The sequence below is a fragment of the Balaenoptera ricei genome, chromosome 2 (assembly GCF_028023285.1).
Source record: "Balaenoptera ricei isolate mBalRic1 chromosome 2, mBalRic1.hap2, whole genome shotgun sequence".
NCBI lineage: Eukaryota > Metazoa > Chordata > Mammalia > Artiodactyla > Balaenopteridae > Balaenoptera > Balaenoptera ricei.
Window position 1 is genome coordinate 172,767,994 of NC_082640.1, and position 576,716 is coordinate 173,344,709.

At 38.7% G+C, this 576,716-nt stretch overlaps 5 protein-coding genes and 1 pseudogene across 24 annotated transcripts; 4 read left to right on the top strand and 2 right to left on the bottom strand.

Annotated features, from left to right (window-relative positions):
• The first annotated feature begins 38,216 nt into the window (after nt 1–38,216).
• Nucleotides 38,217–38,577, top strand: LOC132360188 (cytochrome c oxidase assembly protein COX20, mitochondrial-like; annotated as a pseudogene).
• A 3,597-nt stretch (nt 38,578–42,174) lies between these two features.
• On the top strand, nt 42,175–76,468 carry SPATA7 (spermatogenesis associated 7). 3 transcript variants are annotated; one of them, XM_059915812.1, is made up of 12 exons: nt 42,175–42,351; nt 46,887–46,961; nt 48,881–48,976; nt 52,456–52,503; nt 59,221–59,354; nt 67,370–67,845; nt 68,985–69,051; nt 70,730–70,845; nt 72,392–72,445; nt 73,811–73,888; nt 75,535–75,592; nt 75,855–76,468. In XM_059915812.1, exons 1-12 carry the CDS (start codon nt 42,333–42,335, stop codon nt 76,419–76,421), a joined length of 1,788 nt encoding a protein of 595 aa, XP_059771795.1. In that variant the 5' UTR covers nt 42,175–42,332; the 3' UTR covers nt 76,422–76,468. The 3 variants fall into 3 exon arrangements, with proteins under 3 accessions (XP_059771795.1, XP_059771796.1, XP_059771797.1); XM_059915813.1 differs by lacking the exon at nt 72,392–72,445; XM_059915814.1 differs by lacking the exon at nt 48,881–48,976.
• A 17,524-nt stretch (nt 76,469–93,992) lies between these two features.
• On the bottom strand, nt 93,993–158,116 carry PTPN21 (protein tyrosine phosphatase non-receptor type 21). Its single transcript, XM_059914779.1, has 19 exons — nt 157,774–158,116; nt 153,427–153,808; nt 131,327–131,496; nt 127,892–127,989; nt 126,253–126,320; nt 125,368–125,438; nt 123,259–123,346; nt 122,783–122,871; nt 120,947–121,034; nt 119,765–119,844; nt 113,576–113,636; nt 112,800–112,884; nt 107,244–108,688; nt 101,636–101,773; nt 100,538–100,759; nt 97,696–97,824; nt 97,277–97,511; nt 96,674–96,834; nt 93,993–96,447 (listed from the first exon to the last, which is right to left on the bottom strand). The coding sequence occupies exons 2-19, from the start codon at nt 153,604–153,606 to the stop codon at nt 96,319–96,321; spliced, it is 3,537 nt and encodes a 1,178-aa protein (XP_059770762.1). The 5' UTR covers nt 153,607–153,808; nt 157,774–158,116; the 3' UTR covers nt 93,993–96,318.
• Nucleotides 158,117–163,363: 5,247 nt separating this feature from the next.
• ZC3H14 (zinc finger CCCH-type containing 14) lies at nt 163,364–201,893 on the top strand. 9 transcript variants are annotated; one of them, XM_059914780.1, is made up of 17 exons: nt 163,364–163,550; nt 164,033–164,075; nt 169,096–169,210; nt 171,456–171,496; nt 171,972–172,167; nt 172,517–172,946; nt 173,489–173,649; nt 174,032–174,132; nt 175,373–175,528; nt 189,294–189,368; nt 194,051–194,210; nt 194,985–195,217; nt 198,738–198,858; nt 199,810–199,946; nt 200,251–200,342; nt 201,166–201,272; nt 201,759–201,893. In XM_059914780.1, exons 1-17 carry the CDS (start codon nt 163,515–163,517, stop codon nt 201,763–201,765), a joined length of 2,211 nt encoding a protein of 736 aa, XP_059770763.1. In that variant the 5' UTR covers nt 163,364–163,514; the 3' UTR covers nt 201,766–201,893. The 9 variants fall into 9 exon arrangements, with proteins under 9 accessions (XP_059770763.1, XP_059770764.1, XP_059770765.1 ...); XM_059914781.1 differs by having other exon boundaries at nt 200,254–200,342; XM_059914782.1 differs by lacking the exon at nt 189,294–189,368.
• An 834-nt stretch (nt 201,894–202,727) lies between these two features.
• EML5 (EMAP like 5) lies at nt 202,728–371,041 on the bottom strand. Of its 7 annotated transcripts, none has more exons than XM_059914792.1 (42): nt 370,845–371,041; nt 339,073–339,232; nt 330,774–330,872; nt 328,884–328,952; nt 327,243–327,428; nt 325,244–325,379; nt 323,695–323,896; nt 305,351–305,488; nt 296,534–296,790; nt 295,202–295,414; nt 288,667–288,834; nt 287,890–287,996; nt 287,255–287,373; nt 285,665–285,855; nt 282,311–282,412; nt 280,819–280,912; nt 279,726–279,826; nt 274,949–275,151; nt 273,834–273,945; nt 272,611–272,738; nt 268,128–268,269; nt 257,268–257,420; nt 256,412–256,543; nt 255,268–255,356; nt 254,294–254,470; nt 252,108–252,309; nt 251,272–251,398; nt 244,497–244,575; nt 243,275–243,404; nt 240,579–240,677; nt 227,508–227,528; nt 218,851–219,024; nt 217,828–218,031; nt 214,031–214,169; nt 212,504–212,618; nt 210,207–210,395; nt 209,862–210,034; nt 208,033–208,195; nt 207,620–207,723; nt 206,715–206,868; nt 206,155–206,255; nt 202,728–205,866 (listed from the first exon to the last, which is right to left on the bottom strand). In XM_059914792.1, exons 1-42 carry the CDS (start codon nt 371,039–371,041, stop codon nt 205,830–205,832), a joined length of 5,886 nt encoding a protein of 1,961 aa, XP_059770775.1. In that variant the 3' UTR covers nt 202,728–205,829. The 7 variants fall into 7 exon arrangements, 6 of the variants coding, with proteins under 6 accessions (XP_059770775.1, XP_059770774.1, XP_059770773.1 ...); XM_059914791.1 differs by having other exon boundaries at nt 209,862–210,031; nt 214,031–214,188; nt 217,823–218,031; XM_059914790.1 differs by having other exon boundaries at nt 214,031–214,188; nt 217,823–218,031.
• A 39,210-nt stretch (nt 371,042–410,251) lies between these two features.
• On the top strand, nt 410,252–458,278 carry TTC8 (tetratricopeptide repeat domain 8). Of its 4 annotated transcripts, XM_059914800.1 has the most exons (17): nt 410,252–410,435; nt 423,459–423,579; nt 424,689–424,752; nt 424,867–425,026; nt 425,242–425,331; nt 427,406–427,454; nt 429,598–429,677; nt 429,809–429,818; nt 430,536–430,543; nt 432,156–432,241; nt 440,054–440,141; nt 442,479–442,589; nt 450,715–450,854; nt 452,204–452,378; nt 452,692–452,814; nt 455,601–455,684; nt 457,650–458,278. In XM_059914800.1, exons 1-17 carry the CDS (start codon nt 410,322–410,324, stop codon nt 457,764–457,766), a joined length of 1,620 nt encoding a protein of 539 aa, XP_059770783.1. In that variant the 5' UTR covers nt 410,252–410,321; the 3' UTR covers nt 457,767–458,278. The 4 variants fall into 4 exon arrangements, with proteins under 4 accessions (XP_059770783.1, XP_059770779.1, XP_059770782.1 ...); XM_059914796.1 differs by lacking the exons at nt 429,598–429,677; nt 429,809–429,818; nt 430,536–430,543 and having other exon boundaries at nt 427,406–427,450; XM_059914798.1 differs by lacking the exons at nt 410,252–410,435; nt 429,598–429,677; nt 429,809–429,818; nt 430,536–430,543 and adding an exon at nt 410,488–410,769 and having other exon boundaries at nt 427,406–427,450.
• The last annotated feature ends 118,438 nt before the right edge of the window (nt 458,279–576,716 follow it).

Sequence of the window (576,716 nt, forward strand, 5' to 3'; positions counted from 1 at the left end):
CCGCGGTGGGGCGGGGAGCCGGCGGCCAGCGCGCCGCTACTTACTGGCTAGACCCGCCGGCGGGCGGGCGGGCTTGGAGGCGGCCGCGGCGCGCTCCGTGGAGTTGCAGCCGGAGACACGCTTGGCTGCTTGGAAGGCGCTGCAGGAGGCGGAGGAAGGGCCGCGGCGGTCCCTCCGCAGACCTCTGCCTCGAGGGAGACCTCCTGTCACCGCTTCCACCCTGCGCGCACCCCCATCTGCTTTTCTCACTTCATGTTTTCACTCCAGTCCCCTCCCGCGCCTGGCCCTCCCGCCAGCACCCGAACCCACGTCCCCAGCGCGCTCCGAGGAGGCCGGTGCCAGCCATGAGCCTTTTGTTCTGGGACCGCTCCGCGTCGGCCGCGCTCTCCCCGCCCCGGGAAGCTCGCTCCCCAGGCGCAGCCCGGTCCCTTCCCCAACCACCTGCAGCCCGGCTGGGGCCTCTGCTCGGAGGCCGGGGAGGGGGGCTGGAGAGAGGCGCCGCCACCCCTGAGGACAGCGGAGTTGCCAAGACTTGGCGGCCCCGGGAGCCCGAGGGCCCGGCAGGGGCAGGTGCAAAGGAACCCCAGACATGTTCCCGGAAAGAAGCTAAACCTGGCGCATTCCCCCTTCCCCGACTCACACTGCCCGCTCCTGAAGCCGCACAGGGGCTTGCGGTGGGACCTCAGTGTCCAGAAGAACCTGGTGGTGGTGAGATGCTCTTGAATGGGCTACTCGAAGTACCAATAAAAATAATGTTTACAACTTACTTCGGATACCTAACGACAGAGACTTGCACAGAGTAGATGCTCAACAAATGCCTGCTAAATGAACGCATGAACTGCATGAAGCAGTGTTGGACCGGAAGTAGTTTAAGTCACCGTCCAGTCACTGCCCATTTTACATGTATCTTGAACCCCTTCTATGTGCCATCACTGCGCTAGGTGCTGGCGATATGGCAGAGCAAGACTGACATGGGCCTTGCCTTCATAGGGCTTACTGTCTAGTGCCAGGAGGTCGGGTTACATCATCGTTGCCTTTACTTAAGAAAGGGAAAGTGACTGTTCAGCCTATTCCCAAGCCTGCCTTCTATGGCCCTAACTGCCTACACGAGCATTTTCTCTCAGAATGCATGCCACTCTAGGGCACCTTGAGGCTTCGGGGGAGCCCTGTGTCAGCAGCATCTTTCTCATCATCCATCTCCCACTGTCACATCCAGGCTTCAGAGTTACACGGCAAGATCCACTGAGGTCCACTGTCATCTGTGAGAAGGGTTGGTAAGTGCTTTGTAACTGACCCTACAGGCTGCTGGGGAGTTCTCTGCAAATCCCGTCAGGCAAAACTGGTACTAATCTGATGGCACTATTCTGACTCAAACCTTTAGGCAGGTGCAGGTTTCCTAGGTGCTTCAGAGCTACCTTCTCTGGAACTCTGTTTCCACACTTTGCTTCTCTCTACTAGAAGGCTGAGAGGATGGATGAGACTTGGAAATAAAACAAAGAATGACCGCTTCTCCAGCCATGCCCCCAGAGACACCAGTATATATGTAAATTCTACTCCAAAACCCAAAGGAAGCTGCTTCCAAGCTCCTACGGAAGCCTTCAGGGCTTCACTCCTCCTCCACTGCTCACAGGCAGAAAGGTGCCAGCCCAGTCACTGCAATGCAATGTTATTACCTGCATCAGAGTCAGAGAGAGGTCTCCACAGAGAAGGATACCCTCTCTCCTGAATCCTCTGAGGATGGGGAGGCAAGACTGACATCTATCAACTGCCCTTTCACCTTCTCATGCTTCTCTCCATTCATCTTCCTTATATGGCAGAGAGGAAGCTCCAACTGGCCTCATTTTGCAGATGAGAAGAGCAAGGCTCACAGAGGTAAAGGAACACGCCCAAGGTCACAGCACAGAGATTCAAACCCAGGTGAGCTCATCTGGTCCCTGGACCCATGAATCTGACCTTGAAGCTGTCACATGGGTACTTTTGGGTAATGAAGATCTGAGTACAATATATTCTAATACTCCAGATCCGCCTCCTTTGCAAAATGAATTGGACTAACTTAGTGCCCTGGGGTCTACATCAGGGAATTAGTTCACTGTCCAAGGCAAATTCCCATGGCACGAAATGCAACTTAGGGTACATCATTCAGCCAATCAAGAAACATTTATTGAGCATCCCTTGTGTGCAAGACAGTTTGCAGGTTTTTGTCAGAAGTTATTTGGCCCCTGGAGAACCTTGCCCAGAAAAGCATCAGCAAGATGATTACTTGGGGGGGCAGGCGATTTGGAGCAGAATCAGGGGTCTGGAGTTCCTGATGACTTGCACTAGTCATCGGCTCTTAGGATCATCTCTCTGCTAAATCACTCCCCCCTTTCCCGTCCCCAACCTCTGGGGCTTCCCTCACCTCCAGTTTTTCTCCCTTCTCAGAATGTGGACAAAAACGAGTTTGTGGGGGGAAAAAAATCTACCAAAATTAATTAATTAGCTAATCCCAGCACTCCCTCCCCTAACGTGCCTGAAATCAAGCCCAACTCCTAAATTACGTATTTGGAATGGACGTGGGGCGGAGGATGGGGGAAAGGGAGGGTGACTCGGGGGAGGAGGTTCGGAAAGGGAGGGGGCAGGGAGGGGAGCCCCCTCCCAAGAAAAACATCTTAGCACATTAACCGTTTGTGCTCCGCAATTCCCTTCCATCGCCTTCAGTTCTACCTCTTGGTTATTACAGACTTGATTACACTTACCCCAAGAACGAGGAAAAAAGTGGTCTGTGTAGAGAAAAAACATCCAAAACAGATGCCGCGCGGAGCGGTTCCCTCTCCTTCTGTGCCTCCGCAACTTTCATGGCTGTTGCTGCGGGAGGGTTAAGTCTGGTGGAAAGAGACCGCCTCGGGCTCCTGCGGTAGGAAAACAAAGCATCCTGGCGCTAAGTCTCCCCGCACCCGCCGAGCCCCGCCAGCAGCCCCGGGCTGGCGGCCACCGCGTCCTGGGCTCATTCGGTGGTAAAGGGCGCCGTTCCTTGCCGGGGACGAGCTTCTGCAGGCCGCCCGGGTCTCTGCAGCTCAGAACCTGCAATAGTTGTGGCACCACTTTATTGAGTGCCGTGGGGCCCGGCGTGGAAGGGCTGAGGAAGCCGGGAAACCCCAGTCATTTCCCGCGAGAGAAAGTTTCCCGCGAGTTGGTGGCTCCTTTACCCCCTCCCCACGCCGCAGCCCGGGATGGGTGTGAGGGCGGACAGAGGCTGTCTGGCACGTGGGGAGTCAGCCTCTCCGAATGACTGGCAAAGAACAGCTCTGCCAGAGGCGAGGTGAACGCGGGACCGGGGTGAGGCCGGAGCGAGTCCGGGACAGCGAATCGCAGGGAGCGATGGAGCAGCTTGGGAAATCCTGCTTAGTGTTGGTTCGGCAAACAGAAGGGGGAGGAGGACAGATCTGATTAGAATCTACTTCGAATTCGTTCATCTGCCTTGGATTGTTTCCCTTTGGTTTCACCATTCCGCCTTGAGGTCCAGATGAAAACCCAATCTTGCATGATCTTTCTCATTCCCAAGACACCTGCAAGTCAGTCCTCTTCTCAAAAGAACTGCAGAGAAATGTCCAGGTCATTTTCGTGAAGATATTCCCGCACACACACACCCTGTGTAGACCCACTCGTTGGTAAAACTGACAGGATTATGCATTAAAGTTAAACTTCTCCTACCAGAAATGTTTTCTTTCCTCAGCGAAGTTTCCACTTTGTTCTCAGCATTTAATCATTCCTACATTTGTCTTCATGTCCCAACCAGCATCTGCAAAAACACACCCTTAAGTATATGTTGCTCTAATCTTAGGCTCTGCTTTTGCCTTGGAAAAGCTGGAGACACATCAGCAACTAAAGGGCAAGGGGGTGTCATGTATCATACTGCTCAATAATAAACTCTGTATGGGTAAATCCTGCAGATTTATTTATGTGACTCAAACCTCCGACTGGGGATTAATGAAGACAACATACTATGAACGCCAAAGAAGTTGTAATTAAAGCACCAGGCTGATGAACACATTTCATAACCAGGAACTACCTCTGCTTCCCTTGTAAGTTTCTCTACTTTGAAATTTTTTTATTGAGATATAATTGATATATAACATTATATTAGTCAGGTGTACAACATAATGATTCTATATTGATTGGTATGTATTGTGAAAAGATTACCACAAGAAGTCTAGTTAACATGCATCACCACACATAGTTACAAAATTTTTTTCTTGTGATGAGAATTTTTAAGATCATCTCTCTTAGCAACTTTTAAATATACAATACAGTATTATTAACTCTAGTCACCATGCTGTATATTACATACCCAGGACTATTTTAAATTTTAAGAAAATATTATTTAAGTTCCCATAAGGCATTGTGCCAAACATTTTACTAAAAATGCGCAGAGCTAGAATCCTGCTTATTGTGAAACAAGTTTTAAGGTGATTCCCTCTCTCTGAATTAACACCAAAGCATAATCCCAGGTAATTTCTTTAAAGAGATGAAGCTGGATTTTTTTTTGGTTTTCCCCTCAAATTTTTATTTTGAAAATCTTCAAACATGCATAAAAGTTATAGTTGTCTGATAAAAACCATAGTCTTGGGGTCCAATGGGAATCCAATCAAAGATTTCATTTGGATGTTATTTCTACTTAGTGCATTTTATTCTAGAAAACTCCATCCATTTTTTTTTATGACATTGATTTTTTTTTTTTTAAGAGTCCAAATTCATTTGCTTTCTGGTAATGTTTAATGTCATGATGTAGTTAAAGATAACTTGAGTCAAAGGGAAAAGCAAACAATTTCCTGACCACAGCAGGTCGCTAAAATAACTCAACACCTTCTAGTTGAATTCAGTGTCTCTGCCAATATCCATGGAATAGAAGGCAGCTATATCCCCGCTCACTCAAGTTTCCCCCCTAGACTCAGCCCTAGCCTTAGTCAAAGAAGTTATATTTGTTTCTCATCCCCCAGTAGTCCATGTTTCAGGGATGAATGAGTGTTTTCACACATCCACACAAAGTTGACAGGCACATATGGTGTTTTACTGAATTCAAAAACAAGAACTCAGCAAGGTTACACACCATAATGAATAATTTTCATGTCATTCTAGGAAGGTTTTAATGTGAATCAAAATTCAAGGCATGTGGAAGGCATGCATGCTTTCAAATAACCTGTTTATTTATGGACGAGTCTTATTCCCAGAACCTTTAAGCTTGGCAAAGAGTTGAAAATCCTTTAGAAGGATCTACTGTCTCCAAATATTGACAGACACTTCTCCCAACCAGCCAATGAAAGGCTTGGGATAGTCTGACTCACGGGAAAAGTTTTGCTCAGTAGAGAATGGGACATAGTCTCAGGGTCCAGTGGGAATGTTTGAAATATATTCATTTCATTTTTTCTGCTTTTGAAGCAAGTATTTGTTTGGTTGAAAATGATTGGAACAAATGTAGTGTTAGAACTTTCCTCTCCTACCACTAAGTCATCTGAATGTTTGCTGAATCATAGAACCAGATTTGGAAGAGGTCATTTCAAGATACTTCCTAGTTCACCTTTCCGCCTCTGAATAGGATTCCAATTTATATGACCATCCAAGATTTCTACATACAGTTAGTGAAAGAGATTCCAAATTCTGTATTGATAGGTTTCCCCCAAATTTAAGAAACTTTGGTGAGGTCAAATCTTTTCTTACTTCCAATCTAAATCTCTTCCTTCCTTAAGTTTTTCAATACTTAAGTGAGGATGAAGAGCAGCAAGACCCTTGTAATAACTTTTAACCATTAGAGATTAAATTGTGCAACAGCCTCTTCTTCATGTCAAGTAATTTTTTTCACCCCTTTACCAAGACATTCAAGCCTTTGGCCAACTCGTACTTTTCTTAAAAGCATCTTTTTCACTACAAGTGTCAGAAAAGAAAATCAAAATCTCTCTTAGCCTTCCTGAGTTTCTCCAGCTATAAAATAGGCATAAGTAATGAGTACAAAGTATTTGGCCAACTGACACCAATCCTCTTCAGTAGGAAGTACAACTAAGCAAGTGAATTGTGCCAAGTTTCATTCAGTTTCTTCATCTATAAAATGGGACACTAAGTATCTGGCTAGTTCCACCTACAAGGTCACTTAAGGGGATAATAAATGTGAAAGTGCTTTGTAAAATGTGCAGGGATTCACAGATATAAGGGATCATTTTTATGATTACTGGCTCCATAAGGTTCTTCTTACTCTATGCCAGGCCCATAGCAAGCACTTTTTAAGATCACCCCATTTATTTCCCATAACAATCCTAGAAGATGGGTACTCTTATCATCATGATTTCATTTAAAACAATGCCTGACATGTATTAGGTACTTAAATATTTGTTGAGGAGGAAATTGGAACTTGGAGGGGCTAGTGGCTTATCCAAGTAAACATGGCTAGTTAAAGATGGAAATAGAAATCAATGCAGGCCCCCACCCATCTCTAAGTCAAAGTACCATTCCTTATGCAGAGCTAGTTACATAAAGTGATTTTGATCTCTGGAGTAGAGTCAGTTCCACTTGAAATTGCAGCTGAAACTGTCTCTACCTTTTCCCTGTCTCCTTGGCATCTCCCCGCCTTCTGGGTCCCTTACATTCTTCACCCTATCAAAGTGTGCCCTCTTTGCTCTCTGAAAGAGTTAATGAATGTTCTTCCCATCCCAGAACTATTTGCATTTTAACAGCAAGTGAACCTTTAAGCCAAAGTAGTGAATATGAATCTTAGATCATTAGCATCATCAAACAAATAAATGAAGTGTTGGAGAAGAGGTGAGCAGGGAGGGAGGTGGGAAAGCCTTTGTTATGTCCCTGAAGTCACACCAAGTGCATGGCCATCTTAAAGTATTTAGTCGGATAAGCAGTCTTGTTGGTATTACTTGGACTTCGCTAGGTCTTACCCAGTTCTCCACAACCACACAATGTTGGCTGGGCTACTCTACTCTTTCAGTGGTCGATTAATAATGCTGATTATAGAAAAGAGGATCTCTGTCCAGTTAATGCAGTACTACTATATTTAGATTCTGATGTCATTTAAAATAGCTCTCTAATGCTACTGACACACACTGAAATATTGACCCACTTGGACCTGTGAAATAATTAATGATATGCACCACTCTTTTCGTCAGGAATCAAAGTTAAGCTGACAACTAATTTCTAGGAGTCTTATTGTATCACTTATGGAAGATCATTCTGTTTCGTTTATTTGCAAAAATGGGGCATTATTTTTCAAGAAGAGGTTCCAAAGAGCTGTATCATCAGGTTCCAAAAAGTTGTAAGTGACCATAACCTTTAGTTCGAAAGAATGCAACATTTTTAGAAAACCACCATCAATTATTACCCCACTATCCATCACACCACTGTAAAATCTTGGCTCATCTGAACTTACTAAGTTAAATCTGCCCCCAGCAGCATCCTGGAAGAGTCAAATATTACATTTGCTGGTATATAAACAAGGTCGCTTCAAGTCTAGATGGACACGGCTATCCTACCTGGTAATTAGCCTATATAAACAAGGTCCCTACTAGCTTATATGGCAGCTAGAGAAAGGTACTCGCTCCAGTGGAAAAAGCACCATGGCATTGGCTTGATTTTCAGACAGTACCTTTGTTCAAACTAGAAGACACTCCTTGGGAGTACAGGATGGGGGTTGGGGAAGGCATACTGAAACCAGGAAGCCCAGTAGTGTATCCAGAACTTGGAATGGATTTCAGCCCCCACTCACCCATCAGCCTCGTGCCCATATGCAGTGCACAAACCACACACAACTGTATGCTCTTGCCCTCTATATAAAATACATAGATGGATACAATGAACAGGAGTATATGATGGGTTCCAATTACTCAAGATCAATTTTTGGGAAAAAAAATTAAGTACTTTGTCACACATGAATTAAAATTAATTTTAGATTAGTTTGGTAGGAGAAAAATGTATTATTATGTTTGTCATTAGACATTTTCAGCTTCTCTTGTTTGCCTTATTTGTCTCAGTTTGTAGAAGACCAAAATATCATAGCTCTGCAACATCGTAACCATGTTCTTTCTTGAAATAGATAAAATTAAGTTTGAACTTAATATTATAGTGATGCCTCCGTTGCTTTTGAGCCATGAATGATGGAAATAATAGATTTAATTCTAAAACATCAGGGAGGAAGATCCACACTCTACCTCTGACCAGCTGGGCAACTTGTTATTTTATTGGGAAAGCTACTGAGATGATGCGAAGTTCTTACACTTACAGTGATGTTTCGCTTTTCTCTACTCTCTCCCTAGAAGATAGCATCATCTATTGCTTTCTTCTTTGGTGCCAAGACTTTTATTTGTAATACAGACACATTGGTTATAGAGATTTTTTTCTGGCAAATAGAAGTTTAGAAGCTGACATCAGAGAGCTCATCTATTATTTTTTTTTTTTTTTTTTTGGCTGTGTTCGGTCTTTGTTGCTGCACAGGCTTTCTCTAGTTGGGGCAAGTGGGGGCTACTCTTCCTTCTCATTGCGGTGGCTTCTCTTGTTGTGGAGCTCGGACTGTAGGTGCACGGGCTTCAGTAGTTGTGGCACGGGGGCTCAGTAGTTGTGGCTCATGGGCTCTAGAGCACAGGCTCAGTAGTTGCAGTGCATGGGCTTAGTTGCTCCGCGGCATGTGGGATCTTCCTGGACCAGGGCTTGAACCCGTGTCCCCTGCATTGGCAGGCAGATTCTTAATCACTGCGCCACCAGGGAAGTCCCTCATCTATTAAATTTTATATTCAAAAGAGGGTAACCCGGAGTTAGTGCATTTATCCGTTCTTCTGCGCTTTCCCCATGGAAAGCTACAGGTCCTTATAATGTATCTGATATTCTCAGTGATTCCAGTCCATCAAACAGAGATGCAGTTGCTTTAGAAAGTTTGAGCTTATTCCGGTGAGAAAGCTGAATCATAGAATGTAATCAATACTCCAAAGAAGACATACAGATTGCCAACAAACACATGAAAGGAAGCTCAGCATCACTAATCATCAGAGAAATGCAAATCAAAACTGCATTGAGGTATCACCTCACACCAGTCAGAATGGCCATCATCAAAAAATCTACAAACAATAAATGCTGGAGAGGGTGTGGAGAATAGGGAACCCTCTTGCACTGTGGGTGGGAATGTAAATTGATACAGCCACTGTGGAGAACAGTATGGAGGTTCCTTAAAAAACTAAAAATAGAACTACCATACGACCCAGCAATCCCACTACTGGGCATATACCCTGAGAAAACCATAATTCAAAAAGAGTCGTGTACCACGATGTTCATTGCAGCTCTATTTACAATAGCCAGAACATGGAAGCAGCCAAAGTGTCCATCGACAGATGAATGGATAAAGAAGATGTGGCACATATATACAATGGAATATTACTCAGCCATAAAAAGAAACGAAATTGAGTTATTTGTAGTGAGGTGGATGGACCTAGAGACTGTCATACAGAGTGAAGTAAGTCAGAAAGAGAAAAACAAATACCGTATGCTAACACATATATATGGAATCTAAAAAAAAAAAAAAAGGTTCTGAAGAACCTAGGGGCAGGACAGGAATAAAGACGCAGACATAGAGAATGGACTTGAGGACACAGGGAGGGGGAAGGGTAAGCTGGGACGAAGTGAGAGAGTGGCATGGACTTATATATACTACCAAATGTAAAATAGATTGCTAGTGGGAAGCAGCTGCATAGCACAGGGAGATCAGCTCCATGCTTTGTGTCCACCTAGAGGGGTGGGATGGGGAGGGTGGGAGGGAGATGCAAGAGGGAGGAGATGTGGGGATATATGTATATGTATAGCTGATTCACTTCGTTATAAAACAGAAACTAACACACCATTGTAAAGCAATTATACTCCAATAAAGATGTTAAAAAATAATAATAATAGAAGGGATTTTAGAGGTCATGTGGTGAGAGCTTTCCAACTCGCCAGGTGACATGAAGCAGATTCCATGGTCCAACTGCTGCTTCTTGAGATCCTGTTTCAGTGGGTCTAAGGACTGGGGATTTATTTCTTTAATAAGAGCCCCTGGTGACTCTTTCATGCAAAATCTGGGAGTCTTTGACATCCTGGAACCCTTTGTGTTACAGGTATGGTGATGAGGTCCTGAGAGGTAAGGTGACTTTCCGAGGCCAAACAGCTAGTCCATGATAGAGTCAGGACAGGAACAGAAATCTCCTGAGTGGCCTCAGGTGGCCTCATAAAATGGACTAATGTATTTGACTTAACACTTCAACTATGGAGGGAGTTGGGGATTGTGAAAAAAAAAAAGTTACATATCTGAAATTTCAGTTATCCAAAACTCCTCATTTCAGAAGCATTCTGGTTAATCAAGCACATATGACACCTTTGTCCTTTACTTGGTGAACACATTTCTCCAACCTTTTCTTTGACTGGTCCCATATGCTTGCATATGGTTTACGGGGCTCCCTTCATATAGGTAACTTTGGACCTATCAACACCTCTGTCTTCTTCTTGCCTCTTGGTCAGTAGTCTTCTTCTCCTTAAAACTTTTATCAAACCAGGCGTGTGTCCCTTGACTCACAGTTCCTCCCCATACCATTCACTTTATCATCCTTTCATTTTTACTGCCCAATTTCTCTAGTTTTCTGTGTCTAACTCTAGTGCGTGCTTGTTTATATAAGTACTAAGTTTCATATATGAGACAACTGTCATAGAGTGGAAAGTCCACCGTGATGGAGAGCAGAGCCACTCATTTCTAGCCCCCTCTGTCACTAGTAAGCTGTATGACCTTGAGCAATTCACTTAGCCTTTCTGAGCCTCTGTTGTTCAATGAAAGGGTTAAACTCTGAGCTTCTGAGTCCTTTCTTTCTATATGTCTGCTCCATCTCTTTAAGAAAGGAAGGAATCATCTTTTCTCAATTTATTTTTCTCTCCTCACTGAGCCTATTTCATAAGACTACCTAAAGTGCTCAGTCACTCAATAAATACTGACACTTCCTCCCTTGGTCCGGTTTGACTTTTCTTCTCCTGTCACAGAGTGGTGCATGAGCCACATATCTGACCACAGCTGACCTTTGTTTTTGTCAAAGACTAGATTTTTTTTTGTAAATAGTACAAACTGTGTGTCTTTCCATTGTCACCCTTCCTTCCCGTGAAATGGCACATCCTGTTCCTTGGCCCTCCATGTTTGCCATTAAAACAAAACATTATTTCCACATGTCCCTTGTATCTTACAGATTTTTTAGATGTTATGTTTAGCACTTCTGATTTTTTAAATGTATTTTGCCATACTATTTATTCATATTCCTGATGGTCTGATCTGATCACCTCTTTCTTTAGGATTTCCATTTGCAGTTAGGTCTCAACTCTACCCGTGGTTTGGGTCATACTGGTTTATATTTTTGGCTTTGTTTAGAAGTTACTGGGTCTCACAATCACAACCATAAGCACATTTGTTTGATTTGATGCTTTATTTATTTATTTTTAGAAGAGTAGCTCTTAAAACATATGGCACTCTATCACATACAAAATTGCTCTATTCAGTCTATTGATCCACATTCAAAAGTAATAACTTTAAACATACATGAAAGAGGACATAAGTATGGAATGATGGACAGTCACTTGGAGTTCAAAATAATACACAGGATTGTAGGATAAAAATGTGTGATTTCAGGACCTTGGACAGTTAAAAGTACTCTCACTGTAATGCTTGATATCATCACATAAGCAAGCTTGTGGTACGTTTGAAAATTTACAAGGTCATATCAGACATGGTACCGTGAAATTTTTGCTCGTATTTTTTTCAGAGATGCAACATAAAAGAGCCTGTCCAAAAGAAATGTAGAGAATGGGTGCCAATGTCAGGTACTGTTTCCCTATGCTTTCCTCTGACCTTCTCTTTAAAATTAATATAACAGGGGGACTTCCCTGGTGACACAGTGGATAAGACTCTGAGCTCCCAATGCAGGGGGCCTGGGTTCAGTCCCTGGTCGGGGAACTAGATCCCACATGCATGCCACAACTAAGGAGCCCACCTGCCACAACTAAGACCCGGTACAACCAAATAAATAAATATTAAAATTAAATTAATATAACAGGAAAAATGATTACTGAATATTCTGATGCATAAAGTTATTTGAACTCCAAGCTGAAACCTAAAGATGATCAAAACCTAGACAGTGACAAGTCCAAATTGTTGGGCCACATTCTGAAACTTAGATGCTAAATCTATAATTTCCTCTTTATTTCCCCATATGTATTTTGAGAAAATACAAGGAACAGGCTTTTAAAACTGATCATGGGTGATTTTCTATGTCTCACGTCTTACAAGAAGAAAACAAAGACTTCCCTGATGAGTGCTATAAAGCCCAGGCTCTATCCTCAGGTACATGAGAGTGAACAGCTTCAAGGCATTGATAGAACTGTACACCAGGGCATGGTGGTAGAGTCACTGCAATGCAGTGCTGAGTGGCTTACACAACTCTTCCTTAGATAATTTGCCATTTCTTTTTAAAATGTAAGCAAACACTTTCAATTACACAATTATGAAGAACTACAGGTAAGCAGTATCAGAAGCAAAAACGTTCAACTTCACTACCATCCAAGAAATGCAAATTGAAACAACAATGGGATGCTGTTTTTCATCCCTCAGGTTGGCATAGATTAAAAAGATTTCCAGGGATGTGGGGAAAATGAGCACATTCATGCACTGCCGGTGGGAATGCAAATTGGTACAAGTCTTTGGTAGGGTGATTTGAAAATACGGATGAAAAGCCTAAAAAATAATGATGAAGCTATATAGTTAATAACATGAAAACAGATTCTCAATTCATTGTTAATTAGGAAAAGCAGGTTACCAAGGTATATAAGCACATATTTATGGTATTTAAACATGCATTCTAAAAGGACGCAAACCAACATGTCATTATCCTATAGGATAGGATAGTTGGGAAGGTAGGGAGAGAATATTTACATTTTGTTTCCATGTTTTCCAATGTATCTGTATTCAAAATAAATTACTGAATCTGTTTTTAAAATAACAATGTATTCAATTTTCCATAGAATTCTAGTGGTAAAGACTGCCTAGTTTCTCCTTCTTAGGGATCTACATTTGGTGTAATTGGCTGTGGCATGTTTAAGATACTAAAGGGAGGCCAGTGGGGCTGGACAGTTGTGGTCAAGAAAGTGAATGGCCCCAGAGAAGTGTAGACAAAGAGTTAGGGTCTGAATTACTCCCAGCTTTGAAACCTTGGTAAAGACTTTGGATTTTACTCTGGAAGCAAGGGACCACCATTTCAGAGACAGAGCAAAGAAGGGGCAATGATTAGATTTGTGAAGTTTTTGTTTTCTTTTGCTTTTAGTTACTCTGGCTTCTCTGTAGAGAATGAAATGAAGTGAGGCAAGATTAGAAGCCAGGAAGATCAGAAAGGAGACCGTTGTAGAATATGATAGATGAGATTAAGGCATTAAGAGTGTAGGATGGAAAGAAATAGAAAGATTTGATTTAAATTTTGGAAGTAGAAATGACAAGACTTACCTATGTGGTAAGGTAAAAAGGAAGAAGTCAAGGGTGTCTCACACATTTGAAATTAGGGATGACTCTGACAGTGATTCCTTAATATCAAATTTAGAAAGACTAAATCTCTCTTCTTGGCTATTAGTTTTCAAGTCTTTTTATTGAAGTATGTCATTATAGTGGGTTGCATGGTGACTCCTAAAAAGATAAGATATATCCACATCCCAATCCTAGGAATTTGTGAATGTTACCTTATTTGGAAAAAGGGTATTTGCAGGTGTAATTAAATTAAGGATCTTGAGATGCGATCATCCAAGGTTATCTGAGTCGGCCCTAAATCCAATGACAAATGTCCTTATAAGGATGAAGCAGAGGGAGATTACAGACAGAAGAGAAGACAGTATGACCGTGGAGGCAGAGACCAGAGTGATGCAGCTACAAGTTAAGCAATGCTAGCAGCCACCGAAAGCTGGACGAGGCAAAGGATGGATTCTTCACTAGAAGCCCTGGAGGGAGCACAGCCCTGCTGGATTTCAGACTTCTAGACTCCAGAACTGTGAGAGAATACATTTCTGTTGCTGCAACCCAGTTTGTGGTAATTTGTTAGGACAACAACAAGAAACTAATAAAAACACAGATATAAACCATAAGCATACAATTTAATGAATTAACACAAAGTGTTCATTACTCTTTCCCATTTAGAAAAATGTTTAACTATGGAAACTTTCAAACATACCCCAAAACAGAGAGAGTTATAAAATGCACCTTCATGTTCCCCAAACCCAGTTTCAATAATCATCAACACGCAGCCAATCCAGTTTCATCTGCACTTCCACACATCACTCTGCAGCTGTATTGTTTTGAAGCAAATCCTAGTCATCGTATTATTCCATCTAAAAATACTTCCTAATATATCTCTAAAAGATAATAACGCCTTTTCATCATAAGCAAAATGCCATATATCACCTAAAACTTAACAAAATATTCCTAATAATATCAGATATCTAGTCAGTATTCAAATTTGCCCCCACTGTCTCATATATGGTTTCTTTTTTCAGTTGGCTTGTTTGAAATAGGATCCAAGCAAGATCTGCATTCTGTAGGTGGTTCATATATCTCTTGTCTCTTAATCTATGAGTTCTCTTTCCTCCTTTTCTTTTTCTTTCTAATTTATTTGTTGAAGAAACCAGGTCAGGTCATTTGTACAGTAGAATTCCTTGGATTTTAATCCATTCCTGAGTGTCTTCAGTAGTTTCCTATCTCCCATGTTTCCTAAAAACTAGAAATTAGATCTTGAGCAGAGTCAGCTTCAATAATTTTGGCAAGAATACTTCATAAGTGAGGTTTTGGATTTGCACTGCATCACGTTAATGCCCCCGTGTCTTTTTGTGTGACGCTGAAATTGATCAATGGTTTCAGGTGTCGTCAACCTGATCTAACCATTATGAAGTTTCCCAATAGTTTTTCCCCAAATTGTTTTACATTCATTCGTGATCATTGCCTAGAATCATCATTTGGGGTTGCAAAATTATGATATTCTAATTCAATTTGCTCTTTTTGCATTTATTAGCTGGAACTACTGTATAAAGAAGAACTTATCCTCATAAACTATTTGATTACCTTGAGGTGTTGTATAAAGAAGAACTTTTCCTCATAAACTATTTGATTACCTTGAGGTATAGTCCATACAAGAAAGACCCAAAAGATGCTCAGTTCTTTCTCTTTATGTACCAGTTTTCAGAATAAGGAATTGGCTCCTTAACATCCTCCAAAGGATGGGGAACCCAATGGGGTTTGTTCGTTTTGTTTTGTCTTGTGTTGTTAAAAGTCATGAATTTTGTTCTAGTTATTAGTTTATTTCTTTGGGGGGATGGGGTTCTAGCCAGAAGACATAAGTGTACTATTTCCTTGTCTGTGTCTCCTGGGAGCCAGTGTCTATAAGTGAATCCTAGACCCATTCACTCTTATATCTATAGATGCATCACTGGTTTCAGCCCCCTTTATAATAGAGGAGGAAACAGAGGGCCAGAGTGGCCTGACATTTACCAAAGTAATTCACTTGGTTAGTAGCAGGGTCCAGGTGAGATTCCAAGTCCATGCTGTTTTCCACTGTAACTTAACTAAGACAGTTAAGCTGTTGAGATTGCTAAATATTGTGCTGCCGGATGCAGAGTAACCACAATAGTAAATACATTCATCTGGTAGATGAGGAAGTAAAATTTATGTATCTTGTGGTTATATGTAAGACTTCTTATTGTGGTTTGGTCAAGAAAGTCAGTAAATGTCAATTTGTGCACCAAAAAAGAGATTCGAGCCAATTGTTAAATTGAAGGACTTGAGTTTGGTTAGGAGAAAAATACTTTTCTATTTTGACACTGACAATAATCTGTTTTGCTTACATTTTAAAGCAGAACACAAAGTAGCATAACTAGAAAGACAGCTCCCACAGTTTGTTCAATCCAGCTTTATTTTAATTTTATCTTAATTTTTAAAAATAATTCTGCAATATTAAATACAGTATAATATGCAAATCTGAAGTCCCAAATTCGCAGCTCATTATTACATGGATTCAGATAGAATGTAGTTCAAATTATGTTTCCTTCATTAAAGTATAACTAAAATATAAATATAACTGATGACAGTCAATTGTAATGTAATACTCCTGGGGTTGTAAGAGATGGGTTAGCTCTTCTTCCTAGTGCCAGACTTACAAACTAAGTGATTTCAGTAATCATTAATTGGGCATTTGTTCTATCATATAAGAATTGAGCCTGGAGTCTTTTCACATACAAAACTGCATTTGAAATCAACACGTGTCCTTGAATTAACCCTTTATATTTTAGTATATATGGTGGATATGATAATAGAGTTGAAGGATTTAGAAAATTTTAACCTGGAGAAGACTAATAATCGCTGTTTTTAATCTATTGTATCAACTTCTAAATAGAAAATGGAGTTGATGCCTTCTTTGTGGCTCCATACAAAGATCAATGTATGTGGAACACATTGACATACTTTGACTCAACAATGTCACAGGGAAGAGAGCTGGAACCACCTTCTCTTCATTCTCTCCCTCGTAATTGAAGCATCCAGGGAGGGAAAAGGAATACACATGCACCTTCACATTCCCAAATCAATTTCTTTTTATTTCTAGAAAACTCCGATTCTTTAAAAATAATATTAATATAAAGTTTCTCTTCTCTCCCATGACTCTGCCCCAGCGATCTTCAATCTTTTAGCAATTATGTTTCTCTAACAGCTGGTCTGCATCTCTCTGTCCTTTCTCTAAGTTTTCTCTTCCACTTAGTTTCTTCCCTTGCTGCTTCAGAATTCCTGGAAGAATACACACAGGAGGCATCAGTGCCCCAGGATTTGCAGGGAAGTACTGTAATAAAGCAATGGTTCCCCAGTCTTGGAGTTTGTTTAAAAATACAGATTTTTAGGCACCATCCCATATTTAGGACCCGGATCTCCAGGGGTGGAGTCCCAAAATGTGTGTTTGTAACAAACTCCCCAAAGAATTCTGATAGACCAGGTCTAAGGACAGTTGTCTGGGAAGCACTCTCATGAAGCACAGTGATTCTTCATGACCATAGACAGGGGCACACATTTCTCTTTTCCCATCTCCCCCCACCAAATAAATCCTAACCAAATATTATCACTATAATAAACTTTTAACTCCATGCACAAGCTCTATAAGAAATTTTAAATCCTGGTACCTAAATTTTAAAATGATTATTTAAAACAGTACTTGCAGAGAGAAGGCTTTGCTTAAAACCATATTATTACCTTACTTTTTATATCACATGTAATGTTGAAAATCCCAACAGGGCCACGTATTCACACCAGCTAGGGCTCTTTAGGTCTCAAGTGTCAGAAAAACAATCCAACCCATCTTAAGCAGACAGGGGATTTACTGGCTCACACTACTGAAAAGTCCAGATGTTATTGGCTTGATATAATGGGCTCCCATGTCATTCCAATTCCATTTCTCTGTATCTCTCAGCTTCACTTTTTCTGGGCTGGCTCTGTTTTCATCAGGATCTCCTTTCAAGGTTGCAAGGTGGTCACGGAGGTTCTACTTCACATCCTCATAAAGTCACTTCCAGCGTGGAAGAGGATTCCCTTCCCTCTGCAGTCCCAGCACCAGTCTCGTTACATGTCATTGGTTCTGTTGGGTCACATGGTTGTCCTTGAACCAATGACTGCCCTGAGAAATGTGGTGCTTATTTGGCCAAGACTGAGACAGTGGCATCTGCTCTCTGCTGGAGCTGATGGTAAAGTCAACACATTTGGACCTACTGTGATCAGAGTGGCTCTGCAAAAAATACTGGGTGCTGTTACCAAAAGGAGGGTACTGGATGGCCAAAACTGGCAAATGTCCTCCCCAATATTTAATGATCTCAAAACTATTTTGACTAATGAAACAAACACTAGTAAGTTGCAAGACTGAAACCCAAATCAGGATTTTTTAATCTTTTTCTGAACTTCACCATAGATGTTTCCCAAAATGAGACCTCATGGTCTATTTTAATAAGTTCAAAGCAAGATTATTATCGCCTCATGTTTTGGGTGTTTTTTGGTCCTTCTTATCTTCATATTCAATTTTAAGCAATGATTCAAACGATATGAAAAACTAAAAATAATATAGATCGTGAATGTAAAATGTCATTAAATAATGATGATGCATTTTTGGATAGCTGATTGCATATAGAACTTTCAGTTCTGGAATAAGGTTACTTTTTCTACCTGAGTGTCATTAGAGACTTTCCAGACCTGAATATGCAGTGATCTAAGATTCACAGTAAACAGAATACCTGAAAACATTTTTTAAAATCCTAGCACAAATATGAACACTAAAATTCACATTGTACCTAAGAAAATCAAGAAATTATCCAGTACCCATAAAGAACTCCTACAAACCAATAAGAAAAAGATAGACAACCAACTGAAAACTGGGCAAAAACCCTGAACAGACATTTCACAAAAGAAGCTATCCAAATGACCAATACATGTGTGAAAGGGTGCTCAGCTTTTTAGTTATCAAGAAAATGCAAATTAAAAGCATAATATGATACGACTACCCACCTGCCAGAAAATAACAAATGTTGGCAAGTATATACAGCAACCAGGATTCTCATCAACTGCTGTTGAGAGTGTAAATTGGTACAACCGTTTGGAAAGCTAGTTAGCAGTACCTATTATGTGCTTGTCCTATGACATAGCAATTTCACTCCTACACATGTACTCAAAAGACATGATCAAGAATGTTCATTAGAAGCACAATTTGTAGTAGTCAAAACCCAAAAACTACCAAAACGCCCACCACCACCAACAGTGGAATGGATCAGTAAATTGTATAGCTGCGCAATTTAATACTCTGCAGCATGATGAATAAATAACATGGATGAGTCCCACAAACATAAAGTTAAACGAAAAAATAAAAAATTTTTTAAATTTAAAAAATAAAAAATAATAAAAAAAATTACATGAAAGAAACCAGCCACAAAAGAGTACATATTGTACCATTTCATTTACAGACAAGTTAAGACCACACTAAACTAACCTATGCAATTCGAAGACAAGATCCCAGTGACTGGAAAGAGGACAGTGAATGGAAGACTTGGGGGTTTTGGGTAATATTCTGCTTCTTTATGAGCACTAGTTACACAAGTGTGTTACAGTTGTGAGAATTCAGCTAGCTGACATTTATGTGCATTTCTCTGAATACATATGATACTTTAAAGGTTAAAATAAAAAAGGGAAAAGTCAATTGTCTCCAGCCTGTCATTTCCAGCCTATCATTTCCTTCCATTACCAATCCCCTTGATGTTTGATAAGTTGACTTTCAGTCAACCTGAAAATACTTGGTCTGTTTTAACAAGTGGTGGTTGGCTGATGTGCTTTCTCTATAAATAGTTGGTAGAGCGGTTTTGGAAGGTACAGTATAAATGTTAGTTTTAAGCATTTGGGGGTGTGCACAATACTTTTTCCTCATAGAGATGACATTATTAAATCACTTTTACTCAGCTTTATTTTATCTGTGTAGCACAGCACCTGGAAGCACCCATGATTGCCAGCTGCAGGTTATACCACAATTGATTCCTATGCAGATCTCAGCTACTAGAGACATTAAGGCAAGAATCAGATAAAGTCTTCATTGCTGATCCTGAAATCCTGTTTGAAATAATGAAGAAATTCTGAGAAGATGTGCTGTCTTTTTTCATACTATTTCCCAGTAGTGGTTTACATCTAGTAGATAAAGAATAACCAATGGTCAGGTTTTAATAAAAATCATTTTGGAGCCCAAACTCCAGCTTCCTCCACAGGAACCCACAAGTCTTTGATCCAACCAGAGCTCTTCTCAGTGTTGCTACTTCCTCTGTAAGTAAAAGCAAAAGAGTTCTGCATAAATACAGAGAGAGGCTGGATTAACATTGAGAATAAAAAAGTTATCCCTATAAGCGGCATTCTATTGTTCAGAATAATGGAGTTCGTGGGCTATGCGAAGCCATAAAAAATCCAAAAGAATATAAAAACTTTTAAATTATGAAATGATGAGTTAATGGGTAGATATTTACCCAGCAAAATAAACAGACAAAGCAGCAAAGGGAACGCATCAAGCAGTTAATCGTTTTATTGTAAGTTATAACAAAATAAACACTGGGGAGAGGACTCACATCAGTGTCCCTGAAGGTCAAATATCAGGAGAATCAAGGCAACAGGGCTTCTAACCCATAATGTTAAAAATAATAATTCCTGTCTTTTGGAAGTTGCTATGCTTTGTTTTTATTGGTGAAATATGGAGAGTCCAAACTTCTAAAAATTTATGACATTATTTTTTGAGAGTTCTCAGAACCCTAGACTTTTAAAATTGAATAAGATATTAAAATTTATCGTTTATATATCTTTGTTATGAGGACCAGTTGTCCTCAAATGGTGCTCTAAGGAGCCCTAGGGGCTCCTACTTAATATGTCAATGGTGGCCAGGGATTAGTTGGAGAAGAACCAAAAGAGAAACACTCAGGACACTCCCAACCTTTGGCCAACATTAACAAGTGCAACTCCACTTTTCTGGTTTTCACAATGGGCTTCCACCCAGGTTTTATTTAAAGAAAGCATTCAACGATTTTAAAATAAGAAATAATAAAAAAATTTTAAGTAGACAACTCATCTGGTCCAAGTATTCTCAAAGTTGATGAGTTTACAGTTAAGGAAACTGGGGCTCAAGCAGATTAAGTGATTTGTCCCAAATCTCAGAGCCAACCAGGGGCAGGACTGTAGCTGGAACTTTTGCTTTCTGATTCTGATTTGGATGGACTTTCCAAACTACCAGAGGCCCATAAAGAGCCTCTGCAGTTTCCAAAAAGAGGGGTTGGAAATCTTGACTTGAAATTAGTTCATGCTTATTTTTCCAGCCTTTATGGATTCCTTTAATGTCAGTGTTAAAGCCCTTGATACAGAGACCATCTGCATTTTTTAAAATTATGCGTAGCATGCTACATGAAATAATGTGGATAACAGAACCAAGGGTAAACTATTAAGAGTCCATTGCCTGCTTGCTCCAAAGTGCTATTTGCAAACAGAAAAAGAAATCAGCTGCTAAAAATGTTTAATTGGTTACAATCTAGAATCCTTCAAGAGTACAACTGCCATGGGAACTGACTAGCTAATTTTTAAGCTTAAAACAGACTTTTAAAGTATATATATATATATTTCAGGGTTTGGTTTTTTTTTTAGAAAGTCACGTTCTTTTATTTTATTTATTTATTTATTTATTTATTTATTTATTTATTTATTTATTTATTTATTTATTTATGACTGTGTTGGGTCTTCGTTTCTGTGCGAGGGCTTTCTCTAGTTGTGGCAAGTGGGGACCACTCTTCATCGCGGCGCGCGGGCCTCTCACCATCGCGGCCTCTCTTGTTGCGGAGCACAGGCTCCAGACGCGCAGGCTCAGTAATTGTGGCTCACGGGCTTAGTTGCTCTGTGGCATGTGGGATCTTCCCAGACCAGGGCTCGAACCCGTGTCCCCTGCATTGGCAGGCAGATTCTCAACCACTGCACCACCAGGGAAGCCCTATTTCAGGGTTTTTTAATATCAGGGTTTTTGTTCAAAAATGCTACATAATTAGACACCAGCTTTCTCTCTGTAACGCCAGCTTTATTTTCTAAAGAGAATCTACTCAATTCATTTCTTTTTTCCAGTTTGTAGCCAAAGGGTTAATTAAAAATAGGGACCTCTTTTTTGAGCTGTTACTATAGTCAGCTCCCATTCAATCTAAATATACCCATACCCTTGCACCATTTTTAACCCTACAAAGCTGAGACTCATGTCTATCCAAATTAAGGGTAAGCTTAAATATCCTGTCCTCAGTTGAAACTATGGCGACCAATACACAGTACACATCCTGCATTTTGCCCGGTAGTCCTTAAAATTCTTTTATCACAAGACAGGAAATCTGTTTTGTTTGGTTGTCATTTAAGGACAGATTTACACTATAGGATAGTCAACCATCTGCTTTTATTTAGGAAAAAAAGGATTTATGATAGGATAAGCTTTAAAATTACAGAGAGACAGAGTCATTTTATTTATTTATTTATTTATTTATTCGCTGCCTTATTTCAAATAAAGATCTATGGTAAGTCCCAGAACTTCCAAAATGGGAGATGGAGAAAATGAGAAGAATGATTGGAGTGTGGGCTTTCTACAGTATGACCATGTAAACAACTGGTTTGTCAGTCAGCTAAATAATAAAAATAAAATTGGATTCTGCACAGTGACACTGTCAAGTAGCACAATTAAATTGTGAAATATGAACGAATATTTACTTTTCTGACTTGTTTCAAATTGAAAATGACTTTATGATTTTTTTCTGATTGTAAAGTCAGTACATGCTTAAGTAGACAATCCATTCATTTTAGAAAGGTATAAGGAAGGAAGTAAAAATCAGCCCAAATCATCTGGAGGTAACTGTTTAAAATTGTGGTGACCCTCCTCCAACATCTCTCTGTGCATAGACACATGCATGCCTTAATAAATCTATATAAATAAAGTGGTATTCTGCATGATGTTTTGTGACCTGCTTTCCCACTCAATTCATTGCAAAGATCTTTCCATACCTGTTAATATAGATTTGTTATATATTCTACCACATAGATGTACCAAAATTAATTTAACTAATATCCTTGTTAGGAATATTAAGAGTGTGTCCAGCATTTTTGTATTATGAACAACACTACAATGAAGATTTTTTACATACATCTTTGTGCAATTGATCAATTATCTCCACAGGATAAATTTCTAGATGTGAGATTGCTAAGTCAAAGGGTATATATATATTTAAATGTTTGGTCCATATCATCAGGACTGCACCCTGGAAAAGTTGAGCCATTGTATACATAAACAAGGCATGAGTGTAAAGTTTCTCTACACCCACACCAATATTGGATATCTCTTCTTTATCTTTTCCTATCTAATAGGCAAGAGGTCATTATATTTTGATGGTAGCAGCTCTTCTCCCTTCAATTCATAAATCTAAGAAAAGGAGAAATATAATTCAATTCAATGAGATAATTTAACTATAATAGATGATTTTGAAAGGGTCTTCCAAATTTAACACTGTATAATTCTACAAAATATCCTCAGTTCGTTTCTCTATCAAGCATCCACTATAAGCAAGATCCCTGGGTAAGAGAAGCTAACCTCGAGCATCTAATGTGTATGAAAACAACCCTTTGGGATCATTGTTTTAATGCTCATTTTATAGAGCAAAAATATGGGAGTTCAGAATGGGTTAAATAAAAGTAGAATCAGAGCAAGTTATCTGACAAGAAAGCTGAGGGTGTTTTCCCATTTCATGCTGTATCTCTCACTGGGGTTCCTGTCCTTCAGGAATATATAGTCTACTCTGAGGCAGGGGTGGGAATTGTAGGAGAGATCAGACTCATATAAAAATAATTTTAAGTCACATCTTCTGATAACTAAGGTCAAGCCCTTGTCTTCCTCCACCCACCCCTATCACCAGGTTGTGTCATTCCCTTAGCATTCAAAGCGGTGTCTTACGTATCATAGATGCTCAATAAATATTGCCCATGCTCCTCCCCCTCTGTCTGACTAGGCCAGGAGGGTTAAAATTTTCTCATTGTGGACAGGTATGGTAGGGTGGTCCTACCATATGATAGTTGACTGACAGCTAGAAAGCTCTTAGTCTCAGATTGGTTGTAACACTTAACTGGTAACCCCCTTCCCCTACCCAGCCTGACCAGGCTTGGAACTATGAGCCCATAGAGACAGAGTGAGATCCAGCAATAGAACACGTAGCTCCAGGGCACAAGGGAGGCACATTGTACTCAAAGTTCTGCCTTTACCTTTCTATATAATCTGATTAAAATATTATTATGCCTTACACTTTTGACATTTCCTCCCTGGCCCTTTGACATTTTTAGAGTGTCTTTAGACTTTATCAAGATTATTATCATAATTATCATTATTGCTATCAATCACTAACCATGGGTAACTCACATTTTCTATGGTTCGGTGTTGGTTTAAAATGGCACATCTCAATTACCACTATTCTAACTTAGTTACTAGTTCTGAGAGCTAACATACAGTATGAGAGACAGGTCAGAACCAAAATATTACTGAATTCTTATTGGTTACATTCACTTGGGGTCAACGGGTCCAAAAGTCAGGGGCTGATGTGCATTCACAATGGTCTAGGATCTAGACTCTTCATAACCATTCTTGCAAAGAAATCATATAATGCATGTTTCATATTTCACATAGTACAAAATAGCTTTTTAATTTGTTTTGTGTAAATATATGACAAGCTGCAATTCAATGGTTTCTGCAGATTAAATATCCTCAAAAAACAGCTGGAAAGACATACACATTTCCATTGTAAAGATCACATAAACCTCACTTAGTGTATAAAGCTGGGCCATATTTCCAAACAATGACTTAAGTGTTCCATGTGTCTTGGTTAAGCTGAGGAAATGTTGATTTTGATCAGTGCCTATGGTTTTTGCAGGCTCTTCAATATGACAAGCCTTCGATGGTGGTCTACCCCCACTGTAAGATTAACCTCTGTATAAGAGAGCACCATGGGTAAGGACACAGGCTGCAGTGACAGCCCATTCCCAGGGATAAAAGTGTGCCTATTATATTTGCTACAATAGACTCATGCTCTCCTTTCCAATTTGCCATCTTTTTTCCCCAAACAAACGTGTTATTATTCAACAACAAAGGGTCTGACAAAATGCCGCAGAGCTCATACTACAGAGCTACATAAAAGCAGGAGATGATAAATGTTAAGTGCATTCTGGCTTGATTTGTTTTAAAGAGATCACTTCTAAGAAACACCTGGGATCAGTACTTGCGGTATTAGAGATGTGTCCTGACAGCTGGAGTTTGTTGGAACATGGGTGGCTTTGTTCTCTTTTATGTCTGTTTATGCCCATGCATTTGTTGTCAGTCACTGCTCATGGAGAGGGCAAAGCAGAAGATGACACAACAGAGCAACAGCTAAGAGGTGAGAGATTTTCTCTGACTAATGCCGAGAAGGGGGGTTGGCTGCCACTAGTTCTATTTTTAGTAGTTGCTGCTGTGATAACTTCTGGAATTCCAACCTGTCCCTACAAATGACTTCCTGTTTGGGCATCAATATACAAGTGTACAACCAAACCCATAACCTCTTCTTCCTGTGCACATAGCTAGACTCTGCTTCCCAGCCTCCCTTGAGAACAGAGCTAATGGAATGTGAACAGAAGTAATGAGGGCCACTTCCGGGCCGGGCCCATAAAAATTTCTGTGGGTAATCCTCCTCTCTCTTCTCTCAGCTGCCAGCTGGAGCTCCATGCCCAAGTAACCATGAAGTCATCTTGGAAGAATGGTGAAGCCTCCAGAAGCCAGATCCTTGAATGATTGTTTGAAGATCAGCTGGCTAACATCAATACCCCTGTCAACTGGAATTTACAAAAAGAAAATCTAAATGTCTATAATATCAGGCCCCTGAAATGTGGGTGGGAAGGTGAGGGAGGTTTTTTACAGTAGTTGTCTTACTCTAACTAATGCAGCATGCAAGAGCCCAGGGAAAGTAAATGATGCTCAGTCTGAATGTGCCTGTTCTGACCTCCTTTCTGGTCACCTTTTCTTTGACCTCCCCTTCTGCTTGCTCTCTAATAACTGACCCTGAGCTAGAGAATGATGGGAAGAAACATGTTGGGTTGTTCCATACTAGCATGTTAATCTGACTTTGGAAAAGACACTATGAAGATAAGAGAAGAACACGTATTCTTGAGGAGAGTAATGCTATCCTAACCAACAAATGTGTGTTGGACACATTCTCTAAAGGATTCATTCTGCTAGGTGCTAGGAATATAAAGGCATCAAACCTCATCTCCACCTTGGAATTAAAACAAAAACAAAAGATACAGTCATATCTTTCTACAAGCTTACAAATTTGGGGGGAAAATATGACTTCAAAGATAGCTGGCTAATGAAAGAAGACATGCTTTAGAGTTGAACAGAACTGATTTGATATACCAGATATGCCACTTATTTGGTTTATGGAAAATGAATCAATCTGTGCCTCAGTATCCTCATCTTTAAACTAGGATGATACCTGATAAACATGGTTAAGTTTTTATTTCAAAGTAATTTTGAACTTACAGAAGAGTTGCAAAAGAGTTCCCACCTACCCTTCACCCAGCTTCCCCTAATGTCAACAATTTACATAGCCATCACATAATTATCAAAACTAGGAAATTAACATTGGTACAGTACAAATAACTAAACAACACACCTTATTGGGATTTCTCCAGTTTTTCTGGAGAAACGTTCTTTTTCTGTTCCAGTGTCCAATCCCCAGACACCACCTTCCATCTGGTCATCCTGTCCCTCAGTCTCCTTTACTCTATGACAGTTTTTTTGTTTTCCTTGTATCTTGTGACCTCACCACTTTCGAAGAGTACCAGTCATGTATTTTGTAGAACGTCTCTCAATTTTAGTGTTTTCTCCTGATTAGATTAAGTTTATAGATTTGGGGAAAGAATACCATAGAGGTAAACTGTCTTTCACATCACATCATGTGAGGAGGTACATAACATCAACAAGACTTGTTACTGGTGATGTTAACTTTGATCATTTGGTTAAGGTGGTGTCTGCAATGTTTCCCCACAGTAAAGTTACTGTTTTTCCCATTCAATAGAAGTGAGTCATCCTTATATATTCTTTGGTAAGGTGTATATTCAGATCTTTTGCCCATTTTTAATTACTACTTAGTTTTAAGAGTTTTTTATATATTCTATATATAAGACCTGCATCATACATGTGATCTGAAATATGTTTCCAAGTCTGTGGCTTATCTTTTCATTCCCTTAAGAATGTCTTTTGCAGACCAAATGTTTTTAATTTTGATAAATTCCAATTTATCAATTATTTTTTCTTTCATTGGCTATGGTTTGGTGTCATGCTCTGTCAAACCAAAAATGAGGCAAATTTTCTCCTATGTTTTCTTCTAGAGGTTTTATAATTTCAGGTTTTACATTTAGGTTCATAATTCATTTTTGAATTAATTTTTGTATAAGGTATGAGATATGTGTCTAGGTTAATTTTTTGAATATGGACACCCAATTATTCCAGCACCATTTGCTGAAAAGACAATCCATTCTACACTGAATTGCTTTGCAATTTTATCAAAAATGCATTGATTGTATTTGTATGAGTCTATTTCTAGACTCTATTCTGTTGCATTGATCTGTGTTCTATCCTTTCACCAATACCATCCTGTCTTGATTACTGTAGCTTTATAGTAAGTGGTCAAATTAGGTAATATGTGTTTTCCAACATTGCTTTTATGTGACAGAATTATTTTGGCTATTTCAACTCCTTTACTTTTCCATATACGTTTCAGAATCAGCTTGTTGAGAGCAGCAAAGAAGAATAAGCTGGGTCTTATTTTTTATCTAATCTGACAATCTCTGTCCTTTAATTAATGTTTAGACCATTCGCATGAAAAATACATTAAAATTTACCTTCTTACTAGCTGTTTTCTATTTGTCCATGATTTCTTAGGTTTTTTTCCCTTTTTTTTTCTGCCCACTCTCAGGTTCATTGAGTATTTTTTAGGATTCCATTTGTTCACCTCTATAGACATTATTTATAACCGGTTCCTAAATGTACAAAAAAGTTCATAGAAAAAGAGATCAGATTTGTGGTTACCAGAAGCAGAGGGTGGGGAGGAGATAAAATTGGGTGAAGGTACAAACTTCCAGTAATAATATAAATAAGTACTAGGGATGTGATGTACAACATGATTAATATAATTAACACTGCTGTATGTTGCATACGAAAGTTGTTAAACAAGTAAATCCTGAGTTCTCATTACAAGAAAAGTATTTTTTCTCTATTTCTTAAATTTTATGTCTATATGAGATGATAGATATTCACTAAACTTATGGTGATAATTATTTCATGATGTAAGTCAAATCATTATGCTGTACACAAACTTATACAGCGCTGTATGTCAATTATACCTCAATAAAACTGGCAGGGAAAAAAGCCATATGCAGCCCCCCAAAAATGTTTAGTGGTTACCCTAGGTTTACAGTATGCATCTTTAGTTAATGAGAGTCTCCCTGCAAATGTATTATACCACTTTATTTGTATTTATTTGTAGTGTAAGCAACTTATAGCGGTATATCCCCAGTGCTTTTCAAACCTAAGCACATGAGTATCGGCAGAGGAGATGCCATATATATATATATATATATATATATATATATATATCAGTGTCCAAGCCCAACCCAAATTGAATTAAATCAGAATTGCTATGGGGGAGGCCCAGGCATTAGTATTTTTCAAAAGCTCTCCAGGAGATTGTTAATAAGCAGCCAGGTTTGGCCACCAAAGCCTGAAGATCATGGGTTACCAGTTGGTGCTTATGTGTGATGTGCAGCCAGCGGATGTGTTTGATTATGTCTGTTGTTGAAAATGCAAAGTACCCAGGCAGTGGTTACACCTGGCAGCAGTACCAGTGTCCAAGCACCTATTTTCCTCACACGTTTATGTCAACTGCCCACTCACTGCAGGCTTTGTGATTTCTGATTTAGACTGTAACCACTAGAGGACACTGAACTATGGTATAAGGAATATGTAAAAACATATCTAACAAAAGAGGGTAAAAGAAATCAGTTTCTTATAGGTTTAACATAAGATGCCTCACTCCAATCAGTCAAGAAGATACCCAGCAGAATAACTTCCTCACTCTGAAACTCTTCCATTTTTATAAAATGGTAGTGTCAACAATCTGGATGTTTAAACATGATTTAAGACCATGAATAATTTTCTAAGAACAAAATATCAGTGAAATCACTAACAATAAATCTCCCATCTTCCATAAGCAGCTTGATAGCATGGGTCCTAAAATAACTCCACAGTTTTAGAGATTTGGTCTTTGTCAGAACACTAGGAAAATGATACTCTTAAAAAATACCCGTTTTTTTCATGGAATAAGGACTGGAAGCAAAACTTATTGTATTTTAACTCTTTTATTTTAAAGGTCAGGAAACTGAGGCTCAGAGAGGTGTCTTGTTCAAGTTTACACGACTAGTTAATACCATGTAACTCAAGGATTCCCATCTCATGTCTTCATTCTATAATGTTTCCATGCTATCATAAGCCAAATCTTTAGAGATGTTAAAACAATTATTCTGGATGACACCAAGAACAGAGAATACAGTGTGGAAAAGGCAACCTTTATATAAAATTTGAATGTGGGTTTTGTTTATTTCAAGTCAGTTCTCAAATTGCTCATATTAGAAATAATGAAAATACCCATATATATAACAGTAAAAATACTGTTATAATTTCAGTCTAATCCAGGTAGACATTTCGAATTGATTGACTATTCCAAGGGGTCAAAAAAGTTACTTTCTAGGAGAATCCATTTCCATAGTGTAGTTTGAAGTCTACAAAAATTCTAATTATGTTTGGCTAGGATTACATATAACAGTGGGTAAGAGAAAACGCCAAAGTTTAGTTTTTTCTGTTATGAAAGTCTGACTCCAGGATTGGTATGAAACGCCACTGTGTCAGGGACTCATGCTCCTTCTAGCTTGTTTCTATGCTGAGCATTGCCTTCATTCCCAGGGCCACTTCATGGTCTGAGATGGCTGCTCCAGGTCCTGCCATTACATCCACATTCCAGCCACTGGAAAGGAGCAAAGGGAAAAAGAAAGGCACATTCTCTGCTTTAAGGACACAGCCCTAGTGTTGCATGCATCTCTTCTACTTTACACACTAACCAAATTTTTGTCATCCTCCTACTTACAAAGGAGGATGAGAATTGTAGTTCGATTCCACGTGGCCCAGCTAAAACTTGGGAGTCCTATTATTATATAAGGGAAAATCGACTATTTGGGATCAAATCGTTGTTTCTGTTATAATTTGTGAGAGAATCTTCTGTTTGTCATATATAAATGAAAACCAACATTCTCAATCGCCTGGAAAAGCAAAAAAAAAAAAATTTAAATGACCATGCTGGGAGTTAATGGTGATGTTCTTTTTTGGAACAGGGTGGTGTTAAGTGCTTAGTGGAATTTCTTTCCTGGGCTCCCTATACCCAGAACAAAAGACCCAAAATCAGAACAAAAAGTTACAGGTCCCCACATTGTTATTTCTGAGAAATGCCTGTCTTGATGACAGTCAGTGAGAGGCATCATTTCAGCAAAGAGTGTCCTATCCCACTATATTAATTTCCTAGGGCTGCTATAACAAATTTCCACAGTCTGGGTAGTTTAAAACAACAAAAGTTTATTCTCTCACAGCTCTGGAGGCTAGAAGTCTGAAATCAGTATTACTGGGCCGAAAGCAGAGTCTCACTACCTCTGGAGGTTCTAGGGGAGAATCCATTCCTTGCCTCTCTGGCCTCTGGTGGCTGCTGGCATTCCTTGGCTTGTGACTGCATCCCTCCAATCTCTGCTTCTATCTTTACATCATCTTCTCTTTTACTGTCTGAGTGATCTCCCTCTGCCTTCCTCCTATAAGGATACTTGTGATTGTATTTAGGGACCACCTGGATCAGCGATCCCCAATGTTTTTGGCACCAGGGACCGGTTTTGTGGAAGACAATTTTTCCACGAATGGGGTGCGGGGGGGTGGGCGATGGTTTAGGCCGTAATGTGAGCGATGGGGGGCGGCAGGTGAAGCTTAGCTCACTTGCCCCCTGCTCACCTCCTGCCGTGCGGCCCGTTAACATTAACTGTCCGAGGCCCAGGGATTGGGGACCCCTGACCCAGATAATCCAAGTGAATCTCCTCATCTCATTTCTGCAAAGACGCTGTTTCCTTATAAAATAACATTTATAGGATCCAGGGATTAGGACCTGATATCTTTGAGTGGTCATCATTCAGCACACTACATCCACCAACAAGAAAATGTGAGACTGATTGGAGAAAAAAGAAGTCACCTTTTGGTGGAGGGCATTTCTTATAAGGAGAAGCCATTCCCTGTCTCTCTTCTTTGTCGTCAGGAAAGGAAAAGCTGCTCCCCCACCCCCACCCCCCGCTCCCACTCCTGGAAACCAAGGGAGGCAGATCCCAAGAGAATCATTCATTGGTGAATTCATAGGTGCCTACAAAAAGGGTATTCTGTAAAGATGCAGACGTACAGAATGGACTTGAGGACACGGGGAGGGGGAAGGGTGAGCTGGGACGAAGTGAGAGTGGCATGGACATATATACACTACCAAATGTAAAAATAGATAGCTCGTGGGAAGCAGCCTCATAGCACAGGGAGATCAGCTCGGTGCTTTGTGACCACCTAGAGGGGTGGGATAGGGAGGGTGGGAGGGAGATGCAAGAGGGAGGAGATACGGGGATATATGTATATGTATAACTGATTCACTTTGTTATAAAGCAGAAACTAACACACCATTGTAAAGCAATTATACTCCAATAAAGATGTTTAACAAAAAAGAAAAGAAAAGAAAGGGGTATTCTGATTCCACTCTCTGGTTAAATGTCTGTTAGCCAGCGAATCTGCTCACCTGTCCCTGTGATCCAGGCAGAAGGGAATGAATTAAGGAGACAAGGCAGGATGGAGGGTAGTCAGACAGACAGGGGCATGCACTTCTCCCATAGTTCTAGTTCCCCCCAAATACAGAAAAGGATCCCACACGCACCTGCAAGTCCATGCAACCGGAGTCTGTAGTCTGGCTGGGGATTGCTACAGCAGGGGCCAAACAGGCAGGTGCAGTGAATCAGTGGGGAAGGACGCAGCCAGATGGGATTCATTTGGAGTCAAGTATTGCAGCATATTACCAGCATCTGAGGAAGTTGCTTGGGACTAAAATGCCGTCAGAAGGGCATATTGGAGGTAATTCCCTGGAGGTCCAGTGGTTAGGACGTGTACTTTTACTACCGAGGGCCCGGGTCCAGTCCCTGGTTGGGGAACTAAAATCCCATAAGCCGCACAGTGTGGCCAAAAAAATTAAAAGGCATGTTGGAGCCACTACTCCTTCACATTGAGCTCTTAGACGAAGAGCTAGAAGAACAGAGACAGCCATGCAAGAAGAGAGAAATAAAGACATTCCTTCTGCCTCTCCACCTCAGTATCAAAGGAACCAGGACAAGGAGGTAGGGAGAAGGGGTGTATAAAAGCTGATAGCATTTTGAGCACAAAATGCTACAAATACGTATTAGATACTCTGTTAGGACTCACTCATTGCAAGTGCACCTCCAGTACCAGCCCCTGGAGCCCCCAGTCTAGCCAGTTCTGGGAAAGGGGAAGAGAAGAGCCTTAGATCTGATGAAAGGTTACAATTTGTTTAAAAAGCAGAACTGAGTCTTAAAAACTGAACGTGCTTTTAATTACCAAAAATGACAAAAAGCTAAAGAACCAGGCCAAAGTGTCTTTAAGAGCCCCTGTGACCCAGTGGGGAAGGGACTTCATTAGAGCACAGGTGAAAACAGTGACTGGAAAAAATAAAGTTCTTCTATGTTTTTACCCCCAAATGAGTTGAAACTCCCCAATAAGCCAATTGTTTCCTTTAACCAAAATCACATCAGAGAATTAGCCTATGGAAATCTGAATGGATCCTTGTCTATCTAGCCTTTCTCTTTTCCCTGTGGAAGCAGGGATACATTATAATAAGCCAATGCTTCCCTCAAATTCCCAAACTTCAGTCTTTTAAATGCCACCCACGACTTTTGCCATATTGTTACACCATCAGACTATTATTTACTTTATAGTTTTCCTTGGAATTTACTCACTTTTTAAGTTAAACATTTTTAAAGAAAACTAATACCTCAATTATAATTGGAAGGATGGTAGTAATTGCCGTAAATAAGCACAACAAAGGCAAAAAAAACGATTCCCTCAAATGCTATGGCCTGAGCTAGAGCTTCAGTACTTGTTAGAGATATTAGCAAAGGTGAGAGGAGCTAAAACCACACTAGTCTCAAACTGAGACTTTCTTCTTGATGTGCTCAGGAGTGAAATAACTTTCTCCTGGGGCAATTCAAAGTTGGTTAATGGGGCTTCCCTGGTGGCGCAGTGGTTAAGAATCTGCCTGCCAATGCAAGGGACACAGGTTCGAGCCCTGGCCCGGGAAGATCCCACATGCCACGGAGCAACTAAGCCCCTGTGCCACTACTACTGGGCCTGTGCTCTAGAGCCCACAAGCCACAACTACTGAGCCCACGTGCTACAACTACTGAAGCCTGCACGCCTAGAGCCTGTGCTCTGCAACAAGAGAAGCCACGACAATGAGAAGCCTGCGCACGCAACGAAGCCTGAAGCATGCAACGAAGAGTAGCCCCCGCTCACAGCAACTAGAGAAAGCCCACGCGCAGTAAAGAAGAACCAACACAGCCAAAAATAAAAAAATAATAATAAATAAATAAATTTATTTTTTTTAAAGTTAGTTAATGATGTGACTGAGACATGAAATGCTAAAACCTCAAATGAGGGGAAGAATTTTCTGGAATATAAAGATACTGTCAGTACACACCTGTCTCCAACATCTTGCTAAGCAGCTTTCACAATTACTTGGGAATTTACACTTAACGTGACGTATTAAAAGATAAGTCTTAGCATTTTAGAGCACGAAATGCTACAAATACGTATTAAATGCTCTGTTAGGACTCACTCATTGCAAGTGACGGCAAAGAATTTATTGGCTCATATAACTTGAAGGCCAGTTCAAATATTCAATACTTCAACCAGAGCTGTATTTGGGGGCTCAAATGATGTCTTCAAAGTCTCTCTCTCTCTCCCCCCCATACCACCCTTCTCTATCTCTTTATCTGTTACACATATGCTTTCCAAATGAAGCAAAATAGCTGTCAGCAGCCCAGAACTCTATCCAGCTGAGCAGACCCAGCAGAAAGAATCAGTACCAACAGCTCTAGCAGCTAAGTCCTAGCGAGGACACTGATCAGACGGGATGCTGACGAGGGTTCCACACCCACCTTTGAACCAATCCCTGAAGCTAGCTGGCTGGATATATTCCAGCCAGGCCAGGGTCACGTTCCCCCTTCCTGTGATAACAGAGGGGCAGGAGAAGAGAGGGGCCTGGAAAGGAGAGAAGATCAAGACAGTATCACCCAAAGGACAAGGGATGCATTTCCCATCGGAAGAAAAGAGAAAGGATGCTGGGCAGACACAAATAACAGGTGTTCATAACAAGTGCCTTCTTTGTGCCGTGCATATTCAATTTGAAAAGAATGTAATAAGTCACTTAATAATAAGAACATTTAAACACAAAAAGAGTAAATGTGTGTTGAATGGCTACTGTCAGTCCTCAGCTCTTGCCACTTCCTTGCACACCAATCCCAACTTCAACAGTCAGCACCTGCCCCTTATAATAGCCCAGAGCTTTCTCTGAATACTGAAACCCACCTTACCCGCCCATGGGGAATTAACCACCCACCCCCAGTAGCCCTTAGACAAAGACTGACAGTAGGTGATGGATAAATACCCCAGCTCCCCGACCTTCGGGGAGAATAACCCCGAGGTGTTCTGTACTGTTTCACAGAGTTCCTCGTCCACTTGCTTGATAGCATCTCTTTATGGCTTCCTTCCCTTCTCTGTGTCGCTTATGTACCCCCCTACTGGTGTTTACTGGATGACCTCCTAAATAAACTACCTGTACTTGAATACATGCCTCAGGGTCTGCTTCTGGGGGAACCTAAATTATGGCACCCAGGCACTGTGGAAGGCTATTATATTATCTTGTGTCATTCTCACAACAATCACATGAAGTAGACACTATTATTGTTATTTTGCAGATGAAGGCATGCAGCCCTTGGTCAAGGTTGCAGAGCCAAGAAACAGCAGACCCAGGACTCAAAAGTAAGTAGATTCCAACACACATTTAATAGCTATTCTATGTTACCTGACACTTTATAATAGTCCTGTAGATGTCCAGCTTTCAGTGATTCTGTTCAAAGCAGGTAAAACCCAGAGGATCACTGAAGGGGTTGCAAATGACCTGGAGAAGGTAGGGTTGTGTCCTGTAGGTTCTAAGGGGGGAAATGTGAGCTGAAGAGCACGGGCCTTGCACATAGTAGGTGCTCATTAATATTAGTTGAAATAATGTATGGCAGTTTTTAGTTTATAGGGAGAGTCATGAATGTTAGTCTTTTCCGCCATCCTTGCAAAAGGAAAGTTACCCTTTCTGAGGGGTTAATTCTCCAATGAAAAATGATCCTAAACTCCATGTGAATGACAGATTATCTCCGGATTATGGTAAAGTAAACTTCTCCAGGGTAGGAGAAAACTGGGCTCAACTGGGCTCACTTTCATTTTGGAAGAATCATATATGCTGGTATTTTAGAAAAATGTATGACTTTATAATATACATATTTGCATTTCTCTCAGACAGCTTAAGTACAGGTTTGCCTAAGACAAAGGACTTAAGCAAATTCTCATTTACCTTTTCCATTTATGTGTTCATGATTGCACAATAAAAGAAATTTTCTATTGTTTTAGGTAGTACATGCATAAAAGAGCAAACATACATAATGAAATGTCACTGAGATAATTGTCTGGTTATCTGCCTGTTTCTTGATTTAGTGGAATGAGCACTAAATCTGGAGTCAGAAAGCTGAGTTGCATGGGCTAATTACGTGCTCTGGGCTCTAGCAGTCTTTTCTGCAAGATGAAGCTTTTGGCTTGGTGATTACTGGCATCCTTCCAGCCCCCCCATTCTCTGACATACAAGGAAAAATATTTGTCTACTGCCAGCCTTGTTTAGAAAGTAAATAAGACTCAGTGCATCACTTATTCTACCTTATATGTCCAGTTATCTTACGTAAGGATCCACTCTGCATGTTGTAAAGGAAATCTTTACAACAGAGGAAATCTTTCTGTGCCCAGCCCATGACCAAAGTTTCTAGACTGTGGCTTCACTGTGGGAAAGGTCTCCTATATTCATTTCTTGACTCATAATGTTTTTCTTTAAAGTTGCCTATGGGTATAAACTTCAGTGGACACAATGTTACATAACAAGAAGCTGTTTTCATTACATATTTTCATAATGTTGGAGAATTTCGATTTTTGTTTTAAAACACGAAACACAATGAACACTGAACAGTTGTTTGCAGAGCAGGAAATGGAAGGACTCAAAGAACGTAAGAGAAACCTTACATTTCAGCCAATCAAGTCAGAGATTGAGCGTGTCTGACGGGGTCAGTAACCCATCCCCATCTCCATTGTCTAAGCTTATTTGCTCAAAATTATAAAGAAATAATTAATGCAATCTAAATTTAAATATTCCCGAATGTCCTTCATTTCTGTCCTTCATTTTGTCTGGAGTGGAGATTGAATCCCTTAGGAAAACTAGGTAGGGCATTAAAAAAGGATGCTTTTCATTGGTGGCTTACAAACTCAGTTTTTTTTTTAACTGATTTTATGTGGCTATTTGTGATTCATAGATGCACCTATAGGAGCTTTATTGCAACTTCCCAGAAATCCACTAATCGTTAGAACTCCAAACTCTATTTTTTTAACTGAAAGAAATAATATCAGGATAAACTAACAGCTCGGTTATGTTTTTTGCTTTGCTTTCTTTTTAATGGTGAAGCCACTTGTAATCAGAGAATGCATTAGGTGGAGATGATCAAAACTTCAGTCTGAGCCTCCACCCACATATATTGTGTGCAACTGATTGGCAGTGGAAAAATAGATACAATGTTCTTCTTAAGCTATAGGGACAGGTTACTTAGTAACCATAGAATGTTTAAGTTCTGTTCACAGAGACTTCTTCTCTTAATTGGACAAAAAGATTTAAGGAACACAGCTGGGGAGAAATTGGAGCTCTGGAGGACTATTACAGTTACTAGCTGGCTTAATATCTGCAATTCTGGCAGCCTTTCCAAAGGGTCACGATATGAGTGATTCTTTTCTTAGTAACAAGAAGCCAGCTAAGCTACCTCCAGAGTCATAATTTTGTGCTCTTTTAAAATATAGGAAAAATGAAAATAAAGTGTGGAATGGAGTGTAAAAAGTGCAGTGAACTCTGTGGTGTTACAGCTCTGATAAATTTCTATGGACAAGATGATATTTGTGTACAGATATCAGAGTTCTTTTTCTTATGAGAACTCAAAATGGTCATTTGGGATCAGTTTATCCTATTATCACTCTTTTTTTGTCTATCTGTCCTTTTTTTCTATCTGTTAAGCACATGTTGCTTTATAGAGAATTATGGTCATTACTGTTCTCTCCAGCTTTAACAATAAAATTAAGAAAAATCAAGTTATAGGTTGACAATGATGAAGATTTTTTATTCATGAAGGGCCTTCAGATAATACAGTAATTTCCTGTGCTCAAGAAAGAACTCGGTATATGTGTCACTATTTTTGGAGAAGCTCTACCTTGAAGTCACGTTTCAAAATGCTTTTCACTCCTTACACTCCTTGAGTAAGATTTGTAAGTTAATATTGCCTCCTATGGCTTGATTGTCTTCCTCATAGAGATGCAGCTTAAAACTTTCCTAAAGCCCCCTCTAGTGACAAACAGCAAATTAATCCATTACTTCATAACATGCTAATACCGCCAAGCTCTGAAGTTCCATTTTCTCATTTACTTATTAGATGAATGAATAGCTACAGTATTTTGATTGGAGAATGACTGAGAAATAGTCAATAGCTCAAAGTTCCAAGGTTTCCACCAAAACCTAAGGGATTTTGTTTTGAGACTGTGGCCAACATATAGGGCACATTCATCATTTAATTTCATTTCTTTTCTCTGCCCTGATAGGTATGCCTTAAAAAAAATTCCCTAAAAAAAGTCCTTCATTTTTGTCCTTCAGGGACTTTAAAGATGAAAATATGTTCATAATTAGCCATTGAATGAGAAAAGATTATCTTGGCCTTTACCTCTTGGTGCTTTCACTGCATTTACTGGATAATTTTTATTGATGATACTGAGCATGGTCAAGCAGACAAATATAAATTCCAGGAATCCTCTGAATTATACAAGTAATGGTAATCTATAAAGATATAGATTAAATGTAAATGTAATAATACAATATGTTTTAAAATAATATATAATAAAATAGAATAAACAAACTATATAGTATATGTATTAGGCTATATTTTATGGTATGTAATAATACATAGTTTATTTTATTTATATCCCCATTTCCAAAGGGCTTCAAACTCATCTAATTAAAAATAGGCTTGATTAGGGGCAAAGGCGCCGACCGTCCCCATGGCGGCTGTGCTGGAGCCCGGGGAGCCCGGGAAGGGGAAGCCGTTTAAGCTCCTAGGAATTTCAGATGTTGAAAACATTCCCTATGCACGGGATTCGATATTATACGGTTCATTAGGATCCGTTGAGGCTGGCTTTGGACATTTTTTGTTAACCAGTAGAATTAGAAGATCATGTTGGAGTAGGAGGATTTATCTTGGTGACTTTAGGATGCTGGTTCCATTGTAGGTATAATTATGCAAAGCTAAGAATCCAGGAAAGACTTGCCAGAGAAGGAATTAAAAACAAGATTTTATATGAAAGTATCCACCTTGATCCTGAAAGAAAACAAACCAACGGTGGCGGCGGCAGCAGCAATTGAGCAGTCTTGAGCTTAGAAAACCTGGATACAACTCACTTCAGTGTGAACAAAGCTGAGATCAACTACAGAAAGCATTTTATGTACCATAAGAAGTCTTTCAATCAAGTAAAGAAAGTATGTGTAAGTTGCAGTCTTTTTTACATGTGTATGAATATTTACAAACTTATTCTGGCCCTGTATCTGCTGTCAGTATAACACACAGTGGACTCGTACTTAAAATAAACCTCATGTTTAACATGCTTAAAAAAATAGGCTTGATTAAACCATTAAATAAGAGTAGAAGAATAAAAGCCACCTGCCTAATAAAGGGAATTAAAGAGATAAATAGAAAAATAGGCTATGAATATTTATTGCAACTGAACACAAGTCTTAGTTTTGAGCTGACAAGCTAAGACAAAAAGAAGAAACTCAATAATAAAAGTAAACATAGCAATGCATTAAGGGAGAAAATTGTTTTCCTTCTAAAATACAGATATACAAGCCTCCAGATATCAATAACAAAAATGTACCATTGGAATAATTTCTTAACAATGAGAACTTCATGTTTCAATACTCAACAAAAGGTCTTCAGGAATGTCTATTCTCCAAGACTATTGCAGCTGGTGGTGATTCCCCAGTGGAAGCGTGTTCCTGGACGCTAAATCTACAATAAGTCCATATTAGCTGCATGCATCTGCCTATGATCATGGGTTATCTCCTGGGAACAGCAACCAGAAAGGATCTTCCCTCTCTTCTTTATACACATAGAGTGAAGGCCAAGGACAAATTAAATTGCACTTATGATAATATGTTCTCTGCTAAAATTGGAGAGAAAAAGACCCTATTGTCCACTTCTTGAAAGAATTGGAATAAAATACTTAAAAGAAAAATAATGAAATGAGGATGGCTTCAGCTGAAGTTGGATAGCAAGCAACATAGTCTTCAGAACCCTCTCCCACTTTGCTGTCCTCGCTTAATCGTGGAGCCCCTTTCCTATCTGAAACTAAAATTTACTTTTGATACCCAAAATCTACTTTCACAAGAGAAGCTGGCATCACCTCTGTGTGAGTCAAGTCACTGTGTTGCTTCTCCCAGGGGCGTTTGCCCTTTATGTTTTGGTTCTAATTCAATTTAACAAATGCTTACTGGAGGCCTATTTTTTTTTTTAATTAATTAATTATTTTTTTTTAATTTATGGCTGTGTTGTGTCTTCGTTTCTGTGCGAGGGCTTTCTCTAGTTGTGGCAAGGGGGGGCCACTCTTCATCGCGGTGCATGGGCCTCTCACTATTGTGGCCTCTCTTGCGGAGCACAGGCTCCAGACGCGCAGGCTCAGTAATTGTGGCTCACGGGCCCAGTTGCTCCGCGGCATGTGGGATCTTCCCAGACCAGGGCTCGAACCTGTGTCCCCTGCATCGGCAGGCAGATTCTTAACCACTGCGCCACCAGGGAAGCCCTGGAGGCCTATTATATGCAAGATATTTTCCAGATGCTAGTAGTGGAATGAAAGGCTTCATGTTTTTAGACAGGGATTTCAAGCATTAATGAGTAGGTAGGCAAAAGTGTTTTTGTTCTCTGGGTAACACCTGACTCTCTACCCCTGCACCCTTCTAAATGACTTCTGCTGTTGGGGGCCACAGAACCATCACACACATTTCCACATTTCTCAGATTTTGAATCTCATTTTCTCCTTTCCCTAGAGTCTTGGAGAATCAGGAGTTCAGATGAATTTCTGGCTTATTCCCCTTTCCCTTTCATAGTGTTCCTGACTTACTCCCTTATGCCTGAATTTCCTGATACTCAAGTTCTTCCGAGACAAAAGTCTTAGAAGAGAGAAAACTTTTATTTTCTGAACATCTCATTTTGCCAGGCACTGTATGTGTTAATCCTTACAACTACAAAGTTAGTAGCATCTCTTACATCTTAGAAAAGAGGGGCTTGAGGCTTGGAGAGGTTTGGAAACTAATTAAAGAAATTTAGGAACTGTCTATCTCTTGTAAAACTAAAAAAAAAGAAAGTCTGAAGAGACATACTAGACAAATGCAAAATATGGGCCTTGTTTGGGTCCTGATTCAAACAAACCAACTATACAAAACCTTTTATGAGATGACTGAGGAAATCTGAACAGTATCTGGATACTTGATGATGTTAAGGAATTGCTGTTTATTTTTTAAATGAAAAATATTGTTTTTTTAAAAATGTGGGGACTTCCCTGGTGGCGCAGTGGTTGGGAATCCGCCTGCCAATGCAGGGGACACAGGTTCGTGCCCTGGTCCGGGAAAATCCCACGTGCCATGAAGCAACTAAGCCCATTCACCATAACTACTGAGTTTGCGCTCTAGAGCCTGTGAGCCACAACTACTGAGCCTGCGTGCTGCAACTGCTGAGGCCCGCCTGCTGCAACTACTGAAGCCAGTGCGCCTAGAGCTCGTGCTCCGCAACAAGACATGCCACCGCAATGAGAAGTCCATGCACCGCAACAAAGAGTAGCCTCCACTCGCTGCAACTGGAGAAAGCCCACACACAGCAACGAAGATCCAGCGCAGCCAAAAATAAATAAATAAATAAATAAATTTAAAAAAAAAAGAAATTTAGGAACTAAATGTGGCAAAAAACTCACAATTAAGTTCCACATATCTAACTCCAAAGCCAGTACTTTTTCCATTACAGCAGAGGTCGGGGGCAGCTGTGTATGGGTGTGTGTGTGTGTGTGTGCGCGCGCGGGCGATTTTGCCTCTCAGGGGAACTTTGGCAACAGCTGGAGACATTTTTTGTCACAACCAGGGGTGGAGTGGGTGGGTTGCTACTGGCATGCAGTGCATAGAGGCCAGGGAGGCTGCTAAACATCCTACAGCGCACAGGACAGCCCCCCCCCCCCCGACAGAGAATTATGAATCCAGCCCAAAATGTCAATAGAGCTGCTGCTGAGAAGCGACACATTACCATGCTCCCCGCCCCATTCTGTTCTTCTTTCCAAGGATTCAAAAGTAACTGCTTCAAAATTAAACAAATTCTTCAAAGTGACGGATAAATCAACGCCTTGTTCATGTTGCAACTCTCTTCCATCATAAAGGAAAACACATTGGTGCCTTAAGATAAAAAAGAGGCGGAGGGGGGTGGTGGAAGAGGAGGGAGGAACCTCAGTAAGCAGAAAGGAAATGCGAACTGATTATTGGGGTTAAGAATTAAGATATAAATACGTAGATGTTTTTCATCCCCAGGATTTTCACTAATCCAAATGTTCACGTACTGCTTGGAAATTTAATTATTTGGAACTGGTTAAATGTTACCCTGACCTCAACCAACAATTGAGTTTGACTTCCTTCCGGGACCCAATGGACATGGATGCCAGATGAGACTACCATCTCTTCCTGCTCTTCCTGCAGGGATGAGGCCTGCCAGGTGCTGGTGGCTCGACTGCTGACAGGCGGCCGCTCTGTGGACTACTGGCAGAGATCCAGAGCAACAGACTGGCGCTTGGGGCTCTTTCCCCGCCCAGTCCGTCCTCCCTCGCATCCTCTGCGGCGCGCCCGCCCTCTCCGGGTACCCCCGGGGGCGGGGTTGCGGGGCCGGGGGAGCGCACGTCCCTGCGCCGTGACGTCACAATCCCGGCGCCTTGGAACCCGCACTTAGCAGCCCGCTTTGCGTCAGTCTCCAGCCCCTGCCGCTGCCCTCGGGCACTTTCTCGCCAAACGTCTGCTGCGGGGGCTGGCCCGGCCCCGGGAAGGACCAAAGGGGACGCAGCGTGTCCCCACGGCGGCTGCAAGAGGATCTAAGCATGGATGGCAGCCGGAGAGGTAAAGGGCAGCTGTCGCGGGCGACCGCCATCTCGCGTCGGCCCGCTCTCCGACCCTCGGGTCTGGGGTCCGGGTAAGGGGCCGCGCGGGTCGAGGCCGCGCGCTGGGCGCTCCCCGACCCCTGCTTAGTCGCCGGTGTTGCCCCGAGTGTTGCCCCGAGCTGCCCAGGCCTCTCGCCCGGGATGAAGCCCTGCTTGCGGGGTTCACAGGTCCACTTCTTGCTCAGAATTTGTTGCCCTGACTCCAGGAGGCCCTGTCCCCTGAATTCGGGGTCGGAGGCAGAGGAACCAAATGTGGTCTTTGGAGTCAGACCTCCCTGGGCCCAAAATTAAGCCCCGCTGCACTCCCGAGGGGTGAGCCTCAGTTTCCTCATCTCGAACCATGGGTGGTGGTAAAAACACCAATGGATTTTTTTTTTTACATTAAATGGGTAAAAACACCCATTTAATCTTGAGGATTAAATGCAGATAATACATACAAAGCTCCGGGCACATTGTAAGTACTCAGTAAATACAAACTCCTTCATACGGTAACCCCGTCCCCGCCCCCCCGCAAAAAAAAAACACCATTGAGTAACCCAGGGATTCTCTAACTTTTGTGCGAATAGGAATCACCTAGGAATCTTGTTAAAATGCTGGTTATGATTCAGTAAGTCTGATGGGGGGGGGGGGCTGAGATTTTGCATTTCTTATAAGCTTCCAAATGATGCAGGGTTGCTGGCTACAGTTTTAGGAGCAAAGGACTAATCCATAGTCACTATATATACCTGCCCTTGACTGAATACTCTGGGTTAAAATGGACATCACTGTGGAACAATTGGAGCCATATAACTTTAAATCTCTAGGAGTCAGCCCAGTCTAAATAATCTGCATCTTCACACTTTCTGAGCGAAGCAGATAAGGCAGTCTTCAGACCTCTTCTCCCAATTCAGTGTTCTTATCTATTTTAAACTGTACCTTTAAACCAAGCTGCTAGATGGTTCATTGCAACAAGTCTTGCTTTGAATACAAGTGCGCCTCTATTATGTAATCATTGATCAAAATAAGTGCTGTTCTAAATGTAGGAGATAACTATTCATTGATCACCAAACTGTATACTCTGACACCTTGCCACCTAAGTTCCAGAAAAAGCAAACGAAAGTGCTGTTAATGGTTTTCAGAAGTTTTACCACATAGGCTAACATTATTCATGCTGTGTACCAGAAACTATTCCAAAGTTAACGTTTTTTAATCCACAGAACATCTTGTACATAGGTATTCTCATTTCACAGTGAAGAAACTAAAAGATCATAAGTAACTTGCCAAGGTCACAGTAAGTGGCACAACAGGCTTTGAATCCAGGTGTGTTGAATGTGAAACCCTAGAGCCATTGTTTTACTTAACTATCCCATGGTAGAAGTGGGAGCATGGGAAAGGATATATGTAAAATTTAGAATATAATAGACTTAGTAAGACTTAGTGTCAGTATTTATTAATTAAATTATTTTTAAATGTCAAAATGTAAAAAGGTTTCTATTTTTATAACTTACCCAATTAGCTTCATTTTTAGGACATTATGTAATATATAGTATCAAACATTGTTTTTTATTTTGAGTTTTTAAGCAAAATGTAATATTCAACAGAGATCTAGGGTAGTCAGTTCTCCTATACCATAATTATTAATAGGAAACCATAAGTAATTTTAGCCAGAGCTAAAATACTTAATATTAACTGAAAGTATTGCACTTTCTAAATTTCTTTGATTTATTAAGAGGTTACCTTTGATGCTTTCAAGAGCACAAAATATTAAGACATGTAACGTTATAATTTATTTATCTTTTGTCATTTATTCTCTCTGACATTGTGCTCTCTAACTTCTCTAGGTATACCTGCTTTTTCTTTTCCTCTGAACTGAAGGGAAACACACATACATTAGAAAGGAATTTGGAGGGAATAAACTGCATACAGGGAATAAACTACATACTTCTTAGCCTGTTTCATATGATATAGTAGCTTGGAGCATGGTTTGAGTCCTAAGCAATTTATATTTATCAAGATAGTGTAATGGTTGACTCAGAAGCCAGACTGCCTAGGTTCAGACCCGAAATCTGTCACATAGTAGTTGTGTAATCTTGGGGAAATTACATGCTTTACCTCTTTGTGCTTCATCTATAAAGTGGGGATAATGATAGTACCTCTCATAGGATTGTTGTAAGGATTAAGTGAATTTGTTTCTACAAAGTGCTTAGAACAGTGCCAGGCACAGTTAGCAGTATTCAGTAAGTTAACATTTGACTACAAGTGAAGAAGCCCAACTCAAGCTGGCTTAAGCTAAAATAGGATTTTTTGAGTTCATGTACAGAATAGGCTAGGGAGGGTAGAGCTTCAAACATGGTTAGATCCCGATACTCAGACGATGTTACCAGGGATCTCATTTGGTCTTGGTTACACTTTCCTCTGTGTAGGCTTCGTTCGCAGACAGGTTCCCATTGTGTTGTGCAAGATGGCCACCAGTAGTGCCAGGCTTATGTATGTTCTAGGAATTTCCTAATAGTTCCAGTAAAAGTCCCACGATTATGTCTCATTGGCTGGACTTGGGTCACATAGTCATTCCTGATTCAGTCGACATTGCTGGCCAGTTTGGGGTGATATGCCCACCTCTGAGCAGTGGGATCCACTTGAACCAGCTGGGCTAAGAGAGGGGGGGAGTGGTTCCCCAAGCAGGTTGAGGTCCTATTTCCAGGTAAAGGGGCATTGGATTCTGGGCAGGCAAAAAGTCAACACTTTTTTCCCTCTGGAGAAATAAGGTTTGCTTGAGAGTTTGTTGGTTAGTTTGCTCTTTTTATGTTTAGTCTCTCTCTCCGGGCAAAATCTATGCTAATTTCATGACTGTCTTCATTACCTGCTCAAGTGGTATCACCTTGACTTCTCTTGTCCTAAATAAGTTAATTTTTTTCCTTCTTGCTCTCTGGCCTATGATGTAGAAGGAGCTTCTTGTGTATTCTGATATCAGATTGTTGTTTGTTTTAGTCTGTTCTGGCAGGCTTTGTTCTCTGATCCTGGATTTTAGTTCTACTATCTCGATACCTCTTTTTCTATTTTCAAACATCATATTTCTTCCAGACTTTGTGTCTTCCCCATACCTTTATAGCTTACAAAAGCCCACCTGATAGCAGACTGGCCATTTTACCCACTTAAAACATGTCTTGGGGAGGGAGATGGAAGAGGGAAGAGATATGGGAACATATGTATATGTATAACTGATTCACTTTGTTATAAAGCAGAAACTAACACACCATTGTAAAGCAATTATACTCCAATAAAGCTGTTAAAAAAAAAAAAAACATGTCTTGGGATACACTATATTTTGCATGTTAAATTCCATTAAACTCTGTAACTCAGCCTTCCTATCTTGGAGGTTACCCCTCAAAACACAATCACTTTTTCAGGAGAGAAGTTATTTTGTGATAAAGTATATATCTAGTTTTCTGACAGCCTATCTGGTCTGAAACATGAGACACTGACTTTAGGGGACATAGTGAGTTTTCCATCACTAGAGGTGCTTTTAAATATAAGATGTTTAGGGACTTCCCTGGTGGCTCAGTGGTTAAGAATCCACCTGCCAATGCAGGGGACACGGGTTCAAGCCCTGGTTGGGGAAGATCCCACATGTTGCGGAGCAGCTAACCCTGTGGGCTACAACTACTGAGCCTGTGCTCTAGAGCCCACGAGCCACAACTGCTGAGCCCACGTGCCACAACTACTGAAGCCCGGGTGCCTAGAGTCCGTGCTCCGCAACAAGAGAAGCCACCGCAGTGAGAAGCCCACGCACCACAACAAAGAGTAGCCCCTGCTCGCCGCAACTAGAGAAAGCCCATGGGCAGCAACGAAGACTCAACACAGCCATGAATAAATGAATGAATGAATGAATGAATGAATAAATGAATAAATAAATAAATTTATGAATATAAGATGTTTAGATAGAATCCAAGCAAGAGGGTAAGTGGGTTGGACTAGATGAACCTTAAAACATCTTTAATCATTAAGTTCTGATTCTGACATTTTTATATACTTATATATAATAATATTACACTGTATAATTTATAATTTACCAAATTACTTTGTGAGAGGATTACTTAAAATTATTTTTAAGGACAGATCAGCCTATGATTAACTGAAATAGTTAATCATATGTATCAACTGAAAATCTAGTTGTGTTCTATCTCAAAATCATTTAAAAACCAGTAGGTCAGTGATTTACTGAATAAAGTCAGTATATATCAAATAACATAATTAATGTGTTTATCATTTTATCCAGTGAAACTTAAGCCTCAAGCCACAACTGTTTTGAAAATTACTTATTTTCTTAAAAGAGAAAGCCTTTTATCTATTGGCTGCCGAATTTTTGTGTGATATATCATTGCTGGTTAGTAATATGATTGAATAAAATTTTAAACAATTTTGGTAAAGATAAATTTATTATTTTTTTATGTGTTCAGTAGTGTCTTTGTGAAAGTTGTGTTTCATTTATCCTAATTCATGTTTTTTTGTTAAAAGTCAGAGCAACCTCTGTCCTTCCCAGATATGGTCCACCCTGCCTATTTAAAGGACACTTGAGCACCAAAAGTAATGGTAAGTGAGGTACTTAAAATGGTAAAAGATTGTTGAAAGGTTGACCAAGTGTGTTTCCTTTATTTGTAAATTATATAACATGATGAAAAAATACTTCATTTAATCAATATTTGAACTTCATATTATCAACTGCAATTACATATTATAGGAATTCTTGAGATTAGAGAATTTAGGAGCCCATCCTGCCCTGGATGTGGACCTCACTACCTTGTGCTCTCTGCTGCAGGTCCAGCCCAGCTCTTCTCTTTGCTGGCCGACCATCCTGGCTGAAGGCATGCCTTCCTTGTTAAAATGGTGATTAGCAGATCGTTAAAGACACAGCACTGAAAAGGAAAAGCTGTGCAGAGGAAAAGAGCCCTTGAAAAATGCATTTTGTATCAGGAGCAAACACTTACCCAACTGGGCCTCTTTATCCAATTGGCCTTCTAGATCCTATGAAAGCAGAATCTGTATTCTGTAGATGTTTTCACGTTTTAAAGCCTTTAAAGTAAATGTTAATATACATTTAAAGTATTTTTATAATTATAGCTTAAAATGTTTAAGCCTGGGTTTTTAGGCAAAATACTAACTGAAAGTCTTTCTTTCCTTATTTACATGAAAAATCCTTTATGCTGATCCTCCAAATGTGAAAGAAGAATTATTTTCCGTTACCTCATTTCTTTCTTTGTAATAAAGCATATATACACGTAGAGCCAGAATCATAAACTTTGAAAATCCATTTTTAAATAAAAATTTTGAACTAGTTTTAAAAGATACATGCAGGATGAAGAACAATATGTCATATACTAACCTTTTTTTAAAGAATATATGTGCAGAGCTGGTGTAGGAATAGTGATTGTAAGTATGAGGTTGCCTTGGTTCACATCTAAACTGCATCCTTTATCAGCTGTGTGACCTTGGAGACCTTACTCACATCTCTCTGCCGCAGTTTCCACGTCTATTAAATGGTGATAATAATGACTAAATGAGTTTTTACAGGTAAAGAGCTTAGAGCAATATATGCATGGTACCTATTCAATAAATGTTTTTAGTAGTAGTTGTAGTATTAGTGTCAAGATTATCATTATTGTATATACTTTTATTATGCATAGAATTTCCTTGGAAGGATACATTGGAAAAGTAGCAGAGTATACTTCTGGGAGAGGAGACTAGGAGTCAGGGCAGGAAATTCACTTATTTTTCAATGTCTCCATGCCATTTTAGCTATAATTTTTAACCACATGCATGTATTACTTCTCAAAAACTTGTTAATATTTTTAAAAGTTATGCCTACATTTACATTTTATACATTTATACTCATATATACATGCTTAATTATAAGATTTAACAGTTTAGATGAGGTCAAGAAGTTTAATATCATCCAATTTCTTTGTAATTATACTTGTCTTAAGATAGTCCTAATACTTCAAAAAGAATGCAGTAAACCGATTTGTAGGTCTTGTTTTCAGATATAAAATTAGAAGTTTGCATCTCAGAATAGAATCTTTGCCTAGAGTTTCAGAGTTTGGGATTTGTTTGATTTCCCAGACTCCATGTATTCAAGTGTTAACAATGGTAACATTATTTTATCATCAGGCAAGCAGCTAAACATTTTCAGTTAGGAGATTGAGAGCTGTCGATAAGAAATAGTTTTGTAGATGTAATGGTAGATTATATTTCTCAATCTCTTCCCAAAACTCTCAGGCTTGTAAAACTTATTCCTAGAGAGGTTTGAACCCAAAGTAGTGAATAGCTCATCAGTTATCAGTGCAAGGTGACAGCTAGGACATATTCAGCATCACAGATATAATGTCAGTATCTCCATGGTTAAACTTCAGAACATTTTATAAAAAGGAGCTTAATAATCAGTAACTTGTTTATCTCATGATAACTTTTATATTAATTTTAAATATAATGATTAAATATGTTTTAATTTTTAGCTTTTTGCACTGACTCCTCCTCTCTCAGACTAAGTACCCTCCAACTGGTCAAGAATCACATGGCTGTTCACTATAATAAAATCCTTTCAGCCAAAGGTAAAAACGTGCAAATGTTAACTTTCTGTACCCAATTTAAACCCTTCTCAGCTTCACTTCTAATTAGTGTAAATCTGTAGCAAAAATGAATACATTATATACCCATGGGTTTGTGTTTGGTGTAGTAAGATACCAACCACAGACTCTATATACCTAGCAAATTCGGAATGCCATTTTTATTAACTGTATTTGAATGTGATATCTGTGTTGTTTCATTTTACCTGTTATTCCTAATATATTTTTGCAATTAGATGCTGATTTTAATATAACAAAAGTTTATGATCTTCTCTTTTGTTTTCAAATTTGTTTGAAAGAAGCTACACAGAGAAGATGGTAACTACAGTTTTTTCCTTTTTGTCAGCTTTATTGAGGTGTAACTTAAATATAATAAAATGCACTAATTTTAAGTGTACAGTTGAAATTTTTGAAAAATATATACATTTTTATGATCACCACTACAGTCATGCTATAAAAGAAGGATGGGCTAACTACAGCTTGCAGGCCAAGTCATCCTGCCACCTGTTTTTGTACAGCTCCTGAACTAAGAGTGCTATTTATATTTTTAAATGGTTGAAAAAAATCAAAAGAATAATATTTTGTAACATGTGAACGTTACATAAAATTGAAATTCCGTCGTCCATAAATAAACACAGTCACATTCATTCTTTTACACATTGTCTATGGTGGCTTTTACACTAAAAGGCAGAGTTGACTAGTTGTGACAGAGGCTGTATCACCCTGCAAAGCCTGTAGAATTAGCTCTCTGTTCCTTTACAGAGAATGTTCACTGACTCCTGGTATAGAACATTTTCATCGTCCCAAAAGGTTCTCCCTAGTCCTTTGCAATCACTCTCTTCCCTCCAGTTCCTGGCAACCACTGATCTCCTTTCTCTCACTATAGTTTTGCCTCTTCTAGAATTTCATGTAAATGGAATTATACAATATGTATCATTTTGGGTCTGGCTTATTTCAATTAGTTAACACTTTTGAAACTAATCCATGTTCAGTATTTCTTCCTTGTTATTGCTAAGTAGTATTCCATTTAATGAATATACCACAATTCGTTTATCACTTCACCAGTTGGTGGACATCTGGATTGTATTGACTCACTTTTGGCAATTAGGAATAAAGCTGCTGTAAACAGTCGCATAGAATCTTTGAATGTATGTTTCCATTTCACTTGGATAAATTTATTTACTAGGAGTGGAATGGTGGTGTAATATGGGAAGTGTATGTTTAACTTTATAAGAAACTGCCAGACTGTTTTCCAGAGTGACATTTTTCATTTCCGTCACTTCCACATCCTCACCAACACTTCCTATTGGCAGTCCTAGTGGATATGTAATGGTATCTCATAGGGTTTTAGTTTCTATTTCCCTAATGTCTAATGATGTTGAGCAACATTTTTTTTCCTTTTTTTTTAAATTGAAATATAGTTCACATACAATATTATGTTTCAGGTGTACTACATAGTGATTTGACATTTGCATACATTATGAAATGATCACCAAGTCTACTAACCACCTGTCCCCATAAAAAGTTAATTGCAATATTATTGGCCCTATTCCTTATGCTATGTAGTACTTATCCGTGGCTTATTTATTTTATAAAGGGAGGCTTGTACCTCTTAATCCCCTTCACCTATTTTGCCCCGCATTCCCAGCTCCCTCCTTTCTGGCAACCACTCATTTACTCTTTGTATCTGAGTCTTTTCATTTTGTTTGTTCATTTTGTTTTTCGGATTCCACATATAAGTGAGATCATACAGTATTTGTCTTTTTTGTCTGACTTATTTCACTTCTCATAATACCCTCTAGATCCATTCATGTTATAGCAAAAGACAAGATTTCATTTTTTATGGCTGAGTAATATTCCATCGTATATGTACACCACATCTTCTTTATTCATTCATCTATCAATAGACACTTAGCTTGCTCCCATATCTTGGCTATTGTAAATAATGCTGCGGTGAACATTGGAGTGCATATAGCTTTTTAATTACTGTTTTTATTTCCTTCAGGTAAATTCCCAGAAGTGGAATCACTGAATCATATAGTAGTTCTATTTTTAATTTTTTGAGGAACCTTCATACTGTTTTCCATAGTGATTGTACCAATTTACAATCCCACCAACAGTGCACAGGGGTTCCCTTTTCATTGAGCAACTCTTCGTGTGCTTATTTGCCATTGGTGTATCTTCTTTGGTGAAATATCTATTTAAATCTTTTGCCCATTTTTTAAAAATGGATTGTTTGTCTTCTTAGTATTAAGTTTTGAGAGTTCTCTTTATATGAATATGGGTCCTATGTCAGATACATATTTTGCAAATATTTTCTCCCAGTCTGTGACTTGTCTTTTCATTTTCTTAAGTTTTTATTATGAAATAACTTTAGGCTTATAGAAAACTTGCAAAAATAGTACAGAATGTCACAGAAACCCTTCACCCAGCTTTCCCTGATGTCAAAATCTTACAAAGCTATAATACAATTATTAAAACCAGGAAATTAATATTGACACAATACTATTAAATACAGACCTTATTTGAATTCAGCCAGTTTTTCACCAGTGTCTTTTAAGTTTTTTTTTAATTTTATCATTAGAAGAACTAAAGTTTTTAAATTTTGGTTCATGTTTTTTGAAGTTTATATTTTAAATGATTAAAAAATCTAAAGAAAAATATTTTGTTATATGTGAAATCAAGTCCAGCTTTTCAAATTTTTAATAGTTTATGCTTTTCATATCCTGTTTAGGAAATCTTTGCCTAAGCTTAGGTCATTAAGATTTTCTTGTGTGTTTTCTTCTAGAAGTATAAGTTTTAGCTCCTACATTTAAATTTATAATCCATTTTGGGTTAGTTTTTTTATATGGTATGATATAAGGATCACTTTTTTGCCTATGGATATCTAAATATTGAAGTACTATCTGTTGAAGAGATTGTCCTTTCCTTATGGAACTGCCTTGGCACTTTTTAAAAGACAATTGACCATATGCAAGGGTCTGTTTCTCGACTTACTCTTCAGTTCTGTTGATCTGTTTGTCTATTAGAATACCACACTGCCGTCATCACTATAGCATTACAGTAAGTCTTGAAATCAGATAATGTAGGTGCTCCAAGTTTGCTCTTTTATTTTCTCAAGCTTGTTTTGGGACTCCAGTTACAAGTATGTTAAGTGAGTGATACAGGTAGGTTAAGTCAGTGATGCTCTGCACATTTGTTTTCCAGTCTTTACTCTGTTTCATTTTGAATATTTATATTTCTGTGTTTTCAAGTTCACTAATATTTCCTTCTGCAGTATCTAATGAGCCGTTAATCCCAACCAGTATATTTTTTATCAAGGATATTTTTCATCTCTAGAGGTAGCATAAATATCAAAACAAGGAAGTGCAAGTTCTGGAACTTTTTGTGATTTTCGCATTTGATATTTATTGTCATTTATAAAAATTAAGAATATTATTAAACAACTGATTTTTCTCTTTCAGCTGCAGTAGACTGCTCAGTTCCACTAAGCATGAGTGCCAGCATCAAATGTAAGTAATTTTTAACATATTGCCTTTCTTTAAAAAAATTATGGTAAACTACACATAACCTAAAATTTACCATCTTAACCATTTTTTTAACTTTTTTTTAAAAATAAATTTATTTATTTATTTATTCATTTTTGGCTGCGTTGGGTCTTTGTTGCTGTGCATGGGCTTTCTTTTTAGTTGCAGCGAGCAGGGGCTACTCTTCGTTGCAGTGTGCAGGCCTCTCATTAAGGTGGCTTCTCTTGTTGTGGAGCATGGGCTCTAGGTGCGCAGGCTTCAGTAGTTGTGGCACATGGGCTCAGTAGTTGTGGCTCACAGGCTCTAGAGTGCAGGCTCAGTAGTTGGGGCGCACGGGCTTAGTAGCTCCACGGCATGTGGGATCTTGCCAGACCAGGGCTCGAACCCGTGTCCCCTGCATTGACAGGCTGATTCTCAACCACTGTGCCACCAGGGAAGACCCCATCTTAAGCATTTTTAAGTCTACAATTCAGTGTCATTAAGTACATTCATATTGTGATACAACTATAACCACTATCCATTTCCAGAATTCTTTTCATCTTGCAAAACTGAAACTTCACACCCATTAAACAGTAACTCCCCATTCACCCTGCAACCATTGTTCTATATTCTGTCTCAATGTATTTGACTTCCCTAGGTAACTCATTTAAGTGGAATTATCCAGTGTTTTTCTTTTTGTGATCGACTTATTTGACTTGCACAGTGTCCTTAAGGCTCATCCGTGTTGTTATGTGTCAGAAATCTTATTGCTTTTTAAGGCTAATATTCCATTGTATGTACTACCATATTTTGTTTATATGTTCATAAGTCAATGAACAGTTGGGTTGTTTCCACCTTTTGGCAATTGTGAATAATCCTTCCATAGACATCGATGTACGAATATTCGTTTGAGACCCTGCTTTCAGTTTTTCTGTGTATATACCCAGAAATGGAATTTCTGGACCATATGGTAATTCTGCTTTTAATCTTATATTCCCAATGTCCAATTTGAGGGTTCCAATTTCTCCACGTCCTCCCCAACACTTGTTCTCTATTTTTTTGATAGTAACCCTCCTAATGGGTATTGACATGCTGCGTTTTGAGGAAGCATTTTCTAACTTTTAAAAATCATCCATAAAAGAAGCTTGTATTGTATTTCTCAGTATACGAACTTACAGTTGAGCCCAGGCTCTGCCAGTAAATCACTTTGTAACTTTGGATAAGTTATTTAACTACTCTCGGTTTCATTTTTCCTGTATATAAAAATTTGGATAGTACTGAAAAGCTTGCCAAGGTTTAAGTTCTAGAATTCTGTGATTCTCACTGCCCTCAGCTTGTTAAGATTACTGAGTTAGGGACTTCCCTGGTGGCGCAGCGGTTAAGAATCCGCCTGCCAATGCAGGGGACACAGGTTCGATCCCTGGTCCGGGAAGATCCCACATACCACTGAGCAACTAAGCCCATGCGCCACAGCTACTGAGCCTGCGCTCTAGAGCCCACAAGCCACAACTACTGAAGCCCGCGCGCCTAGAGCCCGTGCTCCGCAACAAGAGAAGCCACCGCAATGAGAAACCTGCACACCGCCATGAAGAGTAGACCCCGCTCGCCGCAACTAGAGAAAGCCTACACGCAGCAACGAAGATCCAATGCAGCCAAAAATAAATAAATAAATAAAATAAATTTTTTTAAAAATTACTGAATTATTCATTGAAAATACCATAACTGGCACTTTTCTTCAGATAAATATCTACTATTTGTATCCTAATAGCTAACTGATAAACATGGTAGTTATTTGTATCTGAAAAGCTATTGACATATATTATTATAGAATCATGATATATCTCCCCTTTGTATGTACATACATATGGTATGGACATAGAAAAATATTTCTATTTTTAGAAATCTTTACTAAGGAAATAATCCACAAAATTTGAAATTCCTATTTTAAAACGTTCTGAAAGATACCATTTAAGACCTTTTGAGGCCTTTGAGTCCAATCAAGAAATGCATACTTTAAAATAGCCAAAGAGCATGGATATCACAGCCTGTGTTTGTCTTACTGTAATTATATAAATATCAAATATTATAAACTAAGTTTAGTATTTTCTTAAGCTGCTGTTTGAACTTAATTGTTATTTATAGTTTGAGAGAGAATTTCTGCATTAAAAAAGAAATAACAGCTTCAAGTAGTGCATGCTAAGTGATAAATGAATGAGAGCATAGATGGGAAAATGCCCCTTATGTGCAATCTGGGAAAGATCACAGGCAACGGTTGTACCTATCTCTGCTTGTACATTTTCTTAGTGGAACAGGTAGGAACGGATGGGACTTAAGCTGTGCCAGTTGCCACCAATGAGCACAGTGTCTTTATCAGGCCCTGTGCTTGGCGCTTCGTATTCTCCCTCTTCTGTGACCTTTATGTTTGCAACAAGCCTTCGTGTAGGTTCTCATATCTTTTTTTTTTAATTTTTATTTATTTATTTATTTATTTATGGCTGTGTTGGGGTCTTTGTTTCTGTGCGAGGGCTTTCTCCAGTTGCGGCAAGTGTGGGCCACTCTTCATCGCGGTGCGCGGGCCTCTCACCGTCGCGGCCTCTCCTGTTGCGGAGCACAGGCTCCAGACGCGCAGGCTCAGCAGTTGTGGCTCACGGGCCCAGTTGCTCCGCGGCATGTGGGATCCTCCCAGACCAGGGCTCGAACCCGTGTCCCCTGCATTGGCAGGCAGACTCTCAACCACTGCGCCACCAGGGAAGCCCCAGGTTCTCATATCTTTGAATGAGTCTTAGGGTTCGAATAATTTTATAGGAAGGGTAAAGGCATTTTAGGCAAGAGTACAGTGTTGAGTATATATTTTTAAAGACCAATTTCACCATAGCACACAAGCTATATGGGCTAGTCATTTTATGTCTTTCCCTCCTCTTTTGTAAAATGAAAGATAGATAATCTCTAAGGATCCTTCCAGTTTTTTAATTTCTATGCTTTATATTTCTTTTTCTGTATCATATTAGTAACTTTTTATAGCACAGAAAACTGGTTCAATATTTATAGGCTTTCAAAATCTGAATCATTTGAATTAAGGTGGTTTTACCCAGTTGACGTTTGATCAAATAATCCTCTTTAACTAGGCTCTAAATGGGAAAGTTTTGCTAAATTTTCATACTGAACAAGTTCCTGAACAGTAGATGTATAAAATAAGATTATCTCTTTTTTTATTCAGGTTGTGTAATTTAAAAGCCTGCATATATATATTAATCCTCTTACTGAACCAAATTCACCAGTTTAAAATCCAAATTCACCAATTTAAAATAATCAAGCATTTTGCATATTTTGTTTAGTACACTAGAGTTTATTCAGTGATTAATTCAGCAAATATTTATTGGGCACCTACTGTTTGCCTTTATAGAGCTTACATTCCAGTTGAAGGAGACAAACAATAAGCAAATGCAAAGAAATAAGTAAATATAGACTATATCAGATGGTGATAAGTGCAATGAAAAAGAATGAAGCAGGATAAGGGAGATTGGGACTTTGGAGAAGAAGGCCTCACTGATAGGGTGAGCAGAGACCTGAAAGAAGTAAGGGAGAAGCAAGTGGGTAAAGGAGGGAAGAGCAATCAAGATGGAGAAAACAGCACGTTCAAAAGCCTTGACATGGCATTGTGATCAGTGTATCCAGGGGAACAGCAAGAAGAGCTGCATAGCTGGTGTGAAATAAGCCAGCTGAAGAGTGACAAGCGATGAGGTCATTGAGATGGGACAAAGAGATGCAGACCACATAGGGCTATGACTATTTGCAAGCACTTTAGCTTTCACTCTAAATGAAATTGGAAGCCATTGGAGGGTCTTGAGTAGAGGAGAAGGAACAGAGCCAGTTTAACTTTAAAAGCATCTTTCTGGCTGGTGAGTTAAGAATAGTCTATAAGGGGCAGTGGTAGAAGCAGAATGACTAGTTAGGAGACAGTAATTCAGATGAGAAATAATGGTGACTTGGACCAAAGTGCCTGTAAGTAGAGGGAATGTGAAATGGCTGGATTCTGGAAATATTTCAGATGTGTGTCAACAGTATTTACTGATGGACTGGATGTAGATAGAATATGAGAGAAAAAGAAGAGTGAGTCAAAGATGACTCCCAAAACTTAGAGTCCGTCAACTAAAATGACAGTTATAATTTACTGAAATGAGGAATATGATAGGAAGATATTTAGGGGAGGAAGTGAATCAAGAGTTAAGTCTTGGTCATTGTAAGTTCAAAATAAATACCTATTAGAAATCCAAGTGGAGATGCTGAGGAGGCAGCTGGAATACAAAGTCTGGAGTTCAGGAGAGAGTTCCAGGATGGAGATAAAAATTCAGAAATTGACGGCATATAAGTAGTATTTAAAGAATTACTCCTATTTTTTGTATTTAGAATTTAGACTTAGCTAGTGCTTATTTATCCCATGATATTTTCTGCTTTCAGTCAGTTGAGACCGGAGTTTTTCTTTTTGGCCATGTAAATGAAGAATATTGTGATGGCTAGAAGAATTGCAAAGATTGTAATCACCGAACCAAAGTGTAATTAATAATCATTACTTTGTGTGTTACAAAGCTGATGCTCATTATAATCAGTATGAACTAACTTAGAAACAGGCTTTAAAGACATATTTTAAAAAAGAAATAAATCTGTGGTTTTGAGTCATCTCTGTTTTTACAAGATATACTCTTCTGTCATAGCAGACAACTGACTTGATAATTTGTCTTTATCAAAACTAGAATATCTCTATATACTTTGTTGAGTTGTCTAAATAATGCCATATTCTAAGGCATTAGAAAGGCTTTATTTTTTATAGCAGTTTTATTGACAAATAACTTTCATACCATAAAGTTCATGGATTTTTACTAAGCTTACAGAATTGTGCAATCATCACTACAAACCAGTTTCAGAATATTTTCCTCACCTTAAGAAGATCCCCAAAATGATAGCTTTGCAGCTGCTTCCTCATCCCACTCCTAGCCTTGGAAGCCACTAATCTGCTTTCTTTCTCTATACATTTGCCTTTTCTGGACATTTTATATAAATGGAGTCATATATGTGTTTTTTTGCATTAGACTTTTACTTAGAATAATGTTTTTGAGATTAACCTATGTGGTAACCTAAATTAGTACTTTGTTCCTTTTTAATTGTTAAATAGTATTCTGTTGTATGGATAATGCCACATTTTGTCTATTTATCAATTGACTGACACTTGCACTGTTTCTGTTTTTGACGATTATGAATAGTGCACTATGAACATTCATGTACAAGTCTTTCGTGTGAATATGAATTTTCATTTCTCTTGGGTATATACCTGAGAATGGAATTGCTAGGTCATATGGTAAAATTGTATTTAACTTTTTAAGAAACTGCCAAACTGTTTTCTAAAGTGGCCATACCATTTTATATTCTCGCCTCCAACATAATTAGGATTTCAGTTACTCCATATCCTTGGTAACATGTTATTGACTCCTTTTTTGATTATAGCCATTCTAGTGGGTGTGAAGTGGTGTCTCATTATGATTTTAATTTACATTTTCCTCATGATTAAGTATGTAAAGCATTTTTTCATAAGCTTATTGGCCATTTATATATCTTTAGTAAGTGTCTTTTCAAACCTTTTGCCCCTTTTTTTCCCCCCTAAATCAGGGTGATTTGAAACTTGAAATTATCTTGTCCATTAAGTTGATATAGATTCCAATTAAAAAGTATATGTTAAATTTTAAATTTTACATGAAAATACAAGTCATTTTACTTATGGTTAGCCTTCTTTTTAACTCTGAAACTTGACTAGCTTTCATTTTGCCATTTTCAGTCTTTGATAATGACTCAATACTGACTTAACGCACACTAAAATGTGAAACCCCCTTTTTCGTTTGTATTTTCAAATGACTAGCAGTTAAGAAAAATGGAAATCACTTATCCTAATTAAAAATAATGTTTTAAAATTTAGTGTCATTTTTTTGACTCATATAAAGCTTAAATTTTTATAGCATATGATGGTATTGACAATAATATTTCATTTGCGGGGGAGTATATGGATTAATTCAAACTCTGCATTTGGTGATTACAGTTGCAGACAACACAGTCAAGCATTTCTAACCTTTATATGTCTATATCTGCTAGGAATTGCTCCCTTGAGCCCTTAGGCTTAATCAATTTGTCATATCTTGTTTGTGCTCTTTAAATAGTCAATCCATTTGAAGTTTCTATAAATTAAATATTTGTTATCTTTATACAGAAAAGTATATGGATTTTTATTTACATATCAGTAGTATAAACATTTTTAGCAAGAAAAAAGTGCCCTTGGGGCTTCCCTGGTGGCGCAGTGGTTGAGAATCTGCCTGCTAATGCAGGGGACATGGGTTCAAGCCCTGGTCTGGGAAGATCCCACATGCCGCGGAGCAACTAGGCCCGTGAGCCACAACTACTGAGCCTGCGCGTCTGGAGCCTGTGCTCCGCAACAAGAGAGGCCGCGACAGTGAGAGGCCCACACACCGCGATGAAGAGAGGCCCCCACTTGCCACAACTAGAGAAAGCCCTCGCACAGAAAGGAAGACCCAACACAGCCATAAATATATAAATAAATAATTTTTAAAAAAGACTTTCTCTCTCTTTCAAAAGAAAAAAGTGCCCTTTACTAGTCGTCTAACACCAAAAAATTAATTTTTCTATTTTATTCTGTATTTCAAAAGATTTTTTTCCCCTCAGATGCAGACCAACAACGAAGAGAGAAACTCAAAAAGGAATTAGCACGATGTGAAAGGGAATTGAAATTAACCAAAACTGCAATGCAGTCCAATTCTAAAAGTAATTCCAAGTCATTACTTAACACTCTACAAAAGGTAAGATAGTATTTTTACCTTTTAAAAGTAAATGTTTCTAAGATACTTCATTGGTGGTGCAACCTGACTTTTTGATAATGTTTACTATAGGTCAGAATTGGTAAACTTTCCTGTAAATAGCCAAATAGTAAATATTTTAGGCTTTCCAGGCCACACAGTCTCTGTCACAACTATTGTGCCATTGGAAAGCAGCCATAGACAGTACATAAATGAATGGATGTAGCTTTGTTCCAGTAAAGCTTTATTAACAAATAAGGTGGTGGGCAAGATTTGACCTGTAGGCTATAGTTTGCTCACCCCTGCTTTAGGTTTTTTGTGATACCCTTTATCATCTGATAAAGGGAATTCTTTTCGATTCCTAGTTTGCTAAGAGGATTTTTTTCCTTTCTCATGAATGTGTGTTAATTTTATCAAATTCTTTTTCTGCATTTTTTGAAATGATGGTACAATTTTTCTTTCTAATCTATTCAAATGTAGTGAATTATAATCGAGTTTCTAATGTTAAATCAACTTTGCATCCCTAGTATAAACACAGGTTTGTCATGATGTAATTCCTTTTTTAATACATTACCAGATACAGTTGCTAATATTTTGTTTAGGGTTTTAGCATCTATGTCCATTGTTGATATTGACCTGTCATTTTCCCTTTTTTCTGCTATGTCAGGTTTTGCTAGCCTCATAAAATAAACTGGGTGCTCTTTCCTCTTTTTCCATGCTCCTAGAGTAGTTTATATAAGTTTGGAATTATTTGTTCCTTGAAGCTGATGGAACTCAGCATTAAAATTATTTGGGCCTAGAGTTTTATTTGTGAGAAGATTTTTGACTGCAATTTTTGAAATCATTATAGAACTATTTTCATAAGTTGTACATATGCAGAAAGTTGTCCACTTCATCTAAATTTTCAAATTCTTGGCATAGACTTGTTCATAATATCTCTTAAATCATTTCATAATCTCTCTTGAATATGTATTAGTTCCTCTTTTTATCCTAATGTTGTTTATTTGTGCCTTCATTCTTCTTTATTATTCTCACCAGAGATTTGTCAGTTTTATTAATCTTTTTAAGGGCACATCTTTTACTCCATTGATCCTCTCTGTTGTACTTTGTTTTCTAGTTGGGTAATGTTCATGCTTTATTTTCCTCTTTTGGCTTTCTTTGAGTTTATGTTACAGTACTTTCTTCTACTTTTGTTTAGTTTATTTTCAGCCTCACTTCTTTCATAGTATGAGCATTTTTAAGGCTATATATTTTCCTTCAAGTGCTGCTTTAGCTGCATTCCACAAGTTTTGATAACGTGGTATTTTTATTATGGTTCAGTTCAAAGTATTTTACAGTTTCCATTACAATTTATTCTTTAACTCAAGCGTCTTTTAGAAGTGTTTCTTAATCTCTCTGTTTTTCCCTGGTTTTCTCTTTGTTACAGATTTCTAGCCTAATTGTATTTTGATCAGGGAACATCTGTATGATACCCATTTCTTGAAATTTGTTGAGATTTGTTTTATGACCCAGTAGGTGGACAGTTTTTTTTCTTTTGTTTGGACAATTTTTTTTAATGCACTATGTCATATGTGTTTGAAAAGGAAATATATTCTATAGCTGTATGCAGTATTTAATATATAGTGTATGCACTAGATTAAGTTTTATATCTTTTAGATGTTCAAATCTTATTGATCTTTTTGTCTAATTAGTCTATCTTTTATTAAGAGAAGTCTTTCACATGATTATGTATTTAGCTATTTCTCCAAGAATTAGTACTAGCAATTTTTGTTCTATATGTTTTGAGTCTATATTATTATATACATACAGACTTAGAGATGATATATTTTCTTGGTGAATCTAACCTATTGTCACTGTGGTTTGAACTTCTTTGCCTTGATGCTTTTTATATTAAAGTGTTTTCTGATAGTGATATAGTTAAACCAGCTTTCATTTCATTAGTATTCCTTTGGTATATCTTTTTCCATTTTTTAATCCTAATATTTTAGATGGGTTTTAGGTGGGTCAGATTATTCACTCTGATAATCTTTGCCTTTTAAAGTGGAGCATTTAGTATGTTTTTATTTCTTCTTTCTTCTTGTGTACTTTCTATTTGACCCACAGTAGTAGGCAGGATTCTAAGCCCCACAGTGATCCCCACCCTTAAACAATCCCCTCGTCTTGAGTGTAGGCAGTACCTGTAACTTGCTTCTAACCCATGGGATGTGGCAAAGGTGATGGAATATCACTTCTGTAATTGTTATGTGGCAAAGTGAAGGGAATTTCCCCCTGTAGATTGAGAGAAAGGAAAAGTTGGTCTGGGAGTAATTTCTGCAGTGGGTGCTGTTCCCCTCCCCTAGCCATGCCAAAGAAACAAGGGAAGGGGGAAATTTTCTCAGGATTCTTCCTGCTCTTCCCTGAGAGCTTTTGGTGGAAAAGCTCTTTCCTAGAGGAAAAGCCTGCAAGAGGGTACAAGCTCCCCAAGTCTCAGAGGCTTCACACTCTTACACTAGTCCACACTCAGTCCTTAGCAATTAGCTAAAAACTTCTAGCGTAATCTTCTTACCAGTTTATATGTCATTCAGCAGCATCTGTCCCAAATAAGCAAATGCTTAGGTCCTGTTTCTCCCTGCAGGTACCTATATCACTGTGGATTTTAGGTTAGTTGTGACCTTAGTTCTCTCAATAGTTCAAGAAAAATCATTAATTTGCCGTTTGTCCGGCTTTTTTCTTACTATCATGGTGAGAGCTACGCTCTTTCCATTTCTCTCCATCCGTCAGCTGAAACTGGAAGTCTTTTTGTGTGTGTGATGGTCTCTTTTTAAACTTTTTAATTTTGAAAATTTTAGCATCTATAAAAATAGAGTGGTATAATGAACCCACGTGTTCTTGTCCCCCACGTGCAACGATGATCAGTTCAGGGCCAGACTTATTTCATGTATATCCTCACTCACTACCCCCATCCCAGATTATTTTGATGCAAATACCAGATATATAATTTTATCTATAAATATTTCTGTATATATCTAAAAGATAGACCACCATACCATTATTATGCCTTAAAAATTAATAATTCCTTAATATCAAATATCCGCTGTTCACATTTCCCCATTATCTCTCTCTTTTTTTTTTTTAAGTTTGTTAGAATTGGAATCTAAATAATTTCAACTAATTGATACATTTCTTTTAATCTATAATTTCTCTTTCCCCCACCTTTTTATCCCCCTACAATTTATGTGTTGGAAAAAACTTGAGTCATTTGTCTTGGCTTAAGGTTTTTGTGGACCATCTGGGTAATGCAAATTTAGGCTGCAAGCTTGTGTGGAAGCAGCATATGATTTCGCATTCTCAAAGGCCACTGTTCTCTCAGTGCCAGTGTTCAAGATGGGCAAGTTTCTTTGTAAGTCATCTAATTGGAGGATAGCCGTTGAGAGGATCCCAGATTCATGAGCATGGTCTCCTAGACTGTCTAGATAAGGCCCTGAGCTTTGTTTTCTGTCCCCTAGCAACTGTGATATGGAAAAACTATTGCCTGTTGGTAAAAGCCGTTTCATTTTTGACTCCAGCTCTTTCCATTGTACATGAAGATGTGGCATATCAGTAGGCAGGGGTAAAGACTAAGGGCATTTGTGAATTAAGAGTGAACCTGGGTCCTTTTTCTCTGAGAAGTGTGGCGGAGCCATAGACCAGTTTTTAGTTGGGAAGTTATGTCATCATATTGACACTTTACAAAGACTACACTGGCAGCAGGGAAGGACAGACTAATTGTGTGACAGTTGCAGTATGGGGAAGAAATGATTAAGATATGATCTATAAGACAGCAGAAGGAGCACAAGGAATATAGGAGACATTTAAAAAGTAGAATCCCCAGGACTTGGTGACTGATCAGATGATATGAAGGGCAAGAGGCAGGAATTAAAGAGGTTTCCAGGTTTCTGGTTTGGGCAACTGGGAGAATGGTGATCATTCACTGAAGTAATGACAGCAGGACGAAGTGCAGTGTTTTCTTCGGGAGGGAGATAACGTAAAGTATGAGTTTACTTGTTCGGACCTGCTTAATTTGAGATGCCTTTGGAACATCTAATATATTCAGTAGAGAGCTGGATGTAAGTATCTGTGTCAGGAGAGAGGTCTGAGCTGAAAATAGATTTGGGAGTCATCAGGAAAGCTGTAAATATGTTTAAGAGTCCCCAAGGCTGTTATATAGATAAAAGGACTAGGAATAGAGCTGCTTCCTTTAGAATAAACCTGCTCTACACTGTACCATCTGGGAATCTGTTCATCAGTATTTGACTCATGTATGTATTTTCATTTTTAGTGACAGTACTTTTTAAACATATTTTTTAAAATATGTTTCTATTATCTAGCATTTTGAATATAAATTAATAATTCTGTTTTGAGGTAAGGATGGGATTTGTTGAAAATAAAATATATAATTAAGTCTGTAAATGGATGATGTTTTCCATTCATTTTTCCTTTAGTCACTGTAACCCTGTAACTTTTTGCCTCTAAAAATATAGTTCATTTATGCTTTTATATAAGTATATTTTTTACTCCATTTAGACTTAATAGTAATTTGCAATTTGCTTACATTTTTTATAATACTTGATGATAAATATTTAGATATATTCAAATTAAAATTATTATTTGGGGCATAATATTTTGATAATTGGGTGGGTTTTATGGTTAACATACACCTGTAGTTATAATCTGCATTTACTGAAAAGTTTGCTACAATTCAAAAGAAAGTGGTAACTTTAGCCTCTGGACATATTAGCTGTTTATATACATGAGATCGTGTAATCAAAGACTTTTTCTTTAATTGCCCACACTGTAATATGGGCTACTTATTTTCTCTTACATTTTGACTTATGTGCTACCACCTCAGACACTTTTAAGTCTGCACCTTGTACCCCACACACAGTTATTCACCACTCACTCACATCACTGGTGCAGCGCATACCATGTGATATTAAGATTAATTGGATATATGAATGTGATTCGTGTTCTTAAATAAATCTATTTTAAAAGCACTATAAAACAATGAAAATCAGACGCTATCAGTTTCTTTTGTAAAATACAATTTGAAGCTTTTTGCAAAACAAGTGTTAATCAAATTTTTAAATAAATTGTATCCATCCTGTTCTGCACTTGAATTGATTCCTCAACTGTTTTAAAACCTGACAATTGGAAAGTCTTTGTATACCATTTCTTCTGACATTATCCCTGAAAAAGATTGATTTAATACTCAGTTGTTCTGTGATTGTAAAATTGGATAGGTATTCTTGACAAAAAAAAAATGTATGTGTAAACTGTCAATGATTGTCACTTTACATAAATTCTTAAATCACAGAAACAGTTTACAACAAATTGGATTAAACTGAAAGTGAAAGTGGTCAGATTACCACCAGAATTTTTGTTCCATTGACAATAATTGATGAACACTTTTCTGATTTTAGAACTTTACAGTGATCTGCTATTTTAATTTTGGTGAATTTACCAGTGTGTTACACATTTTCTGTGAAAATCATATCCAAGCTTTCTGATATTCATAGTTAAAAATTACATAATCTCAAAAAAGCAGATAGGTACAGTTGGTTTTGTACTGTGTTCTACTGGTTTCCAAGGAAAGAAGAAGTAGGATACAGGGTAGGGATTATAAGATATAAAGATACAGAAAAGTTTCATGCCTTCAATTGATTCAAGAGCAATTTTCCCAGCGCATTTCAGACAGATGAGAATATATTCCTGCCTTTAAAGACTTTCTTTGGTGTTTCATTTTGTTTATTAAATAACCATTACTGGTAAGAATTTTCTCACAGGCAATCTAATGCCTTAAGCATTTCTGCCTGCTATGATCCCAGTTTGTTCTGTTCCCCAAGTGTACGTAATCCCTGTGACTCTTGTCTAATTGCCCTAAAAGAGGTTTCAGGTCCTACCTAGAAACTGCTCTCCGGGGAGCCACACTCCTCTGGTACATAAGCTGCAGTGTGAACCCAGTTTGGGAACACTTTTTACAACTAACGTGTTAAAGTCGTTAACTAATCACCACCCTCGTGACTCACAGTTTAATGCCAAAATACTTAGTTGCTTTGAGTAATTCTGCCTTATATTTGGGATAAAGTTAGAAAGCACTTGGAAAGGAAATAGGTGACTTGACCTATTTTAGGCTGTAGTCACAATATCTAGTTATCTACAATTTCCTTGCTGAGGTAAATCAATATGTAAGTTAGCTGACTTGTTCATTACCATGAAAGGAGTTAAAATCAGCTTAAGATTCCTGGTGGTGTAAAAAAAATCTAAAAATGTATAATTTTCAGATGAGTCTGTAAAATAGATAGTATGACATAATGGGAAGAGCATAGGTTCACCTGGGTTCAAATCTATGAGACCCCGCCCCTCAGATCCTTCATCTGCATAGTAGAGGTAATAATTGTACCACCACCCAGAAGTTGATGTGATGATTAAATGAGTCGTACATGTAAATTAATTAGAACAGTACCTTGCACATAGTATGCACTCCATATGTAATAGTAGCAGTGATAATAGTAACAGTTCTTACTATTCCTCTTTTATTTCTACTCAAAGGCAGTAACAGTACCTTGTGCACAGAAAGCACTCAGCTCATTTCTTATTCAGCTTGTTTATCTTCCTCTTGTTTTCCTCCCTGTGAGCTTGTAGGACAGATATAACTGGCTAAATCCCAGCCTTTTTCACCCCAGATTAACTTCCATGTAACTTCTTCTCTACCATTTAATAAAGTGCCTCAGAGTTCTGTAAAGGGTACACACAGGTGTCCATAAAGTCTGGAATCATGGACAAGGCATCTAGTCTATGGGCATCTAGTCTGTAAAAGAGTAAAATATTACCTATACTCTTAAACCTTATGAATACCCTGTAGAAATAGTTCTTCCAAAGTTAAACCAAACATATATACAATGGAATACCACTCAGCCATAAAAAAGAATGAAATAAAGCCATTTGCAGCAACAGGGATGCAACAAGAGATTATCATACTAAGTGAAGTAAGTCAGAAAGAGAAAGGCAAATACCATATGATATCACTTATATGTGGAATCTAAAATATGTCACAAATGAACCTATCTACGAAACAGAAACAGACTCATAGACATAGAGAACAGATTTGTGGTTACCAAGGAGGAGGGCGGGTGGGGGAGGGATGGATTGGGAGTTTGGGGTTAGTAGGTGCAAACTATTACATATAGAATGGATAAACAAAAAGGTCCTACTGTATAGCACAGGGAACTATATTCAATATCCTGGGATAAACCATAATGGAAAAGAATATTAAAAAGAATGTATATATGTGTATAACTGAGTCACTTTGCTGTACAACAGAAATTAACACAACATTGTAAATCAACTATACTTCAATTAAAAAAATTTTTTTTTTAATGGTTAAACCAAAAAGAAATAGAGCAGGCCAAAATGCCTTCCTTTCAAAGCTTTCCCCACTCATGAGAAGTTGCAAAAGAAACATATATGAACTTCCCTATGGCATAAATCTTTCTTAATTATGTTTAAAATATCAGTTACTTAAATCAGGGCTCCATACATCCATACATTGTGAAGAGAAGTTCCTTTTCATTCCTTCAAAGCCTTTAAGTCACAGAGGAACTGCTGGCACTGAAGATGGTCATGACAAGGCAGGAAGGGGTGGATTCTGCCACCAGCAGTGGTTGAGAAGGGGATTAGTACTCACGATTGGTTTGGAAACTCAAATAAAACTGAGATCTACCTCAGTACACAGGTTCAAGACCACAAATATGGATATATGTTATTAATCGTTTTTTTAGTTTCAGAAAGAAAAATGATTGCTATTGCTTATATTTAGAATTATATTTTTATATATTAATAACTCAAAAACTTGAATATAACTTCATATACAAATTTTCAGGAACATACACATTATATTTGTAGAGCCCTGAGGCTCTACATTTTTTAATGTGTAATCTGGAGGTCCCCAATTATCTGAATTTGTAAATGTAACTGATCACTGTTAAACCAAATGTTCTTAGCCTCCAGGAGAACCACAAGATGAAGATGCTGTGTTAATCGAAGAAGTGAATGGATTTCCATCCTTTAAAAGGTCACCAGTAACTTCTTCAGAGCGACTACACTTAAGTCCACCTAAATCCGGTAAAGTCCTCACAAATGGTACTGAGAAGAACTCCAGTTCCTTCCCATCCAGCATGGATTACGGTGCCTCTGGGCCCAGGAAATCATCCTCTGGAACCTCCTACTGCAGAAGGCCCCGGGGCACATCCCTAAATTCCCAGCGGTTTCAGTTAGTTATTTCGAAAGCACCCAGTGGGGACCTTTTGGATAAACATTCTGAACTCTTTTCCAACAGACATTTGCCATTCACCCCACGCACTTTAAAAACAGAAGCAAAATCTTTCCTGTCACAGTATCGATATTATACACCTGCCAAAAGAAAAAAGGATTTTACAGATCAGCAGATAGAAGCTGAAACGCAGACTGAATTAAGCAGGTATGACACAGCAGCCAATAGTAGATCCTTCAAGATGTGGTAGAAATTAAATAATATTTCTTACTTTATATCATGTACCTTATGTGCCGCACTTAAGGTCTGGTAAGTGCCCTTTTGATTAGAATGAGATTAATGTGACTTTTCCTTCTGCATGAATCACTAGAACTATCAGAGTAATTGTTGAAAAAGTAAATAGCTATTAAACTTGTCAAGCTCCTTATAAACATGAATGTTACATATTTTAATTTATTGTTTCAAACACGGTACTAGAACTTTTGTACGTTTTTAAATATTATACTTTCAGAGAATCCATAAAATATGTCATCAGACAGCATTTGTGTAAATATGTTTATTGATTTATGTTAGAAATGGCAAAACAATGGGCTATATTGGGGGAGAAGAAGCAACTGTTTGTCTAACTACCCCTATGCTTCCCTCCCTGCCAATACTCAGCAACAACTCCTCAGGTATAATGTAGACAATTGGGATAATTTCTGGAAATTAAGTATAATTTGCCTCAATAATATTTTCATATACAGTAGTGCCTGGCACATAATGAATATTCATTAAAGGTTGCCAGATGATTGAAGAAAGAAACAAATCTTGTAAAGTATTGAGTGTTAGCGGATTTGTGATTGTTTTTCCTAGTGTTATATAAATGAGTACTTATCTAGTGCTAGGTTTTAATTATTTTTAAAAGTAAAAAACTATTTATGACTAGTATTCTTTTCTCTGGGTAAAGATAAGAGGTATAGTAAGATCAGTCTGTATACATTTAAAGAATTAAGGAATTAAATCTAATGGTAGAATTTTTAAGTGAAGAAGAAATGAGGGAAGCAAATACAACGAATACTTTTCTGATTATATTTTTGACAGCTTTTGAAGATAATGGTTTCTATTTCCCTAGTCCCATTCTGTCCAACTGAAATCTAGCTGCTATTCAAAAAAAGGAAAAAGAGGCATATGTAATACAAACCATATCTATTTCCCGATTATATAATTAGAAATTACACATTCTACAAGAATAGATGCATTTTATCGCTCATGTTTGAAGTTTATTTTTTTCTAGCCAGTAAAGCTTATTATCACAGTGTTTATATTTTGAAGATTTAACAATAATTTCTTTTAAAATATTACAGCTTTCAATCTGATTTTGAGACAGTTGAGATTAAGAACTCCACAGATTCAGAAATGAACATAAAGCAGGTAATAAAAATGAGATTTCTTTGTGTCCCACATTAGAATTATAGCTGCTTTAACAGAACATGTGTAGCTATTTGGACTGTGAAGAATAATCTCTTGGTGACACTTCCTGCATGTGATACAACCAGTATACAGAAGTATTGCTTGTTTACAGATGGTTATAGCTCTCTGTGAGTGGCCAGGTGGATCCTGCCCAATCCGGGAAGTCATTTTTTGTTGGCATCTTTTCTAGGTGGTTGGTTGGCTGGCTGGATAGAGGGGTGGATGAGTAAAATACCTTATATGTTCTTTTCAAAGATGCAGACTTGGATCGCTAAAGGAGCCAGAAAAGTTGTGCAGAAGTTATTTTAGTTTCTATGCCTGTATTTTTTTTTAAAGAATTGCCACTGATTATATTATTGGAAATTATACATTTTATAAAAACAGATGGATATCATTCTCCTGTGCTTGCCTTTACTTTTTTCTAGACTGTAAAGATCTTTTTTAGTGTTTGTATTTTGAATGTTTAGCAATCACTTATTTTAAAATATTACAGCTTTAAGTCTGACTTTAAGATATAAACTGATTATTTTTATTTTAGGGGTATTAATCATACACTAATTTAAATTTATCTAAATTTATTGTTTGAGAAAAAGGTTCGTCTGTTAAAATGTCAAACAGATTCAGGGATAATGTAAGCATACTCAGCTTCCCTCTTCCCTTCTGAAAATGGGTAGAGGATCGTAGTTTTCCATCCCAGCCATTAATAGCTGTTTGACATAGGGTTCTGCCATTTAAGGCCCAAGGACAAATCAGTTCCTCTGACAGCTGAGTGTCCACCTCTAGAAAAACTGTACTTAATGTGCAGGATCATTGGAAGGATTAAATGTTATAGGTAAAGTACCTAGTCTGACCCGGGCTCAGTAAATGATGGCTATGACTAGCTTGAGATTTAGGAATAGGGTTTTTAGCTCCACAGATAATAAATAAACTAAAGCAGAAGTCCATTTTTATGACATGGTGCTCCAAATGTTTATCTATAACCCTGTAAGAAAACGGCGTGTCCACTTACTCCATAATCTACTTGAGGAAGCTAGTAAGAGTACTAGCTACAGTAGATAGACCATCCTAACAGCACTTTTAAAACTGTAAAGCACTACACATAAATTAGCATTCTAAAGATTAACTTTGATAATGCAAGTAAATGCTTGACACAGTATCTGGCACCTCGTAAGCGTTCTATAAAAGTAGGCTGCCATTATTTTTGTTTTTTTCTTTATATTGTTGTTCATACTGCCGGAGCTACCACTGCTTCTACAATACATATTTGATAGGTTGGCATTTGAAACAGATGGGCTATTTGAGTTTCTGAATAATAGGCTATTTTCTCTCAAGTTTACTTATTTGCTTCGTTTCTCTTTATATGTTTATTTGTGGTATTCTTTAATGTCATTTAAGATATTCGTCATTAAAATATAAGAAATTGTTTTACCTTTAAATAAATTTAAGAAAAAGGTCTTGATTGTATGAAAAGTGAATTCTGAAACATCCTTTGTCCTAATATATCAGTCGCTTTTATCTACTGGGTATCTCTACGCTCTTTCATCAACTATTTTGGAAATTTGCTGTTTTGCTTTAGTTCTGCTTTCATAATGTATTTTTGAAGCAAAATAAAGATATATTCTTCTCATTGCATCCCCAGGCATCTAGCTGTATGTCGTATGGTACCAAAGGAAAAATAACCCCTTTACCTTTACAAGGGCATGAATTACCATGGGATGAGGTTAAAGACGGTGCTCTTCAGTGTTCCTCATCAAGGTATCTCACCTGTTTATATCTAACTGCTTTCCTGTGTAACAGACGTACAGACTTTGCAACATGAGGGGACTTCCCTGGCGGTCCAGTGGTTAAGACTCCGTGCTTCCACTCCAGGGGGAGAAGGTTTGACCCTGGTCAGGGGAACTAAGATCCCACGTGCCGCACGTGCTGTAGGGGGGCGGTGGCGGGGGACGGACAGTTCAGACTTGGAAACATGAGTACTGTTTTAACTGAATGCTCTCCCATCTGTTTTGGTATTACACAATTCAGTGGCCCTGTTAGTTTTACTAAGGAAGTATTACAAAGTAGGTAGTCACTAAAAGTGTAAATGAATTCATTTTGCTAATTCATTAATAAAGGGAAAAGGGACACAGGCTTGTATTATTTACTATCCCTCTTCATATGAGAAAGGATTTTCCCCAAGACAGATCCTCTGGCAGTGACGCTAACCAGTTTACATGGCACAGATAGCACTGAAGAACCCTACCATTTGAGGATTCAGCATTTGTGGTTTTGAATATTCCTCATGTGCTAATGCTTTATCTGTCCGTGCTTTGTAGAGGAGGCACTATTTTTTAAAACGACTCCTCATGTTTAGGAATTATGGAACACTGTGCCTAAATAAAAATGATAGGTTAGCAGGTAGTATAGAACCTAAAAATTGCCTTTGATAGCTTCAGCTGTCAAATGTGTTTCCAGTGTCAGAGTTTGGATATGAGATGAAGGAGGTGGAAGGAAAAAAAGACTAAAGAGCAAGAATGAGACATCCTGTAGCAGACTGGAAGCAAGCACACACAGTGCTTCAGGGCCCAGGTCTTCCCTCAGGCCTTTCTTTAGGGAGATCTCACCTGGCAAGGCTTTGTGGGGGGAGGGAGTGGTAAGGGGGGGGTTATTGCTAACTTCTCTGTCGGGAAATTCATGATGCTTTAGTATTCATAACTTAAGATACTCTCTTGAGCCAGTTGAGCCAGTCTGCAGTGAATATAAAGAATGACCTAAAGAAAGGGATAGTTATCTTTCCTAGTAGCTTCTATCTAAAAGAAGTAAAGTAAAATATTATAATTGAATATACCTGAATAGGAAGCTTGGAATTAACTAATGATGACATAACTGAATAATGACAAAATTTATCATAGTTAACAGCTTAAAATTTTTTTCTATAGGGAGATATGTTTCCAAATATGTTTCCAACATCATTTATGTTTTAATCTTAGTCAAACTGATAATTGTTTATACAAGGTAAGTTTCATAGTACAATTTTTAAAAGGATCACGAATTTGTAATTACAAGACTAGTTTAAAAATCTATCTTTGCTACTTACTAACATATGACCTTGGCAAGTTACTTAGCCTTTCTGCCCCTTGGTGAATTGTTCAATAAGTGGAAAAAATAACACCTACCCAATATACCTGACAGGGTTTTTCTGAAGATTAGATTAGATAATGAATGTGGAAAGTGCTTTAAAATTCTGAAACATATTATTACTAACATATTACTGTATGCCAAATCATTGTTTTGTTCAAATACTCTAATTTTCTCTTTCTAGGGCAGTATGTCAATGTTCCCTGCAGCCTCCTTCAGGGAGAAAAATCTATTCTGAGTAAGATATTTTTGACTTCTTCATTTTGCTTAGTGGAAATGAAGAATTAAGACTCACACAAATTATTATTAAATTAGTCAGGATTGAACACTAATCTTTCTTTACAACCAGCTTTGGGGTTCAGTCATATAATGCACACCAAATCTGAGAGAATAACCAGAATTTTCTGAAATAATTATTAATCACTTCATCTTTATGTCCAGTAGAAATTTGTCCCTAAGTTAATAATGCTTGCTATTTTTTTATAATTAGTACCCATAATTTTTATTTTTATAAATAAAAATAATAAAGAATAATAAAGATGAGTTTTAGAGAAATGCAGGCTTGGTAGCTCAGGATACCATTCTTGGAGGTTTCTAACCTCACCAGTTTTTTGCAGATAAAAAACCCACTTCTGGGTTTGAATGTTGTTTTAGTTAAGCTGCATTTTTTCAGGGAAAACAATCTACTTTTATAGAGTTTCATTTATTCTCAAACTTGCTGCCTGTGAATTGGTTTGAAAGCATAATTTTTATGCAGTATTTTAATCTTCTATTTGATTTGCTAATTAACTCTTTCCCTTGTATTTACTTATTCAGTAATTGAGTAGTTACTTGCTATTTATATTTTCTATCATCACTGATTTTTAGCTAATTAAAATCAAACTTATAATAGTACCCTAATTTTCTTGTAATAACTAGTAAAATATAGTTAACTCAGAAGATAATATAACAGAGAAATGTGTCCAAGTAATTAAAAATTATCACTGTATTTATATACACAGATTTTTCTTTTAGAATATTTTTCCTCATCTCCAAACCTTTTGAGGAAAAAAAATAATTTTTTCTGCTCAATAAATTTCTCAACCTTAAAACAATATGCTCTCCTAGGAGCAGGAGAGGATTTCATCGTTGAAGTTCCTGCTTCTCTGGATGACTTTCTTCCTTCCCTTCTGCCATGCAGAGGGACTCACACGTCTGCTGCTGGACCTGGTCAGGAGCCAGAGGAAATTTAAAATGCTTGTCAAGAACACGTGCCCCCAGTGGGTCACACCTAGTTGCCCTTTGGCGCTGCCCCTGGTTGCTTTCTGTTCTGTTTTGTTTTGTTTAATCCTTGCTTATTTTTTACTTCCTGATGAATGTTTCAGACATCTATGAAATTTTACTCTATTAGGGAATATTGTCTCATCTTTAATATCAATAAATATCCTTGCATAATTTGAGAAGGTAGATGTAACGTTTGTTTTATAATATTCCTCTTAATAATGTGAGATGGAAGTACATTTGTAATAGTACAGATATTTCTAATTAGGTACTCATGTTTCCTATCATTTTCAGAGTAAGTAAGCAGTGATTTTTTATGCTGTATATCACTTTGCCTTCACAGTGAAGAAGAACTCTTGTATCTGAGTTTCATTGAAGATGTAACAGATGAAATTTTGAAACTTGGTTTATTTTCAAACAGGTTAGATTTTTTTAATTATGTTATGGTGGTTGAATGATACATTAAATACTCTTCATTTGGTGTTAATTTTTTAAAGTTATTTCCACATATTAGGAAATGAAAATTATATTGCTTTCTTAGGGGATCATGTTCTTATAATTGATGTAATTGTTCTTATAATTGATAGTAAATTATAAATGATGTTTAATTCATAGTCTAAGGCGAGTTCACAGTTTGGGGAGTTAGAGAAAAGAATAGAGAGTTTATTCATTAAATACTGTTATATCCCTTAAATACAGAGAACAAATTGCCAGAGGTGGGGCAGGAGGGGCAAAATGGTTGTGAAGGGAGTCCAAAGGTACAAACTTCCATTTATAAAATAAACAAGTCATGGGGATATAAACAAAAACAAAAAAGGTTGGCATGAAAAATGTGTATTTATGCTTAAAAACCTCACATTTTTCTTTTAGATTATAAGGCTGTTTATTATGGCAATTTTTATAGTAGCACCGACAAATGGAATCAGACTACATGTTGAATAGTAAAGGTTCAGCTGAATAAATTGTAGAATATAATAGTAAGTTCTTTTCAGAGATTTTAAATGATGTTGTAGAAGTGAATTTATTGATGCATAAAGATGTTCAAAATATATAGTTGATTAGAAAAGACAATATAGGTATCAAAACAGTATGTATTGTTTAATCCCAATTTTGGTAAAGAAATATATATGCATAGAACAGTGCCCAGAAGTGAATGGTCCAAACATTAATGATGGTTGTAAAACACAGAATACAGATTTCTTGGACTTTTTAAACATTTCAAATAATTCAGAAAAACTAAATCTAAGATTGGCTCATAACCTAACTGAGAGTAACAAATGGTAAAATGAAACCGGTTGATAATCACACTCCTGTGATAGCTAGACAAGCATGGTGTAGTTGAAAGAATGTGTCTGGAGCCAGACATATCTGGGTTTAATTCTCTTAATTGCTTGTGACCTTAGGGGAGAGGAAACCATCATCTTAGAGATGTCGTTTTCTCATCTTTTAAAATGGGTTTTATAATACCTTTGTCTCCCAGTATTGGTCATGATTAGAGAGGTATAATGATTATTATGTGTCCAGCACAAATGTCTAACACTTAGTGGTGCTTAATAAGTGATAACTTTAGGTTTTTATGTGAATTTACTATGAGTGGAATTTTTTTCAAGTACAATTTGGAAGCATTGTAAGGTAACTCTTTGTAAGAGAATTTTCTTTAGGGGTTTGCTTTTGGTGGGGGTGTGTACGTGAAAGAGAGAAAGAGGGGGGAAGGCTTTTGATGTTTGTGTATGTGTGTGAGAGAAAAAAGATAAAGAGCTTTTAGTGTGTGTGGGGGGGGGGGAACCTCACTGAAGATATTTTATTAACAGAAATGTAAGTAGCATGCAGTCTTTATAGAAGAAACATTGGCATCTGTTACATAACTAAAACATAGTGGAAGCCATACTAGCTTCCAAATTGGAGAACTTGACAGAACAGGGAAGGATTAGTGTTTATCTTTGGAAAGAAAGAGGGTAATCTAAAACATATTTTCCAACCTTTAGTAGTTTATTTATTGCATGGCTATTTTATATTTAGTTGATTTTCTGATTTTGAGACATTAACATTTTTATTTATCATTTGTAGGTTTCTAGAACGACTGTTTGAGAGACATATAAAACAAAATAAACATCATTTGGAGGAGGTTTGTTGTCTTTAGAACTTCATTAGAAAATTTCTAATATAGAAAGAATTTTAAAGTTTTACCATACTCTCAAACAATGCATTAAAAGCAAGCACTTTTTTTCCCTTGTGCTTTTTTGTGTACTCTGGGGGGTGAGGGGTGCGGGCAGAATGTGGAAGAAGAAATATGAATCCTGCTGAGGTTAGCAGCACTGCAGACAAAAGTAATTCAATTTGACTAGCTTAATTAATATTATTATTCTTGTTTTTTTTTTTAATTCCAGGAAAAAATGCGCCACCTGCTACATATCTTAAAGGTGGACTTAGGCTGCATGTCCAAGGAAAACTCAGTAATGCTAGATGATGTTGGTATGTTGCATTTACTTGATTTTGAAAAGGCTGAGAATTCAGAACAAAATGAATATAAAAATGAACAAGATTTAGCCATTCAACAGGAACATCAAGAATACCAAAAAGCTTTGACTATGTTATTGTCTGTTCCAAAGGATGAGAACAAGATAGTCTCTTCACCAAATGACTTTTTCCTGCCTGTCTATAAATCAAAGTATTCAGAAGGGGTTATAATTCAACAGGTAAATGATGAAACAAATCTTGGAACTTCAGTTAGGGATGAAAAAAATGTAAGTATGTCAGACAGTTTACTAGACCAAGAAACTTCTGTGAATGTCATTGAAGGAGACAGTGACAATGAAAAAGTTGAGACTTCAAATGAATTGTGTTGTTTTAGCACAGCACTCTCCCCATCTGTTCAGTTATGCAGTGTCAAAGATGGTAATCAGGACATGGAAAGACCAACTCTTAAAATCATGGAAATGAGCATTGAGGACTGATCTTTGGATGCTTGATCTTCATTAATAAATATCCCAAATGGCCAATACTTCAATATTCCTTTCACTTTTTTTTTACTTTTTTATATTAAGATTTCTGTATTTGTTTTCTATGTTGTATAATAAATTACTGTAAATTTAGCAGCTTGAAACAACACACATGTATTATTTATCCCACAGTTTCTGTGGATCGAGAGTCTGAGTACAGCGTAGATGGGTCCTCTGCCCTTGGTCTCACAAATCTATAATCCAGATGTTGGCTGGGGCTGTGGTCTCATCTGGAGGCTGGACTGGGGGTAGATTCTGCTTCCAGACTCTTTTCAGGTTGTTGGCATAATTTCTTTCCTTGTAGCTTTAGGTTTGAAGGCTTTAGATTCTTGCTGGCTATGGCCATTGGCTGCCCTCAGTGACTAGAGGCTGCCCGCCATTTCCTGTTACTTGGCCCTCTCCATAGACAGCTCACAGCCTGGCTGCTTGCTTCTCTAAGGCTAACAGGAGAAAGAGGAGAGACTCTGCTAGCAAGATGGAGTCTCGTAAAACATAATCATAACATGATCACAGGAATGACTTCTATCACCTTTGCCATATTCTTTTGGTTAAAAGCAAGTCACAGGTCCTACCCACACGTAAGAGGTAGGATATAAGGGTGTGAATGCCAGAAAGTGAGAATCACTGGGGTCTCCTTAGGATCTGTTGGCCACAATTTCTAAAGTTCCTTTATATAGGGGAACATATTTTGCTCAGACATAAGTGATTTTGTAGGCAGTGGGAAAGGGCCTATGATCTGGAGTGACTCTTGAAACATTAAGCCTTGTCTACAGTATCTTTAATGTTCTTTCTTCTCACTCTCCTGCATTATCTAAAGCGTCAAGGCCTTTCTAGTTATCAGTGAGCTAGGATGGCCTATCAGCTATCTGAAAAATCATCCCTTCTTGTGAGGGGAAACATTCTACCAGACCTAGTCTGATACCCTCCCGTTGCCCTTGTAGTTCATGAATGGGATCCTAACTATTCCAATGTGCCTCAGAAGACTCATCTCTACTTATGTCTTTTCAACCGCTCACAATATTGTAACTAAATATTTGAGTGCCTGTTATATACAAAGTTTCATGCCTAGGCACCATGGAGGGTAAAAAGATGAAACAGAATAATGACGATAACCCAAGTGTTCTTCTAGAAACTTGGCAATTTCCTCCAAGTATCGCGTTCCTCAGGCTTTTATCATGCTTTGCCCACACAAGTGTTTCCCAGAAGATGGTGCCTACCACTGGAGATTTAGAGCTGATTTCTGGTGGTAGATGGGTGACAGGTTTGTCTCATGTGTGGGAAGCTGTGGTCAGGATCCAGGCTCAGGGACTACCCGCGAAATATAATATGCAAGTACATGTCAAGTACTGCAAACTTTTTCCATCGATTTTCTCTCAAACACTGAAAATCATGATGCTCTGTTCCGTGAACAGCCAAAGCTAATATAATATGGTGGGGCTGGGTGCCCAACCCAATTCTGCCCCAATATCTTGTGCCCCAAGTCAGGCTGCTGCAGTCTTTCCTCGGCTCCACCTACCCTCTGCTCTCACCTCTGGAATTTTTACCTTACCCCCAAACAGCCCTGCCTTTCCCCACCCTGCAGTCCTCTTTCACCAGCTAAAATATCCCAACACTGTTCTTGGCTCCCAGCCTGGGTCTCCCCATCAGTCATACTTCACCCCTCTGCTTGCTTCTTGGACTCCTCCTTCTTTCAGGCCCCAGGGCTCCTTTCTTTAGTCTCAGCCTCACTCTGCCACAAACCACTCATGCCGCTATCCATGTAAGTACCTCAGACTGCCCTGGTTCAGATTTTCCGCCCTTTGCTGAAGCTGCCGTCTTGTTTAAGGCCTTCGCAGTAACTGCCTTCTTGGTGCTTGTCCACCCTTTGGGCCCTGCTTTGACATGTCCCGTCTTCTCTACCATCCAACTCTGGGTACAGCTTTTTGTTTCTGGGGCCATGAACCATCCTAACTTTTATACCTGTTGGGGTATTCTGTTGTTATCGTCAGGTTTCCCTGTAAAATTTAAAGAGATGAGTTGGTTTAAAAAAACATTAAAAGTGGTTCTCAGATGGCAAAAGTTGTGTAAAGGTAGGAAGTGAATGGTAAGTTTGGGAAACACTGGCTTAGACTCGAAGCAGCATGTTAATTTTTATCTTTCCCTCTACTTCTCCCACAGCCCATTCTCTGCTCTGACTAGTAGAGTCATGATCAGTGAGCCTTTTGAGCCAAATTGCTCAGGTTTGATCCTTATGAGCTGCGACTTTAAGCTGGTTACTGAGCTTCCTTGTGCTTTTCATTTGTTGGATGGGAGTACGTAATTATAGAGCATCGCAGGGCTGTAAGGAGTTAAATAGGTTGTATAAGAATTAAAGACTCACAGGCTGTTATTATTTTAAAACAGACCATGTCACTCCCTTCTTTAAAAAACAAATCTTTGAGAGTTTCCTCTTGCTAACAAGAAAAGTACAGGCCCCTTTGAATTTTTCATAAAGTCATGATTTCCTCCCAATTCATCTCTTGCCATGTTCTCCCAAGCATCGTGTCTGTCACATCTAATTATTTGTTCCATAAACATACAGAGGTTTGTCCTCTCTCTCTATGCCTTTGCACTTGCTACCTGCTCCCAATATCATCTCCCCTCTGCTGCCCTTGGAACCTTTGACAGCCCAGATTGAATGTAACACTGAAACCTTTAGTGATTGTTCCAACAAATGTCCCCCCTGCTCTGGGTGAGATCTTTCGTACCTATCATACGAACTATAATATTGTTTACGAACGCAACTGGTCTCCTGTCCAGACTATGGGCTTCTCAAAAGAAAGGACCTGTTTCTCTTTGGATCCCCAAAGCATGAATGCATTTGTTCATGGAGGGAGATAGTTTGACCTTGAGGGGATGTTTAGCTCCAGACAAGGTTATAGGGAAAACAGGACAGAGATTTTCTCCTCTCTTTACACTCAGAGTGCCAATTTCCCGTAAAGAAGGGGCAATGTAGCAAATTGCTAAAATACATGAAAATTTCCTCATTTACTCACTTTTCAAATGGTTTAAAATATAAATTAGCCTCTTCCTGAGAAGCCTTAAAAAGTTACATTTTTCCCCGGTGAAGCCAATTAGAAAAGATCAGAATAGATTTTATGGGGCAAGATGACAATTTGCCAAGTGGATTAATTAGCTGTGTGGTTGCCAGTGAATTACTTTATCCTGGGCCTTTGTTTAAAAAAGTTTGGATTAGATGATCCAAAGATTTCTCTTAGTTTTAATATACCAAAGTTAGTCTTAGCTTAATTCTTAGGGTCTTTAGAAATTATAAGTGAAATAAATTACACCTAGAAGTGGAAATTCCTCTTCACCCTTCATGTGCTAGTATAGTTCTGGAAAGCAGTCTGCTAACTTGATTCACATTTTGGTGATAGAATATGCCACCTAGCATGATACTTTTCCCAGAACTTTTAAAAGCAGCAGATGCAGCCAGTAATGGCATAGCCCCCAAAATCAAATCTGTATGTTTAATTCCAAGGCCAGGAAGAAGATGCTTCTGAATTGGGATTTGCCTTGAGAATTGTCCTGTACCAACATTCAAGTTTTGAGGCAAAAATGCCTAGCAGTGCTGGATGCGAGTGTTCCATACCTTCCAAGATTTTAAAACCGGTGGGTTGAGATGGGCCAAGATGGCAGAGTAGAAAGATCCTGAGCTCACCTTCTGTCATGGGCACACCAAAATTACAGCTATTTACAGAACAACCATGAAAAATACCAGAACCTACAAGGAAAGATCCACTACAACTAAAGAACAGAAAGAATCACGAGATGGGTAGGAGGGGTGGAGTTGCAATATAGTCAAGTCCCATATCCCCAGGTGGGCAACCCACAAATGGGAGAATAATTATAATTGCAGAGGTTCTCCCCAAGGAGCAAGGGGTCTGGACCCCACATCGGGCTCCCCAGCCCAGGGGTCCTGCACCAGGAAGATGAACCCCCAGAACGTTTGGCTTTGAAGGCCAGCAGGGCTTACTTTCAGGAGTCCTAAAGTCTCTAATTTAGTCCTAGAGTCCTAAATAGAGACACACACAAAATCTCACATGCTCCAGGACCCAGGGAAGAAGCAGTCATTTGAACGGACTCTGGGTCAGACACACCTGCTGCTCGGGAGAGTCTCTTGAGGACTCAGACACTGAAAGCAGCCATTGTGGGGAGCTTGTTCTACCACGTGGACACTGGTGCCAGCCAGCACCATTTTGCCATCCTCCCTCTAGCTTATTAGCCTCAGGACCCAAACCTGCCCCTGCCCACCAGCCTGTAGGCACTTCAGGCCAAACAACTAGCTGGGCAGGGACACAGCCCCACCTACCAGCAGATAGGCCGCCTTAAGATCCCCTGAGCCCATGGCTGCCCCTGGACCCGGTCCTGCCCACCAGTGGGCCCAGGACCTGGCCACACACACCAGTGTAAAGGCAGTAGACCTGGAACCCCCAGGGACCCACAGCTAGCGACCACAGGACCAAGCCCCATCCACCAGTGGGCAGGAAACAGCACCAGAATCCCTGACCCCACCCACCAGTGAGCCTGCTGTAGCCTCAGGACCAGCCTCACCCACCAGAGGGCAAACACCAGTCACAGGACAGTTATAGCCCCACAGCCTCTGGACCCAGCCCACCTACCAGCAGGCCAGCACCTGCCCTGGGGCCAGCTGAGACGTGGCCCTGCCCACTAGTAGCCCAAAACAAGCTTTGGGACACTCGAGACACCGTAGCCGGCTGTGTCAAGAAACGGCCCCACCCACCAGTGGTCAGCCGCCAGCCCTGGGACCCCTGGGCCTGCAGCCAAACCTCAGAACATGACCCTGCTTGCCAGTAGACTGGTACCAGCCCCAGGACCAGGCTCCACCTACCAGTGGGTGGGCAACTGCCCTGGAGTTTCCTGGACCCCTCTTCTGCCCACCAGTGAGCCAACAACACTAGCCCTGGGGTCCCCTGAGTTTCTGCAGCCAGCCACCTCGTGACTCAGCCTGCCAACCAGTAGCTGGAAGCCTCTACTCAGAGCAGGGCCTGGCAACCAACCAGACAAGGGTCCAACAAAGCCTATCAGACTGCCCACAGTAGTCAGTCTGCCACAACAGAATGACCCACATGGGGGCACCTGTAGAGCATATAGATCTGGTGATGAGAGGGGAGTGCACTACTAGGAGGCATAGGACATCTCCAACAAAAGGCCACTTCTCCAAAGTCGGGAAACGTAACCAACCTACCAGATACACAAATATAAAAAGAGCAAGTTAGGCAAAATGACACAACAGAGGAACAGGTAACAAATGAAGAAAAAGATAAAACCCCAGAAGAATTAAGTGAAGTAGAGATAGGCAATCTACCTGAGAAAGAATTCAGGGTAATGATCATAAAGATGATCAAAGAACTTGGAAGAAGAATGGATGCACAGAGAAGTTAGAAGTTTTTTAAAAAGAATTAGAAAATACAAAGAACAACCAAACATAAATGAAAAATACACTTGAAGGAATCAACAGGAGACCAAATATGGTATGGAGGACTGGATCAGTGAATTGGAAGACAGAGTAGTGGAAATAACTGATGCTGACAGAAGAAAGAATGAGATGAAATGAGAACAGTTTAAGAGACCTCTGGGACAACATCAGATGCACTAAAATTCTCATTATAGAGGTCCCAGAAGGAGAAGAGAGAGAGAAAGGGGCATAGAACATATTTGAAGACATAATAGCTGAAAACTTCCCTAACCTGGGAAAGGAAACATACATTCAACTCCAGGAACCACAGAGTCCCAAACAGTATTAACCAAAAAGGAACACACCAAGGCAAATTGTAATTACAATAGCAAAAATTAAAGGTAAAGAGAATATTAAAAGCATCAAGGGAAAAGCAGCAGGTTATTCAGTACATACAAGGGAACTCCCATAAGGTTATCAGTTGACTTTTCAGCAGAAACTCTGCAGGCCAGAAGGGAGTGGCAGTGTATATTTAAAGTGATGAAAGGGGAAAACTTACAACCAAGAATATTCTACCTGGCAAGGCTCTTGTTCAGATTTGATGGAGAGATCAAAAGTTTTACAGACAAGCAAAAGCTAAATGAAATCAGCATGATCAAACCAGCTTTACAAGAGATATTAAAGGGATTTCTCTAAGCAAAAACGAAAAGGCCACAACAAGAAACATGAAAATTATGGAACCAAAAAACTCATTGGTAAAGGCAAACATACAGTAAAGGTAGTAAATCATCTACACACAAAGCTAGTAGGAAGGTTAAACAACAAAAGTAGTAAAATCTTCTATAGTCACAATAAGCCATTGGGGATACACAAAACAATTAAATGTAAAATATGATATCAAAAACGGTAATCATGTGGGAACGAGCATACAAATGCAGTGTTGTTAAAATGCATTTGAAATTGAGCACAGGGAGGGGGAAGGGTAAGCTGGGACAAAGTGAGAGAGTGGCATGTACATATATACACTACCAAATGTAAAACCAATAGCTAGTTGGAAGCAGCCGCATAGCACAGGGAGATCAGCTCGGTGCTTTGTGACCACCTAGAGGGGTGGGATAGGGAGGGTGGGAGGGAGGGAGACGCAAGAGGGAAGAGATATGCGGATATATGTATATGTATAGCTGATTCACTTTGTTATAAAGCAGAAACTAACACACCATTGTAAAGCAATTATACTCCAATAAAGATGTTAAAAAAAAAAAAAGAAATTGAGATCAGCAACTTAAAACAATCATATGTATACATAGATTGATATATATAAACCTTATGGTAACCACAAACCAAAAATTTATAATAGATATACACCCAAAAAAGAGAAAAGAATTCAAACACAACACTAGAAATATTCAAATCACAAGAGAAGAGAACAAAAGAAGAAAGGAACAAAAAACAAACACAAAAACAACCCCAAAACAATTAACAAGATGGCAATAAAAACATATGTATCAATAATTCCTTTAAATGTCAATGGACTAAATGCTCCAATCAAAAGACATAGAGTGCCTGGATGGATACAAAAACAAGACCCATACATATGCTGCCTACAGAGACTTACTTCAAATCTAAAGACACACACAGACTGAAAGTAAGAGGATGGAAAAAGGTATTCCATGCAAATGGAAATCAAAATAAAACCAGGGTAGCAATACTTATATCAGACAAAATAGACTTTAAAACAAAGACTGTTAGAAGAGACAAAAACATTACATAACAATCAAAGGATCAATACAAGAAGAAGATATAACAATTGTAAATATATATGCACCCAACATAGGAGCACCTACATACATAAAGCAAGTATTAACAAACATAAAGGAAGAAATGGACAGTAACACAATACTAGTAGGGAACTTTAACAATCCACTTACATCAATTTTCACTTACATTGAAAATCAATAGGAAAACACTGGCCTTAACACAATAAACCAGACAGACATAATATATATATAGAACATCCCATCCAAAAGCAGCAGAATACAGGGGACTTCCCTGGTTGTCCAATGGTTAAGAATCCACCTTCCAATGCAAGGGACATAAGTTCGATCCCTGGTTGAGGAACTAAGATCCCACATGCCGCAGGACAACTAAGCCCACGCGCCACAGCTACTGAGCCCACGCACTCTAGAGCCGGCACACCAAAACTAGAGAGAAGCCCGCACACTGCAATGAAGAGACCATGCGCCACAATGAAAGGTCCCATGTGCCGCAACTAAGACCCAACACAGCCTAAATAAATAAATAAATAAATAAATAAATAAATTTTTTTAAAAAAAGCAGAATACACATTCTTTTCAAATGCACATGAAACATTCTCCAGGCTAGATCATATGCTAGGCCACAAAGCAAGCCTCAGTAAATTTAAGAAAATAGAAATCATATCAAGCATCTTTTCCAACCACAATGCTATGAGACAGGAAATCAACTACAAGAAAAAAACTGCAAAAATACAAACACATGGTGGCTAAACAATATGCTACTAAACAACCAATAGATCACTGAGGAAATCAAAAAATACCTGAAGACAAATGAAAACGAAAACACTATGATCCAAAATCTATGTGACACAGCAAAAGCAGTTCGAAGAAGAAAGTTTATAGCAACCCAAACTTACTTCAGGAAACAAAAATATCAAATAAACAACCTAACCTTACACTGAAGGAGTAAGTCCTTCAGTGTAAAAGAAAAAGAAAAGCAAACAAAATCCAAAGTTAGTAGAAGGAAAGAAATCATAAAGATCAGAGCAGAAATAAATGAAAGAGAGACTAAAAAAAATGGAGAACATCAATGAAATGAAGAGCTGGTTCTTTGAAAAGAAAAACAAAATTGATAAACCTTTAACAAAGCTCAAGAAAAAAAAAGGGAGCCCAATCAATAAAATTAGAAATGAAAAAGAAGTTAAAACTGACACCAGAGAAATACAAAGATCATAAGAGGTTACTACAAATAACTATATGCCAATAAAATGGACAAACTAGAAGAAATGAACAAATTCCTAGAAATATACAATCTCCCAAGACTGAACCAGGAACAAATAGAAAATTTGAACAGACCAATTACCAGTAATGAAATTGAATCAGTAATGAAAATAACTCTCAACAAACAGAAGTCCAGGACCAGATGGCTTCACAAGTGAATTCTACCAAACACTTAGAGAAAAGGTAACAACTATCTTTCTCAAACTATTCCCAAAAAATTGCAGAAGAAGGAATGCTTCTGAATTCATTCTATGAGGCTAGCATTACCCTGATACCAAAAAGGACAAAGATATCAGACACACACACAAAAATTACAGGCCAATATCACTGATGAACATAGATGCAAAAATCCTCAACAAAATACTGGCAAACCAAACCCAACATCACGTTAAAATGATAATACACCATGATCAAGTGAGATTTATCTCAGGGATGTATGCTGGTTCAATATCCACAAATCTATCAATGTGATACACCACATTAACATACTGAAGAATAAAAATCATATGATCATCGGGCTTCCCTGGTGGCGTAGTGGTTAAGAATCCACCTGCCAATGCAGGAGACACGGGTTCAAGCCCTGGTCTGGGAAGATCCCACATGCCACAGAGCAACTAAGCCTGGGCACCACAACTATTGAACCTGCACTCTAGAGCCCGCGAGCCCCAACTACGGAGATTGCGTGCCACAACTACTGAAGCCCGTGCACCTAGAGCCCGTGCTCTGCAACAAGCACCACAATGAGAAGCCCGCTCACCACAACTAGAGAAAACCTGCACGCAGCAACGAAGACCCAAAGCAGCCAAAAATAAATAAATAAATAAATTTATTTTTAAAAAATTATATGATCATCTTGATAGATGCAGAAAAAGCTTTTGTCAAATTCAACATCTATTTATGATTAAAAAAAAAAAACTGAACAGAGTATAAAGGGAACAACATACCTCAACCTAACAAAGACCATATATGACAAGGCCACAGCTAACATCATACCCAACAGGTATAGAAGGAACATACTGCAACATAATAAAGGCCATATAAGATAAGCACACATCTAGCATCATGCTGAATGGTGAAAAGCTGAAAGCATTTCCTCTAAGACCAAGAACAAGACAAGGATGCCCACTTTGGCCACTTTTATTCAACATAGTATTGGAAGTTCTAGCTACAGCAAACAGATTAAAAAAAAAAAAGAAAGGAATCCAAATTGGAAAGGAAGAAGTAAAATTGTCACTGTTTGCAAAGGACATGATACTACGCATAGAAAACCCTAAAGACACAACCAAAAACCTACTAGAGCTCATCAATGAACCCACTAAAGTTGTAGGATACAAAACTAATATACAGAAATCTGCTGAATTTCTATACACTAACAATGAACTATTAGAGAAATTATGGAAACAATCACAATTACAACCACATCAAAAAGAATAAAATGCCTAGCTAGGAATAAACCTACATAAAGAAGCAAAAGACCCATACTCCAAAAACTATAAGACACTGATGAAAGAAATTGAAGACAACACAAACAGATGGAAAGATATACCGTGTTCATGGATTGGAAGAATTAATATTGTTAAAACGACCATGCTACCCAAGGCAATCTACAGATTCAATGCAATCCCTATCAAAATACCAATGGTATTTTCCACAGAACTAGAACAAATAATTTTAAAATCTGTATGGAAACACAAAAGACCATAAACAGCCCCAAAAAATCCTTAGAAAGAAGAACAGAGCTGGAGGAATCATGCTCCCTGACTTCAGACTACACTACAAAGCTAAAGTAATCAAAACAGTATGGTACTTAGGTATAAAACAAGCTACAAGGATATATTGTACAACACAGGAAATACAGCCAATATGTTATAATAAGTATAAACAGAGCATAACCTTTAAAAATTGTGAATCACTATATAGTACAACCGTAACTCATGTAATATTGTAGAGCAACTATACTTCAGAAAAAATTTTTTAACATAAACTGTATGGTACTGGCACAAAACAGATACATAGATCAATGGAACAGAATGGAGCACCCAGAAATAAACCCACACACTTATAGTCAATTAATCTACGACAAAGATGGCAACAATATATATTGGAAAAAAGACAGTCTCTTCAATAAATGGTGCTGGAAAAACTGGACAGCTACATGTGAAAGAATGAAGTTAGAACATTTTCTAATACCATATACAAAAATGAACTCAAAATGGATTAAAGACATAAATTTAAGACCCTGAACGATAAAACCCCTAGAAGAGAACATAGGCACAATATTCTTTGGCATAAATTGTAGCAATATTTTTTTGGATCAATCTCCTAAGGCAAAGGAAACAAAAGCAAAAATAAACAAATGGCACCTAATTAAACTTAAAAGCTTTTGCACAGCAAAGGAAACCACCAAGAAAACAAAAAGGCAACCTACTGAATAGGAGAAAATATTTGCCAATGACATGACTGATAAGGGGTTAATATCCAAAATATATAAATAGCTCATATAACTCAACATCAAAAAACCAAACAACTTGACTAAAAAATGGGCAGAAGACCTGAATAGACATTTCTCCAAAGAAGACATTCAGATGGCCAACAGGCACATGAAAAGATGCTCAACATCGTTTATCATCTGAGATATGCAAATCAAAACCACAATGAGATACCACTTCACATCTGTCAGAATGGCTATCATCAAAAAGACCACAAATAAGAAATGCTGGTGAGAATGTGGAGAAAAGGGAACCCTCCTACACTGTTGGTGGGAATGTAAATTGGTGCAGCCACTGTGGAAAACAGTATGGAGGGTCCTCAAAAATTAAAAACAGAACTACCATATGACCCAGCAATTCCAATGCTGGCTATGTGCTGGAAGAAAATGAAACACTAATTTGCAAAGATACAGGCACTCCAATGTTCATAGCAGCATTACTTACAATAGCCAAGTTATGGAAGAAACCTAAGTGTCCATCGACAGAAGAATGGATAAAGAAGATGTGGTATATACACACAACGGAATACTACTCAGCCGTAAAAAAGAATGAAAATTTCCCATCTGCAACAACATGGATGGATTTGGAGGGTTTTAGGTGCTTAGTGAAATAAATCAGAGAAAGACCAATACTGTATAATATCACTTATATGTGGAATCAAAAAATACAACAAACTAGTAAATATAACAAAAAAGAAACAGAAACAGACATAGAGAACAAACAAGTGGTTACCAGTGGGGAGAGGGAAAGGGGAGGGGCAAAAGAGGTACAGGGGATTAAGAGGTACAAACTACTAGGTATAAAATAGATAAGCAGGGACTTCCCTGGTGGTGCAGTGGTTAAGAATCTGCCTGCCAATGCAGGGGACATGGGTTCGAGCCCTGGTCCAGGAAGATCCCACATGTCATGGAGCAACTAAGCTTGTGCGCCACAACTACTGAGCCTTCGCTCTAGAGCCCGCGAGCCACAACTACTGAAGCCTGCGCACCTAGAGCCCATGCTCCACAACAAGAGAAGCCACCACAGTGAGAAGCCCACGCACCACAATGAAGAATAGCTCCTGCTCGCCACAACTAGAGAAAGCCCACGTGCAGCAACGAAGACCCAACGCAGCCAAATAAATAAATAATTTTAAAAATAAGTAAAAAAATTAAATAGATAAGCAATAAGGATATATTGTACAGCACAGAGAATATAGCCAGTATTTTCTAATAACTACAAATGGGGTATAACCTTTAAAAACTGTGAATCACTGTTGTACACCTGAAACATACGATATTGTAAGTCAAGTTTACCTCAATTTAAAAAATAAAAATTAAAAAAATATTTTAAAAAGGTGAGTTGACCTTCATTTTTCCTGCAAGGAAGTTTATACTCTTTTATTAGTTTTCTATTGCTGCTCTAACAAGTTTCACAAACTTAGTGGCTTGAAATAAAAACCCCGTATTTACCAACTTACAGTTCTGGAAGCCAGAAGTCATAAAATCAAGATGTTGCCAGGGCTGCATTCTTCTTGGAGGCTCTAGGGGAGAATGTTTCTTACCTTTTCCAGTTTTTAGAGGCTGCCTGCATTTCTTCACTTGTGGCCCCTTCCTCCATCATCAAGCCCAGCCGTTTGGCATCCTTAAATCTCTCTCACCTCTGCTTCTGTCATCACATCGCTGCTCAATGTGACCCTCCTGCCTCCCTTGTAGAAAGACCCTGTGGTTACTCTGGGCCCACATGGATAATCCAGGACAATCTCATCTCAAGAACCTTGATTTAACCACATCTGCAGAGTCCCTTTTGCCATGTAAGATAACATTCACAACTTCATGGGAATAGAACATGGACACCTTCGGGGGCCCATCAGTCTACCACAATTGTAAATATCATTAACGTAATAAAAATTGCCTAAATAAAACTTAGTGCCTATTAATTGTAGCCTGGCTATGTAATGAATCCCAAGTTGTGGTCTATATTGAACATCTACGGCTTTTTAATAACTAAAGCAGTAGTTTTCCCACTTTAATGTACATCAGAAACATCTGGAGACCTTGTTAAGGCAGATCTGGGTCCCATGCCCATAGCTTCTGATTCAGAATTTTCAGACCTGGGATGTACTTCAAGAATCTGCATTTTAACAAGTTTCCAATGCTGCTGGTCCAGAAACAACCCCACTAATAAATGAAGTGGACATTCAACTAATAACAGTAATTTCCACTACAGGGATGATGGTGTGAGGAGCTCTGTCAACCTGCTGGGAAGTACATAAATATTTATTCTTCAAATATATTAATTGTTCCACAAATGTCCTGATTAATGAAGTTGGCTGTTTTGATAAGATGCATTCTAACTCATAAGTGATTGATGATGGTGGAGATGTGTGATGACAGACTGACAACTACTAAAAGAAACATCTATTGTCTGGAACATAATTTAAAATAACCCACAGGGGAAATGGGACTAATTATATGCCTCTTTGTGATCAGATCTAAAATTATAAAACAAAACAAACAAACAAACAAAAAAAGCTTTAAGTGAACTATTCACACACAAATCATATCTTGCTTCAATATTTATTTTTATGGCAAAAATAGACTATAATATATTCATTTCACATATATTACATTCATTCAAACTTTTTTGCCCATTAAATGTACACACTTTTACAAACCAATGACAGTTTAGAAGATTTAAGCTCTTCTGATTATACATTTTTACATTATTGATCAGTAGCACATAAAATTGCTTTTTAAACTAGAAAATACTAGACAACTATGTATACAACCTGATTTCAAAAAGGTAGAATTCCCAGTGCATTGTTTGAATTATAGGGCAACTTTCTGAGGAAATGTATTTCATAAAAATTTTCTCCAAATTTTTAAGTTTCTTAGGACTACTAAGTCACATTAACTACTGTTGGAATTTTTATTTAAATAGACTTGTTATCTAGATATTCATTTTTAAACTATGCTTTGCTAGATTTACTATGGGTAGGGCTTGGATTGCTTCAGTTTTTAACAAAGAAATATACAACAAATTTATGTTCTGTTGCAGTGTAATTCTTCATCTGAACTAAATAGCATCATTAGAATTCAAAATATCTCCCTCTTTTAAGCACAATAGAGTGAAACATTAAAGTGTTTTTATAGGAAAATATTTCACAGTTGCATGATAAAGACTAACTGTTTTATATTTTAATGTAGAAAATTACTCGAGAATACAGTAAAAACCAAAAATATATTCTAATGGCCCAACGCCAATCTTTTGAGTAAGCTTTACTGTGCAACCAAGTTTTTTTAAGGCTTAATATTTCTAAAAATGTTTTTATTTTTCTCCGTATTTTCAATGTGTTGTTTAGAAATTGAATACACTGATAACTGTGTAATAGCTCAATTCTACAACAAGAAATTAAGCTGCTTACTTTTAATATAGAAATGAAAAAGAATCTAATATGGAGAGTCTAAACTGATACTAACAGAAAATCTTCAAAAACATTAAAAATCATCCCTGTACAATAACTACTTCAACTCCTCTATTGGGTCACAAAACCAAACTATGCAAATAAAACCTGCTAGAGCACTACCAATCTAAAAGTTGTCACAAATTATAGCATTTTTTTCCTTCTGTTTTTTTATTTCACCTTTTTGTTTTGTGGGCTTAAGATTTTGTATTACTTTTAATTTTGTTTTTATTAAATCTGTCTGGAAATAAGTTTGTCACCTCTGGAGAATTATTTACTTTTTATCAGGTTATTTGTTAGACTGAACCAGTGTGGTATTATTCCAGTAAAACTACAAAACCATTAGATCCTTTTAGGACACTTAACTCTAAGATTAAATTGCATTTCAATAAACATTACTATAAAGTAAGTAACAAAAGATTTGTCTCTTTCAATGGTCCATTCATTTCATGTGATTTCTAATAAATTTCTGGAAAAAAATGTTTGGACAGTCTCAGCATTTATGATAGCAGTCTGACCTGCGATACTTGCACTCTTATGAAAAATGAGTAACTGAACTTATATTTCCCATTTACTTGTTCAGTTTCCCTCAGCTGATAAATGAGCAGGTGGAAGTGCAAAGCCAGTTACCATTAAATCTGTACTAGTCTCATCAACCTACCCCCAAAAATGAGGATCGACAGATTCATGTTCCGGCTAACCCAGATAATCCAACCTTCTGAATTTCTTTGGTAGCACAGACCTCCTCCTAAGAGTGAATACTGTACATCTTTTCTTCACCAAGCTTTTAGAGCGTGAATTTAAACTACACAGGCGCACTTAAAATGTCAGTAGTGACAACCAAAATAAAGTACTGGTCTTTATGCACAGTTTAAAAACCCCCTACCAGTTCAGTTTAAAACTGCAGATTTATTACACTGGAATCATGTACTGCTATAGGCAGTATGGGTACCCTACATTATAGATTCAAAGCCAAAGCATCTTCAAGATTTTAAATGGTCCTTTTATATGACACACCACAGTCATATTTAATGGAAGGAATAATGATCAAAATATCTACCTAATAAGTAATTTTCAAAAATTTGGAACAGTATGTTAGCCAAACTGTTAGTTCTACAGGTAGTTCAAACAATTACTCCTTTCTTATCACTCATTTATACTTATTTATAATATTAAAGGATAATTTAAAATAAGTATATGGTTACTACCTCTTTCTTAACCCAGCAACATATTAGACAAAGTTCAGGTTTACTCTAGTTTTGTTAAAACTAAGTATTTTAATTTAAACATTTTGGAAATATGATGTGCAGCCAGGCCCTAATCATATACATGTGACCTAGAGACACTCTTTACATGGGAATATTTGCCTTGGAACTGCTGCTTCCTCAGCTGGGTGCTGCAGACCTTATACTTCCTTCTTGATCCAGGCCCATCTTCTACTTCCCATTTCAGGCCAGTGACAATCCAAAGGTAGATACGTAAGCGGAAACAGGAAAGGTACGGGGAGGTATTGCCAACTCATCCTCCTTCACCCCGCCCCGCCTCACAGGCGGGCTCAGAGGCAGCAGCTCTGCTCATCTTCATCATGTATCCCATGCTGTTCCTTACTCTTCCTGTGCCACTCAGGTTTCTGGGGCAAATGATGGGACATGAACGTTATGTGGAATTCTTTCATGGAACACTGATCAATCTGACTCCAGTTGCTTGCTGAGGCCCTGTCCCCACTGCTCGGCAGACCCAGAGAGAATGCTTTGTGCTCTCACCAGCAGGGTGCGGCAGGGAGGAAAGCTGCTGTGTATTTTTCTTAGAGTACGGATGACGGGGAGGTGGCCACCACTGTCTACCTTTCAGAGCCCCTGTGGGTGAAATAAGCTTTGGGGGGGCAAACCAAGAAAGTTGATACCCACTTATAGCAATATTTCCCCTTGTAAACAATACTCTCAATAATTTAACATATATCTGACCTTTTAGAGCATTAATTCTTATTTGGGAACTACCTGAACTATATAGAAAACTATGCCACTTTAACAACCCAAGGACCCCTTCAAATGTGTTCTGAAATCCTCTATGCACCCACCCCTAACACATGCAAACCTTAAACAACCAGACTTTCTGATTTTTCCTCATTTTTTATAAGTAATTATAGCTACTTAGGGTAAATGGAGCCCTTATCTCAGGAATTTGAAAAACTCATGTTCTTTTGAGAATTGTTTTCCCAGGCAAATTCCTAAAGTATCTAGTCCTCTATTTTTGAAATGTCTATCCCTCAGTTCAAAAATAGAGCCCCCTCCAATTTAGATTATTTTAACAAACTTTAAACTGGAAAGAGATGGTTTAGCTTATTCCACATGAAATCCTGATGGAAAGCAAATTCCCTAAATTTACATCTAAAAGAATTCCTTTAAAATATCTGATTTTTTAAATGATTTATAATAAACAGTAATTCTTTATATTTTAATACATGTAAAGTTTCATATTATGTATAATATGGACATTTATATTTTCTTAATATTGTGAACATTAACTTATCAACCCATTTGAAATGATGTCTCTTCTCATGATGAAAGCTTCACAAAAAAGTTGGCCATGTCATGCTGTCATCACTCCGTCCTACACTCCTCCTCTGGGTTTCTGCCTAGACCTTGGTCTTTCTGGGCATTTCTAAGGAAGCACAGCTTCTGTTTTAATCCTGCCAAAATGTTTTTTAAAGGCTAAATTCTAGGGTTTTCTGAATGTTTCACAGTAGATGTTCCAGAAGCATATATGTAATAATGATGGCAATTAACATTTCAAATGATACTGTAAAATGAATACTTCCTGTGTTCAAAATTACCAACTAGAGTATTTTATCAAAAGAGTCCACTAATCAGGAAAACTGATGCCAGAGGTGCCAACAATGATCAGTGGAAAACACTGGTTTATAACCTACTTTTTGTGAAAATGTATATTTTGGTAATTTTGATATGAAATTAAGAATATCAACGAACTAAAAGACACTAAAATACGGAAGCACTGTGTAAATTTGGCAGACAGAATATCCTCAGCTCAGACGTGGTGAGCCTACGGAAACCTCAGTGTTCTACAGTTTGCTCTTGAACATCACATTACTTCAAAGTCTAGTAATGTAGATTTATTTTTATTCAGAAATACTTTCATATTCACTGACTGTTAATTAAAAGTTTAAAAATTCAAAAGGGACACAAAAAATTACATGGGTCTTAGAAGCTACGTCAAACATGCGAGTTTTAAGAGTGACGTTTATACAGCGTAATCTAGCCCTCATAAGTAATTTTCTTATAATCAAATTATTACAACAGGAACACAAACATACCATATATTACTCTTTAGATTTTGTTTTACAGTATGTTCTTGTCAATGGGACACTTCAAAATGTTTAAACCTGACAGAAAAGCATTTTTTAAAAAACGTACCATGGAAGAAAAAAAGCATCAGAAACACTCCTGTCCTCTACATGGTGTGGAGATGGGAAATATTACAATAAAAAACTTATTCCATTCTCCTGGGGAGCTCTTCCTGAATATTTGCACTTGGGTCTATTGTTCTTTAAACAAAATTTTAGATTTAAAATCAGTTCTTTGTTCCCAAGTGAGAAACATGCCCACTTTCAATATTCATTTTCATTAATATCGTCTGAATTTTCCTCTCAAGTGGTTGGTTTCTGGGTCAGAGTTCGGCAGATATACACACTGTATAAAGGAAATCCTGCCTTACAGCTAACGACACACACTTAGCGGTGACAATAATGAGTTAAACTGCTTTAGGAGTTAACACGGGAATCAGAACTATCCCTAGGATATTGTAATTTGGGGAAATAATCCTGGATTTGACATTTCAGAAGCTCTATGTTTTGGAGACGCATCCTCAAGAAGGAAGAAAGAGACGGCTCCTCAGCTAAACGGACCAGTTCGTCCTTCCTTACCTCCTCAGCTCCCACTGCGACCAGGCCCCTGGGATGGGCCTAAATGGGATTGGGGGGAGCGGAGCTAAAGTTGACCTCAGGTGTGAAGTGAGAGGATTAAGGAGCCAAAGTTCCGGTACATCTTGAACACCACAGTCATCTCTGGGGGCCCCGCAAGTCCGGGCTGCGGTTTTGGGAGATGAGGTAAGACTATTACTAACACTTCCCTTCTTTCAACCAAAAGAAAATAAAGCTTCTTCAAGGCTTCTTTTAATCATAATATAAACCTGATTTGTTAAAAAAAGAAGAGAGGTACAGGTGGAAGAACAGAGCGAGTCACTGCCAGTGATGGGCCCTGAACTTCCTGGGGACACCTTCCTCGGGGGGTCAGCCCCCAGACTCTTCCCAAGCCCCCCACTCTCCATCCCAGCATCTCAGTCTGAGTATAGATAACACTGCATTTTTTGTAAAGACAAAGGCAGCTTGAATTTACCATCTTGCATTTACACTGCAATTACTCTTGTCCTAGTCATCCTACAAACTCTTATTCCTGATCTCTTCCAAAACACTTTCAATATGTCCGTTGTTACTGCTTCACCTATAAAGCAACACATATATTAAAAACTCAGATTTATTGTTTTCAACAAAAAAAAGTGCTTAAAACCATCTTATGCAACTGTTTTTCACTTCATTTTCAACCAATAAAATCAAACTCATTTGGGTTTGTGAATAATACTGAAAAAAAAAATAGTGAATCTGATTATTTTCATACGTTTTAAATAATGTGCCTTCATTCCCAACTTTAACTTACATTAACTGACTCATCTCAGTACCTTAATGAGCTGAACTCTTGTTTGGAAAATACAGAAGGTACAAATATATAGAATTTTTAGGATAAAAAACTTTCTGAATATTAAAATGTTTTCTGTGTTTCAAAATAACACTTTTAGATTCTTCTTGTAGTTTGGGGTTTGGTAACTACATTGTTAAGTACCCAAGATTTTTTAAAAATAACAAAAGATAATAACGTAGTTTTAAATACAAAGTTATATAGGAACTACTCACATCTGTGGATCATCCCCATGGAAAGTTCAGTTTCTTAATAAGAAAACCCCAAATATTTTAGTCATAACAGAAAATTCCATTATCAAAAACTAGTTTAAGATAGAAACCTATACGCCTTAGTGATTGCCAGAATTGCCCAGCGTAGCTTCAGCGAAATAGAGAATTATCTAGAAAATACAATCTCCAAATGTGTGCAAGTACTGCAAATCGGACAGATCGGAGCAGGGCAACGCCCTCAGAACCAAGTCCTTCCTCTTCGGCATCTTTCCCAGGTTAAACCCCCTCTTCAGCCTTGTGCTCTGCATACTTCCTTCCATGTGCCATCATTCAGCCCGTCACTTACGTCCTGATGTAGCGCTCCGCGTGCATCGAGTGGAGTAGAGAGCATGAGTTCCGCAAGCACTATTTTTTTCCGCTGTAAACGCTTCACATGATCGGGTCCCCGTAGGAAGTTGTGGGAGCTTATATGAGCCTTGAGCTTTTCAGGAACTGAATGAGAACTCGGTATACGAACGTGTACTGGCAGAGCGTCTGCACCATCATCATTCTCTGTTGCCTCAGCATGTCCAGCACCCGTGGGATGTCCAGCACCTAGATTGAGAGAAGCAGTGATGAAGTAACGCACACCCTGGGCGGGGAGCGAGCGTCCTGGCAGAAATCTGGCTTCAAGCAGACAGGCTCTTTTCTACCTTAGCATCTTCAATAGGGAATCCCCGAGGACATTTGTTCAGAAAGAGCTGTCAGGTCACTAGGTCCCTCTCTTCCCTGGCCTTGTGCCCAGCCCACCTCTTCCCTCATCAGCAGAGGAAATAAGCACCTCGTTGTGTTCCAGACAGGCAATCATGATCTCTGACAAAATAACGACGCCAGTCCGTCCCACGCCGGCACTGCAGTGGACCAGTAACGGAGGGTTGGGGCTTTTTGGTTCACTTGCACTATTTGTATGGCGTCGGACAGACTGGATCTCTTCAAGGTATGCTGTGAAATATCAATGAAACAGAAAAATACAAAGGGATTAAGGCCTATCAAATTGACAATTTTCAGATCATCTCCACTGATTGAGAAAACTCCAGATACAGAGCACCAGGTGCCAATTAACCAACCCCAACTATTAACTGACAGTGTGATCTTGGGCAAGTCCCCTGACTCCTCCTGGGCTTCCGTTTTCTCATCTACAAAATGAAAAGGAGAAACTCTCTAGGAGTCAGTAATGGCATTCTACTCATTACCAAATTATGCTTTAAAACCTCTTCTGTTAAGCCTCCCCTAAACACTTGAAATTTTCATTTTAAAACGAGCCCACAGCTTACATGGGACAACATAAAGGAAATAAAGGAAATGTTTCAGGAACTTAAGTCTTCCTCTCTGTGGTGGATTTAACAGCTCTGGCAAAGGCCGTGTTGGGAATGAAGATACTTACATAAAAACCCCTTGAGGTCCTCTGGACAGCCATGCTCAGGCCAGTCTGTGTACTGGAGATGCCACACCGTCCTCTCCTGTCCCGTGAGAAGGTGCTTCATCTTCAAGCCCGTGGTGGCGTAGCAGCCAGAGTCTGTGCGGAACCGGGTGGTGACCTTAAACCTTCCATAGGTGACAGTGTTGTGCCTGGAACCAAGGCGTGGCCAATACCTAAAGCTCTTCTCCCTTCCACCCTCCTGTTAGAGACAAGTGCAGTTAAAACACAAGAGCCAGCAAAGGATGCCCCTCACAGACAGTATGTCTGAAACTCAGAACTGCAACCTTACCCTGCCCTTTTCTCTAAAAGTCAAGATTACACATGATCAACATTAACTGTTTTTCTGAGGCTGAGAAAATCAATTAAGGGAAATGAGTACTTACCTCTTCTGCTGTCACCATTGCTATAATTGCAATTCCCTGTTCCCACACCATCTGCCAAAAGTCCTGACAGGTATTTTGTAATGGTCCCTGAGTGGCAATATAATCCCATTCAATTCCACTGACAGAGACCTGAAATTAGAAAAGGTTTTAAAAAAAATTAATATGTATGTGTATAATACATGTGTATACATTTGTTCATGGTAATATGAAAAAAGCAAACTGAAATATTCAGCAGAATAATGAAAGACTTGTATCTTATTCTTTTTCCTTATTAGTGCCATTTCCATTACTGATATCTTTATAAACATATGTGCTCTGAATTCACATAATACCTATGTGACCTAGGGCAATTTCCTTAAGCTCTCCAAATCTCAATTTTCATCTATACAATAAAAATATTCCCTACCCTCATGTTGTCAGGATTAAGCAAGCCAATATGTATGGTGCCCTGCACATGATAGGTTCTTAATAAATGACTGTTATTGCTGCTGTTAGGTTCTTCTCATAAAAATAATATCAACGTCATCATATCCCAAATTTCAAACACAATTTTCCCTCGTGAAGTACTACACACACTGGATCAAGTACTAGCAATTAAGTCAAAACCTAAGTTAAACATCAAATTTCTAGGGGAAAAAAGTCTTCCTACATAAGGAGTTCACCTCTGAACTTCTGAGTCAGGATTACCCTCTATACTAAATTTCCACTTAGGATTTAACCTCTTTGAAAACAGTCTAATATAATAATTACAGGATTTGTAGTCAGGAAATCTGGGTTAAATCTCGGCTCCCCCACTGCTGAGTGACAGCCATAACCGCTTTCTGAGTGCCCCGAGTGTAAACCCTGGGCCACGCACCCTTCCACTCATGCCCCCATTTAAGGCTGCAGCCTGAGTCACACCCCCATCCTCCCACTGGGCCTGTGGTGGGGGGCACCGGGCACCACAGCGAACAAGAACCAGGGAGGAAGGATCTGATGGGGAGCATAATGGGGAGAGGTCAGCACTTCCTTATTCAGAGATAAGTACAACGAGGTCCCACACTGCTAAGTGGTCGATCCATGAATTCTGAAGTCAGACTCTTTCCACTGTTCTTCGGGCTGTCTCTGAAGATTCTGAAATACCACCACAGAACCACAATGTTATTCAACCCTCATCCACCCAGTCACGGGAGACTGGCTAAGCTATTCCAAAGAGATGCTCAGTTTTTAAATAACTTATGTCCATGTTTAAAAAGCTTGTGCACAAATTCCCAAAGACCATCAAGGGTACTGGCTTTCACAGGCAGACTGCTGGGCCTCTAGAAAGTCTTAAGTATGAAACGGCTCTCATCAAACATCACTTGCAAACTAAATAAAATGTGGGAAAGAAGGAAAATAACACCTGCCCATAGACACTTACTCATTCACTCACTATAAGGAAATTTCTTCTTCCCAAAACAACGAACTGACTCTCCAGCCAGCATGGAGAAGACAGAGCATCTGGCTTTTTTCACCTTCCTGTTGTGAATCATCACTTTTTCCATTTTAATGGGTGTAACGTTACCCCAGTTAAATGGCATTATACTGTTTCCAGGGAAAAAGCAGCACTGCTTAAGAACAAAATGATGTTTAAAAATGATTAAAAGGGGGACCTCCCTGGTGGTGCAGTGGTTAAGAATCTGCCTGCCAATGCAGGGGACATGGGTTTGATCCCTGGTCCAGGAAGATCCCATATGCTGCGGAGCAACTAAGCCCATGCGCCACAACTACTGAGCCTGTGCTCTAGAGCCCACGTGCCACAACTACTGTAGCCCGCACGCCTAGAGCCTTTGCTCCGCAACAAGAGAAGCCACCGCAGTGAGAAGCCCGCGCACCGCAACGAAGAGTAGCCCCTGCTCGCCGCAACTAGAGAAAAGCCTGCGTGCAGCAACGAGGACCCAACACAGCCAAAAATAAATTAATTAATTAAAAAAAATTGTTCTTATAAAATATTTAATGGCTACAAAAGAAAATAAATGATTAAGAGGGACTTCCCTGGTTGTCCAGTGGTAAAGAATCCGCCTTCCAATGCAGGGGACGCGGGCTTGATCCCTGGTCGGGGAACTAAGATCCCACATGCTGCAGGGCAACTAAGCCCACGCGCCACAACTACAGAGCCCACACGCCCTGGAGCTTGCGCGCCACAACTAGAGAAGAGAAAACCCGCACGCCACAACTAGAGAGAAGCCCACGCGCCGCAATGAAGAGCCGGTGCACCACAACAAAAGATCCCACATGCCTCAGTGAAGATCCCTCGTGCCGCAACTAAGACCCGACGTGGCCTAAAAAATAAAAATAAATAAATTAATAAATTTAAAACTGGGAGAATGTTAGAAAGGCTGGAGGCACGGAAGTACTTAAACTTGTAACAATCTTAAAAAAAAAAAAAATGACTAAGAGGGTATGCAAAGAGTACAGATGGCACCACCATAAGGAAAGCTTTGGTAAACACCAGACACTTCTTTTACATAAAAATGCATGTAGGTATGTGATTAGGAAAAACTAGCAATTCAGCTGCTCTTGAGAGAATTTATGAGCTATAAAGAGGTCTTCAGATTTAGAAGCACAAAGTTCTCAAGTCAGACAAATGAGTGGTCCCGGGGTCCTGGTAACAATGCTGGGCGCAGAGGGATTCAACACATGGAGGGAGCAAACACTGTGTGTCCAGCCTTGGTGTATGGATTTCCCAACTTATAGTACAGTTTGTCCCAACGGTTCAAAACTAGGATGTTTTTAGAAAATAGACATGAATACAATTCTTACCATTCTCGTAATTTAACTGGAAACTTCACATCCTGTATATCACTCTAAACATTCCCCTCACCTTGATATGTGACGCGTTGATGTAACCGGTATTGTTTTCTTTGGTTGGGACCAGTTCCACTCTGGCATCGTCATAGGGAAGAACATCTTGGAACCGATTTCTTTCTGCATTTTCAGGGAGTCGTGCTGTTGAGCACTCCCCATCAACTAGCCGTTTTTTAAGAATTCTTTCATATTCTGTGAATACCATTCCTTGTTCTAACCGCTGTTCCAGAATTTTACACTGAAAAATAGAAAGTGAGGAATAATATGAATACAGTCCCATGCCACAGCTGCATTTTGACCGTACACTTGAAATCTTGTTTTCTGCTTCAAGTCCAGTGTTATCTAATATTGAAAATTCTAGATGAAACCAAAGTTAAATTTAACAAGTCAAAACAACAAAAGAACAAATGAAATAATCTTATTGGTGAGAAACATGATGCAAAGTTCTGTGTAAACTTGGCCTAAAGCAATTCATTGAATTCATCTTCTCTAAATCTATAGTCAATTATGTGACCCCCCCTAAGAATGGAAAATTCTCCTGGAGAACAGTAAATCCTAAAGTAGGATAATCAATTCCAACCTCTATGAACAAATGCTTCAATTTTATAATATATATAAAAAACGGAAAACATTATTGGAAACTATCTCCAGGATCCAGTTGTAAGCAAATTAATTTTTGCTTAGCATAATTCATGCCTGTCTAATTTTGATATAATAGAACCTCATAGCAAATGCATCTCAGTCACAAAGTTTTGAAAAATTCAGTAACCGTTCACTGTTAAGTTTTCGATGTAATGAAAGCAGTCGGTACCTTTTTTCCTTCCTATGTGTACTCATATGCATTTGCACATTTCCTCTAACTTCATGGCCAGGAGAAGGTAAAGAACAGTATTCAGAAACCAACAGACAAAAATCAACATTTAGGCTGAAATTACCTATTAAGACATTAGCTATAAATTTGCCCCAGTTTTGAAGGCCAGATGACAAAATTCCTAACACTCATTTATAATTATCAAATGTGTTAGAAAATTCAGTAAAATCTCCAGAAGGCAGTTCTGCAGCACTGTATCCGCTGTTCCAGGGCAGGCGTGCAGACCTGTGGCCTGGTACGTACCCTCTCATCATTCGTGGCTCTGGCAGGCACCTCCCTTCCTTCATCAGGCAGAGGCAGTCGAGACAGGGAGAGTCCATTTAGGGCAGCCAGTTTGAGAGGACCAATTTTTTTTGCATCTACTCGGCTCTTTTTCATTCCCTACAAAAATATTTATATGTATATATCAAATATACACAAATACAATCCCTTTGAAAAGAGATTTCAATGGACTGAAGACAGTTAACAGAGGGAGGGTTCTCCTAAACCAACAACCACAGGAGAGCTTACACTCCACACACACAAACACACACACACACACACACACGTTTGTTTCACAAAGATTAGGAGGAAGACATTCCTTTTAAGGCCAAAGCCCTGACAAGTCTTCCAGATATAAGGTTTTGAAATGCAACTGGTTTCAGGGTTCTGTTGTAATGAAAGGTGAGGCTCCAAGCAGACAGCATTCCTTCACAGGACTCCTGAATATCAAACCGTGACACACACAAAAATCAGCTGCAATCCACAAAGAGGGTTTTAAATGTAGTCACCTCATTGCAATAAGCTTTTATACATTTAAAAAAAATACAGGGCTTCCCTGGTGGCGCAGTGGTTAAGAATCTGCCTGCCAATGCAGGAAACACGGGTTCGAGCCCTGGTCTGGGAAGATCCCACATGCCGCGGAGCAACTGGGCCCGTGAGCCACAACTACTGAGCCTGCGCGTCTGGAGCCTGTGCTCCGCAAAGAGAGAGGCCGTGACTGTGAGAGGCCCGCGCACCGCGATGAAGAGTGGCCCCCGCTTGCCACAACTAGAGAAAGCCCTCGCACAGAAACGAAGACCCAACACAGCCAAAAATAAATATAAATAAATAAATAAATTAAAAAAAAAAAAAAAAAATACAAATTCATTCTTTTTCAGTGGCTTCTCTGGTGGCTCTATTGTATTCTACATTCTGTTGCAGACTTGTGTGACCTGGGTTAGCTCACCACACCTCTGGTAAATGCAGTTAGAACCACCACATTTTTAAATGAGGAGAACATCAGGGCTGAAATCTCCATCATTATACCAAGAGAGGGCATAGACTGAATTCTGTCTCCTGAAAACTGGTGTTTCCTAAAGTTATTATTAAAGCCAATGATTTTGCTCTCTGAGGCAAACGAGCCCAAGAATGCCAAGTCTTCTTCAATAGTCTACACCTCCTTGGAAGCCACAGTAATTATCACGACTGTAGCCCTAATTTGACAGAAATGGTTTTCTCAGTTCTCTCATAAATGAAATCAACAGCTCTCTTCTGTCTCATAAATGAAATCAACTTTACTGCAGCTCTGTCAGCCTTGGACAGAGAGAGAGGGAGGCTACACAGACTAAAAAGTTCCTGCTTAGGCTAAAATGTCATGATTCTCATGCGTGCAGAAAACAGTGGTGTGCAGAAAGCAGGTAAATGTTTAACAATGGACTTTGTGGCGGGGGAGTGGGAACAGTTCGGATGTGCGAAGCTTGCCAGGTTCCACGGTACAAATACTTGCATCACAGCTAACTTTAATCTGCCAGTGTAACATCAACGGCCTCACAAGAGCCTGAAAACTTAACACTCGGCTCCCACCAGCCAGCAGAGGTGGCTCCAGCACTGCTTGGCCTGAAAATGACTCAAAAGGCCCCAGCACACATGTGCTGGATGATGGGTAAGGTCAGTTCTAAAGCCAGGATTTTAAAATTTTTTTAAAATTAATTTTATTTTATTTATTTTTGGCTGTGCTGGGTCTTCGTTGCTGCGCGCGGGCTTTCTCTAGTTGCAGCACGCCGGCTTCTCATTGCGGTGGCTTCTCTTGTTGCGGAGCACGGGCTCTAGGTGCGCAGGCTCAGTAGCTGTGGCGCACGGGCTTAGTTGCTCCACAGCATGTGGGATCTTCCCGGACCAGGGCTTGAACCCGTGTCCCCTGCATTGGCAGGCGGATTCCTAACCACCGCACCTCCAGGGAAGCCCTAAAGCCAGCATTTGAAGAAAGGGGCTTATAGTCAAAACTCACTTCAAATACCCCTTACTTAGGCCTCAGAGTACAAGAGCATGGTTTTAAATGTACAACCCGTACAGTGATTTCTCATGTCAGAACCACCACATAAGACTAAGGGTGAAACAAAAACTCTTTATGTAGATGCACAAGCACTCAAACCAGTCTACCTTTTCCAGATAGCAATCAAGTCGCCATAGGTAGAGATGGGTGGAGAATTCTAAAATGTTCCTGCTTATCTGCAATTTATTTCACTGTTTTTAATACTAAACCTCTAGAATCATAATTCACACTAGTATATTCGCTTGTTGTAACAATTAAAATAATGGCCACCCTGAGTTACTATGAAGGGGGTCAGAGGATTAGCAGGGGGTTGGACTCTTCAGCTCTTGGGAAGCCAGTAAGTTAAATGTATGATGCCACCTCAGAGTAATAAGTTAAACTTGACTGAGCATTTTCCCCCAACAACTCTCTGGGGTCATCTCAGTTACAAATGAGAAAATGGGAGTCAGAGAGATTAAGTTGTTTGCCCAATGTCACACAGCTGCCTCTTTATACATGGCAAATAGGGTCAACACAGTAAAAACCGTGCATTAAAATCAGTTATGCTGAATCATAGAATTTAGAAAGCACTTTTCATGCCTAACCCTATGTGGGACCTAACACAACGCCACAGCAGACAGAGGAGGGGTGACCGTCCTGTGTTACGGATGGAGAAGCTGAGGCTCTGGTGTGTGAAGGGCCCGGCCCACTGGGCAGAGAACTAATGAATGGCAGGATCTAGACTCAGACCCAAGTTTTCCACTCTTAGGTCCTGTACCTTTTCCCGGGCCACAGCTGCCATTCACATTCCTTAAGTAAGGAGATCCCTTATGCGAAAAGAAAGGGTGAAAAAGGATAATCCAATCACATAACCTCACTAATACTATAGGTCTAAAAGTCAATGAGGGGGAAATTATGTATTTTTAGAGAACCAAACCGATAAAAGTCCTCAGATTTAGCAGAATTTGCTGGGCCATTCAAAACTACAGGGACAATAGGCTTGAATACTGGACTCTACTCAAAACAAGTATCATTTGGGGAAAGACTCAGGTCACACATAAAAACTATGTTCGTGATGTAATCAGTGAAGAGTGTCAACTATGAGAGGGCCCCGTCCAGCTGGCTCAGGACTCAGGCAGAGTTACTTCGGGAGACACGTCCACACTCTGTCCTGCCCTGAATCACTGATTGTGAGCCCATGCCCTCTGCTTCAGCCGACCTGAGACATTGGCCTTTACTGTCAGACAGATGAGTAAGAATGTACTCCCAAGAAAAATTAAAAATAAACTTACAATTCAAACCCATTAAAAGAAAACACGTTTAAATTCACGGCACTACTGTAAGTAGTTTGAGTCTATGTATACTGATCTATTTCATAACCACTATAATATTGTGTGAACTTTCCTCCTGCTTATGAAGATGTCTGTAGCATCTTAGAAGATCTAATAATACACTAGGGCAGAACCACATTTGTGACGCGCCTCAGGTCTGAATATGCCCACCAGCAAAAACGGGGGGAGGAGTCCCTAGCTGCCAGGACACTGGGAGCAACTGGGAGACAGAATGCATAGGCTAATTAAGCACTTTCACTTGGCAGGAGCGCAGGGCACAGGGAATGGAGGCCTGGGCAAGGACGCCAGATGACTCAGAGTGGACCCGCTGACATGACAACGCCACAGATGCCTGGGCAAAGCTGAGGAACTCAGACTTAAAAGGTTTCAGTGGAAAGACAGAGAACAGCAAAGCTTAGACAAGCAATTATTACTTAATAAAATATACAATATACTTCGATGCAGAACAACGTAGAAGATAGGAGAATCGGTTGCAGAGATAAATAAGGGTTTAAAATTTCAGTTTGGTCACTCACTAGCTGTGTGACCTTGGGAAAGTTACTTAATATCTCAGAGTCTATTTTCTCATCTGTAGAAACAATAGGCCTGTTGTGAACTGGACATGGTAAAGCAGATGGCCTGCTCAGCACACGGTAAATGCTCTGGGAATGGCAGCTAGGGATGATGTTATGCTCTTTTATATTTTGCCTCAAGTGGATAAAAAGTACTTAAACCAAGGTTATTTATCATGCTGAATACTAAGGAGCTGCATTTTCTACAAGGGACCTTCCTTGGGTTCTCAGTTCACTCAATCTCTCTTTTAAAGAGACCTGGAGGTGGGAATGTAAATTGGTGCAGCCACTATGGAGAACAGTATGGAGGGTCCTTAAAAAACTAAAAATAGAACTACCATATGACCCAGCAATCCCACTACTGGGCATATACCCTGAGAAAACCATAATTCAAAGAGTCATGTACCACAATGTTCACTGGAGCACTATTTACAACTGCCAGGACATGGAAGCGACCTAAATGTCCATCGACAGATGAACGGATAAAGAAGATGTGGCACATATATACAATGGAATATTACTCAGCCATAAAAAGGAACAAAATTGAATTATTTGTAATGAGATGGATGGACCTAGAGTCTGTCATACAGAGTGAAGTAAGTCAGAAAGAGAAAAACAAATGCCGTATGCTAACGCACATATATGGAAACTAAAAAAATGGTACTGATGAACTTAGTGGCAGGGCAGGAATAAAGAACGAGACGTAGAGAACAGACTTGAGGACATGGGGCGGGGGGGGTGGGAAGGGGGAGCTGGGACGAAGTGAGAGAGTAGCACTGACATATATACACTACCAAATGTCACATGGATGGCTAGTGGGAAGCTGCTGCACAGCACAGGGAGATCAGCTCGGTGCTGTGTGACCACCTAGAGGGGTGGGATAGGGAGGGTGGGAGGGAGGTTCAAGAGGGAGGAGATATGGGGAATATGTATACTTACAGCTGATTCACTTTGTTGTACAACAGAAACTAGCACAACATTGTTAAGCAATTATACTCCAATAAAAATATGAAGAATAAATAAAGAGACCTGGAGCTCTTGGGTTTTTTGTCTTGACAAAGTGCCACCTTCCCAGCTCCAGAATCACCCTCCAGCCCTCAGAGATCACAGCCCAGCAGTTCAAGCTGTACCCACACGGACCGCGACATAAGGAATACATTAGGGACACTTCGGGGGACGCTTCCCTCAGACCCCAAACAAGCAAACTGAACAAGAGCAGCCCTGGACCCTGCATCACAGCGGGGTATTTTTACGGGTAGCTAACAAAGCAATCTTGGCTAAAGTCATGAAACCTTTACTTCCTTTTCCGTCACACTGCATTACTAAAACTTCCCATTCATTCTTTCTCTTCCATTCCACAGAGTCTCCTACATTTACCTTTCCCTCCACCTATTACCTCCAGCAAAACCACGAAAATTCCAATCCCTCCCCATTATTTCCATAGATAATCAAACTCAAAGTATTACAAAATAAGACAAAAACTGGGTAAAATATGTGTTGGCTGGGGGGGGTGGGGTGGTTTGAAACAACTTAAAAGGAAAAAAGCTGAAAAACATCAGAAGTAATGAGTGAAAGGAAAGATGGATAGAGGGCAGGTGTTGAGAAAAGTCAGGTGTACAGGGCACCGTGCTGGGTTGGGTGAGGCCCCCCCACCCCGTGCACACTGAATGGCTCACCCCTAACGGCGGAAGCCCTTCCACGACGTTCTTCTTTCCGGAGAGGAGATCTGACACTGGCCTCTTCTTCAGAGAGTCCCTCCTGGCGCGGTACCTCCCCGACGTGGTGAGGTCGGACTCGGACATGGAGGGCGTCAGCAGCCCGTCCCTCCTGGGCCGCGGGCCTTCCCCGGGCGTGGGCACGGGGCTGCCGTCCCTCCCCTTCCTCTCGGCCTCAGTGACGTGGACCTTGGGCTCAAGGATGTGCAAGGGGCCGGCGGCCGGGGGGCCGGGCGTGTGGGGGCCGCTCAGCGGGGCTTCCTGGGAGTAGCTGCCCCGGGGCTCCCGCGCCCGGGGAGAGGGCTGCGCCCGCGCCCCGCGCTCCTCCTCCAAGTCCTCCTCCTCCTCCTCGCTGCTGTGTATCAGCATGGTGGCGTCTGAAAGAGACTTTTTGTGACCGTATCTCAGGCTCTCCTGCTCGTCCTCCTCTTCTCGCTTTGTCCTTTCCGTGACGACGTTTGGCTGGGAGCCCGCGGAGACAGCCCGCGGAGCCACGTCCGCCGCCGACGCCGACATGGTCCTCTCCTTGAGCCGCAGGCCCTCAAAGCCGTGGGTCAGCCCGGCGATCTCAATGCTGTTCCTCTTCTGGAGCTGGGCGTGCCGGGCCGAGGTCAGGGGCTCGCTGACCTCCTGCAGGGAATGCGCCACCGGCAAGCTGTCCTCCTGGAACGTCTGGACCGAGTGATGGACCCGCCGGGTGATGAGATCGGGGTTGCTGCTGCTGATGTAGAGGTGGCGGGACAGGTCAGGGGTGCTGTTGGCGGGCCTGGGGTACGGGTAGGGGGGCGGCGGGCGGTACACCTGCGTCCTCATGATGTTGGGGGCGGGGTAGTCCCGGGCCTGGAGCTGCACGTTGGTCAGCTCGGGCACGCTGACGGCACCCACCACCGGCCGCCTCTCTGCGGGGTACGGGTAAGGGGCCTGGCTGTGGAAGCTGTAATTCAGGTTGAACGGGTAGTGGGCCGATGGGGGGGAGCTGAAGTGCGCGTGCTCCCGGATCTCGGGCTGGCTGTAGACCAGCGCATCGGGCCTGCTGTACGCGTACGAGCTGCCGATGTTGAGGTTTCTCAGCGAGCGGCTCTGCCTCTCGGCGGGCGCCAGGCCTCTGTGGAGCTGCTTCATCACCGTCTCATAGTCGGGGGTCGGGCGGTAGGACGGGGGGATCAGGGCGCTGTGCCGGTGCGACGGGACGTAGTCAGGCCTCATGATGTCACTCCCAGTGATGCTCGGGTTCGAGGACATGGGTGAGGGCTGCAAGTAGGGCTGGGGGTTATTTAAGGAGCTGGTGCTGTGTGCACTGTAGACACTGCCGTTGCGGAGGCGACCATTCAGGTCAATCTGGGCTCGATCCAAACTTGTCTGAGAGTGACAGTAGTATCCATTCTGGTTGGTCACAAACAGGTTATCTGGGGGGAAAAACAAAACATTTAAAATGTGTATTTTAAAATGAGATTTTCTAAATGTACAAAAGTAGATCAACGACTCTAGACAAATACTGAGACAGGCCCCAAACGCTGAGGACATTCTCAGTGTACCTTATGAAACTCCACCCTGAAGTGACCTGGCTCTGGCCACAAGTCTGAGTGGCCCTGGACAGGGGGTTTCTGGGAGCCTCGCCTCCTCACCTAGAGAATGGGGATGGCCCTGCCTACTCTGAGGGTGGTACTCAGGATTTGACACCCAATAAGGAGCAGCCAAATCCAAGTCCAATATTAAGAGTACAGCTGTGCCACAAAACATTGTCTTTCTCTGAAAGTCAAAAACGTGTTTTACTAGAGACACAAAGCAGACTTTCTGGAACTCTGGGGAACTGCAGGCAGAGATACTGTTCAAGGCTTTGGGTCTCTGACTCTGCTTTCTCCCCTCACTGGAGATGTGGCGTTGATGATGCTGAGCTAGTTCAAGCACCAGCTGTCTGTAAACAGTTCCTTAAATGAAACTCTAGGTGGGCCGTATAGATTCTTCCACAGTGAAGACAAAAGGGCAATAGTTCAGCAGGATCTGAGCCTCTGCAGGTCCAACAGTGTCACCAGTAGCTGTATACCTCACTAGGGGCCAGAAGCCAAGAAGACCCTTGCTAAGACAGCCACACCTGCCCCCTGCTCCAGCCCCCATGCTTCAGTACGACTGGGGTCCAAGCTAGCAGAATCGGGAGCCTCATCTAATCCACAGAGGCTGTGTGTGCACCTGTTCGGGGCTGGTAGGAGGCATGTTTCTTCAGTCCAATCTGTAGTTCACCTGGAAAACTAATGAGGGTGATTTCTAACACTTCAACAGAAAGACCATCAGAGAACAGCTGCCATCGAAAAGCATTCTTTTTTCGATTCAAAAGCCTCTTGGCGGTTTAAGTGCCAAATGATTATCAAAGTGAACATGTCACTGTCTCGTGTGTGGCACATACAGCCACAAAGGAATGGGCCTCAAACGCACCTGTTTCTTCCTGTGGACACACAATGCTTCCTTGTTCCTGTCCATTTCCCGTATCTGGAACACTCTGCGATCTGCGTCTACGGAGTCCCCTCTACTCACTGCTGTCGCAGCTCAGCCTCATTCAAGCCCGTCTAGACTAGCACAATACCCGCCGACCCGGCCTCCCCATCTCCAGGCTCCTCTGGGTACCCCACGAACCCATTTTTGCGTCTGTATGTGTAAAAGACTATGCTAGGAACTAACAGGGGGAAAATGACTGGAATCCAGATAAACATAAAGGGAAAGGTGTGTACAAAAATCACCAGAATCCAAGGAAGAAGCGTGACAATTAAAGGAGACAAGCGTTATAGGAGTCCGGAGGAGGGAAGGATCGCTTCCAGCTTGGGCCAGGCTGATGGGACAGGGAGGAGAAGACCAAGAACAACCTCCCAGGTGATACAGCCCTCAAGGGGCCTTGGGGTATGGGGGTGGGGTTTCATCAGTAGCCGGGCTCTCTACCTCTGAGTGCACACGTATCGCTCGGATCCCTCCTCCTCACCTCTGGAGGGCAGGCACAGCCACGTGACGAGTGACAGTCAAGGGAAAGTGAGCAGAGGCTACAGAAGCAATCTCCACGCTCCCCTCTCCTTGCCACCGTGCCCAACATTCCAGATGGAAAGGGACCCCGGCCCGAGTCCCTGGGGCAGGCTGACGTGGAGCAGAGCCCGCCTGCCAGGGCACGATGGACGGGTCACCTGAGAAAGAAGTAAGCTTTCCCGTGTAAGCCACTAAGAGCTTAGAATTTGTTCCCACGCCGCAGCCTAGCCCGTCCTGACTGGGCGGAGGCACGTGGGCAGGAGGGTGCGTGGGATAAGGACCCTTGCGGGTGACAGAGCGGTGAGGGCAAAGCCGGGAGACGAGGCATGGAGGGCGTGCTCGGGCTGGCTGGAGTACCAGGTAGCCGGAGAGGGTACAGAACAGTGGGGAATAAGACTGGAAGAGCAGCATGAAGAAACATCACAGAGAACGCTGAACACTAGACAAAGGAACGATCGTCAGGGAGATGGGATAAGATGAGCCTGGCTGCTGAGTGTCAGATGAACCAGGGAGGGTGGGGATTGAAGACTGAAGATATCAGCTCCTATGATGCAATAACTAATGAGATGTTTAAAAAAAAGAACTGGATTGGCAGGAGCAGAGGGACAGGGCGAAGGGGGCGAAGGGGATACGGAAGAGATGTTACGTGAAGTTAATCAGAGGCAACAGGATCTGCAACTGTCTGGGTACTGAAGGCAAAAAGAGAAAAGAAAAATTACATGCAGTTTGGAATCCAAGTAACCAGGAGGGTGACTTCGTCGTAAAGAAGTAAGGAACTTGGGCAAAGGGACTTGTGGAGTAGAGTGATGGGCTCAAATGCAGGATGTCAGTCTTCAGCAAGCTGTAATGGTGGATAATATTCACCGAGTGCTTCCCACTCAGCCAGGTAGCCCGCTGAGGGCTCACATGCAGTAGCTCCCTTCACTGCCCCAACAGCTGTCAGACAGATGAAATGCGGGGCTGGAGCATAGCAGTGATGACGGGGTGGGAAACACAGACAGTCATCCTCGCCGAAACCCGAACCACGGATGAAACGAGGCCGCTGCGGAAGCCTGCGGAGGGAGAGGAGGCCCTGGGCAGACTTTTGGAGCAGTGAACGCCGATGGTACAGGAGGAGGGAGAACCCAGCGCAGGGAAGAGAGGTTTGTCAAGAGGCTAGACTGCTGGAATCGGATGGGAAGGAGAATGTGCGGGGCTCTGGGGACCTGTGAGAGGGCAGCTTGAACAGAGTAGCAAAGGTAGGAGGAGTAAAGGGGTGACCAGTAGGCAGAAGGAGCACACAGGTGTTACTCTCAGAAGTGGGGTGAAAAATGAGAGAAAAAAATAATTCAAACTGCAGTTTGGAGAGAGAAGAGAGGAAAAATAGTAGGATGCTTGCAGATGGAGGAAAAGGGATGAACAGCAAGGAAACACTAACAGTGCAGAGAGAAGAGCCTTCTCCCGGAAGTGGGTGGGAGCTGGGGTCACAAAACCAAAGGAGGGCAGCGTGCAAGGAGGAGAAGACTGTGAAGAAGGTGAAAACATCCTGAGGGGGACACTCTGGGAACCCAGAGCCCAATCCATCCCCTGCCACCCACCCGTCGCACTGCACAGAAAGTCTCATCTTACACACAAGGCCTGGCACCAACAATGCGTCACCACCCACCTTCTGGTCCCTTCACACACCATGTTCTACCAGTTCCCTGTGGGACTGAGTCCAGACACCCTCTTCCTTGTTTGTGCCAATGCATTCACTATCCACCACCCCCTCCTCACAAAACCAGGAGCAGCAATCCCAACCAGGAACCCGCCTCTCTCTACATGTGGAAATCTACCCATCTTTCGAGGTCCAAAGAGCCTTTCTCAGTCTCTCCAACATGATGAGCAATTGCTCGCTCTCTCTCATCACAACAATCATGTTCTCTTTGTATTTAAGTTATTTGTGTACTTGTCTTATCCTCCACTATTAGATTCCAAGCTTCTTAAGATATGGAATTACCTCTCTGCATAAATCTCCTCGGCCTTTGTAGTAGAGCCCTGTAGACAGAGTCTGTAAAATGAATGCTGGAGATTTAGCTTCGGAGGCGCTGTTTAAATACAGCTCCCTATACTCATCATGTGAAAGATAAACATAAACAGATAAAAATAAAATGTTTAATACTTTACAATGGGAAGGTCTCAGGCAGGAAAAAACAAAATGAGCTTGGGACATCCTAGGCTGGAAAGCAAGGAAGCACTCAAAGGCTACTGGGGGGTGTGTTAACAGGACATGGGAGCCACCTCGAAGGAGTGCCTGTGGGCCAAATTTGGGACCAAAATTGAGCATCAAAATTTGATCCTGAATATTTTCCACCCATTTCCAAAAAACTGACTATAATGGCAGCTTCTTCTTTGAATCCAGGTTGGCTATAATCATGACAACAATTTTGGGTGTAACTTCAGCCAAAAACTATCCTGGCTTCAAGATCTCCAAGTTCTCATTAATTTATTCATAATAATTTTGTAAGGCATTTCAGAAATAGTGTACTTTACCTTGGGAAGAAGTGTATGGTTCTGTATAATGTCCATTATAGTGCAGCTGGGGTGGGGGAGGCATCACATAGGGCTGGGGTTTAGGCTAAGAAATGGAAAATTGGAAACAGCATTAAAACACATTGCCTACGTAATACGTGTAAAGTAATTTTCTGCTGGCTTCTTTCTCTCCATTAAAAACTTCTAAAGCAGCCAAACATATTATATATGAAAAATAAATATGAAGATACTATAGCTCTTACCATATCTATCATTTTCAGTGTTTCATTTCAGTGTTTCATTTTCAGTGTATCATTTCAGTGTTTCATTTTCAGTGCCAGAATGGCAATGCTAAATAAGCCCTATGTGCTGATATCAGACATCAGACAGCACAAGAAAACAAGCTGTATCCAAAAAGTTAAGAGCAAGAAGGAATAGACAAAAATTTCCTGAATTCTTATATAAACAATTGAACATAAGAAGCTTATATGTAGTATATTTAATTTTATTAGGCAAAATCATCTAGTACTTTAAATATCTACTGATTACTCTTGGCTAATAGTCAAAATTTTTAATATGAGGTTGGACCTAATATTTAAATATGTATAATATAATAAATATTATATATATTATATAAATATTAGGCTTATGCTATGGAAAATCACCATTTCTTTGGTCAAATATCAGCACACTTTCGTGGTTCAAACTAAAAATTAACACTGCTAAAAGCATACTTTATTAAGGAAGATGACATCACTAAAAGAAAAAGAGCAATTGTATTTTTCCTTCTTTCTTACCAGAGACATCCTCGAAGAAGACCTCCTCCTAATTGGGTTCACTATGACGGTCTGAGTTTGCCTGTAAAATAAGACATGTCTTTGAGAAGAGCATATATATATATATATATATATATACTCATATACACATAACCTTCCTAATTCTACCAAAATAAGTTAATAAAAAGGTAAAACGATAAATCTTCTAAAGCAAAAGACAAACTAATCCAATCATAAACTAGAGAAAAGAAAGGAGATTTTCTGTCCTTACCTGGGGCCTTGGCCCACTCCTGATGCCCAGATCCCTCTGACCACACTCCAGGGTTTGAGCCTTATGGGGCGTCAGTCACCTGGACTACCAGAGGGATGGACAGGAATAACTTTCCCTGGTCCATTTGGGTGGAACCTCTGGAGTGATCAGAAGCAGAGGGGAAAACAGGCCACGCCAGAGGGCCGCAAACTAATCCCAAGGGAAGCAAGATTCAGTGCCAATGCATCTCTCCTGTAGGCCTGGCTCAGCACTGACCACCTCCATGAAGAGATAAGGTTATAACTTTGGAAACTTAAGAATCTATATTTCCTCTAAGGAACTAAGGTAGGGAAAGCAAAACAGTAGGAAAATTGGTTTGGTGGGCCTGTGATAAATCCATTCACCTTTCTTAGCAAGAAACTTCTATCCGGTTTTAAGTGTACTTTTTAAAAAGGAATGAGAGGGCTTCCCTGGTGGCGCAGTGGTTGAGAATCTGCCTGCTAATGCAGAGGACACGGGTTCGAGCCCTGGTCTGGGAAGATCCCACATGCCACGGAGCAGCTGGGCCCGTGAGCCACAACTGAGCCTGCGCATCTGGAGCCTGTGCCCCGCAACGGGAGGGGCCGCGATAGTGAAAGGCCCGCGCACCGCGATGAAGAGTGGCCCCCGCTTGCCGCAACTAGAGAAAGCCCTCGCACGAACTGAAGACCCAACACAGCCAAAAATAAATAAATAAATAAAGTAGCTATAAAATTAAAAAAAAAAAAAAAAAAAAAAAAAAAAGGAATGAGAATATTCAGGAGTGCCGACTAATATTTATCAGATAATCTGAGATTTTAAGATATTCACAGCAAGCTCCATCTTTGAATAAACGTAGCTCACAAACAAGAGACAGAAAAGTCCTTTGGTAATTCAATCTTTTTAAAACAGAGGTAGACATTTTTTTGTTTTGTTCTTATGTGTGGTCAGTTATATTGCAAATAAGATCTAGGAACCTAAACACATAGGATTCTTGGCTTTGTTGATGATGTAATTTTGTCAAAGCACTTTTTGAAAAACCTTTGACCATTTGTTCCTAGCTCATGAGCTTACGTGACACATAATTACTGATTACAGAAATATTTTGTGGGGCTTCCCTGGTGGCGCAGTGGTTGAGAATCTGCCTGCCAATGCAGGGCACAAGGGTTCGAGCCCTGGTCTGGGAAGATCCCACATGCCGCGGAGCAACTGGGCCCGTGAGCCACAATTACTGAACCTGCGCGTCTGGAGCCTGTGCCCCGCAACAAGAGAGGCCGCGACAGTGAAAGGCCTGCGCACCGCGATGAAGAGTGGCCCCCGCTTGCTGCAGCTAGAGAAAGCCCTCGCACAGAAACGAAGACCCAACACAGCCAAAAATAAATAAATAAATAAATAAATAATAAAAAATAAATAAATAAAATTAAATTACCTGTCAGTTTAAAAATTGAAAATATAACAGATTTTAAAAAAAAATATTTTGTGACCCTTGGTTATAGTGTTCTAAGGACTAATTACTAGAAAATCCACAAAGTAAACACTAGCTCCATTTAATCAGTAAATTTACCATAATATCAAGCCTCATGTCTCATAAATTAACATTATTCTTAGCACTCTAACAACTAATTTCCTATATTCAAACCCTAAATATTAGCTAACTTTTATAAGATTTTTGAGATTTAAAAAAAGTTACTGATTATTAGGAGCTTATCAAGTAGCTACAGTTGCTTTTAAGAGTTGACTTTTTTTGATTAAATGCTTTCTTTAATAATATCCTTCTATTATCGCTGGAAAGTATTAAGATTGTTGATGAAGAATAGATGTCTCAGGAAAAAAAAAAAAAGAATAGATGTCTCTTTCCCAAAGGATGTTGCCCATTCTGCCAGTAATTATTGCATAACAATAATAAACTGGATGTTAATTCCATTAGACTGCAAAAATACCTGCATCAATTGGTAAAGCATTATATATTAGTAGAAGAGGAGGCCTCATTAGTGGAACAAGTCAGGAGGGTGTGTCTGGGCCTTTTTTTTTTTTTTTTTTAAGCACTCCTTAACTGCACATTAATATATTCTTAAAATTCGTGTCCAGAATTTGAAGACACTGCATTTTGTAGCCTTGAAATTTTCTTTCCCTTTATTCTGCATTGTTAGGACTAGGTTTAGTCCAACTGGGTCCTTTGAAGTTTATATTTAGTCCAGAGACTCAGTAAACTGACCAAACTTTTAAAGTACTATAAATTCAAAATTCAGAGATGGGGAGAAAGGTTGCTGATAGAAACCTCCAACGCCATGTCCAGGATTGCCCAGCGGGAACAAGAATAAACTTAAGCGTGTTAAACCCAAAATCCAAGGGTGCAGAGCTTAGCAGCACAGGCGGCAACTCCCACACTCGGGATCTATTTGGGCACCTTGCTGGCGGCACCCGGGATGGAGGCGACACTGCCCCCTGGAGAGGCCACTTCTGCTGAACACAAACTAGTACGTGTTCCATCTGCAAAACTGTTTGACGCAGGCAGCCGCGCCATCAGGTCTAATATTCTAACCTCCTCTTTCTTCCTGCCAATATTCTTATAAAGGCAGTTTGCTCTGAGATCAGCTATCCTAAACTTAGTACACAAGAGAAAATGGTGTAACTGTTGGTTGTGTTTTGGGGCAGTTACTATGCTGATGGGTGCTGCTAAAGATGAGGCAGCTGAAGAACTTAGAAAAAAAAAAACCCACTGGAATGCGTGTACTGGAGATGACAAAATAAGAAAAGGCTGCTAGCCCAAGTAAAACAAATGATATTACTTACTGAAAACAGTGCTAAAGGCTATATCTGATTACCTCATGGGATACTAACACCAACCCCATAAACGAGGCCAGTTATTATCCTGATTTTACAGATGCGGAAACTGATCCTGAGATTAAGTAAATTGCTCCTGGCCTTGTGGCAAATAAGCAGAACTGGCACTTGAACCAGGCAGGTCTGCAGACTCCTGAGCACATGCCCCTAACAGCTGACTATCTGTCTCACCCGCTCCCAACCTCAACAGATTCGTAGGCTCCTTGGAGGCAAACGACACACCATGGTACCACTGGTGCCTGGCACACAAGGAAGGTGCCAAATGTTTGTTGAATAAATGAATGAAATAGTGAGTGAGGACTGAAGTTGATGTTCATGGCTAAGCATTTACAGTTGAGCTGTAAAAGCTGTGAATTGCTAAGAGTCGTCCGACTTTCGCTTTGTGAGCTTCCTTTCTTATACATTTCTAGCTAGTGCTAGAGGAGTGAGCTTTGGAAGAACAAAAAATATGTTGGATGGTGGAAATACCTAGAAAATGTTGATCTCAATGACTCTCCTTTAATGGGATAGGGGTTACTCTCTTCTGCCAAGCCTCTCGCAGTCTCTTCAAACCCTGCAGTAGGCCTCGAAGAAGTGGGGCAACCCCATCCCCTTCCAGTCAATCTCCGGATCACAAAAGTCTCCAGGACAGAGACCAGCTGCTGTATTCACTCATGTTTAGTTTACACCTAAACTGCAGGGAACACAGACCAACCCTCTGACAAGGCTCAGCAAGCAGCCCACTGGTGACAGAAATCCAACTCCCCCGTCTAGAGAAAGTCTGTGGAAACTTCTACCACTTGGCTTTGCAGGTTGCGGGATACCAACCTCCCCTTCCCCCGTTCCCCCCAGAGAGGAGAGAGAAAAAAGCCTCCCATACTAAGACCCCTCTCAAGAGTCCTTTTCCCTTCCAGGCTCTTCTCATATAAATTCAGGAGGTCCAGTTCTGGGGCTTGGGGTGGGGAAGAGGGGGAGAGAAGTCATTTCACCTAAGAGATTGACATTACCTAATTTAATTCCTATTCCAACCCTAAAGAAATGTTAAGTAAAAGCCCCATTTTCCCCATTTTATAAATTAAAAAGCAAAGAGATTGTTGTTATCTAGCATTTTTAAGGCTTGGGTGACATAAAAAAGGTGATTCTGTTACCTAAAGTACTTTGAAAGTGGAGAGAGCAAGACTGAAGATGGATCACGCCATTCTATAAATTCTAAAATAGAGTCACCTAGGTCAAGGTTAGAGGACTCACATTAAGGCCATCCCAAGCACCATTAGACAATGTATCAGGACTGAGGAGCGGGGAAGGGGACACTCAGGAGCAAAGTCCTCCTTTCTACGCAAGCAGAGTCCATCTCCTGAGCCACTGGTCACTCCAGCCTGAACCTGATGTCCAGAATTCAATGCCCAGTTCCAGGCCTGCTGCGGTTTCATTAAATGCCCATCTGGACCATGAGAACGAGTCTATCAATACTTCAGAATCATTATCACTTTAAATGTGACTAAGCACAGTCTGGATTCAGAGCCTTAAAAGAAATGACCATAAAATTTAAAGTTATTGGACTTCCCTGGTAGTGCAGTGGTTAAGAATCCACCTGCCAATGCAGGGGACATGGGTTCAAGCCCTGGTCCGGGAAGATCCCACATGCCACGGAGCAACTAAGCTCGTGTGCCACAACTACTGAGCCCGCATGCCATAACTACTGAAGCCCGCGTGCCTAGAGCCCGTGCTCTGCAACAAGAGAAGCCACCACAATAAAAAGCCACGCACCGCAACAAAGAGTAGCCCCTGCTCTCCGCAATTAGAGAAAGTCCGTGCGCAGCAACGAAGACCCAAAGCAGCCAAAAAAAAGAAAAAAAAAAAAGGCGGCTTCAGCAGTATTCCAGATGAAAACTATGGCAGCCAGCACTAAGTCATCAGCTGAAAGACTTGTATAAATGGTCAGATTTAGATATGTTTTGAAGGCAGAATTTGCAGAGCGTACTGACAAATTGGATGTGGGATGAAAGAGAAACAGGAATTAAGTAGGACTTCTAGGTTTGGGGCCTGAGTGACTATGGTGTGCCGCCACCTGTCGAAATGGGGGACAGTAGGAAGAAGCAGACTCTGGGGCAGGAAGAGGAGCAAATCGAGCGTTTGGTTTTAGGCGTATCAAATTTGAGAAGCCTGTTAGGCACCCAAGGAGAGATGTCAGTAGGGTGTGCAAGTCAAGTGCTCAGGGGGAAGACAGGACTAGAAATGAAGTCAGGTGCACTTTAGTATATAGATGGTGCTTTGAAGCCTGGGGTCAAGCCAAATCCCCTAGAGAATGAGTGTAGATGAGAAGAGGTCCGAGGATTATATCAGCAAAGCCGACTGAGAAGAAATAGGCTTAGAAAGAGAAGAAGCAGGAGAGGGTGGGGTCCTGGCAGCCAAGGAAGAGCAGGGTGCAGGGGCGAAGGGATGAGCAGAGGTGCGGTGCTGCCCGGGAGTCAAGTGCAAGAACTCCTGAAATGACCACTGGGTGAAGGTCACTGTCACTCTGACAAGCAGCATCAGTGGCGTGGCAGCTTAGGGGAAACCGGGTGGAAGGAAGGCGAGAGAGCAAGATTATACAACTCTTTTGAAGAAATCAGCTGTAAAAGAGAAGAGAGATACGGCACCGTGGCTAGAGGGCATGTGGAACGAAGGAAAAGTTTTAAGAGGTAAAATATTACAGCATGTTTGTAACCTGATGGGAATGATCCAGCAGAAAGGGGGAAACCCATGTAGGCTGAGGAAAACGTACATTTAGGAAGAAGGGGCATAAATTCTTCAAAAGGCTTGAAAAGCTGAATAACCTTTTTTTACTCAAAATGTTGATTAAAAAAAAAAAATTCCATTTTAGCTTTCGTGAATTAGAATAATTCTAGTTACTAGCTGAAAGAAATCTTAGAGGCATATCTGTAGTTATTAGAGGTTGGTCCAAAGCTAAAACTGAGAAATAAAATTTTGACATCCAAAAGTAGAGATTATTATAAAAATGTTATTAAAATGTTATCTTTTTTTAAAAAATTTGCCTTTCTAGATGATATACTATAGTTCGAGATGAAAACTTCTAAGCTCATCACCTCCCACAGTTTCTGTGAGCAGGGTATACTTACAGGCTGCACTGATTCAGTCTGTAAAACTTGTGTCGCGCAACACAGAGTCTCCACACGTATTTTGCTGTTTCCATGTCTTCCTAGCAAACAAAATATGCACAAAGTAAACAAAAGCACATCTACAACTTGATACAGAGCTTACCTGAGAACAAGACAGAATTGCATGACATATTATTTCAAAGTCACTTTCCACACATTGGGATTCTCTCATTTTCTAAAATTGCACCCCTCCTATGAATGTTGTAATTAGGACTCAGATTATGAAGACAAACAAAAAGCTGCTACACAGTGTCATTCTTATATTAAACAGTTTCAAAATGACTTAGAAATTCTAAAATTATGAAAATGTCCACTTTTACTACTGACAGCTAGATACTCAGACATTTTTAAATAAAACGTTTTTATTACTGACGACTAGATACTTAAAGACATTTTTAAACAAAATGACTCAGTGACTCATTGCTTTTGTCAAGAGAGTAAAAGTAACTGTGAAATGGCACTTCTAAAGAGCTGTTCACTTATCAGCGGAAGTTAAGATACCAGTTTTTACCCTCTCCCATACTTAATAGTCCCTTAAATTTAATTTAGAGGGACTTCCCCGGTGGCGCAGTAGTTAGGAGTCCGCCTGCCAATGCAGGGGACACGGGTTCGAGCCCTGGTCCGGGAGGATCCCACATGCCGCGGAGCAGCTGGGCTCGTGTGCCACAACTACTGAGCCTGCGCTCTAGAGCCTGCAAGCCACAACCACTGAGCCCGCGCACCTAGAGCCTGTGCTCCCCAACAAGAGAAGCCACCGCAATGAGAAGCCAGCGCACCGCAACAAAGAGTAGCCCCCGCTCACTGCAACTAGAGAAAGCCCGCGCACAGTAACGAAGACCCAATGCAGCCAAAAAATAAAATAAATAAATAAATTTATATAAAAAAAAAAAAATTTAATTTAGAGATCATAATCAGATAGTATTTATCCAAAGACTCATTCATTCATTCAACAGTATTTACTGAGCAACTAATTTTTGCTAAGTACTACTATACAAAACGTTATGAAGTATTATAAAATTTTATGTTTTATAAAACTATGAAATACTATAATTTTAATGCTACCCCCCTCCCCAAACACACATACACACGGAAGTGTTAATTTTCAGGAAAAACATTACATACAGATTCCTAATGTTTACTCACAGTCTGAAACTGGATGGTCTCCTCTTTATTTGACAGCTCTAATGCAAAAAAGGACTTATTGTGGGACATGTTAGCAATATCATGCCACCTAAAGAACAACAAACAGCAAACGGCAATGTGAGTGCTCAGGTTTTTTACTAAGAGATAGAATATATGAGTTTTTCCTTTTTGAGCTTAATATATAAGCTACTATTTGTTTATCATTTTAGAAAGAAAACAGTGGTTTGAATCAGCTCGCGTGCATTTTCTAATTGAAGTGACAACAGCTAGTGGCAAGAAGTAAAAGCATGTATACTAAAATGAAGGCAGAGTATTTAAAAATGTAAAATCTATCCCTCATTTGCTGCACTAGTTTGATCAAATATCCCACTCTCAGCTGGTTGTCAATGCCTCCTTCATTCATTCAACAAACATTTTAAAGGATACCCACTATGATAATACCAGAAATTGTGTTAGGTCCTAGGATACTAAGATCAGTAAAGGACAGTGCTTCCCTCAAAGGGGCACAGATGGAGGGTGGGGCTGATAGAGAACACAGAAGCAGACAAATACTGTTAAGTTCTGCATGTATACAGGGCAAAATAAGGCACAAAACTAGAGGAGAGCTGCTCTGAAAAGCTGGTGGAGCAGGGTGAAGATAAAGTTCCAATCCAAAGAGTGAACTATTCTGGGTGTGTTCACCAGGATTCAAACTCCGATTTGGAACTTTCTAACTCTATTTTACCACGTTCAGATTTTATATATTAATATTTTATTTTATTACGTAACTGTATAATTTTATAAAAGGGAAAAATAGGTCTGGAAAAACAAAATCTATCCCTCTTTATCCTTCTCCATTATATTAGATTTATTTAAATTTATTTAATTAAATAAAATTCATTTGTAGTAATTAGGTGCTTAATTGTTAAACCTAAAGATTATTAGCATCATATTAAAGAAGGCAATTTTAGACTCTCCTATCCAGTGAGATAAAGGAAGCCGGTGGGATGTCTCCCAATGTCAGGGTCCTGCCGTTCCGGTGCAGGCCAGATCCATTTCCACCCCCTACCCCGCAGCTCAGCATGTCCGGAGGACAATGAGCAGCCTGGGGACATGAGAGCAATTGCCAAATGGGAGCCACCTGACCCAGTGCAGTACAGCCTAGGAGTGGGGATCTACTCCCCAAGCCGGGTACACGCTCTGTGGTCCTAATCACCATGGAGAATTCAGGGCCCAAAAGATAGTAAAGCAAAGGAAATGAAGGGACAAAGAATACTGAAAAGGAAATTTAAATCACCTGAAATCTCATTGTTCAGAGCCAGCCACTGTTAGCACATTGCTATATATCCTTTCTGTCCTTCTTACTAGATACATTCCAAGATTTCCACAAATGGATAGTATCACTTTTTTATAATCAAGAAAAGAAAAATCAACATTATAAGAAGTAATTGAAATTTTTTTAGATGTTGGTATTTTAGGAATTTTGGTACAAACTAGAATCAGAGAAAGGCCTAGAGTTTCCACAAGAAATAGCCCTGGAAACCAGAGCTCAAATGAAAAATTCACACCAAGACAAAGAATGACCTTCATATGGTAAGAAAAGGGTCACACATTTTTAAGCATTTCATAAGCAGGCCATCGTTACAAGCACTATTTTCTACAATTTGGTTTGAAGAAAGTATCTTATAAAAAGAACCATTGCAGTCAGGTGGTATTTTATTCTAGGAAGGGCATATTGCCATTTTCTAGTGAGGCCTTGGGAGAGATTTACTTGTGAGCGATATAACTAGCACAGGTACTAAAAAATATCGCCAACAGGAGCCACAGAAAGTGCACAGAAAGATGTAAGAAAAATACCTAAATATCACAGGAGGCCTTCCATTCTTATGTTTCACAAAGATACCTTCGAGACACGCTCCGATGGATATGTCGCTGCCTTGGCTATCCTAAGAGGAGAAAGCGAAAAAGGAAACACTCGGGCAGCAGATGCATAAGAACCACAATGACCACACCTACTTCCCTACTCTTGTGTCCCAGATAGGAAATGTTCAGAAGACCTATGCTGAAGGCAAAAAGTCTGCAAGATATAAATGTATCATCTTATAAATACATATGAAAACAGAGTTGGGCTCCTTAAGGAACTCTATTTCAAGAGCACTTCCAAGAACAAAGCACAAAACAGGAATGTGTTTTACTACAAAATTTTGGTCACAAGGACCTCAGCTTTTACGTTTCTTTGGCCTTTGCACAGCAGGGCATCCCTGGGCTTCCCCGCTCTCCTGGCAGAATTACTAAGATGCCTTTGGCGAGCCCAGTCTTCGTGCCACGCTTACCTTGGCAGGGTAGCTCTCTTCTCCATAGCCGTCCATTCTCTCTATCTCCTGCATGTACAGCATTTCAGCATCAGGAGCTGTCAGCCCTCTGCAACCCAAAAGAAGTTAGATTGTTCACAAAACTAAAAAAATTTTTTATGAAAAGCTTTTCTAAAAAAACTACATATCAATTTGTCAAAAAACATTAGAAACATTTCAAGTTTCTAACCATCTGTGATTAGTTATATCAATGCATCAGTATTTACTGAAAACCAACTGCATGCAAAAGCACTGTGCTGAACGCTGAGGGTTAGTTATGTAAGATTTTACCCCTTGTACTTTAGGCAGGTAAGGGGAAAGGCAGGAAATAAAACCACCCCCTAAAAAAACTTCAGTGAAAGCTAGAATTCTTTCTAAACCACCAAAGTATCAGGCAATACTAAGCACTGTGTGCTAAACTGCAAACGGTAAGTGCTGCAGGTAAGGGTTAGAAGATGGAAATCCTTTTTAGCTCAGGTGACAGAATTACAAGAATGGGTGTGCAGGTAGGAAGGCACTCAACTGCACGGACACGTGCCTCTCCAGCCTCATCTTCTGCTGCTCTCCCACACCCACAAGGCACCCCACACTGCGACCATCCCAAACGCAGCATTTCTTTGAATATACCGCATTCCCTCGTGCCTCCGGGCCTTTGTACATGCTAATCCCGCTTCCTGGTATACCTATCACCCACTTGCGTACCTGGTCAATCCCTAATACCCTTCAAGACTCAGCCTACATGTCACTCCTTCTTTGTCACCTTCTGTGACTGCCCTGAGTCTAAGTCAGATGCCCTTGCTCTGTGTAGAACCACCACATTCTGTGCACACCTCTCCCCCGTACCCATTATCAGTATTACTATTACTATTACAATGGGCTGTCCTGCCTATCCCTTAAGATGCCAAAGCAGGGAGTACATCCTTTGATGGCAGATCATTGTTCTATTTATCTTTGTGCCACAGCATTGAGCACTCTGCCTCATACAGAATAACAGCACTAAACTCTCTTTTAAGGAGGTGCACAAATGAATGAGTGAAAATAACAAAAGATAGAGTGATGTGTGCCTGAGGGATTAATTATGCTGAAAAAAAAAAAAGGTTCATTTGGACAGCAGAAGGTAAAGCTGGAATGGCAGGATTTAACCAACTTGTGGGAAGCCTTTAATCCCAGGGGTAATGAACTTAGGCTGGTGGAAAGCAAGAAGAGATTCATGAACATTTGAGGAGAAGAGGGGAGACAAGTCAAAAGTGATATTTTAGGAAGACTAATCTTTTGTGAGTGACTGTATGGATTTGAGTGGGGACAGATTAAAGGCAAAAGGTTATTTTTAATGGGAGGGGGTGAATAATAGGTTATAATTAGACAGACCTGGGTTCAAATCCCACCTCTACCACATGTAACTTTGGGCAAGTTATTTTGTCTTTGTGAGGTTGATTTTCCCAATCTGTAAGGAGATAGTAACATTTACCTTAAAGAATGGTTGTAAGAATTTAATGATATATAAAGTACTTGGAACTGTGTGGTATTTGGTTTAGAATAAAAGCTAGCATTCTCTAGGACAGGGTTTTTGGACAACACATACAGATTCACTCTCAAAGAAAGTCACTCTCTGCCCAGAAGCAGGGGTCAGGGCAATAAGCACCACAGCTCTCAGCACAGCTCCCCCAGAGGACAGAGACACAGCTTCCAAAGGTGTAAGGGGGGGGACTAGGGGGGCGGACACAAAAGAAAACATCACATCTGCCACATCACAAAAGAAAACATGTCTCCCTAATCTTGCATTAACCTACACAGGACCGAGTCACCACCAAAACCTTTAAGACATGGGATGAAGAACTGTCATCCTTCAGTGACAGCAGCTTTCAACTTTCTCAGTTTCATCAACGATAAAAAATGAATAATACATGAGTTAATACGGGTAAGTGCTCATAAGAGCACTTGGTACGCGGTGAGAGCTCTGCAGAGGTTGGCTCCTGGTAACTAGCAGTAGTAGCAGCCAGCAGTAGTAAAGTTCCACATTTAATGGTGTCAATGCATGGTTCAAATTCAAACAGGTATTAGTTCTGAACTATTTCCACTTCTCAGCGTTACCTGTATTTCTGATGCAGTAAGGCCACTTTTTGGGTTGCTTCCTCCAATACTTTTTCATCTTGTAACCACTCCTGGAAAAAACATACTGCAGTTAAGTATGTAAACAAATCACCCAAATTTCTTAGAAGGAATCCGTGCTACTGACTGTTACTGACTCTTGCCACCAGCAGGCAAAACTAGGGCTAGTGTTAATGTGTGCGAGCTTTGCTTAAGGACATAATCATGATCTTTCTAAGGAATTACGTGGCTTCTGCTCAGGAGCCAAAACACTTGCCCTGCCTTCTCAATTCATCCCAGAGAAAGTTTCAGATGAGTTATTTCAGTTTGGTAACATCATCAGCCAGTTCCAAGCCCAGCACGTAACACCTTGTGCATTCCCTGGCTGGTTGTGTAGACACTCGGAAGAGCGTACCACCTCCCGTAGCTGTTCCAACACACAGTTTCCCTGTCAATTCCATCAGTGGTGACTTTAAAATGTAGAAGGCAGTGTCTTTTTGTCATCTACTCCTTAATTTGCGGATGAGAAACCAAATCCATTTCAACATAACTCTGTCAGGTTTTGAGCCTTCAGTTAAAAGCAAAACCTCTATGTGGTTCCTCAGAAGCTGGAAATCTGTCCCTCTCTTTAGACTCACATCCAAACACAAAATGAATTTCTCTGGCTGCAGTCCAATGACCACAGACCCTTCTGTTTCTGTGGGTTTACAAGGACCAGAAGACTATAACAGGGAAAGCATTTACACTTGAGCTGTTTATAAGAGGAAATTGATTTTTTAAACTCTATTCCTGCCTAGTAAGTCTACTATATGGACTTCATTTCAGGGAATATTAAGGGTATGGAAATAAATTGTTTTTAAAAAGGCCCAATGTCAAAAGCATTCTTACCACAGGAAGCAAGGCAAATTTCTGAAGAAAGTCCTGGGATTCATACTGATCAAAGTCACCAAAATCAGCTATATAAAATGACAAATATTCACATGTCAATTATGCTTAACTGGAAGCAAAACATGCAGAACTAAATTCAATATGCAGTATACAGATGGTGTGCTTATGATTTAGATGTCAAATTTGCCTTATAGCTTATAAAGTGTATACTTTTAAAATACCCTTTTAAAAATATTAATTAGGTAGATTCATGTGTCTTGACTTGGAAAAAATGCCTTTTAATAAACTGAAAAAAACCAAGTTACAAACTATATATAAACCATCTCTTTTTTTGTCATTGAAAAACAAACAAAACCTACTTTGTAATCAAGTATGCTTACTTATGCACAGAAAAATGTCAGGAAGAAACCAAACCATTCATGGTAGTGATTATCTCTAGGAAGAGGAATTAGATCATCTGAATACATTACAGCAAGATGTATCTGTTTAGAAATTTTTAATTGTTCAAAAAATTGATAGTTCAGCAAAAAGTTTAGGAAAAACTAACTCTTAAAGCCAAAGATGACACTTAGGAAGCTTCAAAGTACCTTGAAAAGGAATGTGGCTCCATGTGTATCAGGCATTTATTTGTCTAGAAATGATATATGTCTCCATGCCTGCTAATATCTGATGGAACTTTATTTATGATTCTTCTGATTAAATTTCAATTCCCAAGATTAAATGCCAGTTATCATTTGAAATAATGCCCCATCAGAAGTCTTTCCAAAGTACATTACATACATGTAAATACATATAGATTAGACATGTGAAAAATGACAGTTAATTCAAAAATACTTGTGAAATGCAAAACTATCTATTATGATTGACGATGTCCTATAACCTAGGACAACTGAGAAACCAAACAAATGACGTACGCTTAAAGTACAAGCAAATGTAACCTCATCAACCACATTGTTTGGCTGATCTTTCTTCTGAAAATACTAGCTAGCAGCAGATCAAGTCCCTGAACTAGAGGAATACAGAGCATATTAAATGCTATACATGTGTGTGCATATGTGTGTATTTCCTCTCTATTTTTGGTCTGTGTGCTCTGTTGACATAACATGCTTAACCTTCCAGAAGTCTCGTATTTCACTGAAGTAATCCAAACTCATTTTTTTTTTTTTTTAATAAATTTATTTATTTATTTATTTATTTTTGGTTGTGTTGGGTCTTCGTTTCTGTGCGAGGGCTTTCTCTAGTTGTGGTGAGCGGGGGCCACTCTTCATCGCGGTGCGCGGGCCTCTCACCATCGCGGCCTCTCCTGTTGCGGAGCACAGGCTCCAGACACGCAGGCTCAGTAGTTGTGGCTCACGGGCCCAGTTGCTCCGCGGCATGTGGGATCTTCCCAGACCAGGGCTTGAACCCATGTCCCCTGCATTGGCAGGCGGATTCTCAACCACTGCACCACCAGGGAAGCCCCCAAACTCATTTTTTTCCCCACAAGGAAGCCCCTTAGATAACAGAATATTTCACTAATATAAAAAACTACTTTATAGTAGTTATTTTCTATAAAGTCAGTTACTTTAAGAATCCCTTGCTGTTTCTGTTTAACATACATTTTAATCTGATAGATCTATTATCAATTGCCATTATTTACCTTGAACAGCTAAGCCTGCTAGCTGAATTGCTTGTTCTAATGTACAAGGAATGTTTCCTTCCAAGATATCTTTCTTCAGCTGCAGATAATACTGATACCTATAAAAAAAGGTCAATTTTTAAAAGTCAATATCAGTATTACCTCTACTTGAGACACAATGCATTTTATCATAATTTGGTAGAGGAGCATAAACTAGCCAAAACCTTAAGCTCAGACGATTTTGAAGAACGACAGGAATATCCTTGACCATATCTATACCGACAAACAAACAAACACACACACACACACAATATAATCAATTTATTGAGTCACTTATCCTTAACTGTAGTTATGTGAAAGCTACAAGCTACAACCATCTAGAAGACAGCTGGTCATCTGTCTTATACCCTGTAAAAGTCTCTAAGTTTTGTCCTTTTTCGTCGGAGACACAGAGAATCAATGGCCAATCTTTACTTTAGAAACTCTGACTAGTAACTTGGTGATGTAAGACTTTCCTAGCCCTGGACAGTAAAGCCAGAAGAAAATGGTTCCTGACATTTCAGACCAGCCTTATATTAAAATATTCTTTGATGAAATACCAAAAAGAATAGGTGCTAAATTCTTTCTTAATATTCTTGTGATGTGGGTTTACTTCTGTTTATGCTTTCAATATATAAGGTATTAGTTACCAGCACAAGCTTTAGTCAAGCAGACCTAGGTTAAATTCCAGATCTCTGATTTAGCATTTTGCATGAACTTGGGCAAGTCATAATCTGTGGGTTTAAGTTATCTCTAGTAAAATGAGGGCACTATCACCCCTTCACAAGGCTGAACATATCAAGGAATATATATAAAGCTCTTAGCATAATACTAGAACATAGTTGGTACTTAATAAACAACTGTTATTATTATCAGCAATCATCTACTTTCAGCCAGTCAGCAGTATTTCATCTGTATCACTTCTCCATTTTGATAAGCTCTATAGTGAAGATTTATTCTGCCTTCCTCTTATTTTTTCACTTAGGTAATTACTAGGGCCTACTATGCATCAAGCATTGTTCTAGATGCTGGGGATACGGTGTTGAACGAAGATCCAGCAACTCTCTGCCAATACGGTCTATAGAACCATCTTGAATCCAGAATCTCTTCCAGGTTTGACGTCTGTGAAGTTCAACCCACTTACAGTTCACATTTGAATTCCCCTGAGAGCCCACCCTTTTAATCATTTCATATGTCCTTACATCATCCTATTTTAGCTACCTTTGAGGTTTCCATTCTTTGTTACCAAAAAACTTGACCAGAACACCATCCTTTTGAACAAGGATTTAGATCCCACTTATCCCCTTCCACCTGCTAGTAGAACCCACAGACTTCCCTCAATCAGCAAATAGAATGCTGGTAGCTCTGAGATCTTGTCAAAGAAGAAACCTTGAAACATTCTCCCAGGCAGCTCCTTTCAAAGACCTAAAGAAGTCTATCTATTGAATATGCTGTCCACATATTCCACTCTAAATACTCTTGGTTCTTTCCTTAAATCAAATCACTGGAAAGCAGGTCCACAGTCTAGACTAATGCCTAGATTATGGCATATACATTCCTAACTGGTCTCCTGCCTATAGTCTTGCCACCTATAATCTACCTTCCATGATGGGTGGTCTTCGTAAAATGCACATTTCATTGTTCCCATCCATTAAAATTCAAAAATGTCTGCCCCTATTGATCTATGACTTTACGACTAGGACATTCCTTTTCTCAAGTCTCTGTTCTCCCCTCGAAGTAATGTCTGAAATTCCCTGAAAACATCAGTTGCTTTTACTATCCCCCTACTTTGCACAAGCTACTCCCTCTAACTAGAAAATTCCTTGTAAAGTCAAGTGAAAAGTCAACTTCTTTACACCCTGTTCATGTTCCCCACATCCCACCCCTAGGAATCCAGTGCTTTAATTAAAGCATGTATTATCATAATATACTGTAATTGTTCATTTACATAGACTGTCAGTTCTACCAGATTGTGAGCAACTCCTCCAGAGTAAGAGTGAAGCATATCCATTTGTATATTCATCTCCCACAGTAACCAATATAATTCTCACATACCATATTATATCTTCAATAAATGTTTAAATAAATGAGTCAAAGTGGTCAGTCGCTGTTTATTCCTCCTGGCTTCTACTTCTCTCTTCAATATTTATGTCTCAGATCTGTTTTATAGCCAGTTCATGCTTATCCCTACAACCTGATTCTAGCTTCTTTGGTTATTCATCTTCTTCCAAAAATTAACTCTGAACTCAGTACTTAAAAAGAATATTCCACAAACACAGGGCAGTACCAGGTTCTTACTATCTGCAAGGCATTGTGTTAGATATTATGCGAAAGGCAAAATTAAAGAAAACATGGGTTTAAAATCTAAGGAAAAGATACGTACACCAATAACTGTAGTGAAAGGTTGTGACAACTGCCATCGTAAGTACAAGCAAATTCTAGAATAGTCTGGAGAAGGCAAAACTCATTCCAGCCTGAGGGACCACAGAAGCTTTATGGAGGAGGTGCCTTTTGAACTAAAATCAGATGAACAGGATTCCAGTACATATTTATGAAAGAAAGGTCTAGGACACAAAGGTGAAAAGGCATGCAGCATGTTCAGCACACTAGAAGTAGTCCAGCTTGGCTCGAAAGTAATGTTAAACAGGGTTAAAAAGATAAGGTAGTGGTGGATTTTGAAGAATGTGAAAGGCAGGCTCAAGAATCCAAATTCGGTATAAACAAAAAGGTCCTACTGTATAGCACAGAAAACTATATTCAATATCCTATGATAAACCATAATGGAAAAGAATATTTTAAAAAAAATGTATATATATATGTATAACTGAATCACTTTGCTGTACAGCAGTAATTAACACAACACTGTAAATCAACTATACTTCAATTAAAAAAAAAAGAATCCAAATTTGATCCCTTGTTTTTTTCTTTTGTTATTGTCAAGAAAAAAAAGAACATTTAGTTCCTCTATCCCACTCCTTAATACACTCTACCCTTGCTGCCTTTTTTTTTTTTTTTTTTTTTTTTTTTTTAATAAATTTATTTATTAATTGAGTGATTTTTGGGTGTGTTGGGTTGTGACAATTTTTTAAAATCTCCTCTCTCATTTCATTGTTACAAAGGTCAGAAACAACTCAACAAAAACATTAAAGGTGACATCACTACAAGAAGAGTTCACAGCCAGGGTAAAAACATCATTTTTCCTTTTAATCATTCCTTCGTGCCCAGTGAACCCATAACTCATGCAACATGCAGTAAAGCACTGTGACACACCACATACCAGCACCTCCACGTAATACTGAGGCTAAAAATGCAGGGGCAAGAGGGCAAAGTTTAGCCTTATCTCCTGACTCCAACCTTAATTTCACCTTTTTAATTTCACTGGATTTCCTAGAAACAAAACAGCACATTATTTCTTACCTGGTAATCTCCTGCTGCAGCTGTGAAACTGAAGGCACATAAAACACCACTCCAAAATAGACGGTAGGTTCCAATGCATATTTATCCAGCTGCTTCTTTAGAGGTTTTTCCAAATCTACCCACCGGCGCTGGTTTTGCTTGTTGTAGTACCAGAGGCTGAAGTAAGTGATCTGGAAAGAGGGAGAATCACTGAAGGAAGCAGAAATGTACAAAAGGATTTAATTGCTCTAATCCATGACCTGGGACCAAGTGACAGTCTCCTATTGCTTCTCTTCTCAGAAAGGGACCACAGCAAAACCTGAAGGGGAAAAAAAAAAAAGGAGGCAAGACCTATCTCTATCTAGATACTCATTCAGGAAATAGAGGCGAAAAGTCAGTTATGCTTGCAGACTATTTCTTGAACACTGCATAGAAAAATGTCTAGACATCAGAATGCAGCAGGTGCTAGAGGATTTTACATAAGTTCAACAAAAAAACGTAAAATGTTTAGTTTTTAAATTATCAAAATACTACATTACCGTAATTAATATTTTATAATAAGCATAACTGGGGTTTGACCTAGTTGAATTCGGACTAGCGTTAATCCAACTTGTCACTACGTTCAAATTTGGCATCTATGAATAAATTATTTCATGTAAATACCAAAAATTCTAGTAATAAAGATGTAATTGCAACTTTTCTTTGCCCCCTGCAAAGTTCACTAGATACAAATTTAAGCAACTGTAATGCCAAGGAGGTAAATACACACATACACACACACACACACACACACACACACATACACATACACCACGAGAAAAGCTATATACCTAAAGCAGTAAAATAACTTAAGTGTCTTACTCGGAGGTTTAAGAAAAATGCCCAGATATGAGCATTCAAATCTTAGTTGCTGTGTAATAAACTGTTCTGGTAAATCAATCCTAACCCTGGGCCTCGTCAACCTGAAAAAGTGCTAATGCACTTAAGGGCTGAAATGACAGCCTCAGGCCACTGCTAATATTTACCTCAAAAATCCATTTACAGATCAAGGCAATGGAAAAATCACTGCTTTGTTCTAGATTCTTAGAGTAACACTGTCAAATAGAACTTCCTACGATGATGGGACTCCTCTGTATCTGCACTCTCCAGTGTAACACACATGTGGCTACTGGGGACTTGAAATGTGGCTAGTGCAGCTGAGGCACCAAATTCCCAATGTTACTTAATTTTAACTGACTTAAATAACCGCAAACATCTAGTGGCCATTATACTGGATAATATAGCTTTAGAGCAACAATAAAACAAGAACTAACACTCAGGCCATTTCTTTAACCTGTAATCCTCAAAAAATGAGTTTTTAATTTACAGAGAAAAAGTGACCTCAATATTAAAACATGTCCTCAATATCAATAATTTTATCTTACAATTTTTTACAAAGGAAGAACCATACCTTTAAAATGAGTCTATTAATCAAAGAAACTCAACAAGAGTGAGAAATGTATCCATTTTCCCTTTATACCCAAACGGCTAGAATAGTGCAGGAATTCAGTAAATTTTGAATGAAAGAATGAATATTCTCCTGCTTCTCAGTTGCCACCCAAGTCATCACATACGAATGGAATATTTTGAACATCTACTATGTTGGACCAGGTTCTGTTCCAAGAACTAGAACAATGTCATAGATTAAATCACCCCCGTTACCTTATCAAATAGATACTTGTTGTGTGTGTTAAACTCTAAAACCAGTGTTTCTCCAAGTGCTGTCCTTGGACCACCTCTACCAGAATTACCTGGAGAGCAGTGAGCCCTACAGAGCTATTAAACTCTCAAGTAATTCTCGTACCCATTAAAGTTTGAAAATCATTGCACTACAGCACACCACCCCCCTCCAATGTTATGTAGGAGATAGTCATATGAACAACCTATCCTCGAAAAGCTGCGTGGAAATCATTATTTTCGAAGATCCAAACACACTTTAATACAGCACAAAGTCTGAGTCCTACTGTTGTTATTTTCTGAAGTTATGATTATGTTTATAAAATAAATTATATGTTAGCTGTAGGAAAAGAACAGTATCACATTTTTGGAAAACAGGTACTATTTCTATTCCTTCTTTCTTCAGAACTGCAACTTACAAAAAATAAAAATCTGGTAACAGAAAGATGTTGCTAAAAGTCCAAAGTCCTGGGTTTAATTTCCAATACTTGCTCACTGTGAAGTGGAAAAGTCAATCAGTACAATTCGGTTTTCTCAAGTGTAAAATAAGGTATACCTCCCTCATAACTCCATCATGAGACCTAAATGTGAAACACATATGAATGCATTTTGCCACTAGAAAACCACTATATTTATAAAAGATTATTTAGTTTCACCCACTCTGCTAAACACCAACAAAATCGATTAAAGACCCTGCCAAAAAAAGCTTTCTAATTACATTTATTTGGATTGATTACAACACAATACATTTCTGTTCATTGTATTTATGGTTTGTGTTCTATTTTAGAACTAGACTGCATGTACCATGATTGGTCTATAAAACATACCACTGCTATGCACTTAATTCTATAAATATTTATTTTTTGCCATAAACACAGAAGACTGGGCATTCTTTAGAATCTAAAACTTTTGGTCATAACGGCATATCACTTTTAATCAAAATTAAAAGGTCTTAAAAATACTCTTTGTAAACATTACTTTTCCCTTTAAATCTAGCTGGATCTGAATCCTCCAAACACAAAAATTTAAATAGAATTATAAAACTATAGGTTTATTATATAATTTGTGGCTGCACCTTTTGTGAACTGATCATGATATACAAAAATATCTGAATAATCTGCTGGCATTCTAAAAATAAGCACATTCTAGAAGAAATAAACTCTTAAAAATCTGCTAAGTTTATTTATTTTAGCAATGCATTTATTATGCCACATATGCATAGAAAATCAAGAAGTACATTTGTAAAACTGCATTATAATTAGCTTTTTTATTTACAAATTATATACCTTATAAAGGAGTAGCAAGAACTTTGTGCAAACAGCTGAACATAGATTTAGCAAATTATTTATTGATTAGCTATTTTAGTCATAGGAAAGTCTAAGATTTTAGACATTTGAACATTAACCCACTTTATGTTGTAGTAAAGTATTTGCTTTGGTACCTGTCCCTGTGTTCAAGTTCTCTCTTAAGTAGTAGTTCAGGCTAGCCAAAATAAAGTTTATATCTTGTAAATACTTCCAAGGAGGTATCATATTTCTAAAATTGCTCCAAGAAATGTTTATATGCATATGAGTAACTAAAATCTCATAATATTAGAACCCTTGGATTCAATGCTTTCTTAGAATTTCTACACATACATACTGAAATAACAACGTCTGATTCCAGAGATTTTATAATATAATATGGTTTGTTTCTAAGATGAGTACGTAGAGTTTGAGCAATAAAATGTTGTGATTAAATTTCGTCAGGCATAGAATTTTCTGTATAAGTCCACTTTGGGGTATTTGTCTTGGATGACAACCTTGAGAAGCCGGATAATTAATTCCCTCCCCCCGCAAAAAAATTTAAACCTATCCATAAAGAAAACAAAGGGGGAGGGGGAATCAAAGACAAGCAGAGAACATTTCCTTTCTCATTCTATAGGCCAGCATTATCCTGATACCAAAGCCAGACAAAAGACACCACCAGAAAAGAAATCTATAGACCAATATCCCTTATAACTATAGGTGCAAAAATCCTCAACAAAATACTAGCAAACTGAATCCAACAGCATACTGAAAAGATTATACATCATGACCAAGTGGGACTCAACCCAGGAGTGCAACATAAAAAAAACAATCAATGTGACATATTATTGATACGAAGGGAAAAAAAAACCATCTCAATTGACACAGAAAAAGCGTTTGACAAAACCCAACACTCTTTCATGATCAAAATACTCAAACTAGGAATACAAGAGAACTTCTTGAAAGCATTTATGAAAATCCCCAGCTAACATCACACTGAATGGTAAAAGATTGAAAGCTTTTCCCCTAAGATCAGGAACAAGACAAGTATGCCCATGTTCAAGACCACTAGTCAACACTGTACTGGAAATTCTAGCCAAAGCAATTAGGTAAGAAAACGAAATAAAAGCATCCAAACTGGAAAGGAAGAAGTAAAACCATCTCCATGCACAGATGACATGATTCTATATTTTTAAAAATCCCAAAAAAGCCCCTACCAAAAAAACAAACAACAACAACAAAACTACTAGAGCCAATAAACTCAGCAAAGTTGCAAGGTTCAAGATCAACATGCAGAAATCAGTATGGATTCCACATACCAGCAACAGAAAATTCAAAAAGGAAATTAAGAAAACAATTCCATTTATAATAGCATCCAAAAGAATAAAATACCTAGAAATAAATTTAACCAAGGAGGTGAAAAGATGTGTATACTGAACAATACAAAACATTGCTGAAAGAAATTAAATGGAAAGATATTCTGTGTTCACGGATTGGAACACTTAATATTAAGATGGCAACACTACCTAAAGTGACCTACAGGTTCAAATGCAATCCCTATCAAACTTCCAAGAGTCTTTTTCACAGAAATGGAAAAGCCAATCCTCAGATTCATGTGAACTGCAAGGGGACCCAAATAGGCAAAACAATATCAAAAAAGAACAAAGTTGGGACACTCACACTTGCTAATTTTAAAACTTACTACTAAGCTACCATAATCAAAACAGTGAGATACCAGTATAAGGAGAGACGTTTAGATCAGTGATATGGAACTGAGTCCAGAAATAAATCCATGTATCTATGGTCAACTGATTTTCAACAAGAGTACCAAGACTATTCAGTGGAGAAAAAAACAGTCTCTTCAACAAATGGTTCTGGGACAATTAAAGATCTGCAATCAAGAGAATGAAGCTAGACCCTGACCTCACACCATATACAAAAATTAACTCAATCTGGATCAATGACCTAAATGTAAGAACTAAACCATAAAACTCTTGAGAAGAAAACATAGGAGTAAACCTTCATGACCCTGAATTTGGAAATAGATTCTTAGATATGATGCCAAAAGTATGAGCAACAAAGGGAAAAACAGATATATTTGACTTCATCAAAATTTAAAACTGTGTGCATCAAAGAACCAAATCAAGAAAGCAAAAAGACAACCTGCAGAATGGGAGAAAATATTTCCAAATCATATATTTGATAAGGGTCTAGAATCTAGAATATATAAAGAACTCACACAACAACAAAAAGACAAACAACTCATTTTTAAAAACAGGCGAAGGACTTCAATAGATATTTCTCCAAAGAACATATACAAATGGCCAAGAAACACATGAAAAAATGCTCAATCACCATTAGTGAAAACCAACCCAGAACCACAATGAGATACCACTCCACACCCATTAGGATGGCTATAACTTAAAATAGAAAATAAGTCTTGCTGAGGAAGTGGAGAAATTGGAACCCTTGTATATTGCTGGTACGAATGTAAAGTGGTTCACCTGCTATGGAAAACAATTTAGCAGTTCCTCAAAAAATTAAACATATAATTACCATGTGACACAGCAATTCCACTCCTATATATTTTCCTGAAAGAACTAAAAACAGGTACTCAAACAAATACGTGTAAACACATGTTTATAGCAGGACTATTTGCAATAGCCAAAAGGTGGAAACAAGCCAAATGTCCATCAGTAGATGAAAAGATAATTACGGAATATACATACAATGGAACATTATTCAATCATTTTTTTAAAAAGTAGACACATGTTACAACATGGATGGACTTCAGAAACATTATGCTAAGTGAAAGAAGACAGTCACAAAAGGTCACATGTTGTATAACTCCATTTAAAGGAAATGTCCAGAATAGATACATCCACAGAGACAGACAGTAGACTGGTGGTTGTGAGGTGTGGAAGTAGGGAGGAATGGGGAGTAACTGCTTAATAGGTAGAGGATTTCCATTTAGGGTAATAAAACTGTTTTGGAACTAGATAGAGGTAGTATTGTGAATGTACTAAATGCCATTGAATTGTTTACTTTGAAATGGTTAACTTTCTGTTGTGTGAATTTCATCTCAAAAAAGATATTTTTGAAGATCAGAACCACTCAAAATCAAATACAGAATTTTAAAACTTTATTTTTAAATGTTTAAATACATCATATTCAGTGTATTTGAAAAAGTCTAAGGGGAAAAAAATGAACCAGAAATAGATGAACCTAGCTATGGGTTAATTATATTTTCTATTTTCTAATATCTATACTTAGGTCAAGATTTTGTACAGTTTGACAAATACCTGGCAAACTCAACTATCTGAACATAAATGAAAAACACTGAATAAGCAAAAATGTGTTTGAGTAATGAAAAATTTGTCAAAATCAAAGCAATAAAGTATATGCCCTTGACAAAGAAGAACTTTCTCCTTCCTCTTTTACGGAACTTTTTTTTCTTTTTTTTTACACATACTTGTAATGAGTTTAGTAATCTGGTTATCCAATTAAAATCAGATTAAAAGATGACAAATTATGGAAATTCCCTGGCAGTCCAGTGTTTAGGATTCTATGTACTTTCACTGCCCTGGGCCTGGGTTCGATCCCTGGTTGAGGAACTAAGATCCCACAAGCCTGCAGTGCAGCCAAAAAAAAAGACAAAAGGGAAAGACTTGTTAAATAGCATGTTGGCAGCAGCAGGAAGTGATGGGTAACACTGTTTCACCAAGAGAGAACACATACAAACAAAAACCCTTTCAAAGGAAGTTATAAAGAATTACAAAGGCAAAGTAGCCTGGAGTTATTTTTCAAAGGAACAAATAACTCTAAACATTAATTAGTCATGTATTTAATAACAACCATTGTTGCTAAAAATTAGTCAGTGTCCTTTTGTAGACACTGAGGGGTAGAGAAGTTTATAAAGCTTTCTAAAAATTGGCATTAAAAATAGTTTGAAAAATAAAATAAATGTATTAAAAATGGGGGCTTCCCTGTTGGCGCAGTGGTTAAGAATCCACCTGCCAACGCAGGGGACACAGGTTCGAGCCCTGGTCCGGAAGGTTCCCACATGCTGCGGAGCAACTAAGCCCGTGCTCCACAACTACTGAGCCCGCGCTCTAGAACCCACTAGCCACAACTACTGAAGCCTGTGCACCTGGAGCCCGTGCTCCGCAACGAGAAGCCACCGCAATGAGAAGCCCGCGCACCGCAACAAAGAGTAGCCCCTGCGCACCGCAACTGGAGAAAGCCCGCGCACGGCAATGAAGACCCATCCCAGCGAAAAATAAAATAAATAAATTAAGAAAAAAAAAAAAGTCTGGACCAAAGAGTTCTCCTTAGTTATAAGCCAAAGTTAGTTACTTCATTTCCCAAATATAGTTAGAAAAATAACTTATTTTATATACAGCTTAACAGTACTTGAGCCAACTGTGGTTTCATTACTTCACTTGTAAGTTCAACCATATTTTCCAAAGCCATAAAAGATATTTCAATTTTTTGCTGTTTGGGGAACTGCTGTTATTTCTATTGATATTTCCTCCAGGGGACTATTGCAATTCCCATAGCTGCCACTAGCACGGTGTAGTGCCAAGAGCACAGACTGATGGTCCAAAGGCTTGGCTTCTGAATCCTGGCTCCACCATTCACCAGCTCTTGAGCAAGTCACTTCCTCACTGAGTCTCAGCTTATCCATAGGGAAAATAACACGGACCCTGCCTTCCTCAAAAAGTTGTGGTAAAGTACTTTGCAAGTTTTAATTGTGCTGATAAGACTTAAAAGCACTCAGAACATTTGCTATGAGTACATTAAATTTAGCAGATAGGATCTCTTTAGGTGTGTCTGAGAAAGCAGAACAAAACTTGAGTCAATTATGCTTCTTCCATGAAAATAAAAATGTCCAAATAATAGTCAAACTAATGTCTTCCTTTTATTTAAAGTTACCGGGACCTTTTACTTATTTATTTTTTAAATACAAAAACTTTGGTACAGACAGGCTCCCTGTGTGCCTTAAATTTCAACTATTACCAGTCATTACTTGATCTAGATATTTCCTCAGAATCATGTTTTCGCTTCCTTGAGTCCAAATTTTTGGGGTTACGCACATCCTGTATTGTTTATGGGCTTGGTTTAATTGTAATAAAAATTTCCCCATAAACCAGCGTTTAATAATTTGCTTTTGGGGGATTTCCCTGGTGGTCCAGTGGGTAAGACTCTGCGCTCCCAATGCAGGGGGCCCGGGTTTGATCCCTGGTCGGGGAACTAGATCCCACATGCATGCCGCAACTAAGAGTTCACATGCTGCAACGAAGATCCCACGTGCCACAACTAAGACCCAGCAAAAATAAATAAATATTTTTTAAAATTAAGATAAACATCAATACATATTTATATTTAATATAAATATTAAAATAAATATTTAAAATAAATGAATATTTAAATAATTTTTTAAAAATGGTTTTTGGTTCATGCCTACCACCACTCCTAACTACCCAGTACCTTTCCCAATAAGAAACTTTACCTCCATTTGGCTTCTCTTTCTCACAGCTCTCTCTACTCCCACTGTGATCAAAGCAAGCTGACTTGACCTGTGGGAAACTCATTCCAACTGAAGCCTCTAAATATCTGAGTTTTCTAGCATCCTCTAGATCAATCCTCAATTATCACCGAATAATTTTTGTGAAACTTCCTCACTGTCATGTTTATATTCACCCTTTCCTATTTTGTTCTGAACAAACATATCAGGAGTTTTCATAGTTATTCAATGATTTTTCCATAGCTGTTTAAATGTTTCATAGCTACTTCCCTAAAATTGTACAGATAACTGTGCCTGCTATGCAAACTACAATAAAAACAAAAGTTGCACAGCTACAAAACTTGGCTTCTTTCCAGACACAACATAGTTGACTTACTTTAAAAGAACTAACATTTACTCTGAGAACAAGGTGACTTTGATAATTCAGCTTTCTGTTCAGATGAAAAGACAGTTTACAAATCTTAGAGCTTGGATAAAAGGTGCAGTGCCCCAAATCACAGTCATTTAAAGAGACACCAGCTATTATAAGCAGGTCCAAATCCTGTCAGAATGTAAACTCTTTCCAAAAACAAGTCATTTCTTGTCTAATTATTTTAAGAGTCTTTTTAGTTGTACTATTTTTAAAGTACAGGGACATACAAATTAGCCAAAGGGTTTTTTAAGCCACTGATGCATTGAGTTTGATAAAAGTTAATCCCATATAAAATTGCAACTATAATTCTATCCTGATGCTTTTCTTAGACTAGGCAGAAGTCAGAAGACTTTTCATCAGGAGGGAGATGAGAGGAGACAGCACTAGATAAAGTCTATCCCTGGCAGAGATCATCTAACAAGGGCAGTTAACGAGTATTAACCTAATTCAAGTCTAGAGCTTACCTCTACACGGTGTGTGCCATAAATAATGAAGCACTGCACTTCTTCCTTTTGACAGATAGTGTGATGGTCACAATGCCTCAAAGCAGACAGTATTTTTTTTTCTTTTCTGTTTAATTTCAATCCATTTTCTTCTATCATTGGTTAAACAATACATTACCTATTTGACAGTCAAGGTTACAATATACAATATCACTGTACTCTACACATATGAGGATTCAAGAAGATGACAATCAACAGTACATCTTAGTCTTGAAATTATACTGAAACTTATTAAACTGAAGCCCAAGTAACTGAAGTCCTCAAATGACCAGATTTTGTTGTTGTTATTGGAGCATTTAACTTTCAGGAAAAAAGTAAAACGGTAAGCGAATTTCTTGAAAGAAAGTCCAGGACATGAATTGGGATCACTATTTACATAGAGGACTGCTCACAGCTTTTCTGCTTACCATCCTGGACAATAAGATGCTATGAAGAAACAATGATCCTGAAACACAATAAGATCATTCTTCAAAAAATATACTTTCTAAGAAAAATGGACTAAAGTCTTAGAAAGATTCATCTTTTCATTCAATGAATATTGATTGAATGCCTACTGTGAGTCAAACACTCTTCTGGGTGGTAGGGATACAGCACTGAACAAAAGAACACAATTCCTGCTCTCAAGTAACTTACATTCCAGTAGGAGGAGAAAGACAAGCAAAATTATCTGAGAAGTTAGATACTGATAAGTGCTATGAAGAAAGATATTCAATTATAAAATTAAAATGTCAAACACGTTTTTAAAGAGTAAGCTAGAATTAAACAGGAAAATTTAGTACATACAACATTTTACTACACAAAAATGACAGAAATAACAGATGTTACCGCACATACTTTCAACATCAAAGGCTGATGTTCTCTATTTGTACTACCACGTACAAGGTCACTTTGTTTTAGGACCCACGAAACTGAGGGTAAAACAGAGCCTCCCATTCTTCAATCATTTTAGTTAAGTAGTTTGTTATATTGCAGGATCATTTCTTATATGCCATTCCAAGAAATGAATTAGATAGATTTCTTTTTGTTCAAATCTCCTAAATTTGGGCCTTTTGGGGCTTGCTTATTAGCTTAATTCACAAATGCCTGTGTTTTAGGGCAATGAATAAATAGTAGCTGTTCTCTTTTTATTGAGAGGACAGTGAAAAAAACAGATAACCTCAGTCTAATTTGGCCCATATTCCAGTTTTTATATTTCAATTAAGTCACAGGAAAAAAATATTTTTCATGTTTTCTTGAACTCAAGTCTTAGTTATTCCTTCTATCTTGTCTCACCATAGACAGTTAGTAGTGTGAGCAATATTTTTAGAAGTTGTAACCACACAATGTAAAAATGAAAAGAAGGGCTGAAATGGGTATATTTAGGAATAGCTGCTTATTTTTCTGACATTCACTTCTCTCAGGTTAAAATTATAGCTGTTTTATGTTATATAGAAATGGTTATGGGGAATTCCCTGGTGCCTCAGTGGTTAGGACTCTGTACTTCCACTGCAGGGGGCACAGGTTCAATCCCTGGTCAGGGAACTACAATAAGATCCCACATGCCTCGGCGAAAAAAAAAGAAAAAAGAAATGGTTATGATGTTGGGGGAGGAGGGCCACAGAGAGATAAAGGGAATTAGAAAGGATTTTAAAACTTTAAGTGAGGACTTCTCCGGCAGTCCAGTGGTTAAGCCGCACTTCCACTGCAGGGGGCACAGGTTCGATCCCTCGTCGGGGAACTAAGATCCCAGACCGCACATGCTGCACAGTGTGGCCAAAAAAAAAAAAAAAAATTATAACCCCCCCCCCAAAACTATAAATGAATATGGGCCTTATACATTTTAAGAAAGAATCTAGTCACATTTAATATCTATTGTCTTAAAGAATATTACCCAACATATTTTCCATTGCCTTAAAAAAATATATGTATAGCAGCTCCACTGTTCTCAATGGTATTACCATGAAAAAGCTGAGGATGATAAAATCAGGGAAATTACTTTCGTGGTTAAAATCCTACACAGATACACATGAAGAAACTCATAGACTTCTGTTACTAAAAGCTGTATTTGTTTTTTCTTCATTAACCAAAATTTGCAAATCATGGTTTCATCATACAAGAAATAACTTTTTACCCCACATATTTATGAGGTGGTTTTCTACTTATAGCAAATACTTCTTCCATATACACAAATACTCCAAGAAAAGAGTAAAACTGTTTCCCTTTTTAATATAAAAAAGCTACTTCTCTTTTTTGTCAATAATATAAAGTTCCATTTAATAAAGGCCACACTTAAGGCTCTAATGGATTCCCTTTTACATGTTCCTCATTGAGGATCAAGGAATGGGGTGGGGGGTTGGAGGTACATAACTCAAAAACATACACTTGATATTTTTTAATTGTTTAAGTACCATAACACCAGTTATATTTTATTAGAAGTTCTACTTAAAAATACATAAGATATTTTCATTACACTTAAAAGTAGAAGAGGATGAACTACCATTAATATGTATGTGCTATCAAGGGTAATAGAAATTATTCTCTATTATCCTATATCCAATTACCCTATATTCAAGGGATATAATGATAAAAGTCTCAATTAAAAAAAACAGATGCAAAGGTTAAATGATAGAATCATGACTTGCAGAAGAGGAATTAAAAGTGGAATAACAATTTATAGTGGCCCTGTCCCCATGCTCATAATTCACAGATGGTAGAACGGAAACACTTGGGTGGTGTGAACTGCTGTAACAGGTGGAAATAATACCTGTGTGCACAGCAGCTAAATCGCAGTGATCCAGCTCTATCAATAAAGGCAGCAAGCGCTTCAACAGGCTCACTGGTTCTACCACTTTTTCTTGTCTGGATGCAGATTCTGACTCCAGAAGCCCCCAAGTTCATCCAACAGCAGTGCAACCAGATCTTGCTTTGGAAAATCTCTCAGCAGGGAGCTCTCCTGGGGTGTATTTCATCAGACTGCTACTTCCAACTCTGCCAGGGAACAAGCTCGCAAAAGGCTTCCTATCAAACAGCTCTGCCCTCAGCACTTCAGACATTCCCAGCCGTGTCTTGTGGCCTAATCACGATTCATGTTCCTTCTCAGACTTATCTTTCTTTGCCTGATGTGACTTCAAAAACATATTTTAAACAAAATAAATTGTAGTAGTAATTAAAATAAAAGATAACAAATCTCAAGAGTACTTTAAACAATCTCCATCAGATTTGGGAGGCTGCACTGTGCCAGGCTGTCCTTAAGGGCACGCGCTCTGTGGCAGGCCACCTGTCACTGGCCCAAGGTCACATACTGGGAGGAAAGATGCTGATCAAGAAGGCAGAAGAACTAGTCCCGTTGTGGTCTCTGCCACATAACCATGAGCAAGTTACTTAAAAACTCTTTGTCTCTGTTCACCATCTGTAAAATTAAGATGGATACGAGTACCTCACTCATAGGATTGTTGGGGATCAAAATAAGCAAAAACATGAAAAGCGCTTAAAACAATGTTTCATACACAATAAGTGCTCAAGTAATATTAACTCTTATTATCAGAGTTTAAGTCCCCTTAAACAGTATAAAATTTCATATTACATCTTCTGTAGTACAGAAAATTCTACACTTAAATGCTTCCTTCACTAATGGGGCTTTCTCTTTGGCAATTTTTCTTTCTCTTTCTTTCCTTTTAAAATAAATTATTTAAAAAAAATACAACAATTGGATTGCTTTTCTTTAGGAAAATGGCAATGGCTCAAAGGAAAAGTAGAGTGTCGTTGAGGGAAAAGTGTTAAACCTGCAGCTGAAAGACCTGAACTCTAGCTGGGGGCTGTCACTTGCTAGTTGCCCCAGCCAGGCCCAGGGGGTACTGTAATGGACAGTGAAGTCTGCACTCTAGCAATGGGTCACACATATTGTACAAATAATAATATGGAGTTTTAGATATAGTCTTCATTATTAAACATGCTTCATTTTTCTTTCTGTTATCCTACTGCAATATAGAATTTAGAAGTGTTCTTTTCCTTAAGTCACCATTCAAACATAAATCTGACTTCAAAATACGTGCCAGAAATAAAAGTACAAACAAATATGCATTTGCAAAATATGGGTGAGAATTAAGGTTATTTTCTAGATGATTCACTCCAAACTCTGGGAGGAAGAGAAAGGGTATTATAAGGAATATCTTTATTCTCAGTGGTATAGCTGTGAACTTAATTGGCTGACTTAGTAACAACACCTTGAGTCATTTTTCTCCAATCCATCTTTCTCCGTAAATTATTCCAACCAATGAACAAATTTACATGATGAAAAAGAAAACGGAAATGACTAAAGAAAAATAACTCTATACTACAACAAGTGTCCTGCATCAGGACCTCCCCTTGGTCTGGACACTGCCCATCTTTGGTCCACTCCATCTCTGAGCTGGTGGGAGGAGGAAGGAAGTCAATTAACTCAGGATTAAATTAAATATACGTAAAGCATCTACTACAGTGCTAGGCACCTTGTCAGTACCCAACAGAAAGCTATTGTTACTATCCCGTATCATATATGAAAGAATCAAAATCCAGAGAAGTTAAGTTGGTTTCCTTGGGCCGCACAGGTAGTATACAGGGATTTGAACCCATATTCAACTAGCACCAAAACTCCACCTTGTTGCCTACAAAACCCCTTGCTTTGCCAACTGCAGTTGAATTTGATGGTTGGTACAAAGTTCAATCTGCTAAAAATCCACTTGATATCGAAATTAGTTTGTTAAGTCAAAGTCTGAGCCGTCTAAACAATTGTAACATGACTGAGCAGACAAGTTGTTTTTATATTCACAAGGAAATGAGCTGTTTCCACCCAGCATGAAATTACTTGTGTATCTTCTTAGCCTGCTCAGTTAAAGCTTGTTCAAAATAACACAATTACTCTGTCCTATTTATAAATAAAAACTCTGCACACCTGTTAGTGATTTCATTTGGATGATCTATATAAGGTGGCACAGACCCTTGATAGAAGTTATTTCTGTAACATGTTGCTACTTCTCATATAGGATTTGTGACATGCATGTTTTGTCTAGTGAAATTAACATCTTTTCTTTTTCTTTCTTTTTTTTTTTTTTGAAATTAACATCTTAAACTGATTCTTAAGAATTTAAATTGCCTCTGGGTATCCTGTCAGTTCATTAAAAGATAAATCCAAGTGACATTTATTTATGAACAAACTGCTTGGAGAACCAAATAGGAAAATATTTGCTAAACCAACATATTGTTAAGACAGTGATATGAGCAAAGGCTTTGTTAACAGAAAAGAAAATGCCATGTTCAGGTAGGGTGTGTATCTGACAAGACCAATGAAGTACAGCGCTCAACACCTGGCCGGGGGGGATTTGGTTAATGCATGAAGGAAATATGAGTCATCCATTCATTCACTGGAGAACTGTCACATACCTACTGCCTAGGTGGGCACAAAGGTGCTGTTTGGTAGGGAAGACAGACTTGGATCTACCCTCAGAGGTACAATAAAGGAACTACCATTCACAACCTCCTCCCTTTCCTCCTTGAAGGGAGATTTTTTTTCCTTAACATTAATTGTCCAAGTGAGGAAATGAATACCCCATATGGCCTTTCTTGAGATCTAAAGATAAAGGCCATTCAAAACAGGCATTTGCAGGGGAAGTGGGGGAGGAGTGATACTTCAGAGGCAAATTCTTTTCTTAAAAAATATGAAGGTCTTGAATTTTTCACAAATTTTCCATCCTACCACCACCTTCACTCTGGAGAAAAGAAAGATTAGGGAAGAAAGATCCTGTTAAGCCGAGAGAAGGGGTAAGATTGCCTCATGCAAGAGGCTTCTAGGCCCACAGCCTGAGCTCACAGACTGAAAGAGGGGTGTATCCAAGACCCACCGGAGGTTGTATGCAAAATTCTGCATTTTGATCAGAGTCTCAAAGGGGTCCATGTCATTTATAATTTTAAAAGTTAAAGTTCAAGCAGAAGTGTGACAGATAAATACTCAAATTCTGGCTCTTCTGCGTATTAGCTGTATGATTGCCCAGATTTGCACAGCAAATCTCCCAATTTTTCAGAACTTCAGTTTCCTCCTTTTAAAATGGAAAAGATAATGCCCAACTCATTGTGAGGATTAAATGAGATAAGGCACGTCAAGCTTCCAGCATGACAATGTTCATCCACCCACAAGGAGGACAGCAGAAAGCTGTTAGAGCGTCTAGCATTATAAGGAATTAGATCTGAAACCATATACACCAAGAACAATGACAGAACTTAGACAGAGCCCCTAAAACACCATCAGTTCCCCATGTCTGCCATTTTGTAACAACTCACAAACCTCCCCATATGAGCAAATTTCTCTCAATTCCATATGGTCATGAGACCACACTATTATGACAGACCATTGGTGACAGACACTCAAGGACATCTCCAATGTCTCTTAGGTGAAAAATCCAGCACTGGGAGAAAAACATCTCAGACTATTATCCCTTAAATTTATTAGAAATTAAGTGAAGGTTGAATATTCCATTTCTTTAAGTAAACAGGTGTCCAAATTCTGTAATAACTGGTGTGATAATACATTATTCTAAAATGCATAATATCTCCATGTTTATATGTATAACCCCTCTACTTATTTATATGACTAGTTATTAATTATCTAGACCAAGTAAGACAAGTAACAGAAAATCTAAAATCAAGAAAAATTCTTGCTCATTTATAATCAGGTTTGGACTTTGGAAAGCTTTCTTTATCTAGGTAGAGAGGCCAATCTAAGATTTACATTTGCTTCAGATGGTCCAATAGATCTAACCAAACTATTTACTGATCCTTGTCTATACGTCAATCTTACCTGTTTTATAACATACATACCTGAATGAATAACTACTCAGCCCAAAGGTTAAAAAGTTTGCAGGTATTATACTCTTCCCTTACACATATTTCAGCTATTTTTAGAGTCCAAATGAAAACAGCTAGTACAGAAGGAAATGCGCATGAAATTCTTGAGGTCTGCTCAGATAACAGTCAAGATAGGTCAGTGGATATTTGGAATACCTAAGACACTGATTTAAAATAAAACACTCTGAGGGCCAAGAACACTTTCTAAAGTTGTGCTTGAGAGTAATGGTTTGTATTAAGTGCTTGATTCCTCTCTATTCCAACATATCCCTTAGCCAAAAAGTTTCTCCATTCGTCAGAAAACATTATAAGAACCTGTTCAAAGTTCAGCAGAGAAGTTGACACTCCCCTGATAGAGCAATCTTACCTCAGAGAGTCTCTAAAACCCTTTTTCTAAGTATTTCAGAAGAAGGCCCAAAATGAAAAAGAAATAAAATCTAACAAAGAAAGGTTCTTTTCTACCTCTGTTCAAAGTTGGTAAATGTTCAACTCTCTCCAGGAAATAAAATCATACAGCAAATAAAGGCTGACTTAACTGAACTGCAGTCTGTGCTTATCAGTCTAAATTCAAAACAAGAACCTTAATTTGTAAACCAAGTAGGCACTGATTCAGCAACCATGTACTATGAGGTACAAGGCACTATTCCAGACGCTGGTGATACCACAGTCCTGCTCTGATGGAGTTTACATTCCAAAGGATAAAAACTTGACATATGTGTGATGCACTTCAAATACAATTTTAAAAACATTTTCTGAATATCTGTGCTAAACCACAACAGAGTAACCAAATATCAAAGCCTATAATTATAATTTTAAAATGAGAGGCCAAAGTAAGAACTTCTAAGTTTTGTTAGACTTTTCAACTTATTCATCAAAATGCTTTGGAGGTAATCTTAGGGGTGGCTTAGGATCAATCTCAATTTCAAACCTGTTATTTGAAAAAGTTACGTATGTATGCCATACATGCAGACAACAATGAGGACCCTCCTTCCCCTCTACACAAAACACTCAGAAATAGCTGAAAGAAAACTGCCCTCTAAAATTTAAGTTATAAAACTAACACATAATGTGTGTGTTATCATATCATAGCAGAAGCACGAAAAAGTTACCTTCAAAAGGTTTCCAGGATTTTTTTTTTTTTTTTGGCCACGCCATATGGCTTACAGGATCTTAGTTCCCCAACCAGGGGTCGAACCCAGGCCACCGCAGTGAAAGTGCCGAGTCCTAACCACTGGACTGTCAGGGAATTCCCCAAAAGGTTTCCAGGATTTTTAAAACGTCCCTGTTTCCTAACTGGAGGTTTTAAAACTTAAAATAAAAACTCCAACCAAATGTAAATTTAAGCTGAATAAGGACATTAAGATAAAGATTAAGATATATAAGAAATAATATTTTACAATGAATCTAATTAAAACCCATGACAGCATGATTAAAATGTGATTATCAAATGTAATATAAGATTTAAAAAGAATTCTTGAAAAAGACATACCCTAAAGAAAAAATATAAACCTTAATCCAAAATCTCATTAAAAATTTTTTTTTTGTTTAAATCCTAGGGGTTAGGTTGAGGGCAAGAGGGAAGAAACAGAGAAGTAAAACCTATCAGAGAAGTAAAAACCTACTGAAGCTCTATTTGAAGGCAATGAGGCAGTGACATTGTACAAATTAATTTCAGCTGGCATGAAAATAGAGGTTCAAATATGACTGCTAAATTACAATGGTATACTAAAATTTTAAGTTTAGCAATGTAAGAAGTGCAATTACCAGTGGCTGCTATACTTATTTGTACTATAAGAAATAAGTTTTATAAAACAAGCATGTATTCTCTTAGTAAAAGGAAGAAACAAAGATATTTACAAAAGCAAGAAAAGAGTCAATTTGAAGAGGTCAGTCACCACAATGTGGAAATGGGAGTCACAAATAACAATAACAGTGCCGAAGAATAACACTTACTGAGTTTCCTAAATACTAGGTCCTCTCTTAAATGTTTTACATTTAAGATTGTATCCTCACAACCACTGTCAAATAGACATTATTATCATGCCCAATTTACAGATGAAAAACCATTGGACTTGGGGAATTAAGTAAGGTGCGCAACGTCACACAACTGGTAAGCGGCAGCTGGGATCCAAACCCAGGTGTTTCTAATCCAACTGGCAAATGTCTTCACCACTCTATTAAACAGCCTTCTCAAGAGGCCGGTAGAGGCAGTGCCCACCCTAGCACAGCCCAGAAAGGATACACAGAGGAACTTGTCTGGTCCGTGAGGCAGTACTACTCCCCTTATGAAGATATGGAAGGTTTTCTGGGCAATTTCCCTTCTCTGATTCCATGCTCACCAAGCAATTTCTGGTTTGCTCCAGCTCCCACATGGCCTGCCTAAAGGGAGATCATGGCCTGGCCAGAGGGCACACATTCTTGGGGCCCCTGGTAGTTCCAAATCTCATCGTAAATTACTGAACTTGCAACCTGGTTTTACAAATTCCCAATGAGCTGGGGTAACGCAGGTCTTACTCTCTGAAACAGGTTCTTAAGGCTGACCACCTCATTCTAGATTGTGATATTCTTTCAAGGACACACTGCCCCATGGGAGTAGTTGTGCCCCGCTGATACACTCCTCTCTCACCACCTCCATCAAACCTCTCTAACATATACTTTCAAAATTAGAAAGTTTTCTAATTCCCCTTAAATTCTGTAAAGACTCCCATAGCTTCTCTTGAAAAAGTGTTATGAAACTCAATGAATGATATGCAAGGAATTTCAACAGCTCTGAGAGGACGGTGCTGTAATGACCAGCAATATTTCCCTGCAGCAATCATTTTTTTCCCCCCATTTTTAAAAGCCACTTTCCACAGTTCAAATATGGTGGGTTTAGAAAAAAGTTGACAATCTAAGTTAACTATATTGGATACAAATATATTAACCTTTTTGTTTTTAGTTCCTTAATGTATTATCAAATACCTCACACAGTCAAAAAACAATGAAGACTGACAAGCATCATTTAACCACACATTCAGCTTAAGCAATAAAATATTACCCATATAGTTGAAGCTGCCGGGTACAGCATTACAATGGTATTATCGTATAGCCCTTGTAATTGTCATAATAGAAGTGAAATGTTATTCAACGAAGCAAGGAAAGTAAAGATTTTTCCCCCCAGCTTAAATTTGGGCAGTAGCAAAGCTTATCAGCCAAATCTACATGCTATGATAATTCTGAGTTTTCTTGACGGGAGAACATTGCAAGATAACATACCACTCTCTCTTGGTATGAATCTCCTAAGTGATGTATGGACACAAACTAAGAACAGGTGTTGCCCTGACTCAGATGATTTCTAAACAGTCATTGGGCCAGATTAGGCCTGGGCCTAAGCCATCTGTTTACATGCTACAGAGCAGAGCTTCTAACCATGACTGTCCTTAAATGTTGGCAACAGTGGGAAGGCCTGTCCAGGGGCAAGATATTTTCTAGGGACCACACCTGTTCCCATTTAGAGCACTCTTCCCTTCTGTTAAAAATCAGTCTCATTATATACCCATAGCTGTATGAAGTTGCTTGTTCCTGAGTCTGATAACCTCAAACAAGGGATGGCAACTTCTCTGGGCTTCTTGACTAACACAGAAGCAAAGCAATGCCTGTGGGTTCAGTTCAACCTGTATTTATTAAGCCCATTCCACGTCTAGTACTTCGGGTACAAAAATAAATTAACCACAGTTCCTCAAGCAGTTGACTCTAGTGGTTGTAGGCAGACCTGGTGCATGAGGAAGAAATTATAGGAAAAAGAAACCAAAATAGGAAAAAAGGAAAAATGGGTGAAGGAAGCAAAAAAGATGGAATGAATGCAAGTCAGCAGGACCAGTCACTGAGGTCGGCGCTCCTGGTTTATTTTCTCCTTGGGCCTCTCCATTTCAGTTTCCTTCTAAGGTTCTCCCTCTGTTCAACCCCAAGGGGTATGCTACATCTTCTTCTTCTCTCATACCCTCTCCCAGGTTAACTGGCCTAGGCTGAGGATTCCCAAATCTCTTTCCTCCAGCCTGGATCTCTCACCTGCACTCCAGACCTGCACATACTCTGCCTGCTCAATGTCCCCAGGTGGCACCTCAAACTCAGTACGTCTGAAACTGAACTCACCACACACCTCTCCCAGCTCCCCTCAAACCTGCTCTTCCTTTTTGTGTGTCTTCCCTCAGTTATACAGTCCCCACCATTTACTGGAAACCTTAGGATCCACCTGGACCCCGGCTAGTCCCTCCCCATTACCTGATAGGTAGGTCCTGAATATCTCCAGATGCCACTCACTTCTCTCCAGCCCCATCCAAACCCAAGTGACTACCATCTGCACCACAACTCTACTCCTTTCTAGTCATTCTCCAGAGGGTTCACGCTTCATAAAAACAATCACACCACACGCCTATTTAAAAACTCTTCACTAACTTCCCCATTACTTTCAGGACAAGCCCAAACCCTTTAACAAGAACCCCGCATTAGGTGGCCCCTGCTCTACAACCTTTCCTCTGCCTGTGTCTTGGGCCTTGTGCTACTGGCATAGTCTTTTCCAGTCCTTGAGAGGACCACCCTGCCCCATCTTCAGGTCCCAGCTCAGACATCACTCACCCTGGGAAGCCTTCCCTTTGCTGCCTCTCCCTGCTGTCTATAGCACCCTCTACTTCCCCCATCATCGCATGCATCATGCCTGCTTTCTTACTGGTATCAACAGTAGGGTGAGCTCCTAATACATATGAGCTTGGCACTTAATAAGTCTTTAATAAAGACTGATCAAATGATTGGATGTTCACCAGGGGCACAGTTTATCTATTCCTGACTTTTTATGAACTACAACATTAGCAGGATCTCCAGTCAAGACTACAACATAGGCATTTAAGTGAAATAACCCGTTTTTCCATCTTTCTCTTACCCCAGAACCAGGCAGCCAAAGACTGGAAGGGACCTGGGTTTAATTAGAGCCCTTTTCTTCACAGGCCTTACACAGCATTTTAAATTTAAGACACTATATGGACACTTGAGGACTTCACAACTTCCTACAGACTGGATTAGGGGTTTTCCAGGGCAAACTTCCCTATGATTACTGTAACAGACTATAGTTATTAGAGCTATGGCTTTACATGCACATTAAATCACAACCACAGGCACCACTGCTATCCCATGGTTCAGATGAAGGAACCAGAGCTCAGACAGGTCACATAACTCACGTAATGTTAAACAACTAATTGATGAAGAAACCAGAATTCAAACCGAGGCAATACGTCTCTCGAATTTTGGCTTGGCCTGTGCAAAACAATCAATGAATGTTGAATGAATGAATGAAGTCAGTAAACTGTACTAGATCAGGACGACCCACGTGGGATTACACCAGAAGACCAGAACTACTTGGATAATCCAAAATGCATTCCTTTTTTTTTTTTTTTTTTTTAACGTGGCTTAAAACAACCATTTTATTTTGCTCACAATTCTGTGGGTCAGGAATTTGGGAATGACTTGGCTGAGTGTCAGCTGGATGGCTGGGGGCTGAAAGGATCCATTTCCAAGACGGCTTCTTCACTCAGATTCCAAAATGCATTCCTATCTCATTCTGGATAACATTTTGGGGGAACATATAAACATTTTCAAAACTCAGGCATTGGTAATTCTCTTACGGGGCACACCCAAGGAAAGACCTCTTTGCTCTGTATTATTCCTTCCTGGTGGGGAGAAGGGCTTACAGGCTCATACTTTGAGAAGACACAGCCAGCGTGCACGACAGTAGCTGGGAAGTAAGGAACAAAGCCCGCCCAGAGAAGCCTGCAGCCTTTCCTGGGGCTTACCTCCCGCAGCTCCAGTCTCTGGGCCACAGCCTCCAGGCTCTCCTGGCCAGTGCTCTCCACGGACAGCGTGAACTCTACAAACTCATTGTTGAGCAGCTGGATCCGGGCAACCAGGCAGCTCTTGCTGGATACCGTGTAGCGCCGGGTGCGTTTTAGTTTCAATCCAAATGGCAGTGGCATCTTCTTCTCCCTTCAAGAGTTGGAGGGGTGAAAAGGGAAAAGCACCGCCACCAATCCAGTGGTGGCAATGGTGAGAGAAAGCGATCCTGTCCTGAAGGGAGGAGTACTGTACAGTCTCCGGCTGCTCACCCAGCAGCTGCTGCCGCCATTAAAAAGCAACTGAGTCTCCAAAGACCAGGTGATGGGAGCACCCACGCCAGTGCTGGGGAAAGAGGAACACCGGTTACACAGGCAATAGCAACTCTGGGCTTCGTTTTCAAAAATAAAAATCAATAAAGCTGTATCTAAGCTTTCCCTTTCTTCTGGAAAAATAAGGCATTAGCAGGATCTGGGAGGCAGTGGGGAAGTTTATCATCAGAGCTGTGTTACGCCCTGGGTCAGATTCCACCCCTCACTCAATCCCACAGATAGTGGTGACAACGTGTGGCTAACTTCAGGATTAAATGAGATAATGGCTGACACTACTATAACCCCAAATTTAGTAGCTGGCATTAGTGGTCCTCTTTCTATTTTAGATAAAGTTTTGTTTTTTCATAGTTAACTCTTTTTGGCTCCCCGATACTCCAAATGTTAGGGTTCTTTAGTCCTTAAGTGAGATAATTGCAAAAAACCTCCAAAAGAGCTACGTTCAAGTCTCAGTCCCAATTAGGCAAATTAACCCTGAACACGAATGGAATAATCCCCTGTAACACATGGCAGCTGTGAGGTTCAAACGAGGTGAACACTTAACAAGCATTTGTAGAACTCTCTGGTTTATAAATATTTACGTCACCAAATCGATTTATTTATAAACAAATTATAAAAGACCCTACAAATGCTTGTTATCGGATTACCACCGGACGCGTGGAAGTTGTGAAAAGCGTAGCCCTGGCCCCGGCCCCTCTCCGGATGGGGACGCCTAAAGAGGCGGTGAGCCTTCACCTAAGCGGGGCCGCAGCCCAGAAAAGGAGAGGGGCGAGGCCCTTAAACGCCCTCCCGAGTTAATGCGGGGAGGACGCTGCTCAACACGCCCGTGAGGCCAAGAGGACAAAGGATAGCTCCGCCTCCTCCCTCGTCCTCCCCCCACAGAAAAGCAGGCGGCGTTGTCCGAGCAACCCACAGCCTCAGAGGCTCCGGAACCCTCCGCCTGCGGCCGCGTTTCCGGACGGATGCTCTAGGAGAGTACAGGCTCCCGCTGATGCCGGAGGGAACACTTAAAGGACCCGGCTAGAGCCCCAGAGGCGAGGAGGAGGTCTGGGCGGGGTCCATTTGAATGCCGATTTGGAGCTTCAGGACCCCCGCCAAAAACACGCGACTTAAAACTTTTCTAAACAACACCCGTTGGTGGTACTTCCTGGGCGGAAGCAAACTGGCCTTGAGCGGCAGCTTGGAACTTTTACATTGGCTGGATTTTTTTCCCCCTAAACGAGTCGGCAAAATCCCGGATAGTTCCAGAATCCCGGGACGGTTCCCACCCTCCGTTATCTTCTGAACAGAGGCTTCCGCCGAGGATGAATCGTTTGGCAAGGCTCGGCCGCAGCTGGTTACCCTGAACTTGGGACGGGAACCGCGCGGAGGGGCAAGGGCAGCCCCCAACCCTCTCATCTGCCGGACACAGGACCCAGGCCTCGGGAGAAGCGGCTTTCTCAGCCTCACACTAGGACGGGCTGAGTTGGGAACCGATCCCAGATTCCTCATTCCCAGCCCTCTGCTCTTTTCCGCTTTTTCTACTGCGTCTCAGCCCCAGAGGTGATGGGCACTCAGGGCTGGGGGGTGGCAGAGCTAGAGTATATAGTTTAGCTATTACACTAGGCTTTGCCAAACTTAACATTTTATAATTCCATTCCACAAAAGTGTATTGCGTCTCTGAGTACAAGGCAGTGTAGTGGCCCTTTAGAGAAATCTAAGACGAGTCCTAATAAGCCGTCCTTGCTCTTAAGGAGATTACAAGCATGCTATAATTACATACATGGCTGTATCTCTAATAAGGACCCAACCACGATTTTCTGTTTGTTTTTGTTGTTTGGATTTTGTTTTGTATTTGAGCTCTGGTTATCTCCAGATAGTAAGAAAAATAAAAGTTAAAAACGAGGAATAGAGGAAGAAGGCCAGAGGAAAAAAAGAAAACTAGAACTACATAAAGAACTGTGTTAATTAACATTTGTTGTGTACCTTTGGAAGGTAAAAGCACCATACTAAAGGGGGGAATAGAAAATAGATATTACGAAAAGACATGGGCTCCACCTGCAGTTTTCAATGCTCTTTTCTATGTCAGGGTATAAACCAAATAGATAGCTGAGGCAAAATGAAAGAAAAAAAAATCAAGAAACGAGAACTTTAAATAATAAGCTTTCAACTAGAAAATTGCCTGATAAGTTATGAGTGTTTGTATAAATTTTAAAAGATTATATATACATATCATATATACTAAATACCCTTTCAAGTGATGAGATGGTGAATTTAAATTTTACATGGAAATTATGGTAACTGGAAAGAGGACAGATTAAGTCATACAGAGGGAAAGATGAAAATTTGCATTGGGGGGGTGTTCAAATATGGTATTCTCTTCACTATGCCTTGAAGGCAGTAGATACTACACTATATAAAACTATGCCTTGAAGGCAGTAGATTACTACACTATATAACTTAATCATTAACTTAAGCTCTGATGAAGCAAACAGTAAAACTTTCAGTTGTCCCTGAGTTTGAAATGTTTTACTGCATCAGGGATAAAGAAATGCCAATGTTTTCTCTTTTTTATTTTGGTAGATGTTATAAGGTAACTGAAAAAGCTGAGGGGTGTGTGTGTGTATCAGATGCATTTTTTCCCCAAGATCTATCCATAAGAATAGCTTGCTTTTTGTTTATTAAGACGTGTTAAAATAATGTTCTGCTTAATAATTTACAAAATTAACAATTGACACATTTAATTTTCAGTTATGTGCAGTATTTGCTACCAAATGATGTCATAAAGTTAGGAATGTTTGAATAGAGGAGTAGAAATTTAAGATGCTTTGGGGGGATGTCTGTTTCGGGTGTAAAATAATATGAAACAACTTGAAAGGTAGTTGGAGCTGGAATTCTAATTTATCTAACTACTTAAGTAAACAAAATTCATAATTAGCTTTTGAAGGAAAATACTAGGAGATATTTTGTTTCTCTACAAAATCACTTTGTTATGAAATAAAAAACAAGTATATATTAAATTCTGTTCAAGTTTCCAAAAGGCAGTCCGAGATATTTATGAATTCATTTTAATGTTTTTACATCACCTTTCAGAAGTTTCTCAAATACAGTTTAATTCTGAATCCTGTAGTTTCCCGCCTTGTTGCAAAAGTCCTCACTACACGTAATTTTGCTAATGATGCTTTCAAATAAAACAATCACTAAATGAGTATATGACATTTTTAGAATAATATACAGATCTATAGCATTAAATCAAACGCATGTTTCTCCTGAACAAAACATTTATGCGTAGAACTCGAGAATAAAATGTGCTAGGAACAGCAGACAACTACTTTCAGAGTAAAATTTCTATCATATCCCAAACTTTAAAAAAAATCTGTCAGCAACCATTAGGCATACAGCGGTTGTCACCTGGAGCACACGGAGTGTTTTGAACGTGTTTGCGAGCATACGCTATTATTATAAGGCTTTCTCAGCAAAAAAGAAAATTAAGACGGGCATGCCAAGAGCGGCCAATCTAATCAGGATTTGCAGAAATCACAAGTCGGAATTTGCAGACCCAAGAATTCTTTTTTCCAGAGTAAACAATCTTTACTCCAAAACCAAAACAAGTCATCACCACGAAACAGTCCTTCCCTACTCGCCTTCTCGCCAAAGTTACCTAGCAAATCTCGCACTTTATAGTCTGAGAGGCAGAAATATGCCTAAAACGTCTAAAACCCGGATCCAGAATTAAGCCGCTACAATCAGCCGAGGAGTTCAGAATACAAGTTCAAGACCCCTTTGGAAATTACTCAGGTAGATCAGAGAGAACCTGGAAAAGAAAGACTTTTTTCTTTGTTACGCTCCTCCCTTAGGTCTGGGAGCAGGGACCCATCATCCAGGACTCCGGGGCCGGCCGACGCGCTCCGGGGTCCCGGCTCGCGGACACACGCCAGCGCTCGGCCCCACGCCCGCCCGCCCGCCGCCCGCCGCCTGCTGGCCCGGACCCCGCGCCCTCACCTGCTCCCGCTCCCGCATCCTCGGGGCCGCGCGCCCCGTTCAGCGGCCCGCCTCCCGGGGCCCCGCCGCGCGGCCGCCGCAGCCGCGCCTGCACGCCAGCCCGCGCCGCGGCGCGCTCATGGGGCTCGCACGCCTCACTTCCTGTCTCCCCGAACTCGGCCCGCAGAGCATTCCCCCGCGTAGGGTCCCGCGGCGGCCGCGGCGAGGGGAGAGGCCCGGAAGTGGGACAGGCCGGGCGGCAGCGCCGCACAAAGAAACCGGGCGGGGGCCGGGGCAGCAGGAAGGCGGGCGGACGGGCACAAGACGCGCGGCCGGAGCAGCGGCGCGGCCGGGGCCGGGCGTCCCTCCCCCTGGGCCGGGCGGGCGGATCCGGGGAGGCGGTGGCTGCCCGTGACCTCAGAGAGTTGGAATGCGGGCGGGGGAGGCGCGGACAGCTGCGCCCGGCCGCCGGGGAGGGGGCGCGCCGCGGCTTTTTTTAATCCTATGACCACTTATTTTAAGAGTTTCCAAATAAAGCAAGGCTTTTAATAAAAATGAGAGGAGGGGGATATTATTTCGGTACCATGTAAAGGGTTTTATTCCCGTGTTGTTCTTAGGTGTTCTGTAAAATTCTATTATGGCTGGAGTTGTTCGTTTACTCTTACACATTTCTGAAAACAGTTCAAACATTCTATTTCTTCCTCCCATGCTTACGTCTAAGGATATAGCCCATAAAAAAAGGAAAAACACTGATTGGTACAGGGTGGCAAAGTCCCCTTCCCCTGAAAAAGGTTGTTATGCCTCAAATAACCTGTAGGTCTTCAAAAGAGCTGTATGCTTAATGCAGTACAAAGTAGAGCTCTTAAAGATGGGGAACTCCAGGGTCAAATTGTCTGGGTTCAAATCTCAGCGCCAACGCTTGCTTAGCTGGGTCACCTTGTGCGAATTTCTTTACCTTTCTGTGCCTGCTCATCTCCTGTAAAATAATAATAATAATAATAATCATTATCCAGTCACTTGTGTGAAATGTTTCATTCTAAGCCCTATTAGCAATTTTTATTATTACATGGTATTATTACACTGCATTATTATTTTTATTACTGCATGGCAACACTTAAGCCAAGGAATAAAACTGTGTGGCCCTAACACCATCACAATAGGGTGTTTCGCCTTTACTTGGCATATGGTTTGAGTGATTGGAGCAGAGAAATTTTTATTATGTAAATTTTATTTAAATGATTTTTTTTTTAATATGTTTGTTTCTGGAAAGCTTTCTTATGTTACATTTCATTTAGATCTCATTTTCTTCAACAGTTAACAGACACTTATTGAGTACTTACTCATGGTCCCTGCTCACAAAGGACTTCTAGTCTAGTGGGTAATAAACCTACACACCGCACATACACATGACAAACAAGGCCTAAGTGGAAAGCGCCATCCTGGAAGTAGGAGTGCTATGGGAGAACAAACCCCAGGCAGGACTCAGCTTGGGTAATGGAGCTCAAGGCAAATAGGATTACATGTGTTTCTGTACAGAAGAAAATCAATCAATTCTGCTTATAATTGAATTTCAACCGGACACCATGAGGGGGTCAATTCGTGTGCGAAGAAAGAAAAGAGAAAATGAGTGGCTCTCTGGTCTCCCAAAATAGAAAAACTGAAATTATGTGTGAGTCTTCTCCATCTCCAGCCTATCATCAAGACCTGCCACTTCCTCCTTTGAAATGTCTCATGAATGCTTTCTTTCCTCTTTGTTCCTGAATGCCCCCCTCCCCCACCATTCTAATCCAAACCTTCATCCCTCATCATTTTACATCTGGCTTATTGCAACAAGGGCGGTCTCCATGCCTCTGGTTTCTGCTCTCTCTTCTTTCCATGTGAATACCAGGCTTACCTCTCCTTGGGGTTTATCACTCCCAATGGACCCCTAAGGCTAAGCTGTTCTGCCCGACCTTTAGGGCCTTTCTAAATCGGCCTCAGCCTCTTATGACCATCCTTACTCCTCTCTTCTCCCCTACTGCCCCCATCAAACCGTTTCTCCTGGCCCAGAGCACCTCCTGCCCCACTTCCCTTGGTCTAAGCCTTCCGTTGCTTTCCAAGCCTCATTTCAAGGCTCTGCTTCCAAGACAACTTGCTAGCCACCCCATTCCACAGTGATCCCCATACTTGGCAGGAACGTTAAAAACTGTTTCATGTAGGCTTCTTTTATATCTCCTAGAATTCCTAGGACACTACTGGGCAGAGGGTAGGCACTAAATAAAAACTTGTTAATTGAATCGGGAAGAAAATAAAAGAATTTTAAAAATAGAAAATGATTGTAAAACCCAAGCGATGTTATACACTGAGCTGAACTTCCTCCCTCACAGTTCACAAGTGCCACTTGCTGACCAAGTCCTTAAGCTCTATTTTCCTGCAACCATGTTAATTTGACAGTAACAGCCCCATGACAAGCCACTCGAACAAAGCCTTCAAAGTGTTCGGCATGAAATTATTATTGGCTTCTGTTTGTATGGAAGGAAGTGAAATAATTTATATGGTTCAACCCCAAAAGATACAAAACGGTGCAAGTGAAAAGTCTCCTTCTTACCTTGCCTGCTCTCCTCCTGGGGGGTAACTGGTGTTACCATAATCCTATGTACCCGTCTAGAGATAGTCTGTAGATGAATAAGCGATTACATATCTGTATCTTTACCTCCTCTTGCTACCCAGAAGTGATATACATTCTTCTTCCTGTGAAGGTAATTCTTTTTAAAACAAAGTAAAAAATTTAAAATTTCTACAGTAAAAAGATGTTCAATAAAAGGGAAAGAAATTGTGGTTTTGGTGGTACACTGACTGATACTTTCTTAGGGGTTAAGAAATTAATCTGCTTTGATAGCTTGGTGAGTACCCACTATCTCTCACTATATAAACTAACATGATGATGCTGGCAATATATTTGTTCCATGGACAAGAAAACGAAGAAAAGTATGTCAGCTTCAGTAGCAAAAGCAATTGCTGTGACTGGAATTCCCAACACTTAAGGGCTTTTGATCCAAGGGTAGACATGCCATGAGATATTCACTAATGAAAAAACTTGTCTATTCAAACCGCATTTCTTGGAAGCCAAATGCTGAAAAGAGAAAGCTAAATAAGGTGTATGGCCCTGTTCTCAAAGACTCACCATGTGAGGAACAGGTGAATATATAATTCTAGTAGGCAAATATACTTAACGGGTAGATATTCTAAGTGGAGTGGTGATATCCAGTTTATCACTATGATCAGCTTCTGGCTGAGTCTGGAAGGACAAATAAAAAGTTCATTAGGCATTCAAAGAAAAAAAGAGAAAAGCATTCCAGGCTGAAGGACACCCCCAAACACCTCTCTTCTGCCTTCCTCTCCCCCGACACTTGCAAATGATGTGCAGCACCCAGTTGGAAGGCTGCCCTGAGAGGAGGCTGGAGATGCTAGGGGGCCGGTGTTAGAAGACAAGGGACTCCATGCAATTGGGGTTAGTACTCAGACCTCTTTGACTTCAAAACCAATGCTCTTTTTAGTAATCTTCTCTCTTTGAAAAACAGCCCAGAGCCCTCAACTGGGATTCATTGAAATCTAGTCCTCATTCTGTCTGCTAGAGCAAAATATGTCATTCCTCCTGAACTGGAGAGCCCTTCCATGCTGGAAAATAATTCTCGTTGTCCTGCTTAGTCTTTTTCAAGTTGAATACCACTAGTCCCTTTAATGGTTTCTTTCAGGTATCATTATGATTATCTTCCTCTGGATGCAATGTGGTTTATGAAGATGCATCTTACAGGGAAGCACCTGTAACAGTGTCAGACCACTGAACACCATTGGTTTAGTGGGGTTATCCCCTCTGTGATCCAGACGCACTCCTGAGATCTAAATATGCAAGTTCTTAAGCAGCCTGCAAGTCTCCTTCTGCAGTTTTAAATGGATTGTCTTGAAAGTTGACTCTTTCTTGAATACACTTAAAAAAAAAAGTTTTCCCTATTCTGAATACATTTTAATGAAAACAGTCTCTATTTTTCATAAAATGCTCTTTCACTATTATCTAAATATTGACTAAGGATTTTGTATGCAGTAATGGCAAAACACGTGTTTGCATTCTTAGTCCTGAAATGGTGGGTGAAGAGATAGAAATAAGGTGCCTGTCTTTTGGATTGTGAGTGTTGTGAATGCAGGGACTCAGTCTCATCTTTGTGTTCTGGCTCCTAGCACAGCATCTGACTCAGGGTAGGCATTTAATTTTTAATCAACAACCATAGTACTGCAATGAGCCAAGCACAGTTCAAAATACTTCCCAACTATGAACTTACCTCATCCTCATAATAACTCCATGAAAGACAAACTGGTATCATACTTATGTCACAGATGAGGAAACTAAGGCAGAGGGGATAAGCAACTTGCCTAAGGTCTCAGAGGGGGTAGCAGAGCTGGGATTCAAACCCAGACAGTCTGGCTCCAGGGTCCCTGTTCTCAGTCACTCTGCTCTGCTGCCTCTCATCAATGTTGAATGAGTGCATGATCATTGGATTTATCCATGAGGAATGCTTTCGTAATTTAGGTCATTAATTTATTTTATCCTTCAAATATTTAATAAGTGCTTACTATGTGTCTAGCGTCCCGAAAGAAATTCTGGAGAAATACAGACCTACAAGGAGTTCATAATTTTGTTAGAGAGAACAAACGCACACGTGCACACACACATACACGCAAATGAGATGAACATTACAGAAAGGATATTGTGTCATACTAGTAGCTCCCACATAGATGTTACAGTAATTCAGAAGAAAAAAAGGATTCTATGAGATGAAGGACCGTGTGGCCGACAGACCCTAGGTGGCCTCAAGATTTCTGCCGCTGCTGTTTACACCCTTTGTAATCCCCTCCCCTTGAGTGCAGGCAGCACCTGTGACTTGCTTGTAGCTAATGAATATGCACGGATGAAGGATTTTGCAATCTAATTTTGTAATTAAGACCCTAACTCAGTTGATTTGGGGGTCAGGCCCTGGGAGGCCCTGGCTTAATCAAATGAAAGCCTTTAAAAGAAGGCCTGGGCCTTCCGTAAGCTGAGATCCTCTCTTCCCGGGCTTGATTTAGTGAGCAGCCATGTTGGTGGAGCCCGTGGCAAGGAAGTGTGGGCAACATCTGTGACCTGAGGGTGGCCTCCAGACAACAGCCAGGAGAAAGCTGAGGCCCTCACTCATAAAGCTGCACGGAGATGAATTCCGCTTACAACCTAAATGAGCTTCAAGGTGGCTTCTTCCCCAGTGAAGCCTCCAGACGAGAACACAGCCTTCCTGACACCTCAACTGCAGCCTTTTGAGACCCTGAGCGGAGAATCCAGCTAAGTTGTGTTCAGATTCCAGACCCATGGAAACCACAAGATGGTAAATGTGTGCGGTCATTTGTCATGCAGCAATTAATAACTAATGAGACCACTTCAGGAACTAGCAGATATGGGGAGAGAGGAGTCCTCTCTCTACGCTTACTTTGATTCTAAGGTTTTACCGCGGTTCTCCTCGCGGCCACCAGAGGTCGCCAGAGTGCAGGCTCCCCGGGCCCGAGTGCGCGCAGGCGCAGGCGCAGGCTTAGGCGCAGGCGCGCTCGACTTGGCTCGAGCCGGTGGGGGCGGGTCACGCAGAGCGCGCGGCCGGGAGCGGCGGTGGCGGAGGCGGTGAGGCTGCGGGCTGGGAGCTGGACTCCGGCTCCCAGTGAGCGGAACCCCTCGCGGTGCTGAACCCACCGCCGGCCCCGGAGCCATGGAGATCGGCACCGAGATCAGCCGCAAGATCCGGGTGAGGCCCGCGTCGGGCGGGGGCGGGAAGCCGGGCCTCGGCGGGCGGGCGGGCGCGCGGTTGTCAGGAGTAACGGGGGGTGTGGGGCCCTGCCTGGACGCCGCGGCCTGCTCGTCGCCGGCGCTCTTGACTGGCCGCGGGGTCGGCGAGCAGCGCCTTCTCAGCCAGGCCGCCTCGGGCCTGGGCGCAGCCGTGGCCTCCGAGGGCGGGCTCACGGCTGAAGAAGGAACCCCTGGGAATCGGAGGGAGGCGTTGGGGTCCTGGCGAGAGCCGCGCGGGCAGCTGCAGGGGGCGCCGCAGGGGGCGCCGCGGAGGAGGGGTTCCGGGGTGGGGCTGGGGGGCCCGAGGCGTCTCCCCACCCCCACTCTGGCGCCGGGGCGGCAGGAGGTGTGCGCGCTCGCGAAGTTGCCTCTGCGCTGCAGTCGGTCTGTTTTCCCAGGGCCGCCTTTCTCACGCGCACGATGGTCTTTTTCTTCTCTCAGAGTGCCATTAAGGGGAAATTGCAAGAACTAGGAGCTTACGTTGGTAAGTCTTCTGTTGTTAGTCTAATAGACTTTAAGAGTTTGCAGCGAATTTAATTTTAGGAATGCATTTTTTCCTGTGATGCCTTTGACTTTGGAGAGACGTCCTTTTACCTTCAAATCTGATACTCCCTGGTTACTTCTTTTCCGTACTATCTTTCCATTGAAAGCTTTGTATGCAACCTTTGTTATTTTTTCCAAATCCCCTTCTAATAGGGTGTTTTGAAATTGTTTAGCTTCCTCTGTTGAGGCTCTGTCATATTTTCCTTAATATTTGTCTGATTTTTATTGTTTTTCCTATTTTCTCTCCTTTCCTCTTGATCTTCATTTTTCAGAATTATTTTGCATATGAATGATGCTGTCTGGCATTTGCCTCTCTCGTGGTTCAGTGAGTTTTATTTTCAGATCTCTTTATTTTTCCTGCCCCTTTTTTCTTACCTCCCGACGGTAATGTGTCTTTTTTTTTTTTATTCTTTTATAAATTATAATTTGAGTGTTTACTCTGGGCCAGGCACTGTGCTTAATTATTGTCGTATATGCATTAGGTCACGATAATCCCCAGGAGAGCACTGGAAGGTAAGTGGTAATATCCCCAGTTGTACAAGCAGGGAAACAGGCTTTGGGTGCTTGGCTTGAGCAAGGTTTTATGGATTGAGACCTGCGTCTGTTTGGCTCCAAAGCTGGTGCCTCCTATAAAAATAATAGCTACCACTTATGATAGTGGTTCTCCAGGTGTGGGAGACCCCAAGGGTCTCTGAAGTCAAAACTATTTTCATATTAATACGGACAGGGTGTTTGCCATTTTCACCATGCTGACATTGGGACTGTGCAAAAGTGGTGAGTAAAACTGATGGTACCTTAGCCTGAGTCAGTATCTCACACCAAACTTTACAAGAAATTATCGTATTCTTCACCACCCTTCCACTTGCAATTACAAAGAAAAAAAAAAAAAAAAGAGGCCGGTTTCATTTATGAATGTAAGTGATGAAGTAAAATATTTTTTTAAACCCTGGCCCTGACTACATCTTTTTAATATGTGGTGTTAGGAAATAGGAAGTACTCATATAGTACTTCTGCCATACTGAAGCGTGATGGGTTGTCTTAAGGCAAAGAATTTGTGTGATTGAGTTGAGAACTGACCTAGCCATCTTTTTCATGGAATTTTTTTTTTCTTTTGTTTTTTTTTGGAACTATTTTTGAAAGTTTAGTTGATTTACAATATTGTGTTAGTTTTAAGTGTACAGCAAAGTGATTCAGTTTTATATATATATATATATATATATACTTTTTTCAGATTATTTTCCGTTATAAGCTATTACAAAGTATTGAATACAGTTCTTTTTGCTATACAGTAAGTCCTTGTTGCATATCTATTTTATTATGGTAATTTGTATCTGTTAATCACATACTCCTAATTTGTCCATCCCCCTCCCCCCTTTTACCCTTTGGAACATCATTTTTTTTTTTTTTTTTTTTTTTTTGGAACATCATTTTTAACTTCTAAGAAAGACTAATGGGCTAGTTACATAATTTGGGTTTTTGGCAGACATTTTCTTGAAAGTGAGCAAAGGTAAAGAACTGGTAGAGTTCGTTGCCAGTGACAAAGTTGAGCTTTCAAATGAAAATCAGAATTTTGGAAAATTTGTGTCTTCCTCCATAAATTTGACAGCGTGGTGATATTAGCAAATGGTTCTTCTATATTGTATAATGAAATGTATCCGTATGCCAGTGGTTTGTATAGCTCAGTGAACCAGTATTTTTTCAAATGACCAATGCATGAATGTTTTTAAATTGTACAGGGATAAGAAAGATCCATTAAGAGTGCAGGATGGATCAATGGATTTTCATGTAACAGAGTACAAAAAGGTCATTGATACAGTTTTTAGTTTCAGTATTGCTGCTTACCTTCAAGAAACTACCACTCGTTGAGTTTTGGTGTAGTATCACAGAAGAATATCCACATTATCTGAAAAGGATATTAAAATACCCCTTTTCCAGTTGCATACCTGTGTGAGACCAGATTTTCTTCACATTCTTTTTTTAGAACAACATAAAACATGTTTATTGTTTATGGGATAGGTGTATTATTTTAAATGAATTAAGAAATCTAAAAATTCTGAGTTGCAGTTTCTAGTATGGTAAATATCAGTAGATATACGCACATGAATAAAAGCTGTTTGGGATCATCAGTAATTTTCAATAGTGTAAAGGGGGCCTGAGACCAGATGATAGTTTGCCACATACTAATTATTTGTTGTCAGGATTGTTGTAAGACTTTAACAGATAAGAAAATTGAGGCTCACAGGTTAAAGATGAAGCTGAACCAGGATTGTTTATTCTTTTATTCATTCAACATTTAATGGATGCCAGCTTTGTGCCAAGAACTTGTTTTGGGTCAAAAAGAAATCCACAGAGAACCTACAGTGAGAACTTTCTTAATTCTAGCACATGAAAACATAAACACATATTAACTGGGTCTAAATTCAATCTGATGATTCCTATCATTTATCAGAAACCTCAAATGAAGAATTTTGAGCCTATTAATATTAAAAACCTGGTTACAAGCTTGACGTAGTCCAGTGTGAAGTGTAATTGTAGTAAAGATATCATGTATTTTATAGTTTTCAAAATATTTTCATAGAGTTCTATTTGTACCTGAACACAATGCTGGAGTGGGGATGGTAGGTAATTTACTTTTTTACAAATAAAGAAATGGAGTCTTGGGAGGGCTAAATCCAGCTGGTCAGCAGCGGATTTAAGACCCAAGAACTCAGGTCTTCTGGGTCCTTGATGTTTCTATTATGGTTGCTTCATAATAGAAACTTGGTGAGCCAACAGAAGGATAGTCACTCCTGTATGCTCCTCTTGAACTCACCTGTCCCAGCTGTTAACATATTAGCACAGCTTCTCAACTTGTTTGCCTCTGCTTCTTGACTGCAAGTTTCTTGAGGGCAGAGACTTCATATTGGTTGTGTCCCAGTGGCCTAGCAGAGCACCAGATTTTTTCATAAATGTTGATTAAGTGGGTAAACAGGGATCACCATTAGACTATATGAAATATACATTATTTGTTTACAGTTAGCTCCCTAATTATTTGAATGTATATGTATCATGGTCCTTCTGGAAAGGGTGACTTTCTAATCCCTTTCTTTGTGCTGGAGTACTGGAAACCTTTTTATGGAAACAATCCTTTAGTACATATTTGAATATCTATTTTCCAGGCATTGAGTGGGATACAGAGATGAGCAACTGTTTGTTAAGAGTTGATACGGTTTCATTTGTGTGTTTGTTTAAAATGGAGTACTTTAGTGAGATGGCAGTTATAATTCAGAGCAGTCTTAAATTCACATTTTAGGAAGTATGAACTTGCAGGAACCGTCAACATTTTACTGTTTTTCAGTACATAGATTTCAGATGAACTTGAGAATGCTATTAGAATTCTGTAGGAATGTATCATGAACACTTTATTTTATTTATTTTTTGGCCATGCCACAAGGCTTGCGGGATCTTAGTTCCCAACCAGGGATTGAAGCACCGAGTCCTAACCACTGGACTGCCAAGGAAGTCCCAGGAACACGTTAAGTTTTCATTAGATTCTTATTTCTCATTTTGTGTCTACTGAGAGAACGATGTTATGAATTTCTAACAGCCTTGTTGAAATATAATTGTTATACATTAAACTCCACCTGTTTATAGTTCGCTGTGTCTTGATATATCTACACCATAATCAAGCTAATGAACATATCCATCACTTCCAAAAGTGTCCTTTTGGGTTTTCCTGGGGCTCTTTTGTATCCTTCCCTACCGTCTGTCCTTGTCCCCACCCTGTACCAGAGCAACTGCTGATCTCATTTACATAAAGTTTTATAAAATGCAAACTAATATATAGTGTCAGAAAGCACAGCCTATTTGTTTTCATTACTGACATTATGAGGGAGAAAAACTGTCAAGAATGCCAAAGCACCCCAACTTTGTTTTCCTTTTCTGGGTTACCAACGGCAGCCTATGGTAGGGACACTTTGTGTAAATAAGCTATGAGGCTTATTTACTAAAGTTGCCAGAAAGCAGTGGGAGCCTTTTGATACTTTACAAAGAAAATAACAAATGACCAGTTACTTGTTTTATCTCCTCACATTGAATTGCATGCTTCTAGCAAGTATTCTGATTTCTCTGTTTCCATTTGTAGATAGGGCTTTAGTGTATTTGTGCTTTTCTGGAACTGGATTTTTGATATTTCTTCTTGAAACAAATGTCTGATAGTAGTTCTGAAATGAACCTTTCTGCCTACATAGAAATGTTGTGAATATTTAAGGTATTAAAGAATCTAAAGGAATTTTTTTTGGTAGGGATCAAAGTTCCTGATAAATAGCTTTTGCTTTCTTATCTTTTTATTGTGGTGGTTTTGGGGTTTTTTGGTTTGTTTTTGGTCCTAGACCTCACCCTCATAATTCACTGTTAGGAGGGCATAAGAATGAAACAATGAGTTGAGTAGAAATCATTTAACTAATCTTAAGATTAAATTTTTTAAATGATGTATAATTTTGGGGTGGTTTTAGTTTATTTGATGTTGCTGCAAGTTTGTTACCCTAATTAAAATCTGCCTTTACCAAGGATAAAGGTGTTCCTTGAGAAATGAGTGTCATTTTGAAACAAACATGCACAAAACTGAACAAAACTCAGTATTATTCTTGAGAAATGTCCAGTATGCTTTCTGGAAGCTTTTCTGAAGTTAATGAGCATTATTAAAAAAGCTTAAAGGAAATGAATGCACTCTCAAGTTTGATACTGTAATTCAGAATATCTAGTTGTGTAAATATTTATTAGTTATTCCTAGTTCCTGTTCTTCTAGTAATTGAAATACTTATGGAATAAAGAGAAAGAAAGCTATACTTTTTGTCCAGCATAATTCCACTAGAGCTGACATTCTTAGAGCTACATCTATATTTTCAAGCACATCAGCTTCAAGTAGAAGAAACTATTAAGGAAAGCATAAAAAGTTTTTATATACTTTTCCTTTTAAATAGATGAAGAACTTCCTGATTACATTATGGTGATGGTGGCCAACAAGAAAAGTCAGGACCAAATGACAGAGGACCTGTCCCTGTTTCTAGGGAACAACACAATTCGATTCACCGTATGGTATGTTTCTGAATATTTACCCCTCAGACCAAAGTTTGGCTCAAGTCAAGAGTAGGTGTTCTGTCTGAAAAGAGGTTCTTGACAGGGGAGTCAGATTCAGTGTTGTGAGGCAGGTTGTGAGCGTTGAGAGCACAGCCTGTGGAGCCAGACTGCCAAGGTTGAATCCTGGATCTACCTCTTTCCTTGGTTTCTCCATCTGCAAAATGGGTATCGTAAATCACCTTTATAGGGTGGTTGTGAAAGTTAAATAAGCTAATACATGTAATGTGCTCACAGCTGTGCCTGGCCCATAACAAGTCCTTAGTATGTGTTGACTGTAGTTAATACGTTTCTTTTGTAAACTTCAGCATGTTATCATTCCTTTCCCTCCATCAAAACCAGTTATAGATGTTTTTTGGACTGGGTTGACTTCCTGAATTGCTCTCTTCAGTCAGCTAACTTAAGAGGCAAGTTTTTTTGACAAAATTTCAAATCATTTTTTTAGTTCGGAGCTTTTTGAAGTTTGGAATTTTGAAATAGGCAACTTTGTGTTCAAATATAAATCAGTATTTTAATTTTCAGTGTCTTTTTTCAAACCACATATTCCTTTGGTTGAGAATACTGACTAAAAGCATGAGATTTAATTTATGAAGGCAGGCCAGGTTCTGGTACCAGGTTTGAGGTAGAGTGAGAGCTGGGGGAGGGTAATGATGTGGCTGAGAATAGAGCCGGAAGGATCATGTAAAGGTCCTCACTGGGAGCCACCAGTTGCAGCACAAGTTGACAGATGGAGCAAAAGTTACATGAGCAGAGTGGCCTGCTTAATTTGAATGGCGAGAGACTGGGAGACCAGATAGGCAATAAGGAGGGATATGAAACTGGTTAACTTGCCTTTAAACCAAAGTTTGTCTTAAAGGCATTTTGGCCCCAGTGGGCAACTGTATCCTTTATAACTCTGGTGAAGCTTTCTTGAAATTCCACACAGAATTCTCTGGGTTTATATTACACATTTTTGAAGAACATTGAGTGCAGTGGTTGTCCCTTAAATGTTTTGGTACATACACTCCTACAGCAGTGTGGGTGACCTAACCCACTTATTATGGTTTGTGCCCAGAGTTTACCAAAAGAAGAGAGATCATGGTGCTTTTGACTGGGGAAATTACCATTATCAAGAGTACTGCCTTTTTTTTTTTTTTTTTTAATCCTTCAGCAGTCCAGGTACTTGTTTTGTTTCACGTACATTTTTTATGACTAGACTTTTGGTTCAACATTTGGATCACTTTGAGTCCCAGTAACGTAATATGGGACATTGACCTAGTAGATCCTTTCTCAGATAACTTGAGGGAGTGCTTTAGACAAATTTCTTACATAAGCAGACTGCCAACTGAATTTGAATTTAAAATCACATTAATTCAACTCTTTCATCTTGCCATAAATTTAATTCTTTACTGATGAAAGTGATGGTGTCTCTGTTTTGACACTTTGCTTTCTTAAGTGCTCATTTACACCCGCCACAGACAGACTCTTCTGATTCTTTGGAGCCCTGCAATAACTGTGTCCCAGGGGGTAGTGGCATGTGCCTGGGTTCTGGGTGAAACATTATTATAATGAGATATTTCTGGTGTTTTTAGGATGCCTGGCCTCCTGGAAGGATTGTAAGACAATTTTGCCTTGTACATAACTACTAAAATAGGTTATATTATAATTAAGGTTGTGGCTTGTTTACAGCATTAGTTTTGAAAACAGTAGTTATAGTGAAGTGATATAGTATATTTTGAGATTATTTTTAAAGTTTTTTCACCTCTCAGGATTAAGTTCTTCCAGAAACCATCTATGCAGATAAAAAATAAATTTAAACTGTGCTTAAAACAATTTTAATAATGTTACATTACGTTTATGGTATTTTATCTCCTTTTATCTACCTTGAATCTTTAGTTCTTTTGAAACAGAATGATATTCTTTGTGGATCAGCGCTGTGTGGTCAGATGATAATCTTTGCCCTTATTTTTACAGATGCTAGATGTTGAAAATAGTGATGAAAAAATAAGATTTTTGATTATTCTACAATATTCATGTACAGCCTTTTTAAAAAAAATGTAAAACTTAATTTTAATACTATTTATCCATTAAATTCCATTCAGTACCATCTATCAGTGTTTATCTGAAGACTAGATCTAAAATGTCATCAAATTTAGAGTGACAGTTGGAATCCAATGTTTCTTGATTAACAGAAGCTTTAACTTTTTTGGTTTGTTTTTTCTTTTAGGCTTCATGGTGTATTAGATAAACTTCGTTCTGTAACAACTGGTAAGGTTCATAAAGATGATGTCTGGGTTTTTTTGGAATTTGCTATAGCATGTGATCATTTTTCTGAAGTCATTTATACTGCTTTGGGGAAAAAACCCATAAATTTGAAAATGGTAGTTCATTTGAAGTTTTTAAGGACGCCCACATATTTATGAATTTAAAAGCAATAAACTTAATATAATTCGAAGATGATTTGAACAAGGGAAGGGAAAGTATGCAATTTATTCTAAGGAAATAATTGTGGATGTGTGCAATGATTTAGCTTCAAGGATATTTCAGTGTTTTATAATTTAAAATTAAAAGTCCAGTAATAGTAAATTAGGTATATTATTATATCACTATGTATGGAATAATATTCATCCATTAAAAATGTTGTGGGAGAACACGTATTTATTGCTTTAAAATTGGTGGTGAAGAAGGGGAAGGTTCAAAGTAATAAAAATAGCTTCAAGAGACCATGTGTTTTTCTTTCTAGACCCCTCTAGTCTAAAGTCTTCCGATACCAACATCTTTGATAGTAATGTACCTTCAAACAAGAGCAGTTTCAGTCGAGGAGATGAGCGAAGGCATGAAGCTGCAGTGCCACCTCTTGCAGTTTCTAGCACTAGACTTGAAAAAAGAGAATCTAAGGTTTCTACAAGTTCACAGGAGCAGAAAGCCACTAATGTCAGGTAAGAGTCTTGTGTAGACCTGTGGGCAGGTGGGTGTGTGTATTTGACATTTACGTTAGTTAATATGTCTTTAAATTGCTGTTTTCAGAAATTTTTGGAAATGAGGTGGTCATGAGCAGTTTTTTGGAATAAAATAATGAAGGATAAGACCAAAGTATGATTACCTTTTATATAAAATGTAAATCAAAGTTTAAAAAAAATGCAATTTCAAAGTAGTTTTTAATGGACTACACAAAGGGATTATCCATACTTTTTCATTAAGATGTATCTAAATATCCTTTGAAGAGTTGAAGATACTGCTCTAAATTGGTAACACACCCTTTTTGGTTTTGTTTTCATTTTTTAACAGACAGCCTTACGATGATGGAGCTGCAACCCGACTAATGTCAACAGTGAAACCTTTGAGGGAGCCAGCACCCTCTGAAGATGTGATTGATATTAAGCCAGAACCAGATGATCTCATCGATGAAGACCTCAATTTTGTGCAGGAGAATCCCTTATCTCAGAAAAAACCTACAGTGACACTTACGTATGGTTCTTCTCACCCTTCTATTGAAATTTATCGACCACCTGCAAGTCGAAATGCAGACAGTGGTGCTCATTTAAACAGGTTGCAGTTTCAACAGCAGCAAAACAGTATTCATGCTGCCAAGCAACTTGATATTCAGACTAGCCGGATATATGAAACAGGACGTTTGTGTGAACCAGAAGTGCTTAACAGCTTAGAAGAGACTTATAGTCCCTTCTTCAGAAACAGCTCAGAAAAGATGAGCATTGAGGTTTGTATATACTTTTAAATTCTGACTCATGAGGCTGAAAATTGTCAGTTCTTAATACTAAATTGTACATGGAATAACTAAACACATACTGCAAGTTTGTTTTAAACTGATTTCTGTGCTGCTCAACATAATACATCAGTCAGATTTTCCTCTCCACAATATCCTCTACAGATACTTTACATCTTGTTTACTTTCCCGGATGCTAACATTTGAGATAGCTTTAACCTTACCTTATACTTTTGCGAGGATTTTAGGTCAATATTAGATCCTTCACAGCAACTGCTAGTAAACAATTGAGTAACTCCATTTTATTGGTTTCCTCAACAGTGCTACATGCTGCTGTTTATAAATGAATGTAAAGCACTGGTTTTTGTTTTAGCTAAAGGTTGGCTATTGGAGATATTACTTGTATTTTTATAAGAAACCAGGGAAATAGCCCATGAATTCTTAATGTGCTTGGCTTTTTCTTGAAAAGAAGAAAGTATTCTGTAGTAGAATTTTATTTTCTGAGACTAGGTAAGTGGAAATTTATCTGATTGCAGGAAGAAAACTTTCGGAAGAGAAAGTTGCCTGTGGTAAGTTCAGTTGTTAAAGTAAAAAAATTCAGTCATGATGGAGAAGAGGAGGAGGAAGATGATGATTGTGGGTCCCGTACAGGAAGCATCTCCAGCAGTGTGTCAGTGCCAGCGAAACCTGAACGGAGGTACCTGAACATGTCTGTACATTAATCTTTCATCGCCTGGTGTTGTCTTCTGGGTTCCTTGAAGAGGGTATCATGAAAATATAAATTTAATACCATGTAAGACTTTTCCATTGGTTTTTGAGAAACACATTAATGAAAAGTTGCCTAAAATTGGAGAAGATTGCAAAGAATATTAAAAACTGTAATATGGGTGGGAGGAAGGTTGATCCAAATTCATTATTTTAAAAAGTTATAAGGTTCTCACCCAGTTGGCATTTCCTAAAAACTACAGCTAGTCTGTTCCAAACCTAAGAGAAGGCTGTAGTAAAGGTATAATGGATGGCTAGCATGTAAAGAACTCAAATCTAAAATTTAATCAGAATACCTTTCTTAACTTTTTTAGACCTTCACTTCCACCTTCCAAACAAGCTAACAAGAATCTAATTTTGAAGGCTATATCTGAAGCTCAAGAATCCGTAACAAAAACAACTAACTACTCTGCAGGTAATTTAAATGTATTATGTTGACATTAAGTAAGAGATTTCTGTAAGTCTTGAGTAAGCTATAGATGATTGCTCCTCAAGTTGTGATAAAATAAAGATGCCTGCCAGATGTCAGGACCAAGGTGAGGTTCAGAGAATGATTAAAAGGAGATTTGACCAGTTTGAGAAGCTTTCCCGACTGTCAGTGGAACTTAGTTCTTTGAGCAACTGTAATGCCTTTTACTCCCTCTTTCTAATGTATGTGAAATATATAACGGAAATCTTAAAGGGAGTTTTGATAAATGTGAGACTTTCATATTTATAGCATTAGAGTCAACATTAGATATGAATTTATGTTATTTAAAAGGGAGCAAAATTGGAAAATATTAAGAGGCTGAAATTAGAAAAATTTGTCTAGTATATGAAAAGCTTGGTTTCTTTCCTCGGTAGAACCCATTACTCTGTGCCCCACGTGCTATAGCCAATACGTAAAATTTTCTGTTAATAAGCTGTGATGATTACCCACTGTAAATTTTTAAATTTTATTTTTGCTATGGATTTGATGACTGTTCTTTTCACATTGTTCTGCTTTTCTATTCTCCTTTGCATCTCTTTATGTGACCCCTTTCTAAAGTGAAATAAACTGTAAGCTAGCAACTTTGAGCCTGATAGTCATCTGTCCACTTGCTTCTCCTCATCCCTAATTTAACCCTGAACATAAACAGCTTTTGGCTTATAGGGTAAGGATTATCAGGCAAAGGCCAACACTTGACATAACAACTCATCTGTTTACATTCTCTTTTTTGGTCTGTCAGCAATATTGAGTGTTTACAATGATGAGAAATTTAGACTTCTCACTGTGACCTTAATTTCCTGCTTTTGTAATTGGAGAGTTTTCATAATTCCAAGTTTTTTGAGAGAGAGCATTGAAATTCTTTCTTCACCTAGGTTATCTAGATGACAGTTTGAAATTGTTATAGAACCATGAAGCAGAACCCTGACTGCATTTGGTTAAAAATGAATACATGTGTGCTGCAGTGTATTTATGGCATGTAGTTTAAAATGTATAAATGTTGTTTACATAAGTATGGGTAACTAAGTCATAGAATATTATAAGGAAAAATGAGGTGTCTATGAACTGTTTCTAACTCCTCATGTATTCTAAACTCAAGGAGGCATTTATATTTAATATGATATTCACTGTTGAGTTTTGAAATATTACTTCATTTGGATTTCCATCTTTTTTGCTTTTTATATAAAAGTCTCACAGAAACAGACACTTCCAGTTGCCCCCAGAACTCGAACTTCTCAAGAAGAATTGCTAGCAGAAATGGTCCAGGGGCAAAGCAGGGCCCCCAGAATAAGTTCCCCCATTAAAGAAGAGGAAACAAAAGGAGATAATATAGACAAAAGTCAAGGTAATAATTTAAATGATATTTCATTGCCTATTACACCTTTTTCACGAGGCATTAAATATTTTCCAGTGGGTATTTATGAAATGTTGGTTATACTATGAGAAAAGGGTTTAATAGGCCCCCAAATAGAATAAGGGACCATGAGGAAAGTCTATACCTACACTTTTTAGAATTTAAAAAATCTTATCATTAGGGAAATTTTTAGTGTTCTCAGAAGTGGAGAGAATAGTGCAATGAATTCCCATGAACCCAGTCACCTAGCATTAATAATTGTCAGTCTTTAGAAAGCTTCTACTTAAAGATACATAGATACCTACATTCTTCCTTTTCTTCTTTTTGTTAATCCTACCCCTCTTCTGTTGAACTTGAAATATTTAAATCTCCCCTCTCTGAGCATCCTGTCTCTGACCTGCCAGAACTGCCTTATTGTCCCAGTGATACTGCTTTATCCCCTTGTGCCTGACATACTTCCAGCTGATCTTTCTGCTTCCTTTCTCTCAACCTCCCACCCCCAACTCTTGCAGAGACTCTCCTGTCTAAAGTGTGACTCTGATCATGTGACTCCTCTGTGAGAGCATTTATAGCTTCTCTCCCTACTATGCATTATCCAGGGCTGATGTCATCAGCTTGGCCTTTAGGCAGCTTCTGGTCCCTGGGCCTGCCCAGCCCTTCTCTACTGCTCTCCAACCTGTTTCTTCTGTTCCCATCAGGAAAGAGTCTAGTTCTTTTCCTCTTCTACTGAGATCTGATTAAAAAACCCCACCAAAACTATGCTCATCATGACTTAATACTTTTACAATGCTGGAATACATTTTTTCATTCCTCCTCAGCTGTGTCCTTTAAATTGTTCCAGGTTCATCTCAGATTTACTTGTTTTGTGAAGCCTTAACGATTCCATCCTATATTTGTCTCTTCTCTCTTTTTTAAAAGAAGTCTTTGACTATGGTGTGCAATTTGGTCCGTCAGCACTATGTGCAGTTCCAATAAATCATGGACCTGAAAATGGGAAAACCGTTAAAGTAGCCAGTAGGCACTAATTGGGCCAATTTGTGAAGAGTAGTTGGAAACTGGGATTGGAGCTTTAGTAAGGATTTGCAGTGAATTGAAGTCTGTCAGACAGTTTTGAATCTGTGATTTCATGATGGCATTTTTTAGTAAACCCTTAATTGGTCCTTTCGGAGGATAATAGATACTAATTCATTGTCTTGAAGACCAGAGAAATAAAATAATTGAGCATTTATGCTGTCTTTCCTTTAAGGATGGTAACACTGGGTATCAAAGTAGTATAGGAGTTAGTACTTGTTTATTTATTTATTTATTTATTTATATTTATTTTTGGCTGTGTTGGGTCTTCGTTTCTGTGCGAGGGCTTTCTCTAGTCATGGCGAGTGAGACCCACTCTTCATCGCGGTGTGTGGGCCTCTCACTATCGCGGGCTCTCTTGTTGTGGAGCACAAGCTCCAGACGCGCAGGCTCAGTAGTTGTGGCTCACGGGCCCAGTTGCTCCGCGGCATGTGAGATCCTCCCAGACCAGGGCTCGAACCCGTGTCCCCTGCATTGGCAGGCAGATTCTCAACCACTGCGCCACCAGGGAAGCCCAGTACTTGTTTTTGTAAGTGAAGTTTTATTGGAAGCAAACTATGCCCATTTATTTATGTATTGTCTATGGCTGCTTTTATACTACAACCACAGGGTTGAATAGTTGCAACAGACCATAAAGCCCACAGAATTTAAAATAGAAAATGTTTGCTACCCCTTGTGATATAGTAGATGAAGGAAGCATCTTTTAAAATTATTCTGAATTATAATGATAGAATTATAGTGGTTTTTCCCAACTAACAGTGAATTAATGAATCTAGGCACTGATAATTAATGGCTACTAAAATGGTTTTTAAAGTGAAAATCAGCCATTTTGTGCCTTCCAATGAAAGAATAAAACACTCCCTTGGTCTTGCCAGAGGATTTGAACCTGAGGGATCAAGCCTCTGATGCAGCAGTCAGCTTGCAAGAAGTACAGAGGCCAGAGGAATATGTTAATTGCTGCACCATGAGTGTGCAACAGGGAAAGTACCCTCTCTGGGGCACTGTATAGGTCAAACAGCCTGAGAATTCTAGATTAAAAGACTTAAAAGACAAAAGGGGCAAGATTAATCTATAGTGTCTAGGTACGTACACTTGTGTGATAAAACCACAAACTGTAGATGTTACTATAAAAGGCGTATGGTGGTTACTTTTGAATAGGACTGATTATATTGGAGTACATGAAGGGAGGCTTGTGGGGTGGCTTACATAGTCTGTTTTCTTGATCTGAATGGTGGTTATAAGGGTGTTTCGCCTTATAAGAACTCGTTAAACCCTTACTTTTGTGTGGCTTTCTGTATCATCGTTTTGTTTTAAAGTAAAAGGTTAAAAAACTGAAAAGCTATCAAGTATGTCTACTGATGAGGACTGTTAATACTCTTCCTGGTACCATCTGTTTGCAAGCGTGAAGTGACACACTGCGAAGTCATTAATTAGTGTGCTTGCTCGCTGTTTTGTAGCTTTGTCTGTGACAGGTTTTTTTTTTTTTTTTTAATAAATTTATTTATTTATTTATTTATTTATTTATTTATGGCTGCATTGGGTCTTCGTTGCTACGCACGGGCTTTCTCTAGTTGTGGCGAGCGGGGACTACTCTTCGTTGCAGTGCGCCGGCTCATTGTGGTGGCTTCTCCTGGTGCAGAGCACAGGCTCTAGGCGCGCGGGCTTCAGTAGTTGTGGTGCGCGGGCTCAGTAGTTGTGGCTCGTGGGCTCTAGAGCACAGGCTTAGCAGTTATGGCACACGGGCTTAGTTGCTCCGCGGCATGTGGGATCTTCCCTGCCCAGGGCTCGAACCCGTGTCCCCTGCATTGGCAGGCGGATTCTTAACCACTGCGCCACCAGGGAAGCCCTGTGACGGGTTTTTAAAAATCTATGCACATGTGATGGCATGAGTTGTTGATAGTGTTCTCTCATCTTTCTGACCTCTGTATTTTTACTGGGCTAGCCACCTCACAATATTTTGCTTTTTCTCTTTTTGTCTTGGGTTAATCTGTCATTAGAAGTGTGTTTTGTCAGTCTTCTCAAAAGATTTATCATGACAACAATTCTGGCTTTATTGATTCTCTTTTGGTGTGTTTCCTGTTTCATTGATTTGTGCTCTTATTTTTAATATACCCATCTATATTTTTTCTTACTAATTTATCTTAGCCTGTCCTTTTTATTTTGCAAATGTAAGCATTTAAGCTATGAATTTCTCTTGACATGCCATTTTTGCTGCATGTCACAAATTTTGATATGTACATTTTTCATTATCATTCTAATTATCTTTAATTCCCATTATGATCTTCTTCTTTGACCTATAAGTTATTTAAAAGTGTTTTTAATTCATAGTATATGGAAGTTTTGGGTTTTGTCTGTTAATCTTTTTAATTATATACTATGGACTTAGTTGCATTGTGGTCCGATAATGTGATCTGTATAATACATATTCTTATGAGAATAGTTAAGACTTAAGGTAGTCAGTTTTGTACATCTTTCATGTGCATTTTGGAAGAAAGTGGACTCTAATTGTTGAATTGAGAATTTTGCATTTAGTAGACAAAGCTCTACAGTTAATATTGTTTAGATCTTGACCTTGCTGAGTTTTCGGTCTACTTATCAGTGATTGAGAGGGTTTTGAAATTGCCTGTCAGGATGACAAATTTGTCTTAATTTCTCTGTACTTCTGGTAGATTTTGTTTCATTTACTTTGTGGCTATTAAACTAGGTGCATATATACTTAAAATTATCCTGATGAATTGAATCAGGAAGGTACATCTTCCTGATGAATTGAACCTTTTATCTGTATCTATAATCCTTTATGTACTAAATGATGCTTTTATCTTCAACTCAGTTTTGTCTGATATTAATATAGCTATTTAGTTAGTATTTGCCTCATATATCTGTGCTTCATGCATTTTTCAGTCTTCTCTGACCTTGTTAGGCATACATACCTCTTAACTATCATAAAGCTAGATTACTGTTTTAAAATTCAGTCTGAGCTTGCTTTTTATATGAGTTTAAACCATTCACATATATGAGAATTACTGATGGAGTTGGACTAGTTTCTGTCACCTTTTTTGGTTTGTATTTGCCTGCTTTCATTTTTTGACCCTTTTTGTCTTTTTTAAAGATTCATTAATCACTATTGTAATTGTTGTTGATTGCCCAGCTCTCCTTTATTTTGTACTGTTTTAAACTCTATTTCAGTTCTTTTATTGGTTACCACTGAAATTTTACCATACAGATTTAATATTCCAGAAGTTAATATTCTGCCCCCATCCCCAAACAGTAAATGGATTTTAGAATACCTTAGCTCCAGTCTTTACCCCCTCAGACTTTACATTATGTTTCCAGTGTTTTCATTTTGGTCCTTTTTTTAATGGATAGATTGGGCACCATTATTATTTTACCCAGGCAGTGTTTGTTCACATTTACCTACATATTTATTGGTTTTTTTTTTTTCCTCATATCTCTTGAATGTTATTTGGAGATTGTCATTTTCCAATATTTTAAAGTATTTTGAAGTGTATTCTTTGGGAGTTTCTTAAGAACAGGTCTGTTGGTGGTAAATTTCCCCAAGAGTCTGTTCACCTACAAGAGTGTTCATTTCTCCTTGTTCGTGTGCAGTAGCTAGCTTTACTGCATACACAAATCTAGGTTAACAAGAGTTATTTGCTCTCAGCACCTTGTTTATATTATTCCATTGTCTTCTGGCTTCCATGGTTGTTGAGTGGACTTCTGTTATTCTAATTGTCTGTTGTTCCTTTGTAGGTGATCTGTCCTTTTTCTGGCTGCTTTCAGGATCTTCTGTTTTTGATGTTCTGCAGTTTCACTACAATGTGTCTAGGCATGGATTTCCTTTTATTTTTTCTATTTGGTATATGTTGAATAAAATTTTATACTTAAAGTAAAATATGGTACATTATGAAATATATGCTCACCATAGAAAATTTGGAAAAACAAAACAAATCATTGTAATACCTGCTGATAGATTAGAAAATAATCAAGTAGTATAGGACAATTTAAAATAACAAGTAACATTCTTTGCTTCATTATTTTCCACACTGGTTCTCCTGGAGGCCACCACTTTTAAATGCTTCTGTTTATGACTTTCTTTCATTTTCTTCATGTCTGTAATAATATGCTTATACCACTGTTTCTTAATTCACCAACTATAGATGTTATGTTTTGATTTCTTGCTACAGTATGTCAGTATCAAACTCTCACTTTTCCTTGCCTCCAAGCCCATGTAGTAAATTCACTATTTTTAGTTCGTCTACTGATTACTTTTATAATTTTAAGTAATACACCTATTTCTTGTCTGATTAACTGTATCAGTATATTTTGACTCCTGAAAGATAAAGATATTTATGTCCTTTAATTCTTATACATCTTTTCTCATCCCCCCACTTTCTAAATTCTGTCACCCTTACTTTTATATTGCTGAAGATCTAATTTACATTTTGTTCTGTTTTTCTAGTTACAGTTACCATGCTTTGTAGGTTCGCTGTAAAAGTAGAGAACCAGTAAGCAGTGTTTAAATCATTAAGACTCAAAATACTTCTCAGGGCCAAGTTTACATCATCTTCTAGAGTTCTTCATTTAGGGGTTCCCTAGAGTTGTTTACATTTTTCTCCTTACGTACAGTGTTTTGTTTTTCTTTGATTCTTCTTTTTTTTCCCCTTCTTGCATTGCCTACCTGTATTATAGTCTGAAGGTCTATCATTTTATACTATTAAATCTTTGGGTTTCCATTTTTTCTTAGGTACCTTCCTCCTAGAGCCTCTGTCCTCTTCTGCTTCTCCCACTGGTTGCTCTCTAGGTCTGGTTCAAGGCTGTCATCCCAGGATTTACTCCTCCCCCGAGTTTGCTCTGCATTTCCTGGATCTCAGTATAGTCTTTTGTTTTGTCACCACATCATGAAGAAACTTAAGAAAAACTATGGGAGGTAAATTTTTTGAGCCCTTAGAAATTGAAAGTATTTGATTGATACTTCAACTAGGTACAGATTTCTGATCCTCAAAAAACTTTGAACGCGTGACTTCATTATCTTGAGGCTTCTAATGTTTATGCTGAGAAGTTGGTAGCCCGTCTGATTCTTATTCCATTATTAATACTAGGGCTTTTCCTCTGGGGATATTTAGGATTTTCTCTGTGGTGTTTTGTTTTTTTGTCTTTGTTTTTTTTTTAATGGACGTATAGTTGATTTACAGTGTTTCAGGTATACAGCAAAGTGATTGATTTATATACATACACACACACACACACACACACACACACACACACACACACACACACACATTCTTCAGATTCTTTTCCATTATAGGTTATTACTCTTACGTGTTCTTGATGTCTGAAATCTACTGTGATAAGTCTAGGTACTAGTTAGTTACTTATGGGCTGGATACCCTGTGCACCCTTTTAATTTGAAAATCCATGCTTTCAGTCTGGGAAATTCTCTTATATTATTGCTATTAAAAAATCGTTCTTTCTTTTCATTGTTCTCTTCTTCTGGAAATTCTGTTAGTTGGATGATAAATTTCCTGCCTTGATTTTTCTCCCTTTTCTCTCCTCAATTTTAACTTGATCTTGTTCTACTCTGGAATATTTTCTTGACTTTCTCTTCAGTCCCCCTATTTTTTCTTTTTTAAGACAGGCATATTTTTAAATTTCCACAAGCTCTCTCTTGTTCTGTTTTTCATAGTATCTTGTGAATACAGGATCATTTCAAATTTGTCTGAAGAACATAATAAGAGTTTTTTTGGGGTTTTTTTTTTAGAGAATTCTCTTTTGTTCCCTAATGGATAGTTTTCTATCAGTGTTTGTTTGGTGTTTTTGCACTTTCATTTGCAGGCTCTTTTTAAGAAGTCTGGACACGTGGTTACTAGTGTAAGAAAAGGCAGTATGAAGACTTACCTAGTGTTGTGGCATGGGCTGTAAGCTTTACCGTGGGCAGGTTTTGTTTTAAATAAAGCAGATAAGGAGCTGCTTTATTGGTCTTGAAATTGCAGAGGAATTTCCCTGGGGGGCACTTAGACATTCCCACTAGCTGCCTAGATTCTCCCCATATCATTTGCTGAGTTTCTTTAGAAAAGAGTATTTTTTTAAAAATTAAAAAATTTTATCTTTTAAATGTTTGTGCCTATACCATTTGGAAAAGCTTGTTTTCTGTTTCACATCCTTTGAAATCTTTGCTCATTGCTCCAACCTCTCACCATTGGGTGCCCCTTTGTTCATTTCATCTAGATTAAATACCTCTATCTCAGCACTGTCAACTCCCAAATTAGTTATCTCCAGCCTGGACCTTGTACCTGAATTCCTAATTCCTATCCAACTACTTCACATTTCTTCTTGGATGTATAATAAATCCTTTTAAACTTGTCTAAAAGCGAACTGCTAACATCTTCCCTTCCAGTTTGTTTTTCCTGCAGTCCTCCTCATTTTAGTTAATGGCAGCTCAGCCTTTCCACTTGCTCAGGCCAGAAACCTGTGCTATTCTTTCTTTCAAACTTACTGCCATTTTTCTTTTCCTCTCTCTCTCTCTCTCCTTTCCTTCTTCATTCCCTCCTTTTTCCTTCCTCCCCTCTTTTTTCCCCCTTCCCTCCTTCCACCTTTAGCAAATCCTATCATCATCTACCTTCAGAATATATTAAAATTCACTCACCCCTTATACCTCTGCCTCTATTATCCTAGTCTAAGCCATCATCCATGACCTGCCTTGATTATTGCAATAGTGTCTTACTGGTCTTTCAAACTTCCCCTTCTGCTGTCTGTTCCACACAGCAGCAGAGTGATCTTTTCAAGCTGTAAATTAGATCACAGCACTCCCCTGCTCAGAACCCTCTGTTGACCCTCTGTTACACTCCAAGTAAAAAAAGCCCTCCTTGATCTCATTACCTATCCCCTGCTTTGTTCTCCTTGCTCTTCCCCAGACGTACTTGGTGTGTTTCTCTTTCAGAGCATTCAGACAAGAGCATGTGTGAGGCCCTTTTGCCCCCTACTGGGGATGTTTTCTTCCAGATGTCCACATAGCTTGCTCAGCTCTGTGAGGCCTTCCCGAGCCCCACACTCCCTACCACACTTTTCCTTTTTTCTTTTCCTTTTTCTTTTTTTTTGGCCGCGGTATGTGGCATGTGAGATTTTAGTTCCCCGACCAGGGATGGAACCTGTGCCCCCTGCTGTGGAAGCGTGGAGCCCTAACCACTGGAGCGCCAGGGAAGTCCCCCAGCCCCCTTTTCTAAAACTTAATTTTTCTCCATAGCACTTATTGCCATCTAATATATATTTTATATTTTCATAGTTCGGATATTTTTATCCAGACTTGGAGCTTTAAATATCATCAACATAAAATGTATTTTATTTGTTTGTTTTTGAGACTCATCTCCTTCCCCTCACCACCACAATATAAGTTCTTTGACCAGGGTTGTTTGTGTGTGTGTGCGTGTGCATTTGTGTGTGTTGTTCATTGCTGTTATCGAGCACCCAGAACAGTGCCTGGCATGTGGTAGGAGCTTAGTAAATATTTGTTGCCTTAATGAATGTGTCACTCCTGCCTTGCATCTTACTTGTGGTTCTCCCAGCGTCTCGTTTGTGGCTTTTTTGCTTGGTCAGTATTTGTGCATGTATTTTCTATTTTCCAGAGGTGGTTGAAATCTCATCTCCTATGATCCCCTTCCTAACCCCCATTTCTAAATCAGGGATCTCCAGATTTCTGACCATACAGTTTTTTGTATTCTAAAATTATTTTTCATTGTGTACGCTAAATGTATGTATTTAGTTTACATATGCACACTCAAATGCTCTTATTTATATGTAAGAACATGTAAAAAAAGAATTCTAAGGAGTATAGAGATAAAAATATTTCTAATATAGTAGAATTTCTGATATTTCCGTCCTCCACCTCAGTGGAGGAAGTGGATGATCCTCTTAGAGACCCAATTTGGAATCCACTGCTATATGTTGTTAAGGATTTGTGCCATTTTTAAGTTCTTTACTTCCTTTTTACGGACTCTCCAGAAGGAGAGTCTGTAAATGCATATACTTAATATATCATGTTGGACTGGAATCACTGTGAAAGACTCTTAGTAAAGAGGAGTTTTTATATTCAGAGAAAACAAGGAAAATTCCCCCTTCGTTCAGCCCACTGCCTTCCTCAGAGGTGAGCACTGCATTTACAGACCGGTGTACGTCTGTAGTCTTGGCATGTTTTTTATATGTATGTACATGTCCATCCTTTCTGTATAGAGTAGAATTATCTGTATTTTTATATGCATATATGTATGTATATATAAAGGAATCACACCACATGATTTTCTTTGTAACAGGTTTTGTTCCATTTAATGTATCATAGAAGTATAATAATCTAGTGATTATGAATACGGGCTCAGGGAGACAGACCGTTCGCATGTTAAACCCGGCTCGGCCACTCACTAGCTGACTTTCACCTTTCTGTGCTCTGGTTTCGCAAGAATATGTGAACTTCCTCTGTTGATGGATATTGATGTTGGAATCTATGGAAGGATCTTTGCTTATTTTGCATTCTAAAGTTGGGCTGGGCCCAACTTTGAAGGGCCCAGGCTTTGAAGCCTCAAATGGCCTCTTTTTAGGCATTTTGTTTCTTTGTGACCCATCCCCCGTTAGAGCACTTTTCTACTTTGCTCACTGAAGTTGTGTTTGCTGCCCAGCTGATTTGCAGGTGGTGCTTGGCTGGGGAGGTGCCCCTCTTCCTGATGTTGACTATACATGTCCTCTCTTAGCTGGTGCTCTTAAAAAATTCCACGTGACTCTGAAGCCTTGTAAATTTTGAAAATTATTTTCTGTATAAAGATTTTGAAGAGTTAGGTTAATTTACAGATGTAATGGAGAAACGAATAAAGATTCTTGTATAAATTTCAGCACTTTTTCTCTGTTCTGTAACTGTGAATGACATCTATTTAACTGGAAAGTCAAAGGCTACAGTTCTTTATACGAATTCTGTTAAAGAGGCTGTGGGGAGTTGTGTTTACCATCTTGCAGCCTTATATTTTGCACAGCTTATTTGTTGGCTTGGTGAGTAAACTAAAGTAAAAACAACCTTTCTCAAACTAAAGCCATCGAGAGACATCTGTGATCTTGGATTGGAAGACTTTAATATTGTTAAGATGGTGATACTCCCCAAATAGATCTTGAATTCAACTTGATCTTTGTTAAAATCTTTGCTGGCTTTTTTGTAGAAGTTGGCAAGCTGATTCTAAAATTCACATAGAAATGAAAAGGACTTGGAATAGCCATAACTATTGAAAAATAATAAAATTGGCAGACTTACATTTCCCAAGTTCAAAACTTACTACAGATCTACAGTAATCAGGACTGGCACTGGCATAAGGGTATACATATAGACCAATGGAATCAAATTGAGAATCCAGAAATGAACCAGTATACTTATGATCAATTTGAATTTCAGTAAGGATGCAGACAATTCATTGGGGAAAGAGCAGTTTTTTCAAAAAATGTTGCTGGACAACTGGATATCCACCTGCAAAAGAATGAAGTTGGACCCTTACCTTACACCATATATAAAAATTAACTCAAAATGTAAGAACTAAAATTATAAAACTCTTAGGCGAAAAAAATAGGTATAACTCTAAATGAGCTTGGATTAGGCAGTGGTTTCTTATGGCACCAGAATCACAAGAAACCAAAGAAAAAATAGTTAAATTGCACTTCATCAAAGTTAAAAACTTTTGTATTTCAAAAGATACTATCAAGAAAAAGAGAAGACAACCCACAGAATGGGAGAAAATCACATATCTAATAATGATCTAGTATCAAACCAAGGCCAAGTCCTCATTTTCCCTATCTTTAAATTTCCACCATATCTTATATCAGTACAGTTGAATTCCATTATTACCACACATATATATATATACATTTTTTTTAAAAGATTTTTTTGATGTGGACCATTTTTAAAGTCTTTATTGAATTTGTTACAATACTGCGTCTTTTATATTTTGGTTTTTTGGCCACGAGGCATGTGGGATCTTAGCTCCCCGACCAGGGATCGAACCCACACCCCCTGCATTGGAAGGTGAAATCTTAACCACTGGACAACCAGGGAAGTCCCATCACCACATATATTTTTAAAGAGATTTGTCTGTGATCATGGGTCCAATTACCCTCCCTGCCCTCTCCCTAGAAAGGAAGTGTCAAGTACTGTCCTATTACTATTTTCAAGGGGAAATGAAACTCGATACTAGATAAAACAATTTAAAAATAATCTGAAGCTTGAAAATTATGGGTAATTGATGAAGGGGCAAAAGTACATTAAGTTCACATCATATTCAGGTATAAAGTATGTCATACTGTTTTATTGCTTAATTTATGCTTCAGATCTTCAGTGCTCCTTCTCATATGAGGTAAATAATAGAAAATTCTTTGTGTGTCACATGTCTGCTTCCAGCCAATCAGAAGCCAGAATTATTTTGTGTGTAATAATAGGGTTTATTGTTTAGAGAGGAGCTGTAAGTAAGACTTAACAGCATACAGGGGCCTGCATATTAGGGCTTCTTAGTTGTAGCAAAGGGAACATTGGTTTGTTTAGCATTTTCAGATTTACTTTGGAGCTCTGACTCCAGAAATGTACAGTCCTATCTTTTAATTTATAGGTTTTAAAATGTTACTTTTAATACTTCTTAAAGTAACAGCCTTAGTGATTGCTTTCATTTTTGATGAAAGTTTAATGGGCTGTGAAAGAAAAATTACCAAATACTGAGAAGGAAAGAGAATTTTATGAAAATGTCTTCAAGGTTTCCATCACCATCTTTACCGGTTTTCTTTTCACCTGGACCAGTTGACTTAGGTTCTGTAACAAGTTCCTCTTGTTCACTGAGTGAGCTAGACAATATTTCCCAACTTTTAAGGAAAATATCAACTGATATCAGTGAAATTAAAGGGATGAAAGCAGCAATTTTGACAGTGGAAGCAAATCTTTTTGATTTAAATGTTAGAGTGTCACAGAATGAAGCAAAAATTTCATCTTTGGAGGATAAAATGAATGAATATTCAACGTTAACATCTGAATGCAACAGACAGTTTGAAGATCTTCAAGAGGTAGTAGATTTTGAGTCACAGTCAAGAACTACTGATGTAAAAGTAATTGGCTTCCTTAGAAACATTGAGAAAGGTAAATTCCTAGTATGTGATATCATCATGTAGTAGTTTTCATATGGAGGCAGCAAGGCACAGAGAACTTGAATTTTTCATGGACCTTTAATGACAAAATCAGACTCTTCTGCATGATTTAACTTAGAAGCCTAGACTTTAGAATTCCATCCTTTTTAGTGGGTCTCTCTAAAATGATGGTTTGAAAAGGTAGATGAGTATAGAGAGATGAAGCTAAACTTGAAATGTCAGAGAATGGTCCTGTTTCATGTATCTGTCTTATGAAATTACTTGAAAATGTATAATTCTTCCATTGTTCACTGTTTATGTTAAAAAGACCTGTTGTTAGTATTTGAATTCCTGTAACCTAATTACACATCAGTTTCCCAAGCTGTCCTACAGGAATACAATTTGACCAAATAATATCTGTGTTTCAGGTCAGCTCCTCAAGATTTACTGTGTTTTTAACCATGATAATTTTGAAAGGAATTAACTTTTTTTTTTTTTTTGCAACCACTAAAAAGTAATGTAATATAACATGTTTTAAAAGAAAATAGCTGATGAAACTTTGGTAGGTTTTGAAATTTTTACTGAAGTTGAATTTTAATGAAACATGATAGTTGGCAAACAGTTGCCAACTTACATGTTGGCCCTGAGCGAGCAGACTGTCCTTGTGAAACTGACAGTAATAGATTCACTAAGAATTAGCCTACGTGCATCTTACTGAGATTTCAGTATTTGGAACCCTGTCAATTACATTCCCTCGTACACCGTACTGTAACATTTCTGTTTTAAATCAGCAAGTGAGTACCTAGTATCTGCTGAGCACTGGACTGGGGAGGTTTGGAGAAGTATGATATTCTCCCATCACTCAAACTGAAGATAGAAAAATCAATTCTGTGTCTCTGTTTTATTTCATTTTGCAGTGTTAACTATGTTTAAGAAATAATACATACTCTAGCTGAGCATCTTTTCTTACAGGAGATTCAAGTGATTGTTTACATGCTTTGCTGGTGTAGGACCCGGACTGTAGAGCTCTGAGTGTCTACTTACTTGTTCATTATTCTTTTTGTATCCGTCCAGGCCTGTAGTTTGTCCTTTGGGAACTCTGATCAGATAACTCTGGGGTGTTGTTTTGCCCTTCTGTGGGTGGGGGATTGACTTATAATGGTGAGAGCCCAGGTGATGGAGGGAAACACTTCTCATGTTGATCTTGCAGTTGGCTGTTGCCTGTCTCCCAGGGTGCAAGCTGAGGGTCCGTGCACACCTCCCCCTGGCTTTTGCACCCCCTTTATCTTTATCACCAGGCTTTATCTCCAATCCAAGGAAACCAGCTTCCGGACAGGGAGAACCATTGCCATTTTTGACTTAACCTGAGTACAGGTTTTTGTCTTACAGACCTTTGGTCTATAAATATTATTAAATTGTATTGTTGAAGCTTTAAACTATTTTAAAGACTTTCAATTAAGAACCCAGAAAGATTATTTTGGTCTTAATTTCTGGGAAGCACACGTGCTGGTATTGTTTGTTTTTTAAGTTTAGTGAAGTTTTAAAATTTATATTCTAGGAACTCAGCAGAGGCAATTGTTATCCCGACTGCAAATTGACCCAGTAATGGCAGAAACTCTGCAGATCAGTCAAGGTTGGTAATAATCTTAAATTTTCATTGTAATCTAGCATTTTTCAGTTGCTATTTCCATTCCTTACACCTCATTTAATGTATCTTGTATGTCTTAGATCCTGGCCTAAGGTGCTATATTAAGATCTGTGAAAATATTTTAGGGCCAGGAGATAAGATCTGCATTTTCTTCATGCTTTGTGGTGTTTGTATTTTTCACCTCAGGCAGAAACTTTCTTCCTTTGATGCCATTTCACCCAGGTCCCTGGAAACTGTTGGCTGCTCATGCCCCTGCTTTAGGGACCACTTGAGTCCCTCACCCTACTCTCCGTCCAAATTTTGCCATTGCCCTGAGCTGCTTTAGTGCCCTCTGGCATGTTCAACCTTATCTCCTTACTTGTGCTTCACTTTAGAATCTCATGGCCAGGGCTATACCTAGAGCTTATCATTCTTAGAGCCACTGTAACTTGTTTACCTGTCTCCCTGACCCCCAGCACACAGACAGAAATACCATGTGCTACCTCAGGACTGGGGTGAGTGCCTTATTTATCTTTGTGTCCTCAGTGCCTGGCCCCTGCCAGATGTGTGTAAGTGCCTAATAACTGTCTGCTGAATAAATGAAAGGAGCCATTCAATACCTGGAGTCGTTAATTCAGATCCTGTTTTCTCCTGCATCCGTTTCCTCTAAACCTGCCCAGTGTTGGAAGCTGTGGTCCCTTGACCCCTCCCTGTCGGCTTCTAACTTAATTTTCTTCACCTGTGTTCAGGATTCCACAGTCAGCAACTGTATTCCCTGACCCTTCCTGGCCTCTGTCTTAGAAAGGTGTGCTTATTGTCTCTAAGGGTTACCTTTCACCCAGATGCCAGATCCTACTCAGCTGACGAACATTCTGGTGTCGCCACACTTCTGTAGCTTTAGGCTCTACCTCTCTTCTGGCTTCTCCCTTCTGTCTATAAAAGTGTTGAGATATTCTCCATCCTTGATGTTGCCCCCTCATCTCCCCACATTCCATCCTGCTTTCTACATAAGAGTATTTTCAAAATGTTTGGCAGCTAAGGTCTGTGTATGTTGTATTTGCATCATCAGCTCTTAAACATTTTTTTGTTTCCTTTATTTTTATCCATGATGCATATACAGTTTGAAGTATCATGCAGTTCTACAAGGCTTATGAATGAGTATATCCTTTGCTTACCTCCTATCACGTTTTTTATTTCTGAGAGCCCTTTTGTTTCTGCATATTCCTTCAATTTATTTTTTAACATACTGATTTTATTTCATGTATGCAATACTTTCTCTTATTTCTCTGAAGATATTAAAGGCAGTTCTGGACATTTTCCTCCCCTCCCTCCTTGGTCTTGTTTTCTCCAGGTTGTTGGTTTTGATCACTGTCTTTCATGACAGGTTCTCAGATGTCTGAGGATCCTTGGTTGACTTACATTTAAGAGTGGGGCACTTAAAAAGCTGGTTGGTGTTTTGGGTTCATTAATTGGGGGATGAGGTAGGGGGTTTTGACTTGAATGTAGACCCTGCAGTGGAGAGTGATTTGTCTTGCCTGTTTACTTCGGGGGCACTGTGATGTCTGTGTCTTTGGGTCTTTTCTATCAGGTTGGTAAGCTTCTCCAAAGAAAGATCTTTCAAGAAATGGAATGGCTGCCAGGGTTCTGGGAGCTAAGTGGGGACGGGGCTGAGGGACGCACCTCAACATTAACTACTATGTCATGTTTACTTAACACACACGTTTTCAGAATCGTACTTCTTTCAACATGGCTGGCATTCATTGGTCCAGAAACCCTCTCTGTTTTTACCGTTTCAGGAGTCTAAAGCTCCACTTTTCTCCAAGAGAGAAGTGGTCAAAGGTTACCAGGAAATCTAACTGCTTTTTAAAACTAATAGTCTATACGTTTAGTTAATTTTATTGTGGCACCTTTCTGTCAGAGACCATGATGCTTCATCCATAAGCTTATCTAGCAATGATCGATGGGAAAGCACGTCTCCAATTATTCCAAGTATCTTTAATATAAAGGTTAGGGCAATAGGTGTGGTAAGGATCAGAAAAGAAGAAAGCAGATAAATAAAAGAGAAATGGACACTTGAACCCACTTCTGTTGTGCCCTGTTTTCTCCCAACCCTTTCCTAGGGTCCCCTGTGCTGCCACTTTCTTAGCCTTTGAAGAATCTTGGGATCCACATTAGATTGCTTCATTATTGGCTTAAGATTCTGCTTTTCGAGATCTACTAAGTTAGTTTTCTACTTTCAAAATGTGGTTATCTCTTCTTTTACAATTATTTTCTTTGTGAGTTTTTAAAAAAATTAACCCTTTAATTGACATTTTATTAGAGTTTCAGGAGGAAACAATGCGTGGGTTCAGCCTGTGGTCTTTACCCAGAAGATGTCACTAACTCTCCCATCTGTCTGCCCTACTTGACCCAGGCTGCTCTCGTGAGTCTTGCAGAGGTGACCAGTGGCTCGTGTGGAGTGTATAGCTCTCTTTTCTGTGCACAATTCTCTAAACTCTGTGGTGTGTGGCACTTGCGTTCCAATGTTTTCTTCCATCCTTGATCCTTTGGCTTCCAGGACTTCACTCTCTCTCTGTTTTTCTACTAATTCCTTTTCATTCTCCTTCAACTCCCCTTCTCCGCTACTGCCCCTTAAAATGTTAACTTTATCCTTTGTCCTGCCCTCAGCATTATTTTCATCTCTACTGTATTCTCCCAAGATGCAGACGAGTAGAACTGCTGTGCCTCAGAAAGAGCAGGGCGGTGAGAAGGAGCGACAGCCCTGGACTAAACTGCGGGCCCTCCTGTTGCTGTAGCTCTGGGGGCTCAGTGAATCATTTAGGAACTTGAATTGCAAATCGGTCATCTGTAACATGGGAGGAAAATCTGCTTCCTAGGCTCCCTGTGAGGATTCAGTGAGAAGACAGCAGCACTGACTATGTACAATTTATTAAATGTTCTCATTTCACCTTCAGCTTCGACTCTGCTTCTCTTATTTCTCTCCCCCTCCTGATAGTCAAATCTGAATTTTCAACTTCTTTCTAAACACCTGAGTGTCCCAAAAAAACCTCAAACTAAAGAAATCTAAAATTGAAATTTATCTTTGCCCTCTTTTAAATCTGCTCTTTCTCCTGTCCTGACTCAAGGACAAGCCTCTCCTACACTTGCTTTACTGTGTCTACTGCCCTTGCAGGGGAAGGCAGGTGTGCCTCCTTCCTGGGACAGTAGTTGAAAATGCATCTGCTGTGACGTCTAGTGCTGGTTCGAGTGTGGAATGTGTCTCCTCTTTCTCCGACGTGTGTGAGGAGAGGACAAGGGGTGAGAATCTGGCATTTCGGAGTCTCTCCATCTCTCTTGGGAAGCAGCCTCATAGCTGAGATCTGGGACTCCAGTCCATTCCTACCACTGTGTGTTTTTCCAAAAACCAACTTGCTCATGTCACTTCCCTACTTAGAAAACTCTCTGGATTACTTACTTCTTCTGGACCAGAATCCAAACTCATTGGCACATACAAGATCCTTTACGCCTCACCCTTCTTGCCACTTACCTACTCAGCCCTCCACACACCCCTCCAGTCACACCGCGTTTCTCACCGTGTCTTCAGTTCCTTGTGCCCTAGGAGAGCCCCTGCCTTTCTCCAGTGACTCTACCTGAAATGCTCTCTTCTCCAGTTCTCTCTCCCTCTTAGTTTATTCCTGCTCATTCCTTTGATACCTGCTTCAAATGTTCATCCTCTGTAAGCTTTTTTTTTTTTTTCTCTGTAAGCTTTTCCTTGATTTCCCAGCCAGAGTAGGTTACTTTGTATTCTCCCAACACTTTGTTCATACCTCTTTTGGATCACCTTTTGGGGCATGCTGTTCTGAAACTATGTATACATCTATTTTTCTATTTTTTCTTTGTGTACCTAGCACAGTACTCTCACATGTTCAGTTTGTTCAGTGAATGAACATGAATAAATATCCTGTGAATTTTGGTTTCTGTTATTTGCCTGGTAATTTTAAGAGAATTGCGACTTACTAACTTCATTCAGTTGATTGCCTATTGATAGGTGAACCAACTCCATCCTGGGCTCCAGGTCTTGGTATATTTTATAAAGTAGTTTAGCTTAAAAATCATATCGTAGATGATGTGATCTGTGAGTACTTACATTAAAGGTCAGTTTTCCTTGCTCTATTTTTATCAATGTCCGTTTATCTTAGAATTCCCTTTCAAAGTAGTCTATCTACAACCAGGCAGAAATTATGCCAGTTGTATTCTTTTCATCAGGGTATGTTCTGCTTTGTAAGTGTGCAAAATGAACAAAACAGATTTTAGAAAGATTGTTTTTTTAAAACAGCCTTGGTATCATTCTAGGGCGCATTAAGACTCTTTATTCTTTATGTTTTTAGAAAATATTGTTGTACTTAAAGTAAGTTTTATTGTTAATAATATCCCATTAGATGCCTCATGGAAGAACCTTTCTATACTGTAGGCAGGAAGTGTTCATTAGAATGCCTTGGTAATATGCTGTATGAGGAAAGGAAAACTTGACTTCTTTGAAAAGACGTTTGGCATAGAATTGCAGCCTTATTCCTGAGTAGAACCATTGTAATTTTCCTTTGAAAATAATTACAAATATATAAAAGATTGACATTCTTCTCACGTGTGTGATGTTGGGAATGCAAGGTATATTCAGAAGTAAACATTTGTGGCCAATTTTTTTGGCTCAGATTACTATGACATGGAATCCATGGTCCATGCAGACACAAGATCATTTATTCTGAAGAAGCCAAAGCTGTCTGAGGAAATAGTAGTGGCACCAAACCAAGAGTCGGGGATGAAGACTGCAGATACCCTTCGGGTACTTTCAGGACACCTTATGCAGACACGGTAGATGGTTTCTTTTTCTTGTGTAGCTAATTTGTGTTGATTAGAAGTGGAGGTTAACCATTAGTTCCCAGCTTCCCTCCTCCCCATCCTAGCCCCCAGTGTAGAGTGCTTTATTGATTCTCTAGTTAGGCCACGTATCATAAGGCACATCCAGTTTTCAAAAACTCCAGTTCATCTTTCTTATTCAGAAATCCATTATCCTGCAAATAAGTCAGTATATGATTTAGCTCTTAAGAGATTCTTAAGAATCTTAAGAGATTCTTTTCTTTATGCACATCCAGGAAATGAAATTTAAAAAGCCAGGTGATCAAAATCAGGAAGTCTAACCAGAGAGTTAGCAGATTGGGTTGGGTTAATTATTGCCTTAGATAATGGACTGAATGTTCTGTAAAGAAACAAACAGAGAGTTAATAAAATCAGTGTAAATATAGAACTGCTGGCTCTGTGTTCTGAGCATAGATGCTGATTTCTCCGTTTATTTCCATTTGACCCTATGTGGGTCAAATGGATGCCAGGGGTCAGGGTTGAGGGGAGATTGTCCTGAGAGCAGCCTGAAGGGTCGCTGGTGTTGATGCTGCAGTGATTGGCTATAGTCATTGTGTGTTAGCAGGAATCCACTGATGCTGTACCTGTAAGTCCTACCAAGTCTTTTTTGTTAATGAAGAAACCGCAAACCAAGGAAGGGTCTGATAGTTCTGTTGAAGAGCACTTTAGGAGGCTTGGCTTTTTGTGCGTGTTTCCCTAATTCTATGGTATTTTCTATCTGTCTGGCAGAGATCTTGTACAACCAGATAAACCTGCAAGTCCCAAGTTTATAGTGACGCTGGATGGTGTCCCCAGCCCCCCAGGATACATGTCAGATCAAGAGGAGGACATGTGCTTTGAAGGAATGAGACCCGCACACCACACTGCAGCCTCACACGAGGGACTCGCGGGTCTCCTCCACCCACAGCAGTTGCAGTTGCTGAGCAGGCAGCTTGAGGACCCAGATGGTAGCTTTTCAAACGGTGTGTTGGGAGCTCAGACTTTCCCTTCTCAGGGTGCTGTCATTGTGAAGGATGTCTTTGACATGTTTCTCAACCTTGAATGAATATTGGTTGTAGACCTTGCTTTTATTTAGAATTCAGCAGTGGCCTTTTTCCTTCTCTCAGACAAAACGACCAGTTAAATTTGAGACTGTTTGTCCCTTATGTGTTCCATAAGTGGGGTGTTATTCCAGTGCTAAAATGGAGTTCAGCCATGGAAGCCAAAAAATACCTCTTCATTATACTTGTTAAAGGATGAACCATCGTTCTTGGTGCCTTGCTTTACCTTTTTTTTCCCATTTAGAAGCTATACTTGTTACTTTCCACTTGAACCAGCAGTAGTCTCTCTCGTAATTAACTTGACAGAAAAGTCAATTTGGGTTTCGATGCTATTTCTACCTCAGTGAAATTCCTTTGAAAGGAGTTCCTCACCTAATCTGTCAAAATACTTCTTGGAAGTTTAGAAAAGACCTTATGTTTAAATTAATTAATATAGAGGCGTGGTAGTTACTGGAAATCAGGTGAACTCAGTTCAGATAGCAGCATGCTTTTAGGCATTTCTTATCAGTGCTTCTCTCACTGGATACCAGTGGCAGGTGCAGTGCCACTGAGCATTTTCATTCATGTTAGAGAATGATAATCATGCTCCTCATAGCTTGTAAAAATTTTAGGGACACCTTTATTGGCAGGGGAGACAGTTACTGAATCTTAAATATGAAGAGTATCAAAGAAAAAACAATAATGGGTTTTGAAATTTTTCCAAAGTAATCCTCTTCTTGGTAGGATATGAAAATGTACCAAATACCTTTTTCAGTCACTAAAAATAGCCTTTAGGGGGAGATCATGACTGAGCGAAGGAGATAGTGCTGTAATCTTTTTTTTTTTTTTTTTTTTAGTGCTGTAATCTTGAACTGAGGGCTTTTTCTGCTGTGAGTCAGTAATGTAGTGTCATGGTTTTGATTGGTGGAGGGAGTTGAAAAATTTGACCTTTCTTTGAAAGGAAGAAAAATTGTAAATGTTAACAAAGGTGGTAAGAACTACAGTAATCAGGCAGTCCAGATTTCTTGATCTTGTATATTTTTGTCTAAAATAAGAGAAGATTCTGGTGTTTTTAGTACTTTGGTTTTCAGTTTGGTAGTTTAATTTTTGGTGTGTTAGGGTCTAATTTTGTTTAAATGTAGATGTCCATGTTAGGCTTTATTGGTATACGTGTCATAGCAGTGACACTCTAAATAACATGTTAGTAGAAATTCTTGCCTGGGTTACACAAGTGCTGTGGCCATTATGGAGACAACTGTGGTGAGTGGCGAGCCTCCTTTACCATTGCTTTGATCTGGGACTCTCAATTTTTCACGGCTGCTCAAAGACGAAGAAGCTTTGTAATGGTAGTTAGGACATAAGTGAGGCTGGAAAGACTCCACAAAGAGGCTCTGGTCTCTCTTGCTCTCCCCCTCCAAGTAGGGAGTTTGAAACTTGGTAACTGCTTTTGGTGGCTTCCTGTTGAGTGTTTCAAGGATGCCACCAACAGCAGCATATGTTTTAAGCCACTCCCACTGGCCTTGTATGGCAGCACAGATTTTATAGCTTGCAATAAAAAGTGAATTTGCCTCTTAAAACTTAAATAGGAAGAGTTTTAATAGCTTATGAAGTAAATGTTAGGGAAAACCAGCATTGTGGCCTTTGTGTATATATGATGTAATTTTTTCATCAGAATGATAAAGTTTCCTTGTAAAGTGTTTAACTTCTTTAATATTGCTCATGAGATCTAGCTACTTTACTCCATTTTCCAGCCAACCTGCTCTTGGGTATTCTCTTAACTTCTTTCACATGGTCTGCGTTCTCGTGTATATACCTGGGTTTAAAGTATGTTCTTTAGGAGGGGAGGGTAAAACATTTTCTCTGCAGGAGTTACACAGAAAAAAATTTAAAAGTGGAGAAAACTCCTTCTTCCAGACTATCATATTGGATACTTTTATATCCTGGAGCTAAATAATAAATTTTACTCTTTTTAAAGTAGCACGGAAAATGGGTCAGGCACAGTCCTGATAGCGGTCTCATTATGCGCCTCGCTGGGCTTCAGGACTGGATTTGTGTGCCTTGTTCTCCTTCCTGATGACTGAGGTTGGGTCACTAGAACAATAAGTACTCCTGATACTGGCTGTTGCATTGTTTGGTTTTGATTGGTTGCCTGTTTTACACTCTTCTTTCCATTAAATCATGAAACTCTTAAGCAAGACATTATTTTCTCTTGGTATAGATGAGGAAACAGAAGTTCAGAGATGTTGGATAACACATGCCCAAAGTGTCTAGCTCAGCCAGTAAGTGACAGAGCCAGATTGCAACTGCAAGAGGACTAGGTGATGTGGTTGAAGTGCTGTTTGCTCTGATAAACATGAATGTGAACCATAATATGTAACACCCTTGATGCTTTTTTTTTTTTTTGGCTAGGGTGTCTTGGGCCAGAACCTGGCAGCTCATTATGGCCTTCAGGTGTAATTTTATTTGGTTTATTCTGTGTTTTAAGTTTCAATTAGTTGCTAGCATTTAAAATTTAGATCTCATAGGGGAATTTCCTGGCAGTCTGGTGGTTAGGAGTCTGCACTTCCACTGCAGGGGGCATGGGTTCGATCCCTGGTTGGGGAACTAAGATCCTGAATGCCACACAGCACAGCCTGTGTTATAAAATAAAATTTAGATATCATATAAAAAGGTCTTTGGCTTCCTGAATTGGGAAGCAGTCTGGCAACACTAGTTCCATTTCCCACGTCACAGTAGTTGACGTGGTAATTGGGATGTGGCCTCCTGAGTGGAGTGGCAGGGAGCGCCGTGGGTGGCCACACGCTTACTCTTTGGGCTGCTCTTCCGAACCTTTGTTTCCTCCAAGAGGCTTTCTGCCATTTGATCACCTTACACCCAGCCAGCCTCACTCTGTTAGGGGATCTGCCAGGTCCCTGTAGGTTATGACATTTGTGACTCATTTTAAGCACAAATCTTTTCTTCTCTTTGTACATTGATGTGAGGTTATCACCTGGACTTAGAAAACTGCACATACCTCAGCGAGTGGGAATGCTTGGATTGAGACACTCATCATCTTAACCTGAATATGAGAATTAGTTCACATTTTTTATCACCTGGTGTGTTCAGTTCTCATTTCATTTTTTTGGCTCCCTGCTTGACATTCTTTCCTCTGTTTTCTACTTAATTCAGCTGAACTAATTTTGAGAGTTGGAAGTTTTCGGTGAGGACTTGGCTCTGGTTGCAGCGTCACTGTCCGCTTTACTCCCCACAGTGAACGCCGTAGCCTGCTTCCTGGTCATCTCTTACAGGAGTCTAGTGTCCGTCCGTGTTCAGCAGAGTGATCGGACTCATTGATTCTGTGTAACGTATAGACGTAGAAGAACATAGGATTGTAAGACTGGGTTTTGAGGGAAATTTATTAAAGGTGCCATGTCCTGAATTGATCATAATTAATGAGATACTTTTAATTTGTTTCCCTTTGTAGCTGAGATGAGTGAACTGAGTGTGGCACAGAAACCAGAAAAACTTCTGGAGCGCTGCAAGTACTGGCCTGCCTGTAAACATGGGGATGAGTGTGCTTACCATCATCCTGTGTCACCTTGCAGGTGAGTAGCAGCTTCTGATTCTGGTTTTCAGGTCGATTCTAGATGAGTAGCAGCGCTCTGATTCTGGTTTTCAGGTTAATTCTAGATACAGCTTAAGTTTGTTCTTTTCTGTGGACACGTTTCAGTTTTACAACTAAATGCAGCAGTGATACTTAACTCTGGTGCTCCCAGGACAGCATTCACTTGTGTCTGTGTGTGTTTGGGGGCGGGGGGGAGGTAGGAGGAGGCTTCTTTGTGCCTCATGCCTTGAGATACTGAAATTTCTGGGTTTCTTTGAGGATTCTGTACATTTAAGGAGATGGGTATATGGTAACCGCCCCAGTTTGTATGCATTGTGTTCACACACAGACTTTAAGACTTTGGGGAAAAAATTATAGGTAATGAGAAAATATTCTGGACTTCAGTATAATTTTTCCTTGCTAGCTGGCTGGTTCTGTGGAGTGAGCTTTGAGAGACGAATTTTTTTTTTTTTTGGTCCTGTAGGTGGAATCTCTTCATGTTTTAACTTTAAGGAAATTTTGATGTGAGAATTTTATGGATGTGCATGTAGAGGGAGACCATAGGATCAGTCTCATTTTTTTTTTTCCTCATAGTACGGTGCCTCGCATACATGTTGTGCTCACGTAGAGTTTACGCCATACAGTGTTACAGACGTAGACCTTAATTAGGGAGTAAGTGGTGTTTCTTATTATCACAGAAAACCCTTCTACCTTTCATGGTGGCTTGGCTTGAGTTGAAAGTCTGCTCTTACCCCAGGCTTTGGAATAGACAGTTGTGTCCTGTTTTGATATCTGGCATCACTTAGAAATGGAGTTTCCTTTTTTTTCTGTTACTTCTGTGTATCTCAAAACAAGTAGTGATGAAATTAGGAGTATAATGGACCCTCTCTACAAAAAACTAGTAATGCATTGAGGAGACTAAATGTGAGTAATATGTCCTTTTGTCTTATAGAGCCTTCCCCAATTGTAAATTCGCTGAAAAATGTTTGTTTGTTCATCCAAATTGTAAATACGATGCAAAATGTACTAAACCAGAGTGTCCCTTCACTCATATGAGTAGAAGAATTCCAGTACTGCCTCCAAAACCAGGTTGGTGACTTTGTGCCCTACTACATTTGGGTGAAAAATGAAAAAATGACATTCTGTGATTATAAACTGAATTAAAAAGAAAAACAAGGAATAGTTTCAGAAATCATTGTGCCATCATCAGTTATTCTAACTAATCTTTAAAGAACAAGTGTACCCATCCTATAGTATTCTAAAGTATTTTATTTTGACTAATGAATATGTAAATCTCCTTGTGTTTTAAAAGTGGGTCCCATAAAAATATCAGCAGACTGCATTAAAAATTATTTTGCCAAATAAATTTCACCTTTGTCCTTATTTTTGTCAGCAGTTACAACACCAGCACCACCTTCTAGTAGTCAGCTCTGCCGTTACTTCCCTGCTTGTAAGAAAATGGAATGTCCCTTCTATCATCCAAAAGTAAGAACTTTCATTTTCCCAAAAATGAATTTAGTGGTAACTTCTCACTTCTGAGGTTGTAAGGTCACTAGCAAACTATACTGTCTTCCTTCCCCCACCCCCCAAGTTTAACTTTTTTGTTAGAGTTCATGTTATGGTTTTTAAGATCTTTAAGTTATTCCTTAGTTGTCCCTGAGCCCACGTCTGGCCCATTAGGCCAAGCTGTCTGAACTGATTTAATGTCAGTAGCCTAATCGCTTAGGAGAATGAAGCTCACTTTCGCCGGTCACTTTCCATTCTTCTTTGCCCCTGCGTGTGTTCCCCCCCCCCGCAGCCCTCATGCCAGAACTGAGATGATGAAATCCAGTAGTACCTAATGGTACCATCCATACTTGTACCATGGTTTTAATTGTCTCGGTACTAAAGATTGGTTGATGTGTCTCCAGCTGTTTAGTTGCTCAGCATGAATCATCTTCTCTTTGAAATAGCAGCCTGGAAACCATACGAAAGGCCTTTACTTCCCCAACTGCAGTTGGGCATAGATGAGGGTAAAAAATAAGGGATGTTGGGCAGTATGTGCAAGGTGGTTAGTACATTGATTAGAGGCAGTTTGTATTACATACTGAAGTCCCTTTTGAAACTTAACTTGCTGTTATTCTTTCATTAGGATTTTGTGTCTTGGTGGGGGTCCGTTTTTCAGGGCTTCAGTGGTGTATTAAAGCGGAAGTTGCAGATCATCTCTGCTGCCCCATTAACCTCATGGTGGGCTGGTTACTGTCATCTCAGATTGCTGTGGTTTTTTTGTATTAGCTTTGCAGATGTTGAAACTGTTCTCTCTCTTTAGCACTGTAGATTTAACACTCAGTGTACAAGACCTGACTGTACATTTTATCATCCCACCATTACTGTACCACCACGACATGCCTTGAAATGGATTCGACCTCAAACCAGGTAAAGGTTAAAATCAGTTTTTCTAATGTCATTTCAAATGCTTTTCTAGTATCTAGTTTCTTAAATTTATAAGCATACAAATTCGGGGGAAACTTAATCACTTTGGTTTTTCTCTGCTGTTCAATTAAGGGTCCTTTGGAAAAATAATCGACTACATAAACCAAATTTTGTTTCATTCAGCAATTGCTTGTTTACCTAGATCATCTCCACATCAGATTTTTCTTTAACTTCTGAACATACTATGTGAACATAAACTTAAGGCCTTCAAAAGTTATACTGCTTACAAATCTCACATCAGTTTTCTTAGACATTAGTAATTGTAAAACACTGAAAGTAAATTTCAAAATATTTTTACTGTGGCCTGTAAATTTAAATGCATATGTTAGTATTAGAACCAAATATTCATTGTCTGAAAATACTCAACTTCTCTTAACTGATGTTAATTAAAGCAGTTAATTGAAAAAATGTTTGGTTTTGTTTATTCAGTGAATGACACCCAGTGCTACCTGGCAGAAGACTATGAAGTTTGAAAGTTTCCATTACTGATGAAAGAAAGACAGACATTCTACAGAATTTGTCAAATCTTTGAAACTTGGAATATATTGCTTTCATAATAATGAAGTTTATTGCCTATCTGAAGTGTCTAATTTTTCAAGTTTGTACGTTTATTAAGTGATTTTAACATTGGGTGTTTTTTTGTTGTTTTGTTTTGACTATGGAAAGATAGTTTCAGGAGAAGCCGAATTCTATTAAAACATTTGAGGCATGTTTGTGTGTGAAACTGCTGTGTTCAAGTATCAGCATTTACAATGTTGGTGATATCATTGTTAGTACTGATAATCCAGTTTCAGGCTACAGCGTTGCTGTGTGTGTGGAGAGATGATGTATGAGGGGAGTGTCCTCAATCCAAAAGTTGGATTGCTGTTTTCTTCAACTCTGAAAACAGGAGTGGCCCAAAGTGTTGAGGTGGCTTAAAACAGTTATTCAGTCCTACTTTTAAAGTGAAGTTAGTTTCAAAAACATGATAATACAAGCTTCTTGGGTTGAGTGCTGCTTTGGTAAATCGTTCCCAAATCTCAGTCCCTTGCTTTCTAAGAAAGGATGAGTGAGGTGGGGCGTGTAGGGTGAAACAGTTGGAATGGCAAGGGCAAAAAATAGGAACAGTTCCTTAAAATGCCTTCATTTACTGTTAACATATGTTTTTTAAATAAATATTTTGGGATCTACATTATCACAAAATTATACAAAATTTTTTTACAAGTATATACATAAGGTATCAGAACAAACTTTAAACTCACAAGATTATAGCTATACATATATATTTTCACATTCTGAAAAATCATTCTCAGAAGTAACTAACTCCACAGAAAATATAGTTATTATTGAAGATAACTTTTTTAATGTAAAAGAAGTTAGATTTTTTAAAATGACAGACTATAATTACAGAGATCAGATGGGTAAACTGCAAAATAGGACTAAACTTTTGGAATACTGCATGAAAATAGGGTTTTGTGTATGTGGTTTTAAAATTGTTAAGGCAAGAAGTGTCCAATGCTTTAGAATTAAATAACGGATCACTGATTTTAAAGACGATGTAGTTTTTTTAAAAAGTAAAGCTAAAAGTTGGTTAGAAAAGAGTTAATGCAAAAGGGATAGTAAAGACTCAAAATATTCTCAGGACCAAATTAAACTATCAAAAAAAAAGTTCATTGACTTGCTTAGTCATATATATACCCAAGGGATAATAAAACTACGTGTGTAAAAGTCCACGTTTCAGAGCCTAAAACCAGCAGCCTTGTGGCCATCTCTTTTCCATTGAGAGAAGAAAGAATTATCCAGTTATTAAACCATCTTTTAAGTTGCACTTTGCTGTGCTTACAAGACTTGAAACATTAGAAAAAGACAGTGCCACAAGAGCATGCATAAAGCTATCATGTAGTTAGTGAGGCTTGGGTGAAATGAATGACAATTCCACTTCATTCTAAACAGTTTTCTTCATTGAACTGAAGGTATTTTTTCATTCCAGTGTTAACTTACTTGAGATGCTTTACATCTGTGCAGAAGAAATTTGTTTTAAATTGTATTTCCAGAAATTTAAACAGACTTTTTAGTATCATTACTTGTAAGTGGAGTATAGTTGCATTCTCATCATTTCACTGTAAAAACGTAACTGGGAAACAAACAAGAGCTTCAAGTGGTTTCAGTTCAGCCATTTTACAGGGAAATAATAACATGCTGAAATCAGATTGTTTTTTGCTATTTAATAGACACAGCCTGGAGACACATTTAAGAGTTTTTTCCTTGAGTTGCTATGGTTTATGGGCAAGCTAAGGTTGACTCTAAAATATCTGTTGGGTAACTAACTTGGTCCAAAACGAACCATCATCGAAAAAGATCACCAAAAATAAGGGAACAGACGTGGCTAGCATTCCATGATGGAACCAGGGTGCAGAGGGTGCTTTGGCATGCATCTGCCAGAAAGCAGCAGGACGAAAGGTGCTAGGAGAAGGCTCGGGGTACAAATTCGGGCGTTCAGTCAAATACTGCACACAAAAATAATTCTCTGGGTTAAAAAAACATAGGGCATAATCTACATGGCCTGTTGTGGTTATTCACCTTCCCTTAGTTGATGGCTCCTATAAGCAAGGTGGCTGTGGGATGACTACTTAAAATCAATGTGACCTTTAATCGGGAAACTGACAACAGTGATTCAGGCTGGCTTACCAGGTTGGCCACTGGGAAGAACAAAAATGCAGTGGAAGCAATTTTATCCTATATAGTTTATTTGCTTAAGGTTATAGTTAAGAGTTTCTCCCCACACTGTAAAGGAACTGGAATTTCTCTTTAGCCAAAAGCAGGTGAACTTGACTCAGAAGGAAAATTTGAAACTGCAACAGCCTCAAAAGTATGGGGAGAGGAGGAGAGTGTGGTTCATGGGATTTTTTTGCTCTAATTTATTGGCTGCTCCTTTATAATACACATGAATAGAAACTTAATATTAGTGTTTTCTCAAATTGGGCTTAGTTTAGTAGAATCCCTTGATAAGAAAAATGAAAAAATGATCTTAATGTTTCAAGCTTCTTAACAAACACCCCAATCAGTCCTTCAGACACAGCTATTCAGAGCTTTAAAACTGACTGGGTTCAATCAATCACTGCTTAGGCTTTCCATGATAAAACTCAGCCATTTCTGTTTTTAATATTTACAAGGTGTTGCACATAGAAAACATTTCCAGAAACCTGAAGAAGGGGTCTATTATGCTACGAAGATAATTAACACATTAAAGTAAAAATTATAGGACCAAAAGAGCATCTTAAACTTCTTCATACTTAGAAAAATATATTTTTAAATAGCAGTCTGCATAACTTCCAGTCTTCAGGAAACTACAGATAAGCTAAACAGCAAGTTCCTGAATGGCAAGTACTGATCTTTGGCAGCATTTAAAGTGAATAGGAGTAAAGATCTAAGTTCAGCCCCAATCCACCAAAAAGGAATTTTTATAGACAAGTTTACAAGTGGACCTATCTTCATTCCTTTTGGAAGTCAGCCGATGGGGTGACATACATCTAACTAAACAAGTTTTTCCAATAGAAAAAAAAGGCTATAAAAATTTTATTTCAAGAGTTACTAAATTGTATAACTTCGTAAATGTGAACTTAACGCTTTAGTTTACATGTTAAACAATGTTTCTATTAGAGTACATCTTTAAATATTCAGTATTCTCTGCCAGTTAAATACTATTGCTATATAAAACCTTAAACTGTACACCCTTGGAAATGATTGTTCATCATACTACTTTTTCATTAATGAGGCCATGATCATATTTTACTCTTTCAATTATAGAGATGAATTCTGAACATAAGATTGACAGCTCAAAAATGAAAATGTAGCGATCATACACTACTAACTTTGGATTTGTTCCTGAATTTAAAATTTCCAGGAGAAAAATGTCCTTTATAAACAGGACTTTATTAATGCTTAAGAAGCATCATATTCTCCAGTAAAGCCTGTGTGTGTTTTCTTAGGGAAAATAATGTTTGCCTTTTAAAACCTGTGATCCTTTAGGGTGATGGTGTATTTCCTTATGTGAACACAAGGATAAAATATTTTATTAAACAACTGAACCTTGAAAATAAAATATAAATTCTAAGAAGAAAAAGGTTTGCTAAAAAGAGGAAGAAAATTATCCAAGTTGGGTTTTTAAGGTTTTGGTTCGTTTTTTTGAGGAGCACTGTCTCCCAAACCTCCCCAGGAAGTCTGCCAAATCTGCATCCTCCCTAAAATGGGGGGTGGCTTTTACCAGCAAATACTTATTCAGTCCCTCCTTGAAATGTGATTACCTGGCAGTGTATGGATTATGGACAGTTATCTAGTGCATATAACAAATATTTTGAACTTATCAATCTTTCTGCTATTTTGACAAACGTGGATAAATCCCGGTCACAGTCTTAAGTTAGCACCACACGACCACGCAGGGTTCGGTTCTGGCTTCCCTCGTGCGCAGCGCTGGTCTCTCGAGGCTGTTACTTTATGGAGTCGTCTCAGCATCCATGTCTTTCAGTGAGGCACGTGTACACACTTCCAGACAAATAAACTGCAATCAGAGAAAGGACTGCAGTGAGCGCATTATATTTCTAGATTTTCAGAACAGTTTATAATGTTTTTAATTAAGCTTTCAAATCATACATGTGTAAAAACTTTACTCTTGCAACTCCTTTTATTCTGTATTTACACAGTATGCGACTCCAAGGAGCCATCTGGTTATGCTACCTTATGATGATGACTAGCTGAGTCCATAAACTGAACCTGTCGAAGAAATAGTAATAACCTCTCAACTAGTGAAAGATAGTCCTGCTCTTCTTGGGCTGAGAAAGTTACCAACCTGCAGTCATCACCTCCAGCACTAATAACATGTCGATCACCACTGGTAAATCGAATATTTGTCACATGGGGTGAATGACCCAAGAACCTTTTGTGCTTCGCCTAAAAAACAAGAACAGAGCTCAGGGTGTGTGATGAAAACAGAAGTCAAAGGTTCCTAATTGGGAACCATTATCTCCATCACGAGGGCTGTGGAGAGAGAAAGCAGTTTGGAGCACAGCTAATGATGAAATGCTTTTTCAGAATTAGTAATGGATCTTCATTGAAAAGCATTTGAAATTTGGTAACAGATTGATTAAAGGTTTGATAAAAGACTAATCACAGGACAGTCTGCGAAGATGGCGTGGCTTGGGGGCAAGGGGAGACAATTTCTAATAGCTTTTATTTCAGAGTAATGGATTTAGGAAGTTTGGAGAAAATTTTAGAATCACAAATTTAAAAGTATTTTCAAATCATGAGACAATATAACATTTTAGCTATTATGTGGGAAAGAGTACTAATGATCAGAAGTCTAAATCAGGAGTAAAGTTACATAAAATACTAAACCCAATGTCAACTTACAAATTTTTCAGGACACGGGAAGTCAAATAACTTAACCATGCCAAAGTCATCTCCTGTTACAAGGCTGATTCCTGAATGAGAGACGCAGGCACAGGTGACATCGGCTTTCTCAGCATGTCTGGACCAGATTCCCATAACTTCATCTCCTAGAATGCTAGAGAGAAGGAATAAAAAAATCCACCATAGCACAGATAGGTTTACCATACTGAAAAAGTTTCTTGGTGATTAACCTCTGAGTACCTAGTTACGTTATTTAAACACAGGAGTAAGTTATGACAAGGTGTTACCTGGAAGCCTGAGCCTGCCGGGGCGGCACTCCCTCACTCCCAGTACACCTTTTCTCAATGAACTTCTATAATTTTAAGGGTTTATAGATTAATCCTTTAAAAAGTCAGTTAATACTTTATGATAACTGATAGAACTATTTTAAAAGTGTTGATGGCATTTTTCATTTTCATTGATGGTTATGCACGGTTATCTGTTCTACAGCCAGCAAATCTGAACCCATTTTATAAGGTTTCATTTCTAACAGCTGCTATCAATAGAATAGCATTCCTTTAGATAGGGAAATAATACAGTTGCCTAACAGTACCCAATACATGTTTTCATTGTCTGTTATTAAACCTACTTATGTTAAGGAAGTATCAGGGCATTTTTAAAGTCACAACTTTGATTTCCTTTAATTAAAAGAACTGATAAAAGCATAGAAATATATTTGATCAAAAGGGGTCCCAGCATGAGTAAGTATATCATTCTCTTCTTAGGAAGAATTCAAGATGGTAACAAAAACTTAAAACTCAATTACTGCTCCTTAGTGGGAATGGCTCTAACTGTTCAGAAATAGGATTTTCCAGTTCTAGCTGACCTTCAGTCAGCTCTTCCCTTCTGACACATGAAATATTTACCTAGTCCATGTAGCCCAAGTAATTCTGTCAATGGCAGCCTGATCCATGAGATGTTTTCCTGAAGGCACTTCATAGACATGCCGTTTATAGCAACCAGTGGAGACCTTTCATAATATTAAAATGGAACAATTCCATCATGTGAGAGGCAAAATCCAGAAGTAGTTTATAGTAAACTGGCATAGTGTTACTTGATTTACATTTCTAACATTATTAAGACTAAAACATGACCACAAAAATCTGTGAGCAAAAAAAATGAAGAAAAGGACTGGTAAGAATAGTAAAGAATTTATGCAGAAACAGTGAATAGTAGTGAATAAAAGGCAAGAGTTGAGAAGCTCTGGAACGGAGGAGTTTTAAAAGCATTCACTAACAAACAAAATGAAAAAACTATTCGCGTAGTCTTGGTACTGTACCTGGAGATGTCTGCTATCTGCAGAGAAGTCCATTTGAATGACAAAGCTTGGGATGTCTTTGCAGTAGCTGATTCTGTTAAGGGTGGGACCCAATGTTAGGTCATAAAAATCCACTGAATTCTCACTGGAACCCACTGCCAGAAACCGGGAATCTGGACTAAATCTGAACATGTAACAAAAGATTACATGTAAAAGATGCATTAGACCACATGAAATAGTATAAACATTTAAGACCACTGACTTTTCAGCTCTCAAAAATAAGTATTTGAGATAAATAATGTGTGATATGGCCTCAAACAGATTTACCTGATAGGCACAACAGATTGTGTATACTGATATTTGCCTGTGTTACATAAAACAAAAGGTTTATATTTTACTTCAACATTAAGTGGTTCCTGAATTTTCATCTCCTAATTTCTTTAAAAATAGCTCAGTTTTTAAAAAGCCACTATTTACATATATTCCTAAATTACATAATTCAGTACGATAGGAGCCTTTCATCTGGAAAGATCATGTCTTAATAGCAAGGGACACAGACCAGCTTAACGCATGCCACGTTATTAGATGAAGTGATACTACTTGAAGCTTGAAGAAGTTATTTTAAAATAATAAAAGTACTATTTGCCTATCGATGATGCAAAGCAGGATGGGACAGTTCAGTTTTTTGAAAATGCTCCATAAGTCTTGCTGATGTACCTTTGGGAAACTGGAGAGCTGAGGGAAGCCATAATTACTGTTTTATATACTGAAGATCTGAGGAAGGTTTCATTTGTAAAAACGGTTTTACTGGTGAAAACAGTGCAAGCTTTTGACAGACCTGGATTTAATAATCTATCTTGATCACATAGAAGTGCTCAGTAAATGGTAACCACTGTTAATATAAGCTTAAGCACTGAAAAAGGCTCAAGAAAAGTTTTAATTAATTCATAATCTGGGGCATAGATGTTCAATGACTATGGATTAAATGAATGAACTATATATTCAGTGGAGATGAAGAGAAGTAAAAGACGTTTGGGGTTATAAGTTTAATTTTTCAGGCTTTCTAAGAGATGTTTGGGGTTATAACTTTAATTTTCCAGGTTTTTTTTTTTTTTTTGGCTGCGTTGGGTCTTCGTTGCTGCACGCGGGCTTTCTCTAGTTGCGGCGAGCGGGGGCTACTCTTCGTTGTGGTGCGCGGGCTTCTCATTGTGGTGGCTTCTCTTGTTGCGGAGCACACGCTCTAGGCACACGGGCTCGGTAGTTGTGGCTCACGGGCTCTAGAGCGCAGGCTCAGTAGTTGTGGCGCATGGGCTTAGCTGCTCTGCAGCATGTGGGATCTTCCCCGATCAGGGCTCGAACCTGTGTCCCCTGCATTGGCAGGTGGATTCTTAACCACTGCACCACCAGGGAAGCCCTTCCAGGCTTTTTTTTTTTTTTTGCCATGCCGTGCGGCTTGCAGTATCCTAATTCCCTGACCAGAGATTGAACCCGGGCCACAGCAGTGAAAGCGCCAAGTCCTAACCACTGGACTGCCAGGGAACTCCCTAATTTTCCAGACTTTTAAGGGAAGATGGAAGATAATTCTTGGCAGGATGAACTTACTGGACATGTCCAATGTGATACTTATTCATCAAACATTCCCTGAATACTTGCTATTATAAGGCACTGTGGTTGGTGCCCAGTGGACTCATAATTTAGTAAGGAGAAGTAGATAAGTATACAAACAGCCATATTTCAGAATACAATTTATGATGTGTTGAAATGCTACAGGCACTAAGGACCTTTTTTCCAAATGCAAGCTGGGTCATTTAAAGAGTACCCTTGACATACCATTCCATTTGTTGACTAACCTGATATCATGGATTGCACATCGTCTATCTCTCTTCTTTCCCCATATCTTTAGAGAGCTCACAAGTAAAATAATAAATTCTCCATTTTTCATTCCAATAGCCACCATGTCCCCTTCAGGGCTATAACACACAGTACGAGCAGCATGTCCCAAATTCACTTTGTTCAACATCTTCTGCATAAGAACCAAAAGAGTCATAGAGAACTACATTAAGCAGAGTACTTACAAAGTAAACCAGTTTCTCCCCCAAATTCTCAACACAATGCTGAGATAGTTCTTTAAGTGCTAGCAATTTAGGACTTTGCTTTTTAGAAATTGTAACATCTTTTAAAAAAATTATACCTACTTTATCAGCAATGTCCCAGAGTCTCACTGTCCCATCTTCTGCAGCAGAAAGGAAAAAATCCCTGGAAGGATGTGTCGCCAGTCCCCATATAGGTCCATCCACATGACCGTTAACTAAAATATTACATGCTGCATTTTTCTCTCCAACTTCAATTATTTCAGCATTCCTTGTCCCTACTAGTATCTTGCCCTGAAACACAAGTGGGGCCAATATATTTTAATGGGATACCACAGTTGCTCTTCTTAATAATATGAGAACGACCTACTGGCCTATGTGATACTGTGACTTAGAGTAAGAAATATACAGATCTTCCTCAACTTATGATGGGGTTGCATCTGATAAGTCCATCATAAGTTGAAAATGTCATAAGTTAAAAGTGCATTTGACACACCTAACCTATCAAACATGACCGCCTGGCCTACCTTAAACATGCTCAGGACACCTACTTGGGCCTCCAGTTGGGCAAAATCATCTAACACAAAGCCTATTTTATAATAAAGTGTTGGATACCTCATGTCGTTTATTGAATACTATCCTGAAGGTGAAAAACACAGCGGTCGTCTCGGTACAGACAGCATGGCTGTAAGAGAACTGATTGTCGGCCCTTGCGGCTGACCGGGAGCTGTGGCTTGCTGCGCTGCCCAGCATCGCGAGAGAGGATTGTACCGCACATCACTAGCCAGGGCAAGATCAAAATTCAAAATTCGAAATATGGTTTCTACTGAATTTGTATCATTTTTGCACCATCTTAAAATCGAAAAACTTTAACTTGGGGATGGCCTATATATTTGGTCTGTCCCCGCTTACTGGCATGAAGCTCCTAAAACCCTTGGAATTTCCTAAGTGATGAACAAAAGAGGGGTATCTTTTGTTATGGACCTCACCAAAGGACGGGGGCTGGTTGCCAGGAGACCCTACTATGTGATTAGGGGTTAGGGGCTGGCAGTTTCACTCTCTCCTTGCCCCACCTCGGGGATGGGAGAGGGGCTAGAAGTTGAATCAATTACCAATAGTGAAAGATTTAATCAATTATGACTATATAAGAAGCCTCCATAAAAACCCAAAAGGTCAGGGTTTGGAGAGCTTTCAGGTTGGTGCACACGTGGAGATGCAGGCTGAGTGGTCATGGAAGCTCCTCTCCCCTTCCCATATACCTTGCCCTGTGCAGTTCTACATCTGGCAGTTCATGAGTTATATCCTTTTACAATAAACTGGTGATCCAGTAAGTAACGTGTTTCTCTGAGCTCTGTAAGCCACTCTAGCAAAATAACTGAACCTGAGGAGGGGTCTACAACCCTCTCTAACTTATAGGCAGTGGGTCAGAGGACAGGTAACTGACTGGTGTCTGAAGTCCAACGAGGAGTTGCTGGGAACTCCAAATTACAGCTGGTCAGAAGCCTAGGTAAGAACATGGCATCCGACGTGGTGGTGAGGGGAGCAGTCTTGTAGGATTGAACCTTCAACCTGTGGAATCCAATGACTTCTCTGGTAGATACTGTCAGAACTTAGTTGAATTTTTGGACACGCTGCTGGTGTTGGAGAATTGTTTGGTGGTGTGTGGGAAGCACCCTCAAACTCAACATACACACATTGGATTTGGGTCCAAAACCAAAATAACATACTTTCAGAGAATTTTTTGCTTTGACTAATTTAGTAGCAAGCCAGCCATTAGCTCATGCAAAGCTTTCTATCACCAGAGGCGCATCTGCAAGAGCACTGAGCCAGGCTGCATGTGCGAGCCCACGCTAAGGATAATATACCTCGCTTCTCCAGTCATCAAAGTTTTGACTTTGACTATGATATATTAGTCTGAAGATCTCCAAAGAGGTGTAAGTGCATTGGGATACAGGAAGAAAGTATCGGATTTTAGTTAAAAATAACTATAAATAAAAGTAAGCTTAACTAATATTTAATACACAGACAGGATAATACATGTATGTAATTTATAAATACACTTATTGTGAGTGCATGCATGGTCAAATTTTTTAGAGCAATGTGTATTTTTTAAACAAATGGAGACAGCTGCTTTAATCAAAACGAGTCAACTGGCAAATAAATTCAACTGTCTACCAGAGTTGAATTAGCAGATGCAAGAAAATAAGGAGGTTTAGATACAGTGCTTAGGAGAACAGCTTCCTGTCTTTCTGCAAAGAAAGCAGCAGAGAAGAGGCAGAGGAAAACTGGCAAGCAAGTCCATCTTTAAGTTATTATTCATCAAGTTGCGAAAGGTGAGAGAATCACAGGAATAACTGTTTTCTACTGTCTGCTGCACTGTAATGCCTCAAGAAACATCTTACTCTGCCTCTGCACACAGAACGGACACAATCTGTGACTTGTCCTGTCTCAAGCCTGAAGGCGCGGCATCGCCTCAGTTCCTGATCCCACAGTTTGACTGCTCCTCCTTCTTTTGACCTAAGAAAATAACAACCCAAACCAAAAGAAGCATTTATTATTGGCTATTACAAATAATGTTTATTATAAACAAATACTAAATTATAAGCAGAACAGAAAAAGAAGCTCCAATCTTTATATTCTTATAAACTTTCTATGGTAATTTTAAGATACAGTGTCTCAAACATTCAGTTTAAGCAAATTTTATTTTATGAACACTTATTTTTCTGACATTAGCATAAGTTTATTTAGCACCGCCCCCTGCCCATACATCATATATCCTCTCTCATAATACTTCTTGACTGAGGAAACGTGCAAAGTGAATTTTTTTTTTTTTTTTTGGCTGTGCCATGTGGCTTGTGGGATCTTAGTTCTCCGACCAGGGGTTGAACCTGGGCCACAGAAGTGAAAGTGCCAAGTCCTAACCACTGGACTGCCAGGGAAGTCCCCAAAATGATTCTTAATGTTAAGAGGATAATGGAAATGCAAGGCTAGATAATAGGATTACAGATGCTGTGCTACAGAATATATTTTCAGGGCCAAAAGAGCAGCACATTTCTTTCCAACCATTATTATTAAATATGCTACTGAACAGTTTAGTAGGTTACTAGTGAGTAGGAGTGTGCAAGACTAGATGAGGTGTGGAAACACGAGTGTCAGAGTAATATGCAAAAGATAAATATAGCCCATTTATGGTTTTTTCTCTTATACAGTCTTCCTTTATGTGAAAGGCAAAAGCTGCTGCATATTTGTGGGTTCTTTCAATGCTGTATAGGAATGTACTTACTTCCCGGTCACATATACATTCCATTTTAACATGCATATGAATATGTTAGTAGGAAATCAATGATAAGTATCTGGTTTCCACTGGGAGATTTGAAAACCACTCAGAAAAAGGCCTCTCTGCACACATTTTGAGGTCTTAATTTTATCTAACAAGTTTGCCTCAAGCAAAAGCAAACAAGGCAAAGTTTATTTCTAGTATCCTCTCATCCTTTTCTAATGCAGCAGTATGAATTTTATCCCTTAGTATCCAGTTTGAACCAAAAAGAAAGCAGGCAGTCGAGATGCATCCTGAGTCCAATGGCAAAGATTCCCCCATAGATCACCACCTACTACTCAGCCAATATTTATACAGGCAGAGAGACATTAAGAAAATCAATTCCTAACCTGCAGGATAGCTACCTATCCATACCTCAGAAAAATGATCACCCCGTTGGAGTTTAGACTTATCTACAATGTGAAAAACACTGGGAGGGATTTAAGACCAGAAATAAAAATCAACAAGAAGGTGCATAAAAGGCAGTAAAGGAGACGCATATGAGGAGGAAGGTCAGAGGATAATCCATGTGGCCTAGACATAACTAACTGCAAACCAGAGGCATCACAACGCATGAATATTCAGTAAGGCTGTGAAAAGAAAGAGGACTCACGGCCTCTCCTTGCCACCAGTGACAATAAGTCCGTCTCGAAGGGTGGTGTACATGGCAAACACAGGCCCGTTGTGAGCTCTGGCCACGATTCTACACAATATGTGGTCTTTCCACACACAGACATCTCCACTGATGGTACCTGTAAACGTCAAGTTATTCTGAAAAGGAGTGGGGAAGGGGGAGATAAACTCATGAAAAGTTCAAATAGAGTTCAAACAGCAATTCTCTATGTAAGTGTGAGCCTATGTCGCCTTTTTTTTTTTTTTTGGTAGTGAAACAAGTAAAGTGTTTATTAGGAGGAAAAAGGGTACGTGTGGAGAGACACATGGGTGGACTCAGAGAGAGTCGCACTATGTCACCTTTTTGATACAGAGAGCATGGATGGCGGGAAAACAGTAGAGTCAAGAGTCTGAAAACCTGAACTCAAGGCTTAGCTTTGTTAGGGCCGTTTCCTTTTCCAGATCTTTTGCTTATTAGCTGGAATAACTTTGGTCAAGACTTTTAACCTCTATGAGTATCAACTTTTTCAGTGTAAAATGAGGGATTTCTAAGTCCCTAAGGTCTCTAAGGTCCCTTCCAATTCAAAAATGCTGTAATTCTAGTTTATATCATCTCTTTGGATTGCTTCCCTCTAGCTGCCCAAGAAATAACTTAAAGGTCATTAGTAACTGAGATTAAAAATAAGAATAGGAATAGGAAGTGAAAATAACTTTTATTAGGTTTGATAAAGTATTTTGTCATGGAAAGTAAAACTATTATCTGTAGCAAAGTTGTAGTTTTTCAGAAATTGTGTATGAAAATTAATATTTGCCATGATTTCTTAAAATCAAAATAGCAAAAGTTAATGCATTTCTGCAATGAATCCAAAATAAGATAAATCTGTTAAGGTACCAAAAATTTAAGAATGATTTAGGTGACTTTGAGAATTGCAATCCTCATATATAGTTCATTTATGCAAAAACTGGAGAAATCAAATCCTGCATTATGTGCTATTTTTGTCTCATTTTAGCTTCACTTTTAGAGCAACTTGTATAAGATCCTTCACCAAAAACAATATGGAAAGAACCAATAAGAAAATAAGATTTTGGATTGTATCAAAAACAAACAGATTTTCTTGAATCTTTCTGAGAATACTAGTTTGTACGCTTAATTTCCCTACAATTTAATATTACTTCAAATTCCTCAGCATTTATGCTTAATCTCTATATCTCATATTTGGAAAACAGTGATTATATTGGATTGGCCAAAAAGTGCCTTCAGTTTTTAAGTAAAAATAAAAGACACATTTTTCATTTTCACCAAGAACTTTACTGAACAACATATTCACCTTTTTGTTCCACCACCTTCTGCCATTTTTCAGGCAACTTCATAATTCCATCTTCCCAAAACTTTTTATCTTTTTGAGCAAAGAACTGTTCCAGGTGCCTTTTACAGTCTTCCAGGGAATTGAAATTTTTCCATTAAGAGAATTTTGCAAATACCTAAATAAATGGAAATCTGAAGGTGCAATGTCTGGTGAATACGGCAGATGAATCATAACTTCCCAGCCAAGCTGTAACAGTTTTTGCCTCGTCATCAAAGAAACATGCAGTCTTGTGTTATCCTGATGGAAGACTATGTGTTTTCTATTGACTAAGTCTGGATGCATTTCGTTGAGTGCTGCTTTCAGTTGATCTAACTGGGAGCAGTACTTGTTGGAATTAATCGTTTGGTTTTCCTGAAGGAGCTCATAATAGAGGACTCCCTTCCAATCCCACCATATACACAACATTACCTTGCCTTCTTTGGATGAAGACGGGCCTTTGGTGTAGTTGGTGGTGGTTCATTTCGTCTGTCCCACCATCTCTTCCATTCCACATTATTGTACAATATCCACTTTTCATAGCCCATCACAATTTATTTTAAAAAATGGAACATTGTCATTATGTTTAAGTAGAGAATCGCATGCAGAAGTACGGTCAAGGTTTTTTTTTGCTTAACTTATGTGGAACCCAAACATCAAAGCGATTCAAGCTGGTGCAAATGATTTTCAACACTTGATTTGGATATTTTGAGTATGTCGGCTATCTTCCTCGTGGTATAACGTTGATTGTTCTCAATTAATGTCTTGATTTGATCGCTATCAACTTCAACTGGTCTACCCGAACATGGAGCACTGTCCAGTGAGAAATCTCCAGCACAAAACTTCACAAACCACTTTTGACATGTTCAATCAGTCACAGCACCTTCTCCATACACTGCACAAATCTGTTTTTTGCATTTCAGTTGCGTTTTTATCTTTCTTGAAATAATAAAGCATAATAGGCCGAAAATGTTGCTTTTTTTCTTCCATCTTCAATATTAAAATGGCTACACAAAAATTCACCAATTTTGATAAGTCTTTTTTTAAATGCACGCTGATATGACAGCTGTCACATACAATCTAACAAAATTGTTTCTAATGAAGTTAAAGACAGCTAAGTGCTACTAGAGCCATCTTACAGAAAAAACTGAACGAACCTTTTGGCCAACTCAATACTTGTCATATAGGAGCATCTTTAATTCATGCCTTATCTGCGATTGGAATGTAAAAACTAACATTTTACTTCGCCTGCTCCTTTCATAGCCCCTAGCATAGAGGATGCTCAAAAAGGCTTAAACTGAACATCAACCCATTTTGTTATATGACAAAACATTCCCACTGATTGCACTGTTGCTTCAAACATAAGTCAATTATGACTAATATTCTTTTTTTTTAATGAAAATATTGAGAAGGCTTTTATTTAGGCAAAAGAACAGTGAACGTGCAATAGTATCACTCTTTTACTTGTAATTTCTAAAGGCTCCTCACATATGACTAACAGTCTAATCTTCAAGTTTATTTTCTATTGGGAATGGGCAATTGACTAAATAAGGAATTTTATACACAAAGAAAGTTAATGTACATGGGCATATTAAATGTCAAACACTTGAATGCATAAGTTTTTCTTCTGGAAAGGAATTACTGGTCTTGTATTAAGAATCTCCACAATATTTAACTGAAGTTCGACATAGCACAACCAGCACTTTCAATGGTCTCAAAAATATAAGTGTTCTTTAAGAATCTAGAATTATAATTTTCTTCCTTCAAGTATTACATACCCACATAAACACTTTAGTAAGAAAACCGACTTAGTTTTTTGATGCACCAAAGGATTTAAAAAGCCTGGCCAGGGCAAGGTATTAAAGGAAAGAGATGTGTCTTGTAAATCACAAGCCCAGGTGGAATGGGGGAGGGGAGGGGAGGAAATGGCTCTTGAACACTCTTCCTAGTAAACTAGACCAGGAACTGTGCTCGACTTCTTCCCTTTAATGAGAGACACTGGCCAAGAGCACTTCCAACTACATAATAAGCAGTGAGTTAAGATGATAGGAAGCAAAGGAAATCCTAAACCAAGTACCACCTTAAATACTAGAAAAATCACATTTCATGACTTATCTTTCTCCTATTCTGACAAATTATTAGAACCTAGGAGATTTAGGGTGACAGTTATAAAATTAATGAAGGCTTTTGAGAATGGCAGTGGCCCAAGGACTCAGATGTTTTATAATCCTTCTCCCTCGTTAACTTTCTTTCCCAGTCCCTGATTTCTGAAAGTATCAGAATTTGAAAGATGAAATATATGCATGACCAGGACATATGTAAGGATTAGTGGACTAGAGTGCCATATAAACAACATTCATGTGGTTCATCTATCTAAGGCAAGAAAATTCAAACTAGTCCAATTTGGGTAATTCACAGTTATACTACCACACGCATTTTAAGAAACATACTGCACCAAATGCAACAGCAAGCATGGTCTGCATCCGGGCATCTTGCAGTGTGCTCAGTAGCCCTTTTTTGCTAAGAAGAGCTCTTCCTGCCAATGTCCAGAACTTAACATGTTTTACTCCCACAGAGACAAACTGGGAATCTGAATCTGGTCGGAATTCTGCCACAAAAATACGTTGGTTGTGACCAGCTCTGCTGGCAATTTTGGCACCTGATAAAAAAGATACAACAAAATTTTCTAGGTTAGTATAAGAACTAAGCTAATTTTTACAGGATCAAACAGTTATTGAAAATATATAGTTCAAAAAATAAATGCTTATAAAAAGAGAGAGCAGGGAATTCCCTGGCGGTCCAGTGGTTAGACTCAGCGCTTTCACTGCTGAGGGCCCTCTGATCGGGGAACTAAGATTCCACAAGCTGCGCCGGCACGGCCCCCAAAAAAGAGAGAGGGCATGTCCCTTGCACTGCTACCTAGCAATCACATGACATACAATTACTAGTGTAGAGGGTCCTTTTTACATATTTTTGCAAGTGATGTGTGATTTATGGAAAGCTTCATTATAATTTAAGGGGCATTTTAGAAACCATATCTTATTTTTTTCTGTGTAGTTCTATGAATTTCACTTTTTATAATGGCTATGTAACCGAAAAGTTTTGTCCGAAATGTGTTAAAGTAATATTACCCTATTGCTGTTCCATTATCACTTAACAATATAATTCATCGCATTCTTGAGTAAGATCCTCTATAACCAACCAAATAATAATTAGCAAGACACTTACATGCATAGTTTCTTACTGAAAGGAAAGAACAGTGAATCATTTATAATATTAATAACTTTCATTAGTTTATACTTTGTTTACAATTTCACTGGGTTTTGAAAGTGGAACATACCTACAACTGTGTATGGGTATTGAGTAGGGCTCAATAGTGAATAATGGTTTCAATCACCAAGTTAACACAAATATGAAACAGAAAATTCCTATCACCCCATTTTTATTTTTTAAAATTACAAAGAAAAAAAAATCCTACCTTCCTGCCATCTCCAAATGGTAACTGTATGTTCTGGGTCTAGCCCCACAGATAGCAAGAGTTTACCAGTAGCACTGAAACTGACTGAACACACTCCCTTTGAATGGTAGCATCTTAGTATCGATAAAGTCCGCTTGTTCACTGCATCCCAGATGTGGATGGAAGGAGCTGTAGCTAAACAAAGATAAAATCCAAAAGTTGTAACACACCTATTACAAATGTTTCCATTTCTAAGGCTGATGCATACTCATCTCTGAAACACAGGAAAAATATGTACCAAAGAAAGACAGTGTACTTAATAAAAAGTAGCTCAAAACTAAGACTGAATTGAAAAGAAAGAAAGAAAAGGGAAGAGAAAGGAAAGGAAGGGAGAAAAATACAGACTACTTCCTCAGGCTATAGTCCAAATTGCACTTTTGAGAAAATAGCATTTAGACAAGCAAATTAGGCAATCACAACTTTAAAGAACTTTTCAAAAAATAATGCATGTTTTAGATACACGTTAAATCTTTATATAATTATGTGCAGAAATATACAAACATTATACACTTATGAAATACCAGGATATATTTACTACCTATGTTATATGAAGGAGAGATAGAAAGTAAATACAAACTGAGAAAGGCAATAGGTAGGAAACCACCTGAATAGATCACAAAGGAAATCTTTAACTGGATAGGCATATATCTGGTAAAAAACTAATAAGTTCATATCACTTTATAAGACAGTAGTTTTTTTTTTTTTTAAACAGGATTTCATGGAAGAAATTAAACTGCTAATCTTTTAAAAAAATTATATTTGTTGTTTTTTTTCTTTTTTAGATTTTTAAATTTATCTTGTCCAGCCTGTTTCTACTGCTTAAAAAGTTTTCCCAGTTCTCTGTATTTCCTACGTTAAAAAACCATAGCTTTGGACTGTCCTTTTTTCATGAATTGCACCCTATAAAAAGGAATAGGTAAGTCAATTCAGCAGCTAATTCAGTCTCAGAACATAAGTACTTTTAGTAAAATAATCAAAATATGGAAGTGCATTTGCTTCAAATTATAAATCTGGTACAAATATTGCAAAAATAGAGAAATATTACGAAAAGATGAGCCACCCCCCCTTAAAATCATTCGATGCAGAAAGAAATTGTGGTCTCTAAAGAAAATATTCTGATGAATTTAGACTATATTATGTACCATCTACAATTTATAGTATACCATGATAAATTAAATCTGACAGTTCTTCAAACAAAGTTGTTACAATATATTAACTCAGGGAATTAAATTTAAGTATCATTAAGTAAAAATCATTCAAAGATTTATGCAACTGTAAAAAAAATCAAAACTACATGGAAATAGACATAAAAATTTACCATATAATAGAGTATTTATGTGTGAAAAATTGACCACAATAATTAAAGCACTGGACTAAAATTAGAATGTTCCTCATTCAATAAATGTCAAAGGATATGAGGGACGGGTAAACTTAATTCAGTAAGGAACGCCAGATGGTTTAAATGTAAAATATGTATATATATACATATGTGCTGGAGATCATTCCATAACATTTTGTCAGTGCTAAATATTATATAGGTCTTCTGTAATACAGAAACATTTTTATATATTTACAAAAAGAACCTCTGGGCAACCCATATACTATATTTGTCTAAATGTGATGATGTAGATAATGAATTTTCAAGAAATATCACTTATTTAATATTCTCCAAATTTAATATTCCACAAATTACAAAGAATTACATTTATCTAAAATTTAAATAGCAAGTAATTTTAAGTAAACTGAATTAGTGAGCTTTTCAAACTTCTATAAAAAATCAAATGAGATGGTAAGAAGCTTATACCAAGAATTTACATCTTAAAACATATAGGTATGACAATGTTATGGGATTGTTACACATTTAGAGTGTCCAAAACTTACATCAGTAACAATATTTAAGATTTAAATTACTGGACCTTCTCAAGGCCTAACTTACTAAAGAAAGACTGAATTACGCTCATTAAGTATATTTTATTTTCTCCTGTAATTTGAAAGTGGTCATTGCTAGAGTAACACAGATACTACTCTTATTTCTCGCCTTCCTGTAGGCTACCAGACAGGACTGCCCATCATGGGCAAGGCATGTTACCAGGGACATCTCATTCTTTCTGATCCCTGTTTCTAGGCAGTTATGTTTCCCTATGAACTCAGGCTCAGAGAAGTTAAGTTACTTGGCCTAGGTCACACAACTCAGAGCTGGCAGAGCCAGCAGAGGTGTGCTATTGTCAGCACCCAGGTTCTATTCTCACTCTTTCCACACCAACCTGTCTCCAGAAAATCAATCCCACGAACTTTTCATAACCATTCTTGACTCTTAGTCTCCAGTATAGAGATGCCATAAGGGTCCCTTAAAATTACAAATGGATCTCATAATAATCAAAGTTTTAAAGGATATTCTTTTTTCATCCCTTAGTTTGCCTTCGATGCGGCATAGAAAACACTATATTTTAAAAACAAAGTTTTAATATGGACCATTAAGTGTGCCAACTGTATTTTGCCCTTTGGTTCCTATAGTGGACAACTCTTTTCTGTACACCCAGCATCCATTCCTCCTTCCTTCTTAATAAAGCTCCAGTTTTATTCAGGAATCCATGCCTTCCTCATGCAATGCAAGTGATTCAGGGGAAAGACACTGCGTGCTCAGCTAACTGTCTGAGCCCGTTGTGATAACACCCCCTCATACCCCACAACCCTCACCCTCCCATTCCCCCGCCCCTGACATTAGTGATTCAGTTCAGTAATCCAGATTCAAGCCAAGAGCACACAGTATCCCCAGATCAGGGTCTTCTTAGTACAGGGCTTTGCTCACATCTTAAAATGACTCAATCAGGCTAAAAGGAAGCACTCATTTTAGGTCATAGTTTCGAAAGAAGTTTTTATCCTCTTTCCCACTTGATGAAAAAGCAAGGAAGCATGTAACTCCAACTGCTACTGGCAGCCCTTTTATAACACAAATACCACAGCCTTATGGGTGAAGCCAATGCTGAGAGGATGGCAGAGCAGAAGAGATAGGAAGCAGCACACCGTGGAGCTCCTGAATCAGCAAATGCAGGAGACCGCCCTCCCACTCCACTCTTGTGTGATAGTAAATTTCCTTATTTTCTGTCATTAGAGGGCTCATGGAAAATCACTAAAGTCACTTAATGGACAACTGCCTATCAGGACAAATAGTAACCTAGACCAGAGAGAGGTCTCCTTGAGTTGCTTTAAGGATCAAAAATGTCAAATTCTTACCTCCTGACACAGTCTTGAGTGGGCTGAAAAAACTTTGTCAGAGACAAAAGATATTCCCTTAGTGTCTACTCAAAACACATCTACTGTATTCAAATGGTAATTATACCATATCTTTTCTAATATATATATTTTCTCTCCCACATTCCAAAGTGATGATTCCAAAACTCTTCCCCCACCTACTTCACCATCTCCTCACTCTCAGCTGATGAAATAAAAGCCATCAGAGAGGAGGTTCCTTATTTTCCCACCTCCAAATCTACCAGTTTTCTTGCATTTGAACCTACACTCCCTTCATTCCTTATGACTGTAGGCAATTTCTCCCTGCCCATCTATTTCTTCCAAAGTATTCCCCCATCTCATTTAGCCAGCTGCTCAAGCAAAAAATTAATTTAGTCCTGACTCCTTACTTTCTCTCATGCCCCCTCATCCAATTTATCAAAAAAAACCTGGATTTACCTCTAAGATACAGTCCATATTTATCTAGTTCTCTTCATTTTCACTCCTAACACCCTAGTTTAAAATGTCTTTTGCTCGGACTACTATGATAGCCTCCTAGTTTTCTGGAGGCTCTTTCCCCTTTATATTCCTAATAGTGCAGAGAGTGATTTCCTCAAAGGATAAACTAGATCACAGGGCTTCCCTGGTGGCGCAGTGGTTGAGAATCCGCCTGCCAGTGCAGGGTACACGGGTTCCAGCCCTGGTCCCGGAAGATCCCACGTGCCATGGAGCAACTAAGCCCGTGCGCCACAACTACTGAGCCTGCGCTCTAGAGCCCACGAGCCACAACTACTGAGCCCACACACCACAACTACTGAAGCCCGCGTGCCTAGAGCCCATGCTCCGCAATGAGAAGCCACCGCAATGAGAAGCCCGCGTACCGCAACGAAGACTAGCCCCTGCTCGCCACAAGTAGAGAAAAGCCCGCGCGCAGCAATGAAGACCCAACGCAGCCAAAAATAAATAAATAAATAAATAAAATAAATAAAAATTAGATCCCATAACTCCCTTGCTTAAAACTCTCCAATGATGGACTCTGTGCTTAGCACGAATCCAAACTCCTCTCCGTGATTGGCAAAGCCCTACGTGACCGACTCCTGCCCCTCTCTAGGTTCAACTTAGAGGCCTTACTGCAGTCACACGGACCTTCCTGTTTCTCGATTCAGCTTTAGGGCCTCCCCAGGAGGGAGTTAACAGAAGCAGGACTGAGGTGACTATCACTAGAATGGCCTGCTTGCTAGTGTGTAAGAACTTGACTTTTGAAATGTTCCCTATGTTGATAAGGTTATTTTGTCCACGGGGGGCACTGAATACCTGCTTTCTTCTGGGACTATGGTATTTTAGTAGTTGTGGCTTTGTGTCTATGTGACCAGCCCCCAGTAAAAACCTTGGTCTCCGAGTCTTCAGTGGGTTTCCCTGGGCAGAAACACTGCACCTGCATTGATATATCTGGCTGCTGGTAGAAGAAGCAGGTTCTGTGTGACCCCTGGAGGAGTGTTTTGGAAGAGACATAGAAAGCCTGTGCCTCGATCCTCTAGGCTCCACCTGATGTGTCTTTTTCCCTTGCTGATCATTGTAATAAGCTACAGCACCGTAACTATCTCTGGGTCCTGTGATTCCTTCTAGTGAATCACTGAATGTGTGGGTGGTCGTAGGATTCCCAACCAGGCCTCAGCCTAGAGCCCCCAGATCACCCTTCAGGTATCGTTGTTTTGTATCATTCTTGGCCTAGCTAAATGTTACCACCTCTGAAAAAACACTCTGTTTTGTTGCCATCGCCCTATTTGTTGTTTTTATCACATTTATCACCATCTTAGATCATGTTATTTAAAAACAAAGTACTTATTTATTGCCTGTCTCCCTCTAAAGCAGAAGTCAGCAACTTTCACTGTAAAGGGTCAGATAAGAGACAAAATGCAAGGTATTATGCAGGTACTTGTGTAATAAAAGAAAACAAATTTTCACAAAATTTTTATTGATGAAATTCATTGAGTGAAAATTTTTATAATATAGATCTATTAATGAGAATGAAATTTTTTGGGGGGGATAATTCACTTAAGTGGGGTTCAAAATCAGAGTTTGTTTTTTTAAAAAAATTACAAATGTCCATCTGATAATGATCTATAATAATTTTCAACTGTGAAAATGTCTCACACAGATAGGTACTGTCAAATATGAATATCATCCAAAAGCATAGGATTTTAATTGAGCATATTAATCACTTGGAAGGCATTCAGAAAATTCTATTAGAGTCTTATCTTGATATTTGCCTTTTAGCATTTATTACATTGCAGAATAATAACTTTAAATTGAAGGTTAGGTGGAAGTTCCTCAATTGTACAGTTAAACAGATTTTTTAAATATGGAAATTTTCTCTATGCGTGTATCAAGATCTAAAAAATGCTGCTGGAACTGTAACTTGAGCCCAGAAAATACATTTGCTGCAAATTTGTGTGGGAATGGGAATCTCACTTCTTGTCTTCATTTTTGACAGTATGAGAAGTATATAGAGAAGTTTGGCGTTACTTGTGATTCAAAGATTAGTTGTCATCAAATGACTTTCCTGCAGTATAAGTTTCACATATAAGCACTGTAATTGAAATTTCAGGTTGTAATTGTAATTTCCCTGTAATTTCAGGTTGAATCGTTAAGAAACATTATCAAGTATGCAGCAAAAACTAATTTCCAAAGCCACTGAGTTTTCCATAACAGAGACTGAGGGCAGTTCTCACTCAGAAAAATTTCAGTCCTGGCTCTGAGCTACAGAAATTGCCAAAAAAAAAAAAAAAAAAAAATCCAAAATGTTACCACTGCTAAACCACTGAACTGCTGTGGGGATAGGGCAAGTCAGGACTTTCACCTTCTATTTCTAACATAAATTAACGGAACTGATGATGGTTAAGTCTATGAGAGCTAACAAAATTAACTGTTGACTCTCAATAACAAAATATTGAAGTTCAATTACACATGATAGATTGAAATATTTTCCATAAACCACCTGCTGACAAATAATACAATGAATAGCCATAAATGCCTTAAATGATTATAAGCCTTTTAAATTTAATCACCTATCCCCTTTTCTGCTCTAGCTCCACAGATATTTTTACCACCATCAGCTGTAATACATCTTAGCAGATTCCACTTCAGGTTGTACTAAATTCATGTTTTCTTAACTTATTTGAAAATATTATCTTTTGTAGTTGTTCCATGGGCACCATTCATAGAGGCAAACTTCAGTCACTTAAAAGTCTGCACTGATTCCTCAAATAAACAACTGGCAACATTTGTCAACCCATCAAGAGCCAAGGGAAACCATTAAAAATCATCTGCCTTTTTTTGGTCTTGTTTTTAGTGACTACTGATGTTGTTCCCAATGTCCTCAGTTCTTTTAGCAATGGTTTTTTGCCAAAAAGCTAATAGTCTTAAGTTTATTTTCTCTGGACACTTGTTCGTTGCAATCAAACGTGATTTAATTAACTCACAGTAATAAACAGCTTTTCTTGATTAGCTAACAAATGAGTCATTCAGAACCTTACTTAGGATGTAGCCACATTTTATTTTTTTTTTGAAGAAATTCTGTTGTGATGAGATATTGTTTTAAAGTTTCTAATTTTTCTGATTTTTGCTTTCCTGTGAACTGGGAATACTGTGATAAAGTTTAGTGTGAAAATGTTGACATATATTGTATTCTTTCAGCACAGTTATAGTAACATTGCATAATAAACACAATGTTTTACCAACTAATTTCATAACAACATAATCCACACTTCACTGTGCCTTTTGAGTTTGACATTCAAAGTCTATTTTCCTTTCCCCTCCCTTGTTTTGACATGATAGATATACACTGGTTAAAAAACAAAAAAATGGCAGCAATGTGGATAGACCTAGAGAATAGCATATTTAGTGAAGTAAGTCAGATAGAGAAAGACAAATACGGTATGACATGACCTATATGTAGAATCTAAAAAACAATACAAACGAATGTATATGTAAAACAGAAACAGACTCACAGACATAGAAAACAAACCAGTGGTTACCTAAGGAGAGAGGAAAGAGGGGAGGGGCAAATTAGGGGTACGATATTAAGAGATACAAACTGCTTTGTATAAAATAGGTAAGGATATATTGTATAGCACAGGGTAATTATAGCCATTATCTTGTAATAACTTTTAGTGGAGTATAAGCTGTAAAAAAATGAATCACAATGCTGTACACCTGAAACTAATATAATGTTGTACATCAACTATACTTCAACAACAAAAAAATGTTGTGGAATAGCAATACACGCAGCACTCAAAACCTGTCAAGTTTTAAAACAGAATCACTGCAATTTGTAGTGTGCTAAGCAGCAGTGGAAAGCAATGAGAGTGTTATAAACAGTCTCTGTTGCAACTATTCAACTCTGCCATTAAAGCACAAAAGCTGCCATAGACAATATGTAACTGAATGAGCATGGCTGTGTCCAATAAAACTTTATCTATGGATACTGAAATCTGAATTTCATATACTTGATTTCATGTTTTGTGAAATTTTATTCTTCCCGTGTTATTTTCCAACGACTTAAATTAATAAAAACTATACTCAATCATGGGCTGTACAAAAACAGGTGCTGGACTAGATTTGGCCCAAGGGCTGTAGTTTGCTAACCCCTGCTCTTGAGTATAGACCAAGAGAGCAAGGACCTTGCCTGTTGTGTTGAATAAATTTGTAGTTTAATAGTCAAATCACAAAATCATGCTTTACCCTGGAAGAGGGGAGGGAAATGGATACAAATCACATAAATTGGTAGAAATCAAATAAATGTTTTCTTATCAAACTGCTAATTCTTACTATATTAGGTAAACTGAAATACAGTTGAAAAGCCTAGTTATTATAATATCTAAAAACAACAGACATGCATTGCTCATCTAACAGCTTTTTAACTTCACAAAGCCACGGTCAAAATCAATAATAAAAAGTTATTTTCAAATCTTTAAATGCTCTGTTGATCTAGTATGTGCAATAATTAAGATGGTTACATAAAAATAATAAATTTAAAAAAAATTTTATTTCTAGGCAATAAAATTTATTGATTCACATTTAAGATCGAGTTTTAGCCCCACCTTTATTCTTACCAGCTATGTGATATTGGCGAGTTAATATCTACTATGAAGAATTCTTGTGATGACTTACAACAATGTTGGGCACACTAAGAAGGTCAAAATATATTAGCTTTTTTTAAAAAAAACTTATTATTGCAGACAGGGCTCAGCATCATGACATTAAAATGCTGTGTTCTTAATTTTAAAAAAATCCAAAATAGGTTCAAGTATCTTATTACTCTATAAAAATTTGGGCTATCATTACTTAACAATATGACTGAAATAGAAAATGATTAATTTCCTTACCTGACATGTCTGCTGAATCACCTATAATGGAAAAATAGCAGAATAATAATTATCCATAAATACTATAAGCAAAATTTGTAAAAACTCAATTATCATAAAATGATAATTTTAAGTAATTTAAATAATTGTTATATACAAAATTAATTTTATTATGCAAAATTGAGTACACTGTAAGTAAAGCCACTAATTTCAATTATATATGCATATTAACATTCTATGCATATGACCTTTCAATCTTTGGATCAATATTTTCTTTATATATAGTGAGTTACATGAAATTTTAAATATAACAACTTAAAATAATATTGATATGGTTTAAAATTGATCTGACTTTATTTTGGTTTAAAAAATGCCCTGTTAATAGATCCTTTGGGCTTTAATGGATCTCTACATGCAGGGAAGAATTAGATCTAAACCTTCTGAGAGAAATGATGGCAAAAGTTAGCATGTAACTCAAGAAAAAAAAAAAGCTCTTAATTCAGGCCACAAATTAACCCCTTTCTTATTTTTTTTTAATTAAACATTTTCTGTATGAGTAAAAGATTGCCAAAAAAGAAAACACAAAACTCATTATATTTGCAGTGGAAATACTTATTAACCACAATTTTAGAAGCAATAGTCTATTGCAAGAAAGAAAGCAGAAAAATTTAGGAATCTTTTCAAGATAGATGATTGTTCTGTGCTTTGGTAGAGCTTTATATCCCTATGAAATAATTATTTCAATGACATATGTAGACCTATCATATCCTGACCTGGAATACAAGAGAAAAGGTAATGAAGTACTTGACTCTGCTGAACAGACCAGTCAGGATATACCACTTTTAGTTTTGAACATGCTCTGATAACAACCAAATGATGAGAGGACTTGACACTATGTCACATGAAGAATGGTTTAAAGACTGAGGGTGTTTGGTTTTGGCGATCAGGCTTATCCCAGAATATCTGCAGGGCCTGGGACAATTAAGAGTACAGATAAAGACCTAAACATCACAGGTCTAAATATTCTGGGTGCCCCAAAATGAGGACCAGTGAATTGCAATGAAAGAGAAACAAATTTCGGTTCTATATGAAGAAGCACTTTATAACAGAGCTTCCTGGGCTTCCCTCATGGCGCAGTGGTTAAGAATCTGCCTGCCAATGCAGGGGACACGGGTTCGAACCCTGGTCTGGGAATATCTCACATGCCATGGAAAAACTAAGCCCGTGTGCCGCAACTACTGAGCCTGCACTCTAGAGCCCACAAGCCACAACTACTGAGTCCGCATGCCACAACTCCTGAAGTCCGCGTGCTTAGAACCCACGCACCGCAACGAAGAGCAGCCCCTGCTCGCCACTCGAGAAAGCCTGCGCGCAGCAACAAAGACCCAATGCAGCCAAAAATAAATAAGTTTATTAAAAAAAACAAACCAGAGCTTCCTAAGGAGAGGTTAGGTTACTCTGTTAGGCATCAAGTGATAATGGGGTTCAAGCACATGTAGGAGGATCCTTAATCAAATATGTAACAAAGGAAATTCAAACATCTAATGATAGACAGCTAGGGATGGATAAAATGATATATTTGGCTCTGAGATTCCAAGAAAAAAGAAAAGTTTGAATGTAACTGGCTAAAATACCACAAAAGCAAATATTTCAGTACCTCTATGATTTATATGACTTTTTAACAAAGAGAACCATATACATTTTATAAAGTGTTTTCATACTTTGTGGGTTTTAAACAAGCCTGGCAGGCAAAGTAACTACTGATTCAGTTTTCTTTAGGTTCAGAAGAGAAAAAGTCTCTTACTCTTTGATCTTCTCTTGAGTCTTTCTTACACTTAATTAGTCATCAGTAAAGAATTTTATGTCTTGTGGAATGGTACAAGTAGGGCAAGGCACAGAACTACATACATGATCTAAAATCCACCTCTGTACTGCCTGAACTTTGACTTGGAAGGACAGAGAGGGGGAGATAATTAGCCATTCCACATTCTCTATAGTGTTGCCTTTCAACAAAAGGGAAAGAATACAAAAAATATCAAATCATGCATTTGAAACTAACATAATATTTTATGTCAATTATATCTCAATTTTAAAAAAGGAAAGAAGTAGAGAAGGTCAAATTTCATGAAAGATTAATTTGTGACCACAATATTTCTTAATCAAAAGAGAAAACTATAGCCCTAATATGTTAAACAAAGTTGCTTTTTTAAAGGGAGAAAAGGGGAAAGAAAAGGAGAAGGAGCAAAGCTGGGAAATGGAGGAACCATGCCTTCTAGGATTCTATTCATAGAATGTAAATTCCACTAACAGAGATTTTGTCTTTTTTTGTAAGCTGCACCAAGCACCAAGAACAATACCTTGCACGTGGCAGATACTCAGTAAATTTGTTGAATAAATGAACTTAATAAAAATTAACTGATCAATAACTATATGCCAAGAGGCACTAAACATGATGCTTTCATGACCAAAATGGTAACTTGGTCTCTTATTCCTCATGCAAAGTGAAAAGAAGACTTCAATTTCAAAAACTTAGTGTGAAAACGGGCTATATCTACGTATTTATATTCAAAGATTAGAAAGGCTGGATCAAGAGGCAGAATAGAAGGATGTGGAGCTCACCTTCTACAAATACATCAGAACTACATCTACATGTGGAACCCTTCTCACAGAATACCTGCTGAACGCCGGCAGATCTCATAAAACCAAAGTTGCAAGAAAGATCACCACGTAACCAGGTAGGATGAAAGAAAAAAAAAAAAAAAAAAGAAGAATCAGGACGGGACCTGTGCCCCTGGCAGAGAGCTATGAAAGAGGAAAGATTCCCTCACCCTGGGAAGTCTCTTCACTGGTGGTGAGATCAGCTGGGACAGAAAGGGAGCTTCAGAGGCTCAGAGAAGATTACAGCAGCCGGTTTACAGCAGGCGGAACAGATAGAGACCAACACAGAGGGTCCTGGCCACCTCCCTGCCCTCCCCAGCCTGAGATGCGCATTTGCTGGTGTGTGTGGGGGGGCTGGGCGCTGAAACTTGGGTTTCAGAGGACAGATCTGGGGAGAGGACTGGGGTTGGTTGTGTGGAGACAACTTGAAGGGGCTGAAGTGTGGTCCAAGCCACAATCAGGGGTGTGCGCAGGAAGGAGCTTGGGTCTGCCACTGAAGTCCCACTGTTAATGCTTGAAGGGAGGGGCAGGGCCCCTGCCATAGCAGCCTCCTATTCTTGGAGTGCTCATGGCGGGCGCAGCTCTGCCTCTGTGAGCTCTGGGAGAGTGTAAGCACCAGAGGATTGTCCATACTTGGAGGCAGGGCTGAAATCCAAACCGATCCCCAGGGGCCATGTGACTTTGGAAGCAGGGCTGAAATCTGAGTGTCCCAGCGGTTGTGGGATCTGTGAATTTAGGCACTTTGTAAACTCAGTGCCCGTGGGACATCCAAGCAGATTACTGGTGATCTCGTGGATGGGGCGGGTCCAGCGATAGTGGCTGTGGGCTTTGCCACAGTCTGGGCTGACTCAGTAGCTCTACGATGGGTCCAGGTGCAAGACTCTGGCAGTCCCGGTACCTGATCTCAGCAGTTCTGTACCAAGGGATCTGTGCTAGTGGCTTTGTGAGCACAGCACCTGAGGGACACCCGGGACAACTGCCTGAATTCCCATGGTTGAGGTGGGGCCGAGGGCAGTGCCAAAACAGTGTCCTTTGTGAATCCACACAACGGGTGACAGGCAACATCACAGAGCGCCCTTCCTGATGGACAGCTCCTACAAAGGAATACTCAGTGGCTCCTGTCCCTGCTCCAGCCCCACCTACCTCACACTGCAGTTCAGAAACGGATCTGGGGGTGTCTACTCCAACAAGTGGGGAGCAGACCTTGCCCCCAACAGGGCTGTGACAAGCACAGACCAAAGAGGAGGGCCCATTCAACATCCAGTGCAGGCTCTGGTCACCACAACAATAATTACACCCCCTATCAAGGGGATAATGGCCAACACACACTGAGGAAAGATGTGGCAGGTATCCATAGTAAAAACAGCCCTTGCACTAAAAATATTAGACTCATGGAGCATACACAGGGACACTTCCACATAAAAAGCCCTTCAGGACCACAGTAGATAACTGTTTCTCTTAAATTCATAAAGTCAGAGAAATATGAGTAAAATGAAGAAGCAGAGGAACCACTCCCGATTTAAAGATCAAGAGAGTTCCCCTGAAAGAACAAAAATTGAAGCAGACCTCTCCAGTTTACTAGACCCCAAGTTCAAGAAGGAAGTAATGAAAATACTGAAGGAATGAAGAAGAGCTATTGATAGAAATGCAGATTACTATAAAAAGCAATTAGAGGGGCTTCCCTGGTGGCGCAGTGGTTGAGAATCTGCCTGCCAATGCAGGGGACATGGGTTTGAGCCCTGGTCTGGGAAGATCCCACATGCCGCGGAGCAGCTAAGCCCATGAGCCACAACTACTGAGCCTGCGCGTCTGGAGCCTGTGCTCCGCAACGGGAGAGGCCGCAACAGTGAGAGGCCTGCTCACCGCGATGAAGAGTAGCCCCCGCTCGCCGCCAACTGGAGAAAGCCCTCGCACAGAAATGAAGACCCAACACAGCCAAAAAAAAAAAAAAAAAAAAGATGGCTGCTAATACATGGGAAAAATGCTTCCTTATCCCCCCCAAAAAAAAAAAAAGCAATTAGAAACTATAAAGAGGAGCCGATTAAAATTAGAAAACTCATTTGCCAAGACAAAAGCTGAGCTGAAGGCAATAAATAGCAAACTGGATAATGCAGAAGAATGAATAAGTGATCTGGAAGACAAAATAACGGAAATCATCCAATCAGATCAGCAGACAGAAAGACAAATGAAAAAAAAATGAAAGCAATATACAAGACCTATGGGATAATATAAAGCATCCCAATCTATGCATAAGAGGGATCCCAAGAAGAAGAAAAATAAAAGGGGATCGAAAATATATTTGAAGAAATTATGGCTAAAAAATTTCCAAACCTAAAGAAGGAAACAGATATCCAGGTACAGAAAGCACAGAGGGTCCCAAACAAGATGAACCCAAACAGACCTATACCAAGACATATTATGACTAAAATGGCAAAAGTTTAAGACATAGGGAGGATTCTAAAGGCAGCAAGAGAAAATAAAGAGTTAATGACAAGGGGACACCCATAAGGCTCTCAGCTGATTTCTCCACAGAAACATTGCAGGCCAGAAGGGAGTGGCAAGATATATTCAAAGTCCTGAAAGGGAAAAACCTGCAAAACAGGATACTCTACCCAGCAATATTATCACTTAGAATAGAAAGAGAGATAAAGAATTTTTCAGACAAGCAAAAACTAAAAGAATACAGCAATGCTAAACCTATCCTAAAAGAAATATTGAAAGGTCTTCTCTAAATAGAAAAGAAGCAAGAATCTACAGGAAAGAGAAAATCACAATTGGAAAGTAAATCAAATAAGCCAATAGACAGATTTTTTAAAAATCAAAAAAAAATTTGTGAAAGCAATAACTACAATGAACATCAAAAGGATAAACACAAAGATGTAAAAGATGACATCAAAATCATATAATGTGGGGGAGGAGAGTAAGAAATGTAGATTTTTTGTAGATTTTTTGTTTGTTTGTCTCAAAGTCTCTTTATTCCTTTGCTCGTTCTTTATTATGAAATGCTAGAGACATGTCAAGTGGGTTTTTTTTTTTTTTTTGTGGCCACACTGCACAGCTTTCAGGACCTTAGTTCTCTGACCACAGATCGAACCCAGGCCCCTGGCAGTGAAAGCACTGAGTCCTAACCACTGGGCCACAAGGGAACTCCCGATTTTTTTTTTTTTAGAATGTGTTTGAGTCTATAGGACTACCAGTCTAAAGCAAAAAGATATAGTAATGAGTTAACATACTTGAAAAACAGAGTGAAAAACAGAGTAACCACAAATCAAAAACATAAAACAGAGTCACAAAAACCAAAAAGAAGAGAACATAAGCATAATACAAAAGAAAATCATCAAACCACAAAAAGAAAACAAAAAGAAAAAAGAACAAAGAATACAAAAACAACTGCAAAACAAGGTTTAAAATGGTAATAAATACGTATCTATCAATAATTACCTTAAATGTAATGAACTAAATGCTCCAAACAAAAGACACAGTGGGGAGGGGATAAATTAGGAGTTTGGGATTAACATATATACACTACTATATATGAAATAGCCAACAAGGACCTACTGTATAGCACAGGGAACTATACTCAGTATTTTATAATAACCTATATGGGAAAAGAATTTGAAAAAAAATAGATATGTGTGTATGTATAACTGAATCACTCTGCTGTGTACCTGAAACTAACAAAACATTGTAAATCAATTATATCAATAGTTCAATAAAAAAAAGAAAATCATATGTACTCTCAAGTACAGCTGTAAATAGTAATTATGCTCCTAAGCCTGAAAAATCTCACCCAAAGCCTTAAAACAGTGTGAAAAACATAAGAAAAGTCTCCATGATACTAAAAAAAAAAAAAAAAGGACACAGAATGGTAGATTGCATACAAAAAACAAGAGCCTACAGTATGCTGCCTACAAGAGACCCACTTTAGGGTGAAGAATACAGTAAGTCCCCTATATACGAACAAGTTCTGTTCTGAGAGCATGTTCGTAAGTCCAACAAAGTTAGCCTAGGTATCCAACTAACACAACTGGCTATATAGTACTGTACTGTAATAGGTTTATAATACTTTTCACACAAATAATACATAAAAAACAAACAAACACAAAAAATAAAGAAGACATTTTTAATCTTACAGTACAGTACCTTGAAAAGTACAGTAGTACAGTACAACAGCTGGCATACAGGGGCTGGCATCGAGTAAACAGGCAAGAAGAGTTACTGACTGGAGGAGAGAGAGGAGGTGGGAGACAGTAGAGCTGAAGGATCGTCAGCAACAGGAGATGGAGGGCAAGCTGCAATTTCACTCACACCTGATGCTGATGGAATGCATGTTTGCATCTTTGAAAGTTCACAACTTGAAGGTTCGTATGTAGGGGACTTACTGTACACATAGAGTGAAAGTGAGGGGATGGAAAAAGAAACTTCATGCAAACAGAAATGACAAGAAAGCGAGGATAGCAATATTCACGTCAGACAAAATAGACTTTAAAACAAAGGCCATAAAAAAAAGATAAAAAAGGTCACTATATAATGATAAGAAGATCAATACAAGAGGAGGATACTACACTCGTTAACATATATGCACCCAATATAGGAGCACATAAATACGTAAAACAAATACTAACAGACATAAAGGGAGAAATTGACAGGAGTACAATAATAGTAGGAGATCCCACTCACATCAATGGACAGATCTTCCAGACAGAAAATCAATAAGGCAATGGAGATCCTAAATGACACAATAGACCAATTGGATTTAATTGATATTTTTAGGACATTACATCCAAACAAACAGAATACACATTCTTTTCAAGTGCACATGGAACATTCTCTAGGATTGACCACATACTAGGACACAAAACAAGCCTCAACAAATCTAAGAGGATAGAAATTACTTCAACCATCTTTTCTGACCACAACAGCATGAAACTAGAAATCAACCACAGAAAGAGAAACGAGAAAAAATGATTACATGGAGACTAAATAACATGCTACTAAAAAACCAATGGATCGGGGCTTCCCTGGTGGCGCAGTGGTTGAGAATCTGCCTGCCGATGCAGGGGACACGGGTTCGAGCCCTGGTCTGGGAGGATCCCACATGCCGCGGAGCAACTGAGCCCATGAGCCACAACTACTGAGCCTGCGTGTCTGGAGCCTGTGCTCCGCAACAAGAGAGGACACGATAGTGAGAGGCCCGTGCACCACGATGAAGAGTGGCCCCCGCTCGCTGCAACTGGAGAAAGCCCTCGCGCAGAAATGAAGACCCAACACAGCCAAACATAAATAAATTAAAAAAAAAAAAAAAAAAGAATGGATACAGGAGACCTTGTTATTAAAAAAAAAAAAAACAATGGATCAATGATGAAATGAAAGAGGAAATTAAAAAATACCTTGAGACAAATGACAATGAAAACACAATCATACACAATCTATGGGATGCAGCAAAAGCAGTTCTTAGAGGGAAGTTCATAGCGATACAGGCCTTCCTCAAAAAACAAGAAAAAACTCAAATAAACAACCTGACCTACCACCTAAAAGAATTAGAAAAAGAACACACAAAACCTAAAGCCAGCGTAAGGAAGGAAATAATAAAGGTCATGGAGGAAATAAATACAATAGAGATTTTAAAAAACAATTGAAAAAAAATCAATAAAACCAAGAGCTGGTTCTTTGAAAGGGTAAGCAAAATCGACAAGCCTCTGGCCAGGCTCACCAAGAAGAAAAGAGAGAGGACCCAAATAAACAAAATAAGAAATGAAAGAGGAAAAATAACAACCAATACTGCAGAAATACAAAGAACCATAAGAGAATACTATGAACAATTATATGTCAACAAATTGGAAAACCTAGAAGAACAAGTTTCTGCAAACTGAAGTCCAGGACCAGATGCCTTTACTGGGGACTTTTACCAAACATGCAAAGAATTTATACTTATTCTTGTCAATCCCTTCCAAAAGACTGAAGAGGAGAGAACACTCCCAAAGCCATTCTATGAAGCTGTCATTGTCCTAATAACAAAACAAGACAAAGACAATACCAAAGGGACTTCCCTGGTGGCGCAGTGGTTAAGAATCTGCCTGCCAATGCAGGGGACACAGGATCGATCACTGGTCCAGGAAGATCCCACATGCCATGGAGCAACTAAGCCCGTGTGCCACAACTACTGAGCCTGTGCTCTAGAGCCTGCAAGCTGCAACTACTGAAGCCCACATGCCCTAGAACACATGTGACACAACTACTGAGCCCACATGCCACAACTACTGAAGCCAGCGTGTAGGCCCGTGTACTGCAACTACTGAGCCTGCATTTTGCAACTACTGAAGCCTGCATGCCTAGAGCCCGTGCTCTGCAACAAGACAAGCCACTGCAATGAGAAGCCCGCACACTGCAACAAAGAGTAGGCCCCGCTCATTGCAACTATAGAAAGCCCGTGTGCAGCAACCAAGACCCAATGCAGCCAAAAAAAAAAAAGACAATACCAAAAAAAGAAAACGACAGGCCAATATCCTTGATGAATATAGATACAAAAATTCTCAACAAAATATTAGTAAACTGAATCCAACGACACATAAAAAAGATCATAGGCCTTGATCAAGTGGATTCATCCCAGGGTCACAAGGATGGTTCAACATACACAAATCAATCAACATGATACACCATAACAAGAAAAGAAAAGAAAAGAAAAAAGAGAAGGGAAGGGAAGGAAAGGAAAAGAAAAGAAAAGAAAAGAGAAGAAAAGAAAAGAACTACATGATCACCTCAATAGATGCAGAAAAAGCATTTGATAAAATGCTTTTGGATGCTTCAACATCCATTCATGATAAAAACTCTCACCAAAGTGGGTATAGAGGGAACATATCTCAACATAATAAAAGCTATTTATGACAAGCCCACAGCCAACATAATACTCAATGGTGAAAAGCTGAAAGCCTTCCTGCTAAAATCTGGAAGAAGACAAGGATGCCCACTCTCATCACTTCTATTCAACAGAGTATTGGAAGTCCTAGCCACAGCAATCAGACAAGAAAAAGAAATAAAAGGTATCCAAATTGGAAGAGAAGAGGTAAAACTGTCATATGCAGATGACATGATATATATAGAAAACCCTAAAGACTCTAAACAAAACTACTAGAACTGATAAATGAATTCAGCAAGGTAGCAGGATACAAGATTAACATACAGAAATCTGTTGCATTTCTTACATTAACAACGAAATATCAGAAAGGAAAAGTAAAAACACACTTTAAAAAAATTATATATTTATTTATTTATAGCTGCATTGGGTCTTCGTCACTGCACATGGGCTTTCTCTAGTTGCAGCAAGCGGGGGCTACTCTTCGTTGTGGTGCGTGGGCTTCTCACTGTGGTGGCTTCTCTTGTTGTGGAGCATGGGCTCTAGGCGTGCGGGCTCAGTAGTTGTGGCTCGCGGGCTCTAGAGCACAGGCTCAGTAGTTGTACGCATGGGCTTAGTAGCTCTGCGGCATGTGGGGTCTTCCTGGACCAGGGCTTGAACCCATGTCCCCTGCATTGGCAGGTGGATTCTTAACCACTGCGACACCAGGGAAGCCCACACATTCTCTTTTAAAATCGCATCAAAAAAAAATAAAATACTTAGGAATAAACCTGACCAAGGAGGTGAAAGACTTATATGCTGAGAACTATAACACACTGATAAAGGAAATTGAAGATGATTTAAAGAATTGAAAGATATACCATGCCATTGGATTGGAAGAATTAATATCATTAAAATGGCCATACTACCCAAAGCAATCTACAGATTTAACGTGATCGCTATCAAATTACCCATAACATTTTTCACAGAACTAGAACAAATAATCCTAACATTTATGTGTGACCATAAAAGACCCAGAATTGCCAAAGCAATCCTGAGGAAAAAGAACAAAGCAGGAGGCATAACCCTCCCAGACTTCAGACAATGCTACAAAGCTACAGTAATCAAAACAGCATGGTACTGGCACAAAAAAGAGACATATGGATCAATGGAACAGAACAGAGAGTGTAGAAATAAACCCACACACCTACAGTCAATTAATCTTAGAAAAGGAGACAAGAATATACAATGGAGAAAAGACAGTTTCTTCAGCAAGTGGTGTTGGGAAAGCTGGGCAGCTGCATGTAAATCAATGAAGTTAGAGCACATCCTCACACCATACACAAAAATAAACTCAAAATAGCTTGAAAACTTAAATATAAGACATGACACTGTAAAACTCTTAGAAGAGAACACAGGCAAAACATTCTCTGACATAAATTGTACCAATGTTTTCTTAGGTCAGTTTCCCAAGGCAATAGAAATAAAAGCAAAAATAAACAAATGGGACCTATGCAAACTTATAAGCTTTTGCATAGCAAAGGAAACCGTAAATAAAATGAAAAGACAACCTATGGACTGTGAGAAAATATTTGCAAATGATTTGACCAACAGGGCTTAACTTCCAAAATATATAAACAGCTCACATAACTGAATAACAAAAAAATGAACAACCCAATCAAAACTTGGGCAGAAGACCTGAACAGACATTTCTCCAAAGAAGACACACAGATGGCCAACAGGCACATGAAAAGATGCTCAACATCACTAATTATCAGAGAAATGCAAATCAAGACTACAGTGAGGTATCACCTGATTCTGGTCAGAATGGCTATCATCAAAAAGTCTACCAATAATTAATGCTGGAGAGGATGTGGAGAAAAGGGAACCCTTCTACACTACTGGTGGGAATGTAAATTGGTGCAGCCACTATGGAAAACAGTATGGAGGTTCCTCAAGAAACTAAAAATAGAGTTGCCATATGACCCAGCAATCCCACTCCTGGGCATATATCCAGAGAAAACTCTAATTCGGAAAGATACATGCACCCCAATGTTCACAGTAGCACTATTTACAATAGCCAAGACATGGAAGCAACTTAAATGTCCATCAACAGATGAATGAATAAAGAAGATGTCGTATATATACACAATGGAATACTACTCAGCCATAAAAAAGAATGAAATAATGTCATTTGCAGCAATATGGATGGATCTAGAGATTATCACACTAAGTGAAGTAAGTCAGAAAGAGAAAGACAAATACCATATGATATCACATGTGGAATCTAAAATATGACACGAATGAATTTATTTACGAAACAGAAACAGACTCACAGACATAGAGAACAAACTTACGGTTACCAAAGGAGAAAGGGGGTGGGGGAGGGATAAATTAGGAGTTTGGGATTAGCAGATACAAACTACTATATATAAAACAGATAAACAACAAGGTCCTACTGTATACCACAGGGAACTATATTCAATATCCTGTGATAAACCATAATGGAAAAGAATGTGAAAAAGAATACATACATTTATATATAACTGAATCACTTTGCTGTACACCAGAATCTAACACAACATTGTAAATCAACTATATGTTGATAAAAAAAAAAAATATATATATATATATATATTCAAAGATTAGAATATTTTGTATATAACAGGTGAAGTATTGGTCTACTTTCTTTTTAAAAGTAGAAAACTTTACAGAAAGGAAGATTGCAAGGGTCTTTGTGGCATAACTGTAGAACTAATTGATCCAGAGAACAAGTTTCTAACTGATCAGTTTAGTAATTTATGAAAAATGGAGATATTAAAAGCATAAATTATCTTATTCAAGAAGAAAAAGACATCTGGAAAGCTGGCTTAGCAACTGAGGCCCACTGAGATCCAATAAACCCAATGATTTTGATCATTTTTACAAATTATACCAGGGTTGTGAAGATGTGACTGACCGTGTCTATTATGTAGTAGTCATAGTGATCAATGACTGGTAGATATGTCCTAAAGAGACCTACTATCCTCTCAACATTTTGCTTGTGGAGTTACAGCCTTCATTTAAGTTTTCTATAGAGTTGAAAGAAGACAGCAAGATAGGGGATTTCAAAAACAGTTGGCAAATTAGATCACTGCCAAAGAAAAGGGCAGAAGGGCTCTACTAACATGGAACAGACTCGGCTTCTCTCTTCTTTCTAGATTATGCCCTGCTGAGGCAGATGTGCTCTCCCTCTCAGTCTAGATACTTTTCGGCTCCTCTTATTTACCATTCCCTCCTCAAATTCTTCCTTTCTGCTTTAGATGCTATTGAACTAAAACTTTTTGCTCATCAGAAGTTTCTGCTAAAGGACTAAATCCAACTATTTCAACTGCCATAAAATAGCTTATTCTTAATTCTGAACCATCTGAACCAACTCAGATAACCCAAGTGAGAGAAAGGTACCTGGAAGCAAATAGTATGGTAAAACTGAGTATCTGCTCTAGGTATAAATGCATTTTGAACAATACACAAATATATTTTAGTTTTTTTCCTAAGATATTAAATTAATTTGAACAAGACAATTACTTAAAATTGTTTCTTTTTAAAATATAGAAACATACCTACTTGGCCAGTTGCCACTATGTTGATAAATTTGGGGTGCTGATTTACAGTGAGACACAGAATATCATCATTATGTTCCTGATAAAAACTCTGAGTCCCTAGAAAAAAAAGAATTTGAGAATTAAATCTGAAAACTTTAAGGTGAAAGAGTCAAATGCACTTACACAGAGTAATAAACTGCTGTGTTTGACTTACTTGCTTATTTAACACACATACATGTATATATTTTCTGTGGCCGTGCCGTGCGGCTTGCAGGATCTTAGCTCCCCCACCAGGGATTGAACCTGTGCCCCCTGCAGTGGAAGCACCAAGTCTTAACCACTGGACTGCCAGGAAAGTCCCAACACATATTTTTTGAGCACAACATATACACTTCATCCTAAGGATGGAAACATGACCAAGAAATCCTTAAAGTAACAGAACTCTGAAAGGCATAAACCATGTAATACGAGATTGAAGACATCAAGTGCCACAAGAGAGTTAAAGATCAAAATGCTATGGGAATTTGTAGCAGATTCTTCTTACGAGCAGATGGCACTTCTGGACTGACATGACAGATTCTGTAAATGTGAACGTGAATGGGGAAGGGTCTTCCAGGGAGAAGGATACTTGAAGCAAAGGTACAAAGGCAGGAAAGTACTGGGTATGCATACAGATGGCTTATTTGGCTGAAGTGTAGGGTAACAAAAAAGAAAAGTAAGAAACAGGTTGGGCAGGCAAATTGAAACTAGAATTACAGAGGATTTTGAAAACAAGCCTATTATTAAATTTCATATTTATTCTGTAGTCAGTGGGGAGGTACTGAAGAATCCTGATCAAAGAAGTAATGTGATTCCTCTAGCAGTAGTGACAGTGAAGAGACCTTAGCAGACTATGACTGTGCAGGAGGCAGTAAAGGTAGGCTTGTGCAAGTAAAACGGAGAGGTGGGAAGTGAGGTCAGGATGGTAGACTGGGTCCAGATGATAGAGTACCATCAATACTAGGTCCTCCGAAAAGCGAAACAAAACCAAAGAAAACATTTTAGAAATGTCATTTAACATATCTAACATTACTTTAAAACAACTTCTCAGGGCTTCCCTGGTGGCGCAGTGGTTGAGAATCTGCCTGCTAATGCAGGGGACACAGGTTCGAGCCCTGGTCTGGGAAGATCCCACATGCCGTGGAGCAACTAGGCCCGTGAGCCACAACTACTGAGCCTGCGCGTCTGGAGCCCGTGCTCCACAACAAGAGAGGACACGATAGTGAGAGGCCCGCGCACTGTGATAAAGAGTGGTCCCCGCTCGCCGCAACTAGAGAAAGCCCTCGCACAGAAACGAAGACCCAACATAGCCAAAAATTAAAAAAAAAAAAACAACTTTAAAAAAACAACAACAACAAAAAAACACAACTTCTCGAAGTGAAATGGGCTTCATATTTCCCAGGGCTGAGGGTTCAGTTAAAGGAACAAACAAGTAATTATATGTGCTGTTGGCTAAATTAGTAGATCAGCTAATAGGTCAAGACTTCTTAGACTGTAAACATAGCAGTGTATCCCCATAATGGTGAGAGGCCAAATAACCAGAACTGGAGCAGGTGCTTAGTCTTCCCTCTGCCATCTCTCTCTACATCCCATCATTAGAAAGGTGATTAATTAAAAATCAGGAAATTAAAAATAAAGAAAATTACAAGTATAAATATGAAAGTGTATTTATACTTTCATCCCTATGTAATTTGTCTTTTGTTATCTTCTCTATTCTCTTTGAAGGATAAGTGAAGCCTCAAAGAGGATTTTCTTTCTAAGAGGTATTTTTTTTAAATGACCCAAATTATTAAATGGAAAATTGCCATTGATTTGTGTAATACTGATAAATCTTTTTCTTAGGGCAACTAAAACAGAAATATCATATTAATTATTAATACTGACCAGGGGTTGGGGGATTATGACTCACATAACCCACTCTACCTAATTAGAATGAAGCTACCAGAGGAAAAAGCCAGAAATGTTTGGACTAGATAATCTATATCTTTACTTCTGACTTTTAGACTTTCATGAAGTTTACAATTATATGTAATAAAATAGAATTAAAAATTAATCCTGAGTATTACTAGTAGAATTATCACATCATTGGTCATCAAATGATGCTCAGAGAACTTTCTCTGCTTTTCAACAATCCAATCAGTTCAATAGAAATCAGGAAATATTTTCTCATTTTCTTGAATCTAACAAGGTATCATCAGTCAAGGCACAGGCAAGCAGCTTTCTTAGTTAACCTCCTTGGCTTTCCGAGGGCTCAGTATGAACACTGTCGCTCCACCCCACTCCCTAGCAATCACTCATCCAACGTGCTGCTTTCAGTCACTAACCATCAAAGACAACCATCCAAACCATCCACTTTCGCGTTTAGGTTATGGGGAAATAGAATAAAGTTACCAATGGTTTCGCTATAAAACGTGCTTTCAACATACAGTAATCCTTTACTTCTCATCGAGATCTTTGAGCGCTTTGCGTTATGAAATCCTTTTCTGCTGTGCTAAATGTCTTCAAGACTGTAAATTTGTTACTTAAAATATTACTAGAAAGTTCTACAGTATGACATATTTACATTCTAGATTCACATATTTTGGTTATTTATATTTTTAACAAAGAGTTTTAAGATGCTAAATTAAAAATTCTAAATTTTAAAAAGTGGGGAATGGAGAATCAGGGTTTCCTACCTGTAGCAATGTTGTGCAGAATTCCCACGGATGCAGTGTGATAAATTATATCATCACCATCATTTAAATAATGAACATTATTCCTACAGTCTCTGCCTCGATAGCCAAAAACAAGCTCCAACACAAGGTCCTATAACAATGATAAAACCATTATACAATTCCTCACGTCTAAATACTAGTGTCTTCAGTCAAAATGGAGGATGCATTTTTGATGTTTTATAAATTTCAAACACAAAATTAACCTAGATATACCTCTCTATGTAACCCATTTTGGGCAGCTGAAACACACATTCCATACTTTTCTACATGAAGTCATGAAAATGAAAGGAGAACCACAAGGTCATCTGATTCCAAGAATTTTAGTTCTTAAGATTTCATGTGTTAAACATTGAGATATTTCTTGTGTCCAAAAGAAGAATATTTCGATTTGTGTTAAACTGTTAGTCAAAATATTTGATCTGCATACGTAACTCTGGATAACTTATGTCCAAGTGATGTACTTTCAAGGATCCAGACAGTATATCAGCTTTGTGCACTAAGCAGGCCGTCTCTGATAACTCATGCTAAAGTTCTAGCAGATAATTCTGCTACTCAAAGTGTGCATTTTCACTGACCCTGTGAGGCTGAGTGGGGTAGGAAGTACAACAATCACCCTCCCACAGCTTTATGCCTTGTTTTTGGCCTCACTTAGCACAGTTTGCTTGTTGCTGCTGATACTGAGATTATGAAATGCCTTCCTTTTTTGCTCAATTATTGTGCAAAGTTTTCTTTGCTTGGAAGCAGAACCTTCATTAAACCCTACAGTGAATACATCACATGGAGTAAAAGTTCTTGATTTGGTGTAAGTATTAAACTTTTAACTTATAAATTCAAACTGCTAAGTATAAGACAGTGCCAAAGTGCCTATGCTTCCGTAAACCACAGATCATTCCATACATTTACATTTAGGAGTTCTCTGAGATACAGTTCAATTCAGGGTATTATTCATAGAAAACTAAAAGAAAGGTTAATAAAAAAAAGGAACAGAGGATATCAATCCAAGACTCAGATTTGACAGTTAAGCAATCAATTTTTACAACCAAACAAAAAAGAATATTCACCAGTACATTTATTTTCATAAAGAATAATGACAAGATTTAGATGTTTTCCAAAAAGGAAACAAACTAAACCCTGGATACATTTTAAGGTACCAATTAACACCGGGGAGTGGGATTTTCCTCACCTCTATGGGTCTCTTTTTCTTGCCGACATTGTTGGTCTGGAGTTTTGCTGGCTGTGGCGGGGCCCTGCTCACAGGAGGCCTGAAACAGGGAAGTGGGAAAGAGGAAAGGAACCCATCACTGGGTGCCTTCACTGAGCTTCTCTCACCTGCCCTCCAGAGGCAGATGTCTCTGACACACCTTCACAAAAATGAACCCAATCTGTGTTTCTCACTAGACTCCACCCTCTGTATCTTGATATCTTCTAAAGCAGAAAGGTGGAAAGAAAATACTAGAACTTCTATTCATTTTTCTTTTAATTTCTTTGGTGTATGTTTCATAAATGTAACTAATATAATAGCACAAGAACAGATTGATGATAAAAATATACAAATGTTAGTTTTACACACTCAAAAACTTCTACATGGGGTACATTATCAACAAAGCCTAGATTACTGCTCTAAAGTAGCTACCTCAGTATCTTGCACATGGCAGGTACTCAGTATATTCTTCTTGAATTTTGAAAATATTTCTATAAACTTTCCATACTGTTGGCAACGTTAAGTCATGTGTGAGTTCAAACCTGTACTCTTTACCTGCTCCTCTGTGCCCTTTATCTTCTCTTCTTCTTAAGTCCCTAGTATGGTTATGGCATCACCTTCAGTTAGTCAAGCAAGACATCTCACAGTTACAAAGCACTGTAAACCATACAACACTCTGTAAAAGGTTATTACTATTGTCTCCAATTCCTCCTCTTCCATTATTCTCACTATTAACTACATATTTTTCAACTTTACCTACATAGTAGCTCTCAAATCTATCCCTCTCCTTCTCTGTTTCCATCACTAGTTCAGGATCTATTTATAATGAATGTGTCATTAGGTGTATACAGTTCCCATTTTGAATTATTTAAACGTGGAGACTCTTCCCTAAAAAAAACCCCTTTGTTTAATTTTTTAAAAATCCACACATCATTTAGTTTAGTTTTAACTCAGAGAGCCGTTATTCAAATGTTTAGTAACCTAAATCCTGAATCTAAATCAATCATATATCAACTCCCTTTTTCAAATTTTAATATTAATTTTGTAACAACTAAATCAGAAAATGATGTAAATTAACTTTCCAGTGGAAAAAATTCCAACATTTCTGAATAAATCCATAAAATTAAAGGCATTACAATATATTTGCATTTTCAAAATGATTTTCAAGTTATATATCTATAAAAAGTAAATGAAGTGTTATATCTTGAACATGTAATATAAAAGAAATGTGTATTTTCATATATAATGTGAAGCAGTATGTAGAAGTATAGAAGCATGACTGGTGACATAAACATTAAATGCACTTGCAACACTCTATGAAGAACTTCTCAAATCATCACAAAAATTTTTGGTTTCAAACCTTTTTCATATACTTTTTGGAATATCTGTAAGTAATAAATATAACTGACTTTATAATATTTAACATTTAAAAATATTTCTGCTAAAATCATTTTAAAGAATGACAGCAGCTTTGGCTTTTCTTCCAAGTCAGTTTTGTTGAACTTTATTCAATGTTATTGTCTGACAGCTTTAATAAATGTATAATTTTTATCTATAAATCCTGTATAACGGTTAAGCATATTTTAATTTTTGTAAAGATAATTTATGTAAGATATATTATTGCTTGAAATTCTACAACTTGGAAAATTATACAAGTTGAATGAATAAAGTTTTAGTAAAGCAGTTACTTATATAGTATGAATCCAATAATTAAGATGTAGTCATTTCAGGGATACTGATTTTAAAGGAGAAAAACATGGAAAACTGTGAATAGAGGTAAAGAACACCAAGTAACATAGATTATTAATGGTAAATATGAAAGATAACAAAGATACAAAATTGGGCCACATAGAGCATAGCAAAGAGAGAGGATTACCTGGAACCTCTTTCCAGCAGCAGATAAAAAAGGGAAAAGATTACAACACAGATTTGCATTTAAAATAGTAGTACAATATTTCCTGTAATAAAATATTTTTACAAGTTTAATGCAGATAAGCTATACTGTATGTAGTAAAGGGCTATTGTTTTTACTTATTGCTATATATAAGTAAAGGCTTAGGTTTAGGGCTACTCCATTCATGGTAGGGAAATCAGAAGAAAGAAGATGAAAAAGAAAAGAATTCAGCATGTTCTGTGTTGTAAACATTAAAGCTTGCCATTCTTATTTTTCCACAGTGCAATCTGAATTTCAAACAAAATATTTAAGCTTACTTAATGTTTATTAACTTAAACGGCTGGTAGCACTGGCGCTGCTATTAAGGGCTGCCTAAGGAACCTAACTAAGCTCCCCCTCCTCTGACCCAAGAGGGATTCCCAGTCAGCCAGTCTAACCAAGCAGGCAGAGTGAGTCTCGGGACCATGCTGGATTTGGGACTTTCTAGCAAAGGAAGTAACTTAAAAGAAACAAAACTCCCCTTAACAACATAATGACTGAACAGAACTGGAAGGGATCACAGAAGTTAATCTTACCCATCCTCCCAGTGAAACCAGGAATCGTCTTTACATGTCTAGAACATCCCTTCATAGCACTGATGACAAGTGGTCATTTACTAAACTCTGCATGAACACTGCTCGTCACAAGGAGGTCACTCCTACAGAAAAGTCATTCATACCTAAGACAGCAATTATATCTCCACTTTGTTTTCTTTTTTTGAAACTAGTGATTCCCAAAGCAATGAATTATTCTTTGTGTAAAGTGGCCTCCCAACATTCCTTTACCCTCTGCTTCCTTCTAGATCACTGTAAACTGTCAATGTCCCTTTAAAATGCAGAGATCAGTCCTGAATAAGCTACTCCAGATCTGATGTTAGGTCTGAATGTTTTATTTCTTTTAAAATAGTATAAGATTATGAGGGCTTTTTTAGAAGTCACATCACAGTATGGACTCATATCTTTGCACACATCACCTCCTGCTTAAAACAGATAATGAATTCCTGCTATCTGCCAAATTAATTAAGGAGTGCCTAATATTTGATGTTCTGCACAATCTGATCTCAAATCTACTTTTTCATCCTATCTGCCAGCATTTTCCTACTGGTACCTTTTTTACTTCTAAAACAGACTAGGCTTTTTCATACTGTCCTGTTTCAGAAACTGTCTGAAGACATTTTTATCTCACTAAAGGTAGCTACAAAAGCACTCCAAAGAGTCCCTTCTTGCACATATCATTTTATTAAACATACAAATATCATTACTGCCTTATGTGAATGTTTTGAAATTAATGAATACATTAAACAAGCATTAAATGAGGCTAACAGGTTTGTTATCAACTGGAAAAGTTTTCACTGATAAATATGTGTGACTGTTTTTATGAGTCTTTGAAATTTAAGGAAAAACTAAAACTATTAGAGTATAGGAGTTTGTGAAAAGTCATTTGTAAAAACACTGATTATAATGAAGACCCTCATAACAACACCCACATATTGTACCTATAAATGCAACTCTTCTGTAGGATTTGTCCTATTTCACTTTCTGGTTCTTTCTCAACAAATGTAGTTCAATGTTTTATAGGGGGGGGAGGAAACCTTAAAATACCACAAAGACCAAAATAGAAGAATAAATTTTTGAGTAAAGTATTTTCTTTACTAAAATACTTACCTTACTACTCCCTGCCTTCAAAAGGAGCAAGAGGAAAAAAGTAAGGAGATATACATGAAAACTGATGATGAATAAAATGTAGCAGTTTACTAAACAGAATAAAGATAATATATCAACAGAATTCTAATGAAATACAAAAAGGCCTAAATTTTATGTCACATTGTTTTGAATATTTTTATTCAAAAATACTGGAAATTTGATTGACAAGTAACTACTTAAAATACATAAGATTAGTTATAAAAATATTTATAGAAAAAGAAAAACATAAAATTATTAATGTCATTTAGGAAAAAGACTCCACGAAAGTGTCAACTAAATAAAGTTGTCAAATTGTCATCAGAAATATTTTCCTTGGGCTTCCCTGGTGGCGCAGTGGATAAGAATCTGCCTGCCGATGCAGGGGACACAGGTTCGATCCCTGGTCCGGGAAGATCCCACATGCCACGGAGCAACTAAGCCCGTGTGCCACAACTACTGAGCCTGCGCTCTAGAGCTCATGTGCCACAACTACTGAAGCCCTTGCGCCACAACTACTGAAGCCCAAGCGCCTAGAGCCTGTGCTCCACAACAAGAGAAGCCACTGCAATGAGAAGCCCACGCACCGCAACGAAGAGTAGTCCCCGCTCGCTGCAACTAGAGAAAGCCTGCGCGCATCAACGAAGACCCAACACAGCCAAAAATAAATTAAAAAAAAAAAAGAAGAAATATTTTCCTTTTAAGTGGATAAGATATTTGACAAGCACTTGTTTTAAATGTTTAAAAAGTGCTTTGTTTTGTATATGACAATATACTTTATTTAAAACATGAAAACAATTATGTATACAGACCATTTTATCTCCTCACAAAAATTCAAAGCTGATGAAAGAAATATCTCTTCATTTTTATCTCCTTTGATTCCTGCATTTTATGAAAATGAAGGCTCCTAACTATGAATCACAATAATGACTTCTTCTGCATTGGCATTTTCAGAAGAATTTAGTAGAGCTGAATTGTAAAATAATTTGAGAACAAAATGCAAAATAAATAAAAAATAATTTTGAGAACGTTAGCTATAAAAAATGCAAGCTGACAGCAAAGATTACAATTATGACAGTGTCAACCATTCTTTGTGAGCAGTAAAATGTTTCCATCTATCAGAACTCGAGTCTCTTCAGCAATGAAGGAGGAAATTTAAGTGTTTTACCATGAGAGATGGCCTACAGATTAAAATTAGGTCACATTTTCTGACATACCAAATTTATCTGATAAGTGATAATATTTTCTTTAAAAAATCAATATAATAAATGAAAAAGATTAATGGGAATGTCTAGAGTTCCTTCTTCCTTATATTACATTTTTCATTACCTGTGAGGTATAATTTCTTTTAGGTAATATTAAGTACTCTACTGCAAATATTCTAATTATGAACATCTATATTTGCATAATGATATGTACTCTTCTGATTAATAAATATATAGGTAGTGTTCATTACTTTGTGGATATTTAATTTCAGTACCAAAAAGAAAAATTGTTAGAGAGTTCCCTGGTGGTCCAGTGGTTAGGACTTGCCGCTTTCACTGCCGTGGCCCTGGGTTCAATCCCAAGCCATGCGGCGCGGCCTGAAATGAAATGAAATGAAATTCAAAAAAAAGGAAGTGTGTCAGTATTAACCAGGTATCTCCTTAGGTTACCTTGTATTTTATTCCAAGGAAGGGGCGGGTGAAGACTTACTACTTAAATTCTTATATACATTATTTCATTTCATGAAATACTCCATAAATTGGGGATTATAATGCTTATTTTACCTTTGTGGAAACTGAGGCTTAGAGAGAATGGTTTTTCAAGGTCACACAACTGGCAAATGATAAAAATGAATATTTTAACCCATTTATCTGACTCCAAAAACCATGCCAGTTGCACTATATGATGTAGCCTTCTACCAAGTCATTTCAACCTTGCTCAGCTTTTAAAAAACACACCTCTAGTTTAATAACTTGCCTCTTTATAAGTGATGACTAAACGGATAATCACTGTCTACCCTCTTTCTGTAAGGTGACCCACCACTGCTATTATCTGAGGTATACCACCATCAGCAAATGGGGCACCTGGAAGAGGAGCTGTGGAGGCATCATGACCTCAACATTCTACCTAGAATTTCAGTTCAACAGCATCTCCAGTTCTCCCCTTCTCCATCAATAACATGTATCTCACCCTTCCAACTTCATTCTTTTCCCTGAATATTAAATCCATAGGTGCAAACTCAAATTCCTGTGCCAATGTTTTCTTTTAATATCATTTCTATCTAGCTGAGCTCCAATGGTCTTTAGCACTATCCTCACTAACTATACATTCACTTGAATTTTCCACAAATTCTGTTCACTGTGAATGAATTCCCTTTCCTTTTTAGCTTCTCTCTCAAATACTAACTTTTTAAAATAACGTTTTCCTCATCACAGCTTTCTACAGAAGAGGTCACTGCTGTTCCTACCTCCCACTGCTCCTTCGTTCTTCAATGTAGTTTCTGAATAATTTTTCCTTTATCGTTTCTTAAAACCTCTTCATTTCTGAAATCCATGCCATTCACTGATCCATATGCCTCTTTATTGCTTTCTATCTTCTCTAATGATTTCAAAAGCATCAGGCTCACAGTTTCTCTCTTTCCTCATAAAACTGCAGTGCACATAGCCTTATTTTTGATTTGCTGATTCTATACAAAGACCAATAATTCCCATTAGAGACAAGCTATACTTCAACTTGCCTTTTTGGAAAAATTTTAAAATAATGACTTTCTATCCTTGATCAAAGGCACATGGATAAAAAGGCCTTTTAAAAATTTAATCATCTCTCTGCTCATGTGCTTCCTAAAATATAATAGGTATTGGATTCAATTTGTATTACTTCTTGAAACCCTATCACATGTATTTATAAAAGTGAGCAAATAAGATTCCTTTAATCATATAGACTTTATATGTAGCATCATTCCCTAAGCTACTTGCAAAAGACAGTGTCATCACCAAAAAGTATTTAAGGACAAACACGCCTTCTAAGAGGTGCTGGGAACTGTAAAATGCAAGAGTACCACTGTTACTGAGTTTTTGCAAAAATTCATTCAGTTAAACAATCAATTCAAGTTTTAATACCAATATCTTTTTCTTCATCTAGTTTTAAACTTGATTGTTACCTCTCATCAATTGAGGGTTCCTTTTGTTGCAAATGAGGCTTGATTCCAAACACTGGGCGAATATTTGTTGATAAGGCTCTGATGGTGTAACTGATTTCATTCTCCCTTGTGACATCACTGTCATAGCCTAACATCAAAATATAAGAATTATTCTCTATGTTATAACTGAGGACCTCACTTATGATCTTAAAAATTGGATACAAGGATGTTCAACAATATGAAATAAGTTTAATACATTGTGTTATAATCAAATTATGCAATAACACACAGCCAGTATAAATGATGTAGAAGAATATTTAATGATAAAGTTCTCAAAGTATTGCTAAGTGATAATAGCAAGCTACAAAAAATAAACTCAATATGATGTCATTTTTGTTAAAAAAATATAATGTATATAAATACACATACCCCTACGGGTATACCCCAAATGTTAAACAGAGGTTACCTCCAAGTGGTCAAATTATGGATGCTGTGTTTATTTTTTATTGCAAAACATACTTTCTGATTTTTCTGTAATGAGCTGGTATTACTGGTATATTAGGAAAAAAACAAAATTATTTTAAAGTATGAGGCTCAATGCTATAAATTTATTTTAACAGTACTAATTTAAAGTATGATTATCATTCATTGGTAAATGAAGAATATCTAAGTTATTAGTGTATGACAGCCTGTTGTTTTTGATTCACAAAACCAATTCTGTTGTTAAATAGACTGAAAGGACTAAAACCACAATTATTCAAGCATTATTATTACTTATTTAACTTCCACAGTTTAAATCAGTTGTGCTAAATTTTTTCTATGTTTTTGTTAAACTAAAATATTTTAAAACGACATACCCCCATCTTCTTCAGAATCTATATCAGATTCTTCACTATCACAAGGCCTTTTTTCTCGATAGCCCTCCATTTCATTTGTCCAAACCATTAAAGACATATCTGTACCTCCTAAGGTAACCAACATGCTGTCATCAAAAGTCCAGCGCACATTTGTGACATGTGTACTATGGGCCACATATCTCTTAAACTTTCCAAATTTTCCCTAAAGGTAAAAAAAAAATTCAAAAAATCTTTCTGAGAAATTTTATTACTTGAAAACATTGTTATAATTTTGAATTTCTTTCTTAATCTATGATTGGAAATTAATCATTACAAAGGCACCTTGTAAAAAAAAAAAAGAGAAAATACTGAAACTCACTGAAATAAAAAATAACAATTCCCAAACCTGACAAGGACAGGATAAAACTAGTAGTTTTGCACATTGCTAGTACTATGGGCATAACTTTTTTGGAAATCAACTTGGCATTCTACATTGAAAGCATGAAAATGCTGACCTTTGTCTCACCAATCCCACTTTAAGAGATCTACGCTAAGACATTTTCTGTGCAAAAAGTAGTTGCCACAGTATTTACTTATAGCAGTGAAACATTTTAAATACCTTAAATATTCAATAGAGCAACAGTTAATTACGGTGGATATCTTTGGAATAGTACATATCTGTTAAAACAATGGCTATGCAGACATATTGTTGGAAATAGACACAATAACTGGGAAAATCAGGATATAAATGCCTATGTACATACAGCACGGCCATATTAACAAAAAGTAACTAGCAAACATTTCGGTGTATACCCATGTAAATATCTTTCATCGTAGTTCATTAGTGTTTTTGTTTATAAGCAGGTGTTATACATAGGAATGTATTTTTCTTGTAAATATAAAGAAAAATCCAAGTTACAGATACTGGCAACTTTTAAATCTAAACACTAGCATTACCAAATTTCATAAGTAAATTTCAGATCAACATATCATAAGCAGGTTTTAGATGGACATCTTTTCAAGTGTGTTAAAATAAGAAATGTCTTAAATATACAAAACACAGTACTAGCTAAATCAGTGAATTCTTTGGAAATGAAGACTCTTAATAAAAATTAGCTGAAATAGAAGGGGAATCTGTCATCAAAACACTGTAAGAAGGTAGCTTCCCTAAGATTTTGTGGTTCTTGCTACAGTAAGGTGAAGAAGGAATCTGCAGATCAATATCCTAGAACATATTTTTAAGGTTCCTATACCATCTAGAATATTGAGAATGAAGTTTCTGACTAATAAATGTTTTATTGGAACACATTCTTATCAAGAAGGTACTACTACTTAAGTGTATCTAAAACAAGGATTTGTGAAATATTTTCTTAGGTGCCTGAGTTCTCTACGGTGATTTTTAAACTTGTGTTTTCATTTCGATGTTGATCTAAAAATATTCATATGAGCAGTTAATTAAGACCACCATGCACTGAATATCATGATTTCAGTGCCATATTTCAAATTTATATTTATATTCATGTTGATGCTAGATTACAACATATATCTGAATTTGTGACAATTAAGAAATAAATGCATCTATACTTGATATATGAATTTTATTTTTGTGCTAAGTGAAAGCCTAATGTTTCCCAATAGTTTGAATAAAGGAAAGCAATAAAAGAATTTAGTCATCACACAGTGCACAGTAGCATGGGCATGCACATTCCAAAGAATCTCTACAGTTTAGTTTTAGGAAAATAACATCACTCATCACATTAAACCAAAGTTATTTTGATTTTATAGGTAGTGTAATTTATAGTATTTTGTATTTAATTTGTTAGAACATTTTAAATGTTAAAGCTGTAAATATCAAAAGATTATATTTACTGTTAATGGTATATATTTAATCAAAAGAATACTAAAATTATTTAATATTAGGGCTAAAAGAATGTTTCTTCTAAAAGGGCTATGGATACTACTCAATACTGAGAAACTGTACAATATAATATATAACTTAAGGCATAGGATCATAAATTATAATACTACTTCTACATAAAAGCTATAAATATGATGTCAAGAATAGGAAACGTAATTCTGAACCTTTCATACTATATTACGTATTCCATGTGTAATATTCATATTACAAAAAGAAATGCTGTGAAAGGGCATTACCTTAACCATTTTTATAATTATGATCATTAGGAGAATTAAAGAAAAACACATACTTTAGCAGGATATCTAAATAACTTCACAAATCCCAAATCATCCCCAGTAGCTAGGACTGTTTTGTCACTGGTGAGGCAAGAGGCAGTTACATCTGTGACTTCTCCAGTTACTGGCCAAATTCCCTCACAACATAAACCAAGCACACTTGTCCATGATGCCCAACCAATTTTTTCTACCTAAAAAAGAAAAAAAAAATGCTCTAAGGTTATTACATCTAACCCTAAAAAATTAACAACAAAAAATCTGAATATTTTTCTTTGTAATTATATATGTCACAAGTAAAATTAAAATTTTAATAAAAACAGTTAAACAAATTATTAGCTGTCTTGGTTTTGTACCTTCCCAAGTCCACTAGTTCCTACAGAAAAATTTTAACATAACATTATTCAAGATGTATTTATTATATATCCACTGTGTGTTCTAGATGCGGAACGTACAGTGATAATCTATAAGACTTTTTCTGCTTTTAGAATAATCAAGAAATTTATTCCTACACTTCATGTCTAAACTTCTACTAATAGTTTATAAGCATATTTTCCAATAAATCATTACTGGAAATTAAGAATTTTACTTACAGTCCCTCTCCTTATTAAGCTACTTTCATGTTATATTTGTTTAGCTTCTCTTCCTTGACCATGTCAAAAAATTTTGCTAATATTGTCAGCCACAAAACCAAACACATTTTTTTCTTTTTATTTCCCCCCTTAAACAGGAATTTGCCAATAAGCATCTTGGGCACACAGGTTCCAAAAGATTTGACAGACATGCAGTACTCCAATCTTAGATGGCATGTCTTTTACATGCTATTGCATGCTTCTTATCCTTTGAGGAAAGTAATTAGAGAAGAGCTAGACATACAAGCAAGCAATTTATTCCTTTTCTTAATATAGAATCTCTTCCTTTACCCAGATAGGCATCAGCCTTCTAACCACTTTTAGTCATATCAACATTACAAACACTACTATCTTCCTACCTCTCCACTGGGGATGGTTTGTTTTTTCCCTCTGGGAGCTTCAAAGAATAACTGTTCTTTAGCACCAGTGTTGACCTGTAAAAGCTTTCCTTAAAAAAAAATTTTAAAATATACACATATATAAAATATAAATACATATACAGTTAGTATGATGTTTTACTTTCATGGGAAAAATTAAGCTTAAACAGAAAAACCATTTTCCTCTGCAGTCAACCATATATATAATAATGTAATTAAATTCATAAATGGCTTAATTTGTGTATGTGTGTGTATATGTGAACTATTTCTGTTGTTATACATCCCAATCAATATGGGTTATGTAATTGGTAGTGCCTTTGCATATTCCTATTTGTAAAAATCCTAGAAATAAAATTTGAAACCTTTTTTTAAAGAGTATTTTGTTAAACTATTTTTGGAAAAATTGTAATTTACAATACTAGATTTATATAGGTGACTATCTGAAACAAAAATTCCTAAAATGGAGCATTTAAAATATTTAGCATTTATCTAAAGTATTAAACACTGCCATATGCCACGCATTCTGCTAAAAAACAGATACTCATTAAATTCTGTATGTTATACAACTATGACAATTTTAGGGAATGTATTTTATTGAATGCTGGGGAAATTACATTAAAACTGGGAGTTCCCTGGTGGTCTAGTGGTTAGGATTCCAGGCTTTCACTGCTGTGGCCTGGGTTCAATCCCTGGTTGGGGAATTGAGATCCCGCAAGCTGTGGGGCGAGGCCAAAAAAAAAAGCGGGGGCAAATACTATTATTAAAAAAAAATCCTCATTAACATAACTATTTTCCAAAATTTCAGTTACTATTTATATCAAGCTTATCTGACAAAACTAGGACAAATGACTAAAAAGAATTTGTACAATATTTAAACTACTTTACAAATTAAAGAATTTATCACTTACTGTACTATCATTTGAATTACATTAGAAGAAGTATTGAAAAGTCTAAACTCACAGCATTCATCTTTAGGTGTGAAATAAAGCAGTGGAAATCATTTTGAGAATAACGTTTGTTTTTCACAATGCTTTTGAACTCATCTGTTGAATTACTTGTTTCTCTAAAATAGCTATACTAAATCAAATGAAACTTTTATCAAATAGTAAGTTATTTAGAGTCTTACCTCTAACATCCCAATCAATATGGGTTATGTAACTGGTAGCGCCTTTGCATGTTCCTACTCGTTTACTACTCATTACGTTGTATATATCTATAAAGCTATCATGTGATGCTACAGCAAGATATTTCCCAGAACCTGTAATAGAAACATATTTGCTTGAAATTTTCTACCCTTAGAAATATTTTTTACACTCTACAACTAGAGTCAATTTTCTTAATTTTTTTTTTGGAGGAACTCTTAGGTGTTTCCTAAGTTATAACAAGACATATGAGTCAAACGACAAATGGTAACATATTCATGTATATTATAATTAACACAATGAAATAAAATTTTAATGTAGTGAGGTAGTTCAGTGGAAAGAAAATATCAAAAATTATATACAAAGTAATTTTCATATTCTTTGCATTTAACTGAAAAATAAAGAAAATCTCTAAATTTAGAAAAAATATAAGTAAGCCAACATAAGTAAATTTTGCCTTAACAGTAGTAATCCTGTATTATAGGTTTTGTCATTGGTAATGAATATATGGACATTGAAGAAGCAAAATTAATGTAATTTCAAAAGCATTAAGAATATAATGAAAACAGTTATTCAATCCGTCTTATATTACAAATGAGGAAAATGAAGCTCAAAGAAATGCCTTGGTCCAAGTCACACAGAAAATTTAGGGACAGAATTGGCACTAAGCCAGATATTTTGCCACTGATCTAATATAGGGCTTTTACCTCTCACTATACTGCCTCTTCTAGTAAAAAACTAAAATTCTGAGATAAAATAACAGTTAATAAAAATCACACATTGATACATTCATTGCCATACTCAAGTTAATAATCAAATATGATTTCAATGAAATCTTACCTGGTGAAAATCGAATATCTGAAATAATGTCTTTTCTGTGGTGGAAAGATACAAGATCCTCCAGAGTATCTGCATTTGCCATTAAGAAACTTCCATCATTGAGACCTACAGCTAAAGTTTTACCATCAGGAGAAAAACAGCAACATCTCCCACCTAAAAGAGAAAGAGAGCATGTATCAGGTAATTTTCTTTTATTAAAGAAAAAAGTATATGCTTAAGGAAACTTTAATTTCAAAGAGGATTCCTATATTTATTATGGCTTCTAATCAATATTAGAAAGAAAGAAACATGCAGATAATAAAGTTTTCTATTGAGATCAGTGGTATGGCATTCCAAGCATTAGTTAATACAAACCATTTCCTTTTCTGAATGTAACAAAAGTGAGTACTGATATTTACCTTAAAAGGAATTAAGCTGATGAAAAGAATGAGAGATTTTGACTAACATAAAAAGTCAATCATATATGTGGAAATGTTGTTGTTGTTTGGGGAGTTTGCTACCTTAGTAGTTTCTATCCAACAAATCAGAAATTTAAGAAATAAGGCCATCTTTATAAAAACGCTTTCAAATTAAAAAAAAATCTGACAATAGGCAATTATCAATTTAAGCTTGGAAGATCTATACATGTTTCAAAACTATACATGAAGAAACAGTGATGTTAGTATTACTAATTTAAAAAAAATAAGGGTGAACGCTGTATTGGCAAACACAAAAAATGGGCTTAACTTGATGGCAAGGGATGTAGCAGGCATATTCAAAGCCCTAAGGCTTTTGGAGTCTTGCATAAAGTTTGGAGTGGGAGGGATAGGGTACACCTGTTATAGAATGAAAAGTTATAGAATGAATTGAGAATAAGCAGTCATGTAATTATCAAGCATACATTAGAAATCTAGGATGTGATTTCTGATATTTAAGAGTCAAGAGATGATGGTGACCTGAAGCAGGGTAGCAGTAGTGGAGGTAGCGAGAAATGGTAGGATTTGTATATATTTTGAAGAAAGAGATGGCAGGACCTTGACCAACTGGGAGTAAAGTAGGAAAAAAGAGAAAAGTAGAGGCTATTTTTTCGTTTGATTGATGATGTCATTTGCTGAGAAGGGAAAAACTAGGGGAGGTACAAGTGTTTGTACCTGTTATGAACGCCTGTGAGAAATTCAAATGAAGACATCAAAGAGCCAGTTTGATACATTAATACTTCTCTGGAGTTCAAGGGAAAAGATATATACAGGCTAGAGATATACATAAGGGAGGTAGTAGCACACAGATAGTAGTTATAGCCATGAAACTGGAGAAGGCCTGATATTAATTTATTGCCTCTCAGCTCCAAATCCATCCTTCTTTTTCCTGCTATATGATTACTGGAGCAGGACCCTATAGACATTTTTCCATTGCCAGTTGACTTGGTTTTGGCCAGTAGAGGGTGCTGGAGGGTTCCTGCAAGGCCAAAGAAGAAGGAAGGGACTTTCCTTCCTTCTGTTGTGCTGTAACCAGTGGATCAATTAGGGGACAGGAACAGAGGGGTTTCTCTGCCATCACAGCAGATCTCCTAGATCAGCCCTCCGGCAAGTTTCTTTTCCACTGGCAGGTTGTATGTTCCTGAGGCACCTACGCCCCCTCCAAAGAGATATGAATCTCAGCCTGGGGGAAGAGGGGAGGGTCCGCCCTGTAAGTTCATTCCTTCATCTCTGTCCACTAGCCCTATGGGTGGAAGCTGCTTTCTGCATCTGCTACCTCTACACCCCTTAGAATCCTCTTTCACACCTTTTAGTAGTTAAATCACCTTTCATTAGCTAACACTCCATATTAAATTTTCCCTGTTCAAATTACTGGGGTGGTTTCTGTCTCTGATTGATACAGAACTGGTACTGAAGTGGTCACAGGAGACAGACCATTAAAGATGGGATTTGCAGAACTGGTTTAGTCATGCCTTTCTTTGGGCTTGAGCATAGTGCTGAGCCCTTGCCAATGGGAAATGGGATGCTAGCAATCCAAGGTATGCACTGGCATAACAATGAACTAAGCTCTCTCCTGTGGTTGATTGTGAAGTATCCACTGAAGCTGAGTGCCCTGGGAGTCCAAGAGGCTGCTGCCCTTGACCATTACAACAATAATGGTGACCACAAGTTCTGTGTTTGTACAAAAGATTACACTGAATACACAGAGCATTTACAGAAAGAAGTAACAAGCCCAGGTTCTTTAAACTCTCAGCATGAGTCATGGTCTGAGTAGAGAACTTCCATGACAAACCTAAAAGAATTTCTGACAGGGCTGATACTGCTGAAAATTTACAATGTCAAGTGAATTCACAGACTCACCAAGTTTTCTTGTGTGAAAGTTAGGCCGCTGATTGGGAAGAGAACCCTTAACCGTGGAGTGGGAGCATCTGGCTGGACTCAGACAAAACTGAGAATCTTGAACCTCTGAGTTATTTGGAGTTTCACTGGCCAATGCAAATAGCTTCCTCTCCAGTGTCTGAGAAGACTCACCTTCTGAAACAGATGTCTTGCAGAGGATGCTTAACCTTCTGAAGAACCATCACAATCATTCCTTTGCTGTCACTAGACCCCTAACTCGGATCAAGTCTCAGCATGCCCTAAGGCAGAGGTTGGCAAACTTCTTAAAGGACCAGAGGGTAAATATTTTCAGCTTTGCAGACTACTCAACTCTGCTACTGTAGTGCAATAGCAGACCTAGACAACACATGAAAGAATGAGCATGGCTGTGTTCTGATAAAACCTGATTTATAAAATCAGGAGGTGGGCTGGAGTTGATGTATGCGCTGACCTCTGATATACAGGAAGAAATCCAAAACCCTAGGGAGGTAAGAATGTTGGAGTAAATTTTTCACATGCAAACTGCATACCCTCCCATCAATTACATCCCCTGAAAAAGTCTAGAAAATAGTCCCTTCATGAAAGCATTGAGAAATACATTAAATAAGGGCAGCACCTGCATCACTGAAAAGCTCTGTGACTGTCCTCCCATATAGGTCAGGAATGGGAAATGTCACCATTAATATGGGCTCCCTGATTCAAAAGATAATCCTGGAGAAGCAGAGGTCAAGCAGCAGCACTTAACCAACAAAAACAAGGTAGATTCTTTTACCAAAAAGGGCAGCAGGGATGTACTAATAATCAGAATATGTTGGCCTGTGGAGATTTCTGTTAGTGGCTAATTAATCATGGTGTCTCCAGGAACGAAATAAGTAACTTACTAGATTAGTGTTTGATCTATAAGTAGGAAAAACTCCAGACCTGGTGGCTAAAACACCTGACTTAAATCACCACAATGGAGAGTCACAGTTTCTCAACCAGTTTTCAGACCTAAGCCAATTCATATACTCAGAGGCCACTGATTGAAGGCAGACCAAGTTCCAATGAGGAAGAACCCTGTAGCACTGTCACAAGTGCATAACATAAATCTTTCTCCAAGGATCTGTGGCCACTTAGTAGAATTACTGTGAACTGAAGGAAAGGAAAGATCCAAACTTTCAGGAATTACTAGACATGGGCTCTGAACTGACACTAGTTCTTAAGAACACTAAAACCTGCTGTTGTACAAGCAGTAGAAGTGGGGCCTTATGGTGATCATGTGATAGATGGAATCTAAGTCCAATTTTGAATCATAGTGGACCCAGGTGGTCTGTGGACCCCACCCAATTCCTGAATTTGAATAGATATACTTGGCAAGTTGTAGAATGCTCTACGGCTGGCTCTGTGATCCATGGGGTAAGGGTTATTACAACAGGAAGAACTAAGTAAAAAGCCCTGGAAATTCCTCTCTCTACTAAGACAACCAGAAACAAAACCATAAGCCTGAGAATTGCAAAAATCAGTGACATTACCAAGGACGTGAAATATGCAGGGGTAAGAATACCTATCACATCATCTTTGCTTGTTTGGTCTGTGCTGAAATAAGATGGATTTTAGCTAATAACTCTGGATAATAAATTTAATCAGGTTATGATTCCAATTGAAGCTACTCTTCCAGATCTTTACTAGAACAGATTAACACAGTCCCTAGCATTTCGCTGCAGCTATCGCCCTGGTTAATGCTTTTATCTCCATACCAATTTGTAAAGACCACCAGAAGCAGTTTGCTTTTACCTGGCTTGTATCTGTGGACACCTTCAAATCCTTGCCTCAGGGCTATTTCAACTCTCCTGTTCTTTGCCATAATACAGTCCACAGAGATCCTGATCATCTTGACATTCCATAAAACATCTCAATGGTCCACTACATTGATGACATTATGCTGAATGGATCTGGGAAGCAGGAAGCAACAAGCATAATACTTTAGATGCCTTAGTAAGACAGAAGTGAATCAAGACAGTGGCAGATAATTCCCACAAAAATGCAGGAACCCTGCCACCTCAGTGAAATTTCTGGGGATCCAATGATCTGGAATATGCCAAGACATTCCCTCCAACTGAAAGACAAGTTGCTACACCTCCCATCACCTACCACGAACAAAAGGAGCAGAATGCTTGGTAGGCCTTTTGGGAAGCAACACATACCACATTTGAGTGAGCTGCTCTCTCCATCTATCAAGCCACTTATAAACTTTCAGTGGGGACCAGAACAAAAGAAGGCAAGCTGATCTTCCACTTTGGTCTTATGATCAAGCAGATTCAATGACACTCCAAGTGTCTATGGTAAATAGGGATGCTGTATGGAGCCTATGGAAAGCTACCAAAGAAGCATACTTCGGACTGGGAGAAATTCCATGCCCTCCTTTACAGATAACTATTTTCCTTTTGAGAAGTAGTTTCTGGATTGCTACTAGGTCTTATTAGACAGTAAGTAAATGCCTAACTATGGGATATCAGGTGACTGTATGTCCTGAGCTTCCTTTCATGAACTGAAAGTTACATGACCAACCTAGCCACTGACTGGGTGTGCACAACAGCAATCTATCATCAACTGGACACAGAATAGAAAATACCAGGCTTAGAGAGATCTGGAAGTTACAAGTAATTTATATGAACAGGTGGCTCAGAATCCTTCAGCAATAAATCCTATAGTGCAAGGCCTCTTCTCTCTCTCAATCTACACCTATGGCCTCATAGGTGTTCATTATGATCAGCTGACTGAGGAAGAAAAAATTTGAGCCAGACTTACAGATGTTCCTACACAATATGTTGGTACCTGCCTGAAAGCATCATAGCCCCACTCAGGGGTGACCCTGAAGGGCAGCAGTAAAAGTAAAACTTCCCAGTGGGCAGCCCTTCAAGCAGTACATCTGGTTTACCACTTTTGTAGTGAGAGACAACTAGATAGACAGATTTACACTGATTCATTAGCCACTGTTAACTATTTGAATGAATAGTTAGGGAGGGAAGAAACAGGATTGGAAGATCAGAGACAAGGAAATCTAGAAAATAGATTTGTGCGTAAAACTCTCAGAAAGGGCATAGGCTGTGAAGATTTCTGTGGCCTAGGGAAAGCCCAATAAGGGCATCCACTGCAGAGGACGCTCTCAATAATCAGACAGACAAAATAATATGCTCTATGGACATCAGGCAGCCTCTTTTCCTAGCCAGCTAGCACTTGCTTAGTGAGCCAAAGGTGGCAAGGACAGAGTCTATGCTTGGGTTAAAAAAACATGGACTTTTCTTTACAGAGGCTGATCTTGCTACCACTACTGCTGAGTGTCCAACCTGCTAACAGTAGAGACCAACTGAACCTCTGATATGGCACCACTCCCCAGGGAGACTAGCCAGACACCTGGTGGCATGCTGATTACATTGGACCTCTTCCATTATGGAGGGGACAAAGAGTCATCCTCACTGGAATACACATGAATTTTGGATTCACCTTCCCTATTCACAGTGCTTCTGCTAGCACCACCACCTGTGGACACACAGGATACCTTATCCACCATCACCGAATTCTGTGTTTCTGATAAAGGAACTCATTTCAGAGCGAAGGATATGCAGCATTCAGCTCATACCCATGGAATTAACAAGTTTTATCACATACCCTCATCGCCCACAGAGGGCTACTAACAGAATGATGGAATGGCTTACTGAAAACTAATTTATAGCACCTTTTGGGAAACAGTATCCTGAAAGACCAGAGTTTTGTCTTACAGGATGTGGTATATGCTTCACAGCATAGACCATTATATGGTGCTGCCTACCTCACAGGCAGAATACATGGGTCTGGAAATCAAGAGATGGAGGTGGGAGTGGTTCTTCTCACTATTATATCTAATCATATCAAGTATTTTTGCTGTAAGCTTCTTTGCCATAGACATTTTGCCGCAAACATTTTTGGTACATAACTAATTGACTGTGAGGCAATTTTGCTGTAAAAGATAAAATAACTGGTTGACAGTTTGGTTTGACATATACAATACAAAAAAATATGTATGATGATGATTTCTTATTTTGAAACACACTACATTGGAGGAGAAAGAGGCTGAGGGCCTGGAAGGCACAGAGTTGAACCCACAATTCCTATGGAAATGTATAATGTCTATCAACAGGTGTGTGACAATCCATGCTCATGGATTAGTAAAATATCTACACTACCCTAAGCAATCTAGAGATTCGATGTAATCCCTATCAAAATTCCACTGGCATTTTTCAGATACAGAACTAATAATCTTACAGTTTGTATGGCACTACAAAATACCCCGAGTAGCCAAAGCAATCTTGAGAAAGAACAACAAAATTGGAGGCGTCGCACTCCCTGATTTCAAACTATATTACAAAGTCATAATAATCAAAACAGCATGATATTGGCATAAAAACAGACGCACAGATCAATGGAACAGAATAGAGAGCCCAGAAATAAACCCACGTGCATATGGTCAATTAACTTACAAAAGAAATCAAGAATGTACAATGGGGAAAGGAGAGCTTCTTCAATAAATTGTGTTGGGAAACAAGAACAGCCACATGCAAAAGAATGAAACTGGACCACTATCTTACACCACACACAAAAATTAACTCAATATGGACTGAAGACTTGAATATAAGCTATGAAACCACAGAACTCCTAGAGGAAAACTTAGGTGTTAAGCTCCTTGACACAGATCTTGGCAATGATTTTTTGACTGACAGCAAAAGCAAGAACAACAAAAACAAAAATAAACAAGTGGGACTACATCAAACTACAAAGCTTCTGCACAGGAAAGAAAACCATCAACAAAATGAAAAGGCAACCTACTGAATTGGAAAAATAATTGCAAATCATATATCAGGTAAGGGACTAATATCCAAAATAAATAAAGAACTCATAGCACTCAACAGCAAAAAAACCACATTGATTTAAAAATGAGCAAAAGATCTGAATTGACATTTTTTCAAAGAAGACATACAAATGGCCAAAAGGTACATGAACTGATACAGAGAACAGATTAGTGGTTGCAAGAGGGTAGTGGGGGGTGGGGGTGGAGGAAAAAATTCAGGTTTGATTATAGTTAAAAGCTAAAGCCACAAATATGAGTTTTTAGCAGGAATTTTCCAATATGTCATTATACAGAAAAGTGCTAAGGCTGGCAAATATTTGGAAAATACTGACTTTACACACATTAAGAATACAGACATTAATTCATGTTGTATATTTATACTTTGGTTATTCTATAACTAGTTACCATAAAATTGGATTATTTGGCAACATTTTCATAGGATAGTTTACATTAACTATAATGACTTAGGGCTTCCCTGGTGGCGCAATGGTTAAGAATCCGCCTGCCAATACAGGGGACACGGGTTCGAGCCCTTGTCCGGGAAGATCCCACATGCCGCGGAGCAACTAAGCCCGTGTGCCACAACTACTGAGCCTGCGCTCTAGAGCCCGCGTGCCGCAACTACTGAAGCCCGCGCACCTTGAGCCCGTGCTCCGCAACAAGAGAAGCTACCACGATGAGAAGCCTGAGCACCACAATGAAGAGTAGCCCCCGCTCGCCACAACTAGAGAAAGCCCACGTGTAGCAACAAAGATCCAATGCAGCCAAAGATAAATAAATAAAATAAATCAATTAAAAAAAAAAACTATAATGACTTAGTTATAAAATGTTAAGCCTCAGGACCATAATACTTGCATGTTCATTTTCTGAAGAAAAGTATTTACTTACTGAATGTTTGAAAGAGATAACTGTGTTTTATAATATTTAAACCACTATGACTTCAGTATTTTGTTATAATTACGTCAACCAGTATGTCCCTTTAAGGTTATGAACCATACATGTGTCCCTTTAAGGTTATGAAAATCCACTTGTCTTCCTCTTGAATTAATGATGATGAAGTAAAAATGAAGTGAGTATAGAAGAATATTTAAAAACAAAAATACAGAATCATGACTTTTCTCTACAACCTAATATAAAGATCTACTCCTAGAAGGAGCCAGTAATACTGGTAGACAATTTTTCTGGTCTGATATAAGACATAAGTCCAAAGATTCAGGAAACACAACAAATCCTAAATGAATAAATAAATAATAAACCACATACATGCACAATGTTATTAAACCTCAGAACTGTAGAACGATGTAAAAGAGAACAATGGAAACAATAGGAATAATAATTCTGAATCAAGAACTCTAGAAGCAGTTAAATTAGCATTCAAGAATGAGAGTAAAAAATGAAAACATGTTCAGACTAGTAGTATACCAAGGGCAGGGCAGTGGAAACAGTTCCCCCTGAGGGGCAATATATTGCCAATCAAAAATTTTAAAACAACAATAATAAAACTGAATAAAAATTTTTTTGCTTTTAAAGAATTGCAATGTCAGTGATAAAATATTTCTGCTGCCAAAACAGACCACTCCCACTTTCCTATTCTTATATGCCACTGGTTCATCCAGAGGAAGATGAGAGAATTTCTAACAAGTCCTTACTATGGATATTCTAAAACTGTATTTTAGAAGAAAATGACAAAAGAAAAAGTTTGAGATACAAGAAGAAAAGGTGAACAAAGAAATGCATAAGCATAGATAAATCTAAGTAAACACTGACTGCATGAAACAATAATAATGTCCAATTGAAGGGAGGTTTAAAAAAACAGAGATCCTCAAAAAATTACACTCCTGGGTATTTATCCGAAGAAAACAAAAACACTAAGTCAAAAGGTATATCAACCCGCATGTTCACTGCAGCATTATTTACAATAGCCAAGATATGGAAACAACCCACGTGTCCACGAATGGATGAATGGATAAAGAAAATGTGGTATAGATATGTCTGTATGTATATACATATATATGCATACATACACACTGTAAGATTACTCAGCCATAAAAAAGAATAAACTCTTGCCATTTGCAACAACATGGATGGGCATTGAGGGCATTATGTTAAGTGAAATAAATCAAACAGAGAAAGAGAAATACTATATCCCACTTATATATGGAATCTAAAAAAAAAAAGCTCAAAGATACAGAGAACAGACTGGTGGTTGCCAGTGGTGGGAGTGGGCAAATGGGTGAAGGGGGTCAAGAGATACAAACTTCCAGCTATAAAGTAAAGAAGTCATAGACATATAATGTACAGCATGGTGACTACAGTTAGTAATACAGTATTGCATACCTGGAAGCTGCTGAGAGAGTAGATCTTAAAAGTTCTTCTCACAGTAAAAAAAAATTTGTAAGTATGTGTAGTGATGTTATTATGGTGATCATTTCACAGTATTTACAAATATTGGATCAATATGTTGTGCACCTGAAACTAATGTAAAGTTCTATGTCAATTATATTTCAATTTAAAAAAAGAAAGAAAATCTGATAGGTAATAAAAACAAGTGTGTTCCAAATCTGACTGGTCAGGACTTCCAATGGACTTGGGTAGGAAAGAATTTTTTGACACAGTGGTTTTCTGTGCACAAAGAGGTGTGACTGTGGTTTTGAAATCTTACCATAACCCTTCACACCGAAAGCTCATGTACAAAACCACTGGTAATTCTCTCCAGTTTTTCAGAAAAAAACAAAGGAGTACAACACACACACACACACACCCCCCCAGAGAATGAAAATGCTGAACATCAATAACTCAAAAAAAAAAAAAAAGAAAAAGAAAAAAAAGGGAAGGACAGTGACTAGGGCTCTAGAGTTCTGGAGCTTGTGATTAACTCCAGGGTTTTAGTTAAGCATACACGGTAAATATTTAACAACAGCCCTAGAAAAAGAGAACAGACTTCTATTGACTTTTAAGTCAATAAAAGGAAGCAAAAATAAATCAACTGATTGAATTATAACATGTTACCTAACTTCAACTTGGTCTTTACATTGCTAGCAATTCTTACTTTCATCTGCTTAAGCTATCACATTTCTTTCAGTCACAATTCCCAACTTTTTCAGCCAGAGCTCCTCCTACAATATCCTCATGCTATAAAATAATATTCCCTACCACTTACTAAGAAATTTGAAGCTATTTGTATATCCTCATCTGGCCTAAGTTAATAGTAACAGTCTTGTTCCAACAACTGAAGCTCTTGTCGCTCTATATTGATAGGGTAGCCTCATTTACCTCCTAGAAATGTGCTCAGTTCTGTTTCATCCTAAAATATCCTTCTCTCAACTCTGCTACCCCTTTTTAAGTTAAGGCCTTCCTGGTTTCTGATTCTGAATTATACATAATCCATAGTCATAAAGGGTAGAAAACTTAGCTTCTGTTTTTATCCTATATTCTTTTTTCCAAAATGATATTAAAAACTGACTCAGGGTAGGCATGATCATAGTAGGTCCCATAAAGCAAAGACCGGGTATAATTAATTTTCTTCATATACTATCATGAGCAAGTAGACATAGACTAAATATTTTAAGTCTTTTTTTATATATTTACTATTGCTTTCTTACATTTGTGAGGGTTAAATAATTGTGACAATTTGATCTATGCTCAAGTCTGAGAGGCACGTACCCTTTTTAAGTTTCCGGACAGCCAGCATACAATGACTAGGAGAGAGATCCCATATTCTTAAGGTCTTATCATCACTTACAGTAGCACAGATGGGCAGATAAGGATGTGTAGCCAAACCCCACACCTCTCCTTCCATGTGTCCCTGTAAATAAAACATAGTTAAGATCAATTTAACCTAAAGATACTTGTATTTAGAAGAAAACTAAAGACAACATTCAATAATATATAATAATGATAGGATAATGAATAATAGATAAATCTAATAAAACTTTTCTCTTTATCTTTGGAATATACCTTAAAATACCTTCGTAACAATTTTATCTCCACAGTTACAATATAATCAAGTTACTACTGAAATTAGCTTCAAAATCCTACAACATTTCATGTGGAGAAAATAGGAATTGGCTGCCCTGGAATGCTAATAATTGCCATACAGGAGGGACTTCCTGCATGACAGAGCACGGGAGTACTGCAGACCTGTGCACCAGTGAAACTGGTAGAAATTATTTTAAAAAAATTAAGTCTCTGGAAATGGTTTCAAGGAAATAGAACAAATTAAGAAACATTTACTCAAGAAAATCTGCTAAAATTCAGTAAGAACAGTGAGTTTGCTGTATTTGAACCGAGACACCCCTTTTCTCCCTCTTCCCCACTCACTGACATGAAAACTCCATACCAGATTGATGTAACCAAGAACAAGGGCTGTCTCTCTCCCCAGCCACTAGGGGAGCTTTCTTCCCAGAAGGGGCAGGGGTCAGCATGTCTCATCCTGCCCCCAGCTACCTGCTATTGAGGCTAAATTCTTGGTGATTGCTGCTGAGAGGTGGGAGCTCCCTCCTTCTATCCACCCCCTATTCTGAGATGGAGGCTCTATCTTAGGTGCAGTGGCCAGTAAGAATACTGGGGCCTCAATGTCAACTCAAGAAGACCTGAGGCTACTTGCTCCCTCCCCACCAACTGAGCACTGAGATGTAAAGCAAGGGACACTCAGAAAAAGGAAGCATTCCACTGTTTTCACCCTCAACTACAGAGACCTGGATCAGAAATTTTTCCCAGAGAGAGAGAGAAGCAAGCCATAAAACAGCTCCTAGCCTCTTCTCAAAGCAACTGACTTCATTTACTACAATGTGGAAAAGTTGAAGCCTAAAGATGCTCTTGAAAACAATGGAGGTTGTGATGAAAGTTAATTGGGAGGCAACTGACAGACTCACTGGACATGGCTAAAATGAAGGCCAGCTAGTCTGTCTAGGAAAAACAGGAAAATCTCATAGACAATGGGAAGAGACTGCTTAACTTCAGGACTAATCTCAAACAGTAACCTAGGGAACTGTCCCTTTTAAGAAGCCTGAATTTGATTGGTTTAGCCTGTGAAGGACTTTATTCTCCAGGAAAATGTTGAAAACAATAGAGTAATCAGTGAGCAATTAATAGAGTTTAACAGCTGGATGTGGTTAGGGAAAGAGGCCATCAAAGAGGACAGAATACTTCCTAAATCATTTTATGGAGCCAATATTATCCTGATACCAAAACCAGACAGACACCACAAAAAACTACAGACCAATATCCCTTATAAATATGGATGCTAAAATCCTCAACAAAATACTAGCAAACTGATTCCAACAACATATAAAAAGAATTATATACCATGACCTAGTGGGATTAATCCCAGGAATGAAAGGTTGCTTTAAAATCCAAAAATCAATCAATGCAATATACTAATTGCTGTTGACAAATGACACAATCTTTTTTTTTTTTAACGTCTTTACTGGAGTATATAATTGCTTTACATTGTTGTGTTAGTTGCTGCTGTATAACAAAGTGAATCAGCTATACATATACATATATCCCCATATCTCCTCCCTCTTGCGTCTCCCTCCCACCCTCCTTATCCCACCCCTCTAGGTGGACACAAAGCACCGAGCTGATCTCCCTGTGCTATGCGGCTGCTTCCCACTAGCTATCTATTTTACATTTGGTAGTGTATATATGTCCATGCCACTCTCTCACTTCGTCCCAGCTTACCGTTCCCTGTCCCCGTGTCCTCAAGTCCATTCTCCATGTCTGCCTCTTTACTCCTGTCCTGTCCCTAGGTTCTTCAGAACCATTTTTTTTTTTTAGATTCCATATATATGTGACACAATCTTTTACGATAAAAATAAGCAACAAACTAGGGATAAAAGAGTAATTCCTCAACCTGATAAAGGGCAAAGATGAAAAATCCACAGTTAACATTATACTTAATGGTAAAAGACTGGATGCCTTCTCCCTAAAATTAGAAACAAGACAAGGATGTTTACTCTCATTACTTGTGTTCAACATAGTACTGGCAGTTCCAGGCAGCATAATTAGGTAACAAAAGGAAATAAAAGGCATCCAGATTGTAAAGGGAGAAGTAAAACTATCTTTGTTTGCAGATGACATAATCTCTTACAGTATACAGAAAATCCTAAAAAAATCACCAAAAAACTATTAGAAGTAATATATGAGGTAAGTTATTTTAACAAAATAACTACAAGACATGTACACTGAAAACTATAAAACATTGTTGAAAAAAGTTAAAGAAGATCTAAATAAATGGAGAGACCCACGTTCATGGATCAGAAGATTTAATATTGTTAAGAGGCGCCAGTCCCCAAACTGATTCACAGAATACTGCTGCTACAAACATTGTTGTACGTGGTTTTTTTTTGGTATATACATGAATGCACTTCTACTGTGTACATACATTCCCACACTTTTAATTACTATAGTTTTATATTATCTTTATTTCTAGCACAGAGAGCTTCTCAAAAATTTCTTGACTATTTTTGAATAGCTTTTCTTCTAGATGATTAAACAAAATCTTTCCAGAATTTGTGAAAAATCTCATTAGGATATGGATTATGATCATACAGAATTTATTTACATCTTTTATGCCTTTAGTAAAATTTTACAGTTTTCTTAATACACGTCTTGCATATTTTTAGGCATCTTTATTTCTGGTTACTATATAGTTTTCTTTGTGAGTACCATTTTATGTCATATGTGTTAGCTGGTCATTGCTGATATGTAGAAATACTACTGACTTTTACATGTTGACTTTGCATATATGCAATTTGTAGGACTCCTTAATTAGTTCTAATAATTTTTCAGTTTATTCTCTTGAATATTCAAGGCATAGGTTTATAATATCCGCAAATACTGATATCCATCCAGTGTCATCCATTTGCTTCCAACATGTACACCTTTAATTGTTTTGTTTTGTTTTACTGGACTGGCTAAGACCTCACATACAATATTGGACAGTAATGGTGAGACCTGGTATCCTGTCATGTTCCTGACATTTAGGAGACAGTAGATATTTGAAATCTTAAACTTTATAATAAATATTAAAAAAATAATGTTATTTAGGACTTCTAAAAATCTTTTCCTACAATTATGAAATATATTTTTGAATAGGTCCATCTATGGATTCATCTGTAAAAGTGTATTTGTGTTTATATTTTCCAAGAGATCATAAATACGTTAAACACCATGACTCTAACATCTTTTTACTTTAAAGGAATATCATGTGACTGAAATTAAAGAGTAAGACATGAAAGTTTGACAGTTAATTTAATATAAAATGTTTTGTTATTTGCTTACAAATTCTCCTTGTTACATCAGGGTATTATGTTAACCTTAAAGCATGTGCAGTGTTCTCATCTACATGTACTCTTTGGTGTCTTAACAGGAGTGAAGTGGGGGCTGGTGAAGAAATCAGTCTGTATTAAGAAAGAACATAATTCTTTTTCAGGGTAAAAGGCAAACCCAAAATGTGTTACTATACAGAGTTGCATGAGGACAATTTTTCATTAGAGTAAACACTACCTCACCTGCTGTGTTTTATAGTATCAAAAACCATAATATACATAGGAAATGTAAACCTGAAAAATTAATACAGCATTCTTGACGGAAATGTTAAGGATTAGCTAATCCTGCTGTTTCATGTTATATTTCTACCACACAAAGTCTGTACTTCTGGATTTTCAAAATCACTAACATATTTTCATGGATAAATGTTTTCAGCAGTAAAATTTTAGCATACATTCATTTTTTACCTTTCTAAGTTAGAAACTTAGAAAGAATGAACTAAACTGAAGAGTTTCATAGAAAAACAACTGCCTTAGGTTCAACAAATGTACTTCAAAGAAATAAAATTAAATATGAAATAAATGGACTGTGTTAAATTAATTACAACTGGCTTTTCTTTCTACTGGTTTCTTGCTTTGCAATAAGAAATTACTGAAAATACTGGCAATTATTCTATATGATAATGCGCATATTATTTACAGATACTACTCATTTAACTATGATTAAATTTATGTTTTTGTAAATATTAACATTAACAAATATTTCCCTAAATAATTTAACATTATTTTTCACCACTGCCAACTTCTGGCTCTTATGTATTGAATCAACTGTATACAAAGGGAAAAGAAAGCATATTAACATTTAAAATTACCTGGACCAGAAGTGTTACTGGGCCACTTTTATCCACTTCTAGTATTTCACCATTCTTTGTGCCAACTAAAAGATGACCATGTCCTAATGATATGGCACGTATAGATGGGTTATCTTCCAAGAGAAGACCTAAAATGTTAAACAGAGATGTTCTTCTAGGTATGAAGTTACTATAATACAAGGGTGTATATACTGCCAATGATGCTATTTTGACGATGCAAATCACGTTACACGGTTGTTTTCTCCTGTATTTTAAGTATTCTAATAAATGTACCACATTTTCCCCAATCATTCAATTTACTAATCTCAAAAGTAAGTACCATTTATATACTACAATTCCATAATTCAATATTATTCCAGATCCCCTACTACCAGTCTGACAACTGTTTCTTTTCCTTTTACATTTGCCCCTCATCCACCTCCTGACCCTCTTAGAGCATGTACAATATTCTGGTTAGTAATTTTAATTCAATTCGATTTAAGATTAATTCATTTATGTTTACTGTACCCTAGGCAGGCTTCAGAGATATACTGGTAAACGTGATAGAGCCAAGCTTCTGCCCTCAAAGAGCATACAAAGAGGAAAACAGACCTTGTGTGAGGAGCATATTGAAAACGGAACAAAAGGGAATTTAACCTTTTGTGAGGGGGAGAGGGGATGGGAGTGTAAGGAATCATTCTAGAAGAAACAGTGTTTGAGATCTGAAAAATAAGCATATGGTCAGGTAACTGGAGGAAGCAGGAGGGAGGAGAAAGGGGAAATTCTAGGCAAAAGTGACAGCATACAGGAAGGCCTGGAGGTCAGAGACAGAGCGCTGTAGTGCCTTAACGCACTATGAGAAAGGGTAAAGGAAGAAGGGCCTGCAAGGCTAGAGAGGGAGGGTCAACAAAACACTAAGATGAAACAAAAGGCCAAGTTTGAAAACAATTCCCTGACTGGTGGTAAATGTGACACTCACATGGCGATTTTCTTTGAAAAATTAAAAATGTTAAAAATTAACACTGATAATCTTGTATTTGTTTATATTTTACTATGTGTATCACTGAAAATAGATTTTGAAAGGACAGCAATGATTCTGGCATCCAGTTAAGCGGCTTCTCTTAGTGAATTCTGATGCCAGTCTAGTAAAGAAGGAAAAATATACCCCAGGTGCTCCACCTCAGTGCCCACCATGTTAATAAGCAATTAATCTTTTTTCCACATATCTCAAAATCTCAAATCACCTTTAGATCCTGGGGCCAAAGCAGCTCTTTTTATAGCATAGGTCTTGAGACATCTTTCAAAGGAGTCATCCCAAAGAGCTACTACCCCATCTTTCCCTCCAGTTACGAATCCCTACAAAAGTAAAAGTTTTAAGTTAATGAAGATCTAAATATTTAAAAAATAATAACCTTCTTTTATATTGAAAAACTCTAGAGGAAAGAATATTTATAGCCAAAAGTTACAGCTTGTAAAAAACAGAAATTAGCATAGAATCCATTATGTTTTTTTAAACATCAACGTGGAATTTGCAAAAATATTTACAGTGACACAAAACATTCTACTTTTAGAATAGGACTTTAAAAACACAGTTTGCAATTTGGAACCATAAAGTAGCTCTACCACTTTCAGCACCTTCTCCTGGAGGCTTCATAATCTCATCCTTTAAAAAAAGAGGGGATGATAATAATAGCTACGGGACTTCCCTGGTGGCTCAGTGGTTAAGAATCCGCCTGCCAATGCAGGCGACACGGGTTTGAGCCCTGGTCTGGGAAGATCCCACATGCCGCGGAGCAACTAAGCCCATGTGCCACAACTACTGAGCCTGTGCTCCAGAGCCCGTGAGCAACAACTACTGAGCCTGCGTGCTGCAACTACTGAAGCCCACGCGCCTAGAGCCCGTGCTCTGCAACAAGAGAAGCCACCACAATAAGAAGCCTGCTCACTGCAACGAAGAGTAGCCCCCCGCTCGCCACAACTAGAGAAAGTCCGCGCGCAGCAACGAAGACCCAACACAGCTAAAAATAAACAAATAAAACAAATAAGTTTATTGAAGAAAAAATGATAGCTACCTCACAGGATATGGTGATAACATATAAAGTACTTAAACAATCTCTGACTCATAGTAAGCGATTAATAAATACTAAGTTAAACTTTTTTTTTTTAATAACAGCAGACCTATTTCACTCTGGGTTCAGGAGTTTGAAAAGAGGAAATAAATACGGTCAGGAAGACTCTAGCTCACATATTATTATTGGGTAGCTCAGCTAAGTAGAAAGGTAGTGTCCCTGTACTTGTGAAAATGTTCTGCACTCCATGATCAAACTATGTTTAACTTAAAATTTATTAGGTTACTTACTTTTTCCAATGCATGCATACTGAACACTGGTCCATCATGTGCTTTAACTGTCTTTACAAGAAAGATGTCTCTCCAGATACACACATCTCCTGTGGATGTTCCAGAAAAAGCCATCTCTTCAGTCCATCCATATACTGCACACATCATTGTGTCATTTTTCCCCAGTGTGCCTACGTAGCCTTTTCTTCCAATCAATCCTCCCCCTGGTTCATAAAAAACATTATGAAAGTACCACTTTCAAAACGTATAAAATTCAAAGCAATAAAATTTCTCTTCTGCTGTTGTTCTTGTTTAAAGAGAAAGACATGTAACAGTAAGGAGAGTTAAAAAGAAAACTAAAGGTCTCTCAGTCAGTGACTTGGGCAACACCTTGCTTGGCTACGGCAGGCATACCCATGGCTGCTTTCAGGTCATAGCTTTTTGGATAAACAAAAATATGTACTAAGTTAGTTTAAATCAGTCTTTTGATTAATATTTTAAAAATTATATTATGACATATTTAATACAAAAAGTAAAAAAAATACAATAAGCTCTTCTATATCCATTATCAACTTACATAAAATTACTAAACAATCAAAACATATGCCAATCCCATCTCCCTTCTTCACCTGCTACTATTCTGAATGTGATCTTGATTATTCTCACACATTCCCTTATACATATTTTACTACTTATTTTTGAATTCTTAGGTAACATGTCATTATTTTTCATGTTTAAAATTTTCTATAAATACATATCCTATATGTATTCTTTTGCAACCTGCTTTTTTCACCAACAATTTGTTGTGGAGTTTTATGCATGTTGATTTGTACCCCTAGAAAACTCATTTTCCCGACTATATAGCATTCCATTATATAAATACAACATTTTCCTATTAACGGGGACTTAATAAAGTTGCTTCCAAGATTTTGCTATTGAAAACAATGCTGCTTTAAACACTCCTGCAAGGGCCTCTTCTATAAAAGTGCAAGAGATTCTCTAGGAATGCCTAGGAATGGTCATAGGGTATTTGCAAAAGAACAGCATGTAGATGAGAGGTATCAGCTCTGTGACCAAACTGTCCTCTAAAGTCGATACACCAACATATATTCCCATTAATAGTGAAAGGAGTTCCTGTTGTTTCCCACCTTTCAGAACACTTGGTATTATCAGACTGGGGGATGTGAAATATCAACCGAATTTTATTGTGGTTTTAATTTGCATTTCTCCAATTATTCATGAGCTTTATCATCTTTTCCTATTTTTATTGGTCATTCATTATCTATTGATATCTTTTGCCCATTTTTCCAAATGAACTCATTCATTCATTCATTTATTCAAGAAATATATATAGATACCAGACACTATTTAAGGCAATGGGGGCAGAGCTATGAACAAAACAGACAAGACAACAAAATTCCCTGCTTTCATGGAGCTTCCTGGTGAGAGACAGTCAATAAATATGACAAATAAGTAAAATGTGCAGGATGTTAGATGATGACGGGTGCTATGGAGAAAATGTAAGCATAAAAGGGAGATAAGAAATGAGAGGGGTCCATTTTAAGAAGAGTGGTTAAGAAAGGGCTCATTGAGAAGGTGGTATCTGCATGAAGACCTGAAGGAGGTAGCAAGAGCAAGCCATGCAAAAAGAGCGTTCAAGACAGAGCAATCAGCAAACGCAAAGGCCCCAAGGCAGGAATGTGACAAGAATCTTCAAGGAACAACTAGGGAGGCCAGTATGGAGTAGCAAAGAAAGTAAGGGAGGCAGTAATGAGAGATGGGGTCAGAGAGGTCAAAGGCAGCACTACAGGCCATTGTAAGGATTTAACTTTTACTCTTTATGAGATGAAAAACATTTGGGTGGTGGAATGACAAGACTTGGCATATCACTTATTACCAGGTTCATTGTGATTTCTGGGTTGAGGGTAATTTGAATAGCGGCAAGGATGAAAAGAGTTAGAAGGCTATTTCAATCATCTGGGCAAATGATAAGGGTGACATGGGTCTGGTGATAACATAGAAGATGATGAAAAGGAGTCATATTCCAAATGTATTCAGAAGACTGTCTTTTAACATATCAGCCAGAGTTGTTAGTGCACTTGGAAGGGCAGTTAAGTCAAGTGGTGAAGGGGAAAAAACAGGTTAGACTTCTCTCAAAAGAAGGAGAAGATAACTCACAAATTTAAAGTGTAAACAACTGTGTGGATGTGTTTTAGTGCATAGGTAAGAAGAGAAATTGATTAGCAACTGGAGGGTAGAGCTCAAAGAGCGTTTTTGTTTGGTTTTACTTACTTAAGATGGAGAAATAACACCACATTTATATACTGAAGGAAAAGAGTTGGTAGAGAGGGAAAACTGATAATGCAAGAGAGAAAGGGAAGAAGAGTTGGAATGATGTCCTTGAATAGGTGAGAGATGGGATCTAGTGCACAAGTGGAGGGGACTGGGTTTCACTAGAGCACAGATTATCCATCCAGAGCAGGGTCAGCGAACTATGGGCTGTAGGCCAAATCCTGCCATCACCTGTTTTTGTTCAATGCCCACTGGAGCACAGCTGCAGTGGCTATGTCGGTTCTCTTCTCTGCTCCCAGAGCCTGCCTCCCTGACTTTTGGCTGCCAAGTAGCAGCCGCCTAGGGCCCGAGCTGGTCACCATCCACAAGTTGAGGACTTTGCTATGGCAACTGTTGGGCACCCAGCAGTGAAATCACAGTCCAGGAGTTGCCTGGCCTCTGGCCATCTGCCCAAGTTGAGAAGGTAGGGCTCTTCAGGAGGAGAAGACACACTAGGATCAGTGTGTTGCTAGGGCAGAGTGAGGCTGACTATGGTCTCCCCCGAGCCCAACCTGCAAGTCCTGTTCACTGCAGCAGTCTGATCTTGGATGGAATGTCTCCAGTTAACGGCAACTGGGTGCAAACTGGGTACGGCAAGGCAGGAGTTTTCTCTCTTGTTCTCTGAGTACCTATATAATATTCTTGATTTTGTCTCTGTGTCTGGAAAGTCTAAAATATTTACTATTTGGCCATTTACAGAGTTTTTCCCCTCTGGTTTAGATAATCATTTTTGAGTTTTCTGATACACACAGCATAACATGTTTGTATTGTACAAGGTCATACCAGCCATGGAATAGAGTTCAAATTCCTTAGAGATTAATAATTCATAACTTGCAATTCTCAAAGCCTGTATCTGGGATAGGAGGTACAAAGCTCCCTTTCAGCCTTAGTCCTACGTCATCTTTAACTTAGTTTACATAAAGCTATGCATTTAGAGGGTAGACAGATGGCATTTATTCAGATTAATAAAGTGGGTACTTATTTCCCAGTTGACTACTGAACTCTGGATCAGAATCTCAAAGTGAGGAATGCTGAAATGCACTAAAGTCTTAACATTTATTCTTTTATGGTTCAGTTTCAGGTCTACTTTATGACAAATCAAAATCAAGGAAAAAAGTTATTCAATTGTAAATCTTTTCATTTTAAGGCTATTTACTTTCTTTAAGTCTCTTATTTCAGACAAACTTATAGTTTTTTTTTTTTTTTCAAAACCACAATAATAGCATTACTTGCTGGGTATTTGCAATTCCAAGTGACTAAGATACTCAAAAGTTTCGTTTAAATGAATGCGAATGAAAATTACAAATGTGAAGATACTTCTTTTTACTTTGTAAATGTATATACACTATGATCTGATGAGTCTGTGATAAAGTATTAAAAGAAGTCTGAAAATCGACTCATGTCCTATGTAGTTTACAATTTGAAAGCTAATTCAATTTGGGAAATATCTTCACTAAGCCTATTCTTTTCTAACCTATGTCTCACTTCTCTCTATAGCTATGTATTTTATCTGAAAGGTTTAAGTGTACTAAGACTTTGTCAAATTGCTGGAATTTATAAGTATGCTATTTGATTTGGAAAAGAGACTTTTTAATTTTAAAATATGAACTTCTACAGTCACTAATTTACTAAATGACTAAAGTAATATAACATTCCATTTCTATATCATTTTATAGCACATAAAGAATTTTGACACAATTTCTCATTTTTAGTTTAGACTAAAAAACATGTCTTCAACAGAAGAATGAAGTCTGGACATCACTTGATTAATCTCATAAGTTAAATTCTTTTGCAAATATGAATACTATATCAATGCAGCCAATAAATAATGATAAAATGAATCTTAACTTTGTTTAAAATGTATCAAGACAACTGTGAATCATTCTTCTAAAAAAATACACTTTTCACTTTTGAGAATTTTAGATTTTCATAAAAGATGCAAAGTAACACAGAGTGTTCTCATATACTGCTCGCCCGCCCAGTTTCCCATAACATTAACATGTTACAATACTACAGACTACTTGTCAAAACTAAAAAACCGACATATTTGATATATTACTATTAACTGAACTCTAGAATTCATTCAGATTTCACCTATTTTTCAACTAATGAAACTTCTGTTCCAGGATCCAATTTAGGATACCACACTGTACTTAACCAAATCGCTTTTAAAAGTAATAGTTTCTACCAAATGTAAAATAGCTAGCTAGTGGGAAGCAGCCGCATAGCACAGGGAGATCAGCTCGGTGCTTTGTGACCACCTAGAGGGGTGGGAAAGGGAGGGTGGGAGGGAGACGCAAGAGGGAGGAGATATGGGGATATATGTATATGTATAGCTGATTCACTTTGTTATAAAGCAGAAATTAACACACCATTGTAAAGCAATTATACTCCAATAAAGACGTTAAAAAAAAAAAAGTAATAGTTTCTTAAATTTCAAAGTAGCAAAAAAGAAGCACTTCCTTACCTGCTCTACGCCAAAATTTCATGTGTTTAATTCCAGCTGTAATTAATTTATCAGGCACGGACGGGTTCATCTTTACAACAAAAATCTTATCTTTACTTCCTCTGAAATAAATACCAAAATGTTTTAACTCTGAAGATAAATCTCTCCTGTAATAACCTTTTGCCTAATCCATACCCTATCTTGATTACTCCATTACTAAATGCTTGGCCCACTTGTCTCTTAGGTTTAGGCTACATAATCATGCGTTTGTACATTTGTTATTTTGTTATTATTTTAATTTATTAACTTCTCTGAACAGAATCTTAAAAGATAGGAACAGTGAGAACTGAACTTCTTTTGGATAGCACCTACTATAGTACTGTACATAGAGAATGCCATTTGTGGCATGAATGAGTTAAAGAAAAATAAAATTTTATAGTACTCTGTTACAGCTTAATATAGTCTTTCCAAATACAAAATCCTCTTAAACTATCTTTTATTTGGGTCCTGTCTATATACTCTGAAAAAAGCATTTATCTATATTTTAAAAGTGCTTTTATGTATCACTTTAGGGAATAGGAAGTTAAAAAAATAAGTCTCTGAAACTGTTAACTATTTCCTCCTTTAAAGCAATTGCTAATATTTTTTATTATTATGAAATAATAATGCTCACTGTAGAAAATTTAGAAAATGAAAACTATAACAGAGAAAATAAAAATAATCTATAACTTCTTTGTGATACATGTGTGTATGTATCTCCTTTCACTCAAATATATAAAATGAGTATTTTATAATGTTTTCAATGACTACAGAATAGCTTATCTTACAGTGGAATTCACTCTACCTATAAATGGAGATTTTTGATAATCACTACTTTGAATATCATATTACAGTTACATTAAAAAGTGTGTTCACAAGGGATAAACCTACAAATGAATCATGAAATCATTTGTCTTTTTACCACGATTATACTATTTATTCAATGGTAATAAAGACGGCAACAATTTAAAAAGTTATATTTGCTTGATTTCAAAACTGTTATAAGTAAAAAAAAAATTTTAAGTCCAAGGTAATTTCAGTATTTTGCCAATGTGATATCAAGTTTTTTCCCTACCTTGCTATCGAAAGTTTCTCTCCTTTTTTCCAGTCCCACAGCACAACAGTGTGGCTATCATCTATTCCAACTGAAGCCAAACGTTTCCCATCCGCTATGAAAATTAATCACAGAGACAGACTGATCATTAACATTCAGAAGATAAAAAACACTCAGTACATATTCTGATACCACAACACTATATTTAAAATTTTATAAAATATTGCTAAATGTTAGGCACACATACAGCTATGAAACAAAAAGCAGAATTTATGAGGAGGGGGAAGAATAGTTTCTCAATGCATCTAAACCTATCTGCTGACTTCTTCCTCTGACTTCACTTACCTCATCTTCTACCAGCTTAAGATAGGGGAAAGGAGGAAGATAAGAAAAGTAGAAAAAAGATATTTAAAAGATGAGAAGGAAAGGGAAAACTAAGAAAGAAGGAAGGAAGAAGTGATATACACCAATGAATTTCACCATAGGAACTCTACTGTGATATAAGAAGTCATAGGGATTACAAAAAGTGAATCAAATGCAAAAGACATAGGTTACAAATACATATTGCTGTTTAATATGACTGTAGTGAAGGTCAATTATTCTAGTTGTTACTACCATCAAGCAACAAGTAATGACTATTAGACAAGAGATTGCGCTAAGTCAGTCATGCTGGCAGGTGTGCATATGTTTATAGGTTGTAAAGGCAATCTATAATAAAACATTTGCCACTCTGCCACACTTTTTGCAAACCTCAATTAGTTTGTTATCGCTACCAGTGGTATTTTTCTTGTTGACTCCTTTACCATTCAGTTTCTTCACCTTTGGCAGATATTAATATGTGTATATACATTTCCCCCCACAAACTATAGCAATTCACTATCACTTCAGTCAGAGCAGCAGAAAGCACAAATTTACTGTTTCTTAATATAAAATTCTCTATTAATGGTATTTCCCCACTCTTCCCAATCCATACCCCAGCTTTCACTGTAGATCGATCTGTAGTTGTTAAACTTTTATATATGTAGCAAAGAGTTAACGTGATCTGAAATTATTTTGATAAGACAGATTGGAATTGTCACTTCATAGAAATGTTATACAACAAATATTTCAGTTCTCACCTCTTTCTTAGCTTTCACCCTAAACATTTTCAAAGTTTACTCTGTGGCTGCAAAACATTAAATGAGACCAGGGTTTGCCCAAGGTGGGAAATACATACCACTAGTGGTAACTGAGACAGTTTCAGAGGTTATGTAGACAAACATTTTTTATTTTAATAGAAACATCTTTATAATAATGGGTATTAAAATTACACTCATTAAGTTATTATTATAAACCAGCTAGCAAACCCACACTTTCAGAGCCTTGATTGGTTAGGACAACAGTATGCACATTTGATTAAAAATCGTGAAGGTCACTATTAAATGACAAGTTTAGGCAAAACTAATTTAGACTAAAATGCTATGTATTGCCTCTGCATTTTGATCATTCTTACTGAGATAGAAAACTGCCTTACCTGAGAAATCAACAGCACAGACACCATATTGGTGGTAGCCCTTTAATATTGACAATGGTTTAATGGTCTCTGTGTCCCATATGTGAACTGAGGGATCCCTACCTACCTAAAATAGAAAGAATTATAAAAGTCATTTTATGCAATTAAATTGTTTATTTTCATATCTATAAAAGGAAATAAAACAGGAGATTTAACAGCCTTTGTCATATTTGCTATAAATATTTATCAAATAAAAAGTATAAAGCAGACTGTATATGTGATCAACATTTTTCCCTTACATTTGTTGAAAAGCTAATGAGACTAGGCTCAGTGTTTCTAGGAATGTTCTACAACTACGTAGCTCCTAAACCTCATCCTATACTTCATCAATAAAGATAATGCTTACCAAGCATCTATTATTGGCAGCGTTACTATGCTAGGTACAATGAGCACTAAGACAATTAGACAAATTTTGCAAACTCATTGGGAAAACGAGATATTTTCCATTAAAATAAGAACATCTGGTAATACATGCTTAATGGGGATGAAAAGGCTGTAGAGAAAATCTTCATGGAAGAGATGCTACTTGACGCGGGCCTTCAAAAAGTGTAGGTCTTAGATAAAAACAGAAGCAAGCAAGTATATTCTAGGCTAGGATAATGGTGTAAACAAGATACAGAGGGGTTAAAGCACCAAGCAGGTTAACAAGACTTAATTCTTAATTATTCCTCTAGACTCAAGTAATCACTTCCTTTTTAAAAAAAAAATTATTTATTTATTTATTTATTTTATTTATTTATGGCTGTGTTGGGTCTTCGTTTCTGTGCGAGGGCTTTCTCTAGTTGCGGCAAGTGGGGGCCACTCTTCATTGCGGTGCGCGGGCCTCTCACTATCGCGGCCTCTCTTGTTGCGGAGCACAGGCTCCAGACGCGCAGGCTCAGTAATTGTGGCTCACGGGCGTAGTTGCTCCGCGGCATGTGGGATCTTCCCAGACCAGGGCTCGAACCCGTGTCCCCTGCATTGGCAGGCAGATTCTCCATCACTGCGCCACCAGGGAAGCCCCCAAGTAATCACTTTCTTTATACAGATTAAGAGATATAATAACTTTGCCTATGAAGGCAACTCCTGAAATAACTAATTATAGCTGCCAATTACTGTTAATTTTGAGATTGGTTTTATATAAAGACATAACAAAAAACAATACTGCAATCAGTCAACATTTCACTAAGTTATTAACTGCTTTCCTCTGTCCTGTCATTTCTCTACAGATCTACTGTTTTCTATATAAGCTGGAGTTCTAAACCACCATTTTGAGTTACTTTTGGTGTAGGTTTCTCCCAGGTGATATGAATTGCACCCGTTAATAAACTTTTTGTTTTTCTCTTGTTAATCTGTTTTTTTTTTTCCTTTGGCTGTGCCTCATGGATTGCAGGATCTTAGTTCCCCGACCAGGGATCGAACCCGGGTCCCCTGCAGTGGAAGCGCAGAGTCCCAACCACTGGACCACCAGCGAATTCCCCTAATCTGTCTTTCTGTTAGAGTTCAGGCTAAAAGCCTAGCAGAGGAAGAGGTCATTGGGTATCCAGGGATGTCCTGTGGGCATACTGACTTTTAGTTTAATTTGGCCCAAACTCCCTAAAATTCCAGAATTATGGTAGTAAATGACCAGTTTTTACAGTTTTCATTCCAGTAGTAGCAGAATAATGTCCAAACTCCTTGCCACAGCACAATGGGTACATAATTCTGTTTTAAGAGGAACCATTTATATAAACTAAAGGTGAAAGTAAATGGTGCCCCTGAGGCCCCTGCCAACCCATTTAATTAGTTCTTCCGCTAATGTCCATCATGCACTCTAAGATTTGAATACTTTGCGCTGCTCACAGTTATTTAAAGAAGTTGTATTTTTATTTTTTAATTTTTTTCCCTACTGTTACACGTGATATGACACACTTGAAATACATTCCCCAACCTCCCCTCTGTCAGGTAAACTACTCAGCTCAAATGTCATCATCTCTATGAGGGTTTCCCTGATTCCATTAGGCACGATATATCAGTCCTTTATAATATTTCAAGAGCGCTTTATACATATCTCTAGCCTAGTGGTTCTCAGCAGCGGGTGACTTGCCTCCCAAATGCTGTCTGGAGACATTTTTGGTTGTCACAGCTGGGATGGGTGGTGTTACTGGCCTCTAGTCCGTAGAGGCCAGAGATGCTGCTAAACATCCTACAATGCACAGGATGGCATTATACACAAAAATGCAACTATCTTTACAACAAAGAATTATCTGGCCCAAAATGTCAACGGTGCCAAGGTAAGAAGCCCTGATCTATACTTATGACACTGTATCACAATTTTCTTGCGTGTTTGTCTTCCCCCACAGAGTATGAATGTTTTACCATGGCAAGATGTTTTATTTATATTCCCAGAGTCTTTCCTGGTACACAGCACATGCTCTATGAATGTTTTTGAATGAATAGAAGAAAGGAGGGAGAAAAGGAGGGAAGGAAAGGAAGGAGAAAAGGAAAGAGTCAGAGGAGGTACAAACAGAGGGAGGGAAGATGGGAGAAAGAAAAAGGGAAGAGCTTTCTCTCCTTTCAGGGAAGCTACATAGGATGATGCTAGTTTCCTACTCCCACCCTCAGTATATCCCAGAAGGTATACTTACCCAGTATTTAAAGCCAAACAGACTAAGGGCTTTAGGCTTTACCACTTATTAGCTGAGAGATCTTTGAGAAAATTATCTAATTTCTTTAAACCTAAACTTCCTCATTTATAAACTGGGGGAAATGGTTTCACTCTCATAGAGGTGAGGTGAGAATAAAATAATATACATTAAGAACCTAGTAAAGTGCTTACACACAGTGAGAATTTATAAATATCACCCTTTCCCTTCCTTCTCTAAGAACATCCATATAGAGAGGTATCAGTTATGACTTTTCTCTGTGTTTTCCACTTTGGTAAACCCGAATATGTTACTATCATGATTGTAAAATAAAAACACAGTCATCCTGTTTGTCACAGAACATTTCTTAGATAACTTATATTATTTTAAATAATTTAAAAACCAGATTTCTAGTCTTTACGGTTTTTGTAATTTTTACTCATAAATTTAAAAAATTAATATTATCGTGACAGAAAGGTGTCAAGCCAGAGCTCATAGTTCCAAATTCAAATTACAATAAGTAAAACAATAAAACTCTAAGGAAAACTATAAGAAAAATGTTTCATTTGTAATATGAAAATAAAATCCCATTCTAAAGAATTCTTCATTTCCTAGAATACAAAAGATAAGGAAAAAAATGGACTAACTTAACTTTAAACCCAAACGAAGGTCTAACCTATCTGGCCTGTTGTTGCATAGTCTTTCAAAGGACCTACCTGGCCTGTTGCCACATAGTCTTTCACAGGATGAATAGCCAGGCAGAGAATATCATCATCATGACCCAGGTAAAAGCGCTGTGTGTTCTGCTGTCGATTATAAATGACACCCACTGCTGCCACATGGTACACAATTTCACCAATTTGAGTATAAAACAGATTACTTCGACAGTCATAACCTCTGTAACTAAATACAGAAAAATCATATAACATTAACTTTGGCCTTTTACTGATAAATATGGACTATACAGAGGACATTCAATTTCCAGTTTTACAAGATACTGAACAATTTTAAAAAATACAAATATCTCAGATCCCATAAACTTTTGTGAACTGCTCTGATTACAAATAGCTAAATCCAAGCTACAACACTCAATGAAAAAAGGTGCAGAAAAGTGTATATTGTACACTAATATTTGCATAATACTAAATTCGTATACTATAAAGCAAAAAGTTGCTTTTTTACTAGTGAAAGGGTATAGAAAAGAATATATATTTGTATTTGTTTGTACTATATTATACATAAATATTTCTGAAACTAGGTAACAGTGATTCCCTTTGGGTAGGGGGGAAATGATGGCTGGGAGGGCAGAGGTGGGAAGAAGATTTTCAGAGTGTATCCTTTTATACACATTGTTCAACCATGAGAATAAAATATATCAATATATATTACAAAAATAAGTTTAAACAATTTAAAAATATTATACACATCCAGAAAACAAGTAGTCAAATCCTCTCAAAAATGATCAATATAAATAAAATAGATAACTAATAAGGACCTACTGAATAGCAGCACAGGGAACACTACTCAATACTCTGTAATGGCCTATATGGGAAAAGAATCTAAAAAAGAGTGGATATATGTATATGTACAACTGATTCACTTTGCTATCCACCTGAAACTAACACAACATTGTAAATCAACTATACTCCAATTAAAAACACACACACACACACAAAATGCTTCCAAACAAAAAAACAAAAAGAAATACTGTCTATTTTAACACTGGAGGAAAAATATTTTTACTAAATAAATCTGTTTTTTTTCAAATTCTTGAAAACATTATAAGCCAGGTAAGACAATGATTACTAGGTTAGGGGAAGGAAAGAGCTGGACTGGAGACTCTGTTGTCCCGGGATAAAATGTGAGCCCTGTATTGCCAGATATTCTAAGAGAGTCCAGAAACTGTATTTTATTGAAATTATATATAGGCCAAAATGCTTAGGCCAAAACAAGCCACAATATCATTACAAATTAGACATATTTAGGGGAGATAATAATCTCTTACATTTCACTTAGTTTTTTTGTTTAAAGAGATCCATTTCTATAAATATAACACAATTTTCATAAGACAAATTAATTTTTTATTTAATAAACTCTTATAGCGCCAGACAACATTCTAAGTCACCACAAGTATTGACTTATTTACTCCTCACCAGAACCCTATGAAGTAAAGTACTGTTATCTCCATTTTACAGATGGTAAAACAGAAACACAGAGAGGTTAAGTGACTTGCTCAAAGTCACATAGCTAGTAAATGGGAACCAAAATTCAAACACATAAATGAAAAGTAGTCATTTTGTACCCGTGAACAAAGTGTAATCGAATACTATTTCCTGGAGCCCGCTCTCTTCTTTTAGAAGTACCACTTTTTTGTTTCTCTTTGTATTGTTCTTTAAGCTGAGGTAGATCTTCCGTGTAAACCTTTAAATAATGTACATAAGTAGAAATATTCTTAGAACATAAATTAATAAAGGTGTTATAGATTCCTAATGTAACTTCAGACACTGTGGTTACTAAGATCGCTAAAGTTTTAACAACTGTCTTCAATAGGAAGATTCTTTATGAAATTTACTTCCTTGGAAAGACAAACGTATTTACATTTTCTAAGTATCACACTGACAAATACATATTTAGTTTCCATGAAATTTGTATACTTTGTAAGAGAGTATTTTAAAGGAAATAAATGGAAGTGTACTGCGACAAAAAGCACATATAATATATAATAAAATACAATACAGGCACAGTTAGTATATCAAGCACTTAATATAAATAACATTTTACACAAGTATACTTTAAATCTTAAAGGGGGAAGCAGCCATACATTTCTTGGAAAATTAAAAACTGCAGAAGGTAACAATAGATGAGTAAACAACAGGGAGCAAGATAAAGAAGAAACTAGAATTTTTCAGGAAAAAATCATGTGGTAATAAAAATTACCTGCCGACGGTAGGTGAGCTGTGTCTCTTGTTCAATTTCAGAGTCCAGTTCTGGAACATCAGACAGATCTGAATCTGATTCATCACTATTAGAGTCAGCCAGATTTTCTGTAATTTAAAAAAATGAAACATTACCTGTTTAAAGAAGATTCATTTTCAAAACAGCACAATAAAATTAATGATTAAGAGCTGACTGTGCCAACTGACATGGAGACAAGCCATAAAACAAGCAAATGAAATTACCTATTCAAGTGACACAGATGTCAGTAAACTGTACTACAGATTATCTTCCTCTCCACTCACTGCAAACTCAACAGTTCCTTTAAATCCCTTCACTGGCTCCCCAATGACCGCTACATCAAATTTAAATGTCTGTGCAAATATAAGTGAATATAACCTATAATTAACATGAAAAATAGCTAGAAAATACTATATGCAACAGATGAACTGACATTAGATAATTTTTCTTTGTCAAAAAAACCATACTGAAACCTAGATACCCATCTCCCAGAGAATACATTAAATGTTTGTTTTACTAATGCATGTTTTTTACTCATCATTTGATAAAGTGTAACCAAAAGTACTTTGTAGTCCATGCTCTGTGACATCTGAGTTTAAACATATAGACCTAATATTTTATTTAAAATTTCCACTAATAATAATAATTTATACTGTTAACATACGAGGTTTGTGTATGTTTCAATAGTAAAATTGTTATTTGGGGGTTACTGAAGAGTTATTTGACAGAGAAATTGTTGAGACAGTGTGTGTTACTCACCTTGGGGTGCTATGTGAAGAGCATCTTTTAGTTTTCTTTCAGGAATAAATTTCCACTGAAAGACAGAGTGATCTGCTCCACCAATAGAAATAACCCACTGATAATCATGTGACCATCTGACATTAGTTACATGAGCTGAATGGCCAATGTATTTTTTAAACTTGGCCCCTATAACAAAAATATACCTTTATGTTGATAAACAAATGCCAATACACACACACAAAAAACACTATAAACAACAATATCTATACCTGAACCAATGCATCCTACTTCTATTACCTTAATTATGATCAAAGGGGAAAAATGTTAATTCAAAAATTCACTGAGTGAGCAAATGAATGAGTGTACATCAAGGGATGTAAATCTTTGCTCTACTGATTCACAATATAATTTGGTAAGAACCTCGAGCTGTGAAGCATTATCTTATTGCTTTGAGAAAAGCCTGCAGCTACAAGGGGATCAATTGTTTTTATATTCGGATATTTGAATGTTTTGGCCTGACGCCTTTGATCTTAAGTGACATTGACCAATCTCCTCCCCCCACTATTCTCAGCCCTAGCTCCGAAGATCCTTTGAAAGCTCAAGCCATCAACAAAATATTAGCAACATATAAAAAGGACTACACCCCATAACCAAATGGGATTTATGCCAGGAATGCAAGGTTGGTTCAATATACAAAAATCAATCATACTAACCAAAATAAAATACATCCAGTTGTCCCAACAACTATCTTTTATAGTCATTTTTTTAAACCTATATATTTGGTATAATGTCCTTCAATGTGGGTTTGTCTGATGTTTCTTCATGATTAGATTCAGATGTGTTTTTTGCACAGGCAATGTTGTGTCCTTTTGGATACATCATTTTAAGGGGCACCACAGTTCTATCACTAGTGATGTTAAGTAGCAGCATTTGGTTAAGGTGTTATATACTAGACTTCCCCAACTGTAAAGGATTTGTTTAACTTTCTGCCTAATTTTTAAAAAATCTGTGCAATGATAGGAACCATTTTTGTGGTTCTAAGTTCAGAATACATTTTCTATATCCTGCTTAGATAAACTTGATATTTGGCAACATGTATATGTTCCTGTTAGAGTACACTAAACACAATAATGTTTGGCTTCATTCTGATAATGTTTTAGAAGTTTTATTTGAAGTTACAGAAGGCTTGTATTTCAGGATGGCAAAGATCCATCAGTTACAAACTGGAGAAAAACCTTCACCTTGGCCATGAATTTAGGAATAGCCATCTAATCAAAGCATAAAAGATTTGACCCAAACTATATAAATTACAATTTACTGCTACCTGACAGTAATGTTATTTTTTTAAGAATCAATTTTTTATGTAGCTTAACAGAAGTCAGTAACTTTCTAGATGGGTAACTTGCCACAATTCACTCCACAAGTCCAATAAGGTAAGATTTAGTCCCATCCCTCTTATAAGAGAATGCATTATTTGCCTGTCAAGAGGACTCTGGCTATTACTTCCTTTGATGGGACCCTGTACATACTCTTAGGCAACAGAGAGACTTACAAGGTAAAACCAGAAATTTCAGCAAATAAAATTCCAAGTTTTTAAGGTGTACTAATTTTGTTATGTTTAGAGCAAATGAAGAAGAGTTATCTGAGTACCTATTCTAATTGACTATATTGGGTGATAGCTCCAAGAGAGGTGTAGATAATCCTGTAAGGCCTTCCAAATGATTTTTTTCTGTGACTTTTCAAAGATCAATTCCTCTGGAAGAACCAAGGCAATTCAACAAGAAAGCTATGGAATAAGTCTAAGGGAAGCCAGTTATTTCTAATCAAAGTGACTTTATTAATAATTATTCAATAACCAGCACTGTTTATCTAACTATGATAAACAGTTTATCTTAAAAGTAAACCTAGATATCACATCTTTTAAGAAGTGACCATGACTCACCAAGACCAACCATATCCTCTTATCATGCTTCCAGAATTCCCTGTTATTACCCCATGTGATTATAACACTCAAATGTAATAGTCTATTTACTTGTTAACTCCTCTAATAAACTATAAGCTCCTTGAGGACAGGATTGTATCTTGTTTACCATACATCCCTAATGCCTGATACATAGCAGACATTCATTAGGTATTTGAAGAAAGAGAAAGAAAGGAAAAAAAAAAAAAGAAAGATCATATTTTCCCTCACTCTGCCTATACACTTGAGTTGAAATGCTAGACTGTAGAGGAGGGAAGAAGAGTAGTGAAGGAGACTGAGAGGGCATGAACTCCAACGCTTACAATTCATTAAAGGGGACAAAAAGTCTGATGTAAAGAATATTAGAGTTGAAATCAAAAGACTAGAGTTTGAGTGTCATCTTGACTACTTAATAGCACAGGAGCTTGAGCACATCAGTTAACCTCTCTTAGACTCCATTTCCATTTTAGTATAAATTGGATTATAAGCTCTCAAAGTCCCTTCATTATTAAAAACTGACATATGATAGGAAATGATAAAAGAACAGTTAAGGCCTAAACAGTCTGTCATCAATTAGGACTAACATCTCAGACAAAAGATTTATCAAAGCAAGCTAGAATGGTCATAGAAGCTTTCCTAATTTAAATGAGAACAGAATGATAATTCTTGGTGAGGATAAAGCAATAGACTGAAATATTTATGTTTCAATGATCCCATGTCTTTTCTAATTTATTTTAGGGTATACTTTAACAGAAAGTTAATATGAGCTAAATCTCTTCAATAAATTGTAGCAATATGACAAAAGATTTATTTCCCATTTAACAATGTTTTGATGACCTTAAAACTTCTAGATATAAAATATATGAGAATATCTTTTTTGACCCTAGTAAAAAGTAGAATTCCTTAATACATAAAACAGCATTGTTCAGAAAAAAAAAAAAGAGAAACTGATTTGACTACACTGAAATAAAAACTAGTCAACAAAAGACATCATTAGGAAAATAACTCACAAACTCAAAAAAAGGCATCTGTAATCCATAAAAATTACAAATCATTTGTATCTAGAGTATATGAAATTATTTTCATAAAACAATAAAAGAAACAACTCTAAAAAATAGGCAAAAGATATGAACTTGTGTTTGATAGAAGAGGAAATGCAGAAAATCAAAAAATATTGGAAAAGATGGTCAATCTTATTAGTAGTTAGACAAATGTAAATTAAGGCAAGGTGACACCATTTACACCAACTAGATTTACAAAAACAAAAAGTGTGGCAATGCCAAGTGCTGAAGAGGATGTAGATCAACGGGGTTTGTAAAATGGTATAACCATTGTGGAAAACAATTTGGCATTTTCTTATAAATTCTCTATGACCCAGCAATTTCACTCCTAAGTATACATCTTTGGAAACTTGTATATCATAGCAAAAGACTGAAAAGAACCCAAATGTCCACTGACAGAAGAATAAACACATGAACTGTATCACATTTTCACAAGTATTTTACAGCAATGAAAAACAAATACACTAGAGCTACATGCAACAATATCTTAGAAATCTCAGAATCTTAGAAAAGCGGTGTTGAATAAGTCCCCATCACAAATCTGTTTTATTGTTTGATATTTGTTTTTCCAATGAATTTTCTTATGGAATCTAAAAACTATTTTTACCAAATAGAAATGTTCATTTGTCAATAAGTACTGAAAGAGTCTTGGCAATTATTAACAGTGATGAAGGTGTCAGATTAAAGCAACCATGCCCTCACCTCTCCATCCTCCCCCACCCCGCCTTCTCACCCACCACCATAGCCTCTGTGCTGCTGCCTGGGAACAGTCTGATTATTTGAGAGAGATTATGGTCAAGAGCAGGAGAATCTAGAGAGAAAGAGGATAACAATGAACAAAGAAAAAAAAAAAAGAAGAGTAATGCTCCTTTGGCCTGGGATTTGAGGGGGCTAAATGTGGAAGAGGAACATTCTGGGCTAACCTCACACATTTTGTGCTGCAATTACAATGATTCTATAACGTAAGCTACTTCTATTATTTAACTTCTTTCCACATTTTGTAAAAGCTTCACTTATGGATATTACTTAAGTGGATATCTAAAATACATTAATACATCAGACACAATCTTTTCCCAAACTTAAGTTGGATCAATAGTACAACTTACTGTAATGAAAAAATGTACAACTTCATAACTAATCTAAAAGAGAGTTTTTCCAGTAATACTACTAGCTTTATGCAAGTATGTAAATTCAGTAAATACAGAATCTTAAAATACTTCTCCTAACCTTTGTCTTCTTCTCTCCCGATTACCTACCCATAGTCTCAAGCTGACTCACAAGAAATAAAAACCCTTATCATAAAATAAATGTCTAACAAAAATCTAAAAAAAACAGAAAATAAGAAAAACAATTTATATTCTTGAAGCAGTAACTGAACAAGACTAACTTTTCTTAAAGACTTTGGTAAAATATTCCTACAGCAATTCAGAAGACTACTGCACATTTTATAAATGAAACAAAATTATTGAGCAACAAAAATATTGTCTTCCCTGTTGCAGAAGATAAAGCTTGTGAGTAACTCCCATTCATTTGATTAAGAAAACTCAGAAAATTACTTTTTTTCTGCAGAGAGGTCAGTGTATGAAACAGTGAGTAGAAGCAATGTCTAAGATTAATAACACCATGATTAATCTTACTAAATCTCACACCTTCTAACTAGGCAAGTATCATTTTGTGTCACAATAAAATTTGTTGTGCCTGGTGACTCTCATGTCCTGGCTATGTGGTGGGATCCAGAAATACCGTACTTCAATTGCTAGAGATTTAGTTAGCCTTTATTAACACCCTTAGCATTACGTATGGAGGCACTTCCACATGCACCTAGGAAGCTGACATGTTGCAGGCAGGAACTGACAACATGGCATAGCTGGCAGGATCTGGAACTCACTACTTTACTGTAGAGGTATAGCAATTACCAGTCTAGACTTCTGGGAAACTTGGGCCCTTAAGTTTAACATCAAGGGGACTACCTAAACTATTTGAATAAAACTATTTCTACTGTTTCCAAAATTACCTTTTTACTAAATTGCATTTTAACATTTGTCCAACAGCTTTTATTAACAAGCGGGTGAAAATCATGACTGCATCTGCTATAGATGTTGATACTCTATGAATACACTCACTGCACCTAATATAAGGCCCTATATTATAAGGGAGAGTTCTTTGAAAATTAAATCTCAGAAGAAACTTGGCTTTCTCTGAGTAGTAGGTATGCTTTTTTTTTTTTTTTTTTAATAGCTAAAGTGAAAATTATTTTGTGCCCTGCTTTATTTTATTTTTGGTTTCCAGGAAGCTCAGATTCAATTTTGATGTTTGACTACTGAAGAAGAAAATGTCAAACATTTTCTTTACCTGATTTTAATATAGTATTTCTATTTATACTTCCCCTGGTATGAATTCTTTACTCATATAATTATTTTAGTACTTATGGACTTGTTATAAGCTGACTCAAATACTTTCTGGAACAAGGCATGGAACAAATAAATGACTAATAGAGCATTTCATTTAATTATTCTCAGGTCTATTAACAGAATGATTAATATCATCACTTTAAAAGAGATCCGGGGGCTTCCCTGGTGGCGCAGTGGTTGAGAATCTGCCTGCTAATGCAGGGGACACGGGTTCGAGCCCTGGTCTGGGAAGATCCCACATGCCGCGGAGCAACTGCGCCCGTGAGCCACAATTACTGAGCCTGCGCGTCTGGAGCCTGTTCTCTGCAACAAGAGAGGCCGCGATAGTGAGAGGCCTGCGCACCGCGATGAAGAGTGGCCCCCGCTTGCCGCAACTAGAGAAAGCCCTCGCACAGAAACGAAGACCCAACACAGCCAAATATAAATAAATAAATTAATTAATTAATTAAAAAAAAAAAAGATCCAAGAAAAAGAGGTGATACATATTATATATAGAAAATAACCAGTGATAAGACCCCTTATTTTTCTCCCACCCCCAGTTATGAAAAATAAATGTCAAAACAATACATGCTAAGGATTTTAAGCAAAAACACACTCTCAGATAAAAACCAACAAACAAACCAATAGATTCCAAACTGTGACCTGCACTTGCACAGCTGACTACTTCATCAGAATTCTTGAGAAAATGACATAAGAAAAATGTCTCCTAAAAGATATATGTTCAACAAGTTAAATGATTAAAGATAATAAGCCATAAGAAAAGTATAACTATCATTGTATATCCCAACTATATGAAGCAATTCTGGAAGTGGGGAGAAAAATGATTCTTTAAAAAGAAAGAGGTAAAGTACTAGCCCATTCATAATATATGAATTCAAAAATAATTTTCTAATACAAACTTCATATCCAAAAATAAATGTAACATATGACAATAATTTCTGAATTATCAAAATACTATAACTAATTCTATTCATTTTCATGAAATCCTTCACCAAACCAACAGCACACATATTTTAAAAAGTATAAACCCTCTTATTTATCTTAAGACTAATTTTCTGTAAGAACTTAGAAGTCTTTTAAAAGACAGAGGTTAATTAATAATATTTTGAAAGAAAAGATACCTTTTCTTAAACAAGGATATCGAAATAATTTTATAATTCCATAGTCATCAGCTGTAACTAAAACTTGGCCAATATAGTTTCCATCTACTGAGTTTATATCATTGATATCTGAATACTTGGGCCAAATTCCATTTACTTCAAGGCCTGAAACACATGTCCATGAAGCCCAATGAACACCTTTTATTTCTTCTTTATTTGTCACTTCTTTTCCTCCTAAAAATAAATCATAGTATTAATTTACGAAGTTATTTCCTTTGATTTTTACTCAAGCATAAACTGTACTGATAACATGGTAAACTCCAAAACTTAAATATCTTCTCCATCCTGTTAAAGGAGAAGACATGAATAGGTAGGTGAATATAGTAAGGAAAGGAGAAAATTAAGTGTAAGGAGTTGTTAAAAAGCCACTACCAAAATTATGCTGACTCAGAGACATATAGATTTGATGATGATGTAGCTTAGCAGGTTCGTCCATATGGACAGTAAAACTGAACCCTATTAAAATCATGCTACAGATCAGTCACAATGGGGTAAGTTAGAAGGAAAAGTAAAAGCTATAAGAAAGTGGCAAATCAGGTATTGAAAAAGAAACCGAAGAAGATACACGGTTGAGAAAGATAACTGAAAGGATCACAAAAGAAGGATGAGTGACAAGGAATACATTTATGTTAGGTAATAGGACTTCAGTATTCAGTCAATCTTCATTACATACAGATTGTTAATGAAAACTTTTGGAGAGATGCATTAATTTAAATATGCAGCTACTCTTCTTAAATAAGTTATTTTAATATAGTGACTAATTCACTAAGCATCATACCAAATAAAGGGCTGAGAGATAATATTTTGATGGTTCTGTTTTTATTCTTCTCTTTTTAAATCTTTGATAAAAATTCTGTTTTTCAAAATTAGTTTGTTAGCTATATTATTAATATTATGCAAAGTCTGAGATAACAACAAAAACCCAAACAATTTATAGTCAGACATTTGTATCAGTTGTATTTAGTTAATTAGTTGCACCCATTAAAAATGGCATTTTGACTTTCTAATATGCACTAGGACTTTACCATATACTACTCATATGGCATGGACTTCAACATAAAATAAGTCTGCCTTAGATCCTCCAAGCAATTAAGTTTTAATTAAGAACCAAAAGGATTTCACATGATAAGGCAAGCCATAGAGAAAAGATCACAATGGCTGAAATATTAGCTTGTATCTTCTTTGATTTCCTATAATCAAATGTAACTTACACTCTGCCTCTAGTGAAATTCTAAGATATTTTAAAGGAACTAAAAATCTACAAATTATAAATAATTTATAGGAAATTTTTACCTGGCATCCTATAAAAAAGTCTTTTACCATTCCCATCATTTGTTTGTAAATATCTACTGTCTGAGGACCAGTCCAAGTGAGTGATGAAACTAAGCGATCCAACACATTCTCCAAATTTTTTATAACGCTGAGAAACTCCATAAATATCAACTGAGTTGTCATTGCATCCAACAGCAAGGTAAGTTCCATCTGGTGAATATTTTAACTCATGAATTGCCTCCTTCCGATCTTTAATATGTACAACTTCCGTCATATCTCTGTAAAGAGAAAAAAAATGAGACCATATGCAAAGAAGTCACTACAGAATTAGTTCAGTTTTCAAATGTGTCTAAAATGACTATGAGGCTGTATCAAGTATTTATAAACCATAAAACAAATGTAAATGAGACAAGTAGTATTAACTCAGGAATAATTTTGCTGAACAGAAATATATGAGGACAATATATGCTGGAAGTAGAGAAAAATGCTAAATTTCAGTTCCTAAATTACTCAATTTTAAGTAGTTCAGAGATTCATACTAAATTTCTGGAGTCATACAATAAAGGAAATAAAGTCATGGATTTTTATGATGAAGTTCCTTATAAGTACTGAGTTTATGAAAAATGCTTAATTATAAAAGCCATGATTTTCAAATTAAATTTTTGTAATGAAGCAAATGTACAAAATTGCATCCAGGAAATAAAGAAAGGAGAAATTGATTTGTATTATTTCAGTAATACATTTGAATGTATATCTTTATATAGATACCACTAGTTACTTTTATTTCAATCTCTTTGACCTTTTTTAATAGAATATAAATTCTTCCCAATTAGTGACCACGTCAGCCAGCAAAGTTAAATATTTTTTTTTAATGATGCCTTATAACTGATTTTCCAGAATAATAACAGGTACTGGTAATAGCCATAAAAATGGGTAAACACTTAGTTAAACACTACTGAGTTTCCAAACATGTGGAGTTGGTGGAGAGGCGGAGAAGAGGGAGGCAGCAAGGGAGAAGGGGCAGGAGGAAGTGAGAATTCTATTTCCAACTAGTGCCAGGCACTTTTTCCAAATAAATTTTGCATTACCCATCTGAAAGGTTCTCAACAGATAATTTCAAGAATAAAAGCTTAAATGGTTATTTCCCAATTTTTACAATTTCTAAATGGACAATTTAAAGCAATCAAACTCATATTTCTTTCAGTAACACTAAGTATTTAACTGTTTCAGGCACATGGGATACAAAGATGAACTCATCTTCTGTGAGAGACAAAGTAATTATACTTCATCATTGAGAAAATGTAGTGAGTGCTCAAAAGGTTATGTGTGAAGTTCTATAAGAAATACTGAAAAAGGGTTAAGACTAAAGGCAGGGGACTTCCCTGGTGGTGCAGTGGTTAAGAATCTGTCTGCCAATGCAGGGGACACGGGTTCGATCCCTGGTCTGGGAAGATCTCACATGCCAAGGAGCAACTAAGCCCGCGCACCACAACTACTGAGCCCACGATCTAGAGCCCGCGAGCCACAACTACTGAGCCCGTGCGCCACAACTACTGAAGCCCACGTGCTTTAGAGCCCATGCATCACAACTACCGAGCCCATGCGTCACAACTACTGAAGCCTGCGTGCTCTAGGGCCCACATGTCACAACTACTGAGCCCACGTGCTGCAACTAGCCACCACAATGAGAAGCCCGCGCACCACAATGAAGAGTAGCCCTGCTCGCCGCAACTAGTGAAAGCCCACACACAGCTACGAAGACCCAGCACAGCAATCAATCAATCAATAACTAAAAGACTAAAGGCAGGAAGGGACCAAGGAAGAATGATACCTATTTGTGCATAAAACCTGAGGGGCTGGCTAAGCATAAAAGAGTGAAGGTTTTCCAGAAAGAAGACACAGCATGAGCAATGCAAGTACATGGTACATTTGAAGAACAGTAGATAATACAACGTGGATACAAGATAAGTAGGAAAAGCAGTGACTTGATGGGGTTAAAGAGAGAAATTGAGGACAGTGTGTAACAGATCTGATACATTGCCAAGGAACTTGGGCTTTACCCTGGTGTTAATCATATAAAGAAAGAGACGAAAATCATCCCCTTAACTACAAAAGGGAATCAGAACGAAACAAAACAAAATAAATGAAGGAAAAAAAGTACTCTTTAGAAGAGCTTTCCTGGTCAACGTCACTTTTGCCTTAGACCCTGCAACTTGCAAGGTCCTCTTCCTAAGCACAGAATAATGTAGCTACTTCTACCTTTCCCAGTGACTTCTTCCTTTCAGTTTTAATTAAATCCATGCATCTTACCTCCCTTTCTTCATACCCATTCATCCATCCATCCACTCATCCATCCATTAGTACATCCAGCCATTCATCTATATCTATATGGAGCAAGATTTTTAAGAAAACATCTAAGACACTATTTGATAGCTTTTCCTTTTTATGCCTTCTTTATTAAAGATATAATCATTCCAGTATCAATCACGAACATTAGTTAAAAATGCTCCTGGAAAATTCTTCAGACTTGTTTTGGTATTTTTTTTACAGCTTTTTTGTTCTAGAGACTTAACTGCTCCCAGTTAACGAGAGAAATAAGTGTGGATATCTCAGGTTGTCTCTTGCTTTCTACCACTGTGACCCTGTCCACCAACCAACACATGCACACAGAGAAGAAACCAACAGTGATGGAAAGAGATTCTGATTGACTGATTGGTTTTATAGTATGTATTACGTTATTACATCAACACTATGAATTATAACTATCTTCTCTGACAAAGATGTTTCTTTGACAAATTTACAGGTAAGAAGACTATTATTAGATGAAAATGTATTGATTTCTAAAAATTCTGAATTAAGTCTTCTGGGAAACTAGTATGCAAATTCTGTGATTTCTTTAACAAGCAGAGGGAGGCCAAAGCCTCGGAATACTCATACATTAGCAGTCTGTAACACATCACAAAAGTAAAAGTACACAATACTGATAGAGCATATATATTGATAGAGCATATAACAGAAGAACCGTTCCTAGGTGAAGGAGTTAGAGGAAACAGACCAAAAGAAGTGGAGTTTAAACTTCATTCTGAGGAATTAATGGGACTTAGCTCAGCAGAAGACAGGAACTGGGAGGAAAAAGCCTACATTCCAGCAGAGCTAAAAGTATGTGAAATTGCTGATGGCAAGAGAAAGCATTCAAGCTCAGCTTGAGAAGCCCAGTGTAGTGGTACTGAAACAAGCAAAGGGGGCTTTGATGTGAGCAGAGCCTGGTAAGGAAGACTAAGGGAAAATTATAAAAGTCCTCAGAGATCTAAAGATTTTGGGCCTTAACTTGTAAATATAAGCTAGGGTGGGATGAATCAATCAGATCACTGATCTGGTTCGAGAGTAAAAAACAAATTGAAGGACTATAACAGCAGGATTAAGACCAATTAGAAGACTACTACAGATGGTGGTTGCTCAGACTTCAGAAAGAAGTGAAATGATCTGAAATATGCAGTATTACACAATCCATACTATTATAGAATATTCAGTATATGTTAAAGATATTATCATTCTAATCTTATTCACAAACCTTAACTAAAATGCTCCTAGACAATTTATCAGGCAAGTAAAATCAACAGGATGTAGTGATGGATTAGAAATGGTGGTTACCTCCTAGAGTAATGGAAATAAAAACAAAAATAAACAAATGGGACCTAAAGAAACTTAAAAGCTTTTGCACAGCTAAGGAAACCATAAACAAGACAAAGAGACAACCCTCAGAATGGGAGAAAATATTTGCGAACGAAGCAACGGACAAAGGATTAATCTTCAAAATATACAAGCAGCTCATGCAGCTCAATATCAAAAAACAAACAACCCAATCCAAAAATGGGCAGAAGACCTAAATAGACATTTCTCCAAAGAAGATATACAGATTGCCAACAAACACATGAAAGAATGCTCAACATCACTAATCATCAGAGAAATGCAAATCAAAACTACAATGAGGTATCACCTCACCCCGGTCAGAATGGCCATCACCAAAAAATCTACAAACAATAAATGCTGGAGAGGGTGTGGAGAAAAGGGAACCCTCCTGCACTGTTGGTAGGAATGTAAACTGATACAGCCACTATGGAGAACAGTATGGAGGTTCCTCAAAAAACTAAAAATAGAACTACTATATGACCCAGCAATCCCACTACTGGGCATATACCCTGAGAAAACCATAATTCAAAAAGAGACATGTACCACAGTGTTCACTACAGCACTATTTACAATAGCCAGGACATGGAAGCAACCTAAGTGTCTATCGACAGATGAATGGATAAAGAAGATGTGGCACATATATACAATGGAATATTACTCAGCCACAAAAAGAAACGAAATTGAGTTACTTATAGTGAGGTGGATGGACCTAGAGTCTGTCATACAGAGTGAAGTAAGTCAAAAAGAGAAAAAATATGCTAACACATGTATATGGAATGTAAAAAAAAAAAAAAAAAGGTTCTGATGAACCTAGGGGCAGGACAGGAATAAAGACACAGTCGTAGAGAATGGACTTGAGGACACAGGGGAGGGGAGAAGGGGAAGCTGGGATGAAGTGAGACAGTAGCATTGACATATATACACTACCAAATGTAAAATAGATAGCTAGTGGGAAGCAGATGCATAGCACAGGGAGATCAGCTCAGTGCTTTGTGACCACCTAGAGGGGTGGGATAGGGAGGGTGGGAGGGAGGCTCAAGAAGGAGGGGATATGATAATATATGTATACATATAGCTGATTCACTTTGTTATACAGCAGAAACTAACACAACATTGTAAAGCAATTATACTCCAATAAAGATGTAAAAAAAAAAAAAAAAAAGAAATGGTGGTTAGAGAGAGAGAGAGGTATCAGTGATAATGCCTAGGTTTTTGGCTTATACAAGAACATGGACAGAATAGGGCCCAGAGACAGAAGATCAGTTTGGGACGGGGGATGCTGGGTTCAGCTTTGGACATGCTGAATTGCAGACATCTTTGAGATACCCAAGTGATGTTAAATAAGCAACTGGATATGCATGACTGGAGTTTAGAGGTGATAACAGGGCTAGAACTATGCATCCGGGATCATCAGGCTATGGGTAGTAACTGAAGCTAGAGGCAGGATGAGATTACCTAGGAAGATAATAGAGTCAAAAAGAGCAGAAAGCCTAGAATCTGAGCTTTGAGGCACTTCAATTTTACTGGGTAGGCAGAAGATAATTAGCCTACAAAGAAAATGGAGCCAGAGGCTGAAAAGAGAAAGAATTAACATCTAAAGCCAGGGAAGAGAATGTTTTGAGAAGGAGCAAGTTGTTAAAGGGGTCAAATTTACTGCTGAGAATCAATTTAGATGAGAACTGAAAAATATCTCCTGGTTTTAGTTACAGGGCACTATTAGTGAAGGTTTTCCAATTTAAAGATGAAGGCAAAAGCTATATTGGAATAGGGGTAGAAAGTTGATAAGTTAATTGGAAGGAAAGAGAGATAGTAAAATAGGCAGTTTTTTGAGATTTTTACTGTGAAAGAGAAGAGAGTAGAGATGTGATATAACCAAAGAGGGCCTCAGGCTCGAGGTAGGAATTTTAAGATAAGACATATTTGAGCATGTTTTTAATAGTGCTCTTGGTGGGGGCAGAGAGATAAAAAAAACTTTGATGTGAAAAAGTAATGGACATATACAAAGAGTTACTTTTTGAAAGCCAGGAAACAACTTTCAGAACTTATTACTCCCATGAAATGAGGCAGACAAAATATAAATATGTTGAAAAAAATTTTAAATGAATGTGTGATTAGTTAGGTGGAAAACTGTCCTAATTCTTTTAAAGTTGATATAACTCAGCAGTGACACTGTCAGAAAAGACAACTGGCTAGCGACTGGTAGAATCTAAAATGGCAACGTTAATGTTTTCACAACTAAAGTCTACCCCATACACTGCAGGAAACCTTACTCCATCTTCAGCATAATTTATTAATCATGCTCACCAGGCTCTTCCACTGAAGTCTCCCTAATTACTTATGAGAATGAATTAGCGCCTTGGAAGAGTTTGATGTTGATAATACCATGCAGCCCACCATGAGTCAAAGTTTTATATATATTCATATATATCTTCTAATTTGAAAAATATTTGCAATTTTTCATTTGATTCCATGATATTAGTGTTTCTTTTAGTATAAAATTAACATTTTTGTAACAAGGAAAAGAGATGTTCTAAGAAGTTATATGATTTTGCCCTGGCACATCACCTTGTACCCCAATTTAAGAATCAGTGTGTTAGTTTCTAATCTATGCTATGTTCCTCTAATCATAACATAACCACTCCTGTGAGGGTACTTTGCTACTGCTATACTTATGAATTCTGCTCTATGATACGGAGAATATACACAGTGAACCAAGAAGAAACAGTGACCAGGTAAATTAAGAAGGATTAGGAATATCTTTGAGGGAGCTCCTTGGTGGCCTAGTGGTTAGGATTCCAGGCTTTCACTGCCACGGCCCAGAGTTCAATCCCTGGTCAGGGAACTGAGATCGCGCAAGCTGTGCGACACATGCCTCCCTTACCCCAAAAAAAAGAATATTTTTGAGTTGCTAAAATACTGACTTATTAGAGATAACTTATTCACCCAGTTTCTTGCATACAATAATTGAAAGGACAAGTAAATGTACAAACGAAAAAATAACAATCACTATTTTTATTTTTATTTTTATTTATTTTTTTTTTATTTTTTTTTTTCTCTTTAAAAGTCTTTATTAACAAAACATTCCCAACATTTTGGATTTCCTGGAAGCCCCTCAAGAGTAAGTGGCTGCTTTCATCAGAAACTGCCTGACTCATGTATGGAAGAGGTGGCTTTTCATGCTTGGGCACCTGGTGTGAAGACACATAATTCCCTAGGGAATGCACCTGCTTGATACAGTACAGATCCCCACGGAGCAGCTTTATAATCTAAAGCAAAAAATCAGTTTGTGAAGAGGGCTGTTCTGACTAACAGAGCTTTGCAGAAATGAAGCAGAAACTTCAGAGATGTCCAAAATTCACAGATGTAGGTACTAAGTTGCTTAGTTTCACTGACCACTTGCACTTCATTCATTCATTCAATTAATAAATAATTTAGAGTGCCCATTACTAGTGCTATTCATTTTGTCAGACACTCTAGCAATGCAGTGGGTATCAAAAGGACAAAATCTCTGCTCATAAGCTTATATTCTGGGAAAGGAAGGAAATGTACAAATCCGATTCTTTTACATTATTATAAGTGCTATAAAGAAAACACATAGGGTATGAGGTACTATGAAACATGGGGTGAAGAGAGGCTATGTTAGGTTGACTGATCCAAGATGTTCTTTAGGGGATCTGAAGTGGCTACATTTCAGCAGGGACCTCAAGAATGACAAAGCACCAGATATCCAGATATGCAAATAAAGCAGGAAGGGGTTTAGGACTGGGCCAGGCTGAGGCAAGAACATGTGCACAGATTTGAGGATCTTGTAATATATTGCTGCACTTGAACAATCACTATTTTTAATGCATACCAACTATCTGATAGAAATTCTCAGGTGTTTTACATGCATCTTAAATTCCTGGTTGTAAACCAACCCAAATGTACTTAATGACACTGAATTTTACACTTAAAAATGTTTAAAATGGTAAATTTTATATTATGTATGTTTTATCACAATAAAAAAATTAGGTTAAGAGAAAAATCTCAGTGTATCTCATTATAGAAACCTGTCCCAGAAAGAAGAGTCATATCTATAGCAGCTCAGAAGTACAAGAGAACATGATGTATCTGAAAAAGTGAAAGATGTTTTATACATGCTAAAAGAAAGAGATTGTGGTAGAAAGAAATAGGCTAGAGATATGGGCAGGATATGCTATGTTAAGAATTATGAACTTCATCCTAAGGACAGTGCGATGCTTTTATCATACTTTAGAAAGAGGAGGGATGCAAACAAATGTGTTTTAAAAGGCATCACTATAACTGTAGAGTGTAAAAAGGACTTGAGGAAGCAAAATAGGAGGTAAGGAGACCAGCTGAGTTGCTATTCCACCAATCCAGGTAAGACATGGCAAAAGTTTATACAAGAGTACAATGGTGAGAGTGGAAGGAAGTAGATTAATTTGAGAGCTATTTAGGAATTAGGTTCTCCAGAATTTAGTGATTAACTAGACATTAGAGGCAAAGGAGAGAAATGAATCAATGGTTTCTGGATTGGGCAACTGGGTGGATGGTCCTACGATACATTAAACTAGATGTGAAAAATTTCATAGACACTTGTCCTCGTGAACACGTGTGGATCTACAGCAAATTTTTAAATGGCTGTATAGAATTCAGCTGAACACAATAATCCAACATATCCATAATCCAACAAAAGATGTTAACTGCTTTAACAAATTCTTTAAACTTTTCTAATTACCCAAAGGAAGAGACGCAGGCATTTTCTTCAAAGCATAAATCTGCAAATAACAACAAAACCATTCACTCATTTTTAACAGTTTCAAGGTCTCCTTCTCTCTCTTCCATGTCAGAAGATCATTACTGAAAATCAATACTACCAAGAAATGGAAATCAAGACCCAAATTTAACTCAAAATTTTAGTCATTATTCTACTAAGCATTCTTGATCCCCCAAACCAAGGTTTTTGAGTTAATTTTCTGACAAAGCCATTTTTATAAACATATTTTTTATACTTAATGAAACTAATATCTGAAAAAATATATATTAATAAGAAGGGAGGGGGAAAGGAAATAGATAAAAATAAGTACTATGCACTCTATCTCACTTAACAGAAATTTACTCTCTTTCTACTTCTACCCTAATACATACCTTACTCTAAGTACAGTGAATGAGCCATCCTTCATTCCAAGGGCAAGATGGATCCCATCTACATTTACAGCTGCACAACGAATTGGTTCTTCCATATTACACCTTGCTATTAGTGCATGATCAACTAGGCTCCATATCCTGTAACATTTAATTAAAATAAAAGAATAGTTAACAAACATACATTTAAAAAATGATAGACTCTATGAAAAAACTGTTGGTTAAAATAATAATTTCATTTTAAGGAGGCAAGATAAACCTATATTTTTAACTGTATGCTTGTGGCCGGGAATTCTTATCTACGAAACAGAAGTATTCTTAATGCTTAAAATGACAAGGGTTAATAGAATCTTTTATTTTTTATTTATTTATTTAAACATCTTTATTGGAGCATAATTGTTTACATTGTTGTGTTAGTTTCTGCTGAATAACAAAGTGAATCAGCTACACATATACATATATCCCCATATCCCCTCCCTCATGCATCTCCCGCCCACCCTCCCTATCCCACCCCTCTAGGTGGTCACAAAGCACTGAGCTGATCTCCCTGTGCTATGCGGCTGCTTCCCACTAGCTATCTATTTTACATTTGGTAGTGTATATATGTCAATGCCACTCTCTCACTTCGTCCCAGTTTACCCTTCCCTCTCCCCGTGTCCTCAAGTCCATTTTCTACGTCTGCAGCTTTATTCCTGTCCTGCCCCTAGGTTCTTCAGAACCATTTTCTTTTTTTAGATTCCATATATATGTGTTAGCATATTGTATTTGTTTTTCTCTTTCTGACCTACTTCACTCTGTATGACAGACTCTAGGTCCATCCACCTCACTGCAAATAACTCAATTTCGTTTCTTTTTATGGCTGAGTAATATTCCATTGTATATATGTGCCACATCTTCTTTATCCATTCATCTGTTGATGGACCCTTAGGTTGCTTCCATGTCCTGGCTATTGTAAATAGAGCTGCAATGAACATTGTGGTACATGACTCTCTTCGAATTATGGTTTTCTCAGGGTATATGCCCAGTAGTGGGATTGCTGGGTCGTATGCTAGTTCTATTTTTAGTTTTTTGAGGAACCTCCATACTGTTCTCCATAGTGGCTGTATCAATTTACATTCCTACCAACAGTGCAAGAGGGTTCCCTTTTCTCCACACCCTCTCCAGCATTTATTGTTTGTAGATTTTTTGATGATGGCCATTCTGACCGGGGTGAGGTGATACCTCATTGTAGTTTCAATTTGCATTTCTCTAATGATTACTGATGTGGAGCATCCTTTCATGTGTTTGTTGGCAATCTGTTTATCTTCTTTGGAGAAATGTCTATTTAGGTCTTCTGCCCATTTTTGGATTGGGTTGTTTGTTTTTTTGAGAATGAGCTACATGAGCTGCTTGTATATTTTGGAGATTAAGGCTTTGTAAGTTGCTTCGTTTGCAAGTATTTTATCCCATTTTGAGGGTGGTGTTTTCGTCTTGTTTATGGTTACTTTTGCTGTGCAAAAGCTTTTAAGTTTCATTAGGTCCCATTTGTTTATGTTCGTTTTTACTTCCATTTCTCCAGGAAGTCAGTCAAAAAGGATCTTGCTGTGATTTATGTCATAGAGTGTTCTGCCTATGTTTTCCTCTAAGAGTTTTATAGTGCCTGGCCTTACATTTAGGTCTTTAATCCATTTTGAGTTTATTGTTGTGTATGGTGCTAGGGAGTGTTCTAATTTCATTCTTTTACATGTAGCTGTCCAGTTGTGCCAGCACCACTTATTGAAGAGGCTGCCATTTGCCATTGTGTATTCTTGCCTCCTTAATCAAAGATAAGGTGACCATATGTGCATGGCTTTATCTCTGGGCTTTCTATCCTGTTCCATTGATCTATGTTTCTATTTTTGTGCCAGTACCATACTGTCTTGATTACTGTAGCTTTGTAGTCAGTCTGAAGTCAGGGAGCCTGATTCCTCCTGCTCTGTTTTTCTACCTCAAGATTGCTTTGGCTATTCGGGGTCTTCTGTGTTTCCACAGAAATTGTGAAATTTTTGTTCTTATTCTGTGAAAAATGCCATTGGTAGTTTGATAGGGATTGCATTGAATCTGTAGATTGATTTCGGTAGTACAGTCATTTTCACAATACTGATTCTTCCAATCCAAGAACATGGTATATCTCCATCTGTTTGTATCGCCTTTAATTACTTTCATCAGTACCTTATAGTTTTTGGCATACAGGTCTTTTGTCTCCTTAGGTAGGTTTATTCCTAGGTATTTTATTCTTTTTGTTGCAAGGGTAAATGGGAGTGTTTCCTTAATTTCTCTTCCAGATTTTTCATCATTAGTGTATAGAAATGCAAGAGATTTCTGTGCATTAATTTTGTATCCTGCTACTTTACCAAATTCATTGATTAGCTCTAGGAGTTTTCTGGTAGTATCTTTAGGATTCTCTATGTACAGTATCATGTCATCTGCAAACAGTGACAGCTTTACTTCTTCTTTTCCGATTTGGATTCCTTTTATTTATTTTTTGTCTCTGATTGCTAGGCTAAAACTTCCAAAACTATGTTGAATATTAGTGGTGAGAGTGGGCAACCTTGTCTTATTCCAGATCTTAGTGGAAATGGTTTCAGTTTTTCACTGTTGAGAACGATGTTGGCTGTGGGTCTGTCATATATGGCCTTTATCATGCTCAGGTAAGTTCCCTCTATGCGTACTTTCTGGAGAGTTTTTATCATAAATGGGTGTTGAATTATGTTGAAAGCTTTTCCGCACCTACTGAGATGATCATATGGTTTTCCTCCTTCAATTTGTGAATATGGTGTATCACACTGATTGATTTGCTTATAGTGAAGAATCCTTGCATTCCTGGGATAAACCCCACTTGATCATGGTGTATGATCCTTTTAATGTGCTGCTGGATTCTGTTTGCTAGTATTTTGTTAAGGATTTTTGCATCTATGTTCATCAGTGATATTGACCTGTAGTTTTCTTTTCTTGTGAGATCATTGTCTGGTTTTGGTATCAGGGTGATGGTGGCCTTGTAGAATGAGTTTGGGAGGGTTCCTCCCTCTGCTGTATTTTGAAAGAGTTTGAGAAGGATAGGTGTTAGCTCTTCTCTAAATGTTTGATAGAATTCTCCTGTGAAGCCATCTTGTCCTGGGCTTTGGTTTGTTGTAAGATTTTTAATCACCGTTTCAATTTCAGTGCTTGTGATTGGTCTGTTTATATTTTCTATTTCTTCCTGGTTCAGCTTCAGAAGAGTGTGCTTTTCTAAGAATTTGTCCATTTCCTCCAGGTTGCCCATTTTATTGGCCTATAGTTGCTTGTAGTAATCTCTCATGATCCTTTTTATTTCTGCAGTGTCAGTTGTTACTTCTCCTTTTTCATTTCTAATTCTGTTCATTTGAGTCTTCTCCCTTTTTTTCTTGATGAGTCTGGCTAATGGTTTACCAATTTTGTTTATCTTCTCAAAGAACCAGCTTTTAGTTTTATTGATCTTTGCTGTCATTTCCTTCATTTCTTTCTCATTTATTTCTGATCTGATCTTTATGATTTCTTTCCTTCTGCTAACTTTGGGGTTTTTTTGTCTTCTTTCTCTAATTGCTTTAGGTGTAAGGTTAGGTTGTTTGAGATTTTTCTTGTTCCTTGAGGTAGGATTATATTGCTATAAACTTCCCTCTTAGAACTGCTTTTGGTGCATCCCATAGGTTTTGGGTTGTCGTGTTTTCATTGTCATTTGTTTCTAGGTATTTTTTGATTTCCTCTGATTTCTTCAGTGATCTCTTGGTTATTCAGTAGTGTATTGTTTAGCCTCCATGTGTTTGTATTTTTTACAGATATTTTCCTGTAATTGATATGCAGTCTCATAGCGTTGCGGTCGGAAAAGATACTTGATACAATTTCAATTTTCTTAAATTTACCAAGGCTGGACTTGTGACCCAAGATATGATCTATCCTGGAGAATGTTCCATGATCACTTGAGAGGAAAGTGTAATCTGCTGTTTTTGGATGGAATGTCCTATAAATATCAATTAAATCCATCTTGGTTAATGTATCATTTAAAGCTTGTGTTTCCTTATTTTCATTTTGGATGATCTGTCCATTGGTGAAAGTGGGGTGTTAAAGTCCCCTACTATTATTGTGTTATTGTTGATTTCCCCTTTTATGGCTGTTAGCATTTGCCTTATGTATTGAGGTGCTCCTATGTTGGGTGTGTAAATATTTACAATTGTTATATCTTCTTCTTGGATTGATCCCTTTGTCATTATGTAGTGTCCTTCTTTGTCTCTTGTGATCGTCTTTATTTTAAAGTCTATTTTGTCTGATATGAGAATTGCTACTACAGCTTTCTTTTGATTTCCATTTGCATGGAACATCTTTTTCCATCCCCTCACTTTCAGTCTGTATGTGTCCCTAGGTCTGAAGTGGGTCTCTTGTAGACAGCATATATACGGGCCTTGTTTTTGTATCCATTCAGCCAGTCTATGTCTTTTGGTTGGAGCATTTAATCCATTTACATTTAAGGTAATTATTGATATGTATGTTCCTATTACCATTTTCTTAATTGTTTTGGGTTTGTTATTGTAAGTCTTTTACTTCTCTTGTGTTTCCTGCCTAGAGAAGTTCCTTTAGCATTTGTTGTAGAGCTGGTTTTGTGGTGCTGAATTCTCTTAGCTTTTGCTTGTCTGTAAAGGTTTTAACTTCTCCGTCAAACCTGAATGAGATCCTTGCTGCGTAGTAATCTTGGTTGTAGGTTTTCCCCTTTTGTCACTTTAAATATACCCTGCCAGTCTGTTCTGGCTTGCAGAGTTTCTGCTGAAAGATCAGCTGTTAACCTTATGGGGATTCCCTTGTATGTTAATTATTGCTTTTCCCTTGCTGCTTTTAATTTTTCTTTTATTTAATTTTTGATAATTTGATTAATTTGTTTCTTGGCATGTTTCTCCTTGGATTTATCCTGTATGGGACTCACTGCACCTCTTGGACTTGATTGACTATTTCCTTTCCCACATTAGGGAAGTTTTCAACTATAATCTCTTTAAATATTTTCTCAGTCCCTTTCTTTTTCTCTTCTTCTTCTGGGACCCCTATAATTCGAATGTTGGTGCATTTAATGTTGTCCCAGAGGTCTCTGAGACTGTCCTCATTTCTTTTCATTCTTTTTTCTTTATTATGCTCTGCAGTAGTTATTTCCACTATTTTATCTTCCAGGTCACTTACCCATTCTTCTGCCTCAGTTATTCTGCTATTGATTCCTTCTAGAGAATTTTTAATTTCATTTATTGTGTTGTTCATCATTGTTTGTTTGCTCTTTAGTTCTTCTAGGTCCTTGTTAAATGTTTCTTGTATTTTCTCCATTCTATTTCCAAGATTTTGGATCATTTTTACTATCATTACTCTGATTTCTTTTTCAGGTAGACTGCCTATTTCCTCTTCAGTTGTTTGGTCTGGTGGGTTTTTACCTTGCTCCTTCATCTGCTGTATATTTCTCTGTCTTCTCATTTTGCTTAACTTACTGTGTTTGGGGTCTCCTTTTCGCAGGCTGCAGGTTCATAGTTCCCGTTGTTTTTGGTGTCTGCCCCCAATGGGTAAGGATGGTTCAGTGGCTTGTGTAGGCTTCCTGGTGAAGTGGACTGGTGCCTGTGTTCTGGTGGATGAGGCTGGATCTTGTCTTTCTGGTGGGCAGGGCTGTGTCTGGTGGTGTCTTCTGGGGTGTCTGTGAACTTACAGTTTTAGGCAGCCTCTCTGCTAATGGGTGGGGTTGTGTTCCTGTTTTGCTAGTTGTTTGGCATGGGGTGTCCAGCACTGTAGCTTGCTGGTCGTTGGGTGGAGCTGGGTCTTATTGTTGAGACAGAGATCTCTGGGAGAGCTCTTGCCAAATGATATTACACGGGGCCGGGAGGTCTCTGGTGGTCCAATGTCCTGAACTCAGCTCTCCCACCTCCTAGGCTCAGGTCTGACAGCCAGTCAGAGCACCAAGACCTTGTCAGTCATATGGCTATTTTGGACTCAGCCAAATATGGAGCAAAGCAACAGAATGGAGTGGATCAGTGACTCTCAATTTTTAGGGCATCAGAACCACTTGGAGGGCTTGTGAAAACACAGGCTGCTGGGCTCCACCTCAGAATTTCTGCTCCAGAATTTTTCATTCAGACTTTTCTGATTCTGACCTTTTGGCCTAGAGAAAAGTTTGACTGTTTCTGAGCTGCCTGGCTCTGGAGAACGTTGCTCTCTCCCCAGCTCTAGGAATGTTCTTCTGCCTTCCTCACTGGGGGCTGTGGGAGGATGAGCCAGGGCCCTATACTCCCAATTAGCCAGATGAGGAAACTGAAGTTGACAGCGACCAGAAAACTTGCCCCAGGTACACAGGTAGTAAGAAGCAGACTCAGGTGCCAAATCAAGTCCTCTACCAACAGGGCCACTGTCATGCTGCCTCTTCTTGCCTTGAAGATAATGAAGCAGAGTCTCCGGTCCAGGTGGTCTCAACAACACATTACTCTCTAAAGGCGAGTCCTTGGAACCAGCTCCTACTGTGGGAGCGGTGGGCAGAATATCAGAATCTTTTATTTTTAAGACGATGTAATAACATTAATTTTTTCCAATCATTTATTTTAGGTGGATGATTTCTACCCTGATTAAAGGGGAGATACATATACAGTACAGTGGTGTATGGTATACACCATATTTAGTCTTTTAATTTAAGAATAACACTTCAGATTATGCAAATTCAGTCTTTTCCAGACCCTAATGTTGGAAAACTGTAACAAGAAGTAAAAAATGCCCATTGTTTGAAAGTTAAGTATTACACTTCCAAATAACCTAAAGGACAAAGACCAAAATTCTAATGAAAACTAGTAACATTTTCGAAGTAAATTATAACAGAAGTATTTCATATCAAAACTTGTGGGATATAGCTGAGACAGCACTTAGGGAGAAATTTAAATCCAGATATTATCAAAATAAAGGCTACAACTTAATGAACCAGCATCTACTCTAAAAGGTTAGGAAAAGATCAGCAAAACTAAGTATATTTTTAAATGTTTTATAGCAGTATCTTATTTTAAAAAATTGTTTGTTTTTGCTGTTTTCTATGATTTTGTATATTGTTTCTATATCCAGGAAATTTGCTAAATTCTCTTTTTAATTCCAATAATTTCTCTGTATTTTCCTTTTACTTCTCTACATATACAATTATAACACCTGCAAATGAGTTGTTTCTTCCTTTCTATTCAAAAATCTCTCTCTATATATACATCTATTGAAAATATATACATATATACACACACATATATACATATATATATATACACACACATATATACATATATACATACATATATATATATATATATATATATATATATATATATATATATATATATATATATTTGGGCTCACTGCGCTGACAAACACTTCTAGTCTGTAGCTGAATATAATGGTGAAGAATATAATAATGAAAAATATAATGGTGAAAGTGGGCACCATTTTCTTCTTCCTCATTCTAAAGAAAAACTTTCAGTGTTTCAACATTAAACATGATGCTTCCTGATGACTTTCTATGCCCACAGATTGTGGGCCACACTGGGTCCATTGCCTGTCTTTGTATAGTCTACAAGCTAAGAATGGGTTTTGCATTTTTTTAATTGAAGTATAGTTGATTTACAATATTGTGTTAGTTTCAGGTATACAGCGTAGTGATTCAGTTATTATTTTTTTGCAGATTATATTCCATTATAGGTTATTATAAGATATTGAATATAATTCCCTGTGCTATACAGTAAATTCTTATTGTTTATTTTATGTAGAGTGGTTTGTGTTAATACTATACTCCTAATTTTTCCCCCACCCGCTTTGGTGACTGTAAGCTTCTTTTCTTCTTTTTTTTTAAATAAATAAATAAATTTATTTATTTATTTATTTATTTATGGCTGCATTGGGTCTTTGTTGCTGTGTGCGGGCTTTCTCTAGTTGCAGCGAGTGGGGGCTGCTCTTCGTTGTAGTGCAAGGCCTTCTCATCACGTTGGCTTCTCTTGCTGCGGAGCACAGGCTCTAGGTGCTCAGGCTTCAGTAGTTGTGGCACACGGGCTCAGCAGAAAACAGATAAGATTCTCTGATTTATGTCAGAGAATGTTATGCCTATGTTCTCTTCTAGAAGTTTTATGGTATCATGTCTTACACTTAGGTCGTTAAACCATTTTGAATTTATTTTTGTATATGTTGTCAGGGAATGTTCTAATTTTATTAATTTACATGTGGCTGTCCAGCTTTCCTAACATAACCTGTTGAAGAAATTATCTTTTCTCCATTGTATATTCTTGCCTTCTTTGTCGTAGATTAATTGACCGCAGGTGCATGAGTTTATTCCTGGGTTCTCTATTCGATTCCATTGATCTATATGTCTGTTTTTGTGTCAGTCGCATGCTGTTTTGTAGTACAGTACTGTACTGCAGCTTTGTAGTATAGTCTGAAGTCTGAAAAGATTATACCTCCAGCTTTGTTCTTTTTTTCTCAGAATTTCTTTGGTAATTCTGGGTCTTTTGTGGTTCCATATACATTTTAGGATTGTTTGTTCTAGTTCTGTGAAAAATGTCATAGCTTTTTTGATAGGGATTGCATTTAATCTGTAGACTGCTTTGGGTAGTATGGACATTTTTAACAATATTAATTTTTCCAATCCAGGAGCGTGGTATATTTTTCCATTTCTTTGAATCATCTTCAATTTCCTTTTTCAGTATTTTGTAGTTTTCAGTGCATAGGTCTTTCACCTCCTCTGTTAAGTTTATTCCTAGTTATTTTTTCTTTGATGTGATTTTAAATGGAATTTTAAAAAAAATTTTCTCTTTCTGATATTTCATTATTAGTATAAAGAAATGGAACAGATTTCTGTATATTAATGTTGTATCCTGCTACCATGATAAAGTCATTTATTAGTTCTAATAGTTTTTGTGTGAAGAGTTCAGGGTTCTCTATGTAGAGTATCATGTCATTTGCAAATAGTTACAGTTTTATCTCTTCCTTTATAATCTGGATACCTCTTATTTCTTTTTCTTGTCTGATTTCTGTGGCTAGGACTTCCAATACTATGTTGAATAGAAGTGGTGAGATTGGGCATCCTTGTCTTGATTTTGAATTTAGTGGGAAAGCATTTAGGTTTTCACTGTTGAGTATTATGTTGGCTGTAGGCTTGTCATAAGCAGCTTTTATTATGTTGAGATGTGTTCCCTCTATACCCACTTTGGTGAGAGTTTTTATCATGAATGGATACTGAATTTTTTTAAATGCTTTTTCTGCATCTATTGAGTTGATCACGTGGTTTTTGTCCTTTCTTTTGTTAACATAGTGCATCACAATGATTAATTTGAGTATGCTGAACTATCCTTGTGACCCTGGAATGAATCCAATTTGATCATGGTGTATGATCCTCTTAATGTATTGCTGATTCGGTTTGCTAATATTTTGTTGAGGATTTTTGCATCTGTATTCATCAAAGATTATTGACTGGTAATTTTTTTTCTGTAGTGTCTCTGTCTGGTTTTGGTATCTGGGTGATGGTTGCCCCACAGAATTAATTTGGGAATGTTCCCTCCTCTTCAATTTTTTGGAATAGTTTGAGGACAGGTATAAATTCTTTGTATGTTTGGTAGAATTCCCCAGTGAAGCCGTCTGGTCCTAGACTTTGGTTTGCAGGGAGGTTGTTTTTTTGTTTTTGTTTTTACTACAGATTCTATCTCACGTCTAGTGATTAGTATGTTCAAATTATGTGTTTCTTCTTGATTCAGTTATAGCAGTTATGCTTCTAGAAACTTGTCCATTTATTCTAGGTTGTCCAATTTGTTGGCATGTAACTGTTCATAGTATGCTCTTATGATTTTTTAGTATTTCTGTGGTATCAGTTGTTATTTCTCCTCTTTCATTTCTTATTTTGTTTACTTGGATCCTCTTTTCTTCTTGGTGAGTCTGCCTAGAGGTTTGTCAATTTTGTTCAACTTTTCAAAATATCAGCTCTTGGGTTTATTGATCTATTGTTTTTTTGATCTCTATTTATTTCCTCTCTGATCTTTATTATTTCCTTCCTTCTGCTGACTTTGGGTTTTGTTTGTTCTTTTTCCAATTCTTTTAGTTGGTAGGTTAGGTTGTTTGAGATTTTTCTTGTGTCTTGAATAAGGCCTGTATCACCATGAACTTCCCTCCTAGAACTGTTTTTGCTGCATCCATAGATTTTGTAAAGTTGTGTTTTCATTTTTGTTTGTCTCTAGGTATTTTATGATTTCTTCTTTGATTTCATCATTGATGCATTGGTTATTTAGTAGCATGTTGTTTAGTCTCCAAGTGGTTGTTCTTTTCCTGTTTTTCATTCTGTGGTTGATTTCTAGTTTCATACTGTTGTGGTCAGAAAAGATGCTTGAAATAATTTCTATTCTCTTAAATTTACTGAGGCTTGTTTTCTGACCTAATATGTGGTCCATCCTAGAGAACATTCCATGCACAACTAGAAAGCGTACTCTGTTTTTTTGGATGTAGTGTCCTGTAGATATTAATTAAGTCCAACTAATCTACTATGTCATTTAGAACCTCTGTTGCCTTATTAATTTTCTGTCTGGAAGATCTGTCCATTCATGTCAGTGGAGTGTTAAAGTCTCCTACTATTATTGTGTTGTCAATTTCTCCCTTTATGTCTGTATTTGTTTTATATATGTAGGTGCTCCTATATTGGGAGCATGTATGTTAACGAGTATAATATTCTCCTCTTGTATTGATTCCTTTATCCCTGTACAATGCCCTTCTTTATCTTTCTTTCTTTTTATTTATTTATTTATTTGGTTGCACAGGGTCTTAGTTGCAGCAGGCAGGCTCCTTAGTTGCAGCTTGCCTGGTCCTTGGTTGCAGCACGTGGGCTACTTAGTTGCAGCAGGTGGGCTCCTTAGTTGCGGCTTGCCGGCTCCTTAGTTGCAGCTCGACAGCTCCTTAGTTGTAGCTCGACAGCTCCTTAGTTGTGGCATGCAGCCTCCTTAGTTGTGGCATGTGAACTCTTAGTTGTGGCATGCATGTGGGATCTAGTTCCCTGACCAGGGATCGAACCCGGGCCCCCTGCATTGGAAGGTGAAGTCTTAACCACTCGACTGCCAGGGAAGCCCCCCTATTATGTGTTTTTGATTTGTGGTTACCACAGAGTTCTAGTATGTTTACTCATAACTATATCAACTTGCTTTAAACTGACAGTCATTCAAGTTCAAACACATTCTACAAGATCTACATTTTATGTTCCCCTCCCCCACATTTTGTAATTTTGATGTTCTATTTTACATCTTCATGCTTATTCTTTTACCGTTTATTGTAATCATAATCACTTATACAATTTTTTTTTTACTGTTTTTTCATCTACATCTGGCTAATTTAAGTGACCTTTAATCCTTACTATATATTGCCTTTCCTATTGTGATTTTTCCCTTTCCTATAGATTCTTGCTTCTCTTCTATTTAGAGACAATCCTTCAATATTTCTTTCAGGGTAGGTGTAGTATTGCTGAAATCTTCTAATTTTTGCTTGTCTGAGAAATTCTTTATCCCTCCTTCTATACTAAATGACAATCTTGCTGGGTAGAGTATCCTAGGTTGCAGGTTTTTCTCTTTCAGGACTTTCAATATATCATGTCATTCCATTCTGGCCTGCAAAGTTTCTGCAGAGAAATCAGCTGTTATCTTTATGGAAGTTCCCTTGTAACGGACTCTTTGTTTTTCTCTTGCTGTATTTAGAACCCTCTCTTTAACTTTTACCATTTCAATTATGATATGTCTAGATGTGGGTCTGTTTGGGTTCATCTTGTTTGGGACCCTCTGTGCTTCCTGTACCTGTATATCTGTTTCCTTCTTTAGGTTTGGGAAGTTTTCAGCTATAATTTCTTCAAATACATTTTCGATCCCCTTCTCTCCCGTTTCTCCTTCTGGAATTCCTATTATGCATAGGTTGGCACATTTTATATTATCCCATAGGTCTCATATATTGCTTTTTTTTTTCATTTGTCTTTCTGTCTGCTGTTCTGATTGGGTGATGTCCATTATTCTATCTTTCAGATCACTTATTCATTCTTCTGTGTCATTTAGTTGGCTATTCGTTGCTTCTAAATTGGTTTTTACCTCAGCAATTATCTATTGTTTTTTTTGAATTGTCTATTTTTGACTGGTTCATCTTTACGGTTTCTAGTTCCTTGTTACAGCGATCTGCTTTCCTATCAATAATCCTTCTTAATTCAGTTAGCATTTTTATTATCACCTTTTTGAACTTGGGGTCTGGTAGACTGGTGAGCTCTCTTTCATTATTTGTTCTTTCAGGGAATTGCTCTTGTTCTTTCAATTGGGAGTAGTTCCTCTGCCTTTTCATTTTACTTAACTTTCTCTGTCTCTATGAATTTAGGAGAGACTGTTATTGACTACAGTCTTATAGGGATGTTTTTATGTGGGAGTGTCCCTGTGCAGACTATGTGTGTCCAATGCCTTTGGTGCAAGGGCTGGTTTTGGTGTGAATGCCAGCCACATCTTTCCTCAGGGTATGCTGGCCATTATCCTCTTGATCGGGAGGGGTTGGTGGTGGTGGGGAGGGGGGTGGCAGTTGGTGTTGGAGGATCTAAAGCCTGTTCAGGGCGTAAGGCAGGACTCCCTCTCTGCTCCATGGCTATTGCCACCCTGTCAGGGACAGGGTCTGCTCCTCAGTTGTTGGAGTAGAAGCCCTGAGGGTCGGGCTTGACCAGGCTCTGTTGCCCTTGAGTGTGTGCCCTGCCCCAAAGGAAGTGAGTGCTGAAGCAAATGAGGCCTGTGCACTCACAGAGGACCTACATGCCACCTGTGTAGGCATCTGCAGCTCCACTTAGAAGCAGGCCGAGGTTGCATCCCTTCCTCTGTTGTGTTTGTCCCAGATCTAGCACAAGGCTGTAGTGTGGAGTAGGCTGGGGCTGGGGGTCAGGGTACTGTGGCTGCAGGAATTGAGGCTGCACTGCTGCCAGAGACCTGGGCTGTCTCTCTGGCAGTCTTCTCCCAGGACTTGTCTGCCCCAGATCTAACGCTAATCTGCAGTGTGCAGTGAGTAGGAACAGGGCACTCTCACTGGGAGACCAACTGCTGCATGCTCCTGTGTGTGCTGACAAGGGTCACCGCCACCCCAGGCCCACGGTCTGTCTCTGCGTCTTTTCCCAGGGCCTGGTTGGCCCAGATCTCATGTCAGGCTGTGGTATGGAGTGAGCGGGGCCAGGGTGTTTCCCCCATTCAGACTGGGGAGTATGGTGAGGTGGCAGCCACCAGTGCAGGGCTCTCTCCACCCTGACTATTGGCAAGTCAGCATGTGCACGCTCCTTGCAAGTAGAGTCTAGGCTGCTCTAGCCCTTCTGTCTGTCCCAGTGGTTCTCCCAGAAGGTAAGGGAGCTTGTCTCCTCTGCGTAGGATCCTAGGACTGGGATGCCCAGATTGTAGCTCAAGCTGCTTGCTCTCCAGGGCAAGGGTCCTTCCATGCAGACCTTCTCCTTTCAGATCCTTCCCAGGGGTGCAGGTCCTGACCTGATATCTTTTTTTTCCATCCTACCCAGTTATATGAAAATATTTCTTGCAGCTTTGGTTGTATAGGAGTTCTTCTGTCAGTTTCCAGTTAGTTTTCCATGAGAATTACTCCACATGTAGATGTATTTTTGACGTGTTTGTGGGGGGAGGTGAGCTCCATGTCTTCCTACTCTGCCATCTTGATCCCCCTCCTTGCTTTTACATTTTTAAACGGTTGAAAAAATTTTTCAAAGAATAACATTTTGAGACATGAGAAAATTATATGAAATTCAAATTTCAGTGTCCACAGATCAATTTTTATGGGAACACAGCCACACCGGTTTGTTTTCATATTGTCTATGGCTGCTTTCATACTACAGAGGTGGACTTGAGTGCCTGCAAAACAGATAGTAGATGGTATGTGACACAGATCACCTTGCACTATTTTGGTGCACTACAAATTGCAGTGACACAATTATAACCTGATAGAATCTCGAGTCCTATGTGTATTGTCACATCATGGCATTTTATTATTTTTTATTTCCAGCAGATACCCATCATGTCAAAACAAGAGAAAAGTGAACTTCGAATGTTGCGTTTTTAAGGCACAGTTGAGTGTGGATTACACCGCTATTGAATTAGATGGTAATGCATTATGTTTATTATGCAATGACAGAATACAAAGATACATTAACATTACCAGACTAAGCACTCATCACAATATTTTCAACTCATAGGAAAGCAATGGTCAGAAAAATCAGAAATTTAAAATTACAGCAGAATGAGGTTTTACTTACAAAAGTAAGTTTTCGAGTGGCTCATTTGTTAGACAAGCAAAGAAAGCTATCTATTCGTAATGGATTAACTAAATAATTTTACATTGCAGTAGCTGAAGAAATGTGTCCAGAAAAAATAAATTTAAGACAATTAGCCTTTTGGCAAGAACAGTTGCTTAAAGAGTTGAGTGTGTTGGGAACAACCTCAACAGTTAATTAAAAACAAGGCAAATACTTTTGAGTGGTTTTCCTTGAGTCTTGATAAGTCAACAGATGTTACTAATACTACTCAGTTGTTTATTTGAGGAGCCAATGGCAAGTTTGAAGTGATAAAGAATTAGCTTCTACAAATAGTTTGCATGAAACAACTACAGGCTAGAGTATTTTCAAAGACATTAGTGAGAAAACAGTAATCCAATACAATGTAAAGTAGAATCACATTGGGGTATAAAAATATGTATGGGGAAAAATGGCTTAGACAAATTTACAAATTTACTTGAAAATGTAAGTTGTTTAAAGCCTATGAGTATTCACTGTATTATTCTTTTGCAAGTATTTTGCGCGCACACACCCACACACACTTGAATCATGTGTTTTAGAACCAATAGTGTTAAAGGTGAACTTCATTTTCTCCAGTGGATTTACCCATTACTGGTTCTGAGTTTTTATCAGGAACAGTAGCTAAAAATCTTGACTTGCCCTACTACACAGCAGGTTAATGGCTTAGCAATGGTAAAGTTTTATTATGATATTTTGCTCTGAGCCAAGACTGAAATCTTTCCAAATCAAAATTGCCCTCAACTACCATTATTATTATTATTATTATTATTATTTTGGCTGTGCTGCGTGGCATGCGGGATCTTAGTTCCCTGACCAGGGATCAAACCTGTGCCCCCTGCATCAGGAGCACAGAGTCTTAACCACTGGATTGCCAGGGAACTCCCTCAACTACCATTATTAAACACTGAAGAGCTTTAGAAATTAGCTTTTGCTGCAGATTTGATACTGTTTCTTAATAAATTGAACCTAAAATTATAAGGCAAAAGCAGAACTAATTTGAAACTGTTGGAAGGAACGAAGGGAGAAAGGGAGGAAGGGAGAAAAGAAAAGAAACAACAGGCCCAAAATGGAGTCACTTGTGCTAAGCCTCACATCAACAAACCAAAACTTAATAACTAACCTAACTGCAGTTTCAGCTTCTCCCAGGAGTGGAATTTTAAACCAATCATTCTGAAATTTCCGATCCACAATAATGAGGTAATCTGCATGACAGATTGATGGACCACCTCCCCTACCCTTCCCTCAAAGGAAGGTGACCTTGCCTGAAATAATCCTTTCTTTTGTTTTTGACTTTCTTGTTCCACTCCTTTTCTGCCTTTAAAAACCTCTCATTTTGTACAGCTCCTCAGAGCACTTTTCTGCTTTCTAGATGGGATGCTGCCCAATTCATGAATCATTTAATAAAGCCATTTAGGTCTTCAAATTAACTCAGCTGAATTCTGTTTTGTAAACAACACTGTGGTAAAGTTATTGGAACTATTAATGTTGTTTGAATAATAACATCAAGCTGCTTTATATACTTCCTGTGCTATCAAAACTTGAAACAAGAAGCAAGATCTCCATCCCCACATAAATTTGCAGGGGATATTTTTTCATAGCTTAATCTATAGTTCTAGCATGGTGTTTTGGACTACTCCCCTTGGGCAAGCCCTGGTCTTGACTTCTGCCCCTATGCCCCAGTAGAAAGCCATAAAGAGCCCAAGTTTAATCAATGGAAGAAAAATGCCCTCAGTGCAAAAGTGGCTTTGGCCCACAACTGCTCCTAAATTCCCATTTTTTTTCGCAATGTGTCTGATAGTTCCTTTAAACTGTTCAAAGAACAGTTTAAAGGTGATTTACATTTTAACCAGCATTTTTAGTTGTTTTCAATGGAAGAGTTCTTTCTGAATAACTTGCCTACCAGTAATAGAAACAGAAGTCTGAGCAATTGTAAGCAGATAGAGTAGGGAGCCTCCAGAGAAAGAGAACCAGGCATGGCTTTCTTGACAGAAGTCATTTTTTGGCCTAGGTCATTTTGTGATCTAAGCCTGGCCACACCGCTTGTCCTTGTACAGGTCTCAGTAATTAATAACCTTAAGGAAACAAAAGGATGCAGAATCAAATGATTGTTATCAATAGCAAAGATAATAAATCAATTGTAAAATCTCCCAGTTCTGTTTCAGTGGTAAAGATTAGCCAGAAGTACTCAACTACCAGATCAACTGGAACCTAATGGATGATGATTTTGACCTTTTCTGACCCTTGTGATTTCAATCAACTAAAGCTTGGACTGTTGACTTTTGCCCTAATTCTATGCTGAATTCTCTTCTGCCCAAGCCCCTTCATGAATATATGACCTTAGCTTAAAACCTCCCCAATTTTGCTATTGGGGAGACACTGGTTTGGGAAAGATCCCTGGTGTTCTCCTTACTTGCTTCAAGTAATATAAATCCTTCTCCCAATCTTTGGCTTGATTGTGTCTTTTGGTTCGACACCCACCAAGAGGTGAACCCAGTTTACAGGTAACACAATTACTTTTTAAAGGACCAGTTGTCCTTTTTTCATAGTTATGCAGCAGCTAATGACAACAGTCCTCCTAAAATGCAAGAAACTAAACAATAGTTCCTAGCAAACCATGTGGGTGAAGTGTAGCCCCACAGCGAGTTCCTACGTGAACCCAGAGCTATAGCATCTCCCACCTACATAAAACTAAGTAACACAGAGATAGTAAATGGCATGATTGACTAACATACCATTTAAAATATCAGTAGTTATCTGGAAAGAATTAGGTTGCATCCCCACCTCACTTCTTATACTAAAGTAAACTTTACACAGATTAGGAGTTAAACATAAAAAATAAACCCACTAATGTACTAGAAGAATATACTGGAAAACTTTTTAACTTTAGGGAGGATTTCTCTATGCTAGAAAACTCAGAAGTCATAAAAGAAAATGCTGATAAATTCAGCTGCATAAAACAAAATAACAACAAAAACTTCTTCATAGCAAAAAACCTAAACATAGTAAAAAAGCAAGTAACAAAGACATCGAAGTGGAAAAAATATCTCAACTCACATCACTGACCAGTAGTTCCCAAACTTTAGTGTACATCACAGCTACCTGGAAAACCCCAAATTGGTGGATTTCTGATACAAGGTCCTGTATAACGCACGATAATCTGCATTTCTTACAAGTTCCCCTGTAATGCTGATGCTGCTGGTCCAGGAATCACACTTTAAAAACCACTGTCATAGACAAAAGGCTAATTGCTGCTTTCACATGTAGACAGGTATTAGATCCTATATTAAAATAATTAGAAAAAGACCAGTGTACTAATGGAAAATACACAAAGAGCTTGAACAGACAGGTCAAAGAAAAGAAAATACAAATGTCCTCCAAACGTATGAAAACATACTCAAGACCCCTCAGTATGAGAGAAAAGCATGTTTTCAAAACATAACAAGATATCATTTTTCACCTTTTGGGATAATAATTAGTGCTGGCAAGGGTGTGGGAAAACAGGCACTGTCACACATTGCTGTAAGGTATGTAAATTGTTATTGCCTCTGTGTAAGGCATTATCTATCAAAATTTTAAATGCATATGTCTTTTGAACACTGCTAAGAATTTACCATAGAAATATTCATATTTACACGTGTACGAAATGGCAAAGGTATAAAGACATTCGCTGCAAGCAGTGTATTTAGAAGCACAAAACTGGAAGAACCTAAACTCCCATCAATGATAGATTAATTGAATAAGTTACAATACACAGTGGAATATTATATAGCTGTTAAAAAGGTAATTCTGTACATTTTGATATGGAACAAACTCCAACTTAGGTTTTTAAGAGAAAAACCCAAATCTTATAAATAGTTGTTAATTCTATTAATTTTAAGCACCTATTATGTTCATTTGTTATACCATAAGCAGATAAAATTTAAAACTAAGGGTTTCTTTTTAAGTTTTTCTTATGCTTCTCTAAGGACAAATTCAAATTCCAGCCTATGCAATTACTTTATGAATTGCTTACCTGACTGAACGATCATCACTTCCAGTCACGGCCAAAGGTTTAGTAGGATGGACGGCAAGTGCCCAAAGTTCACCTTCACAATGCCCTTGCATAATTAGGAAAGGTTTGTTTCTTTCATGCACCACAATTTCAAAAATTTCGCTGTCCTGTGTTCCAACTAGAATGTGGTCACCTCGCCAACAAACACTCCTTACAGACAAACCTAGTCAAATTGAATTGTATTTAAGATCAGTACTGTAATAACAGAATGCCAATCTGCCTAAACCACTGTTATTTTTTATACCTTAGATATAAGATAAAAGGAATCTGAAAGTCTTGGATCCACACATTTTCTTCATTTATCTGTACTGTTTTCTATGTGGACTATTTCTATTTTTATATACCTAATTTCTACCCATTCTTCAGGGCATACACTCTTCTTCCTTATTGGACAACATCAGTCATAGTCTGATCACTTCTTCAGCCAAAGGCTTATAACAATAGTGTGCATCATCCACAGAGAAATTATTCACAATTCAAGAACTGTATTATTTTTCTCTTATAATAATCTGACTTTTCTCGTGTTTATATTTCATTTATTCAATGTGCTCATAAAATCATTAAGAAGAGAGACTTCTACTTTTTTTTATATACAATTCCTTTTGTAACCTCAGGAAAGCTAGTGTTTTTCTCAGTTTTCTCATCTATATAGTATGGTCAACATTAAGCTGCTGTGTAACTTACAATGTAAGAATCAAATAAGAAAAAGTGTCAAATTATTTTGTAAATTTTAAAGTACAATAATGCTCAGCAAAACTAATGAAAACAGTATAACAGTTAACACTTACTGGATGATAGTTATGTGCCAGACACTCTTCTAAATATTTTACATATATTAGCTCATTTAATTCTATGAAATAGTTACTCTTATTCTCATTTTACAGATGAGGTATGCAGCTCAAGGTCACACATCTAATAAGTGACTGAAATATGGCTTAAACATAGACTTGTGTAACTTCCAATCCTACTCTTATAATACCACACTAGTGGATAATACGTTTAATTTTATAGTAAAAGATTCTGTTTTATTACATCAATTTTTAAAACCCCCCCCAAAGGAAAAATTATATCCTGATTGCTGACAAATCTGGATGAAGGAAAAACACATATACATGAATTTAAATAATCCTAAACAAAAGTTCCCCTAGCTCTCAACACACTATTTTCAACAGTTTATTTGCTAAACAGTTACATTTAGCGTTCTAATAGTAATATATCTTCAAAATTTAAGGTTACCAAAGTAAGTACCTATCAAATCTCTCTGTGGGTCCCATTAAAACAGGCATTAGACATGAAAAGAATCTCTGTCGCAACAGTAAACCTAGATGGTCTTCAGGCAAAATTTCCCCTCTTCAGCAGAAGGATTTTAATTAAAATGTATACAGTATGAAGGAGCAAATATAAGTCTCATTTATTTTACAAAACATACTTTTAAGTTTAGTGAAAGAAACCAACAACCCTTGGTACATTTAGAATTTGGCTAGTAATGAGATATTTGTTCTGTTATTACCTTTGTACCCCTGGTCTGTCTCCCTGAGGTCAATCACAGTTATTGGTTTAAAAGTTAAATCCCAAAGACGAATACAGCCATCTCTGCCACCAGTAGCAAAGCCTTCTTCACAAGCATTCATGCTAAAAATTCCTGCCTAGAAGAGGGAATAAAATAATTTAACAATATATACTTTTTAAGAAAATACACTATATATGATGGTAGAAATCCACTTAAAATTTTTTTGATATGGCATAGGAATAATCAAATACATCAGAAAACACAAATGATAATCTAGAAACAAATCTATGCATATATAGGAACTCAGTATATGACCAAGGTGGTATTTAATGATATGGGCATAACATAAAAGAAAATTCAGTCAAACCTTATACCATATATAGAAATGAATTACACAAAAACAAAAACATAAAGACCAAATTCTAAATGTAAAAAATGAAACAAATATATTAGAAGAGTCAGAACACTTACGTAACTTTGGGCTGTGAGAGAACTTTTTAAGCATGGCAGGTTACCCACCAAGGCATAAAGGAAAAATTTTCAATTTTTCATATGAGAAAAGATACCGTAAGTTAAAAAAAAACAGACTGGGGAAATATTTGCAATGTGTATGACTGTTTAAAGGTTAATATCCCTAATATACAAACGAATAAAGGAAAGAAAATCCAACAACAACAGTAACAAAAAAAGAGTACAGGATAAGAAAAGCCAATTAATAGAAAAGGAAATTCAAGTACAGTTGACCCTTGAACAATGCAGGTGTTAGGGGTGCCGACCTTTGTGTAGTCGAAAATTCTAGTAAAACTTAGAATTGGACCTCCACATCCAAAGTTCTCCATATCTGCAAGTTCTGCGGTATCCATGGATTCAACCAACCACAAATTGTGTAGTACTGCAGTATTTGCTATTGAAAATAATTTGCATACAAGTGGACCCTTGTAGTTCAAACCCATGTTGTTCAAGGGTCAACTCTAGTCAATAAATACATGAAATTTCACAAATAGACAGGAAAGAAAACTAAAACAAATAGTTATTATTTTTCACCCAGAAGACAAGCAAAAATTTACAATAGTGGACACAACCTGTGCTGATGAGTATGAGGAAGAAACTGGTATTTTTATATATTGATGGTGAAAATGTGAATTGCCACAACCTTTGTTAGAGTCTGCTATTTCTGGTCTTTAGGCATTTTGCTTAAAGCAAGTCCTGCTCTAAGTGGTTCTTTAATATACTTAATATGTAATATATATTTAATAGTGATTCATATTAATATATGTAATCGCTTTTCTACTTGAGATTGTCCTGCTACCAATATGGCAGCTCTGTGCTTTCCTTCACTATGTGAGGGACTCAACTGCTAAAAAAGCCCAAATCAAAAAACACTAAAAGATTTTTGTTTGTTTGTTTGTTTTTTAAACTATTTTTGGCCATACCACATGGCATGTGGGATCTTAGTTCCCCGACCAGGGATCGAACCTGGGACAGCCAGGGAAGTCCCTAAAAATACTAAAAGCCTTCAACAACAGCTTTTTTTTTTTCCTGATAACTTATTTATATGAAAATCTCATGAAGTACAAAAATTAAATTCCTTTGCCACTCACTTAATGAATCAATGATATTAAAATTAAAAAGTTAATTTTATCCTAGAGCTATCCCCAAATTTCCCACTGGTAAATTGGCTAAAAAAGCACTAGTTTTATTCTAATGTGGTTAATCTAGGATACTTTCAGGTTAAACTTAACAAGCTTTTTTTCAACAATGAAAAAGACACCATACTAAAGCAATGGTTTGAACAAAATAATAATTATACTAATTTAATTGCATAATGTTTCTTCATTGAAATCTTGAAAACAAACAGACAAATTAATTCAATTGTAATAGTAGTTTTCAAGTTACTGAATTGAACAGAAAGTCTGCTATATTATGGAACCTTTTGTTCTAAGACAAGAAGGTAAGTAATTAATACCTAAAAGTATTTAAAATATTTAAATATACTTACAGTATGAGCTCCTTGTATTGTTCGTATAAGATTAATTCCTTTCCAAACATATATATCCCCATTGAGTGCACCAGAATATGTTAATTCATCCCTTGCACAGGCCAGGCACAATATCGTCTGAAGGTCACCAGTCTTACCAAAGACCCCTCGTTTTGGGGTCAGAGCATTTCCACATAAACTCCAGAACTAAAAAGTACATAGTATAATCGAATTACCAAAGAATGCTCATAATATAACCAAAAACATTTCCAATACTTTGATGCTATATTAGAGCAGCAGACTAGAAATTACCTAAGAAACTCCCTTATGATACAATAGCGTTCAATGGTCGCATCCTCATCCTAGTGTTGTCATTAGCTATGTTACAGCAGATAAATCACTGTTTCAATCCTTACTGTAAGAATAAGGGGGGGTTGAACTAAACTATTTTAAAAATATGCTGTTTCCCTTAGGTTTCTGAAAAAAAAAACTACATAATCTTTTAGACAGATTAAAAAGTTGGGAAGGGTTAGCAATGAAAATGAAACTAATATTCATTTCTTCAGTCACACTGGCAGTCACATTTCAAATGCTCAAGAGCCACATCTATCTAGTGGTTACTCTATGGGACAGCACTGATCTGGATTCTAGAACAATGGTTCTTAACTCCTGCTGAGCATAAAAATCATTTGGATACCTGGGCTTCACTCTCCAGAGATTCTGTCTCAATTTATTTCAGTGGGGGTTCAGGTATACTGTGTCATTAACTTCCCCCAGATGATTTTAATATGCAGCCAAAGTTGAGAATCACTGATTTAGAAGAAAAAAATAGACTGAAATTGGGACTTACTGAAAGGAAGAGAACCAGCTATACCTATGCACAGAAATCACAGAGATTTTTAAATTTAAAAATCATACATTGATTAAAGCATTCATGAGCTATTTGAATGGGTAAGTGATCATTTTTAGTTCTTTGAGGCTTCAGATTTTAAACTTAGATCTTTAGAGGTCTTAGAATAAGATCTTGAAGATCAGGTAAGATCTTTTAAGTACATAATATTAATAAATTATATTATTTTAAGTGGTAATTTACTTATTATAAAGTTGAACTTATTCTCTGGGCCTAATTTCTTTATGCAGAACTATTTAATGTGTATACTCCTGCCCTGTCCCATATTCATTTCTTTCTTTCTGCAAACATTAAATTTACCTGAATCCACATAAAAGAACAAAAACCCTCATCATGAAGATTTATGTTTGACTTCCCTATCTTCTTCCAAAAATGAACAAATCATTCCAAATGTGTATCTCTCTTATTTTTAAGCTTTACGAGTAAAGGAATTGCTCAGCTTCAAAAATATTAGAGAGCAACATACTAATCTTTTTTTCATCTACCTCTTTCTCTGTCTCTCTCCCCCTCTCTCTCTGTCTCTCTCTCACTCTGTCTCTCTCTCTATATACATATATATATACCCATGCACGTATATATACACACACACAAATATGTGTGTGTGTATGTGTGTGTGTATGTGTATATACATATATATATATATATATATATATATATATATATATATATATATCCTAAATTGTAGTATGATATGTGCTTAGTGGCAGAGAATAAGTAATCATGACTATTATAAAGCAAGACCCTTCTAGTACCTTGATATGTTTTACACCACAGCTGACCAGTTTATTTGGCTGGTACAAATCCCAAGAAATATCAAATATCTGTAAACAAATCAGATTCATGATTAAAATACTTATTTTCAGAATCATTTAAGAATCCTGTCCAAAAGCCCAAATAGCCCCAAACCCTACATATCATAAAACAATATTCCTCAATAAATAATAATCAGAATCCTACACTTCAAGATCCTATGAGAAATAAAGTATGTAAATGATAAGGAATAAAAACTATTTCTTAGTTTCTATGAACCATATGAAGCAACTAGTGGAGTGAAAATTAACACCTCTTTCTAATTAAAAAAAAAAATTTGGTCTATAAATAACCAGAATGATTCAACAGAAGCAGGGAATGAGGCAGGTAAGTGCATAATTTCTAAAGAGGAAAGATAATGAATAGAACATACACAACACTTATACAGCCAGAAATAGAGAACATTTTTGTAGCTTTCTATCACACAGAATTACTTACATAAAAGATCCAAACATTTATTTCACAGTAAAAACTCTGTTTCTAGTCTTCAGGTTTTTTTAATTGTTTATGGGTCAAACAAAACTAACTTACATTTTGGAGATCCCCAGGCTTCATTTTTTTCTAAGATTCCATAAATTATAAATACACGAACAATTTTTGTTACAAAATCAAACAAGAAAAAACCCAGCTGAAATAAAATATGCATCAGAAATATATACTTTAATAATAAATGAAAGAAAAATTAATATTTGAAAAATAATCTCATAACAGATAAAAAACAATTCTGCTATCTGGTAGTCTTTACCATGTTTCTTTGACATCTGCCTGCATAATCACCTAATATGCCTACTACCTCTAAAAATTTACCAAGTGGTAGTCTTTAGTGATAATGAAGAAAGAATACATCTTATAAATTAATGTTTCACAACTCACCATAATACAGATTAAATGAAAAACATACTGATGCACCTTTAAAATACTAACCACAAAAATACTTTTCAAAAATTCCAATGACAGTACCATTTTTCACAGTAATCAGTCTACTTACTAAGTCCAAAGTACTAATGTGTGAAATGCTTTGATCTAAGTAAGTCAGAATACACAACTGTCTAATAAAGTGTACCTAACACTTTAATAATTATCTAAATTGTGTTTGCGTATAACAGGCCCCTCTGAGAATCTGCTGAAAACCAAGTTTATTTTCCAAAATGCAAATACATTAAAAATTTTTATACAACTCTTACAGATTCATAGATTTTCCCCAAATAGAATCAACGACTATAGCTCCTGTGCTGGTTCAGGTTAGGTGATTATGCAGACAGGTGTCAAAGAAACATGGTAAAGACTACCAGATAGCAGAATACAGCAGATACACCAAAAAATCAGACATTTTAAAGAGTTTAAGACAAAGTATTCGTTATATTAATTTCATACAACTTGGAATAAGGAATGTATTTTTAACAAGTTTCCAAAGTGAAAAATGTTAGGTCTCTAACATAATTTCAAATTCATACGTGCAACAGTATTCACCTTAACTATGATGCATATGTAATAAATCAGTGATAAATCAAACTGAATAATAAATAGAGCCTAGGCATGAACCATTCAATTTTTAAATTTAGATTTGAATAACTTAAAACTCATCATTTTTGCCAAAGCAAACACTGGGTTAAAGGTTTTATGCTAAAACTATACATATCAAGTCATGTTTTTGAGTACTACAATACATATATGCATTCTAAAATTTTATGAGTATTTATAACTGCTTTTAAAAATTTTAATTACACATGAGCAATTGGCAATAACAAAACACAGAAACATAAAATCCCCTGACTCTTCTCTGCCTTTTTCCCACACAGTACCCATTAGAAACTCCAAAGGAGAATACTTACTCTATCTGTGTGACCTGGAGCCATAGATAACATTTTTCCCCTTTTCCAATCCCAAACGCAAACTGCATTCTTTGAATCAAGTCCAACTGAAACCAAGCGCTGAATTATGTCCAAGAAGACCAGGGAGCAGGGGGAATAAAAAAGTAAACAAATAAAAAAGGAACCAAATTATAAATGGCAAACAAATTCTACTCATGGGTATTATAAACATCAAAACTTACACACTTATATTTTATAGGCCTCATAGAGAAAGGCTGGATGTATTTCATCTTGTTAATATTTGCATATATGTGTAGTTCTTCATATGAGAAAAAGAAGACTTCCATTTCTAACAGTAGGATTGACAGAACACCCTAAACATCTCTCCTGCCAAAAACTAAAAATGCTAGATAAAATGAAAAAACATCTTTTTAAATGCACTGTTGAGCTGTCAAGGAATTAAGAGATATGAGAACAAAAACAAAGTGATTTCCTATGGGAATCCTGGAAGTAAGAGAGCTCCTATACCCACTTTACTCTAAAGGTATCAGCTAACTCCTGGTAAGCCTGATTTTTGTTCTTCAGGCTGAAGAGGAATAGGAGATAAAGTTTAGGGCCTGCCCAACGTAGGGATTTGAATTGCAGACATTTGACTAAAGCAGTAACTCCTCAGAGTAAGGGAGAACAAGAAACCATGCCTTTTCAAAGAAAGGGGCAGTGATGCATGAAGGCGGAAAAAAACCCTCCTGAAAATATGTAGCCACAAACAACCTTCACATGGTTGTAGGGCCTATATCCACATGAATCATGAATCCTTCAAATGAAAAATTTCATTCAGAGTAGTCCTAAGGGTTGCAGAGTTTTCAAGCATTTTCAACTATGTGGCACAGGCAAATATAAATCCTATATGGAGGACTGATACATCAATCTATCCCTCGAAGAATTCCCACAAGTAGCAAGTCAATAAAAATAAACTTAAAACAAACAACCCCCACACCTAATAACCAGAGGAAATAAGGGACCATGAGTGAGAATCAGCAAGTCACCACAAACAACAAAATCAGTCTTGAAAAGCATCAGACATTGGAATTATCAGATAATATAAAATAAGCTTAATGTGAGTAGAGAAATAAAATTAAGGCTTCAAAATATCTTCATATGAGACAAGAATGGGAGACTATAAAAAGTATCCCAGCAAATTTAAGGAAGCAAACAATTTCTAGAAATGAAAAATAAATGAAATTAAAAACTCAGTGGAAAAAAGAAAAAAAATCCTCATTGGAAGAGTTATATAGGAGATTAGAGGGAGATGAAGAGACTGAGCTGAAAAGAGGGGACAGTGAGATGGGAAGTATGAGAGAGGTTAGGAAACATGAAAGATGGCCTTTGGTCATGAAGGAGTATCAGGGTCTGAACTTGCCCCCCTGCCATAAACAACTAGAAAACTGTACAAAATATATAAAACAAATATTTTTGGACATTTTTAACAGGAAGTGAAGCACTGTAAACCCTGAATGAGGGGGAAGCAAACAAGGTAAGTTCTGCAATTGCCCCAGCCTTCATTTAGGTGGCATTTTCCAGACTATAGCACAGAAAGGTGGAATCCAAACAGAGCCCAGAAGACTTGCTGATTTGAGAAGATAGAGCCTGGAGTTCAGAGAGGCCAAGATGGCTAGAATTTGCAGAGCAGAAAAAGAACTCTAGAAAAGCTGTTTACGGGTCCCCTTGAGAACACCTATGTTTGCAAGTATAGGGTGAAATCCATGAGGCCATGCAAAGAACAAATTCTGAAAAAAGAACAATTACTGGGGAGCTAAAGCCAAACAATTCCCAGAGATCATAAACGGTCAGGATCACTCAAATTCCCAATAGCAAGAATGGAGGTATATCCTCGAATTCACTGTGTATTCAGTAGAGATTCCAGGAGGGTCACACCATAGTAGTGAAGTTAAACCAGTAGTCCTAGAGGAAAAGCTACTCTAGCCTTGACCAAAAAAAGCTTGAAAGCAAGCTTTTCAAAAGGACCAAACTGATCCACAAGGAACTTAACTACCTATAAAAACAATGTCCAACATGCTTTAAAGGGATACAACAAAATCCAGCATTCAGAATGTAATATACACAATGTCCAGCATCCAATAAAAAAAATTACTGAACATGTTAAAAAAGAAGAAAATGTGACCAATACCCAGGAGAAAAATCAGTTAATAGAAATAGACCCAGGAATCACAGAAATGATTAAAATTAGAAGACACTGGCTGTTAAGATGGAAATGTTCAAGATGCTCCAGAATTATTTTCAAACAAACACATAAAGAATAAAAAGAGAAATGGAAGATATAAAAGAAAAACATGTTGAACTTTAAATATAAATGTTAAATTATCTGAAATGAAAATTCACTCCAAAGGATTACCAGCAGCTTAGACAATGAAGAAAAAATAAATGAACTTGAAGGCATAGCAACAGAAGCTATCAAAAATAAAGCATAGAAGGAAAAAGGGAACAAAATTAACAGAGCCTCAGTTACCTTTAGAAAAATTTCAAGTGGTCTAATGTACAGGTAATTGTGATTCCAAAAGGAGAAGAAAGATGGAAGAAAAGAAAAACAAAACTGAAGAAATAATGGCCAAAAATTTCTCAGTTTGATAAAAAACATAAACCCACAAATCTAAGATGCTCAATAAACTTCAAGCAGGATAAATCACACACAAAGAAAAAACACATCGACACACATAGGCATCAAACTGCTGAAACCAGTGCTAAAGATGAAAACCTTAAAAGTGGCCAAAAAAGAGAGAGAATTTTGGTGTGTAAGGACAAAGATTTAAAAATAATCCCAGGCTTCTCATCTGAAGCTATGCATATCAGATAACAATGAATAACCTCTCTAAAGTGCTGAGGGGGAAAAAAGTCAACACAGAATTATATACTTACCAAAAAATATCTTTTGAAAACTGGGCCAAATTAAGTCTTTTTCAAATAAACAAAAGATGAGAAAATTCATCAACAACAAATCATCACTATAAGATACGATACCAGAAGTTTCTTCAGGCAGAAGGAAAATGATACCAAAGAGAGACTTAATTTACACATATCAATGAAGAGTACCCAAATGGTAAATATGTAAATAAGACTTTTCTTACTTTTAATTTTCTTTGAAAACTAACTGTTTAAGGAAAAATCACAAGTTATAATGGAGGTTACAAAGCATGTAAAATGAATGAAAATGAAAGAAGTAAAATGAATGACAACAATAGCACAACAAACAGGAGGAGAAAAAAGAAATAGCAGAATACATATTTTCCCATATTTTTTCAAAGTGCACAGGAAACCTCATGAAGATCACAAAATTGTGAATTACAAAATAAACCTAAACAAATTTTTAAAAATTAAAATACAGAGTATGTTCTCTGACAAAGACAGAATTAAATCAGAATAACAGAAAGTTATGCAGAAAATCCTCCAAATATCTGGCAACTATCAGTACAATTCTAAGTAACGACAGAGTTAAAGAAGAAATCACAAGGACCCACCCACAACACATACTTTGAAAAGCACTGGTTTAGAAGCAGGGGCAGGCAAATTACAACCCTCAGGCCTGTACCCTGTTTTTTGTAAATAAAGTTCTACTGGAACACAGCCACACCTATTCCTTTATAAGCTGCCTATGACTGCTTTCACACTACAATGCAGAGCTGGAGTAGCTGTGACAGAGACTGCATGGCTCACAAGCCTAAAATATTTACTATCTGACATGTTGTAGAAAGTTCTGCCAATCTCTGGTTTACAGCACAGATTCTGGTACCAGACTGCCTAGGTTTAAACACCAGCTCCATCTCTCACTAACTGGATGACTTTGGGCAATTATTTAGCCTCTCTGTACCTTAGGTTCCTCACCTCCTAAGTAGGAATAATTAAAAAAAAACCTCATAGGGTTAACATATATAAAGGAATTAGAAGAGTGCTTGGCATATCCTTAATGTTATATAAATGTTTGTTATCATCATTATTACTATGTTCCCATAACCATAATTAACTTTAAGAACCCATGCCCTCCACCCATCTGAATGAGAAATGTCATTTAGTACCTAGCTAGAAAGTTTCTACAAAGTAAAATTACTATTTAAGTCCCCAAATGGGTAGAATGAATGGCTTACATAAAAAGATACAGAATATAGTTTGTATCTGGCTCTCCATCAAGTCACACTTGCAGAAAGCCCAAATGAACTAGAGGAGATGATTTGCTCCTCCTAAGAGTCTTTAATATTTGGGAACTAGAGAGTAATCAGCAAATATCTAGCTAAAACAAAGATATCTACCTCTTGCTATAGTATACTATGTAGAGATTAAAATTTCACAAGACAAATATAAAGTGAGGAATAGTCAGAGAGGCACTGCCCTTTCTATCAATGCCTCTTCTCTCTGGCTAAGTTCATCACACACAAAGTGAACCACAACTGGCCAAAAGCTTTAAAACTCCATATACCCCAGTAGAGCCCCAGAGCATCTGGCTCTGTACAGGCAGTAACAAAATAGACCTGGGAGCACTTCCTCTGTACCCCTGATAAACATATCATGGCCAAAATCAACCTCCCTAACCACAGGTTAAGTAACAGCAGAGAGGAAAAGATAAAAATAAACAAGCAAATACTACCCCCTCTCTTAGCTTTCTATCATTTTTTACTTCATCATCCTTTCTCACAGGTGAGGAAGAGCATAAAGAAAGTTTTCCAGTGAAAGTAATGCTGGAACCATATCTTAGAAGATAGAGACAGTCGGGTAGAAAAATAAGAGAAAATGCATTTAAGACCAAAGGATACCAAGATCAGACAGCTCATGGTGCTTTCAGGAAAGAGCTAGTACTTTGGTGTGGCTGAGGCGAGGAGTTGCCAACCGGGAAGTGGCAGGAGACAAGACTGGAGAGGTAGGCCAGAAACAGGAGAAAGAATAAGCTTTGTTTTTTAATGAGTTAGAATAAAGAGAGAATTCAGTTTTAAACATGGAATAAATGGTATGTCTATACGACATTCAAGGAGAATATATGGAGTTGAGGAGAGAAGCCGAGGCCACTGTTAACTGATACAGGAGTTAAAGTCATGGATCTAGTAATCACCTAAAGAGAATAAGTGAAGTGAGGAGGGTTGGGGGAAGGAAGGCTACAGACTCCTAGGAACACTGACATTTAAGAAGTAGACAGAAGGAACAGCTCCTTTCAAGATAACTAAGAACTAACAGTCAGATAGGGAGAAAGAAAACCAGATAAAGAAGCCTCTATCCAGCTTCCCAAATTCCTCCCTGATCCTATTCCCAAACAAAATCTGGGTTGTGTCCATTAATTAAACCGAAGTACAGCTGACCTTGAACAACGTAGATTTGAACTTCCTGGGTCCCCTTACCCACAGATATTTTCCAACAGTAAATACTACAGTACTACAGGTTCACGGTTGGTTGAATCCACAGATGTAGAGGAACCGTGAATATGGAGGGCCGACTATAAGTTATATGCAGATTAACCCCTGCGTTGTTCAAAGGTCAACTGCATTTATTAAAAAGTTCTAGCACACTAAATACATAAATGAGAAAAGTATCTTAATAGGCACAACTAGATGCATTCCATGAGTTCCTGCAAGTGTGAAACATATTCAAATAATAGACAAACGTAAAAGATTCCAATATGGGGGTGAGGGGTCCTTGTGATCTCAGTATTTATTAAGTGAGGACTAGTTGTTCCAAATGTTACAAAGTAAAAATCACAAATTTTGCAAAATATCCAGGACTTAATGTAGTAAATAGTGGTCAATTCGTACAGAAAGCCATCAGAAATTAGGATCTGGCAGAGCAATGGAAGAGATGAAAACTCAAAAATAATACAACAGGCACTTGAGATATGTCTAGATATCAAGAGATTACTAAAAGGTCCTTGGAAAAATCAGTGAACTCCTTTAATATTTTTGCAAATACGACTCTTCATAATTATGTACCAGCATATAATTGACAAAATTAGGCTAAAAAATTAACATTTTATTCTTAGTTCATTCTATAAATTAGCAGAGTTTTAACTATAACTTAGATTTTGTTAAATATGGGAATGTGTTTTTATAAATTATGGTTGTGTTTTCAAGATAAAGTATCAAATTCTCCTCCTCCTACCCTCTCTCTACCATTTACTATGAAATTTTAATCTCTGTTTGATGTGGATTTATATAGCCTTTTCATGCCCTAATTATTCTCAAAGAGGTAGACTTCCAGTATTAGCATGGATAGTCAATCCATTTAGAAGAAACCCTCTGAGGAAAGAAAATTCAGCATACTACCAACAGGGAGACTCATTCATTGGATAAAGCTTAATTGATCATTTACAGTTTCAAATTTAGTAGAAAATGCAAAAATTATACAGTATTTCCTAATTGGTATTTCATAAACAGTTTATAGATATTAGTGAATAAATATAAATGTTCCCAAATATATTTCTTAACTAAAGCATCTTCTCATTAACATAATTTCAGAAATACTCTTAACTTAATCTTCAATTGGCAGCAGTTCCTTACAAGTTTTAACTGTACTTAAGATGGATGAATTCCTTCTGAAATATAAATAACCACCTCCTAAGTTCCATGTTTGGGAAGCAGTAGAGCATTGTGGTTAAAAACATGAGCTTTGGAGTGTGACTGACCTGGGTTCCCGCTCTGGCTCCATTTACTAGCTGTATAACCTGGGGCAAGTTATTTAACCTCTCTAAGTCTCAGTTTCTTTATCTGTAAAATAGAGATAATAATAGTATCTATTTCATAGGGTTGTTGTGAAGATTAAATGAGATAATGTAGGCTTAGCACAATGCCTGGCACTTAGTATGTGCTCAATAACTTTTAGCTATTATGTTTTTATAAGCTTACATTTTAAAGTAGCACATTCTTATGAAGATATGTGACAATAAAATGCATGTACCCAAGACTTTTCTTATATGTTGCTTAAAGTAAGCAAAATTAAAAGCTTCAACTAGTAAAAGCTATGGGCATGATTTCTCCTTGTATATAAGAGAATTTCCTCAGCCATGCAATACACTGCATTTAGAAAGGGCAATTTTAAAATTAAGAAGAAAACATCTATATTTAAAGTATACAGACATTGATATCATAATACCTTTGGTAAATAATTTTAAAAAACAACTTTGTTAGTTTGTTTCATAAAATATAATTTCCCGTGAAGTAAGTAAAGGGTATTATTCTCTTCCTTTTAAAAAGGAAAATGAAATTTTGATATGAGGACATTAAGGGACTTGAAAAATAACAGCAAAAATGGGAAATGAATTAAGGTTTTGGAATTGCCAATCACTGCTACACAGTGGTTCTAAACCTAGAAACACATTTTTTCCCCAAATGAGAAGTTCGAGTTACATCTTTATAGATCTCTTACCGGACACTAATCAGAAAGTATATTAATCTATGCTACTCAAAGAAGCTATTTCTCAGAGTTGTAAATAAAACATCTACTGGCTGTCATTTTCAAGTGACTAGAACAAAATGTAATCTGTTTCTGTAAAATATAGATCTACAAAATTAATTTTAAGAATTAAAAAGCAGACAACTAAAATTCTTCTAAAAGTTAAAATAATTTTTAAAGTCTAATTTCACTATAAAACTTTTAAAGACTATAAATTAACTAAATCTGCAAAACCCAACCTCTTATCACTTCTTAAATATGTTTTCGGTACAACAAGTTCCATGAAAGCACCACAAAAGAGCTGTTGGCTTAATTTTTTAAAAATTGATTACTAGAAGTAAATAATAATTTGGGAATTGATTAGTAAGTGGAACAAAGATTACATCTTTTGTTATGAACTTTGATTTTTTATAAAATAGCTCATATTATAAAAACTGCCTCATTATTTTCAATTAAAAATATAATTTTAAAAGAAACCTTTAAAATAACTAAAAATTAAAATGTTTACAGCGCTACTTAGAGAAAGTGAATTTTCCTAAGATATCTTCCATCTTTCCTATTAACATAGGATACCTGGAAAAGAGTTATATGTAAAATTTTCGAGAACAACCAAGTAATGTTCCACCGAGTCAGAATCACTTTGGCTCTAATAGTAGTAATTAATTCAACTGAAAAGTTCTTGACACAATGAAATAAAAACTCATTATTATTCTTATTTTTCTTATATATATCTACCACCCACCCCCTCTACCCACCTTCACCTTGAATAAATGCTTTTTGTCAAATGCTTTCCAATTTAATATTTACAGATTTATAATAATTTCTTATAGTACACACTTTAAAAACACAGTTTAGAAAAAGAAAAAAAATTATCACATACCTGTCCATCTAAGTCAAATGCTAAGCAAGCTATACCATGTGTATGAACATCCTTTAGAACTGATATGGTCTGCACAGTGTATGAATCCCAAACACAGATATAAGGCTCTTTCCCAACTTGTCCTGTTGCCACCAATACTCGTTCAGGATGCAATGCAAGGCTGCAAAATAAATAAATAAACAGATTTAAAACTGCTTACAGAGCTGTTATATCAATGTGAAAATTAGACTTCAGTTACTTATTTACTTAAAATAATTTGGCCTTAAAACAACTTCTATAAAAATCCATGCTAAGAGTTACTACTTCAATGGTATATGTAATAAACAGTTATGATAGACTTCATAATCTTGTAATATGATGTAGTGTGTGTAAACTTCTCAAAAAAAGAATTCTCACAAGTGGTCAACTGAACCACAGCAATGAATTAGTAGCAACCCTACCACGTGCCATCTTCTCATTTGGTATTCATCTCATCTGTTTTAAGCCCTCTCTCCCATTTACTCTTTTATTGTATAAAGTTAGACCAAATGTTAGTGTCCAAAAATAGCATTGAGTAGCCCTCCTATTATAACATTAATATTAAATTACAAATCCCATTTAAAAAAACAGAAAGGTCACCCATAATTCACAGAAAGTAGTCTCTAAGTCTTTAAAAACAAGACAAATACCAAACAGTTGGTAATGGTTTATGTACATCAGTAGAAGGCAAGGAATGAATATAAATTTTTCCACAAGTATATTTAGATGATCACTTCTCCTTTGGGAGAAAAAAAAATCACTCCCAGCATCAGGGTGGAAGATGAACTGAAAGAGGGAAAAGTTAGGAGGGCATTAAAACAGAATTAACAGATTTGATGTACAGAGTAACAGAAAGGTAACAGTCTAAGATGACTCTTGGGTTTTTTGGCTTGGGCATCTGGATGGCCTGGAGTGGTATCATCAAGTCAGGGAATACTCAGTGAGAAATTACGGAGAGAAAAGGTAAGCGGGAATGGAAGGTTGGCTCAACATATTAAAATCAACCAATGTAATAAGTATATCATATTAATAATAACACCCAAACCCCCACACGTGTTCATCTCAATAGATGCAGAAAAAGCATTTGACAAAAATCCAACCTCTTTCATAATAAAAAACACAACAAACTAGGAATTGAAGAGAATTTCCTCAACCTGATAAAGGGCATCTATGAAAATGCACAGCTAATATCACATTTAATGGTGAAAGCCTGAAAGTTCCCCCTATAAGTACAGGAACAAGACAAGGATGTCAGCTCTTGCCACTTCCCTTCAACATGATACTGGATATTTTAGCCAGGACAATTAGGCAAGGAAAAGAAATAAAAGAGAGAAGTAAAACTATCTCTACTTGCAAATGACATAACCTCATACATAGGAAACCCTAAGGAATCCACAAACAACAACAGAATAAATCCCAAGTATGGCTAATAAATGAGTTCAGCAAGGCTGAAGGATATAAGATCAATATAAAAATACAAATGGTATTTCTATACACTAGCAACAATCTAAAAATTAAATCAAGAAAACAATTCCAGTTATAACAGCATCAAAAAGAACAAAACACTTAGGAATAAATTAAACAAAAAAGTACAAGACTTATACACTAAAAACTACACAATACCATTAAAGAAATGTCAAGAGATCTAAATAAATGGAAAGACATCTCGTGTTCTTGGAGGGCAATATTGTTAAGATGATATTACTTCCTAAACTGATCTACAGAGTCAACACAATCCCTGCCAAAATACTAGTTGCCTTTCTTGAAGAAACTGACAAGCTGATTCCAAAACTCAGAACAGTAAAAACAATCTTGCGAAAGAACAAAATTGGAAGAGTCACACATACCAATTTCAAAACTTACTACAAAACCACAGTAATCAAGACAGTATGGCACTGGCATAAAAACAGACATGTTGATCGATGGAACAGAATTGAGAGTCCAAAAGTAAACTGATATATTTATGGTCAATTGCCTTTCCATTAATAAGAAAGGTCTTTTCAATAGATGGTGCTGGACATCTGAATATCTACATGCAAAAGAATGAATCTGGACCCATACCTCAAACCATATACAAAAATATAAGAGCTAAAACATAGGCATAAATCTTACTTAACTTGGATGAAACAAAGGTGTCCTTAGATCTGACACCAAAAGCAGAAGTGATAAAAGAAAAAACAGCTAACATGGACTTCATTAAAATTAAAAACTTTTGTGCTTCAAAGGACTACCATCAAGAACATAAAAACACAACCCACAGAATGGGAGAAAATATGCAAAGCATATATCTGATAAGGGACTTGCATCCAGAATACAAAAAAAAAGAAAACCACTCAACAACAAAAACCACAAACAACCCAATTTTTTAAGTGGACAAAGGATCTGAATAAACATTTCCCCCAAGGAAATTACCAATAATGAAACTCCCAACAAGCAAAAGTCCATCACCAGATAGCTTCACAGGTGACTTCTACCAAACATTTAGACAAGAGTTAACACCTATCCTTATCAAGCTATTCCAAAGAATTGAAGAGGAAGGAATACTTCCTGAACCCATTCTATGAGGCCAGCATCACCCTGATAGCAAAACCAGACAAAGATATGACTAAACAAGAAAATTACAGCTCAATATCACTGATAAGCATAGATGCAAAAAATCCTTAACAAAATATTAGCAAACCATGATCAAGTGGGATTTATCCCAGCGATGCAAGGATTTTTAAATATCTGCAAATCAATCAGTGTGATACACCACATTAACAAAATGAAGGACAAAACCCATATGATCATCTCAATAGATGCAGAAAAAGCTTTTGACAAAATTGAACATTCATTTATGACAAAAACTCCAGAAAGTGGGCATAGAGAGAACATACCTCAACGTAATAAAGGCCAGATATGACAAACTGACAGATAATATTATACTCAATAGTAAAAGCTGAAAGAAAGCATTTCCCCTAAGATCAGGAACAAGACAAGGATGCCCACTCTCACCACTTTTATTCAACATAGTGATGGAAATCCTAGCCACAGCACTCAGACAAGAAAAAGAAATAAAAGGAATCCAAATTGGAAAAGAAGAAGTAAAACTTCACTGTTTGCAGATGACATGACACTATACATGGAAAATACTAAAGATGCTACCAGAAAACTACTAGAGCTCATCAATGAATTTGGTAAAGTTGCAGGATACAAATTAACATACAGAAACCTACTGCATTTCTATACACTAACAACGAAGTATCAGAAAGAGAAATTAAGGAAATAATCCCATTCATCATCGCATCAAAAAGAATAAAATACCTAGGAATAAACCTAAGTAGGTAAAAAACCTGTACTCAGAACTATAAAACAGTGATGAAAGAAATTGAAGATGACACAAACAGATGGAAAGAGATACCATGTTCATGGACTGGAAAAATCAATATTGTTAAAATGATTATACTATCCAAGGCATTCCACAGATTTAATGCAATCCCTATCAAAATACCAATGGCATTTTTCACAGAACTAGAACAAATAATTTTAAAATTTGTATGGAGACACAAAAGACCCCAAATAACCAAAACAATCTTGAGAAAGAAGAATAGAGCTGGAGGAGTCAGACTCCCTGACTCAAAACTATAGTACAAAGCTAAAGTAATCAAATCATTATGGTACTGGCACAAAAACAGACATACAGATCAATGGAACAGAATAGAGAACCCAGAAAAAAACGCATGCACTTATAGTCAGTTAATCTATGACAAAGGAGGCAAGAATATACAATGGAGAAAAGACAGTCTCTTCAATAAGTGGTGCTAGGAAAAACTGGACAGCTGCATGTAAAAGAATGAAATTAGAACATTCTCTAACACCATATACAAAAATAAACTGAAAATGGATTAAAGACCTAAATGTAAGACCAGATACCATAAAACTCCTAGAGGAAAACATAGGCAGAACACTCTGACATAAATCACAGCAGTATATTTTTGGATCCGTCTCCTAAAACAAAGGAAATAAAACCAAAAATAAATAAATGGACTGTACACCTGAAACTAACACAACATTGTAAATCAACTGTACTCAATAAAAATTTATTTTTTAAATTAAAGAGAAAAAGGAACCTAATTAAACTAAAAAGCTTTTGCACAGCACAGGAAACCACTGACAAAACAAAAAGACTACCTACTGAATGGGTGAAATTATTTGCAAATTATATGACTGATAAGGGGATAATATCCAAAATATATAAACTTAACATTAAAAAATACAAACAACCCCATCAAAAAATGGGCAGAAGACATGAATAGACATTTTTCCAAAGAAGACATTCAGATGGCCAACAGACACATGAAAAGATGCTCAACACTGTTAATCATCAGAGAAATGCAAATTAAAACCACAGTGAGGTGTCACCTCATACTGGTCAGAATGGCTATCATCAAAAACAACACAACAAATATTGGCAAGGATGTGGAGAAAAGGGAACCCTCGTACACTGTGGGTCAGAATGTAAATTGGTGCAGCCACTGTGGAAAACAGTTTGGTGGTTTCTCAAAAAACTACAAATAAACTACTGTATGACTCAGCAATTCTTCTCCTGGGTATATATCCAAAAAAACCAAAAACATTAATTCAAAAAGATACATGTACCCCAATGTTCACATAGCAGTGTTATTTACAAATGCCAATATATGGAAGCAACCTAAGTGTCCATCAACAGAAGAGGTGTTTTACACACACACACACACACACACACACAATGGAATACTACTCAGCCATAGAACAGAGTGAAATTTTGCCACTTGCAGCAACATGGATGGACTTGGAGGGCATTTTGCTAAGAGAAATAAGTCAGACAAAGAAAGACAAACACTGTATAATATCATTTACATGTGGAATCTAAAAAATACAACAAACTAGTGAGTATAACAAAAAAGAAACAGACTCACAGATATAGAGAACAAACTAGTGGTTACCAGAGGAGAGAGGGAGGTGGGGAGGGGGAATATAGGGGTTGGGGATTAAAAGGTACAAACTATTGGGTATAAAATAAGCTACAAGACATGGGGAATATAGTCAATGTTTTATAATAACTATAGAATATAACCTTTAAAAATAAAAACCCGTGAGTTCATACTGATACCTCCGATTTTATTTTTTTTTAACATCTTTATTAGAGTATAATTGCTTTACAATAATGTGTTAGTTTCTACTTTATAACAAAGTGAATCAGTTATACATATACGTATGTCCCCATGTCTCTTCTCTCTTGCATCTCCCTCCCTCCCACCCTCCCTATCCCACCCCTCTAGGTGGTCACAAAGCATGGAGCTAATCTCCCTGTGCTATGCGGCTGCTTCCCACTAGCTATCTATTTTACGTTTGGTAGTGTATATATGTGCATGCCACTCTCTCACTTTGTCCCAGCTTACCCTTCCCCCTCCCCGTATCCTCAAGTCCATTCTCTAGTAGGTCTGCGTCTTTATTCCCATCTTGCGCCTCGGTTCTTCTGACCATTTTTTTTTCTTTCTTTAGATTCCATATATACGTGTTAGCATACGGTATTCGTATTTCTCTTTCTGACTTACTTTACTCTGTATGACAGTCTCTAGGTCCATCCACCTCACTACATATAACTCAGTTTCGTTCCTTTTTATGGCTGAGTAATATTCCATTGTATATATGTGCCACATCTTCTTTATCCATTCATCTGTTGATGGACACTTAGGTTGCTTCCATGTCCTGGCTATTGTAAATAGAGCTGCAATGAACATTGTGGTACATGACTCTTTTTGAATTATGGTTTTCTCAGGGTATATGCCCAGTAGTGGGATTGCTGGGTCATATGGTAGTTCTATTTTTAGTTTTTAAAGGAACCTCCATACTGTTCTCCATAGTGGCTGTATCAATTTACATTCCCACCAACAGTGCAAGAGGGTTCCCTTTTCTCCACACCCTCTCCAGCATTTATTGTTTGTAGACTTTTTGATGATGGCCATTCTGACCGGTGTGAGATGATATCTCAATACCTCCGATTTTAATCCAAAACCACAGGGTTCATTTAAGACTTCTCCTTTCCTTATTTACAGGCATACCTTGTTGTACTGTGCTTCATCAATAGTGCATTTTTTACACATTGAAGGTTTGTGGCAACCCTGCATCATGTTAAGTCTATCAGTGCCATTTTTCCAACAGCATTTGCTCTCTTTGTGTCTCTGTATCACATTTTATCAATTCTCATAATATTTCAAACTTTTTCATTATTATTATATTTGTTATGGTGGGCTGTGACCAGCAATCTTTGATATTACTACTATGACTCACTGAAGACTCAGACAATGGTTAGCGTTTTTTAGCAATAAATTATTTTTAAATTAAGGTATGTACATTGTCTCTTTAGACATCTGCTATCACAGACTTAGACTACAGTATAGTATAAACATAACTTTTATATGCACTGGGGACTAAAAAATTCGTATGACTCAACTCTGTTGCTGTTTTTGCTTTAGCAGTGGTCTGGAACTGAACTTGCAATATCTCTGAGGTATGCCTGTATAATTTCTTCCTCCAAGAGTGGAAGGCTTATTAGGCTCTCATAATCTAAAGTATATTTATTTAATTTTAGTATATATAAAGCTGTTTCAGAATTGCTAGCCCTGTGAGAAACAATTTTACTAACCAGATTATAACATTATCTACAGTTATCTTTGTCTTTATTCTTACAGTATCCAGTCAAGATATTGTTTCAGATTTTTAAGTTAAGCTTCTCCCTGTAAAGCCCAGCACTGGAGAGGAGAAAGCTTGTGAAACTGTGGTTGGAATTTGTTTTTCTATTTTTACTTATAGTTATTTTTTCAGTTTTGGTATTCTCTGTTTAAATAATGGTGAGACTAGGGTTTTGCATTGAAACAACATAGCTGTGAAGTGAATTCTGCATTGTTTAGGGAAGAGATTCTGCGAGGTTACTACATACCTGCCTCTGTCCTCAGTTACCTGGAAGTTTGAAAAGTTTTGAATTTAATGAGGCTCAATTCATAATTTTCCTTTTTGGAAGTCATGCTTTTTATGCCCTATTTCCTATACTTCTTCCCAGAAATATTATAGTGTTAGCTTTTACATTTAAGATATATGACTCAATTTGAGTTAAATTCTGTATATGCTGAAATATAGCTAAGGTTCATTTTGTTCCACATATGGATATTTAGTTGTTTTCAACATTACTTGTTGAAAAGACTATTTTTTGAGTATATTTTATATGCTCACAGAAATCATCCAGTAGAAAAATCATCAAAAATATTGATACAGGAGATAGGGAGAATTTCTGGAACAGGGAAAAAAGGGTGGGATTTGTGCACAAGTGGAGGGATTAATGTGAGAAAGGAGCTGGATGTATTGCTGATGGGTGGGTGGAATCTGAAAGTTCTCTTCTGATAGCTCCAAGTTTCTTAATGAGAAAGAAAGCATGAGTGTTTTTCCAATATTCTTGAAGTTAACTTAGTATCTTATAGTTAAGTTTTATCCCACATACTGCCTACTAAATTGCAGAACATATAGGGGTACTCAACAATGTTACAGATTGATTTGGGAGAAAGATGACAGAAGTAACCATTTCAAGGCGTATTCCTATCCTAAAACATTTAACTAGGTGACTACCCATCCATATTGTGACATCATCATTTGAAATACGTGGAAAAAACAGATTCTCTTTTAAGTTCCTTTTCTATTACTATTCCTGGATATTAGAAATTAGGTAAGAGCACTGTCATCAGATCCGACAATCACATAAGTTATTTTAAGCATTTAATCTCTAAATTTATCATAACTATAAAGTAGTAACACAATAAACAAACATAAAGGGGGCTGTCTCCTTCAAGGCAGTTATCTTCATATATTTCCCTTCTTATATACAATTGTGCATCAGTGTTTCTTTAAATTTATGCTCACAAATCTTAAATGTGCATTTTTACACTATAACATAATCCTTTTAAACCCTTAGCTGATAAATTTTGCGTTCTTCCTCTCAACCTCCAAGCTCCTCATGAGCACAGTCCTCCACCATCAACTTCCTCCTTTGCAGCTGATGAGGCTGCCTTGTACTCAATGAATAAATATAGAAGGAATTAGAGAAGATTACTTTGCCCTCAACAAATTCACTAACCTCAGTGCAACTGTTACAGCTGACTCTGCCCTCCCTCTTGTAAAATGGAAGAAACGTCTCTAACCCACACACTCTGCACTTGTGCTCTGGATCCCGTTCCCTTTACTTTCAAGTAAAGGAAACTTATTTACTTTATTCCTAGAACTATGTTTTCTGGAATTATTGCTTCCTCACTACTGAGTCATTCCTATTAACACTCAAATATACTTAGTGAAAAACACTCCCTTGACCCTTCAGAGTAAAACTCCTCAAAAGAGTTGTCTCAATTTTTCCACTCCCTTTACTTTCTCCACATATTCCAACTAAGCTTCCACCGCTTCTCCTTCACTAAAATAGTTGTTTTCAAGGTCATGTGTGACCCTGTCAAATCTAATAGTCAATTGTATGTCCTTATTTTCCAACACTTTTCAATGGTATTTAACACAAATGACCACTCTTTCTTTTTTAGAAACACTTTCCTCTCTAGGCTTTCCTGATTCCATAATCTATTAACCCATCCTTCTCTGTCTCATTTGCTAGGCCCTATCTTCCACACCCAACCTCTCAATGCTAAAGCATCTGAGGGCCTTGTCTTGGCTGTCTTCCCTTCCTTTCCCAGCTGATTTCATCCAATCCCATGTCTTTAAAAGCACACATATAGTGATAACACCCAAATCTATATCTCCAGCCAAGAGCAATAGATGTGTCACGGGCAACTCACATTTAACACATCCAGCTTTCTTTTCCTTCTTAATTACCCCCCAATCCACTTCTCATCTTAGTAAATGGCATCACTATCTGCTCAGTTGCTCAGACTAAGAATCTAAATTTAATCCTCACCATTTCTCTCTTTCTTATTCATCACACACATCTATTAGCCTGTCCTACTGACTCTATCATCACCCTCATCTTCTCTGCTACAACCCTAATCTGAGCCACCTGCCCTTCTTCCTCTATTGCTCCCCTTTAGGGCCTTCTTAACATAGCCAGAGTGATCTTTTAAAACAATATAAATTTCATCTAGTTAAAATCCCCAACAGCTTCCTATTACAATTAGACTAAAATCCAAACTATCTAACTTGGCACTTACAAGGCTCTACAAGGTATACCCTCACCTACTTCTCGAACCTCAACTTCTACTATTCTCCCTTTTGTTCACCACACTCCAGCCACACTGGCCCTTCTGTCCCTTGAAAAGGCCAAACTCATTATACTCACTAGGTCTTTGTCTAGAATGATCTCCCAAATCTTGCTTCATTCATATCATTCATGCTTCAGGTCAATGTAACTTGCTTAGAGAAGCCTTCCTAGTCATCCTAACATATTCTACTCCATTACCCTATTTTATATGTAGTAGTTATCACTGTCTAAAATTACTATTGTGCACTTATTATCTTACTCTTCTCCACTAGAATGTGTATTTCATTAGGACAGAGGCTTCCCCTTTTTCTTCATATTATACCCTAAGCGCCTAGAACAATAATGAGCACACAGCAGGTATTCAATCAGTATTTGTTAACTGAATTTCCAAAGAAGCTGCTAGTGTTAAAAGAAATTTAAAAAAATGAACTAATCCTCAATACAGAAAAATCTTTACGTATAGCTTTTTTGTTCCTGAATCCTTATTTATAATAGTAAAAACCTGAAAACCACCTAAATGTCCAACATTTAGAAATGGTTAAAAAATTATGGTACAATCACAGGATGGACTCTCATGCAGTCATTAAAAATGTGATTTTTCACAGTACTGGAGAAAAGTTATGCTATAATGTTAAATAAAAAGCACAGAATCCAAGAGTTAAATATAACGTAACCTTAATTACTTTAGAATACATGTATCAGACACAATCTGCCAAACTCACACAAGAAGAAATCGATGATCTGAATAGGCCTGTATCTAATAAATAAGTTGAATCAATAATTAATAACCTTTAAAACAGAAAGCATCAGCCTCAGATGGGTTCACTGGTAAATCCTACCAAACATTTATACCAATTCTCTATAATCTCTTTCAGAGGACAGAAGTAGAGGGAATGCTTCCTAACTCATTTTATGTGGCCAGCATTACCCTAATACTAAAACCAGATAAAGACATCACAAGAAAAGAAAACTACACATTAATATCTCTCATAAACATAGATGCAAAAATCTTCAACAAAATATTAGCAAATCGAATTTTATAAAGTATAAAAAGAATTATACACCACAACTATGTGGAATTTATCCCAGGTATGATTAAAAAATCAATTGATGTGGTCCATCATATCGATGGACTAAAATAAAAATCACACAATCATATCAACAGATGCAGAAAAGGCATCTGACAAATGCCAATACCCATTCATGATAAAAACTCAAGGGAAACCAGGAATACAGGAGAACTTCGCATCAACCTTATAAAGAGTATTTACAAAAACCCTACAGCTAACATCATATTTCATGGTGAGAAACTCTTTCCCACAAAGATCAGGTGCAAGTCATGAATGCCCCCTTTTACCACTCCTTTTCAATACTGTGCTAGAAGGCCTTGTTAATGCAATAATGCAAGAAAAGGAAATAAAACGTATACAGACTGGGAAGGAAAAATAAAACAGTCTTTGTTTGCAGATGACATGATCATCTATGTAAAAAAAATCCAAAAGGATCGGCCAAAAGAAATTCTGGAACTAAAAAGCAACTATAGCACGGTTGCAGGATACAAAGTTAATATACAAAGTTAACTGCTATCCTATATACTGAGAGTGAACAAATGGAATTTGAAATTTAAAATGCAATACCAGACTCCCTCTTGCGAGAGCACTGGAATCACAACTAACTGCTGAACAATCATCAACAGGAGGACACTGGAATTCATGAAAAACATGCCCCACATCCAAGGACAGGGGAGAAGCCACAATGAGATGGTAGGAGGGGCGCAACCACAATAAAATCAAATCCCATGGCTGCTAGGTGGATGACTCACAAAATGGAGAACACTTATACCACAGAGGTCCACCCACTGTAGTGAAGGTTCTGAGCCCCATGTCAGGCTTCCCAACCTGGGGGTCTGGCAACAGGAGGGGGAATTCCTAGAGAATCAGACTTTGAAGGCTGGTGGGATTTGATTGCAGGACTTCGACAGGACTGGGGGAAGCAGGGACTCCACTCTTAGAGGACACGCACAAAGTAGTGTGTGCATCAGGACCCAGAGAAGGGACCGGTGACCCCATGAGAGACTGAACCGGACCTACTTTCTAGCGTTGGAGGGTCTCCTGCAGAGGTGGGGGGCGGCTGTGGCTCACTGCAGGGACAAGGACACTGGCAGCATAAGTTCTGGGAAGTACTCCTGGGCGTGAGCCCGCCCAGAGTCCGCCATTAGCCCCACCAAAGAGTGGGTAGGCTCCAGGGCTGGGTCGCCTCAGGCCAAACAACCAACAGGGAGGGAACCCAGCCACACCCATCAGCAGACAAGCGGATTAAAGTTTTACTGAGCTCTGCCCACCAGATCAACAGCCAGCTCTACCCATCAACACCCCTCCCATCAGGAAGCTTGAACAAGCCTCTTAGATAGCCTCATCCACCAGAAGGCAGACAGCAGAAGCAAGAAGAACTACAATTCTGCAGCCTGTGGAACGAAAACCACAATCACAGAAAGACAGACAAAATGAAAAGGCAGAGGACTATGTCCCAGATGAAGGAACAAGATAAAACCCCAGAAAAACAACTAAATGAAGTGGAGATAGGCAACCTTCCGGAAAAAGAATTCAGAATAATGACAGTGAAGATGATCCAGGACCTCGGAAAAAGAATGGAGGCAAAGGCCGAGAAGATGCAAGAAATGTTTAACAAAGACCTAGAAGAATTAAAGAACAAACACCTAGAAGAATTAAAGAACAAACAATCAGAGATGAACAATAACTGAAATGAAAAATGCACTAGAAGGAATCAATAGCAGAATAACTGAGGCAGAACGGATAAGTGACCTGGAAGACAGAATGGTGGAATTCACTGCCCTGGAAGAGGATAAAGAAAAAAGAATAAAAAGAAATGAAGACAGCCTAAGAGACCTCTGGGACAACATTAAATGCACCAACATTCACATTATAGGGGCCCCAGAAGGAGAAGAGAGAGAGAAAGAACCAGAGAAAATATCTGAAGAGATTACAGTTGAAAACTTCCCTAACATGGGAAAGGAAATAGCCACCCAAGTCCAGGAAGCGCAGAGAGTCCCAGGCAGGATAAACCCAAGGAGAAACAAGCCGAGACACATGTTAATCAAACTGACAAAAATTAAAGACAAAGAAAAATTATTAAAAGCAACAAGGGAAAAATGACAAATAACATACAATAACGTACAACATATGACAAACAACATACAAACAAACATTTGTCATATAAAAATGACAAATAACATACAACAGTTTATTTCTCAGCAGAAACTCTACAAGCCAGAAGGGAGTGGCATGATTTATCTAAAATGATGAAAGGGAAGAACCTACAAGCAAGATTACTGTACCTGGCAAGGATCTCATTCAGATTCAACAGAGAAATCAAAGGCTTTACAGACAAGCAAAAGCTACGAGAATTCAGCACCACCAAACCAGCTCTACAACAAATGCTAAAGGAACCTCTCCTCTAAGGGGGAAACACAAGAGAAGAAAAGGACCTACAAAAACAAACCCGAAACAATTAAGAAAATGGTAATAGGAACATACATGTCGATAATTACCTTAAACGTAAATGGACTAAATGCTCCAACCAAAAGACACAGGCTTGCTGAATGGATACAAAAACGAGACCCGTATATGTGCTGTCTAAAAGAGACCCACTTCAGACCTAGGGACACATACAGACTGAAAGTGAGGGGATGGAAAAAGATATTCCATGCAAATGGAAATCAAAAGAAAGCTGGAGTAGCAATACTCATATCAGATAAAATAGACTTTAAAATAAAAAATGTTACAAGAGACAAGGAAGGACACTACATAATGATCAAGGGATCAATCCAAGGAGAAGATATAACAATTATAAATATATATGCACCCAACATAGGAGCACCTCAATACATAAGGCAACTGCTAACAGCTATAAAAGAGGAAATCGACAGTAACACAATAATAGTAGGGGACTTTAACACCTCACTTACACCAATGGACAGATCATCCAAAATGAAAATTAATAAGGAAACACAAACTTTAAATGACACAATAGACTAAATAGATTTAACTGATAATTATAGGCCAGTCCATCCAAAAACCGATTACACTTTCCTCTCAAGTGCACACGGCACATTCCAGGATAGATCACATCTTGGGTCACAAATCAAGCCTCAGTAAATTTAAGAAAACAGAAATCATATCAAGCATCTTTTTTGACCACAATGCTATGAGATTAGAAATTAATTACTCGGAAAAAAACGTAAAAAACACAAACACATGAAGGCTAAACACTACATTACTAAATAACCAAGAGATCACTGAAGAAATCAAAGAGGAAATAAAAAAATACCTAGAGACAAATGACAATGGAGATACGACGACCCAAAACCTATGGGACGCAGCAAAAGCAGTGCTAAGAAGGAAGTTTATAGCAATACAAGCCTACCTCAAGAAACAGGAAACATCTCGAATAAACAACCTAACCTTGCACCTAAAGCAATTAGAGAAAGAAGAACAAAAAAACCCCAAAGCCAACAGAAGGAAAGAAATCATAAAGATTAGGTCAGAAATAAATGAAAAAGAAGTGAAGGAAACAATAGCAAAGGTCAATAAAACTAAAAGCTGGTTCTTTGAGAACATAAACAAAATTGATAAAACTTTAACCAGACTCATCAAGAAAAAGAGGGAGAGGACTCAAATCAATAAAAGTAGAAATGAAAAAGGAGAAGTTACAACGGACACCACAGAAATACAAAGCATCCTAAGAGACTACTACAAGCAACTCTATGCCAATCAAATGGACAACCTGGAAGAAATGGACAAATTCTTAGAAAGGTAGAACCTACCAAGGCTGAACCAGGAAGAAACAGAAAATATGAAAAGACCAATCACAAGTAATGGAATTGAAACTGTGATTAAAAATCTTCCAACAAACAAAAGTCCAGGACCAGATGGCTTCACAGGTGAATTCTATCAAACATTTAGAGAAGAGCTAACACCCATCTTTCTCAAACTCTTCCAAAAAACTGCAGAGGCAGGAACACCCCCAAACTTATTCTACAAAGCCACCATCACCCTGATACCAAAACCAGACAGAGATGCTACAAAAAAAGAAAATTACAGACCAATATCACTGATGAATATGGACGCAAAAATCCTCAACAAAATACTAGCAAACAGAATCCAACAATACATTAAAAGGATCATACACCATGATCAAGTGGGATTTATCCCAGGGATGCAAGGATTCTTCAATATAGGCAAATCAATCAATGTGATACACCATATTAACAAATTGAAGAATAAAAACCATAGGATCATCTCAATAGATGCAGAAAAAGCTTTTGACAAAATTCAACACCAATTTATGATAAAAACTCTCCAGACAGTGGGTATAGAGGGAACATACCTCAACATAATAAAGGCCATATATAACAAACCCATAGCAAACATCATTCTCAATGGTGAAAAACTGAAAGCATTTCCTCTAAGATCAGGAATGAGACAAGGATGTCCACTCTCACCACTGTTATTCAACACAGTTTTGGAAGTCCTAGCCACAGCAATCAGCGAAGAAAAAGAAATAAAAGGAATATAAATTGGAAAAGAAGAAGTAAAACTGCCACTGTTTGCAGATGACATGATGCTATACATAGAGAATCCTAAAGATGCCACCAGAAAACAACTAGAGCTAATCAATGAATTTGGTAAACTTGCAGGATACAAAATTAATGCACAGAAATCTCTTGCATTCCTATACACTAACAATGAAAGATTAGAAAGAGAAATTAAAGAAACAATCCCATTCACCACTGTAACAAAAAGAATAAAATAACCTAGGAATAAACCTACCTAAGGAGGTAAAAGGCCTGTACTAAGAAAACTATAAGACACTGATGAAAGAAATCAAAGATGACACAAACGGATGAAGAGATACACCATGTTCTTGGATTGGAAGAATCAATATTGTGAAAATGACTATACTACCCAAAGCAATCTACAGATTCAATGCAATCCCTATCAAATAACCAATGGCATTTTTTACAGAACTAGAGCAAAAAATCTTAAAATTTGTATGGAGACACAAAAGACCCCGAATAGCAAAAGCAATCTTGAGGGAAAAAAAAGAGCTTGAGGAATCAGACTCCCTGATTTCAGGCTATACTACAAAGCTACAGTAATCAAGACAGTATGGTACTGGCACAAAAATAGAAACATAGATCAATGAAACAGGATAGAAAGCCCAGAGGTAAACCCACGCACATATGGTCAACTAATCTATGACAAAGGAGGCAAGGAGTTACAATGGAGAAAAGACAGTCTCTTCAATAAGCGGTGCTGGGAAAACTGGACAGCTACATGTAAAAGAATGAAATTAGAACACTCCTTAACACCATACACAAAAATAAACTCAAAATGGATTAAAGACCTAAATGTAAGACGAGACACTATAAAATTCTTTGAGGAAAACATAGAAAGAACACTCTTTGACATAAATCACAGCAAGATCTTTTTTGACCCACCTCCGAGAGTAATGGAAATAAAAACAAACAAACAAATGGGACTTAATGAAACTTAAAAGCTTTTGCACAGCAAAGGAAACCATAAACAAGACTAAAAGACAACCCTCAGAATGGGAGAAAATATTTGCAAATGAATCAACGGACAAAGGATTAATCTCCAAAATATGTAAACAGCTCATGCAGCTCAATATTAGAAAACAAACAACCCAATCCAAAAATGGGCGGAAGACCTAAATAGACATCTTTCCAAAGAAGACATACAGATGGCCAAGAGGCACATGAAAAGCTGCTCAACATCACTAATTATTAGAGAAATGCAAATCAAAACTACAATGAGGTATCAACTCACACTGGTTAGAATGGGCATCATCAGAAAATCTACAAACAACAAATGCTGGAGAGGGTGTGAAGGAAAGGGAAGCCTCTTGCAGTGTTTGTGGGAATGTAAACTGATACAGCCACTATGGAGAACAGTATGGAGGTTCCTTAAAAAACTAAAAATAGAATTACCATATGACCCAGCAATCCCACTACTGGGCATATACCCAGAGAAAACCAAAATTCAAAAAGACACATGCACCCCAATGTTCATTGCAGCACTATTTACAATAGTCAGGTCATAGAAGCAACCTAAATGCTCATCAACAGATGAATGGATAAAGAAGATGTGGTACATATATACAGTGGAGTATTACTCAGCCATAAAAAGGAACAAAATTGAGTCATTTGTAGATACGTGGATGGACCTAGAGACTGTCATACAGGGTGAAGTCAGTCAGAAAGAGAAAAACAAATATCGTATATTAACGCATATGTGTGGAATCTAGAAAAATGGTACAGATGAACCAGTTTGCAAGGCAGAAATGGAGACACAGATGTAGAGAACAAACGTATGGACACCAAGGGGGGGAAGTGGAGGTGGTGGTGGTCATGGTGGTGGGATGAATTGTGAGACTGGGATTGATATATATACACTAATATGTATGAAGTAGATAACTAATAAGATCCTGCTATATAAAAAATAAACAAATGTTTAAAAATGCAACACCATTACATGAGCACCAAAAATTGAAATACTTAGGTATAAATCTAACAAAATGGATACAAAACCTATATGAGGAAAACCACAAAACTCGGATGAATGAAGTCAAAGAAGAACCAAATAAATGAAGAGATATTCTATGTTCATGGATAGGAAGACTCAGTACTACCAAGATCTCAGTTCTTCCCAACTTATCTGCATGTTGGAGGAGGTCATTGAGAGGACATGACCACTGGTTGACCTGAGAAATGGACCCAGGCAATCAGAGGCTCCTTACCCTCTCCGTGGGATGTTCATTCTGCCCACTGTTCTCATACAAGGAGCCACTTCAAGGACACAGCCTTGAGAAAGTAATGTGCTATTGAGACCATCTGGACTATAAACATGACTGAACCCCATTAAGGTCTCTAGATAAATGCTTAAGATTCTGGTGGGTGGGTACAGAGATCTACTTGTCATGCAGCTGCCCAAGACATGCCTTGTATGTAAGTTCCCTTGTTTATTAAAACTGCCACCTTCCAATCTGGAGTGGTCTGCCTTTCTTCAGTCCCTCCTTGCCCTCTATGTATGGGGGCTCATTTAGAATTTCACTCAGGGAACTCCTGAGGTTGTGAACCAACAATGCAATCTCAATCAAAATCCCAGCAAGTTATTTTATGGATATCAACAAACTGATTCTGAAGTTGACATGGAGAGGCAAAAGACCCAGAAAAGCCAACACAATATTGAAGAGGAAGAACAAAGTTGGAAGACTTGACACTACCCAACTTCAAGACTTACTATGAAGCTATAGTAATCAAGACAGTATGGTACTGGGGGAGTGGCCAAGATGGCAGAGTCAGGAGACCCTGAGCTCACCTCCTCCCATGGCACACCAAAATTACAACTATTTACACAGAAACTATTGATAAGAAAAACTGGAATACTAGCAGAAAAGATCTTCTACAACTAAATATATAATGAAGGAACCACAACGAGATGAGTAGGAAGGGTGGAGATGTGGCATAGTCAAGATCCACACTCCCAGGTGGATGACCCACAAACAGGGGGATAATTACAACTGTAGAGGTTCAGCCCAAGGAGCCAGTGGTCTGAGCACCATATCAGACTCCCCAGCCTAAGGGCTTCTGCACTGGGAAGATGAGCCCCCAGAACGTTGGCTTTGAAGGCTAGTGAGGCTTACTTTTGGGAGAGCCAGAGGGCTGTGGGAAGAGACTCCACTCTTAAAGGGCACATACAAAATCGCACACACTTCAGGAGGACCCAGGGCACAAACAATAATTTGAAAGAAGCCTGGGTCAGATTGACCTACTGATCTTGGAGAGCCTCCCAGAGAGGCAGAAGGCAACTGGAGCTTATCCTGGGGACAAGACACAGGTAGCAGTCATTTGGGGGAGCTTGTTCTACTACATGGACACTGGTGCTGGCAAACGCCATTTCTGAACCCTACTTCTAGCTTATTAGTGCCAGGACCCAACTCTACCCACTAGCCTTTCAGCACCAGTACTGGAATGCCTCAGGCCAAGTAACTAGCTGAGAGGAGACACAGTCCCATCCACCAGCAGGCTTGCTGCCTTAAGGTCCCCTAAGCCACAGTCACCCTGGGACCCAACCCTGCTCACCAGAGGGCCCGGGACCCGGCCATGCACACCAGTGGGCAGCACTAGCCCCAGAACCAGCCTCACCCACTGGAGGATAGGCAACAGTCCCAGGATACCCTGGGCCCCGGCCCCAGCCACCAGTGGGCAGAAACACAAACTCTGGGACCCCCAGCTCTGCCCACCAGGAAACAGGCACTAGCCATGGAATCCCCTGGGCCTCTGCCCCACCCACCAGCAGGCCGACACCAGCTCTGCAACCCCTAGGCCTTGCAGCCAGAGACCCCAGGACCTAGCCTTGCCACCAGCTGACTGATACCAGCTCCAAGACACTCTGGACCCCTCAGCCAGCTGCCCCAGGATCTAGCTCCTCTCACCAGTGGGCCAACACAAGCTCTGGGACACCCCAGACCCTGCAGCCAGCTATGTCTGGAACTGGCCCCACCCACCTGCAGGCCAACACTATATCTGGAAGACCCCAGCACCATACCCACTCCAGAACCCAGCTCCAACCACCAGTGAGCTAGCACTAGCCCCAGGACCACCGGGCCACAGTCAGCAGCCTCATGACCCAGCCCTGCCCACCAGTGGCCAGCATCCTCTACACAAGGCAGTGCCTGGCAACTAATTGGAGTGTGGGCCAGCCACACCTACCAGACTCCCATAGTAGTCAGCGTGCCACAAGACAAGGACCCACACAGCCCACACAGCAGGCACCCCTACAGCATACAGCTCTGGTGACCAGGGGGGATTGTGCTGTTGGAGTGCAGAAGAACTAAGTGACGGGACATAGGCAATTTACTTTATACAGAGTTCAAAGTAGTTACTGTAAAAAAATGTTCAAAGAACTTGGGAGAAGACTGGGTGAACAGAGTGAGAAGTTATAAGTTTCTAACAAAGAGTTTAAAAATATAAAGAAAAACCAAGCAGAGCTGAAGAATACAGTAACTGAAATGGAAAAATACACTCAAAGGAATCAACAGTAGATTAAATGATACAGTGGAATGGATCTGTGAGCTGGCAGACAAAGTAGTGGAAATCACTTAAGCTGAACAGAAGAAAGAATAAAAAGAAATGAGGACAGCTTAAGAGACCTCTGAGACATCAAGCATACCAACACTTGAATTATAGGGGTCCCAGAAGGAGAAGAGAGAAAGTGGCAGGGAACATATTTGAAGATATAATAGCTGAAAACTTCCCTAACCTTGAGAAGGAAACAGACATCCAGGTCCAGGAAGCACAGAGAGTCCCACAGAGAATCAACCCAAAGAGGACCACACCAAGACATAAAAATTAAAGATAGAGAATGTTAAAAGAAGCATGGGAAAAGTAGCAAATTATGTACAAGGGAACTCCCTCCCATAAGGCTATCAGCCGACCTTTCAGCAGAAACTCTGTAGGCCAGGAGAGAGTGGCATGATATATTTAAAGTGATAAAAGGGATAAATCTACAACCAAGAATACTCGACCTGGTAAAGCTTGCATTCAGATTTTATGGAGAGACCAAAAGTTTTATGGACAAGCAAAAGCTAAAAGAGTTCCGCACCACTAAACCAGCTTTACAAGAAATGTTAAAGGGACAACTCTAAGTGAGAAAGAAAAGGCTACAGCTAGAAACATGAAAATTGTGAAATTAAAAAATCTCACTGGTAAAGACAAATATACAGTAAAGGTAGTAAATCAGCCATAGTAAGAAGATTAAAAGTCAAAAGTCAAAATCATCTATATCTGCAATAAGTAGTTAAGGGATACACAAAAGATATAAAACAAAAGATGTAAAATATGATGTCAAAAACAGTAAACATGTGGGGGGAGGGTAAAAATGCAGGTTTGTTAAAATGAGTTTGAACTTAAGAGATCAGTAACTTCAAGTAATCATACATACACATACACGTGCACACACACATGCATAGAATGCTATGTACAGTGTGGGGAATATAGTCAATAACTATGTAGTATCTTTGTATGGTGACACATATTAACTAGACTTATCATGGTGATCATTCTGAAATGTATAGAAATATCAAATCACTATGTTGTGTAATAGGAACTAACATAGTATTGCAGGTCAATTATACTTCAAAAACAAACAAACTCACAGAAAAAGAGATCAAATTTCTGGTTACCAGAGGCGGGGGGTGGGGTGGGGGGGGAATTGGATGAAGGTGATCAAAAGACACAAACTTCCACTTATAAGATAAATAAAACTTAATAAAATTAGAAGGAAAAAAAAGACAATATGGTATTTGCAAAAGAGTAGACAAAATATATCAATGGAACAGAATACAGAGCCCAGAAATAAACCCCTATAAATATAATCAACTGATCTTTGACAAAGGAGCAAAGGCAATACAATGGAGCAAAGATAGTCTTCTTCAACAAACAGTGCTGGAACAACTGGACATCTACATGTAAAAAGTGAATCTAGGCAGAGACCTTATACCTTTCACAAAAATTAACTCAAAATGAATCAGAGACCTAAATGTAAAACTATAAAATTCCTGGAAAACATAGGAGAAAACCTAGATGACCTTGCTTTTGGTGATGCCTTTTTAGTTATAACATCAAACACAGGATCCATGAAAGAAACAACTGATAAGCGGACTTCATTAAAATAAAAAACTTCTGCTCTGTGAAAGACAATGTCAAAGACAATTGTCAATCCAGACAATACAATATTATTCAGCACTAAAGAAATGAGCTATCAAGCCACGAAAAGGCATGGAGGAACCATAAATACATATTACTAAGTGAGAGAAGCCCATCTGAAAAGGCTACATACTATATGACTCCAACCATATGACATTCTGGAAGAGGCAAAACTACAGAGTCAGTAATTATATACACTACTGTGCGTAAAATAGATAGCTAGTGGGAACTTGCTATAAAGCACAGGAAGCTCTGCTCAGTGCTCTGTGATGACCTAGATAGGTGGAATGCGGGGGTGGGAGGGAGGTCCAAGAGGCAGGGGATATATGTATACATATAGCTGATTCACTTCAGTGTAGAGCAGAAACTAATACAACATTGTAAAGCAATTACACTCCAATTAAAAAAAGGAAAAAAAACATCAGTTGTTGCAGGGAGGGGCAGTATGTGAACAGGCAGAGCAGAGGATTTTTAGGGCAGTGAAAATACTCTGTATGATACGATAATGATGGATATATGTCATTAAACATTTGTTCAATCCCATAGAATGTACAACACCAAGAGTGAACCCTAAGGTAAACTATAAACTTTGAGTGATTATGATGTGTCAATATAGGTTCATCTTTGGATAAAATGTACCATTCTGGTGAATGATGTTGATAATGGGGGAGGCAATGCATGTGTGGGGGCAGCAGAATATAGGAAATCTGTACCTTCCTCTCAATTTTGCTGTAAACCTAAAACTGCTCTAAAAAAATAAAGTCTTAAAGTCTTATGATACATGTATCATAAAGAGTTCAAAAGAAATAATCTAAAACACAATAGTAATATCTCTAGATTACAAGACTGTGGGTAAATATTTTTCTACTTTTTCTATTTTCTAATCTAAATATGTATCAATAATTTTTAAAATATAATAACCACCCTCTAAGAGGGGGCCTACCAAACCTCTCATATTCCCTATTATGTCAATTTCAGACTCCTACATAGTCTCTTTGTATGCTGCAAAAATTGTCTTTTGCAGGTGCATGTCAACTTGCAATCTAAATCTAATACCCAGACTCCAGGTAAAACTTCTTACCATGTTAGTAGTGCCACCCTCTATGGTGCTTTGTGTGTTATATACATTGTCCACGGGTTAACTAATAATTAGAAAAGTCACACTGCAACCAGGTAATGATGACCAGTCTGTGGACTCTGTAATTAGTTATCACCTCTGTTCTAAGACTTAAAATAGCCTTCTACTTTCCACTCCTAATTGGGAATTATGCCCTGCTTCCTGATCAACCTTAATATCTGTAAAAATATGGACACTGAGGTGGTTAGACCTGGTTACATCATCATCTTGTGGCTAATTTAATATTATCACAAGCAACATCATACTGAGTAAAAATTGCAAAATTCTTAGGAGTAACTGCCTGTGGCAATTGTCATTACTCTCCATAGATTGAAATGAATATGTAATGTGAGCTTCCACACCAGAGGCAGTAGTGTCTAGTACTGTATTCCTGACCAGGAAAGAAAGTCCTCTCACAGTAATGAAAAAAAGATAAAGAATGAATGTCCTCTTTGGTTGGGAGGTGAAATAGGTACGTGATTCCCAGGAACAGAAAGAGCAGCAGGATTTCTTCAACAAAGAGACCTATGGCAACCGTGCGTCTCAGTTCTTCTAACTGATTTGAGGAACAGGTTATATACACTTCTCTTAACAAAAATTTATTTCTGGGCCTTTAAGTTCAATTTGGTCCTCCTGTTCTGCCACACATTCCATGTTTCCAGCACCCATGACTATGACCTCTCCCTTTCTTGGGCTCCATTAAGAGGCTGAACACCCATCTATACCTTGGCAATGATACAATCCAGAATTCTCACCTCACATCCAACCTCTTTGCTTTGTCTCTATATCCCCAGCCTCTGTATTAAAGTAAAATCAGGTATCTCTCCCTGATTGTGAAGAACAAGGTAACTTTTAGAGTGAAATGAGTTCACACCTCCTACCATCACAACCTCTTATTAGCCAATCCAGCATTATGAGCCACCCATCCCAAAACAAAACATTTTTTAGAATTTAGTGGTGTTATGATTAATTGAGCCTGCCTGTGGTCTCAAAAACAGCTAGATCCAGGGTCCAATGTCCATCTTCAGTCCCATTGCCTATCCCCTCAGTCCAAGAATTTTTTAGTATTTTTCCGCCATGCTTACTAATTCAGATGGATATGCATGCCAGCGTTGTAAGGTGGGCAATATATTTCCCTTGATCTTTTAATAATCCAATACATTTTAAAATTACATTAATCAACAGTGGGTGATAGTAGACAGGAAATCCAGGAGCTATTAACGCTTTCATACAAGTTCTTGCTGTCTTTGGCCAATATGGTGATACCATGTGCCACCTTATAATTAGAATAGATACCACTGCAGCCAAGGCAGCTTGTTCACACTGGCTAGGTGTAACCCCTTGCCAGTCCTTATACTGTTTCAGAATACTGATTCATACTGAAGACACAATGGAGGACACTTGCTGGCCTAAAGAGAAGCCAGTCAGCTGTCAGTGGCAACATGCAGTCTCAGCTACCTTGCCCTCATTGGACATGAATCTAGGGTGCTATTTTGACTGTCCTTGTGAATATGTCCACTTTAGAATTTCATAGAGGGGGGGATGATCTGTCCTTCTGAGGGGCATTTAGATGCTTCTTCAAATATTAACATATTGGATATTTGGTCTATTTCTGACTGCAGATCCTGGCTCCAAAATGGAAATTTATTAATGGACAATCTTGGGCTTTCCATGGTCCAAATCATTGACCCAAACCCACTACAACTGATCCATGAGTCTGCTGAAATCAACACCTGGGGTATGGGGTTACACCTCAGTTGGTACCATCCAGGATGCACATAATTTTGCCCATTAAGTGAACCTTCCAAGTCCCCAATGAGTAAGCATTTTTCTGGACTGATGATGCAAGGTATCTGTCTTTTCATGTTTTCAGCCACTGATGACACTGGGCAGATCCACTAATGGAAAACAATACAAAGGGTTGCTTTTTTTGATAAAAAATCTCCAAATGGACCTTAGGTAATAGGCCCAAATTTTTAAAGGGGTCTCAATACTTGGCAAATGATCAATATTGTGATATAATGCATAATAGTAAATGAATAAATTTGGGCAGGCCCTGAGTTTTTTGAGTTTGACTTCCCAGCCCACTACCATGGATTACTTCTATATCTAGAGCAGTGGTTTTCCACACTGGCTGCTTATTGGAATCAGCTAGGAAGCTTAAAAACAGAAGTAAACAGCAACAAAGAAACTATACCTGAGACCCGCCCTAAATAAATTAAATTGTAATTTCTAGGGATGAGACTCAGCCCTTGGTGGTTTTATTATGTTTGCTTTAACTCTCCAAGTGATTCTAATATGCAGCCAGGGTTGAAAATCAAGAATCTAGAGCAATGGTTTTCAAACTTTAGAATACATCAATATCACATGTAGGTGATTAAAGTAGATTGCTGGGCCCCCATCTAGATTTTCTGATTTGGTCTGGGGTGAAGCTCAAGAATTTGCATTTCTAACACCTAGTTAGGTGCCAATGCTAGCATTAGCAGGTGATGCTAATGCTGCTGGTTAAAGGACCACACTTTGAAAACCACTGATCAAGAGTGTGCTTTTCAAACTTTGATATTAAAACCCACAACTTTAATATTTTAAACCCAAAACATTACCTGAGAACGTTGTTAAAATTCAGAGTCTAATCCAGTAGGCCTGGGGTAGGGTTTGAGACCTGCATTTCTAACAAGCTACCAAGTGATGCTGAAGTTGCTGGTATAAGGACCACATCTTTGAACAGCAGGGATCTAGAGCTGCCAGCCATGTGCCATTTTTTAAATAACCAAGCAAACTAGAAGCTGCTGGAGCAAATCTTCAAGGAGGCCAGTTTTGCATACTAATAATGACATGACTCATTTTGATGACTTCTTTCTTTGTTCCCTGATCACCTGAACATACACAGTCTCCTGGACAGTCTTGTGATTACAATGTAATTATTGCAAAACAGCCAACATCTCCACTAATGTGAAGCTCTACTCACCTTACTTGATACAGCTGATCACTTCCTTCTCCCTGAAAAACTCTTTTTACTTGACTTCCATGACCCCACACTCTCTTGGTCTTCCTCCTGCCTCTCTAACCACTTTTTTTTTTTTTTAAATGGAATCATGATATGTGGTCTTTTGTGACTGGCTTTTTTTTTTTCCTTTCTTTTTTTAAATTTTTGTTTATTTGTTTATTTATGGCTGTGTTGGGTCTTCGTTTCTGTGCGTGGGCTTTCTCTAGTTGCGGCAAGTGGGGGCCACTCTTCATCGCGGTGCGCGGGCCTCTCACTATCGCGGCCTCTCTTGTTGAGGAGCACAGGCTCCAGACGAGCAGGCTCAGCAATTGTGGCTCACGGGCCCAGTTGCTCTGCGGCATGTGGGACCTTCCCAGGCCAGGGCTCGAACCCGTGTCCCCTGCATTGGCAGGCAGACTCTCAACCACCGCGCCACCAGGGAAACCCTCTAGCCACTTTTTTGTCAGTTCTTTTTCATCTCCCCTATATTTAAATGTTAGAGGGCTGTGGGAATCCATTTTTCAGATTCTTTATCTATACTCACTCCTTCAGTAGTCTCTTCCAGGCTCATGGCTTTAAATACTATCTAGATGCTGATAACACTCAAAGCCCAGAATGCTTCCCTGGATTATGTATGTTCAACTGCCTAATGTACAACCCCATTTGGTTGTCTATTGGCATCTAAAACAAAACACTTCTAAAACAGCTCATGATCTTCCCTTTCTCCCAAAACAGAAAATTTGCTTCTGCCACAGTCTTTGCTAATTCAGTAATTGGCAACTCTATTCTTTCAGGTGTTCTGGCCAAAAACTGTGATCACCATTGACCTTTCTTTTCTGTCACAATTTATACCTGGTCCATCAGTAAATCATGTTGCCTCTATCTTCAAAATATATCTAATCCTTTCTCACTGCTTCCATTGTAACCACTCTGGTTCAAGCCACCAATATGTCTTAGAACAGTCCCCTAAGTGGTCTCTCTGCTTCCATCCTATCCCTCTCCCTCAGTCTGTCATCAAAATAGGAGCCAGAGTGACCTTGTTAAACCATTAACTCAAATTATGTCACTAATTTGATTAAATTGCTCCAATGGCTTCTAATCTCCCTCAGATGGGAAGGCTAAAATCCTCTCAAAAGCCTGTAAGGTCGTACACAATCTGCCCCCCCACCACCAGTACTTCATCAGACCTCATTTCTTTACTACTTTCATGTGAATTCACTGCACTCCAGCCACTCTTTCATATTGTTCCTCAAGCACATGAGGCATTCCATTTCAGGGCTTTTGAACTTGACAGTCCCTTTGACTGAAATGTCCTTCCCTCAGATAGCCACATAGCACATTCCCTCACCTCCAAGTCTCTACTCAAGTGTTAAATTTATACTTTACAGTGAGGCGTTCCTGGCTACCCTATCCAAACACCTATCTAAACTCTTCCCAGTAGTCTCTATCTCACATTCCTGTTTTTTTCTTAGCCCTTACATACTATATAGATATAGATAGATATACACACTATATATACAAAAATAATAGATAACATGTATATGTACACACTATATACATATTTATATATGTATATAAATATGAAATTTACCTTGTTTATTATCTCCCCCCAGTAGATATAGGTTCCATGAGGGTTGGGAATTTCACCTGCTTGGTTCACCACTGTAACTCTAGTGCTAAAAATAGTCCCTGGTAAATACTAATAGGTGCTCAATAAATATTTGTTGAAAGAATAAGTAAAGCAAGAAATACCTATTTTTACACTAAGATGTGTCCCAGACACCAATTAAGAAAGTGTCTTAAGGGACTTCCCTGGCAGTCCAGTGGTTACGTCTTCGCTTTCCAATGCAGGGGGTGCAGGTTCAACGCCTGGTCAGGGAGCTAAGATCCCACATGCCTCGGGGCCAAAAACCAAAACAGAAAACAGAAGCGATATTGCAAAAAATTCAACAAAGATTTTAAAAATGGTCCGCATTAAAAAAAAATCTAAGAAAGAAAAGTTTCATAAGAAGGTGGGTGTTACCAATTGTGGCAATTGATGATGATAAATCAAATAAGATTAGAACAGAGAATTGACCACTGGATATAGCACTGTGGAGGTCACTGGTGACCTTGACAAGAGTTGCTAGGGTGAAATAGAATAGAGCTAAGACTGAATGGGAGAAAAAGAACTGAAGATAGTGAGTACAAACAACTTTTTCAGATATCTTTTCTTAACATAAGACGATTGCATATGATGTTACCTCTTCTCAAAATGCTATGTCTTCACTCATTTCTTCTGATGACTACTTCTCTGTTTTCCTTACAGATCCAGACAGCTTAGGTATTCTATTCACTAGGTAACATCACTGCAACTGTTATGTGCCCATGTACATACCGCTATCCCTAGTACACATAGTATTCTAAGTGATTCTTTACTTGACTGATAGTCTCTTAAACTCCTAATACCTTAAAGCTGAGATCCTTGCACAAAGATGTTCAATAAATATTTCTTTGATGAGTGAAAAGACCTTGAAAGAACAGTAAGTTAATAGTTTCTAAGAAACTATTCTTATTTCTTAATCGTTTCTAAGAAACTATTCTTATTTCTTAATAGCTTCAAAGAATTTATTTATTTACCATGTTTTCCTTAATTTATATCCAAATATATTTTATTAGTTATCTATATATTAGACAGTATAAAATAATAAAGGAAAATAGTTATTACAACACAAACCTAAAATTTGTATTTTCCCCAAATAAATAATAAAGATACATTTAATGTACATTTATGACAACTTGAACTATTATTCTGGATAATTCCAACCTTTGCCTGAAAACATGTTAATTTTATCTCTTAAACTATGCAGTATTTGAAAAACAACCATAAATATTTTGATATCCAAGTACATAAAGTGAAATCTTACAGAACAGAATTATTAAATAGTCTGTGAAAGTTCAGGTCACCAATTCTAGTTACTTAAACACAGGGACATTTTACTAAATCTGTATGTTATCTAATACTTTCTGAAGTATTGCTTCTAGATATTACACAATGCTTAAGAAAATTCTGGTATCAGGTTTGAGGGGAGGGTTTCTACCCATTTCTCAAACTGCTTATTTAAGAATTCTATGCATGCATGTTTTGGGATACAGATTGGCAACGTGTTTTCTAAACAGAATCATCTGGGGCACTGTTTGAAAAACAAATTTCTGGGATCCAGCTCTAGAGGATTCTAGCTTAGCGCATTTGATGAAAAGGCTAGAAACTGGCAAAAAGCTCCTTAAATGATTCTGTTGATCAGTCAAGTTTGGGAAATATTGACCATATATCTGGAAACATTAAGTAGACAACAAGTAGGTTTGCAGCAATTCCTGCCAGACCTTAAAAAGTTGCTACCCTCAACCCATAAACACAAAAAATACTGATCCACCATGGAGACATCTTACATTCTGAAACGCTTTTTCAAGGCAATTTTGACTTGTGTTGAATAAATGAAATTTCCATACTATAAATACAGAGCTGTTAAAAACCACTTTTACTAGATTATGATGAAGCTCAATCAGTTTTCTTTCTTAAAAACACCACCTACCACAATTGAAGAGCTACTACACCTTTCATTTTGTCTAAAGGAAAAAAAAGTAGTAACAAAATGCACCAAGCTAACTACATTCCATCAATGGTCTTCACTGGTGATATATGACTTGAAAACTATCAATAACATTCACTACTTCAAGCACAAACTTGTCAAAAATGTGTTGATGGGTAGTATCTAGAAAAATTAATTTTAAAAGCTATTGTATCCTTCAGGAAGACAGCTGGCAAAAGTTTCAAAATATAGACCAAGCTACAGATGTTCATCATATATTAAAACTACTAGTAGTCTATTTTATAACTTAGTCTTAAGCCTGTAATAAACACTTAATAACTAGAGAATTCTGTCAATATAACTTGGGACACAGGAAAAAAAAACCATTAAGAAAGAAAAAGTGACTCTAAAATTCCTGTGTTATTTCTGACAGTGAAACTAATTTCTACATAGGTCAGTAATACTGAAATAAATATAACTAAAGGACAAATTACTATATATATACATACCTAATAAAAAGAAGTAAGACAACTACACGCAACACAGACAAAATGATAAAGTCATGTGGCACCACCATTGGCAATGCTAGATGTAGTAAGATGACAGAACTGGTAGGCAACTGATCATTATTTAGTCTACAACCAATATGGCACCTACACTTTCAAAACCTAAAGACAACGACTTGCTCATTCTGGTATAGTCTTAGCTTCGGACTAAGTTATATTCAATTAATATGTTTTACCTAAGTTTCAAGCAAATATGAAAACAAAACAGATGATAAAAACTATACTTTTTACTAATAAGGCTAACATTACAGCAACAGTTTTCCACCATGCCATCACATTTATGAATATTACATTTTCTGCTGTGACAGAATTGAAAAATTACTGGAGTAGTAACTATATTTGTATTTCAAACATTGAATTGAAACAAATTTGAAAGCTTTGAACATTTTCCTGATCTATTTCACAAACAAGAATGATCTCTACCATATTTGAAACAAAATTTTCAAAACACTTTGAGCGATTTCTAAGTTATAGTCTTAGTACTGTACTAAATTTGTCCCACAATTTCAGGATGCTATATATTCAGATTTTACTACCCCACTGAAATTTTCAAGAAAACTTTTTATTGTTATAAATTATTTTAAGGGTGAATCCTTTGCATAAAATCATAAGCAAGTATCCAATTATGGCAAAAATTAGAGTAATCTCACTTTTGAAACACTTTGAGATACTACATATATGGTTGTGCAACTATGTGTATATACCAAAGGAAGGCAAAAGCATCACCTCCTTACAGTTTACTGAAACACAATTATAAAAATTCAAGCAGTGTGACATAATATAGCTTTGAATTACTGCTGGAAGAATAAACAAAACATCATTTACCCCATCAAATAAATCATATCTAGTTTCAGAAGATCTTCATACCATACTGCTCTCAACTATCCAGTAGTAAAAACAACAGAAGTGTACCTCAAAATCCTTCACACCTACCTACCCCACCTACTGAATCGAACCTAAGAGACTAAATATCTGGAGGAGGGCTTCAGTCACGGCTGCTTCAACTATATAAGGCTACTATCCCCTGAACTGTCGGAGAACTAACACATGGAAAAGAAGAGAGAAACTGGAAAGGATCAGGGAAAAAGACAAAGAACTGGGGTAAATTCTACTCTTGGGGTGAATAACAACAAACAAATGAACCCAAAACACTGTCTCATTTCCTACTCCACAATCTCAGTTTCTGGTCTCCTTATCTTTACTCCATCTTGCCCTACCTATTGTTTGTCCTAGGCCTCCTTTTCCCTCTTACAGAGCATAAATGTACAGACATGCAAAATAGAAGATCTTCTTTATTTACAGAATTTAAGTGCCAGAGTTTTTTGCCTACAAGACATCAAACCATGATACTGGATTTGAAATGCACAATTTAAATCCTGTGGAAAATAGACATGGGGATAAAACTGAGTAACCAAGTCCAATCATAGAATCTCTTTTAAAAAACCCAGAAGAAGCAAGCGTGAGTGCGTGCCCACACACACACACACACACAGTCTCAAAATGTTTTAAAACACATTCTCCATCATCAACGACAAATATGTTGTGCTTGAGACAATAATCAATGGCCTAGAATAATTTCTGCAGCTTTTAACTTTATTTGCCACAAAAGTTCTGCTGAGACACTGATTGAAAATTACATCTCAAATACACCCCTCACTAAAGAAATGTAAACAAGCACTGAGACCAACTTTAAGATGCCGCCCACAAAAAAATTAAAATGAAGACAAAACTGTGATTTAAGTTAAAAATACAAAAGTAAATTTATTTAGCATTGCTTTATTGAAAAGGAAACAGAACTGGAAATCAGAATTATTTTTAGCACCTTCTTCGAATCAAACCTATCCCCAAACTGCCTATAGGTGTGCACATTTTAAAGTCCAATGAATTGCCTGAAGGTTGCCAGGGTTTCTTTTCCATCTGCTGATAACAGCAGGCAGTGAAACCTCAACTAATCATTATGGCCAAGAGATGAGAGCCCTCCAGGATGCCATCCTGGGCGCGCTCCCCAGGACCAGCCTAGAGCTTAGGGGACTTTTATCAGTCCTCTACTAGGTAAAGGACTTCCCTCGGGCGCTTTAAGAATTCGTTGAATAAGAAATCAACGAAGGGATTTAAAGGAGTAAAATGCTACCAAAATAACCTTTTGTACATTTCACAAATTTGATGGAAGAAGAAGGGTACACAGCCAGAAAACCGAGCGCCCAGTGGATCCGCGGACTTGGTGTCACCGCACCGACCGAGAGGGAGAGACTCTAGAACGCGAAGATGGGGAAAAGCTTTTCTCCGGTGTTAACAGGGCGGATTCGGGACCAGATGGCTGCGGGTTTCTCTCCCGGGCGATGCGCCCTGAAGGAGCGGGTCACGGGCACCCAGAAGGACCGGCAAGTGCAAACTCGGCGCGCGGGTCTCATGGGGACGGCGGCCGCCCCCGCCCCTCCGTACCTGATGATGTCGTCGCTGTGGCCCCGGTAGAACTTCTGCCGGTGTTCCCGCGGGCTGTACACCACGCCGACGCCCGCCACGAAGTACACGATCTCCTTGGCCGCCGTGTAGTAGAGGTTGTTGCGGCACTGGTGGCCCCGGTAGCCGTATACCCACTCGAGCCGCAGGTGGCAGCTCGGGGCGCTCCGGGCCGCCATGTCGGGGCGCCCACCCCGCCGTTCCGCTCGGGCCCGCGGCGGCGGCGGCGCGAGACGGGAGGCGGCGGCGTCCGGGCGAAACAAGCCCTCCCGCGGGCGGCCGGGACTCGCCGCCTGCCGCGTCCTCTAAGCCGCGCCTGGCAGGTGCATGTCGCTTCTCCTGGCCGCCGCCGGCCCCGCCTCAGCCCACGGGCGGGAGGAAAACCCTCGCCTCGCGGAACATGCTGAGGGCCGCGGGCGCCGCCGGCCGTCAAGAGGGTGCCGCGCGCCCTCTCTTCGCCCACCTCGGTCGCCTTGTCTCCTCAGCCCGCAGCGCCCAAGCCTTGAGCCGAGCCGAGCCGAGCGAGGGCCCGCCTCCCGCCTCCACGCCTCCGCTACCGCCCGGGCACCCAGCTCCTCGCCCGGGTCACCTGCGGCGTTCACGTCCCGCCGCGGCCTCGTCCCACAGCCCGGTGGACCCGCGCCGCGCGCCCCCGAGCGCAGGAAAACGGCGAGCGCGCGGCCTCGCGCGGCTCCGCCCCCTCGCCGCCGTCGCAGCCAACGCCCGCGCTCGCCCCGCCCAGCCCCGCCCCGCCCAGCGGGGGAGCACGGAGGCGTCGGGAGCTCCTTGGGTACTGTCTGCGGGTAGCGGTTCCCGTGCTCTCGCTGTCACCTAACGTCTAGTCCCGCTATCCTCGGCCAGGACGAGCGACCCCAGCCGCCCTGACCGCGTCCCGCTCAGGCCCCGGGGGGACTCTGGGCCACCCTCGTCCCCTGCTGCTGGGAGGTCTCGCCCGGGAAGCGCCTGTCTCACAAGGCCCCTGTACCCGGCCAGGGCTACGCTTATGCATGGAAGAATCAACACTAGGATGTTAACCTCATTTTTTTTTTTCCTGATACCTTGTGTGAGTGTGTTTTCTAGCTGCTTCATAGTGCTCACTATACCAGACATTGAGTGGGAATAAAACCTGACTTCCTAAGGGCACATTTTCTTATTTGTATACGTGACCTCAAAGCTTAACATAGAATTTAAATCGTAAAATGACACGCCAGATCCAATTTCTTAAGAAATAGCAGTGGTACCTGATTTTTTTAAATTACTGTTTTGAACACCAATGAACTCGATACTTCTTTCATTGTAGTGTTGTTGAAAATGTCTTGAGTCATAATTCTGGAGAACGAGCCTGTAAACATAAGTACTGGGAGCGACGACTTCCTCTGTCACTTCCCCTCCTACTCAGTTTTCTAAGTGCCCCCTCTCTCACAGGATTTACCAATACCTGTAAAATAATTTGAAATCCATATTTTAAAAGGTTTTAAATGCAGAATGATAGCCATAAGGTTTACAACGAGAAATAATAACTTATAAAATACAAATATGAATCTTTCATGTCTAAAAAAAATCCGTTTTGATTTCCCTGGGAAATACCAAAACTTAGAAATCTGAGAAAAGCTAGAATAAACCAGCATCCTTTTAAGAAATGTGACTGCACAGAGGTGATGATTCCCAGATGGTACCCATACCTTGCAATGGATGTTGCCCAATCTCTGCTTCCTCAAAGATACAAATTACCAATCTGAGACAAGAGGATACCTTTTCAGTTTTAGTTATGACTTCTAGTCTACATGCAGGAAAGAAGGGCCATTTCAGAGGAAGGAATTTGCATAAATGTCATGAAAAGTAAATTCTGAAGGAGTGAGTAGATTTGGTGAGCTCCACCAGGAAGGCTGAAAGTAGAAATCCAATCCGGTGTAGTTCAGAATAATCATCTAACAGGGTAGTGAGGAACTATGATGCAGAAAAAACTGACTGTAAGAGCTTTATACAATTTCCAAGCTTTCAGACATTTTAAAAAGTTTATTATTTTTGCTATTCCCAGAGTGATTAGCTATAAAACTGTCAATAGAAATAATCAATAAACCAATCTATGATAGAAATAGAAAACAGTTTTATTTGAGCTGAACTGAGGGCTATAGCCTGGGATACACAGATTCAAGAAGCATCTGAATTGTGTTCCGCTGGACTACAAAAAGGGGGTGGCTTATAAAGGCAAAACCCATAAAATTACATAAGTTGTTTGTCAAGAATTAGGATTGGATCTGGCAAGAAGTAAGGGTGCTTGTTAAGCAAGAATTTTTTGGGGTCCGAAATGATTGCAGAGTTACAAGGGGAGACCTTGGGACCCTAAGACTGTGGCTGGCAGCTGCTAGCAGATAATTGTTTTGAGAACGGCTGGTAGTGTCCTTGAGGCTGATACTGTTCAGAAAATTCAAGTTCTAAGAAGTTCTAAGTGATGCACAACATATCTGAAACCACATCCACAATGGCCACCCAGCTCCATTTGGGATGCCTGAACCACAGTTTTTCCATTTTGATTTTTAAATGCATTCTTTTCTTTAATGGTTGAAGCAGATGTACAATGCATGCTTAATAGGCCACAAAACAGACTGTTCTAGTTAGCATAAGGTTTAAGTTAAATCATGTATGAGCCAGAATGACTTCCACATACCTCAGTATGTGAAAATTTCTTCCATCAAAACTCTTGTAATGAGGGCAGCCAAAAATTAGAAGGGGGTGGAGAGCAAGACTGGGGAAATGTGCCACACTCAACCGCTTGTCTTTGGCTTCGGGTAACAAGAATCTTAGCAGAAAGAGAAGAGGAATGCAGATTAGGCTTCTGGCACCTGCTGGGAAGAAAGAAAGAACTCAGGCTTGAGAAGTGTCTCTGAAGCCATAGAAAGGCCTGTGTGGGGTTCCCTGGACAAAGGCACATACAATTTCTCTCTGTCACATGTATTTGTTTTTTAATAAGAATATGTTTTCTAACTCACTACTGAGTTCCTTGAAAACCCCTAGTGAGAAAAAGAAAACGTTGTTGCTTATTCAAATTTAAGCAGTGAACTTAGAAAAGATGAAATATTTTGTTGCTGTACAACTGTGGTACATTAATTGCTGGTTACATGTAAATTTTATGAGATGTAGGATAGTGAGGAATAAGAAATACTTTTCTCTATGTTTCAGGCTTTTTCAGTACACTATCTTATGGATCCCATGATATATATTTAAGTAGTACTCATTAATAACAGATTGAAATAATTTATTTTTCCATTATCATATTTTCCATTGCAATTTTTAATGACCCAAGGGTGGAGTGTGAAGGAAAAACATTTTTAATTAAACCATCCTCAACTGACAACTCGAGACCAAAAGAGACAGCTGAGGCACAAGGGTGGCTAAAAAGTAAAACATTCATGAATATTAGAGAGGAAAATAAAAACCCTGATTAGTTCTTACCCCTACAACTTTATATATAATCTGTTATTACTAATGTCACATCAGAAAGCTTAATCAAGCTTTTATTACTAGATGTGATTTCACCATCTGTACCTTTTGAAAGTAATGCAAATAAGGATGTAGGAGAAAGACCCCCAAATTCTACATATCAACAGGTGGGCATTTTTTAGTCATTTTATTTTATTTTATTTTATTGCCACACGATGTGGCTTGTGGGATCTTAGTTCCCCCACCAGGGATGGAACCCCTGGCCCCAGAAGTGGAAGCACGGAGTCCTAACCACTGGACTGCTAGGGAATTCCCTTAGGCATTTTAAATATAAGCTACAATACCCATCGGTAATCTATATCTTGAAACTTGAGTTCCTAGTATGGAGTTTTATATTCCGAACATTTGAAATATTAAAATTCAAGCAAATAAATTTTTTGCTGGCTACTAGTTTTAGCTACCCTCAGGTCTTTACAAAAGAAATGAAAAGCAAAGTATATAAAGCATAAAAGCCAAAATTCATGCTATTAATTCTAGCTAGCGAATTCAGCCAACTTATGAATTATAATGATTTTTTAATATGCTGTCCATAAAAATGTTTCTGTAACCATACCTTTAATTAACCTGTTTTATGTACAGAGCATAACATAGTGCCTGGCCATACAGTAAATGTTCCATACGTATTTGTCAACCATTAAATATAAAAGAGAATGCATGTGTAGTCAAAATAGGTTTCCTCTTAGTTTTATTTTGAATAGTTGAAACTTTTGAAAACTTGAACATTTTTCTGATCTTCAATACTGTATTAGTCAGGACTTTTTTAGTTGTATGTTACAGAAACCCACTCAAAATGGCTTAAGATAAAAATGGAATTTTAATGCCAAAAAGGACTGCTACTAGAACTGGTAACTATGCACTTGGATCCTAGGGCTCAAGAGATAACATCAGAACCAGGTCATCAGAATTAACTCAGTTCTGTTTTCCTTTGGGTTGACTCCATTGCCAGACCAGCAAAATAGCTGCTAACAGCTCCAGTTCTACCATCTTATTCTCTCAGCAATCCCTGTGGAAAGAGTATTTCAGCAGTTCCCCTGGAAACTCCTTGACTTCAACCCCATGGACTCTGATTGGCTGACTTGAGATACATGCCCATCCTTGGATCCTTAGAGTAGCGCCAGGTGCGCTAAAACCACAGGAAGCGGGGGTGGGAGAGGGGTGATTCTCCCAAGGAAAACTGAAGTGGTATTACCAGAATGAGAAGGAATGGATGCCAGCGGTGGCTATCCAGGGCTGACTTACAATCTTTAGTGTTCTCCAGTCTCCATTTACATAACTAAATACACATGCTATCTAAATTAAAACAAAAAACAGGAGTTTGCTAAAAAAAAATGCAGCTTTAAGACAAAACTTCTTCTCACCAGCTTGTCACCCCAATGCCCTCCTCTTAAAAAAATTCTAAAGTTAGTTCCATATTTAGGGGAGGCAAAAATTACAGATGTTCCCCACCAGTAAACATATTTCCAGATGCCTAATTGATTCCACTTAAAGCCATTAAAAATAGGTGTATAATTCATGTAAAAAAGTCTCAAACCAAATTATCCTCTTCTACACATCTACATACCTTGCCATCTTCTCTTTCTGTATTAGCAACTTCAGTATTCCCCCTGTTAGGCAGGTTGGAAAGCAAGGCAGTTTTCTTTGGTTTCTCACCTCCATAATCAGCAAGCCCTTTTGACTCTATTTTACAAATATCCCTAAAATGCATCTCTATATCTACACCCTCCCAATCTCCATTTGCCATTCAACTTCTAATTATCTTTTCCCAAGATTCTGCAACCCGAGTTATCTATAAAGATCATGTATCTGATCATGCCACTCCTGTTTCAAGAAACTTTTCTAGAAACAATGAAGGCATCTTGAGCCTTGAAATATTCTTATCCTTTGACTCAATAATTTCTCATCTAGTTATCTGTCATAATGTAATAATTAAAAATGCAGATCAAGATTCATGTATCAAAACATTTACCATGGCATAATTTACAACAATAAAAATCAGGAAACCTGGGACTTCCCTGGTGGCACAGTCGTTAAGAATCCGCCTGCCAATGCAGGGGATACGTGTTTGAGCCCTGGTACGGGAAGATCCCACATGCGCCACAACTACCCAGCCTGCGCTCTAGAGCCCGCAAGCCACAACTACTGAGCCCACGAGCCACAACTACTGAAGCCCGCGTGCCTAGAGCCCGTGCTCCACAACAAGAGAAGCCACCGCAGTGAGAAGCTCGCGTACCGCAATGAAGAGTAGCCCCCACTCGCCACAACTAGAGAAAGCCCGAGCACAGCAACAAAGACGCAAAGCAGACAAAAATAAATTAATTAATTTTAAAAAAAATCAGGAAACCTAACTGTCCAACCATAGGGAAAACTCTAAGTAAATTGATTCAGCCCATATGAAAAATATTATAAAACCATTGAAAATTAGGTTTTCAAATACATTTTGGCAACATTGGAAATTTCCCGTAATGTAATATAAAAATTTTTTAAAATCCAGTTACAAAAATGTATTGATATATACAGAATGAGCCCAGTTATAGAATATATTAATAGCTAAAACAAAAGATACCAAATATTAACAGTTTTATAATATGGTGGGTAATTTTTACACTTTTATTGGTGTGTTTTCTAAGCTCTTTAAAACATACATGTAATGAGATGAGAGAATTTTATTTCTGAGATGGGAAGAGAATTATATTTGTTTGGGAAAAAATACTCGAATGCGTGCTTGGCACAGAAAATGAGATCCCAAAGGATTTGAATGTAGGCAGAACTGTTCCTCGTGAGGAATGAGAAACAATTTGTTGCTCCAGGAAGATAAGGAAGGAATGAAGTCGGAGAAATGGCAAAGCTGCAAGTTTTGCCATGCAACCCTCTCCAAAGCCTCTCAAAGTTTCTAAACACTGGAATGTTAGTCGTTGTCTTTTTTATTGGAAACTAGAGAAACAGGGCTTCTCATCTAGATTGATGTAGTAGGAAGCAACACCCCATGAAGAGAATTATAAAGTTGCTGGGGAGGCAGTAGGGGAAGCCCAGGATTCTAACAGGTGGTAAACTTGGGGGTCAAGCCATGTTAAACCCTCCAAATGGCAGGGAAGTCCCAGCTGACATGTCAGTTACACACACCAGTTGCTTCTATAATTAAGAAGAAGTAACAGAAGTAATCTTTAACAAACATTGGGTAGCTTCCAACAGACTACGGAATAAAGGACCATCTCCTCATTGGGACACATGAAGCCTCCAACCTCTTTGCCACAATCATCTCCAGTCAGTTCCTCCCTGCCTTGAACAAGCCCTACTATCCAGCCATGCTAGATTCTGGTCTTCCCTAAAATTAACCAGACATTTCCAAAGCTCCATGCACCCATGTGTCATTCATGATGTGTATAATCTCAGCTCTCCACTGTCAGCCTGGCAAATTCCTACTGAAGATTTGAGGTCCAGCTCAAATGTACCATCTTCTTATGGGTTGAACTGTGTCCTCCCCAAATTATATGTTGAAGTCCTAATTCCCAGTACCTTAGAATGTGACCCTATTTGGAAATAGAGTCATTGCAGATGTAATTAGTAAGATGAGGTCATGCTGGAATAGGGTGGGCCCCTAATCCAAAATGACTGCTGTCTTTATAAAAAGGGGAAATTTAGAGAAAGACAAATATTATATGATATCACTTATATGCAGAATCTAATAAAAAATGATACAAATGAACTTATTTACAAAACAGAAACCAACTCCCAGATCTCAAAATCAAACTTATGGTTACCAAAGGGGATTCACTTTGCTGTGTACCTGAAACTAACAGAACATTGTAAGTCAACTCTACTCCAATAAAATTTTTTTAAAAAGGGTTAGTGGAGGAATTTGGAAATAGGCACCCACACATGGAAAATGTCATGTAAAGATGAAGGCAGAGATCTACACGCCAAGAAATGCCACAACCACCGGAAGCTAGGAGAAAGGTATAGAACAGATATATCCCTCAGAGCCCTCAGAAGGAACCAATACGACCAACACTTTGATCTCAAACTTCTTACCTCCAGAACTGTAAGACAGTAAGATTCTATTGTTTGTGCCACTCAGTTTGTGGTAGTTTGTTACAGCAAACCAAACAAACTAATACACACCTCTTCTCTGTAGTTTGCTGTGACATCCCCATCCACTCTCCAGAATTAATCAGCTTTCATTGAAGTCCCTAGTGCATTATATAAAATCATACATATTTTTTAACATCTTTATTGGAGTATAATTGCTTTACAATATTGTGTTAGTTTCAACTGTATAACAAAGTGAATCAACTATATGTATACATATATGCCCATATCCCCTCCCTCTTGCATCTCCCTACCACCCTCCCTATCCCACCCCTCTAGGTAGTCACAAAGCACTGAGCTGATCTCCCCATGTGATGCACCTGCTTCCCAAGCTATCTATTTTACAGTTAGTAGTGTATATATGTCAATGCTACTCTCTCACTTCGTCCCAGCTTACCCTTTCCCCTCCCCATGTCCTCAAGTCCATTCTCTACGACTGTGTCTTTATTCCTGTCCTGCCCCCTTTTTTTTTACATTCAATATATGTGTGTTAGTATACAGTATTTGTTTTTCTCTTTCTGACTTACTACACTCTGTACGACAGACTCTAGGTCCATCCACCTCACTACAAATAACTCAATTTTGTTTCTTTTAGTGGCTGAGTAATATCTCATTGTATATATGTGCTACATCTTCTTTATCCATTCATCTGTTGATGAACACTTGAGTTGCTTCCATGTCCTGGCTACTGTAAATAGTGCCTCAGTGAACATTGTGGTACATGTCTCTTTTTGAATTATGGTTTTCTCAGGGTATATGTTCAGTAGTGGGATTGCTGGGTCATATGGTAGTTCTATTTTTAGTTTTTTGAGGAACCTCCATACTGTTCTCCATAGTGGCTGTATCAATTTACATTCCTACCAACAGTGCAGGAGGGTTCCCTTTTCTCCACACCCTCTCCAGCATTTATTGTTTGTAGATTTTTTGTTGATGGCCATTCTGACCGGTGTGAGATGATATCTCATTGTAGTTTTGATTTACATTGCTCTAATGATTAGTAATGTTGAGCATCCTTTTATGTGTTTGTTGGCAATCTCTATACCTTCTTTGGAGAAATGTCTATTTAGGTCTTCTGCCCATTTTTCGATGGGGTTGTTTGTTTTTTGGATATTGAGCTGCATGAGCTGCTTGTAAAATTTGGAGATTAATCCTTTGTCAGTTGCTTCATTTTCAAATATTTGCCCCCAACCTGAGTGTTGTCTTTTTGTCTTGTTTATGGTTTCCTTTGCTGTGCAAAAGCTTTTAAGTTTCATTAGGTCCCATTTGTTTATTTTTGTTTTTATTTCCATTTCTCTAGGAGGTGGGTCAAAAAGGATCTTGTTGTGATTTATGTCATAGAGTGTTCTGCCTATGTTTTCCTCTAAGAGATTGATAGTGTCTGGCCTTACATTTAGGTCTTTGATCCATTTTGAGTTTATTTTTGTGTATGGTGTTAGGGAGTGTTCTAATTTCATTCATTCTTTTACATGTAGCTGTCCAGTTTTCCCAGCACCACTTATTGAAGAGGCTGTCTTTTCCCCATTGTAAATGCTTGCCTCCTTTATCAAAAATAAGGTGAACATATGTGCGTGGGTTTATCTCTGGGCTTTCTCTCCTGTTCCATTGATCTATATTTATGTTTTTGTGCCAGTACCATACCATCTTGATTACTGTAGCTTTGTAGTTAGTCTGAAGTCAGGGAGCCTGATTCCTCCTGCTCTGTTTTTCTTTCTCAAGATCGCTTTGGCTATTTGGAGTCTTCTGTGTTTCCATACAAATTGTGAAATTTTTTGTTCTAGTTCTCTGAAAAATGTCATTGGTAGTTTGACAGAGATTGCACTGAATCTGTAGATTGCTTTGGGTAGTATAGTCATTTTCACAATGTTGATTCTTGCAATCCGAGAACATGGTACAGCTCTCCATCTGTTTGTATTATCTTTAATTTCTTTCATCAGTGTCTGATAGTTTTCTGCATACAGGTCTTTGTCTCCTTAGGTAGGTTTATTCCTAAGTATTTTATTCTTTTTGTTGCAATGGTAAACGGGAGTGTTTCCTTAATTTCTCTTTCAGATTTTTCATCATTAGTGTATAGGAATGCAAGAGATTTCTGTGCATTAATTTTGTATCCTGCTACTTTAACAGATTCATTGATTAGCTCTAGTAGTTTTCTGGTAGCATCTTTAGGATTCTCTATGTATAGTACCATGTTATCTGCAAACAGTGACAGCTTTACTTCTTCTTTTCCGATTTGGATTCTTTGGATTTCTTTTTCTTCTCTGATTGCTGTGGCTAAAACTTCCAAAACTATGCTGAATAATAGTGATGAGAGTGGACAACCTTGTATTGTTCCTGATCTTAGTGGAAATGGTTTCAGTTTTTCACCATTAAGAATGATGTTGGCTGTGGGTTTGTCATATATGGCCTTTATTATTTTGAGGTAAGTTCCCTCTATGCGTACTTTCTAGAGGGTTTTTATCATAAATGGGTGTTGAATTTTGTCGAAAGCTTTTTCTGCACCTATTGAGATGATCATATGGTTTTTCTCCTTCAATTTGTGAATATGGTGTATCACATTGATTGATTTGCGTATATTGAAGAATCCTTGCATTCCTGCGATAAACCTCACTTGATCATGCTGTATGATCCTTTTAATGTGCTGCTGGATTCTGTTTGCTAGTATTTTGCTGAGGATTTTTGCATCTATGTTCATCAGTGATATTGACCTGTAGTTTTCTTTTCTTGTGAGATCATTGTCTGGTTTTGGTATCAGGGTGATGGTGGCCTTGTAGAATGAGTTTGGGTGGGTTCCTCCCTCTGCTATATTTTGAAAGAGTTTGAGAAGGATAGTGTTAGCTCTTCTCTAAAAGTTTGATAGAATTCGCCTGTGAAGTCATCTGGTCCTGGGCTTTTGCTTGTTGGAAGATTTTTAATCACAGTCTCCATTTCAGTGCTTGTGATCAGTCTGTTTATAGTTTCTATTTCTTTCTGGTTCAGCCTTGGAAAGTTGTGCATTGCTAAGAATTTGTCCATTTCTTCTAGGTTGTCCATTTTATTGGCCTATAGTTGCTTACAGCAATCTCTCCTGATCCTTTGTATTTCTGCAGTGTCAGTTGTTACTCCTCCTTTTTCATTTCTAATTCTGTTGATTTGAGTCTTCTCCCTTTTTTTCTTGATGAGTCTGGCTAATGGTTTACCAATTTTGTTTATCTTCCCAAAGAACCAGCTTTTAGTTTTATTGATCTTTGCTGTCATTTCCTTCATTTCTTTTTCCTTGATATCTGATCTGATCTTTATGATTTCTTTCCTTCTGCTAACTTTGGGGGTATTTTTGTTCTTCTTTCTCTAATTGCTTTAGATGTAAGTTTAGGTTGTTTATTTGAGTTGTTTCTTGTTTCTTGAGGTAAGATTGTATTGCTATAAACTTCCCTCTTAGAACTGCTGTTGCTGCATCCCATAGGTTTTGGGTCTTCGTGTTTTCATTGTCATTTGTTTCTAGGTATTTTTTGATTTCCTCTTTGATTTCTTCAGTGATCTCTTGGTTATTTAGTAGTGTATTGTTTAGCGTCCATGTGTTTGTATTTTTTACAGATTTTTTCCTGTAATTGATATCTAGTCTCATAGCATTGTGATTGGGGAACATACTTGATATGATTTCAATTTTCTTAAATTTACCAAGGCTTGATTTGTGACCCAAGATATGATCTATCCTGGAGAATGTTCCATGAGCACTTGAGAAGAAAGTGTATTCTGTTGTGTTTGAATGGAATGTCCTATAAATATAAATTAAGTCCATCTTGTTTAATGTATCATTTAAAGCTTGTGTTTCCTTGTTTATTTTCATTTTGGGTGATCTGTCCATTGGTGAAAGTGGGGTGCTAATGTCCCCTACTATGATTGTGTTACTGTTGATTTCCCCTTTTATGACTGTTAGCATTTGCCTTATATATTGAGGTGCTCCTATGTTGGGTGCATAAATATTTACAATTGTTATATCTTCTTCTTGATTGATCCTTTGATCATTATGTAGTGTCCTTCTTTGTCTCTTGTAATAGTCTTTATTTTAAAGTCTATTTTGTCTGATATGAGAATTGCTACTCCAGCTTTCTTTTGATTTCCATTTGCATGGAATATCTTTTTCCGTCCCCTCACTTTCACTCTGTATGTGTCCCTAGGTCTGAAGTGGGTGTCTTGTAGACAGCATATATACGGGTCTTGTTTTTGTATCCATTCAGCCAGTCCATGTCTTTTGATTGGAGCATTTAATCCATTCACGTTTAAGGTAATTATCAATATGTATATTCCTATTACCATTTTCTTAATTGTTTTGGATTTGTTATTGTAAGTCTTTTCCTTCTCTTGTGTTTCCTGCCTAGAGAAGTTCCTTTAGCATTTGTTGTAGAGCTGGTTTGGTGGTGCTGAATTCTCTTAACTTTTGCTCATTTGTAAAGGTTTTAATTTCTCTGTTGAACCTGAATGAGATCCTTGCTGGGTAGAGTAATCTTGGTTGTAGGTTTTTCCCTTTCATCCCTTTAAATATGTCCTGCCACTCCCTTCTGGCTTGCAGAGTTTCTGCTGAAAGATTAGCTGTTAACCTTATGGGGATTCCCTTGTGTGGTATTTGTTGCTTTCCCCTTGCTGCTTTTAATATTTCTTCTTTGTAATTAATTTTTGATAGTTTGATTAATATGTGTCTTCGTGTGTTTCTCCTGTATGGGACTCTGTGCTTCCTGGACTTGACTGACTATTTCCTTTCCCATGTTAGGGAAGTTTTCAACTATAATCTCTTCAAATATTTTCTCCGTCCCTTTGTTCTCTCTTCCTCCTCTGGGACCCCTATAATTCGAATGTTGGTGTGTTTAATGTTGTCCCAGATGTCTCTGAGACTGTCTTCAATTCTTTTCTTCTTTTTTCTTTATTCTGCTCCTTGGTAGATATTTCCACTATTTTATCTTCCAGGTCACTTATCTATTCTTCTGCATCAGTTATTCTGCTATTGATTCCTTCTAGAGAATTTAAAATTTCATTTATTGTATTGTTCGTCATTGTTTGTTTGCTCTTTAGTTCCTCTAAGTCCTTGCTAAACGCTTCTTGTATTTTTTCCATACTATTTCCTAGATTTTGGCTCATGTTTACTATCATTACTCTGAATTCTTTTTCAGGTAGACTGCCTATTTCCTCCTCATTTGTTTGGTCTGGTGGGTTTTTACCTTGCTCCCTCATCTGTTGCATATTTCTCTGTCTTCCCATTTTGCTTAACCTACTGTGTTTGGCATCTCCTTTTTGCAGGCCTCAGGTTCGTAGTTCCCATTGTTTTTGGTGTCTGCTCCCAATGGGTATGGTTGGTTCAGTGGCTAGTGTAGGCTTCCTGGTGGAGGGGACTGGTACCTGTATTCTGGTGGGTGGAGCTGGATCTTGTCTTTCTGGTGGGCAGGGCTGTGTCTGGTGGTGTGTTTTGGGGTGTTTGTGAACTTAGTATGACTTTAGGCAGCCTCTGTTCTAATGCGTAGGGTTGCATTCCTGTCTTGCTAGTTGTTTGGCCTGGGGCGTCCAGCACTGGAGCTTGCTGGCCAATGGGTTGAGCTGAGTCTTAGCATTGAGATGGAGATCTCTGGGAGAACTCTTGCTGATTGATATTACATGGGGCCGGAAGGTCTCTGGTGGTCCAATGTCCTGAACTTGGCTCTCCCACCTCAGAGGCTCAGGCCTAACATCAGGCCGGAGCACCAAGATTCTGTCAGCCACATGGCTTAGAAGAAAAGGAAGAAAAATAAATAAATAAAATGAAATAAAATAAAATAATTAAAAGTTTAAAATTTAAACAATTATTAAAATAAAAAAGTAATAAAAAAGAAAAGAAGAGAGCAACCAAATCAATAAACAAATCCACCAGTGATAACAAATGCTAAAAACTATACTAAGATAAATATAAAAATCAGAAACAAGTCAGTCGCAGACAGCAAACCCCAAGTCTACAGTTGCTCTCAAAGTCCACTGCCTCAATTTTGGGTTGATTCATTGTCTATTCAGGTATTCCACAGATGCAGGGTACATCAGGTTGCTTGTGGGGCTTTTAATCTGCTGCTCCTGAGGCTGCACGGAGAAATTTCCTTTTCTCTTCTTTGTTTGCACAGCTCCTGCGGTTCAGCTTTGGATTTGGCCCCGCCTCTGCGTGTAGGTTGCCCTCAGGCGTCTGTTCTTGCCCAGACAGGACGGGGTTAAAGCAGCGGCTGATTAGGGGGCTCTGGTTCACTCAGGCCAGGGGGAGGGAGGGGTAAGGTAGTTATAACTGGAATGCAGGGTGAGCCTGCGGCAGCAGAGGCTGGTGTGACTTTGCAACTGCGTGAGGCGCACTGTGTGTTCTCCCGGGGAAGTTGTCCCTGGATCATGGGACCCTGGTGGCGGCGGGCTGCAAAGCTCCCGGTGGGGGGGTTGGGGGGCATGTGGATAGTGACCTGTGCTTGCACACAGGCTTCTTGGTGGCTACAGCAGCAGTCTTAGCGTCTCATGCCCATCTCTGGGGTCTGCGCTGATAGCCCCGGCTCGCGCCCATCTCTGGAGCTCGTTTAGGCAGTGCTCTCAATCCCCTCTCCTCGTGCACCCCGAAACAATGGTCTCTTGCCTCTTAGGCAGGTCCAGACTTTTTCCCGGACTCCCTCCCAGCTAGCCGTGGTGCACTAGCCCCCTTCAGGCTGTGTTCATGCAGCCAACCCCAGTCCTCTCCCTGGGGTCTGACCTCCAAAGCCCGAGTCTCAGCTCCCAGCCCCCGCCTGCCCCGGCGGGTGAGCAGACAAGCCTTTCGGGCTGGTGAGTGCTGGTCGGCACCCATCCTCTGTGTGGGAATCTCTCCACTTTGCCCTCTGCACTCCTGTTGCTGTGCTCTCCTCTGTGGCTCCGAAGCTTCCCTGCCGTCCACCCCTCATGTCTACCAGTGAAGGGGCTTCCTAGTGTGTGGAAACTTTTCCTCCTTCACAGCTCCCTCCCAGAGGTGCAGGTCCCATCCCTATTCTTTTGTCTCTGTTTTTTCTTTTTTCTTTTTTCTTTTGCCCTACCCAGGTACGTGGGGATTTTCTTGCCTTTTGGGAAGTCTGAGGTTTTCTGCCAGCGTTCAGTAGGTGTTCTGTAGGAGTTGCTCCACATGTAGATGTATTTCTTATGTGTTTGTGGGGAGGAAGGTGATCTCCACGTCTTACTCCTCCGCCATCTTGAAGGTCTCCTAAATGCTTCTTAATCAGTCCATTCTGCTTTAAGTCATTTCTGCCTTGAGTCACGTGTACTTTGTCCAGATGTTTTCAACACCATAGTGCTCTCTCAGGGCTGCCTCCTTGAAGCCAATCGTACATATTTCTATAGTAGCACTTATCATACTGAACTTTCGGAAATTGTTTATTTATGCTTCTAAAATGTGTGTTCCTGAGACCATATTTTTACCTGTTTATCCTTTTACAATCTATAGTCCTCCTTCTTTACTTAGCCACTACCTCAGCCTGGATTCTCAAGAAAACTGAGACAATGATTAAGGCATGGCTCTTTCCATTGTGAAGGGCAAACCCAGGGCAGTGAGGTTGAGGAAAAGAAAGTGAGGTAAGAAAAGCTTGAAACAATGTGTAGTACATTACTGCCTGGCTACCACCTTAGAAGACGCCTTCAAGAGACAGAGCAGACCATTATGCAGGTGCATCCGCCAGGCACACAGGATTTCCCTTAATGGGCTGCAAGGGCAAAGTGGGGCCTGGCGTAGTCTATGGGAAGGAGGAAGGGGAAGGAGGGGGAATTTATTTGTCCAGCTCCCTCTTGTCTCATCTTTCCCACTGGTTCAAATTCACCCCATGGGGAGTTGGAGTTAATGCCCACACTTCCAGGTGGCATCATCCAGTTTATTCTGTGATCTCTGGGCCACTGGCTCCCTGAGCCCCATTTCCCACAGGGTAATAGAAAGAGGGCTGCTCAGTAACTACACACACGGTGAGTTGCATCACAGGAGAGGAATCTCAGCAAAGGTCAAGGAACCTAAATCTTTCATAATGGGCAGTAAGCCTGTTTGACTTTTGCTGTGAAGGGAGGTATCATCTTTATTACACTGGACAATAAACAGACTTAGCTTTTGCTCCAAAGGGAGATACTAACTTTATCTTCCAAGGTTGTTCACTACACGAACATCCTTGAGAAGATTGTCTGGAACAAAGGCAGTCAGTGCCTCTGTAAACAAGATGTGCAGAAACACAGGAGACCCATAGAGCATCGTCCCCTAACACAGATCCAATATGCGGCTGCCCAGTGCTTATTTCCTGAGTGGAAATGCTACCAAATTGTGATCAATGTATAAAATACATTTCTGTAGCAACTGCAGGTAATGCAATATAATATTGTCAAAAACAAAACTGAACGGTAGTCAAAGCTGTGAGGACAGATTTTATTCAGTAATACTATTGCAATAGGAAAGAGGGTCCAATGTGAATTGAACTCATCTTCCCTGAAACAAAGGGCTGGAGACTTTTAAAAGGCTGGGTGTGTTCATGGAAAGGCACAGCAGGGGTATTAAGGGGCGTTAGTTTATGTGACTAGGACACCTGGAGTTGTTCACTGGAGTTTATCCAGAGGAGAAATAAACATCTACCTTTATGGCAGGAGGCGTTGGTGCAAGTTGAAGCCAGGCAGCCACTGAAGTTAGGCGGTTATCCCCAATATGATAGCACTTATCATATTGAATTTTAGGAAATTGTTTATTTATGCAGATGCAGGGACTGAGGGTGAGAGAGAGAGTTATCTCCCTGGATGTTTGCATTTCAAAGAGACAGCTCTCAAGTCTTTGAAGAAACAGTTTTGGGTGGTAGATTTACATCTTAGGGGGCAAAGAAAGGATTTATAATTGCAAGCATTCTCAAGTAACTGCTCTAAGAGGGAGTTCAGGGCTCTATCACCAGGTTTTGTCTCGAACAAACAGTAAATTCTCCTGGGAGCATTGAGCTTTCTCAGGGGTCTGGGGTCCTTCTAGGGACATGGCCTCAAGCTGCTAGAGCCAAGCTAGAGTTTGTTAAGTCTCCCTCTTTTTTTTGGCCGCACTGCATGGCATGCAGGATCTTAGTTCCCCAGCGTGCCCCCTGCAGTGGAAGTGCAGAGTCTTAACCACTGGACCACCAGGGAAATCCTCCTAGATACTGTCAAGTCTCTTAATGCATAGGTTTGGATGGAATTGCTATATGCCAAGAGTTCTGCGGTTTTCAGTATAGCAGTTGTATAACTAGCTACCAGTAAGAAGAAGCATATCTTGACATCAATGTAATAACAGGAAACATGAGAATTTTTTGTTCAACGAACTTTTAACAGAACACTTTCAGGACCATAAATAACTCTATTCAAACAGTGAAGTAACTGTAAATGCTCACACAGTTACTGAAGACATTTTTATATACTGTAGTAGCAATTATTCTGTAATAATTGTTGACTTGTTTCAAGTTGCTTCATGTTTCTAATGCTCTCAAATACATCACCAAAAATTCTACTATTTGAAAGCATGCCACAGAAAGAAAAAGGTTAAGAACCACCACCATAATCTTCCCTAAACATAAATTGAGCGCCGACTTGTGAATCACTGGGCTTGGTACTATGAAGGAGTAATCAAGGAGAATGAACTCACAGTCTGTGCTTTGAAGAATTTACGTTTGAGAGAAGAAAACAAGATGAAGCCATAAAGACCTTTAAAGACAAGTGAAAAATATATAAACAAGTGAATTATATATACAAATTTTTAATACAATTAAATGCCATATATAAACACTTACAAAAGGATTATAGAATAAACATGCTCTTATCAAAAGAGACTTTATTGAATTCTACTCATCATTAACACCTACTACATTTAAAAGATGGATGTAGGGACGATAAGAAAGAAAAGTAAATGTATCATAGTTCGTGCAAAAAAGTAAACTTAGGTGCAAAGTTTTTATGAAAGATTAAGTCTTAAGCTAATTTTGATGTAGGAGGACCTTTCCTAGAGAGGCAAATACAGTTTAGTTGTAGATAGGACAGTTCTAGAAAAAGGAGATATGATAATTGGAGCTAAAAGTAGATAAAGCTGGGATGTATAAAGGACAGGACAGTAATAAAATGCCATATATATTTCAAAGTTACAGCCTTTACTACACTGGGAAAATATTTTGGTCAACAAATGAAATACCGTCTCTAAGTAATATCTTTACATTTTGTAATATTTGTTTTTATTTTAATCCCTGCACCCTATGAGTATTCAATAAATATTTGATTTACATATTTTGTAACTCTTTTAAACAACTTATATCCATGCAATATGGTGTGGAGAGGTCAGCTGCCTATGCCCATTCTATAACCAAATACAAAATACTGGCGTATCACTGAGTAGTTCAAATGTTTACTCTCTTATTTGTAATCCCTTCTAGCACATCCTGGTTTATCTTCAAGAACTTGAAGGCTTTACTATGTAAAATACAAACATTGTAGGATCTGAACTGTATGTTGCATTGACTACAATTACTCCCCCTACCATCACCAACACTAACTTGAAATTCTCTAAAGGTTTCCCACTGCTTAAAATAAATACCAAAATCCTTAGCAAGGCCAAGGACCCCAGCAGGGTCCTATCTCTCCACCTCCATTCCAAGGATTAGTGACCTTGAAGTTAAAGCATTAGAAAGTGTCTAAAATGAAGCATAAAGCGAAAAAAAGAGTGGAAAAAGGAAAATGGAGCATGTAAGAGTTGTGAGACAATACCAAATCATCGAACACATGTAATTGGAGTCTCACAAGGAGATAAAACAGAGATGAAGACACACTTGAAGAAATAATTTTCAAATTAATGAAAAATTACAAACCACAGATCCAAGAAGCTCAGAGCATCTCAAGAAGGATATTAAAACGTACACACACGTACTCCTGGACATATTACAGTCAAACCACTGAAAATCAAAGTTAAAGAGAAAATTTCTGAAGAAAAAAGATTACATTCAGAAGAACAAAGATCCTAAAGAGTCTACCCAAAAAAGCTACCAGAGCTAATAAGTGAGTTTAGAAGGGTCACATAAACAAGGTCAGTATATTAAAAAAAATTTATTTTTACTAATGGTTACTGTAATTCAAAAACAGTTTGTTAAACTTTTTTGATGAAGGTCTTTGATGAAACATTCATTAAAAGCAGTGTGCAACGGCTCCCCTGGTGGCACAGTGGTTGAGAATCTGCCTGCCAATGCAGGGGACACGGGTTCGAGCCCTGGTCTGGGAAGATCCCACATGCCGTGGAGCAACTAGGCCCGTGAGCCACAACTACTGAGCCTGCGCATCTGGAGCCTGTGCTCTGCAACGAGAGGCCGCGACAGTGAGAGGCCCGCGCACTGCGATGAAGAGTGGCCCCTGCTCGCCGCAACTAGAGAAAGCCCTCGCACAGAAACGAAGACTCAACACAGCCAAAAAAAAAAAAAAAAAAAAGCAGTGTGCCAGCAAATAGCTTTGCAGAGGCATAATCTAAGGCTCTATAAAAATTTTAGGTACTGTAATTTGGATAACAATAACAAATGATTTAAAGCAGTATTTCTCATTCTGGGGCCTTCAGATCATGAGAAGTCTGTGAAAGTAATAATCTTTCAACTATAGAAAGGTAATTGTATACTTTACAGCACAAGCTAAAATATCAACTTGATTTGGACTGGATCTCACCTTGGATACAATGGTTACTTAATTTCAATAAGAAGTTTTTGTGTTCTAATTTTTTAATTTTAACTTTGAAATAATTTCAGACAGATAGAAATGATAAAAGAATTACTGTATATTTTAATATTTATCCATATTCCTGATACCCTGAATATTAATTAGCCCTTATCATATTCTCATTACCATTCTCTCTCTCTCTCTCTCCATATGTGTGTATGGGAATATGTATATACACATATAAGTATGTACATACATATGTTTATATATATGCACATATATATGTATATGTGTGTATAAATCCTTTCAGAGTAATTTGTTGACAGAATTCCCCTTTTTTAGTGTGTATTTTGTTTCAAAAATGACATTCTCTTGATTATAGGATAGTCATCAAAATGATCAAATAAACATTGATACACTACTATTGTTTAATCTACAAGTCATTTAAATTTTGCCTATTGTCCAATTAATGGCCTTTACAGGAGAATTTAAAAAATCTGATCCAGGATTCTATTCATGTGTTGCATTTAATTTTCATGTCTCTTTTAATCTGAAAAAAGTTTCTAAGTCTTTACTTTTCCATCATCTTGACATTTTGAGGAACACAGGTAAGTTATTCTGTAGGATGTTTCTCAATTGGTTTTATCTGATGTTTCCTTCTTACTAGATTCAGGTTATACATTTTTGGCAGTAATACAAAAAACAATATTCTATCCATCTCAGTACATCATATCCAGAGGCAAATGATATCTATTTGTTCTATTACTGGTTATACTAACTTTGACCACTTGGTTAAGGTGGTGCCTGACGGGTTTCTCCTCTATAAAGTTACAGTTAATTGATTAGTATCTTGTGGGGAATTAATTAAAATTTTTTAATATGAAATTTTGATTCATAAGCACTGGCAAATAAATTGACAATAACTACAGTTTGGTACACATAATCTTTCAAGCCATGCTATTCATGAAGGGTGTTTGAGAGGTAATAAAAAGATTATAAACTACTGATTTAAAATATCATTATTTTAATCTCTGACTGACAATTGCATGTGACAACATCTTAAGTCTGTTTGTTAAGTAATGTTTGTTAAATTCTGTAGAGCATTTTCTGTGAATGCTCAGAATAAAAATCTCACTCTTATAGTAATTAAATTTGTTCAAAGGACAATCAGCTAGTCTATTACAGGTTGAAATTTTTTTAAAAAGGTCACAGTGAAGCATTTTGAATATTGGCACATCTTAAAACACATTCTTTCCTGAAAATTAATTTTTGTTGCTGAGGTTTTAAAAATCCTTTTCTATTAATTTTTAAAGATCAGATAATACACAGGACTGTAAATAAAAATTTGCTTATAGAAATTAACCACTATGAATATCTGATCATTTCTGTTGACCAATATTCCAACAGGGTTCACACAGTAACAGTGCTAGAGCCACAGGATTCTTGGAAGACTACAGGATAAATAGGTCCATTTAACTCATTATTCAATGAGTTATTTGACTTTTTCTCTGCTTCTTTCCTGAGTAAGACTGTGAAAAAATTTTAAATTTTAACTCGAACAATTTTGAACAGTTATTCAGAGCATTAGCCAAAAGCAGAGAAATGGGCAGAGGTTGGAGTCGATGACTAGAGGGAAGGGTGAAAACTCAATGTTGAAATTAGATTATAAAATGTATATACAAGAAAAGCAGTTTTAAAATTATAACATTGCAACAGAAATTAGGTAGTAAATTAAAGAAGGCACTTATGCAATATAATCATTTCAAAAAGGAACTGTGCAATATTCCAAAAGGAAGCAATGATTTACCTAACTAATAATCCTATCCTCCCTGATTTCAAACTATAATACAAAGCTATAGTGATCAAAACTATACACTATTGGCATAGAAACAGACACATAGATAAAGGGAACAAAATAGAGAATGCAGAAATAAACCCATGTATATATGGTCCATTAATTTATGACAAAGGGGGAAGACTATACAGTGGTGAAAGGACAGTCTCTTCAATAAGTGGTGTTGGAAAAAATTGGACAGCCACATGCAAAAGAATGAAACTAGACCACTGCCTCACACCATACACAAAAATTAACTCAAAATGGATAAATGACTTGAATGTAAGACCTGAACTCATAAAACTTCTAGAAGAAAATGTATGACATCAGACTTGATGAATTTTTGGATCTGACTTGAAAAGCAAAGGCAACAAAAGCAAAAATAAACAAGTGGGACTACATTAAACTAAAAAGCTTCTTCACAGGAGGGGAAACCATCAACAAAATGAAAAGACAATCTACTGAATGGGAGAAAATGTTTGCAAATTGTGTATCTGATGGGGGGTTAATATTCAAATTTATCAAGAACTCATAAAACTCAATTGCAAAAATCAAACAGTCAGATTAAAAAATGGGCAGAGGATTTGAATAGGTATTTTCCCCAAGAAGATATACAGATAGCTAGCAGGCAAATGGAAAGATGCTCAACATCTCTAACCATCAGAGAAATGCAAATCAATACCACACCTTACATCTGTTAGAATGGCTGTTATCAAAAAGACATGAAATAACAAGTGTTGGTGAGCATGGGGAGAAAAGGGGACCTTCAAGCACTGCTGGTGGGAGTGAAAACTGGAAAACATTAAGGAGTTTCCTCAAAAAATTTAAAAATAAAACTACCATATGATCCAGCAATTCCACTTTTGGGTATTTATCTGAAGAAAACAAAACAAAGCAAAAAATTAATTTGAAAAGATATATGCACCCACATGATCACTGCAGCATTGTTCACAATAGCCAAGATATGGAAACAACCTAAATGTCCACTGATGGATGAATGGATAAAGAAGATGTGATATATAAATAACATGGACTGATTCTCAGGCAAAAAAAGAATGAAATCTTGCCATTTGCAGCAACATGGATGAACTTTGAGGGAATTATGCTAAGTGAAATAAGTCAGAGAAAGATAAATACTGTATGATTTCACTTATATGTAGAATCTCAAAAACAAAACAAACAAATAAAACAAAACAAAACAAAAATAATTGATACAGAGAAGAGAATGGTGATTGTCAGATGATGGGGGAGTGGGGAGCAGGCGAAACAGGTGAAGGGGATCAAGAGGCACAAATTTCCTGTTATAAAATAAATAAATCATGGTGATGTAATGTACAGCATGGTGACTGCAGACAATAATATTCTAGAGCATACTTGAAAGTCGCCAAGAGAGTAAATCCTAAAGGTTGACTTTGTATGGTGACAGATGGTAACTAGACTTATTGTGGTGGTGATCATTTCACAACATATACAAATATCAGATCATTATGTTGTATGTCTGAAACCAATATAATGTTATATGTCAATTATACCTCAATAAAAAAATTTAAAGATAATCCTTATCACAACAGGAATTAAACAGAATGAAGTATAGAAATAAAGTAATTCAATACCATTGATTGCTCCTACTTTGTTAGACATTAAGTGAACTTGACTCAGGTTCCAGTGAACTGGCAGGTCACAGAGGAGACCAGAATCACGTAAGGAATTATATAATACTTACTGTAATTATGTTGTTGTTGTTATCAGAGACGAAGAGTAAAGATTTTTTTTCAAGCAATATTATACACAGGGACTGGGAATACACCTAGATGAAAATCTGTGCCATAGAATGAAAGTCTGGATTGGTTACGTATAAGCACGGGATGCACCTGCTGGAATAGAAATAACAAACATAAAAATGTGATGTATTAAGTTTGGATTTCAGAAAAAGTGTCAGAAATCACTTTAAAAACAATAGTCTACCTTAGTAGGAAGAGAACATGGGATAGCTTTCCATTACATTCATATATTGAGGGGTTTGTAGCCTTTGAACACAAGGCAGCTTTAAGAAAAGCTTAAGAAGTATACTGTTGAATCATTGACCTTATGTGATGCAATTAAAAAAAAAGAAATTTATTTATTTATTTATTTGATTTTTGGCTGCGTTGGGTCCTTGTTGCTGTGTGTGGGCTTTCTTTTAGTTGCGGTGAGCGGGGGCTACTCTTTGTTGCTGTGCTTGGGCTTCTCATTGCGGTGGCTTCTCTTGTTGCAGAGCACAGTCTCTAGGCGCGTGGGCTTCAGTAGTTGTGGCTCGCGGGCTCTAGAGCGCAGGGTCAGTAGTTGTGGTGCACGGGCTTAGTTGCTCCGCAGCATGTGGGATCTTCCCGGACCAAGGCTCGAACCCTTGTCCCCTGCGTTGGCAGGCAGATTCTTTTTTTTAAATTTATTTATTTATTTGTTTTTGGCTGTGTTGGGTCTTCGTTTCTGTGCGAGGGCTTTCTCCAGTTCTGGCAAGCGGGGGCCACTCTTCATCGCGGCGCGCGGGCCTCTCACTGCCGCGGCCTCTCCCATTGCGGAGCACAGGCTCCAGACGCGCAGGCTCAGCAGTTGTGGCTCACGGGCCCAGCCGTGGCTCACGGGCCCAGCCGCTCTGCGGCATGTGGGATCTTCCCAGACCAGGGCTCGAACCCATGTGCCCGGCATTGGCAGGCAGCTTCTCAACCACTGCGCCACTAGGGAAGCCCCCTGCAGGCAGATTCTTAACCACTGCGCCACCAGGGAAGCTCTGATGCAATTTTTGAGCAGTGATTAATTTTTCTAAGAGTTACTGCTTCTTGTGAAATATTGTTTAGCTAAATCATAAAAGAGGTTGAAACAACATTATCATTGAGATTGTCTTAATGTATGTAACAGAAATATAAAATGATATAAACGCTAGTAAAATTTGTTGTCTTCCTTTCGTGTCAATGGCTTAATGTGCAATTAATAAAGTGACAGAAAAATATGTATTAGCTTTGAACTTTTTCCTAGAAAGCAAGCAATTTACTGACTAGTCACTTACTTGCATTCTTAAAGACAGGAACTCACACCTCTAATTTTATTTTCTTTCTAAACATAGTCATATGCTTTTCTTTCAAAACCTATAAACATGTATTGTGTTTGGATATTCATTCATTCAACAAATACGTATTGAGTGTTTATCATGTATCAGACTCTGTTCTAAATCCTGCGGACACAACGGTGTATAAAACAAAGTCCCTGACTTCACAGAGCTTATATCCTAGTGGGGAGAAACAGATAATAAGCACATAAATACATGTCTCTATGAAGAAAAATAAAGGAGAATAAGGAGATAAGGAATGTGGGAGTGAAGTTGCTTTTTTATGTGACATTGTCAGTGAGGCTGGCTTCATAGGTGTGTGACTTGTGTGGTGGCACAGGGCTCCGTGCTTAGCAGGCTCCCGTGCTTAGCAGAGTCCCGTGCTTGGTTTGGTGTCAGGTTGCTGTCTTGAAACTCTTGATAACAAGGGGTCCTGAATTTTCATTTTGCACTGAGCCCTGTAAGTTAGGTAGCTAGTCGTGGTGGTCAGGGATGACCACTCTAATAAGGTAACATTTGATATGGGACATGAGGGATGGGAGGAAGATATTCACATGGACCTCTGGGGAAAGAGCATCCTGGTAGAAGAAAGAGTAAGTGCACATGACTTGAGATGGGACCATGTTTGATCAGTTCAAGGAATAGCATAGAATCCTGTGTGACTTGGGTACAATAAGCCAGTGTAAAATGGCATTAGATAAGGTCAGAGAGCTGGGTACAGTGAGTGGGTAGATCATGTAGGGTCTTATGAGCTAGTGTAAGAACTCTGGCTTCTGATCTGAGTGAGATAGCCAACACTGCCTGGGGCAACATGGTTTAGGTAGAGGTGGATTCTAGATCTATTTTGGAAGTAGAACCAACAGGATTTGCTGATGAATTTGGATGGGTGTGTTAGAGAAAGAGGAGACAAATATATATGTAAGGCTTTTGGCCTGCACAACTAGAAAGATGGATAGGCCATTTTCTGAGATTGGAAGGACTTCAGAAGGAACAGGTTAAGCAGTACAGAGAGGAAATCAAGGGTTCATTTTGGCTGTATCAAGCTTGAGATGCCTGTTTGTCTCAAGTGTAGATGTCCATTGATCCTTATGAGTCTGGAGTACAGGGGAAATGTCTGGGGGGAAAATATAAGCAACAGGTAGATGATATTTAGAGCCATGAGACTGGATCATACCACCTGGTGGATAAATATTGATAGAGAGATAAGATCCAAGAACTGAATGCTGGGGTACTCTTAACTTTTAGGCCTGAGTGATAAAGGCAAACTGATGAAGGACACAGAAAGAGTCAGTGAGAAAGTAGAGTCCCATAAGGAGAGAGTTTAAGGACTGAGGGCATGGTCAACAGGGTCAAATTCTGCTGAAAGATCAATTATGATTGGCCACTGGATTTGGCAAAGTGGAAGAGTGCAGTCAACTAACAAGTAATTTTTTATGGAGCATCTAGTGTCATGGTGGTCAACCCTGGCTACACCTTAGAATCACTTAGGGAACATTCAAAAGTTACTAATACCAAGGACTCAGTTTTAGAGACTCAGACTTAATTGGATTTGAGTGAGATTTGAGCATCTCTATTTTGTGAAAGCTACCCAGATGATTCTAGTGGGTAGCCAGGGTTGAGAATCTCAGGTCTAGGTGTATTCAGCAGTGACTACTAATAGTTAGGGGGACAACGCTACTATATTTTTTAAAAAAGTTTAATTATAAAACAATGTTCAACTGGGGGTATAAAAACTGCTGTGTAAGGTAGGATCACAAGTATACTCTGCAGGAATAAGTAAAAATTTAGAGAGTAGAAGCAATTTAAGCTGGGCCTAAAATTTGGTAGGTAGATAACTTGTAAAGGAGAAGGAGGACATTCTTGGAATGTGTAAAGCTATTGAAAAGAATAGGGGTGCACATGGGGTGGAGGTTGGAAGTGTGATATTAAATTTTAAAATTTATATTATAAAACTAATACATTGATTTTCATTATAAAAATCGAAGATATATTAAAAGCATGCTTTTTTCCCCTGAAAGCTAAATTTCCAAAAGTGAGATCAAAGGTTTTTTGTATTTTAAACTTTAGGTTATTTTCTAAAAAGGTTGCCAAAATTCCCAGTAATCCTACAATGGATGAAAGGGTTTCTTTCTTCGTATTCTTGCGAACACAATTTTTATCTTTCTAACTTTTCCTAACCTGCTGAGTGAAAAATAAATGCTACTCTAATCTTTATTTCTCTGATTAACAGGGAGGTGGATCAACTCCTCATATGTTTATACTTTATCTGTCATGTGTTTTACAATTTTTTTAAACTTTTTTCTTGGTTTCTTTTGCTTCATAGGAGTTTAAAATGTGTTACGTAGTCAAATAAGCCAGTCTTTCAATGACAACTTTTGGGTTTTTGTGCCTGTTTGGTAAAAATTTCTCCTGCTGAAGATTAAAAAAACAAAAGCTTTCTAACTTTTCTTCTTTTACTTTTGGAATTTGTTTTAACCAGGAGATTTTTATTTTTGTACACTGGTGAGTTGACTCATTTTTTTCCCCCAGACAGAAAGCTAACTATCCCCTACACAATCTGTTGGAAAGGCTATCTTTTCCTTACCATTTTGAAATACCATGTCTGTTGTATGTTAAGTTGTCATATATCTGCAGCCATTTCTGGCTTCTCTATTCTATTCCATTGGTCTCTTTGGGAACCTGTTCTAGTACCACCTTGTTTTGATTACTATAGCTTTAATGTAAGTTTTTGATATCTTGTAAGGCAAATCCCCCCTTATTATTATTCTTTCTCAGTTTTGGAGGGGGCTGTTCTTCCTGATGATTGTCAGACTCAATAATTCTAGTTATTAAAAATACACAGAATTTATAGGGTAATTTGAAGAGAACTGAAACTTATCACTATCTGATCTTCCTATCTAGGAACATGGTATATATTTATATTTCTTTTCATGTGCCCTTCAGGAAAATGTAGCAGTGTTCTTCCTGTGGAAGTTAGCCATGTCTTGCTAACTTTCTATCAGTGGATGTCCGAAATCTAATCGTGGGAGAAAAAAAATGAGTGTGAACGTATTAGCATTTGTCAGTTTTGCTGCAATAACAAATGACCCAAACATCTCAGGAACTTACAACAATCACATTTCTTTCCTGTTCACATTGTATGTTGGGAGTTGAGGGTCAGCTGCAGTGCTGTCGCTTGGCTGTCCTTTGCTCCCCCCGTCATCTCATTCTAGAACTCAGGCTGAAGAAGCAGAGGGAAAAGAGCAAAAGCCAACCACACAAAGGCTCTTAAAGATTCTGGTAAAACATGGAGTGTATTTTTTCTGCTCATAACCCATTGACCACAGCAAGTCACATGGCCGACTCCAGTGTCAGTGGGGGCAGGGAAGTCACATGGCAGTAGGGGGTGGATGTTTAATCTTCCTGTAGAGAAGGGATGAATGAATAACTAGGGACAATAATACAGTTTGCCACAGTATCCTAAGGAAAAGGAATTATGTCATGGAATTCAAAGCCCTATAAATGCTTAAAACTTTGGAACTTCCAGAGTAAAATGGAAAATTTCTCAGAATATGAGGGAAGGAAAGGGGAATGTCAGTAAGTATAAATATGAGACTTTCACAAGAAGACAAAAATATGTTCCACCTTGCAGTGAGATGTTAACCTAGCCATTCCTCCTCTTCTCAGGTGCCAGTGGGGGTTCAGGGATGGGTGGTCAGGATGTGAATGAGGTAGGTCTGCTGGGCAGATGACTCTTCTGGATTCTGTCTTCATTGTGTTTCTCTCCTAAACCCACCTAGTAAGAATACTGTAGGGTAGCACTCTGTTATTGCCTCTAACGATGGAGGGAGGGCCAAGGCCAGGCATTGTGAAGAGAATGGAGTAAAGGTGCAGAGGTTCTTGAGATGACAGTTTTCTGTTTGGTTTGATGAAGAGGTGTAGGTTTTATGTTCAATTAAATAATCTACACTACCAAGTCTTAATATTCATCAAGATACTAATTAATAGTTGGATCTTCAAACTCAAATAGTGATCCAGAACTTGTATTATTAAGTGTAATATTATTGGAAAGAAAGCCATTTTCAGCAAGTATTTTTTGAGTACATATTGTGTGCCAAACACTATTCTACGCACTGAGGATGCAGCAGACTTTCTACTCTCGGTGCTTGCGTCCTGGGGAAGAGTGGGTAAGGGTAGAGAGAGACGGTAAATATATATATGCATACAAATGAAATATATCAGGTGGTCATAGGTGCTGTGGAGAAAAATGTGGCAGGGACATGAGTTGGGAATGATTTGCAGGGAGAACCTCTTTAATAAGGTGACATTTCAGTGGGGAGCTTTATGAAGTGACAGAGTGAAGCAGGTGGCTACCTGGGGGAAGAGTGTGGCTGTCAGCAAACACTATTCTGCGAAGCCCAGTCGAGGACCAATAAGGAGGCCATTGTCACTTCAGTGGAGTGAGCAAATCAGAGGGGGTGAGATATGGCCAGAGAAGTAGGCAGGATCTAGGACCTGTAGGACCTTTAGACCTTGGTAGGGAGTTTGGATGGTGGTGTTAGAGCATTACAGAACTGAATTTTTTTTAAAGAGCAGTACTCTCGCCAAATCAAAGACATTTAATTACTCATTGCCATGTATTATATGTCAAACTCCCCTCTTCTGATACCCTTAAATAATACTTTAATTCATAGAGAATACTAGATAAAAATTGTTTTGGGTATTTTTTATTTATAAATTTTGAAAAATTTTGTCATCTGTTAGTGCAAATATATTAAAATTTATTTAAGATTAAAATGAATTAAAATTTTTTGGGGACGTTCATGATTTCAAATAATTTTTCAAATAAAATGTTAAAAGTTTTACATTTGTAACATGTTAAGTGAAAAACAATGAGATCGCGTTAATGAAATTAAAATGAGTTCTAAAATACAAAAAAAAAAAAAAATTACTCATTGCCCTCCTGTCATAGGTGTATATAAGTGTCCTTGTGGTAGATCAAAGTATTATAGCAGGCAAGGATGTAAGAATACACTGTATATTGCATTTTTAAAACCAGTACTTTTAGTTTGCATTTTAAATATTTATACCAGGATTCCCCATATATAAATGCCATATGATAGGTAGACTTTGGTTTGATCAAGATGTCATTATTTTAGCTAAAAAAAACTAGGTTTATTTTTCTTTTTAAAAATAATTTGAAAAGCATCTGCACAACCCCTTACCAATGAATAGAAATAAGGCACTCTTTCATATCATGTTCAATCGAAAGAGTATGATATGGAGCCAGAAGTGATTGTCACATAAATAGAATTTATACCAGCAGAGTTCTAAGCTTACTTCAATTGTTGAAAATCAATTCATTTTCAGACTTCAGAATCTGATTTCAGAGTACAAGAAGCTTGATGGAAAAAGCAACTGAATGCAATCAGCCTCTCCTTTTGTGTGTGGTTTAAAACTGTTTAGGCTGTCGTATGTGATATGAATCAGAGAGACTTGATAAATATTCGTTAGAACACCTAGATGCTCACCTAAGTGGATGTGTAATTGCCTGTGAAATTCAGACCGAAACAAGCAAATTTAGAATAAAACGGAATGTTTAATAGTTGTACTTTCACTTTTCTAAGACTTTTGCCAAAATAACAGGTGATGACTTCATTGGAGAGCCACAAGAAGAAAATGGATCTTGGCAGATGGTCAGCAATTTGAGGATAATGAAATGCAGCTCATGTACAGAAATTGAGAAGCATTCTATTTATTTTTAGGGAAGCCACTAGTTTTACAGTGCTTTTCAATTTGGAAATTACAATGGTAGTAGCAGAGTGTTCAGAGAATATTTCCCACCAGGCTAGGAAAAATTATTGTTCAAGTATTTGAAATGCCAGGAATATTAGATTGTGACTAACTTCATTGCATAAAGTAGTTTTTCTATGAATAAAGTTTTATGTAAGTTTGAAGACTTAAGAAAATGTGAAGATTTGTAAATAGAGCTGTAGTAATTAAAGTTGTGCTATACTTTCATAAATATTGACCTTCATATCAATGACCTTGAATAGACAATCCAGAAACAGCATTCATTCTATACTATAATTTAGCACATAATTAAGGTAGCATTCAAAATCACTGAATCAAAGTGTCTAATAAATTATGGAATACTAAATAAATATTTTTGAAAGCCCAAGAGCTTTCCTGCATAACAAAATTTCCTAGAAAGACAATTATCTGCAACTGGCAAATAATAATTACTTTGGCTTTGACTTCCAATAGCCAAATGTCTTATTCTGTTCATTGCATTGACTATAATTTTCTGAACAATATTAAATAATAGTAGTGCTAGCATGTCTTATCCTAGATTTTACTGGGGATGCTTCTAAAGTTGTACTGTTGAATGTGGTTTAAGATAGCTATACTTTTACATGCTAAGGAAATGTCCTTATATTCCTAGTTTACCAATAGCTATAATTTTCTCTCTCATCCATAAGAGGAGAGAGATTTTGCTCTAGTCTGTACTGTATCCCCATAGTTTAGAAAGTGCCTGGCACAGGTGAGCACTCAATAAATGCTTGATGAATGAATAAGAAATTAAGAGGATTGTATCAAGAAAACATATGAAGTGTCAATAAAATTATCTGAAAAAATTTGAGATCTTAATAATTTATCTAACAATATTGGAATTATACATATAGAAAAGTTGTATTGCTGGGATTGACATATACACACTACTATAAAAAATAGATAACTAATAAGAACCTACTGTATAGCACAGGGAACTCTTCTCAGTACTCTGTAATGACCTATATGGGAAAGGAATCTAAAAAAGAGTAGATATATGTATATGTATAACTGATTCACTTTGCTGTACAGAAGAAACTAACACAACATTGTAAATCAACTATACTCCAATAAAAATTTTAAGAACTAAAAAAAAGAAAAGTTGTATTAGAAAAATATATCCGTTATCTTAAAATAAGTGAAATTTTTGATAGTTTGTACAATAATTAAAGTACCTTAAAATGCATAAAGATCTTTAAACTGGTCATTAAAAAAAATAAAGAACAAAAACCAGTTTGACTGAGCTTTACCTCCTTCAAGTGAAAAATAATTTTCAAATTGCTTTAGGTAAACACTACTTACATGGACTAATCTTCAGAGGCTTTGGCATTTTAAAGAAAAAAGTTATATAGCACTAAGTTTTGAAATGGTTAAAATTAGTTCCCTAAACATTTAAATAGATGCCAAAGTGTATATTCAAACATTAAATTATTTATTTCAAAATATAACTGTTAGTTTTGCATTTAGTAGAAAAGTATAGTATTTATTGAACTTTATTCAGCTAGTCATTCAACAAACATCTATGAAACGCCTACTACTATGTACCATGTGCTGGGCTTTTGGAAAAGGGCTAAATAACATTAAAGATTGCTAGGGAGACAGACATTACAATGTAGCACAATAAGTTTTATAAGAAGAGTACTGAGAGTATCTTTTTTTTTTTAAATTTTTATTGGAGTATAGTTGCTTTACAGTGTTGTGTTAGTTGTTAGTACAGCAAAGCAAATCAGCTATACATATACATATATCCCTTCTTTTTTGGATTTCCTTCCCATTTAGGTCACCACAGAGCACTGAGTAGAGTTTCCTGAACTATACAATGGGTTCTCATTTAGTTATCTATTTTATACGTAGTATCAATAGTGTATATATGTCAATCCCAATCTTTCAATTCATCCCAACCCCCCTTTCCCCATTGGTATACATATGTTTGTTCTCTGTGTCTGTGACTCTATTTCTGCTTTGTAAATAAGAGAGTCTATACCAATCTTTTCAGATTCCACATATATACATTAATATACAATATTTGTTTTTCTCTTTCTGACTTACTTCAGTCTGTATGACAGTCTCTAGGTCCATCCATGTCTCTACAAATGACCCAGTTTCATTCCTTTTTATGGCTGAGTAATATTCCATTGTATATATGTACCACATCTTTATCCATTCCTCTGTTGATGGACATTTAGGTTGTTTCCATGTCCTGGCTATTGTAAATAGTGCTGCAGTGAATATTGGGGTGCACGTGCCCTTTTGAATTATGGTTTTCTCTGGGTATATGTCCAGTAGTGGGATAGCTGGGTCACATGGAAGTTCTATTTTTAGTTTTTTAAGGAACCTCCATACTGTTCTCCATAGTGACTGTATCAATTTACATTCCCACCAATAGTGTAAGAGGGTTCCCTTTTCTCCACACCCTCTCCAGCATTTATTGTTTGTAGTATTGAGAGTATCTTGCAGACAGGTCTTTGGAGAATTGGAGTTCAAAGTAGAGTTGAAATTTGGCTTGGATCTATACCAACCAGACACAAGGCATGCGGGATCTATACCAACCAGACACAAGACACTGCAGGTATGGGGCAGCATGTACAAAGGCACAAAATCCTGAAAGTACATGAAGTGTACAGCGAATAGGGAGAAATGCAGTGTGACTAGAGTATTTGTACTTTCACAAGTTCAAGTTACACATTTGGTTGAGGGTGTAGGATCTTGAGTCAATATGAGTTCAAATTCTGATTCTGCCACTCACTAGCTGGATGACTTTGAGCAGATAACTAAGTCTCAGTTCTTTCCTCCGTAAGATGGAGATAATAATAGTACCAAGCTTGCGGCGTTAGTAGGAAGATTTAAGAGCGTGTATAGAACCTAACTCACCTAGAGCAAGACTCAATAAATGTTAGTCATCTTTATATTGGTATATAGATAAATCTGTTAGTGACTCCTTTAAGTAGTATCAAGTAGTGATTTGCTTATATAGTGCTGAGAATTATTTACCTCATGTCTTTTTTTTTTAATTTAAAAAGCAGAATAATTCCTATGTTAGTGCTAATAATGAGCTCACTTTTCCGTAAAGAACCCAAGAGGAAGTATCACTTCTTCCTGAGCAAAAAGACTGTAAACATGTTACCTCGGATCATATCCACTTTAGAGAAAAAGTTCCACCCCAGAATCAGTGGTTTATGCAACTTCCAGTAATAGAACTCTATAGCTTTAAAATTCTGAAAGAACATCTACTACATGGTAAATAGCCAGAAAGCATAACACTTCTATTAATTCACACATATGCATGTGGCTTTGCAAGTATTTTAAAATCATTTGCACTAGTGTCTGTCCCTTGGAAGAGTAAGCTGTATTTATATGTCTATTTCTTTAGGTCTATTTCTTGCCTCAGCCTATTGCACTCAGATTTTTGTGCCTATTCTCTTTTGATTTCTCTGACAAATATTGTAAATAGATGAGTAATGACCAAATCCAGTGATTTTTTTTTTTTTTTTAGCTTTTAGTTTCCATCATCTCTTTTCAGAATTTAACATGGTTGAAATGCCTCTGCTTTTTTGAAATTCTCTCTGTGCTTTGGCTTCATGAAGCCACACTCACCTGGTTTTCTTACATCTGCTTTCTTACATCTCTGACTGTTTCTTCTCAGTATGTTTCATCTTTCCTCTTTTCATTAGCTGTCCCTGAATGCTGGGGGTCTGCAGGGTACTTTCTTTGGCTCTCTTCTCATTCCACAAACTCTCCATGGTGTATCTCATCCTCTCTATTGCCTTCAATGAGCAGACGTATGATTAGATGAGTCTCAAATTTTCTCTCTCTCCCTGACCTCTTTCTATGGCTTCTGACATGTATCTGTCTCCAGTTATCAACAGAACATCTCCATCTGGCTGTCCCAGAGACACTTAAAAATCATTATGTCCCATTTGAATTTAATCCCTTTTCTTCTCAGCTTATTCTTTCTCCTTCATTCTGATCTTGGTGACTGGCGCCCCCTCACAACCTGGAAACCTGGAAGCTAGCTTAGATTTTTCTTTTTCCTTAGCCAAATGCCCTCCACATATCCAATCAAGTGTCCAAGTCCTATGGATTCTACTTGAACATTTTTTGGCCTCTGCTGTCCATTCTCCTTACTCCCAGCTTCTCACACCTTGACTCCTGCCATGGTATCCTAAGCAATCTCCTGGCCTTCACTCTTAATCAGTCAAGTTGCTTTTATTCCCTTATAAAACTTCTCTGGGGGATTTTCATGCAAACTCCACTGCATCATGTGTCACATTCAGCCCACCTTTGCCTCTTCTTTCCTTCCACACTTTCTTTCCTGGTCACATGGCTCCATGCTGTTGTGAACCTTTTCCTGAGCTGCTGACTGCAGAGCCCTTCACCAACCACGTGTGTAGAAGTAGAATTGTCCAGTCCTGTGTCTTCACTTGTATCCATTACCCTGATAGGTTTTATTGAACTTATTTGTTTACATGCATTATTCATTCTGTATCTCCGGCATCTCATAGTTTGTATTTAAAACCATTTTTTTTGCATCAACATCAATATCAACAGATATTCATCAAGCACTTCCTCAAATGGGAAAATGAGACTACCTTCAATGTCTTTGACATTGTCTCCAAGTGCTCTGTCTCTAGCATGTAATAAATCTTTTCTGACTGAAAATTGATGTGATCCCTGGTTGCACATATTGCTGGTTTCCACTCCAATGAGTCTGTATGTTCTTTGAAAAGACAATGTCATTATGCCTTACTTGAATTAAATTGACTTGATCTCTACAACCATCCCATAAAATAGTTACTATTATCATCATCATTGTCATCGTAATCCTCCTCCTCCTCAGCATCATCCCTCCCATATTATATGTAGTGGGGAAATGCAATGGTGGCCTCTAAGGATACAACCTAGCGGGCTATCCCAGAGGTCCTGGAACTGAAATGCTCATAAACCAAATTAAGATGCTCAAATCATTTAGTTTGTTAAATCTTCTTAAAACATACAGTGAGAAGCAAGAGGAAAGAGATGAGGTAGGTTAAGACATTTAGTGAAAGCAGGTAGAAAGACCACACTATTTGTGGGTCACTCAAGTCTCCTATATCCTGACTCTTTGCCTCAACTGCCTATACCACAGATTGTGTGGTTATAAGAACCAGAGTTGAGGGCAAACAAGAAAGTTCGGAGATGGAAGGTTCATGGTCCCAAAATGCTTGTTCTACTGAAGAGATGAAAAGGCAAGTATGCATGGCCACAGCTATAGCTCGGTGATGACCTGGTGAGCAGCAGTGCATGCTTTAACCACAGGATAAGTGGGCTAGAATGGGTTGGTACCAGTGGATGGCCAATTTGAGGTAGATAAAGCTGAACCATGCTTTATGAACATTTAAGGTTTTGCTTTCCATCGCTTTCTATCTACAAATTAACACTCTCATTTGTTTCATCAGTTTAATCTACATTTAACACATAAGTGTCTATTTATTCTATCTATGTTTAATGTGTCCTATAGGTTAAAGATGTACTTACTATCTATTCTTAACATTTCTTATGAATTTCATCCATCCCATTGTTTTTCTTGTTCTTTAAAGCAGAGTCTAAAATTCTTAAAGCAGAATCTAAAATTCTTAAAGCATACAGAAAACACATATTATGTTATGGATGAAGCACATTTCTGAGGTACAGGGCCATTAAACCACTTGCCTAAGATCCTCACATTTAGTGCATGGCAGAGACAGGGTTTCAAATATAGGAAATCTAGCTCTAGAGCCCACTTTTTAATCACCATCCTATCTTGATTCCTAATTTGCCTGAGAAAACACAGCTAGCAAGTCTAACCGCAAGCCCAATGCTCTTTCCTGTAACTACTCTTCATGTATAAGTACACTTGGGGCAGATCTGTCTTGTTTTTTTTTGTTTTTTTTAAGTTATACAATTTTTTATTTATTTATTTATGGCTGTGTTGGGTCTTCGTTTCTGTGCGAGGGCCTTCTCCAGTTGCGGCAAGCGGGGGCCACTCCTCATCGCAGTGCGCGGGCCTTTCATTATTGCGGCCTCTCCTGTTGCGGAGCACAGGCTCCAGACGCGCAGGCTCAGTAATTGTGGCTCACGGGCCCAGTTGCTCCGCGGCATGTGGGATCTTCCCAGACCAGGGCTCGAACCCGTGTGCCCTGCATTGGCAGGCAGATTCTCAACCACTGCGCCACCAGGGAAGCCCCAGATCTGTCTTTTTCTTCTCTGCATTCTTATCACCAAGCATAGGACCTGTTGATCAAGAGAATACCTCATGTTATATTTCTATTTTTGTTTTGGGTTAAGTTTAAATGGCCTGAGTGATTCCAATTTAACATTTAAGAAAATTTAACCTTTTGCATTTAAAGTTACACTGTCTTCCGTATCTGATTTTAAACTGACTTAACCTAAAGAGATCCAGTTGCTAGAGAGCAAAAGATAAGGATCCATGAACTGAGATCTAGCTCTGATTGTGAAATTGACCCGTTCAAAGAGATTAAGTTGTTTCTCTATGCTTCATTTTCTCCAGTAGGAAAATAGCCCTAGTAATGCTTATCTATCCCCTTCACCAGGAGCAGTTACATCTACTATTTTTCCTATCACTAGCATGTCATTAAAAAAAATAATGGTTGGGAATTCCCTGGAGGTCCAGTGGTTAGGACTCCACGCTCTCACTGCTGAGGTCTCAGGTTCAATCCCTGGTCAGGGAACTAAGATACCACAAGCCGCGTGGCATGGCCAAAAAAACCCAAAAAGGTTTCTGCATTTGGATTAGTAATTATAAAATATGTAACAAAATCTATCTATATATTCATAAAATTAGCTATACACATATTAACAAGATTTAAAAAAACAAATGTTTATAACCTTTTAAAGTAACATTTTATGCCACATTTGGACATGCTTAACAGTCTGCAATTTGCTGAGTATTCTACAGTTTTTCTTGTCCACTTGACTTTTCTGAAAGAAAAAAAATTAACAGCCTTCTGGAAGAAGCTAAGATGAATTACATGTTCTTAAAATTATATATATATATATATACACACACACAATGTTTTCTCTAGGAAGTTGGCAATAATCACAATGTATACAAAACCATTTAGAACTCAACACAGTGGTTGTTTAAACCTGGCTGCCCATTAGAATTACATGGGAAACAAAAACAAAACAAAAAAACCGATGCTCCAGCCCTATATCAAACCATTTAAGTCAGAATCTCTAGGAATGGAATGTGAGCAGCTGTATTTTTAAAAGCTCCGCAGACATTCTACCAAATACTTGACCAGCCCTCTTCAAAACTGTCAAGTCATCATAAACAAGAAAAGTCTGAGAAACTGTCACAGACCAGAGGAGGCAAAGGAGACATGATGACTAAATGTAATATGGTATCCAAAGTGGGATCCTGGAATAGAAAAAGGGTATTAGGGGAAAACTATGGAAATCTGAATAAATTGTGGAGCTAATAGTAATATACCAATGTAGGTTCCTTCGTTGTGACATATATACTGTAGTAATGTTGTTAACAATGGGAAACTGGGTGAGGAGTATATGGGAACTCTCTGTAGTATCTTTGTAACTTTTCCATAAATCTAAATATATTCTAAAATAGTTTACTTAAAAAAATCTATCTAATATGGAGCCAGGGTTCAGAATCACTTACATAGATTCCACTTACGTTTTACCAGAAAACAAAAGGACCTTGTGAAATGTTGAGCCCAAGTTCCAATTCCAGCATGTACAGTCCTAAAGTCCTGACCCCTGGAAACAGTGGGCTGCTGCATTAGAACCGGTTACATTTCTAGAGGCACCTCCAGGGAAACACAAATGGACTAATTGCAATAAACGTAACTGGAATAATCACAATCCTGATAATTAATTGCTTCCAAGATACAAAAATTCAAGAATGACTGCTTAGTAAAGGAGAAAAAACTACTCACAACCCATTTTTTATTTTAGAAAGCTTTCATTTTGATATATATGAGATGTATATATATCTGGATTCAATATAATGTCTTCATTATGGTACCCTAGTGGTTTGAGAAAATTACGAGTGATTTATCTTTACTAAGAGCTGTTAGTTCGCTTCTTATCTGTAAAGGAGAGTTAGACCTGATCAGAAAGTTCTTCAATATTGAGTTAACTTTTCCTCTCCTGCCTCTCTCACTGTGGTAGGAAGAAGGCAAGGAAAAAATACCCGCTAGTCCTCCATAATGAAGTCAACCTGGACTTAGCAGCTTGGTCACACTTCTCTTTTCCTAACCATTAAAGATATTTGTCGGGCTTCCCTGGTGGCCCAGTGGTTGAGAGCCTGCCTGCCAATGCGGGGGACACGGGTTCGAGCCCTGGTCTGGGAGGATCCCACATGCCACGGAGCAACTAGGCCCGTGAGCCACAACTACTGAGCCTGCGCGTCTGGAGCCTGTGCTCTGCAACAGGAGAGGCCACGATAATGAGAGGCCCGCGCACCGCGATGAAGAGTGGCCCCCACTTGCCGCAACTAGAGAAAGCCCTCGCACAGAAACGAAGACCCAACACAGCCATAAAAAAAAAAAAAAAGATATTTGTCATCTGTGTAAATCTCTAGAGGAAAGTCAGAATTGTACCTGAAGAAATCACTCTGCACAAGTAAACATTTGACAAACAACAAGTGCGTGGAGATGGTGTTTCAAAACCTCAGAAAAACTTTTTTTTCGTACATTATCTTGTTTGGCAAAAATGTCACCGATTTATAATCCAGAACCCCTAGGCATCTTGGAATTAACAAATTGTATTAACAGTTTGTAGTCATCTGGATTACAATCCAGCTCCCTAACTCCACGCCACACTAGGTTAATAATTTCTCTGAGCTCATCTCAGTTTCTTATCTGTAAAACGAACAGTTTGGACTAAGCAATCCTCAATGTACCTTTTCATTCGGACACCAAGATTGGGTGAGAGGGATTTAGAGAAACAGACTGGGAGTTTTAGGATTTAGGTCTTTGGGTTCTGGTGGGCGAGATGGTATTGGAGAAACTGTTCTCATGTTTGTGTTTCTAAAGTCGGAAGGATAAGTGATAGGGGTAAGAATGCCTGAAGGGTAAAAGTATGACAGCGACCGGCCGATCGGTCAACTCTCGGGATTTTTCTGGGACTGGCAGAGTATGCGGAGAGTTCGGTTGCCAGGCAACCGGTCCTCCTCTGGGTGGGTGGAGGACCCCAGTTGGAGGTGTCTAAGTCACTGCCTCTTACTTTAGCCACGGTTCCGTCTTCTAGAAAATTAATGAAATATGTAGCCTTTAAAAGTATACAATTTTTAAAGCCAAGGTTTGGCAGTCCTATAGCTGAGTTCTACTCGAGGTGGGTTTTCTTTTTCCTATTCTCAGGCGCGATGCAGGGCGCCTCTCTGGCAAGGCCCCTGCCCCCGCGCGTTGCTGGGCAGGGCTGGAGGCCGCCTGCTCCTCGCCCCCCGCCTTCCCTGAGTCGCGCCCTGGTGTTTCGCTGCCGGCTCTCTGCCGCCATGGGCTCGGAGATGGAGCCGCTGCTCCTGGCCTGGAGCTATTTTAGGCGCAGGAAGTTCCAGCTCTGCGCCGATCTGTGCACGCAGATGCTGGAGAAGTCCCCTTATGACCAGGTACAGGCCGGACCCCGTCAGACCTGTGGATCCCGGCAATAAGGCTGAGGGCTCTGGGGGATTCCCAGGTCCCTGGGAGGGGTCTCTAGGGAAGAAGGCGCAGGGCGAGATGGACCTTGTGGTCAGCACAGGCACCTGGAGCGAGACTCCCTGGAGCCTTGGCCGGTGGGTCCTTGCCCGCGGGACCCACGAGTGCTGTGCCACGACCGCCCCCTCCTCAAACTTCAGCAGCCCCTTTCCTTCAAACGTCGCTTAAAGGAACAATTTGGTGACGAACTTTGTTAGTTCCTTTATACTTGCATGTGGATGGACTCTTACGCTCGCTGCACGTACGGTATTGATTTCTAAAACCATTATGTATAAACATAAAGATCTGTAACTTCCCACTCCCGGTTGAAATAGCTGCCTTTTTTTCTTTTGGATCAAACGTGTAATCCTTCTGGTTCATCTTAAGACTGTTGTCCAAGCGTGGGGAGCCTTTGATGCTGGGGCTTGAGTGCAACTTGAGGCAAATAATGCAAATTAGAGGAATGAGAATCTAGGAGAGGAAAAGATACATTCATTATTAGGAGGGAGGGGTGGGAAAAAAGTTCCTGTAAAAGAAGGAAAGATGGCATTGATTATAGTAGTTTATTTAGGGTTTCTTAAATAAAGTGAGTGAAAAGCCTTGTATGCTAGGTGTAAGAGAGGTACAACTCTGGTGGTCAGGTCGATCATGGAAGAGACAAAAAAGGAGAAAAAGGGAGAGAAGAGCTCTGGTAGTTTGTCAGTACGTCTATTAAATGCAGAACGTACCCATGTCGTTATAGTTTCCCAGCTTTTCCTCTAGTGGTGTTGCCTTGGAGATGTTAGAAAAAAAAGGAAAATTGAGGGGGAGTTCCGTAAACTGAGGCGTGAAAACTGTCACTAGGCTCTGCCTTAGCGCCCAGCAAATGGATTGAGGATAACCTATTAAAGTGCATCTTTTGGCCTTCAGATAGATAGCACATCTCCCACAGAGCAATCTGTGTTAGTAGGAATGCTAAACTAGGTTGTGCTTGTGTTAGGTCACATTGGTTAATAGGACTGCATTTCCATACACAAGCACGCTTCCAAGTATGTTTCCTGGCATTGTAGTCCCACAAATGCTGCTTAAAAAAAAAAAAAAAAAAGGATTCCACCCTCAAATATGTTTGGGAACCACGACAAAATATGGACCCCTTTACATTTGTACAACCAAAGTTTGTTACAAACCAGTGATGTACCAGACATGGTTCTATTTTTCCATTGAGTTAGGATAGTTTCCATTCTGTGTTCCAAAGAACAACAGTCCCAAGAGTACTCAGTGAAAGAAAGTTTCCTCATTAAATGCATTTGGGAAATGTATATTCCCTACTTAGAGATTCGTACTAAAGGTTCTGAGGAGTTCTGCAGAAAGAAACTTTGCCTAATTTTGATGAATACAATAGTTCTGAAACTTATTTGATCACCGATTCCTTTTTTGGCAGTGGGCGAGGCTCAGATATCTGATGTTATCATCCTAGGGAGATGTTGTCACATTAGGAAATGTGTTATAGGCAAAGCAGCAGTGTTTTTATTAATGGTTAAAACCTTATTTAAACCATTTTTAACCATTGAAGTATAGTTAATTTACAATGTTGTGTTAGTTTCAGGTGTATACAGCGAAGCAATTCAGTTATACATACATATATTCTTTTTCAGGTTTTCTATTATAGGTTATTACAAGATATTGAATATAGTTCCCTGTGCTATACAGTAGGTCCTTGTTGGTTATCTATTTTATATATAGTAGTGTGTATATGTTAATCCCAAACTGCTGATCTATCCACCACCACCCCGCCCCGCACCCTGCTATCCCCTTTGGTAACCATAGTTTGTTTTCCGTGTCTCTAATCTTAATGACGTAATCATAGTGACATTCAGTACTGCAATTCAGGTTTAGTTTGTGCTAGACACTGTGATCAGGACTTTACAGTGTTCAGTGAACTTTTATTGAGTGCTTACTACTTGCCAGGGATAAATTCTATAAATTATGTGTATTCCTTTGCTTAGAATAACCTTGCAAAGTATGTAACAAAGATAATAGGTAACATTTATTGAGTATTTACTCTGTGTCAGGCTTGATTCAGAGGGTTTTATATGTTATCTCATTTAATCCTCAGCTATTTTAGGAAGTTGGTACTATTCCCCCCATTTTACAGATAGAGCACACTGAGGCACATGGTGAAGTAATTTGTCCAAAGGTACAAAGCTGGTAAGCCCATTCCCTTTGTCTATCCTGTGCTGCTTCTTTGGTGCTTATGTAGCCTAATTTTTCAAAACTCTGTGTTTCTGAACTTTTTCCAGTACATTTTCCCATTTGCTGTTCCTTTTTCAAGATTTTTAGCTAAATGGGAATTTGACATATCTGTGTACATGGATTAAAGGCTCTGAGAAGTCCTGAAGGAAGGTAACCTGCCTAATTTTGATTAAGGCAGTATTCTGAAACTTACTTGACCGCTGACTGATTCCTTTTTTGGGGGAGAGGTACAAATTTATCCTGGGGAGATGTCGTCACTTTGGGAACTGCATAGGCAAAGCATCAGCGTTTCTATTAATGGTTAAGAAGGAGCTGTAGCAGAGATCTTGACCCCTTTCCTTGTACCTAGGGAGAACAGGGTGAACAAATTAAGAACTTCGTTTAAAGTCTCCAAAATTAACAGCTAAACAAGTTAGTAACTTGGATCTTTTTGTTTGGCCTCTTATATAGTTCCCTTTAGGCCTTGCTGGCCCTCTTGGAAAATTAAGACTTGTTACAAGGAATGTTTAGTGGATCTGATTTTGGTAATGGTAGTGAAGAATAAAAGATACAAGATCATACTGGGAAATATTGCTGTTGTCATTGGTTAACCATCTGAGATGGTTAAGATCATTATGGCAACAGATCTTGTTAAATCCTGGCTTATTCCACTGTCCTATTTATTGTGGATTTGAAATAATACTTCATAATGTGATACATAATTAATTTTAATATCCTAGAAATGTTTTTAAAAATGTAATTCTTTGTTATTGTTTTATTGTTATAGGCAGGGGTTGATATGTTTAGCTCCTACAAGTATCAAAGGCTGCTGAGGAGAATGTACCAGATCTAGAAGAAACTTACGACATTTTTTCCCTTTCTAATCCTTTTTATTTGTTATGCTGAGATAGTTTCTTTAAGGAGGAACTATATATATTGTCAGAATGACGAGTAGCACTTCACCAGGAACGGAAGTTTTAACTTGATGTTATCTTACCACACTGGCCTTTGGATGCCTGGATAGGGCCTCTGAAAAGTTTACATGGTTCACTCCTATTAGTTATTCTTTGATCCAACCTTTAAACACTGCGCTTTTTCTCTGTATGCTTCTCTTAGCACCAATTTGTGCATTTTGTATCCAATTGTTATTTCATTTTGGAAACATTTTCCAGTATGATTTCCCCAAGCTTAGAGAAATCCTGCTTTTTTCTGAATTAATTAAAAAGAATTTAAATATTTATGTTAGGGTGCTGATGCATTTAATGAGGAGCTTTAGGAAGCTTTAGGAGGTTCCTTTGATTAAAAGCTTGAAAATTCTCATTCTTTCTCTTAGACTATGAGTCCAGGATGGCAGATCTGTATGGAATGGCACAGAATCTGGCACACAGGTGCCGTCATTATGTATTTTGCTGAATGAGTGCCTTGATCATATTCATATATGCATCTGCATGGTGTTATTTATGTGTGCCAGCTTCCCCTCTGTTTATGGAGATCACCCTAATTGCCTGGTGGTCTTTGCTTCTCCCTGCTCCCCCACCCTAATTCTCAGCACCATAGGTTCTTATATGTATTCACCTTTTCATACAAATGTAATTGCATTATGGACATTCTTAATTCATTTCTTACTTTGAGGGTCAGTTTTTTTTTTTTTAATCAGTTGAGCAAATTCTTCCTGGATCCCTCCAGGAGAGTATTTCTGAAGTCATTATCATCACTGGTATTTCTTCACAACGCTCTTGTTTCAGTGGAGGAAGTTAAATGGAGAGACTAGCAATCTATGAAAAGCTAACGGTAATATGATCAGTGCAGAGGCAGGTGGTCCTCAGCCCCTGCGGTTTCCCTGGCTTATCTTCATGTACCCCTTTAGCCTCATGGGCTTTTTTTTGAGGCTTCTACATTTTAAAGCAGAATATTTTTCCTCTGCAGCTTCTTGAATTACCATTCCTGTGCCACGCAACTGATTTTATTACAAATGAGTGACTTTGAAGCAGTGCCTGGACACATGGAAGAGAAAGGAAATTAAAATATTTCTCCTGAGTGCCAAATGGATTCATTTTTGCTCTTGCTTTTTTTTTTTCTAGAACAAAAATAGCTTTTGTTTTTTATGTTAATATTCACTTTGGGTTTTGCTTATCTTTCTCCCAGATGAGGAGAACCTCTCTAAAGTGATTTGCTATTTGCTAATCTTTTTATAAGCTGGTCCAGGGAGCTTCAAAAAGACATTTCGGTGGTGATACATTAACCTTTTGGAATGAAGCCCACCTCTAAGACTATTTCTTCTACATTTAGTTCTCCTTTAAGAGATACCATTTTGGTATAGTATCATCAAAAATATTTAACTAGTGCCTTTTATTTTCTATTAGGACATGTGGATTTTATTTAGTTTTGATTCTTGCCAAAGTCAGAGTAGTCAGGTTGGCCGGAGAGGTATGATATACTCTGGACCAGCTTGTTTCCTTAGAGTAAAACAATTTTATTTGGATATGGAAGGACTGAAGGGTAGGTTGAAGATAATAACATGATGTTTGGGATGGGTTCCTGAAAAAGATGGATTCTGAACTGCTTTTCCCAGATGCAGAATGGTGTGAAACAGAGGGCAGGGTCTGTAAGCATGAAGGACATTAAAGTTCTGATCAGTTAAGAATAAAGAAGGATAACTGGTTAATTCATTGTAGTTTGCCCATTTGACAAAAGACAGTAGGAACAATCAATTCATAGAGAAGTGTTGTCCTTTTTCAAAGTTTTCTCTAAATCGTGAGAAGTGGTTAAAAGTTATAAGACATAAAGGAGAGAAATGCAAAATGGCCTTCCATGCAGCAACGTGACCTAGAAGGAGTGCTTGCTTTTACAGCTCATGCCGGCCATCCTGATTAGTTGCTTAATCTGATTACTGGTCTTTGTGTTCCATATGTCAGATTCATGGCTTTAAAAGCAGCCCCGATTTTAGCTCCAGTATAATTCAACAGTTCATAAAACATAGAGGCAGTTTTTTGTTTTTTTTTTAAAAGTTCATATACTTTTCTTAATGGGGTAGATTTCTGATAGATTTTTAAATTGTTAAAATCTGTGATTCTGGGAGTGGGAGGGTTAGCTGTTTATCAGAATGGGGGTAATTCACATTTTTCTTCCCACCCCCAATCTCTGCTTATAATGAGAGATGTTGCAGAGAGGAGGGGGTTATTACTGTCAATGGTTTGAAGGTGCAGAAAAGGCTGAAATTCAGCAACGTGAACTGCTCTGCAGAGTACAGAATCAAAAGAATGCCTGGTAATAAGTCTCCATGGCCCCAATGAGGAAATAAATAAGATAATCATACAGAAAGATGTTTATTTGGCTTGGATCACCAGATCATTGTCTCAACCAACTACTAACATACAGCTCACTGGGGACCCCTGCTTCTCTACCTTTCATCTTACCTGCCTGGTAAGTCGTAAGTGCGAGCCTGCGGGGCAGGACGAGACACAGAGAGCATGAGGGCGTTTGCTGGTGAACAGAGCGCTCTGAGGCTGAGCTGCCGGGGTCAGTTTGGGCCACTGGAGGAATCTCCCTGCCCTTGGCCGACTAACAAGCATCCAGCGTTTACTTACTCTCCGTGGCTCTGTCTCCTTTAACTGGGTTCCTTTTCAAACGCTGTCTACAATCACCTCTGGTAAACTTTTTTACCTGTTTCTATATGGAACTTATCTTGTGTCTCTAACACTTTACCCTTCAATCCTGCCCGACTGTGCATCCAACTCATTAATTTTAATCTCCAAGGTGGACTGGCAAGAAAGAGCTTCTCTGTGTGACCTTGAGCAAATTACATGACATCTCTGAATTTGTTTCCTGATCTGTAAAATGGATAATAACACTTACCTGCCTCCCTGAAATGGTTGTTGTGGGACTCACATGAGATAATGGGGGGGTCATTTAGACACGTATACAAATAAATAGAAGAAAGAATAGAAGGGGTTATTTCTTCTGTCATCTCATTGCCTGTATCAGTGTATTTCTCTAAATATGGATGGTGGGATCTAGGAAATCTGTTCTTTTTCCAGCTCTTTCTTCTGCACACTGGCATTGAAAACCTCCAATTACTGTGTCTTCTTAGTTGCTGTTTTGTGTTCTGTTCAGCTGATTGCCAAGTATTCTCTAACTCCCACCCCCTAGGGCTCTCACTTTCTAGCTTAGTTTAGCCTTTTCCTCTCTTGTTGCTACTGTGTGTCATGCGAAAGAAATTACTTATCCTTGCTTGGTGACCAGATGGTTTACACATTGCTTGCACACATAATATATTCTTAAAAAAATATTTCGGGTATTTTTTTTTGGATTTTAGAGCTGTAGAAAGCAAGGAAAGCAAGGATTTTTTTTTCTTTCCTTTTTCTGTTTCTTAGTAGCTTTCCCAGTAAAACATGCTGCAGATTGACTGTTCAGAGGCTGCTGACTGTAGACGTGAAAGTGTAGATCTTTTATAAATAAATTTGTTATAAATCTGTTTTTTTAACCAATGCATTTCTATTTAATTTTGGACAGAAAAAAACCCTGAGTTTATCAGCACCTGGCCCTGATATATATTACGTAGTCTATTTACAAAAATTTCTCGGAAGACATTGCAGTCAGAATTAATTTCTTATCTTTAGCCACTGATCCCATTATGTTTATAGGGAATAGAAGGGTTTATAGTATGTGGATTTTCCTCCTCCTCCTCAAGTGATTAAAGTCTGAATGCTTTAACCACCATGAACTTGTTTTTGAATATAAAAATAGCTTCCTTGGTATAGTTATAAAATTATTTTTAATTCCTGAAATACTGTGAATTCATTAAATATGTAAAGATCTCTTCTCTGTGCTCTAAATGAGGGAAGAGTAATTAGAATTTTCTGATCATAGAAAATTTAGCACTCTTCAGTGGATAGGGTGTTACCTTTACAGAACTTGTGAGGGCACTTTTGGGGAAAGATTAAAGTTCATGTTTGGGTTTTTATTGAATGAGTTTGAGTCCACCTACAAATACTTGGTTGGTCATTAAGACTTTTAATTTTAGGAACTGTATTATCCTAAAAATGTTTACTACCTTCTTAATGCTTTCCAGGAACCAGATCCAGAATTGCCAGTGTCTCAGGTAAAGGTTTAGCTGCAACCTTTAGTTTAGAGAATAGTTTAATTACTATTGCTTAGTTGTTGCTATAGATTAGAAAATTAGCTGCCTATCTACTTGTGCTGTTATAAAATTAGCTATATCTACCAGGTATTCTGTACCTTCTTATAGAACTATAAACTATTATATTTCCAATACTTTGTGTCTATGGATGTAAAACTAGGGCACTCTACTCATTAAGACTTGTAGCTTAAATAGAAATGACCAATATTGACCTAGAAGATGAGAAAAATAAAGGCGGAGGCAAGGGGAGTCAGAGGCTTAGAAAGGGAGCCAAGATGTCAGGAGTGTCTGAAAAGATTGTGATGGATTGGATCATACGTCTTGAGTAAAGAGTAGGCCGACTCTGCTTGGGAAGGTCTTGTTTTTAGAGAGAGGTGCCTGCCACTGTGAGGAAGAAGAGACTTGGCCAGACAGCCACATCTACCAAATGAACTTTGTTAGAAATGGGAGGTGGCCAGAGAGACCTGCTAACTGAATGAGACAGTAGATGAGTGGGAAGGGAACCCAGGAAGAGGAGGTCTGTTTAGGGGGCCTCCTGGCCAGTGAAGCTTTTAGCCCAAGAGGGTTTCCAGTAAGTCTGGGAATAAGGAGAAGGAGTGAGAGAGCTGTAAATCAGAGAACTTAAATATTGCCAGGGGTTTGCCCTGCCAAGCAAGAGTGAATTTTAAGTGTTTTTTAGATAAATAAACAATTTGAACCTCATGGGGTTTACATGCGTAATTATCAAACCTTTTAGAAGAAAGTAGTATACAAAATACTCTGATGGAGGCCTGTGTAGTTTCAAGCAAACATGGAAAATAGGTTAAAATGTAGTACTGTGTTCTTTAAAAGGATGACATTTGTCATTGGAATGTTCATAATCATGATTTCCAAATTGATAGAGGGTGCAAAACTATTTTTTGTATAATACATGTACAAGTCATAAGAATCACCTAAGCTATAAATAAAGTAAGTAATGTGCCTTTTGTTTTCAGTAATTTTGGAAGATTTTGATTAAAGTTAAAATTAAATTAAAACATCAATAATTTGCATTGTTGGTATGGTTTGAAAACTTTCAATGGTATTTGAAGGTTTCAAACCAGCATAGGGACTTCATGAAGGACCTGTATTTGATATTTCCTGCTCTGTTACTCTAGACTTAATTGGATAGTGATCTAAAAGAATCAGAAGGGAACAAGGCTGACTGGATTCTTTTGAGCTCACTATTCACACTTTTTGCCTTTCCTCTTTTGCAGGTTTTTATCACTTCAAAATAAATGAGGCTTTACAATAACAATTCAACATTTTGTGCCTAAATTTTCATTTTCATAGAGTAGGCAGAGTGTCAAATGTTACTGATTCTCATGATGTCTAAATCAGGTTAGACAGACTGTTCTTTTGGTAGCTTTATTCTAAGAATATCTTAGTAAAATTGTTTCTTACATGCCTTAAAAGGCCTTACATCGCCTTGCAGTCTGTATTAAGAGGAACAAAACAGCGTAAACCTGTTTTACTCAGTCAGTAGAGTTTTAACCGTTTCATTTGTCTATTTTTATCACTAAAATTGGATTAACCTCAGAAGGTAGTACAGGTAAGTCAGTATTTTCCTGATGTTAGCTGGTAGATAGTTGCCTCAAGAGTAATGTCCTATAGACTAACTCAGCAGGTAAATGAGATGGGATTATGTTTCGCAGATAAAAAAGGAAATAATTGATGTGATGATTACTCATTTAGATTGGGAGAATCTATGCTTTTCCCTTAAAAAAAAATTCCTAAGCATCTATTATTTTTATCGATTTTACAGGACTTCCAATACGTAGGTATTCAAATTTATCTACATAAACCGCATGACCCTGTCATTTATTAACAACTTAAGTATTTCTGATAAAAACCAATTTATAGTTTTATTCAGATTCAAGTGGCAGTGTAGGGTTACCAATTTGCTTTGTTATGCATTTTATTTTATTTTTTAAAATTTTTATTGGAGTATAGTTGATTTACAATATTGTATGCATTTTATTTTAATCACTGATTAGTTTTGAACTTAAAAAAAATTTAAACAGGCAAAGGAATTTAGGGCTGTAAAACATACTTGGCTTGCCTCCAAAATAAAATGTTTTCATTAAAATTCCAAGAATTGTTCCTGTTGCCCAGAGCAGTTCTTTGAATACAATCTGATGTTTAATCAAGCAGTGATACATGATTTTCAAGGTCATTTTTTGTTAGGATAGAAGGAGGAAAGTCAGGAAAATTAATATTCTCAAATACTGATGAAATTTAAAATTAAGTAATGGTGCAAGTAGATCTTATTGCAGATTTTTAAATATCAGAAATTCACATCATTATTTCTACTTCTTAATAATGAGGTTTTAGAAACTGAAACAAATATAGATTTACCTTTTCGAAAAAGTGAATTCTTATGGAATAAAATTTTTTAAAAAAAGATCTTCCTATTTGGCTTCTGAAGCATATATTCATTTGGTTGGGAGGGAATAGTGGATTTACTTTCCTATGTTCTGCTTAGCCTGATGTAAAATAATTTGCACCTTCTTAATATTTGAGGGGTTAGTAGAAGGATAGGAGTCAAGAAGCATGATGGATTGGACTATGAGATAACAGAATGAGTATGAAAATAGTTTAAAAAATATGTGCATGGATAATTAATATCCAACTGTGTAAATGATACTGTAATAATAAAAACTTGACTTTTAGAGAGTCAATTTAACTAGGACTCCAAATCATACTCCTGAAGCTTTATTAGCTCCTCATCATGGCATACAGGTGGCCTACAGGATCCCTCATTGGCCTCTGCCTTTTTCTCCAGCTTCTTCTCAAGCAGCTTCTCCTCAGCTGAACCTGATTCTTCTACCACACTCTTGTTTCTCCAAATGAGCCCTCAAGCTGGCCTTCCTTTGCCCTATGCGCTCTACCTGGCGCGCGCTCTCCTGTCTTGGCCGTGGGGCAAACTCTCCTCCTTTACCTTTTCTTCCACCCCAAGGCAGCTGCGTGCCTTTCTTTGTCCTTCTATAGCATGTTCCAGGTTTTCGTTTTTACACTTTCCCCGTAACACTGAAATTCTTATGAGCTAGAACTTGGGCTGTGACTTACTCACCTCTGTTCCCAGGACCCGGCATGCAGTAGGTGCTCCCTGGGAATATGGGAATGAACTAGTGAAGCCCACATCCTGCTTTACTGTGTGAACAGAAAATGCTGCAGTCCTTCCTCCTGTCCACCAGGGGTGCTGAGCAAAGAATATGCCCTTTTGAAAAATTAAAGCCATCAGATACTTGCAGGGCAATAGGAACTGTGAGGACTTAAGATAAATCAGGATTACTTATTGCCATCTTTAAAGTTAAATTAAACCATTAGTCCAAGCCAGTGACGAGTGATGACTTCCTTGACCCCTGAGAATGGCTGTATCGATCTGGTAACTTTCCTAATCTTTGGTGGCTCCCACAGTTAGATGCAGTTCCAATTGGAACTGACTTTTTTAACAAACAAATTAGTTCTTTGGGTCCATATTCTGCTCATTCAATTGTGTTAAATTTACACATAACGTTTGAAATATTTTATTCTAAGTTATCTGATAAGAATCCAGTAAACCTCAACCAGAAAAGTACAAGACAAACCCCCAATAATCTAATCAAATGTAATTTCACTTGAGGAACCTAAATATATTGTGAAGACAGCCTTCTTTTTTTTTTTTTTTCCTGTGGTAGGCTGTCTCTTGTGATGACAAGCTCTGTGGACAGCTGATGTTATTATATATTTTTTTCATTTCAACATTTTTTTTAAATTTATTTTTTTATACAGCAGGTTCTTATTAGTTATCCATTTTATACACATTAGTTGTATGTATGTCAATCCCAATCTCCCAGTTCGTCCCACCACCACCCCCCCTCACCCCCACCCCCACTCCCCCCGCCACTTTCCCCTCATACGTTTGTTATCTACATCTGTGTCTCTATTTCTGCCCTGCACATTCAATCCCCTCTTGGCATCTGCTTCTGGGAGGACCTGGACTCACACAGGGGAGACAATACCTCATGGTGAGGACCAAAGGCAACAATGTAATTTCCTTTTGTTCCCATTAAAAGGAAAGCATGAAGACTTTTAAAAATTCTTTTCCTTTAAAAATTTTTAAAAATATACATTCCAATTACTTTAGCCCACAAAAGGATCTCTGCCTTCTAATTCTTGTAAAACCATTTTCCATGTAGCACATTTGTCACATATCATGCATTGCTTTGCCTTGTTATTTAATCCAGTAGGTGATATGTTCAGGAAAATTAGGATTCATGTTTTCATCTTCTCGCATTTCCTTCTCAGAACCTAGCCCAGTGCTACATAAGTAGGAGGTGCTCAATAAATACACGCTGATGATTCAGTGCATTTCGATATCCTTATGTGAGGACTCTCTGGTCCTCTTGCAGCCTCCATCTGTTCCTCCCTCGGTCCCTTGCCTTCATGCAGCATGCTTCACAGTCAGATTCCTAGTATGATGAGGCCTAACCCCTTTCCAGATTTCCCTTGCTACTGCTCCCCCTGTAGTACAGAGTCGGTCCTACACTGCTGCCTCAAGGGTTGCCTTCTCCCCAAGTCTGCCACAGGACACCAAGCTTTATTGCTCTCTGCTTCTATTGAAGCAGAAAGGTAAACTTTTCTGATAAAGCAGTTTTAAATATTTAACAAGGTATTGAACTGTGCACACCTTTACGTCTAATTTCGCAGGGTAAAGCAAAGCTGATAAGATATTTTCTAGGCTCCTTAATTACCTTTCCATTTTTTCCCCCACTTTCTAGCAGGTTTTCTACTGGCTAGATCACAAAGCAACCAAGATTGTGTTGATTAGTTATTGGGAAGTGGGAAAAATTGATCTTAGTTCAAGTCAACATTTTTGGAATATCTATTGTGTACACAAACCGTAGGTGTTATGGAAAATTCAAAAGTGAACAAGGTAAAAAAGCTTGTGTTCTGGGGGAAGGGAGGGCAAACATATGCCCAAATAATTATATATGGACATATATATATATATGCCCAAATATATATATATATTATATATATATAATATTATAAATATAATAAATATATATAAATATATTATATATATAATATATATATATGCCCAAATAACCATAATTGAATATGGTAAGTACATAATAATAGAAGTATAAAAGAAAGTGCTTTATAAGAAAGACAAGAGGGAAGTAGGTTCAGAGTTAAACTATCAGGGAAGTCTTCACGAAGGACTTGGCCCTGAAGGAGGAAGGCAGAAAGAACACATGGTTGTAGCTTTATTCATCTGTTTTCAAATTATTATTCTAATAAAATTTTCTATAAAGATCTTCTTTCACTTATAGAAAGGCATGTTAGAAGACTACTAGGTAATTACCACACTTTTGTTTACTAGGTAATTGATACATTATTGGTTGTTTCTTGATTAATAATGACCTTGCCTTCTTGTATTAGCTCCTGGACATAGCCCTTTAAGTTAGTATCATGCATTAAGTGTGGTAAACATGTTTGATAAAAAATTAGATAATAATAAAGGATGGCTGGCTTCTATAGGCTATACACTACTTCTAATGCAATTTAAGATATGCTTTATCTTATCTATGCTTTTTAGGCAGCCTGGATTTTAAAAGCACGAGCACTAACTGAAATGGTGTACGTAGATGAAATTGACATAGATCAGGAAGGAATTGCAGAAATGATACTGGATGAAAATGCTATTGCTCAGGTTCCACGTAAGTACTGGTTTTTCAGTTAAGTAAATGAAAAGCCATTAGGAGGAGGAATACTCTCTGTGTACTTTTTTATAATAAAAATAAGACATATACATGAAACACGTGTATGCATGAAAAAATATTACCTCTATTCTGCCTTATAGTACAAAGGCACAATTTAATTATATTATCTTAAACTTAAGGTGTGAGATTGATATATAACTATTTTTCAGTAGAAGCCATATTATGCATTTTAAAATATTTTATAAAAAGGCATTCTATCTGAACTGCTTATCTAATATATCAAAGATTGTTTATCTGAGAGTCTAAACACAGGAAGCATCCAAACAACAGAAGTGTTCTAAAAAAATGATAATTTGAAAACATCACTTCACTGTAATAATTGAAGATGATTTGCTCTAATGCATGATGTGAGGTGATGGAGTGATTTGCTAGGCAGTGAATGTCCATCAGGATTGTCACAATGGCCTAGTCCCAGCTTGCAGGTGTGCTGCTGTGAATGGTATTGGATGATTACCATGACATATGGTATCTTGCTGGTAATTTGTTAGTTGTGACAGTTATCAGTCATTTATATATGTTTGGAAGGTAATAGCTGTTTAATGCTTCAGTGGAAATTGAGAAAAAACGTACATATGTTTCATGTTAAGATGTCTTTTTCCCCTATCATTTTGCTCTTTTGGAGTTAAAATATCTAAATTCTAGATATTGGGGGTAAATGATCTTTTATTGGGAGAAGAAGTTTGTATGAAAAATAAACTGTGAGTATGGAACTGTCATTTTGATGTGTTGGAGCTTTGGAGCCTGCCTGTCTTGAGTTTGAATGCTGGCTCTACTAACAGGTTGACCTGTTTACTTAAATCTCTAAGCCTTTGCTAAATGGTTAGTACTACCTACCTTACAGAATTAGTGTGGAGATTAAATGTAATAACAAAAGTAACATGATAGGTACTCAATAAATATTAATCTCAAACACATTTTTCTAGATACATTTCCTGTTACTAATGTCTTTTTCACCAGGCTAGCACATTTGTGAAAATTGCGTTAGTGGACAGTTCTTACAGATTAATAAATAATATACAAATTGAATTCGCCGTCTCATCTCATAGGTCCTGGAACATCTCTGAAACTCCCTGGAACTAATCAGACAGGAGGGCCTAGTCCAGCTGTCAGGTATGTTCAGTATACTCCTATTTCATTCCCTTTGCCACTAAATATTGACCAGGCTGCATGAGAATCTTCCTTTATTGATCTTCTTTGTATTTTAACAATTTACAATCTTCACAGGCCGATCACTCAAGCTGGAAGACCCATTACAGGTTTCCTTAGACCCAGCACACAAAGTGGAAGGCCAGGCACTATGGAACAGGCCATCAGAACACCCAGAACTGCCTACACAGCTCGCCCTATCACCAGCTCATCTGGAAGATTTGTCAGGCTGGGAACGGTAAATTCTGTCAGCTTTACCATAGCCTTGTATGACCAAAGTAATTTATGTTATGTTAATCATTTTTCACTATTTTTATAGTAGAGAATTATATGGAAGATTTTTGCAGGTGATTCTTTTTACTTGTGTTGGCTTTATAATTTTATGCACATTAAACTCAATTTGTGTTTCAAGAGAAAGTTTCAGATTTCTTGTTCTATCATTTTTCCCCATAGGCTTCCATGCTTACAAGTCCTGATGGACCTTTTATAAATTTATCTAGACTGAATTTAACAAAATATGCCCAGAAACCTAAACTGGCAAAGGTATGTACTTAAAATTATCTTATGTTATGAAATACCGTTCAAACTGTTATCATAACATTGCAGGAAATGGATAAAAATTTGTGAAGAAAAGACCTTGTCTTGATTGAAATGGAAATGTTTAATTATTCTAATATCTAAAATTTCTCTTAGTATTGAGTTAAGGAAAGTCAATCAGAAATAAAGCATATATACCATTATAATAGGAAATTCTTTTTCTCCTAATAAAGAACAGCAATTTATAACAAAGAAAGCAGATGTGCAGCACCATCTTTGGGTAATGATGTTTAGGAGATCATCTGTATGTGTGTGTATTTTTCTTTTTCAGCTTGAACTGTTCTCAGAAAAATAATTTTCTATCCTTGTAGGATTTTAGAACTGTCAAAAAGAAGATAAAAAAAATGTTCTCTTTCTAATTAGTAATTAATCAGGCATCTCAATAAGGATTACTTGAGCCAGACAGCGGCAAGCCAACTACATTAGTAATTCTAACTATTAAATGCTCCTCTAAATTAAAGAGAAAGTGAGAGCGAGAGAAAAAGTGATAAGAGAGTGAGAAGGGAGAGGGAGAGAAAGGAGGACGTTCGTGACCTTTCCAGTACAGAAAAGTTTAGAGGTGAGCATGGAATAATTCAGAGCCAGGAGCAGTTAGCTTCTGGAAACTGGTGTAAGCCTAGCTCAGGTTTTTAGCTGTAGTCTCTATGAATTGTGTGCATGAGTGCTGAGCTCATTCCTATTATCAGTTCTACTGGCGTTTAACATATTTAGTAAATATTAAACACTCTAGGGAAAATGAAAAAGGACACTAGCCATACAGACTTGAAATTTAAATCAGGAAAAGGAACGCCAGTTGGCAAACAAGGAATCAGACTATAATAATGCCAATGATGTTTTTCTTAATTTCTTATTTGATAGCAACCCAGTCAACTTCATTTAGCAAAATCATAAAGTTTTACTTATTTGCCTTTCCTTTATGAGGAATATCTGATTCCTTATCTTTTTGGCCATTTATTTGAGGTGGCTGAATGGCTACTTAATACCATTGTTGTTTTCTAACCAGGGAGAGTAGTCAGTAGAGGCATTTCCCTCAAATTAGGATGCTTCCAGGACAGACCTGGTCTATGTTACTAGATTTAGACTGAACTAGATTTTGCACTTATTTAGTGTGTTGTAGAAATAATGCCAGGTTTCTCTGTCTTTGGTCCCCAACTTGCCTTGACTTATCAGGACTCATTTCTAATATTGGCATATTGCTTGGGGTGGCTGGTGACTCCTTGACACTGTCTTGGGTGTTATAACATCCTTTTCATGGCAGTGGTAACACCAACTGCTCTCATAACTTTTTTTTTTTTTTTAATAAGAGAACAAATGGAGGATTAGGAATAGTTTTCTAAAGAGGGCCTTATCCTGATTTCTTTTTCCTATTTTTGGTTGCCTTCAAGTCATCTCTGTTAATAACCTTGATATCTTTCAGGGGTGCTAGCCTCTTTGCAAGTATAAAATAATGGTATTATGGACAAATGTAGTACCACCAAGAGGTAGTCCGGTAAATGCTTATTTATCCAGATAGGTTGGGGGCAGTATTAGAATAATGATTCTCAGCCCTGGCTGCACATAGAGGCATCTGCACATTAAGGAAACACGCCCTACTTTACAGTTAAACTGTACTTTGTTTCAGAAAGAACTTCCAGATTTTCCCATGTCTAAAGTGTCATTATTAATATCATAATCACTGTATAATACATGCAGTTTTATGACAATCCTAAAGTTGGTCTTTTCATTTGTCTCTTTCTGATAAAACAGTATGTGTAATATGAAAAACATTGTTGAATTATTTGAGCTTTCCAGTTCGTATTCTGTGAAAACAGGAATCAGTTATAAGTAGCCTTATTTTAAAATGAATGGTTGTAACAAATGATGGATAGACCCTTTACTTATAAATCGCAGGCACTTTAGAGTACTTTGTTATTTTGGTTCAATCTAGCTGCTGTCAAAATGGCCTTTGAGTTTTGATATAACAGTAAAGTACCTTTGTTAAAATAAAATCTAATGTATTGTTTGCATGTTTTCTTCACAGGCTTTGTTTGAGTATATCTTTCATCATGAAAATGATGTTAAGACTGTAAGTTTTGAATTTGCACTGTTTTTTAATGTGATTTTTATGACTTTGGGGATTTAGATTCTGAAATGTTCTATTTCTTACCTTATAAACAGATGGAATTATGAAGATTGGAGAATTACTGATACTTTCAAATCCACTGTCAGTTCCAATAGGAAACTTTGTATAACTATAGAGGTCGGAAGGCTTGTGCCTGATTCATACATAGAGTAGTAGATCTCCATTAAAGGGCAAGATATAGATAATTGAGAATGCTGCGTAGTATATTTGTGTAAAAGTTTATTTTTTATACTAATAGTTAGCATTGTTGATCCATTTTCTTCTTTGGTCCATATAGTGATTATAGGTTTACTAATACATGTATTTCTGGTGTCTTTGTAGTGTTCCCCATCTCCTCCCCTTTAACATTTTATGATAGAAAGTTTCAAACATGTGCAAGTGGAGAGTATAATGAACCTGTATCAACCATCACCCAGCTTCAACAATAATCAATAATCAGTCATCTTGGTAGCCTTTCAACAGAGAATTTTAAGGTTGCATGCTCAGGACTTCTCCATTTGTGTCATTTTTCAACATGCTAATATGCAAATGAGCAGTAACTTCACAAATCTTGTCCAATCAAATGTAGTTAATTCTACAGTGTCTAATGATAGTATTTTCTGTCATTTTCTTATTCAAGGAAAAAACCTTATATATTAAGTATTCAGGAAGACAAAAGCATTTTTCTCAATTGTGTTTTCTGTATGTCAACCATTATGCTATGTGCTAGGAAAACTAATAAAAATATATTTGTTCCTGCCGCTACAAGCCATGTAATCTAGCTGAGGAAATAAAATTGACATAATGAAACAGTTAGAAAGGTAATTGCTGGAATGTGAAATTGTTACCGAAGATCAAGGGGAAAAATCAGGGGATAATATTAGTAAAAATCCATAAAATCAGTAGGATTTGGAAAGAGAGGGAAAAAATGTAAAAGAAGGGTAAAAACATGAGCAGGGTATGGAAAGAGAAATAAATAAACCATATTCTCAAAAATGGGGGTGTCAAAGAGACATTTTAGAGAAAAGTGACAGAACGTGATGCTAGATTTGGTATGGGAGACAAAGGAAAGACACAGCTCAAACTTGCCTCTTAAAGATGCTATAAGAATGACTATTTTACTAACAGAAATGGGATTATTAGGGAAGGAAGTCAGTTTGTAAAGAAGCTGAATAATTCACTTGAAGGCATTTTTAGTTTGAAATTGTGAAAGGCTATCCAAGTGGAGATGTCACTGCATGTATTGGAAGCTCTGGCACTAAAATGTAGGGGGGCCTGGGCCAGATACAGAGTATGGGAGTTATTGGTAATGAAGTGATAGTGGATGTGGTCACATTGAGAAAAGAGAAAACTAAGGTCAGGGCAACTGAGAAACCATGCACATTTCTGTAAATAAAAGTCAGTACATGCCATTTTCACTTAATATAAAGCTGGTCAGAGGGTTTCAGGGTGATATATAAAATCATGTAGTTACACTGTCATTAAAAAGAAACATTCAAATACCATCCCATTTTATAAATGAGTAAATATTTGTAATTACTAGAGTATCATAATGCTATATCCTGACTTTTTGAAGATTAATTCATTTATTGCAGAGACATTTATTCTTTCATCCAACATATTTTGAGCCACTACAATGTGCCAGGCACTGTTCTAGGCCCTGAGATTACAGAGTGAAGCAAGCAGACAAAAATCTCTGCTCTTTTGGAGATTACGTTCCAGTTGGGCAAGGAATAGAGACAGTTAGCAAACTTAAAAATATATAAAATGTCATGCGATAAGCTGTATAAAAATAAAGCAGGGAAACCAGGTAAGAGAATAGATGACATGGGGGAAGATGTCATTTTATGTGGGCTGGGAGGTGGTCAGTGAAGTCCACTCTGAAAAGACATTTAAACAGAGACCTGTATGAAGGGAGACAAACCATATGGTTAGGTGGAGGAAGAGGACGTAGATCAGAGAGAACTTTAACTGCAAAGGCCCTGAATATTAGCATTCTTGGATTGTTTAAGGAACAGTGAGGAGGCCACTGTGGCTGGAGTGAGGTCTTTGAAGGGGAAGAGTTGCAGGCAATGGGTTCAGAGAGTTGACAGATCATATGCTGTTTATAGGTCATGGTGATGATGTCTTTATTCATCTTGAAGATGTTGTTCTGCATCTTGGCATTTACATAATTTTGTTGAGGAATGTTGTTTTTTCAGCTCCATTGAAAAAAATAGAATTTGTTCTATGGAAAACTGTATTTCTGCCTTTGAGTTCTTAATAACTTCCTCCCTTCCTCTCCCTTCTTGGGGCAGTATTGGCAATATTGGCAAACTGAAGGGGCATGTGGGTTGGTGATTCTGGAATCTTTATTTCCATATGCTCTTTAATTTCATCATGCTGAAGTTGTCGCAACTCTGACAATAGTGAAAGGATGACTTTTTTAAACTTTAGAGGTTGGAGCACTATTACTTAGGAAGGTCACTGGGACGCCCAGTTGGATGTATTCACAAACATGTTGTCGAGATCTGCCAAGGTTCCCTGTTCTTATGGACTTTTATAACCTTACGCCTTTTATTTATGACCTTCTAGGTCTTTATTAATATCTAGATATCGGATTGATTGACTTATTCAAAGATCCTTAAATATAAGTATATAGTAATTTATTTTAAAAAACCGGGGAAGACTTTAAAGAAATATAGCTCTCTGTAACCTCTTTAAAATTTTAAAATGTTAATAGCTTTTCATTATGAATCTTATTACTATGACAGTTTTGTTTGGTTCTTAAGTTATTTTCAACGTAAGTCAGAAGTAAAGAATAGAATTAATTCAGTCAACAAATAATTCTTGAGGGCCTCTTAACCGCACAGTGACATTGCAGAACAACAGAGATGTGTTAGGAAGTGGGTGCCTGTCCTCAGGGAATTGAGTCCATTTGAAATAGTCACAAGCGGTTTTGTCTAGTGCAGCCCCAGTCTTCAAATGAAGAGTGGTCATTAATATGTAATTTTTTTAACCATTTTTATTCTACATCAGTAATTCATATTAATTTCCTTAATTGGTTTAGACAAACATGTGGGTCCTCCATAGGAACCATATCTGAAAGCAAAATCAGCAGCCTGTAATCAGCACTAAGTCTAATCTTGGAAAAATTAGAATGTGTAAAAAAAATTTAGAATGACATATTTTTCTGAAAAATAGAAGGTCTGTTATATTAAACATGAAAGTGAATCTGATCTATTCGCTGGAACAGGTCTTTTAAAGGATTAAGTTAAAATGAATATATTCAGATATTTACAGTTTACTCCTGAACTGAGCTGATTGAAATATGGTTTCCTCATATTTCCAGAGATAATGATAATTGAAATTATACTCTTTTTCTTCATTTTTCACTTCCATTTTTACCCCTTGCTTGGGGAAAAAAAGAAAAATAAGCATATGAACATAGTGTGTAGCGTGTTTTTAATTTCCATAGCTTTCAAGTAGAGGTGTTGATTTTTCAAGTCCATTAGAACCTCAGCATGGTGACACCATTCCTTTATAAATAGTTTGCATATTTAGAAGTCTCCCCTGGAGCGAGGGAAGATGAGGAACACAAGGAAAGTTATTTATTTTGCAGTAGGAGATTCAAGGAGCTCTTCTGGCATTCATTTCAGAAAAGAGTTAATATTAAGAAATGGGCAATAATATGGGATGCATTCTGAGATTATAGAACTGAAAATCTAAGAGTTACTTTAACTGAGCTGTTGGATATCGTCATGATGTTAACACTGACTAAAGAATAAAAGGTTTTCAACCTTAAGAGAAAGAATAACAAGTATTATTAAAAAATCAGAATTCTTTTTAAACTAATAACCTGGGTTTTTATTCACCAAATCTTTATAAGAGCTTCAGATTTCTGTGAGCTTTAAATTTGTGTAAAGATTGATTTGCTTTCCTCTCTGTCCAAATGGTTTCCACTTTTTTGGTATAGAATCCTAATTCCTAATGAGATGTCTCTTGTCTGATCTTAAATAATCACTAGAAGGAACAAACTAGAAGACGTTAGAGAGAAAGGGATAAACGCATGTAAAATACAAAAGCAGTTAAGAAGATCTTTTTCAGTCTGCAGCGAAGGAAAGTCTGACCTTTAGAATTACTGGCATGTAAGGTAATGTCAGAATAATGGAATGATGGTTGTTAAAAGACGGCAGTTACCCAAGTACCCCAGCTCCTTTCACTCTTCTTCATGACCCTGTTTTCAAACCTTCTTCTATCTGCATACTTGATCTTTCTCTATTTCTCTACACCTGTCTTTAAAGTGGGGCCTGCAGTTGGGCCTGCCTTACGTGGTAAAGGCTTGACTCCCACTGGGTTTGGAGGCATTTTGGTTGGGAGAGGGTAAAAACTTATGGATTTTTAAATACCAGTTTTGTACCTTGTATATTAAAATTGTTTTCAAATAGACTGTACATCTGCTTCCCTTTGATCACTGTTTATTTCTCATCTGCTGTCAGTCCTCTGGTCTGGAACTGATTATTTAGGGAAGATTGGTGGGGCCATCTGGAGACATGAGCAACTTGAGTTTCTGTCTGATTTCTAATACATGTTTTGATTGATGCTAATTATATGGTTTATTCCATTATTTATTGTTTCTGTTTATTGTTAGAAAAGAAAATTCTAATCTAAAATGAATTGTTTTTCAAAGGCTTTGGATTTGGCTGCCCTTTCCACAGAGCATTCTCAGTACAAGGACTGGTGGTGGAAAGTGCAGATTGGAAAATGTTACTACAGGTAAAATTTTGATTATTTGGAAAAGGCTTAGAAGCAGCAACATATTTTAGAGTCTCAAATCTGGTAACCTTTTCTGGGGGATAGATTTCCTCATGAAGAAATGAGAACTGTGTCTTTGGCTTACGTGAGGAAGCATTTACTTAGCAATCACATGATGGCACTAAGAACTGACACCTTTAGAATAGTAAAATTTTAGAGCTGGGAAGGGGAAACTTTGAGACCATCACGTCCAACACTCCTTTTCAGATGAGGAAGCTGAGACCAGAGAGAGGTTGTGATTTGCATCAGGAACTAGTCAGTAACAGACCTGGGACTAGAATCGAGTCTGTTGGTTCTCACTCCACTCCTCTTGGCTCTCAAGTCTTTCCTCCTTCCCTCCCTCCCTCCCTCCCTCCTTCCTTCCTTCTTAATTTTTATTGGAGTATAGTTGATTTACAATGTTGTGTTAGTTTGAAGTGTGCAGCAAAGTGAATCAGTTATACATACACATATATCCACTTTTTTTTTTTTTTAGATTCTTTCCCCATCAAGTTTTTATTTCTACTGATGCCTCACATCTGTAAAGTGCTTTATAGTTGAGATAGCTTGTCCACACATTACATTATCTCACTTAAATCTTATGGCACTTTGGATATAGTTGCTATTATTAACCCTTTGTCCAGATGAGAGAAATTGAGCCTCAGAAAGATAAAGTGACTTTCCCAAATTCATGTAGCTAATATGTGGCAGAACGAGAATTTGAGCTCAGCTTTCTGATGCCAGTTCTTTTACTATTTGCACAATCCCATGGTGTTTCTCTAGGATCTAAATAGTCTTACACTAATTCACTTAATGTTTAAACACATTTTTAAGCAAATTAATTGAGAGATTAAAAAAAGTTGTAATAATTCATGAATATTATATAGCATCTGGTAAATAGGATCTGAAATGATTGCTTGATATTGAAATGCACTTGGAGCATTTGAAAAATAGAGACAAATGAACAATTATATTTTATAAAGATAAATATGTCTTTTATTATTCAAAAACAAGGTAGACTAGGTACTGTGAGCATCCTTCGATGGTTATTAACTTTAGTTATTAGTTAAACACTGTGAGGAAAAGGAAATATATAAATAGAATAAAAAGGATGCTTATTCTTCTACTATTGAAATTAAGACTATTTTCCATTTAGATATTTCACATAGAACTCTGAAGTATTTTTTCCTACTGTTAGATTGAGGAAGTATTTTCTGCTAAAAGGTAATTTTGGACCATTATAACATTAAACTCTTATGAATATAATTTCTGAAGACAAGCTTGAAATCTTAAGCTTCTAAGCAAAACTCTCAGAAATCTATAATAATGAAAGAAAAGCACAACTTGGATTCCTTCTGCCATCCATATAAGATGGCATTTAAATGAGTATATTTTGTCATATTAATTATTGTTCTCCTCTGTTCCTTAATAGCTTCTTGTCTTATTATGTATTCAGCATTCATTCATTTATTCATTCGCTCAAATGGCTTACAGTTGAATGGAGGAGAGAGAACAGGAAACAATTATAAATGTGGTTCCCATTATGATAGAAGCAAGTTCAGGGTGCAGTGGGAGCCCAGAGAAAGAGGTCAAGGATGGATTGCCAGAGGATGTATCCCCATATTGACTTCTGTCTCTTTGCTCCTGATCATTAAGTTCTACTGGTTCTTCCTCTGCAGTAGCTCTTACAGTTGCTCCACTACTACCCATTCCCACTCCAGTGCTTTAATCCTGGCTTTTAGTGTCATTTGTTTGAATTGCTACATTAGGTTCTTATCTGGGTTTTCTGCCTCCATTTTCTTGTCCCATCAATCCTTCCCGTATACCCCACTGTCAGAGTAACTGTTGCAAAAAAAAAAAAAACAGCTCTTGTTGGATTCTTTGGTTAATCTCCATTATCTCTGAAATGAAGTCTGGATTTTAAGTGTGGCACCCATGATTTTGTCCCAGTCTACAGCTTTGCACTTTTCTGTTACTTCTCTCATTCCTCCTTGTGTTTTCCTTTTCACTTAAACCCAACAACTCAGCACTCCCCTAACATGCTGTGTACTTTCCTGCTTGTGTGCTTATGCTGATAGTTTGCTTCCATCAGAGATATTCCCTCACCCCCACCCCATCCTATCTAGCTGTCAAAATCTTGCCTGTTACTTCCTCGCTGAAACTTAGTTTGCTCCTCCTCTGTGCTCTCAAAACACTTTTTTTCTCATTGGCCATAATGCAATTAAATTTATTTTAAAATATGTTTTGTTTCAATCTTTACTGGTGCCTTCAGAACATGGTTGTTATCTTCATTTTTGCAACTCCTTACCATCATTAAATGTGCATGCAGTTGATCCTTGACAATGTTTATTGAATTAAATTGGAGAGAAAAAGTTGGCAGTTGGTGGAGATCATCTCTGGACTCTGATTCTTTGATATTGTCCTGTGTTTGTGAACTTGACTGATGTTTTCATTATTCCTAGACTTTCTTTACACATGGTGCCCACTCCATTTCCTTTGCACAGGAACCCATGTGATAAATTCCTTTTTGATAGGACTAGAAGAAATGATCTCTTAAGGGTACAGTAATAAAACACATATGACTCATTCTTCTTTCCTTTCTTTGGTTTCCAGGTGGTTCAATAGCTCTGATTGCTTGTTTGCTTTTTAATTTGTTTATTCTCCATTGTTTTTTTAAAAAAACTATTTCTGTTTTCATATTCTTATTTTACATGTATCTTTTTATTGTAATCCCTTTTAAATCGTTTTTCGAAAGAGACAACTTAGGTACAACTTAGGTACAAAGGTACAAATATACAGACTCTCATGGATAATTAGGTGTTCATGGAATTCAGTGACTGAACTTCAGCCACGTGTTTAAGACTTGCATGTTCAGTTGAAGCTTTGTGTATAAATATAAAGCCATTCTTCAGAACTTCAGAGTTCTCTGATAACATTTTATGAATACTCCTTGTAAAAGTTGTGGGACCTTTGAAGCGGTAGGGGCTTCTACCACATCACACATCCTCTAACTTTAGGCCAGATTTTGGGGTCACTTTTAACCTCATTGTCCCACATTGTCCATTGGTGTGGCTATACCCAAATAGCTGGGTATAGCCATGCCAGTACTTGAGGCTTAGGCTAGGTAAAAAGAACAAAGCTATTCTTTCAAGAATGAAAGTAACATAATGGACCATATTGTATGTTGTTTTGACTTTATTTTACAAAATAAAAGCATTATCATAAAGTGCCTAAGTAGCTCTTAGATGTCTGGGGATGAGTAGTTATGAGAAAGCCCAACAGATCTATTAAGGACAGGCTGAAGTGTGCTTTAACGATTGATTTAATTTCCCTGGGCAGAAGAAGTGGGTGTTGACATCAGGACAGTTATATTTAGGCAAGGAACAAGTCTGAAGTTCATAGACTAGATACAAAAAAAGGAAAAGAAAATGTTTGTAGAATAATAAAATGGTACAGCTATTTTACTCAAGTGGCAATTACTATTTACCTCAGAATTGTTTAGAGTTTAAAAATGGGTTTATGCAAAGTCAAAAAATACCTTGAAATAAGTGAAAATGGAAATACAACACACCAAAACTTATGGGATGCAGCAAAAGCGGTCCTAAGAGGGAAGTTCCTAGCAATAAATGCCTACTCAAGAAACAAGAAAATTCTCAGATAAACAACCTAACTTTACTCCTCAAGGAACTAGAAAAAGAAGGACAAATGAAACCCAGAGTTAGTAGAAAGAAGGAAATAACCAAGATCAGAGCAGAAATAAATGAAATAGAGATTAAAAAGACAGTAGAAAAGATCGATGAAACCAGGAACTAGTTCTTTGAAAAGATAAGCAAAATTAACAGACCTTTAGCTAGACTCAAGAAAAAAAGAGAGAGTACTCAAATAAATACAATCAGAAATGAAAGAGGAGATGTTACAACTGATACCACAGAAATACAGAGGATCATAAGAGACTACTATGAACAATTATAGGCCACCAAAGTGGACAGCCTAGAAGAAATGGATACATTACTGGAAACATAAAACCTTCCAGGACTGAGTCATAGAAATAGAAAATCTGAACAGACCAAGTACTAGTAAGGAGATTGAATCAGTAATTTAAAAACTCCCTACAAACAAAAGTTCAGGACAAGAGAGCTTCACAGGTAAATTCTGCCATTCAAAGAAGAATTAATACCAATCTTTCTCAAACTGTTTCACAAAATAGAAGAGGAGGGAACACTTTTGAACTTATTTTACGGGGCCAGCATTACCCTGATACCTAAACCAAACAAGGACACCACAGGAAAAGAAAATTACAGGCCAATATCACTGATGAACATAGATGCAAAAATCCTCAACAAAATATTAGCACATCAAATTCAACATTACACTAAAAGTATCATAACCATGATTAAGTGGGATTTATTCCAGGGATGCAGGGATGGTTCAATATATGCAAATCAACCAATGTGGTACACCACATTAACAAAATGAAGGATAAAGATCACATGATCATCTCAGTAGATGCAGAAGAAGCATTTGACAAAATTCAACATCCACTTATGATAAAAACTCCTAACAAGGCGGGTGTAGAGCGAATGTACCTCAATATAGTAAAGGCCGTACATGACAAGCCTGCAGCTAACGTCTTACTCATTGGTGGAAATCTGAAAGATTTTGCTCTAAGATGAGGAATAAGATAAGGATGCCCACTCTCACCATTTTTATTCAACATAGTATTAGAAGTCCTATCCAGAGAAGTTTAGGCAAGAAAAAGAAATAAAAGGCATCCAAATCAGAAAGGAAGAAGTAAAACTGTCTGTTTACAGATGACATGATACTATATATAGAGTATCCTAAAGACTCCACCAAAAAACTCTTGGAACTAATAAGTGAATTCAGTAAATTTGTAGGATACAAAATGAATATACAGAAATTTGTTGCTTTCTGTACACTAATAACAAACTATCAGAGAAATTAAGAAAACAATCCCAATTACAATAGCATCAAAAAATAAAATAAAATAGCTTGGAATAAATTTAACCAAGGAGTTGAAACACCTGTACACCAAAAACTATAAGATATTGATGAAAAAAATTGATGAAGGCATAAGTAAATTGAAAGATATTTCACATTCATGGATTAGAAGAATTATTACTGTTGAAATGTCCATACTACCTGAAGCAATCTACAGATTCAGTGCAATCTCTATCAAAATTACAATGGCATTTTTCAAAGAAATAGAACAAACAATCCTAAAATTTGTATGGAACCACAACAGACCCTGAAGAACTAAAACAACCTTGAGAAAGAAAAACAAAGCTGGAGGCATCACATTCCCTGACTTCAAACCAAATTACAAAGCTATAAGGATTGTATAAAGTAGATAACTAATAAGAACCTGCTGTATAAAAAATAAATAAATAAAATTAAATTAAAAAAAAAAGCTATAGGGATCAAAACAGTATGCTGTTGGCATAAAAACAGACACATAGATCAATGGAACAGAATACAGAGCCCAGAAACAAACCCAGGCACATGTGGTCAATTAATTTACAAAAGAGAGACTTCCCTGGTGGCGCAGTGGTTAGGAATCCACCTGCCAATGCAGGGGACACGGGTTCGAGCCCTGGTCTGGGAAGATCCCACATGCCGAGGAGCAACAGCCCTTGTGCCACGACTACTGAGACTGCGCTGTAGAGCCCATGAGCTGCAACTACTGAGCGTGAATGCCACAACTACTGAAGCCCACGTGCCTAGAGCCTGTGGTCTGCAACAAGAGAAGCCACTGCAATGAGAAGCCCAGGCACCGCAACGAAGAGTAGCCCCCCTCACTGCAACTAGAGAAAGCCCGTGCACAGCAACGAAGACCCAATGCAGCCAAAAACAAATAAATTAATTAATTAATTTTAAAAAATTTATAAAAAGTCAAGAATGTACAATGGGGAAAGGACAGTCTCTTCAATAAATTGTGTTGGGAAATAGGACAGCCACGTGCAAAAGAATGATGGACCACCATCTTACACCATATACAAAACTAAGTCAAAATGGATTAAAGATTGAATATAAGACCTGAAATCATAAAACTCCTAGAAGAAAACATATGCAGTAAGCTCCTTAACAGTGGTCTTGGTGACGAGTTCTTGGATTTGACACCAAAGGCAACAAAAGCAAAAATAAACAAGTGAGACTTTTTCAAACTAAAAAGCTACTGCACAGCAAAGGAAACCATGACAAAATGAAAAGGCAACCTACCAAATGGGAAAAAATATTTGCAAATCATATATCCAAAAGGGGTTAACATCTAACATATATTAAAAAACTCATGAAAGTCAATAGTAAAAAAAAAAAATCCGATTAAAAAATGGGCAGAGACTCTGAATAGATATTTTTCTGAAGAAGACATTACAGATGGCCAACAGGTACATGAAAGGGTGCTCAACATCACTAATCATCAGGGAAACTCAAACCAAAACCGCAATGAGATATTACCTTACATTTGTTAGAATGGCTATTATTGAAAAGATGAGAAATAGCAAGTGTTGGTAGTATGTGAAGAAAAGGGAACCCTCATGCACTGTTGGTGGGAATGTAAGTTGGTGCAGCCATATGGGAAACAGTATGGAGGTTCCTCAAAAAATTAAAAATGGAACTCTACCATATGCTTCAGCAATTCTAGTTCTGGGTATTTATCTGAAGAAAGTGAAAACACTGACTCAAAGAAAAGATATCTACATCACCATGTTCATTGCAACATTATCTACAATAACCAAGATATGGAAACAATCTAAGTGCCCATCAACAGATGAATGGATAAAGAAATATATATATAATATATATATGTGTGTGTGTATATATATGTATATATGCAATGGAATATTATTCAGCCATGAAAAAGAATGAAATCTTGCCATTTGCGATGGCATGGATGGACCTTGAGGGCATTATGCTAAGTGAAATAAGTCTCATAGAGAAAGACAAATACTGTATGATCTCACTTATGTGAGGAATCTAAAAAAATAAAGAACAAAGCTCATAGATACAGAGAACAGATTGGTGGTTGACAGAGCTGGAGGGTAGGGGGTGGGCAAGTGAGTATAGGGAGTCAAAAGGTACAAACATCCAGTTATAAAATAAACAAGTCATGGGAATGTCACATACAGCATTGCAGCAATAGTTAATCCTGTGTTGCATGTTTGAAAGTTGCTAAAAAAGTAAACCTTAAAAGTTCCCATCACAAGAAAAAATTCTGTAACTATGTATGGTGACGGATGTTAATTAGACTTACTGTGATGATCATTTTGCAATATATGCGAATATCAAATTATTATGTTGTACACCTGAAATTAATATAACGTTGTATGTCAGTTATACCTCACTTTAAAAAAATGGGCTTTTATCTCAAAGCAGATGTTTTCAAAGAAATGTCATCTTCAGTTCTTCCAATAAAATGGAGGCTGTAAGCATTTATTGAGGTCATGTGACATATGTCAGCTGATCATAAGCTCTTTGGGTGGTGAACTGGTGTGACCTTGCTCCCTGGCAGCTATTAGTCCTGCTGTGACTAGGCTTCAGACAGACTCTTTACATACCATTTAAGCATTAGGCAGTGAATATGGGAAAACAGGCATCTTTTTCCTAAACTATATAAACATACATGTTAATATGTATGTGTGTATAACGTCACCTTCTTTGCTACATGCTTACTCTTACAGATGTAATTTGTCTCTAATTCATATCCTCAAGGTATGAATAAATGCTGTAGTATTTATTTTAAATTGAATGTCTAATTTTTTAAATGGCTGTTCTTAGGTTAGGAATGTATCGTGAAGCAGAAAAACAATTTAAATCAGCCCTGAAGCAGCAGGAAATGGTAGATACATTTCTCTACTTGGCAAAAGTAAGTATTCTTAATTTGAGTGGAATTTGTCTTCTCAGGGTAAATGTTTAAATTCTGACGAGTACATGGGGAGAGTTACCAGTTTCTTTAGGAATATTGGACACGTTAATGTGTTCAGACTTAAGTTTGTTGGTTTTTTTTTTTCTTTTTTAATAAGGGAAAAGGTGAGAACATACGTAGAATACCCATCTCAGGAAAAATTGATTGCCGTGAAAAATAAGACCACACCTTTGAAATATTGCCCATTAGAACAGAAGAAAATGCCACAGGCTTACTACACCCATGGGTAACAAGCCCCAGAGAGGCACTTTTCTGCAGCACACTTGTCTCCCACCTAAGCAGACTATAGAGAGCAGGGATTGTTTTTTTGTAGGTCCTTCACTTTTTGGCTCTGCCATTATTACAAGAACAATATTTCCCCTTTACTGAGCACCTACTCAGTGGTAAGGTATTCTATCAGGTCTGTTCCATATGCAATTTAACCCTCATAGCAACACCACAAGGCAGATTTTAACATTTCCTTTGTACTCTTAAGGAAAGCGAGACTTAAAGAGGGTAACTAAGATTTTCAAGCTCACTTGGCTATTTGCCAGCATCCAAACCCAGGAATTTCTGATTCCAGAGCTGACTCACTGCCCTGTAGTGCCATCCACAAACACAACAAAAGTGAAGGGCCACCTAGAATTTTCAGTATTGGAATAAAGTTACTTCTTTACCCTCACCAAGGCTACTTTAAAGAAACATTTGTTGAAGTGGTGGTTAGAACATCATCTTGCTATATCTTTAAGAATTTTTTAAATTTAAGAAGTGTGGTAAAAAAAAAAAAAAGTGCGGTAAAGGAGGTTGAAAAGAAGATGAGCTATAAAAGGAAGTGCTACTACTTTCTAAATATGGTATTGCACTAATATGTATAAAATGGATAACTAATAAGAACCTGCTGTATAAAAAAATAAATAAAATAAAATTCAAAAAAAATATGGTATTAACGTTTGCATACTAAAAAGAAACAAAATGGAAGTTCTGCCATATAAACTTACTGTGATAATCTTAGTATGTTTATAGTGGTTTTTCAGAAATATTTGAAACTATCTGGTTCTAAGTATCTTCTCTACATTATATGTTAAAATTCTTAAAGAGTTTTCTAAACATCACAGTAAACTTTTCTGGCAGCTTGAAATTATAACTCAGGTCACAGTATTTGACTGTCATCTTAATTGATAATCACTTGCCACGTGGTTAAAAAAATGTACTTTTTAACTATTGTTAAATATGACTAGAGTCATATTTAATAGTTCTAATTTGACTATTTTTTCACAAATTGATTTGTTTAAATCCACTGTTGCCTACATATAGAGGTATAGTTTACTTATTTTCTTTAATATGTGAAGGAATTATTGTTCAGTAATAGAGACCAAGCAGATTTTAAGAACCACGTTATTTCTTAAAATTTTAGATTGTTAATTTAAAAATTATTAAATATTTTATATTACTTAGTATATGGAATTATATACTTACTATATTTTAAAAAGCAGTTCAGAAGCATGTAAGGTAAAAATTGAAAAGTTTTCATCCATACCCTTCCCTCTAATCTCATACTTTAGCAGTAAACACTGCAAGCAGTTTTCTGTGTATCCATTTGGGCCTCTTCAAAGCACAATCTGAATGTTTAGGAAGAAACAGAGGATCCAAGATCATGAAGAAAAAAATGTCATAATCTTATGTTTCTATACATAAAACTATAATTCTCTTATTTTAGAAATTCCTGATAAGCATATGGTTTATCCACGCTAATGTTCCAGTTGCTAATTAAGCAGAAACTATCAAGTGCCAACCCTCTCAACTCCCTGACCCTGTACCCTACAAATCTGTTTCTCCTCTATTTCCGAGGGTCCTTCTCCCAAACCACCATCTCCAGACACTCTCCCCGGCGGCTCCTTCTCAGACCTTCTTCCATGGGTCATCCCCTCTTTCTCTAGCATCTTCAAAATCAGCCTCATAATTGGTCCTTAGTGCCAGCCTATAGATATACTTATGTCTGTTCCATCCTAAAAAGATTTTCCCTTGATCCTTTCTTTTCTAGTCCTGGCCAGTCTCTGTGACAATAGTAAGTCCACAGTAAGTGTTTGCTGAATGAATAAATGAATGAATGCTTCATATACAACATGTGGAGATAAAAGTATAGTATCATTACTGGAAATTAATCCAACAGATTTCTGAAATTTTTTTACTGTAATATCTAGGAGATAATTTGTTACTAAGCAATAATTATAAACTTGTCATAACAAATGCTATTATTTTAAGAACCAGTACTTTTATTGAAATGTATCTTGGTTTTAGGTTTACATCTCATTGGATCAACCTGTGACTGCTTTAAATCTTTTCAAACAAGGCTTAGATAAGTTTCCAGGAGAAGTAGCCCTACTTTGTGGAATTGCCAGGATCTATGAGGTAAGGTTCATATCATTCAAAAAGTTGATGTAAAATTGAGGTTATATGCTACTTAAGTAAGGTCATAGCCCCTTGGGGTCTTACAAAGGATAACAGTTTATAAAATTATGATTGTTGGCCTGTGATTTACCAACAGAATAAGAGATTTTAGTGTATGCATTAGTCAAACTAAGTTTTTATTATGAAGTATTTCAAACATATAGAAGAGTATAGAGAATGGTATGAGATAGGGATTTAAATGTTTTTAATTTCAAATACCTTTTAACATAGAACAGTTCAAATAAAGGCCTGCCTTTCAAATGAATAAACAAAAGGCCCCAAGAAAAATTAAAACCACAACCAAATAAAATTAGCAAGGATAAATCATTTTAAACAAGTTTCTGTACAGAACAAGCAATGAACAATAGGCAGCACAATATGTTCATTTAGAAGAAACAAGACCAAAATGAAAGTGATAAATAAAAAAAAAAGAACATAAAGGAAAAGAATCCCTCCAGAGAAAAGTATGATATACATGCAGAAACCCCTTAAGGCATATGTTGTGTAGGCTGCAACGCTAAGGAACAAACTTCAGTAATTAACCCTCAATCCATTGTCACATAAGGAGAAAAGGAATACACTGGAAATCTTTGTATGGTAAACTTTATTTGAATTGTTCTATGTTAAAAGGTATTTGAAATGAGAAACATTACCCTAAGAAATATTATTCTTGTGGTCCTTGAACTTTACTGTGAATAGAAGTGACTTTGGGAGTGTTTTGAGAGTGAGGCCCATTTTCTGCCTTCTGAATCAGATGTCCTGGAAGGTGGGATGTAGGTTTTTGTCTGCTTAGCAAGCTCACTAGGTGATTCTGAAGTATAACAGAGTTTGAGAATCATTGCAAAATTCACTTCCTTATTTGCAGTTTTGTTTTAAATAACTAAAAATCTAATTAGAGTTAATATTCTGTGAATTGGTTCAAAAATAACCACTAATAGCTACTATAAAATCACTTAAATGATACCACGGTTGTTTATACACTTGAAGTGACATTTATATGCTTGAAGATATTATTTAAAGGACAAAAATAGAATCTGTGTTTATTCATACATATGAAAATTTATGTGCTAAAGATTGTCTATTAAACCAATTGGATTATTGGATTATTTAATAGTTTAGAAATAGAGCTGGATGAGTAATGATTTCATATACTAAAAGAACCCATTGCTACCAGGTGCCTCAAAGATTTAAAACCATGAATATTCCAGAAGAAAATACAGATGAATTATCTGTATAAACCTGGAATGGGGAAGACCCTCCTGAGCATGATACTAAGTCAGAAAGCCGTAACAGAAAAAAATTCATAAATTTGAGAACGTAAAAGTTAACTTTTCTATATTGTAAAAACAAAAATACCAATAAAAGCAAACCCAAACAAAAAAAGGTAAAAATATCAAACAGGGCACATATTTGCCATACCTGGGACAGAAAAAAAGGCTACTTTTCATTTCCTCAGTTTATACATTGCTTAACAATTGCTGGGTTTCAGGTGGTTTCCAATTGATGGAGAATTACACATAGACACATACCTGTGCATACACACACTTATAAATTCTCATTTTGGTCAAGCATGTAAACACTGAAACTTGGTATTTCCTCAGAGCAGTTGTGGAGGTGAGATCACGGTGTGACCGTTGTTGTCCTTCCAGCCCACACAGTGGCTGCTGACCGTCTCCACGGTCTCCAGTAAAGTCCCCCCAGAGACGAGACAACAGCCAAACCCCAGCTGCATTTCAGCTACCCCGCTGCCCTTTCATACCGGCGCCGGTTAACACACATCTGGAAGAACTCAAACAAACCATCTGTGCTTCTCCTCTGAAGGGAATGTTTATAAACACAGGGCCTCCCTGGGTTTTGAACTGAATTCAGCATCAGCACAGGCTCATTGCATCCGGAAGGAGAAAACAGTCGGTGTCCAGGGATCCCTGAGCCACAGCTGTGTCTCCAGCTCTCCTGAGCCCAGGAGGGTGGTTTCCCACCCAAGCCCCTCATACACATAAACCAATAATAAAAGGACAAGAGACAGGATAAGAAAACTGGCAAAAGACACGAATCCACAATTCACAGAAAAAGAAATGTAAATACCTGGTGTGTTGAATGTCTAACCTCAGTAATGATTAAAGAAATAAAAATTCAAACAATAATGTCATTTTTTACTTAATCAGGTTAACAAAGATGAATAAGTTCCGTGGCATTTAAGCTTGTCAAGGGTGTGGAGGAACAGATGTCACGTATGAACGTTGTTGCTGGGAGTGTACATTGGTATAAGCCATTTGGAGGCTATTTGTAATTACTTATGAGATTTTTAAACCTGCATTTAAATTTATTTAACATCAGCATGTATTTTATAAGTCTGAAAAACTGCATGTAAGGTTGTCAAAACATGTTAGTTTCAGTCTAAAATTCCTAGAGGTTACATAAATTAAGTCCATGCCCATCAATCAAGTATACAAACATTCTAAGATGTTCTTTTTTTCTTTTTTATTGAAGTATAGTTGATTTACAATATTGTCTTAATTTCAGGTGTACAAAACAGAAACAGACTCACAGACATAGAAGACAGATTTAGGGTTACCAAAGGGGAGAGGGAGTGGGGGAGGGACAAATTAGGAGTATGGGATTAACAGATACAGACTACTAAAGTAATTTTATAGAACTGAAAGCCTTGAAACAATTGACCATTGAGGCTGGAGTCTTCTTTGAATTGGACATTACCACCTGTTGCAGACTGAGTTGTGTCCCCTCCCCCCACCTCCCAATTCATATGTTGAAGCCCTAACCCCCAATGTGAGGGTATTTAGAGATAGGGCCTTTGGGAGATAATTAGGATTAGATGAGCTCATGAGGATAGGGCCCTCGTGGTGGGATTAGTGCCCTTATAAGATGAGACACCAGAAAGCACTTGAACCCTCTCTCTGTCTCTGTTTCTCTCTCTCTCATGCGAGGACACCGTGAGAAGGAGCAAGCCAGGAAGAGAGTCCTCACTAGAACTCGACCATGCTGATGCCATGATCTTGGACTTCTAGCCTCTAGAACTGTGAGAAAATAAATTTCTATTGTTTAAGCCACTCAGTCTATGGTATGTTGTTATGGCAGCCCGAGCAGACTAATACACCAAGTTTGGCAGCTGTAACACTGAATGAAGCCTTGTACTGTGGGGTGCTGTTGCCCTGGAAACCAGATAAGTCATGTTCAGGGGGCCCCATGGTTCATGGGGCCATTAAGGCTCACTGGTCAGGTCACATCCTGAGTGTGAAGATTGTTCTTTGGAAGGAAAAAGTCTTAGTCTGCTCGGGCTACTATAACAAAATACCATAACCTGGTTGACTTAAACAACAGAAATTTATTTCTCACAGCTCTGGAGGCTAGGAAGTCCAAGATCAAGGTGCTGGCCATTTCAGTTCCTAGTGAGGGATCCTCCTGGTCTGGATACCTTCTTGCTCTATCCTTACACGGTGGAGAGAGAGATTATCTCTTAGGTGTCTCTTCTTTAAGGGCACTAATCCCAATTATGAGGGCTCCACACTCATGTCTTAATTACTTCCCAAAGGTTCCACCTCTAAATACTATCACATTGGGGATTAGGGCTTCAATATGAATTTTGGGAGGACACAAACAGCCCATGTCAGGGAAGGACTTATTGTATGTATAGGGGTGGGGATTGCAGGGTGGTGAGTTAAGATGCTCATTTGTTGTTTCCTTTTAGTTTTACGAGGCTTTTGTTTTACCAAAAAATAGAAAATACACTTCTATTGAAATTATTTTTTATACTTTTCAATGGGTTCTTATGTTCTTAAAATATTAAGAATGTGGAATAGTTGTGTATAAAAGCAGTGTAGAATTCAGGAGAAAATTAACTCAGAGTTAGCTAACAAATGTATCAACATCCCTGTGTTTTGAAAAAAGTTTAGTTATTTTTCAGCTATAAGCAATGAATGAAAAAGCCTCTTCTCTTTAGGAACCAAATCCTGGAAGCACTTTGAATAAGAATTTCAAATATAAAGCATGTGAAAAAATATATGTAAAGCATGAGTTTGGATCAACCTGTGGATGTTTTATCAGGGTTTTATGGGACTAATAAATAACACTCCTGTTTCTCCAATTTGAGAACCAACTGAAAAATAGATACAAGATTCACACAAATGGAGGATAAACCATTAATTTTATTATTGATAAAAGCAGAATTGGAGCATGTGGCTCTAGATTATGACCAAAAGGACTTAATATTGTTCTACGTCTGAGTTACACAGACTAATCCATCCTGTCACAGACATGAGTGTACCCTACCCAGGAGAGCCTGCTCCACACAGCAGGGCAGAGAATGTGGGCATCTCAGTTGACTTCTAAAGAGACCCAGAAGGGGCTGAGACAGCCATACTCATTTGCCTCATGGGAATGAGGGAATAGGAGTGGGAAGAAAGGCCCCCAAATCATTCTAATTATCAACATTTCTCAATTATCAACATTTCTCAAAGTGTGGTTCAGAGATTCCTGGGGAAGTCCTTTCTCGGAGTCTATAGGGTCAAAACCATTTTCATAATACTAATAGTATTGATGAAATTGGTGATAAATTTAATAGATGTAATTTTTAAATTGAGATATAGTTGATATACAATACTGTATAAGTTACAGGTGTACAACATAATGATTCACAATTTTTAAATGTTATACTCCATTTATGGTTATAAAATATTGGCTATATTTCCTGTGTTGTACAATATATTCTTGTAGCTTATTTTATACATAATAGTTTGTGTCTCTTAATCCCCTGTCCCTGTCTTGCCCATCCTTCCTTCCCTCTCCCCACTGGTAACCACTAGTTTGTTCTCTATACCTGTGTCTGTTTCTTTTTTGTTATATTCACTAGTTTGTTGTAATTTTTAGATTACATATATAAGTGACATCATATAGTATTTGTCTTTCTCTGACTTATTTCATTATGCATAATACACTCCAAGTCCATTCATGTTGTTGCATATGGCAAAATTTCACTCTTTTTTATGGCTGAGTAGTATTCTATTATGTGTGTGTGTGTGTGTGTGTGTGTGTGTGTATATATATATATATATATATATATATATATAATCACATCTTCTTTATCCATGCATCTGTTGATGGACATTTAGGTTATTTCCATATTTTAGCAATTGTATGAACTTTGGGGTGCATGAATCTTTTTGAATTAGTGTTTTTGTTTTTGTTATTTTCAGATATATACTCAGGAGTGGAATTGCTGGGTCATATGGTAGTTGTATTTTTAGTTTTTTGAGAAACCACCATACTGTCTTCCACTGTGGCTGCACCAATTTGCATTCTGACCAACAGTGTACGAGGGTTCCCTTTTCTCCACATCCTTGCCAGCGTTTGTTAGTTATGGTCTTTTTGATGACAGCCATTCTGACAGGTGTAAGGTGATATCTCATTGTGGTTTTAATTTGCATTTCTTTGATGATTAATGATATTGAGCATCTTTTCATGTGTCTGTTGGCCATCTGAATGTCCTCTTTGGAAAAATATCAATTCAGGTCTTCTGCCCATTTTTTAATTGGGTTGTTTATTTTTTGATGTTGAATTGTATGAGCTGTTTATATATTTTGGATACTAACCACTTATCAGTCATATGATTTGCATATATTTTCTCCCATTCATTAGGTTGTCTTTTCATTCTGTCAGTGGTTTCCTTTGCTGTGCAAAAGCTTTTAAGTCTATTTAGGTCCCATTTGATTATTTTTCCTTTTATTTCCTTTGCTTTAGGACAGTGGCCCCCAACCTTTTTGGCACCAGGGACCAGTTTCATGGAAGATAATTTTTCCACAGATGGGGGCGGGGGGGTGGTTCAGGTGGTAGTGCGAGTGATGGGGAGCAATGGGGAGCTGCAGATGAAGCTTTGCTCACTCGCCCACTGCTCACCTCCTGCTATGTGGACTGGTTCCTAACAGGCCATGGACCGATACTGGTCCATGGCCTGGGGATTGGAGACCCCTGCTTTAGGAGACAGATCCAAGAAAACATTGCTACGATATATGTCAAAGAGTGTTCTGCCTGTGTTTTCTCCTAGGAGTTTTATGGTTTCTGGTGTTACATTTAGGTCTTTAATCCATTTTGAGTTTATTTTGGAATATGGTGTGAGAAAATGTTCTAATTTCATTCTTTTACATGTAACTGTCCAGTTTTCTCAGCACCACTTATTGAAGAGACTGTCTTTTCTTCATTGTATATTCTTGCCTCCTTTGTGGTAGATTAATTGACCATAAGTACCTGGTTTTATTTCTGGGCTCTCTATTCTGTTCCATTGATCTATATGTCTGTCTGGTTTTGTGCCAGCACCATACTGGTTTTGTTTGTTTGTTGTTGTTGTTTTTGGCCGCACTGTGCAGCTTGCAGGATTTCCCTGACCAGGGATCCAGGGATTGAACCCGGGCCACCATAGTGAAAGCCCAGAATCCCAATCACTAGGCCACCAGGGAAGTCCACCATACTGTTTTGATTACTGTAGCTTTGTAGTATAGTCTGAAGTATGATTCCTCCAGCTCTGTTCTTCTTTCTTAAGATTGTTTTGGCTATTCAGGGTCTTCTGTGTCTCCATACAAATTTTAAAATTATTTGTTCTAGTTCTGTGAAAAATGCCATTGCTATTTGATAGGGATTGCATCAAACCTGTAGATTGCCTTGAGTAGTATAGTCATTTTAACAATATTGATTTTTCCAATCCAAGAACATAGTATATCTTTCCATCTGTTTGTGTCGTCTTCAATTTCTTTCATTAGTGTCTTATAGTTTTCCAAGTATAGATCTTTTACCTCCTTTGGTAGGTTTATTCCTAGTATTTTATTCTTTTTGTTACAATGGTAAATGGAATGTTTCTTTAATTTCTCTTTCTGATAGTTTGTTGTTAGTGTATAGAAATACAACAGATATCTATGTATTAATTTTGTATTCTGTAATGTTACTGAATTCATTGATGAGCTCTGGTAGTTTTCTGGTGGTGTCTTTAGGAATTTCTATGTATAGTCTCATGTCATTTGCAAACAGTGACAGTTTTACTTCTTCCTTTCCAATTTGGATTCCTTTTATTTCTTTTTCTTGTCTGGTTGCTGTGGCTAGGACTTCCAACTCTATGTTGAGTAAAAGTGGTGAGAGTGGGCATCCTTGTCTTGTTCCTGATCTTAGAGGAAATGCAGAAATCTTCAACAAAATATTAACAAACCAAATCCAACAATACATTAAAAGGATAACACCATCATCAAGTGGGATTTATCCCAGGGATGCAAGGATTTTTCAATATTTGCAAATCAATCAATGTGATACACCACATTAACAGATTGAATACTGAAAACCATATGATCATCTCAATAGATGCAGAAAAAACTTTTGAGAAAATTCAGCATCCATTTATGATAAAAACTCTCAAGAAAATGGGTATAGAGGAACATACCTCAACATAATAAAGTCCATATATGACAGACCCACAGCTAACATCATACTCAGTGATGAAAAACTGAAAGAACTTCCTCTTAGATAGTTGTTCATTTGTTTGTCTTCCTACCAGGTGTAACCTCCTGAGGATAGTAGAGCCGTCTTTCCATATCCAGGGGGGATTGGTTCCAGGACCCCTTGGTTGCCAAAATCCATGGACGCTCAAGGCCCTTATATAAAATGGCGTAGGATTTGCATATAACCTACCCACATCCGTCTGTATACTTTAAATCATCTCTAGATTGCTTATAATACCTAATACAATGTAAATGCTATATAAATAGCTATAAATACAATGTAAATGCTATATAAATACTTGCTAGTACAGCAAATTCAAGTTTTGCTTTTTGGAATTTCTGGAATTTTTTTCTGAATATTTTTGATCTGAGGCTTGTTGAAATCGTGGTTATGGAACCTGCAGATACAGAGGGCTGACTGTAATTTTATCTTATTGTTCACATTGTGTCCCCAGGTCCTAGAACAGAGTCTGGCATATGGTAGGCTCTTAATAAATATTTAATTGAATAAAATCATGTAAACCAGTCAGAATAAAAATAATTTCTTGTCCAATATTAATACAGTATTGCTCTTCTGTCTTGATGGAGAATAGGAAATGAACAATATTTCATCAGCCACTGAATACTACAAAGAGGTTTTGAAACAGGACAATTCTAATGTGGAAGCCATTGCATGCATTGGAAGCAACCATTTTTACTCTGATCAACCAGAAGTAGCTCTCCGGTTTTACAGGTGCACTTTACATTCAATTTGTAGAGCTGCTTTCCTATGAAATAGTGATGCAACAGTAATAAAGATGGGATGAAAATGTAGAGAAATAATGTGTAGGCCATGTCTATATGAGACTAAAAATTCAAGCACCCAGATGTTTTATGAATATTAAAGCTATATCTAATAATTTGGAAATGCACAAGTATTTGGCATCTTGCAGAAACACACGTGGATAATTGCCTGAGTTTTTAACACCTTGTCATTGTATAAATTGGCCGTTTTGTTATCCGCCAATAACAGGTTAACAGTTCCCAGAAGCACTTCCACATCACTGCCTCCGTTAATACCACTGTACATAATATCAAGACCCTGAAGGTAAAATAGTAATGTGATTTGCAAAGAGCAGTGGGCCCCAGGCTGTAATCCTGATGAGGACCTTAAACAGGATTCCGGTTTTGTGAAGTATTGTCAACTCTTGTCCAAATAGTTTTTCAAAATCTAAACAAATTATTCTCACTGGTTCTTTGAACACGTACTTATTTTATCCTATAGATGGTTCCTGAAATTAATTTTTAAATTATGATTTCCTCTTTAGCCTCTGGGTAGTATACAAGGAGATAACTGGCAGCTGACAAGAGTTCTTTCCAAATATATGTTGAAGCGTAAAACAATAATATGAATGTAGCCTGTGCACATACAGCTGACTCCACTCGCCTACCCCCACAGTGGCTCATGGGTTCCTTGGGGCAGCTGGGGTGATTTTCATATGCTTATTTGAACTCTCATCCTTTGGGATTAATGACACATAGGAGCAAAGTTGGGTTCTTGAGCTGCAGCGTGAAAGCTAAGTGGATAACATGGGGATCCCCTGACAATCTTGTCTTCCTGAGTAGAAGCTCATCGGAGGTCGTTAGATGCAGCCAAACCACACAATACAAATAACCAGAAACAGCATCCAACTCAGCTGAAAACTTGGCGGTAAATGCTAAACACAGGCCTCAAATTTGAATAGAAGCTCTTAGAAATTTACCTACAAGCACCAAAGCTGTGTGAGGCAAAAATGTGTGGGTTTTACTTTATGTGACTATTTATTGATTATTTTGATTCTCTAACAAAGCTTTTGGGGAAAAAAAAAGTTATGTAAGTTATTTCTGACCTTGCCTCTGGATGCATTTCCTATGACTAGTACCATTACAAAAGACGTGCTTTTGTATTTGCTCTAAAATATTTTTCATTTACTATAATACTTTATGTTCTTTGGAGGGTATTAAAAATTATAAAGTCAATTCATTTCTAACTTTGTAAAAAATATGTCTTAATATTTATAAAGTTGGTCTGACACCAAAATATGTGTGCTCTTTTTCCAAAAGGCGACTCCTGCAGATGGGTGTTTATAACTGCCAGCTTTTTAACAACCTGGGGCTCTGTTGCTTCTATGCCCAGCAGTATGATATGACTCTGACCTCATTTGAACGTGCCCTTTCTCTGGCTGAAAATGAAGAAGAGGTAGCTGACGTCTGGTACAACTTGGGACATGTAGCTGTGGTATGTTGTTTCTGTAATATAATTTCTGTAATAGAGAAGGTAGCCACATGTTAGTTTGAAGAAGTTTTCAGATATTGGAAATCCAGGTTTGGGTACAGTCTTTGTAGCAATTTGGAGATTGCTAGGAGTCACCACAGCTCATTTTATCTTCTTAGGTTAAACACTCTTATGTACAATTCACACTTGACTCCAGTGTTGGTACTTGTTGTTTTTTCTGTGGTGGCCGAAAAGATTTGTATGAGGAAAGGAGGACGTAGATGGCAGGAGGAAGTGAATGGATTTGTGTGTACGAGTTTGTGCTTTTCCTTTGTAGGGAATAGGAGATACGAATCTGGCCCATCAGTGCTTCAGGCTGGCTCTGGTCAACAACAATAACCACGCAGAGGCCTACAACAACCTGGCCGTGCTGGAGATGCGGAAGGGCCATGTCGAACAGGTCAGCGAACTACTGGGTTACTGCGGACAGTCTTCTTTCTTCAAGGAAAAGCTGTCCCGTGCAGCTCTCTTTACGTTATAATTTTAAAATGAGCTCTGGAGTCTGACTGGCCTGGGTTTGATCCCAGCTCTGTCACGTATTAGCATTGTGACCTTGGACAAGTTACTTAACCTTTCAGTATCCAAAATAGAACACTTGATTTTATTAGGACAAATCTGCACCTCCCCAGGCTTCCCTATCTTCGTGAACTGTTCCACCACTCACACCCCCGCCATCCGCCATCCAGCTGCTCAAGCCAAAATCCTAGGACCCACCCTCGAAACCTGTCTTTTCTGAGTGCCTTCCCTGCCACCCTTTGCCTCCGTCGTGTCCAGTGAGCCCTGTCAGTTCTACCCCCACCTCTTCAGTTCTCCCCTCCCATCCCCCTTCTCCAAGCTGCTCTCATCTCCTGCCTGGGTGACTACAAGGGTCTCCTAGCTATTGCTTTTGTTTCCACTTCCATCAGCAAGTAGGCGCACCCTATAATACATCTCCCTCAGAACAGCCCAGGGCAGGGGTCCCCAACCCCTGGGCTGAAGCCTGTTAGGAACCTGGCGGCACAGCAGGAGGTGAGCGGCTGGCGAGTGAGCGAAGCTTCATCTGCCACCCCCCATCGCCCCCCATCGCTCGCATTGCCGCCTGAACCACCCCCCCTCCCCCACCCCCGCCTGTGGAAAACCTGTCTTCCACAAAACCGGTCCCTGGTGCCAAAGAGGTTGGGGACTGCTGGCCTAGAGGATATTTTTAAAAAACAAGATTATTTTATTACTACGTTGCTTAGCATCCTCCAAAGGCTTCTCCTTGCACTTGGAATAAAATTTGAACTTCAGACCTTAGCCTACGGGGCCCCACCTAATCTAGCCTCTGGGTCCCGCCAGACTGTATCTTTTGCCACTGCTCCTTCCCTACTGACTTCCAGACACATTAGCTGCTTGCTGCGGGGCAGTGCCTGTTCTTACTGTAGTGCCTTTGGAAAATACTTTCAGATCCTGAAATGACTCTTTTCTTTTTATCATTCAGGTCTTAGCTTAATTACCGCCTTTTTAGAAAGACCTGCTTGAACATCAGTCTAAAGGAGCCCTCAGGTGCTATCACATCTCCTACTATTTTTTTCTTCACAATACTTATCATTTTATCAGATATTTTCATCTTTATGTGTAGAATGTAGAATGCTAGCTGCATGAAAGCAGGGACCTTCTCTTGTCTTCTAACTGCTATATTTTCAGTATCGAAAACATTGCCTGACACTCGGTAGCTGCTTAGTACTGGTGGAATGAGTGGGTGATAAATAAAATAGGGTAATAACAGTACTGACCCGAAGGTGTCCTTGTGAAGATGAGCAAATTGTGCATGCAAAGCGCTTGGCATAGTAAAAGCACATGATAGATGCTTAATAAATTGTATTATTATTACTGTTATTATTTACATAACAAGAAGTTTAAAATGCTGAGTACACTCATACAATATTAATGGCAATCAACATCGATAGATATTACATTCTCTGTTTTACAGATGAAGAAACAGACTAGAGGAGGGTAAGTAACTACCCAAGGTCACAGACGCAGTGAGCAGCACGCCAGGATGTTAACCTCTAGCCTGGTCTCCTAAGCACGTTGATAAACTTAATAAAACAAGCAAAGAAACGTCACTGGATGCTGCCTTTGTTTCACAAAATTTTCCCAAAGTAAATAAGATGGATTTGTACTTTTTAAACAAAAACTAACTACTCTAAAATGCGAACTTGTTTTGTCATAGAACTTTGCCTGTGTCCATTTGAGGCAAGTGTTTTTTATGATTTTCTCTGTTTCCATGTTGGTGATTTTCTTTCCCTCCTACTTACTGTAGTTTCTCCAGCATACAATTGATTTGAAATGTTTTGGTGAAAGGTTTCATTATTATTAAAAATTATAGCTCACTTTAAAAAAAATAGCAAATCATAAAACAAAAAAATTAATATCCACCATCCTATTTAAACTATTATTTATTTTCCATTAAAAAAAGATATAAGAATTTGTCCTCAGGGTCATACATAGAAGTTTGGCTACAAGTTGAAAGGCTGTTTGGCAGCTTGGAATCTTAACAGTGAGTGTATGGGCATCTCATGTCTCTCAGTGGTCTCTGCAATGTGTGATCCTTTGAGTCTAGAGGGGACAAAAAAATGATGTGAATTTTGTCTTTTGAGTACTTTAGAGAACAGAAAGCTTGTCATTTTCAGTCGCCTTCAGTTGTCATTTTCAGGTCAGCAGTATAATACATGCTTGCTCAATGTCATCCAGCACAGAAATTGGGGATTTGAATTTACAGTGGTTTTTTGGTGGTTTTTGTTGTTGCATTAGAGAACAGGTAATTAGAAGCCTACTAAATCAATCAGCATCAACAAAAACTAGATTAATAAGACTTTTTAGCATTGAGAGGATTATTTTTCAGTTGTACATCATACTGAAATATAAACTTTGTAAGAACAGTGTTTCTCACATAACTTTTTGATTCCATCATTTTCTCCGTATTTTGAAGCATTTTATTATTAATATAATTTTGTCAAGATAAAGGGAGTTCATGGTTATCAGTAAGTTGTATTTCATGAGGAATTCATCTTATTTATTACAGGGTTATGTTTATTAAAGTCCTATCCTGGGTAAAGTATTCTTTTACCAAAAAAAAAAAAAAAAATCACAAATACAGTGCTAATATATGCTCATATAGCTTTGGTTTCTCTTTTCTTTTTCTTTCTTTTTTTTTTAACACAGGCAAGAGCACTGTTACAAACTGCTTCATCTTTAGCACCCCACATGTATGAGCCGCATTTTAATTTTGCAACAGTTTCTGATAAGGTATTCTCTTTCTTTGTCAATTTATCATCTGACCTGTTTGTTTTTCTTTCTTGCTTTTAAAAAATGTACAGTTAAATAAGGACATTCTACCCATAACTTCCTGAGAGAAATTATTTTTTTCAACACTTAATTATTATGTACACATATGTCTTCACTTCGAGGGACAGTTTAATACACTTTAAGTATATTTATCACTGAATATTAGCTAAACTTAACACCATTATAGATTGCAGAAGAATTATTTTATGTTTTCAAATATAACATTTAATCATTGAAAAACTATTCATTAACTCCTGGTTTGGGAAGGATTTAGTAATTAACGTTTGCAGCAAGGAAATCCTGTATATTATTTGTAGGTCATATTGCCATCAAGTCTGGCATGATGCTGTAAAATTAGGGATATTAGTGAAAGCTGTTTTAGCTATGAACAATATGGGAAAAATGCAACCGTTGATACTGTGTTACAAGTCAATTAACGTCCAAGAGCTAAAAGCTAATCATGTGCCATTTTAACAATGAGAGGAAACAAAAGTCATCTAATAACTTTTACTTGGAAACCTTACTTTAACATGGAAGGTGAGTTTTGAGGATAAGGAAATGGCTAAAAATGTTTGCTGATGTAAAGACTCTTTCTTTATAGACCAAAAGACATTATAAAAATCATTTTTCATAGCATGAATGTGAAGTCATTTGCACTTTCATTTCTGTTTTGAAAATAAAATAAGCTGTTATTCATAAGTTGTCATTTTTGAGTGCTTGTTAAGTGCTGGCCACTGTTCCAGGTACTCTCTGAACCGCTAATTCTCTCAACAACCCTGCGATGTAGGTAACACTTACCTCCCCTACTCATTTTTTCATACAACTGATGTTTCATTTGTTGAGCCTCTGCTACTTACCAGGCACTGTTGTCGGCACAGAGGACGTTAGCAATGAGTAAAACAGAAACCTCTACCTCATGCAGCTTGTATTCTAACGGAACCCAAGGCTTCTGGAACTTAAAAGACTTCCCTGGAGTCCCATGGCAGAATACATGCCCAGCTCCCAGGGATTCCCACATGTTTTCCACTGCACTGTGCTGCCACTTAGTTAAACCACAAAGAAGCCTTGATTACTTTCTTTCAGGACTATTGTTACATTTTAATAATATATAATGCAAATGAAATGTTTCTTTAAGCCAAAGGCTACACTTCCATAAGAGAAAATTGCATGCTGAAAAGAAATGCTATGATTTAAAAAAGGAAACTTATGTTTTGAATTCATATGCATGTTACCAGAAAACTACCAGAAGTGAATGATCTAGATTTTTTTGTTTTTTTTGGTGTGTACATGCTAAAAAGCTTTCTCTTTTTAGAAATGTATACATGAATCAAGATACATTCAGACGGATTCGGTTACTGTGCGTGTTTTTCTTGGGGACTGGACTTTAACACAAAGTTTATTGAAAATCAGATATGTCCTTTATAACCTTTCAAAACCAGGTTATCTGCCCAACATTACTGTGTTAGCAACCATTTAAAAGCTCCCAGAGCATGTTATTGTATCTTAAATACAATAGTTTTTACTTGAATTTTCTGTCTAAAAGATAATACCCTAATCAAAATATGTCATTGTCTGTGGTACATTACAAATAGTTTTCTTACAGAGCCGGCTGTTTTAGCATGCAGACATCAATTTATTTTTATGATAACTATCAGTGACAGGAAAAGAAAACACAGGTTTATGAATTCATAACTAGACAACTGTAACAGAGCAGAAATTATTTATGGAATTGGTTATTTTACTTTTCTCATATTTTTTCAAGATTGAATTGTAATCTAGGTGAAAAAAATTTTAAATCAAAGTAGCACAATCAAGCAATTCACAATCAAGCACAATCTACATTGTGCAGATACTATGTCTTTTTTTTTGTTTTTTTTTTTCTGGTTCTCATTCTGTGGTCTTATTCTGGTCTGGTCTTTCTTACAGATGGGAGATCTACAGAGGAGCTACATTGCTGCTCAAAAGTCTGAAGCAGCATTTCCCGATCACGTGGACACTCAACACTTAATTAAGCAGTTAAAGCAGCATTTTGCTATGCTCTGATTTTTCCTCAGACTAAAGATATTCTTAGGGAGGAACATTATGCAAGGGAAAAAGTAGTGTATATATATGTGTAGTACAAACCTGTGCTTGATATTAGTGAAGGTGACATAAGGGAATTTAAACTAGAACGTTTAAAACTTTATAATAATAACTTTATAAGATAATGTTATAAAAGACAGGATTTAAGCATTTGTAAGCAGATTATGAAACCTTCCACATTATATGGTAGATGTTTGTTTATAATGTTTACAAAACATTTTCATGAATTTCCTCAAATTTTTATAAATGCACATTTTTAATGTCCTGGCCATTAGCTATCATGTAGCTTAAGAGGTCTGAAATCTGCCTTTAAAATTGCACTTTTATGACTAAAAGTGTATATACTTATCCTTGGTAGAGACTTTAGAGATTAAAAATTGTACTTAAAGCTATTTTTTATAAAATGCTTTGTGAGACACTCTACTTTTTCTTATGTATTATGCTTTAAAATAAATGTGTATAAAACACCATCATTCTGTTATTTTTCAGGAGTTTTTATTTCAGTCATCTCAGATGAAAAAAGTTTTCCAGAAGTCCAGGAGTCTTAGAAATCAAGTCGTTATTCTAATTTTATTTGAAATGATGTACGATCAATTTTGCTTTTTCCTGAGAAGCTATTTATGGGCTATCATGTTGTCAGTATAAGAATACCAGGATTAGAAATGGAGTTATAGGCCAGAAGTCCCACTGTGGTCAGCCCTGAGAAGGTTAGGCTGGACCCCAATACCGTGCGTTGTAAAATCCTAGACAGGCTCTCCTCTCCAGTATTTAGTGGAATTCTCACTGAAGTGTTCATACAACGAAATGTGTTAAAGGGCCAGGGCCACTCACATTCATATATTGGGCTTTGGGCTCTATGTATGTTACCTTACATTTTTTAACTTTATGAAAACTATTTTACAGGTATTTATTCGTTTCTGTTCAGATTATACAAATAGTACTACTTAGCTGACAGAACACAAAAAATGTGAATTCAAGGACTAGATTGTTAGAGGCTGGAAATAATTTCAGAGACTTATGTAGATGAATCTCTCCATGGGACAGAAGGAGGAGGCCAGGCCCAGAGTCACACTGCTGGTTGGTATGGCTGGAAACAAGACCTGTTCCTGCATTTCAGGCTTGAACCTACCCTGGTTCTCCACGATAACGCTAGTGCTTGTTCAGCTTGCGAGAATTTCCTCAAGCACTATCAAATTTCCTAACACTGTATGCAATATTTAGGTTCAAATTTTATATTGTGAATTATTTTCTTAGTTAATTTAAAATAAGAACTAATAACAGTGGCTAGTATTTACTGAGGATGTTCTATGTACCCAGCACTGTTCTGGAGCACTTGATATGGAGTAATTCATTTAATTCCCATTGCAGTCCTATGAAATGCTGTTACTCCCATTTTGCTCATGAAAAAAATAAGGCACAGAGCAGTCAAATTACTTGCCCCAATTCTAAAGCTATTAAATGGCAGAGCTGGGATTCAAATGCACATTTAATATAGTGGTTAAGAGCACATACTCGGGAGCCAAATGCACATTATTTATAAAGGAATGGGTTAAGGGTAACAGCAGATTTCTGTGTGGCCCTGGAGTATGTGTTCTTAACTACTATGTCAAATCTCCTCTTAGTGTTTCTCCTGTAAATAAAGCTACTATTGTTTAAAATGAATGTTACATGCATTAGTAAAGTTGAATAATAGGGGACTATTAACACAGCAAAAAAATTAATGAGCCAGCATTCCTAAGGTGATAATGGAGAGATTTTTGTCTTGAGTTTATTTAATTCAATGTGAACACCAATGCAAAGAATGAGTCAGGGTGGCTAAGGGCAGAATGATGACATAACACTGCATCAGAAGCTACATATATTTTGTAGCAAAATTATTTCTGGACTGCATAACTTCTGGCTTCTGTGCCAACATTTCTATATAAGGAAGGTTAACAATTGTCTTCTACCATGACTAAAAAAGTGTTCTATCCATATATAAATTGTTCAGCTGACACTAACATTATTGAGCTTCCAGCTGATGAAAACGAGATATGGCAAGAAGGCCGCCTACAATGAATAATTGCTGAGGTTAGGAGTTCTTCCTTTCCAAAAGGGTCACATCTGAACCAGTTCCCTATGGTACTACTGTTCTGTTACATTTCTGAATGGTATTTCCCTGCATCAGAGCACCCATCAGGATATAATTTATGGCCTAGAAATAGGAAAATTAATAAAGATAACATTACTACAGTTTCCACCACCAACTATTAATATGAGGGATTTTTTTTTAATTTTTATTTATTTATTTTTGGCTGCATTGGGTCTTCGTTGCTGCGCGCAGGCTTTCTCTTGTTGCGGCGAGCGGGGGCTACTCTCTGTTGCGGTGCGCAGGCTTCTCATTGCGGTGGCTTCTCTTGTTGTGGAGCACGGGCTCTAGGTGCACGGGCTTCAGTAGTTATGGCTCGCAGGCTCTAGAGCGCAGACTCAGTAGTTGTGGTGCACGGGCTTAGTTGCTCTGTGGCATGTGGGGTCTTCCCGGACCAGGGCTCGAACCCGTGTCCTCTGCATTGGCAGGCGGATTCTTAACCACTGCACCACCAGGGAAGACCAATATGAGGGATTTTTATCAAGATCTTTCAGCTGGAATTGAATTTAAGCATTCAGAAAAACAACAAAGATTTTAGAACTACCTCAGGAGGACTCAGCCTTGGAAAATAATGAACCCAGAAATTAAGTTTTGGTAAAAGGCCATTACTGGATAGTTTTAAATTCTAGGGAATAGGTAAATTGGAATGATCCATGGATATGTTCCAGAGTTCTAAAATGGTTATCTAGGCTCAGATATTAGGGGAAAACGTTTATGTATCAATTTGAAAATAACCACAGTTTTACATCCTTCCGTATTGATGGCCTTAGTCCTATTTTTGGTTGACTAAAAATTTAACATTTTTGAGAGATGCTGTCATTTTACGTCCTCAGTATGAAAGCCCAATTCTGGAGATTAAAGAATAAGGATTAAATAAAGATTAAATTATAATCCTTGGGGGCTATATTTCTTGCAATGTGATACTTTCCCTTACCTGAATCCTGACTGATAAGGAGTAATTGGTAAAATGTAAATGATGGGAACTCTTGGAGAAAGCAACCACGTTATCTTAGGGAAGAAAAGGTCATATTTAGACAGATATTAGGAAGAAATATTTTTCCTGTTTTAAATCAGAGAAGATAGATCTTCTTCCAGCGTTTGAAACTCAAGTTTCTATGGGCTCCAACATTTTCTCTCTACTGGATTTTCTCTCTTTCTCCTTTTTAAAATATCACAGTCCCCGTAAACCTTCCCCTTTCTAGTACTACCTTATCTCCTTTGTCAGAACATCTTGAAAGGGCAGGTGATGTTTGTTGCCTACTTCCTCATCTTCCATTTGTTTCTTGACCCTCTTCAGTCTGGCTTCAACCCCTACCACTACTCAGCTGCTCTCGCTGAGGGCATTAATGACTGTCATTAGCAAATCCAGAGTGTTTTTTGTTTTTGTTTTTTAACATAACAGCTTTTTAAAGATAATATTCATGTACCACACAATTCTTGCTTTTAAAGTGTACCATTTATGGCTTTTAACATATTCACGGTTAGTTAGGCAACCATCACTATAATCAACTTAAAAACACTTTTGCTATGCCCAATAGAAACTTCATACCCATTAGCAGAATTTGTTCATTATTATTATTATTTTTCTAACATCTTTATTGGAGTATAATTGCTTTACGATGGTATGTTCATTTCTGCTTTATAACAAAGTGAATCAGTTATACATATACATATATCCCCATATCTCTTCCCTCTTGCATCTCCCTCCCTCCCACCCTCCCTATCCCACCCCTCTAGGTGGTCACAAAGCACTGAGCTGATCTCCCTGTGCTATGAGGCTGCTTCCCACTAGCTATCTATTTTACATTTGGTAGTGTATATATGACCATGCCACTCTCTCACTTCGTACTAGCTTACCCTTCCCCCTCCCCATGTCCTCAAGCCCATTCTCTAGTAGGTTTGTGTCTTTATTCCCGTCTTGCCCCTAGGTTCTTCATGACCATTTTTTTTTTTTTTTTAGATTCCATATATATGTGTTAGAATACGGTATTTGTTTTTCCCTTTCTGACTTACTTCACTCTGTATGACAGTCTCTAGGTCCATCCACCTCACTACAAATAACTCAATTTCGTTTCTCTTTATGGCTGAGTAATATTCCATTGTATATATGTGCCACATCTTCTTTATCCATTCATCTGTTGATGGACACTTAGGTTGCTTCCATGTCCTGGCTATTGTAAATAGAGCTGCAATGAACATTGTGGTACATGACTCTTTTTGAATTATGGTTTTCTCAGGGTATATGCCCAGTAGTGGGATTGCTGGGTCGTATGGTACTTCTATTTTTAGTTTTTTAAGGAACCTCCATACTGTTCTCCATAGTGGCTGTATCAATTTACATTCCCACCAACAGTGCAAGAGGGTTCCGTTTTCTCCACACCCTCTCCAGCATTTATTGTTTGTAGATTTTTTGATGATGGCCATTCTGACTGGTGTGAGGTGATACCTCATTGCAGTTTTGATTTGCATTTCTCTAATGATTAATGATGTTGAGCATTCTTTCATGTGTTTTTTGGCAATCTGTATATCTTCTTTGGAGAAATGTCTATTTAGGTCTTCTGCCCATTTTTGGATTGGATTGTTTTTTTTTTTTTTGCTATTTTTGCATGAGCTGCTTGTAAATTTTGGAGATTAATCCTTTGTCAGTTGCTTCATTTGCAAATATTTTCTCCCATTCTGAGGGTTGTCTTTTGGTCTTGTTTATGGTTTCCTTTGCTATGCAAAAGCTTGTAAGTTTCATTAGGTCCCATTCGTTTATTTTTGTTTTTATTTCCATTTCTCTAGGAGTTGGGTCAAAAAGGATCATGCTGTGATTTATGACATAGAGTGTTCTGCCTATGTTTTCCTCTAAGAATTTGATAGTGTCTGGCCTTACATTCAGGCCTTTAATCCATTTTGAGTTTATTTTTGTGTAGTCTGTTAGGGAGTGTTCTAATTTCATTCTTTTACATGTAGCTGTCCAGTTTTCCCAGCACCACTTAATGAAGAGGCTGTCTTTTCTCCACTATATATTCTTGCATCCTTTATCAAAGATAAGGTGACCATATGAGCGTGGGTTTATCTCTGGGCTTTCTATCCTGTTCCATTGATCTATATTTCTGTTTTTGTGCCAGTACCGTACTGTCGTGATTACTGTAGCTTTGTAGTATAGTCTGAAGTCAGGGAGCCTGATTCCTCCAGCTCCGTTTTTCTTTCTCAAGATTGCTTTGGCTATTCAGGGTCTTATGTGTTACCATACAATTGTGAAATTTTTTGTTCTAGTTCTGTGAAAAATGCCAGTGGTAGTTTGATAGGGATTGCATTGAATCTGTAGATTGCTTTGGGTAGTATAGTCATTTTCACAATGTTGATTCTTCTAATCCAAGAACATGGTATATCTCTCCATCTGTTTGTATCATCTTTAATTTCTTTCATCAGTGTCTTATAATTTTCTGCATACAGGTCTTTTGTCTCCTTAGTTAGGTTTATTCCTAGATATTTTATTCTTTTTGTTGCAATGGTAAATGGGAGTGTTTTCTTAATTTCACTTTCAGATTTTTCATCATTAGTGTACAGGAATGCAAGAGATTTCTGTGCATTAATTTTGTATCCTGCTACTTTACCAAATTCATTGATTAGCTCTAGTAGTTTTCTGGTAGCCTCTTTAGGATTCTCTATGTATAGTATCATGTCATCTGCAAACAGTGACAGCTTTACTTCTTCTTTTCTGATTTGGATTCCTTTTATTCCTTTTTCTTCGCTGATTGCTGTAGCTAAAACTTCCAAAACTATGTTGAATAATAGTGGTGAGAGTGGGCAACCTTGTCTTATTCCTGATCTTAGTGGAAATGGTTTCAGTTTTTCACCATTGAGGATGATGTTGGCTGTGGGTTTGTCATGTATGGCCTTTATTATGTTGAGGTAAGTTCCCTCTACGCCTACTTTCTGGAGGGTTTTTATCATAAATGGGTGTTGAATTTTGTCAAAAGCTTTCTCTGCATTTATTGAGATGATCATATGGTTTTTCTCCTTCAGTTTGTTAATATGGTGTATCACATTGATTGATTTGCGTATATTGAAGAATCCTTGCATTCCTGGGATAAACCTCACTTGATCATGGTGTATGATCCTTTTAATGTGCTGTTGGATTCTGTTTGCTAGGATTTTGTTGAGGATTTTTGCATCTATGTTCATCAGTGATTTTGGCCTGTAGTTTTCTTTCTTTGTGATATCTTTGTCTGGTTTTGGTATCAGGGTGATGGTGGCCTCGTAGAATGAGTTTGGGAGTGTTCCTCCCTCTGGTATATTTTGGAAGAGTTTGATAAGGATAGGTGTTAGCTCTTCTCTAAATGTTTGATAGAATTCACCTGTGAAGCCATCTGGTCCTGGGCTTTTGTTTGTTGGAAGATTTTTAATCACAGTTTCCATTTCAGTGCTTGTGATTGGTCTGGTCATATTTTCTATTTCTTCCTGGTTCAGACTTGAAATGTTGTGCATTTCTAAGAATTTGTCTATTTCTTCCAGGTTGTTCATTTTATTGGCATATAGTTGCTTGTAGTAATCTCTCATGATCCTTTGTATTTCTGCAGAGTCAGTTGTTACCTCTCCTTTTTCATTTCTAATTCTATTGATTTGAGTCTTCTCCCTTTTTTTCTTGATGGGTCTGGCTAATGGTTTATCAATTTTGTTTATCTTCTCAAAGAACCAACTTTTAGTTTTATTGATCTTTGCAATCGTTTCCTTCATTTCTTTTTCATTTATTTCTGATCTGATCTTTATGATTTCTTTCCTTCTGCTAACGTTGGGGTTTTTTTGTTCTTCTTTCTCTAATTGCTTTAGGTGTAAGGTTAGGTTGTTTATTTGAGATGTTCTTGTTTCTTAAGGTAGGATTGTATTGCTATTAACTTCCCTGTTCGAACTGCTTTTGTTGCATCCCATAGGTTTTGGGTCATCGTGTTTTCATTGTCATTTGTTTCTAGGTATTTTTTGATTTCCTCTTTGATTTCTTCAGTGATCTCTTGGTTATTAAGTACTGTATTGTTTAGCCTCCATGTGTTTGTATTTTTTACAGATTTTTTCCTGTAATTGATATCTAGTCTCATAGCGTTGTGGTTGGAAAAGGTACTTGATACGATTTCAATTTTCTTAAATTTACCAAGGCTTGATTTGTGACCCAAGATATGATCTATCCTGGATAATGTTCCATGAGTACTTGAGAAGAATGTGTATTCTGTTGTTTTTGGGTGGAATGTCCTATAAATATCAATTAAGTCCATCTTGTTTAATGTATCATTTAAAGCTTGTGTTTCCTTATTTATTTTCATTTTGGATGATCTGTCCATTGGTGAAAGTGGAGTGTTAAAGTCCCCTACTATGATTTTGTTACTTTCAATTTCCCCTTTTATGGCTGTTAGTATTTGCCTTATGTATTGAGGTGCTCCTATGTTGGGTGCATAAATATTTACAATTGTTATATCTTCTTCTTGGATTGATCCCTTGATCATTATGTAGTGTCCTTCTTTGTCTCTTGTAATAGTCTTTGTTTTAAAGTCTATTTTGTCTGATATGAGAATTGCCACTCCAGCTTTCTTTTGATTTCCGTTTGCATGGAATATCTTTTTCCACCCCCTCACTTTCAGTCTGTATGTGTCCCTAGGTCTGAAGTGGGTCTCTTGCAGACAGCATATATACAGGTCTTGTTTTTGTATCTATTCAGCCAGTCTATGTCTTTTGGTTGAAGCCTTTAATCCATTTACATTTAAGGTAATTATCAATATGTATGTTGCTATTACCATTTTCTTAATTGTTTTGGGTTTGTTATTGTAGGTCTTTTCCTTCTCTTGTGTTTCCTGCCTAGAGAAGTTCCTTTAGCATTTGTTGTAAAGCTGGTTTTGTGGTGCTGAATTCTCTTAGCTTTTGCTTGTCTGTAAAGTTTTTAATTTCTCTGTCAAATCTGAATGAGATCTGTGCTGGGTAGAGTAATCTTCATTGTAGGTTTTTCCCCTTCATCACTTTAAATATGTCCTGCCCCTCCTTTCTGGCTTGCCGAGTTTCTGCTGAAAGATCAACTGTTAACCTTGTAGGGATTCCCTTGTGTGTTATTTGTTGTTTTTCCCTTGCTGCTTTTAATACTTTTTCTTTGTATTTATTTTTGATAGTTTGGTTAATATGTGTCTTGGCATGTTTCTCCTTGGACTTATACTGTATGGGACTCTCTGTGCTTCCTGGACCTGATTAACTATTTCCTTTCCCATATTAGGGAAGTTTTCAACTATAATCTCTTCAAATATTTTCTCAGTCCCTTTCTTTTTCTCTTCATCTTCTGGGACCCCTATAATTCGAATGTTGGTGCATTTAATGTTGTCCCAGAGGTCTCTGAGACTGTCCTCATTTCTTTTCATTCTTTTCTCTTTATTCTGCTCTGCAGTAGTTATTTACACTATTTTATCTTCCAGGTCACTTATCCGTTCTTCTGCCTCAGTTATTCTGCTATGATCCCCTCTAGAGAATTTTTCACTTCATTTATTGTGTTGTTCATCCCTGTTTGTTTGCTCTTTGGTTCTTCTACGTCCTTGTTAAACGTTTCTTATATTTTCTCCATTCTATTTCCAAGATTTTGGATCATCTTTACTATCATTATTCTGAAATCGTTTTCAGGTAGACTGCCTATTTCCTCTTCATTTGTTAGGTCTGCTGGGTTTTTGCCTTGCTCCTTCATTTGCTGTGTGTTTCTCTGTCTTCTCATTTTGCTTAAGTTACTGTGTTTGGGGTCTCCTTTTCGCAGGCTGCAGGTTCGTATTTCCATTGTTTTTGGTGTCTGTCCCCAGTGTCTAAGGTTGGTTCAGTGGGTTGTGTAGGCTTTCTGGTGGAGGGGACTAGTGCCTGTGTTCTGGTGGATGAGGCTGGATCTTGTCTTTCTGGTGGGCAGGTCCACGTCTGGTGGTGTGTTTTTGGGTGTCTGTGGCCTTATTATGATTTTTGGCAGCCTGTCTGCTAATGGGTGGGGTTGTTTTCCTGTCTTGCTAGTTTTTTGGCACAGGGTGTCCAGCACTGTAGCTTGCTGGTCGTTGAATGGAGCTGGGTCTTGGCGTTGAGATGGAGATCTCTGGGGGTTTTTTGCCGTTTGATATTACGTGGAGCTGGGAGGTCTCTTGTGGACCAAAGTCCAGAAGTTGGCTCTCCAACCTCAGAGGCACAGCCCTGATGCCTGGCTGGAGCATCATGATCCTGTCATCCATGCGGCCAGGTACGTGGGGAGTTTCTTGCCTTTTGGGAGGTCTGAGGTCTTCTGCCAGCGTTCAGTAGGTGTTCTGTAGGAGTTGTTGCACATGTAGATGTATTTCTGAAGTATTTGTGGGGAGGAAGGTGATCTCCACGTCTTACTCTTCTGCCATCTCGAAGCTCCTCCCTCAGCAGAATTTGTTGAGCTTGTAGATTGATTTGGGGACTATTGCCATCTTAACAATATTAGGCCACCATCACCCTGATGCAAAAATCCTCAACAAAATATTAGCAAGCCAAAGTCAACAGTATGTTAAAAGGATAATACACCATGATCAAGTGGATTTATTCCAGGGAGGCAAGAATGGTTTAACATCGGCAAATGAATCAATGTGATACACCGTGTTAACAAAATGAGGAATAAAAATCATATGATCATCTCAATAGATGCAGAAAAAGCATTTGGCAAAATTCAACATCTGTTCATGATAAAAAAAACCTCTCAACAAAGTAAGTATAGAGGGAATGTTCTGCAAAATAATGAAGACCATATATGACAAGCTCACAGTTCACATCATACTCAACAGTGAAAAGGTGAAAAATTATACTCTAAGGTGATGAACAAGGGGCTTCCCTGGTGGCGCTGTGGTTGAGAATCTGCCTGCCAATGCAGGGGACATGGGTTTGAGCCCTGGTCTGGGAAGATCCCACATGTCGTGGAGCAACTAGGCCCATGAGCCACAACTACTGAGCCTGCGCATCTGGAGCCTGTGCTCCGCAACAAGAGAGGCCACGATAGTGAGAGGCCCGTGCACCGCGATGAAGAGTGGCCCCTGCTTGCTGCAACTAGAGAAAGCCCTCACAGAGAAACGAAGACCCAACATACCCAAAAATAAATATAAAACTAAATTAAAAAAAAAAAAAGATGATGAACAAGACAAAGATGCCCACTCTTGCCACTTTTATTCAATATAGTATTGGAAGTCCTAGCCAGAGCAGTTAGGTATGAAAAAGTAATAAAAGGCATCCAAATCGGAAAGGAACAAATAAAATTGTTTTTATTTGCAGATAACATAATATTATATAAAGAAAACTCTAAAGACTCCACCAAAAGAAACTGTTTGAACTAAAAAGTGAATTCAGTAAAGTTACAAGATACAAAGTCAATATACAAAAACTGGTTGTGTTTCTATACACTAACAACAAGGTATCAGAGAAATTAAGAAAACAATCCCATTGACAATTTCATAAAAAGAATAAAATACCCAGGAATAAATTTAACCAAGGAGGTGAAAGACCTGTATACTGAAAACTATAAGACATTGATATAAGAAATTGAAGACACAAATAAATGGAAAGATATTTCACACTCATGAATTGGAAGAATTAATATTGTTAAAATGTCCATACTATCTAAAGCAGTCTACAGAGTCAATGCAATTCCTATCAGAATTCCAATGACATTTTTCACAGAAATAGGACAATCCTAAAATTTGTGTGGAACTGCAGAAGACCCTGAAAAGCCAAAGCAATCTTGAGGAAGAAGAACAAAGCTGCAGGCATCACACTTCCTGATTTCAAACTATATTACAAAGTTATAGTGGTCAAAATAGTATTGGCATGAAAACATACACATAGATCAATGAAGCAGAATAGAGAGCCCAGAAATAAGCCCACACAAAGATGGTCAATTAATTTATGACAAAGGAGGCAAGTATATACAATGGGAATGGACAGTTTCCTCAGTAAATGGTGCTGGGAAAACTGAACAGCCACATGCAAAAGAATGAACCTGGACCACTATCTTAAACCATACACAAAAATTAACTCAAAATGGGTTAAAGATTTGAATATAAGACCTGAAACCATAAAACACCTGGAAGGAAACAGGCAGTAAGCTCCTTCACATAGGTCTTGGCAATGATTTTTTGAATCTGACACCAAAAGCAAAAGCAATAAAAGTAAAAATAAACAAGTGGGACTACATCAAACTAAAACACTTCTGCTCAGCAAAGGAAACCATTGATAAAATGAAAAGACAACCGACTGAATGAGAGAAAGTAATTGCAAACCGTATATCCAAAATATATAAATAATTCATATAAAAAACCCCAACCAAACAACAACAATCTGATAAAAAAATGAGCAGATGATCTGAATAGACATTTTTCTTAAAAAGACATACAGATAGCCAATGGTACATGAAAAGGTGCTCAACATCACTAGTCATAAGGGAAATGCAAACCAAAAAACCACAATGATATATCACCTAACACCTGTTATAATGGCTATTATCAAAAAGACAAGAAATAACAAGTGTCAATGAGGTTATGGAGAAAAGCAAACCCTTGTGCACTATTGGTGGGAATGCAAACTGGGGCATCCCCTATGGAAAATATTATGGAGGTTCCTCAAAACTTAAATATAGAACTATTATACATCCAGTAATTCCACCTCTGAATATTTATCCAAAGGGAATGAAAACATTAACTCAAAAATATACCTGCACCACCACGTTCACCAAAGCATTATGCACAATATCCAAGATTTGGAAACATTAAGTGTCCATCAATGAATAAATGGGTAAAGAAAGTGTGATATATACAGATACAGATATTAGTCAGTCATAAAGAAGGAAATCCCACCATTTGCAACAACATGGATGGACCTTGAGGGCATTATGCTAAGTGAAATAAGTGGACAGGGAAAGACAAATACCATATTATTCCATTTATTTGTAGAATCTTAAAAACAAACAAACAACAATAGATACAGAGATACATAGATACAGAGAACAGATTGATGGTTACCAAAGGAAGGTGAGGGGTGGGGTGAAATAAGTGGAGGGTGTCAAAAGGCACAAACTTCCAGTTATAAAATAAATAAATCATGGGAATGTAATGTACAGCATGGTGACTATCGTTAATTATACTCTATTGTATATTTGAAAGTTGCTAAGAGAATAGATCTTAAAAGTTCTCAACACAAGAAAAAATATAACTATGTGTGATGATGGATGTTAACTAGCTTTATTATGTTGCTTATTTTGAAATATATACATATATTGAATTGTTACATTGTACACCTAAAACTAACATAATGTTATATGTCAGTTATATCTCAATTTAAAAAATTTTTTAAAATTTAACGGATGTTTTAGTGTTTCATATTATGTAATGAAGATTGTTTGCTTTTTAAAAGGCTATCCTACCAGAGCAGAGACTTGCAGACTCCTACTTTTCTTGTAGGAATTGCTTGGTCATTCTCACTAATTTTATATTTCAGAGCTACCTACTATGTTATATTTTGACTGACATTATTTTTTTTCTTATCTAGGGGAAAACATATGTAGGTAAAACTCAGGTGCAAGTAATAATTTAGGGTGATAGTGGCAGAGTAAACAAAGGAAAAGTTAGAGAAGTGCATTTTCTTCCCATGAAAAGACTTTCAAAATTACGTGTTGGCTGAGGAGACTCTAGGTAAGTTATTAATTTTGGAAAATTTCAAAAAACATATATAGTACTTAAAGCAAATGGAGTTTGTTATAAATTGAACTGATGTCTCAGGTATTTTCATCCTGCCAGCATTCGGTTCAAACCTACTTTTAGTTCTACCCTTTATGCTTATTTCCTTTATGTCACCTGTGTGCCAGCCAAACATAAGTGTTAGTTCTCAGAATATTCAGTGCACCTTCGAGGTTTGGGGTGTGATTTTCTGTCAGCCTTGGATGCTCCTAACCTCAACCTCTGTATGTCCAAAGCTTAGGACCCCTTCGGATCCAGCTCCCTCAGGAAGTGCTTCCTAATTAGGTGTCACCTATCTCTGAAGTTCCACAACAATGTACCTGCACCTCCCTGTATCCTCAAAATGAAAACCAACGACAAACAAAAACTCAAAATAAGAAAAGGAAGGCAGAAAAGAGGGAAAAGTAGACAAAGAAGAGATGGCACAAGTTGAAAACAAGTAGTACAGTACATTTAAACCTAGCCACATCAATAATTGTATTATATGGACTTAAACAACAGAATCTTATTTTCTCACAGTTCTGGAGCCTGGAAAGACCAAGATCAAGGTTCCTAATGAGAGCTCTCTTCCTGGCTTGTAGGTGGCCGCCTTCTTGCCATGTCCTCACATGGCTGAAGGTTCTGGCCTGTCTTCCTCACCTAAGGACACCAGCTGTATTGAATTAAGGTCCCACTCTTATGACCCCATTTAACCTTAATTACTTCCTTATAGGTCTGTCTCCAAAGATAGCCACACTGGGAGTTAGGGCTTCACATATGAATTTGGCTGGGGTTGGGGGTTGGGGGCACACAATTCAGTCCATAGCGTGGTCTAAATTAAATGTAATTATCCCCAATACAAGGCAGAGATTTTAAGACTGTATAAAAAAGACCCGGATACATACTACCTACAAAAAACACACATTAAATATAAAAACATGAATAGGTTAAAAGTAAAAGTACACGAAAAGATATACCATGCTAATGCAAATGAAAGGAAAGCTGAAATTCTGCATTAATATCAGATAAAGTAGATTTTAGAGCCAAGAATATTACCAGGGATAGGAAAAGCTATTTGATAGTGATAAGGGGGTCAGTTCATCAAAAGGACATAAGCAAAAACAAATGCAAGGAGAAATTTGAATAGATTTCTCTCAGTAATTGGTATATCAAGAAGGCAGAATATCAGTAAGAGTATAGAAAGCTTGAACAACCAGTATCAACCTGACATTTATAGAACACTCCACCCAACAACAATTTTCAAATGCATATTAAACATATTTCTATTGAAATTATAAATCAATACCAGTATAACAGCATCAAGAATTTGAAAGGCCAAGTAGACCGTGTTCTGGGTCATCAAGTCAATCTCAACAAATTTAGAAAGATTTAAGTCATACAAAGTGTGCTCTATGACTGTAATAGAATTGAATTAGAAATCAATAACAGGAAGATATCTCAACGCCCCTCCCCTTAAATATTTGGAAACTAAATAACACACTTTTAAACAATATAGGGTAAAAGAAGAAATTGAAATGCAAATTAGAAATTATTTTGCACTGCATGAAAATGAAAACAAAGCATAAAAATAATTGTGGTAATTTGTTAAAATAGTACTTGGAAGAAAATTTATAGCATTAAGCTCCTGTATCAGGAATGCAAGGTTGTTAAAACATTCAAAAGTCAATCAATATAAGTCACTATATTAACAAACAAACAAAAAAGAAAAATCATCTTAATAAACTGAGAAAAAGCATTTGACATCCATTTTTTATTTAAAAAACCACTCATCAAACTACAAATAGAAAGGAACTTCCTCAATTTGATAAAAGCACTTACAAAAAGCCTGTAGCTAATATAGTCAATGGTGAGAAACTGATACAGTTGTGCTTTCCCCTATGATCATGAATAAGGCAAGGTTGCTGGCTCTCACTACCTCTAGTCACATTGTATTAGATGTTCTAACTAGTGCAATAAGGCAAGAAAAAGAAATAAAACAATGTTTAGTTACAGATGACATAATTGTCTATGTTGAAAACTCTATGGAATCTACAAAAAGCTACCAGGACTAAAAAGTGAATTTAGCAAGGTTGCAGGGTAGAATCTCAATATACAGAAATCATTTGTATTTCCATATCTTTGCAATTAACAGTTGGAAATTGAAATTACAAGTCAATACCATTTATAACAGCATCAAAAATATATGTTTAGGGATAAATTTAACAAAATATATACAAGACTTCTAAAAATATTGCCAAGAGAAATTAAAGAAGACCTAAATAAATGGAGAGATATACTATGTTCATTAGTTGGAAGACTCAATATTCTTAAGATGTTATTTCCTTCCCAATTCATCTATAGATTCAATACAATCCCAGGCCAAATCCCAGCTTTTTGGGGTGAGAATTGACAGGCTGGTTCTAATATTAATATAGAAATGCAAAGAACTAAGAATAGTCAAAACATGTTGACAAAGAACAAATTTGAGACTAACACTACCTGATTTCAAGGCTTACTTTAAAGCTACCATAATTGGTACAAGGTGGTATCAGTATCATTACAGACAAATAGATCAATGGAACAGAAAAGCAAGTTAGAAATAGAACCACAGGCATATGGAAAATGATTTTCAACAAAGGTGCAAAGGCAATTCCATGAAGAAAGGATAATCTTTTCAGCATGCTGAAACACTTAAGTATCAGATGCAACAAAACAAAATAAAACAACAGAAAAAACCCCAACTTTGATTCATACCTCACACTGTATGCAAAATTTAACTTAAATGGATGATAGACCTAAATGCGTAACCTGTAAGTATAAAACTTTTAGAAGAAAACATAAGAGAAAATTTTTGTGAGTATGAGTTACACAAAGGTTTCTTAGCTATAGCACCAAAAGCACACTCCAAAAAAGGAAAAATTGATAAATTGGACATCATGAAAATTATAAACTTTTGCATTTTGAAAGACATTGTTAAGAGAATGGAAAGACAAGCCACAGGCTAGAAGAAAATATTGGCAAACCTTGTATCTGATAAAGAATTCGCACACAGAAAAAGAGCTCTCAAAACTCAACAATAAGTAAACAACACAATTTAAAAATGGGCAAATAATTTGAATGGACACTTCACCAAAGAAGCTATATGGATGGCAAATAAGCACATGAAAAGATGTTCAATATGTTTACTCATTAAAGAAATGCAAATTAAAATTAAATTAGAATGGCTAAAATTAAAAAGAGAGACCATACCAAGTGTTGGTTAGCATGTAGAGCAACTAGAACTATCATATTCTGGCAGTGGGAGTGTAAATTGGTACAGCCACATTGGAAAACAGTTTGACAGTTTCTTACAAAGTTAAACTTACACCTCCCATATGATCTAGGCATCCCTATTCCTTGGTATTTACCAAAGAGAAACGAAAGCATACATTCAAAAAAAGAGTTGGACATGACTGTTTATAACAACTTTATTTGTAATAGTCCCAAACTGGAAACAATCCAAATGTCCATCAACAGGTGAATGGATAAACTGTGGCATATCCACACATGGAATACTATACAGCAATGAAAAGGAATGAACTATTGATATATGTGCAACATGGATGAATATCAAAATAACTATGCTGAATAAAAGAGCCAAACAAAAAGAAGCACATGCTGTATCATTCCATTTATATAAAACTCTAGAAAATGCAAACTAATTTATATTGACAGAAAGCAGATCAGTGGTTGCCTGGGGAGAGGAGTGGGGTGATACAGGGAGGAGTAGGAGGGATTATGAGGATTATGAAGGAGCATGAGGAAACTTGGGGGGGTGATAGATATGTTCATTATCTTTTTTTTTTTAATGATGTGTTTTCTAAAAAAAATATTTTATTTATTTATTTATTCGGTTGCACCAGCTCTTAGTTACAGCTCATGGACTCCTTAGTTGCGGTACATGTGCTCCTTAGCTGCGGCCGGCGGGCTCCTTAGTTGCGGCTTACCGGCTCCTTAGTTGTGGCATGCGTGTGGGATCTAGTTCCCTGACTGGGGGTCGAACCCAGGCCCCCCTGCATTGGGAGTGCAGAGTCTTAACTCTTCCCTGCGCCATCAGGGAAGTCCTTCATTATCTTAATTGTAGTAAGAGTTTCATCAATGTATATGTATGTCAGCCTTATCCCATTTTACACTTTTAACATTTACAGTTTGTTGTGTGTCAGTTAAACCTCAATAAAAAGTTTAAAAAAAAAACAACTCATAGAATTCTACACCGTTACAAAAAAATCAGTTTTACCATATGTAGATTACACTTTAATAGACCTGATTTAAAAAATAAATATATCACAGTTAACTGAAGTGCCATACTTTTTTTTTCCCCAAATACTTTAAGGCTATAAAAGTTTAGGAGCTCTGTAAATGTTTTTTAAATAACAAGGATCGAGAGCGTACGGGAGAAATCACTGGATGAAGCATCGGTAGGATTTTGACAACCAGAGAGGAGAGAGGGACTATGGAGAGGCATTCCAGGCAGGGCTTGGGGGCCATTAGAACATGCATTTGGCTGGATGGGAGTTGGGCAGTAGCAGCAGGAGTAGGCAGGTCACGAGAGCTAGATTTGGAGGCTCAGGAAGGACTGGCACATAGAAGGTTTTGAATCCCAAGTTAAGGAATTTTTACCTGAGGGTTGAAAAGGAAGCAGGTATTTTGTAAGAATTGACCTGGGGACAGTGTTTAGGGTTAGTTGGAGAATATAGAGTTGGATATAGATTTTAAATCAAGTTTTCTAGGAAGAGTGTGAAAATGAATATATTTACACTAGATAATAGACAAAAATCTCTCAACTGCATTGCATATGCAGCCAGTCAGATAGTTCATGCCACACTTCTGCTTGGTTACACTCTTTTCTCTTTCCCATGAGTGCGAAAAAGCATAAAAAATAACCTAGTCACAGCTCATGCAAAAAACGCTGAATATCACAGATGGTGCTTCATTAATTACGGTTTGCAACAAATAGTTTTCTTAAGATTTCTGTCTTTTCACAAATGTGGGTCTATGAGTTATGTGATATTTTAATATTTCATGAAACAGGAATTTGGGGGAAAGAAAAACATTAATACTTACTACAGTTTTCTCCATTATAATATTTGTTACAACTAGTGTCTGGGGGTAGGCTGTGGGGATTCTGATGTACCCTAAATTTTGAGAACCACTTTGCTACATGGTTTCTAAGAGCACTTTCACCTCTAAATTCCTCAAAAGACACAAACTACAGAAGATCCCTCAAGAAGAAATAGATAACCTAAATAGCCCTATATCTATTAAAGAGTCTACCTATTAATACAACTCAAATGGGAGATATCCAGTACAGTGTCAATGAGAGGTGTCCCAGACTCCTTGAGAGAGGGTTTTAAACTGAAGGATCTAGGCCATCTTTTGAGACCCTCATGAAATACTTGTGAACAGAGGTGGGAAGAAAGGACATTAAAATAATAAGTAATTGCTATGTATCAAGTGCCTGCTGCTTATAATCTTTACAGTTCTACACATTAACTATTATGATTCCCATTTTCCTGGTGAAAACCTCAGAGAAGTTACATAACTTGCCCAAGGATACCTGGATAGTAAAAGGCATAGCTGGAAATCTCAGCATCCTGGCATGCTATCTTCTTTCAACCAGTTAAGAACAGATAAACTAGCAAAAGTAGAAGATGAATTGGTAGCTCCCCACAAATTTGAGAAATGAGGTGTGACAGGGAACAGATGGTCCACAAACAATGAGATGTCTCCCATCAGAATGGGTTCCACAAGTTCTACGGGTCACAAAGTGCTTTCATGATCTTCTCTGATCCTCTCAGCAACCCTGCGGGGCTAGCAACCCAGCAGTTCATATCCCCATCCTCCAGATGAGAAAACAAAATTCAGAGAGATACAATGATCCACCTAAAGTCACATAGCTGGTAAGAGACCGATTAGGGACTTAACAACAGGTCTTCTATTCCCTTCTACACCATTCATTTCCACTTTCCCAACCACGCAGACTGTTAATAACACGGAGATGAACTGAAAGGCAAAGCTGCATGCATTAAACTTTCCAGGCAAAGGAGAGCTGTGTTTAGAAGCACGGTTACCTCAAATAGCTCTGAGTACATCTTTAGATACATCACGCTGAGTAAGCATGGAGGATGTTCATTGATTCCAAAGGAAGAAGCAGGAGACCCCAAATGGCTCTGACAGAAACGGGCTGTGTTTCAAACCCTGCATTCTGACCTGTGCGAGTTTACAGTGGGCTTACTTTGGTTTTATAGTCCCTGGTAGGATTTCAGTTAGAAAAAAATGTCTCAAGAACTTGGATTGAAAAGAACCTGTGTTCTTAGTACTGAGCTATGCTCTGATACGTCTTCCCAGCACAAGGCTTCTTAGTTTCACGTTCATGAAGCTCATCAGCAAGTAGCTTTTCCAAGTGTTACAGTGACACTCAGTAGCAGGAGGAGGGGAGGTGACTGAGCTGAGAAAATCTGAGTCCAGGTCACCACCCACGAGGTCCACCGTAAGCAGGACATTTGAAGTTGGAGCCTCCTGGGTTTTTCTCTTTAAAATAGTGGACATAGAGATTATCATACTAAGTGGAGTAAATCAGACAGAGAAAGAGAAATATCATATGATATTACGTACATGTGGAATCTAAAAAAAGATGCAAATGAACTTATTTACAGAAATAGACTCACAGACATAGAAAACAAACTCATGGTTACCAAAAGGGAAAGCGGAGGGGAAGGGGTAAATTAGGAGTTTGGGATTAACAAATACACACTACCACATGCAAAATAGATAAACAGGCTGAGCGGCCAGCAGCAAGGTTGTCTGTGGAATTCAGAAGGGGATTCCAAGGAACGTGGCTCAGCATGTATTACATAGTGCAAATGATCAAGTCTGTGTAATAGGAACCAGTTTTCAAGTGTGGGGACTGGAGTTTGAATGATGTGCATTGAAAGACGTTCCCCAACCTACCATCAAAGAGCGTCACATCCTCAACTCTTTCCACCTTTGGGTAATAGTTTGGATTGTTGTGCTATATATAAAAGGAAAAGGACGCTGAAAATGAGGGAGGCTGTGTACATCTGGGGGCAGGAGGGATACGGGAAATCTCTGTACTACCTTTCTCTCAATTTTGCTGTAAGATAAATAAACAACAGGGACCTCCTGTATAGCACAGGGAAAATATTCAATATCTTGTCATAACGTATAATGGAAAAGAACCTGAAACACACACACTTGTGTATATAGATAGATAGATAACTGAATCACTTTGCTGTATACCTGAAACATTGTAAATCAACTATACTTCAATAAAAAAATAGTCACCTGGATCTTGCAATTATCCCCAAAGCAAATCTATATTTGTTTTAATATAAAAATAATATATTTCTCACATCTTCACATAAAGCAGCTGTTCCAGGGCAAAGGTCTATAATTTAGCCTGTGGTTTCCCCAGCAGTACCCACACTCTATCCTTCTATTTCTAGTGCTATGTAGAAGAATTAAGTGGGTGAGGTTTGCCTTTTTTAGCACCTTCCGGTCCCCACCTCCCCCTCTGGCTCACACAGCCTCCTTTCCCCCATGCTCAGGGCTCAGGATTCTATCCTGTCCTGTTCCGCAGCGTCTCCTGTTCTGGACCTTTATGTCCTTTTACACAAATCTGCCAGTTCTGCATCTTCTTCCAAGATTATGCCATATGCTGTCTAATGTGTACAACTTCGTGTGTTTCTCCCTCCTAAGTAAAATACCTGTAGTTTCACATGAGATTTCAGACATCATGGCAGACTTACATGAGACTTACTTGGGGCCCAGGAGAGCTCCACGGCAGCGGGCCCCAACCCTTTTGGCATCAGGGACCGGTTTCATGGAAGACAATTTTTCCACGGACGGGGGCGGCGGGGCGCGGGGTGGGGATGGCTCAGGTGGTAATGCGAGCGATGGGGAGCGGTGCATGAAGCTTTGCTTGCTGTGCAAAGCAAAGTTGGGGGTTTGGGGACCCCTGCTCGACGGCATCCCTGAGCTCACACCCTGAAAGCTGCTGTAACAGCTGAAGAACAAACTTGACTCCATCATGGGTCTGTTTCTTTTACTTTTACCTTTGTATTCTGTTGCTTTTGTTACAAGTTATCACTAAAGGGACGTTGCCTATAGCTTAAAGTACACATAATGGCCCAACTCTGGGAACTCTGCCTCCCATGCCTGAGCCTTAAGCTAAAATACCTTCGTTTAGCTCACAGAAAACCTCCCGACTAGGGTGTTTGAATGGCTGTGAATGGCTGCAGGAAAGAAGAAACGAACACATCCCCTCTGGACTCTGGCTGGAACGAGGAAATATTTGCACAGCTTATTGCCTTTTCACTTTACAGCCTTACTTCCCCCTCTTTGCCCTAAAAAGAAACTAGCATCCAAATCTGGGCAAGATGGTTCTTTGAGACACTCGTCTACCGTCTTCTCTGTCTGCTTGCTATTCCCTGTCCCAGCAACTTGTCTACTTACTGGCCTGTCATGCGGTGAGCAGCACAAGCCTGGACGACCAAGCACAACCATCTCGGCAGGGACACCGCTCTTGCAAATCCCAAAGCTGTGAGAGTGGCTGGTGAAGTTATAGCAGAAAGCCAGAAAGTTTTAGGTGCTAGTCATTTAAATAGACTTTTGCGGTTTTCACCATGGTATTGCTTAGAGCTGTACTCGGCTAGGTTTAATTTTCCAATCTGATGGAGGGATATGACAACAACGACAGCGGGATTTAAAGAAAGGTTGGCCCACGTGCATGCTGGTCTCCAGATTCCCAGGAGACCAGGAAATGGTGGCTGCACTTGGTTTATCCTTCAGGTAAACCATTGCTCATTGAGATTTGAACCTGTTTCTAGTATGTCCTGTTAAAATTCTCAGGACCTACTCTCCCATGAGTAAAAGTGTTAATTACAGTTTCAAAGCCGTGAATGCAACACAATGTTTTTGGAAGGCAGTGGGAGGATGAATAAGTGTTTGGAGACACTTTCTGTGCTGGCTTCGCTCACACATCCATTTCTGCCCACATGGTGCCACACAGATTACACCTTCGGGGTACTGTGGGGTGGTTTCTTTGTGCATTCGTGTGTGTGTGTATGTGTGTGTGTAGGTGTATGTATAGCGGAGGACATCATATTCTTTTTTTTCATTTTTTTTTTATTGCAAGTTAATCTCATCCTGAGAGTTGTGCTGTAGGTGCCTTTCGGGAAATCAAAATCTTCTATTTGCTTTTAAATTTATTTATTTATTTTTGGCTGTGTTGGGTCTTCGTTGCTGCGCGCGGGCTTTCTCCAGTTGCGGAGAGCGCGGGCCTCTCACTGTCGCGGCCTCTCTTGTTGCGGAGCACAGGCTCCAGACGCGCAGGCTCAGTAGTTGTGGCTCACGGGCTTGGTTGCTCCGCGGCATGTGGGATCTTCCCAGACCAGGGCTCGAACCCGTGTCCCCTGCATTGGCAGGCAGATTCTTAACCACTGCGCCACCAGGGAAGCCCTATTTGCTTTTAACACAGAGACAATCTTTATAGTCCTGGGGGCTCACATTAGCCGCATCACTCAACCACATGGAATAGGCATATTGTTAAGGTCCATGGTCTCTCTGGGAAGAATCTGCTCCGTAACCACAGACACTGTTTAAACGGCATGACACCACCCCCACCCCTCCTGCCTCAGCTGCGGGGACGGGGAGTAGCAAATCCATTGGCTGGCTCTCTCTCACTGTGGTGTGAACTGAAAGGCAGAGATGAGTTAAGGTTGCCCTTGAGGAGAGTCAGAGAATATTCCATTTAGCTTCTCTCTACTGATCTGGAAGTTTCAGAATCACTTCTGTGTCTTTAGCAGTTATTCTTAATATTAATAGACATACTCAATTTAAGCCTATTTTAAATTTAATATTTCCACCCTTTCCCTGCGTACTTCAAAATCCTCCAGTTTTACGTGGTAACATGTTATGAGTACTTTAATCTCACCTTGTATCTATATCTCTCAAAAAAGTCATTTGTTACTATTGTTGCTAATGCTTGTTTAGATACACCTATGTGATGACCAGTTTCTTTGTTCACAGTTCTTCTTGTGACTTGTGGCATCTGGTTATAAATTCTCAGGGAGACTTACCTTACATTTGATATGTGTTCCATGGACATAAAAATGTCTATTCTCTACATAAGAGATATCAGATTTTTTTCTCTTTCTCTAATGTACAAATAATTTTTTCTATTTAATTTATCTTATTATTCAATATACATATGTCCTTACTGCCCTTTTTATCTATTAAATTTGTCTGATTCTTGAAAGCATAGTAATTGATAAACTATCTCACAGGGTTTGGATTCGGGTAGTAAATAAGTTTATGTATGTTTACGTCCTAAATATCTAGCTCAGTGCTTTTCTATTGAGCCAGTGTGTGCTCGATCTCTTTCCTTCTCTTTCTCCTCCTTTCACAATGGTCCCAGCTTTTGATGGCCAGTGATGTCATGGTACAAAATGCAGAACAATATTGTCTTACCTTAATATAATTTTATTTGGGGAATCCTACAGTGCTGGAAGCTAGAAGTCCAAAATCAAGTTCTCAGCAGGGCTAGGCCCCCTCTGAAGGCCTCTTCCTAGGTGGCCATCAATCCTCAGCATTCCTTGGCTTGTGCCTGCATCATTATAGCCACTGCCTTTATCGTCACACGGCCTCCTTCCCTATGTGTCTGTATGTGTCCTCTCCTCTTCTTATAAGGACACCAATTATTGGATTGAGGGGCCATTCTACTACAGTATGACCTCATCTTAACTAACTACCTCTGCAAAGACCCTATTTCCAAATTTCTGAGGTTCCAGGTAGACATGAATTTTTGGAGGACACCATTTAACCCACCACAGGGGATGATGTGTACGGGTATAATGAATGGTCTAAGTCTCTGAATGAAGTCTGTTACTTCCTATCACCTTACTGGGGCCAGTCCTCTCTGAAAGAGAATTTTAAGGTACTTTTAAGAGCAAAAGTCTTGGGAGATTGTGTAGGACAGAATGGTGCTTTGGGCACATTGGGCCATGACAGGAAAGGTATTCTAATAAAAGAGAGATTGATATTCCCTTCTGCAAATTGGAAAAGCACTGGCTGCACACCCTACAGGGTCTGGAAAAATGAACCTCTTCCTTACTCTATGTTTTATATTCTTGATGAAAAGCTCTGACTCAAAGGAAGAATACACTGCCAGCCAAGGGCCATGTTCATGGTGAAGTCCACATGGGAGAAATACAAGCCTGCTGGGAGGAATAAGGGCTATTAGAGGTATGGCAGAGTCAGTGTAAAATTGGGGCCCACATCTTTGTCTGTGGTGAACACATGGGCTCAAAGTTCTGGGGTAGGAATGGCCAGCCAGTGAAGGGATGTTTGCAGGCAGTGGGGAAAGAGATATCTTGGTAAGAATATTTAGATGCCAGTTATTTATTCGTTCAACAAACCTTTCTTGAAGGCTCACTCTATGCCAGGCACTGTATTAGATTGTGTATCTCTTCTTCAGCATAACTCAAATACAAATTATAGGCATGCTTTCTTACAGTTATTTACTCAAAAAATGTGGGAAAGCTCATCTGAAGATGATATAGTGTTGTTTCAAGCACTGAGTTAACTAAAGCATGGAGTGTTGATGGTAAGTATCTAGGTAAATGTCAGGGTTTGTAAGAGGCTCAGAGATTCAGACAAGACCAACATGAAATACAGGGAAGATGGTGCTCAGATCTGCCAGACGAAGATGATTCCTAAACGAGGTCACGTTAGATGTGTGGGAAGGTCAAGAGAAAAGAAACAGTAAGCTTTATCAAATATTCAGGAAAATGTGTTGCTTTTTGAATTTATGTAAAAAAGCAATTGCTAAAAGGAAAGAAGTGGAAACATCTTCTACTAAAACAATTTTGTACATCTACCTCAACAGTTGTGCTTCTCAACTGGATGATTTCTTTTATCTCAAAATTGTGACTTTTGATAAAGGATCTGGGAAGCTCCTAGAGGCCAGAGGGTTTCTTTTTCTCCATAGGCACCCAATCCATGTATTCATTCATTTGGTCACATTTTGGAGGGCTTACCAGGAGCTAGACACTAACTGATCATGGAGTCATAGCATTTTGAAGCCAGAGAACTTATACAGAGTGTTCAATCCTTCCCTTTTATGTCTCTCAGATAAGGTAATTGTCCAGAATGTTGAAAGGCCTGGCTTGAGATCATCAACGGCCAGGGAAAATGATACCCAGATCTGCCAGCTGAAGATGATTCCTAAGCCAGGTCACATTAGATGTTGTGGGAAGGTCAAGAGAAAAGAAACAGTAAGCTCAGGTCTTCTGAGCCACATCAAATGCTCTTTCTACGAGGCCATTGTTATGGACGGAATGTTTATGCTCCCCCTAAATTCATACATTGATGCCCTAACTTCCAATATGATGGTATTTGTACGTAGGGCCTTTGGGAGGTAATTAAATTTAGATGAGGTCATGAGGATGGAACCCCCATTATGGGACTAGTAAGAAGAGAAAGAGAGACCAGAGATCTCGCCCTCTCTCTGCCATGTGAGGACACAGTGAGAAGGCAGCCTATGCAAGCCAGGAAGACGGCCCTCACCAGTAATGGAATCTTCTGGCACGTTGGTCTCGGTCTTCTCAACCTCAAGCAATATGAGAAATAAATGTCTGTTCTTTAAGCCACTCCGTCTATGGTGTTGTATTATAGCAGCCCAAGGTGACTGAGACAGCCTTATTATCCCTTAAAAAATGTTTTATTTTCTTTTTTCCAAAGTCCTGGTATCAGCTTGTTTTTCTATTATTTCAAACAACTTTCTTCATCTGACTCCATTCTCTAAAGCAAAACAAAACAAAAAACCCAAAATGGAGTTTGAAAAATAGAAGTCAAATCCAAATACTAAAAAGCAAAGAAATTACAAACAAATAAATAAAACCTGAATGGCAAAGATATTTGAATACTAGGGAAACCTATTTCATTATAATCAGCAAGATAAAACTCTAGTACAATATAATTTGGGTAGTTCTGAGTATCCGTGAATGTAAATAATGGAATAGAGGATCTCTTAGGTCTTTTTCAACCTAAAATTCCATGATTCTTTTTTTTTTTTTCTGTTTGAAACCCATAATTTTGTCTATAAGTTATAACTGACCTATAAGGTTGTTCTTTTTCAAGGGATAATTAGCAACAGATTTAGCTCAGTTCCGACAATTAATTCAATTCCATCCATTTCTCTGCAGCCCAGTATAACCATATATGTAATGATTTTACATCTTCCACACCAAAATGTATATGTATATCCCCTTAAGGCAAAGTAATAAAAGTCTTCATAAAATCTATATTACTTCTTATTACACCTGCCCTGGAGACTCAGAGATATAAAAACACATTTCTTACGCAATCTCAACATCAAGTTAGGAGACTGAACTTTCCTTTCACATGAGAAAAATCATTATTGCAACATTTCTGAAAAAATAATGTCTATTTTCATACAAACCAGACTAGAATTAACTTTTTTTTGCCTGCCCGTGCATACGTTTGATATTCAGGGGTTAGTGATTTTGTATTAGTTATTCACTCATAAGTAATCCAAGTACCCCTGCATAAAGGAAATATAGATGAGAAAACTGAGGTCATAACTAGCGCAAAGGCACATACTTAAGTAGCAGACCCTACTGCAGCCATGCTTTTCTGCCTCCAAATCAGCTGGTACCCGCTGGCATGTCACCACACCTGTACTGGTGGAACCTAACCTTATTCACAGGGGCAGCTTTTGGAAGTATTGTTTCTCACAGCGTGTGCTGAAGACCACACGAAAGAAAATCCACTTGGGGAGAGGGTGTTTTTTAAAAACACAAATTCCTGGGCCCTATATCCATCTCTTCTGAATCAGATCCTGGGGAATAAATGGTCCTAGGAATAAACATTTTAGACCTGCTCTGTAGTCGATTCTTAGGCTTATGAAGGTGGTAGAATTGTTTTTAGAAGGGACATTGACTCATAGCTGAGTTATCACCATAGCAACGAAAGAACCCATCACCTGAACCATATTTCACATGATTTCGTGTTTACTGCCTTCTACTTTAAATGATAGATCAGAGAGAAAAAAACCCACAAAGATCTGGTCGACAAGTCATCATTTATCCGTTAACACCACTCCAAGTCCAGAAACTGCCTGACATGACAACTTTTCTATCTTGTATGGTCCCCTCCAGACAATAGAGTGACGGGGTCATGGATCCCCTTCAACAGACCGAGATGTGCTCGCCCCAGTGTGGCCTCTTCAGAGACACACCGTCATTCTGCCAGCCTTGCCAACATGTGACACGGGGGGTCACACCCAAGGAACTGCTGTGTGCTAATTCTATCCCAATCCCTCACCTCATCAAGCACAAGCATTCATGAATCAGATGGCACATCAAAGACAGAAATAAAAGGCACTGAGAATAATTTAGGAGGAGAAGGGATGGGCCACTTTTAGAACTCCAGTATCAAAACGCTAGAAAGGAGGAAAAAAAGAGAGAGTGAGAATATGAATATCTATCTTTCATTTTCTGAGATTGTCTGCAGTTCACTCCTGATAAAGCAGTTTGGAATAAAGCTCAGGTGATGGGCCTTTGGTTGCCATGGCAATTACTCAGCTGTGTGCAGGGCTTAATGCTTCTCTGATTTCCCTACAGAAGTGCGCACAAGGTCAGCAGAGGATGAAGCAGAGTGCCTGCCCCAGACTCCTGGGGACAAAATTGGTCTCTCTGCCTGGCACATGATCAAAATGTCTTTAAAATTCATTCCATGCCTTAAAATATTAGTGCTTGTTTTGACATAAAATAAAATGAGGCAGGTTAGAGTTTTGGCATGCAGAAATAGAGTTTTATTTTTACACAACTCAACTTAGTTATGGTTTCTACTTTTATCCAAATGGGATGGTGGGAAAATTTAATGTCTTTTGGGATCGCTTCACTTTCTTAGGGTTGTATGAAGGCTCTGCGGAGGGATTGGTTCCATACTGTCAGGTTTGGGGAGGGGACATCTGGGGATACAGGTTGTCACTGAGACCTCCCTCCTTTCTGTCCATGGGGCGATCTTTGGTCCTGTACCTCTCTCTGCTGCTCTGCTCGCTCGTGGCTGTGCGCTTCTCTGAGACGCTGTTTTGGTCCTTTCTACGTGGATGCAGCACCCAGACATCCCCCTCAGGGGTCTTGAGGCCTGAGTCCATAAGGCAAGACATAGATTTCACTCTCCAGAACTCACCAGACTCTCTGCTTTCATCACTTTTTTTCAATCCCCTCAAATATTTTTCTAATACGTGGGCAGGGAGGAATCCTTCTCCCTTTCAAGTTTCTTCCAAATGTTTTGTCTACACCCTACCCTTCCTATTGCTCAGTGGCTTAGAGTTTTAAAAACTGAGGAAGACTTTCTCTATTCTCTGCCTGGCTGTATATCTCCCCTGAGACATTCATTCATTTATTGAGCATCCTCTAAATGCTAAATACTGTTCTAAGCTATGGGGATATAGTAGAGGAAAAAATACACAAAATCCTTGTGAACGTGGCACTTACTGGGTTCAAGAAGAGAAGACAGACAATAATAAATCAATGTAACAATAAGTAAAGTATATAGTGTATTAGGAGAGGACACATATGAGGGAAAAATAGAACATGAGAAAGGGGTCAGGAGTGTGCAGGGGAGCAGAAAGTTGCGATTTTATTTATTTATTTTTGGCCATGCCACGCAGCATGTGGGATCTTAGTTCCCCGACCAGGGATCGAACCTATACCCCCTGTATTGGAAGCGTAGAGTCTTAACCACTGAACCGTGAGGGAAGTCCACAAGTTGCAATTTCAAATAGAGAGGATGGGGTAGGGCTGGTGGGGAAGATGACATTTGAGCACAGACTTAAGGAAGGTTGAAGGAAGAAGTTAAGTGGGTATCTTGGGGAAGAGGGTTCCAGGCAGAGGGAACAGCTCAAGCTTGGTGTTATTCAAGAAGCGATAAGCAGATCAGTACAGCTGGAGGTGAGTAAGGGGGAGAGCAGCACAAGGTGAGGTCAGAGGTGCGTGTGTGTGTGTGTGTGTGTGTGTGTGTGTGTGTGTAGGGAGATATTGACAGATCATTAGGGTCTTGTAAGCCATTGTAAGGACTTTGCTTTTTTTCTGAGTGAGGTGGGAAATCACTGGAGAGTTTGATTAGAATCATAAAGGTTTTAAAAGGATCACTCTGGCTGCTGTGATGAGAATAGACATAAAGGATAAGAGCGCAAAAAAGGAGACATTAGAAAAACCATTGCAGAAACCCAGGTGTGAGATGGACCAGGAGGTGATGAGAAGTGGTCACCTTCACCTGCTTTTTTGTTATGCTCACTAAGTTTCTTCTTTTCCCCACTGCTAGAGGTGACCATCAAACCCATATTTTATATATAACATGTGATAGGTTTTCCAGGAGCTTTGCTTCCTGACCAGCAGAACCCCCTTCAGGGATAATGCAGGGAATCATTTGTGCTACAGCCCTTCCTGGTAACATTAGTCATTTTGAAAAATGCCGTCTAGTAACTTGATGTTGCAAATGGCCTCACAATTTGATTCACATAATCTAAACTTTATTAAATCCTGGAAGACATGTCCCATCATATACTGCACCAATTAAGTACCTTCCCTCCCCCACCTTTTTTTTTTTTAAGAATTTAACTTCTATGTTCTGTAGCAATTTCTCTCTCCTGACTGCTATATAACAGCCCAGCTTTTACCTCTGGGGGCCTTCTATGACTTTTGAATTACATCTCATCTACTTCCTAGGCATGTATCGGTATCCATTCCATACAATGACTTGGATATTATTGCTCTGGTTTAAACCACAGGAATATGAGGAGTATTGGAGCAGGATGGGCTGGCATCTTACTATTATTCCAGCTGGTGCTTTTTGTGAACATTCCTTCTGAATACAGGGATTTCTGCTAGGGAGGCTTTTAAAGTATAGGTGCAACCACTATATGCTTGGAAGAAAGTTTCTTTATTTTCACTACTTCAAGTTCTTCAGGCAACAATCAAATATCTTGGGTTTTGTTTCGTTTGTTTTTGTTTTTTGTCTTATTTTATAAGTCTCTTTATTAGGTGCTGGGATAGTCAGGGTTCCTGGCTGCAAATAATAGAAATAAGTCTGGTTAACTTGAGTGGAAAGTGAATGTATCTGAAGGGTGTGAGATAGACCACAGAAATGGAGAGATGGCTGGAGAACCAGCCTCCAAGCACAGGCAGGAGCCAGGGGAGAAGAGGGAGGGTCAGGGCCAATGCCATGGACTGAAACTTTGTGTCCCCCCCAAATTCATATGTTGAAACCCTAATCCCAATGTGATGGTATTGGGAAGTGGGGTCTTTGGGGGGTAATTAGTTCATGAGGATGGAGCCCTCGTGAATTGGATGAGCTCCCTTGTAAAAGAGACCCCAGAGAGCGCTCCAGCCCCCTTTCTGCCAGGGAGTGTTACAAACAGAAGTCAGCAGTCTGCAGCCTGGAAAAGGGGTCTCACCATAGCCCAGTCATTTTCTTTGACTGCAATAGCCAATCTGTTACCAGATCCTCCTGGTTCTTTAAAGTGTCTCGTGGCTCCTTATTTCTCATTGTAAATTACACCGTCTTTGTTTAGACCCTAGTGACATATTGTTTGGGATATGTACAACTCCTAATTAGTCTCCTTGATTCTAGCTTCTCTCTACCCCAATGCATCTTACACAGTGTTTGCCAAACCCATATAATGACCTGGCTTTTTAAGAGTGCCTGTAACAGATCCAATCCAAGGTCTTCAGCCTGATGTTAAGTACCTTCTCCTTCCATTGTCTTTATCTCTGCAGGTTGGTCCCATTTCAGTGTATTTCCTTTCACCTTTGGTTAGAACCTACCAATCGCTCCTCACTCCCTGCAGGAATGAGTTCCCACTCTTCAGCATGACACACAGGACTCTCCTGACCTCTGCCTACCTACATTTGGCCGCTTCCTCAAAGTGTCAAGCTGTTTTATTCATTAGTGCTAATTACATACACTCTTCTGTTCTCTCAGATTAGAATGCCTGTCCCTATTTTCCTTCTTTACAAACTTTTACTTATCTTTTAAGGTTTAAATCATTCATTCAGTCCATACCTATTAAGCACCTAATGTATGCCATCAGTTGTCCTGGGCGCAGGGAGATGGTCAGACAAGACTTCTGCTCATGACTCTTATGTTCCAAAAGGAGAAGACCACCAATTAACTGGAAACAAATAAATGAAGTAACTGCCTATAACAGTATGTACTCTTAAAGAAATAAAACAAGATGTGAGGCTAGCCCTCCAGGAATTTCCTTAAGCGACCTTGTATCATTTAATACATTCCTTTCTCTGTGTAAACTGCTAGAATGTCTTCTATTTTTCTCAGCTGAGAACTCTGACTGATGCAGGTAGGTTAGAGGAGGCAGAGACACTTTCAATGAAGTGTTAGGGTTGAAAACGAATGAGGAATTAGAAGCAAAACCTCTGCAAGTTATAATTTAAGCCAGTGGGGGGATGATAGCTGATTTATAAAAATCCAATTTTCTCACAACCTCTTGGAGAGCAAAACCATTGAAATAACATTACCGTTAAGCAGAAGGCAGGTATTTGGCAACTAGAAACCTGTAAAGACATTTGGACTGTAAAATACCCCAGTGGGACGCTGCATAAGCATGTCAAATAAGGCTACTTCTCACTTACACGTATACTGGCACACTGCTTGATGGTATGATATCCATTCCCAATATGAGCTGTTTTCCTTTCAGCTTCACACCCCCAAGCATGTATAATGCCTCGGGAGTGTTTCTACATTGAATTCCTGGCAACTGAAGGGGAGGTTTTGAACTACTTGGCAGAGCTGGTGTTCTTGTATTGTAAACAATTCAGGTTTCTTTTTTTTCCCCTGGGCTGTTTTCATACCCTCTTCTTCATTTTAATGTAATCATACTACTAGGTATGATCTAATCCTGTCAGTTGGGTTTCAGGGATAAATCTAGCATCAACCCTGGGCTAAACCCTGAGCCAGAATTAGTCGTTACTTAATTCTATCAATAACTCTATAAAGGAGGTACTATTTCTCCCATTTTACAGATGATGAAACTGAGACTCAGGAAATGGATGTTACTTTTCCCAAGTACTTGGGTTTTGAAATCTATGTAGTAGATCGCTGTCTTAGTTCATTCAGGCTGCTAAAACAAATTAAGATAGACTGGGTGGCTTAAACAACAGAAGCTTATTTCTCACAGTTCAGGAGGCTGGAAATCCGAGCTCAGGTTGCCAGCATGTTTGGATTCTGGTGAGAACCTTCTTCTGGGTTGCAGACCACCGACTTCTCTCTGTGTCCGCATATGGTAGAGAGACAGTGAGTGAGAGAGCTCTCTGGGGTCTCTTTTATAAGGGCACTAACCCCATTCATGAGGGCTCCATCTACATGACCTAGTTACCTCCAAATGTCCCACCTCCAAATACCATCGCATTGGGGGTTAAGATTTCAACATATGAATTTGGCGGGGAACACACACGTTCAGTCCATAATAATTACCAGGAGCATTTTAAAAATAAATAGAATAAATAGAAAAAAATCAGAGTACATTGTGATTCTTAAGCATCTTATGTCATGAAACTATAATTTTAGTTTTTTATATACATGCAGATGTAAGTATTGGGTAGTGATATAAAATATTTTTCTTTTTGTGAGTTGCAACAAAAACTGTGTGAAAGCTAATCATTTTAGCCCAATTGCTTCACGTGGAAAGGAAACTGACGCATAGAAAGATTAAGTAAGAGGGCCGTAATCACTCAGCTGTTCAGAAGAAAAGACAGGACCTGCAACGAGGTTCCTGCTAGTCTCTCTGGTTTTCTATCCGCCACGTAAAAATGGTCACTATGATCCCTGTCTTTGCAACCTTACAGAATTGTTATAGAATTTAAATAAGATAATTAAAAGATTAAAAAACCATAAACCATTAAACAAATGGATGGTACATATTTTTATCAGTCAGGGTTATGAGTCAGAAGACAGAAACCCCTCTAGGTCTTTAGGTGGAGAGAAATTTAGCACAGGAATTAGGTCACAAAATGATTGGGAGGGCTGTGGGAGCAGAAAACAGCGAGGGATGATGGTCCCTAGAGTCCAGACACTGCAGAAATCTGCTGCTGCCCCAGAAGGGGCCCGTGGTCCTTGCCTTCCCGCTGGTTAACCACTAACAGGACCAGCAAAGAAATGGCATCCACTCTCCTCCCCGCTCCTGGCCTTGGTGAGTGCTTCTTGTCAGCAGAACCTAACGGAATTTTTCTGCTTTGTCGAGAGCATACGAAGGTCGTTATGGGCCACAGACAATGTTTCAGCCAAGCACAACGTTTAATCCCAGTGTTTTCCTCTGTACCAGGGCCCTATTAACAAAACCAGCGTTTCTCTGGCTCTTGCCCCCTGCACAGTTACGGGGTCTTCAGCTCTCTCTAAGATACCCTCCTGATATTCCTGTGGGCCTTCTGGAGTATTTCCGAGTGCTGCTATCCATAAAGGCACTACTCTTGGGTATCATTTGTCAGCTGATGGGATCTTCTTTGGGGCTCTGTTTGGTGGTATCTGCCCCGGGCAGTTTTGAGGCTGGTACTCCTGTGGCTTTCCCATTAGCTCTGCGACTAAAGGGTCTGGCACCCACTAAAGCTCAGGCGCTGCCGTGCATGGTTGCACCTGCCATCCAGGGTGCTGCTGCCATCATCCACAGGAGCTATTGGCTCCACCATGATGTGCCAGCTGAAGGCGACGGCCTTAGCTCTTAAAGCTGTCTGAGCCCCAGCTCTGCCCTTGCAAAAAGGCCTGCCACTGCCATCTAATGAGTCGGAATGCTCCCCTGGTGCTAGGTCACCACCCAGCCCTGCCGCTGCTGTTGCTTCCATCCCCAGGCTCTGCGGATGTCACAGAAGCAGCCTTGTACCCATACCACACTCCGCGACTTTCTTCTGGAGATGGCTGTGTTCGTTGCCCCAAACTTATTGCCACATATGACCCTGCTCCCCTGTGACACAGAATTTTTTATTGAAAAAAGTGCCCCTTTTGGCATTCTTTGGTTTTTTTAAGTTCACTACTCATCTTTCCCTAAGGGCTGGACAATGGCACAGAACACTATGCCCATTAGTTCACTCATTCCTTTGGGCAACAACTATTTAGTGAGACCTGGTATTGCCAGCCCCATTAGAGGCTCTGGAGATAAAGCAGCAAACAAGCAAAATTTTGGCCCTTGTGGAGCTCATAGTCAGGTTGGAGGTTGACAGTAAAGGAAGACCACAAACAAACAACTTTATAATGTATCAGGAGGTGATGAATGTCATAGCAGAATAGGGAAGACAGTGATCTGTGTTTGTGTGTGCGTGTGATATTTTAGCAGTGGTTAGGGAAGGCCTCCACGATAAGGTGACTTCTGAGCTCTGCCTTTGCTATGGACTGAATGTCTGTGCCCCAGAACCCCACCCAGTTCACATGTTGAAGCCCTAATCTCCAATGTGATGGTATTTGGAGGTGGGATCCTTGGGAAGTGATTAGGTCATGAACATGGAACCCTCACGAGTGGGATTAGTGCCCTTGTAAAAGAGATACCAGAGAGATAATCTCTCTCTCTCAGCCATATGAGGACACAGCAAAAAAGGCAGCTGTCTGCAAACCAGGAAGAGATTACATCAGACACTGAATCTGCATCTTGATCTTGGACTTCCCAGCCTCTGGAACTGTGAGAAACAAATGTTTGTCGTTTAAGCCACCCAGGCAATGGTAGTTTTATCATAGCCTCCTGAGCTGCCTAAGATAGCTATCTATCTACTGACTGTAGCCATCGATGCTGTTTCTGTCCACATCCAATCATCTCAGCGACTTTCCAGCAGCCAGTCCTCAAGGATGCTGCTGGCACCATACCCCACTGGTCAAATAGAATATTAGACAAGCACAAAAACCACAATCACAACTCCAACAGTTAACATATTTTGAGCATCTCCTATGTGCCAGACACTGTTCTAAGTGCTCTACATATGTGATCTCATTTAATCCTTATCTTAGTTCTATGTGGAAAGTACTGTTATTTCTATTTCATGATAGGAAAATGGACACATAGAGAGATGGAGTTCCTAGTTGACATGCTATGTCTGGATCTACCTTTAAGAGGGCCCCCTTATAAAGACATTTTCCCCCCTGTAGCACTAATACATTCTTACAAGCATGCTGATTCACCTGAGTTGTCTGTTAATTAGGCTATTAAAAACCAAACTGCTCTGTGAAAAAGTGCAGCCTCAATTTAGGTGCCAACTCATTGAAAACTTGGCATTTATAGACTGTAATCAGGAGAGAAAGAGCCCACAATTTATCCAAATGGAATAAAGGAGCAGGAGGGTGAATTGAGGGCCAAGGCGACAGAGAAGTGTTGTCCATGGATCCTACCCTTCTCAGAGGTGCTTCTTTTCCTTCTCTCCCTGTCATCTCAGCCAGAGGCAGACCCCGCTCCTCAGGAGCTGCCACCATCCTTGTGGCCCCTCCACTGAAGCCTCAGGGTGCCGGGGGTTAGGGAAGAACCTAACATCCAGTGCTGTTGTGAGTGGGTGAACCTGGGGCCCTGCTGAAACTATAGGGTAAATCATAGTGGAAACCTCTGTACTCTCTCCCTCTCCACTTCCAGGACTTTGAACCAAAGCAAAAGAGGCTTCACTGAACGTCAAAGTCAGCCTTCAGATGAAACTGAACAGGGAAGTGCAGAAGAACAGGCATGGACGTAGGAATCTCTCATGAGGCACTTTCCACTGCAATCCTGTAGAGCTGGCTCTAGCCTCAGTCCCTGACGTACTTTCTCTAAAGGAAAGAAAACAGAGCTGAAGAGAAGCTGCCCAGGGGCTGCCACACCCAGAGCTTCTGTCAGTCTCCCAAATGCCTTTCACATCATTGTGTTCAATTCCTCACCCCCAACCCCAGTTCTGAGCAGAGGTGACTATCACCTAGTTCTTGGTGTTCCCTACTTCCAGAGCGTTCTTATGATGGTTATGGCCCGCTGAGGACGGTTGTGAGATTCGAAAAGTAAGCCCAGTTTTCCCTTATCACCTCTGCACATTTTTGATTTTCAGTTTAATATTCACAGGAGAAATGAGTTCAACTGGCTTGACCACCAAACCCAAGGAAGCACACCTGCAGACAGGTAAGAGGTACAGCCTATCAGGAGTGGGGTGTGTGTGGGGTGTTGGTCCATGTCTCATTATCTCCCTGGTATCTTTTCTGGCACTGGAGATCACACTGTCTTAAGCCATGGAATGGTGACTTTGAACCATTTGGTGTCATTTGAACCAAGCAATATTTGGCTGCTTCTCCTGTATCTTGTCAGGAAGGGTCCCCCTCAGAGAAGTGAGGCAGGTTTCCCAGGTCAGACCCCATAGCAGAAAACAAAGGGAAAGAAGCATCTGGGACTGCAGAATAAGAGTCCTCCAAGTCATTCTAAATTACATTGGGTACCATGTCATCTCCCCACAATTTCTACACCCAGTGGTGTGCTAGTAAATGTTTAACAACTGGCTCTCTGTGGGTGGGGGAAATCAGGGAGCCCTGATTTATTGCATGTGCCAATTGCTGTGGTGTAAATACCTCCACCATGGCCAATTGCAAGCTTTCTAATGTGAGGTCACTGAATGCAGAGTTGGGAAGAGATATTCACTACTGGCTCCTGTGAGTTGTTTTGAGCTGGCCCCAGCACACCATCAGTGTTCTATTGTCAACAATGTGAAGGCAGGCGGACTTTGTCTCTCGCTCTAATTAAAGCCGTGGTGGGACCCAGAGAAGTAAGAGGTATAGGGATGCACACCTTGAGGAGTTGGGCAGAGATCAATTTCTCTGCATAAAAAAAGAGAAATATTGGGGGAGATCTCTGTAGTGGGTGGACAGGAAGAGAAAGACTTAGGAAGAAATATATGGGGTACTTTGGGGGGTTTAGGAGTGGGAAGCAGGTAAAATCCTATTTGCCATTTACTACCTGTGTAATTGAAAAATGAAAAAGAAAATTAATAGTAAAAGTGCTCTTTGTTATGTAATGTAAACTTCCCCTTACCATCTTTTAAGAAATCTTCAGTAAAATCTTCAGATTAATTCTTCACTTATGGTTATCTGAGTGGCTGTGCTCTGGGAAGATATAATGGAATGCTGAGTTCCACTGTGAGGCTGTCATAAAATAAAGTTAGAGTCTATTTATGGGACAGCAGCCATGTCTACGTCCATCTAATAATGATCTCTTATGTTTTCATATCAATAATCACTAAAAGGTAAGCTCCATGAGAGCAAGAATTTTATCTATTTTGCTCATTGCTGTATCACAGGGGCCTAGAAAATTTTCTGGCTCATGGAACGTGCTCAGTACATACAGTCTGAGTGTTGTCGAATGGCTCTCTAACATCTCTGTGATGCTCTAACACAGTAAAGGTCAGTAGGACTTCCTGTAATGATGGAAATATTCTAGATCTGTGCTGTTCAATATGGGAGCCACTAGCCACCGACGGTTATTGAATATTTGAAATGTCGCTACTGCAATTAACAAACTGGATTTTAAACTAATTTAAATTTAATTTAATTTATGTCTAAGTGGCCACACATGGCCAGTGGCTACCATAATGGACAGCACAGAAAACTGTCTATGACTCAAGTTATGGTCTACGGACCAGCAGCTTTGGTGTGACTGCAGAGCTTGTGAGAAATTCAGAACCTCAGGCTCTAACCCTGACTTAGAGAATCAGAGTCTGTTTTCCATTCCCATGTATTGCTACACAAATCCATGTCTGAGAAGCTCTGCTCTAACAAACATGAGCGCTTTCACATACTTTATTTCACTCGATCCTCATAAAAAAATCTGCATTGTGGATATGACTCTCCCTATTTTACAGATGAGGTAATCAAGCCTCTGAAAGGCTATGTGATTTGCTCAAAACCACAAAATGGAAAGGAGAGACTGGGTCTCCAAGCCCAGCATTTCTTCTATTATGTTCTCTGTACTTTTGGGATGGAAGCAGCAGGTGAGTTCTAGGCAGTTTTAGGACCACTGTTTCTTCCAGTAGTTTTTAAGTGGAGTAAGATTGTAGCACTTTACTGCTGAAATCTATCATTTCTACAAATAATGAGCTAGAGATGCAGGCAATCGTGGAGAAGGGCTATGGAGTAAGATGGAAATGTAGGGGTGGGTAGGGAATTAGCTATTAGCTTCCAGTCTCTTCTTCAAGCACAGCTGATTGAGGAAGAACTAAGTCATGGCCAGATGCAATGTCAGGCTGGCTTTTAATAAAAAAAAGTAGTCCTTTTGTTGTTTAGGATTTATTTCTATACATAATGCCAAATGCAGCTATTTATTTTTCTTTTGTTTGTTATTTCATCATGTGAAAAGGTTGGAGAGATTTTTTTTTTAACAATTTGGAGATTAAATATTGATTGGCTTGTTTACAAATTTCCTTTGGGAAGTCCTAGGAGTAAGGGCAGAGGAACTCCCTCAAGACTGGCTGAAGGTGAGATAAAACAACAGAGAGAGATGAACAGTGGCTTCAAATATGAAACCCAAATCAAAAGAAGGTCACAAGGACTGAGACTCTAAACTATAAGACTTGTTTTGCTGTCTAGCAGGCTCTCATGGAAGCATCTCTCTGTAAGAAGCTCCAGGTTCATATCAAATAAACAAATACATGTATTTAGTTATGGTAAAGGAATGTCCTAAGCAAAGTTAAGAAGTCTGCAGTATGTATGTGCTGGTCAGTCATTGAATTGTCACTGTGGTCATTTTCTTCTTCAGAGCAACTCATTCCTGACCAGCCTACACTATTTCACTGGCCTTATCTTTGCAGAACTCACAGCCTCAAGTGAAGGGACTTGTTATAAAAAATGACAGTTAAGGTTAGATGTATGTACCCCTGGTTTGTAAACCAGTAGTAGGAAAGAATAAGCAAAGGAACAAATAAGTAAACAAATAAACAGGGAAAAAAGTAAAATCATAATGATTCAGAGTTATCAACCAAGCCTTGAGATGACAGGCGTCTCCTCCTCCTGGCCCACCCATCCGATGACCTGATTCTCCTCTGTTTCTTGGGGTAGAGAATGGTTACTCCACCCAGACACCCGAGCCGGGAGCCCTGCCATTACCATGGATTCATCTCTGGAGGCATTCTTGACTCACCTCTCTCTCACTCTTCACAGGTAATTGATCATCAAGTCTCGTGAACTCTAGCTTTTAAGTAACTCCATGATATCATTTCTTTTTTTAAGAATTAATTAATTAATTAATTAATTAATTAATTTTTGGCTGCCTTGGGTCTTCCTTGCTGTGCGCAGGCTTTCTATAGTTGTGGCGAGTGGGGGCTACTCTTCGTTGTTGTGCAGTGGCTTCTCTTGTTGCAGAGCACGGGCTCTAGGCATGCAGGCTTCAGTAGTTGCAGCACATGGTCTCAGTAGTTGTGGCTCACGGGCTTAGTTGCTCTGCGGCATGTGAGATCTTCCTGGACCAGGGCTTGAACACATGTTCCCTGCATTGGCAGGTGGATTCTTAACCACTGTGACACCAGGGAAGTCCCCATGATATCATTTCTATGCTTAGTCATGGTTCAGGTCTTTATCATTTTACCTGGAATTCTACCTCCTAATCGCCCCCTCCCAACTCCATCTTTAATGTCTTCCCATATCAATCTATCATTTCTGCAAAAGTAGAAAGCGAAGTCCCAAGGATAATTAAGCAATCATCCGTATTTCCATCATCCAGAACTGTCATATTTGCATCCAGCCTTTTCTAGAATTATGCCACAGTTCTAGATAACAACCCCTCTATTCACTAACTCCTTTTTTCATTCTTCTTCTTGCTCTTCCAGAGGCAATTGCCTTTGGAAGTTTGATGTGTACGGTAGTCCGTGTTATTTTCCCACAATAATTTGTTACCTCCTCATCCTCTTGTTCTTCCTAGAGGCAGGACATAGCTCATCACAGTACAACAGAGCCTGGCAGAGTTGAGCAGAGCCATGGCCGACCTGCAGCCTCCAAGTAATGTGAGTAAAAATAAACATTTGTTATTGTAAGCCCCTAAGATACTGGGTTACTTGTTATACAGCAGAAAAACAAAAAACAAAACAAACAAAAAAACTAATTCAAAATATTTATGCATGTGAAAATTTACAAAATGATCACAAATGTGTCTATTGTGTTCATTTTGTATATCTTGATACACACACACACATATATATCCACATATGTGGATATCCAAGCAATATATGGCTCTGTTTGGTATGTGTTCCAAGGTTTACACAAATGGTTACATTCTAGATATACTTTTCTACATTCTGAGTTTTACCCTCAAGATTTGTTTTGGATAGTTCTCTGTGTGGATGTGTACAGATCTAGATTATTCTTTTTAACAGCTGTCAGAGAAATGTTTCTAAATCACAGATTTGGTGCTGTCACTTCTTTGTCGTGAAGGGCTGACAGGTAAGGCAGTCACCAACAGCACTCCCAGAAGATGGACCACAAGCCGTTCCCGAAAGGGGACATAGGTGATGCATCACAGCAACTACCCTGTGTAGTGAGATCCATGCTTCATGTACTTTCTGGAAGCAGCTCCTTCCACAGCTCAGGGGGCCTCTTTCCAGAGGGAAGCTTAGAAGAGGAAGGTTAGGAAGACAAGCTGGAGTCCCTGTTGTTGCATCTGGTCTTAGAATCATGACTGCTATTCATCACCATCTCTCTACCATCCGTTCCAGCTTCCTCTCACCCTCAGCCAGCACCTCGGCTTCTTGGATGGCTTGCCTGGTGGTCTGACTCAGATTTGCATCCCTGAGGGGTCTGTGCCCCTGTTGCCCTTCTCAGGTTGGGCTTGCTGCACTCATATACTTACTGTCAAAGTGGTGCAGGTACCAAGAGGTGTTCCAATGAGTCACCTGGGTGCCAAACCCATTCCTCCTCACCCCCTTTGCATGGCAGCAACCCAAGTTGGTTCTGCACAGAAACAGCAAGTGAAACCCAGGAGGCTAATACTAAACCATTTCCTGACTCCACCCTCAGATAACCAGCCCATTAATTTGATTTCCTTTCCATTGATCACACTAGGCTTATTTTAAAATTCTGATTATAATTGTATGTATATGTGTAGAAAAGTGTATGTGTTTACATGTAAATGTGTATCTATATATATCAGCGTCTATAGAAAAATAGAAGGGATACCATAAAAATCACCCAGAATACCACCATCCAGAGAGAAATATTGCTATCTTTTTATATCTTTCTTTGCAGCGTCTTTCTCCATATATTTCTTTGATTTTTCTAAAATGAAAACTACGTGTGTATATATATATATATATAAATTATTATCCTGCCTCTTTAAAAAATGTAACAGTATATTGTGAATACTTCCCAACCCCTCTGCCTTTACACTGTATTCAAAAAAGGGCAAAAGAATCAGACTGATTGTGATTATTTCTCAATAGCATTCTCAAAATAATTTTTATGATAAGAACTGGCTGACTTTGAAGAATTAAAGCAAAAAGATTCCTCTTTAGAAGGCAAAAAGCAGCATACATAATACAGAGCATAGATAATAGCGACTACCAGAATAATAAATGTGTTATCTTATTTAACTCAACAGTCATATTATGAGCTCAGTGTATGTTATTACTGTTAACACAGATGAGAAAATTGTGATGCAGAGAGATGAAATCACTTGCAAGGATCACACAACTAGAAGCTTGAACCAAAGTTCAAATCTAGATATCCTGCCCCCAAATCCTACACTCATAACTACTAAAAGTGGTTAAGGCAAGTTTGCTGGGGTGATGAAAGCCCGGGAGCCACAGCTATGAGGGATGGAAGGAAGTCTGGCAGAGCAGGAGAATCATGGCATCCAGTGAAGACAGGGACAGGCCAGAGTGTCGGTCGGGGCTGGGAGTCTGCCTTCAGAGGGCTCACCTGAGGTCCCAGGAACTCTGACCTGCAGGGGAGTGAAAGAGGTTGTGGCAGCACCTCTGCACAGGAGCTGGAGCTCCAGGGAGGAGCTGCAGGAAAGCACGTCAGCAGGAAGGCAGGCACCGGCTGGGATAGGACAGAACCCCACGCATGAGGGATGGGGTGGGGAGGAAGGGAGGTGGAGGCTAGAAGTCAGGCAGTCAGGGTCCCCCTTTCCTTCTTCCTCCTACCCTCCACCCACTCTGGGCTACCCTGCCTCACCGTGACAAAGGGAGGGCGGCTTGTCAGAAAAAGGGGGAGCTAAAACAACCGTACCCACAAGAGAGATTATACGCATTCACCAAAAGACATGTATCAGAAGGTTCCTAGCAGCCCTATTCAAAACAGCCCCGAAATGGAAACTCCACAAATGTCCACGCACTAGGATGCATGAATAAATTGTGGTATAATCACGCTGTGGAACACTATGCAGCAGTGAGAGTGAACAAACCACAACTACACATAACGATCAAGTGACCGAATCTTGCAAACCCAATATGGAGTGAAAAAAGACACAGGACCATACATTCTGTAAGATTCCAATCATGTAAAGTATCAAAACAGTCCAAACTCTTCTGTGCCCTTAGGAATAAGGTGGGGGAGTAGTGACTAGACGGGGTCATGATGAGGCTTCGAGGGGCTTGTAATATATATATTTTTACATTTGGGTGCAGGTTGCATTTGTGCATTCTCACTATTTTATCTAAAACTCAAACAGAAGTTTATTAGATAAAAAAAAATAAGAAAAGAAGTAGGAGAAAGAAATGAACAAGAGCAGCAATGACAACAGGATAACCCAAATCATTATGATGAAAACATTTAATTTCAACTCACCTTCCATCTGTAGTTAGAAAATAGCACACTTTTGGCATTTATTTCTATACAGTTACCCCCAAAAGTGTCCTAGCCCAGTGATCATAAGAGAATCGGCAAAGGAAAAGTTTCATGCTCTCAAATAATTTACGATTATTCCAATCCACTTTGGAAGATTCAGAGCTATGGGCTGCAGGGCATGGTTCCAACTAGCTCTGAAGTCCTATTGCATTATTTCTATGTAATGCAAATTGACAAGGTCTCTAAATTAGGCAACTAACTAGAAAATGAGGTCTGAAAGCCAGCTTTATTAGCAGCCAGGAATCTAGTCTGAAAGATTTATCTGTTTGTGGTCAGGGCATGAGTGGGGAGTACATTTTCCACTCAGGGAATCCGGATGATAGGAGGAATGGGAAGGGAGAGCAAATGGAGAAGCCAGGGAATGGATCTGGGGGTTACACATTTTTCTGGGCTTTATTTAACATATTTATAGAGCACTTTCTATGTGCCAAGAGCTCTCTAAGTACTCACTCTATGAGTAAAGACTCGTTTAATCCTTAGGACAAGCCTATGAGGTGGGTGCTGTTTTCATCGTCCTCATTTTAAAGTTGAGGAAGCCGAAGCACAGAGAGGTTAAATGATAAGTGGAAGACCACACAGCTGCTGAGTGGCAGAGCCAGAATCCAAATCCAGTTAGTTGGGTTCCCGTGTCCTTGCTCTTAACCCTAAGCTATGCTGCTTATCACCAAAATGGTGGCATGACTTAAGGATAAGGACCTTGTTTTTCCTTGCTGACTTCCCCATTGGCACAATGGTGGTGGACCTAGCATCTGCCTGTGTGCTGTGATTCAAAGATTGCTGAGAAGTCACAATCCTTTCTTCTGCCCCCTACCCCAGCACGTCTTCCACATTATACTATCATTAGTGCCTGAACTTCCATCATTGGCATTTATTCTTTTGGGTAAGCGCTCTGTTTTCCCCAGTGTGCCTTATGAAACTGCAGATACCCGTGCAAGATATCTGTGAACTGAGATCTGAGTGTAAAACTTTACCTAATTTTCTGGGAAGGGGTGAATGAGAGCACTGAGGGTCTAGGGGGGTAGGAAGATACCCAAACCAGGTACCCAGGTGGAGCCTGAAGACCAATTTCACTAACCTCACCGTTCTGTCTCAGCACAGTGGGTCAATGGCTCTCCAGGGCACAACTCTTCATCCATCCATTCATTCCCTACGTTTGACCCATAATAGATGCAAGATCTTGTGCTACGTGGTGTGTGGGGTATAATGGCTTCATAATCCTCATTATCTCTTAAGTGCTATTCACGTTTTATTTCACAAAACTCTTCTCACATGATCCTCCAGGGTCTCTATTATTATTCCCAAGTACCCATGAAGAAAGTTAGGCTCAGGAAGTTTTTGTGAGCTTCACGGTGTCTTTGGGTTTATGAAGCTTCACGGTGTCTTTGGGTTCTGGGATCACGACCAGAGCTTCAGTGCATCTCAGTGGAGTAGCTGAGGAAAAAAAGGGGAATTACTCAACAAGTGCTTTTTTCCTTTTTGTTTGTTTTTATTGTGGTAAAATAAACATAACATAAAATTTACCATCTTAATCGTTTTTAAGTGTCCAGTTCAGCAGTGTTAGGTGTATTGACACTGTTGTGTAACCAATCTCCGGAACTCCTTTTATCTTGAAAAATGGAAACTCTGTACCCATTAAACAATAGCTCCCTATTCTCTTCCTCCCCCAGCACCTGGAAAGCCCCGTTGTGTTTTCTGTCTCTGTGAATTTGACTACCCTAGTACTTCATATAAGTGGAATCATACTGTGTTTGTCTTTTCGTGACTGGCTCATTTCACTTAGCACAATGTCCTTAAGGCTCATCCATTTTGTAGCATGTGACAGGATTTCCTTTCTTCTTAAGGCTGAATGATCTTCTGCTGTATGTACGTATCATATTTTGTTTCTCCTTTTATCTGTTGGTGAATACTTGGGTTGCTTTACCTGTTGACAATTTTGAATAAGGGTGTTATGAACACAGGTGTACAAATATCTGAGCCTCGCTTTGCATTCTTTTGGGTCAACAAGTGTTTTTAAGATCAAGTATTAACATGAAAATTATTAAGCCTACGATGAGACCTTAGAGAAAGTGTTGTGAATGCCAAACTGCGGCTGGTGAGCGTGTGATTGCACCTTTAGGGCTCAGGCTGTGAGACGCAGGGGAAGCGGTCAGAGCGCGGTGCATTCCTCCTTTCTGTGCTGGGGACCCCACCCTCCCATGGCGCAAGGCCCCAGCCCTGGACTTTCTCCTCCTCATGGCTGGATTGCCCAGTGCCTCCACCACAGTTCAGTGCCCTCTGCGGTGAGCAACTTGTGCATCTGAAGATACGGTCAGGACCCCAGTTGCTGCCCTGGACTCCTCGGCTGCTGTCTAGTCCAGAGAAGCAATCCTCAATCATCTGTTTTGAGTCCCAAGTGGCTGACCCATCACGTCCAGCCTGGCCCCAAGCCATGGTACTCAGTCGGATGTGACATTTACTGAGGTGACATTCTCTCAGTAGAGACACCACAGAGCTCAGGCTCCAGATTAGCTGTGCCAAAGGACCATCATCCAAGTGAACAACATTACAGTAGGACAGAATGTTGGACAGGACTAGCCCTTGAAATTGCATGAGGAAGAGAAAGAAAGTAATGTTTTCACCTAACCCTGTATTATCTGTAATGGGCAAGCTTTAAGAGTCTCATTAGACCCATTTTGTCCCGAACACAAACTGTTTATGGTGTAAATGAGCCAGAGTCACACTTCCCATTTCTGCCTTGGCTACTTAGCTTGGCGGGGTGAAACACACCTTTTTCACCATCACAGACTTGACAGAGAGGCTTGGAGTCAAGGAGCAGGCTGGCCATGGTAGAGATGGAGAGGGAGGAGCGTGGATAGCTGGCCAACATGTGGAGAAAACTCCAAGCACACATCCTCCCGAGAGCCAGGGATGCCTCCGTGACTTTATGAAATCTTCTGCTCATTTGCTTGGACACGTGAATGTGGCCTTGTTTGGGTGTGGGCTCATAGAAGGCAGGAATCCCAGCCATTTGTCTTTTTTGTCTTGGGCAGAGTTTTTCACCTTATCTCATGACAATACCCAAGATTTGTAGCATCTCTGTAGCATCTCAGCATGGCAAATGGCCCCCAAAAGGACAGTCTATAGAGTGTTTCCCTTTCGGTTCAGAAGTTCCAAGCAATCACTTTTCATGGGCGTTTTGATCAAGGCCTGGTCTTTGATGTACAAATGCTGCAGAATTTAGGCTGATGTTCAACATTTCCTTCCCCTGCAGCTCTTCTAATGCCTCAGAAGTGGACCATCAGGACCCCTCTGCAGGCAAAGGAAAGCCTGCAACGAGGACAAGGAACCAAGGAGAAAGAACTCTCTGGTTACGGCTCAAAGGAGTGAGTATCCAAGGCTCCATCCCTCATCAGATGTTTGGGCTTTGGGTCCTCAGCCCATCTCTTTGTCTGAATATTCTTTTATGTAGTAGAAATACTGTCTTTTGGAAGCAGCAGACCTAATAACGGACTGGAGAAACACTGTTCCAAGTGGTATCTGCACTATAAGAAAGTGACCGTGACCCCCTCTATGAAATCAGTGGGGTTGTTTTAAAAGCACCCTCCAACCCGGCCAGTGTCTGTGGCTCTCATTAGTCTTCTAATGCAATACTTGGAGATAGCTGCTAGTCATGTCCAGAATGTGTGTTATCACCATCTTTTCTTGAGCAAAACAAAAATAGCTTTCAGGTCAAAGGGAGACAGAACCTCTGCAAAAAGTGAAATTTAAATAAAAATTGGAAAAGATACTTTGAGAAAGGGCACTTTATTTTTAGAAAAGAAAAGGAATTAGGAGAAGATAGGTTGCCATGGCAATGGCTGAGCACTGCATATATTCTATAAGCCTGGCTTTAAACATGATATGGGGAACAAAACGGATTCCCTGGTGACTTTCTGAGAAAATAAGGACAGAAATAAAAAGGCTGCCCAGAAACAATATCTTACGTTAGTTCAACTGCCATTTCACTGCCATTTTATATGCTCTTTACTCCATAGCCCTGTATTAACGTAAAAACCCATTTTTAATGTTTGGCACAGAATCCATGTTAAATGAGAGTCTCTGTTTCTTTTTACTTTTCCATTTCTAATTGTGCTTTAAAAGTTGAACTGAAAGTAGCAGACCCAGGAGCATGGCTTGGAAACCTGTGATTCTTAATTTAAACAGGGAGATGATTTTGGCAGCGCCTGCAAGCCTTTGAATCAACCTTGAAGGACAAAACGAATTTGTTGCTAATATTTAAACATCTGGAGACTGCACATAAAAATTCAAATTTCTGTCTTCTCTTACAAATTTAGAAAAACTGACCATCCTGGATCTCCCTTTTCACGTGGTAAAAATCAGCCACAGTTCACTCCCATCTCCACCACATTCCCTTCTGCCTACTACCCTTTCTATTACCGCCTGTCTCTTTGGGCATTGGGTTTGGAATCCCCACCTTGTTACAGCCAAAGTCCTCCTTCTAGATCAATGCTTCTCAAACTTCAGTACACATCAGAATTACCTGGAGGCCTTGTTAAAATGAAAGGTGCCGGATCCTATCCCCAGAGTTTCTGCTTCCAAGGATTTGGGGCGGGGCCAAGAATTTGCATTTCTAACAAGTTCCCAGGTGATGCCCTTGCTCCTAGTCTAGGGACCACACTTTGAGAACCACTGCCCTAGATTAACAATTCCTATATTTTTGTTTGCAAAGACCCCTTTTCTTTTCTTTCTTTTTTTTTTTATTGAAGTATAATAGATTTACAACGTTGTGTTAGTTTCAGGTGTATAGCAAAGTGGTTCAGTTCTATATATATATATATATATATATATATATATATAAAATATATTCTTTTTCAGATTCTTTTCCATTTAGGTTATTACATGATATTGAATATAGTTCCCTGTGCTATACAGTAGGTCCTTGTTGGTTATTTATTTTACATATAGTAGTGTGAATCTGTTAATCCTGAACTCCTAATTTATCCTTCCCCCTCATTCCCCTTTGGTAATCATAAGATTGTTTTCTATGTCTGTGAGCCTATTTCTGTTTTGTAAATAAGTTCATTTGTGTCATTTTTTTTTGGTTCCACAAATAAGTGATATCATATGATATTTGTCTTTGTCTGGCTTACTTCACTTGGTATGATAATCTCTATGTCCATTCATGTTGCTGCAAATGGCATTATTTCATTCTTTTTTTATGGCTGAGTAATATGCCATTGTATATAGGTATCACATCTTCTTTATCCATTCATCTGTCGATGGACATTTAGGTTGCTTCCATGTCTTGGCTATTGTGAATAGTGCTTCTATGAACATTGGGGTGCATGTATCTTTTCGAATTAGAGTGTTCCTGGATATATGCCCAGTAGTGGGATTGCTGGATCATATGATAACTCTATTTTTAGTTTTTTAAGGAACCTCCATAGTGGCTGCACCAATTTACATTCCCACCAACAGTGTAGGAGGGTTCCCTTTTCTCCACACCCTCTCCAGCATTTATCATTTGTAGATTTTTGATGATGGCCATTCTGACTGGTGTGCAGTGGTACCTCACTGTAGTTTTGATTTTCTAATAATTAGTGATGTTGAGCAGCTTTTCATGTGTGTGTTGGCCATCTCTATGTCTTCTCTGGAGAAATGTCTATTTAGGTCTTCTGCCCATTTTTTGATTGCAAAGACCCCTTTTCTTGATGATTTTCCTCAAAGAAACTTATATTAAGCTTAATTAAGTGGGAAAACTTTTTATTTCTTGCCATTCATGGGAGGAAGAGAGCCATATTTGGAGGGAGAAAGAAGCTATGCTCTAGCTACAAAGGATGTGGCTAGACTTCTTGGCTGAGACCAGGTGAGAAATGAGAAAGGAATGGAGGGAAGAGGGAGACAGAAAAGAAAGGGGGTTTTAGTGTGAAGTCAGCAGGAGGAGGGGTCCTTGCCTGCGACCCCCATCATTGTGACCCCCAAACCTTAGTGAAGTCAGCTAAACTCACGAAATCCACGCATGTTGTGAGTGGACAGTGTACGTGTGTGTAAATGGCGATATAGCCCCAGATTGAAATGGAGTCAAAGAGGAGGCAGCACGGGAGACAGAGAGTGAGGTCACCATGGGAACCAAAGCCCCAGAGATCTGCAGACACCTCAGCAATGGCCTTGGACTTTCTCACACTATGGAACTGAGAGACTAGAGCCAGGTTTCCCCAGATCTCAGAGGAGCAGGGAGGCCCCAGCTGACCTTTGGCTTCCATAAGAAAAATTTCATCTGTGCTGTGGCCAGAATGTTTGTATCCCCCAAAATTCATATGCTGAAATCCTGTCCCCTAAGGTGATGGTATGAGAAGGTGGGGCCTTTGGGAGGTTATGAGGTCATGAAGGCAGAGCCTTCATGAATGGGATTAGCGCCCTTATAAAAGAGCCCCAGTGGGATTGCTTGCCCCTTCTCATGTGAGATTACAGAAAAAAGATAGCTGCCTAGGGAGCGGGCTCTCACCAGCCTCAGAGGTCTGCCAGCACCATGACCTTGGACTTCGCAGCCTCCAGAACTGTGAGAAATACATGTCTGTTATTTATAAGCCACCCAGTCTATGGTATTTTGTTGTGTCACCTGAATGTACTAAGACAATCTGAACAAAAATGTATAATTCATTTTGCCTATTTTTAATCATCAAAGACACGAACGTGTCTGGCAAAGAATCTGAGGTCCTGCTCAGCATGAGTTAACACCTATACTGTCTTAATTCCAGACAAAAGCAATAACACTTGACCTTTTAGATAGTCTGTGCAGATTTATACAAGGCAAAGTCTTTGCTGGCCTTTTCTTGAAATACCAACGATAGCTCCTGAGACCTCATTATTTCCTTTGAAGGCCTTTGGGGACCTGAAGACTCCTGCAAATGCCTCCTGGGCTGGCATGGGGTCTCACATGGAAGAAAGTCCTGTGACAGTGGGCCCTTGGAGCATCATGTAGGAGGCCTGGTGGAGGAATATTCAAAATGACCATTTTACTTGATGTTTCCAATACGTTTTGTTATTATCGAGTGTATACAATTACACATATGAGAGCATTATGTAGATGGTAAAGTGTTGTTTAAATATCTTGTTTTATTGAGTACCTACTATGTGTCCAGTGCTTTATGGGCACTTTTTTGTTTAGTATTCTCAACGACCCTGAAAGATAAGCATTTTATCCCTATTTTACAGAAAGAAACTTGGCTCAGAGAGGTTTAATAAATTTCCAAAGATCATTCAGCTGATAAATGGTAGAGCTGGGATTTGAACCTAGATCTGTCCAACTCCGAATTCCCTGTTGTTTTCTTATAACCACCCCACTGCTCCCTGCTTTTCAGATGAAAGGGAGTGCCTTTCGTATTAATTCTACAGCATTTGAGTGTAATAAGCAATATTCTGGTTTGCTTATACTTGTACAATGTTTAAAACCTATTCCCCAGCCCCCCTCAAAAAGCACAAAAAAGAATTTGTACTACACTCCTTTGAATGTTACACTAAATTCCTGAGCTTGAACCCAAAAAGAGGTCTTCTCTGACATGGTGGTATTTGCAAATGGCTGTTTGCCCCCAGGCCTCTGTGATTTTTTCAGCGATGAGTTGCAACATCGCTTTGAAAGTAAGAAAGCTCCATTTGACTCTCAGTGAATTTAATCTCTCAATTTTCCTCCGTTGTTTGGACACGCTAGAATGAAATTCAGATGAGATGATAATGACCCTTCTTTCCCTTGCCTCGCTCACAGCTGGTCTTCATTTATGTGCCCATAAACCAGCTCTTCATGGGCACATGGGAGTGACTAGGAACTAGGAAACTGAGCTAAACCCAAAATAGCAGCCAAACCCTCCCGGTTCTGCTGTGCTCTGCTCCGGTTGCTATTTTCTTTGAAGAAAAGGGAAAAAAAAGTCCATGTCACGGGCAGCTGTTCATTTTGCCTCCCTGTAAAAACACTGTGAGGAAGAGCTGAGGGGCATGCTGTCATTTTGCTGTGGGGACTCTGTCGAGAAAGCTCTCTGGCATCGGGCATCCTGTTAACCAGAACTCCCAACTCATCAGCACTCCCATCTGTCTAGAACAAGCTGTTTATAGATGCTTAGAATGTTGATATTGGGGAAGATTTGGAAGTCTTCTAACGGGCCACTCACCTGGTTCCTTGCCAAGTCTCCTCCCTACCCACTCTCCACTTCAAGGTCATTCTCCACGGCCACCAGAGGGATCTTTCTAAAATATGAATCTGAGCAAGTCACGTCCTGGCTATAAGGTCTTTAATGACCATACCCCTGCTGACTTTTCCCGTCATGTACCAACATGTCTTCCTCCTTCCACGTGCGTCAGAGAGCCTAAATTGGGTCCTGTCACTCCCCTGCTCAGACTCTGCACCCCCTCGTCCCCCCACGGAGTCCCAGTGTATGCAGGCTGAAATCCCAGGCCCTTACCTTGGTTGGTCCTGGAGAGTCTTTGTGATTAGCCCCTTGATGTTTCTCTAATGTCCTCCCTTACCATTTTTCTCTCTCTCATTCTACCAGCCATTCTGGCTTCTGCACTGTTCCATAGCCCACCTCAACCCACCTCAGGGCCTTTGCACTTCTTATTCCCTCGACCTGGAGTCCTCTTCCCGGGATAGCCACATGGCTCCCTCCTTCAGCTCCTTCAGGTTATGGACCAAATGTCAGAGAGGCCTTCCTGGACCTCTCTTCATGAAAATAGCAACTCTTGTCACTCTTATCTTTTTACCTTGATTTCGTGTTTTTTTTTCATTACACCTGAAATCCCATATTTGTTGGTTATTTTTCTTATTGCTGTCTCCTGCACGAAAATGTAGTGTCTATGAGGGCAGTAGCCACTTGAGTCCAGACTGCTAGTGTCCCATAGTAGGCGCCACACCTGGCACTCATTAAATGAATGAATCTCCTCCCATACTGTCCTCAACACCACACATTCTAATAAGTCCAGAGCACTTATAATCCCCAAACTTGTCAGGTGGTTTCACACCTCTGGACTTAAAAAATGCTTTTTAAATTGAGGTGTCCCTTCAAGTAAAGTGCACAAATATTAATTGTACAGCTTGATACATGTTTACAAACATATATGCATACATGTGTATCCATCCAGATTGAGATATAGGCCTTTTCTATCATTTCTGAAGGCTCCCTTTAGTCCCTTGGCAGTTAGTACCCCTTAAAGATAACTGCTATTCTGACCTCTATCACCATAGATTGGTTTTGCTTGCTTTAGACCTTGATATAAATACAACCATACAGCATGTGTTGTTTTGTGTCTTAATTGTGTCTTTCTTTCAATATGGTATGCTGATGTCAGTAGTTTATTCTTTTTCATTGCCGAGTAGTATTCCATTATATGACTGCACCACAACTTATTTATTTGTTCTTCTGTTGATTGACATTTGGGTTGTTTCCAGTTGTTGGTTACCATGAACAAAGCTGCTATGAACATTATTGTACAAACCTTTTGGTGGACATGAGCACTTGTTTCTGTTGGGTATGGATCCAGGAGAGGAACTGCTGGGTCATAGAATGTACATGTGTTTAGGTATAGTTGTTACTGTCCAAACTTTTTCAAACTGGTTGCTCCAATTTACACTCCCACCAAGAACAAAAGAAAGTTCCAGTTGTTCTACTTTGCAGCCCACATTTGATGTTACTAATCTTAAATGTTAACCACTTAAAAGTATAATGGTATCTCCTTGTGGTAGTGGTATCTCTCTGTGATTTTAACTTGTACCTCTATGATGAGTAATGATGTTAAACACCTTTTCACATTTTATTGGCCATTTTTATATTCTTCTTTGTAAAGCACCTGTTCAGTTCTTTTGCCCATTATGCCTATTTCCTATTGATTTTTAGGAGTTCATATTACAGTCTGGATGCAAGCTCTTTGCAGGATACAGTATGTATCTTCCAGTCTGTGGCTTGCCTTTTCACTCTTTCAATGTTTTGTTTGTTTTTGCCAAAGTGTTACATTTTAATTGAATTCAATTTATCAAATTTTTTAAAGTTAGTGGGGTTTTTTGTGTTTTGTTTAAGGAATCTTTGCTTACCCCAAGGTCATGAAGATATTTTCCTCCTTTTTTTCTTACATACTTTATTGTTTTAACTTTCCCATTTAGTTCTATGATTGATCATAAATTAATTTTTGTGTACAGTGGGAGGTAGAGATTGAAATTCTTTTTTTCCCATATGAATATCCCATGACTCAGCATCAATGATCAAAAAGACCATCAGTTCTCTACTGAATTTCCATAGGGCTTTTGTTGTAAAGCAGGTGTCCATATATGTCACATCTCTGTGCCTTTGCTAAATGCTCTTCCATCTGCCTGATAGGCCTTCCTTGTCTTTTTCTATTATTTAAGTCTTTCTCACCTTTCAAGACTCCTCCAGTAACATCTTGCCTGTGAAGCCTTTCCTGTCCTTAGCACCTATCCTGCTTCCCACACAGTCTTTAGTGTCCTTGACTACTGTATCATGGCAGTACTGCTAATGGCAACACCTGCTGGTGGGTTTGCCTCCATAAGGCTGAGAGCATATTGAGGGCAGGGCCTGGGCCATGTTAATCTTCGTAGCCTGTGCTTAACACTGTGCCTAAAATAGATCATCAGTAAATGTTTGTTGAAGAAGTGAAGTTGAGAACTTTTGAATGGCTAAAAAAAAAAAAAAAAAAGGTTAAATTTCTTTCTTTCAGTGAATTAGAAGCAATCAGTTCTGAGAGTTTCACTCCTTGAAAAATCAGTATTCAATGTCCAGTACATGGTATAAGCCAGCATTTAAGGGTAAAGAAACAAAAAGTCAGATGTTTAAACCAGAATATTCCTAAGGACATAAAATAGAAAGAATTTAACCAGTTATATCTGTATTAGTTCTTTTTATTTTCCTTGTTCTTTGCCAAGTCATACCTCAATTTGTTTTTCCCCTCCCCCATCAGTTTTATCGAGATGTAATTGACATATAACATGGTAATAGTTTAAGGCGTATAACATAATGATTTGATATATGTATATACTGCAAAATGATTACCACAATAAGTTTAGTTAACATCCATCCCACACATAGTTACAATTTTTTTCCTTGTGATGAGAACTTCAGATCTACTCTCTTAGCAACTTTCAAATATACAATACAGTATTGTTAACTATAGCCATAATGCTGTACATTACATCTTCAGAACTGAATTAATCTTATAACTGAAAGTTTTACCTTTTGACCACCTTTACCCAACTCTTCCACCCCACCCCCACTGCCTTGCCCTTGGCAACCACCAATCTGTTCTCTATTTCTATGAGTTCAATTATTTTTAGATTCCACATATAAGTGATATCATACAGTATTTGTATTTCTATGTCTGACTAATTCACTTATCATAATGCCCTCAAGGCCCATCTATGTTGTTGCAAATAGCAGGATTTCCTTCTTTCTTTTTATGGCCGAGTAATATTTCATTATATATATATGCCACATTTTCTTTATTCATTCATCCATTGATGGACACTTAGGTTGTTTCCATGTTTTGGCTATTGTAAATAATGCTGCAATGAACATGGGGGTGTAGATATCTCTTCAGTATAGTGGTTTAGTTCCTTTTGGATATAGACTATGCATTAGTTCTTAAATTCCTTCATCAGAGTCATATTTTCTAGGAGCAGTCGTACAGTGTACCTGTTAAAAGTGTGGAATTTAGAATCAGATCTGAGTTCTAATCCATCATATGCCTATTATGTGACATAATGTGATCTTAATTTCTCTCTACCTCAGTTTCCTCATCTATAAAATGGATTGCTATAAGGTTTAAATGAGATAATGTATGCAAAGCACATAACAGTGTTTGACGTAGTATGCACTTCATAGGTGGTAAAAAGTGTTGGGAGCTCCTTCCTCGGTGCTTCATTCATGATCTTCAGAGATGGGGAGCTGCAACAAAGACACTTCTAGGAGCTTATAAAATTAAGAAATGATCTTCATGCTGTAGTCATTTCAACTGAACCAAGGCAACAGCTGATATTCATCTATATTCGCCAATTCAATGAAAATAGCATTACATTCTGGGAGTGCTTTTGCTTTGTGGAAGAGGCTATTGTATCCTGATACCCATTCTTTCCCTCTCCCCTTTAGCGTAGAGCTTGTTCTTACTCCCAAATAAGTTTTGTTAGAGTGCATGGCCATCTTGCTGGTTGCCACATTTCCCAGCCTCCCTTGCAGCTGGAGCCGGCTCTGGGATTAAGTCCTCTCCAGTGGTGATGGCTAGTGACTTCTTTTTCTTCTCTTGATTTGGGCTGAAATGCTGATATGGTTTTTGTGGTGAACCATCTTTGATTATGTAGATAAGGAGAACACCCTGTGTTTCTAGGGGGATGGCTGAGCAACAAGATGGAAGGAACCCGAGTCTCTGAATGACCTAATGGAGTAGAGCTCCATTCATCCTAGGTGGTTATTACAGAGAGAAATAAATAAATTGCTCTCATGTGAGTTGTGTTTTGGGGGTCTTTTGTCATAGCTATTTAGCATCAACTTTAACTACTGCAAGCATCATATATCTTTTTGGCCTTTGTGTGTGTGTCCTCTTCAACCTCTGCCAGAGCATTCTCCCTCTACCCTTCTACCTAATTAAGTCTTTCTCTTCCTTCAGATCTCAGCTCAATGTCTCTTCCTCAGGGAACCTTCCTGATCTCCTCAGATAAGTTTAATTCTCGTATGATTTTTTTTCCCTTGCACTGTCTTCCTCTTCCTAAGAAGAGGCCTTATTATGTTTAGAACGTTACATTTAATTGTGTGTTTGATTAATGCTTATCTTCCTCACTATATCATAACCCTTATGAGAGGAGGGACCATGTCTTAACCGGTTTACCATAGTATCCAGAAGAGCTAGCACAGTATACAGCATGTAATAGGCGCTTAATAAAGATCATTAATTTTTAAAAAATCGATGTATCTCTCACCCCCATGGTAATAAGTTATTCTCCTTGTCATTGTTCTTTTTTACTCTCTAGAAAACTGAGTGGTTAAGTGGTTAAGTGATCAAGAACCAACCGTCGAGCAAGACCCTTGATCTATCACGTTGTCTGTGGAAGAGATTCGTTACTTTCCTAACTCTTAATTTTAAATGGCTGCTAGTTATATCTATTAGCATGTGAGATGGCAAATAAAAGTCAGAGGATGGAATTGATACTCACTCTGGCTATCCTTAAGAGCTCTGAGTCACTGGATGGAATTTGATAATTTATTCCTTTGGTGTCATTCTGCGTCCAAGTTGACTGGTCGCTAAGTATCTTGCCATTCTACCCTTTAATCACTTTTTTTCCCCTGGACTTAATATCATTATAACACATCTCTAAGGATTTTAATGAAATTATACAGTGGCCAACCTCTGAAATAAAAATATTTCCCTAGTGGTAAACTGGTCATTGTTTCTACTAAATCAGATGGTGTTTTATTTTGGAAGAAAATTGTTTTCTTTTCAAGTGTAGGCCAACAAGGTAGTGATAGCAATTGCTGTGGAAGTCCTTATCTCTGCCCGAGGGCAATGTGAAGGAAGAAGCTGCAAATATTGGGAGCTTTAATGCAATTTCACTCAGCACTTGCTTACATGTAACAGTTTTAGAAGTATGGGGCTCTGTCTTTCCTATCATCTTCTTGAATAACCTCATCACATCTCTGAAGAGCACGTATAAATCAATTACCTTCCAAGTGGCCTGGCTCTGCAGAGATGGGTCATATTTATGAAAACAATTTTCATAGAAAAAAGGCTTTCTCTATGATGTGCCAGGAAATAATGCCACAATATATTGCCAGGAGACGATTCCAGAAACCAACAGCGCCTGAGTCACACATAAAACTTTGAGCCCAAGAATTAGGTTGGTGCTTACACTTGGCCACTGTTTAAAGCCCATTTTCTGTATTACTGCTCAAGGAGAATTCTTTTGGTCATCTGAAACTCCTCAAAGCTTCCTGCTTCAGCAATATTCTCCAGTAGCTTTGGAAGTATGTGAAGTTTGCAAAAACCTAGATTTCATTAGCATTTAGACTTTGCATTGAGGCCGTACCCTATAAATTCCATAATTCCATGAAAAATTCCATGAGAATTATATTCTGTGTGTAACTCAGGGTCTAGAATTACTTAAAGGCTTTATGTAGACTCAACAGGCCCTAGAAGGAGCTCATGAAGATGCTGGGTAAATGGTGTCAGACACTGTTGGCTGCCTACCCAAGAGACATGGCCCTCTTCCTTCCGTGCTTTGTATTTTAGGCCCCTTTGCAGATACAGAGGACGGGTCCTGGTTAGATTAGGCCAGTCATATAACTCCATCTCCTTTACCAGTACTTAGTTTAAGGACAAGTATGTGACCCAGTTGCAGCCACTAAAATATGAGATAAACTTGACACTAAAAAAGTCTCGAAGAGTCATTCTCTCTCATCTTTGGATATTGTTGTGTGAGGAGCAGCTTGGAGCTGCTGCATATAATTTGTGACCATGAGAAGTCAAAGATGAAGATACAAATCATTATGCTGAGGATGCCCTCCTCAGCAGAACAGAAAGACAGAATCTTCCCAGCTCTCTGATGAGCCTTATTGAAATCACTAAACAAACCATCCCTAGCCTTTCCTCCAGACCTCATATTATATGAGCTAATAAATCCCTTTATTATTGTAGTCATTGGTTCTCAATCTTGTTTTTATGCCAGGCAAGGTGTCTTTTTAAAAGTTCTTTGGTTGATTTGAATGGACAGCCAGTGTTGAGTACCACTGGTTTAAAATATTTTGAGTTAGACGCAGCCCCGCCTCCCATGGGGACCCGGCCTGAGGAGCAAGGACGGGACCTTCAAGACTAGCACAGTGCGAAAGTTTCAGAAGTTATATGGGGGCAGAGGGCAGACAGCAGAAGCAAGAAGAACTACAATCCTGCAGCCTGTGGAACAAAAACCACATTCACAGAAAGACAGACGAGATGAAAAGGCAGAGGGCTATGTACCAGATGAAGAAACAAGATAAAACCCCAGAAAAACAACTAAATGAAATGGAGATAGGCAGTCTTCCAGAAAAAGAATTCAGAATAATGATAGTGAAGATGATCCAGGACCTTGGAAAAAGAATAGAGGCAAAGATCGAGAAGATGCAAGAAATGTTTAACAAAGATCTAGAAGAATTAAAGAACAAACAAACAGAGATGAACAATACAATAACTGAAATGAAAAATACACTGGAAGGAATCAATAGCACAATAACTGAGGCAGAAGAACGGATAAGTGACCTGGAAGACAGAATGGGGGAATTCACTGCTGCGGAACAGAATAAAGAATGAAAAGAAATGAAGACAGCCTAAGAGACCTCTGGGACAACATTAAATGCAACAACATTCTGGGACAACATTAAATGCAACAACAACAACACATTTGCATTATAGGGGTCCCAGAAGGAGAAGAGAGAGAGAAAGGACCCAAGAAAATATTTGAAGAGATTATAGTCGAAAATTTCCCTAACATGGGAAAGGAAACAGCCACCCAAGTCCAGGAAGTGCAGAGAGTCCCATACAGGAGAAACCCAAGGAGAAACACACCGAGACCAATATTAATCAAATTGGCAAACATTAAAGACAAAGAAAAATTATTGAAAGCAGCAAGGGAAAAATTACAAACAACATACAAGGGAACTCCCATAAGGTTAACAGCTGATTTCTCAGTAGAAACTCTACAAGCCAGAAGAGAGTGGCATGATAGACTTAAAACAATGAAAGGAAGAACCTACAACCAAGATTACTCTACCCAGCAAGGATCTCATTCAGATTCGATGGAGAAATCAAAATCTTTACAGACAAGCAAAAGCTAAGAGAATTCAGCACCACCAAACCAGCTCTAAAACAAATGCTAAAGGAACTTCTCTAAGTGGGAAACACAAAAGAAGAAAAGGACCTACAAAAACAAACCCCTCAAAATTAAGAAAATGGTAATAGGAACATACATATCGATAATTACCTGAAACGTGAATTGATTAAATGCTCCAATCAAAAGACACAGGCTTGCTGAATGGATACAAAAACACGACCCATATATATGCTGTCTACGAGAGACCCACTTCAGACCTAGGGACACATACAGACTGAAAGTGAGGGGATGGAAAAAGACATTCCATGCAAATGGAAATCGAAAGAAAGTTGGAGTAGCAATACTCATATCAGATAAAATAGACTTTAAAATAAAGAATGTTACAAGAGACAAGGAAGGACACTACATAATGATCAAGGGATCAATCCAAGTAGAAGATATAACAATTATAAATATATATGCACCCAACATAGGAGCACCTCAATACATAAGGCAACTGCTAACAGCTCTAAAAGAGGAAATCGACAGTAACACAATAATAGTGGGGGACTTTAACACCTCGCTTACACCAATGGACAGATCATCCAAACAGAAAATTAATAAGGAAACACAAACTTTAAATGACACAATAGACCAGATAGATTTAATTGATATTTAGAGGACATTCCATCCAAAAACAGCAGATTACAGTTTCTTCTCAAGTGCACACGGAACATTCTCCAGGATAGATCACATCTTGGGTCACAAATCAAACCTCAGTAAATTTAAGAAAATTGAAATCATATCAAGCATCTTTTCTGGCCACAATGCTATGAGATTAGAAATCAATTACAGGAAAAAAATGTAAAAAACACAAACACACGGAGGCTAAACAATACGTTACTAAATAACCAAGAGATCACTGAAGAAATCAAAGAGGAAATCAAAAAATACTTAGAGACAAATGACAATGAAAACATGGTGATCTAAAACCTATGGGATGCAGCAAAAGCAGTTCTAAGAGGGAACTTTATAGCTATACAAGCCTACCTCAAGAAACAAGAAAAATCTCAAATAAACAATCTAACATTACACCTAAAGGAATGAGAGAAAGAAGAACAGACAAAACCCAAAGTTAGCAGAAGGAAAGAAATCATAAAGACCAGAGCAGAAATAAATGAAATAGAAACAAAGAAAACAATAGCAAAGATCAATAAAAATAAAAACTGCTTCTTTGAGAAGATAAACAAAATTGATAAATCATTAGCCAGACTCATCAAGAAAAAGAGGGAGAGGACTCAAATCCATAAAATTAGAAATGAAAAAGGAGAAGTTACAACAGACACCGCAGAAATACAAAGCATCCTAAGAGACTACTACAAGCAATTCTATGCCAATAAAATGGACAACCTGGAAGAAATGGACAAATTCTTAGAAAGGTATAACCTTCCAAGACTGAACCAGGAAGCAATAGAAGATATGAACAGGCTAATCACAAGGAATGAAATTGAAACAGTGATTAAAAATCTTCCAACAAACAAAAGCCTAGGACCAGATGGCTTCACAGGTGAATTCTATCACACATTTAGAGAAGAGCTACCACCCATCTTTCTCGAACTCTTCCAAAAAATTGCAGAGGAAGGAACACTCCCAAACTCATTCTATGAGGCCACCATCACCCTGATACCAAAACCAGACAAAGATATTACAAAAAGAGAATATTACAGACCAATATCACTGATGAATATAGATGCAAAAATCCTCAACAAAATACTAGCAAACAGAATCCAACAACACATTAAAAGGATCGTACACCATGATCAAGTGGGATTTATCCCAGAGATGCAAGGATTCTTCAATATACGCAAATCAATCAATGTGATACACCATATTAACAAATTGAAGAATAAAAACCATATGATCATCTCAATAGATGCAGAAAAAGCTTTTGACAAAATTCAACACCCATTTGTGAGAAAAACTCTCCAGAAAGTGGGCATAGAGGGAACCTACTTCAACATAATAAAGGCCATCTACGACAAACCCACAGCAAACATCATTCTCAATGGTGAAAAACTGAAAGCATTTCCTCTAAGATCAGGACCAAGACAAGGATGTCCACTCTCACCACTATTATTCAACATAGTTTTGGAAGTCCTAGCCACAGCAGTCAGAGAAGAAAAAGAAATAAAAGGAATACAAATTGGAAAAGAAGAAGTAAAACTGTCACTGCAGATGACATGATACTATACATAGAGAATCCTAAAGATGCCACCAGAAAACTACTAGAGCTAATCAATGAATTTGGTAAAGTTGCAGGATACAAAATTAATGCACAGAAAACTCTTTTTTTAAAAAAAATTATTTATTTATTTATTTTATTTTTGGCTGTGTTGGGTCTTCATTTCTGTGCAAGGGCTTTCTCTAGTTGTGGCAAGCAGGGGCCACTCTTCATCGTGGTGCGTGGGCCTCTCACTATCGCGGTCTCTCTTGTTGCGGAGCACAGGCTCCAGACACAGAGGCTCAGTAGTTGTGGCTCACGGGCCCAGTTGCTCCATAGCATGTGGGAACTTCCCAGACCAGGGCTCGAACCCGTGTCCCCTGCATTGGCAGGCAGATTCTCAACCACTGCACCACTAGGGAAGCCTGCACAGAAAACTCTTGCATTCCTATACACCAGTGATGAAAGATCTGAAAGAGAAATTAAGGAAACAATCCCATTTACCACTGCAACAAAAAGAATAAAATACCCAGGAATAAACCTACCTAGGGAGACAAAAGACCTGTATGCAGAAAACTATAAGACACTGATGAAAGAAATTAAAGATGATACCAACAGATGGAGAGATATACCATGTTCTTGGATTGGAAGAATCAATATTGTGAAAATGACTATACTGCCCAAAGCAATCTACAGATTCAATGCAATCCCTATCAAATTACCAATGGCATTTTTTACAGAACTAGAACAAAAAAATCTTAAAATTTATATGGAGACACAAAAGACCCCCAGTAGCCATAGCAATCTTGAGGCTAAAAAATGGAGCTGGAGGAATCAGACTCCCTGACTTCAGACTATACTACAAAGCTACAGTAATCAAGACAATATGGTACTGGAACAAAAACAGAAATATAGATCAATGGAACAGGATAGAAAGCCCAGAGATAAACCCACACACCTATCGTCAACTAATCTATGACAAAGGAGGCAAGGATATACAATGGAGAAAAGACAGTCTCTTCAATAAGTGGTTCTGGGAAAACTGGACAGCTACATGTAAAAGAATGAAATTAGAACACTCTCTAACACCATACACAAAAATGAACTCAAAATGGATTTGAGACCTAAATGTAAGACTGGGCACTATAAAACTCTTAGAGGAAAACATAGGAAGAACACTCTTTGACATAAATCACAGCAAGATATTTTCTGATCCACCTCCTAGAGTAATGGAAATAAAAACAAAGATAAACAAATGGGACCTAATGAAACTTAAAAGCTTTTGCACAGCAAAGGAAACCATAAACAAGACAAAAAGACAGCCCTCAGAATGGGAGAAAATATTTGCAAATGAATCATCGGACAAAGGATTAATCTCCAAAATATATAAACAGCTCATGCAGCTCAATATTAAAAAACAAACAACCCAATCCAAAAATGGGTAGAAGACCTAAATAGACATTTCTCCAAAGGAGACATACAGATGGCCAAGAAGCACATGAAAAGCTGCTCAACATCACTAATTATTAGAGAAATGCAAATCAAAACTACAGTGAGGTATCACCTTTCGCCAGTTAGAATGGGCATCATCAGAAAATCTACAAACAACAAATGCTGGAGAGGGTGTGGAGAAAAGGGAACCCTCTTGCACTGTTGGTGGAATGTAAATTGATACAGCCACTTTGGAGAACAGTATGGAGGTTCCTTAAAGAACTAAAATAGAATTACCATATGACACAGCAATCCCACTACTGGGCATATACCCAGAGAAATCCATAATTCAAAAAGGCACATGCACCCCAATGTTCATTGTAGCACTATTTACAATAGCCAGGACATGGAAGCAACCTAAATGTCCATCAACAGATGAATGGATAAAGAAGATGTGGTACATATATACAATGGAATAGTACTCAGCCATAAAAAGGAATGAACTTGGGTCATTTGTACAGACGTGGATGCATCTAGAGACTGTCATACAGAGTGAAGTAAGTCAGAAAGAGAAAAACAAATATCGTATATTAACGCATATATGTGGAACCTAGAAAATGGTACAGATGAACCGACTTGCAGAGCGGAAATTGAGACACAGATGCAGAGAACAAACGTATGGACACCAAGGGGGGAAAGCGGTGGGGGGTTCGGGGTGGTGGTGGGATGAATTGGGAGATTGGGATTGACATGTATACACTGATGTGTATAAAATGGATGACTTATAAGAAAATAAATAAATAAATAAATATTTAAAAAAAAATTTTGAGTTGGGTCTTCTGTTATATGTAGGCAATAGCATTCCAATCAATGGCCTGAGGCACTCTGCATGAGTCTTGAGGAGGATTCGGTCATGGGTGTGGCCACTGTGGTGATCAGGAGGAAGGGCTTTATCTCCTTCCAGAGCTTAGTTGATCCTGAGGGTTTGGCTCACATACTTGTGCTTTCCATTTCTGGAACAAGACAAGGCTCCAGTCTTGAGAAGCGATAAGCTATCGCATTGCGTGGGAAGATGCTTTATAAAGATGCAGACAGACTGGCAGACACATTGAGACTTCAATCCTGGGAGTTCACATGGGAGGAAACTGTGTGGCACCATGTAACACATTCAGCTGTGCCTGATGAGAATGGACTGGATTCTTCAAGTGGGCCAAGGAGAATAAAAGGGTAAGAACAACTCACAAACTTCTGCCCTCCTGTAGTATATGTGGAAGATCTCACGGCACTTCTGAAGAAAGGAGCCTTTTTCCTGTCTCCATTTTCTGTCCCCATGTGTGATTTTCCTTTTTCTCACTAATTCCTTAATGCTTTCTTGCATTATTTATTTATTTATTTAAATAACACCAGTCTCCTTTAATTAATTAATTAATTAATTAATTATCTTTGGCTGTGTTGGGTCTTCGTTTCTGTACGAGGGCTTTCTCTAGTTGCGGCGAGCGGGGGCCACTCTTCATTGCGGTGCGCGGGCCTCTCACTATCGCGGCCTCTCATGTTGCGGAGCACAAGCTCCAGATGCGCAGGCTCAGTAGTTGTGGCTCACGGGCCTAGTTGCTCCGAGGCCTGTGGGATCTTCCCAGACCAGGGCTTGAACCCGTGTCTCCTGAATTGGCAGGCAGATTCTCAACCACTGCACCACCAGGGAAGCCCCTTCCTTGCATTATTGACCTAATGGCTCTCAGTTCTAAGCCCACCCTTCTGTACTGTGCTCTGGGATATTGGAGCTGAGATTCTGAAAACTCGATTTCCCAGACTCTCTTGCCAATCTTGTTAGGTTCCACCAATGGGAGGCACTGAAGGGAGACTGGGAGCCAGGAGGGGAGGAGAAGAGACCTTCCCTGTTTCCGGTTCCTGTTAGTGTCTCTCTAGTAGCAGCAGAAGTTATGGGTCCAGCTTCCAATTTCTTTCAGTACCCCCAGCGGCAGCTTCGTCATGTTGCATTAGAAGTACCAGAACCTGCCACGCTCCCTTATCCACTGGGCCATGTTCTCTCGGCCTTCCAGACATCCAGTAGGTTCAGACCCCTCCTCAGAGACCTGAGTGCCAGGATGTCCCTCTCCTCAGGAACCCAAATATCAGCCGTGGGGGGGACACCTTGGCATCCCCCCAGTCTGTGGGGCCTTGCTCTGAGCTCCCAAGTTCTCACAGCACCATTTCCCCCCTTTTATTCCTCCAGAGGCTGCTCCCTTTAGCTACTCACCTCTGGGTTACCTCAGTATCCTCTTTTTGTTCCTTCAGGCTTTCAACACCTTTGTAAACAGTCCCTTGCCAACCCCTCTCAGAATTGTACTCAGTCTAAGACGTTTCCTTCTTTCCTTCCTGGATGAGTCAGCATTCTCCTGAGAAATAGAACGAACAGGACGTGTGCGTGCGTGTGTGTGTGTGTGTGTGTGAGAGAGAGAGAGGGACAGAGAGAGAGAGACAGCACAAATGCGTGCACGAGAGAGATTAGTTTATTGTAAGGAATTGGCTCACGCAATTATGGAAGTTTGGTGAGTCCAGAATCTTCAGGGTAGGCCAACAGGCTGGAGACCCAGAGAGGAGTTGTGGTCTGAGTCCAAAGGCCACCTGCTGGCAGAATTCCCTCTTCCTTGGTGCAGGTCAGTCTGTTTGTATCAAGGCCTTCAACCGATTGGATGCAGCCCCCCACATTATAGAGGGTAATCTGCTTTATTCAAAGTCCACTGATTTAAATGTTAATCTTATCTAAAAAAATATCTTCACAGAAACTTCTAATGCTTGACCAAGTGTCTGGGTCCTGTGGCCCAGCGAAGTTGACACATAAAATTAACCTTCACACTTCCCTGTCTTTTCTTCACCTGGAATCAGACCTGCATTGAGGTCTGAATTCTCTCCCAGCCTCCCATTGGATCCCTTCTCGTTTTCCCTCATACGTGTTCTAATGAATCTCTTGCACAGCTAATCCTGTTTTGGCATCTACCCAAAACACCCAAACTAACACATTACTCTATCTCCAGTGCCTGGCCTATAGTACATGCTCAATAAATATTTGCAAAATGAATTAATGAAGCCCATGAATGTGAGAGCAATTTGGCTGTGACATATGACACTCCATGATTACTGGGGTTGATTCATCTGATATGGGCCATAGGAGGCTGTCCCCTTTCTCCCTCTCATTTCCTCCACTTCTCTTTCAAAGTCTTAAGATGAAGGAAGATGATCTACCCAGATAGAAGAGACCTATGCTTCAGTCAAGAGTATATGAATGACTTTCAAAGAATCTCTTTTTCTTTTCTTTTCTTTTCTTTTTTTTTAAACTCTCCCTGGGTAGAATGGGCTCTTTATTACTTATTTTATTTTTGGCTGTGTTGGGTCATCATTTCTGTGCGAGGGCCTTCTCTAGTTGCGGCAAGCGGGGGCCACTCTTCATCGCGGTGCGCAGGCCTCTCACCATCGCGGCCTCTCTTGTTGCGGAGCACAGGCTCCAGACGCGCAGGCTCAGCAGTTGTGGCTCACGGGCCTAGTTGATCCCGGCATGCGGGATCCTCCCAGACCAGGGCTCAAACCCATGTCCCCTGCATTGGCAGGCAGATTCCCAACCACTGCACCACCAGGGAAGCCCAAGAATCTCTTTTTCTTTGAAATCCCAGTGTAAGAATATGAACCAGGTTATTTATCAATTGATCACCTGGTCATTGCCTGATGATTACCTGGCCATGATGCTGCCCTGGGAGGGATAGACTCTTGCTAGCTGGGTCTACTTGCATCCCTGACTCCTGGGCAGAGAAAGGGGGATTATAAACATGGGATGTTAATCACAGGCAGGGCTGTTTGGGGGATGCAAGGTGTAAGAGGAAAAGAATCACATTTCATGAACTTCTGGGCACCCTGACCACTTACAGAGAAGTCAAATGAGGTTTAAATGTATAGAAAGAATGGTCCTCAAGGAGAAGAGAAGTCAGAAGAGAGGCAAAAAGAAACTTGCAGAGCACTGTGGAACAGCTGAAACGGAGTCCACTCTTGTCTCCATCATAGGTGAGGTTGATAAGTGCTGGTGACAGTGAGACATGAGCCTCATGCACTTTTTTAGAGTTTAATGCCTGTTGACTAAGCCACGCCTTAGGACCCTCCTGGTGCTCAGAAGGGTGGCTTCCCCTGGGTCTGCCTTCAGGAGGGGAGACTCTGCAAAGTGCAGGTCCTGGGGCAACTGCCATGACATGCTGGTGCTCCCTTTCTGTCCTCCTCCACCCCTGCCCTTTTCTACAGACAGGATTCTGACCTTCAAGCATCTTCCTCTGCTGTGAAGGCCGCCGCCTCTCTCCACTGGATAATCCCTCACCTTCAGAAGCTTCGCTGCATTCCCTTCCAGCTCCAAAACTCAAGTCAAGCTCTCTGAGTGGCCCTATGAAGCCGCCGCCACAGGATGGAGGCAAAGGAAAATCACTTTTTTCTCCACCGTCATGGTGGGTCGGGGGCCGGTTGCTTCTGGGACCTAGCGCTCTGATCGCTCTTGCTAGGAAACTCTACAGAGCGAAGGAAAAGCAATGAACTGATGAACAACACGATGGATCTCACGGGCTGAGGAGAGGAAGCCAGCCATGAAAGACCCCACATCACGTGGTCCCCTTGATACAAAGTTTTAAGAACAGGCAATGGATTCCACGGTGATAGAAGTCAGAACGGCAGGGACTTCATCCACTGAAGATCTGTGCTCTTTACTGTATTTATGTCACACCTCAGCAAAAGAATTAAAATGTTCTCCCCTGGCTTCTCCAGCCTCAGACACTAAGAAGGCTGGAAGGAGGGGTCACTGATGTTCACGGAAGCGGTTTCACTGTGTAGACCGTCTACACCTTCTACCATGGGCAGGTGCCAGTGTGCCGTCCATCATCCTCAGCGTCCCGCTCAGCGGTAAAGAAAGAGCACAGAGCGCAGCCTCCTGACTTCTGCTGCAGCCCTGCATTGACAGCAGGTGCCCTGGGCCCTGGAGGTACCCGCGGACTTGAGGCTGCAGCCTGGGATGCAGCCATGGTGGCTCTGAGGCCAGCCTCCAGGGCACAGCTATGCGTGGGCAGGTCCCCTGCGGTGGCCCCTAGCCGGTGGTGCAGCCTCCCTCCTAACGGGGCTTGCTAAAGATGAGGACAAGGGCAGCCACTATCGGGCTGCAAAGAGGACCAACTCTTCCTTCACGAAGACGTCCCAGAAACTCCCGGAAATATTCAGGTGCTGGGACCTGAGTTCTAGGTGAGGACAAGAATCCAAGAGATGGAGTTCACTTCTGCTAACAAGGTCCCATCTTTAATGTGAGGCAGGTGCAGGCTGAGGAGACCTAAGCTAAAATGCCCCTCCCTCCCACTGGTTTGTTCTTTCTTTCCCCTCCCTCCCTCCCTTCCTTCCTCACACTTTCTCTTTCTCTCTCTCAATCCATCCCTCCCTCCTTCTCTCTCTCTCTTTCTTTCTTCGAAAAACTATGTCCTCCAAGTTCAATGCACTCCACTTGAGCAAGCTAGGAAGGGAAAAGGACTCCAGAGACCTGGAACCTTCAGTGCACTGGGAATTCAACTTGGAACCTTTAAGGAGAAGGCCGTGTCAGACGGCAGCCGCCGCACAGCTGCTTGGGGAATGAGTTGATCTCTTGGGCGTCTATGGGGCGCAGTTTGTATGTGGCCTTTGGTGCCAGACCCCTTGGCAGTGCAGCCTCCTCCCTTTTCATCATTCTGCTGTCACAGAGGGGGGCTGCGCAAAGGATGAGGGCCACCAGTGCATGGAAAAGACTTCTGAGGACAACATTCAAATGGCAATTCTGCCTCCCTGAATCGGCTCTTGAGATAGAAATTTTGCCGAACATTAGCTCTTTTGGTGGAGCTGGAAATGCCATAACTGTGTAGTTGCACAAAAGAGGCCCCCCTGAGCTACTTCTCCCCTTCATTTCTGGGGAAGTGCAACTTCCAGAAGAGACCTTTATCATCCCTTCGCTTCCCACCAACCTGACACAGAGACACAGAGCTTTGCCACAGGATGGTAGCAGGGCTAAAAGTCACCTGCTCCCAACGGCAGCTTGCAGGACATGGTGTCCCTGAGAGAGGAGCAAGCAGGTGCTGGGATGGCTCCGGAGCTACCAGATTGTGTGTCATTGTGCCCGTACTCCTGGGAATTCTATAGGTTACAGCCTCGCAGAGAATGAAATGGAAGCGAAGTTATGTTCTTTGTTTTGTTCACTGAACTATCTCCCAAGGCTAGAACAGTGCCTGATACATTGTAGGTATTCAATAAGCACTTACTGAATGAGTGACTGAGTATTGGTTCCAATTCCTGGGATATGGGAAAACTCTCAACATCGTTTTACACACAATTGTGTCTCTTAGCTCTTAGGACAGCCCTGTAAGGGGGAGATATTTATTGTCTCCACTTCGCAGACGAGAAAACAGCAGCTTGCGTCAAGTCACAGAGTTAGGAAGAATCACAGATGAGGTTTCAGCGCAGCCCTGCCAGTATCTAGTCCACACTTTCTTCCTGGTGCTGTGTTCGTTTTCCCCACCCCCAAGCCACGTGCTTCTCGCAGGTCTGTGGACCTCATGCCCCTTCTCGAAGTGCGTGGAGGGATCGCTTCTCCCTGAGCGGAGACATTGGATGCCCGACCTCGAGGTGAGGGAGCCTCAGCGTCTCAGAGCCCTTCTCCTCTGGCTTCTCCAACCTCAGACTCTAAGAAGACTGGAAGGAAGTGGTCACTGATGTTGACGGAAGCGGTTTCACTGTGTAGACAGTCTACACCTTCCTCTAAGATGAGCAGGTGTCCGTGCAGTACATTATCCTCAGCATCCCTGCTCCCTGGCGTCTGAGGCAACAAATCAGCATCAACATTTTCCAAGGCCTGCTGACCCTGTGCAGGAGCCAAAAAAGGAAAAGAAGACCCAATCCCTGCCCCCAGGACCTCACATCTAAAAATAGCTAACGGCACAAGGTGGCCTGAGCTGCGTGAGCGCCAGAGACCACGTGTCCAATCGTTTAGTCGGCGGTCAACGTCAGTCTCCTGAGTGTCCAGCAGGTGAGTTGGCACACGTTTTCAGTAAAAGGCCAGATTGTAAATATTTTCTGCTTTGTGAAACAGATGGTCTCCATCCCAACTGCTCGACTCTGTCCTTGTAGCACTAAAGAAGCCAGACAGGGGTGGAGGTGAGGGCAAATAGGGTGGGGGAAATAGGGTGAGGCTGGTACAAAGGTGCAAACTTTCAGCTGTAAGATGAAAAAATCTGAGGATCTATTGTATAATGTAATCTAATGCTTAATGATGACTATAGTTGATAATACTGTATGTATAATTGAAATTTGCTAACAGAGTAGACTTTAAATGTTCTCACCAAGTACGTATATATAAATATCGTGATGGATGTGTTAACCTGATGGGATGAATCCTTTCACAATGTATACATATTCCAAATCATCACAATGTACGGTTTAACTATCTTACAATTTTATTTGTTAGTTATACCTCAATAAAGCTAAAAAATTTTTACAGAAGCCACAGACAATATATGAGTGAACATTGCTGTATTCCAATAAACCTTTATTTATGGACCCTGATATTTGAGTTTCATGTCATTTTCCTGTGTCGTGAAATATTCTTCTTTTGAATTTTCTCCACCCATTTAAACATGTAAAAATCATCCTTAACTGGCAGGCCAATCAAAAGCACGCAGTGGAATGCATTGGGCCCACGGGCTGTAGTTCACCGTCCCCTGGCCCAGTTGGGGGCCAGGCTCTGGGCAGGGTGCAAGCACACAGCAGTGACTGACACCTGGTCTCTGTTGCCACAAGCTCACTGTCCTGTGGGGAAGCAGACAAGCCAACAGGCTGTGATGAGTGTGTGGGATGAAAAGGGGTGTCAGGAGACACACAAGCCAGTCACCTGTGGAGGGGTCCTGGGAGGTCGGGGGCAGCTGGGGAGGGCTTGTCAGAAGAAGGAGGTGAGACCCAAGCCAGTGGAGTCAGAAGAAGCCCCAGGAGCTGCCTTCTCGAATTGGAGCTTGAAGGTGAGCTGTCCCCTGCGGGGTGAGAAATTTCCACTTGAAAGCTCTCAGAACCACTGCAATAGCTCTCCTCCCTGGGGAGTCGGCTGAGGCCAAGTCCCGCGATGAAAGGGCTGCGGTGCTGGTGCGGGTGGCTTCTGGGCAGCCCAGCTCTGTTCTGCTCTGGGCCACAAAGATGGGGGGGGGGGGGTACTGAAGAAAGCTTTCTGAATAAAGCCAAGCCGGTGGAATGGTCCTCTAGACAGATGCAAGGAGGTGCCCACAGCAAGGGCAAAATGGGCCAATCCAGTGGGTCCCCCATGTGCTTGGCAGGAGAGGAGTCCCTTGCTGCTGTGGGCTGAGTCGTGTCCCCCTAAAGTTCATACGTTGAACTCCCAACCTCCAGTACCTCAGCATGTGACCTTATCTGGAAGGAGGGTCATTGCAGATGGAGTTAGTTAAAACAAGGTCATACAGGAGTAGGGTGGGTCCCTAATCCAATATGATTAGTGTCCTGATAAAAAGGGGAAAATTTGGACACGGAGATAAGAAACAGACAGAAGATCGGAGTTATGCTGCCACAAGCCAAGGAACATAAAAGATTGCTAGCAAAGCACCAGAAGCCAGGGGAGAGACCTGAAACAGATGCTCCTCAGGGCCTCCAGAAGGAACTAAACTTTCTCACACCTTGATCTCAGACCTCTCACCTCCAGAACTGGGAGACAATACATTTCTGTTGTTTAAGCCTCCCTGTTTGTGGTTCTTTGTTTCGGCAGCCCTAGGGGACTAATAAGCTGACCCTGGCCAGGACCCACCCAGCGGTTCAGTCCATGCCCAAAGGTCTTCAAACACCCACTGCAAGTGCCACCTGCCCCTCGATTCCCACCGCAAAAGCTGGAGCCGACACAGAGCTCTCCTCCCCAAGTAACTATATGCTCTGACCTGTATGTTTAATTTAGCAATCAACTTAGAGATTATTTTTCTGGTATAGAATTCTGTCTCATATCTGGTTTTTGACACATAGACACTTTCATACTTTGAATGGAGCTTAGACATTAGAAGCGGGGAGAGTAGTCAACTAACAAACAAAAGGCATCAAAGATTGTGGCAATTGGAAAGGAAGGACAGGGTGTAGTCATAAAGAAAAATAAGGGGGATAAAATATCTTTTGACAAGCATTGCCAATTCAGTGCTTTGATGTGTACTGGCCTTGTATGGCTCTCTACTTTCGCCTGATTATTTCCAAGTTTTCTGATGGCCTCTCTATGAGACTCTGAGCATGTTGAGGGCAAGAGCTATCCTTATCCCCTTTTGTATGTTGCTAGACACTCGGGAAGCTCTGGACAATATGCACTGAATGAATTACCACATATTCGCTTAACCATCAATTATTCAGCACATTTTTATTGGACACTGTATTAGTTTCCTATGGATGCTGCAACAAATTACCGCAGACTTGGTGCCTTAAACATCACCAATTTATTCTCTTATAATTCTGGAAGCCAGAGGTCTGAAAGGGGTCTCACTGGGTCAAAATCAAGGTGTTGGCAGCCCTCTGGAGGCTCAGGGGTGACCACTTGTGTTCCTCAGCCTGGGGCCTCTTCCTCCATCTTTCAGACTCTGTTTCCCTCCGTTTCTGTCACATGGTCTTCTCTTCTGTGTCAAATCTCCCTCTGCCTTCCTCTTAAAAGGACACTTGTGACGGCATTGAGGGTCCACGTGTTTAACCCAGGATAATCCCCCCATCTTGAGGTCTTAATTCAGTCACATCTGTAAAGCTTCATTTAGTCATATAAGGACATTCACAGTTTCCAGGGATTGGGAGCTGGATGTATTTGCAGGTCATTATTCAGCCCACTACAAACTCCTGTAATATGTATGCGAGGGTTTTTTTGTTTGTTTGTTTTTTAACATCTTTATTGGAGTATAATTGCTTTACAATGGTGTGTTAGTTTCTGCTGTATAACAAGGTGAATCAGCTATACGTATACATATATCCCCATACCTCCTCCCTCTTGCGTCTCCCTCCCACCCTCCCTATCACCCTGTGCTATGCGGCTGCTTCCCACTAGCTATCTGTTTTACATTTGGTAGTGTATATGTCCATGCCACTCTCTCACTTCGTCCCAGCTTACCCTTCTCCTTCCCCGTGTCCTCAAGACCATTCTCTACGTCTGTGTCTTTATTCCTATGTGAGGGTTTTTTAAATTGAAGTATAGTTGATTTATGATACTGTGTTAGTTTCAGGTGTACAGCAAAGTGATTCAGTTATATATATATATATATATATATATATATATATATATATATATATATATATATACACTTTTTTCTCGATTCTTTTCCGTTACAGGTTATTACAAGATATTGAATGTGCTATACAGTTAATTGTTGTTGTTTGTCTATTTTATATATGGTAGTGTGTATCTGTTAATTCTGTATTTCTAATTTATTCCTTCCCCCTCCCCATGCCAGGCTTTGTTCTGATTACTTGAGAATCAGCAGTGAGCAAGGTCAACAAGATTTCCTGCATTTAGAGGACCACACTCCAGTGGGAGCGATGGATCATAAACTGAAAAATACAGATGGCCATAACGGTTTTGAGGGAAATAAAGGAGGTTCTAGGATAGAGAATAATCACAGGGTGCCTGGATCAGGCTGTGGGGGTGATAGAAGTTGCTAGTTGAAGAGGAGAAGGAGCCCGCTGTGTGAAGAATCTGGGAATGTGGTCCTGACAGAAGGGACAGGAAGAACCAAGAAAAAACAAGCATGTTCCAGGTGCTCCAAGGAGGCCACTGCAGTTGGAACCTGGGCAGGGAGGGAGAGGTGGGAGGCATGGGATGGGAGCCAGAGGAAGGCGGCACTCCTGGAGTGAAAGCAAGTTTAATTGCTGAGCCTCATCTTCGATTAAATTGCATTTTATCTTCAATGACTGCATTTTTTTCCTCTTCTGCTGATTTCAGGTGAATATCAAGGCCAACTTCATGAGCATATGACCTGTATAGCTGCATAGGTTTTCAGAAGGTCCCCAGGCTTGGCTTAATGCTTTGCTGATGCCGTCTTGAAATTACTAACTGTTTTTGAACAAGGGGCATGTATTTTCATTTTGCACTGGGTCCCACAAATTATGTAGCTGGTCCTCGTGAGTATATTGACAAACTCTGAGCAACCAGCCCCCTTCCTTCCAGGGTCCTTCTATTGAAGGACCCCAAGCTACAGTTCAGTCCTTGTGTGGACGGTAGGTTGGAACCTTTGGGAAAATAGTACCTTTCCCACTAGAATTGTATATTTGGAGAAGACACCTCAGACAGGGGCCAGAAAGGTCTAGGCTTAAATAGAAATGCAGGATTTAAAAAAATTTAAATCTATATTAGGAACCAGTAGGATATCCTTGTAATTTGCAAAGCTGTAACTTGGACTGTGAAGGCAATTCTGTAAAGGGCTAACGTGACTGTTCTGAACCATGGGTCGGGCCAGGTATGGGCAAAGGTCAAGAGTCTGCCAAAAATCTCCAAAGAGAACGAACAACAACAAAAAAAACTAGAAGAGGAAGAACAAGGATGTACAGAGTCTTTTCTGTGTGCCAGGGGATGGGCAGGGCTCCAGGGAAGACTGACTTACACCAGACATGGTCCCTACCTTCAGGGGCAATTATTCATAACAATAATGACAGTTGGAAAGAGAAGACATTTATTGAGCACATATAAGAAGACTTGACATCCATCATTTCTGCGAAGCTTCACCAGAGTCCTATGAGATAGGTGAGATTATTATTTTATTTTATTTTTTTTTAAGAGGGAGGTTTTTTTCTTTTAAATTTTTATTTATTTATTTACTTATTTATGGCTGTGTTGGGTCTTCGTTTCTCTGCGAGGGCTTTCTCCAGTTGCGGCAAGCGGGGACCACTCTTCATCGCGGTGCGCGGGCCTCTCACTATCGCGGCCTCTCTTGTTGCGGAGCACAGGCTCCAGACGCGCAGGCTCAGTAGTTGTGGCTCACGGGCCTAGTTGCTCCGCGGCATGTGGGATCTTCCCAGACCAGGGCTCGAACCCATGTCCCCTGCATTGGCAGGCAGATTCTCAACCACTGTGCCACCAGGGAAGCCCTAGGTGAGATTATTATTCCTATTTTTTCCAATGAGATAACTAAGGATAAATGACTTGTTCAAGATCCCACAGCTTGGAGGGACCCAGGCTGACAGAGCTGGGCCTGTGGGATCCGAGGGCTGGCTGTACCGTAGTGCTGCTCCGTGAGGGGAGATGGTAAGAGGGCAAATGTGGTGATGGTGTTTGCTGGCTGGCATTGCACCGGAGATATGTACAAGGGGTCCAGAACCACAGAGCGGTGCATCTAACCTGGCTCTGAGTTGGGGGAATTTGGGGGAAGGAAAGGAAGCAGAGGTTCCCAGGGAACCTGCAGCAGGAGTTAAATCTAGAAGAGGAGCTGAGTTTAGTCAGGATGGAAACAGAATTGCAAGTTGGGGAGGGGGGCTGAGAGGAGGAGAGAGAAGTAAGATGAATTGAGTGCAGAGGATCAACGTCTGGGCCGGTTCCCCCCATTGTACAGACAAGGGGTGTGGCAGACACCGGGAGTTGCTGGGTTTGAAACATGGTCAAAAATTCTTCGACACCCTTCCCATCAAGGGATGGGGTCTATGTCCCCTTGTTCTGAACCAGGGTGGGCCTTTGTGACTGCATCTATGAATAGGATGAAACGATCACTTCAGAGCGTGGTTATAAAAGGCCAAACAGCTTCTACGAAGCTGCCATGGGGCACTCACCTGGGGAGGCTTCAGGTGCCAGCTGAGTCCAGGTACCCCTACATGGAGGGGGCCAGGGGGAGGCGGAGGAGGAAGAGGAGAGGAGGAGGGGGAGAAGGAGCAAGATGAGAAGGAGGAGGAGCTGCCCAAGGAGCCCCAGCTTCCCGCTCCCAGCCCAGGTGCCAGGCTCTGAGTGAAGTGGCCCTTGAGATGACCCCAGCCCCATGGCCATCTGACTGTCACTGCATGAGATACCCAAGTGATCACTGCCTAGCTGCGCCTAGCCAACCCCCAGTCCGTGAGCAAATTCAGTGGAAAATGAATCAATCAGCAAGCCCTTATTGAACACCTGCGGTGCCAGGGGGTGGGGAGAAGGCCACTGGCGCAGGGCACCCACCCCACCTCCCGGGCTCCTCATGCAGTACCATCCCCTCGACCAACATCCCTCCCTCCCTCTCATTTCTCTCTCTTGGGATCTGGGTGTAGATGTGCATTTTCTCTAAACCGAAATGTGCTTTTATTGTAATTTTTTCCCACAAAGTATTTATTGTAGACATACAAGCACATATGAAAAATACAAAGAAGAAAAGTCACTTATATTTCCACCACTCATTTTTTAAAAGGTATTTTAAAATTTTAATACACATGTATTTTTTATACAAATGGCAGTATATATGGATATTTTTAACCTGAATCTTTCATTTAACAATTTACTGTGAAGGGCACCTTCATATGAAAAACATTCTTCTGCAATTTCCTTTTTAACAACCAAAGAACATTCTGTTCTATGAATGTGTGGCTGTGTCCCTCTCATCCAAGGCCTCAGCAGTGGCTTAATTCATAGAAAAAGCTGATGAGATTGTGGAATCCTAGAAAATTTTACATATATAACCTTACACATTTTAGTTCAAACAAAAACATAAGGATGTGTATTCATTCACCAGTCTTTTGTACTGAGCCCAGGGCTTTTCTTTAAGACTATGCTGGCTAGTTCAACCTAGACCGTACCCATAATGTGTCATCTATACCTCTAATTTCTGTGTCTTTAAAGAGAGGTGAGAACTTAAAAGACACAGCCAAGCAATCCTGGTACAAAATTCTCATAATTTTTCTCACTCACGTATAGTAGTCTCACCCACATCTCATTCCACAGCTATGGAAGTATGATTTACGAAGCCTTTCCAAGGCTTTCAAGGTAGTGTTACCGCAACTCAGGTCCAGCTGCTCATGGCTTGAAAGCCAGTACTTGAGGGGCAAAGTTGGTGGAAAGGAAAGTGCGCTTTATTCTGGTGGCTGGCAGCCAAGGGAGAGGGTGGACTCATGTTCAAAGGAAAACGCCCCACTGCTGATCAGTGAGCAAGAGCTTTTTAAGGGGGATTCAGGGGTGTATAGGGTGAGGGAGGAGGCCACGTGCAGAACAGCACAGTCAGCTCTGACAGTCGTCTTGAAATTGGTCCTGCGGTGGTCTGATCAGCGTCATCTTGATTGGTTTAAGTCCAGTTAGTCTTTAGTTCCAGGGTTAGTTTGTTCCCATTTCTTTGAGGCCAGTTCTTGGAATTGTGGCAGCTGATGTCATGGCTACAGTCTGCTCATCATGTAGGTAACTTCTTCCACCTGGTGGGGGCTTCAGTATCTATAAGACAGCTCAAAGGATACGGCTCAGAATATTATCTATAGCCCTTGAGGAGGAACTAAAAGTTCTTGACTTTATTTAATGACTATTATTATTTGGTCTTGTTTGACTGTTTTCCTAGGCTTTTGCATTTTCTCACTTCTCTGATTAAATTTATTCTTTGACTAAAGTTTTTCTACAGACGAAAGGCAGGCAGTGGACATGGAGGGGTTCTGTCCTGGGAAGGCCCCTATAGTGTCCTGCTCTGTTTCAGTAGTTTTAATAGAAATGAAGTCTTTCTCTCTGCACCCATATTGCATCAGTCTGCATAATATTTAAGTATATTCTGGAATGCAAATAACAAGTACAACTGCCATAAACCACTTTGGACAATCCCACAGGCCGTTAGTAAACACACACCTCAGCTGTGGGAGCAGGAGTATTAAGTGCACTCATCTGCAGAGCCCACTGGCCCTCCGGAGGGACCACAGCCTCAGTCAGTGGATTTTATGGAGGAAAAGACGGTCAGTCCAGTTAAGTCAGTTGAGAGAGCTTTCAACTTCGCATGATTGATCCAACCCAGTGATTGGACAGTTCGGGAGCTTCCTACTATATTTTTCTATTATAAACAATGCTCCACTGAACATTCTTGTTCCTCAATCTTTGATTTAGTATTTGGTACAGATGGATTATTTAAGATAGATTTGTAGAAGTAGAGGTACAGGGTCTAACAGTTTGCATGCTTTAAAGCTGGTGATAGGATTTGCCAAATTGTCCTGCCTATAGTGCCCATCAGCTGTAGGTATGAGCATTTTTTCCACCCCTTTCTGGGTAGCATGGGGGAGTTACATCATATACATATTTAACTTTGGGGAATTCACTTCTATGTGCTCAGCAAACCCTCCCCCACCCCCAAAAAAACAAGCAAACAACCATATTTAGTGCCAGCCAATACTTCAGCTGCCGCTCCCACCTTGTTGGAAAAGCAGTCTATGGAGATTTATTGGGAGGAGCTACAGTGATCAATCTGTGCAGGATGTCACAGAGGTGCCCCTGTTCCTGTCCACAGGGGTCCTTCAGGTCTGGGGGCTCTCCTACTACTGTGGGGTCACAGTCAGGTGCCTGTCTAGACCAGTCATCTCCTCTCTGGGGTCTTGCTGGCTCTGGCAGGAAGCAGGCTGCAGGGGCCCCTGTTTAGGAATCTGCTGAGCCCTGTACCCTCATCACTTCCCCTTCATTTCCCCTTCCCACAGTCTAAAGAACACTTGTTTGGTCTTCACGGAAAGCCTTCCTTCTTCCAAAATTTGGTTGAGTCCTTGTCATTAAGACAAGAGATTATTAAATCTCTGGCTGCTACAACAAAAAATACCATAAACTGGGTGACTGGGTGGCTTACAAACAACAGAAATTTATTTCTCACAGTTCTGGAGGCTGGAAGTCCAAGGTCGGGTGCCAGCATAGCTGGGTTCTGGTGAGGATCCTCTTCTGAGTTGAAGACTGCAGACTTCTCCTTGTCTCTTCATATGGCAAAGAGCAGAGAGGGAAAGCAAGCTCTCTCATGATGCTTATAAGGGCACTAATCCCATCATGAGGGCTCCACCCTCATGACCTCATCTAATCCTATTTACCTCCCAAAGGCTCTACCCCTGAATACTATCACTGGGGCATAGGGTTTCAGTACATATGAATTTGGGTGTGTGTGTGTGCTGGGGGGACACAAACATTCAGTTCATAACAGTTCTCTTCAACCACCTCCTAGCTAGAGCCTCAAGCTTTTGGAAACCAAAGCCAGGAGGAGGCTCCTAGGTGGTTGCTACAGCCCTCCTGGGATAGTCTGTCTACTTGAATGGGAAGGGCAGTGAAAGAAAATATCAGGATAAAGAAAGTTGTTATTAAAACAAAATTACCCTCCCCCCCATCTCTCGACTCACAGCAAGCTGTAAATGCACCATGCTCTTTTAGGACACTCAGCATTTTCATGGGAGGTCATAGTGTTAACTCTATTATCACTTGGAAACTATTATTTCAGTGACCTAAAATAAATTTAGAATATTAGGCAAAGCAGTTTTTATTCGGATAATAACTACTCACCAAATTATACCATCTACAGGCTTTACTGCTTTGAGCTTGTGATAAAATTAGCATGACTGGAATTCTTACTGGTTTTCAACATTGAACAGGGATAGTGAATAGAATTCAAATTTTTTTGGAACATCAATCAACTTATTTATTTATTTAAACTTTAAAATATCCAATTTTATTTAAATCAAATTTGATTTAAAATGTTTAAGCATGAAGACTCAGTGTTAGAGAAAGTGTGTCATGGGCTAGAGTTAATCGTGTATATGTGTACTTTGTTTTTTTTCTTCCAGTTTTATTGAGCTATAATTGACATAGAGAACTGTATAAGTTTAAGGTGTACAGCATAATTATTTGACTTACATATATCGTGGAATGATGACCATAGTAAGTTTAGTGAACACCCATCATCTCAGATATATACAAAGTAAAAGAAAAAAATTTTTTTTCTTTGTGATGAGAACTCTTGAGATTTACTCTCAAAGACTTTCATATACAAAATAGAGCAGTGTTAATCATATTAATCATGTTGTACATTACATCCTTAGTACTTATTTATCTTATAACTGGAAGTTTGTTCATTTTGACTACCTTCATTGAATTTCCCCTCCCCCCACTCTCCACCTCTGGTTTTGATCTCTTTTTCTGAGTTTGTTTGTTCATTTTTGAAGCATAATTGACCTACAACACTATGTTAGTTCCTGGTGCACAACATAGTGATTCAATATTTCTCTACATTACACAATGATCACCATGAGGTCTAGTTAATATCTGTCACCATATAAAGATATTACATTATTATTGACTATTTTCCCCATGCTATACATTTCATTCCTGTGACTCACTTATTTTGTAACTGGAAGTTTGTACCTCTTAATCTCCCTCATCTATTTTTACTCATCCCCTCTTCTCTCTTCCCCTCTGGCAATCACTTGTTTTTTCTCTGTATCTCAGATTCTGTTTCTGTTTTTCTGTTTTGTTACGCTTGTTCATTCATTTTGTTTTTTAGTTTATACAGATAAGTGAAATCATATGGTATTTGTCTTTCTCTATCTGACTTATTTCACTCGCCATAGTACCCTCTAGGCTCATCCATGCTGTCACAAAAGGCAAGATTTCATTCTTTTTTGTGTGTGTGGCTGGGTAATGTTCTATTATGTATATATAAATATTCTCTATATATAAACATCTTCTTTATCCATCCATCTATCAATGGACACATAGGCTGCTTCCTTATCTTGGCTATTGTGAATAATGCTGCAATGAACATAGGGGTACACATACCCTTTTCAATTAATGTTTTTGCTTTCTTTAGAAAAATACACAGAAGTGGCATTGCCGGATGGTATGGTAGCTCTATTTTTAATTTTGGTGGGAGTTTTCCATAGTGGCTGCACCAATTTACATTCCCACCAATAGTGCCCAAGGGTTCCCTTTTCTCCACATCCTCACCAACATTTGTTATTTGTTGTCTTTTTGATAAAGGACATTTTAACAAATGTGAGGTGATATCTCATTGTGGTTTTGTTTTGCATTGCCCTGATGATTAGTGATGTTGAACATCTTTTCATGTGTCTGTTGGCTACCTGTATGTCTTTGAAAAAATGTGTATTCAGGTTCTCTGCCCATTTTTTAATTGGGTTGTTGGGGTTTTTGTTTTTGAGTTGTGGAGTTCTTTGTATATGTTGGATATTAACCCCTTATCAGATATAACATTTGCATTTGTTTATTTTTTGCTTTGTTTTCCTTGCCTGAGGAGACATATTAAAAAAATATTACTAAGACCAATGTCAAAAAGCATATTGCCTATGTTTTCTTCTAGGAGTTTTATTGTTTCAGGTCTTACATTTAAGCCTTTTATCTATTTTGAGTTTATTTGTGTATATGATGTGAGAAAGTAGTCCAGTTTGATTCTTTGCATGTAGTTGTCCAGTTTTCCCAACATCATTTATTGAAGAGGCTGTCTTTTCCCCCATTGTATATTCTTGCATCCTCTATCATAGATTAATTGATCGTGTAAGTGTGGGTTCATTTCTGGGCTCTCTATTCTGTTCCATTGATCTATGTGTCTGTTTTTGTGCCAGTACCATACTTTTTTGATCACTGGAGCAAAATCCTCAACAAAATACTAGCAAACCACATTCAACAATACATTAAAATGATCATACACCATGATCAAGTGGGATTTATTCCAGGGATACAAAGATAGATAGTTCAATATCCACAAATCAGTCAGTGGGATGAACCACATTACTAGATTGAAGGATAAAAATCATATAAACATCTCAATAGATGCAGAAAAAGCTTTTGACAAAATTCAACATCCATTTATGATTAAAAAAAAAAAACTCTCCATAAAGTGGTGTAGAGGGAACATACCTCAACACAATAAAGGCCATATAGGATAAACCAACAGCCACATCATATTTAATGGTGAAAAGCTGAAGTCATTTCCTGTAAGATAGGAAGAAGACAAGGATGCCACTCTTGCCACTTTTATTCAGCATAGTATATCCACAACAATCAGACAAGAAAAAGAAATAACAGGAGTCCAAATTGGAAAGGAAGAAGCAAAATTGTAACTGTTTGCAGATAACATGATAATATACATAGAAAATGCTAAAGACATCACCAAGAAACTATAAGAACTAATAAATGAATTCAGTAATGTTGCAGTGTACAAAACTGATATACAGAAATCTCTTGCATTTCTGTACAGTAACAACAAACCATCAGAAAGTGAAATTAAGAAAACAATCCCATTTGCAATCACATCAAAAAGAATAAAATACCTAGGAACAAATCTAACAAAAGATGTAAAATAGGGGGAGGGGAAGGGATAAATTGGGAGATAGGGATTGACGTATACACACTACTATATATAAAATAGATAACTAATAAGAACTTACTGTATAGCACAGGGAACTCTATTCAATACTCTGTAATGTTCTCTATGGGAAAAGAATCTAAAAGAAGAGTGTGTATATGTATATGTATAACTGATTCACTTTGCTGTATACCTGAAACTAACACAACATTGTAAGTCAACTACACTCCAATAAAAAGTTTTTAAAAAAGAGGTAAAAGACCTGTACTTGGAAAACTGTAGACACTGATGAAAGAAATTGAAGATGACACAAATAAATAGAAAGATATACCATGCTCACGGATTGGAAGAATTAATCTTGTTAAAATGGCCATACTACCAAAGGCAATCTACAGATTCAATGCAATCCCTATCAAAATACAATGGCATTTTTCACAGAACTAGAACAAAAAATTCTAAAGTTTGTATGGAAACACAAAGGCCCTGGAATAGTCAAAACAATCTTGAGAAAGAAGAACAAAGCTGGAGGTATCATGTTCCATGATATCAAACTATACTACAAAGCAACAGAAATATGAACATCAATTTATTTATCATGAAAATTGAAATGTGTACCAAAACACCAAAAACCTTATAGGGAAATAAGCTTGTGTGAATTCTCTACCACTTTCTTATTTTTCTTTTTTTTATTGTGTTAAAATACAAATAACATAAAATTTACCATCTTAACCATTTTAAAGTGTACAGCTCAGTGGTATTAAATACAGCCACACTGTTGTGTAGTCATCAACACCATCCAGCTCCATAGTTCTTGATATTGTAAAGCTGAAACTCTATACCTATGAAACAGTAACTCCCCAATTCCCTGCTCCCACAGCCCCTGGCAGCCCCCATTCTACTTTCTGTCTTTATGATTTTGACTACTCTAGGTACCTCAAATAGTGGAAAAATACAGTATTTTTTTGTGACTAGCTTATTTCACATAGCATAATGTCCTTAAGTTTCATCCATGTTATAGCATGTCATAGAACTTCCTTCCTTTTTAAGGCTGCATAATATTCCACTGTATGTGTATACCACATTTTGCTTATCCATTCATGTGTTGATGGACACCTGGTTTCCTTCCAGGTTATGGTTATTGTGAATACTGCTGCTATGAACACGGGTGTACGAATATCTTTTTGAGACCCTGCTTTCAATTATTTTGGGTATATACCCAGAAGTGGAATTGCTGGATCATGTGGTAGTTCTATTTTTAATTTTTTGAGGAACCTCCATACTGTTTTCCACAGCAGTTGCACCATTTTACATTCCCACCAACACTGCATAAGGAGAACTCAATTTGATTCAGCAGAATTGTACTGCCCACATACTATATGAAGGGATCTGGGCTAGACCTGATGGGGGCAAGAGAGATGGAGAAGACACTGCCTTTACCCTAAAGAGTATGCAAATCTATCTTACTAGTTATATTAATTAATTAATTTAGAGACATTTAAACTACTAAATGTTAAAAGATTAAGTTTTTAGAGAAAATATGCAATTAAAATACTTTTTAAAGGAAATTAACAGAATATGACCATATTTTGTCTGTTTCTCCCAATCAGGGAGGCAGCAACCAGCACTCAAGGATGTCTTCTGAAAAAGAAAACTAGAATATTTTGCTATTTCTTCTTCCATCTTCAGCAGCCAGCTGAGACAGGTGATATTTCAGAAAAGGAGACCCAGACAAATGCTACATCCATCCCTCAAGGCATTCTAAGTTCTAATTTGGACCAGGCCAGACCGTCTGGGGTGCATACTTCTATCTCATTAATTTTGCCCTTGCACAAATGTCTTCATGGAGTGGGTATTACGAATGTTTTGCAGTCAGACAAGCTGGGGCTCCCATTCCAGCTGCTTTGCCTACTGACTGTATAATTTTGGGTAAAGAACCAAGTACCTCCCTGTGAAAAAACCCATGAGTCCTGCCTCTGCTGGAAATGAACCATTCCGTCCTCTGTGATACTCCATAATACAAACTTCTATTAGTGCAATTTTTGTATCTTACCACGCAGGATTGTGTGATCACCAGCTTGTCCTCTCCTAGCACCTTAGCAGCAGGAAGTATAACTGAATTGTACCTGCATCCCTAAGACACAGCACAGAGCCTGGCACACGGTGGAGGTGTTAGGAGGCACACCTATAGCTAATGCTCTACAGAAGCTGCCATTCTTGTTGGGCAACACTGTTAGCGACCCACCTAACTCTATGACATGGCCTCTGATAGTATCATCCAATACTGCAGAGATCAAAGTAACGGGAGCTAATGAAGCAGAACCAAATTCTAGCCTCAACCCCATTATTCCAAGAGTTGCTTTCTACATATCTTCTTTACCTTACCTGTGTGATGTGATTGTCAATACTGGTCCCCACTCAGTCCCTCCAAGGAGGAGGCAGTGCTGGTAAGGAGTCTACCTGGGCACCAGAGTGCTGTGATAAACAACAAATTCCCTTTTTATTGCCCTCTCCTATATCTTATCAGTGGGAGAATGCTAAAACTTTGGAGACAGGGTCTCTGGGCAGTTGGGTTCGTGTAAGGTTGAGTATGTTCTATTTTTAAGATTCATAGGATCCTGCCTCATTCTCTAAAAAGTAGGGGCTACCCTTCACATCCGCATCCACATGCAGTCTGTCTAGCCCCCAAATTATTCTTTAAGTACTCTGGATCAAAATGCAACATCTCTGTAGTGGATTGAATGGTGATCTCCTCAAAAGATATGTCCACATCCGAACCTCCTAAATCTATGAGTCTGATGTTATTTGGAAACTGAGTCTTTGTAGATGTAATTAAGTTAAGGATCAGGAGATGAGCTCATTCTAGATTACCTGGATAGACTCTAAATCCAATGACAAATTTCCTTAGAAGAAAGAAGACACACAGAGGAGAAGATGACTTCAAGATGGAGGCAGAGATTGGAATGATGTAGCCACCCCAGAAGCTGGAAGAGGCAAGGAATAGATTCTTCCCTAGAACCTTTGGAGGGATTAAAGCCTAATCAACACCTTGATTTTGGCCTCCAGAACCATGAGAGAATACATTTCTGTTGTTTTAAGCCACCAAGTTTGTGGTAATTTGTTATTGTAGCCTTAGGAAATGAATGTACTATGCAAGTTTCAGTTTCCTTAATTGTAAGAAATATAATAATATTTCCCACCAGATTTATTGCATGGATTTAAATAGAAACTGCAAGTAAAACTGCCTATATCAGAGGCTGACACAGTAGGCCCTCAATATACGGTAGCCACTAAACTTTTACGCTATGCTCCTGAAACTTGTGGAAGGTCCATCGAAGACCCGTATTTGGGGATGTTAATGCAATGCCTTACAGGAACCTGGATTGCCCTCTCAGAGTTAACTTGAGAAAGAAACATTTGATGAACAGAAAAGAAGTGAAAGGTCACCCCCAAAAGACAAAAATCTTCTCAGGTAAGAAAGACATGAGCTACTGATTAACTGTAGTAACATCATTAAAGAATGCTATGACCTAAAGGGGGTTTGAGGAGCCACAAGGGCCTTAAAAAAGAAGAGCAAAGGGACAAATGTTGGTGGTGCACATTTACAGTCTGTCTAGGGGAGAGGAATCTCAGCCAAAAGATTTCTGTGATTGCCAGTCTCTAGGGAAAACAATCACATCTATATGGTCATAGGTGGCCTTGATGCCATTAAATGTTTAGTCTCTCACTTAACTTCCCCGAATTCCTTGTTTTCCAAGCAACCTTTGGATTTCCATGTAGATCTGCCTATAGAGGAAAATGAACTAATTGTAGGGATTTTGAGGATTTCTGATCCCTGTGATAAAGATTTTTCAAGACAGATCCAAAGTGTGGCTTTGGATGAAGATTTGGCTTCCCAAGTGTCTTAGCTATAGAAAGAATGCACAGACAGTGCCAGCAAAGGCACTCTCAGTCTTTGTACCAATTCTTTTACTTGCTGTTGGTCCCTGTCTCCATCTCACACACATTTCAGTTAAGCTGAGTCAGTCTTCTAGGACTTGATAATGACATAAATGACACCACTCTGACATTTCTGGTTCATTCCTTCTACCGATTCCCACAGAACCTCTTTTCACACTCTCTGCAAAACTTACCAAGAACATTCAGTTATGCCTTTCACTATTTTCAATACCCATGGTGACCATGTTTTCTAAAACAGACATTGGACTTGCATGGGTGAATATATGCATGGAAAACAATGGGATAGAATATTTAATAATGAAAATAATTTTTAAAATGCAGAACATGTGGCTATTTTGCTTATATGTGGTACCAGTGAGAGAAACATTATAGAATTCAATTCTGGGCTATATTGTGCTTCTATTGAGGAACTTAATTTGCTTCTTTAGTAAAAATAATTCTTTCCCTTTTTTTTCTGGCTATCAAGAAGCTCAGTGTTAAAGCTGTTAGTTAATTATAGAAACTGCATAAATTCTTTTACTTTTCTTGTTCCTAATTTTCTAGTTCTCCGCCTCTGATTCTACCACAGTTTTAGCTGCTCAGAAGGATGGCTGGCTATCTATTCATGGCGGGGACTGGTTGATCCCAGCCCCCCCATATCCATTCTCTTCTTTTTCCTTTATTAACAAAAGTTCCCTTTCCGTGAGGTGTGGCCATGTGACTAAGTTTTGGCCAATGAGTTGTAAGGGTAAGTTTTGCGTGGGAATTCCAGAATGGCTGCTTAAATGTGCTGACCCATTGGAAGGGGCTTATTTTGTGTTTCCTCTCTTCATCCTATCCGTTGACTGAATAGTTTTCCTGGCACACCAGTATCCATCTCGGACCAGGAAGTGGTTCCAAAGGATGAAAGCCAGCACAGGGATGATGGAACAATAAGATGGGCACTGGGTCCCTGATGCCTGGAAAGTCACCCGATCAGCTCTGGCCAATCTAGCTAGAGGTTTCTCTTAGGTGAGTCAGAAATAAACTTACTTTGTTGAAGCCACTCTTACTTTGGGTTTTTAAATAAAATTGCTACACAACCTTTTTGCAGTGCTTCCCAGAACTCTTTAAAAATGAATTGCAGATTCATCCCATTTTAAAAGACAGATCACCCCCTAATTTAGTGAAAATTGTCTTAACAGTTTTGTGTGATGTAGTGATCAGACAAAAATTTAATTTTACCTATATAGATGTGTTCTTTGTTGTGGGCTGGTTCAAATCCTTCTTGGAAGGGGGTAGAGTATAAATAAATAAGCAATAGTAGTAGTAAGCAAAATGGAAAAGTACTGCCAAGTGGTAGCCTCTACCCATCTTCTTTGATGAAAATATGAAAAAAAAATTGAAATTAGCATAGTACTGGTATGTAAAAGAAAGTGTCTAATGAATATTCTACCAAGAATATAGAATAGCCCCATAGGATTTATTGATATCATTCACCTGCAGAGAAAAATCACTTTTTCATAGATTAAACTTAGAAAAATACCAGCTGACTCTCTGTCCAAAGTGTCATAAATTTTGTATTAGTTGAACTAATGAGATTTAATAAAACCCAAATTAAGTCTTACAGTATTTTGGAAAGAATTTTTCTTTCCTCTCAACCCTAGGTCTTTCCACTCATCTTCAAAGGAAGCATTAACGAGCAGCAATAAATCCCAGCATGATAGTGATTAAATTTCATGAATTAAACAGAGGTACTTTTGCAAAATGTTTAATTCAATCAGTATAACAGATATTTTTCTTTCTCAGCCAAATTAAAGGCCAAATGTGTCTCTAGATCTTGGCATAATTAATGACATTTTGATTTTTCTATAACCGAGTATGTTTTTAAGTACTTTCAAAATAATTTTGCAAAATTATAATTAGTGCCTTTAAAAATAGGGCTTTCCTTCCCCTCCTTTTCCCTCTCCCTCCACTCCCACCCCCAACGCACATATATACACATTTGGTGGCCGTTTGGGCAACACTGAAGGATAATCACGGCACTGAGTATAGAATGCAGCTTAGAAATTCTGGATTCTCTGTTTTAAGTGAAAAGCACCAGCTTGGAAATAAGTTCTCCTAGTCACTGTAGGTTTTCCAGTGTGTTGGCAGTAAGAACCAGCAGCTTGCTGACAACGTTTTTAATGACCTACATTTGTGTGGAAAGCCGTGTGGCCCAGCCCAGCAGGATTAGAGGTGGGGGAAGAGGCTCTGGCACTGATTGCTTATCAGGACAAGCCGACTCCAGATCTTTCCTGCTTGGTTTCTCCATCTCACCATCTGCATAACTGCTGATTCATTAGGCAGGTGTCTCTCCTGCTGCTGGAAGGGACATTTGCTCCCTCTAATTTGCCATTTTTCCAAATGGTTAAGGGAAATTGGACTCACTGCTGGATACCAGAGGCAGGCAAGACTGGGAATGATGTGGATAAGTTACTGCCAGCCCTTCCTTGTGTAAATGCCATTTGTGCGGTCAAGGCTCAAATGGCTAATGGCTTCCTAGCTAACCTGGGGTGGAAACTTACAAGGGCAACCAGCAATCAATATGACATTTTTGGAACAGGCCGAATTTAAATGTTGCGTCCTGTTGTCCCCATATTTATCATATTATGTATTTGAATTTTTATTTGGAGAATATTGTCACTGTATTCAAGGTTTAAATAGATTACTCAGAGCATGTGTCTTATAAATATGTCCAAGTCACTATAACTCAGAAGCCAAGAAGTGGAAGGTGACAATGCCCACACATTTCCAAGGAGAGCTCAGGATAGAGAGCACCTTACCTTCAGCAGGGTCTAAGAGACTACTTGTGACATCCCGTTTGCCCTTAATGTTGGCCCAAACTCTCCTCTTTTCCTGTAGCTTTCTTTCTGTCCTACTTCTGGTCCTGTTACTCCTCTCAACAACCAGACTCTGTTGAGAGGAGTCATGTTGGGGCATGACTCAAGATGAGCCAGTCATAGTACCTCAAAGCCCTGGACACAGTGATTGGACTCAGAGGTGGCTGAATTGAGACATAGTCCTTGCCCATTGCATGAAGGAGTCATTCACTCATTCATTCTTCCATTCGTAAAATTTTTACGAAGTCTCCACTCAAGGGCACTATGTTGGGTGCTAGGGAAGAGCGATGAACAAGACAGATGTAAACTCCATATATGGAGTTTACATGATTTCAGGGCAGGGTAGGGAGGTGGGCAGTAAACAAGTAAATGAACAAGATGATTTGTGAGTGTGTTAAGTGTTAGGAAGGGTGTAAACAGTGAATGATAGTGAACAAAGCTAACACCCTGTGAGGAGTGGAAATTGGGGGGAAGGAGACCCTAGGGGCACTTGAGTTACTGGCTCTAGCTGTCCTATAAGCCCAGATCCACCCCTGCTTTTCCTGGGTTTTTATATCATGAGCCAACACCTTCCCCTTGGGGCCAAAGCCAGTTTAAAGTCTCCACTCGTACATTCCTTACCTACTCTGACACCACGGAGATCCTAAGAATGGCAATTCAGTCAGCAAGTGCTGACATAGCAGTGTTCTGGGTGCTGTGGTAGGTTCAAAGACGAGCAGAGCAGGTTAAGCTCACTCCTTTTAAGGGCTATTAATTAGCTGGAGGCTGGGAATGGACACAGATGCATATGAACCATCTCAAACAATGATTGTGTCCACCACCAACCTGTTCCTTCTCAGGTTTCCTTCTCAGTAAATTGTTCCACCACCCACCAGCTTGCTCAGGTCAGCTTGCTTGGATCTTCCACTGCTTTAGAGAATTTGTGATGAGATCTTCATTAGCCCGGGTATGGTTAGAGTGGAGAATACTTGATGAAATATTCGCATTGGAAAACATTTTGAGGTCACCCGAACCAACTACTTCATGGTACCAGTGGGGAAACCCAAGTGCAAAGAGGTTAAATGGCTTGTCTGAAATCATCATGATTAATTCCATATAATGCCTCATTCCAAAATTGATTTAAGATACCTTATTTGCAATCTGAAAGACTAACTGCATAATACTTCTTCAAGACATCTTTCGTAAATATTATTTATACAAACTAGGCTTTTGACATGAATCAGGCAGCAGGGAGTTCAAGGGTATGCCTGATGAGCACTGGAGAACTTGTATTAATATTATGGTATGGATTAAGTGCTGAGCCATACGCAAACTCTTGGGGAGGACTGATATCCTTTTGTAAACATGGGGCCCTTCTGCCTCTTCACACCTCATTATAAGTGGGCGCCCTGGATATGGCCAAGACTTTCTTTAGAAAACATCTTTGGTCCCACACTACACTGGGCAAATGAATAATTGAGGGCCTGCCTCTGTTTCTGTTTGCTACAGAAAACAGCTATGGTCATTTTAGCTTAAGAATGTTCAAATTAGTACCATCTCAGTCATAAAAACAAAGCACGCATTAAATATCTAATATTAAGTAGTTAAATCCTACAAGATAAATGAATTGCAAAATTTATAAAAACGAATTGCAAAATTTATGAATGTGCAGGTAAATGAACTGACTCTCTATTTGGAGTGGAAAGCCATGAAACAACTAAAGGTTGGGAGATATCTACTCCAAATGAGAATCGTTATTTTAGAGTGGTTATTTTATTTCATTATTTTCCACTTATTTGTCTGTAGGACATATAATTGACCTCTCTAAGCCTCAGTTTACTCTTCTGTACAATGGGTCAGTAATATTAATACCTATGTTACAGGGCTGTTGGAAAGAACAGATGAGCTAATCCATGTAAAGGGTTTAATATATTCTCAATAAATATTAATATTGTATTATAGAAGCTAGCTGTCTATTAAAATCACTCTTTACTCATGACACTAAAATCTGGTAAACAGTATATAAGAATTTGGGGTGACGGATGGAAATGTATCTAATTCATGTTAAAAAAATCTAGGTACTACGCAAGCTCTAGTCAAAGTCAAGACTAAAACTAATTATCTGGATATTGCAGGATGTTTGTCATCAATTCATCAATATTGGGGTGACAAAGTTGAGTAGGACACCATCCCTGCTTTTTGTGTCCTCCCACGTAGAAGGAAGGTAATAGATTAGAAAATAAAGGTCTTTCCCTACAGAGAGAGTTTTCATAATTGAATTGGATATTGACCATAGGTCTATGAATTAAGCAGCACAATTTGCATTACTCTGATTGCCATTGGTAACCACAGGCCCATCACTGGGGATTAGTTCTTGATGAGCAGGATGGCGGATACTGGAAACAAAGTGCCAGGACACACAGCAGTGTGAGTGCCTCTTCCTTTGTACACCTGTTCATGCTTGTGTTCTTTTGTTTACTGTGTGTTATGAATTGTGATGCCAGCAAAGTTGCAAGGTCAAGGCCAAGATGATTGAAGTTTGGAAGGCTCATGGGTGTTTGGCTTATGAGGCAAATGTTTGGGTTCATTCTTGTTTTTCTTGATCAAGCAATTCGATATTTCAGCTTGCAATTAAATAGTCTGATAGCTATAAAGCACCCTTATTATTGAAAATCCTACAGGAGAACTAACTTTGTTATTGTGAGCCTCGAATATCCTAACCTCAACACCTTTTATCTCTCACCCCATCAATTGGTTTTATAATTCAATTTTGATAAAGTAAATTTTCTTAGGAACCCAATTATCTTCTTTATGACATATCAGACTGTTTAAATATACAATGCAGGAACTGCTACAGCAGAGGAATGCATAAAAGAGGATAGTAACCCAAAAATAATTCTGCCTAGGGGTGTGTGGGTGGGTAGAAGGAGTGTCAAGGGAAGCATGGAAAAGAGGTGACATTTGAATTGGAGTCTTAGGAATAAGTATCCATTCCCCAAATGAATAGAATGGGAAAGGCTGTTCTTGGCAAAAGGAATGGCTTGGATGTATAAAGCATGGAGAGGGGTAAATGCATGTCAAGGGCAGGAGATGGTGACTTGTATGGCTAGTTAGCATTTGGTGGACAAATACAACTGAATGTGTAGCAGGTGCTGTGCCAAGCTATGGCAACTGTCTGCAAAGAACAGAGATGACTTGGAAAGGTAGGCTGGACCAGGAGAAAGTTGGAGGGTCCCGTGCAGTGTTGCTTTAGAGTATGCATTTATTTCTGAAGACAGTGTGGAGTTCAGTGTGGTTTTTAAGCAGAGGAGCGGTGTGATGAGAACCAAATGTAGAGAAAGAACACAAGCAGAGTTGTCGAGGATGGATTAAAGAGAGGAGTCACCAAGGGTATGTATAGTCTGGGCTGGAGGAATTGGGGGCAAGGAAGGATGTGTGATTAGAAGGAACCCCGCTGAAACATCTGACCCTCTTTCCTGGATCCATTTTCCCAGCTTCCCAACTCTTCTTGTTATCACCTGCTCTAATTTGCAAGGAATTAAACACAAAAAACAAAAAACCCACAACCACCTAGAAAGCTAAATTGTACTGACTCTCTCTCTCTCTCTCTCAGAGCTGAAATTACTTTAGCAAGATAATGGCTTCTTTTTGTTTGCAAGGTCTTTCTTGTCTTTCCTTCTAAAGGTTAAAAACAGAAAACAGATTAAAATCCTGAATATGAATCCTAAAAAGGGTTTCTAATCCTTCGCCATGGGGTGATACATTTAAAGGGCCATGGGATCTAGAAACTGCCTAGAGGTGCTCTTCAGCTGGATGCATTCTTTTTTTAGCTGAACCAATGAAGACGAAGCAATGTGCTCTTTTACAGAATTGGCCGTTGTCGTGAAGCAGGTTTATTCTGTTGTGCATAGCAGACCTGTTCCTAATCGCTTCTATTATTATTTCAGGTTAGGTAGGGGTGAGGTCGTGAGGAAAGAGAGGAGAAGAGCCACGTCTATTTCAGCCTCTGCTTCAGAAATTAACTTGGTTTCCAAGAAGATGTCTATTCTATTAGCTTCACTCCCTTGGGGCACGCCCGGAAGAGCAGCATCTCCTTTCCACTCCTTCAAATGCTCCTCTGCCCTAGAATTATAACCCACTTTGTGCTGCTGTCCACTCCACTGGGCGCCACTCTGCCAGAGGCGCCCCCAGGAGCACCGCTCAGGAGCCCTTGGCTGGGGGCTCTAAGTGCACCTTTACGCTCACATTGGGTTGGCCAACTAATCCGGCCTGGAAATAATGAAACTCACCTAAAAATCTCTCCTAAGCTTTCTTAGCCCTGGACCTAGGGATATTAACTGCAGGATGGGGGTGGGGGAGAGGGGCATCAGAGGCTCTGGGCTATTTAGCCTTGGTGGTTATGCAAATTAGAGAGCCAACCACCGCAGACTCCAATGCTGTGGGGAGGGGTATAGGGACAGTGCTGATGGATGGCAGCCCTGGCTCCTTGACATCCCTATGAGGCATATTACCTTATGCTAGAGATGGCAAAACACATGTCAGCATGCTTAAAGTCTTCTTTTTCATCCTTTCTGAAACTGCCGATAAAACCAGAAGTTATCATTGTCTGTTATCTCAGGAAGGTGTTATTTTAAAAATAAGTTGCCACTGATTTCACTTTCTGAAACTCCTTTGAGATATTATTATTATCATTTGATTTACTCTCAGAGACAATTTAAAAAAATTTATGCCCTCAGGACCAAAGATTTTTAGAGCCAGAAATAGTGGATTTGGGATTGTAAAGCAGTCTGTTGTTTTTCTGCACCTGGCGCCCCTTCCTCCCTTTTGTTGTAATGGATCCCTAACTTTCTTCTGGAAAACCTTACCTCCCTCGTACCCCGACTCTCAATCCCTGAGGCAGTTTTCAGGCCTTCCTTGCTCATAAATCTCAGTTCTGTTTTGGGAACAATGGACAAAATATTGGCTTTTACAATCTTCCCTTCCAGCTACAGGTGATCATGAGACACAATTCTGGCCAATGAGATCTAAACGGAAGTTTGAGGAGGGCTTCTGGGAAGGCTTTTGCGTTTCATGATAAAATGGGACAGATACGCTGGAACAGCCCTTCCACCTTCTTCTTCCCTTGAATGCAAGCATGAGCTGCAGCATTCCATCTATCGAGAAAGGCCAATAGAATTCTAACAGAAAGGTTCATTGACCCTTGATTTAATTTAATGCTGGTGACTGCTTACCTCTAGATATATTGTTGTATGAGAAAAATAAGCTCATGCTTGTTTAACTCACTGTTAGCCAGGCATTCTGTTCCTTATACATGAGTTCATTTCTTACTGATACACTTGAAATTATACTAACAGGAAACCAGCTGCTAAAGAACTGCATTCCCAGAAGGGCAATTCACCCCAAGGTGCATCTCTCCTATATTTCTGGAGGGCATCAAAGAGAACAAAACCCAGGGCAGCCACTAGTCAAAGAACTCATCCCACTGCCAGAGCAGGGAGATTTGCTATCCCCCTCCAACAAGATATGGTAAATCCCGTGGACTAATAACCATTGTTTTTTGCTTCCCTTTTTCAAATGAATGTTTTAATAGCAGTTAATCCTATTTTTTATCCACTAGTGTCCATTGGGCATGTTGGTGGATGGCTAAATATGCCATTTACTCAAAGGCTGCAGACTATGAAGAGCCATACATCACCAAGAAAGCCTGGAATTGCCGTGGATTCAGTGACTAGACAAGACTTTGCGTTGTCTCTCTTTGGAGAATGAGATGACTGAGTTTGGTGCTGCACATGGAGCAGTTGCACCATGCTGGGCAGGGCACATTTGAAGCTCAGTTTATAGGTGAATTGGTGTATGAGAGATGAGCAGCCAAGGGGTGGACTATAGTTGGTATCTATTATTTTTGCATTTTCAGAATACCTTGCCTTCCTCTGATATTAGTACCCAGACTTTTCTTTAGAGAACCACCCCTCCACTCAGCCAATACATTTTGGTGGGGCTGGCATAAATAAAGCCAACAAAGAAGAAAAAAAAAGAACAAGAGATAGATTTATTGTTGATGATCATCCCTCCTGGATCCAATTGTCCTTGACTCTAACCATGAACTTTTCAGTAATAGGATACAATAAATTCCCTTTTTTTGTTGTTTAAGATAATTTGAAAAACATTTTTGTCATTTGTAGCAGAAAGAACCCGAATTAGAGAATTATCTAGCTTCAAGGTTTTATTTTATAGATGGAGAATATAAAACTTATGGAAGGTAAATGACTTGCCCAAGATCGCATAGCTATTTAAGGGCAGAGGTAGGAAGATAATTCATGTCTCCTGACTCCTGGACCATGAAGCTCTTTTCTTTCTACCAATTAGCAAATGGACCAGACTATAGGAGTTCACAGGAGGAAGAGATGGTTTCCAATTGAGATGAGCAGGTAATATCTCACAGAGCAAGTTTTAGATTAGTGGGAAGAAGGTGTAGTACATTCTAGAGAAAGGGGAAATGTATGGAGATGAAAAAGTCAAAAGTACATTTAGGGAGAAGCAAATTCTGGTTTTCTTAGAGCAGAGTTTGTGTAGGGGAGTAGTTTATTCATTTCAAGTGAAAAATATTGAGAGAACAAAAAGAGGAAAGAAAGCATGAGGAAGGAAAGAAGAAATAGTTAAAGATCCAGGAGAGAAATAAAAGAATTAAATTACGTTTAAGCACCTAGTATGTGTTCCAGTCACTAAAATAAGTATTTCACATTCAGTATTTAATTCTCACAAAACTAAATGGAGTAGTCTATTCCCATTTTACTAAGGGGGAGATGTTACATGACTTGCCAAAGATCACACTATAGAAGCCCAGGTGGGAAGGCCAGCGTTCCAAATCAGGTTCTCCTGCTTACAAAGCCCTTCTCCTATCACTGGGGCCATTAGCCACAGAGCTCATAGAGAGTGAAGTGACTTTTGGTCAATTCTGCAAGCATGGAAACACTTTCAACGGAGTTAGCCTGGGGCTGGTGATTCAAATCAACTTGATTCACCAGATTTGCCCTCTTTAGAAACCAACAAAGCCATTGTTTTTAGTTTCAGGATCATCCAAAATTTACTGTTGTAACGCAGTAGAAACTCTCTCTTTGCCTATGGAAACATGCTTTTACCTTCCAAGCAGAAGATATGTAGGCCGATAAGCACCTAAAGGGCTTTTCTATAACAGGACTGCAGTTTTGTCTCAGAATGTCAAAAACTGTTTTTTCCATTCACAGTTCTCCTGGGACAACTGCTATTAGTTGGGCCATTGCATTTTCTTGGGGTTACAAAGGATCTGTGCTCTTCTCTCCTTACTTGTGGAGGATTGCTATAGACTAAATGTTTCTATCTCCCACAACATTCATTTTTTGAAACCTAATCCTCAATGTGATGACATTTGGAGGTGGGGCCTCTGGGAGATGGTCAGGTCAGGAGGGTGGAGCGCTCATAATGGGATTAGTGTACTTATAAAAGAGATCCCAGAGATCTCTCTTGCCCTTTCTACCGTAAGAGGACACATGGATAAGACAGCTGTGTATGAGCCAGGAAGCAGGTTCTCACCAGACACCAAATCTGCCAGCACCTTGATCTTGGACTTCCCAGGCTCCAGATCTATGAGAAATAAGTTTCTTTTGTTTATGAGCCACCCAGGCTATGGTATTCCCTTACGGAAGCTCGAATGGACCAAGACAGGTATTAAAGCTGGACATATATTCTTGACATTTCTTCCATTGAGATGTGGGGCTGTGTCCTTTCCCCATGAACCTGATCAAGGCTCTTGACTGCCTTGACCAATAGCAGCAGAATATGGGATGCTGTGCCAGTTTCCAGGCCTGAAGGGATGGCATCTTCCACTTTCTGTCTCTGGGAACATGTGCTTTTGGAGTCCTGAGTCTGACTCTTCTGCTGGAGAGACCATGTGAGAGGCACTGAGACCACAAGGTCGGAGAGAGGAATCCACCTGTACCTGTCCAGGCTCCAGACTTCCTGGATCCTCCAGGCCAAACCATGCCCCTGCTCAATACCACGTGGAGCAGAATTGCCCACCCAAGTACCCTTATAGATCATGAACACAATAAAGTGATTGTTATTTTAAGTCGCTGTGTTTGGGGATTTTGTTACATAGCAATTGACAACCAGAACAGAGCATCACCAGACAACAAAGGATTTTGTGGAGAGAGGAACGGAGAGGGGACCTTTGAGGAGTGTCTTCGTTTGAGAGGAGGATGTCAACGTCATTCCATTCCTCCTTGAAATAGTCACAGAACCAAAGACTGCAAGAAAGGTGTAATTAGAGACCTCTCCACCTCCCACCCTCACAGCCAGCAATGCAGAGTAATTTGGAGAGAAGGAGGCCTAACAGCAGGTGTCCTGGAAATGAGCAGTGTCAGCACATGGGTTGTGGGTTGCATGAATTTCTTTTGTCATTTTGAAAAGGCCTTCCCCCTGATGCTGAAAGAGAGGCTGGATGGAACACCAACCTGCGGCTTCTGCCATCTTGCGAGCTGAGCTCGGGCAGTACCTTTATTGTCCCATCTGAAAAATAAGATGCATTTCCTTCAGGCCCCTACAACCTGCAGCAGGGATGCTTAGGGGATGGCAAGAGAAGGCGCTGGATGGGGCCAGACTAAGCTTGTCATTCACAAGAAGACAAATCCTCTGTTCTGAGAGGATGTGGATTTTGACATATAAAGTGCTTTGGAATCCTGGGAAAAGATGAGAAACAAATATTCTTCTTACAAGATGGTCAAAAATGTATAATTATTCATTCATTCCTTCCATAGATACGTACTGAGTCAGTACAGGGATTTATTAGCTCCCAGGCAATTATGATTTTTGTTTTGTTTTTTTAAAGGATTCCTTATACAGCTACAGGTACAAGCTGAAATAAATTTAGATGAAATGATAGGATACCTGGGATTTGCTTCAAATAATCCTGGGGTAGGGGAATATAGATGCTATAAGATTTTCAGTGAATTGACTAATTATTATAGCTAGGAGTTGGATAAGTGGGCCTTCAGTAAACTCTACTTTTGTATGTGTTTGCAATTTTCCATATTAAAATTAACATCAAAGCTTCTGAGCAAGGTGTGCATGATTCATATGTGTTACCTGGAAGGGCCAAGGGACTTAAGTGATGACCAAAGTGGCTTCTATCCCCTCATCCATCTAAAGAGCTCCCTGTGTCCCCCACCTTGGCCCCTCCAACCTATTTTCTATGGGAAGCCCCAGTAGAATTTTCAGAAGACACATCTGATTGTATCCCCGCTCTTCTTTTAGGAAAAGCCAGGATCCTCAGCTCATCACTCTCCCTCCTGCCTAAGGACCCTTGTTCATACTGTTTCCTCTTTAGGAATGCTCGCCTGCCTTCCTTCACTCACTCCACTCAATTAACTCCCTCTTCTTCCATTTATCGTTTCAGAGGTCACTTTCTCCATGTGGTAGGCAAAATAATGCCTCCCTCCAGACCTGCCCACCAAAGATATCCATGTCCTAACCTCCTGAACCTGTGACTATATTACCTTGCATGAAAAAAGCAACTTTGCAGATGTGATGGGGTTAAGGATCTTGAGATGGGGAGATTATCCTAGATAATCTGAGTGGGCCCAATGTAATCACAAGGGTCCTTATAAGATCCAGCCAGTTGATAGACATGCTAGATGTCCTATTTCCCAAGGCAAGGTTATTCCCCACTGCCACTCTTTAGGCTTCCTTGTTGGTTTACAAAAGTGAATTCCTAGGTGAAATAGGCTTCAAATGTGGCCGGATCCAGGAATTCAAGTGATGTTCCAAATCTCTATCACTATGTACATTGATTCTGCTCTCTTTCCTTCTCTTTGCATTGGCCTCATCCTCTTCTGCCTTGGATAGGATCTCTTCCCAGAGCAGGAGCAGTAGCTTACAGTTTAAGATCAAAACTATAAGGAAAGGGCTTCACTATAAGATCCAAATGGATGAGATCTAGAAGAGGAGCAGCATGTACAAGAGCACAATGTGTTAGAAAATGGCAAGAGCTCAGTGTGGCTGCAGAATAAGAGTCTGAGGAGATGAGACCGAACATGAACTCAGAAAGAGGGTTTGAGGCCAAGGGGTGAAGGACCTACAGAAATTTGGGCTTTAGCAAACCTTGGGTGATGTGAAGTCACTAAAAGCTTTTTTCCCAAGTAGGGGAGACATGATTAGACTTGTATTTTAGAAAGATTAATCAGGCCCCAGTGTGGAAACTGGATTGGAGGTGGGGTGAGCCTGGAGTCAGGGAGAGCAGTTGGGGGGCCATTGTACAGGTCTAGGCCTGAAATGGTAGCAATGTTTGACCAAAGCATTGATGATGGAGGGGAAGAGGCCCCCAGATGTATGGGGACCTGTTAAGGTGTATGATCAGGGGGCTTGGTGGCTGATTTCAAATGAGGTTTCTGACTGAGCAACAGGGGATGGGGGTTCCGTTAAGGGAGGCTCAGGAGCTGACTCTCCAGTGACCCTTTGCTTCTCTCAACTACTGGGGGCGCCTCCTGGACCATGAGTCCCACAAAGCGAGTATCATCCCTTTCTCATCTTTGTAGAACTTCCACGTTAGCCAGGGCAGGATCACATACAGATTTGCTGTGTAGAATTTGCTTAATAAACGAGGGGCCACAGCACCCTCATTTGCTAAATGGCAGAACAAATGCACTGGGATGAAATGGCTGGAATAAATTTTGAACTGCTGCTCGGACCAGCAAGCTGGTGTGGTCTGTGGTCTGGCTCTGCCCCATTGCTGATTTCACTGGCTACTTCCAGCCCCATCAGTCTCTTGCTCTTCTTCAACCACCAGATTCATTCCCTCCTCAGAAGCTTTAAAATTACAATTCCCTCTGCCAGGTACATCCTTCTCTTAACATTTTCAAATAGTTTGCCCCTTCACTTAATTAAGTTCTTCAGAGAGGTCTTCCTGACTGCTCTAAAATTGCTCTGTTGGGCTGCACCCTGCAGGCCTACAAGGTCTGTGCTTGCTCAGCTTCAAGACCAAAGAAAGAGCCCAGAGTCAGCAACAGAGACATCAGTGGATTAATGGATGGTGGAGCTTACGCATCTGAAGCAAGGTCCTGGAGCGACACCCCACCAAGTGTGGTGGAGGGATGGCAGGCAGGACATGGTGGCGGTCTTCGCTCCCAAGGGGAAGGAGAGATTGCCAGTTATAGGAGGAACTGAAGTCAGGTTGGCTCATTAGTTACCAGAGAAACCAGCAGAGGGGCACGCCCCTCACCACCCCTTTGATAAGCTTTCACTAGCTGGGGCCTGGGGCAAGTATGTAGGAAGGTCAGTCATGTGTGTAGGGTGTAGGTGAAGCAGGCACTGGTCCGGGAGGGGATGTACAGAGAGCAAGAGAACAGCCGTCTCAAGTGGCCTGACCATACAGCTCCTTAAATTCCTCAGAGCTCTATCCTCTTATTTTATAATGTATAAATATTATAAAATTAATATTATATCTTATATTAATATAATAATATATAATATAAAATAGCATATTAGTATCATAGAATGTTGTATATTATATTGCATGCTATATATTAATATAATCAATATATTATATAGACTATGTTAATATATTATATATGTTAATAATTGTATCTTCTGTTGATATAATACTAATATCTTATGTCTCTCTCACTAGTTTATGAGACTCATGAGAGCAAGGATCTCGCAGCTCTTGTTCCCTGCTGTATATCCAGGGCTGGAACAGAACCTGGTGCACAGAAGGAACACAATAAAATCGCTGACTGACAAGTGAGAGGGAGATTGACTTCTGAGAGATGGCGATCTCTAAGATTCCTTCCAAGAGTCTTTTTATTTTTTTCACGCTGCCCACAATGCTTTGCACCCAGGAGGTCTTCATATATTTGTAAAGTTGAATGAAGGCTAAATTCTGGGTATTAAAAAATTTAAATGAAATTTATGAGTTTGCTTTAGCTCCCTGCAAGGCTGTTGCTGTTTCTTTTTATTCTCAAACAGCACATTTCCTCTTGGCTCTGCAGGAGATACCTTAAGAATTTATCAGAGAGCCTGGTTGAGCTGCCTTGCATTTCCTGCCTGTGTAACTGGGCCTGGGAGCCCATGGGTGGGCGCTGAGGATAGGAGGGGAGGGGAAGGCAGGTTGTCTGCCTGGGCTTAGCGCGGGTGGCTGGTTATCCATCCAGGTCTCCAACAGCTGGAGCTTAGTGTTTATCTTAAAATTCATGCCTGTGTCAACACCGCTGCCATGCTTCTCAGACTCTCATTACCATTTTCATTATCTTCCCTGCTTTACATAAACACTTGACCTTTTCTGACCTATCTCGATCTATAAAGCCACCCTGAGTGTCTTAGACGGGCTTATCACTCCAGCTGATGCCCAGGTTTGTCAAATTTTAACAAGAACTTGGCAGCAACCCCTAGTACGATTTCCCTGTTAAACAGATCTTTTCTGAAGTCATGGCTCCAAGAGATCACAATGTGGACTTTGGAGGCAGCCAGACTTGAGTGGGGATCCTAGCTCCCTGACTTTCTAACTGTGTGATTTGGCCAAATGCAGTACTCTTCTCATTCTGGTTCTTGTCAAAATGTAACACGTAAAACATGATTCTTATGCAAGTACATAGTGAACTCATGTAAAAGATTTCTTTAACTCATTGTGACAGTTAATTTGACTGGATCATGGGATACCCAGATATTTGGTTAAATATTTTTTCTGGGTGTGTCTGTGAGGGTGTTTCCAAAACAGACTAGCAGACTAATTTGTTCATTTATTTATTTATTTTGGCTGCTCCGGGTCTTAGTTGTGGCATGTGGGACCTTCGTTGCGGCACAAGGGATCTTTTAGTTGCAGCATGCAGACTTAGTTGCAGCATGTGGGCTTCTTAGTTGCGCATGCTGGCTTCTTAGTTGTGCATGCTGGCTCCTTAGTTGCGGCTGTGAACTCTTAGTTGCAGCATGCATGTGGGATCTAGTTCCCCAACCAGGGATCGAACCCAGGCCCCCTGCATTGGGAGAACAGAGTCTTACCCACTGGACCACCAGGAAAGTCCCTAGACTAGCATTTGAATCAGTTGATCAGCGGTCCCCAACCTTTTTGGCACGAGGGACCGGTTTTGTAGAAGACAATTTTTCCATGGACCAGACGGGGTTGGGGGGGATGGTTCAGGTGGTAATGCGAGCGATGGGGAGCAATGGGGAGCGGCAGATGAAGCTTGGTTCGCTCACCCGCCCGCCACTCACCTCCTGCTGTGCGGCTGGGTTCCTAACAGGCCGCGGACCAGTACCAGTCAGCGGCCCGGGGGTTGTGGACCCCTGCGGTAGATTGAATAAAGAAGATGGCCTTTCGCAAAGTGGCTGGGCTTCTTGCAATCCACTGAAGGCCTGAATAGAACAAAAGTTGGAGGAAGAGAGGATTCAGTCTCTCTCTCTACCTGACTAGTTGAGTTGGGACAGTGATCTTTTCTTGCCCTTGGCACTCTGGTTCTCAGGGCTTCAGACTAGGACTGGAATCTGCACCACTGACTCTCCAACCTCTTAGGCCTTCAAACTACATCATCAGCTTTCTTGAGTCTCAAGCCTGAAGATGACATGGTGTTGGACTTCTCAGCCTCTAAAGTCATGTGAGCCAATTTTTTATAATAAATCTCATTCTCTCTCTCTATGTATATATATTCCATGGGTTCTGTTTTTCTGGAGAACCCTGATTAATACATTCATTAAGAAGGGAACCTACAGGATGGTAAAGATTGTTCAAAGAGCATTCAAAAACAGTTACTTATTCAAGATATTTAGGAACAGATATTTAGTCTGTCAGGGAAAGAATGCTGAAATAAAACTGCTATATTAGATATAAAACTATTGAATGTTCTACCGGCCAACAAATCTGCAATCTTTGGGGTTATTTTTTTCTTAGGACAGAAATAACTTACATCTCTACTGAACAAAATTATTTTCAGCTTATCAATCTTTTCTCAAGCTAAGATAGAACTTTGCACAGGCTAGGCCTTGATTAATAGCACATGAAACAAAGATATTTTTCTGGAGAATTAGTAATCCTTGGGAGTATCTGTTAGACAATGCCCCAATATGATATTAAAGGATATGCAACATTCTTTGCCTTTTTCCAAATTTTGAATAATTTTTCTTAACAGTTTTCTCACATAAAATAGGGTACTGCAAGACAAATTGCAGAGTATAGAGGAGATAATATATCAAGCCACAGATTAAAGAAAGGTCCTTCTTTCTTAGTCAACTAAACTGATAGTTTACCAAGCTATTGTCAGTCATTAATTTGTTTTCATGTATCAACATTGGGCAGAGAGGTCTCCTTCCTCCAACCTTCAAGGCTCTGAAGACCCCAACCTCCCCTCTTTGTTTCTCCAACCCTAAGGGTTGGGAGCTGCTTCCTGCTATTATTGTCTCTGAGTTACCTCAGTGTTCTCTTTTAGCTTTATCCTTCCTTCAACATTTGTTTAATTCACTATATTATATTCTCTGTTGAAATAATGAATATTTTTTGTTTGTTTTTGACTTGACCCTGACTGTTACAGGTGGAGAAGGGGTACATATTTCCTCAAATTCCTGGTGATCAGGAAGTGTCTGAATAAAAACATAATATAATTCCTAAAATTACATTAATTATTAAGTTCAAAACTGTTACTAGTACTACAAAGCATTTGCTGAATTTTTCCCACAAACAACACACTCTCAAAGTACTTTGCATACATTATCTCATTTAATCCTCAGAACAATCTTACGAGCTATTTTCATACTCTGATCTTCACTTTAAAGATGGAGAAACTGAAGTCCAGAGAGGCTAAGTAGCTCCCCCAAGATCCCACTAGCAAATGTGGGTCGGGCATTCAAACCCAGGCTGTTTGCATTCACTCTCCTTCGTAAATTGTTAGGCATGAGTCATGGGTCTTATTTGTGTTCTGACAGTGTAAAAAGGGCAGACTTTTCACTAAGATGAAAAATAAAGAAAAACCTAAACATGGCAAGAGCTTTCAACAAAAATCATTAGGGACCCAGGGATAGAAGACACATGTCCTTGCATGGAGGGATTGTTCAGGACCACGGACAGTGGCTGCGGTGCTCCTTAGACTTAGGCCCCCAAGACAATGCAAAATATGGTATTATTTCTTACTACACAGACTGTCCTGTATCACTCTGCAGGTTGTGCTCTGCATAGGGGTGTCTGCCTAAGGGGGTGAGGGTGGGTTCTGATTGCCAAGCTGTGGAACCCAGTGCAGGGATGTGACTTCCGTGAAGAAGGAGCACCTTTTAAACGTTCTTTCATAGAAGCCCTATGGGTTATTAGTGGCCCTGTTACTGCAGGTCATGGTCATAAGTTTGGAAACAATTCTAAGGTTCAGCAGCTGTGAGCCGGAGTAAGACCCAAGCAAGATGAATTTGGGTGAGGAAAGGAGGGAGTGATAATATGGGGAATATGGAAGGCAAATTTCAGAGAAAGTCTTGGAAAGCATGAGGGTGTTCAGTGCTTGAGAAGAAAGGATAAAGAAGAGAAGAGGCTGCTTAGTGGAAGCAAATTTCTCAGATCTGATGATTTTCCCTAAGGCTGGCCCTAACCTTAAAGTTGAGACAGCAAAGGGAGACAAGGATTTGCAGTCAGAAGACATGAGTTAAATTCCTGGTTCCACAATTGCTAGACTTTGAACTTGAAGACAGAAGTTGCATTTAATTCATCTTTGTGTCCTTAGCCCTGAGCACCATATGCAAGGAGATTGTGTTTTGAGCTGAACTATGTACAGATTCTATTCAGTCTTGGGCCAGTCCCTCCAGAAATGTCTGAGACTGTTTCCTCACATGCAAAATAGGGTCCTGTTTTCTTGAAAGAGTTATTGTGAGGATCAAATGAAATAATCAAGTTGTTTGTTGTATAGTTTTAATGATGTAAATTGACTGGTCTCTGTTTTAATCTATGCAGAGTAGAATATACTATAGAATCCAGAGGAAAGTGTTTTGGGAAATGGTAACAGATTTAAAAAACAGATTTCATACAAATGCTGTATGAAAAATCAGAATTCTATAAGAAAAGAGGATTCATGAGGTATTTTTATAATTAAAATGGTATAAACATTCCACTTTAGAAACACTTTGTTCAACTTAGTAAATGCAACCTTTACATCTCCAGAAGGAAAGATGTCTCCACCTAAATGTTTTATTTGTTTAAAAATCACTAGTTGACACTTCTTTAAATCTAGCATTCAAAAGAAACCCACCAGGCAAACTCCACCAGGTGCTGCAAACCCCTTGATCTCCAAATTCAAGCCAAGATATTAACAAGATGCAGAAATTATTTCAAAACTATGTATTAATGGTGAGACTAAGGCAGATGATAAGGAAATAAAAAGGGAGAGAGGGAAATGGAGAGAGTCAAGAAAAAGATCAAAAGCATCCCAAGCCCAAGCAAATTTAGAAGCTCTTCCATATCAGTACACCTGCTGTTTAAGACTAAAATATCCACTTTGAGGCTTTAAATAGATGAGCGCCAAAGGGATGCAACTGATGTCACTCTGGAAAACATTGATCCATTAGGGTGATTTTTTCGCAACGTTCTTTCCAAAGATGTAAATGTTATTTATTTCAAATGAGGAAAGGAACAACACCAGTCTCAATCACACTTCCCCAGCTATTCTTTTTTTTCTAACATCTTTATTGGAGTATGATTGCTTTACAATGGTGTGTTAGTTTCTGCTCATAACAAAGTGTATCAGCTTTACATATACATATATCGCCATATCTCCTCCCTCTTGCATCTCCCTCCCAAGGTCCCTATCCCACCCCTCTAGGTGGACACAAAGCACCGAGCTGATCTTCCTGTGCTATGCAGCCATCTATTTTACATTTGGTAGTGTATATATGTCTATGCTACTCTCTCACTTTGCCCCAGCTTACCCTTCCCCCTCCCCGTGTCCTCATGTCCATTCTCTATGTCTGCATCTTTATTCCTGTCCTGTCCCTAGGTTCTTCAGAACCTTTTTTTTTTTAGAATCCATATATATGTGTTAGCATACGGTATTTGTTTTTCTCTTTCTGACTCACTTCACTCTGTATGACAGTCTCTAGGTCCATCCAACTCACTACAAATAACTCAGTTTCGCTTCTTTTTATGGCTGAGGAATATTCCATTGTATATATGTGCCACATCTTCTTTATCCAGTCATCTGTTGATGAACATTTAGGTTGCTTCCATGTCCTGGCTATTGTAAATAGAGCTGCAATGAACATTGTGGTACATGACTCTTTTTGAATTATGGTTTTCTCAGGGTATATGCCCAGTAGTGGGATTGCTGGGTCGTATGGTAGTTCTATTTGTAGTTTTTTAAGGAACCTCCATACTGTTCTCCATAGTGGCTGTATCAATTTACATTCCCACCAACAGTGTAGGAGGGTTCCCTTTTCTCCACAGCCTCTCCAGCATTTATTGTTTCTAGATTTTTTGATGATGGCCATTCTGACCAGTGTGAGATGATACCTCATTGTAGTTTTGATTTGCATTTCTCTAATGATTAACGATGTTGAGCATCCTTTCATGTGTTTGTTGGCAATCTGTATATCTTCTTGGGAGAAATGTCTATTTAGGTCTTCTGCCCATTTTTGGATCGGGTTGTTTGTTTTTTTGATATTGAGCTGCATGAGCTACCTGTATATTTTGGAGATTAATCTTTTGTCAGTTGCTTCATTTGCAAATATTTTCTCCCATTCTGAGAGTTGTCTTTTTGTCTTGTTTATGGTTTCCTTTGCTATGCAAAAGCTTGTAAGTTTCATTAGGTCCCATTTGTTTATTTTGTTTTTATTTCCATTTCTCTAGGAGGTGGGTCAAAAAGGATCTTGCTGTGATTTATGTCATAGAGTGTTCTGCCTAGGTTTTCCTCTAAGAGTTTTAGAGTGTCTGGCCTTATGCTTAGGTCTTTAATCCATTTTGAGTTTATTTTTGTGTATGGTATTATGGAGTGTTCTCATTTCATTCTTTTACATGTAGCTGTCCAGTTTTCCCAGCACCACTTATTGAAGAGGCTGTCTTTTCTCCATTGTATATTCTTGCCTCCTTTATCAAAGATAAGGTGACCATATGTGCATGGGTTTATCTCTGGGCTTTCTCTCCTGTTCCATTGATCTATATTTCTGTTTTTGTGCCAGTACCATACTGTCTTGATTACTGTAGCTTTGTAGTATAGTCTGAAGTCAGGGAGCCTGATTCCTCCAGCTCCGTTTGTTTTTTTTTTTTTTTTAAGGTGTAATTTTTTATTATGGTATGGACAAAAGCCCAAATACAGAAAGGAAATGGAATGTTTTTAGCTATCACAAAATTACTTCTGTATTGCTTACAATAGTATATCTTAATTTAATGTGTATTAGAAATTATGAGCATAATTTCTATATGCATTTTTTTTTAATTTTTATTTATTTATTTATTTTTGGCTGTGTTGGGTCTTCGTTTCGTGCGGGGGCTTTCTCTAGTTGTGGCAAGCGGGGGGCCACTCTTCATCGCGGTGCACAGGCCTCTCACTATCGCGGCCTCTCTTGTTGCGGAGCACAGGCTCCAGATGCGCAGGCTCAGTAATTGTGGCTCACGGGCCCAGTTGCTCCGCGGCATGTGGGATCTTCCCAGACCAGGGCTCGAACCCGTGTCCCCTGCATTAGCAGGCAGATTCTCAACCACTGTGCCACCAGGGAAGCCCTCTATATGCATTTTCATCAACACGTAACCACATAACCAGACTAACTTCTTTTTTGCTCTAACTTGGAGTATCCTCGTGAAAGAACATTGGGAGCTTTCTGTAAGTTAAATCTGGAGACCTGTTCCATCACAGGCCACCTACCTGCATACCCTTCTATCTTTTCCAAACCATGACTATAACCTTTGACTTTTTCTTCCCATTTTCCTTTGTCAATTTTTTTTTCTTCCACAGCGCCTAGTCCTTTCTTTATGTCTAGAATTTTCATTTCATTCGCTACAGAGACATACAGGAAGTAACTAAACAAACACTGGGAGTTTGCAGAGACTTAGGAATCTCCACAAGTTTTTGTTTGAAATATAAATGGAACTTCCCTGGTTTTACCTCCATGTCCACATTCCTGATTATTTATTTATTTAAATTTTTTTTTTTTTTCGAGGGGTTGTTGGGAGAGTGAAGTGTGTAGGGGTATTTTAAGTTTCTTATTTGGGAATTATTCTCCTCTCTTGACTGGATGAGAGCTCACGCTTCTTCAAGTTCAAACCAAGAAAGGATTGAGCTGGCACCACTGCCCAGTTCTTTAGAACTCGTGGTATCCTTGGAAGCCTCTCACTTTCCAAGTGGTCTCTCTGAGAGGGCAAAATAAATAAGGAGGGCACTTTCCTAGCTGACACTCAAAGGTTCTCCTCCTGGCTCTTCTACTACCTTTTAATGCTTAGTTTTCCATCACCTGTCCACTTGTCCAGCTCCGTTTTTCTTTCTCAAGATTGCTTTGGCTATTCCAGGTCTTTTGAGTTTCCATACAAATTGTGAAATTTTTTGTTCTACTTCTGTGAAAAATGCCATTGGTAGTTTGATAGGGACTGCATTGAATCTGTAGATTGCTTGGGGTAGAATAGCCATTTTCATAATGTTGATTCTTCCAATCGAAGAACATGGTATATCTCTCCATCTGTTTGTATCATCTTTAATTTCTTTTATCAGTGTCTTATAGTTTTCTGCATACAGGTCTTTTGTCTCCTTAGGTAGGTTTATTCCTAGGTATTTTATTCTTTTTGTTGCAATGGTAAATGGGAGTGTTTCCTTAATTTCTCTTTCGATTTTTCATCATTAGTGTATAGGAATGCAAGAGATTCCTGTGCATTAATTTTGTATCCTGCTACCCTACCAAATTCATTGATTAGCTCTAATAGTTTTCTGGTAGCATCTTTAGGATTCTCTATGTATAGTATCATGTCATCTGCAAACAGTGACAGCTTTACTTCTTCTTTCCCAATTTTGATTCCCTTTATTTCTCTTTCTTCTCTGATTGCTGTGGCTAAAACTTCCCAAACTATGTTGAATAATAATGGCGAGACTGGACAACCTTGTCTTTTTCCTGATCTTGGTGGAAATGGTTTCAGTTTTTCACCATTGAGAATGATGTTGACTGTGGGTTTGTCATATATGGCCTTTATTATGTTGAGGTAAGTTCCCTCTACGCCTACTTTCTGGAGGGTTTTTATCATAAATGGGTGTTGAAGTTTGTCGAAAACTTTTTCTGCATCTATTGAGATGATCATATGGTTTTTCTCCTTCAATTTGTTAATATGGTGTATCACATTGATTGATTTGTGTATATTGAAGAATCCTTGCATTCCTGGGATAAACCCCCCTTGATCATGGTGTATGAGCCATTTAATGTGCTGTTGGATTCTGTTTGCTAGTGTTTTGTTGAGGATTTTTGCATCTATGTTCATAAGTGATATTGGCCTGTAGTTTTCTTTTTTGTGACATCTTTGTCTGGTTTTGGTATCAGGGTGATGGTGGCCTCATAGAATAAGTTTGGGAGTGTTCCTCCCTCTGCTATATTTTGGAAGAGTTTGAGAAGGATAGCTGTTAGCTCTTCTCTAAATGTTTGATAGAATTTGCTTGTGAAGTCATCTTGTCCTGGGCTTTTGCTTGTTGGAAGATTTTTAATCACAGTTTCAATTTCAGTGCTTATGATTGGTCTGTTTATAGTTTCTATTTCTTCCTGGTTCAGTCTCGGAAGGTTGTGCTTTTCTAAGAATTTGTCCATTTCTTCCAGGTTATCCATTTTATTGGCATATATATATAGTTGCTTGTAGTAATCTCTCATGATCCTTTGTATTTCTGCACTGTCAGTTGTTACTTCTCCTTTTTCCTTTCTAATTCTATTGATTTGAGTCTTCTCCCTTTTTTTCTTGATTAGTCTGGCTAATGGTTTACCAATTTTGTTTATCTTCTTAAAGAACCAACTTTTAGTTTTATTGATCTTTGCTATCACTTTCTTCATTTCTTTTTCATTTATTTCTGATCTGATCTTTATGATTTCTTTCCTTCTGCTAACTATGGGGTTTTTTTGTTCTTCTTTCTCTGATTGCTTTAGGTGTAAGGTTAGGTTGTTTATTTGAGATTTTTCTTATTTTTTGAGGTAGGATTGTATTGCTATAAACTTCCCACTTAAAACTGCTTTTGTTGCATCCCATAGGTTTTGGGTCATCGTGTTTTCATTGTCATTTGTTTCTAGGTATTTTTTGATTTCCTCTTTGATTTCCTCAGTGTTCTGTTGGTTACTTAGTAGTGTATTGTTTAGCCTCCATGTTTTTGCATTTTTTACAGATATTTTTTCCTGTAATTAATATCTACTCTCATAGCATTGTGGTCGGAAAAGATACTTGATACGATTTCAATTTTCTTACATTTACCAAGGCTTCTTTTGTGACCCAAGATATGATGTATCCTGGAGAATGTTCCATGAGCACTTGAGAAGAAAGTGTATTCTGTTGTTTTGGGATGGAATATCCTATAAATATCAATTAAGTCCATCTGGTTTAATGTATCATTTAAAGCATGTGTTTCCTTATTTATTTTCATTTTGGATGATCTGTCCATTGGTGAAATTGGGGTGTTAAAGTCCCCTATTATTATTGTGTTACTCTCAACTTCCCCTTTTATGGCTGTTAACATTTTCCTTATGTATTGAGGTGCTCCTGTGTTGGGTGCATAAATATTTACAATTGTTATATCTTCTTCTTGGATTGATCCTTGATCATTATGTAGTGTCCTTCTTTGTCTCTTGTAATAGTCTTTATTTTAAAGCCTACTCTGTCTGATAGAATTGCTACTCTAGCTTTCTTTTCATTTCCATTTGCATGGAATATCTTTTTCCATCCCCTCACTTTCACTATGTATGTGTCCCTAGGTCTGAAGTGGTCTCTTGTAGACAGCATATATATGGGTCTTGTTTTTGTATCCATTCAGCCATTCTATGTCTCTTGGTTGGAGCATGTAATCCATTTACATTTGAGGTAGTTATTGATATGTATATTCCTATTACCATTGTCTTAATTGTTTTGAGTTTGTTATTGTAGGTCTTTTCCTTCTCTTGTGTTTCTTGCCTAGAGAAGTGCCTTTAACATCTGTTGTACAGATGGTTTGATGGTGCTGAATTCTCTTAGTTTTTGTTTCTCTGTAAAGGTTTTAATTTCTCTGTCAAATCTGAATGAGATCCTTGCTGGGTAGAGTAATCTTGGTTGCAGGTTTTTCCCTTTCATCACTTTAAATATGTCCTGCCACTCTCTTCTGGCTTGCAGAGTTTCTGCTGAAAGATCTGCTGTTAACCTTATGGGGATTCCCTTGTATATTAATTTTTGCTTTTCCCTTGCTGCTTTTAATATTTTTTCTTTGTATTTAGTTTTTGATAGTTTGATTAATATGTGTCTTGGCATGTTTCTCCTTGGATTTATCCTGTATGGGACTCTCTGTGCTTCCTGGACTTGATTGACTATTTCCTTTCTCATATTAGGGAAGTTTTCAACTATAATCTCTTTGAATATTTTCTCAGTCCCTTTCTTTTTCTCTTCTTCTTCTGGGACCCCTATAATTCGAATGTTGGGGGGTTTAATGTTGTCTCAGTGGTCTCTGAGGCTGTCCTCAATTCTCTTCATTCTTTTTTCTTTATTCTGCTCTGCAGTAGTTATTTCCACTCTTTTATCTTCCAGGTCACTTATCCATCTTATCCATTCTTCTGCCTCAGTTATTCTGCTATTGATTCCTTCTAGAGAATTTTTAATTTCATTTATTGTGTTGTTCATCATCATTTGTTTGCTCTTTAGTTCTTCTAGTTCCTTGTTAAACGTTTCTTGTATTTTCTCCATTCTATTTCCAAGATTTTGGATCATCTTTACTATCATTACTCTGAATTCTTTTTCAGGTAGACTGCCTATTTCCTCTTCATTTGTTTGGTCTGGTGGGTTTTACCTTGCTCCTTCATCCGCTGTGTATTTCTCTGTCTTCTCATTTTGCTTAACTTACTGTGTTTGGGGTCTCCTTTTCGCAAGGTGCAGGTTCATAGTTCCCGTTGTTTTTGGTGTCTGCTCCCAGTGGGTAAAGTTGGTTCAGTGGGTTGTGTAGGCTTCCTGGTGGAGGGGACTAGTGCCTGTGTTCTGGTGGATGAGGCTGGATCTTGTCTTTCTGGTGGGCAGGACCGAGTCCAGAGGTGTGTTTTGAGGTATCTGTGAACTTATGATTTTAGGCAGCCTCTCTGCTAATGGGTGGCATTGTGTTCCTGTCCTGCTGGTTGTTTGGCATAGGGTGTCCAGCACTGTAGCTTGCTGGTCATTGAGTGGAGCTGGGTCTTAGTGTTGAGATGGAGATCTCTGGGTGAGCTTTTGCCGTTTGATATTACATGGGGCTGGGAGCTCTCTGGTGGACCAATATCCTGATATCGGCTCTCCCACCTCAGAGGCTCAGGCCTGACACCTGGCCAGAGCAGGAAGAACCTGTCAGCCACACGGCTCAGAAGAAAAGGGAGAAAATAAATAAATAAATAAAATAAAATACAATAAAGTTACTAAAATAAATAATAAAAAATTATTATTAAAAATAAAAAAATAAAAAAGTAATAAATAAAAAAATCTAAAAAAAAAGAAAGAAGAGAGCAACCAAACCAAGAAACCAATCCAGCAATGATAATAAGCACTAAAAGCTATACTTAAAACAAACAAACAAACAAAAATGGACAGACAGAACTCTAGGACAAATGTAAAAGCAAAAATATACAGACAAAATCACACAAAGAAACATACACATACACACTCAGAAAAAGGTGGAAAAAATATATATATAAAAGGAAGAGAGCAACGAAATCAATAAACAAATCTACCAATGTTAATAATCTCTAAATAGTAAACTAAGATAAACATAAAACCAGAAACAAATTAGATGCAGAAAGCAAACCCTAAGTCTGTAGTTGCTCCCAAAGTCCACCTCCTCAATTTGGGATGATTCATTGTCTATTCAGGTATTCCACAGATGCAGGTACATCAGGTTGACTGTGGAGATTTAATCTGCTGCTCCTGAGGCTGCTGGGAGAAATTTCCCTTTCTCTTCTTTGTTCGCACAGCTCTCGGGGTTCAGCTTTGGATTTGGCCCCACCTCTGCGAGTAGGTTGCCTGAGGGCGTCTGTTCTTTACTCAGACAGGATGGGGTTAAAGTAGCTGTTGATTCGGGGGCTCTGGCTCGCTCAGGCCAGGGGGAGGGAGGGGTACGGATGTGGGGCAAGCATGGGGCGGCAGAGGCCGGCATGATATTGCACCAGCCTGAGGCGTGCCATGTGTTCTCCCGGGGAAGTTGTCCCTGGATCACGGGACCCTGGCAGTGGCGGGCTGCACAGGCTCCCGGGAGGGGAGGTGTGGAGAGTGACCTGTTCTTGCACACAGGCTTCTTGGTGGCGGCAGCAGCAGCCTTAGCATCTCATGCCTGTCTCTGGGGTCCACGCTGATAGCCATGGCTCGTGCCCGTCTTTGAAGCTCAATTTAGGTGGCACTCTGAATCCCCTCTCCTCGCGCACCCCGAAACAATGGCCTCTTGCCTCTTCGGCAGCTCCAGACTTTCTCCTGGACTCCCTCCTGGCTAGCTGTGGCGCACTAGCCCCCTTCAGACTGTGTTCACACCACCAACCCCAGTCCTCTCCCTGGGATCCGACCTCTGAAGCCCAAGCCTCAGCTCCCAGGCCCCGTTCGCCCCGGCAGGGGAGCAGACAAGCCTCTCGGGCTGGTGAGTGCTGGTCGGCACCGATCCTCTGTGCGGGAATCTCTCCACTTTGCCCTCTGCACCCCTGTTGCTGTGCTCTCCTCCGTGCCTCCAAAGCTTCCCCCTTGCATATGCCCCCCCTCCACCAGTGAATAGGCTTCCTAGTGTGTGGAAACTTTTCCTCCTTCACGGCTCCCTCCCAGAGGTGCAGGTCCCGTTCTGCCATCGTTCAGTAGGTGTTCTGTAGGAGTTGTTCCGCATGTAGATGTATTTTTGGGGAGGAAGGTGATCTCCACATCTTACTCCTCCGCTATCTTGAAGGTCCCCCCCCACAAGCTATTCTTTTTACAGCATAAATTAATGATCTCATGGTTGGCACTGACAGATACTCAGAGGTGTTTAATCAGCTGTCTCTGACAAAACATGATATTTTTTAGGCTGGCACATTTACAAATAAAGAAAAAACAGCCTGTAATATTTCATAAAGTGGAGCCATGGTTCAGCTTCATTTGATGAAATGACATTATCTTGAGCACTTGCTCATGAATGCATAAATAGGGCACAGCTTGGGAAGTTCAGGTACGTGCAGAGCATAAATATTGGATGGGATACATTAGCCAGGGCCCACAAGGAAGGGCATTTCAACCTTCCTATGCCAGGTGAAAGGAGGAAGGGGACAAAGGTATAGCCAAGGCAAAAGGTCACCTATTGGCTTCCATGAATCTAGGTCATGCAGAGAGAAAGCCTGCAGCCCAGCAGAAGAAGCAGGGGTGGGGGAATGGAGGGAATGGAGGTAATGGAGGTAGACATTTCGTCGAGCGGGGGACCATCTGTGCACACAAGAGACAGATAATTGTTATCTGGCCTGATTGTTGCCTCCTTGGAAGCAGAAGGATGAAAATGCTAGAATGCATAATGTCTCCTTGAGTTGTACCTAGATATTATTGGCCGTCTGTGCACAAATGCAGCAATTACTGAAAATGCCCACTGTGTGTCAGGGCTGCAGATACAAAGGCAATGAAGATACTCCTGCCCTGGAGGGGCTGGCTCACAGTCTCAGTGGAGAGGAGCACAGTTAGGACCCTTGGTGGCAACAGAACCCAGTTCTGGATAAGCCAAACAGAAAAAGGATTTATTAAAAGGATATTGGGGGGCTTCCCTGGTGGCGCAGTGGTTGAGAATCTGCCTGCCAATGCAGGGGACACGGGTTCGAGCCCTGGTCTGGGAAGATCCCACATGCCGTGGAGCAACTGGGCCCCTGAGCCACAATTACTGAGCCTGCACGTCTGGAGCCTGTGCTCCGCAACAAGAGAGGCCGCGATAGTGAGAGGCCCGCGCACCACGATGAAGAATGGCCCCCACTTGCCGCAACTAGAGAAAGTCCTCGCCCAGAAACGAAGACCCAACACAGCCATAAAAATAAATAAATAAATAAACCCAAAAGTTTAAAAAAAGAAAAAAAAAAAGGATATTGGAGGGCTTGCAGAATGGGGCACAGAATAGGACCAAAGCTTGAAAGTATGCCCCAGCTTGTACCACTGGTACCACTGACAGGAGACCCCAGTTGTGGCCTCTGGAACAGCTGCCACTGCTGCAGCCACCCTCATCAGCATGGGGTCCCCAGGGGCTCTGTCTCTTTGTGCCACAAATTATGAGTCAAGCCTGGGGAAGGGTATCTGATTGGAGAAGACAAGTCAGGAGCCCTTGTTTTAGTGAAAGGAAGCTGGGAGAGTGGGTAGCTGGTGTTTTCTGTTTTGATAGTGGGAAGTAGGCTTATAAGAAGTGGGAGAGGGCCCAAGTGTAGGAAGGAGGTTTGGATGCTAGGTGGTCAAAAAGAAAGACAAATGTCCACTGCAGGCCAGTATAATACGTATTTCAGAATATTACGGCAAGTGCTCAATACAGCCATGAACAGAGAATTTTATGAGCACTAAGCAGGGAGAAGGGGAACTTAGGCCAGCTGATGCTGAAAGAAGCCTTCCTGAAGGGAGCAATGCAGAGTCTGAGTGAGGAGTAAGCGTGATCCCAAGAACACAGGAGGGAGGGGTCTGTAGACAGGGAAGAGCACAAGTGGTCCAGTTTCCAGGGTAGAGAGGCTGCGGTGGAGATGGATGAGCGAGTGTCTTACAAAGGAGCAGAGGGGGGACATTGTATGCCCTGGTGGGGACTCAAAGGTATGATGAAAATTTGCGCTTCAGAAGGACAATTTTGGCAGCAGTATTGGGTGGGGGAGGGCTGAGGCAGCGAGGGCAGCAGGAAGCTGCTGCCATTGCTAAATGTGAGCGAGTAAAGGCCTGAGCTAGAGTGGAAAGGACCGGGTGGATTTGGGAAGTATCTGTGAAGCCAAAGAGGAATACGATTCTTTATTTATTTTTTTATTTTTATTTTTTAAAATAATGATTTTTTATTTTTTTAAATTTTTTTAAAGTTTTTAAAAATTTTAATTAATTAATTATTTATTTTTGGCTGTGTTGGGTCTTCGTTTCTGTGCGAAGGCTTTCTCTAGTTGCGGCAAGTGGGTGCCACTCTTCATCACGGTGCGCGGGCCTCTCACTATCGCGGCCTCTCTTGTTGCGGAGCACAGGCTCCAGACGCGCAGGCTCAGTAGTTGTGGCTCACAGCCCTAGTTGCTCCGCGGCATGTAGGATCTTCCCAGACCAGGGCTCGAACCCGTGTCCCCTGCATTGGCAGGCAGATTCTCAACCACTGCACCACCAAGGAAGCCCCCAGGAATAACGATTCTTGAGGAGCTGTGGAAGATGAGGGGGGTCCATGACAGTTCCTAAGTCCAGTTCCAGTCTGGGCGTTTGGGGAAGTGGTGTTGCCATTGGCCAACAGAGAGAAGAAGCAGAGGAAGACGAGGCAGTTTGGGAAAGGGGACAGAATAGGCTTGGGTGTGGACAGGCTGAGTGGGAGGGGCCTGTAAGGTATCTAAGATGTGAAGCCAGCAGTTGGACACATGAGTCAGATTCAGGAGAAAGATCAGAGTGAAGGTATGATTTGACCTGTCACCCTGGTGGTCAAGACTACAAGGGGGCCAGTGGCTTGTCCAAGTCAAGCACGTGGAGGGGAAGGACCAGAACGGAATCCTTGAGAGCAGACACCCGTGTTTAAGGAGTGGATACTGGAAAAGAGCTGAGGAAGGAGCCAGAACATAAGCTAGAGAGGCGGACCATTCCAATGCTGTGTTGTTCCTGGTCTTCCTTAGAGCTGAGAGGACGAGCAGGAACTGATGGGAAACGCCCCTTTGGGGATTAGAACTACGGAGGCAGTGAACAACTCTAGCAAAAGCAGTTCCCGCAGAACGGTGACAGTGAGAGCCAGATTCCAGGGGGCTGTGGAGGGAATGGGAAGTGAAGAAATGGAGACAATGAGCATTAGCTGCTTCTATAAGAATCTTGGCAGAGAAGCAGTGGAGAGAGAAAGGGCTGTGGCTAGGAGGGACAGAGGGGTCACAGAGGTTCTCTTTAAGGGTGTGAAGGATGTAAGGGGACAGCATTTACAGGTGCACGGAGCCCAGCCAGTAGAAAGAGGTCATGTAGAGATTTAGAAGAGAGAGAGCACACTTGCTGGAGCGAAGTCATGAATAAATGAAGGGGAGCACTGGGGGGCAGGGGAGTTCACCTTGGCAAACAGAGGTACATCTCAGCCTCTGAGACCGGTGAGGACGAGGCAATAAAGGGTACCGATAAAGATAAATGTGTAGGTGAGTAGGCTCTCCAGGCAAAGGCTAAGCTGCTATAACAAAGGGACTCTAGAATTTAGTGGCTCAAACAAGAGAAAACTTTATTTTTCTCTCGTGTGACAGTCCAGGAAGAGTAGGCAGACTCTGCATCACGAAATCACCCAGAGACCCAGGCCAGCAAGGCAGTGCGGCCATCCTCAACATTAGCTTCCAAGGTCTTTCCCAGCCCAAGGGAAGAAAAGGCATGAGCCAGTGTACTGTGAGATCTTTAAGAAAATGACTTGCACACACCACGTTTGCTCATCTCCTGTTAAAAAGAACTTAGACACAGGGCCACACCTACCTGCAAAGAGGCTGGGAAAGGTAGTCTCTAGTTGAGCAGCTATATGCCCTGGAAAATGGATTTGAGGGGACAACAGTCGGAGAGGAGGAAATTTAAGTATTTCATGATTAATAGCCTCAGATTTTCTCCCTGAGTTGGCTAGGAGGAGAGAATGGGGATGGATAGGAGATGTGAGGAGAGTGGTGAAGGCGTGGCCATAGCCAGTGAGGGAGGTGGAAGGACGACTAACATAGGAGTCACCCTAACATCCCACTTGGCTGGCATGGTGCCAGGTGGAGGTGCCCATCTCTGTCACTGCAGCTTTGGCAGAGGGCAGCTCATAATCCAGATGTGGTGGGTTGACAGCAAGGACTAGAATAGAATTCCATAGAATCCCAGCTGGAAATAGAATTCTAGGTCAGTGCAGCACTGAGACCCCATAACAGACTGTACAGTGGGCATGTACCATGCCTAGGGGTATGCTATTCATAGTGTACAGGCTAAAATTCTAGGCTAGAGGGAGAAGCAGGCGGGGATAGGGATGAGTGTGAGGAAATGGAGTCATCGAGCAACTAGGGGTCTCTCGGAGGTCGAGTAGTGCACATTTTAGAGAGAGGGTTCCGAGAAGGGGAAAGACAAGAGACTGTGTTCAGAGTGTGGGATTCTAAAGTTTTAGACTTTGAAAGCAGTTCAAGGAATACCAAGGGCTGGGGGAGGGGGAGAGTGGCTTAAGTGGAGGGAAGTGGAGGTTATTAAGGTTGAGGCCAACTGGGACGCCAGGGTATTGGGTGGTTAGTTTCATTCAGGATGATGGCATGGAAAGGAAGAGGGAGATCCAGGTGCCAAGAGGCTGAAGAATTGGGGGAGCAGCCAGGAAGCCCGCAGGAGCGGGATATCAATTTTTCCAGAAAACTATGCTTTTTTGTGTACAGTAAACACAGGGCAGTTTTTAAAAGTACAGACGAATCATTTTGATGTTTCAAAACGAGTGGCAAACATACTATGTGTGAGCCCTGGAGCCTCCCCCTTTCGTTACGCGTTCCTTTTGAATGATGGCAGGAATGGCGAATGGTTTTTGTCTTGTGTGCCCACTTGGTTCATTTCAGTGGCTGCTGAAAAGGACTCTAGGGCGCTTGCAGGCTCAGTGAGAAAAGTACTGAAGTTGATTAACAAAGTCTGTTTTGCATATAAGCGTGAAGAGTGGAACAATGGAAGACAGAAAGATGAGCAAGCTCTTGAAAGCAAGCAAGCAAGCAGAGTATTGGAAGACTGGCCACGCCACCTGGTCCAGCGGCACCTCTTAAGTGCTGCCCCCACCATGTTCTCTGCTTCTCAGAATGTCTGTATCTCAGGGATGTTTGTAAACCACATTAAACTGTTTCTTAAACCTCTGCCTGTCTTCTCCTGGCATGATTAGGTTGGGCTAAAATATTCAGCAACGTGAGTCTTAAAACAAAGGAAAAAAGTGAAAATAATCACATTATAGATTCAGCTAGACGTCTACTACAAGAATGAATGAATCCTTTTCAGATACTCTGTGCCCCTATTTGAGTGATTGCCAAAGCATTATTCACCCCTTCCCCTTAGAGATGAAACCTCTACCTTTATGGCTGAGAAAGGGAACTTCTGCCTTCAAACATCAGAGCATTTACTTAGGGACTCACCACCCATCCCTGCTGCCATTCCTGCCTCAGGTTACAGAGAAAGGAGGTATTCATCCCCGTCTCTGAAGTCATCCCTCTGCCTAAACTCATGACTCATCCCCTTTGTATTCTGAATTCCCTGAATTGGTCTCTGTTGGTGCCATTGATGAAAACAGAAAATATAAGAGGAGGACAAGGTTGGTGGGGAAAAAATTGAGTTCAATTTGGAGCCTGTTGAGTTTGAGGTGT

Excerpts from the sequence above, each read along its gene's own strand:
- ZC3H14 (XM_059914780.1), top strand. The coding sequence starts at position 163,515 with ATGGAGATCGGCACCGAGATCAGCCGCAAGATCCGG. Across the intron at positions 163,551-164,032 it reads AGATCAGCCGCAAGATCCGG|AGTGCCATTAAGGGGAAATT; the intron begins GTGAGGCCCGCG and ends TTCTTCTCTCAG. Across the intron at positions 200,343-201,165 it reads GTCCCTTCTATCATCCAAAA|CACTGTAGATTTAACACTCA; the intron begins GTAAGAACTTTC and ends CTCTCTCTTTAG.
- TTC8 (XM_059914800.1), top strand. The coding sequence starts at position 410,322 with ATGGGCTCGGAGATGGAGCCGCTGCTCCTGGCCTGGAGCTATTTTAGG. Across the intron at positions 427,455-429,597 it reads AAATGATGTTAAGACTGTAA|GTCATGGTGATGATGTCTTT; the intron begins GTTTTGAATTTG and ends TGCTGTTTATAG. Across the intron at positions 452,379-452,691 it reads ACTTGGGACATGTAGCTGTG|GGAATAGGAGATACGAATCT; the intron begins GTATGTTGTTTC and ends TTTCCTTTGTAG.
- PTPN21 (XM_059914779.1), bottom strand. The coding sequence starts at position 153,606 with ATGCCACTGCCATTTGGATTGAAACTAAAACGCACCCGGCGCTACACG. Across the intron at positions 113,637-119,764 it reads AGACTGAATCAGTGCAGCCT|GCAAACTCAGACCGTCATAG; the intron begins GTAAGTATACCC and ends CTTATTTTACAG. Across the intron at positions 108,689-112,799 it reads ACCATACACTTCTTCCCAAG|ATAACCTGTTTGTGACCAAC; the intron begins GTAAAGTACACT and ends TTTTCCCCCCAG.
- EML5 (XM_059914790.1), bottom strand. The coding sequence starts at position 371,041 with ATGGCGGCCCGGAGCGCCCCGAGCTGCCACCTGCGGCTCGAGTGGGTA. Across the intron at positions 325,380-327,242 it reads CAATACAAGGAGCTCATACT|GCAGGAATTTTTAGCATGAA; the intron begins GTAAGTATATTT and ends TCCCTCTTCTAG. Across the intron at positions 206,256-206,714 it reads TCCCGTGTCCTGAAAAATTT|GCGAAGCACAAAAGGTTCTT; the intron begins GTAAGTTGACAT and ends CTTGTTTTTTAG.
- SPATA7 (XM_059915812.1), top strand. Across the intron at positions 67,846-68,984 it reads ACGCAGACTGAATTAAGCAG|CTTTCAATCTGATTTTGAGA; the intron begins GTATGACACAGC and ends AAAATATTACAG. Across the intron at positions 72,446-73,810 it reads GGGAGAAAAATCTATTCTGA|TGAAGAAGAACTCTTGTATC; the intron begins GTAAGATATTTT and ends TTGCCTTCACAG.